This window comes from Hesperophylax consimilis, chromosome 24, assembly GCF_061612785.1.
Source record: "Hesperophylax consimilis isolate HC1 chromosome 24, BYU_Hcon_1.0, whole genome shotgun sequence".
NCBI lineage: Eukaryota > Metazoa > Arthropoda > Insecta > Trichoptera > Limnephilidae > Hesperophylax > Hesperophylax consimilis.
Window position 1 is genome coordinate 21,457,278 of NC_142859.1, and position 569,069 is coordinate 22,026,346.

The following is a 569,069-nucleotide window of genomic DNA, read 5'->3' on the forward strand; positions in this document are numbered from 1 at the left end:
CGTGTAAGGGTGTAAGTAAGATATCTTTAGATTTTACTAAGGGAGCATGTTGAAAATTCTTTGTGCCAGGTCTAAGGTGCTTTCTAGTAGACCAGTCCTTCTTGGCATAATGGTTTTTCCTGTCTCTGCTGTCCCACTTGCACAGAAAACAACAATGCTTTGTGTATCCCGCTTTCAGTCCTAGTAGGAGCCCTATTATTTTTAGATCACCACATATTTTCCATTCGTATTTTACAAATTTATTTTTTGTTAACAGCAGCTTCATGTTGTCATAGTTCTCTTTCATGTTTGCAGCATGACCAAATGGAATGGATGGTCAAAAATCAAAAAATCAATGATAACTCACGAATAAAAATGAATTAATACACATTTTAGTAAAACTTAAAACCCATAAAAACCTGACGTGATAGAAAAAAACTAATCACATATCTGAAATCAGCGTGAAATTTCCTGTCAGATTTGGCTACTTTCGTTAAAGGGACAAAAAATGTGTTGACCAGTGAGTTAGTAATATTTGTGTTTATATTTTATAAAAATAAAACTGAGAAAAAAACCGAAGAAAGTGTTTTTCTGCCTGCCATTGTGTGTTTTCGTACCAAGATAGTAGAAACATATAAGATCCAGCTTTATTCCTCCGAAGCCATACAACCTTATTTAATCAAACAGTTATTTATTAAAAAAATTACAATGCAAAAAATACTTTTAGAGCCGGGTATAAGCTTGGACGCATTAAGAAATAACAACTAACAGCTGACAGTAAGCCCGTAGTAACCGATTTTGTGTCATTTTTGAACTAAAATTCTAATTTCGGGCTCGATTTACTCGAAAACGAAAGTTCAAATCCAAAAAAGTTAAACCCAATTCCAATTAAGACTCACTCACCAGTTTCCCGCTTGAAACAGGCAGTTTTGAAGGGCCGGTACATTCCGTGTGGTGGTGGTAAGAAAATGGGAGGGTTCTCGTTGTTTTAGGTGGGTTGTGCCGTTTTCAGTCGTTACCATGGTTTGGTATGAGCAACACCGGGGCTTCGCCGATCTTCGTATTCTATCGTCGCCAGCCAGCGGTCGTTCCATATCTGTGGAGCGGTGAAAAAAAAGAAAATTGAGAACCGTTCTCAAAACATAAGAAATTACTATGAATAAATACGTAATAGGTACTTGAATGCAAAATCTAATAAAGGTAACCTACCTTATCAATTTGCAATAAAATGTATAGAGTATGTCTTAATAAATAAATAAATAGCAGGCCAACTTATTTCAGTGTCCTGGCCTTTTTTGAGATAGTAATTATTTGGAGCACTTTTATGTGAAAAATATAAATATATGAACAGATACGGTGTTGTTTTGTGTCCTAAAATATGTTTTATTTGCCATCATGAATTCACAATAAAAGTTTTTCGATTTTAACTCTGTTTTATCTTTTAGCAAATGCGTTTGTTCGCATTGAAATTCTCACTCTTTTTTCATTATTTATTTATGTAGCTGATGTATACACGGCTTACATTGTTTTTTACGACATTTACATAAAAAAATATCGACTTTTCTCTAAATCCTATAAATATAATTTGCATGTTATATAAACCTTCAAGAAGAAATTTTATAAATGATAGTGTTTTCCAAAATTTTCCAAAGGATAGTGTGATCAAAATCCGTTTCGTATTTTAGAAGAACTAAGCGCACAAACAGACAGACGCAAATATTGACTACATTTTATACTATTGAATTTAACTAACTGACGTGTACCTGGGGTTTCTGGGAGTTATCCATAGTAGATATACGTATACCATCACGGAATTTTCTGTAGGTTTTTTTGTAGTAGGTACATTATTAGCAATTTAAGTGCCCGAAATATGTTTTTTACTACTTGATTGCACAAAAACGGCGCTATATAAATCATCCAAATATTATTATTATTATTTATGTTATATTTATATATATTCTCTAAATTAAAGTGTAAAAAAATCTCAAAATGATAGTGAAAACCCCATCAATTTCCGTTGCGTATTGCGTAGTTTAGAAGAACTAAGCGCACAAACAGATATACGCGAATAGCGACTTTGTTTGATACTATTTAATTAATCAATTAAATATTACACAAATTACCGTACGCGTTTACTCAATGAATTATCACTTTTTAAGACAGTTAAATTTTCCGAAACCAGTGGGATCTTAGCATCACCAATTGTTAAGATATGCTGTTAGGCTGAAAGGATTGGGGAGGGGAAAGAGAAAGTTCGAGAATGAACTGACTATTCAAATATCGTCTCCAAACTAAATGTTGATATTTCAGCAGGGCGATACTGAGAGTATCCACTACTAAGACTACTCTATAACTTGAAGCAAATATACTATGTATTATTTGAAATTAGTTATTTGTGAAATAGGTAATATGTTTAAAATATTTACATACACACAGGAGGCCCTGAAGAAAATAGTTTCCCCCAAGGCCTGTCATTTTTGGTGATGCAGGTTCTTTTTAAGTTTTTTTATTGATTTTACTTATTTTTTCCCCTTTGTTACCGATAGGTGTGAAAATAGTTAAATTGTATCAGAACGGTTTGGACTACGAAAATTTTTAGTAAAATAATGTTAGTTTCATGTGTGCAAAGAGGCAATCTCTTACATATAACCATTGTACTCGTATATACATAAAAATACCACATAAATAAATTTAAAAGTTTTTTTTTGTGTAATGGGGAAGTGTGCGGGGCTTTGTGGGTACTCAATCGAATTGCATGTCAACTTTTTTATAAAATGTATTGAGGTCGTGAACCATGTGAGGTTTTGGTGTTTGTTTGAATAAACAAAAAAAAAAAAAAAAAAACAAAAAATATATCTATAATGCTTTATTACAAGAATTCCAATCTAGAGATTGCGTACGGTTACCCCATATAAGGGAAGCCAAACGAAGTTTTTGGAAATACCTGGCAGTTCAGATCTGTAGTTTTATTTCGTATTCTAAATAGTAATAAATAACAACTGAATTTGGCTGAAGCGGTTTATTATAACACATCCGAAAAATAAATAAACGTAGAAAATACAACAGAATGTTTTACGAATGCAAGGTTCGAGAATGTTCTGAAGCGCGTCACGTTACAGGCAAATAATTCGATCTCAATGTCAAGGTTGCTGGCACTGTACTGTCGATTTACTTCCCGCTGTCGCTTATATAGGTGAAAAATAAAACGTTCTCGAATATTCCAGTTGCTACAGTAACAAATATTAAAAAAATAAAAGAAAATCAAAGAAGCTTATTTGGCAAAGGCCGAAACTTCTAGAATGACGTCCGACTCAATTAGTGGAGTACAACTACTTCTACCCAGATCTAAAAATTTATATCGGGCAGCAACGTTACTATTCTGAATTATATTCTCCATCCAGGACTGTGTTAACACAGGACCGTAACGCGCATAAATTCTTCTCTTCAAAAATATTCATAAGATCAGAGTCGAGGATGTAACCGTTCTACTACAGAAATGATCATAAAGATCCATCAACCTATGAAATATTATATTATATCCACCAACAATACAAACAATCCTCCACAACCCTCAGGGGGGTATATAAACTCACCAACTTTATTATAATAATGGTGTCATAAATATGGGTTACGAGGTTCTTCCTGATACCTACATTTCCTACCTAGAGAACTGGGCACTTCCACCTTTTGTTTGCAGAAGGTCTATTTTTAAGGGTAGTGAACCTAACGACAAGGAAAATAAACGAGCTTTCCCAACGTAGCTCCTTCGGAAGTCAATTTAAGATTACTTCTTACCGTTTTGTTGTGCTTTTGTCATTTTTAGTTGTTCGGTATTTTATCAAAGATTTTTAGCGATTTACAGTAGTTTAAATTTTGGATTGATTCATTGCTTTAAATGGCTTTAGCACAAGTTTTAGTAATTTTTCAAGCTTCTTCTTACCCATCTTCTTCCCTTTCCTGCTCCCTTCAGCCACACAGAATACCTCCTTTTTGGATGTCATAGTCCCACTGGTTCCATGACAATTCAACACACTTTTAAAAAGTAATATAGTCATTAAAAGCGATGAAAAAAACTAACATAAATAACTTACCTACGTAACCCTTTTAATCTAGTTTTTGTTTCATCACTTTTCATGACTTTATATCACTTATCTCACTGGCTTTGGATATATTGGGAAGTTGGACTAGGTTTTGAACGACTTTTGACATAAATCGATTAAAATATTTGATTCACTTGATCGTGCCAAGTATTTCTCGAGCATGTCAGACTCCATATTTTATCAGCTTGCGCATAAAATATTATCCTAATTTATTATTTTTGAAAGTTCTACTATCGCAATCTATATGTTAATTCATATATACTAGTACGTAGGTACTTTACTGGTAGAGGTACAGATTTTAGACACGGGTTGACTCAAGTATTTGCTTGAGTCGATAGTGCCAAGTCTTTTTTAAGCGATTCTGACTTGTTCTTTCTTCTTCATTTCAAGGTGGTAGCCGTAATATTGGTTCATTAAAGAATCATTTTCAAGTGTGAAACCGTCTTGTTTATCCCAATGGCATAAGCTAAAAGTCGCTTACAATAATGCTAATCGCCAACTATTCCGCCTACCAAGATACTGCAGCGCTACGGAAATGTTCCTGGAGGGACGAGTGCACTCTTTCAGAGCGCTTCTCCGCCACCACATGGGAAACTTATGGCGCAGACTACGCCAATCAAGTAATAAAATCATCACTGCCATTTTTGCCTGGATTGAGTCCCCTGATGGCCATCTGGAGACGGGAGATGTCCAAATATCCTCCATAAACGGCTGCTTACACACATTTCTGTGTTTATCTTTTGTGTTTTCATTTTTATTTAGATATTCTAAATAAAAAATCTTATGATTTCAGAGGGTATTTTGGTTTTGATTAAATTAACTAAGAGAAAACAAGAAACTATCTATTATGGACGCAAGGTCTATTGTTCACAGAACTACTAGTCTATAGTATAGCAAAGCTACCAAGAGAATAGAAAGTTGCAGAAGGTTTGGGGCAAATTACCAAGTTCTCAGAAAATCACTCCCATTTGGAATCGATTACAAAGCGTTCTCACTTTAGTTTCTATGAATTTTCTCTCAGTTCTCACGATTCATAGGGAGATAACTGCGGTTTAAACAGATTAATAAGTAATGAGGAATCAGATTGCGTCTACGGTAAGTCATTTCAAGTTTCTAGATTAAATTTAACGCTTTTAACAGTACAAGTTATTGTCCCAACGTTACAATTATTTCCAAATGGTGTCTAATTGCTATGAAATTTTGCTAGTTAATTACGTAGAAATCTGATTAAGTTTCTTGAATGGGGTGAATGAAATGGGTTTTGGAAGTAAGTCAATGTTTATGTTTTGTGGGTGCTTACTTATTTAAGAGTCCTTCCTTTTAGTAACAAATAGAGATAATGTTATTCTCACTGGGATATCTATATATGGTGCTGAGGGATTGATTTACAAATTAGAATTGAATACAATGCCTAATATGAAGTTCCTGAAAGATTTATACATATATTATGAAGTGTTTTTTTAGTCCGGTTGAGTGGTGTCTGTTTCAATGTTTTTGTGATTTTTTTTAATGAGATATTTTGTTTAAGAATTTAATAGCAAAGTATATGGAGCTTTTTTTGCATAACTGTTGTATTTGTAGTTACTTGTTGGCTATTTTTTGACCCTGCCAAATTAATTGTTTTTTTAGTTCTAACAGGAACTTTATTAGATACTAGTGTTTACCAGCGGCTTCGCTCGCGTGGTATTGGGGGTAAATCCCTGTATAAAGATTTTTTACAAAGGAATAAACTGTTTTTCCGGGATAATAAGAATCCTGTGTCACTTTCCAGTGCTCCAACTATCTTTACGCAAAAAATTACATCAATCGGTTACTCCTTTGCGACGTGAAAGAAGGACAAACAAACATACTCTCGCATTTATAATACTTGTTACGATGATTTAATATTGCTTTTATTAATATCTTATTTAAGTATCCATAATAAGCACTTTAAATGTGATGCGTTTTATTCTCACAAAGCCTTTTTAAAAGTATTTTCATTATGACCTAAATAAAGAAAATATACATATTTTACGTATGCTTTTGCTGGCTTTTTTTTATTTCGTCATGTGTAACTTAAGAAATTTAAAAAAATTCTGTTCACTTGATGTAAAAAAACTGCCTCATATTTTGATTTCTCTGTAAAAAGTGTATAATTGTATCAACTATTACTTACAGGTTGCAAATTTCTTTTGTTCCAAAAAAAGTTTTCAAAGTCATCTGAATTGCTGTGTAGCAAGATGAAACAATTTAAGATTAAAAATGTGATTTATAAATTAACTAGCTGACGTATACATTTGGGTAAAGTTTTGAGATTGCGATTCTAGTGTAAAAATGTAGAAATACTATTACTTTATTATAATAAGTTATTGTTTTACTTCCATAGGCGTCCTCCACTTCTTCAACTATTCACTTCCAAGCCGTGGCGGCTCGTGACTTTGTAGTGCTTAGAAACCATCGTTTTTAGTTACAACAACATCAGAAATGCCATTTTTGATAATATCAGCACTCTAGTACACCCAAAAGTCACGAGCCGCCACTGTTTCCAAGTCATACATTTTCCTTACGACTCTTTCTTCTTTCATCACATACCATTCCACTTCATGTAATTTACATTGTTATTGTTAAAAAAACTACGGTATGTCGACTATAATTCGTCTTCATATCTCATTCTAGTGCAGAAATAAGAGTTAAGTTTTCCTAGGGCGTCCCCGACTTTTCTACTATTAACTACTGTATACCACATTGTTCCTTTAGAAAATCTACACTTTATCGACGTTATTAGGTAAACTCTCAACTTGTCAATTTGTATTGATATTTCTGGCTACTAATTATTGCTTATAATTATTTTTTATCCTTTATGCTATGCATAAAACCTTGTCTTATAAACATCAGTTTATCATTAAAAAGTATTACCTAATATAAATATTAAGTCTAAATATTTCACCAATAAATGAAGATGTTATATGTCTCGACGCCATCTAGTGAGAAATTTAGCACTAACAAAGCCTTTCATTCAAAAATAAAGTCGGTTGTTTACAGGTGGAAAAATATAATAGGCAATAATTATTGTTGATTGAGGTACTAGTACATATTGAATCATTTGGCGGGTTGGAAATAAACCGAAATAGCTCACTGGTTTCAGAGCACCTGACCGGACATCAGAATGCACGGGTTCAATTCCCGTTGGCGGTATTTATTTTTACTCGGGAGATATTTTCAATTTGTATTGATGTTTCAGATGACTAATTATTTCTTATAATTATTTGTTACAACTAAGCAGTTTCTCAACAGGAATTACATGTTCAATTACATTGGAAATATGTATACTTAATTATTGATATACGGATTATTATTGTTGAAATACGAATTAATCTAATATAACATGGTAGTAATTACTAGTAATAAGAACAAACCGTGAAATTTCAATAGTTTTGGAGTCTATGGGCATAAACAAAGAAACGTTCATTTTATAGATAATCATTGTTAAATTACAAAAGAATTTTTTCTTACGATATGACGAAAAATCGTCTCCTTAAGTTTCATGGTTTTAGCTTGAATATTTATGGCCCGATATATCGGTTAATTTAAAGCCCGGCTTGGTTAGAATGTGGAGCTTAGCGGGGCTTGAAAAATAATCCGAATATAGGTCGGAAGCCTAGATATCAACAACATTATCTATGATTTTATTAGAGGAAAGTGCTTGATTTTGTACGCTGCGTGAGTGGTATATCTATGCTCCAACATCATCGGAAGATCAAGAGCTTTCAAAATTTTTCAGGCTGGCTAATTTAAGAGTTGATTTTTTGATAAAGTTCTCCGCTTCAATCAGCATGGTGCTATACGCGAGGATAGTAATTTTAGATGGTCTTTGTTTTGCTGTAGTTATTGCACACTATTCATAAAATTATGACAAACATACTGTCCTGGCCTTGAAAAAATTATCGTATAATAATAACTTACCAGAATATTTGACAATTTTGGATTGATTATCAATTAATAACATCAAAATTCCCCATCGCTCCAACGTCAGTCCATACTGATAAAATTATGCAATATACATATGCTTCGGTGAAATTGGAGCAAGTAATTACTTACGTAAACGTCATATTTAAAATTTGTTGTCTCGGTGTCTAAAAGGGAATTTATCTGTGGCTTACCAAGGCGTAAGCAGCCCATTAAGCCCGCTTAAATTTGCGCGAGGAATGTGACACATAGCGAGGATACGTACTGACTGATATACCGGGCATATGAAAATTACTCCCGACGAACCTAGTGTTTATATTACGTTGCGTCGGGTATTGATATCTCACCCACAAAATTCTATGGCGCATAAAAGAACTATGAAATACAAACTAATTTTATGAATTTCTTATCTAAAAGTACGGCTTATTTTATATCCAATATTATGATTAATCAAATTACGGAAAGCAACAGGAATAAGCCATAACAATTTCATATTTAATTTGATGCAGCATCGCGCTGAGGCTTCCCTCATACTTTTTATTTCCTAAAAGGCATATTTTTTACTGCCGCTCGAAACTTTATGGGTCATAACCTAAATATTATATTATGCTCTTCTTTAATTCAAGGAATAATACATTTTGAGGCATGTACTGTGGGTACGGGTACCGTGACAACAGACGAAAAGTTTTCTTAAACTACAATATTCCCTCTGAACGCCATTTCAAACTACTGAATCTCCATTCTAGGGCAGTGGTACTCAACCGGCATCATGCGAGCCTTTTATGCGAGCCGAGAATATCAAAAAATTAAGCTCATTCCGTTAAAAAAACAAACAAAACTTTCAATCAGTTGTTGGATAAAATGAAATATTTATGATAAAGGTGTGAAATGTGGACAAGGTATTGGAGTAGCGATGGAATATTATCAGAATCATCGCTGATTTGAAAAGCAAAATTACGAAAAAAATATCAAGAAATTTTAAAAGAAAGTTAGGAAAAAAATACATGATTATATCCTTCTCGACTGAACAAAATATGGTCGTCCGAAACTTCAACATTAGCAACGGTTTCGATATTTCTTGGTTAAATGTCATCGATCGGATTTTAACAGGTTGTCTGCCTTAAGCGCGTTTACGCGCTCTAGGTAGCCGTTCTCACAAGGCCGGCTATACAAAATAAGCGCGTTAACACGCTGTTCTATATGACGATTTTGCTTGTCAAACTCAAGTAATTTGAAAATTCTAAAATGTGAAACCCACAGTGACATCTATTGGGATGATGAAGAAATAATTATAATATAACAGTTCACAGATTTAATCGACTTTAGAGTGATCTAAATGAAACTTCTTTTAAAGCTAAAAAATTCGCGGCCTGTCTGTACATCCAAACACAATACATTCCGGCATTTAAAGGGTTAAAGGCTTATCAAAATATTCAACGGTTTTCATATAGTATATATTGGTGTCATATAGTATATATATATATTTTTTTATTTTTAAATTCCGATTTATTTGTCCGGGTTAAATCTTCCCCAAAGGAAAAACTTAACCCTTCCACTCACTTTTCCACAAATGATCATCTAGTCAATCAAAATTATGTAAGTGCATTATATAAGCAAAATAAATACAAAACAATACAAGAACAACACGTCAACTCACCAGAGATCAAATGGGAAAATAATTCACCGACTCCAGATATTTTCATATCAGAGGGTTCGGCTCGGTAGAACTTCTAACAGGGCCTATAAATCCTACTGATCCCTCAACATAAATATTTAAAAAATCTTTTGTTATCCTGCATGTATTCAAAATGACCGACTTTTGCATCTTTATATATAATTTTTTTGATAGATCTAATACGCCTAAATTTTTAATTAATACTATTTTTATTTAATACTATTGCTAAAAATATTATAATTGAGACAGATGAAACTGCTTACTGCCGTTTAGAGCCAATAAATCCACCTAGATTTCACTGTTTTTAGCTATCATTTTTAGGTACTATAAATTTGGTACATTATGGCAAGCAAACGCTCAAAAGTTTTTGCAAACATAGCATAATATGCCAAAAATCGCTTGGGTGGATAAAACATAATCATCAATGTTTCAAAATAACCAGATATTTTTTAACATGTAACAATATTCGAGAATGATGAAAATCGACAGCATTTTTTCGTTTAATCTTGAACCCACGTAATACTGAATCCTCTACAATACCGCGTATTCATCAAACAAGGTCAAATCACAATGACATGAAAAATATTCCAGGTCATAAAACCACATTTGGACAAAGAAATTATATTTATTTTGCGACGAAACTGCACAACATCCTTCCCCCTGATATAAAGCAAATAGAAAATTTGAATGATTACAAATCAAGAATAAAAATCTGGCTGAAAGAGATTAATGAAAAAAAAACGACTTAGTAAACTAATAAAACAGAAATGAATAACTTTAGTCCGCCTTAGCACAGGTCACACTTTTGAGGAGGACTAAGAAATACAATTTACTATACATAAATTTAATTTCATATTTTTTATGTACAATGTTTAAATAGTCGACGTTTTCTTGGTAGTTGGTGTATTCAGTATACCACTAAACGTTATATCGTAAACGTTGTGGCCAGTGAACATTTGTAAGATTGGAAATGAACACTTCTTTCAAAAGGTTCCGAGTCACTGTCCTAGACTTTGGTACTGTCAAGGCAATAAAACCCCTTTCTTCCCGTTGTGCGTCTCCCACTATTGTGATTGGATAACTTCATGACTATATTATTATTTTAGAAACAGCCGCTCTTGAGAGTTGTCCTTCAAATGAAACGTTTCAGAAGTTTTGTCAGTCAGATCGGTGTTTGTCTACAAGCTCATCAGTTCACCTTGGTTTACTCGGCTTAAAGTTTACCTTGAGTTGTAGAAAATGTAAAAGCTTGGAGAATTGAATACAAATAAGAAATCTGAAGAGAAACTTAGCCCTTAGAGTGAACGAAAGCATACGCTATATTAAGGCTGGCCGCATACATACGTTTTCCGTATTCGATTTCCGAATTCGTTTTCCGTATTCGGAATTCCGTGAGACTAGCGCAAACGTTCGTTTTTCTTCATTCGGAATGTATAATCGCCAATTAAGCTACTTCAAAAACATCCAAACATGTCTCGAAATTGTCTAGCCACCCCCCCCCCCCCCATGAAATTTATTTTTCTGGGGACAAATTTTATATTTTTGAAATTCTCTAGCCACACCCCCCCCCACGAAATTTTTATTTTCACGTAAAAACATCAATTTTAAACATGTCCCACCTAAAAGCAAATTCGGCTACTTTACGCTACCTTATGTATGAGAAACGGCGATATTAGGTCAAGATCCGTTGGCAACACTGAATTACTGAACGGAAATTTCCAAACGTTTGCGTCGACCCAAATAAAATGTATGCAAGAGCTGCGTTCCACATGACGTCATTAGGTTTTTTCCATTCGGTTTCTCCGAACGCGCCGGTTTGCATTCCGAACGTGCGTAAGGAATTTGTTCCGTTCGGAACTAAAACGAACGTGTGCGGCAGTTAATGTATTTTCTACTGATTCCGTGCATTCGGATGTCCGAATACGGAAAACGAATTCGGAAATCGAATACGGAAAACGTATGTATGCGGCCAGCCTAACGGAGTGCGGTCAGGAAAGTGTAAATATTTTAACAATAAATGTCTCCAATGACATTTCGAATAGATTCTACTCTGGAGAAGAACAAAATTCTATGTATAAGTTTTTACATATTTTCAAATGACGATACACATAGTTTCTTAGATGTTACATTGACACCCGGCTTACCTAGCTCAGTAGCACACTCATATGACCTACAAAATATTGGTAAACTGTATCTGTTCGCAAATAATGAAGGTTTTATTCTATTTAAAGATTTTCAATTTATCAAGTGGTTCATCCATAAAGGTAAGCAAATATACTCGTAACTCCTCGTTTCCCTTTTCAACAGTCAATATTCACATTTTATCCTGCAGACATTTTGCTGAATGAAAGTTCATACACTTTGCAAATATGCAAAACTGCTGGATGTTACGTGCGGTTTGGTTAACAATTACTATATTAATGAAAGTTGATTTTTGACATAGGAAATTTCTACAGTATTTTCTTTAGGTCAACGCAACAATTTTCTGTAAAGATTTTCTTACAAGTAATCTTTTATTCACTCCTATAATATGTGGTGGTTGTTTGTTGATTAATAAGCTTATTTTATCTTTAAAGCAATAACTGATTCACTTGATTCACTATAATAGAAGAGTATGTATGAGACGATGTATGAATGTGAATGAGGCAAGAAGTGTGTGCCAAGACCGAGTTGTTTGGCGGTCCGTCCTCTCTGCCTACCCCTGCGGGGAAACGGCGTGATGGTTAGTTAGTTAGTTAAGCAATAACTATTTTTATTCAAAACCCACTACTTCGCATAATAACTCGCAAGATATTTCCATCGACTTATAGAGCTTTGAAATTAATATTTATTTGACTTTCTCAAAAAGTCAAGATAATTTCTCTATAGTATTTTTACGTGATATCAAATTTCTACCTAAAAACTTCGGAATTTTAGCGAAATCGGATAGTAATACTTGGTTAACTATAATATTAACTCATTTTCTAGCTTTGTAAGCAAGGCTGTAACCTGTTTGGCCCTCCACACAACATCCCCAAAGAAAACATAGGCACTTAGTGAAATTATTTTGCGTGGAGTATTTATGTTTGGATTTAAGTTTTGAAAAACAGCTTTTTTTTTGTAAATTAAATTTTCCCATTTTTCTGCAACAGTTATCAGGGAGTAACAGCACGTACCCAAAGAATTCTAACGTAGTATAAAACGAAGATTTCATTTTGCAGTCCGATGATATTTTAATTCAATTAAAAACAAAAAAAAATAAGCTTCTATCACACTACAACACGAGCGTCGGGATCACGTGATATGCTCTCTCTCTCTCTCTCTCTCTCTCTCTCTCTCTCTCTCTCTGTTGCCATTCTGCTGGAACGAGACGGAGTGCGTATCACATGACGCGTTTTGGCTGCTCCCAACTATTCACTTGGAACGTGTGGTGGAGAAATATTTTTATTTAATTGGAAAACAAAATCATCGGGCAGCAAAATGACATCTACACACAGTTTTTACTCCAATTATGCTCTGGTTAAAATCCTTAGGGTACTTGCTGTTACACCCTGCATGTTATGAATATAAAAATTCTTAGGGTACTTGCTGTTATACCCTGCATGTGATTAATTTAAAAATCCTTAGGGTACTTGCTGTTATACCCTGCATGTGATTAATTTAAAAATCTTTAGGGTACTTGCTGTTATACCCTGCAAGTGATTAATTTAAAAATCCTTAGGGTAATTGCTGTTACACCCTGCATGTTATGAATATAAAAATTCTTAGGGTACTTGCTGTTATACCCTGCATGTGATTAATTTAAAAATCCTTAGGGTACTTGCTGTTATACCCTGCATGTGATTAATTTAAAAATCCTTAGGGTACTTGCTGTTATACCCTGCATGTGATTAATTTAAAAATCCTTAGGGTACTTGCTGTTACACCCTGCATCTTATGAATATAAAAATTCTTAGGGTACTTGCTGTTACATCCTGCATGTTATGAATATAAAAATTCTTAGGGTACTTGCTCTTATACCCTGCATGTGATTAATTTAAAAATCCTTAGGGTACTTGCTGTTATACCCTGCATGTGATTAATTTTAAAATCTTTAGGGTACTTGCTGTTATACCCTGCAAGTGATTAATTTAAAAATCCTTAGGGTAATTGCTGTTACACCCTGCATGTTATGAATATAAAAATTCTTAGGGTACTTGCTGTTATACCCTGCATGTGATTAATTTAAAAATTCTTAGGGTACTTGCTGTTATACCCTGCATGTGATTAATTTAAAAATCCTTAGGGTACTTGCTGTTATACCCTGCATGTGATTAATTTAAAAATCCTTAGGGTACTTGCTGTTACACCCTGCATCTTATGAATATAAAAATTCTTAGGGTACTTGCTGTTACACCCTGCATGTAATGAATTTAAAAATCCTTAGGGTACTTGCTGTTACATCCTGCATGTTATGAATATAAAAATTCTTAGGGTACTTGCTCTTATACCCTGCATGTGATTAATTTAAAAATCCTTAGGGTACATGCTGTTACACCCAACATGTAATGAATTTTAAAAATCATGAAATGAAGGGTTTAACGTATCGTAGGCAATTTAGGTGATTTTCACAAAAATAGCGCTATATAAATTATTCAATTATTATTGTAAAGATGTTATTAAAAAAGGCAAATATTATTATCACGATTATTATTACAATTAAGGCCTCACCTTAGAAAAATAATTAATACAGTAATATCACTATTATATCTGTACATGGAAACATAAATTTTATATTACTTAATATGATTTCGTTAAATATTTAATACGATATGCTTTAACGACGTCTATTAATATTTGCTTCTTTTCTGAGAATGTCGTAGGTACGATAAAACAAGTTTCGCCATTCGAAGAAGAAATTCCCAATTGGTCAATTACCTTCTCTAATAATAATAATATAACAAAGATGGTGTCTTGTCCAAACCAAAGCTTGCTAAATATAACTGTGTTAATCTTAAGTCACTTTTCTAGGAATGCTCATCTATTCCTGCGCAGCCGAGAGTTCCTCTTTCCTGCATACTCCTGCGTGTTAAGGTTACTGAAAACTGAGTTAAACATGCAGTGTATTATGATGAGTGAATTGATAATGTCTAAATAAGAATAAAATCACACGATTTTGCTCGTAGCTTTCTTTTTACACGTGGGCTGCAAAGCTGGAACCTTCTACTGAGCACATTCCACTTTATGCTGAGCGCTCGTATTCAGTCAACTTACTGTTGATGATGTGCCCTAGATAGTTTGTTTCTTCCACTACTTTCAGAAGCTCCTCGTTCAGGAGCACCAGAAGCTGCTGGTGGAGAGCTTTTCGGTTGATGACTAATTGTGCTGTTAGTCATCAAACGTTTGTTTCTAGTGGAAATTCTTCACGTATTTTTAAAAGCATCCGTAGCCCTCTCATCGTTGGCATCATTAGGCAGTCAACCCTTAGATCTGCGACATCATCTGCGATTGGAAGGTTGAAAGAGCCTAAGCGAAATCCGAACACTAAGTTTGGTGATCGTGCATTCGGAGTATCCGGCCCTAAGGCTTGGAATAAACTTCCTATGGAATTGAGATGTATAACCAGCCCAACAGAATTTAGATCCAAACTAAAAACTCACTTTTTCAGACACTCATTTCCATAAATCCGTCATTCTATCCAAATATATATATATTTTTTTTTTCTTTTTTTTTATACCGTAATTGTTCCATTATCTAGCGATTCCGTTCATTCAATGTTGCTATTGACTTGCCTACCAATGGACAATGGACAATATCAGCGGGAACACAACAAGTCAATCTGTTTAATTGTTGGCATGTGAATCATCTAGATGCGTTTAAGATTGACGATTGATTTTATTCATTAATTTCATTCATTTAACATATATATCCAGCTAACAATAAAAACACCCTAATATAATAGAACTTCCTTCTTCTTCTGGCGTTAGAAAGATGAGATTGTTAATATTAATTTTAGTTGTAAGTTGCTAAATATGTAAATACTCGTATATATGACGTTAAGATAGCAGTTATAGGCCTTAGTCGTAAGTCACTAGATATAAGTCTTAGAGATAAGTCAGTAGTTCTAGTATTAACTATTTAAGAAATAAATTTGTACAGCGCCCTTGAGGTGATTTCTCACGAAAACGGCGCTATATAAATTAGCCAAATATTATTTTTATTATTATTACAACACAGTGACAATTCAAAACACTTTTAAAAAGTGATATTAAGTCTTCACATTAGAAACGATGAAAAAATTTTTTTTTTTACCTAACCTAACCTACTTAACCCAAATAATAAAGTTTTTGTTTCATCACTTTCCATGACTTTATACAACTTTTTAAAGATGTGATGAATTATCATTGTGATGATTAATCCGGTCACCATTATTTATTTATTTATTTATTTGGTACTATATTTTTTACATTTTAAGTTTTCCAGTAACTCACTGGGTGGCTTGCCCGTGCTGAGGCCTTCATTTTATCATATGAAAATATAATCTTCATAATACATTTAAAGAGAAAATAATACATTTCAAATTAAAAATACATTATATTATATTTAAAATTAAAGAATAATACATTGAAAATAATCTTGTGTGTTTGTGAGTGATGTGTGTTTATATTGGTTTTGTGTGTTACGTGTAGGTTTTATTTTTATTTTATGCTATGACATTTTGGTAATATTGTCTTTTTTGTTCTTTAATCCATTTTGTTATTTTGTGTGTGAATTTATTTTTATTTTCCTCAATTTTAATTTCAAGTTTTACACTGTTGAAAGCTTTTATAGCATGGTATTGGTAGTGTCTTTGTCCAAAGCTTGAATTTACTGTCTTTTTACATTAAAACCATATCATTTGCGTTACTCACATTGTTAGCACACTGACCCTCCGGCATGGTAGTCTACTCCAGTATTTAATATGTGAGTTAGTTCATCCATGTATACGTTAAATAGTATTGGGCACATAGGAATACATCCTCCCCATGTCTGGCATCACTTTTTTAAGTTAAATGGTTCAGATAGTCCGTCTCTCATTTTAGGAGGAAAAATGGAACGATGGTCTTGAAATGACTTAACTTTTAACTTTTATATAAGTTATAATACGTGGATTATCACAGATTGGTTAGCAATAAGATTAAGGCTAGAAAATATTTTTTTACAGCACCCTTGAGACAATGGTTAAAATATTTTTAATGTGAATACCACTCATGAGTCCTAGTTGTTCTAGTTGAGACTATGGCATCCCCAATTGGGGTATGTTGCGAGGCTGAAGCTAGTGGGAAGGGGAAGAAGATAGGAAAAATTAAGGTGGGAAAGTACCTTACTATTCATATCTGGTCACCAAATAGGGCTAAAGCCATGTCAAGCCACGTTTCAATTCTGAATGGTGGTCTTACACCAGGGCGATACTGAGAGTATCTTTGACTCTGGAACGTGCCGCTAGAAGTATACTATATATTATTTAAATTAATAAATTGTAAAATAAAAATAAAAATCATCAAAAAAAATTTTTTTGGGCATGTCGGGATTTGAACCCTTGATCTTCGGATTGCTAGTCGAGAGCATTACCCCTCGACCATGGAGGATGATGATAAAAAAATGATAATGAAATCAAAACTGATTATAAATAAGTAGCAATGTTTGTTTACGAGAGATGGGAAGGCTGACAGAGATATTGAAAGAAGAGTAAATGCAGGTAACTCCATTAATGGAGGACTGAACGCAGTTGGCGCTAACAAAAAATGGTCCAAAAAAGCGAAGTTAGCCGTCCACAATGGAGTGCTGGTACCTACCCTGATGTATGGAAGTGAGGCATGGAACTGGCAAAGAAAGGATGAAAGTAGATTGAATGCTGTTGAAATGAAATCCCTGACGCGTATGTGTGGTAAAACCATGTATTATCGTGTGAGGAATGTGGAAATCCGCAAAGAGTGCAAGGCGGATGTAAGCGTAATAAGTAAGATTAAGAAAGGGACGCTTAGATGGTTTGGGCATATAGAGCGAATGAGCGAAGAAAGGAGTGTAAAGAGGATAAATGCGAATGGCAGCAGAAGTCGGGGACGCCCGAGGAAGACATGGCACGATCAAGTGAATCAGATACTCGAGTCGCGCCATTTCAAGAGTCAGAATAATACAAGAGTATGTATGAGACGATGTATGAATATGAATGAGGCAAGGAGCATGTGCCAAGACCGAGTTGCGGAAAACGGTGTGATGGTTTGTTAGTTAGTTAGTTAGGGGGCTTAAGAAGATTATTGTATTGACGATATAAATTCGAGGCAGGTGCATTAGATTTTTTTTTCAACGATTGATCAGGAAAACATCCTCTTCCTTTTTAAAACATTAAAAGGCTTAGACCAAACCTCTAAAAAGAGATTTCTTCGTAACTACATACAATACGTTCGTGTAGATGTAACTTCAATAAACTCTATCTGGATTGTGATAAATGTGTACAAGTGAATAAAAATTAGATCTGTTATCATAAAAAATGTCTTTTGAAATGCAAGATGCTCGTATCTCAGAAAATCTTCACCTGCTGACAGAAACATAATGAACCCAAAAACCTTTTTTTCAAAAAATTAAAAAGTAGGTAACAAACTAGTCAAACTGTCATACCCTTAAATTAAATATACTATTCTTGAGAGAAAGTCCAGTTATATCCAATCATGTCCTAAATCTCGTATCTAAATTTCGCTAATGAACAATTAGTTGTTAATGTTAGTAAGTGTAAAGCTCAAGTGACCTACCAGGTAAGTATTGTACTGTAAATTATCTCCATTTATAGTTAGTAATAACATAGATCACTGTAGAAATCTATTATATATTTGTACAGCGCCCTTGAGGTGAGTTTGCACAAAAACGGCGCTATACAAATCATGCAAATATTATTATTTATTATGACAGAGTGGAAGATACTACCAGTATCGCCCTGGTGTAAGACCACCATTCAGAATTGAAACGTTGCTCCAAATGGCTTTAGCCGTGTTTAGTGACTAGATCTGAATAGCCAGGTACTTCCCCACCTTCCTCTTTCCCTTCCCCACTTACCTTCAGCCTCACAACATCCCCCAATTGGGGATGCCATAGTCTCACTGGCTCCAGACGGGAGCAGTTGGGACTCTTGTGAGGTATTCACTATAAAAAAAAAATAAAAATAAAATTATAAAATTTATCTTAAATCTTCATCCTCTAATTAAGTACTTCTAAATTCTGTTATTAAATCTTTCCAAAACCTGAGGAAGATGTTTGAGTAGGACCTTACGTAATATTTATTTAACACAGTTCCGTCTCTTGTTATCAAAGTCTTAGCTAATCGAGTTAGTAAAGGTACTCCTGCCAAGACTTACCTGACCAGGGGATAAATTGAGATTAGACAAGTAGTGCTAATGACAGATATTTAAACTAAATCCTTAAAATCAACTCTCTATTCAAGTATTTAACCTGGATGAAATTTCGCACTGATAAAATTGCTTTGAAACGAATAGAGTAATTTTTGACTGGTGAAATCATTGGAAGGATTTATTAATAAAGCAGTTTTTATCAACACAACAAAAGAGTACCAACTTGTTGTATATATGAAATATGGAGTTACCAATAACAGCCTTGAATAATGAGGCTGAAGTAAGTGGGGGTAAATATGTGGTACAGATGAGAGCCAATTCATGCATTTCTTATTTTAATTAGAAAAATTTTGGTTATTAACGAAATCGTTTGTAGAGGCAGCTTTGTCAATTTTCGTAAGTGTTTTTTTAGTAGTGTAGATTTTAATCTTTTACAAGAATTAGATCTATTATGATAATAAAATAAATATCTTTTTCGAGTCTTTTTATTGGGCCAAATTTTTAATTTATGTACGACAAATTTGTGTTCTAATGTAAATCAGTCGTTTGTAGTTTAAATGTAAGCCTATCAAAACAATATTTTAATCCTTGTTTTATCGTGATATTTACATAGTAGATAGGATAAAATTACATTTTGAATAATTGTCACTCACAAACCATTGCCAAAGTTGTTTCTACAAATCATGTATTTATTTTTATTTTTAGTTTTTTCCCAACTTAATTAACTTATTACTTCCCAACCTTCATCTACTCCTCACTACCTTCAGCCTCACAACATACACCAATTGGGGATAACAAAGTGTCACTGGCTCCAGACGGTTGGGAGCAGTTGGGACTCTTGTGCAGTGTCATGTAAAACAAAAAAAAATAGCTTATACCCGTATTTGCAAGATATTTGCTATTCCTTTTGATTTAAAAATTAAATTAAATTTAGTATTTTGCCTTCAAATCCATGATTAAGTTTTGTTTGAGAAAGCTCAAATAATATTTAATGCGGCCTGAATGTGATTATTTTCTTCTCTGAAAACATCGAAATTCTCTTTGTTCTAAAACATGGTAAAAACTTGAAAAAATAATAATGGCATGCTTGCCGAGAAGCAACTCCGGCAGACATTTTGTTTTACTGCCTCTAAAACGGTCTCCTGTCGTATTACATCTGTCAGATAACCCAGCATCCCCGTCGACAGATCACAAATTATTTTCAATAAACGATAAACTGCAAACGGCCCGAACGCCAGATAAGGCAGAATTTACGGCAGCGAGTTTGATGAAAAATACGCTTTCTACGTATACATTTGCAAATGGAAACGCGAGTCGAGCTTCGAATTATGGGAAAGGAACGAAGCAACCCAAACGGAATTTCGCGTCATTTGCTGTTGCTTCGGTCATTTCCCATAATTCGTGGCTCGGTTCTCGTCTCGGTTCGGAAATTTTTCCATACCTTTACGAATCGGAATTTGTATCGCGCTGTCCATTGTTCTAGCAAACTGTTAAAATGTTTACCTACGTTTATCGCAAATTGTATGTAAGTTCTGGAAGAATGTATAAAACAGGTGTAACTAGGTAATATAATCCAACAGAACAATAATAATTAAAGCATTTTTTGATTTCTTATCGCCATTTTCTATCTTCATATAATTCACAAATATGGCGATATATAAATAAGCCAAGTAGTTGGAGTAGTTCTGTAAGTAGTTAGTATACCGACAAATATTAAAAGCGTTAATAAAGCAGGTACAAGTGAAATGTAATAAAGTATATTTATATTCTTAAATATAATAAATTATTATATGTATATTCTTAAAGGTAATACTAAAAAAACATAGACTGACTGATACAGACCAAATATTCAACAACTGTGACGTACTAGATATACGCCAATTATACGTTAAAACACTACAAAACTACATTTTTGACAAAAAAAATAAATTTCAACATACACAAAATAACACTAACAGACCAGTTAGACAAGCGTACAAAGAAAACATAAAAACCCCGACAGTAAATTCAAGCTTTGGACAAAGACACTACAAATACCAGGCTATAAAAGCTTTCAACAGTCTAAAAATTGAAATTAAAATTGAGGAAAATAAAAATAAATTCACACACAAAATTAAAAAATAGATTGAAGAACAAAAAATACAATATTACCAAAATGTCATAGCATAAAATAAAAATAAAACCTACACGTAACGCACAAAACCAATATAAACACACATCACTCACAAACACACGAGATTATATATTAAATGTATTATTTTATCTTATATTGTAGATTGTATTTAGATTATATTTTCATATTATAAAATGAAGGCCTCAGCACGGGCAAGCCACCCAGTGAGGCCAACATTACTGGAAAACTTTGAAATGTAAAAAAATATTGTACCAAATAAATAAAAAATGTGCAGTTTTGTGAGCACCCAATCCAAGGCTCGTAGAAGTACTCGTATATTCCAGGAATCTTGCACATAATTTATGTAGAAACAAAATTTTCACTAGTGAAATTGTCAAAAATACTAATTTCAACGACACTGGAACCTGGAATAGCTTTGAATGTAAGCATCATTGAACAAAATTAGCACTGATCTGACTATCCCGCGATTTTTCACAGGTCTTTGCTAATATAATATAAAAAAGATTTATCAGACATTCTATACGAAAAATCCATTCAGAAAGGAATTAACGACCCTTTAACATTCCGAACATTTGTACATTCCACAGTTGTTGTTAAGGGGAGTAAATATTGAATAAGGATCTCTTACAATGACAGCTGAATGGAGTTGAATCTGAGCTTGTATATGGAACCCTCTCTATCTCCGCATCTTTAGAGGTCCTAGCGTAGACGTTTAACATCCCCTGTAGATTAAAGCAGGCCTGAAAAACTACGGCCCTAGGGCCGCGAATTAATAGTGATTAAGTGGTGAAATAATTATAATATTCAATAGGCATTTGCTAATGGAATAGATATATGAAAGGCCCGCTAAAGTATGTTCAATAGACGACGCGCGTTGTTTTAGTAACTTACATTTTTTAAATTAATTGATTTAAACATCTCTCAAATCTTTAGGCAAAAGAAATGCACGTTTCAAATGAAGAAGAAGACAATTCTAACAAACGAAACAAGAAACAGAAACTAAAAAGATAAAAGTCATAACTAGGAATCAAAACCAGGATCTCTTGATTTACAGGGACAGCGGCGTAATCACTCGACCATCTGGACCTGGTTATCAAACTTTGTCGATCTCATATTTCAAAATAACAGTATTATCTTGTAACTATTTTTATCCCTTATTTTTAAGCTATCTTTTTATTCAAATTTTGAATTGATTTGTAACCTAATAGTGCCTCGGATACATTGTTATTGGTAAAAAAACTTCCCATTTTAAAAGTTCTGATTTTGAATAGTAAAAGTTCATTGAACTTGGAATACAAATCACGTGCCCATTCACCGACAGCCAAAATTAGTAGATATTTTTTATTTATTCAACAAAACCATTTATAGATTTGTGATTTTTTTAGAGATATTAATGCGCCCTTGAGGTGATTTTGCACAAAAACGGCGCTATAAAAATCGTCCAAATATTATAATTATTATAAATAATATTTGTTTGGTGGTTTTTTTACCAATGGATAGTTACACTAGTTACAGTTGGATCTCGCTCAGGATTTCATTTGTTTTTGTTTTGTTCATTTTTATAATCAGAATGATATTTTAAAGTTCCGTGATAATGAAAAAGTTTTGTACACTGAATATTACGATTAAGCTGAACTAAAAATTTAAGAAAAAGAAAGTTTTCCAATTTCAAGCCATCAGAGCTCACCATTCGTAAGTTTTGGCTGTTTATTTTCATTCTACTTTCATATATTAATCTTTTTACCGACTTCTGTTTGACGGTAGTTTTAGGTGAATTACGCTATTTTATGCGTGCATAAATTGAGCGTGGCATGTACGTTAATATTTTGGGCTGTCACACTATGCTATAATCTTCCTCAGGAAAGGGGGTTAGATCAATTGGGGAACTGCCGCGGAATATCATTTTTTTGCATGGGATCTGTCACATTGACCGATGACAGCCGCGTAATTGTTCAGAGCCTTTCTCCTGCCATAGATAGGAGAGGGGGTCGCATAATTTCACATATAGCCTGGTTAGCATATCACAGCACATATCGTCGCCTCGCTTACACTTATAACACTTCATCTTTTTAGGTGTGATGTATGGGATTGTATGGAGAGCAAAATGGAGTAACCCATAGCGTAATCTATCTTCCCCTTTAAACTTAAAGTATTATTGCGGCCGTCTAGTTTAAATAATTGCCGAGCCCTGGCTTAAGCGATGGTCCATCGTCGTGTCATTCGTGGAATTGCCAAATTTACATAATAAATAGGTTTCTCGGATCCGAAACGGCTCTCGACTTTATTTGTACGGTTTAATTCTTAATGATTTATAAATAATTAGTATCACAAAACGACCAAGCACATAACCCATCGCTTCTCAACCTACGGGTCGCGAGACGCAATCAAGTAGTCGATTTGGGTGGTGGGTATGGGTATCGCAGCCCCGGGAACACTTGGACACATTGACCCCTAGAATCCTACACATCAATCATACATTTTTCGTTCCCAGAACTTTCTCTTATTCCTGTCCCTAATAAGAACCACCACACAGCGTCCCCAAAGATAACATAGGGTCTGAGGGATTTTTTCCCTCAGGGCCTCTTTAGTGGATATAATGCTTAATTGTTTGCGTACATGGTGCAGAATTACGAAGAAAACGACGACGAAATTCACGCTGCGTTAAAACAACAATTGGTAAAATAAACAATGACAATAATTCTGCCTTCTTTAGATGTGTATTATTGCTTACTGTCAACTAATTCTCTATCTGACTACAACATAATTCACGCTGCGTTAAAACAACAATTGGTCAAATAAACAGTGACAATAATTCTGCGTTCTTTAGATGTGTATTATTGCTTACGGTCAACTAATTCTCTATCTGACTACAACATAATTCACGCTGCGTTAAAACAACAATTGGTCAAATAAACAGTGACAATAATTCTGCGTTCTTTAGATGTGTATTATTGCTTACGGTCAACTAATTCTCTATCTGACTACAACATAATTCACGCAGCCTTAAAACAACAATTGGTCAAATAAACAGTGACAATAATTCCGCGTTCTTTAGATGTGTATTATTGCTTACTGTCAACTAATTCTCCATCTGACTACAAAATAATTCAAACAACAAATAGTCAAAAAAACAGTGACAATAATTTCGCGTTCTTTAGATGTGTATTATTGCTTACTGTCAACTAATTCTTTATCTGACTACAACATAATTCACGCTGCCTTAAAACAACAATTGGTCAAATAAACAGTGACAATAATTCCGCGTTCTTTAGATATGTATTATTGCTTACTGTCAACTAATTCTCTATCTGACTACAACATAATTCACACTGCGTTAAAACAACAATTGGTCAAATAAACAGTGACAATAATTCCGCGTTCTTTAGATATGTATTATTGCTTACTGTCAACTAATTCTCTATCTGACTACAACATAAAATTATGGCTCATTCACATTGTAACATTACTTTTGCCCCACCTTGTTTATTGGCATGCTCTTGTCTCCCTACCAGATGAAGGTAATATTATAACTTAAAGCCTGTCAGCTATTGCGATGAATTATTGCTGACATACAACGCCGCAAGGAAATAATTCATCTTCGTTAGGAAATCCAGTTGCATTTGGACAATAGACGCAGATGATGCATTAGTTGATGAATGTAGCCATTCTCAGTCTGCCCACCTCTGTTCTAATTTTTAATTTATATTTCCTAATATACCTTTTCATTCACGTAGTAATATTTGAATGAAAATAAAATACTATGTATACACTAATATAGAATACAAATCGATCAACAGGTATGTTAACTGATGGTATTTTAGTCAGGATTAACATAACATGATTAACAAATTTAAAAACGTTTCTTTGGACAAAATGTATGATTCCTTATTTGGAGCAAAAAAAAATATTTTAAATATATGGTATGTAATTAAGTAGGTACACAGAGAAAAATTAGTATTGCAAAATTTACTAAGTATTTCTTCAAATTATTGGCAATCCGGTTAAAAACAGGATTGCAGCCCCTTAAAAATTGAATTACCTACATGAAAAAATCATAATATTTTCTTAAACTTTATCAGGAAACGGCCTGCAACCCCGTTTTTAACCGGGTTAGCAGTAATTTGAAAAAAATCTTAATAAACTAGTAATATTAATTTTTCTCCATGTGGATAATTAAGTACCTACTTTCAAATCTCGTAATTTTAAAGGAAATTTAGATTTTTATTTGGCAAATAAAAGAGTCAAGAAACACAAATACATTTTTTTGGACTTGAGGTCTACAGTTCACAAAACTTCCTATAAGATTAGTTTGAACTTATTTTATAGGATGGTAAGGTCGTGGGTGAGTTTAATTTCCTTATACACATCAGCTTCCAAAGCTAATAAAGCTCTCCATCTATCATGAATCTTCTTTCCATGCTAGCCTCGGCACTTTTGTGTTAAATGCCTTCAGCCCAGCCCATAAATTGCGGGCGGGACTATCTAAATACTTTTCTGAGCATGCCGCCAGTCGTTCATAGCGTTATACGGTTTTACCGAGGGCCCTAAATCAAACTACCGTAGTGCAAAGTGATTCAAATACATTTAATCTATGAAGATTAGGGAGTTAGTAGTATCGTAGTTACCGATTCAAAGGTACAAAAAATATGCAAATAAATTTTGGTAAGAACTTTGCAATTATTACAAAGATAGCAACCTAAAAAACACGATTTACGTTATTCTTAAATTGAAATATTGGATCGACAATATGTACAGAATTTAATTAGACTAGCTAATAAAAACCCGCTGCCGCAGTTAGAAAACTTCAGCGTTTCTTTTGGAAGATAACAGAGGGCGCCACTTCTGTTTACAACAATACTAAAATGTGCAGTTATTGAGATAATAATACAATCATATACCAGGATATCTAAGTATCTAGCACAGCCAATCGATGAAATCCTATATCAATGCGATACTGACTAAATTCGTCGTCTATTATGATTAGTTGACGATATTTAGGAGCACGGCTACAATAATTACTCAGTTTATTACGTCAGTTTTACAGGGTTTTGACTTCACTTTACCTTGTTTTAAGATATGAGAAGAAAATTTTAAACAGGACTTTTAATTACCATTTTAAACTTACCTAAACGTTTAGATAGAACTAGTGGCGGCTCTTTTATAGAGGTCATTTGGTCAATGACCTCCAAAAAATATGCTGAAATATTATTAAATTTAAAAAAAAAAGATTTATCACACTACCCGATTATTAATTTAGCCTAAAATATTCGTGCGGATTCGTATTCTATTCGCCATCTAGCGTCCAGAAGAAAAGCTATTGCATATAACAACCGTGGGTCACTTTATATTTTGTCCCTCAACTATATCCTTTCTTTCACTTTGCCATACAGACAAAGAAGGTACACACTATCATGTCTGACATATGCTTAGTATCACACAAAATTTAATTTGAAGGGGCTTTCGGTTACCTAAGATTATTAAGGTATTGGAAGGAGATGACAAAAAATGTTTTGTGTGGCAAGCAACAGCCATCCATTGATCTCAATGTAGCCATGTAAGTGGTTTATTTATGGTAACCATCTTAAATTTTAGTTAGAGAAATTATGTTTATGGTTTCATGTCGACATAATTTGCATGGATTTATTTAAAATGTCAAATTCTGTGGATATCGTTTTGAAAAAATCGCAAACAATTCATTGAATAGTGAAATACATTTTCAAGTAAAGTGTCAGTTAGTTTTTGTTACAGTAGATAAAGAGAATAAAAACGAAAATTTAAATGAAAACTAATAATTTTTGTGATGTGTTTTTGTGTTCTATAAAATATCCCTTTAGTATCAAAAGGTAAATAATTCAGATAGCTAATAAATAGTAAATACTGTATCAAATATATTCCCATTCGACATTGTCAGTTTATTTTTATTTTTACTTAACGTTTAGGAATGTTGAACCATAGACAATAACCAATAGACAGAACCAGTGTTGCCATGGTAAACAATTTCTTATTTATTTCGTCTCAGTATCGGTTTGGCTATCGACAGTGCAACCGATATCAACATAAAATCGTATAAAGTTAAGCATATCGATCCAACATAGTTAAGTCATCAATTTGACCGTGCTTGAATAAGTTAATCATAATAAATTCTTCCGTCTTTATGTCTTCCCCACAGTATTAATCTTCCCCACAGGAAAAAACTAAACCCTTCCACACACTTTTCCACAAATGATCATCTAGTCAATCCACGCATAATAAATACAAAACAATACAAGATCAACCACATGTCAACTCACCAGAGATCAAATGGGAAAATAATTCCAGACTCCTATGTGGATCTTACTACTAACTGGACCTATAAATCCTACTACTCCCTCATTACAAATATATATAAAAAATTGTTCGTAATCCTACATGTATTTTGTGCCAGACAGAAGTGTGACACATAAGACTGTAAGGGGCCGGTGATCCCAATCCGTGGAGGCGGAAGATGTCGTCCTTCAGTGGCGTGGAGGGGTAGAACGGGGCCGTCTCTGAAGCCGCTGTAGAGCTGGTCCGTTCGCTTGTCGCTTGTTCTTGAGCTGATTCCGAGTCTGGTTCGAAGGGGTAGGCAGTCCGTGGTCCGAAGGGGTAGGCAAGGTGAGGCGGGAGTCAGAGTGAAAGAAGGCGAGCAGAGTCAGAAGTCGGAGCGAGGTAGAGGGCAGAACAGAGAGAGAGGTGTAGAGCTGGTGGTGGTTTCTGGAGATCTGACGTTTTGAGGGTCTGTTGCCCGTTTTATAGCCGCCAGCGGGCGCGCGACGCGCACACGGGCCCACTTTCTCTTTGATTCCTGGAATCCGTGAGCCGTGTTTGCGACGCTATCGCGGCGCCCCGCCGGGCCGTCTACCGCCGCTCGGCCGGTAGTTTCGGACCGTGGTCGAACGTGACCACGGCCTTCCTTTGTTTGGGCACGATACTCAGAACCGTGCCCGTGGGACGTAATGACGGCGTACCACCGGTAATTTGTGACGCTATGACGGCGCATGGCGCACGGCACGGCTTCCCACTACGTTTTGGCACGGTTCTAACAATCTTACCCGAATTAAAATTATGATTTTACCAGCTCTCACAATACTTCTCTGCCCGTATACCTCTAGCCAAGCTCCGACGTTTCATTTATTATAACAATTTCTTAGATTTTTCATTACAATTTCACATAATTTTACATACATTTACATTTTATATTTCGGCAGTATATTTAATTAGCAGTATATTTAATAGATAGATGATGAAGATCATGGGCGATCTTAACATGGGCGACCGCGTCCGATCCCGGAGCAGTACGTCCGTTACATATTTAATATGACGGATTTTTGCATTTTTATATATAAATTCTTTGACAGATCTAATACACCTAAATTTTGAATAAGAGAGCTATGTATAATGCCAGTAGCCGAAATAACAAATGGTAATATTTTTATCGTCTGAGAATGCCAAATTCTCTCTATCCCATTTCCTAAATCTGTGTATTTTCTTATTTTTTCACTAATAGATTTTTTAATATTACAGGAATTTGGAATAGCGACATCAATAATATAAGTTATTTTATTTGTACAGCGCCCTTGAGGTGATTTCTCACGAAAACGGCGCTATATAAATTAGCCAAATGTGTTATTATTATTATATTTTAAACTTCCGATTTAGTTGTCCGGGTTAAGTCTTCCCCAAAGGAAAAACTTAACCCTTCCACTCACTTTTCCACAAATGATCAGCTAGTCAATCAACACTATGTAAGTGCATTATATAAGTAAAATAAATACAAAACAATACAAGAACAACAACACGTCAAATCACCAGATATCAAATGGGAAAAAAAATTCACCGTCTCCAGATATTTTCATATCAGAGGGTTCGGCTCGGTAGAACTTCTAACAGGGCCTATAAATCCTACTGATCCCTCAACATAAATATTTAAAAAATCTTTTGTTATCCTACATGTATTCAAAATGACCGACTTTTGCATCTTTATATATAAATTTTTTGATAGATCTAATACATATTATTATTATTATCGGGCCCATTATGATTTGTTCGGTCTGTTAATATAGTTTTATCATAATATATTTTATAACATTATTTTTTTTTAAATGAATTTGGTTAGTATTCATAATATGGTATTATATTACGGCAGTCAATCAAGTTATGTTTAATTACCAAACTTTGGTGAATTATTTTTAAAACTTGATTGTGCCTAAATGTATACTCGGACGGTGTTAATACAGAACATCCCGATATAATATGTTAACAATAATATATTTTTATTATTATCATAACTAGGCCACCTACAGTAGATCTTTGGGGATTAAAAAGCGTATTTACTGTCATTTAGTGTATCATTGTTGTAAAAAAATGAATATTAATTTCAATACAGTACATTTTTGTCACATAAAATTGTAAAATAGGGGCCTTAGCACAGGTAAAGCACTCAGTGAGGCTCACATTACCAAATCATATTTTATTAAATAAAAACTTCTTTTTTAATTAAATTAATTTATTAATCAAAAGTTAATTTAAAAAAAAAAAAAACAAAATAATAGCATTTCAACGCCAGTTCTGTAGCCCAAATATTAATATGATTAATTTACAAAATCATTAATAGTATTTTATGGCAAACAATTTTTGTTCGGCGATTTAGATAGCCGTTACGATTGGCTAATGACTTTATAAACATTACAATCAGTAGCGTAACGGCAGCCCGGTTAGCCGGGCAATCGTCCCGGGACAGGGATTTAATAGGACCGGCGCCATCAAAATTTGAAATAAAATAATATACTCTAACCGTAATGGCTTTGATTCCGGGCTCTATCCGTGCTGAAATATTAACGCATTTGAATTACTAACGTTGACATTATTTAGTTGTAGTTTGATTACCACCCACCAAATCTAGGCAGAGTGTGTAAATCCAATTTATTTAGTTTTTAAGATATTTCAATAGGTGGCGGTACTTACGCCACATGACAGAGACAACATGTCGGCTGTACCCGAATGATACGAGTACATCCGATGCTAGCCGGAACATGACATCTACAATTATTGGGGTAACTAAGTTATGATGTCTACGTACTAATAGTCGAGATAATACAAAAAAAAATTTACGATACCTCTATATGAGAGAGTTTGGTTTTTACCCATGGCTGTTTCCAACAGCATTTATCTCGGGAATGCTGAATATCTGCAGCCTTAGTTCCAGACGGGACGTCGCATTATTGTTGATGGCTTACAAGCTTCTGAATGGTTTAATATCAATTCCAGACATTCTGTCAAAAATTGGACTTTATGCCCCGGATAATTTCACGAGAGGCCGCCAACACAGGCTTTTAATTCTTCCCAGGTCCAGAACTAACTTTTCAATGGTGATGCCCCTGGGAAGACTCACTAGGTTAATTAACTCCCTTCCAGCTAACTTGGATATTTTCCATATGTCCTACAACGACTTTAAGCGCGAAATATTGTATTTGTTCTAACTGTATACGTATGTATAATTTTTTTTCCATATTTTGTTTACCGCTTTTGCATATGTTTTAACAGTATACTTATGTACATAATCATACCTACCGTCATTGATTACACAGATAGTGAATACGCTCCACATTAAAACTTCCAAAACATTAGAAAATTGCAAGTAAACACAACATAAAGTGTCGAAGTAGTTAAATCACTTCATCTTCGAAATATTCAATCAGTTAGATTTTTAAATTATCGTGTGTGCTGTGCAGTGCTGTGTTTTAAAAATATTAAAATAACAATTTTCAACTGGTAAACATACCAAACGCGCAGGCGCATTATCAGTCCGTCATTACTATCGCCATTGGTCGAAAGTGTCGTCACTTTTGAATAGTGCTAAACAGTTTGCGGGAAACAGGCGTTTGTGTATAAACTAATTACGAATAAAGTTAACATATTTTTAACTCTTTTTAAATAAATTTTAATATGGATTTAAACGAGAACTCTCTTAACTATATGACCAAGGCCAAGGATCTACTCTGTTCGCTGATAAAAATTATTAATGACCCCGGCAACAAATTTACGAAGGAGCAAATGGGTAAAATTACCCCGATAACAACGGATCTGTTAGGAACCACAGGATTGATGGCTGTTCGTATGGGAATGTTGGAAGGAGAATTGTCAACATTAAAAAGTGTAACGGATACTCAGTCTATTGTTACTAACCCGACAAATACTTCATCTTCAATAAATGATTTGCTCGCAGAGGCCGAGGAAAGAAAAACCCGGTCAAAGAACATTATTTTATTTAATGTTCCCGAAAGTATTTCAGAATCAACAACAACAATTATTAAAATGGACAGCGATAAAGTAGTTTCAGCGATTAGTGATATAAATAATGAATTAATACCGAGTGTGGTTAAGTCGTACAGACTTGGTGTAAAAAAGTCCAACAAAATTAGACCGATTAAGGTCGAATTCAATGACTCTGTCTCGGCTCGTGAGGTTTTGACCAGGAACGCAAAACTGAAAAACGGTATAAAGGCCAGTAACGACCAAACACCATTGCAGAGGACTCAACTTCTAGATTTACGCCAACAACTCGAGACGAGGAAGAACAACGGTGAAACCAATATAACTATCAAATATGTGAACTCTGTACCTAAAATTATTGAATGTGCGCCAAAAAACTGAAACAACAAAATAAAATGCTACTACCAAAATGTGAGAGGGATCCGCACTAAACTTCCCATGTTGCTGACTTCGGCGGCAACTATCAGCAGTGATATCTTCATTTTAACCGAAACATGGCTCGACTCAGGAATCAATTCCGCCGAATTAGGCTTCCCTAATTTCAACATCTACCGTATGGATAGGAATTCTAAAACAAGTGCCAAAACGAGAGGAAGTGGGGTAGCCATTGCTATCTCAAAAAATCTCAGTTCTTCAAAAATATCCACAAAAAACACATCCATCGAGCAACTATTTGTCAATGTGAACACTTCTAGAGGTAAAATAATAGTGGGATGTGCATACTTACCTCCGAATTCTGATGTCCAAAGCTACAGCAATCACTGCGACGAGGTTGAATCAATTTGTGCTAAATATCCTAATACTAAACTACTTCTAGTTGGTGATTACAATCTGCCACATTATGATTGGTGTAATATGAATTCTGTCAATTCTTGTTCTAATGTTAATATTCGTGTTATTAGAGATATGGCACTGTTCTTAGGTCTAACACAGTGTAATAATGTTCTTAATATAGGAGGTCGTACGTTGGATTTGGCACTGTCAAATGTGTCTGACATCTGTGTTGTGAGAAGTACCGAAATTCTATTACCTGTCGATGTTTACCATCCACCACTAGAAATATGCATGTCTAATCTTAAACCAATTCCTATCGTAAAAAAGGTAGTAGAAACTCGAAATTTCAAAAAAGCTGACTATGTTAAAATTTCAAATTTCCTTAAACAGACTGACTGGTCATTCTTTGATAGCGACGATGATATTAATGTACACCTTAAAAAATTTTACTTCATCGTTAATTCTGCAATTGAACAATTTGTTCCTTTAACGACTTACAGAGAAACTCTATACCCAAAATGGTTCTCAAAAGACCTGATAGACTTAATTTACCTCAAAAAATTATCTCATAAGAGATTCAAACAAAGTCGCCTGGCCATCGATTATACTGCGTTTCAAAAATTGAGGGCAGAGTGCAATAAGCTCTCCGCAAAATGTTACAAAAATTACATTAGTGATGTCGAAGGCTCTATCATGGACGACTCAAATTTCTTTTGGAAATATGTTAAATCCCAAAAAGAAAATGGTACTTACATACCTAGTAGTGTGTCATTCGATTCTAAATTTTCCCAAAATCTTCAGGAAACTGTTAATCTTTTTGCTGATTTTTTTAGCGGCGTTTACATTAATGCAAGTGAAGACAGCAATATTTCGTGCTTTGATTTGGTTGAAACTCTTGATATATCTGACTGTAATGTAACCATAGACGATATTATATCTAAGCTGAAGAGTCTTGATTCCCGAAAATCCGCAGGACCTGATAATGTTCCGCCCAGGTTTTTAGTAAATTGTATGCATACATTGTCATATCCTATTCATAAGTTATTTACAAAGTCACTCTCATCAGGTGTATTCCCGGACCTTTGGAAGTTTAGTCTTTTAACGCCCATTTTCAAAAAAGGTAATAAGAGCGAAGTAACAAATTATAGGCCAATATGTATAATGTCTACTTTACCCAAACTTTTTGAAAGCCTAGTACTAGATAAGTTGATATCCCGAATCAATCGAACCATCTCTCCCCTTCAACATGGATTCATTAAAGGTAGATCTACTCTTACCAATTTGATATTGTACACGAATGATATTGTTAATGCCCTTAATGCATCACATCAAACTGATTCCATATATACTGACTTCAGTAAGGCATTTGATAAAGTAAACCACAAAATATTATTACGTAAACTAAAATTGTTGGGAATAAGAGGGAGCATGTTGGAATGGTTTAAGAGTTATCTATTAGGAAGGTACTTAGCAGTCAAGATAGATTCGTTTACTTCTTATACATTTGCTGCCTCGAGCGGAGTACCACAGGGATCTCACTTGGGCCCAATATTATTTTGTTTGTTTATCAATGATATTGTTAATATTTTTACTAATGTTAAAGTCCTGTTATTTGCCGACGATCTGAAGATATACAGAATAATCAAAGACGATGACGATCGCGCAATTTTGCAGTTGAACCTTAATAAACTATGTGCGTGGTGTTCTGTCAATGATTTGCAACTAAATTTAGGTAAATGCCAGATTATCAGTTTTTACAAAGGCAAAAATCCACTTAATTTTTCCTATTTTATGAATGGTGCTAATCTTCTTCGTGTATCACAGATTCGTGATCTTGGTGTTATATTCCACGAGAGTCTACAGTTTAACGAACACATCGATGAAATAACAAGCGATGCGATGAGAATACTAGGTTTTATTTTGAGAATGGGAGCAAATTTTAAAAGTATGTCAACATTAAAACATCTGTATTGCTCGTTAGTACGAAGCAAATTAGAATACAATTCCACCGTATGGTCACCGTACTACAAGGTCCATTCTCAATCATTAGAAAAGGTACAAAATAAATTCCTTCGGTACATTAATTTTAAAATGAAAATTCCAATCGAATTTATAAATTACAATAACTTGCTTGCTGAAACTAAACTTCTTAAATTATCTGATAGAAGAGTGTTAATTGATTTGCTATTTTTATTCAAAATTATTAAATCTTTAATTGACAGCCCTAATTTGTTGGAACTTATTTGCATTAATGTTCCTGCTAGGCAAACTCGCAGTAAAGACACTTTTAAATTTAACAAGAACCTCAACACTAATTATTCTATTTTTTCACCAATTCCTAGAATTCACAACCTTGCGAATAAATACTGTGAACTTATAGATATGTTTGGTTTTGACAATTTTGTGAGCTTTAAAAGGCAACTTATTTCGATTCTATCGGCTAATAATTAACTTTTATAGCTTTAATAATTTTATTACATCTTCTCCCATTCGAAACCTTTCAAGTAAATTATATCCATATTTGTTTGTTTTTTATTTGCTCTACTATACACTTATAATTGTATGCATATACCTACTAACTACTTTTTATACATAACACTATGTTCCATCTCAGATCTTATTATTTCTTATTCATGTCGATATTGCTAAATTCTATTAGTTTTTGCTTTTTACAGGTGCAACTCTTATTTTGTTATTTTTTTTTTTTTTTAAATCTCTGTTATAATGTTCTTTACCTCACGAGTAAGTTACACTCTAATTTATATTGGTTTATCGATTTGTTAAACTCACAATTAATACTGGGTTTAAACACACCCACTTACTTACTTTTTATGTTGAACTTTCTTTTACTTACTATTTCATGCTTGGGTATATTTTATATTGAATCCATCTTATTAGTGTTTTGCTAATTTGCACAAAATTTTATTATATGTGTTGCTTTCTTACAATTAACTCCATTTATCTTCTTATGTTCAATTATTGTAATCAATGTAAATGTATATTTTCATGTAAAAGCCCATTAGGGCGTAAATAAAAAATAATAATAAATAATAAATAATAATAAATAAATGTATAAAATTTTCTTCCATAATTTGTTTACCGCTTTTGCAATGTATTGGTTTTTGTACTGTTTTTGCAAATAAATAAATAAATAAATGATACTAAAGCGCTAGAGGTAGTGGAGAATGGAAGGAAATAGAAAATATGAAGGTTCGACAGTACGTGGTTATTTAGGAAACACGGCTAAAGCCATTTCAAGTAACATTTGGCTTCTGAATAGTGGTCTATATCTACCACTGTGTTGAAGTTGCAATGATGAGAACCCGACGCATTTGCCAACTCAATTACAAACCAGCCAAAATCTTCGAGCACCATTTTCTGGCTAACTCAAACATTATGAGTTATACTACAGATTACAATAGCATTATTATTTTTATTATTATCGGTAGAAGTTGGCGTTACTCCAAGAGATATTTTGTGTTGTGTTGAAAAATCTAGTTTCTCTGTTACTAGGCAATATCGAATGTCATTATCGATGAAAAAAAATTCAGTACTTTGTATTTTATGAAACATTAAACTGTGGGATAGCAAAATGAATGATTTCGTCCACACAAATGCGCTGAGTCGCTTTCAAGCAAAACCTCCTAGATCACAAGGCTGGACAATGAATCAAATCAGCCTCCTAACCAGCGGCGGCTCGTGACTTTTGGTTTACTAGAGTGCTAATATTACAAAAAATGGAATTATTTGTGTTATTGTAGCTGAAAACGACTTTTTTTTTTCGAAAAATCAATTCAAAATCAAGAAATTTCAGTTTCGCTGCACGGATTTCCTGAAAATCTTCATACAAAAAAACGAAAATTTCGGAAAAAATAGTTTTCAGCTACAACAGCATCAAAAATTCCATTTTTTTATAATATTAGCACTCTAATACACCCAAAAATCACGAGCTGCCACTGCTCCTAACTTGTATGAGAACCTCAAAAAATGTATTTTTATTTTTTTTTTAAATAACTAATGCATTGTAAGATGTTTTAATAAATAATAATAAATTGAAAAAAAATATTAAAACGAAAATTTTTGTGAAATCCCATACAAGTTGAAGGCTGCTTTGAATGAGTGTCTCGGCCTATTGATCTAGGAGGTTTTGTTTCAACTAGCATAAGGGCAAAATAAAGGGAACGGTTCGTCCCATCAATGTACAAGAATTTATTCTAAAATATTTTTAACATATTTTACTTATCTATTCTTACTAACTTTTATTTATCGCTGTTTAGCAGGTTTTTTGCGATCGTCGTATGAAAAAAAGTTACTATATATCCCCTAGTAGCTAACAGAAATGAGATCCTAAATTGGTATCACTGGTAAAATAATCCGTTCCTAACTGTCCGACGTTCAGTTCATTGTATGCTGTGAGGATGGAAGGAGTAGGTAATGGAGGGAAATTGGAAAGAGTGAGATTAAGAAGCACCTAGCTGTTCAGATCTGTTCAACAAACACAGCTAAAGCTACTTCAAGCTACGACGCGGTCTTTCACCAGGGTAATGCTGAAATTACCTACCAACCACTCCATTTGGGAGTACCTACACTCTAATATTTAAAAAAAAATCTGGAATCAACTTTAAAAGCTGATATATATTTTTTTTTTATCTAACAAAATTTAAAAAAAAAACATTTAATCAAAAACAAATAAAAAGACTTCTACTCTCTTCGGGAATAATGAATTACCAGCTGTGCTACCGAAACTATTAACGTTTTTGCTGTTAACGATTATTTCAATTAATTTATTAAAACATAAAAAAAAGTATCATAAAAAAATTTGATAAATAAAAAATCGACACGTATAAAAACCTATTTTTTGTTAAAAATACGGTATGTCTATTTTTATTAAGAGATGTATTTAAAATAGACATTTTTTGGTTTAACTGAGGTTTGAACCTTCCTCCGCAGGGGCTGGAGTCAATCGCGCTAACAACTAAACCAAAACTCGATTGGGTTGGACCGACATTTATTTCGTTTATTAACTGCTGTAATGTCATCCAATTTCAGAGAAATGCGTATTTAACCGCGTGTGTATGAGTAGTTGATAGAAAGCATTGTCATTGATAATCAGTCTAAACGCAGAGTTTCAGCTCGATCCGTTGACGGGAAGTGGGTTAAAATTTTGAATTTTGGTTAAATTTATTTAAAATAAACATTGTTTTGGTTTGACTGAGGATTGAAACGCAATTTGATAGGATTGAAACGCAAATAAAGATTGGCATGCTCATATCCCCAACTGTAGGCCCAACTGATAAACCCAACTGTCTCTCTTAAAAGGCTGTACGTACGAGATATAACTTTGGGTCACCAATAATTATGGTTAGGGCATTACCGAAACCAAGTTTAAGGCCCCGTAGTAAGCATTCAAAGATGGTTTGATTGGGAAATATGTAAGTACTAATTTAGAAGGGAGCGCGCTAATTTTGAAAAAAAACCATTATAATTAGGCGAAAATGGTGAAAATATTTAATAAAATCCGCGTATTTCCAAAAACCTGAAACCTACCTTCTGCTTTACTATACCCTGGTCCGTTCTCAACTTGAATACTGCACCTCCATATGGACTCCACTTTACGATATCTATAAAGAAAATATTGAAAGTATCCAGAAGAAATTTCTGCGTTACCTCAACCACAGAATGAGCGCACCTAAACGGGGATACACAAATTTTTTTTTTTTTTTATTTTTTTTTTTTTTATTTATTCTTTAATATATTTGTTAAACAATGGTATAGTATATTGTCCTCCACGCTAGGAGTTCACCTGTGTTGTGGAGGACTTTTTCAATTGTAAAGTTATATAATTCTAAAACAATACAGTGGAGTTGGTTACACAGAGAAACATTAAAAATTAAAATATAAAATCGATTTTTCCATAGTTATAACAGTAGTTTTTCCATAGTTATTCCAAAAAAGTGAAATATAAAAAAAATAAATATTAACAGGATTGTAGCCAGTTCCATATGTGTTTTTTGTATTCTGTAAGATTAGATGTTTTATATTGTGTTGGAAGTGAATTGAATAGTTTTATAGCCTGGAATCTGTAGTGTTTTTGTCCAAAGGATGTGTTGGTTTTTGGTATTAGTAGTTGGTGTGCATGTCTTGTTCTGGTATTGCGAGAAGTTTGTGAAGTTTTAAATGTGTTTAGGTTCTTGTAAAGGAAAGTAAGTATTTGTTTTGAATATAGTTTTTGAATCTTCAACACTGGGAATTGTTTAAATATGGTTGAAGTGGGTGTTAGTATTGGTACTTTAAGTATAACTTTTATTAAGGTTTTCTGAGCTTTATATAGTGTGTCGATGTATTTTTTACTGGCATAGCCCCAGGCAATAATGCCGTATTCCATTATAGATTGTGCTAAATATCCTCTCGAAATATAAAGTCTCCACTTTTACTAACCGGCGAACTTACCTTGACCTAATGATCTTGTACAAAATCTGTAACAACTTTATCGACTGTCCTGGCTTACTCAATCTAATAAACTTTAAAATACCACCCAGAACGACGAGGCTTAACGACTTATTCCATATTAGCCGGACGGGCACAAATGCTGGTGTCAGGGATCCAATCAGAAGAATGTGCGAATTGTATAATAAAAACTGAAGGATTCCCACATATTTTTTGATACATATAGTACTTTTGGTAGGAAATTGAAGTCTGTTTTCCTATAAAAAAAATAAAATGTGTACTTACTTCCTTCACTATACTCTTTAAGTACTTTTTTATGATTTTTCTCTAAACTTGTATAAAAAATTTGTACACTTTTATTTGACACTGAGCATTATGTAAATACAAAATAATTTTCTTTTATACTTTTTCCTTATTTACATGTAAGAAAATATTTAAAATTGTTATCTACCAGTAAATCTGTGAGAAATAGTTAAGATCCAGGCGAATTCTCAAGTTATTGTTTTACAAAATTATCTTTTAATTACTGTCTGTATCTGTGTTTTCTCCTTAAATAAATAAATTAAAAAACACCACTCGTTTGAAATATAGCAAAAATTTCTCGAAAAATGCTTTTATTGCATTTAAAGGTCCACTGTGTATGTTTTCATGCTTATAACATATTAAGTAACAGAACAAAACGTATTTTTAATAATTATCGGAGCTTACTTTGCGATTTTTTTCTATCGAGGGAATTTCATATAATTAACGTTTCGGCAAAACAAATGTTTAGATATTATCTTCAAAAATAAAATATATTTTTTTAGGAACTTGAGAACTAAAAGAGTTAACGATAAACTTGTTATAAATCGGCAGAAATTGGGTATGCGGTCGTTCAATTCAAAACACCAGTTTTTGTAGTTATACCCCTGTGATTCTAAGACCCCGACATGTAAGGTTCCTTTGTGCTTCTAAAAATTATCTCTGGTAAATATCCCTTAGAAATTTCGCAGTAATAATTTTGTACTACATAATATCAAAGTTCCCATACTACAGTAAGTGCGCCAATTAAACCATATATTACATAGTATTATTGTATTTACATTTAATGTTTGCTTAGAAATACTCGAGGCCTTTATTATAGACTAAGCCTGTGATGATTTTATATTTTTTGGTTTACGAAATACGTCAAAAAGCACAATTTTTTTTAATAAATACGAATTTTAACTACTTATAAAATTACACGTTGGCTTAAAATACTATTAACTGTAAATCAGAAATTTGTTTGTACAGAGAAGCACAACTCTTGGACGGAGCAAATTTATAAACTTAATAAATAATAATATGTAATATCATACTACTGGCGTTATTTGGGCTTGGTCTATATCACCATATTTCTCGCCATACAATCCCACACAGACATGTCACACGAGACGGATAATATATTATTCGTATGGGCGTGGCCTAGATGATGTGCCGTGATCTGCTAGCCGAGAGATATTTGAAATTGATGCTACTATGCTGATGATGTAAGTTATGGAGCTGCCGTCGTCACGTAGCGGACAGCTGTCGAGGTGAAAGATACCGTATAAAGAAATGATATTCGGTTTTCTCCCACTCCCCGCCTGGCACATGCTTTTCATGCAGAAGATTTTCTTCCGTGTGATTCTGCAAAATGTAATCTGTACATGTAACGCACAAAAAACTGCATTGAGAGTATAGCGTTCTGTGTCACGGGCATTACTAGACTCAGAAATAATGTTTTGATTTTCCTCAATCAACACTCCATAAATTATGGATACCATTCACCAGTGTCCAGAATGGCAATACTTGTCAACTCAAGTCAGGACAAGGCGAAGCTTACTGCCAAATCACTATTTTGATGAATCTTTATAACGAATTGGTGTACATTATGAGTACCAAAAAATATACTTTAGATAAATTAAAGGTTTTCCTATCGCTTCGTTTGAGTAGAATACAAATAAAAAAATAATTTACCCAATAAAAAATATAAATGCACACTTCTAAAAAATTATTTTTTTCAGTAGAAATGTATGAACGCATAAATTAATAAATTTTTTAAAAAATACAGTATTATAGCTTAAATTATCTGTGACAGTTTCACTTGATTTACTTTTTTGCTTTCTTATAAAATTATTTAGAAAACAAATAAAAACTAGTTTTTTGCTTGAAATGGAACGTTTCTAGACTCTGTTATTGCCTTTTACCTACAATATAAGGTATACCAAGAATACACGCATTTTTGGCTTGTAGCTTCCTTTTTAAAGATTTTTGTCAGTCTACGCAAGTAATATTTTGTATTGATGTGATTGAAGTCGTGAACTCCATCAAAACCTTGTTCCTGTCTTGACTTAACATTATCTTTATTATTTCTGTGCCATTTTTGTCAAAGTTGTAATTTTTTAATAGTCCTGTATTGCAACATGTCTCCTTTTATTAACGTCGTCTAATATGTAATCTGTTGGAATTGGACATGGTCCGTTAGTAAATAAATAAATTACGTGAAAGCCAACTTTGGTAAATACAAATAATAATAATACACGACGGTATGTGGAGTCCATTCGTATGTTAAGGCGAGGCTTAGACCAAAGTTAATGATAACATTTGATTGTGCTGCGTTGCAAAAAAAAACTGTTAAAATATTTTGTCACGCCCCTCTCATATAAAATACCCAATTTATCCGAAATGTTCATTTCGATGTAACGGCCCATAAATGTAAAGTTAATATAAATGAATGTCTGTTTTTCTACCCAGCCAGCGTAATTTTTATGGGGTTTTTATGTTATTTCGTTTATTTTGCGGAATTTTGCCATGGAATGGGTTTTTCGACGCTCGGACCTTCGTATTATATATATATTTTTATCGCAGGTTGATTCCCGCTCCTTGATCATAACAGTTTTGGGAATCAAATATTGTTGCTGATAAATAAAAAATAATATGGTCATTTCAGCACTTATTGTTGATACTAATTAAATAACGTAATGTTTTTATTGTTTGGACCGTATAATTATTGTAACGCTTTAATTAAATTCGTTTTCTTCATTTGTTATTTGTAACAAATATTGTTTTATCAATGTAAAATTATATATACAAAATTTGGAGTATAATTCACCTATTTGGTCCCCTTTATATAAAATTCACTCAAATTTCTTAAGTACGTAAATTTTAAGCTCAGCATTCCTATTGATTACATTAATTATGTCAGTTTGATGAATCAATTGCATCTAATAACACTGTCTGACAGGAGAATTATTTCAGACCTGGTTGTGTTACACAGAGTCATTAACAACTTAATTGATAGTCCTGCCATCGTTTGCACTATTAAACTCCATGTACCGACTAGGAATACAAGACAAAATATAACATTCTTCTGCAACACATACACGACCAACTATCAGACAACTGACCCTAGTCTTATTGATTTATTTATTGACTCCATTTCTAGAATTAAGCATAATCTATACCAGAGGTTCCCAAAGTGGTCTATATGGACCCCCAGGGGTCGATTTCGGCTTGCTGGGGGTCTATGTCAGCGAGAAAGAAATTTGGGGGTCCACGAGATTCAAATGGGGATACATACGAGCGGACCCCCATTTACCTCAACTCATTATTTAGGAGTTCCGTAAATGACACAATACACCTAACACAGTTTTCCGTAATACTAATAATAGACTGAGAAATTACTTATTTGGTAATTGTATGTTTATATATCGTAAAGTTGTTAATTAAGGTTTATAAATAGAGTCTACGTTCCCTTTCTCATCAGAATTAATATATCGAACCAAAACATTGCACATTGGAAGCCGCGAATTTTCCTAGTTCCCCAACTTGTTTTTGACAAACGTCCAGGGTAATAATGACGTTCAAAATTTAGATGCACTTCACACAGACTTCAAAACTAAGTTTGAGGACATTTTGACTACGGAAATGCAACATTGAAGAATCGTATATCATGTGACAAGAAGAAATGACCGGAATAAGCACTGACAAAGAACTTAAGGGGAAGTTCTGTAGGGCCAGCTACAGAAAGAAATTCCCGTTGCTTATCCTGCTCCATTTTCATTTGGTGTAATACCTCAAAAGGGCGCCCCTGTCTGCACAATTCAAAAACAGAGGAACTATATCGCCACCCGGTTGTGGGGCAGGCAAGGGAAGGGAATCTTTTTACGAAAAAAATAAATGATTATCACATGGGACGTTAATAGTTTTAGGAAAATTCAATATTCGGCAGGGGGTCTACGGAAAAAAAAAAATTTAGCAAGTGGTCTACGGGGCAAAAAAGTTTGGGAACCTCTGATCTATACCAACACTTTGTTACTCTTACGTTTTACTAATATTGCTTCATATTTAGTTTTTTTTAATCATTTCTTAATATTTTGTCATTGTACTTGTAATCACAATTTTACAACTGTGTATTTTGTACCTACTTTACAATGGATTACATTTATTTACTGTCAGTATCTCCTGTATAATACAAATATTCTCCTATGTACACTGCATCATGTATCACTTTTATGTAAAAGCCTTTGTAGGCGTATATATATAAATAAATTAATGTTTGTGGCATGTTCCAGATTGGTACCACATAGAACAAAAAAGTTGCTTGAAATGGCGTAAGGCATCTTCGGCCACCAGATCTGAATAGCCAGGAAGGTCCCTATCTTCCTCTCCCTCACCTCCTTCACTCCTATTAAGCCTCACAAGATACCCCAATAAAGGATGCCATAGTTCCATCGGCTTTAGGCACGTTTCTTGTGCTTTTTTTAATTCTAATATTTTATCGCAACCCTTGCTCGCAGCCTACATTAATGATAAGGCACATCATGACTAATAATAAGAACAAGTAAACAACTTTAAGTTGATACAAACTTTATAATCAAATACACTAATTTCGGTTGTCTGTGATGTGAAATACTCATGCGTCATGAACTCAAATTGACTTAGGTAATCTAATTGTAATCATTACCAGAATTTTTATTTAAATAATAATTCTATATTTGAAGTGTATCTTTCTTTTGTTTGATAGTTTGACAGTTGACTTTTCAAGTTTACTAGAAATAAATTTATGACGTCTAAAAGCATAATAATATTTTAAATAAAATTGGCAAATATGATTTAAGATTTTCACGGCCAAAAGTATTTTTGTTATTTGTTTTTGGGGTGTTATGCCGTGTTGCGCTAACTCCTTCTTTAGCCAAAGTTTCGGACAGCATTGCAGTGTCCATCATCAGGGCAGATGTGTTATTGATATCATAACACATCTGCCCTGATGATGGACACTGCAATGCTGTCCGAAACTTTGGCTAAAGAAGGAGTTAGCGCAACACGGCATAACACCCCAAAAACAAATTTAAAAAAATAAAAAATGGCAAAGTTTGTTTTTGAAATGCATTATCATCCTGATGCAAATATTTTATAATATTTATACTTTCAACTTTACAAATCCTACACTTGTAATATCCCGTGATTTTTTACGGGCCTGCGCTAGTCAATACAAAATAAAAATAATTGATAAAATATGTACCTCTAAACATAAAAAAAGTTGCAAAAACATATAAACGGATTATGTATAAAAATCCAGGATTTTGTTTAAGGCGACAAAAACCTCGTATAATTTCTCAGTAAATAACCAATACATATCAGGTTGGCCATGAAACCAAAGACTTATGAGATTATCCCGACTGGAAAATATGTTTAGACTCGCCCAACATTCCCCGTTTACGGCGTTATAACGCTTTTAACGGTTTAACGGATTTACAACGGCGAGGTCGCCTGATCCACTAACGGCGTTACTGCGTCAGAACACCTTAGTTTTTTAGTCTTGACACATTTTTGAGTCAAGGATTTTACGGTCGTGCCGGAAAGCGTTGATTATTTAAGCTAAATGGTACTGAACACAATATAAAGCTGATAAACAGAGAAAAGAAAAATGTTGGGCGCTGCGATAAATGGCAAGACCAAGACAGTTGAAAGAAAAAAAAACTTACTAACAAACTTCAAATAAGCATTGTGGTTAAATTTTTCAAAATCAATATCGAACGGTTTTACGAAAATATTGATAATTCTTAGAAAATATATTTTTTTATTTAAAAAAACTTTGTTATGTTATTTAGAAAAAGTATGTTATAATTTACATAGTAAAGTATATTTCATAACTTGTTACACATATATAAAATGTACCACCATAATAAAGCTAGGCTTGTGTGTCATTTTGTTCGTTATTTCTTTATTTATAAGTTAAATTATTCAGTTTATTTTTTAAGGTGAAATATAAAATCTTCATCGTCTGTTCTTATTGCTGATACTTTCTGGTAAAATATTAATAAACTTTACTTCAAGATGTATATAGTTGAATTGCCGTACTGTTTTTTTTACATTTGGGATTTGGGAGAATTGATGTATGTATGAGTTTTTAGTTATTTTTAAGTGGTACATTTTCATTTGGAATATTATCATTGTACATTTGTAAATTCAAATAAAGTTTTAAATTCCAGAAACATGAGTTCTGATGAATATCTATGGTTTAATAAGAATGATTTTTAATATTAATGTTAGTGCTGTGTAAAGCGGTTGTGTGCGTTTTTTATAAGTTCCACCCCATCCTATAAGACCATATTGTATAATTGATTGGCAGAAGGCAAAATATATCATTCTGAGTACATATTTATTTAGGTTATGTCTTAGGACGGGTTGTTTTACAGAATTTGAACAAATTTTCAAGTTAAGTGAAAGTTCTATTCAAGCTCTGTTTTAATTTAAGTTCAGTTCAAATTCTGTGAAAAAACCTGTCATTAGACATCTAAAGATGTATGTTAATTTCCTCACTCTGTATTTGAGTATGTTTATCTGTGTTTTATATGATGATTCTAAAATATTACACACTCAACAGAAATTTAATATTCGATTTTATTATTTTAATGCACATATATGTACGTATAAGTCACCATAATGTTTATATGGGTGCAATTTGAAAACCAGCGATTGCTTTTTCGAATACTTTTACCTAAAATTCCAGTTTGCATTTCATGGAACGCCAGTTGTTTTGTAGAACTTGAACAATTCATCGAGTGTCCATGTTAATATTCAAATTCTGTGAAAGTTCTATTCTGTTTTAGCTCTCTCTTATGAATAACCATAAACTAGATAGTCCACCAGTTCGTCGATCAATAATATAAACTTTAATATTTACAACGCATTTGATCTATGAAGGTGATGCTTTGTTAAAACGTAAATATTTTATTATTGTTTATTTTTGTTTTTACATTAACCTGACATAAGAGGCCTTGATGAAAATAATTTTTCTCCAGTGCCTTTGTTATCTTTGGTAATGCTGTGTAGGGGGTATTTTAAAGAAATAATCCTCACATACTCACACAGTTAACTAAGTCATGTATTCGAAATTTTAAACATGCCTCAAATTGTTACCAATTTATGAATATAAATAACCACTCTCGAGGTTTATCACGATTTTCCTAGAAACTTCCGATTATCAAAGCTTATATCTCGAATTGCAATAAAACCAACCTTCTTTGCATCATCTCCTGCTTTACCCCCTATATCTACCGGCCAGTAGACAGTCCATGTTATTTCCCATTTGTATTCTTATAACAGAGAGTATATTGGCAGACTTTGTGAGAAGGTTCGTAAGTAATTTGATTACGCAGGTGTTTCACTGGGTTAACAAAAATTGGATGAATTATCATTTATTTATTTAAATTTTCACACTGACAAAAATCTCATGAAATGCAGTTTCACATTTAAGTATAACAAAATTTTCTCGATTTCTTTTTGTCAGTAATTTCTACATCAAAGCTGTAGAACGAAACAAATAAACTTAAAAAGATATTGTCGATTTAAATTGCGAGTATAAATTTAAACAGATTTGATAAATTTGTTCCTACGCATGCAGTATCCTTGTTGTACTCAAATCTATTCAAATTTTGTGTCCTCTTTCAAATTATTTGCTTGTAATATTTAAAATTATTGAACAATCATGTTGAATTGTTGGTCAATTTCGACTAGTTAAACTAGTTCTGTGAATGCCAGTGAAAAGTATTTTCTTTGTCCAAAGTATATATTCTCTCTACATAAAGCTTTTAAACCAACCTTTATTAGTTTGCTGAAAAGTCCTTTTATATAATATTATGATGGTGTCTCAGGGGTGTGTTTAATAACGTAATTCATTTCAAGTTCAGCATAATGACGCGCAAAACCATGGTTACATAACCATTCAACGAGATGGGACAAGATGGGTGGATACTGAGGGTAGCAAGAACGAAGGCTCTATTACTTACTAGCATCCCCTGGTCATGTAACCTTACCAGGGTATCAGAAACAACAGCGGGTGAAATGTATACCTTGTATGTAATGATTCTGCTTCGGGCCTCTGCTGTCATGTGCAGCCACTGGCCATAATGTATAGGGTACTCGTTGGGCAAATGATAATATATTGCTACCATTGCAGCAGAGGCGGAATAGTCTATTGTTTTAATGGAATTATTTCCTTTAGTTTAATTGTTTTGTATTAGAGCGAAATGAACACACTTGAGTATTTTCTGTAGGAGTAAGCAACTACATTATAGACCGTCACATAACGCTGTCTTGGCAAGATACTCTTGTGTCATTGTCACCAATAATAGACGAAGTTAATTTTCAAGTTCTGTGAAAGATTTTTTCAAGTTCTGTTTTTATTACATTTCTGACAATGACGGGTTGTTTCGGAGAATTTGAACAATTCATAAATTTTCAACGTTCATTTTAGGGTTCTGTGAAAGTTCTATTCAAGTTCTGTTATTATATAATTATAGACTAGTTGCTTGAAATAACTGAAATAATATTTCACGGAACTTGAAAATAAACGTTGAAATTTGATGAATTGTTCAAATTCTCCAAAACAACTCGTCCTTAGAATCCTAAGTTTGCGATTTCAATTCGAGAATAATTTAATTACAGTAAAATTTGTCATTCTGTGAACAGTAGATCTCGCGTCCAAAAAAAGTATGTTTCTACTTTTCTTTTATTTAATGAATCAAAACAAAAAAATATTTAAATATTGAAGACAATATTAGTGATTTTTAAACGCAAATCTGAAACAGAAAAATCAGAAAAGGAAACGGTCACATCTGGGACTCGAACCCAGGACCCTTGTCTTTCCGGGACAATGCTCTACCAACTGCGCTAATGGGACCCTATCCTCATCGGTCACTTTTAACTGTATCATACTTCGAATAAGAACTACCAACGTTGTCTTCATTTTTTCACCGCACATTTTTATTGGCAACTATCTTTATGTATGATCGCAAGATTCAACCCGAACTAAATGCAATCCTAGACAGCGTCTTATAGATAAACCTATCTTATTGTTTTGAAGAAAAAATGAAGACAACGTTGGTAGTTCTTATTCGAAGTATGATACAGTTAAAAGTGACCGATGAGGATAGGGTCCCATTAGCGCAGTTGGTAGAGCATTGTCCCGGAAAGACAAGGGTCCTGGGTTCGAGTCCCAGATGTGACCGTTTCCTTTTCTGATTTTTCTGTTTCAGATTTGCGTTTAAAAATCACTAATATTGTCTTCAATATTTAAATATTATAATTTGAGGTTTTACTCAATAAGTTATTCCGAAAAATAATAAAAAAATATTTATTAGCAACCTTATTAATATTTTTTATTTCAAACAAGGAAATTTACAATTTTTAGAAAGAAACTTCACTGCCTCAATAATAATTATTTTTGTAACTTTCTTCATGCAGGTAGGTACCATAATATTCAAAAGTTCAGTCAAAGTTAGACAGCTAGCTAAAGTTAGCCATCTAGTTAGAGTTAGCCATCTAGTTAATAAGGTTTCTTGAATAATAAAGTTGATGCAGCAGATTTTCGAAAACGCATGTCAGTCAATTATCTAGTCAAAGATCCACCTACAGGAGACGCTACGCTGAGTCAATTAATAATATGTGGTTTATTTGAAATAAACTTCGGAGTAGTTTATTCTTTCTGCATCACGCTAGAGTAACTACCATTCGGACTCCAAAGATTTTTTCATTTAAAATGGCTTTAGCCATGTTTAGCAATGAGATGTTTCCCACTCCCTTCAGCGTAACAACAAACCCCATGTGGGGACACCAACAGTGGGCACTTTAGTGCGGTATTAATTTTTTTTCCGACTTTATGTCCTGGTTAAATCTTCCCCACAGAAAAAACTAAACCCCTCCACACACTTTTCCACAAACGATCATCTAGTCAATCCACATTATACAAGTGCATTATATAAGCATAATAAATACAAAATATACAAAAACAACACGTCAAATCACCAGAGATCAAATGGTAAAGAAATTCACCGACTCCAAATATTTTCATATCATAGGGTTAGGCTCGGTAAAAATAATAATTTCCGACTTTACGTCCGGGTTAAATCTTCTCCATAGGAAAAACTAAACACTTCCACATACTTTTCCACAAATGATAATCTAGTCAATCCACATTATGCAAGTGCATTAAATAAGCATAATAAATACAAAAACAACACGTCCAATCGCCAGAGATCAAATGGTAAAGTATTTCACCGACTCCAGATATTTTCATATCAGAGGGTTCGGCTCGGTAAAAATAAGAATATAAAAAGGAATATTATTTTTTGCGGTATTATTATCATCCGAAGTTCAAGGAAGAACTTTGATGTGTCGTGGGTGAGAAATTGTTACAGAGCCTTAACCAAACCTTTTTATTATTGAGTAATGACATTTACACCCACTTTACTTAAATAGTGAAAAAATTTTAATAATGTTTTTACAAACCCACGCACAAGTCCTATAAAAATATCAAATAGCGAGCCGCATTTTGGATTGTGCGAATAGCAATTGTTATTTCAAAACCATGCAAATCGTGAAATAACAAAGATTTGTATTTATTTTATGTAAGAATCACTTAACCTTTCAAGGTAAGTACCCACACGTTACTGGACTAATTTGCAGAATGTTTTGCTTTAAAAAAATCTTTGATATTGTGAGGAAATTTGTCCTTTTCTTGGTTAGCCGGTTCAATGATAAATTTAACAGGAGCATTTTTTGTAAAATTATTCCTTACATTTGGTGTTTATTTCAGGACCTATGGCATATTTCGGGAAAACGTTTTTTGCAGGAGTGATCCTTGGTCGTAGATGAGATATTCTAGTTCTATTATTTATATGTCATCATTATCTTTTTAATGTTAAGGTTTCAATCCGTGACAGTTCTGTGAAGAATTATCAACGATTCGATATCATTTCTTAAATATTCTGCAAGGTCAAACGTCTGGAAACAGTGAGACTATGGCATCCTCAATTGGGGTATATATTGAGGCTGAAGGTAATGGGGAGGGGAAGGAGATGGGGTAAAGGAATAAGCGGAGTACCTAACTATTCAGATCTGGTCAAAAAAAAAAAACAAACACGGTTAAAGCCATTTCAAGCAACTTTTCAATTCTGAATGGTGATCTTACTCCAAGTCACTAATATTGCATAGTCTGCCTTTCTTCAGTCTGGAATTTCTATCTCGATTCTACTTTATTCAGCTTACTGAATTATTTCCAGCATGAGCCCAGGTTTTTCAAGTGGAACCATATTTTTGCAAGATTAGTATCAAGCTAGGTTGATGACTATTAGTAGATACATAAATTAAAATGAAAAAGTAGACACATATACGTCTTTTTGTGAGAACATCGCACAAGGGTCCCAACTTTGCTAAATATGGTATCCCCATTTGAAGGCTGAAGCTGAAAGTTTCAAAGTGTCTGGCTATTCAGATCTGGTCATCAAACACGTCTACAGCCATTTAAAGCCATGATTCTGGATGATTTCCTTTTACCTGAGCGATAGAGAGATTATCGATTATAGATTATCTTTACAGAGAATATAATGTAAAAAAAGAGAAAAATTATCAACTTCTTTGCGGCGATCGATGGCATTAATATTGTCGCATTTCTCAATAAATAATAATTTAACGGTCTTTGAATCTCATAAATAGTCCACCCCTGTTAACATCAATAATTTATGAGGACGCTCTGACATCGAAAACCAACCCCTCGCCTGTTCCCGTCACATAACACCCTCTGCACCCCGACATCCCAACAGTCCACTGCCTACCACTATATGTACAAATATACACTTTACGGTCTCTGTTCGTATCAAAGACTGGCGAGGACAGTGGAAATTTATTGCAAAACGTTTCCTAAAATTTACTGTATTACTATAATTGTAAAATGCTACGCCAATAAATCGTTATAATAAAGTTTTTCTGTCTAAATTATACGTAATTATTTTTATTCAAAAAGTAGTGTTATTATTTGCAATTGAAAGGCGTTAGGATGAAATCATTTTTTACTTTGCTTTATATTCTTCCAAAGGCATTTAGTAAAATATTGTCACAATTAGACGGACGATCACTTCTGAAATTAGGCAAAATTTGGACTTGTATTTGAAAATATATTAATTATTCTATTGCATAAACCAATTCGCAGCATTAATAGTGGTTCACATTTATTAGAATCAAAAACCTTCTGGCTTATTTTGCTAGGCCATGGTTAAGAGGAAGCTACAAGCCAAAAATGTGTATATTCTTGATATACCATAAATTGCAGGTAATAGGCATTAAAATCGCTTGACAAACGGAGTCTAGACACGTTCGATTTCAAGCACAAAACAATGATTTTTATTTATTTTGTAAATAATTTTATAAGAAAGCAAAAAAGTTAATCAAGTGAAACTGTCACAGATAATCTTAGCTATAATACTATATTTTTTTAAAGTTGTTTCCTTTATGCATGAACACATTTCTATTGAGAAATATATTTTTTTAGTAGTTTACATTTATATTTTTTATTTGTATTCTATTCAAGCGAAACGATAGGAAAACCTTCAATTTATCTAAGCATTAAAAATCATAATAAGCTTTTTTGGTATTCATAATGTTCACCAATTCGTTATAAAGATCAATCAAAATAGTTATTTGGCATTAAGCTTCGCCTTAAGCTACAAAAAAGTGTCAGTAAAGCTAATTCTATGTTAAATATACAAAACATGGGGACACGCTATATACACAATTTTTTATTTAAAAAAACGCTTGTTCAGTATTTAGATAATAATGAGAAGTATGTATTCTAGTTTCCAGATAAGGAAAAAGATGCATTTTAATAGCCATTTCGTTAAAATTAAAATCGATTGTTAACTTGGCGGCCATTGTTATTGATGCAAAAGTTTTTAATGCTAGTTTTATTTCTTCTCTTATTTAAGCTAAAATATGATCCTTTGATCCAAAAATAGATCCTGAGGTTTTTAGTTTAGAAATAATTAAAAAAATTCTAAAATGTTTTTCTAAAACTATTTAAAAAATATATAAACCTATTATATATATTTAATATATTTAATTTTTTTTTCACATTGTATAATTTGTATGACCATTATAACACGGGCATTAGCCTAGTACCTCTACCTAACCTAGTATGGTAGTTAAAAATTGTAATGTTTAAAATCTATAAAATAAACGAAATCAGAAATAAATATAAATTTAAAAATTTGCATAAATATACTTAATTATTATTAAGTTAAAACATTACGTGCAGAAAATAGTCAAATTACCTGTTATTTTTACGAAAAAGCAACTAAAATGGTTTATTTTATTTTTCCGTTAAATGAAATACTTACCTGTTATTAATTAACTGATATAAGGTATTTTTAAAATAAAATGGGCATAAAAGCGTGTCCCTATTTTCTATACACTTATATAGTATTGTATATTTTTAAGTAAATCAAGTGGGTTACATTATCATGGGTGTCTTTAGCTTTATTATCCTCAATTTGAAGAAGACATACTAATTAAATGTTTTAATTTATTACATTTTAATTCTTTGCCATCGAACTGCCAATAAAATATTTTGAAAAAACCTAAGCCTTTGGAAGTTTGACGTCTTTGCAAAATTATATATTTATATTTTACTTCGCTTAGTAGTTATTGCCATCGATCAATTTAAATACGTGTCTTCTCTACCACTAACGAGAGAAGGGATTTGTAACGGTTTAAAACAACAAGCCCCAACTACCGTTACGAATATCGATGACATGGACAATCGTAACAATGCCTACCAACACAATAGGTGATGTGCGTTTTGGCTCGCTGTTAGCCCGTCAGTGCCAATCCAGCAGAGCAATAAAGAGAATCTTACGAACACGGAGCGAGCACTTACGGATCTTGGCGATGCAACGAATAATCATTTTATTTAGATTTATCAATACATTTTGGTTTATCACATAGCTTGTTTGTTATGTTTAAACAAACTGGCGCCCTAATTCATTAACTATTCGACAAAACTTAAATATAAAATTTTGCTGACATTTTTGTTATTTAACTTCGAGTTTCTGGCCACCCTTGAGATATAAATGAAATAAAATGCTAATAGAGTCACTTTATAAATTCATGCTTAAAGTAATTTATATTTGGTTTTACTAGAACCTAGTGTTTCATTTCCTTTTGTATATTACTGAAATTGATCTATTATATTATTGCTACATTTTTATATCATTACAAGTATCATATACTATATGGTGTCCGGAAATTCGTAATACATGCGGGACACTGATGAATCTTTATTACATAGAGAATCCTAAAAACGTTTGTTTTTGATCCGAATAACTACGAGATTCACGATTATTTTTAAAACTTTAATAGGGCAACAGTGTTAAAAAAAACTTCAATTTTGGAGCTGGTTCTACGTTTCAACTAATTTTAAAAGAGATTGAATCTCTGATTGGATATTGATTGCCCAGCGACATTTTTTTTAAATTAAACAAAAAAAAACTCCGTATCCAACTCGAAGTACTTGGAAACAAAAGTTTAGGTAAATAAAAAAAGGTTTATCACTAAATATGTTATCATCAACATTTCGTCATTAAAATACATACCAAAAATAATTTGAAAACAGCTATATATGGTATTGGCTATGTATTCTATGAAATACATGTTTTGTTTATTTAAAAAAAAAACACAAAAACCAAATCAAAGGTTCATATTTTTTTCATTAAAAACGTTTTTAAATTTATAGAAATATTATTTTTAATCTGTCCAAAGAGAATTCATATTTAATACCACAATTCGTGCAATAACACATTTTCTCGTAGCCTCAAAACCTACATCCAACAAAATAAATTATTAAAACCTCATTTGGATCAAACGACAAAACATTGCCCATTCATCCATTCATTTAAATTAAAAGCTCCTTCCTCTATCTATAAATATCTACGTAACAGATTATAGAAAAAGTTCATGGCACACAATTATTAATAAAGGTAATTCAAGTAATTTAGCTAATTCAGACTTTGAAACCATTACCCAACAAGGGCGCGCGCCAAATGTATTATAAAATAATCACGTTATTAAGACAACGACGAAAACGAATTACGACAAATTGCAGCTGGCTTCTGATGTATTTTTCCATTTGCCGAAATTGCCAGTCTCGTAGAATTAAAGATAACCAATTTAAAGTTTTTTTTTTTTTAAATTGGTTTAATCACTTTAGAACAGCTTTATAGCTTAGAAACCTATGAAAATCACTGTAGAACTCCAATTTTATTTTTTTGTTTTAAAAGGAAAAGTCGGAAGAAATATGGTGATGTTTTATTTCAATTCCAAGCCCCAAAAATGGGGATGCTTCAATAAGATTTGCTCAGTTGTTTGAGTTCCCCCGTGAGGAACCACCACTCCGAAATGAAACTTTTGCTTTCATTGCTTGGAATACTTTCACGATTTCATTAAAATGAAATGAAATGAAATGAAATGAAATGAAATGAAATGAAATGAAATAAATGAAATGAAATGAAATGAAATGAAATGAAATGAAATGAAATGAAATGAAATGAAATGAAATGAAATGAAATGAAATGAAATGAAATGACATGAAATGAAATGAAATGAAATGAAATGAAATGAAATGAAATGAAATGAAATGAAATGAAATGAAATGACATGAAATGAAATGAAATGAAATGAAATGAAATGAAATGAAATGAAATGAAATGAAATGAAATGAAATGAAATGAAATGAAATGAAATGAAATGAAATGAAATGAAATGAAATGAAATGAAATGAAATGAAATGAAATGAAATGAAATGAAATGAAATGAAATGAAATGAAATGAAATGAAATTAAATTAAATTAAATTAAATTAAATTAAATTAAATTAAATTAAATTAAATTAAATTAAATTAAATTAAATTAAATTAAATTAAATTAAATTAAATTAAATTAAATTAAATTAAATTAAATTAAATTAAATTAAATTAAATTAAATTAAATTAAATTAAATTAAATTAAATTAAATTAAATTAAATTAAATTAAATTAAATTAAATTAAATTAAATTAAATTAAATTAAATTAAATTAAATTAAATTAAATTAAATTAAATTAAATTAAATTAAATTAAATTCAATTTGATTCGATCCGATCCGGTCCAGTCCGGTTCGGTTCGGTTCGGTTCGGTCGGTTCGGTTCGGTTCGATTCGGTTCGTTTCGGTCCGGTTCAGTTCAGTTCAGTTCAATTCCGTTTCGAGTCAATTCGATTTGGTTAGATTCAATTAAATTCAATTTAAATTTATTCATTTTAATTTAATTCAATTCAATTCAATTCTAATCAATTTCAAATTAGTTTATTAATTTGAAAAATATACAAAATAGTTCATTTTAATGCGTATTTAATATACATTTGTTAATAAAAATTCTTAAATAAACATAAACAGTGGGTATATCACGTATAATTGTAAAAGTCTTTTTAAGGCAACTTCATTAATACTAAAATAAATTCATAAGATTGTATTTTATATTGAACTAAAAGAATTTCTTTGTAAATCTGAAGAGACAGACACTCTCACTTCTTCCAATCATACAACATTCCCAAAATAATTTTATTTCCTAAGAGGCTTCACGTAACTATGTTTGGAAAGCATAGCTGAATAATAAAACACTTATTCAAACCTATATCTCCCCTCTCCACTTCACAACCCTTTAGTCGACCCATAGTTCAGTAGCGACATCAGCTATCAGAAGGTTGAAGGAACTAAAGCGCACATGAGATACTAATTTCGGTGACCTTGTTTTTGGAACATCAGGAATAAACTGCCACATGGAATGATCACAGATGCGACAGAATTTAGAGATTAACTCATTTTTTATATCAATCATATCCGTAAAGTCAGAAACTTCTCGCAGTAATATATAAAAAATGGAAATAACAATTAATAATTTCGTGATTTAAACTAGATTAAATTAGATTTATTCAGATTTTTAGATTATTTAAAAAAGGCAAAAAAAATAACAACTAATATTTAAAATAATGAATTAACAACTCAACTATTACCACTAACCTTCTAATAAATAATATAATATCAATAGAATTTAGCGTAAAATAGCAACTGTAATAGCATGCAATTGCTGTTCTCTGCATAAAAAGTCATATATTCTCCATTCTCACACTTTCTAATAAAAGTGTCAGACTGTTTTTGAATAATTATACAGTCTGGGAAGCCATATTTGTAATTCAGGTGGTTTTTCACAAAAACGACGCTAGATAAATTATCAAATTAAAATTCTTCGCATTAATCCCACTGGGTCCATTGAGACTCGCATCCACCATCACACAAAATGTTTTTTTAGTGATCTGAGCGTAAAACTATCAAGTACGTATTTTAACGAATTATCCCAAACAGATAATTTAAAGGAAATGATCGTGGAATACTGTAGATCCTCGACTACAAAAAAGTCTTGTGTTCTATTCATCTTTATCAACGGTTCTAGAACAGATTTCAAAAAACATGATTTTAAAAAAAATATTACACTTAGGACGAGTTGTTTTACAAAATTTGAACAATTCAACCAAGTTGATTTTCAAGTTCTGTGAAGGTTCTATTCGTGTTCTATTATTATATCATTACTAACCAGTTTGCTTCACTAAACTGAAATATTAACAAAATTTGGATAGAACCTTCACAGAACTTGTTAATCAACTTTAAAATTTGATGAATTGCTCAAATACTGTGACACAACCCGTTCTTAATTTCCATCCTAAGGAGTAACATACCCACCCAGTCTAGTGTTGACGTCTCTCTATGTCCACATTAAACAAATACAAAATCAACAAACAAAAAGATAGTGTACCAAGTTAAAAGTGTTAATTTATAATAAATTGAGGATCGCGTATCACACCTGTGTATTCTTATCTCACGGAGTTGCGTTTTTTACTGTTTTTACCCCAAGTACAAAACTGTCACCAAGTGTCAATCTTTTCGGAAAAAAAAAACTCTGCCGTTATAAAGTAAACAAGTGTCAACTAAAGTGATTACCATCTTATATTGAAAGCTATCATCTAAAAATCATTTTTTACGTAGATCTCGCTTATAACAACATCCAAAATGAATACTCAGTGCATCATATGTCAACGAAATATTGACACCCCATCAGACTTTGTATGCTGTTGTCTCTGTGAAAGCAATTATCATCTCGGCTGTGCGGAAATTGTGGAATCCTCCCGTCGAAGTGCAAGAAATACACAATGGAAGTGTAAAAAATGCATTCAACATCCAAAAAATAAACTGAAGCAGATGACAAAAAATGATTTTTTATTATTAAATGATGAAGAGCCATCTATCGTCAAACAAGGTAAACAGATGAGTGAATCACCAAAAACTGCACCCGTCCAGCCAAAAGGGACAGATAGTTTATCAATTACAACCACAGATGGCAATGGGCTTCTTACTTCAGGATTATTTATTAATGAACTATCAAATTTTAAAACTGATATAATGGAATTTGTTGAAAAAAAACTAGACTCATATGCCCAAAAATATGAATCGATCATCTTACAAAATCAAGAAATTATTAAATCAATACAATTTATATCGGAACAACAGGATGATTTAAAAAAGCGCATAATTGACATTGAACAATCACAGAAAACAGTCAATACTGATATGATGGAATTAAATAAGCGTAATTCTATCCTACAAAATACCATATCCCAACAAGAAGACAAAATTGACCGACTGGAGTACCTAAACCAAATATGCAATATCGATATAAGAGGTATTCCAGAATCAAACACTGAAAATCATATTGAAACACTAAAAAAAATATCCAAAATTATTAACTATGGAGATACCGCACTACCCTTACAATCTGAAATTACGAAGATACATAGGCTAGGACCGAAACTGTCCGAGAAGAATCCCAGATCATTAATAGTGTCTTTCAATAATATTAAATCACGTGATGATTTCCTTAACAAAATTAAAGCATATAAAAAATCCACTGCGACCACCACAAATAAACTAAACACAGCGGACCTAGGACTGTCACAAGAAGCCAAACGTATTTATGTGTCCGAACACCTGACACAAAAAGGAAAATATCTACTTTCGCAAACAAAAAAATTTTCAAAAGAAAACGATTATAAACACTCCTGGACGGTTTCGGGGCGTATTCTGCTAAGAAAAACGGACACCTCCAAAATCATCACAATAAAAAATGTCCTTGATCTCGATCGACAAAAACGTCAATCACTGTGACGGTTGATAAAAGGTATTTCATTCTTTACTGTGCTACATAATAATAATAATCATTCGGCTGATATCTTTTTTTTCGCAAGTTTTTATATGTGCCGGATCTCTAGTAACAAAGTATATACAAAAAATAATGCATCTTTACTGTCTTTAGTATTTTTATTTTGTAACAGAACGATTATTGTAATAATTGCTAATCTTGCTACTTACTATTCTTACTATATTTTATCTCCTTTGTTTGAAACTCGAATTTTTTCAGTACCCTTTAAGGAAAAATTTGTTCATTCCGTAAATATTATTTTCCTTGCAAGTTTCTCTTTGTCTCGTATCACTCTTAACAATTTAAATACTCTAAATAATGTATTCTTACCTTCTTTAGTAGATTTCTCTTGTATGAACATAATTTTTGTAATCACTGCTAATATTGTTGTTAAACATTTTCACCATACTTTACTTCTTATCATCCAAACACATTATTTTTTAACATTATTTAAGAAAAAAATAGATCATTCTGTAAATATTTTTTTCCTAACATGTTTTTGTATGATCCATACAACTATTTTCCATTTATTAACCATTCAAATTAACATATTCGTACTTTCTTGTAACAGCATAACTATTGCAAAAATTGCTAATCTATCTTGTAATTACTCTTACCATAGTTTATTAATTTTGATAAAAACTAAAGACTCTTTAATATTATATAAGAAAACAGTAGATCATTCCATACGTATTGTCCTACTCACATGTTTTTATATGATTTACACCATCATCAATAATGTATTTACCCAAAATAATGTGTTCATACCTTCCTTAACAGATTCCTCTAGTTTTGACATAACTACTGTCACAAATTCTAATGTTTTACCCTATCTTTCGACATTCTCACCATATAAACAAATAATACCACTTTTATTAACACGAATATTTCTCACCAGTATTAATATTTGCGGTTGTTTCTTGACAACACTTATTACATTTACCTCAATACTATTTGAATCTTGGAAAGAAAGTTACTGGAAATGCTCTAACTCTGTTTTAATTACATCTTTGTTCACTAACCTTGTTCTTATCTATTCATCACACTTACCCATACTCTTCATACATGCTCGTGATACAATTAGCTGGTACTAGTCAAACGAAATGATTGATATTAATCTACAAATAGAAAACCACGGTAACATGATTTCTCCTGAAACCAATGATGCCTCAAAGTGCATAAATATTCTAAAACCCTATAAACGATTAAAAATATTCTCAACAAACATTCGAAGCATTGATAAGAACTATAATGACCTTCTTGTAACACTTGCCGATTTGAATAATATTTTTGACATAATAATTTTAACTGAATGTTGGATCAAATCAAATTACACTCACAAAAACATTACAGGATTTACAGTTTTCAATACACAAAATAATAAGACACAGTCAGATGGAGTAATTGTCTATGTAAAATCTGAGCTGGACCCGATTATCTCTGAATTAATCATTGATAATGCCAACTGCCTTAAAATAAAAACCATCCAAACCACAATTCTTGCACTATACAGGTCACCTAAACACCAAAATATTTCATCCTTCCTTAAATCCTTAGACTTGGCCTTATTTAACTGTACACCAAATGAAGAGCTAATGGTGATCGGTGACATTAACATAGATTTACTTAAACCAAAAGCATCACAAACTCTCGACTATAAAAATCTCATGACTCAACACGGGCTTATTTCTTATATTAATGCTCCTACTAGAGTAACTGATACTAGTAACTCATGTATTGATCACATATTTCTACGAACAAAAAAAAATGCAAAGGGAATTATATATCAATCAACCATAACGGACCATTTCTCAATAGCAATTGGTCTTATGCATAATAAACCCACTACCGGAACGTCACGTAGTAATATAAAAAAGAAACACATTAATCTCGAGAAACTAACTTCTAAAATTATTTTAGAAAATTGGCTCTCCACTCTAAACTCCACAGACGTAGACATTGCTTTTAATACCTTCTCTGAAACTCTCTTGCAACATATTGAGGATGTCACTGAAGAATCCCATGTGAATAATTCAAAAAATAAAAAACTGAAACCATGGATAACAGATGGCCTAATTTTTTGTATTAAAAAACGGGACAAGCTTCACAAAAACTTACTCAATAATCCAGACATTCAAGCCCAAATTTTTTATAAAAAGTACAGAAATATATGTAATAATATCATTAAAACCACAAAAGAAAACTACTACAAAGAAAAACTGTCCAGAGTCGGTAATAATAACAAACAAATTTGGAATATCGTCAAAGAAATATCTAACACTGATCACCCAGTACAACCAATCAATAAATTAAACATCAACGGCCAAGACACCTCCCTAAATGACCATCCAGACACTGTGACCAATCACATAAATGAATACTTTTGCAATATCGGTAAAAATCTAGCATCAAAGATTTTAAATAAGACATCAACCGATGAAAATGCCCTTGCCGACATTATCAATCAATGTGCCAGTGAAACAGATAATATACTCACCTTAAACCCGACCAACTACGATGAAATTTCTCAAACCATTAGACAATTAAAGCCCTCTCATTCGTGCAATCATGACAAAATTTCCTCAACTATACTAAAAACAGTTGAACCCTTTATAATCCATCCATTAGTACATATCATCAACCTCAGTCTCACTAAAGGTGAGTTCCCAAACAAACTCAAACTTGCCCTAGTTCAACCAATTTTTAAGTCCGGAAATCCTACTGACATAACAAACTACAGACCAATTTCTATATTATCATCACTATCAAAAATTATTGAAAAAATAGTAAAAAAAAGACTTATCGACCATCTTACAAAATATAACATACTCTCGTCAAACCAGTATGGCTTTAGAGAAGGACTCAATACAGATTCAGCTATTTTAGAACTAACATCACATATAACACAAGCCTTAGACAAAGGTGATAAATGTCTGGCAATATTTCTGGATTTAGCTAAGGCATTTGATACAGTATCTCATCCAATCCTTCTAGCCAAGCTCAAAAAAATCGGAATAAAGAATAAGGCATTTGATTGGTTCAAATCGTACCTCACAGACAGAAAGCAATGTGTTAAGCTACCATCGCATAAACCATCCCATTCAACTAGCATTAACTTTGGTGTGCCACAGGGCAGTGTACTCGGTCCCACACTTTTTCTCATTTATATCAATGACTTATGTAAACTATCTATTATTGATGGCAATATAATCACTTTCGCCGATGACACTGCCCTAGTACTAAAAAGTAAGACATGGGAAGAAACATTTCACAGAGCGGATCTAACATTGCAAATTATTAAACAGTGGTTGGATGATAATCTACTCACCTTAAACATAACTAAAACGAAATATATAACGTTTAGTCTTAATATTCCGAGTCAGCCTTCAATCAATCATACACTAAAAATACATTCTTGTAGAGATAACTCTAGCTGTCTGTGCAATCCACTAGAACGAGTAGATTCCATTAAATATTTGGGTGTAATAATTGACAATAAACTACGATGGGAAGATCACGTAATAAATGTTACAAACCGTATACGGAAACTGGCATATATCTTCAGGTCATTACGAAATATTCTTAATAAAAATACACTAAAAACGGTATACTTTTCTTTATGCCAATCAATTATATCTTACGGTATAATAGTCTGGGGAGGATGCTCTAACACGATATTAGATCCATTAATTAAAGCTCAAAAATTGATAATGCGGACTATTTACAAAGTACACTATATTCACCCCACGAAGGACTTATTTAACGACTTCAAAGTACTCAACATAAAATCCTTATACGTCAAAAACATATCCTCCTACTATAAATTCAAACATACGAAAAAAAATATTTTTGAATCGACCCATAATACAAGATATTCCAACAAATCGAATTATACTATTCCCCCAATAAAAACCTCAATGGCACAAAGACAATTTAACTTTCTTGCTCCAAAAATATTCAATAATTTAACGTTAGAAATAAAATCAATAGCCAAATACGACAGTTTCAGGAAAGCGCTCGGGGATTTTTTGATGTGTGATTGTTATAGTGTTAGTAGCCTATTCCAAGTACTCAGATAGAGGTGTATATATTGTTTATATGCGTGAGGATGCGTCATATGGGTGTATGTATACATGTGCTGTTATATGTATATAGGTATGTCTGCTGCTATATACACATGTGTGCTTGCATGCACACATATTAAAAATTATATATATAATTATGTACATTTTTATAATCTAATGCTAATTTACTTCTTTCTCCTTTCTAATATCTATCTTCTACTTTTTATTATAATTTCTCCAAAATTTTAGCTTCATCTATAGTTACTAATTTCATATGTTTACACTAGATTTCATATTTCATACAAATTAATTACACTCAATTGGTCACCATGAAACAGGCAGCCGCCTAGTATGGTGATTCATTATATCTACTTTATGTAAATTTCATAATAATGTAACATGTATTAAATAAATAAATAAATAAAAATCCTATAGTGAATTGTTATAACAGAATATTTCTAACGCAATAATTTTTTTTAATAAAACCGTAGCATAAAAAATAACATTCCCGTAATACTTAATTCCAAAAGAACAAAAGATTTTTTCACTGTTGTATCGAGCCTACAAAACCTGGAAGTCCTGAAACATTTTTCAGCATGACAAAGAACACCACAGCTGCGTTGAAAAACGTTAAATTATTAAATTTATTTCAGATATCTTTTGTGTTTATCTTACAAAGGTTTCCCTTTCATTGCAATTCGATTGTTACAGTTCCTTTCAGAGAAAAAGAAACTTGTATTGGGGAATGGTAATTATTGATCCAACCAAATTAGTTTGCTTGGTAACAGGTAAACTTGATTAATTACGAAAAAAATCTTTCTGGAGTGTTTTTTTTTCAAAACAGTGTATTTACTTGAAAATTTACACGTAGGTACAGATAATTAGCGCAACGAACAAGATTAGAAACGGGGTGCCGTTTGCATATCTTTAGTAGATGGATGAAGAAAGAGGTTTAATTGATACTGTTCCGTCAGGATGTTTGTTATTTGTGTAGTTACGTCACATTGGTAGCTTTGTTATGTTTCCGCCTACCATAGAGTAGGAATCCAACAATGTACGTTTGATTTTCGTAAATTAAGAACGCAGCTGACATTTAAATGAACCAAGTCATAGATCAACTTACGTAAACTCTACACGTAAATAGATATACTGCCGTAATTGAGAAGCGCTGTCTAATACTACATATTGGAAAATACCAAGTATCTAGGTACTAATCTTAATCCGCAGAGATATATATAAGTTAAAACGTATTTATTTTGTATTCGACTGATGATGGTTATAGCGAGGGGTAAGAAGTGGGCGTATTTTGGATCGTGGGTTGTATTTCACCACAATGATACTGGAATGTGCCGCAAGTATACTATATCAAAATATATAATTGTAAATAAATTAAGTCTTGGAGTAACATAACTTAATTAAATAATATACGACTTCCCTACTTTAGAGATATTTCGGGAATTTAATGTACCATTTATCACGGAATTGTATAAGAGAATCGCCTTATACCAAATTTATAAATAATATTTTATACATAAAATTCACCCCTCAAATAGCAAAAGCAATAGATTCAAAACTAATGTATCACCACTATTTGTATTTAGGTGTGAGATGGTACAATATATTATTGTCTAAAAATAAAATTAGTGTAACCGAATCTTTGAATTATGAACAATTCAAAAAGTTAATTAAGTCCCACAAAATTGGATAATGATACATTGTACCCTTAATTTTCTTACACTTACTTAATCTGTAAAAAGATATATTATTTTAATTGTTTTATAAACATATTTTTTTCTAATTCGTGTACCTATGTTAGTATTATGTTTGTATTTATTTCATAAGTTTTTGATTAGTGTTTAAAAAAATAATTAGAACATTATTTTACTCTAAAGGTATATACACGAACTCCTGGAGTTCAACTTATGGAGTAGTGGAATAACTCACGACCAATACATCTTGTACCTACATACTGTGTTCGAATCAATATTCGCTTCGATACTTGAACCTGTTAAATTTGAGCCACGCCATAAGTCATAAATAGTTAGTTGTATTAGGCTTGTTATAACAATGAACTTTTGATTAACCTTCCATATGTTTCTTTTGTACTTGTAAGAAAGCTATTATTAAAATTATTTGCACTGCCTTGGTATTATTTCCATATTTTACTTTGTTTTAAAATTTTCCCGCTTTTAATCAAAATACGATTTATCAAAAGTTACCATTAGAACCGAACAAACAGGAAATTACTCGGAAACAAAACGAAAAGAGAACTGTAAATTATCGCTTAGTGTTGTACGGATTCGTTTTTCAACATTAATTCATTAGAATATTGAAAATTACCCAAAAATACGTTACTTTTATGAATCCCCATAAGTTAAAAGAAGGTTTTAAATTATTACATAATGTTTAAAATTGGGAATTTGTTTGATTGTTGTAATTAAAAACTAAATTAAAAAATGGCTGAGAGAGTGACGATCGACATGCACATTTTAAGAAGACAATATAGACTTGGAACTAAATAAAAAATATTTAAAATTATAGGTCGCCTCAAAACAAAAAAAGTGGGTGTGTCAAGCCTTCGCAAGACAGAAGTGAAACTTCTAGTATTCCTCTCTCTCTATTTTCATTTCATCATCTCTATTTTCTCTCTTAGGTTAGTTTGAAAATTAGAGGTTAAATAATTCAACGACGAAGCATGGATTTGCTTTTTCTAATATTTTCTTATAGATGAATGACGTTCGATTAATGTATAGTTCCAAAAATTTTCAATTTATTCACAAGTATACAATATTACATAAATAACAATATTACAATTAAATATCTCGTCACTACTCATTTTTAACACTGAAATTCTGTACCAAACCGTATGAACCACAATTTATGAATGTGGGTTCTGTTGGTTTGTCGGTTTCTTACCTTTGTCGTCTGCGCCTCGAGCCGGTACAGCCGAGATGTTCCTGGTCTCGAGGAACTGTCTCACCTTACTGCAATTGCTTTCCTCGAAGGTTCTATCGGAATTATCCACATTTTTGGAGGCAGCACTACTCACTAAAACCAGCAGCAGCAAGCTGAACGCACAACACGTATATTTACACGGCATTTTAAACATATTTTTTAAAGTTTATAACAACTTCCTCGACAGTAAACAATATTTATATACTGGAATACGAATGGAACGGCAAAGCGCGCGACGCGAGCGCTCTCGACGGACGACTAAACCAGACTGAACGGCGGACGGACGGTACAGGAAAGCCCTGTCCACGTCTGTACCACAGCTAAGGCATGCGCCAAACAAAATTATACTACCGAGTAAAAAAGTACTTAAATAAAACACATAAAAACTTTTATGCGCATGCTAATGATTTGTTGCTTTTACTGAAAACAGTGAACGGTGAACGGTGAGCGGTGGTGGGGGTACCCGCATTTTCGTGTCGATCCTGACTCGGTTTTACTCCGTCCTCGAAAATCCATTACGCGCCTAAAGAAGTTTCACTTCAAAAAACCCTAGCGAGGAAGGCTATGAAAACTGTGAATTTATTTTTTATTTTATACTGTACTTACATAATGCACAAAATTTTCCATGGAAAGAATTTGCGGTTTCGTCCCGATATAGATTTAATATCAACAAATAGAGATAATTGATTTCACAGTACCTTCCAAGAAGAATCAAATAAGTTAACCCAATCCCATTAAAAGCAAAAGCTGGGATCAATTTGAAATAACCCAGGATTATATGCGGTAAGACAAGGGAGGGTTGATTTTTCCTGATACGTATGTTCATCCTCTTCAACCCTAATCGTGTTTAAATGAAACCCTTGTCATACACTCCAACCTTTCCGCTTTAGATTGGAAACATATCCCTACACTATACTGCCTACGGCCTACAGCCCTTATGGAGGGTTTGCGGCTTGATGCAAAATCTATTACACAATTGCGATCTCTGAGAAGAAATTAATTTTAATAACATGCCCACAAATTAAACAAAATTATTTTCTACAGCTTGCATTTTTTCAAAGCTATTTTCACAGTTTGAAAATGGCTTCGATCGCTGAACCAGCTCTTACAATCACATAATAAATTTTTAAAATAATAAACTTACATGTTCGTACATAGTTTGTTTCTGACTTCGGTTTTTCCGTTTTTTGCTCTTTTTCTCTGACACTCTTGTATGCATTTATCTCAAAGATCTTCCTCTTAAAAGGTATCACTTACCTACCGCTAGCATTCACCAGTCATTTACTAACACTTCTCAGTCACTAATTGACCTAGATGATGGCAGCTAATTATGTAACCCATTTCTTATGAGCACGAGCTTTAATTATCGCGTAAGCTCGCGGTGAATTCACGTGAACTTTACATGCAACTTAGATTGTAAAATGAACACTGGATTAACACTTTAATATGGAGCAACCAACAAGCGTACAAATTACCTGACTAAGGACTCGCTGAGAATCACGTAGATTGTGTAATTAAAACGTAAATTATGCATAATGATTTGTATTTAATGTAAGGTTTGAGATCATTTTTAGTGCGGATAATGTTTTATTGCTAAAAGATCTTCAAATCATTTCATGTTCTTTTGGTGTTGGAGATACAGAATCTTATCCATCTAATTTAGCTTATATTTTGGTTTTTATATGGCAGAAAAATTAGCTTCAGATATGAATAGTCCATCAATACTGAAAAAAAATCAGATCGGAGATACCAAATTTTAAGATTGTGTTTGTTGGTGCTTGTATACACATCCGATAGCGATTAAAATGTACATGATAAATGTTTGAGAACTGTTTTGGGTGCATATAACCCTTTGTAAGAACGCTCCATATTTTTTCTAGCTCACGCCTAGTTTTTGAACAATAAATCGATTCTAATATTTTTTTACATAGTTTTTTCGAAAAGTTTTTGCACTGGGTTCTTTTTAGGGTTCCTTATTCCTAAATCGGTTTTTCATTTCTGAGGATCACAAGCCCCACTCCAATTTCCATTGTGGATAAGGCTCCTCCATTCCTCGGGATTCTGTGCTGCGTGGAGAGCCAAGGACACCGACGTACCGGACGCCAGTGGTAATTGGTTACTTCAACGCATTGGTGACGTTCCTCTGCTTCTTCTTTCAACACTTTCCCAGCAACTATGAGTTTCTCCAAGTTGAATCCCTCAGTTTAATACGCAACGTGACCTCAGTATCTTAAAATATTTTGTAGGCATACCTTTAAAAGCCTATTATTATGGATGCCTAGATCTTCTAGAATGGTCACATTCTTTGTGAGTATGGCTGTCTATGGAATGATAAACATTTTTCTCCAGCATCACATTTCGTAGACTTCTATCTGATTTCTTTCGCTGACTCTTTCTTTCGCACGAAAATGTCCGTGTTTCCGTACTAAAGCTTATGTTCAAAATGAAATTTCTTCAATCTCATCTGTGTTAGCACTATGTTCGCTTCAAAATTTACTGTGATAAACCTTGTCGATACAGCGTGTACCCTACCCTTTTTTATGTGTACACCAAACAAGACTGCTAACAACCGTCTGGAGCCAGTGAGACCATGGCATCCCCAATGCAATATGTTGTGAAGCTGGAGGTAGTATTGGTGGAAGGAAATGAGGAAGAGAAAGATGGATGATTACCTGGCTATTCAGATCTGGTCACCAAACACAGCTAAAGCCATTTTAAGCAACGTTTTAATTATGAATGGTGGTTCTATACCAGGGGATACTGAGAGTACAAAAATGTGATATTGTTTGTACCAAGCGATTTTAATTAGAGACTGACTAAGGCCTCAGAAAGTCGGTTTTATATCAAACAAAAAGCTTTCCCAGTTTGTTTCTCCGCCACCGTCCAACTCAAAAAACAATTTCGAAAACAACTTTCGGAACAATGTGCCAACAAAGCATTTCACTGGGACTAAAAATATAACTTTTACTTTTTCTAAGGAAATGTTTTGAGTTCAGTAGAAAAGTTTTTGTGTATAAAGGACGTTTTTTGAAATTTGAATTATTCTATCCGAAACTTCGTAAGAGATAACTCACTGGCTCCCTGTTATAGATCCAGGAGGTTTATATTCGATGACCTCCACTGTCGATCAGTTAAGGTCTTTCGCAATGAATTCAGAGGTCGCAGGTTCGAATCCTGGCGTGCGCAATTTTTACAAATGTGGTTAATTCGTTATTTCACATTTAAGTACAAATAAAATAATGTATAATTAAATTTATTTGCGGCACTTTTCAAAGCGGTAGATACGCTCAGTATTGTCCTGGTGAAATAATAACATTAAAATTCAAAACGTTGCTTGAAATTAACTAGATCTGAATTGCCAGGTACTAAATCTTTCACCAATCAAATCAGATCACAACATACCCTAGTTGTTTCTGTGGATAGTTTCGAGCAGTTAGAACTCTTGTGGGATATCCGTACCAAAACAAAATCTAAAATATTTCTGAAAAAAATGGTTACCAGCATGGAGATCTATTAAAACCGTTAAGAAACTTCTTTTAAATAGATATGATTTAAGGTTTACACGGCCAAAAGTACGAGAGACCCCACACACAGAGTCTAACTCATCTTTGATTTGCGCAGGCGTTTTGCCTTTCAAAAACAAAAATTTAATAACAGATCGATACTCATTTTTTTTCCATTTTCACAAAACACACCCATCGACCCACTCAAACGACTGTCAACTAAAAACTGCTCGTCCAAAATGGCCGAAACTTTGGTGAGTAACTGTCAAAAGATGCACAACTACATTCACTAGCGTTTATTTACGAGTACCGCCATCTTTGCGTTGAGGTCGGAAGCTTTTCAGACCACCCTCGTACCATTTTGCGCTACCTCCTTCATTAGTTAATTTATTTATTGTTTTTGTGTTTAATTCGTAGAACTCCATTTGATTTTTTTTTATAAATTTAATTTAGATTAAATTTGATAATATTATTATTAAGTTCTGCAAGTGTTTTAGTTTTTTATTATTGTGACAGCTGTTTCGGCTTACAAGGCCATTTTTAAACTATGTTTGAAACAGCTGTCACAATAATAAAAAACTAAAACACTTGCAGAACTTAATAATAATATTATCCTTCATTAGTGAACTTTTCGGATAGCAATACATTATTCATCGTCAGGGCAGATATTTTTTTAAAATAGTTTCATTAATAACATTAAAGCTACTTCATACAATGACAGTATAATTATTGTGGACTTGACTGCACCTCAACGAGAACTGGTGCCAATTTCAGTAAATTTAATTGCATCTATTCAATCACTTATGTGTTTATTTGAAACACAAAAGCTTTTCCATTCCAGTTCACCCAGACTGCATTATGTTCCAGCCCCTGAATTATTACCCCTGGCGTATTGAATTCTCCAATAACTGTTTATTATACCCTCCGCCGTAGTAGAGGATTCAAGTTTCAATTTCATAATGAAGATATAAATGTATAGCAGGGGTGGTTAACTTATTTTTTATTGGAATTGAGTATGTTTTAACTGTCACGAGTTACATACATAAGAGTATCTTAAATGTTCAATAATATTTAACAAGTTCAAGTAACACTTTTTCGCTTTTAGTAGGTCTGTATCGTTATCAATTTTTCTGATATTTTCGGGTAGACTGTATTTATTCCATAGATATGAACAATTTTCCCTTCTACTAATGAAAAATCATCAGGAAAGGGGATTACAAATTACTGGAGAGGGGTATCTTATGTGAGAATCGCGACGTGAAATTGAATGAAAGAAAGACACGGCAAGATCTAGTAAATTATATTATTGTGTACAATAGACGATAAAAAGAAGAGTGAGAATGAATGTGAAAGGCAAGGAGTGTGTTCTAAGACATAGTTGTGTATCTGTTCGTTCACTCTGCCTGCCCCTTAGAGGCTTGGGTTTAAATTAAAAATAATATATGGTATATTTGCGGGACGTTCCTGTGTGGAAGATATTAACAGTATCGCCCTGGTGTAAGACCACCATTCATAATTAAAACGTGGCTTGAAATGGCTTTAGCCGTGTTTGGTTACCAGTTCTGAGTAGCCAGGTACTTCCCCGCCTTCCTCTCCCTAATCTCCTTCCCCTAGCTCTACCGTCAGCCTCACAACTTACCCCGATTGGGGATGCCATAGTCTCACTGGCTCCAGACGGCACTGTAGGAAGTTGATTTATTTCCTTCCTATTTTATTTTATGCCAATATGGATAACATTGCATTTTGCAACCTCGGCATGTAATCTGAAATAAAATTATTACATTTATAAGTATCGCGGTGAGAGAGGAAAAAATCAATTAAATTTATCTTTCAACAAGTTAAATAAATAAAGAATATAATTAAACAGATATAAAATAACACGTATAATAAGTACACCCCAACTCCACACAACCTAACCCAAACCTTACCTTACTCGCTAACACATTTATACTATCAACACAATTAATCGTTTTTTTATGAATATCCGTAAAGGCGTGTTTAAAAGTCGTAAAACGTATAATCACGGAAACTTCAGTCGTAGTCGTCGCCACGACTTGTTCAAGATACCACTCGACAGAACAGATGTTCTGCCGTGTGGTATCTTGAACAAGTCGGGCAACATAGCATGACACGAGGATGGTGCTGTTGAATACAATTTATGATGCATTTAAATCTTTAAATAGCCTGAACACTTTTTTCTATAATTATTTTCCCAGGTGTTAAGAGTATCAGAGTGAGAAGATTCTACATACTGTAAATGGATAAATAATCTGTTAATAATAATAAAAAATTAAAAATATATGTAACCCATTTTTAGAAATACGACTTTGTAAAATTTTTAAGTTGGCACAGTGTATATCTGATAACTAAATAAGTAAATAAAACACTTAAAGACAAAAAGACATTTATCACTAAAAATGTCAAAATAAAATGTTGAATCTATTGCTGAAGCTTTATCAGAGACAAATGGAGAAAAATGAGTATTGCTAATTTATGAAGAATTTCTTAAATTATTTGGTAATATGGTTAAAACGGGATTGCAGGCCGTTTACCTATAAACTTATAGTTAATGCGTTATCATAATAATAATAATCGGAACACGTATTCATGTACCTGCATTTGTCTTAATTTTGATAATATATAATGAAATGCGAAAATGTTCAAAAATCCACCGACATCGTGATTATGCATTAATATTTTTCTAAAAAAGTTTATCAGGAAAGCTATAAATTCATTCGTTCAGGGCCTGCAATCAAGTTTTTAACCGGATTAAATATGTATACGTCGTAAATAAAATTTTCAATAAAAATTGCTCTGTAAGCATGAGATGTTTACAATTGCAAATAGATCACAATCTACCACAAATTCTGTAGCGAACGACTTATTGGCTACTCCTGACAGAGCCTCCCAATGCGATGATTCCAAACAGCCTGATTGCTATTTCAGTTTAGCGCGACAGACTTCAATCTAAAGCCTTCAGTTTTTATCGAAAGCTCTATCAATCAGACGTGAGTGCTTTTTTAACTGTGCTTTTACAACACTAAACTTGACAAGCGTTTCGACTTAAATTTACAAATTTGTTTTATTGGTGTTGTGTTTTTTTTTTGTTTTAACGTTTTGAAATTGATTATACTATCAAAATTATGTTTAATTCAAAGGATGGGATTTCTATCGCCACAAGTGTCTCAGAAGACGTAAGTCTATTTCACCACCTCTTAGTAAATTTTCGACTAGCGTTACTCGTATATTATCTGCATCATCATCGCTAATAACGCTATCCGTCAGGAAAATGTCTTTTTTTATAGCCTTGCTAATATTATGATTAAAATATCCTTGAAAATTTTAACAGTTTAATGAGAAAGTATTAAATACCCCCCTTATGTTATTTTTTTAATGGATCCTGACTGTCGGGACTATATAGTGGATTGGAAGGAGATAGATAGGAAGAAGGTTGAGTTTCTTACTATTCCAATCTGGTTACTAAATTTTACTGAGGGTGTCTTCCAAATTAACAAGTGTAAATGTCTATATTGTAGTGTTATAGTTGAAAAGCTCCCGCTAAAGGTAATTCAGCTTTGAACGAATTGTGGATCAGCTAAAAAAGACAACTATCATGTTGTTAAGCTTGTAAGCTTATTGTAATTTGAGAGAAATCTGAAACGCATCTTGAATCGGCGTTTAAAGGGGTCCTTTCAAATGTGAAAAAACACATTAAATGGCCATTTGATGAGAATGTTACATTTGTATTCAAATGGAATTCATTACGAAAGTTGTTGTTGTAAGTCTTATTTCGCGAGCATTAAAAAATATATTTTTGTGGACACTAATGATTGACCACATATTAAAGTTATTCGAAAAGGCTAACCAACAACGATTAACCGTTCAGGCTAATTTATTCGCTTTTGGGAATAACTCATATGGTCTCACATAAATAGTTGTGGCTCCCTTACTATTGTGGTGAAAAATATTATGTAAATGGTGCTAGAAAGAGAAAGTACCACGCTTTATATTAAATTCTAGAAGTCAACCACAGAATAATTCAAATATACACTTTTACGCAGCCAAAGGTACCGACCGTAATTTTGAAATAAAACTTTTTTTTCAAAAATTTCGTGAATTTTTTATTAATTATTTTTAAATTAAATTACAAAAAAGGGAGGTGACAGTAACTTTTTAAATTTATTTGTCTAATTAAATAAGTGTGTTTTAATATATTTTTTCGTTATAAGTAATTTTAGTTCCAAAAAACGTAAATTGAACCATTTTAATTGTTTTTATGATGTTTACACACAAATTTTAAATATTTCATGTTATTTATTTTTGTCACCTTTCAAAATAGTTTTGAGTTTTAAGATACGTTCAAATATATTTCATTTTATTTCTTATATTATGGCTGAGACCTGAGGAGTCAAGAAGCACATTTTACAAGCCTCCTGCTGATCCAATTATTATTGACAAAAGATACTTCTTCTTGCGATGCCTCTCCTATCGAAAGTTGATTATCATTCTCCTTTCATACTGCAAGCTAGGAACAACTCATTCATTATTCACTCATTCAAATTCATTTCATTATTATGTCGTTATACTATTGTATAGGTAATTTTTCCATTACTTTTGTCAACAAACTATTATTTGTTAAGTCAATACTCGAAATAAAACCTATTTAAGTAACAACTCGATAATATTTGAGTATTGCTCCATTTTAGTCGAAGAGGGACGTATAAATAAATAATATGGTAAAGCTTTCAAAGCCTTTACAGTCACAACAAAACTTGAACGTTAACGTAATACGTCAAAACTAGAAGTTTTGCAATAGTAGTCAATTATTATTTTTTAATGATAAACTAATGTTTATAAGACAAGGTTTTATGCATAGCACAAAGGATAACAAATAATTATAAGCAATAATTAGTCGCCTGAAATGTCAATACAAATTGAAAATATCTCCAGAGTAAAAATAAATGCCGCCAACGGGAATTGAACCCGTGCCTTTTGATGTCCGGTCAGCTGCTCTGAAACCACTGAGCTGTGTCGGCTTATTTCCAACCCGCCAAATGATTTAATATGTACTAGTACCTCAATCAACAATTACAGCTTATTATTTTTTTTCCACCTGTAAAAACCAACTTTATTTTTGTAGGAAAGGCTTTGTTAGTGCTAAATTTCTCACTAGATGGCGTAGAGATATAGCTCAGTGGTTCAGAGCACCTGACCAATAGAGTGGAGTGAAATCTTTTTTTTCACTGGACGGTAACGTAAGAGTCAAAATTTGGTGCCTTTTAGGTTTAATTTAAGCCATGTAAAATATTATAGCATTTGGTTTAGAGTAACTGCCTCCGCAACGGCATTTATGAAAATAATCGGTTTTACACTCTAATTTGAAGTAATGTTTATGTACGATATTTTTGAATAAACATACCTAACTATTTTTATCAAGAAAGTTTACTTGGAATAATATAGATTTGACACAAAATAAAAAGAAGTTCGAATTTGTGTTTTATAATTTAAATAAGGGGAGAGAGGAAGCGCGGGAGGTGATACTGAGCTTGCTTGCACTTGTCGCGTCTCGAGTCGCGCGTCGTCAGTGCTCTATCGTTCCATCGTTCGTGGCTCAGATCAGTCGCACGCTCGTTTATCGTCAAAAATACGTTCGATAATCTTTCGTTGCAACCATGCAAAGAACTCGGAGTGTATTCAAATGTCCTCTATTAGGTGATGTTTGTGAGATGAAAGAAAACGTTCTACCTACTTATGAAGATGTAGTGAAATACTATGAGTGGACGAGACATCAACTGAAATTGGAATTAGAAACTGCAAAAGAACCAATTTTTGGCGAGATAGCAGACATAGTAACGTCGAGAATTGAAAATATATGACAAACGGCATCTATTCCTACAGTGACGCGAACAAGGATCATACAAATGTTGAAAGCATATCATCTAAAGTGCAAAAATCGACTCAAATCTATCAAGAGGCTCTCCCCGGACGAGTTAAATAGTTTTCAGCAAAGAATTAAGATACTTTTTGATATTTCAGCATGCAAGTGCAAAGAATTCGCTCAATGTATCTGTCCTAAGGATAAAAAGGTTACTAAACGATCTGAACGTTCAAACTTTTTTGACCGATCAAAGAACGTCTCGGATAATGGTAATCAGCGGAATCGACGTAACTGCTACAAAGAACATGCAAAAAACTCTAAAAAGGAACCATGAACGAGAGAATCGCCGAAACACATCCTTAAGCACTTCAACGTTAGCTGATTTAAATGCTAGTATTTCTTCAGCGACATCATCAGAGACAGAAAAATCTGATTGCTCCATGATCAAAGGCGTTATTAAAAAGAAAATAAAAAAATCGACGCTTAATTTTCCTACGTTATCGAAGACATGTGATAGGTATGGAGTGTCTGACAGAGCAGCAGCAGCAATAGCATCATCTGTTTTGTTCGACATTGGGTCTGATGTTGAGGTCATTGATCGGCACAAGTTACGAAGAGAGAGAACTAAAACTAGAGAAAAAATAACGGAAAATGCAACAATTACAGAGCTCTTGGCCTTATACTTTGACGGGAAAAGGGACAAAACTTTGAATATTGTTAAAAAGGGCGGTAAATGCTACAGGACTGTGGTTGTGGAGGAACATATCTCACTAATTCAAGAGCCGGGATCCATTTACATGGGATACGTGGTACCTGATGTTGGAACAGCAAAAGGAATAGAAACCGCGATAACAGGGTTTCTGTTACATAAAGAAGTTTCCCAAGATAGAATTATGGCAATTGGTTGCGATGGTACGAATGTAAATACTGGAAAGTATGCTGGAATTATAAGACTGCTTGAGAAAAAGCTACAAAAACCACTTCAGTGGATAATTTGTTTGCTTCACATGAACGAACTGCCTTTGAGACATCTGTTTCTTCATCTCGATGGGTGTACTTCGGGACCTAAATCTTATATTGGTCCACTAGGAAAATCACTGGAAACCTGTGAAAAGCTGCCTGTTAAAAAATTTGAACGCATCGAAGGTCAAATGCTACCAGAAAAGGCCAAAGATCTGAGTTCAGACCAACAGTACTTGCATAAAATTGTCTCGGCGGTAATTTCAGGTGAATTTCCAGAAGACCTAGGCAATAAATCTCCAGGAAAACTATCACATGCCCGTTGAATCACGCGTGCTAACCGAATACTACGTTTGTATGTATCTACTGAAGAACCATCTGAAAATTTGAAAACTCTGGCTACTTTTGTGGTCAAAGTTTACGGACCGTCTTGGTTCTCAATTAAAAATAAACCATCATGCAAAGATGGCACGCGTCATCTGTTTAATATCATTAAGGCCTCCAGATACCTGCCAAAAACTCTAAAAAAAATTATAGATCCTGTTATCCAAAGAAACGGCTACTTTGCGCATCCTGAAGGGATTCTACTTGCGATGATAACAGATGATAAAAAACATGTTAGAGAGCTGGCAGCCCGCTGCATACTAAAGGCACGCAGTACTGCTCAACCTCCAACACCTAGAATGTTTCAAGTGCCATTGATAGATTTCAATGCTTCTACATATATTGATTTAATAAATTGGCAGGAAAACTTAACCGAACCACCGATTTTGAAAAACTTATTGGACCAGGAAATTCAGAATATCGTGGAATCTGGTGGCGAAAGCGAACTATTGTTTATAAGGCTTCCCTGCCATACTCAAGCTGTTGAAAGAGCTGTAAAGAATACGACAGAAGCTTCCATTTCTCAGTGCACAAGAAAGTCGCGACTAGGTGCCATAAATGCCAAGCTGGAATCGCGGAACATAATGCCTAAATTTGAAACTAAAAAGGATTTTAAACCTCAATAATAAATGTATAATTTTTCAAGTTTGTTTCAAATTTCAAGAGCTGTAAAGACTACGACAGAAGCTTCCATTTCTCAGTGTACAAGAAAGTCGCGGCTAGGTGATGCCAGGCTGGAATCGCGGAACAAAATACCTGAATTTTAAACTAAAAAAGGATTTTAAACCTAAATAATAAATGTATAATTGTGTTTCAATTTTTTTTTTTTAGAGCGATGCCTTAATAAACATCTTAATATATATTGTTTATCATTTAACACCTACTTACCACTAAATTAATCATAATGTATCGCCTTATAAACTTTTAACTTTTTTACCCTAATTTTCAATTTTTGGGGTCACTGCGGAGGCAGAAGATCTTAATTAAATGAAATGAAAAATCCCACGTATTTTTATTTTAACATAAGGCACAAATCCCCCCCTCTTAGAACTCTGAATCATAAAATTTTTTTTTTTTCATACATCCGTGCTCCAGGCTACTGACCAAACATCAGAAGGTACGGGTTCAATTCCCGTTGGCGGCATTTATTTTTACTCGGGAGATATTTTCAATTTGTATTGATATTTCAGGCCACTAATTATTGCTTATAATTATTTGTTATTTAATTTAATAACGAAATTGTAAAAAATTTCGGACCACAATAAAAACTTTTGAATCGACCAATATATCAACTTGTTATCCCTGTTCGCTAAAAACAATAAGCAAGCAAACAATACAAAAATCTTTATCATCATTTCTTTTTATCAATCAAAAATATGTATCATTGTAGATACCGTTATAGCGATATCAAATCATAGAAGACAAAATGCTGTTTCTCAGTATTCTTTCCCAATGACAAGGTTGTCCCATCATCGACCTGTAAAAATATGTGCATTTGTTTTAATGGCACATTATAATATGAATGTCGACATATAATAATAAGAAAGAGCTTTTATTTAATTAAAAATACATTTCTATAAAAGGTCACCTACAATTACAAGATTCTGAATTACGAAATGCAATAAAAAATGTTGCCAAAGACGTTGAATATTTTTTAAATAATTCAACTAATTTATTCATTCGTCCGACGAAAAACTTATTTACAAATTGAAAAGTCCGGCTGACATTGCTCCTGTCCTTCAAGAAATATCAAAGTCAAGTTTCTTCCAAGTACTGGAACAAGATATTTTCAAAATTATTGTACGGTGATAATATCAAAGTTTGCAGACATCGTTCGTTAAGAAATTTGAACGCATGATGAGATATATTTGATTTAATAACGCCTAAAAACATATATATTTGTAATAATATGTTATAAAGCAGGTAGGTGCCTACATATCTGTACATAAATAATGTTTAGTTTCTCGTGGTTGTGTCGACGCGCTATTTTACTATCTTTAATATGTATTTATTTATTTAGAATTAATGGCACAAGTGCCATTTACATGCATGATAGTTACTGACAATCATAGTACAATATAGAAAAAAGAAACAAAGGAAAATATAAGAAAACCAGACAAAAGAATATACATTAGTACAAAGGTAATGATAAAATGAAGAATAAACAAAAACGAAAACAAAAAACCAGATTTATGAAGTGGCCGCGTTAAAATGTGCACTGGTAAAATGTGTGAAAAAAATACTTTAAATAAAGACATATTAAAAACATCGGCTAACATAGCATAAGATGTACCAATGGTGTGCAATCTATTTATAACAGAATTATAGACTGAAACCGTATCTGATTTATAAAGTCTAGAATCTGTTTGTATCATATACAAAGCAGCAAAAACTCTCAAACGTTGAGCTCTGGCGTTAAAAAGTTTCCTCATTTTTCTGCCTAGAATTTTAACACTAACTAAACTATTTTCAGAAATAATTTAGTCTAGGTCAGATCAACGTATGTCACATTCGGAAAAAGCAAAAAAAACGAATAGAGATCACTGGTGTCATGCAATTTGCACAGCTCTATTTTTCGGAGTTCATCACTCAACGTATAAAGAGTATTGAAACTAGGGCAGTTGTTTTACCTATTGATCTAAGAAGCAAGAAATTTGTTTGTATTGAGTTTTTTTTTACAACATACACCAACATTTTGTTTGAGTAATAATAAAGGCGTTGATTTCAGAATGAGGGGAGGTTTGTGCAAACCCCATATATAGGGGTACGTTAATTTCGTTTTTACGAAATAGATGCGATAAAAGCGAAATCAGCATTTTATTTGCGATAAAAGCGAAATTTGAAAATTAAATACTTTCGCACCTTTTTACTTTACGTGCTTTCAAATGTTGATCAGACGCGCCAACAATTATGACAACTCTGTTCAAAACAGACAGAGACGGCACGAGTTGTTGCGTAGATGAGGAGCGAGCGTATTGCAGGATCTTGTTTTGGTAGGCGCGAGCAATTGCGCCTTAAAATTCGAGTTCAGGTTATCTGCATAGCTAAGAAGTAATGTAGATTGCAGGATCTTGTTTTGGTAGGCGCGAGCAATTGCGCCTTAAAATTCGAGTTCAGGTTATCTGCATAGCTAAGAAGTAATGTAGATTGCAGGATCGTGTTTTGGTAAGGACGAGCAATTGCGCCTTAAAATTCGAGTTCAGGTTATCTGCATAGCTAAGAAGTAATGTAGATTGCAGGATCGTATTTTGGTAGGCGCGAGCAATTGCGCCTTAAAATTCGAGTTCAGGTTATCTGCATAGCTAAGAAGTAATGTAGATTGCAGGATCGTGTTTTGGTAGGCGCGAGCAATTGCGCCTTAAAATTCGAGTTCAGGTTATCTGCATAGCTAAGAAGTAATGTAGATTGCAGGATCGTGTTTTGGTAAGGACGAGCAATTGCGCCTTAAAATTCGAGTTCAGGTTATCTGCATAGCTAAGAAGTAATGTAGATTGCAGGATCGTGTTTTGGTAGGCGCGAGCAATTGCGCCTTAAAATTCGAGTTCAGGTTATCTGCATAGCTAAGAAGTAATGTAGATTGCAAGATCGTGTTTTGGTAGGCGCGAGCAATTGCGCCTTAAAATTAGAGTTCAGGTTATCTGCATAGCTAAGAAGTAATGTAGATTGCAGGATCGTGTTTTGGTAAGGACGAGCAATTGCGCCTTAAAATTCGAGTTCAGGTTATCTGCATAGCTAAGAAGTAATGTAGATTGCAGGATCGTATTTTGGTAGGCGCGAGCAATTGCGCCTTAAAATTCGAGTTCAGGTTATCTGCATAGCTAAGAAGTAATGTAGATTGCAGGATCGTGTTTTGGTAGGCGCGAGCAATTGCGCCTTAAAATTCGAGTTCAGGTTATCTGCATAGCTAAGAAGTAATGTAGATTGCAGGATCGTGTTTTGGTAAGGACGAGCAATTGCGCCTTAAAATTCGAGTTCAGGTTATCTGCATAGCTAAGAAGTAATGTAGATTGCAGGATCGTGTTTTGGTAGGCGCGAGCAATTGCGCCTTAAAATTCGAGTTCAGGTTATCTGCATAGCTAAGAAGTAATGTAGATTGCAAGATCGTGTTTTGGTAGGCGCGAGCAATTGCGCCTTAAAATTAGAGTTCAGGTTATCTGCATAGCTAAGAAGTAATGTAGATTGCAGGATCGTGTTTTGGTAGGCGCGAGCAATTGCGCCTTAAAATTCGAGTTCAGGTTATCTGCATAGCTAAGAAGTAATGTAGATTGCAGGATCGTGTTTTGGTAGGCGCGAGCAATTGCGCCTTAAAATTCGAGTTCAGGTTATCTGCATAGCTAAGAAGTAATGTAGATTGCAGGATCGTGTTTTGGTAGGCGCGAGCAATTGCGCCTTAAAATTCGAGTTCAGGTTATCTGCATAGCTAAGAAGTAATGTAGATTGCAGGATCGTGTTTTGGTAGGCGCGAGCAATTGCGCCTTAAAATTCGAGTTCAGGTTATCTGCATAGCTAAGAAGTAATGTAGATTGCAGGATCGTGTTTTGGTAGGCGCGAGCAATTGCGCCTTAAAATTCGAGTTCAGGTTATCTGCATAGCTAAGAAGTAATGTAGATTGCAGGATCGTGTTTTGGTAGGCGCGAGCAATTGCGCCTTAAAATTCGAGTTCAGGTTATCTGCATAGCTAAGAAGTAATGTAGATTGCAGGATCGTGTTTTGGTAGGCGCGAGCAATTGCGCCTTAAAATTCGAGTTCAGGTTATCTGCATAGCTAAGAAGTAGTGTGTTTTGGTAGGCGCGAGTCAATTCAATATGAGCGTCGACAAAAACTGCCGCGGTGGACATATACAGGTTTTTCCAATAAGAGGTGTTATTTTGAATAGCCCGCTTCCCAGGACTGCTCCGAACGATGAGGGACCTGTCGCTCAAAGAGTGGCAGGTCCGTTGGGATAGGTCGAGCAAGGGAAGATGGACCTTCTCCTTCTTCCCTTCAGTTAAACTCAGAATGGAAGGGGCCTTCCTCAAACTGGACCATCACGTTACGCAGCTCCTTTCAGGACATGGGGAATTCAGGGGAAGGCTTCACAGCTTTGCCCTGTCCACTCACCCCAATTGCGCTTGTGGCAATAATTACCAGTCGGCCGAGCACATTCTGTGGCACTGTGAGATTTTGAAGGATGCCAGAGACGAAATGATAGAAGGTCTGAATGTCCCCATTAGACCGGTGTGGAACACCGATCTTGTTTCTAACAGTGTGAATTTCGAATGTTTGAGGAAGTTTACTAGGATCTGGGTTGAGAGATGGCCTGTGCTTAGAGTCGTTGACTAGTGTAATAATTGGGAACCCCCGGTGTACTGCTCCTGCGCCATGACTTTTTCTTATGCAACTCTTTCATTATTGTATATGCTATTCTGTTTTTCTTATTTTATTATTCTTATCTTATTTCTTTTTCTTACTGTACCAGCTGTTGCAGATGATTTCCATTCGTTTATATTTTGTTTTTTTGTTTTTTTAATTAACTTGTCTTGTACTTTTTAATTCTTATTTTCTGTTTTCTCTTCATATGTTTCTTTTTCCCTGTCTAAGGTTAACACACTGTTTTTCTTTTTACAGACACTGTAAGCACTCTTATATATTTGTGTTTACTAATTATCTCTCTTACTTTACTTTGTTATCTTATTCGATACTTACTGTCCTCTTTACAGACCATGCAGATCTTATTTTTACACCTTTACTTTTGTTTTTACTTATTTACCGTTGCCCTTATGTGGCACTTTTTGGATTGATTATTGTTTTTCATTTTTCCTCTTATTTTCTCTTCTTTTTACATGTATTTTTTTCCGGTTTTCTTTTCTTTTTTTTAGTAACAGCAACGAGTTTACAGGCGAGAACTGAACTCCGTTGTCCGTTTTGTTTTGTTTATTTTCCCCATTAGGGGTTGGATAACGGGCCTCGTCCCCGCATGCACGACTGGAGCTTCTTATTATTCTTTCTTACCGGGGGACTCCGCCAATCACCTGCGCCACCCCTGATGAGCGTTGGTGGTCAGATGGGTGACTGTGCGGGCTGGAGTAACCTCCACCCTGCCTCCGACCTCCTGACGCTTCTTTCTCCTAGGTTCTTTAGGGTTTTATCCCTCTTTTTCCAATACTTATCTTCAGGGCACCACCGGGTGGTCGGCTAAGGGGTGTGGAAGTCCTGACCTGCACCAGTCGCCCCAACCACCACCAATTTCTCAACAGGACTGCCAGTCGTGGTTCGGCGAAACTCCCCCGTCACTCTATTGTTTACTTTACTTTTATGTGTTTACAGGTACTGGAGTGTGGGTCCCCTCCACCAACTATCTGCCTGACACTTGAACTTGATTGTTTTGTTGTTTATTTTTCTGTGTTGTCCTTAGTTTAGTACTTGTAAGCGCTTGCATACCGCTTCATAACACCGTATGCGGGGACATTGAAGGCCTAGCTTCATTTATATAAATTGTAGAGCCGTTTATTCAAAAAAATTAGATTCATGCGAGAGCTCCGAAGGGGTGACCATAAGTCACCTATACCGGGGTGGGACAGGGTGGGTGTACCTTCAAAGCCCGCTATTTCGGTAGAAGTTACTTTTGAAGCTGTTATTTTTTGACATTTTACAAGTAGAAACAACGCCATTAATAAAAATGGAACGATACACGCTTCAACAACGCATTGAAATTATTAAAATTCACTTGAGTGAATCGAATGCAAATCATCTTGAGTGATGAGGCCCATTTTCACCTCGATGGCTTCGTCAACAAGCAAAATTGTCGCATCTGGGGCTCGGAAAACGTTTAGTGCGGTTTATGGTCCGGCGGAGTCATTAGACCTTACTTTTTCGAAAATGAGGCTGGAGCAACAGTTACGGTGAATGGATTGCGCTATCGAGAGACGATTAATATTTTTTTATGGCCGGATTTGGATGGTATTGATTCGGACAACGTTTACATTCAACAAGACGGCGCTACGTGCCTTACAAACGATCTTTTACGATTAAATATTAAAATAACACCTCTTATTGGAAAACCCTGCACAAGAAAATATTTTTAAATGTTCAAATGTCGGAAAAAAAAATTCATGCGTTAGGGTAGCGAAGTACTGTTTTAACTAGACTGTTTTTGCATTTCGTCTGTCTGTAAATTTGTTTTTTCATTTCGTTTTCGGCTCAAGATGGTAGCCGTTTTAATGTTTCAGTGACAATTGTTTTTTTTTAAATGTTCTTATATTGATTTTCTTATTCACATTTTTTTTAAATATTATGTTACCTACGTACGTACCTGCCCGAAGAAAGCGTGAAAAAATATTTTTATCGAGATAGACGTTTTCTTCGGACAAATTGTGTCATTCCTAATTTGAAATAAAAATAGTTATATGATTTATAATTAAGAAGGTAGGTCAAAGTACCTACTTGCAAATCTTATAACTTCAGAGAAAATTTTGTGTGCGTGACCTATTATACATTTTTAATTTTCGTAATATAAAAATGGTTGTATCATAATACTTATTTTTTCCCATATAGTCTCATAAAAACTGCTGTGTCTCTCTTACTCTCATGGTGAGAAATATGATCTAAACGGTATTAGAAGGAGAAAACACCACGCTTCATATAAAAATCTAGAAGTTAACCACAGAAGAATTAAAATGTAACTATGAAACCAAAGCTTGCGAGAAAAAAATATGAAACTCTTTTTTGTAGGAAACGTTGAAAAAGTGAGATGACAACAATGTATATTTTTCTAACAAATGTTATTGTTTTTAGTTGACAGTAATTTTAGTTCAGTAAGGTGAGACATTTCATTATTATTTTTTGGTGTTTCCATATTTATACATTTATTTCTAATAATTATATTTTAAAGGGTATTTCACACCTTTCAAAAACAGTTTTCTCGTTTTCAAATAAGTTCATAAATATTTATTAAAAACATTTTTGTTTTTTTTTTTCAAATTCTGATGGAATATGCCAGAGGCCATAGGGGTTTTAAGCGCTCTTTTTGAAAAATATCACCTTAATTGAGCTTTAATTTAATCATAATTCGACATTAAAGAATGTCGTTTCGAAAAGTAAAAAAAAAAATAAGAGTATTTTTTTGTTTAAAAAATGTATTTTTAGGGTTACTTGTTAATTCTCCCTTTTTCGCAGCACTTATACATATTTCGTATTTTTCTACCCTCCGGGCAACCTTTCCTTTCATCTAACCTTTCTGTTCCTCTACCCGTTTTCCCTCCTAAACTGTGTTTTCCCGCCTTTTGTTCTTTTGTTCTGTCCTATTTCCTGATTATCGGAAGACCCATTTCTTTTCATATTTTTGTAGAATTAAATTTTGCGCTTTGTCTTAGGTTTATAAACACATATACGTAAATCAATTATTTTCATCTTTTATTGTGTCAATACCGCACATAAGTCCCAACTGCTCTCTACAGTCCGGAGCCAGTGAGACTAAGGCATCCCAGAATTGAAATTAACAGAAATGGGGAGGGAAAGAGGAAGCTAAAGAAAAGGCTAAAAGCCATTTCCAACAACGCAACGTTTCCATTCTGGAAGGTGGTCTTTCAACAATGAAATTATTTTGTATTATTTTGCGTAAAAATAAACCTGTAAGGTAGATAATAAAGTTTATATACATATTGTACATAAGAATAACTTGTAAGGTAGATAATAAAGTTACTATACATATTGTACATAAGAATAACTTGTAAGGTAGATAATAAAGTTTATATACATATTGTACATAAGAATAACTTGTAAAGTAGATAATAAAGTTTCAATACATATTGTACATAGGAATATTTTGTAAAGTAGATAGTAAAGTTTCTATACATATTGTACATAAGAATAACTTGTAAGGTAGATAATAAAGTTTCTATACATATTGTACATAAGAATAACTTGTAAGGTAGATAATAAAGTTTCTATACATATTGTACATAAGAATATCTTGTAAGGTAGATAATAAAGTTTCTATACATATTTTACATAAGAATAACTTGTAAGGTAGCTAATAAAGTTTCTATACATATTATACATAAGAATAACTTATAAGGTAGCTAATAAAGTTTCTATGCATATTGTATATAAGAATAACTTATAAGGTAGATAATAAAGTTTCTATACATTTTGTACATTTGTTATATTTGACGTTTAACGAACGCATCGTTAAAACATATAAGAAATATGCATACAAAATTAATTCGTGTTCCGGTGTAAAAGTGGCGGATTTTTTTTAAATCACCAAAAATCAACAAATATCCTTTCAAACTTATTTCAATCAATTCTACTATGGACGTTACCCTTGGCTTTACCCATCGATTTATATATTAGGCATGACCAATTACCACTCCCTAGAGACACGTAGAGGTATTGCTTTGCTTAAATATTTTTTCTACTAATAAACGGTCACTTATCTAATAATGAGATACTGGCCCAATATTTTTTTTTGTACCAGAGTCTCACTCTCGAGGACGTCATCACAATCTTCTATATAGTAGAGCAAGCCGCACTAATTTATTTATGAACTCACCTGTGGGGAGAGCTACGTGCTTTTTGAATTCGGTAGATAAAAAAATAGATTTATTTTTTGTGCCTATAGCGCATTTGCGAGATTTTTGGCATTGCATATACACTGCATAAATGGTACAATTATAATGTCTTAGGCTATATTACCTGTAATTGTTATAAATAAATGTACAAATTATATATAAATAAATAAATAAATTTAAGTTGAGAAATATTCCCGCGTAATACGTAACATTATTCAAATTCAATAAATTTTTAATTTTCAAAACTACTTATCCTATCAGACAAGTCATAAAAAAGTACATAGCAGAATGATTATGTGAATTAACAATTCTTTATTAGAAATGTGTATTTGTTTTGTTCAAATTATTTACAGATTCTTAGTTGAATTAATATAGTGGAGATACTTTACTGAGATAACGCGCGTATTTACATTGAACTTGGTCCAGGGGACATACTTTATACATTACATGTAGAATTCTTTGAATGATAAGCTGTGTTAATTTTTTGTACGATTAGTATGAACGTGTCTTTAATTTTTTAATGTCATTGGATGAATGACTTAATTTTTTAATTTCACTAACATTCAAGGGGTATTTTTTTTTCTTTCGAAGGGCAATATTTTGTAAATTCCTCCATCTTCACAAATCCTACAATATTATAATATCCCGTGATTTAACACGGGTCTGCGATAGTATTTTATAAAATACGACACTCAAAAAATAAAGCGAAAGAAGTACGTTGTGGGCGTATTTGTGAGCACAAATCAAAATCAATATTGACATTTTAGTAAAGAAATTGATATTTTTGAGAATGGTGAAAATTAAAAATACCGAAATTTTTTCTTGAATGGATGATCAATTTTACTGGCCAGCCTGGGGCCTAGGAGTCAAAGGGTCTTGTGTGTATTGGTGACATCAGTTTCCTCATGCGATTTCACTTTATTACTTCTCGGGTCTTTGTGTTCAGTGAATTACAGTGGCATATTTTTTTACCAAACACTTGACAATAATATTGAAAAATTCCTTAAAAAACATCAACCGAAGGCCCGGGGATGTTTTGTACAATATGAATAGCCATTTGATCCCGAACTGCTTAGGGGATGAAAGGAACTGTCACCACCCTTATGTCCTCCCCACGTCCTCTCGGTGCGGGGTGGAACGCTGTAAAAGTTATTTATTAAGTTGTGTCGGAAAACAACGTGGATTCTTACTTCCGCTATTCTTGCCGATTATTGAAATGTTTTTCTTTATCTATTAACTTCTGTTTAAGGCTTAATCCAATAAAATATTTTTCTGTCACGCCTCGCCACTGGGTACAGCATGTTGGATATTGCCTAGCAGGTCACGTGATACTCAATCCGTTTTGTTCTGACAACACGGTAACACATGAGAAAGAGCGCGTGTCACGTGATCAGTTGCGACGTGTGATATATATATATATAATTTTAATTGAAAAAATATCATCGGACAGTAAAATGAGCTCTACTCCAAGTAATGTACTCAGGATTTACCTCAGGAAATCCTTAGGGTATGTTCTGTTACACCATGTACAGGACTGAAATCACGATGCCTGACTAGAACCCAACGAATAATCCACTCGGCTACTAATCGGTAGTTCATCATCCCGTTGAATATAATGTACTCTTTGCAGTGTACAACCCTTCAACATATTTCCGCTTTGATACTCTAAGGATACGCCCGAGGTATCAGCTGTCCCTCTGCTGTAATTTGGTCATCCTGTTTTTACACATTAACGAGGGTCATTTGCTACCCAGACGACAGAGGCCTAGAGGCAAGTAACAAATGTATATTAAATTTAGGGTATGAAATTTAGAAAATTTCCTCATACAAGTTTTTTTCCACGACTTGGCAACTTCAAAGTTCGTAATTTTGCTGACATTTATTTATGCTTACTGAAAGGGCCTAATTATTATTAGGATTGACAACTGTTTCGCCTTTTGAAGGCATTGTCTAAATGTAGTAAAACAAGTTACAAACGATATTTATATTACTTCTGTGTAGGTACAAACAATGAAATATATTATAAATTGTCGGAAATTATAAATAGTTATTTTTAAACTGTTTCCCCACTAACTCTATTGTTTAAATTTGACTAAAGATCATATAAATAGATTGTTTGTAAGTGGTTTCACCATAAATAAATAATGCCTTCAGAAGGCGAAACACCTGTTACGGGTAATAATAATTACATAATGTACAGAATGTTACAGAATGTGTTCATAAATAAATAAAATAATGCCATTACGTATAGAAAACTTGAAATTAAAATGTCAAGTTTTCTATTTCAATTTTAATTTCAACAAATTAAAAATGATAACAGTAAAGAGTAATTGCTGGACTGAGGGTGATTTATAAAATGTGTATCTAGCAAAATTCGTAATATAGAGGTGGACATATTGAAGAAATAAACCGACTATATACTATAAGTATTCTGTAAGTATGCTGTAAGTAAGTCCTTTTTAACTTTACTAATTTATTTATTGAAACGCCATATAATAGCTTTACAAAATAGTGATAATCGAATTACAAGCGTACAGTGGCGAACAGGATAATAATAGCAATAAATTAAAGAACATATATGTGTGAACAAAAACACTATTGCAAGTGATGCTGTTATTAATATAAGTGCAGTAAGACAATGCATAATTCAAAAGAAATATATACCAGTGTAACAATAGTTGAAATAATTTATACCAGGCTTGTATAAGACCTGCCATAAGTCGAAGTATGAGGTGTCTATGATAATAGTCAGTAGTGAGTTTTTTGTTACTCACAAACTTAATTGTACTTGGAATAGCTGAGTAGGTATCGCAACTTGGCATTAACAATTCAGGGCTGTCAGCGATTCAATCATACTTATAAATAAGAAATAATAATGTTTAATAAAATAATACTTATGTGTAATGTTCATTACTGTATTAAATAAATAGGTTCTTTTATACGAAGTTAAGTTTATTAATAATTCAGTTGTTTATAAAGTACAATGCAGTCTAACTGCTAGGAAGGAATTTACGAGAATGCGCTCCCGCGTTGCCCGACCGCCCGCTGTCCAGCAGAGTCGGAAACGTTCGACAACCCTCGGCTATCTCCGGTGAGCATGAACGCCTATATGATATACTACATTATGTTAGTTAACACTATAAGATAGGAAGGAGCCATGCAGAAGAATATTATCATTCCTGACATTGAATATTGTGTTTGAGGTATGTTATTATAGCCTTCTTATAACTATATTCCGTGCAGTTGAACACATCTACTACTTCTGAACATTACCAACTGCATGCAATCTAGGTATAATCGACTATCCAAATGACTCAGTCCTGATTTATGTGAATATCGTCCTTGGAGAATAGAGTTCCAACTGCTACCGACTGTCCGCAGCCGGTGGGAATAGGACATATCCATTCTGAGTATGTCGTGAGGCCGAAGGTAGTGGGGAAGAGAAGAATATGGGGAATCACCTCGGCGATTTTTGAGGTGATTTTGCACAAAAACGGAGCTTTACAAATCATCCAAATATTTGTATTACTAAGAGGAAGCATTGTAAGTATTTGGCTTCTTAAATCTGTTCACAAAACACGGCATTTCATTTTAATTTTTTTTTAATTTATCGAAGTTCAGCGGTTTATATATAAAAAATATTTACGAAATTATACACGAAAATAGCTCAGGAAACGACTATTTAAAAAATTTACAGAAAAATAAATATAAAGTCAAAATATCACTGAACTTGATCTACACAGGATGAAGGCACAAAACATAAAAAAACCAAAATATTTTTTTCTGTTTCAGTTGAAAAAATTTATTGTGTTAGTCAAATTAAATACCTTTATTAAAATATTCCACTACTTGATGAAAAAAACTTCAATAGGGTATGCTTATATATTGAAATTGATGCACTAAATATATCAACAACATCGTAGTATTTGTTTCCTAGCTGTTGAATCCGTCGCATAGGAGTGTGATATTGGGACGTTGATATAGAATTGCTACAATAATATGGTAGGTACTGTCTTGTAACCGACCTGCTTGGAGTATGAAAAGAGTTTACATATAATAAATCAGGGGTATCAAACATTGAATTAATGATTTTATACAAACAGATTAAATCGGGAATAATTCTACGATCAGATAATTTTATTAAATTTAATGAACAAAGTACGTTATCGTAATTTAGGTTTTCTCTAGGAATGCCCATTTTAAAATTTATATATCTTAAAAAATTATTTTATGAAAGAAAACCGAGGCACACATCTTACGCCACTAGGTGGCGCTAGTGTAGCATGTTGCCATCAGAATGTATGGGAAATGTCCGAAGTTGGAGGTATTATTAATATTATAGGGTGTTTGATTAAAGTAATCTCCCTGATGAAACACCACAACTATTCAGATTCGAAAAGCGAGCGAGCACAGTATTCTCTTTTTTTTATTTTTTATTTTTTTTTATACTAACTCCACACAGGAGGCCCTGAAGAAAATAATTTCCCTCAGGGCCTATTTCATCTTTGGGGATGCTGTGTGGAGGGTCGTTTTGTGGAGAGGAAGGAGTTAACATGGGTCTTGAAGAGTCCCATGATGTAGGAGGGAGGAAACATAGAGGCCGGCAGTTAGTTCCACAGCCGAGCTGTTGAACTTAAGAACGAATCGTAGAAGCGACTCGTTCTAATGTGACAAGTGTCAACTGTGTGCAAATGTTGGGCGCGCGTTTGGCGTGTATCCTGACTACGCACCGGTGCCGAAGGGATCAATGACGCTAGTTCCTCAGAGCATCTTCCATTGTAATACCGATAGAACAAGGACAGCATACCTACCTGACGCCTGTGCTCTAAAGATTGCAGTCCGTCTGTTAAGATTGGGGAATCTATCAAACGGACCGCCCGTTTTCATTGTTCAAACGCTATGAGCTTACGGCTCCCGTTTAAGTGAGCCGTCGTTCAATTGAGTCAACTTTTAGAGCTGCACGAAAATATTGAGCTGACACCGTGGTTCTCGCTCTTAATAAAATAAGTCACGACCCATAGCTACATCAATAATCTGGGAATCGAGGATTTTTATGTAGGTACAGGCTAAAAATGGAAGTCTAAATTCTGTTTTAAAAAATACCTCTTCCGTTATTCATTTGATTTCAGATGAAGCATTTTTCATTCCATTAACTCTGGCCAACATCAGTTCCAGGAATAAATCCAAATAATCCATCAATGTGATCTAAGTTCTTCTTATACTCTTTCTGTCATTTATTCCTTACAAAAATAACTCTTCTCGATTTTCTTTAATTTGGTTCAATATTGAAAAGAACCGGTCGACCGATATATCTAAGCTAAAAGCTGAAAACTAAACTGTGGGTGGACCAATCGATTAGCAGAATAAATATTTATGAATTTCAAAAGAAATTGTCTATTACTTTTATTTTTTTAATGATAAACTAATGTTTATACGACAAGGTTTTATGCATATCATAAAGGATAACAAATAATTATAAGCACAAATTAGTCGCCTTAAATATCAATACAAATTGAAAATATCTCCCAAGTAAAAAAAATTTTACTCGCGAGATATTTTCAATTTGTATTGATATTTCAGGAGACTAATTATTTGTTGTCTATAACTATAATTGTTTTTAGTATTTATCATTATTGGGTTTTCAGACATCTAGCGTTGGGTGTTTAATGTTATATAATCAACTTCAATCGACAAACGACAAAGATTTATTTATTTATATAATTTGTACATTTATTTATAACAATTACAGGTAATATAGCCTAAGACGTTATAATTGTACCATTTATGTAGTGTATATGCAATGCCAAAAATCTCACAAATGCGCTATAGGACACAAAAAAGCACGTAACTCTCCCCACAGGTGAGTTCATAAATAAATTAGTGCGGCTTGCTCTACTATATAGAAGATTGTGATGACGTCCTCGAGAGTGAGACTCTGGTACAAAAGAAATTAATTGGGCCAGTATCTCATTATTAGATAAGTAACCGTTAATTAGTTGGAAAAAATATTTAAGCAAAGCAATACCTCTACGTGATACATCTCTAGTCAAAAACTATTGCTGATTTAACGTAAATATTGTATAAAATATGACATTCGTGAATTATGGAGACAGGAACGAGTAATATTAAAGCCATTCTGAAACCAAGAAAAGATTAAAGATGCGCCGCTTCTGTCCTAGATGTGATCGTATCTTTTTCTAATTGTTCTATTTCAAATGTTCGTTTAATAATGGATTATATTAACTACAATAATTAAATAAGTTATATTCTGTTCACTTTATGATTTACGTAACCATTAGATCGTGAATATTTTTACTAAATTTTCCCTCGTTATTTTATGTGGGTAAATATTTTTTCTTGCACACAGCTAATGTTTTCAAATTAACACGGTATCCGGACACTCTTAGGATCAGCGGTAACCTCGAATTTAACATCACATAGAGAACACAAAAAATAATAATTCGATACGATACTATACTACATAATCCAATCTGAATGTCTTGATTAGACCAGTTTAACCCTTATACTACGAGTTTTCAGACACCGTGTATAATTTTACATGTTCTTACAAAACCGATGCATAAATTATAACAATAAACCTAAAAAAAACATTCCAAGAGTAAGGACGCATTTTTCAATTCAACTCCACCGTCGATTCCTGACAGCTCTAAGCCATCTGTGTAATGCGACATTTTGTACTCTCTCAATTTTATGCTACAATAACATTTTTTCTGTGAAGAAATAAATTACAAAATATTTGTACTTTGACTGTATACGTAGGAAATTTCCGTTAAAGGATAATACAATTGACAACATTACTTCATTATTCAGAATTCAAAGAAAATTTCTACGCTTGGTAAATTTTAAACTTAACATCCCTTTAGAACACATAAATTACCTGCCATTATTAAATCTTTTGAATATTCCGACATTAGAAAACAGAAGAAAAATAAACGACCTAACCTTTTTATTAAAATTATTGAACTCTAAATTCGATTGTTGTGAACTCCTGCATTTAATAAATCTACACATACCTACACGAACAACTAGGCAAATATCAACATTTTACATACATACATCTCATCCCAACTATAGTTTTCATTCTCCAATACAACGTTTACAGTCTTGGTAACAAATACTTAAACAATATAAATGTATTTGACAATAATTTGAACTTGGCAAACTTTAAACGGAGTATGTGCGAACTATTTTTACCTATGTAATTTGTAAACAATTGTTATACTTTCCTATTATCATAATGGTTGATTTGTAGGATTTTGGCAGATTTTCTATTTTTCGTCTCACTTATTTGTACTCTATCCATACCTATATTTTATGTAACATATTTTGTTAACTCTGATATTTTTTTATGTAACGTATATTCTGTTAACACTGATTTTTTTTATGTAATCTGTATAACTAACAAAATAAAGATGTACATTATTATATGTAAAAGCCCTATGGGCGTAAAAATAAATAAAATAAAATAAAAATAAACTAATATTACAATCTAGAATACACAGCTGACAATATTTGCAAAATTTAGAGGAATACGACAATATAAGGCAACAATAGTAGCAAATTATTATTGCCCAAAAATATAAAGCATTCCTTTTTTTCAAACACATAAAATAAATTTAAAAAAAAATATATATATTTAATTCCAGCCCATCAGCGTGGTGGATGTGGTGCGGGCGGGCGTATTGCCGCCCCCAGCTCCGATCCCGCCCCCGCCACGACGCCCCTCTCCGCCCTCTGCGCCCATGCTACCCCTGGACGCGGCCATTCGGGGTGGGTCCGCTGCTCCCGAGCTCGAGTCCTTCGCCGTGGCACTCAGCAAGGATGTCTATGGGCTGGGCATCACCGTGGCTGGATATGTCTGCGAGGAAGGTGAGGAAAACAAATCAAAGTTCAAAAACCTTTACTGAACAAAATTAACATATTTTATAAAGGTTATATTATAGCTTATACATTCGTCCCACTTCTTATAGCTAACCCAATTAACAATAATTAGAGTACGAGGCATATCCAGAAAGTAAGTGTACTGAGGCTCTCACGACCGAATGAATTTTATTTTCGATATGTTGGCTACATTTACGTGTAGCCTGACTCTTCCCCTCCACAACGAGACCTGTTCAAGGTCAGTACTTTGAGAAGTGTCAACGCGACAACACGTTTCGTGAAAAATGTCAATCCAATCTCCCGACAAATGCGAAATACGCGGCGTCATCCGTTGTCTCGTTTGGAAGGAAAAACCTCCGTTTGAGGTTTATAATGAGGTTAAAACTGCATATGATGATAAAACTATGAATTGTACGAGTGTGTACAAGTGGTATCGCGAGTTTAAAAACGGTTCTCACCTCTTCACCCTCCACCAAAAAGTTCAAAACCACAATTTCAGCCAAGAAAATCGTGGCATCCGTGTTTTGGGACTGTCAAGGCATAATTTTGATTGAATATCTGCCTCAAGTGGAGACCATCAACTCTGCAAGATACTGTGAGACCCTAAAAAAATTGCGGAAGGCGATTCATAACAAGAGGAGAGGCATGCTGACAAAGGGAGTCAGCCTGCTGCACGACAATGCCAGACCACACACGGCCAACGCCACGAAGGAACTGCTTGGTTCGTTTAAATGGGATATCCTGAACCACCCCGCGCATTCCCTTAACCTAGCACCTTCAGATTATTATCTCTTTACCTCCCTGAAGCTGTACATGGGTGGAAAAAGGTTTTCAACCGACGAGGAGGTAAAGAAGGAGGTGGAGAAGTGGACGAAGGGGTTGGCGGGAAACTTCTTCGAGGAAGGCATCAAAAATTGATACCCCGCTTCACCACCTGCATTGAGAGGAATGGCGACTATGTCAAAAAATAGCTTACATATGTACTACGGTAATCATATAATTTTTTTGTTTCAATAAAAAGATTTGTAACCTACAAAAATTCAGTACACTTACTTTCTGGATACGCCACGTACATATAAGTTTGCGAACATTAAACATTTTTTTCATTAATGCCTAAACAGAGTAATAATAAATGCCTGTTTTTGTGTGGTTGACAAAGCGTTTGTATAAACACACCTTTATGATTATTATTTCTTCCCATTCGGTAAAATGTGGGGGTGGCCATTTTGTTATACAAACATGTGCATTACTTGTAAAAGTAAAGCTCCGATTACACTGGGGAATTTTTATTACATTTCTTTTATAATTGGAATTGCTTTGTTTAAAAAACCATTTTTAGGATTATTTTTCTTAGATTGTCATGAATTTGAATAAGCACCTTCCAATTTTTTGCGGTATGAGCGTAGGACGCGGTTTACAGTGTAAATATACCCACCGATGAGACAGATGGATGATAAAGAAGAACAAAAGATATATAATTATGGATTACATGATAACTCAATACAATGACAGTTCGACACACCTTTAAAAAGTGATGTAAAGTCATGAAAGGCGATGAAAAAAACTAACCTATAAACCTAACTTACGAAAACTATTAGTTTTTTATTTCATCACTTTTTAAAAGTGCGTTAAATTATCATTTTGATGAGTTATCCGGTTATCTAAATTATATTATAAATTTAAGTTGTGGTGACATTTATGTAAAATGTATATTTATGATGACAATTTAAATTTGAGTACATCTTGTATGTGTTTAATGTTATGTCGATGGTATTTATGTGTGTACTTAAATGTCCATGCAGTTAAGTACTTCAAGAATATAGGTTTCGTTTGCTAGTAGTTTTAGTAAATTTTATGTAAATCTTGTTGCGTGTTTAAAACATAATCTATTCGCGTATTATTTATTATAGTTAATAACACGATGTATTAAATTGAGGCGGCTTTACAGAGCAGACCAGCAAGAATAGAAGAAAGTTCGCGTTTTCATAATATTACTACGCAATTCCTTGGTAAGGATTAGATTTGAGAGTGTAGATCGTTAAAATTTATCCCACACCATGTAAAGTACATTTCTGATATTTCTCTACCTGGGGGTGTGTGGCTACTACCCCTGGCTCTATTCTACTGACTTTCTCTTTGGTACACTCGGAATGATCCATCTGCCGGGCAGAAGGGATGTGTAAATTGTTACACATTTCTTCAAATTTGTACATGTTTATAAAACTTAGTTATCACGGAGAACTTTCTTCAGATTCGTAGATAGTTTTAAAACTTAGTTATCACGGAGAACATTAGATTCTCTATTCCTGGTGTGCTGGTTATCTCCGTCATCGATAGCATAGACTGGTTCATCTCCTGACATTCAAAGTCATTGTCAGGGAGGGAATCTTGTTGTTGTTGCTGTTTTATTTATTATAAAGACTACTTAAACATTTTACTTACAAAATATTATAGTGAATATATAAAAAGTAAATTGTATTTCGTAATCACCTTAACTAGAGTGGGATGTCCGAATAAGGTTTTATGACTTGGAATATTTTGTTTGTCATTGTGAATTGATCTAATGTGATAAATACGCGGTATTGTAGAGGAATTTTTTTGAATAGTTTCAGTCCTATATTTTTAGCATAAAATGAATGAATGGAATCACTCCAGAAATTGATGTATTTGGCATCCATGAAGCAATGCATTTAAGCAACATGCTTCATTTCTGATTTAGAAAAACTAAATACTGTGTTTATACACATTTAAAATTATTTTTATATCCTGAAATACGTATTTATGCAAAATCTTCAAAACGCTGCAAAATTTTTCAGCCTTATAATTTGGTTAAAATGAATACTATTATTAGCCTCCAACAAATAACAGTTTTACCAAAATACAGATTTATACTGTGTAATAGGTGTTAGGTAACTTATTGTATTACTAACGCGAAGGCTAGGTACATTTTTATCTGTTTAAATCGAGGATTCGTTTCAGTAAATAATTCTCTAAATAGATATCCTAAAAAAGGTTCTTTTAGAATAACACCCATTTAATGTCATCATGTAAAAGCTCTATCAGGATTATAAAGTGTTATATTCAAAGTAAATTAAACAATACGATCTGATATTACCACATTTTTTTTGTATTTTGCAATATGCAAGTAGCCAAAAAATCTCAAAATACAAAAAGCCCAATAAGTAACTACCACAGTGCTTTAAAAATAATAAAGAACTAATTAATTAACCACAATTCAAAAAATTTACGCAAGATCGTGGTCAATAAAACGCGTGTCGACTGAATACATCTATCATATTCTTACTAGGAAAGTAAAGCATCCAAAATAAAATTCTATGTGATACAAAAATAAATCCAACTCAAAGGACCGTATTTTGTGTGCTGAGGTGAAATTAATAATCATGTTAACATATAAAGAAAGGGTTGTATTTACAGATGTTTTTCCTTATTCAACGAGTTATAATATAGAAGATGTATATATATCAAATAAGTTCAAGAAGATATTCGTGATGCCCTATCAAATGTTTGATCTTAATGTATGTCTGACGATCAGAGATGTGCAAAATGGGTATCCAAAACCATTTGAAATGCAAAATGGAAATGGGTCAAAACTTTTCCATTTGAAAATGCAAAATGCAAAATGGTTTTTAGAAAAGCATTTCAAATGCAAAATGCAAAATACCTATTTTCAAAATGCATTGAAAATGCAAAATGGTTTCTCAGGTTTAAAATAATTATTGAAATTGTAAACAACTTTGTCATTTAATAATGGACATCAATGTAGAACAACTTGTGGAATAACAAATCATACATACTGATATGTACTGTGTAAAAAACAATTGAATTTGAGTGGAATATAATAGAATCTATTATTAACTAAATATTGTCATTTTTAATGTTTTTTTTTCCTAGGGCCATCATCATTTATGTAGTAACTCTCTAGTGAGGGGACATCCACCAGTGAACAATAAAGAAATACAGGATAGTGAGACAATCAGACAATATAAAATGTTGTTTTCTAGTGCGCACCCATTATTTGACCATAGATTGTCACAGAAAACTCCAAGCAGGCGCACTAGAAAACCCACAGATAATATAATACAACTTTGAGAAAACCAATATATATTCTATATTATGTAGGTATTATGTAGCCTTAGCCATTATTAGATTTTCGAAGTACGACCTTCTCAAAAACATCATCACTCATCTTTCTTCTATGAAGTCTCATGATTATACCTCCATTTGAAAAGAGACTTTAAACTTGTGCTGAACTCGGAAGACAAGTATTGCATTTGATGAACATGTGCTTAACAGTAGGGTAGTCATGAAACATTTCAAAATCGGTTCTTTTGTCTTGAAGGTATTGCAAGGCTTCTAAATCTGGAGTTCCTGCTGTTGCTGCGGAAGAATCAGATAAATCTTCATTATCTTCGAAAAAAATAAGATTCATCTTGTACTATTAGTTCCACTTTGTGGATTTATACATAACATTTTTGGTACTTTCTTTTAATTTCCTTATTTGTAGTAAAAACACTGAACGGACTCTGTCCTTCTGTTCTTTAGGTGTGTAGGTACTTCATTTTAAAAAATGGATGCGACACTGTAGCACGAATTTTAGGTACTCGTAGTAGCGACCATGCTTCCTTTTAAAACCTTTGAACAAGTTGAGTAAGTGGCCGAAACATTTCCATTCTCAATGCTGCCAATGATGGTAACATCTTTGTAGCAAATACTTCATATTTGTGGTAATGTATTGATATCTCTCAAAAAAAAATGTTTGTTTAAAATGCAGTTCGTACATATATTTATATAATGAAATAAGATAAGCAATGCCATTCAAATTATCCATCCAAATCCATCTTCACTTGTATACATACACACAAGCCCTGCTTATTTATGGGGGTACATCGAATACTTATATTATGTAATTAATAACCTACTATATTGTGTAATTATATTATGTAATTGTTATATTATATAATTCGTGTATCTTTTTTTTACTAATAATAATAATATACTAACATAGCATTCTACAATTCTAGCATAATATATTGGTTTTCTTTAGGAAGCGTGCATAGGTAGATAGTTCGACATGAGATATAATAATAATAATTACAGTACTTACATGATTTTAAATTCAAAAACACCACGATCACAGATTATGAAACCATTAAAAACGCAAAAAAAATTGCGCGGGACTAATGTTAAAAATAAATAAAAAATGCTATCTAAAATTTAATATTACAGCGTCATGGCCCCGTGTTCACTATTTGAATCTGTATTTTTTAATGGCATCACTTAATTGCCAGTGCTCCTACCAGGTAGCAACTTGACAGACGTAAATTATCTCTCATAGCGAGGTTGAGAACCGACTGATATACTGGGCCTATGATGAAAAGATGAATGGAGATAACAGGAAGAATGTTGCAAAAAAGCATTTAAAATGGAAAATGCATTGAGAAAAGCATTTAAAATGCAAAATGCAAAATGGTTTTTAGAAAAGCATTTAAAATGCAAAATGGAAAATACCCATTTTGCATTTTGCATTTCCATTTGAAATGGATTTATTTGAAATAAAGCACATCTCTGCTGACGATAGATATCGTATCATTATGAGTTCCAGAAGATATTGGTGATGCACTATCAGGTGTTTGATCTTAACGTTTGTCTAACGATAGATATCTTATCATTATGAGTTCCACAAGATATTGCTGATGCCCTATCAGGTATTTTATCTTAACGTATGTCTGACGATAGATCTTTTCAATTCCTCTAAATATTAATACGAAAAAATATTCATCTGCTTATTACAGTTTGAAGCCAATGAATTTATCTATATTATTCGTTAATTCCATATTTTTAGGTTCTTTGCAATAGGCACATTATGGCAAGCAATCGCTCAAAACTTTTTGCAATGGATATTTTAAAAAACTGCAGAAATTATTGCATACAAATTGGTAAAACATAACATCTAATTTAGCATTAAAGTGTCCATCATACATCTGCTCTAATCCAAATATTAAACAGCAAACATAAATCACCACAGTACCTTTGGCCGTGAAAATCTCAAATCATTTCGATGAGTTTCTTTTTCCAACAATTCACAATTTTTTAAATGAAATTTTTTGGGGTACTGTTGAAGCAATATTACCTTGGAAAGCGCAAATTCTATGAAAATATTTATCAAGCCATTAAATCATTTAAAATATTTTATATATTATGTGGAACATGATAGAGAGAACTGAGGTTTCAAATAATTACATATTACGTTGGTCGGACAAATTCATAAAAGTTCGGCAATTGAGTGCGAGCTTAAAGTCAAGGGAATTTAATGGACTGTGTAAGCTTTCATAAAGAACACCAGATTAAGTGATTGATATAAAAATAATACAATGCGGAACAGTCAAAGCTCGTTCCGAGTAGTGTGGATTTGACGTTTACGAATTTTCAAATAATTTTCGTGATGGATTTTTTCGGCACGACAAGTCAAAGAATGTTTAACGCTTGAGGCATTGTAAATGAATAGAGTCCATTTATGTTCCAATTTTTGCAAATGTCACGACATAATCACATTTTTTACGTTTTTTTTTTAAATAATTCATTATTTTTACGCCGCTCTTTTGAACCTGTAAATTTGTAACGAAGGTGTGATTTTTTTCGTTATTCTTTCTTAAAATAAGAAAACCTTTTTCTACAATCCCTCAGGCCTCTGGCATATTCTTTCAGAAAATAGGAGTATTTCCGCTTTGCAATAAAATCTAAATCGATGATTTTTTTCCAAACCTTTCCGAAACTAAAAACTTAGTGCAAGCACAAAAATATTCAGAATTACCCACTGTACTGGACACCTACGCCAGTGACATCGACTGTAAATGCCGGTTTCCTCTGGGGGGTACCTTGGGTAAGGATTTTAAGAAACACAACTTGCGAATGTCGTCGGACAACTGACTGGTTGTGCCAGCTGTTTGCATATTTATTGAGTTCAAATCCAACACGTAATGTACAGCAATTATATTACTTTTCTCTAAACAGGATGCATGAGAGCATTAAGGAACCAATAAAAATAACCAAATTTTAATTACTACGGTTAAATCCCATTTGACACATGATACGTGTCCGGTGATAAGCTTCAAAAGGGATTCGGCGCCGTTAACTGCGTGATAACAGTAAATAATCATTTCCTTAATTATTTTAATAATTATGTTTGTACATCCACCTGCTGTCCGGTACACCCACTGCTACGACCCTCGGTTGAGGCGCAGTAAATAAAAACTTAACTCTGTACGGCGAGCGGTTGTCGAGAAGTTCTCTTCGTGGTCGATATATAATTTAGAGATCTGGACACTGAGGATGTGTATGTAAGATCTGCAGGTGTGAGTGTGTAAGTATCTTGGAGTGATACAAGTTCCAGTGTGTAAGTATCTTGAGGTGAATATATGGATTCCACACAATAACAACTTTATAGATTTAGTTGAATTACTTTATTTAGATAGAAGTACACTTATTTACTTAATTAAATGATAAGTACATTAATTAAATGACAATGACAATAATGCGTAGAGGTGCAGCGTGTAAGCAGCACAAGTGATGTTAATTGTGAACATAGGGGAACAGCTTGTTCCTGTTTATATAGTATTCCACGTCTCTGGGACCGTGAGAGCATTGTGGACTTTAATCCCTAAGATGCAAAAAAGGGTCATGTGACTAATTTGAATATTGCATCATTGATTGGTTTCCCAAAATAATAGGGTTCCTTTTAAAAGTGCCGAAGAAATGAATGTTTGCCATTATAGCTTACTTTTGGGGCACCGGCTAAGATTAACAGTAATATTAAGATGTAGAAAGAAATAAAGGTTGACTTTAATTACCTAGATTTATAGCATAGGCTGGGATTATAACACCACCTTACGTTTTTGGTAACTAACATTACTGATGACACACATTATTAGACAAATCTATTTATAAAGTTGGTCACCTCATTTTTTTGTTGTTTCATTTAACGAAACCTTTGTTTTCATAAAGGTGCATATTTTAAGTCTAGTATAATGCGTGGTATTTTCTCTTTCTGACACAGTTTGGTCAGATACTTCTCGCCATGACCGCAAGGGAGACACAACGATTTCCATAAGACCATATGAGTTGTTCGCAAAAGCGAACAAATAAGCTCGAGGTGTTAAGATTTAATGTTCAAAAAAAATTATAATAAATTTGTCTAAATAAATCTGTATTTTAGCTAACAAGAAAAAAAGGAATCTTAATTGCAAAAAAATAATGTTATTATCTTGATTGCGTGAGAACGTTAGTGATATTAAAATTTGAAAGCGTCGTTCATGTGTTTTCAAAACCACATTTTATTTGTTATACGTTTAACACCAGCGAATCTATTTAACAATTAATTTCAACCGGGAACATTTCCAAGAAAATCACGAAACTGACAGATCGTCAAAAGTAAAATGGAAAAAAATTGAACAAAATCTTTGTAAATACCCGTATGGAATTTACGGATAAATCATTTGTAATATTGCTTGTAAAACAAAATTTTATTTATTGTTATTAAGTTTAATTTGTAGAACTCCATTTTATTTTTTTATTTTTTTTATATATACAATAATATTATTATTGGGTTTATAAAAACAGTTTATTTTTAAACAAGTTCTGCTGTGTAATTATTATTACGCGTGACAGCTGTTTCGCCCTCTAAAGGCATTATCAAACTGTGGGTAGCCCACTTACAGACGATACATTTATATTATTTCTAGGTAGGTATTTTAATTTCAATTACTGATTTCTTAATTGATTTCTGTGTAAAAATGTTAGAAATTATTGATGGTTATTACCCTAGTAAAGTTTCCCCAATTAGTGTAATGTTTAAATTTGACTGAATGTCTTAATGTTAGTTATTCCCAAACGATGACTCATAGGGTTATTTTAATAGTATAATTAAGTACTTCAATGTGCACTCGTATTTGCACTAGGTTTGAAGATATCTAGTAGGGGTGAACGAATTATATTAATATAATTCGTTCACCCCTACTAGATATCTTCAAACCTAGTGCAAATACGAGTGCACATTGAAGTACTTAATTATACTATTAAAATAACCCTATGAGTCATCGTTTGGGAATAACTAACATTAAGACATTCAGTCAAATTTAAACATTACACTAATTGGGGAAACTTTACTAGGGTAATAACCATCAATAATTTCTAACATTTTTACACAGAAATCAATTAAGAAATCAGTAATTGAAATTAAAATACCTACCTAGAAATAATATAAATGTATCGTCTGTAAGTGGGCTACCCACAGTTTGATAATGCCTTTAGAGGGCGAAACAGCTGTCACGCGTAATAATAATTACACAGCAGAACTTGTTTAAAAATAAACTGTTTTTATAAACCCAATAATAATATTATTGTATATATAAAAAAAAAAAAAAAAAAAAAAAAAAAAAAAAAAAAAAAAAAAAAAAAAAAAAAAAAAAAAAAAAACAAAATTTTAAGTGAGGTTTAGCCCCATTTTAAGTACTGACCTTATATTCGCCGATTTGACTAATTGCATGAGTATTTTTATTTTGCAATTGCATTCAACTTTCCATTTGGCATTACATTTATCAGTTAATTGTTTGTTACTATTCGGTTCCTGTTCAAGATGGTGTCCAGGTTGGATAATACATTTCTGCCAAAGTTCGCAGGATCTTGGTTCCTACCACAAGCTGCCAAATCGGATAAATCAATACAATGATGTCTACCGGCCTGATGAAAGTTTGACAAAAGAATTGTCATTTGATTGGTGACATTTATTTGAACAAATTATACAATACTTTATTGGAAATGGACAAAAAGAGTAACGTAAAATATGTATGGTTAGTAATCAAGTAAGTTGGTATTTTAGTATCTAGGAAAAAAAAGATTTTAGAGGTAATTTTAACTCGAAAAAGTTATCGACTAACGACAGAAAGAAAACTGCAAGTAGTGAATGAAACCCCGAGGATCTTTTTACTGTGACGTCGGGAATTCCGCAGGGCTCTCATCTTGGACCTTTGCTGTTATTAATCTTTATCAGTGACATAGTTTTAAGAATAAAAACAACAAAATATTTCATGTTTTAGAAAATTGAACCGATTTGCAAAAAGACTTGTCATCACTTCATGAATGGTGCACACTAAATGATTTATATTTTAATGAAAACAAATGTACCGTAATTTCATTAACTTAGAACATTAATAAATTCTCAGGCACATATCACATTAACAATGTCCCTTTACCAAACACAACTTCAATGAAAGACATTTGACTCGTCACTTAGCTTAAATAAACATGTAGATAGAATTTTAAAAAGTGTATAACAAGTATTAGGATTAACGCTAAGAATCAAAAATTGTTTTTAAAGTGCAGAATTAACATTATATAAATCAATAGTGCGAAGTATTCTCAAATACGCATCAACATTTTGATCTCCCAATTATGATATTCATAATTATAGGATTGAATCCATACAAAGAAAACTAACCCGTGTAATTGCTTATCGTAAAGGTTAATTTGGTCAAATGGAACATATAATGACCGTATTTTGCACTATTAACTACACCCACTGACAGCCAGACGTAAATTTTCTGATGTATTGCTTCTACCCAAAATTATACATGCATAAGTTAATATACCTAACATTTTATCCCAAATTAATATCAATATACCATCAAGAAAATCAACAAGGAGGATGAAAGACAATTTCTATATTAAAGCCTACCACACAAATACAGGATATTTCTCCCCTGTACCTCGAACATAAATAAATTAGAACACCATTCATGGCTCTAATAATGAAATAGACATTTTTAATGATCAATTTAAACACTTTACCAATAAAAACGTTTAACCATAAATAATATCAAGCTGATATTGTAATGAAGCCCTTTATTCAAAGAGAATCAATATTGCACCAATCTAATCAGTGTCTCACCAGTACAGGTGTGACAATAACAAATTGTTTATTAACATATTTGTATTTACCTTTTTTCGCATTCTTATTTGTCATTTACTTAGCTAATTCATTTTGTTACTATTTTTTTATTACAAATTTTTTTTACTATCATTTTGTTAATGCTATGTATTTAAACATCCGTGTGTATATTTTTTGGGCACCATGCCTGTTTTATATACAAAAATAAAATAAAATAAAAATAAATAACCACCCGTTTGCATTTTACCGATAAATCATAATTGTAGTATTGCTTGTACCACAAAATTTTAGGTGAATTTTAGCCCTATTTTGAGTGCTGACCTATAATTAGTCGATTTGACTAATTACATGAGAAATAAATATAATTTTTGCTCAAATCAATTAAAATATTTGAACCCTTATTGGCTGAGGGTAGCGAAGTCCTGTTTCAACTCGACAAACCGGAAAAGTGATTGCTTTCCATGAAAACGTTAAATTTAATTTTATTAGTAAGTTATTTGACATTTTTTTCATAAAATTATTTCACAGTAGGAACTAGGAATGTTCTAAATGGTAGATACTCTCAGTATCGCCCCCGTGATAGACCACCATTCAGAAAGAGAAATGTATCTTGTTATGGATTTGATCTGTTTCGTGACCACATTTAAATAACAAGATACCTACTTCGCATCCTTTCTCTTCCCACCTCCTTCCCATCCCCACCGTGTCTCTTTCCTATTCACCCTAGCTTCACAACATGCTCCAATTGGGGATGCCATAATCCCACTGGCTCCGGAGAGTTACGAGCAGTTGGAAGTCTTGTGCTGTATTCATATTACCTTATTTCATAAAGAGTTGTGATTAGTATATTTGATTATCACTGAACTCGTTAGCTGGTAAATGATTCAGTACCTGCGTAGGTACTAAACAAACAAACAAAAAATCTGGCACCAAAAATTAGAGAGCCTACGTAAGGCTCAAATCCCGGTGTGCTCAAGTAAATTTAAATCCAATATTGTCATATTTTTATTAGATGAAAGATGTTTTTAATTTATTTTATAACAACAAAATCTTCGTCTTGTACATACTTCTTTACCGTCCCACGTTTCGCATCAAACGCCAGTTACCCTGTATAATGTTGTCTTACAACTACACTCGGAATGTTTGTATTTTTGCCCAAGGCAAATCCAAAGTGTTCTGCTTGATATTTCCACTCCAGAGCAATGTTTTTTCGAAACAATTGGATTTCTTCTTTTATTTTCGAATCTGCATCTCTCGACTTCAGGGCCAAAGCTTTCAGGCTTTCAGACTTTTTAGATTTTTTTTCATTCCATTGTCTCTCAGAGACGCGTTCAAGGGTTGGCAATATCTTAGCATTTGAAAAATAGTAAAAAAATATAAGAGAACGCAAAAATTTATATATAGGATTCTTTTTTAAATTAAGCGTAGATAAAAATAATGTCGTTTCTTAGGTAAATCTCATCTTTCAAAAGTTGTTTACGGAGGGGTGAAATACTTATTGATGAGAAAAAGTTGCTGATGCATTGAAGAAAGACTTACCTAGAAGAGTAATGAACCACCTAAGCTTGGGAAGAACCCGACGCATTTGTTTACTCAGCTACTAACTCATTTATAAAAGCTTATGGAATTTAGATGTAAAATGTCATTTCAAAAAAACCAACAGTACTTCACAAGAAAGCAACTCAAGGCCGGTCGGTGGCTGAGTTGATATTGCGTTTGGGTCCCACCCAGGCGTAGTGCGCTCAATTTCTCGACTGGCTAAGTCCTCCATCACAACACAAGCAACATTTTCCACTTACTATGGTTGTAGTAGGAGATTTTCAAATATTGTCAGGTGTTTTGTCACCTTTATTTCTTTAAAACAAATTAAATCATTTTCTTATTTATTTATTATATTTAAAAAAGTTACGTTGAGGTCAATTTTTGAATTACTAGACATTTTTAATAATAATAATATTTGATGATTTGTATAGCGCCGTTTTTGTTCAAAATCGCCTCAAGGGCGCTGTACAAATTCATAATACATTTCTACAATGATCTATGTTGTTACTAACTATATATGGAGATAATATACAGTACAATACTTACCTGGTAAGTCACTTGAGATTAACACTTAATTAATATTAAATAATTGTTTATTCGCGAAATTAAGATACAAAATTTAGGACGTAATTGGAAAATGGAATATAACTGGACTTTCTCTCAGGAATTGTATATTTAATTTAAGGGTAGACAGCTTAAAATGGTAAGTTTTTAGTTTAGATCTGAATTCTGTTGGACTTGCTATGGATCTTAGCTCCGGAAGGAATTTATTCTAAACCTTTGGCCCAGATACTCCGAAAGCGCGATCACCAAACTTAGTATTTGGCTTGCGCTTAGGTTCCATCAGTCTGCCTACAGCTGCTGATTTTGCTGATCTAATAGTTGACTGCCTCAGACCAGTGTTTTCCGGGACGCATAGTTCAGAGTAAAGCTTGTCATAACTAACCCAACCTCATTATGTGGATACCACTGAACAGACAATTCCAACAAGTGTGATGCAGACAATTCAAATATAACTTTTCGACTCCTTACTCCAAACAAATCAATAAAATTGATCTTCTGTTCATGAAAGAGTCTTGATATTATTTGAAAAGGTTTGGGAAAACTAATTTCACCAGAGGTACGGAAAAAGTTTGCGTACTTCGGGCACACGGGCACGCCCACAGAACATATCTTTTAGTTTGTCTTTTCAGTGGTTTATACTTGATTATTTCCATAAAAGCTAGTTAACTCCATTGAAAAAGCGAAAAATCCTTTCAATTAGATAAATCGTTTCAATGTTTTTCTACTCTATTGTCCAAACAAAGCGCCCTGATTTTTAAAATGAACTGAATTGAAATATATCTGCATTGGACAGCACTTGAAATGTTTTGATAATAACAGAAGAAGAAAAATCATCGTAACAATATTGAATTTCTATCGGAACGTATCTTTGAAATAGATAGATGAAATTCCATCTCTTGCAGTGATAAAAGATAATATTCCCCTGTTTGTTATTCTTTCAGTGCCAGGGGGAATAAAAATAGAATGCAAGAGATATTTAAACAACATGAAAACATGTTTTAATTTATTTTTTTATGTTAGCAGAAATTGAGACCGACGCCGACGGGACAATGGATTCGAGCAGGCTACTTAGAAATAATAAATTATGTAAACACGACCGATTTCATCTTTCAATGTGCAAATATTGAGTTGATATTGGAAGGAAAATTAGCTGTTGGCTGATGGCATAGCAGGGAAGCAAAATGAATGAAGACGCTTTAAATTTTCAGTTGCCGTTGACGTCCATAGACCGTGGAAGTAAAAAATTAAAAACGTCTTCATGCAGCCATATATTTAGCTTCCAGTCAGCCATGTTTAGTCAGCCATGCCGTGCCGTTGTCGTGCCGTTGCCGTGCCGTTGCCGTGCCGTTGCCGTGCCGTTGCAGTGCCGTGCCGTTGCCGTAGTAATTTAGTGTTCGTTTGGTGTTAATAACCCAAAATTCAACGTGGTTGTTCTTACGGTGACTGGATAAATCATCACAACGATAATTCATCACATCTTTAAAAAGTTATATAAAGTCATGGAAAGTGATGAAACAAAAACTTTATTAATTGGGTTAAGTAGGTTAGGTTAGGTTAGGTTAGGTTAGGTAAGGTAAGGTTAAAAAAAAACTTTTTTCATCGTTTCTAACGACTTTATATCACTTTTTAGAAGTGTGTTGAATTGTCACTGTGTTGAGTTATCATGGAACCGTTCTTACCTCAAGTGGAAGCGCCAGAGTTAAACCAAGTTTAGGGATTCTTAGTGTAGAGCTTATAATACAGCTTTTTATAACTTACAATAATTTGATTTATTGTTAATAAAAATTTATATAAATACGTTGGGAAAATGACATGTGACTACGCGAACAATGTGAACAAATATGGCACAATACGTCTCAAATTATGTCGTTGTTTTAAAATTATTATTTTTACTTTAACCCCATACAGAAAGCCTTGAGGAAAATATTTTCCCTCAGTGCCTATGTCATATTTTGGTATTCTGTGCGAAGGGTCTTTTTTAAGGAAAGGAAGGAGAGAAACGAGGGCAAAGGATGTGAGGGTTGGTAAGAATCTAGGGATCAGTGTATCCAGGAGTGACGGACATGCGAATTTATCCCTCCCATTGCGGTGCAAGGCGATCCGGAAAGCCACGCAGCTGGTGAGCAGGTGCATCCTGAATAACCTAACCTAACCTAACCTAACCTAACCTAACCTAACCTATCCTAACCTAACATAACCTAACCTAACCTAACCTAACCTAACCTATCCTAACCTAACCTAACCCGATGAACTCGGGCACCCCAGCTAAATCGCCAAACGTAGCGAACCACTTGAGGTTACCTATTACAGAGGTGTTAGTTATTCAATAAACTCCTCCCAAATCGAATTTTATTTAAATGTAATAGACTTGTTCAGGACGGTTTTCCGCTAACGGCACTGGTGCTTTTTTATTGTTTTTGTCTTTGGCTAGCAGTGGCTACACCACTATAGGAATTTTGTTCTCTTAAGAGGCTTGTCAGACAAAATGTTATCACGTACTATACTAGTGAGTGTAATATCATCTGCGTGACATTTCAATGTTATGTAATGTTATTCAATGACAGAAGATCGTCAGTTTACAATAAAAACGGTCCCGAATCAATTCCCTGTGAGACGCCAAAATATACGAAATTGTCAGCAACCATTTTAACCAACAATTCCTTCTTTTTATGTTTTCAGAAGAACTTTCCGGAATATTTGTGAAAAGTATCAGCACCGGGAGTTCGGCAGACCTGTGCAACAAAATACAGATCAATGACAGAATTGTAGAGGTAAGACGATTTAAAAGTTTTTATATTCTGTTGTTCGAACAAACGATTTCCTTGAAAGATTCGAAACGATTGGCAGAAAGAAAGAGAAATTTCAAAAGTTGTTAATTCTATATTTATTCCGGGTACGCAGCAAACCTTACATTATGTTAAAGGCAATTTTCCAAAAAACAATTTGTAAAAAGTTTTTCCAAAAATATTTTTCCTCGATCTGGCAGGGTGTGCAATAGTGTGCAATGTGCAAATCAAGCATTCACATTTAAAAAAAATAGAGAGTCTTTGTGAACAATGGCTAAGGTAGATATTTTTGTCGATAATTTCAACCATTCTTTCTTTTTGGGCAAATTCTACAACTTTTGATATTTCGAAATATCTTCATAATCGTTTACATTCTGATCCGCCATTCCCTTGTTAACTCTTCTAATTGGTTTGTATTTTTTTTATTAGCCTTTCTACTGTTTCATTGTATGTATTGTATGTATGTTACTTTCTGTAATTACACCACAATATACCAAGTATTTAAGATTAGTTTTAATAGTAAATTCAGAAAAGTCAGGTTTGCATATATTCGAATTTATATTACAATTATATGAGTTCATAATTATATAAAAACATGCGTAAATTATCAGGAATAGCATTTTTATTAAGAGTGAAATGTTTTTGTCCGTATTTAACGATAATAAATTTTGATCGAGCTTTCGTTTAATTCATCGTATTTATATCACATTTACATCTCTTTAGAATCTTTTTTCATGTTTCTTTTGTTTACCTTTGTATCGAAGTTGTATATCTTTTTGTAAACAATCTGTAAAAATTCAGAATAATAGATGAATCGGTAACAATTCCTGTTTCCATTACCAGGTGGATGGCCAACCCCTTCAGAGCGTCAGCAACCACCAGGCTGTGGAATTGCTACGTTGCACAGGCTCTATAGTCCGCCTGAAGTTGGAGAGGTTCCTGCGGGGACCCCGCTATGAGAGACTGCAGAAGGCTTTGAAGGGACAAGGTGGCGGAGGCGGACCCCCCTCTCCCAGCGTCACATCTCTACCGAACTGCGCTGTTACCATGGTGAGTATTTCATACTAACAAAATATTATCTTAATTTTATTTTCAGAATATCTACAGAAGCCTCAAAGAGGGTGTATGGTGAGTATTTCTACATGTGAGTTGCTTACGTAGCAAATGTGGGCAAAACCATTCTTGTTTCTTTGATAATGTGCTTCGAATAGAACATGTGTTGATAATAATTTTGAAGCAGCACAATAATTTTAAACATATTTGCTTAAAACAATAAAAAAATTCGTCAGACACGTAAAATAGCATTTGAGCAATCGGGTTTTTTACTAATGAAAGATTTTTGTGATAATAATATGAAATAATAATGAAACAGTGTAACTTTTTTTTCTGCTTTAATTTTTTTATTTACGCCGACAGGTTTTGAAACAACCGTTTACTCCTCAAAGTCAAATATATATTTTTAGTATATTATTTAGCAAAAACTTATAAACACTCTAAAATATATACCTTTTAAAATATTACGTAATTATCTTTACGTTATTTTTTTCTCATACATATTTTATCTTAACACTATTTTTTCTCATGCACACTTTATCTTTAAATTATTTTTTCTATGTTCAGTAAAACACCCAATCGGGAGCAATAAGTGTTTGTTCAATATAAACCTGCTTTGCAACAAACAGTTCATGTTTATTTTATAATTATCTTAAAAACTTACTTTAACTTCATTATTATATTACTATAATACAGTTACCAAACTAAAGAAATGTTCTAGAAAATATCCAATCAGGCGTAATAAAGGTTTGCTAAATACGAACATGCAATGCAACAAACATTACATATTTTTTTACTAATATAAACAAAATTACTTCATATTGCTTTAGTACGTATCTTGTACATATATATGTATTTAACTATTTTGTACAACAGAACTCGTAAGTAATAAGTTATGTTGCTTATATTTTTCATACTTGGCTTATTTTGTTATGTAATATGCACTTACTAACTGTCGTGTAACCGTTCATTGCTGGGAGTTATCCTTGGAACATAGACATATACCGTCGTGAATTTTTCAGTAGGCTATTTAAGATATACAATTCCGAAGTGTATTATTTTGATGTATCTCGTAAGGTTTAGCCAGCGTTAGCAATGTAAGCGCACGAAAATATTTTTTTAACGACTTAATTACAAAACATTGACTTTTCTCTACTTTTTTATAGATATAATGTAAATAAACCTTCCGCAAGAAATTCTCTAAATGAAAGTGAAAATCTTACCAAAACCTGTTGCCTAGTTTAGAAGAACTAAGTGCCCAAACAGACAGACGAAGATAGAAAGTTTATTTTATACTATTTAAAGATTATTGTACTCCTGATTAACTTACCTTTAACCATGTATAAACGTAAAAGCCTTAATGGCGTGAATGAATAAATAAATAAATTTGGTAAAGGGAAATTCATGCCTGTGTAACTGTGTAATATCGTCTTTACCTCCTTGGAGGTACAAACTTGACAAAATAATTAGGCTTCTCTCCACTTCCACAGCAGGTTTTATATTTTGTTTTCAAGGTTTCATCATCAAATTAGCATAAATCCAATTTAATTAAAATCACTATAGAAGCTAGTACTAGTTTTAAATTTAGCATTTTCGTCTGCAAACTTTCAAATAAGAATTATTAGTGGAATTAAAGGCGATGGAGCAAGCAAATCACAGAAAGCAACAATTACCTTGAGGTGAGGTTAGTGACAATCCAAAGTATTATCACTCAAACTATTGTCTTCGAAGGAGTTTGCTAAGAATTCGTAAAATACGTTGCTGCACGTAAAAAGTTCATCGAAGCTCGTTTTGGAGCTTTTGGGTGATTCAATTCAAATGGACGTGAATAGAACTGTAAATTAGAAATTATAAAATATCATAATTAGTTTGAAAGACTTTGTAAATATACAATATTTGTTGAGCAGGTTAAAACTCAGTACATATTCGGCATTTATTAATAATATTGAAAATCATAAAATATTTTGTGATGGCGACGATTTTTAAAGGGTTTAAGTAAACGTAAAAGCACATTAATTTGAGATTCCAAAAGAGGTTGGCTGAACTATTTACACAACAATTATTTGCATTTGTAATACTCGCTAGTAAAATAATAATGTAGTAGGTACAACATGTTTAACTAATGAACTTTTTTTATAATCAAGGGACTGGTTTAATATCCCACCAAGCTTTCACGTTGTTTAGACTCTTTTAGGATATCTGATAGTATTATTATGCTATCGTCTGGACGTTTTCGGTCCTCTGATTTTTCGAATTCAAATCGTATGTTTCGGATAAATTCTGCATAGCCTTTGTGCAAAAAAATTAAATCGGGGGTCTTCAGACAAAAAACGACCACTCCGCCCCTCAATTTTAACCGATCGTAAGGTTTATTTCAGTTTGCAGGCGACCGGACCCAAAAAAAAAAGAAAAACCATTACAAAATTTACCTGCGACCCCACGGCGACCAAAACTGGAACCTCAAATAACTCTGAGGAAATTCCGCTGTAGTTATATTTCCGATCGGCAAGTTCGCCAATAAAAAAAGTAAGTTTTGACAAAGAAACTTTCGGGCCAAGAACATATTTGACTGTTTTTAATATCACTTAGCCGGGCGAAGCCCAACTAAATGCTGCCCGCATGGCATCGGGCATAGGGATATTAAAACTGTCCTATTAGACATTAGAAATGGCCTATTGGACATTATAAGTGGCCCGTCGGACACTGCAAATGTCCTATTGGACAGAGGAAATGTCCCGTCGGACACTGCAAATGTCCTATCAGACAGAGGGAAATGTCCCGTCGGACACTGCAAATGTCCTATCGGACAAAGGAAATGTCCCGTCGGACCATGCAAATGTCCTATCAGACAGAGGAAATGTCCCGTCGGACACTGCAAATGTCCTATCGGACAAAGGAAATGTCCCGTCGGACACTGCAAATGTCCTATGGGACAGAGGAAATGTCCCGTTGGACAGAGAAATAATCGCAGTTTAATTGTTGAAGCTCACAGAATTGAAAGAAAATGAATACGCAATTCATAGACTCGAATAATTAATTCATCAAGGACGTGATCGATTTATTACGTGTTTTATATGACAGAAGAACTCAAAAACAAATAAACTCCTGTTAAGTATCAAAAAGTACATACGAAGTGCCAAAGTATATTATAGGTAATATTGCCATTCAAAATTGTAAATATATTGGTTTTTTTCAATTTTTTAGGACTTATCCCAATAAAATAATTCTTACTACTACTATATTACTGTGACAATCTTTTTGCAAGAGCGTAATATTGTTTTACCCAATAATATAGATTTATAGGACTTATCGCAATAAACTAATTCTTAATAGATTTAAAAGTTGGGGTGAAGGGTGTTCCTCTCACTGTCCGTGCTCTGACTACTACAGAATGTCTAATGTACTATTATATATATATACCCATTGACCTAATATCTACCTATTAACTGTAACTGTTGTTAGTACAACATAAACTGTACATAAAAAACCCGCGGAACGGGTTTTTACCTGCTAGTTTTCTATTATTCTATTCGCAAGAAAAGCGGATGTTTGGCGGTCGCAAACCTTAGTCGCCGCTACACGGCGAAATATCTCCTCAACTGACATCTCAAACGCTAGTCTTTTATTAAGTTGTTATTATTATTCAGTAAAGATTGTAGTATAATGCAGTCGTTAGTTGCAGTAACTCCACGTGACCGTCTACTAGCGACTACGACAAATGGTGATTACGCCATGCGGCAGCGTAGCAGTGACAAAATTGTCTCGTGTAGCCGAGCCTTAACTGTTTTATTTAGTTTAGTTTTACATCAACCATTCCTCACGAGGAAAACCATGTTCACCACAAAATTGTGATAAAGTGTAGTCAAGTCATCTTGAAAGTCATCATCAATCTTTAGAGCACAGGCGGTATGCGGGAATGCTGTCCTAGTTCTACCGGTATTTCAATTGAAGATTCTCTCAGTAACTAGCGTATTGATCCCTCGGTCACCGGTGCATAATCGGAAAACATGCCAAACAGGCGCCCAAAATTTGTACACGGTTGATATTTGTCGCATAAGAACGGATCGTTTCTTGAATTCAACAGCTCGACTGTAGAACGGTTTTCCGATATCTATGTTTCCTTCCTTCTACAAAAAAGATAAATAAATAAACATAAGTCTATTCAAGACCACGGAAAGTGTTTCAAGTGGACAAATAAAACAAAATATTTAAACATCGTCAAATAACACCAAAATTGTCAGATAACACCAAAATCGTCAGATAACACCAAAATCGTCAAAAACGTCTCTTCAAGACCCATGTGCGCTACTTCCTCTCCTCGAAAAAACCCTATCCTCCTTCAACGATGACACAGGCCCTGACGGAAATTATTTTCCTTAGGGCCTCATGTGTAGAGGTAATGTAAAAAAAATGAAAACAGACAAACGACGTAATGAAAAAAAATGTTTTTACAGTACGAAGAGTCTTCAATCATAGACGCGGAGCTCGAGTCCCGCGCAACCATCGACTACCCCCCGCCTGGTTCCCCGGTGTCTGAGGCATCTGCAGACGTGATCACGGACCCGACCAACAACCTCGGCAGCCGGGGCAGGCTGAACAGGCCCGAGGGTGCGGGGTCTCCACAGGAGGACAGGGAGATCGTGATAGGACGCGAGCCGAGGAGGGACGAGGCCGCTCTGAGGGCCATCCAGGACAAGTGGCGGGAGATCCTGTCGCTGGAGCCGGATGGAGACATTGATGACTTAGATATTGTGGTAAGGATCATTTTTTTTAACATATACCATTATTTGGATGACCAACGAATCTTCCAAAGGTCACTTCATGTTGTTAGCTACGTTTGATGATGTAGCAGGGGTGCCCGGGTTTGTGAAGTTTGTCTAGTTCTTGGAAGCGGATGCTTATGCCTACCTTGATGGCGTGGGCCGGATCGGGAGCGACTGGTTGAGGGAGACCCTCTAGCTGGACTCTCTCGACCCATTACTTTGCATCGCAGTGATCGGAATTAATTCGTACGTCCATCACTCCTGAACAGTCTTGAATGCCTCAAGGTCCCTTACCCACCCCTTGTTTATTTTCACGAGCTAGTTGAAAATTAAGTTTCGTGATATGATCATGAAATACGGTAAATAAAATCAGCATCTAAAATTTTGTCTGCTCTTTGTAAAGTTATTTAGTCAATTCATCCCTTAAAAAAAACATATAAATATTATCCACTCAAATTATCTTTATTACCCCAGGTGGTTTTAGGTAGGGCGATTATTTTTTTTACTTATACAAGAATTACAAAATTCTTCTTCAGATTCAATCTCTTTCGGATTACCGGATTTGCTTTGATCCTTCATAATTATTACCTTATAGTGTCTTACCTCCTAATTAACTACGAAATAATTAAATGAAGATTATTAACATTATTTTGTAAGTAATTTAATGTGATTTACGTCGATGTTAGAATACCATTAATTTAATATATTTATCTGGAGAAGAATAATAAGTATTTCACGATATCCTTTGAATGAATTTCAATATTAATTCTGACATAAAAAAATGTTTTACTCTACTAATTGATTATGATTAATAATTCAGTTAAACTTACAACGTTTACCCACAGCACTCTGAAAACTGCCACAGAAAATGATTGAGCGTGTTAAGTGTTTAAATACCGTATTCCACATCTCATTCAAAACTCAAAACAATATTTTTATATTTAATTCTCAAATAAAAAGCTGGATACAAAAAAGGGAGATCAGAAATAGATAATATACTGACACATATAGTCTTAAAACGAAACCACTCAACTGTACAAAAAACGCCATGTTGTATTTTTAATTTAAAAAAAAAACCTTTTTATTTTTTATTATAATTACTTTATATTATCCGGTTCCATGATAACTCAACACAGTGACAATTCAACACACTTTTAAAAAGTGATATAAATTATTTATAAAATATGAAGAATTTTTTTTTTTAACCTAAACTAACCTAACCTTTATATAACTTTTTAAAGATGTGATGAATTATCATTGTGATGATTTATCCGGTCACCATATTATCCATACTACTAAATTTAAATAATATGTAAATGAAATCCTCAGCATGGGAGATCCCAGTGAGGATTTCATTATATCTTTTTTGATGATAAAGATAATAAAATACTTATTATTATTATTCATGCTTTGTTTAAAAAACTTCAAAGTTTCGCAGTGTGAGCGCAAGAAGACGCTAAAACGCGGATTCGGTCGAGGCTCACATTTCAGTTTGTTTTTTAGAGCAATCCCTACGAATATAAGTTATTTATGTTTAAGATTAATAATAACAGTACCCTACCATTCAAATATTTTATGTAAAACGGTTTGTAAATTTTATAAAACGTTTTTCAACTATAAAATTAGCGGTAAGCCGAAGATGTTTTTTAAGACGATGTCTTATTAACTTCCCAAGAGATTTCTATAGGGACATCTGAGATTTTAGCAGCACGAGCATCAGAAATAATTGAAATAAACCACACGGAAAGATCAATTTTCTAGGCCTGCTAGGGCAGATTCGACCATAGGTTACATAGATAAAGCCGGGGCGCGAGCCAATATTGGTTTTACACGACTTCATCACTTATGTCTTTAAGATTCCCACTTTATTTTAGAGTTTTGCAAGAGGCAAATTCAACCGTAGCTCTGTCGCATATTATTAGGATTCCGACGTTATTTTAGGGTATTGTCTCGTCTTAAAACACAGACTTTTCTGTATGGACTTTCTGCGTAAAGGAAATCATCGAAAGAGCTTTGAATCATCGATGTTAGTATCTAGATAATTATCACGCCATTTCCCCTAGATTTAGGCAGGGAGGATAGACTGCCACACAACTTTTCTCGACACTCAAACCATTCTTCATTCATTTTCGTGACGTATATCGTTTTTCACGTATTTTCTGTTATTCTGACTCTTGACTGTTAGAGCTATCAAAAATTTATTTATTTATACAGGGTGTATCGGCACTAACCCGACAAACTTTAACCAGCTATTCCTTAGCACATTTGGAGTAAAAAATGTTATGGGCACTTTGCTGTAAGGTAGCATTTTTTTTTTCAATTAAAAACAAAAAAAAAAAAATTTCCACACCACATCACTGTCATTGGCATAGCGTTTCATGTTCAACAGCTGTTATAAGCAAGTATGTCAAAAAGCGTCTTCGCTCTTTCGCACACACTAAATAATAATAGTTAAAAATGAGACGAATGGTGCCGTGCCATTTCGTTGTGATTGTAAGTGTGCCCCAATATAGGTACACACGTGCATTATTCAACGGAATTCGAATAAAATATTTGCCAGATGGGTTTTCAAACTTTGACAAAGGATAAAACAGTGGTGACATGTGGTGAAAATATGAATAATAAATTTTTTATTTAAAAAAAACGTTACCGGACAGCAAAGTGCACATAAGATTTTTTACTCCAAATATGCTAAGGAATAGCTGGTTAAAGTTTGTCGGGTTAGTGCCGATACACCCTGTATATCCAACGCCCATAGGGCTTTTACAGACATAATACAGTTAAAACTACGCAGACATTTAATGTCTTAGTAAACAAAATAAATATATCATTTGATTATTAGATACAATAAATCGATCAACTACATTTTGCACATCCAGAGTCTTATAATTACAATTATCTCGGCTTTGTAATGGTTTATTTACATTTCACCAAATGAAACAGCTCTATTTGAAGTTAAAATGTATTAAAGAGAACTTATATTGGAATTTTGTTGAGCTAAATATATCTACAACATTGGAGTATATGTTTTCCAAATTTTGGATTCGTCTCGTAGGCTCGTAATATGGTATGGTATCTACTGTCTTGTAACTGTCCTGCCAGGATCATGGAACGTAATTAAATGTAGCAACTCAAGGGTATTCAATAACGAATGAATAATTTTAAATAAATACATTAAATCGCAAATAAATCTTCGTTCCGATAATTTTGATAAATTTAATGAGTAAAGAAGGTAGCCGTAATCTAGACATTCTCTTTGAATACCTATTCTAAAATATACATATCTTAAGAATTTATTTTTGGATTCTTTCAATTGTGTCTGAACTCACGTCATAATTTAGAGACCAAACTGTGGAATTATACTCGAAATAGCTCCTTACTTGCGACATATACAATTTGCTTATAATACTTTTATCACTTGATTCTCTACGTCTTTTTCACAATAGGAAAACATCTATTCCGGCTGCAACTGGAAATGCAATTCGCCTGGCCATTTCCCTGACATAACTGCATTAGAACGTGCGCAGCTATGCAGCTCTGCCGAGCTTTATCTGATGTACAATAATAATTGCATATTCTCTCGCGTTGGCTGGCTTTAGAAAGGAACTTACGACTAACAACTTCTCTGTTGCATACACCAGCAGTAATGGCCATTGGGTTCAGATCAGAACAAAGTTAACAAAGATTAACTGGACTTTCGTGTGAAAATGCAATTAAGTTCAGAGAATATTGCATTTCTAAATTATTGTAAGCGATAATTATTTGCCTGAAACACGCATACAAATTGAAAAAATCTCCCGAGAAAAATAATTGCCGCCGGCGGGAATTTTTCTAGGGAGATTTTTCAATTTGTTTTTGCATAAAAATCTTCTCTTTTAAACGTTAGTTTATCATTGAAATAATGATTGCATTTCTAGTTATCATAATACATGGAAACGGGTTAAGTAGATTAATGAAGTTGCCTTTTTCATTATTTGTTGGAAAATAATTTTATTATTGTTCGAGGAACGAACAAGGGTTGGGATAGCCGTACTTTAAAGGGCTATTCCATACAGATAAAGCATAAATGAAGTCTATGGCTTGTGACAGGCAAATGCGAAAACACAACTCGTAAGGTTAATTCACAATCAACTTACCGGGTGGCGATGGTGAAATCTGCATGGTGAGACTCATCTGTCAGCACTGGAACGGGATTGTGGTTCGTTAGCACTCGTTATTTTAAATTAAATTGCGATAAAATACGTATTAAGTGATTATACCGATAAAGAACCGGCGATGGTGTTTTGACAGGACGAACGGTTTTTGTGCGATAGTTCGGCTCACGGCCTTCCGTGGTTATAGCTGACGTGTGCAAATTTAAACTACACAGTTCAAATTCTGACGATACTATTGGTTAGCACACGGCCTGTCAAAGCAAACGGCGTGACGGAACAATTATCGATATGTATATTTTCTCCGTAATGGAAATTAGAAATTTTTAAAAGGAAAGTAAGAAATGATATACTGTAAGTAAAAATATGAAACTAGATCAAAATACCAAACTGATTGCGATCGCGTGGTTATTCGTGTCTACTGGAAACAGCTGTTTTTTTACCTCAGTTTTGTATTTAGAAAAAATGAACCGAGAAAAGTTATTTTTTCCTGTAAATTCCAAACATCGGAGTGTTGAAATATGCAGAGAGAAAAGGTCTAATAAATTGGATACGATTTAAGCGGGATTCACAGTGATTGCAATTTAAGAACACGTCTTTATTCATTTTCAGGTTGGTATGATGATGAAGGAGCCCGGAGGTGGTTTGGGCATCTCCCTGGAAGGCACCGTGGAAGTCCGCGGAGGAAGAGAAGTCAGACCACATCACTACATCAGATCCCTCCTGCAGGATGGTCCAGTAGGAAGAAGCGGACAGCTGAGAGCGGGAGACGAATTGCTGGAGGTAATTTCACTCATTGTCCTGTTTTAACTCAATTGTTTTACATTTTGTCTATCCATAAATCTGTTTGTACGATCCGTTTCCGAATCAAGGTGGTGATCTTTTTAATGAATACGTTAAGTTTCTTTTTTCAAATTTAAAATCGTTGTATTTATTTACTATACGCATTTTTTTAAATAATGGTACCTACCTACCCGTTCAGGCAGGGTTGGAAGCTGGAAAAAAGAATTTTCACTGAGAAAGTGACGTTTCATTGGAAAAATTGTGTACTTTCTTATTTGAAATAAAAAAAGTTACATAAAATATGTGGGGAATAATTAAGTCGGTAGGTATTTAATTACCCGCCTACAAGTCTTCGATTTCAGAGGAAATTTTCGTTTTCATTTACTAAATAAAAGAAAATTAGAAAGATACCTTTTTTATAAGCGAGGTCTATGTACTGTTCATAGAACTACTAATTTTCAATGTTGACTTTGATCATGTTTGTTGGGTCAACAACCAACTTTTTACAGTTGTTAGAATTATTATTTGAATTATTAATTAGAGTTAGAAAAATTATCATAAATAAGTGCTTGGGCAAAGCAAGATCCTATGATTGATAAGGATAGAATAAAACAATTTCTAACTGATATCGTGATGGAATTCTTAAAATCTTATTAATTTTAATCAGTGGTTTCCTTTTGTGCTATTTTCTGAGTATCCCTTTGAGAAAGAGCATAAACTCACGTACCTCTTGTTGCCAAAATGATGTTGGAAACTTTTACACTCTCTCTTTCTACAGATTTGAAAATTGCACAGCTCGATTTTAATGTTTGCGTGCGCGTACCTTTTTAAGCAACCTCACGTACCCTTGGGGGTACGCAAACCACTAAATGGGAGCCACTGATTTAAACGGTCCAATTTGATGACGAGTTTTGGATGATCGTTGTTTTTATATTTAATACATTTTTAATTGGCGTTATTCTTTCACCGAAAAACATTCCTAGCAAAAATTTATCAAAAAAATTCACCCGTTTCTCTTTTTACTTAACAAATAATTTTAAATTTTCACCTGATTTCCATAAACCTGATGAATTTGAAAACCAAATTGAAAATCCAATTGTAATAATCTGTGGGTCTTAAAGACTGACGGCGTCGAAAGAATTCCAGATGATATAAGGCCAAAAACTATTACCACGAAGCATTCTAGGCAAACTGGGGAAGAGGTGACTGGCCTGTGTCTATGAGGATTGGAAGCAGGACCAGAAGGATTGGGGGCTAGAGGTAAACGGCAAGAGATCTCAGCCATTGAAAATCATTTATGGAAGAGGAGAAACCCATCCAAGGATGTAGCTTCGAAATTATGATGATGATTTCCATAAAGTAACAGTGATTTCGAAGAAATTAATATTTTTTAGCATAGTTATTCACACTTCATGTGAATGAAAACAATTGTGTTAACTTTACTTTCCAGGTAAATGGACGAAAGCTCCTCGGTCTCCACCATCTGGAGGTGGTGCGGGCCCTAAAGCAGTTGCCAGCAAGTGTCTGCCTGGTTTGCGCTAGAAGACCCAAGAGAAGAACCCTCATTGACACAGCTCAACACAGAGCTGCCTTTGCTGCTAGGGTAAGTTAATCTATCATCTTCGCTTTCTTTTATCCAATGATAATCAGATTCGCTAACCTTCAATGTGTATATTTTCTACGCACATCTAAAACTCAGTTTTGTTGGCCAGAATCCATTGGTATTTTATAAGAATATCCCTAAGAGCACTGCAGAGCACTGGAGAGAACTTTCGTGAGAATCTGTTGCAAAGTGCTTCTTGGATAGTATTATGAAAGCCTTTTATTTTAATGTCCTCTCCGTATTCCATCAATGTCAGCTCCATTTCTGTCTTCCGACAGATCTTCCGCATTATCAAAAGTTAGTAATTTTTTTTTTTACACTCTCCGACCTTAATGACGCAGCAACAATTTGTCAAACATTTGGGTACACCTGACTTACATTTTTCTACAATATAATATAACATGTGTATGTAATCAATTAACTTTCTGTATTATATTTATAGAATATTCTTGGAGGGAGTCTGCAGAATCTTCTTCCACCACCAGAAAGGATGATCAAAGCCAAGTCCGAAAGCTCAATCACATCAGCCTGCAGTACAAACGCCACCATTGCTTCTACAATCTTAGGTTCGTAGATTATCAAACTATTTTTCCCAGTAGAATTTTCTATATGAAGCAAACTCTTCACAAAAAAATGTAAAGCGTTGGTACTCAAACAAAATAACGTCGACGGAATTGACATTTCAAAGTCCTAGTGATAATGCGCAAAAATATATTGCAGCTCACACATTTCGTGCTAGTAATATTGTACTTGCTACATCAGATCAAGAGTAACTGGACGACATTATCATAATTATTTTAGACCTAGATCAACTTTTTCCAGCAATATAAACAGTTATATCCAAAAATCAACATGATTTTTTTAGAAAATGAACAGTCGATACAAACCTGCGGGAATAGACAGTTTTAATTAATTCTACTAGGTAATAACGATCAAATTTTGATTTCTCAATTCGGTAAAATCAATATCTGCTCATGTAGAAGCTGATAAAAATCTGAATTCATGGAGACCTTTTAAGATTGGTCATATATTGTGATATTTAGAGCAGAAGGTATATCTTTCCTTTTTATAATATAACTTAATAAAATCCACAAGGATCATATCTCGGACCCCTATCATTTTATTTTGTATTATTTGAATTATCGGTCTATGGAAACTATGCGAATAGATCATTTATTTTATTACTTTTTTTACAATATTACTATCAATATGTTGTTTTTTCTATTGTCTCAAAATATTTCATATTTTTGTAAAAAATCGGACAGTTGTAAAAACATATTAATATACAAAAATGACTCGTTTTTCTGCCTGTCGATATGTACTAGACTTTTCATCTTTAAATTTTGATATCGAAAAATTTGTGGTGGAAGTCCATTATAATATTCAAACAAAAATTTGGTGACTGCGTAAAAACATCCTAAAATAATCTAAAAACAAACTACGTATTACATTTAAATTTTTTGAATGGCGTTTTCATGTTTTTGTTTGTTTAGTTGTCCTTGAAATTTTTGTGTTTTAAACAAATATTTTTGCTTTGTGACGTTATGCGAAGGATGGAAAGTAAAACATAATTTACCTAAGTAGATCTGATGGCTTTGAGGACTATTTTCCACTATTAAGTTTAATCAACACTTATTGAAAGCTTCCCTGATATTGACAGAAACTTATTTGACTTGTCGGTGCTACAGTCTATGGGCAAAACCAAGTAATTTTTTTAAAGTATTTGACGTAATTCAAAAAGACGTCAAGCCGACATTGTTTAACAGATCCCTCCTTGAATAAATGACTCAATCTACTTGAGATAAATTGAGAGTATCTACCTAAGATTTTGGGTATCAAATCGCAGTGCCGTACATCATATAAAAAATTAATTAACACCTCTTTAGATGTTAGTTTCCTGATATTAAATCTTGTTTCTTTAAATTGTTTCATATTCAAATTTTTTTTAACGTAAACGATTTTTTTTATTTATTTTTTATTTTATTTTTTTTTATTTATACATAATTATTTTTTTTACTTTAACAAAATAGGTAGACCAACAAAGCTGTCACATGCCAGCTTGTCTGCAGGATCCACCGAATCAAAATATCTTAATAAATTTCACTTGGAAAATAAAGAAACTTTTTTACTGATTCCGATATTATCAAAGTAATAAAATTCCTCAAAATATTAAAATGGAACATGAAACGGCTTAATGCGGTTAAAAGCTAATGAATCCACATTAGGGTATGCTATCGCTCAAAAGTTTTTTGAAAACTTGACATAATTTTATATATTTTATCATTTTAAAACACGTATCATTAAGTACCTCGTTTCCTGCCATGCAGCTCTTCACCTTGTTATAACTCGTTTAAATATTTTGTTTATTATTAAGTAACTACTTTTGAATATATTTTATGGTTTGCGTCAAGCAATTTTCAGATCGCAAGAACAGTTTGTTAGTGAAGGCAACTCACTTGAAAATAGCGGGTTTCTTGATTGACAAAGCAGCCTTAGTAATCGGAAGGAAATTGAAATGTTTCTGATCGAAATGTCATGATCATGAAAGGATTTGTGATGGACGGATAGTCAATATTATACTACGTAATTTTTTATAAATCTGGTTTGTTCATCATTTCAGAAAATGAGCATAGCATGAGAACGCACAGAGGTTTATTTAAAATGCTACTTAGAGGAATCAAAGATGTGTCTTTTCAAGACAACAAGGACTTTTAATATATTTACTTGGGTTTTTTAAAGAAACTAGTGTGTTCTCTGCCATAAAAATTATATTAAAGTTAAATTATTACGTCAAGTTGTGATAAGGCTCCGTTATAACCTTCAAACAAGAGATGAAGATTATTGAACATGGTTTGAATGGGAGATAATCTAAGTAAATAGGAATGGTACTAGCACGCTAATACTAACTTAACACAGGAGGTTCTGAGGAAAATAATTTCTCTCAGTGTCTGCGTCAGCTTTGAGGATGCTGTATGAAGGTTTTGAACAGACCCATGTTGTAGAGGGATGGAAACACAGAGGTCGGTAAATTACATTTACTAGAAATAAAAACAAAATCATCTATCCATACAACTTGAATAACAAACCTTTACAACCTATGTCTACGTGTAAAGATCTAGGTGTTTACTTAGATAGCAAATTAATTTTTGACAAGCACATTGAACACATTATTTCAAAATGCTACAGAATGCTAGGTTTCTTATTAAGAATATGCAAAGTTTTCAAAAGTGCTAAGACTCTGAAAATGTTGTTTTGTTCATTGGTCAGAAGTCCACTGGAGTATGCTTCCACAATATGGAATCCTCAATATAAGGTATACATAGATTTAGTAGAAAGTATACAGAATAAATTTTCGAAACATTTACTCAAGAAATACAACAATACTACAAATAATATGTTAACTTTACAAAAAAGACGCACATTGTCAGACCTGTTGTTTCTACATAATCTGCTAAATAATAAAATAGATAGTCCCGAATTGCTATCCGTCATTGGTTTAAATGTTCCAACGAGGCGTACCAGGCACACTACACTATTTCATATTGAAGCCAACAATACCAATGCAGCAAACAATTCAGTTATTACTCGCGCAATCACAACATACACCCATTACGAAAAATTACTACATTTAGACATCTTTCATGATTCCTTTCTAACATACAAAACTAACTTATTAAATTTCTTAGCATGACATATTTCAAAAATATTTTATATCATTTTTCAAAACTCCTATTTATTAACAGTCAATTATTCGTGAGCTTATTATAATTCTTGTTTTCAATTCATTTATTATTTATTATTTTTATTATTATCCACACACTTCCTTCCTTTTATAACAATCTCAGGGGAAATTACGTAATGATATTTTATGGACATACGTAATAGGTTCTACAACTATGTAATAACTAAAAATATCAAATTGTATCTAATTGTACTGTGTATGTCTTAATAAATAAATAAATAAATCGTTCCAAGGCCGAGCTGTTGAACTTAAGAACGAGTCGTAGAAGCGACCCGTTCTAATGTGACAAATATCAACCGCATATGTTGGGCGCGCGTTTGGCGTGTTTCCCAATTTTGCACCGATGTCGAAGGGATCAATGACGCTAATTCCTCAGGGACTTATAATAATAGAAGGAAGCGAAAATATTTAATACAAAATGACACTTAAAATTGAACAAAATTTTTTGACTTCGGACCATGCTTTGCGATTTTCTTCGGTCGAGGGAATTTCGGTTCCATGATAACTCAACATAATGACAATTCAAAACACACCTTTAAAAAATGATATTAAGACATTGAAAGCGATGAAAATAATATATAAACCTATCCTATTTAACTATACTATTACCCAAAATTTAATCTACACTATTACGTAATCTATTTAACCTACTTATTGTTTCATAACTTTTATTGACTCATATCACTTTTTAAGGTATATCGAATTATCATTTTGATGAATTATCACCGTTGAAATAGCCACGCAAAATCGTTTACTTTCCTTGATATCATCGTCTTTAACATTCGTACCTACATAAGATTCAATATGAGTTTTAAACAAATCTTAAATGTATTTTATTTACATTGTTATAAATTAGGGTCCTTAGAATTAAAACTCCGTTCTTGAGAGCAAACTGAATCACTTTTATTTAACAATAAACCTCCACTTTCACATGATATGACTAGGCACCTTTTAATAAATACTCTGGGTAAAGGCTAGTTCCTGTAGTTCTTTAGGAAAGGTGAAACCTTCGGTTGTTTTTGAGCAAGAGAGAGTTTTTAAGGAAACCCGACCTTTTATATGACACAGACTGTTGACACCTTCAAATTCAAAAGGGCCGCAAAACAGGGATCGTCTTTGCGGACACAATTTAATCACAAACAAATAGCAGATGCGAGAACCTTTCATAAATAATATAATCTAACCTTAATAGGTGTCACTAGTGGTACATAATTACTCTGAAAATTATACAACATTTTTTTTCTGATTTCCCTTTGATGTCGACAGATTTTTTCCAGTCGTAAAACTTATTATAATAAAGATGTTTTAAAATTGACCTCAAGAAAAATTGTGATTTTTTATTATTCAGGAAACCCTTCCATCAAAAGCAGATCTCGATCTCTGGAGCCAGTCAGCGGGCTGGCTATGTGGAGTGACCAGCCCGAGTTTATAGATCTCGCCAAGGGAGAGAGAGGACTGGGCTTCTCCATACTGGACTACCAGGTAAACCAACAAACTTCATAATTCAGTTGGAGATTGTTGTGTTCCCACAAACAGTTCTCCAACTCGTCGTGGAAGGAGATTTTAATAATAGGTTCTTTGTGTTAAATCAGGGATTTATTAATACTTCGCGTATTACAATGGTGACTCGATAGTCGACCTAACAAGGAGCTGGCTAAATGAGATCTGAAAACACCGAGTTTGTCTTGGCAACTACTGGCTACTAGCTGCCATCTTGCGGACTTCCAAGCAAGCTCTATACACTGCCCTCTATGAGTGCATCTGTAAAGCTTTTACTTCCCAACAGAGATCCTGGAGCTTAAGCGATTGACGATTTAATAGACTAATATATTATTCTTATAGAAGAGTTGGTAGACGCGTTTCTCCCGGATTGAATAAAGGTATATTTAATTATTGAAGACAACATTAGCCATTCCCAAACGAAAATTTGAAACAGAAAAATCAGATAAAGATACGGTCACATCTAGAATTTAAACCCAGGACCATCTCCTTCGGTCATATTTAACTGTATCATATTTCGAGTGAGAACTACAAACATTGTCTTTATTTTCTCACCGCAGTTTTTTATTGACTGCTATCTTTATGTGTGATCGCAAGATTCAACCCAAACTAAATGTAATCTAGATAGTGTATTAGATTAATATATCTTATTTTAATTTTAATGTGCGACATCAATTGACTCTTTTTGTAAGTCTTTGATGAATATTTTAATTTTTGTACTTCAAATAAGAACTACCAACGTTGTCTTTATTTTCTCACCCCAAATTATTATTAACTGCTAGCTTTATGTATGATCGCAAGATTCAAACTGAACTAAATACAATCTAGACAGTGTATTAGATAAATATATCTTATTTTAATTTTAATGTGCGACATCTATTGACTTTTTCTGCAAGTGTTTGATGAATATTTTACTTTTGGAATAACTTAATGAGTAAAATCTCAAATTGTAATATTTAATTATTAAAGACAATTTTAGCGATTCCTAAAAGAAAATTTGATACATCTAGCACTTGAACCCAGGACCCTTAACTTGCCAGTGCACCGGTTTACCAACTAATAAAATATTTTTTATTCATTAATATACCTTCAAAAAAAAAAAAAAAAAAATAATTTCAGGACCCCATCGAGCCTCGGGGCACCGTGATCGTGGTGCGCTCCGTTGTGCCAGGGGGCGCAGCCGCTCGGGGTGGACTCCTGAGGCCAGGGGACCGCCTGCTCTCTGTCAACGGGACTCCGCTAGCTGGGGCCTCATTAGCCACGGCGGTCAGGACGCTCAAAGCGGCGCCTAAAGGTATGGGAATAGTTTTGGTGGAGGAAATTTGTATTGTGTGGAAGAGAGACGGGAGTTAGATCTGCGCATGCGCAGTAGGGTGATGGTTGATTTTTTGTGATTTATATGGATGAATGGAATGTAGGTCGTCTACTGATTGTGCTCTCAGTATACAACCTTCTCTTTATGAACGTGGTATTTCCTCTTTGCCTATCCCTCTGAGAAACAGCGTAATAGTTAATTAGATTTTGGCGTGGTGTGAAGGAGAGACGGGAATTAGATTTGCGCATGAGCAGATGGGAGAAAATATTTGTAAATGCATTGGTGAGGCACACTTATTACGATGAAACTTCAGATCTGTTTGGTATTCATGGCATTTTTGTAACACTATTCTAACTCATTGAAAATCCAATAAAATATCAAGAATATATGAACTTCTATTCCATTGCTTGTATGCTAATTTTGATTTATTGATATTCGAAAGTATCACTGAAGAGATTGAAAGTGTCTTTAAAAACACTACTTTAAAATAAAATTAATTCTGTATCTACTCTGTCGACAAACAGTAGATAAAAAAATAGATTTGTTTTTTGTGTCCAATAGCGCATTTGCGAGATTTTTGGCACTGCATATACACTGCATAAATGGTACAATTATAACGTCTTAGGCTATATTACCTGTAATTGTTATAAATAAATGTATAAATTATATAAATAAATAAATAAATTTCTGAAAACAGCAGATAAAATTACATTAATAATCATTGATAAAAACCTAAAATGGAAAGATCACATCTGCCACACAATAAAGAAAATTAGGAAATTAATTTATATTATATTCTTACGAATCAGAAATTTCTTATCAATGAATTTATACTCAATATATTATGCATTAGTTTAGTCTGTTCTACAATATGCCATTATCAGTTGGGGAGCAGCTTACAAAACTAGCCTGACCCCCATAGAAATTGTTCAAAAAGTCATAATAAAAATAATACTTAAAAAACCTCCTAAAAAACTTCCCTACTGAACGCGTATTCGAAGAATTCAAAGTTCCTAAATTTATACACTCATTTATGAAAATTTCAATTATTTAAATTATAAAAGAAAAAGATAAATCAAACCAGACTTAAATATATATTCGCATGCCCTAAACTACACACTTATTTTGCCCAGCACCATTATACCCACCAAAACATTTCTTTAATAAATTACTAGAAGAAATTAGAAGCATTAATGATAAAAAAACAAATATTGAAATACATTAAAAAAATATTTTAGTGAAATCGTTCACTCGAAAATCTCACAAATTATCCTACTGTACTCTATTTATCCTCCACAATATATATTTGTTCTTACTTCCAAATATAATAATTTGTATGGATTTTAATTTTGTAATTTTTTTACTTTGTAACCTAGTTATATTATTTTTTCGCAAATTTACACTCCTCTTCCATCCACAAGCAAATGCTTTTAATGGAGTGTAGTATAAATTAAAACAGTATGACTTGTAAACATTGTATATTTATTGTAAAAAACACAAATAATAAACGATAAAAAAAAAATAATATGACCAATTTTGAAAACAATTTTTTTTGCAGGAATTGTGAGGATCGGAGTCGCAAAGCCACTACCGACCAGCTCCTTGGGAAGTGGAGATAGGTGCAAACGTAACGATAGTATGAGTAGTCAGGTAAATATTAATATCACTTGCTAAAGTATTTCTCAATTTCACACTAAAATGGTACTTTGTTCCAATTTTACGATAAAAACAATGTAAAACTGTCTACACTCAAATGCAATAAAAATGATTTTCTTCGTATATTTTGTGCATTCTTTTTATTTCGTCAAAAATGCGGCATATTACCAAAAATTAAAAAATGTACATATATTATTATGACTACCGCCATCTATGAATGAATCAAAGATCTTTATTTATTTAACGCGCCAAGTTCCCCAATGGTATTTTCTGGTTCGAGTCTAAACTAAAATAATTTTATTGTATTTACGGGAAATTCCGACAGGAGTCCTCAACCATATTGTACACTCAAGGAAATGGTATAAATTATTGAAATAAAGGAACCGTAAGTTTGTTAAATTTATTACTTTTATCCTTCTTCATAATTACATACTTGTAGCAAATCTCTTTATAATAGAAAAGTCACATTTTGTCATCCTGATCTAAATTCCAATTGTCTAAGAAAGGGAATAAATAAATAAATATTTTTAAATAAAATAATTTAAAAAAACTTTTAACCAATTTAAACTTCATACAAAAAATACTCAGATATTTACAAATCAAAGCAAAAATCGTGATTTAATATAAAATATTATTAGTTAAAATAAAACACGTATTTATTCCCTTTAGTGTACAATGGGTAGTAAATTTTCTTCTTGCATGGTTTTCGTTTTTTCAAAAAATTTCTTTATAATTTTTTAGTATTTTTTTTTTATTATTTTCAGCATTACGAGGCCCTCCTACAAACCTACAAGCTGCTACTGAGATTCCAGAACGACATCAAGAAAATATACAGCAGAAAAGACAGAATTTCGCGTCAAAAGCAGCTGAAAATAATTCAGAATTTTAAAGAGCCCATTGGAGACGTTTCTTAAATAAATTCTTAATTTAATAAATTTTAAAAGCTTCCTGTATAAAAGGACAAATATTAACTATCCAAATTATTCTCTTCAAAACTCTTCTTCGACATTCTAAAACGAATAAAAAAAATTCTTCAACTTTTTTAGATGTTATTATATTCATCACTAGATGTACCCCGCCAAGGGTGTCTGTGGCTCAGTCTGTCTGGGCAGATAGAGAAACAATGGCGCATGTTGCTTTTACGTCCAACAGATGGCGATGTTTATTTTTTTAAATCATGTTTTTATCTATCACAGGTGACATTCATATAATATAGGTATGTAAAAACACACGCGCATTCGATTTCAGATTTGTGTGAAAATTTCAAAGCAATTGGTGAAGAACTTTAGGAGATTTTGAACAAACTAACATTTACATTTTTATGTATTAATCATAGACGTACAAATTTATAGACTTGTCCTAGCATAAAATCTGGGTATCATTTCGACGAGACACAGAATAACCACGTGACCATATTGTTGGCACCAGGATGGTTCGAGAATCTACGGCACAAGTCGTAGGTACATCGAAAGCCGAAGAGCGCACATAGATTAGCCAAACCCCTCGCAGGAAAGTGAAGTACGCTAAAGTAAAGCAACTGACTTTTCTGCGCGGAATCTAAATGTTCGTAAAAACCGAACCTTGTCTTGAACGGAATCCGGTTGCGTAACAACTAAAAAAATAAGTGAGGTGGGTTCAATTATATTTAGTTCAATATTCATTTCTATAAACAATCCCGAACTTTATTTCACCCGATTTGGGATTTGAAGTTACAAAGTTTTTACCCAGCTAGCAATTTGCGCGTAATTGTAAAAAGGACTAGTAATTCATAGGGAGATTTTATTTTCTCGGACTTAATAGTGATATTTTTTTATTTTTTATTTTATTTTTTTTTTTTTTTATTAACGACAAATATAATTACAAAGTTAAGTATATTATTCGCAGTCCTCCTCACTAGGTATTCCTGTTCCGAGGCGGACTGTAGGTTTTTGTATAGGTGTAGATCGTGATTTCCTTGTTAATTTCTACATATATTACAATGTGAGTTGCCAGCACACTGTCGGATTAATTTATTGACGAATTACAGAAATGGTCACGCCCTCTCCGCGCTCCATGGCACTTGATTTGTTTCCTTTCCCTGATGGGAGTCTATCAATTGGGGTATATATGGCATCAATCGATGTCATTGTAAAATTAATATACCCAATCGACACCATTTTATATTCCATTATCCATATTTATTTAATGGACCGTAATTATTACCGTTTTCGAAATACAAATTCAAAATTACGTAGACGTCACTTTGAAAGTTCAACCTTCTATGATTAAGGCGATATAAGACTCTAATAACGGGGTTTGCTCGACGCACTCATTCTAATCATTTCTGATGAATATATTACTAAAATCTCAAATGTTTCTAGAGAGATCCTTACCTATGTAAATTATTTATATTTATGATCAATAAAAACAGGACCTTACAATTAAAATATTTTATGTAAAACGGTTTGAAAATCTTATAAAACATTTTCCATCTTTAAAATTAGGCGTATGAACCAGATTTTATTTTTCTATACAATGAATTAGTAATTTCTCGAGGGATACCTCTAAACATTTGAAATGTGAGTAAAATATTCATCAGAAATAGTTAAAATAAACCCCACGGAGAGATCGGTTTTCTAGGTCAAAGTCGACCGTAGGTCCGTCCATTACGCGTCCAATACACCAAATACTCTTGTGCACGGCTACTTCACTTTCGTTGTTAAGATTCTGGCTTTATTTTAGGGTATTGCTTCGTCTTAAGGCTTTGCTAAAAGGGTACTGATTAGTGTAAGTCGCGCTAAGCCTCGCTGTCACGTCACAAAAAATGGCCAAATTGAAATACCTCTTCCGAAAGAGGCGTGAAGTTTAAAATATCCTAAAAAAAAATTCTTTCTTTTGTCATTACTACACATTATTTAGCAAAATATACTACCTACATTATCACTTGAAAAACCAATTATTAGGTTCTGTTAGATGTGTCGTTCCCAGCACCATTGACTCTAATTTATTTATTATTTTTTTGGTAAACTAATGTTTAAGACAAGATTTTTTATGCAAAGCACAAAGGGTAACAATTATTTTTTTACAAGCAATAATTATCCGCCTGAAACACTCAAAAATAAATAAAGTTGAATAAAAAAATAAATAAATAAAATAAAGTTGGTTGTTTTCAGGTGAAAAAATGTAACAAGCCGTAATTGTTGAATGAAACACTAGTATATATTGAATCATTTCGCGGGTAAGAGATAAGCCGCCATAGCTCAGTGGTCAGAGCTGTCGACCGGAAATCGAAGGGACACGGGTTCGAGTCCCGATGGCGTCATGTATCTTTTATCAGGAGATTTTTCAATGTGGATGAGTGTTTCAGGCGGATAATTATTGCCTGTAAAAAATAATTGTGACTCTAATTTATGTAAATAAATTTGTCAAAATTACTAAATGTAGTGCGGGAGACTTAAATGTTGCATCTGCTTAATTTTTTTTTATTTCACCCTATCAAATTTTTCAACGTGGAAAAAAATCACATGATCATTGCAAAAAATATAAGTTAAATTGGTTTTTTAAAGAAAATTAAATACTTTAGTACTCTGACGGGAGACCTAATTTATTTCAATTAGTCCAATTTTCATTGGGGTTGAGACGACTTTTATCAACTCAAAATTTTGAGTTATAAAAAAAGTTTTTTTCGATACACCCTAGTATCGTGCAGCAATGCACACAAGTAATTTTTCGTTAGCCCTTACTCTAATTGTGCGACCTATAGGTACTAGGAATTAGATTTTTTTATTACTTATTTTAGGTTTTTTTTATACATTCGCGTCACTTCCAAGCCACTATTTTAAAAAATAATAGTGCAAAAGTCATCACCCTATCAGAATATGATCTCATTTTTGCAAATGGGTCTTATGTCGTCACGACTAGCATAAAACATGCACATATTGCATATTGAGAAACCGTAGATCGAACCATGCATCAATTGAATTAAATTAATTGTTTTTATTTACGAAAAAATACTGTCATAGAAAATTCATTTCGGACTCTTGCGTCATCTTGTATATAATACATATTTATTAAGACGTATAAAATAATTCATATCAATTACTGAGCTTACATAATAAATAATTAATAAAAATATGCATATATTGGTCAGCTTTTCCGTTAAAGAATTCAATATTTTTGATGTTGCTGTACTTTATTTATTAAAATATAAGAAGTAAAATAAATGTTTAGAAAGTCCTGCCCGAAATGTTGTAAGAGTAATAAAATGAGCTTAAGTATGTGCAATTAATTGTCAATTCACTTGTTCATATGATATGTACGTAGTGTTAACATGATGTCAGAAAATAACAGTATATAAGTATTCGTTTTTCGATGTTTAGTAAATTTCAGTCAGAATCGGAGAATTTGAACAATTCTATTAAAATTCTAAAAGGTTATATTAAAGTTCTGTTTTTATATCATTATTGGAGAGTTGTTTCACAAAATTTAAATAATAACAGAACATGAATAGATCCTTCACAAAACAAGAAAATCAACTTTGAATTTGGATGAATTCTTCAACTTCTTTGAAACAATCCATTCTAAATGTCCTGTCGCTTAGTACATTTTTTTTGGAAAATATATTATATAATTATAATTTATTAACAAGTTTAAAATTTCTTATCCCCTCTTCAAATATTTTATATTCGAACCTACAAGAGGATGTTTCACCGACTCTAAATAAATTTTTGAGTAATTATTCAAAGGTTGTCGACTTTATTCGTAGGATTAATATCGTGGTTAAAGAAGGCATTACTTAGTAGCCATAGCGTTACTCAGTAGTGATGAAACAAAAATATTACAGGTACACCACTCGACGAGTAGCGCTAATCAGCCGTTTACTTAGAAGTGGTGAAATACCACAAAAATTAAACTTTTATGACAGGTTGTGATGGAGAAATGATATGGTTTTTTATAATTATGATACACAAACAAGTTGAAAATATTCAATAATAATATGTTTTATTAATTATCTATTTTTTTTTAATTGAACATTTTCTGAAAATCACGTGTAGAAAGATGCTGTTATATGAAATCATACATATCTTAGAATAATATTAACAAACTATTGATGTGAAAATAAATACAAATCGTTGTTTATTGAATGTTTATGGATGTGATTTTAAGGCTTTCTGTGATATTTTCTTTGCATTCGTAAAAAAACAAAACTGTTGAGGTAAAATTATAAAATAGTTTAGCCATTTTTAAATATTGATGTAATGTGTTGATAATAGTTAATATACTCTGTGTTTCTTATTTTATAATCGATCTAGTAATAGATAAGTAAAGATTTGAGATTTTCACGTCCAAAAGTGTCATAGTGATTTATTTTTGGGGTAATATGCCGTCTTGAGCTACTTCTTTCGGGCAGCATTACAGTGTCTACACGGAGAAAACTTCCTGAAAAAGAAAATGAATAATTTATTAAAGATCTCTTCAAATTATTCGTATTCCTATTCAAAACGGGTTTGAAAGCCATTAACGAAAGAATCGATAGGTTTCGGAGAATATGAACAATTCATCAAATTTCAACGTGTTTGGCGGGTTCTGTGAATGTCCAATTCAAGTTCTGTTATCATATTATTATAGGCTAGTTGCTTGATATAACTGAATAAAAACAGAACTTGAAAAAATCTTTCACAGAACTTGAAAATTAACTTTGAAATTTGAAGAATTGTTCAAATTCTCTGAAACAACCCGTCCTAAGTAAAATACTAATGTTTTGTCACGATGTCCGAACACGTGTTCATAAAAGTCTTAACATTTTTGCATTTCGTCTTGATATTTTACTAACCAGTTGACTGTAGTGACGTCCGTGACCTTGAGAAAAAATGATACGCCAAAAAATAGTATAAAAAGTATTTTGCAAAACAATGTTCAGCGCAAGCGATTTTAAACCTCTTCTTTCTACAGTTTCTTTGTAGATAAGGGTTAAAATCATACAGGACGTATCATAAGGGTATACAGGACACCGGTGTTTACAGTTAACAGGTTAAGACAAACACAGGTGGATGCAAATGTTTCCTATATTATTACAAATTTACCAACACTTTATCAGAAAGCAGCCAACAGTCCCGTTTTTAATAGGATGACTAATAATTTTAAGAGATTTCAATAAATAATCATAACTCATTTTTCTCCGTGTACAATTAATCCACATTACACATCTGCCCTGATGATCGAATTGTAATGCTGTCCAAAGCGTCGGTTTAAAAAGGCGGCAGCACAACACAACAAGATACCCAAAAAATAAATCACTATATATCTAACTGTTTTTTTCTAACTACCTGTACATTTTAAATTACTTGTGATCAATGTCAGTTTATTATAATCTCCTACTAAATGAGAAATATAGTTTTCAAACCCATTTTAGATAAATAATTGTTGTGGAAAAATGTTTTTTATCCTTGGTTTTATATTTTGCTACCTCATGAAGTAATATATTGCTCATTTTTTTAACATCATTTACCTACCTACATTTATAATTTTAAAATCTATTGCACTCTTTTGCAATAGCTGTTACAAACAAATGACTTATTTACATTTACAAGGAGCAAAACTTAATGAAATAAAATATTTGCTAATTTATAAAGAATCTTTTCAAATCAAAAATGGGACTGCAGGCCCTTGACGAGTGATTTGATAGGTTTCCTGCTAAACTTTTAGTAGAAAAGGAATGTATTATCGTAATGTGGGAACTCGTGTTCAAAAAAATAATTATAGTTTCGAATTCGTCATTATATATTATCGGGGCAAATGCAGGTGCTTGAACACGTGATTCGATATATTGGGAATGTACTCGAAGTTTAACAGGAACCAGCGCGCAACCGCGTTTTCAACCAGATTTTCAAATCAGCAATACTCATTTTTCTCCGTGTACTGTTATAATAGGATGATGTTGATGCATTCCATTTTTTAAAGCCATTTGTATTGTTGTGATGTTTTATGCATTATGCACCAGATTTGTGTGCGGCTTTTTAAAACTATACAAATAAACATACATGTCCAAAACTATTGGTGTTTTATTTACTCGTACATATACCTTTATTGAGACCATTAACAGTCAATCTATTCGACTTAAAAAATATTATTTTACATATTTTGCTTGTAATCGGTAAACTGGTTCCTTAGCAATTTGAAAGTTTGAAGGATTTTGATGCCATATAATACCAATTGTACTTCATATTTCATCTTCGTGTTTTATTTGTTAAAGGAATGTATGAACTCCGCTGGATCGGATGACCACACTGGCTTTGACTCCTATCACGAATGTCTCCAGGAGTATCAGGAATGTCTGGAGGTAGTCCAGATCTGCTTAGAACCTGAAGATCCTTCTCTCAGGGAAGATGACATGTCTAATCTCGAAGATTTTAGCTTCGAAGAAATGAAAAACGACACTGCGCTTGTACCTTACAATGGACTTCAAAACAATCTCCCAAATTACAAAAGTAAAAACGGACACAGGATGATAATGAGTTCCGATGACCCAAACAATGAGTTCTACGCAGTCAAGGATTTAATAAGTGATAATATTAAATATAATGGTGCTCAATGCCATAAACTTAGTGACTTAAGGAAATCTGACGATTCCTTGGATGGGAATGACGAAGATATGACTATCACTGAAGATGAACATGACAATCTAGCTAAACTTAATTCCATCACCAAAACAATAGAAAATAAATTTACTGCCATCCAAGAAGATAAGAATGGCATAACGGCAAAGAGAAGAAAAAGTTTATCAAAGGATCAAAATAGAGACTTGTCAACTTCTGATGAAATGGTATTCGCCGTTACCCCAACTGGCTTAGAAAGAATAAGTTTTTGGAAAGATACAGACGTAGAAGAATCTTCAAAATCTGAAAAAGTATTTAATCCAGATAGTCTAAGGAGCGATGAAAGTTGGAAGGATTGTAATTCAATCATTGCCACACCAAGTGAAAACGTTCCTGACACCCTGGAAGCAAACATGGTTAAGTCTTTGAGAAATGCGTTATTCGAAAACAGTTTGCAGTACATTGATCATGACATTGAAGGTTATGATACGTGTATAGAAGATGACTCACTTTCGTTGAGGGTCGATGATAAATTAATAAACAATAACATTGAAGTCAGCGACTCTGAGAAATCAGATAAATTAAATAAATCCCCAGAGTATAACGCAAATATAAAAAGTTTTGACAACGTCCCAAGTTTAGAAACTGTCCATAACATAAAAGAAATTATTGTAACGGAAGATAAAAGCAACAAAAACGTTACTATAGTCAAAGATAAACTTAACAACGGAGAATGCGTTACCGCTAACAACATAGAAAAGGTTAAAGGAAAAAAGGCTGAGATAGTACTGATCAAAAACGATTTAAAAGGTGGTAAAGATTCCATTCTTCATCTTTTAAATAACAACAATGCTGAAGAAAATGTTCACAAAATAGAAATATTAAATAAATCTAACATCAAAGAAGCTGATAGAGAATGTGACAATGTAGAAAAACAAAGCAAAAAGGTGCATAGAATAAAAGTAGTAGAGTACTACAATGACCAAGCAGAGTGTCTAGAAGAATACATGCGTCAAAAGAAGCTTGAAGATGAAGAAAAAACTAAGAGAGAAACTGTGGAAATGAGTTTGAGGGCAGTAAGAAGAAGCAGAACTAGTAATTTCCTTAAAAACGTGAGCCAGCCCAGTGAAGACTCAACAGACCAAGAAACAAACTACCCAGTTATGGGTTGCCACCAGTGTTTCCTAGAGAACTACGCATATGCCTTAACTCAGGCCTATTACTCCGAAGCCAGTAAGTGTAAATTCTGTGCAGTGATCAGGGAAATGCTGGAGCCTCCAAAAAGGCTTCCAGAGAGAAGTCACTCTGCTCCATCTATCATGAGCAAGATTAACAGAAGAAGAGAAAGCAGGCCTGTGACTGCTGCTCTGGAGGTTCCAGGATCTCATAAAGACAGAAGGAAGTCGGCAGGTCCTTTGAAATTCTTCCCTTGCAGAATCGAAAGGTAGGATTTTTAGCTCAGCCATATTTTTTCTGTTCATTATTTTTCCCTTCAGAAAAGAGCGCACTTTTGAATGTAATTGTGCACACTCTTAGTATCGCGAGTATGTATGTCAAACTTATTCGAACTAGATGGAAAACCGGCACGCAAAACCCCCTTACCCCACTATTCCTACGATATAGTACACCAGTACAAAGGGAAAATCTCTGTGTTTGTAATTCAAACACGATTTTTGAGGAGACAGAACGCACTGGAACGTTTATTTTAATAACTTTTAAAACCATAGACAAGATAATCATAGACAACAGATCATTTTGATATAAGAAATTAACAGTTTTCTTCACGATATACGAGTATTATTTAAAAAAATATATCCATTCCACTGTAGGATTTGAAAAATTTTCTTTAGATGTTCGAGACAACAGTTTAATTATTTTTTTAATCTTAATTCAATACGGATTGATTTGTACAAAGTTTTATAGTATATACGGCTCTTGGTGAATCTATTATGTCGTAGTATAGCTGGATTCATCTAACAATGCTCCCTTACAACAATCATTCCATCATTTTTTATTCGATACTATAAAAAGAGCACGAATCAGAAAGAATGTGCGTTTTTCAATTTCCGTTGGTCTTTAAATATGAGCATTCGACCTTCTGGTATTTTCTGTCTCTTATATTTTGTTGCAATATGTGTGAGAAGGAATATTCTAGATCACTCTCTGCTGGGGTTATCTATAGTTTAGAGGTCACAGGAAACTAATTTATTGTCACATCAGGCTCATACCTAGTCAGTATATTGTTACATATCCGAATTTGTGGCTCCCATGCAATTTTCGAGTAACTTTTGAATTATGCGCTCGAGTGCATTTCATAGTGGCCTGCTCAAATTGTATCCAATGCTCTAATAATTACATTATTTCATTGTGAGTTCAATGCAAATTGACAAGTGTACTGTCATGAATATGTATGCATGTCAAAACCAATTCTCGTCCTAAAATGAATTGAACATCCTTCCATGTGGACTGGTGTGCATTGAAATTGACCTATTATGACTGTATAGTTATGTGAAATGTTCAGATGATAGTAAAAGCAATGTCAAATGACATCCTGGGTTCGTTTTATAGTAATTTAAATTGTAATTGGACTGATTTACATTAACAGGTTGGACCATTTAGTTATTCAAATCAATTCGGAATTAATTTTGTAATTGGATTATAAAATATTTTTATAATGGAACAGCTTATTGAGTAAAACCTCAAATTGTAACATAATATAACCATTAAAGACTATCGTCTAACCTAACCTCACCCAACCGCTCTCAAACGAAAAATGTCGAACAGAAGTGACAGAAAAAGATTTGGTCGCATCTGGGAATTGAACCTAGGACCTCTTCCATGCCGGGGCAGTACTCCGACCACTGAATTAATTCTACCATATCGATTAGCAACAGTGTTAACTGTTCATTTCCTTCATTGTGACATTTTGACAACTACAAGAAAATATTTATTCAGTAATTGCAAATTCACCTTTTGGTATCATTTCAAATCAATAGAAATAATGAACTTTATTTAAACCATTATTTAATAGAAAATAAATTATAAAAATTTTGCAAAACCACAGTATTCTTCAACACGATACAGAGTCTTTGTGACACCCTTTGTCAACATCCAGTTAGATTACAACATATTATCGTAATAAAAAATACAACAATAACTCATCTGTCCACGATGTTTATCTGTCTACCCTTTTGTCCATGTTCCCATTTTAATGCACGTGATACAGAATATAACATTTCAAATCCCCTGTAAATGATAATGAAAGTTTGCTTTGAAAACGTAATGGATCAACTAAGCCAACTTTTCCCAAGAGTCCATACAAATGTATACATAATGGTCATTACTCGATTCAACTTATAAATTATTATAATCTTGTTTACCCAACGGCGACTGGGAGTTGTTTTCTCTCGACCTAGATAAAACTTCTCCGGATACACAATATATATTGCATCAAGCGTAACGTAAATAATAACGGTTGTTTAAACAATAACCATCTTATTAATTAGATTGTTACACGCCGGTTCAAGTTTAGTGTGGTAAAGCCGGTCTTGAGCCTGATTTAAAGCCGTTTGAGCCAAACAAACGCCATTGTAATATGTTAAGCTTTTCACCCTTATGAACTTAGGCTCCGCTTAATATTTACACCGCTTTTATAAGTAAGGGAATAAATGTTTTATATGATTCATGAATCAGATTCCCGTGATGTGAAAAGGTGTTGAGGGATCGGAAAACGAATCCAAAACCTAATTTATTTTATTTTTTTATATGAAACCACACATGAGTCCCAACGGCTTCCGACCGTCTGGAGCAAGTAAGACTATCGAATCCCCAATCGGGGTATGGTGTGAGGCTGGACGTAGTGGGGAAGGGAAGGAGATAGGGTAGAGGAAGGTTGGGAACTACCTGGCTATTTAGATCTGGACACCAAACACAGCCAAAGCCATTTCAAGTTACATTTCAATTCTGAGTGGTGGTCTTACACCAGGACAATACTGAGAGTATCTTCCACTATGGAATGTACCGAAAATATAATAGTAATATGTGAAATAAAACAAATAAAATTTACTTGCGTTCGCCGGGGATCGAATCCGCGACCTCCACCTTGCCAGTCGAGAGCCTTAATCATCAAATATAAAATAAATAGATACCTGCTTAATATAATGACTTTTGCAGGACGAATTAATGGTGCGTGATATACATGACCTGATTAGATCGACCAATAGACAAGTCTAGCTTTTCCGTAATGCCCAAGAGGGTGCAATAAATTACATAGTCTAAAATAATATAAGGCAGAGGCACGTGATAAAGACTTTCATAAAACAGGGAACGATGATGAGCACCTAAGTGCTGGTAAATTTAAGGTCAAGGGTGTTGTTTTCTGCCGAGCTTTGTTCTATTTAAAATGCAAACGCTTCAAAGTGCAAAAAATAATTGGCAAACTTGTCACGGTGAACAAGCTCCTGTTATTAGAAAATAATTACGTTTTCCGAGAAAGCAATCACTTGTCAGTGACGTTGGTAATAATTAAAATGAAACAAACCCTTTTTAAACACACAAGAAAACTGCGGGCTTTAATTTAACTGTGCACAAATGCATTAAAAATTGCATATGATTTGCTTGAACATTTTGTAACTTATGTCTGGTATTTCGGATATACGAGAACATTAAATTTTAGTTAATATAAAATTAATTTTTAGTGGTAGAAAATTCCCTAGAATATCAATAATACCCAATTCCAGTAAAATTTTGGCAATTTTACTTTGATTGACAACTCTGGCCGCTAGATGCGCTAGAGTAAAACATGGGCGTCGGCAAAGAGGCGCAAGGAGGGGCGCAATATTCCCTCGACAACAAATATTTCCTTAGCTACAAATATTCCCTCAACAACAAATATTCCCTCAACAACAAATATTCCCTCAACAACAAATATTCCCTCAACAACAAATATTCCCTCAACAACAAATATTCCCTCAACAACAAATATTCCCTCTCTCCATAATTTGAAACGATAGCCTAGGTCCCCCTTGAAGGGTAAAAGCCAGAAACATTTTTAAAAAATCATCACATTCAATGACCTTGTTCATCGTTGCCTTGGTTAATTAAAAAAAACTGGTTAATTGTTAACAGGCGCCACGCATTAGTCATCCAATTTATTGAAATGTACATTACTTGACCCACTAATTTTTTGGTCACTTGCCTTGTTACGAACCTCTTTTTTTCCTTTTATCACTAATTTTTTTATAAACTGAATAACAAAGTGTGCATGCAATTATTATTGTGTCTACGTTTAAAATAATCTGTGAATTTTAAATCATTTCGAGTATTTCTCACAGAGAAGATATTTCATCGATACAACCTCACAAGCTTCCTTCACGTAGGGACGTAGATAGCATAATGCAGCTTGAAAACCTTCACAGAAGAAGACGTCATCCTTATTGCAGAGGAGATTATTATTGAACGGTTGCAAATACGAGAACGCATAATAAAACGTTCTGAATAAAAAGTGACTGGATATAAACTTCCTGCAATTCCAAAGCCGGATACGTGCTTCGGAGCGAGGAAAGGCTTTACTTTGAATCAAATTTCCTTCTTGAACGGCTTGGCTGCTAAAGCTTGGAGTTTTTTTATATATTGTATTCCCACAAGCAGTTCTCCAACTCGTCGTGGAAGGAGATTATGAATAATTGGTTATTTGTGATAAATCAGGGATTTATTAATACTTCGCGTATTACAGTAGTGACTTGATAGTCGACCTAACTAGAAGATGGCTAATTGAGATCTGATACATTAAAATTATCTGGGAGCATTCTCACTGGCCCTGGCGACTACTGGCCACTGGCTGCCATCTTGCGGACTTCCACGCAAGCTCTATGCACTGCCCTCTATGAGTGCATCTGTGAAGCTCTTCCCAAAAATAATTATTGATACAGAGTACATATATATTTTATAAATATTTTAACCAAAAGTATTTTAATGTAAAGAGAATAATTGATCCAAAATTAATAACCCCAAAAATAGCAGAGCTTGTGCATATGGAGGAGTAATTTTTACACGGGTTGTTCGAAAGGTAATTATCGTTTAGTTATAAATAAATAAAACCCAAGTATTAGTTGTTATAGGTCCCCAATGTTGTAGGGGGCCCTGCTAGGTGCCAAAATAATTCATATTTAGAATTTTAAAAATATTTCACATATTTCTGTAAGCGGAAAATGTGGCTTGTGAAATGATGGAGGACTAAGCTTCAGTGGTTTGTGCTCGCGACGCCAGAGTGGGTACCCGACGCATTTGTTAACCTACCTATAAGCAGTATTATATGTTCTCGTTTTAAACAATACTAGACTTTTCCGTTTAAGGAAATACTTAAGAGGAAGCTACAAGCCAAAAATGTGTATATTCTTGGTAAACCTTATATTGTAGGTAATAGGCATTAAAATCGCTTGACAAACGGAGTCTAGAAAACGTTCGATTTCAAGCACAAAACTGGTTTTTATTTATTTTGTAAATAATTTTATAAGAAAGCAAATCAAGTGAAACTGTCACAGATAATCTAAGCTATAATATTGCATTTTTTTTAAAGTTGTTTCTTTTACGCGTTCATACATTTCTATTGAAAAAAAATATTTTTTTGTAGTTTAAATTTATATTTTTTTATTGATTAATTTATTCTTTAATTTGTCTTCTACTCAAGCGAAACGTTAGGAAAACTTTCAATTTATCTAAATCATATTTTTTGGTATTCATAATGTATACCAATTCATTATAAATTATTCATCAAAATAGTGATTTAGTATCAAGCTTCGCCTCAAACATAATAGAAAATTTTAAGGGATACTGAATTTTTACTGAAAACTATGCTGAAATATTTTTTTATGTTGTAATTTTAAATTATTTTATAGTCTTTTCAACTGTTTACATACCTCTAGTGGACCCAGCAATGTTTTGCTATTGCTAATGTCTTTCTCAGGCGTCTCCGAATTCTCCCACCATTCATCTCTGTATTCCACAAAGTAACTGTTAAAAAAACTACATTACATCGACTTGAATTGGACTCCGTATCTCATTCTAGTGCTGCGATATTATCTTAAGTATTCCTCGGGCGTCCCCGTCTTTTTCTACCATTTAAATCACTCTCCAAACACTCCTGGCACTAATAAAAAAATTAGCGATATATTTCGAGTAAAGACTTTGGTGTTGATCTGGATTGTAAGCCACACAGACTATCAGGGAATAAATAATTCCCTGTAAAAAAAAGGGTTGATTACAAAAATTCACTGTGCAGGCAGTGTAACAAATTATCATCCAGCCATCAAATTCACAAAACAGACAACTCACCGAATATATCACTCGCATTGAGATTTGCAACAATTCCTTATCCTCAAGGTTAATCTCCAAATTCGGCAGCGGTCGGCAATCAGCACCATAAAACTTACATTTGCACCATGAAATAATGATCTGTCACGACAAGCTCTCAATGAGTAGAATTTTGAATAAATTGAATTAACACATTTTAATTCAAAAAGTGCTGTCACTTTCTTGTGACAAAAATATTTAAAATCGGAAGATGACAATCAGGACTAGTGGTGCCCTCTTTTGTCAAACAATATAATTCAAATGAATCCAGCTGTTTAATGCAAAGATGACTGAATTTCATTGTCACTCACCTGCAGAGCAAAATCTATACAATAACTGACCAGAGATGTCTACAATGTCCACTATTTTTAATTTTTATTTTCAAATTTTAATTTAACTAATTTTAAGTCTACTGCTTCTCCAGACTTAGTAAGGTAACTAAGTCTTTCTCACTATAATCTCAAGTCTCACTTTTTTGTAAACCATAAATAAGTCCACTGTTATAATTAATTAAAAGTTCTCCACAACTCATGTGAACTCCTAGCGTGGAGGACAGTATGAGATATCTTTGTAATATTAATATGTAAAGAACAATATATTATAAAGGTTGGTCCATCGGATACGCCGGATATAAATTTAACTAAATAAATTAATAATTAAATGTAACTGTAAATTTAATACAATATCGTGCGATGATATCTAAATTTTTGTGGGATCAATTGAATAATGTGGACCTGCAAGAAATGTATTTTCAACAGGGTGGTGTCACATCAGGAGAAACCATCGACTTTTTAAGACAACGTTTTCATAGTCGTGTGATTAACAGAAATGTGACTTGACTTGACGCCACGCAGTCCACGGTCTATGCAAAAATGCAAGGTCTACGGAAAATCTTTCAAAAGAGTCAAGGTATGTCAGCACAGCCAAAATTTTATACATATTTATAAGAAAATATACAGTTGAATATTGAACTGAATCGATAAATTAAAAGTGTTTGGTCAATTTGTTCAATTACTCTCCAAGTACCTACTTTTAATTTCCTCCCTTTTCATTACTAAAATACATTTCCAGTATCCATCCATCGTGTGTTGAACCCCTGAAACCTGAACCAATTGGGTTTTACAACCTCTTTATTTCAATTAATCATGGATTCGTTTCCGGTTCGGTATTTCAGCTGATGAAAATAACTAAAAACTGTATTTTTTCTGTTCCCGACGTACCTATTTCATCTATTATTTTGTTTATTATAAGGAAATATTAAATAATTTAAAATTAACTGTAAAAAATAATGGGGTATAAAGAACTCTGAATTGTGTGAACAAATGGCAGAAGAATGTACGCTTCACCATCTGTTTCCATACGGCATATCTGTACTGAACCAAGTGACTACCGATACCAATGACTTCCACTGAAAAACATTGGCGTCTCACTTTGACTTTTACCCCAACTCTACTCCACTATTCGAAAAAGATAATTAAAAAAAAAATTTACAATATATATTCGAAACTACATATAATCATAAAAATAATGATTCTTTTGATTTATTTATTGCAATTTCAATTTCAATTTTTTTTTAATTTTATTTTAAATATTCAATAATAATGTGAAATGGGACAGCTGTTTCCACGGCAGTTACTGTAATAACCGTCAACAATTTATTCAATATATCTAATCTTATTATTATAAGATTAGAAGTAATTTGATTTTCATTATTTGTAACTTTATTGATTTTAAATAATGTTAGATAATCCCTTCAGAAGGCGAAACAGTTGTCGCGCAAAATAATAGTTATAATAGTAATTACAAAAAATAGCTGGTTTTTATTAGTTGAATAATAATGTGATTGGATAAATAAAAGGAATTTTCTCACGAAACGGTAAAAGATAAAAAGTTAAAAAAATTATTCTTTTTTTTAATTTCAAATATGTGTCTGAAGTTGTCTATTTGGAAAATAAGGAGGAAAATATATTAAGTTTCAGGTGTCACTGTGTTCGTACCCGCTAATCTCCCAAACCGCCAAACCGATGTCAATAAAATTATGTGAATATGTATGGTTGGTTCCAGCTAGAAATATAGGATAATTTACGACCTAAAAAAAGGGAAAAAAACTTTTTTTTTCCGATTTTACATTCAAAAATACATACAACCACATTTATAAAAAATTATACATAGAAGGCGGTCTGTGGCAGGAGATTGAGTTAAATTCTAACTGGTTTCTAATCTTAATGGGTTTTCCGATAAGAGTTATTATTTTGAATAGCCCGCTATTTCGGTAGATGTTACTTTTGAAGCTGTCATTTTTTGACATTTGACAAGTAGAAACTACGCCATTAATAAAAATGGAACGATACACGCTTCAACAACGCATTGAAATTATTAAAAATTCACTTGAGTGAATCAAATGCAAATCATCTTGAGTGATGAGGCCCATTTCCACCTCGGTGGCTTCGTCAACAAACAAAATTGTCGCATTTGGGGCTCGGAAAACCCAAGAGTTATTGTTAAAAAGCCTCTTTATCCTCAACGGATAACGGATAACTCTTTGGTGCGGTTTATGGTCCAGCGGAGTCATTAGACCTTAATTTTTCGAAAATGAGGCTGGAGCAACAGTTACCGTGAATGGATTGCGCTATCGAGAGATGATTAATGATTTTTTATAGCCGGAATTAGACGGTATTGATGTGGACAACGTTTACTTTCAACAAGACGGCACTACGTGCCACACAAGCAACGAAACCATTGATCTTTTACGATTGAATATCAAAATAACAACTCTTATTGGAAAACCCTATATATAAATACGTAAAGCAGTTGACCGATATCGCTTAAAATATCAGTTTGTTTTTACTAGTGCCAGAAGTATTTAGTTATGTTTAAATGGTAGATTAAGTAGGGGAAGCTTGAGGAATACTTAGCGCAATGTATCTGCACCGTAATGAAATACGAAGTCGAATAAAAGTCCTTATAATGTAGTTTTTTAACAGTAACATTGTGGTATACAGGTATGGTATAGTAGCGAAACATTGCGGGGGATCCACTATTATACCATATTTTTTCACGGGTTACAACTTGTATTGTCTGTATGTAATTGGAAATGGAAACACTTTTTTGCTTCTCCACACCAGCCTTAAAAAAATAGTATTAATAATTCACCTGAAATACACATACAAATTGAAAAAAACCTCTCTTATACAGCACACCCTTTATTACGTAGCTCTTTTTAAGCAAACCTTTTGACAATTAATTGCTTTTCCAGCTGGTTGAAACTGAAACCTTCCCTCGGAACATGTATCGTTGCGTCATAATGTCATAATGGTAGTATATTTCATTGCATGTATAATATTGCAATGATACGTGTATAAGTACATATGAAAGAAAAGCTTGGGATCGGACATGTGTTAAGCTTCCCGCATTTAAATTGAATTATTTGCGGGAATATTTAATGAGGCAAGGGGACTTTTACAAGTTAAGTGTTTAGCTTCTAAATATGTATATGCTGTAAGGTTAAGGCGAAGCTTAATGCTAAATCACCATTTTGATTAATCTCTATAACGAATTAGTGTACATAATGAATACCAAAAAATATGCTTCAGATAAATCAAAGGTTTTCCTATCGTTTCGATTGAGTAGAATACAAATAAAAAAATAAATTATGAAATAAAAAATATAAATGTAAAGAACTTTTTTTTCAATATAAATGTATGAACGCATAAAGGAAACAACTTTTTAAAAATGCAGTATTATAGCTAAGATTATCTGTGACAGTTTCACTTGATTTACTTTTTTGCTTTCTTAAAAAATTATTTAAAAAATAAATAAAAACCAGTTTTGTGCTTGAAATCGAACGTTTCCAGACTCCGTTTGTCAAGCGATTTTAATGCCTATTACCTACAATATAAGGTACACCAAGAATACACACAATTTTGGCTTGTAGCTTCCTCTTAACCCACCGGTTAACAGAATTAAGCTTCTCAACGTAAATCAAATATAAACAAGATTTGATAATGTGCTTTTTGAATTTTTTCTTGAGGGGAAGGTTCCAAAACTTCTATCAGTAATAAATTGTATATGTTTCGTGCAAGATTGAGATTTCCTCTGTCAGTATAAATATCATATCTTGTGTTTCTGAAAGAATATTTACGTAAATTCCGCTTTATAACTTGCCCCTTTTCATTCAAACAATCCCTTCTTCAAGTAGTATTATCAGTTATAAAAAGACTGCAGACTTTTTTACGTTAGCTCCACACAGGAGGCCCTTAGTAAAATAATTTCCCTCGTGGAGTGCGTCATCTTTGGGAATGCTGTGTGGAGCATCTTAATAAGGAAATAACAAAGAGGAAGTTCTGGGAAGAAAACAGGTATGAGGGGTGGTAAGGATTCTGGGGGACGTATGAATCTTTTTCTCCCACGGCGGTGCATAGTCCGATAGAGTTCTGTTGAAGAGGTCATAGGGTCCGATCTGGCCCGCCACTTAGTAGGTGGGCAGGCGCATCCGCCGCCAAGACCTAGATAAACCTCACCCCGTGAATCAGGGTAACACTGCTAAGTCACCAAACGTATCTAACTACTTGCACCAACATTTCACATCCATTAAATTATTTATAATATTTTTTGTAATAAATATTAGAGACACATTCGTTTCAATATACGAGTATTTATTCTCTAACAAATTCTGCTATTTGCGCAAGCACTTAAAGTGCAGGTAGGTACAGTAAATGCAAAAAAAAAGGTTTTATCATTATATCCCCGTATTATGTTGTCGTTTTTAAGCTTTATTCAATGGGGAAAGCGACACAACATATAATCGTCTTTTAACAAGAAATACTGTAATAATAACCTACTAGCAGTTAAAAACCCGCTCCGCGGGTTTTTAACTGCTAGTACGTCGTACACACTAACATTTGGAGCAATGTTTCAATTCTGAATGGTGGTCTTACACCCAGGCGATACTGGTAGTATCTTCCACTCTGGAACGTGCCGCAAATATACTATATATTATTTTAATTAATTAATTGTGAAATAACACAATAGTCCAGTCAGTGGGGAGTTTTACCTTGCAAAAGGTTAGGTAGTAGCGATTTTGATATATGTTGTTAAGATTGGGACTCTAAGGAAAAAAAAAAGTTTTCGACCTTGGGAGGGTCGAGCTCGACCCGCCATCTCGGATTGAAGGTGCCAAAATTTGTTTTTTTCAAAATAATTGTGAAGTGGTCGTTTTTACAACCAAATTGTCGAAAGCAAACTTAAAGACAACTAAATTACCTACATTTTTTGTTGCAAGTTTTTTTTTGTAAGTCTAATAGGTAACGAGTTACAGTGGCGGAAATGTGAATATTTTTCTGAAAAATGATGAAATTCTTAACTTTGTAATTTTTTCGGGTTATTCATTACATAATTATAATAATTTTAAATCAAATAAAACACTTTGTTTATTAACCACGACTTTATTATTATTACATCTACCGGTTTCGCTACGGTCGAGCTTCATCAGGATGTGAAATATAACTAAAAACTAAGACAGAGGTGATGCATATTTATAGGAAAGCAGAGGGAGACAGAATATAATACATTATAAAAGTGGGAGGAGTCAAATATTACATAGGCATAGTGAATTGAAGATATATAATAACAATTAACATTTTTACATGAATTATACATATAATAATACATTTTAAAGACATAAGAAAAAGCATAAACTTATTTAATATATAATGTCTAACCACAAAGTGATTGCTTCCTACGAAAAAAAAAAAAAAAAAAAAAAAAAAAAAAAAAAAAAAAAATATAATAATTTTGTTAATTCATTTCCACACCACCATGAGGTGGGGAACATGGTGCATTTTTTTATTGTGGTATCCCCAGTAGGTCTACTCCACAGATATACCAGCGATGGTAGATTTCGAAATTATATTACATTACTATGAATTATGTTACTATAAATTATGTTACTTAATAACAGTCTTCGTCATCAATGTCATCATCTAACTCATTGCCTGTGATACTGAGATTCTGGGCTTCCATTGACAAAATCTCTTCTTCTTCGTCCTCGACGTCGATGTGAACCTCTGGCGAATTTCGGCATGTTTGACCATTACAGCACCCACATACAATAGAACACTTCAATCCAGCTTTCATGTAGCTACATGCAACGCCGCATCCTTTTTTACAATAATTGCATGAAATAAATTTTAATAAAGTCTCGGGTGCTGGTTTCTTTGTCATTCGTACTGGAACAAGCCCGTTGGTGTCACGTTTCCAGCCCCAGTTTCTGGATTTTTTTGGATTCCATACCATTTTTGGACTTGATGGTACGTTCTAAATGCATGGTACCGTGCAGCGTCGTTCGTTGGTGGCAAAGAGGCAAGATTGAATTTGCTTTTTGCTGTCGACTTTGCAAAACGTTTGTAGCGGACTTCTTCCAAGGTTTCCTTATCCATGTCACCCCCGTACAAGCAACAAGAAAGCGTGTTCCTGCAACTGCTATGTCTTCTGGTGTTGCATCATGTTGTTTGAAGATTCCTATCATGGCATTGAGTCTTGTGTCGTTTTGCACAAGCGAACAAAATTTTGTTTTTCCTTGGTTGAAGAAGGACGATGTTGTATCGCAGCCGCTAAAGGCATGAAGAAACAGAATATTCTCAGCCGCCTCTTTGTATTTCACACTATTCGCGGAATACAGTCTTTCAAAAGTTTTGCCTCTCCCGGGTTTGCGAAGATATATACTACTTTTGGGTGGTGCTAATGCTGTCAGCAAAACTAGGAGATCAACGTCTTCGCCAATAATGAAAACAGCGTCATATGATGAACACAAGGAAATCGCAGTATTGACAATCAACTCATCAGCATCTTCTTCAGCCTGCTTAACTGTAAAATCATCCTGTATAAATTGCTTTGTAAGCATCGAAATCAGACGGAGTTTGTTATTTTCATTGGCTAAAAATCTTTCTTGTGAAACTTGAACTGGCATTGTTTCACCGAAAAGAACATTTGCAGACATGAGCATCCAGGCAACGTCCTGTAACCAGGACTCAATCAGTGTTGCCAAGTCAGCTGTAGACTAGGATCCCACTATAACAAATCAACGTCATCGAGCACACGGATGATGCTATATAAGTATATTGTAACGTAGAAATACGTTAAAATGATATTGTGTAATATGTTGGTACAAAATTTATAAAGAAAACTGGGGTTTTACAATTTTTTGTCAAAATTTTCTTCTTTCAACCGCTGTAACTCGTTATCTATTAGACTTACAAAAAAAAACTTTGTACAAAAAATGTAGGTAATTTAGTTGTCTTTAAGTTTGCCTTCAACAATTTGATTGTAAAATCAACCACTTCATAATTATTTTGAAAAAACCAAATTTTGGCACCTTCAATCCAAGATGGCGGATCGAGCTCGACCCCTCCAAGGTCGAAAACTTTTTTTTTTCTTTAGAGTCCCAATCTTAACAACATATGTGAAAATCGCTACTACCTAACCTTTTGCAAGGTGGAGCCCTTTTTTATCCCCCACTGACTGGACTACAAATTAATCAAATAAAATTTATTTACTCACGCCGGGTTCGAACTCGCGACCTTCGGAATGGCAGTCCAATGCGTTACCACTGGACTATGCCGGCCGTCAAACGGTGATACGGTTAAATCATTTCAATCAACCCTTTGAATCTGAATTGTGGTCTTACGCCAGGGCGATACTGAGAGTACCTCCCACTCTGAAACGTACCGCAAATTTACTTTATATTATTTTTAATTAGTTTATTGTGAAATAACACAAATTAATCAAATAAAATTTACTTGCTAGAGCCTTACCCCTCGACAACGAAGGCCGTCAATTATTTTGTATTATTTATTGATATTATTTTTTATAAACGACCGCACGATTGTATATATTATTTCCAATATGGAAAACTGAGAATAATTATGACAAACACCTAATACATAAACTTCGATGCATTTATCGAAACACCAGCTTTTTTAATTTTTTTAACCACCCTGTAAATAAAATCGCCGCTAACTTGCAAAAGCGTTACATTTCTAGTTTTACTCGGGTTTCCGCAAAAGCACGTGTCCACCTCGTATACTTTATAAGGCAGCTATACACCGTACACCCGTACAACTGTCGAGGGTGTACTGCTGTACATGTGCAGTGGGAGGTTAGGGGTTGGGAGTGGGGGTGTAAATGGGCCACCCTCTCCGTTGGGGGTGGAGAATAGAATCATATGGGGCTTCGCTGACCGCCTTACCGACAACTACATGACAACATGGTGGCAGGAGCAGACTGGAGCTAACTTATTCAAAAATATCATATTCTTTATTGAGATATTTTATTGACAGGTCTTTTTGCAAATGCCAGAAAAAAACAGGTACATGCGCATATTGTAGAACTTAGTGCACTTAGTACCTAAGTTGTTTAAATACATTTATAACTGATGGGTGTGGCCAAGACTGTCTGGGTGTATAAAAGTAAAATTGATAAGTATTTTTACAAAATCAAGTGTTCTTCTTCTGGCAATTTTAGAGGTTCGATTTAGGGTTTGATAATCCAGCGGGATTGCTGTATAGAATTTAAGGGTTATTAAATTGAAATAATACCAATATTTTCGGGGATTTAGGATAACACGGGCCTAACTACAACAACTGGTGTTTTGGGTTACGCTTGGTTACGGTAATGCCACAATCACATTTATTTGTGACACGAAGCTTTATCTCGTATATACAGCTGCTTAAGTAATACAGGGATACATGCCAATCTTTATTTGCGTTTTTCTCAAAACTATGTTTTTGTAGATTAACCCCTGTAATATTAAAAACCCAAATTGGGGCCCCTTTATGTCTCAACCGTAACACTGGCGCTCCCCGACCGTAACACTGGCATCCCATCGACCGTAACAACTTTTGCGAGTTGTGAAAAGTTAATGAAATAAGCGATGGTCAATCTTTGACAGTGAGAGATGAACTGAATTTGATGTTAGAAAGAGAGGATAGAGCCACATCTCATGCTCGAGACCTGAAATCGATTTGAAAGAAATTATATTTATAGAAAGTAGAGAAAAGTCTAGCAACGCCGGGTAAACGCCAGCTATTTTTAAATATATCAGAAGGATAAGCAAATCAAAATGGTGTTCAAACAACGACGTAAATTAATATTAAATTAATATTAAATTAAGAAATAAATTAAATTAAAAATTAAATTCAATTAGTATATTAAAATAATAAATTAAATTTCCCTATTCCCTAGGGGGGGGAGATGTAAGGAAAAATATAATTTTCTTTAATTCAAGGCAATGCCGAGCTTGTCTCGTCATTGTGGCTGTGTGTGTCGTGGACTGGCTGGATGTGCGCCACAGTACCTACACAGTCGACTCGATATTTCGTAATCTATGGTGACATAGTAAAAATAATCTATGGGTTGTGACAAGGCAGATTGATGGGAATAATTTAAATAATTTGTAATTGCTATTGTGATTGTGATAAAGGAATTGACATAAAATTTAATAACATTAAATGTCGTTTCTTTCATTACAGGTAATGTTTTGTTACTGAATGCTTTTCTTTATGTAAATCTTGTGAGATTAACTAAATAAACCTCTTCTTTCATTACAGAGAAACTCAATTGTGTTTTAATTGACTGTCATTCAAATCACAAGGAAAATATCATTATATTAATTAATAAATTAAATTAATTAATAAATTAAATTAATTAATTAAATAAATTAATTAATAAATTAAATTAATTAATAAATTAAATTAATTAATTAATTAAATTAATTAATTAAATTAATTAATAAATTAAATTAATAGTTAAATTCAATTAATAGTTTAAATTAAATTAATAATTAGTTAATTAATTAAATTAATTAATTCAGTCAATAAATTAAAATATTAAATTAAATTAAATAAACAAATAACAATAATACATTAAATGAATAAATTAAATGAATAAATTAAATTAAATTAATTAATTAAATTAATTAATTAAATTAAATTAATATAATAATATTATAGAAAGTAGAGAAAATTACAGCAACGCCGGGGACAAACCAGTTTTAAATATCAAAATAAGCAAATTAAAATGGAAACTATACAACGTGACGTAAAGTATGTACAAATTATTTATTATAAAGAGCAGGATAATTTTTTGTGAAAAAGACTTGCTTCAAAGATTTTTATTGTAATAAAGCTAGACAACCACGTCACACGTGTATATCACTCAGTCGTTCGCCATCTATTTTTGAATAGTCTTCCTCAAGCTTCACTAAACCAACGATCTTCTTGAAATGATAAAACTTAATAAAAAGCGTTTTCCTCATCTATCATGGGTCGGACATGTATTGTTATATTTGAAACAACGTTTTTTTTAAGATATTTTTTTAAAATAAATTTATAAGTGAATATAATGTAAAGTAAAGATATTATAGTACATATTTGTTAGTACTTCTCACTAGGGTGACCTGTGCTGACTAAAATATGGGATCAAATCTCTGAACCATATTTCATCTACACTACACACCTTGTATTATAACTCTCGTTGAGATAGGTATAAAAACAGCCAACAAAATAAAAAAAAGCAAAGTAATGCTTTAAATGAATATTTTTTATGTACAATTAAAAGTCATTTTCTGTGATTTTTGTCTCTTATGTTTTGTTCTTTAAAGTATTATCCCGTTAAACACAATTGTGCAGTTTGTCAATAGGATGTACGTGTTCAATTACATTGTTAATGTGAAAACATAATATTCTTAAGATATTCAGATTATTATTATTGGCACACATAATCTAAAAGAACACTAAATCTCTATACTAAACAACTATACACTATAAATAACAACAACTATATACTATAAATAACAACAACTATATACTATAAATAACAACTATTGTTTGATAGTGATGATTAGTATAAAGTATTTATACTTATGAGCCATTTTTTTTAGCTTATATGTTTTTATGTTATTTGGTAACATGTTGAACATTTTAGGCACGTTATATTTTAGGGTTCGTTCTCTCTGTCTCACTATTTTTCTCTTATTTTCTTTTCCCTGTATTTATAATCACCCATAAATTATTTTTACCTACGTGTGAGTGCATTCTCAATTCTTCTCATCCTTCACATTTTATATCTCATCAAGATTGCTCTAGCAAGAAATAAAAAAATTAAAAATAATATATGGGTTGATTTATCACTAAAACCAAGTATCTTATAAATAATACCACCAACTTCTGACATTGTCGTAGATTCTGATGGCAACATGCTACACTAGCACCTCCTACCGGTACGAGTTAAGGACCTTGGTTTTATTTCATACATTTTAATGGATTTAATATGAAATATAATATAAATTATTTTACGTTCGTCAATTATAGAAATCTAAAAAAAAAATAAAACCTGTGTTACCCTTTATCGGACCTTACTTTTTTGCACGTACATAAAACTATGAAAGTGGCTATTAGCTTAATCTTTGACGGTTTTTGTTATAAAACCGTGAAGAATTAAAATAAAATCAATATATTTTTTTTATAATATGAATACATATAAATATATTATATTTCAATTTATTCAATAATTCAAAACACATTTTTCAAAAATGTATTTTGAACATCAACATTGACGATTATTTAAACTTCAATATGAACACGGAATGCTACAGGGAAACACAACATTGCTGAATTAACATTAAAAAAATTTATGATTATACTTTTTATGTAAAATATAACATTTATTTCCTAGGATTTAATGAAATCTTTTCACCAAACTGTCAACGTTTTTTAGCATTTTGAAAAACGACTATGAAATGCTTTTGTTTTTTGTTAAAAAAAATTCAATTTTCCGCCATTGGAGGGAACATCAAAGTCAACATGCTACAATAGCTTCCTCCAGTGACTAGAGTTATTGATGGTGTTACTTTTTTGATCTAGAGTTGGACATTTTATTAATAATATAGGGTATTTTCTAAAACTGCGCGCTGCCAGAAGTAATTTATTTAAAATTATTTTATGATATGTGAGACTGTATATTTTATTACCTACAATACAAGCTACCGTTCATTTCTCGAACAAGTGAATCAAATGCTTGAATTGGGCCATGTCGATAGTCAAAATAACAGAGAAGTATAAGACGAAATATGAATATGATCGAAGCCAAGAATTTGCGCCAAGAGAGACTTAGTTAGTTTGCTGGTGAGTTAAAAGAAATTTTATTTGTTTTTTTTTAAATCACATATTCCTAATCCCATCCTGCAAAAAACTAAGTAGTTTCACCTTGTAGAATGTGTAATGTGATTATAATTCAGTACGTCACAGCAAAACCTCTGAACTACCGACTGAGCGCATTCCTTGTGGAGACGACTATTCTATCGTTCAGCATCAGAACAACGCCAATTACCGTCGTCTAATTCAATCAACTCCTTGCAACGAACAATATTGTCAATATTCTATCCAGTTATAACCGGACCTTGTGCAACTATCAGTTGATTATTCACAATAGTTAAATCAGAATCATTATTCAACGTTTCACGACAAAGATTCAATATATATATTTCCGTGGAATTTATTTTGTTTTGTTTCTTCTATTAAATTAGCTACGCCGTCAAACATCTGTGAATAGTTTTGCTTAAAGTTTTAATTTTGGTGGAAATGTGCAAATGAGTGATACGGTGATTGTGTGTCTTTAAATGTGTATGTTTTCTGTTGACAGTTCGATCATTTTTAAAGCAGGTATTGTTTATTTTTACTACTTTCTTATTTTTGTCTTTTTTCACCCTTCAGGTTTTAAATAGTTTTACCAACAAGTCCCAACGACATGGTGAATTTTCTTTGAATTTCGAAATGCTCCCGAGGTAACTAAAATGTGCTAAATACGGGGTTTTCCAATAAGAGGTGTTATTTTGATATTCAATCGTAAAAGATCAATGGTTTCGGTGCTTGTGTGGCACATAGCGCCGTCTTGTTGAAATTAAAGGTTGTCCAGATCAAAACCATCCAATTCCGGCCATAAAAAATCATTAATCATATCTCGATAGCGATCCATTCACCGTAACTGTTGCTCTAGCCTCATTTTCTAAAAAGTAAGGTCCAATGACTCCGCCGGACCATAAACCGCACTAAACAGTCACACGTTGAGGATAAGGAGGCTTTTCAATAATAACTCTTGAGTTTTCCGAGCCCCAGATGCGACAATTTTGCTTGTTTACAAAGCCACCGAGGTGGAAATGGGCCTCATCACTCAAGATGATTTGCATTTGATTCACTCAAGTGAATTTTAATAATTTCGATGCGTTTTTGAAGCGTGCATCGTTCCTTTTTTATTAATGGCGTAGTTTTTACTTGTCAAATGTCAAAAAATGACAGCTTCAAAAGTATCATCTACCGAAATAGCGGGCTATTCAACATAACACCTTTTATTGGAAAACCCTGTATTACTTATTTTTGAAGTTGTCGTTAAAATAAATACAATTTTAGCAACTAGACAAAATTATCTTTGAAAAATTAGCATGTCAAAAAAACATAGAACTTTCTAAATAATACATTTTTAATATCAAACATGAAAATGGTTTTTTTTAAACTTACCAGAACATTTTAACTCGGAACGTCCATAATTTTCAAATAATTCGATATTTATAAAACTTATTCCTTTTGAGTAAATTATATTTATTTATTTATTTATTTATTTATTTATTTATTTGTTAAGACATACACAGTACAATTAGATACAATTAGATATTTTTAGTTATTACATAGTTGTAGTACCTATTACGTATGTCCATAAAATATCATTATGTAATTTCGCCTGAGATTGTTATAAAAGGAAGGAAGTGTGTGGATAAAAATAAAAATAATAAATAATAAATGAATTGAAAACAAGAATTATAATAAGCTCACGAATTGTAATTGACTGTTAATAAATAGGAGTTTTGAAAAATGATGTGAAAATATTTTTGAAATATGTCATGCTAAGAAATTTAATAAGTTAGTTTTGTATGTTAGAAAGGAATCATGAAAGATGTCTAAATGTAGTAATTTTTCGTAATGGGTGTATGTTGTGATTGCGCGAGTAATAACTGAATTGTTTGCTGCATTGGTATTGTTGGCTTCAATATGAAATAGTGTAGTGTGCCTGGTACGCCTCGTTGGAACATTTAAACCAAATATGCAATATATGCAATATATGCAATCAAACTGTCACTTCACGTTATACCGTTTGTACAGTTAAAAAAATATAAATATTTTTTTAACTTTCAACAAAAATATGCCAAAATTCGTTATCATGCACTTTGACAATTTTTTTAAATTTTATCCATGTAATAATGTATAAATATTTGATAAAAACTGTGAAGAATAACTATTTATCTTTCCAATAACGAGTATATCAGATATCTGTGCATTATAGAAAAAATATATAAAAATACTGTACTGACGCCCCGCTCAGATCTGCCCTTCAGAGGCTATAAGGAATATGATATTTGAGGCTAGTTATGTCATTCGAAGCCTGAAAGGTTAAGATTTTTTGATAAAATTCGGAGCACGTACAGCCAAAATGTTTCGAAATTAAAAATATAACATGGCGTACATCACTTTGAGTGTAAGATTAACTGTTTCTGGGGTAGATGTGTCTACTTCAGGGCAGTATTGCTACTAAAGTATTCAAAACAGACCGTAAAAATTATATCAATTATTAACACCGTTGCCACCTCTCTTTCGCTGACTTAATTAACTAAGCTTATTCTACTATCTTAAATGTCGTTTATTCTATTTTTATCTTGAGTATCAAATGTCAACCAAATGGCCTTTATCTCAACTAAGTTTAGGGCAAAAAATGCGAGAATATTTACAAAGTTTGTTTACAAAATTTTCACCACAATGGTGTGTATTTTTTAATTAACGCGGTGCACTATTGTGGCAAATCCGCCGGTTTTGATTTATGCAAGAAAAAAATATCGCCAAAAATTGGTATTGTTTTATTTTGCGGACGTTCAGACACAAATATTTTAATGTTTTATGATCATTTTATAAGGAACTTAATTTGCCAGATTATCCAATAAAAACATTACCGAAAATGAGTTCGTAAGTACGAGATTTCGAACTTTAAAATAGTTTATATAGGCCTGATACATAATTTTTTTCTTGGCTTATAAAAAGATTTATTAAAAAAAAACTAGATTATTTCAAAGGCGAAGATGTGGTCTACGCAGAGTATTTAATTGAAGCATCTTAAACATTGCTAAGCGATCAAATTTTCATACCAGAACACACATCATTTTCCATTACTACTTGGTATATCGCCTTATTAATGTTTTGCAAAAAAAAATATTATCGGTTAGTGACCTTGAAATACAATCTTGTTTGGTAATATAAATGTCTTCAAAACATCTTAAGTTGTTTGATGTTATCAAACCTGTTAGTTTTGCATAAAGAAGGACTAAACGTGAATAATATGAAGATACTCATATGTATATGACGAAAATATGTTCATACATACAAACGCTTCAAATATAAAACATAATCAAAGGAAGCGAAGAAATGTTTGATACTTTCAGTATCACCCCGGTGAAAGACCGCTATCAACAAACACATCAAAGTGTTGCTTATAATGGCTTCAACCGTATTTGGTGACCAGGTATTTGTTTTTTTTTTTTTAAATTTTATATTATAGAAACAAAAAGTATATGATTTACAGAGATGAAACAATATACAGGAATAAGATATTTCATGTTGGGTAACTATGATATGTTTCTTCCTTAATTACCAGGTGACGTGTGTAGTTTATAGGTGTGTGTGTGTGTGACGTGTGTAATGTATGTTAGTGTTTGTTTGTGTGTATCTGTATGTATTCGCATTGAATAGTTTAAATTATTGACATGATGCCACGTTTGAATTTGGGCAGTGAATCCGAAAAAATGTCAATGTTAGAGTTAATACAAATATTATTTAGAGTATAAAGAGCTCGGTTAATTGGCGAATAGTGGGGGTTAATTATTAGGGTTAATTGGTATGAATTGCTAGGTATTACCCCTTCCCCGTTTCCCCACCCACTACCTTCAGCTTCACAGTATACCCCAATAGAGAACTCCAGTGGAAAATGATAAGGCTTAAAAAATATACATTCATATAGATCAAAGAACATTGTCTCTAGTTTTTTTTTTAAATATATTATTTCACGTAGAATTTATAAATCGTCATTTAAAAACAAATTAAAGATAATCACATTAAAACAAACCGTTTTATTGGTATGACTAATTCGGCTGCATCATCACAACCAGTCAACGTGAGTAATATATCTATGGTCTACAATTTTTCATATCAGGGTTGCAAATTTGTGGAGAATTCCCCACATTGCGGGGAAATTCTTAGATATTCAATAATTGACTTTTATGCGGGAAGAACCTTTTGAGAGGAAGAAAATGCGGAGATATTGGACATTTCTTAATTATCCCACCATATTGAAAAATATTTTTTGCAATAATTGTGAGAACGTAGTACATTTCGTTTTATTTCGCAGCAAATTAAAAAAAAAATCTATTGTAATATATATTGCATGGTAAAAAAATAAAAGCTTATTTCAATAGAAAAAAACTTGTGAATGTTTTAGAAAACATGCATTGACAACCCTGGTTCACTTTCAAATACAAATACAAGCCAATACAAATGTTGTAATACAGGTTTTTAAATACCGTTAAAATTGTTTGCCAAGTGCAAGATGTTGTGTAGGAGATGTTGACCTTGAACACGATGATATTTGTACACAAAATAGTAAACCTGCTACCAAATATTTTTAAATAAAATTGTTTACAACAAGAACATACACAAACATAAAACTAGGACGTGCAATGAAATCAGGCTACCAAAAAAGGACAAGGACTCAGAACAGTATATTATATAAAGGGATGAAATACTATAACGCGCTGCCGGAAAACCTAAAGTCTGCCCCAATTGAAAAGTTCAAGATGTTGTGTAGGAGCCACATCAAGCAATAAAAAACATAGAATATTTATATGTAACAAATTAATTAGTCATTTGTAAACTGAAATGTTCAAATTACTAAAATAAAATTAATAAATGAAAAATAAAATAATAAAAAAAGTGCGGTCATAGTAACAGATGACAATATTTTACCTAGTGTTCTTCAATGTTAAAAGTGGGTAATCTTAAGAATAAAAAAAACGTCTCGACTCGCATACGAAAAACAGCGCGCGCCGGTCAAAAAAAAGACGTAGGCTTTTGAGATTGGTGACATGTGACATGTGACGAATTTAATATTAAAAAAATAAATAATAAATAAATAAAAATAAGACCTCGGTTGGCTGCTGACACTGATGCAAAAACATGCATTTTTTTCGTTACCCAAAAAATACACGACCTTTATAAGGCAAATATTTTGAAGAGCATAAGACGCCGTTCTGTTTAAATAAAGAATATAAACTTTATATTCAGTAAATTTAAATGATTCACCACTTCATGAAAAATACGAACCTAGAAAATGAATAAAATGTATACAGATGTAATAATTACTCTTTCTATTAACTTGGTGAGATATAACCATTCATTGAGGTTTTAGCCGTGTTAAGTGGACACATCTCAATCGCCAGGCACCTTCCTTCCTCTTTCCTATCTCCAATACCTACCTGCTTCATTCGGTCTTTAATATACTTTAAGGGGAAGCTTAATGATATATCACTATTTTGACGTCAGATCCATAGATTTGGCGCGTTTTCATGAGAACAAAAAAAAAAATCAAAAAATATTTTAACAATTAAAACTAACTATAAAAATAAAAATACTGAAATTTAAGTAAGATGGTCGTTATTGATTTTTTCTCTAAATGTCTCTTATTGGGGTGCCTTAGTTCCACTGGCTATTGTTAAGCATTTGAGCCTCTTTGCGATATTCAATACAACAAAATAAATATGGTTTAACCATAGACATATGAATATTAGTAGACCTGCCCTAAGTGATTAAAAGCGTATTATCCCCACTCCCCATACCGGTTCCATTGGAGCCGGCTGTGCTCGCGTATGGCCTCAAGTGAAATTTGAAAACGTGACGTCATCATTCTTGTGCGAACTATGGTCGAGGCATCATCGGTTCATTTTACGAAATAACACGGCAAAATGTTGACTTGTACTATGAAAACTTGTAAAAATAGATGTGAAAAAGAGAATAAACCCAATTGTCGTATTACATTCCATATACAGGGTGTATCGGCACGTACCCGACAAACTTTAACCAGCTATTCCTTAGCATATTTGGAGTAAAAAATCTTATGTGCACTTTGCTGTCCGGTAACGTTTTTTTTAAATAAAAAATTTATTATTCATATTTTCACCACATGTCACCACTGTTTTATCCTTTGACAGAGTTTGAAAACCCATCTGGCAAATATTTTATTCGAATTCCGTTGAATAATGCACGTGTGTACCTATATTGGCGCACGTTTACAGTCACAACGAAATAGCACGGCACCATTCGTCTCATTTTTAACTATTATTATTTAGTGTGTGCGAAAGAGCGAAGACGCTTTTTGACATACTTGCTTATGACAGCTGTTTAACACGAAACGCAATGCCAATGACAGTGATGTAGTGTGGAAATTTTATTTTTTTTTATTTTTAATTGAAAAAAAAATGCTACCGGACAGCAAAGTGCCCATAACATTTTTTACTCCAAATGTGCTAAGGAATAGCTGGTTAAAGTTTGTCGGGTTAGTGCCGATACACCCTGTATAAGCATTATTTTACTTTATTTTAAGCATATTCACATCGTATAATATGAATCAGTTGTTACTATCACATCGAGAAACGTCTGGACGCGAAACACAAAGCTGGTTGGTTGCTGGGAAGTAAATTATGAACATTTATAAAAGTGTCTTAACTAAATACTTAAACGAAATATTCGACTCTGAAAATAGAACCGAATTTTTTTGCCGAATTTGGACTTCGCAAATTTGTTCATAACGTGGCGAGTAATTTGCGCTCCCATGTAAAAATGTCTATTCATTCAAAAGCAGATTTTACTTTTAAGAAGTAAATGGTGATATTATAATGCGAGATGCCTATTTACTGTCAGATTGATTTATTGACGAATCACAGTCAGCTTCACTCCCTTCGTTCTTCAACAGTTGATTTTACCCCTCGCCATTATCTTCTCGTCTATTAATTCCTATGTCTGTGGGTTTAACGCATTCATTTTTTTTAAACAATTCGATTAATATGTTGGCAAAACGGTTTGGTAGATTTGGTGATATAAATTCTTTGTATTGAAAACATCGATGAATCTTTTCGAGGAATTCTAGCGAAATAATATGTTATCCGACCAGTTGAATACGAATACATATATTTTTTAAATCCCGCAATTTTAATTCGTTTTTCTTGGAAGCCTACAAAAAGAGCTTAACAGAAATGTTTTTTTAATACAACCTACAATATCATGAAGCTGACAACAAACAAACAGGTTCAAAAAAACAAAATTCCATTACTCAATCGAAAACAGGTCAGGTGAACCATGAACTGAGTCACGTGCCCGTACAACCTTTATGCAGCCTTCAAATTAGAGGTTCACAACCTTTTTAATAGCACGAAAGCAATTTATTTTCATCATTCAGATTCTTCTCGGCGAGTGTAAACGAAATTTTTGGTTGATCCTCGGTCCCACAATTCCTACAGTTCAAATCCTGGCGTGCGCAATTAAATTTTATTTGATTCATTTTTGTAACCTCGCAATTTATTCATCTAAATTAATAAAAAATATCATGAAAGCAGCACGTTCCAGAGTGGTAGGTAATTTCAGTATCTCCCTGGTGAAAGACCACCATGCAGAATCGAAACATTGCTTGAAATGGCTTTAGACGTGTTTTGTGACCAGATCTGAACTGCCAAGTACAGGGTTTTCCAATAAGAGGTGTTATTTTGGTATTCAATCGTAAAAGATCAACGGTCTCGTTGTTTGTGTGGTACGTAGCGCCGTCTTGTTGAAAGTAAACGTTGTCCAGATCAATTCCAGCTAATTCAATCTACAAAAAATCATTAATCATCTCTCAATAGAGCAATCCATACACCGTAACTGTTGCTCCAGCCTTATTTTAGAAAAATTAAGGTCTAATGACTCCGCCGGACCATTAACAGCACCAAACAGTCACACGTTGAGAATAGAGAGGCTTTTCAACAATAATTCTTGGGTTTTCTGAGCCCCAGATGCGACAATTTTGCTTGTTTACGAACCCACCGAGGTGGAAATGGGCCTCATCACTCAAGATGATTTGCATTTGATTCACTCAGGTGAATTTCAATAATTTCAATGGGTTGTTGAAGCGTGTATCGTTCCATTTTTATTAATGGCGTAGTTTTTACTTTTCAAATGTCAAAAAATGACAGCTTCAAAAGTAACATCTACCGAAATAGCGGGCTTTTCAAAATAACACCTCTTATTGGAAAACCCTGTATTTCCCCACCTTTTTCTACACCATCTCCTTTCCGACGTCTTCAGACTCGAGATCATAATTTAAACGGTAGTGGCGCCAAGCGATCTTAAATTCTGTCAATTCCCATTGTTGTAAAGCTCGTCTACATTGGCAAACCGAGCGGTTCATATGACGTCAGAGAGGAACCGAAGCGTTCAGATTATTTGTGTTTAATCATTTTTCGACAAAATTCTAAATTTAAACTACACAACGGATTTCGATAGGAACAACTGTTTTCCTTTTAATTTATTAAACGAAACATGAAACAGAATAAGACACAGAAAAATAAAAAAAGATAACGGTCTCAATTAGGAATGCAACATAGTCTTAATCGCTTGTCTTAACGGAACAGACGATTAATTGCAAGATGATATTGTTAATTCTGAATTTGAAATGTTATGCAAAATAGGTCCCAATGGTCGAGTAGTTTAAGACGCATGTCCTGTTAAATCCTGATTTCAATTCCTAGTTGTGACCGTCATCTTTTTTATTTTTCTGTGTCTAGTTCTGTTTCACGTTTCGTGTAGATGTATTAGTTCTTCTTCTTCAATGATTTTTATAGAGTTTTCACTATCAATTTTTTCTCGTTTTATATAAAAAAAATACATGCATATTATATTTATAGAAAGCAAAAAAAAAGGTTGAGCAACGCCGGGAACCAGCTAAATTATCCTATAATAATATATTTATGAACCTACATTACTCGTATAACAACAAACATATATTTTTAATACTTATTTTGTGGAATACCGTCCCATTACATGATTTTTCTGTGAGAAAGTCCAAAAAAACTTACTTAAAATATTGTTGAAAATATTTTTCATTGGCCGCAACAAATAATGTTGAAGTGGTCCGCCGGTTGTGTATCCCTGCCATATTTCCTTCCGTCCGTCCCGTATTTCCGTTTCCATGTTCGGGTTACGGTTCGTTATTTATTCCCAATAAAGTGGAGTGAAGCCTCCAATGGGAACGGAACGAAACACAGCCTTCGGTGTCCCATTTCCTATTTCCTACATCCGGCTCTTTGATGTGCTGCAAACACTTCTGGCATGCATCGTCAAAGGAACAAAAATAACTCATAAATTGATTGATGTTATTATTTTATATAAATTTTGAGGCATCGAAGCATGGAAGAGCCAGGATAAATAGATTATGCTTATTATAAGTTAACTGGGTAATTCCATGGTTTCTGGTACGTGGCTAGTTATAAAACTATTGATTCGTTTGCCATTTCTAATATGTGAATAATTTGTAATAGTTATTTTGTTTACCGCTCGACCACGTAAATATATTAACCTTCCAGCGGGCGCGTTGAGAAATTTCCCTTGAGCGGGCGCTTGTCGTAAATTTTACGTCATCAAGTTTTCTCCATGTAAGTGGTGTTTTCTTTATACAAACGTTAGGGAATTTCTTCGAGGATATGAAAAATCATAATAGGCAGTACTTTAAAAAAATATATTTGACTTTCTTAAAAAAAACGAGGCAACACTCTAAACATGTTAATATTTCAAAACAAAATATTTTATCGACCTATTTAGTCAGAATCAATATTCTCATCCTTACAATTGTTACAAACCACCTCAACTGAAGAATGGTTTTTGCATGTAAAGGACTGGCAACGGCAACACTTCATTGATGCGGAGGATCTTTTCTTATCCAGTGCACATAACCGACAAACACCGCATTTTGGAAAGCTTCTGTTTTATTCTTCTGTTATCGGTTCAACTGCCCTACCGTAATTCACTTTGAGAAAAGCATTTATATCTTGCGGTAAATGTTTGACATTTGATTTGACTCTAGCATAGCTCGAAGCTCGATGCTTACAACTAAGTCGCAAGAGTGGGGGAAGCGATAAGGCGCGTTTGTCGTAATTTTTACGACAGCGCGCCCGCTGGAAGGTTAAAAACGAATCCATGATAACTCAACACAGTGACCATTCAACACACTTTTAAAAAGTGATATAAAGTCATTAGAAACGATGAAAAAATAAATAAACCTAACCTAACCTACATAACCCAGTTAATATTTTTTTTGTTTCATCACTTTCCATGACATTATATAACTTTTTAAAGATGTGATGAATTATCATTTCGATGATTTATCTGGTCACAATTAAAAACACAGAATCCTTTTTTAGTTTACCATTTTATACAGGGTTTCCGAGAGTAAAATCCACTAACTTTGGGGGGGTGATTTTACATGATGGTAGAAGTAAAAAAGATAAATAACTTTTTATATAAATATAATAAATATTTTAATATTATACTTAAATATTTTCCAAAGGGAGAATTTTTATTTTCCTACATAAAAAAATGAACTTTTTTTCGTTAAAACGTAGGAATTTAGAGAAAGTTACTATTCATTTCTACTTCTAAAATCATGTAGAATAACGCCCCGAAATAAGTGCACTTTATCCCTGAACTCCCTGTATATTCTGTAATAATTTTTATTCAATGTATTAAAAAAATTATTTATTTGTAAACATGTTCTGATTTGAAATTATTACTTCGCGTGACAACTGTTTCGCCTTATGAAGGCATTACAAAACTGCGGTGAAGCCACTTAGAGACAACCTATTTATGTTACTTCTACAGGGTTTTCCAATAAGAGGTGTTATTTTGAATAGCCCGCTATTTCGGTAGATGTTACTTTCAAAGTTTTCATTTTTTAACATTTGACAAGTAGAAACTACGTCATTAATAAAATGGAACGATACACGCTTCAACAACGCATTTAAATTATTATGTATGATGAGGCCCATTTCCACCTCGGTGGCTTCATCAACAAGCAAAATTGTCGCATCTGGGGCTCGGAAAACCCAATAGTTATTGTTGAAAAGCCTCTTTATTCTCATCTTGTGACTGTTTGGTGCGGTTTATGGTCCGGCGGAGTCATTGGACCTTACTTTTTCGAAAATGAGGCTGGAACAACAGCTACGGTGAATGGATTGCGCTATTGAGAGATGATTAATGATTTTTTATGGCCGAAATTGGATGGTATTGATCTGGACAACGTTTACTTGCAACAAGACGGCGCTACGTGCCACACAAGCAATGAAATCATTGATCTTTTACGATTGAATATCGAAATAACCCATCTTATTGGAAAACCCTGTATTTAGTTACTTTTAACGAAAATCTATTTGCTTTTAATTTTATTTCCAGTGCCCTTATTATTGAAATTATTGATGGTCATTACCATGTTAAGTTTCCCCACTAATTTTATTGTTTAAGTTCTAACTAAAAGTCGTTAAAGAAAGGTATTTCTTTAAGGAAATTTAAACCAAACAATAAGTGGAGAAATAATACACATCGATGGTTTGGGCATGTAGAGCGAATGAGCGAAGAAAGGGATGTAAGGAGGACATATGGTAGCAGAAGTCGGGGACGCCCGAGGAAGACATGGCAATACCAAGTGAATCAGATACTCGAGTCGGGCTATGTCAAAAGTCAGGATAATAGAAGAGTATGTATGAGACGATGTATGAGATGTGAATGAGGTAAGAAGTGTGTGCCAAGACCGAGTTGTTTGTCTGCCTACCCCTGCGGGGAAACGGCGTGATGGTTAGTTAGTTAGTTAGTTGGAACTTGTTTATAAATAAACTGTTTTTTTTTTAAGTAAAACTATTTGAATTTCTCCATTGTTCTCGGGAACAAATGAACGAAAATCTTGGAAGCGGAAATTAACCTACTTCCCGACATCCGATAGAGCTGGAACTCGACAGATAGACTGGTTGTCGATTCATCATATCATTTCAGTGCCATTCAAATACACATTTACGTATTTCTTTAAGATCGCATGACATTATAGTAATTGATATACGAAATAAATGTCGGTTCAATCCAATCAAGATTTGGCTTAAGTGATTCACTCATTTTAGTCACTCCCTGGGGAGGAAGGTTTAACTTCACTCAAACCAAAAAATAATTATATTTTTAATTGAATATTAATATGATATAAAAGAATGTTTTGTTCTACAAACTATTCTTAGAACAATAAACAAAGATTCTTCTTCGAATTTAAAATAGTAACTACAAAGGTATGAAATATTTTCTAATTGACACATAATACCTGATTTTAAAATGAGGATAATATTTATAAATTAATGGAATTCCCAAAAACTTTGATTAGGTTGTTCAAGGATGTTGTTGGAGTTTGGCGGAACGATATAAAAAAAACTGGTTGAACGTTTGGTTCGACATGTTGTGTTTACTTCAATATACATACATAGCATTAGGGTGGCGACACATTATGATATACGCATCAAAGCGTTCTTTATAACACTATATCGCTCGCCATACAATCCCATACAGACCTGTCATACCTGATAGATGATGTGTTATTAGTGTGGGCGTGGTGAAGTTGATATGCCGTGATCTGCTAGCCAGCCGATATTTTAAAATGCTGCGACCCCCTCTCCTGCCTATAGGAGGGGTCAGATTAATTTAGGGAACGCCGTGATCAGCTATCAAGGAAATGATATTCAAATACAAATAAATGATATTCCGCGGCAGTTCCACAATTGATTTGACACCCTCTCTTGCCACGAAGGGATATAGCGCAATGTGACACCTCAACATATAATCTGTATAGGCCACGCCCGAATAAGCGTCGATGCGTACAGCGTAATGTATTATAGGCTTTATGTTGAACGAAAACAGGTTAAACGTTATACAGACGGGAGTAATAAAGCACCGGGGAGTTTTTTCATTAATGGGATGACGACAAAGGTGAGTTTTTGACGCTGTTCGTTTGCAAGAAAAACTAATTAAAATGTCCGCATGTGAAAGAATCATGACCGAGCCGTGGTTTCAATAAATACAGGTTTTCAAAAGTTTTTGCCTTACTTGTAATTATGAAGCATAGTATTTATTTGCGTGACATCTGAAACAGGGATAACTTAACTATCGAACGGCGAGCTCCGACGTCATGAAATTCACACAGTTTTTAATTATTTAAATGTAAATACCGCACTGGCTGAAACTGTTCCCAACCGTCTGGAACCAGTGACATTGTCATCCGAAATTTGGGTGCAGGTGGTAGGGAGGGGAAGTATATGAGAGAGAGGAAGGTGGGGACGTACTTGGCTATTCAGATCTGGTCACCAAACACGCTAAAGCAATTTCAATCAAATTTCAATTCTGGGCGATTATTTTAATATTATTTTTAATTAAAAATTTGTGAAGTAACGCAATGATAATCATATAAAATTTACTTGCAAATGATGGGATATGATCCCGCGACCCCCGGATTTCTAGTAGAGAGCCTTACTCTTCGGCTAAAATTTAGTTTTGTATATTGACTATAAATAAAAACAGGTATTTAATTCTTTAATAACTGAAGCCGCTATAACACTCGAACCGTGAGCTCAGACGTCATGACTATACTTTTTTTTTTAAATGTAAATATCGCATAAGAGTTCCAAATGATCACAACCGTCTGGAGCAAGTGAGACTATGTTATCCCCGATTCTGGTATTTTTTGAGGCTGAAGGTAGCAGTGAGGGGACGGATATGGAGAAGAGGAAGGTGGGAAAGTGTCTGATTATTCAGATCTGCTAAACACGACTAAAGCCAATTCAAGCGACTTTTCAAAAATGAATGGTGATATTACACCAAGGAGATACTGAGATCAGGTCTTCCACTGTGAAATGTGTGCAAGTATACTGTTTATTATTTTTAATGAAAATAATACGAATTAATTAAATAAAATTTAATAACTCACTCATCAATTTAAAACCGCGGCCTCCGGATTGCAAGTCCTCAAAAGCTCAGTCTAAGAATATTAACAACCATTAATTATAACATGTACCTATTTATTTCTGTGATAACTGAAGCAGTGATGATACTCGAACGGTGAGTTCTGACATCATTAAACTTGAAGAGATATTTTATTTGGAATCCATAGATATAACGCAGTAATTCGTATCCAAAGTTATAAATAAGTATTTTGTATTGGCGAGACGTTCTAGATGAATCTCGTAGCATCGCTACACTTTAATAATGACCTATGAATCTTAAAGCTACCCATCAACAGTTTCACTTATAAAAACTTATTAAATCGTTGCATTTATTTTGTCTGTCGTAATAAACATTCTGCATTTGATACAGGTAGATGTGATAAAAATAAAATAACGTGGATATTCCAGTTAATTGAATATATGCAATTTTTTAAATTTATTTGATTTAAAATCGTTCGCAGTCAGTCGACACTTTCAAACACTCTCCCCCTGCTAACGAAGTCGCGTTCAATTATTGACTGGAATTGCAATCGTATTGTTCTTCAATTAAGGACTTTATGACTGTACCGTCGGCTGCTGCCTTCTGGATGTATTCGCGAAATTGAATTTAATTGAAAGCACGGGGGAATACAGAGAACTATTAGAAAAAAATTATAAAGATTTCAATGTTACGAATAAAATTTTTTGAATTCTGCTTACTCCCACCAATACTGGAAAGAGTAAAGCTAAGAAAAAAAATAAGAGATTATTATCTAGGTTACAAACAAAATCCTTAGAACTATGTAATAATTCAAAAAGATAACTGCCATAAATATGAGAAATATAATTTTTTGACACTGAGGAATATAATTTCCGTCATTTTCGTGGTTTTTTTTAAGGAAAGGAAGGGAGGAAGTTCTGGGAAGGTAAAAGGTATGAGGGTTGGGTAGGAATCTAGGAATCAGTGTGTCCAGGAGTGACGGACGTATGAATACATCTCTCCCACTTCAGCGCAAGGCAATAGGTCGGGAGACCAGTTGGAGAGGTCAAAGGGTCTCCCCAAACCAGCCTCTCCCGATCTGGCACGCAACCTGAACACATCTCACCCTTTTTTGTTGTTTGTTTTTGGGGTGTTATGCCGTGTTGCGCTAACTCCTTCTTTAGCCGACGTTTCGGACAGCGTTGCAGTGTCCATCATCAGGACAGATCCGGTAGATCCGAAGATCTCACCCGTTTAACCTGGGCAACCCTTCTAAATCACTAAAATGGTTCCCGGTGCGACGGTACCCAAACCCAACTCCAAGATAATAACAAGGTCGACAAATATGACTCATAATAATTAGGTGCCAACGGTCGATTGGATAAAGACGTTGTCCTGCTAAGACAGAGATTCTGGGTTCGATTCCCAGTTGAGACCGTTATCTTTTTATTATCTGTGTCTTGTTATTTTTCATGTTTAGTTTAGATTTGTTAGTCTTATCTTCTTCTTCAATGATGAAGTTAAACTAACTTAACCACTCCGACGATTCCAGAGAGGGAGAGGCCGGAGAGGCAGATAGTTTCTTGCTACATTCACTTCCATATATCGTCTCATACACACTATTCTGTTATTCTAACATTTGTTTAATTATTCAAAGTTTATTATTTGATACAACTGTCTTTTCGAGCTGGGGTATTCGTTAGCGGAAAAGGTACACGATTCTCTTTAAATTATTACAAGTCTGCACACTATCATAATTATGATAGCTGTGAGTGATGTATTTCAAAGTTTCAATGAAAGAAATCTCTCAGCATCTAACTTAATATACCTCAATATCAGGTTTTTTGGGGTCCTAGATATTAGTTTGAGGTACCTACTATTCAAAGATGGCACTTGTTGATCTCCCTCGAAACCTATGTCATTGGAAATGCTGTAGAGGGTTTTTTGATGAGAGGACGGAGTGAACATGGGTCTCGAAGATATCCTTGTTGTAGCTGTTAGGGTGTACATATGTCGGCAAATATAAAAACTCAAGAACAAGTCGTGGAAACGACCCGTTCTCGTATGACAAATATCAACCGTGTACATATGTTGGGCGCGCGTTTGGCGTGTTTCCCGATTATGCACCGGTGCCGAAGGGATCAATAACGCTAGTCCTCCAACCATCTTCTATTGAAATACCGATAAGCAAAACATAAGGCCTCTGAAAATTGACAGTGAGATCTGTCCGAATCGTCAGTAGTTAAAAAGTCCTTTCAAGGACTACGTTACGCGGTAAACCGAGAAAATTATTCTACATCTTAAACCCGTGAAAACCTTAACCATAACATGTATATATATTTAATATATTATTATATAGCCAGGTAATAATTATATTTTCCTCGCATAACGTGTGTCGGTAGATAATTATACATCTTTGAATTGTCACTAGGAAAAGTCTGTAGGCCAGCGCGATGTCCAAAAGATTGAGTTTATAGTATGAGTTCATGATTTGCAGATGAGCTCTTATATTATTCTTCTGTGCTCTTCAATGAAGTGGATACGGCATTATATTATGGTATATACATATTTTATATTGTTAGAATACGAGAGGAATGGCTGACAATAACAACTGATGTTAAGTGTTATTTCGTTATGTCAGACTGAAGTATTAAATATATGGTTGTTGATAATTTGAACACGCTTCAAACATATGTCTTATGCAAACACCGTTAAAGCAAGCTGCATTGAACGACGAATTGACCCTTTATTCCTAATTTTTACAGAAATATAAGACACTTCCCGGAGGCGGATATAGGTAACGTTTCCCCTTGAATCATTCATTTGATAACCAATACCTCTGCCATTCGTCACCCAAAGTGATCGCTATATTTGGTCACTTGGCAGGTATGCCCGTGTTCATGGGGTTAGAGTTTGTCTATGTCTTGGTGGCGGATACGTCTGACCACATACTGAGTAGCTTGAGAGACACTGGTTGACTTAGATCCTTTGACCTCTCCAACAGGACTCTATCAACCCATCGCCTTGCACCCCAGTGGGATTATTTTCCTTCTGCCTTTCAAGCCTCCCGTGTGGAGCTAATGCTCTTAAAAATGTGTCGTTTTTTAAGATAATCACTATTATAAGTTTCACTTGGCGATAGTAAAATTAGATTGTTTACGTTAATTTTATTAAGTTTCTACATATGTAAATATAGATGTCGTTAAGATAGTAGTTATAGGTCTAGTCGTAAGACAGTAGTTATAGGCCTTAGTCGTAAGTCATAAGATATATGTCTTAGATATAAGTCACTAGTTTTAAGTCAGTAGTTCTAGCATAAATTATTTAAGAAATATGTTGGTACAGCGCACTTGATGTGATTTTTCACGAAAACGGCGCAAAATGAATTAGCCAAATATCATTAATATTATTATACATTTTTGCCGAGTTATTATTTGAAGTTTTCATGGCAGAAAAAAATCGCAAAGTGTGTTTCAATTTTTTTTAAACACATCTTGTTAATATATTATGTTTTATAAGCCCTTGAAACCGATACTTATTGCCTAATTTAAATTCTGAGAAATTTGATAAAACATTGAAATCATCTTAAAAAGTCGTTAGTGCGTAACTTTTCTGTTCTGAGAATCTTCTTCTGATTAAATTGATTATAATTATTTTAAACCAATTACAGTAAATTATCTTCTCACTATCCGACGAAGGGTACCTACTTTTTTTTATTCAAAGTGCCTTCTTAATAATATGCATTGTATAAAGGAGATGAAATATTTTACACTTTCGAATTTTTTAATACAGACAGTTTGATTTTTTGAAAATGGCAGTTCATACCTGTTTTATAATGGCTTCGAATGCGAAAACAGTTGCCACGATAATAGAAAACTAAAATAGTTGCATAACTTAATAACATAAGTACGATTTACCTTAAAATAAAATCAGTGGAGTTATATGAATTAATAACAATTACCTAAATGAACTCTTAAATTTGTTTTACAAGATTTTTCAGAGTTGAAATTTTCATGGCAGCTAAACAATTTTAAAATAAATCAAATATAATATGAGTTCATTCCACTATCTTTACCAATAAGAGAAAAATTGATGTGTTGGGCTTGTTGTGTGCCCGAAGGGATTTATTTATTAAAACGCCCGATAGGCTTTTGCATGATACATTTTTTACATGATTTACTTCATAATACAGTGCCAACAGTAAATTTAGATTTAAAAAATAACAAGAACAAAATAAATAACCAACATAATAATACATGGTAAATATAATTTTCCTTTTAGATGTAGTAAAATAAGAAAAGAGAAAAATAAATAAAACAATTTTAAAAGTGCAAATTGAATTAAAAAATTATAAATTAATAACAGCTATAGTGATTTGTTTTTAGGGTATTATATAGTGTTACGCTACCTCCTCCTTTAGCCAACATTTCGGACAGCATTACATTGTTCATCATCAGGGCATATGTGTAATCATTACACATCTGGACTGGATTATGGACACTACAATGCTGTCCGAAACGTTGGCTAAAGAAGGAAGTAGCGCAATACGGCATAATAATCCAAAAACAAATCACTAAAATACTTTTGGCCGTGAAAATCTCAAATCATACCCAATTAATAACAGGTTTATAATACGTAATTTACAAGTGAATAAAAATTGTAAATTTCAGTTAGACTTAATCCATCAGCATACCCCCCGCACTATGGACGTAATTAAGAAAAAACTCGAATTAAATGGTTTTCGAAATATTAAGATTTAAAAAAATATCTCTTTTTAGTGTAGCACTATAACATGTGCATTTTATGTGTTCATTTGTAAACTGGATGTTCATGAAATAATTATTATATTGGTTCCTAAGCGTGAGAAAAGACGGTTATGTATTAAGTGACGTTTCCATAAATTTACAAAAATTTAATTTACTAAATAATATGTCATTATCATACGTGTGTGAGATTTCAGCTCAAATCTAATAAACCACTAAAATTGTCTTTTTTAAAGTTATAACTGCGTATTTATATTTCAATAAGCGTTTAGAAACGAAACATAATTTGTTACCATTTATATATAAAATATATATATATGGAATGATGTATCAACTTTTGAGCTGATTGTAAGATGTTGTCATCTTTTGTCCTTCCTTGAAAATTTTTGTTTTTTTTTGAAAAGCCTATACTTGAAGAATTATTTAAAGTATTTAGGGGTGTTAATGGTTGTGGTAGTCACTGAGTGATGATTTAGACAATAATGACAACGAAGACGCCTTCAACATATAGATTTTCTACCACTTTTCTAAATTACTTATTTACCGTGTTGTTGTTTGCATAGATATAAATTAAAATGGGTAAATTTAAAGTGACTATTTCTTAAATTTATAAATATTTGTATATTTATAAATTGTTGTCAATCCATAAAAATTAACAAAAACAATATTTGCGCTACCACGTACTCGACAAACAATTAATTCGTGTATTTTCTTCATTCCGTCCACTGTGCGCCGCCAAGATTGAGAGTCTGCACTTCTTTCGCGTCTGCATATTGCCCACTCCATTGGGACGACTAAAACTTTTCCTTTTCTTATTAATCTTTATAAAAGCACAAAGGTGTTTCATTTGGGGTAATATGGGGTGCAATACTGCACATTCAGAATCCTTCTCAAGTTTGCACAGATGATGTCACAAATAAAAATTAGTACGCCGATGGTTTAATGGCCCGAAATATGGATTATACATTTATTAGACCGAGTACAGGATTGCGGATACGTCTTAACTAGCTAGCATTTGTAATGTAAGAGAGATTGATTTACCAACTACGTTACTATTTGTACTACGTCCTTTTTGACTTAGTTTGTACTGCCAGAGTCAACATCACTACTGACGTAATGACCAAACATTTTAAAATATTGAAAATCTTTCTTGAAAAGATAACTAATTTGCCTGTCTGAGGACTAGGAGTCGGGAGTTTTATCTTATGGGGTTATCAAACTTATTTCAAAATGATTCAGATAATGCATCTAGGAATTTTCTTTACATTGGTCCTAGTGACCAGTCAGTGGGCGAGTTGGCATCGCATATTATGGTTGCCTCATGGGCGTCGGGAGTCCAATTCCTCGGCTGGCAAAGTACTCCATCGTTAAACAAACAACATTTTCCGCTTACTGTGATGCTAGTAGAAGGTTTACAGATATCGTTTGGTTATTCGTAACCCCAGAATGTTTGATTTTCTTTAAAGAAATAATTTAAAAATGAAAAATGTCCGATGTTGAAATTATGGAGAAAAATTAATATTGCTATTTTATAAAGAAAATCTTCAAATATTAGTAATCCGGTTAACGGGATTGTAGGCATTATTGAATGAATTAACAGGTTTCCTGTGTATACGATCAAGGTGCATTTGCCTAGAGAGAAAAAAAAACACTTCTCTGGAAATAAGTATCTACTCTGGGGAAACTACAAACGATAGATTTTTTTTAATAAATACATAAACTCATTATTTGGTAAGGTGGGACAGTCATCAAATACCATTTCGCAAAAAACAAGTAAGTTATTACGAAAATAGTGTCGGCGTATGGCAGGCGATTGGCATTGTACTCTTGGCCTTAAGGGTTATTTAAACAGCTTTCTACAGAATGTAACCGAGTATTTTTAGGCACTGTTATATCTGCATTACTATGCAGAATTTGGTGTTGGTAACTCTTTGTAAAAAGTAAAAAGTTCTTTATTATAATTGTGTTTATTTACGTTAAAATTAATAAGACTGCATTTAGCTATACTGTATACCCGAGGGTTGGTAATTCTCTTGTTCGAGAAGCTTGTTCCCTGTCAATATCTTCTCTCAAGTACTTGTTACACTCTAGCAACATATGACGGACTCTGGAGTAAGCTTTATGACTAGCGCCATCTATCGCTTAATTACTCAACCTTATTACCATACATCACAGGCACTAATCATAGTTTATTTTATAGATGATTTTCAATATTTCACCCATGGAGGGGTTGAACACACGGGCGATACAGAAATGCTAACGGTACACAGTGGGCTGAAAATCGCCTTTCATAGACATAGAGACTTGAATTTTCAAGGGTATTTTTTTTTGCTAGAAATGGATTCTGCTGATTATTACTATGCTATAAAATGTTGTACGAAGCAATTGCGTGTACAAATGAAGGAGTTATATTTTTTTTAAGAAAAATTTGTATGGCGCTGACATTAAAAATGAGGCTATCTCTGGAATCATAAGGTTGGCCGTTCTGTCCTTACACACAGATAATACTACTATTTATTCGTATTTTTTGACATACTTCATATTGTGGCGCAATGTGCGATTTTTTTTTTTTAAATCTCAAAATTGAAAAAAACCCTTTTTAATCTTGATGATTCATTTGAATGCTTAAATGCTTTTAGGCTTGCAGTGTAAATAAAATATTGTAAACTAGACAAAGCATACTCATATGTAAAGCATTTAAGCATTAAAATGAATCTTCAACATAAAAAAGATTTTTTTTTAACTTTGAGGATTTAAAAAAAAAAAATCACAAGTTTAGCCACAATACGAAGTATGTCAAAAAAATACAAATAAATAGTAGTATATTTGTGTGTAAGGATAGAACGGCCAACCTTATGATTCCAGAGATAGCCTCATTTTTAATGTCAGTTCCATACAAATTTTTCTTAAAAAAATGATGACTCCTTCATTTGTACACGCAATTGCTTCATTCAAAATTTTATAGCATATTAATGATCAGCAGAATCCATTTCTAGCCAAAAAAAATACACTTGAAAATTCAAGTCTCTATGTCTATGAAAGGCGATTTTCAGCCCACTGTGCACAGTGTTTTGGCTTGCAGTGTAAATAAAATATTGTAAACTAGATAAATCATACTCATATGTAAAGCATTTAAGCATTAAAATGAATCATCAACAAAAAAAAGATTTTTTTTCCACTTTAGGATTTAAAAAAAAAATCGCACCTTGCGCCACAATATGAAGTATGTCATAAAAATACAAATAAATAGTAGTATTATCTGTGTGTAAAGATAGAACGGCCAACCTTATGATTCCAGAGATAGCCTCATTTTTAATGTCAGCGCCATACAAATTTTTCTTAAAAAAATTATAACTCCTTCATTTGTACACGCAATTGCTTCGTACGACATTTTATAGCATAGTAATGATCAGCAGAATCCATTTCTAGCCAAAAAAATACCTTTGAAAATTCAAGTCTCTATGTCTATGAAAGGCGATTTTCAGCCCACTGTGCGGTACTGGCTTTTCAAATTAGGTTTGTTGATTGGATTCCTCTGTTAGGCGCGGCGCGGTGTGCAAGCAACTACGTAGTTTGCTACCTGTATATTCAATTGTATCATATGTATAGGCTATCTACGGAGGAGTGACGCTTGATGAGGATAAACCCAGAATAACTACTTCCGTTTACTATTATTTCAAAAACAACCAATTCCGCTTTACTTTGTGAACACCGCACAATAGACCCAATTACTCACAACTGTTAGGAGCTAATGAAACTATGGCATCGATATTTTGGGAATATTCTTAGGCTGCAGTGTACGTGGAAGGAAAGGAGATGAGAAGTAGAAATATTTTAAGTATCAGGTTATTCAGCATCACTAAGCAAGTATTGTTGGACTAAAAAACAAAAAGTGTCCGAATTGCTACACGATTTCAGTTGGACTATAGCATCCCGATTGGGTTATGTTGTGACGTTGAAGGGAAAGGAGAATTGAAGAGGAAGGTTGAGAAGAACGAAGTACCTGGCTATGCAGATCTGGCTTATAGTTTTTGATTGGGATGTGGACATTATTGTATATATTGATCGATAGTTGTTGATTTGTATACGGTACGTTTTGACAATTATTTGGTCAATGCATGATGTTGATCATTTACCATTCTTGTCGGTGTAATAATGGTACTAACTAATCGATGAAACTGTGACACGTTCAGGTAGTCGAGGCATTGGTGGTGTTTATTGTTCGGAAGAATATTGATGTTTAAGTCGCCTACAATAAAATTTTGATGTTTTAAACAAGAAGAAGAAAAGATTTGAGAATGTGCAATTTAGCATGTTAATCAATGATGTAATATTAAGAATCCGTGGAAAGTCATACATAATATATTATATTATGAGAATTTGATAGTCGTTTTTGTAACTACTTTGTTTGAATACTACCTACTGGCATCCGTTTTTATTTCCGTCACTATGGAGTTTTGATGGTTTCTTTGTGTAGATAACAACAAAATTCTAATTTTTAAATTTTGTTCAATTGTAGTATGTGTAATTTTGTAGATTTTGTACAATTTTATAACAGAACAAAATATTTAATCGACTGTGTAAAAAATTACACTTTAAGAAATAATGAAGTATTAAAGGTTATATGTTGGAATGGCTGTGAATCAACAGAAGCGAATATTATTATCCTCTGATAAGTTCTTAATAAAGATTTGATTTTGCGGTTTATATTGACGGATCGTTTCTACTACTCGTTCTTGAGTTCAAGAGCTCGACGGTGGAGTAATTTTCTGGCTTCTGTGTTTACTCCCTCCTTCAACAAAGCTCACTTTAACACCTGCTTGGCTTATGGCGTCTGATTGCAGTGTGAGCATTGTTGTATAATGATAGGTAATTATTGATTCTATTTGCTAAATGCCTACGGTGTACAATACATAGTATCGCCGGAATTTTCTGATCTTTTAAGAGTACACTTTGGTACTTAAGATTTAGAGCAATACCTACGATGTTTCATGTTTGACTTTGGTTCAAATTGCGTTAAAAAATAAGAATAGTTTATAAGGTAATAAAGATTCATTTTTACAATACAAATGTACACGCGGCATTTAAGACTCGATCTGAAACCTTCGCTAAAGATTTATAGCTTGAACTTCTAATGCTCAAATCCGCAATACTCATCAGAACGCTTATAAATTATTGGCCAGTGTCCAATTTTGTTTCTGAATCACATTCAAAACAAAGCCAGTTTTTATATGGATTCTAAGAACTTTGAAGCTACGAATCCGAGAATTCATAGTTTGATGGTGTCCAACCAAAAGGTTAATGCTTGCTTACTGAAATGTTATGTTTAAATGTCACCTTTAACCGCATCGCTACAAACAGACCCGGCTTACAAATTAGGGGATTAAGTTTACAATCGCACGTGTGGTGATTGGGGACAATGATACTTCTTGTAAAGTAGAGATAGGTTATTGCCAAGTTTTTAACATCAGGTATTCGAAAGCATAATACCGCAAGTACGCTTCCGACAATAGATAAAATTGCTTTATTCTCTCCGAAATTGTGAACAAATGCTCCTAAAATTATTGGAAAATCCACGATTCAAACGAAGATAAAAAAAAGTAATTAAAATATTATGTTGCCTTAATAAAAACACATGACCTAATTTTAAATCCCTTAATTTCTTTCATTCCAACAGGATTGAAAAAAAAACGTTAAATTTTCTTATTTTACGATTATTAAAAAGATTTTTCAATATCCGAATATCATCAATTGTGATCTTTCGGCATGCACAGGAATCATCAATAATTATTGTTAATTTACGATTATTGACAATTATAATCCATAAATAATGTGTATGTACGATTATCGTCAGTAAATTATAATCGTTCATTTACGATTATTACCAATAATCATCGTACATTTACAAATATTTCAAAAAAATGATTTTCACTATTATTCAATGAAAATTCGTAATCGTTACCACTTACATTAAATCACAACTTTACTAATGAACCAAATTTAAACTTATTTTGTATATTTTTTTATTCTCAGCGTCCCAGTTCCGACAATGACGGTGTCCAGAGAAAAATGCGCCAGCCCGGGGGGCGAGGCAGACATGGTGAGCCGCCACTGGGGCAAGCCGCGCCGAGTGTCCGTGTGCAGGGTCCCCAATGCGTCACTGGGCATCAGCATTGTGGGCGGGAAGGCAAGTGGTCCAGTCTTAAAATTAAATTTGTGCATTTATTATAATCGTACAGTTGAACATTTTTACACATCATAATTTGTTCAAAAGCTGAAACTGACCTAGAATACAAATATGATTGAGAATTGTTTATATGATGAGAATGTTATATTTGATTTTCTGTGTCAGATGACCTATAACCCCTTGGGTATTTTTGTGCCTTTTAGGAAACAGTTGAGTCATTTTGTGTTCTTTACGGCACAAACTGATACGGACTCGTAAAAGTCGTTCTATCTCATTTTGTATTACTGTGAGAAAGTGGCAACACTACGATTGGTATTTTTATTTAAAAGTTTACCACAGACACTTTCAAATAAATGTAATATAGGTATATCCCTAAAAGATATTGACCGCCATTATGATTTGTCAAAGTTTGTGATTTTATGTGAATTATTCTTATTTTAAACGAAAAAATGCTGAGTAACCTTTATAATACTTTTGTGTAATTGTGGTGTATGGAGTATTATCGTGCCTTTATTGTAGCGTGTCGGGTATTACGCAATAATACTCTTAGGTGATCTATTTACTAGTATTTATTGGGGAGCTGTTCGTAGCAAAAGAGGGCACACAACTAACGTGCATCGCCTTTTACAAGATCTTGCAAGCATTCCATCTCGCTTGCACTCATCCACATTCGTACAGAGATCACAGTAATTAAAAATGTTTTATTAGTATCGAATTAATTAGTATTTATACTAATTAATTAACAAGAAAAATAAATCGGTAAGCTCAAAACAATAGTTAACCCCACAAACCTCGGGAAGCATAGACTAAATTAGACTAGACACGACATATTCATTTAAAAATAACCCCAACACAATTTTGGTTTGGTTCACGTGCACATTTATGAAAAGGCCCACGCACTGTGTCGCAATGCGAAATGGGCACTGTGCATTGCGTTTTACCTTTTGTTGGTCTAGAGTTTACTTATTTTGCTTCCCAGCTATGGTTGGGCAGGTCCATTTTTTCAATAACAAAAATAACCCAGTTCCAAATATTTTAATTTGAATTATGTTCATATTAAAACACCTCTGACAACAAATTCTCCATGGTTTCGCTTACGAGTTTGAACGCTTATACAAGGAGTTTAAACAGAGTTGGGTTGTTAAGTTCATCTCCATATTTGTGACGTACGCTACGTGGCGTTATTTTTAAAATGAATTTAACTAGACAGGGCTAATCTAGTATAATACATCAATGTCGGGAAGGAACATTACTAGCCATGATCATCATATCCGATTGGAGCCTCTGAAGGACATATCTAACCGGATCCATTCATTATAAAAGTATTTTTATTGTTTTTTTTTCTATAATTAAGAGATATGTGATATTTTCGACTTTGAAAAGAGAAATAATTACTCTTCTATACACTTGATTTCATGGATAAAATCCAAAAAAATATCGAAGAGAATAATTAAAAATTGGCCGGTTTTGTTCGTTGACAGTTGAAAAATAATTAATATTTTTTTTATTGAATGAACGGCATAAAAAGTAAAGTGAAAGACTAATTCCCTCACAAAAGGAATTTATTTTTTTATATATGTCGAATTCTTACAAAATTGAAATTTTTGCATATTTTCATGTTTTTTATTTAGAAATTTCATAATTTCAACGTTTATTTAAAATACAAACATCTCGAAGATAATTTTATCATGTTTCCTAAACGATATTTTTACGATAACTTCAAAAATAAGAAACCAATGTAAATACCACGAAAGCCTTCCGAAGGTCTATGTAATTTTTAGGTATCGTTGGTACTAAAAATTTGTCAAAAGACTGTTAAGAGGAAACTACAAGCCAAAAATATGTATATTCTTGGTATACCTTATATTGTAGGTAATAGGCATTAAAATCGCTCGACAAACGACGAGTCTTCAAGCATGTTCGATTTCAAGCACAAAACTGTTTTTTATTTATTTTGTAAATAATTTTATAAAAAAACAAAAAAGTTAATCAATTGAAACTGTCACAGATAATCTTAACTGCAATACTTATTTTTTTAAAGTTGCTACCTTTATGCGTTCATACATTTCTATTGAAAAAAATTATTTTTTTAGTTGTTTGCATTTATATTTTTGATTGAGTAATTTATTTTTTTATTTGTATTCTACTCAAGCGAAGCGGTAGAAAAAGCTTCAATTTATCTAGAGTTAATTTTTTGGTATTCATAATGTACACCAATTCGTTATAAAGATTAATCAAAATAGTGATTTAGCATTGAGCTTCGCCTTAAATGGTAACTGTGAAATGTTAACAAAATCTCATTTTTATTGCATAATAAAATTACTTTTTATATTTTCCGCTTTTAATATTAAAATTTGAAAGAGTATTTCATCTGCTTTCAAAAACAGTATTTCATTTTGTTATACATTGTAAAACAGCGAATCTATTGACAAGTGAATGTCAACTGGGAATATTTTTAATAAATCATGAATCAGACTACCCCATGGGTTAAGAGAACTGCTTTCTTCAGGTGGGTAAAAGCTGCTAACAATCTGCAATGATGAACATATTTAATTGAGTTCTATGTCCATTGTTGGATGCTAGAAAGTTAATAGTGGAGAATAGTGAATCCAAACCACAGATAAAGGTTGATTCACACTTATTTAAAGTCCATATCCAAAAATTGCTGCTTCCGCTTCACCTACAATTTGGGAGGCGGGTTTGCCGGCAGCACCGCTAACCTGGAAACTATTTATTGGATAACCTACCACACTGCCATAAGTTGTTCGTTGCGTTTGGTGATTTGAGTTCTGTTTTATAGTTAAGAAAACAAATTTTATTATGCACGTAGAATATTGATTTTTTATCACGAACACAGTAAAAATGGATGTAAAAGACACGTATTACGATTGGAATTTATCTCTTATATAATATTATGACAACAACCCTCAAATTGGGCACGTTAACCTCAATAAGCAAACGATTATAATTATACGTGACGACCTCAAACGGAACCCATTCCAAGCGGAGTGCCAACCCGTGCTTAATACAAAATAAACGAACCACCTAAGCAAAAGCATCTAATTCGGTACGGGCCAGATCTGTGCAAAGTGAAGTTGAATCAATTATCTCACCTGGCTGAAATAATACGATAAAGTAAAGACTAAACAGTAGGTTGTATTATTAGGGTTGGAGGCTTTACAGGTAATGCTGAAGGGGTGCTAAAAATGCCCGCAAAGGATAGCGACTTCCGGTTCATGGAACCGGAAATAACCACAAGGCTGATTCGTTTCCGGCTGCAATGTATGATCAACAGATGTTGAACTATGTCTGCCTTTGTGGGGGATAAATAACAGTGGAGCGGTGCTTATCCGTACATAAAGACTAAAATAATAAAAAAATAATAAACAAATGGTATCTACCATAGGCAATCTTAGTACAGGGTTTTCCAATAAGAGGTGTTATTTTGATATTCAATCGTAAAATATCAATGGTTTCGTTGCTTGTGTGGCACGTAGCGCCGTTTTATTGAAAGTAAACGCTGTCCAGATCAATACCATCCAATTTCAGTCGTAAAAAATTATTAATCATCTCTCGATAGCGCAATCCATTCACCGTAACTGTTGTTCCAGCCTCATTTTCAAAAAAGTAAGGTCCAATGACTCCGCCGGACCATAAACCGCACCAAACAGTCACACATTGAGTATAGAGAGGCTTTTCAACAATAACTCTTGGGTTTTCCGAGCCTCAGATGCGACAATGGGCCTCATAACTCAAGATGATTTGCATTTGATTCACTCAAGTGAATTTTAATAATTTCGATGTATTGTTGAAGCGTGTATCGTTCCATTTTTATTAATAGCGTAGTTTCTACTTGTCAAATGTCAAAAATGACAACTTTAAAAGTAACATATACCGAAATAGCGGGCTATTCAAAATAACACCTCTTATTGTAAAATCCTGTATATAGTATATGAACCATGGTTTCTCAAACTGGGAGTTACAACCCTCAGGAGGAGGAAAAAGTAGGGTCACAATCTATCAAGAAAATAAATGAAGTATATGAAAAATCCTTTTATTAGATATTGAATTGCACGTGTTACATAAAGGCACTGATGTTTTATGTTTAGATGAGACATAAAGTGAAAAAATTGAGTTCCAATTTTTTACCTCCAACTCTCCAAACGCTCTAACTAAAACTACCAAATCCGGTCTACGCGCACCGTTTATTGCGTTCTAATAGTGGAACAATTTGCTACGAAATTTTAGTATGTAATAGCGCCTCTACTTGTATAGCTCTATGTGTATCTATTTCATAACTAAGTAATATTTAAAGATGTTCAATAAATAAATCATTTTTATACACCACTATTCAATCTGTGTAATCCACGTGTTTCGAAACAGTTATTTCTTCGTAAGGATAAACATATAATGAAATTTATGAATACAAGAATTACAAATTTTATTATATTAACTATCATTGTACGTTTATTTTGATAAAGAAAACATTATTTCGAAAAAAGGTGTTTTTTTTTAAATAAATGATGGTGTACAAAAGGTGAATTCATTTCATTAAAATAAAGACGTTGTTCATTATTGAATCAATAATCTACATTTGATGTAAATAAATTATTTTCAAGTGATTATTTACTATTTGTATTTAGTTCTTAAAATCACCATAGACGAGAAGCGTTTTTCGCACAAGTAAAAAATGTTAAATGGATAATATTTTCAAAGCATCCGTTACTAAACTTCCGTATTCACATTGTCGTGCAAGACAAAAGTTATGTAAATATTGAGAAAAAATTTATCAACCGATATTTCAATTAATTGGTTGCGAGTCTCAAGTAAAATCTCAGTAATATAAAACTTTTGGTTCCATGATAAATCAATACAGTGAAAATTTAGCACACCTTTAAAAAGTGATATAAAGTCATTATAAACGATGAAAAAATAATTTAAACCTAACCTAACCTAACCTAACTTAACCTACTTAACCCAGCTAGTAAAGTTTTTGTTTCATCACTTTCCATGACTTTATATAACTTTTTAAAGATTTGATGAATTATCACTTTGATGATTTATCCGGTCACCAAAACTTTGATAACTGTTAAAATACGTCTGTAGTGAGGGGGTCGTAAGTTTTTTAAGCGTTAAGTTACTTTTTACTTTAATTTTTGGCTTTTAAGGGGGGGGCGCGACACCAAAAAGGTTGAGAAACGATGGCATAGACTAAATCAGGTTGGCCAATATTTTAACTGGAGGGTTCAATTACGAAAGATTTGCTTAAAAAACCGTCACTGAGAAAACTTACTGACATAAATTTCGGTTAATTTATTGAAAATCTGGTCAAAATTTTGGTATTCCTGTTAAAAACGGGACTGCAGGCCTTTAACGAATGAATTGACTAGTTCTTAACAAAGTTTCAAAAGTGTTTTATGAGGCCGGTGGAACACAGTTCACGGGAATTCATGGTGATTAATATTTTATAAGGAAATTGGCATGCTATCACTTTTTTAACAAGATCTTTTTCCTCCGTGGACTTAGAAAAACTACTAATAGTTTACTACGTACTGGTACTTTTGTATGTGTGTTTTTCATGTAATCAGTAAGGGAATTGGTACTCTTGCGAAGCATGGTGCCTGTCATGGCCATATAGACACAATGAGAGGCGCTACTGCATACTAATATCTCGTCGAACTGGTTCCACTATTAAAACGCGATAAGCTGTGCACGTAGAACGGAATCCGTAGTTTTAGATAGATCGTTGGGAGAGTTGGAGGTCAGTTGGAGGTCAAAAAGCGAAACCTATCTTTTCACTTTGGGTGGTTATGGGCCGCTAAACGAAGTCCCCTGTCGCTAAACTTTTTTTGTGAAATCCTTGGTTCAAATATTTACGTAAATCAAACATAAAATGCTATTAGTGAGGTAATGTGGGATACTTAACGTTGGGTGACGTTAAAAAATTAAATTTAAAAAAAGCCTTTGAAGTATCAACCAACTATTGGTAGGTTTGGATTCGCTAACTGAAAACCTATTCAAATATCGCTATTAACAGAACCAATGGTGTTTCATCATTGCTAAAATCATAGACTCATTCAATGTAAATTAAAACTTGTTGATGCATGAGTGCGCACGTGATACTGCATATTCCTACGTAATGCGTAAAATTATTCAAGTTCGATGAACTTAATTTTCAAAAATTCAACTGACAAGTAATTATATCATTTCCGGCAGCGATATCATCCCAAAAACAACAGTCAAACTTCTCGTCGTCAATTTAGATTCAGACTTTTCGTTTAAAAGTCAAATAAATAGGACTGTAAGCACCGGTTTTTTTCACCTAAGACAACTCAAGTCTGTCCGAAGAAACCTTCCTACAGAAGCAACAAAACTACTTATCAACTCTTACGTAGTCTCACGTCTCGATTACTGCAATAGCATTTATGCCAGCCTTCCAAAATATCAAATTGACAAACTTCAATCAGTGTTGCAGCAGCACGGCTCATAACCGGAGTTTCAAAATATTCGCACATTTCAGAACACCTTCGTAACCTTCACTGGCTCAAGTGCCCTAAAAGAATCCAGTACAAACTGTGCTAGATGGTGTTTAAATCCATCAACGAAATGGCCCCACCCTACATCTCTGAACTATGCGTCCCGGAAAACACTGGTCTGAGGCAGTCAACTTTTAGATCAGCAACAACATCAGCTGTAGGCAGACTGATAGAATCTAAGCGCAAGCCAAATACTAAGTTTGGTGATCGCGCTTTCGGAGTATCTGGGCCGAAGGCTTGGAATAAACTCCCTCCGGAACTAAGATCCATAACAAGTCAAACAGAATTCAGGTCTAAACTAAAAACTTACCTTTTTAAGCTGTCGTACCCTTAAATTAAATATACCATTCCTAAGAGAAATTCCAGTTATATTCCATTATTCAATTAACCTGTTAACCGGTGAGTTCAGTTTTGAATTACGCAGCATATAACGGGCGCGAACTCCTTCACTAGGACGTATAAATACGTCACGCCCGGTGGACGTTAATTTTATTTTTATTTATTTTTTATTTATGCATCAAAAAAAGTGAAAACATCGAATTAAAAAAATAGAATATTTACAAACAATTATAAAGATTACAAAAAATATTCAAAAGGTTATAATTACAGAACAATAAATAAAAGCACACAGATAAAAGAGAAACATTAAGTTTAACCAATTAAAATATGTAAAAATTAAAAACTCAATTTCCGTGTGATATGTTCGGAAATATACCTACGTCCCGCTCGTTCCAGGGCGCAACATATATTTCAAGGACGTATTTATACGTCCTACCCGTACCCGATACTGTTTACGTTTGACGTATTTATACGTCCCGCCCGGTTAACAGGTTAAGTCCTAAATCCTGTATCTAAATTTCGCTAATAAACAATTAGAAAATGTTAATTAAGTGTTAATCTCAAGTGACCTACCTGGTAAGTATTGTACTGTATATTTTCTCCATAAATAGTTAAGTAATAACATAGATCACTGTAGAAATGTATTATAAGTTTGTACAGCGCCCTTGAGGTGTTTTTGCACAAAAACGGCGCTATACACGTCATCCAAGTATTATTATTATTATTATTATTATCATATCAGACAAGCGATAAAGCAGATACCAACATTTATATTTCTTTCGTTTAAATTTTTTGACACGTAGTAATTTTTCAAGTTTATTGACTTTCGAAAGTAAATTTTTCATCTTTTGAAAGGGCAAACATTTTGTTATAAAAACACTCATGTTCACAAATTCTGTAAATTTTAAAATAATATCCCTAATTTTTCATGAGATGTTTTGATTGGTTTTAATAAAAGTTTTGTATTTAAATCAATGGATAACCTAGGCATTAAAACCCTCAGGGCCCTTAAGTTTTGTAAAGTTTTTGAACTGTCAAGATGCGGATTGCTCGAGAACTATTTTATATTATATTATATAACTACACGAAACTAAAAAAAAAATTCAATCTTACACAGTTATTAAATAAATTACTGTCACTTTATTTTTTTCGTTTAATATAAAATATTTATATATGTGATTAATATAAATGTTACATGGAATTATTTCATTTTTTTCGAGAGCGTCTACGATAAACTTTGAAATGAAAATACACATGATTTTCTTCCTTTCTAAAACTGTTTACATCATACATCTCACCGTAGTATAAAATGAGATAGCATGAGTTTTATGAGTCCGTCTAAGGCTGAGAGAAATATCTCCCTAAAAGACTCCAGGGTGTTTGCCGACCGCTGTTGTAGAGCTTCGGTTTTGATTCAGAGGTCCAAGATGTCCAATTTCTTTATAATATCGTGAAAGAAACTATTTTGATCTAGGTTATTTAGAACCTCTCTGAAAGCTTAAGTAATATGCTTTCCCAATACTGAAGTAATGAACCGATAGTCCTGTAAGCGTTTTGTTGTGCCAGGAGTAAGGTAATTTTTTTCTTACTTCGGGTAAAATTGGTATGATTTTATTATTAAATCTTATTTTTTTTGTTTCTCAACAGGTAGACATAACTAATTCAGCAGGATCCGTAGACTCGACTGCAGATGTCGTGATCTCTGGAATCTTCATCAAAAATGTTGTGCCGAATAGTCCTGCCGGTATCAGCGGTCAACTGAGGGTAAGTTGTCAATGCCTATGATATCTGTGAGGATAACGTATGGATGGTATTTTAAGTAGTGGGAGGAGAGGAAGTTATTGAAGGAAAAAGGCATAAGGGTGGGTGGGAGTCTAGGGTTAGTGAATCCAGGTGTAACGGACACATTAATCAATCCCCGAGGCTATGGGTCGTAAGAGTAAGAATCGAAAAGATCTCGTACCCATACTCCATTCCAAATAATGATAAAAATACACTTCCCCCAAATGAGAGATTTATGTGATATCTAAGTTGTTTTTTACATCATATACTATATAATTTAAAGTGTGTTTATTCTATCTACATTTCAATGGAAAGTTCTCTGAAGAAATACCTTCATTGGCACCACTGAACACGATAGGTACGTTAAACGCGTGCCCGACTTTTTTTACACTGTTCACATTTTAGATATAAAAACTCATATTTTTAAAAACGTGTTTTTATGCTCAACGGTGATATTATAATAAATTAATAATTTGTCACATAAAATTGTAAAATGAGGGCCTCAGCACGGGAAAAGCACCCAGTGAGGCTCACATACCAAAGCATATACTATAAAACAATTATTGTCTCGATAAAAAAATATAATAATTTGTACAGCATCTTAAATACTATATACTTAAAAATTGAACTTTTGAAAGCGAAATTATCAAGAGTTATTGTTTTTTTACATTTGTTTATTTACAATTTTGCGGACTGACAAAGATTTTTTACTTTTATGTAGCAATACTCGAAGCATTTTCATGCACTAGAGCAAGAAATAAAGTACATTTTATATAATTATTATTTTGACTAACCGGCAAGTCCAACTATGCAATTTGTGTGTGCTAATTTCTAACATTTATGAACAAGTTTTTCTGAGAAAAAATACATGCTGCCGATGGGAATAGAACTAAATACCTAGAGATTGAATTGCGCTACGTCGGCTTATTTAAAAGTATTGCTTAAAAATAATACGTTATCCTTTGTGCTGTGCATAAAAAACCTTGTAAACATAAATTTATCATTAAAATATTAACAGCTTTGTTTATTCTTTGTCCACCTCGCTAGGAGGTCCTGTGCTGAGGTGGACTAGACTTATTTAAGTAATTGAGTCTTCTAAGTTCTACGTCGTTTTGGTGCTGTTTTTAATATTATTTTATCGACCTCTTTCAGCCAAACTTTAATTCTTGACTTGTAGATACTAATCAAATTTAATTCTTGACTTGTAGATACTAATGAACTTTTATTCTTGACTTGTAGATACTAATTAAATTTGATTCTTGATTTGTAGATACTCATCATACTTTTCAATTCGGTTTATATCTGGGAAAGGATTTTGTGGAATTTTCAATAGGCCAAGCCATGATGTATATAACGTCATTTGTCAGTCCCATTATTTGATCTGCTTTGATGGATACGCGGTCGAGGGTTCCGTATTTTTTAACAGTTTCAATAGTGTATTCTTTACTTATATTTTTTGGGCATTTGATACTTGAAAACTTTCGAAAAATCTCTGTTTTCTCTTAATAATTATTTTTTTAATTGCCTTCCAGGTGAAGTTAACATAACACCGATTATTGGATTGATTGATTAACTATTTTTCTTTCTTGCAGACTGGTGACCGAATCCTAGAAGTAGATGGAGAGGATGTGAGGACAGCATCCCATGAAAAGGCTGTTCAAATAATTCGTGCAGCAGGGGACCCAGTCACATTTCTGGTGCAAAGTCTCCTTCCTTGGGTGAGATGAAACAAAATACTTACATTATTCTATGCCTCGCTTCTAAAAGGGCCAATATAATGCTACATAGGCGTCGTGAGTTTTGCAAATTTGACATTGGCCCTTACTTTTTCTTCATCAATACTTAAAAAAAATATCATGAATAATATATTTGGTATTTATTATAATTTGCTGCACTTCCTTCTCCTTTAGACAACGTTTCGTAAAGCGTTACAATTTCATTCATCAGTGTAGAGTAAAAAGAGTTATTAAAATAATCTCTTATTTTTATCTCTCTGACCTCTAGAATTTCTATATTCCGTCCACTTTGACTTTGTTTTAACTCACCCGTTTTGCATTGTGTCTCTCTGTAAATTTTTTGTACGTTCCGTAACTTGTCCAAATGGTGGCCGTTTTAATTGTTCAGAAAAGATTATTTTTAAAAGTGTGATACCGTCGTATTGATTGAGACTTATTATATCATAGTAGGCTGATACTGAGTGTAGGGATTTGCATTTTGTTGGTCTGTAAATTTATTTGTTCGTACGGTTACCGTTCCGTGACTGTTTTGATATTCCAGTAAATATCAAATTTGAAATATTCTTGTTTATTTGGAGTTATTCCGCATGTTTCCAATATTATGGAACCTACCTTCCTGAAGAATGTTTGATAAAAGCATTTTCATGTAGACAGTGACGTGTCGTTGGACAAATTGTATAATGCCTTATTTATAATTTTAAAATGTTACTTGACATATACCTACGGTTTATATTTAAGTGGGTAGGTATTCAAGATACTTACAAATCATTTGGTTTCAGAGGAAATTGTGTTTTTATTGTTTAAATATTGAAATCTTGTAGGCATTATTTTCTGACTGAAAATTGCTGCATTTATTTCGATCAATTATTACGTTTACAATACGAAATACTTTAATTAATGTTTTGATTCTGACATCGCCCTGAGACGAACGAACCAATCTTTTTTTAATAAAAATACATATATTTTCCACAGGTAAATTTAGGAAGCTGTCTGAAACAGAATGAGCGTGTTCTGTTTTTGGATATTTCTAAAACAATAATAGAACCTCAGCTGTCAGTTTGACACTTCTTTAGAACGGAAAATTTTGTAGGAATACATTATTTGGATTTGTAGGCCAACTTGTCGAATTTGGCTGCACGCAAAAGGCTATTTAAAAACATCACTCACAAACAACAAACTTTATCTAAAAAATAAATGGTAAAATATTACAATTAAAAATAAATCGATAAAAATTTTAAAAAACTAACTAACCAATTAACCATCACGCCGTTTACTCGCAAGGGTAGGCAGAGAGCAAACAACTCGGTCTTGGCACACACTCCTCGCCTCATTCACATTCATACATCGTCTCATACATACTCTCCTATTATTCTGACTCTTGCCATGTCTTCTTCGGGCGTCCCCGACTTCTGCTACCATTCGCATTTGCATCATATATCCTCCATACATTCCTTTCTTCGCTCATTCGCTCTATTTACCCAAATCATCTAAGCGTCCCTTTCTTAATCATACTCATTACGCTTACATCAGCCTTGCACTCTTTGCGGATCTCCACATTCCTCACACGATTATTGATAAAATTGTACTGTTACTGTAATCCCCAACCTAAATCTCCATTAGATATTTAAGTTGAAACCAATGTTGTTTTTATGGAGCCTTTGCATGTAGCGGAATTCGACAAAATTAACATTTGTTTTTTTTATAAAATCATTATTTAAAACCCAATGACATAATAATAAAACCAAACTTTTTCTCTTACGTATAAAATAAGTAATGATAAATCTACCAATGACAGATGCTCATTGAAGTATTTATTTAATCCCTTTCATCTTGCAAAACGCGCTGAATAAAACGTGACTGGATTAGCAACGGATTTTGCTAATTGGGTCAATGTTTGTACTTTGCTCATTAATAAATTCAAGGAATTGGCACTACTGAAATGTTCCACTATAAGTTTTATTCCAGCCATATTGAAAACCATTAAATCCTAATGAGGTATTTTCGCAAACTTATATTTCTGATTCATACCATGGCGCATTGTACTAAAAATGTGTAATTTTTATATATACATTATTTAAAAAAATGTATTGAAAGTTTTTATTACATTTTTGATACTTATTTATTTATTTATACTAGGTTTTTACAGATTATCTTACTTACGCAAGAACAATCCAGCAAAAAATTAGTCCATACTCGATTAGGTTTATACAATTTCCATTTCGATGCATTAATTTGCATACATCTAAATAAAGATTTAAAAACACATTTTTAACAAATAACAAATTAATGATATTATATAAAAGCTAAATACATGCAAGAGACAAAAAATACCCAAGTAGAGATACAAGAGGCAAGGAATAAATAATATAATTAGCGCAACATATTTTTTAGCAACAGCAGAACAGTTTTTCTGAATCCATAAAAAATATCGACAAAAATGTCTACTTCAGCACAGTCTATTTTACTATATAATCGACAGATTTGAGAAATAGGCGACATTATTCTATTGAAACAACGGGAATTGGGAAAATTTATTTTAATATTGCTGTTGCTAATGTGGTACCAAAATGACCTTGAATTATTTTGTATAAATATATAAGATCAGCCAATTTCCTTCTAATTTTAAGTGCATTAATTTTGAAGTATTCGAGACGTACGTCGTGTGATCAAAGATGGTTATGTAGACCATATTTGAAAAATAACAGTCTTGGCATCTTCATTTCATTTTCTACAATGTTTTCAAATTTACACTAATGTGGATTCCAAATAGAGCCTCCGTATTCAAGTTAAAATCGTATCAAGGCATTGTAATGGGTCCCAAAAATTCCCATAATTTCAAGAGATGTCATTAATTTATAGATGAAATATGAATTTAGAATCAAGAGTGATTCCCAGAGCTCTTATAGAAGACACTTTTTTTTAAAAATAACTATTAATAACATCCTTTATAATTCTATTTCCTAGCATACGTTTGTAGCAAAAAAAATGCTATTTCTCAGTGACAGTTCAAAAGGACATCCGTCGTCAGAAGTATGTACGTATGCACCAATACCCACAATTATAAATACTTATCTATTAGTCACCTTTATCTGTGTAAGTTCTCAATCAATTCACAAATTTCTCGCTTGTACTATTAGTTTCCGGACACCGCGTGTATATTAATTAAAACAATATTACAACATGAACATACATTATGGCTGTTTCATCTCGTAGAGTTAATTTATTTGATGGAAATATTTAATTTTGGATGTGTAGATCTACAACTGAAAGAACCATATTATATTGTTATATCATAATACTAGCATCTTCTATCTTTTTCGTTTTAATGCAAGAAGTGTGAGAAAGAAGAGAACGATTTTCGATGACTTGCTTACGAGCTCTTGCTAGGACTAGTGTACGTTTATGTTATGTATGTACATATTCAATTTATTTTCTTTCTTAGAAAATAATTTTGAACATGTTTTTATCAGCTACAGTTATTTACTACGTTATTTATGAACTTACTATGTAAATTGTGTACATGTACGTGTGAAGGCCCCTGGCGTAAATAAATAAATTGTGTGCATGTACGTGTGAAGGCCTCTGGCGTAAATAAATCAATTGTGTACATGTACGTATGAAGGCCCCTGGCGTAAATAAATAAATTGTGTACATGTACGTGTGAAGGCCCCTGGCGTAAATCAATAAATTGTTACGTGTGGAATTTACGATGTACGCCACTGTATGCTATGTTTCTACTAACACTTTTTATCATCGTAATTCTGCAAATTTGCTTGAAGTTTCAATTTCCCGATTGACCTAATTAATTGTAAACGCTTTATCTGGTATTCGTGTTAATGAGTTTTTTTCAATTAACAGACATTCAACGAACGGATGTATATATTTGTGAAAATATATGCAATCGGGGGTTTCCATTTTTTAAGATGAAAAGCATTCTGGCGTTACAAATCATCAAACAATATTTAATTTGCTACTCTTATCAATATAAGCAGAAAATGTTGCTTGTGCATTGATGGAAGCCTTGACTAGTAGAGGATTTTACTCGAATGCTTGTGTAATAACCCGGCGCACTTGTACACTTAGCCACTTACTTAATGTAGATATAATGTGCTAAAAAAATCAATTTGCAAGTTCGATAAAATTTTTGTCGATCTACACCATAGAAATAAAGAAAATCACAAGAATTGCCTTGTCGCCGTGTTACCTTATCCAAATATTTGACTAATTGAGGCCTAAATTTATAGTACTGAACTGTGTTTACGAAACTCGAATGGAATGGAAATCTACTATGTCAGGAATGTAACTAAAACAGAACGCTGGGTTAAATAAATTTATTCCATTCAAAATTGTATTGATTGCACTTCTAGTTTTCCTCTATCTTAAATTTCTTGCATACAAATACGTTTGTAAACTGAATGATTTAAAATTTCGAACCTGCAACTAAAATCCTTATTCATATCAAACTATTTCCTGTCTAATTTAGGATTAAAAGGCGAATTTATTGAGCATCTTTATAGATGCTCTCAGTATCGCCCCTGGAGAAACACCACCGATCAGAATCGAAAGTCGCTTGAAGTAGTTTAACCGTGTTTGGTGATTAGACCTGAATAGCGCAATCTTCCTTTTCTCCCATATCCTTCCCTTCCATTCATACACTGACTGGGCTGTAGCTAGGATACTCGAGTATTTCTGCTTTGTGCCAAATTGCTTATCGTATTACCCCTCCAGCTGTCCATCTATTTCCTTTCTCAATTACAACCCCATTTGCAAAAACATCCCTTATTCTTTTCGGGTGGTTTAACCGAAGTAAACAATCCCCTTTTAACAGCATTGATCTTTTATCAAGCGAATTATTTTAATGTCATGCTATTTGATCGGAAACCAACGAAAATTATTTATATTTTTTTAAATATGTTGATAGTTTTTGTGAAAACCATTCCTTTACAAAATATCTGTTTATAACTAACTAACCATCACGCCGTTTCCCCGCAGGGGTAGGCAGAAATGACAGAACGACAAACTATGTCTTGACACACACTCCTTGCCTCATTCACATTCATCCATCGTCACATACAAACTCTTATATTATTCTGACTCTTGACATGGCCCGACTCTAGTATCTGATTCACTTGATCTTGCCATATCTTCTTAGGGAGTCCCCAACTTATATCATTCACCTTTGCATCGTATATCCTCCTTACACTCATTTTCTCTATATCCCTAAATCATCTGAACATCCCTTTCTTAATCTTTCTTATTACGCTTACATCAGTTATGCATTATTTGCGGATCTCAACATTTCTCGCACGATCATACATGGTTTTACCACACTCACGCCGCAGGGATCTAATTTCCACAGAATTCAATATACTTTCATTCCTCTGCTATTTCTTCCTCTGCTATTTTTATGCCTCACTGCCATACATCAGGGTAGGAACGAGCACTCTATTATGGACTGCTACCTTCGCAACTTTGGACATTTTTTGTTCGCCCCAACTGCGTTCAGTCCTCCGTTAATGGAGTTACAACAAAACAACACAACACAACACGACAAGGCTGTATATTTTTCTGGTTTATGGACTTTACTGGAAAAACTTGGAGCTTATTTTAACTTTTTTTATTTCGTATCACAAAACATGCTTTTTATAATATCTACGTTGACAATAACAATTTATTGATAACGGGCCCGACCCTTGTACAGCTAAACACTGTTTACTGTAATAAATTTCTGAAGGAAAGAACACCTTTTCACTGGGAACAATCCCTTTATAGGTTAAAAATACTAATCCATTGACACTTGTTGATATACACAATGAAAAAAAAAGCAACTGCTTATCGACATATTAGAGCTCTAAAATGTCAGCACAGATTCACACCATTTCTAATAATCAACTATTCAAACAATCCATAGATGGCGACTGTATCCAGAATTATTAAAAACTTATCTTTTACAAAATTAAACAAAGGCAACATGAGATACTTTATAATATACCATAACATTGTATGTAGTTTGGTTTAGTTGGAATGTGAATATATTTTTAATATTTATTTTCGCAACAATTATCGATATAAATATATATATAAAGAACACAATTTTAAACTTTTTTCCACTTGTTTTTTATTTGACCGTGACCGGTTTCAGCCTGTTAGGGCCATCTTCAGACTGGTACAATTTTTGTCTTAAACTAGGGTTTATATACATAGGCAAATTACATTGAGGGGAGGGGTTAACATAGTAGGTTGATATGAATTATGAGGGGTTTTTCGTGAAATATGATATTTCCCAAATAAGTATTGTTATTAAAATCAAATGAATTTATCTGTAGAACTATGGTAATTATGCCTATTAGGGCTATCAATTTAAGGATTTACCCAACATAAATTTATGGGTAATCTGTGTGGTTAGGAAACATATTTTAATGGATTTTATATAATTCAAATACATATTTAGGATAGGTGACACACTGATTATAATGGGTATAGCAACGGAGATTTAGCAATTGATTCTAATTTTGTGTTCATAACATTGTTGGGGTTTACTTTTTTAGTTAGGCGGGTTATCTCTAATGACTCTAGCCTATCTAATTTATGACCTTTGTCGCAGGTATGTAAAAATTTTACATCTCTATCCTTGTCAAACGAGTGTTTATTCTCAAGTAAGTGTGCCGCAACATTCGACATCTCGCCTTTGTCATTTACCCAGCTTGAAAAATGTTCTTTTATGCGGGTTTTGAATGATCTACCTGTTTGGCCTATATAGTAAGACGGGCAATTGGCACAGTTGATTTGGTAAACTCCTGAGTTTTCCATTTTATCCCTTTTGTCTTTGTTATTTATTAGGATTTTACCTAATGAATTTACATTATAGAATGCTGTTTTACAATTGTCTTTATTGGTTATCCTAGATATTTTTGTGGATATATTACCAATAAAAGGTATTTTAACCCATTGTTTTTTTGTGACATCATTTTCATTGTTGATTGTCAGACCTTGTGATATGATTGCCAGTGTGAGTTTTTTATTCTTTTTCTTTAATAAACTATCTATAAGTTCACTACTATATCCATTATTATTTGCTATGGTTTTAATAACATTGAGTTCATTATTATAATTTATACAATTCAGGGGTATATGTAAGAGTCTGTGAATGAGTGAGTTAAATACTGATAATTTGTGAGAAATGTGGTGTCTAGATGTGTTATGTATAATGTTGTCGCTGTATGTTGGTTTTCTGTAAATTGTAAATTCTAATTTATTATTAATTATTTCAATACCTATGTCTAAAAAATTAATTTTATTTCCCCCCATTTCCATTGTAAATTGGATGGCTTTGTTGATTTTATTAATTTCTTCTAGAAAATTATCTAATTGTCTGTGAGTTCCCGTCCAGATAATTAAAATGTCATCTACGTATCTACGATAGAAGGTAACATTTTTAAATGATTTTAATTTTTCTATCTGTTCTTCCATGTGATCCATGAAAAATTCGGCCAGCACCGGTGATATCGGGCTGCCCATGGCTAGTCCATTAGATTGAATATAAAAATTATCATTAAATCTAAAGAAGTTTTGTTCTATACATGTATTTAGTATTTCAGTTATTTCTTTCCGTTCTATCAAATTAGTATTACGTTTTTCCATGTAGTTGTTAATAATTATCTTTAATTCGTTTGTCGGTATGTTAGAGAATAGGCTGACGACATCAAACGAAACCAGAGTGGCATTGTTAGGTATGTTTATGTCTTTGATGAGGTCTATAAGTTGTAAGGAATTTATTATGCCGTATTTTGATTTGTCTTACGGACAGCAAAGCAGCCAAACTTGCAGTTACCGCAGCCCACAGAACATGGACCACACAGGAGATGAAGAAATGGTACAACATTAGAGATAACGTAAATAATTATTTATATTATGTACACACTGCACTCACATCACAACTACACCCCGTAGAATTTGACTGCCTTTTTAATGATACTACCCTTATGGTTAACAATAAAATACACGCAACTTACCAAAGACAACTTAAAAAACTAACATATTGGACAGAAAAACAAGTTAAATTAACACCCACGGAAAAGACAGTAAATTCACCCACCCTATTATTTTACGATAAGGTAGTAAATACAACCGATGTAGAATTTAATGATACCGAAATTAAAATGCTTGAAAAAGGTTTAAAATACTGCCCAAACTTACCACTTCAATTAAAAGATCTCGAGAATCTAGCTATAGACACAGATATAGCAACGTCAGACTATAGCAATAAATACCTATGCGCTAAAATAATTAAAAAAGCAACGACTGAGGGTAAATTTTCAAGCGAAGCACACACAATAAAATCATTAAAAATTAAAATCAAACAAAACAACCTTATTATCTCAAAAGCAGATAAAGGAAATAGTACAGTAATCTTAAACAAATCAGATTACATAGAAAAATTCCAAGATGTGCTGGACACTAGTAAAGTAACCCTATTGAAAAAGGACCCCACCTCGAAATTCGCATCTGATGTAAACTCAATCTTAAACTCTAGCAAAGTCCTTATTAAGAATAAATTCCATAAAAATAGTCTATCTGTTATGAACCCCCAATGCCCACGCCTTTATGGACAACCTAAAGTACATAAAAATAACATGCCAGTAAGACCAGTAGTATCATACAATTCAGCTCCTGCCTATAAATTAGCAAAATTTGGAAATAGAATCATCAAAAACACTCTCAATTTTAAATCAAAATACGGCATAATAAATTCCTTACAACTTATAGACCTCATCAAAGACATAAACATACCTAACAATGCCACTCTGGTTTCGTTTGATGTCGTCAGCCTATTCTCTAACATACCGACAAACGAATTAAAGATAATTATTAACAACTACATGGAAAAACGTAATACTAATTTGATAGAACGGAAAGAAATAACTGAAATACTAAATACATGTATAGAACAAAACTTCTTTAGATTTAATGATAATTTTTATATTCAATCTAATGGACTAGCCATGGGCAGCCCGATATCACCGGTGCTGGCCGAATTTTTCATGGATCACATGGAAGAACAGATAGAAAAATTAAAATCATTTAAAAATGTTACCTTCTATCGTAGATACGTAGATGACATTTTAATTATCTGGACGGGAACTCACAGACAATTAGATAATTTTCTAGAAGAAATTAATAAAATCAACAAAGCCATCCAATTTACAATGGAAATGGGGGGAAATAAAATTAATTTTTTAGACATAGGTATTGAAATAATTAATAAAAAATTAGAATTTACAATTTACAGAAAACCAACATACAGCGACAACATTATACATAACACATCTAGACACCACATTTCTCACAAATTATCAGTATTTAACTCACTCATTCACAGACTCTTACATATACCCCTGAATTGTATAAATTATAATAATGAACTCAATGTTATTAAAACCATAGCAAATAATAATGGATATAGTAGTGAACTTATAGATAGTTTATTAAAGAAAAAGAATAAAAAACTCACACTGGCAATCATATCACAAGGTCTGACAATCAACAATGAAAATGATGTCACAAAAAAACAATGGGTTAAAATACCTTTTATTGGTAATATATCCACAAAAATATCTAGGATAACCAATAAAGACAATTGTAAAACAGCATTCTATAATGTAAATTCATTAGGTAAAATCCTAATAAATAACAAAGACAAAAGGGATAAAATGGAAAACTCAGGAGTTTACCAAATCAACTGTGCCAATTGCCCGTCTTACTATATAGGCCAAACAGGTAGATCATTCAAAACCCGCATAAAAGAACATTTTTCAAGCTGGGTAAATGACAAAGGCGAGATGTCGAATGTTGCGGCACACTTACTTGAGAATAAACACTCGTTTGACAAGGATAGAGATGTAAAATTTTTACATACCTGCGACAAAGGTCATAAATTAGATAGGCTAGAGTCATTAGAGATAACCCGCCTAACTAAAAAAGTAAACCCCAACAATGTTATGAACACAAAATTAGAATCAATTGCTAAATCTCCGTTGCTATACCCATTATAATCAGTGTGTCACCTATCCTAAATATGTATTTGAATTATATAAAATCCATTAAAATATGTTTCCTAACCACACAGATTACCCATAAATTTATGTTGGGTAAATCCTTAAATTGATAGCCCTAATAGGCATAATTACCATAGTTCTACAGATAAATTCATTTGATTTTAATAACAATACTTATTTGGGAAATATCATATTTCACGAAAAACCCCTCATAATTCATATCAACCTACTATGTTAACCCCTCCCCTCAATGTAATTTGCCTATGTATATAAACCTTAGTTTAAGACAAAAATTGTACCAGTCTGAAGATGGCCCTAACAGGCTGAAACCGGTCACGGTCAAATAAAAAACAAGTGGAAAAAAGTTTAAAATTGTGTTCTTTATATATATTTATAATGGAATTCCACCATGAAATAACAGTTTCAAATATTAAAATATTAATTATCGATATATTTTATTTGTTACTTTAGCGACTGTATAAAACATTTTATTAACAAAATATTATGGTGAATTTAAGAACAGTAGTGGTATTTCTCAGTCATCTTCGATAAGCTGTCCTGTTCTTCTTTTCCTGAGACGGAATAAAGTTATTTAATTTGTTTTCTATGTATTTTTGTGTGTTTTTTAGAGTTTATTAACTGACGTCTTTCCACAAGTTTTTATTATATGTTGAACACAATCTTATAAGGCAAACATTTTGATTTGAATTTGTTTTACAGTGTTTTTCATTAAAAAGATTGAAAGAGCACTTGTGCCGCAGAAAATGCTTGTGGCGCATAAAAATATTGCAGTTAAGGAATAATATTATGATTACAATTTTATAAATTTCAACAAATTTCGACATTTTTCAGGACATAACTACATCGAGGGTGTATTAAAATAAATTATTTTATATTACTTGCACTATATTATATTTCACGTCAGGCATGATGTTTTTGGAATGCGTCACTGAGAAAAAGCCTTTTATTTTGCTTACGCCTTTACTTTAACCGTGTTTGGTGATTAGATCTGAACGACCACAAACTTCCCAACCCTTCTCGTCAACATTTCTACTATCCACCACGAGATTACTAAGAGCTGGTGTCCCTCAAGGCTCTGTTCTCTCGCCAGCTCTCTTCAACATCTACTTAAGCGATATCCCCAGCCCCAGCATCTACGACCATCGCACAAAATAAACTAAAATAGGCAAATTTGCAGACGACACTGAAATCAAGACGACTTCAGTAAGCGATATAATCTAAGCACGACGCGTCCAAGCCCACGCCTCAGAACTAGAATAATTTTTCAAAAAATGGCGAATCAGTATAAATCCCTCTAAAAGGGCTGCTTGTGTTTTCTCCCGTAAACGCCCTAAAAGATCACCCAACATCCACCTATTCGGAAAAAAGTCCCTTGGCAAAAAAACATTGCATACCACGGAATTACCCTTGACCCGGGCAAAGCATATCACTGAAACATTAATCTCAGCAAAAAAAACCTTTGCATCCCTTTACCCCATAATATGCAAAAGATATAAAAAAAATAAACTTTTAATATACAAATCAACGATAAGATCAAAATTAACCTACGCAAGCCCAATCTGGACCCACGCTTCTAAACCTCAATTAAATAGACTACAAACATTCCAAAATAAAGCCATTCGCACAGTCCTGGGAGCCCTCAAGTGGATGATGGTCACCCAGCTCCACCGTGACTCCGAAATCCCCCTCCTTAAAGACACACATCTTAAGTCTCGCGGAATACTTTCATTCGGGCATTCCAACCAATACTAACCCGTCCATTTCCAAAAAAAAAATTTAAAAAACCCAAACAAATCTTACGTAAATTACCCCCCTAATTACAGCCATGTTTTCATTTAAAAAAAAATTCACAAAAAAAAAAACAAAAATAATTTTCCAACAACCAATTTAAGCTCATGATGAAAGAGTAAGGGGCCTGTTTGGCCCGGAGCTCTGTGTGCCAGTGATACAAAATGACATCTCACAACGTAACCAGATTAAGGTGACATACGACTCTAATGCCTCGGGTTTGGTCGACGTTCACATTTTGATTATTTGTGATGAACGTATTACTAAAATCTCAAATGTTTTGACAGGGATCCCTACGGATGTAAGTTATTTATATTTAAGATCAATCAAAACAGGACCTGACCTTAAAAATATTTTAAGTAAAACGATTTTAAAATTTTATAAAACGTTTTTCAACTATTAAATTGGCAGTAAGCACCAAATTTTATTTTTACATACAATGAATTTGTAACTTCCCAGAGGATCAATGTAGTAATATGTTCATCAGAAATAAATAAAAGAAACCCCACGGAAAGATCAGTTTTCCAGGCCTGCTAAGGCAAAGTCGACTGTAGCTGCGACCATTACGCCGAGTCGCGCGCCGAATATTGTTTTTACACCATTTCATCACTTACGTCGTTCAGATTCCCACTTTATTTTAGAGATTTGATAGGGAAAATTCAACCGCATTTTTGTCTAATACACAAGGGCGGCGCGGCGCATATTTTTGTGCACATCTGCTTCACTTACGTCGTTAAGACTCTAGATATATTTTAGGGTATTGTCTCGTCTTAAGTGTGTCAAAGTCCCACTGCCTCCGGGCAGGGGGGTCTCTTGTGCGGAATTCACATACTGTGTTTTTATCGGAAAGATGACAACAATTAGTGTGGGTACATTGTTATTCGAACAGTTGTACTAAAGGGATTAGAGTATTTTTTTATAATAAGCGCACCCATGAAAAATAACGTGATAGTATTAATTATTTTAAAAAAATCCAATTTGGAAAAGACAATTCAATTAATGTTCCATTAAAAATATTGTATTACTTAAGCAGACCCGAAAAAAATCATGGGATATTATAATTCTTCATTCAATCATTTCAACATTACAATTAAAATAATTTTCTGTTAAATATCATATTATGTAAAAAATTAAAATAATATTCCATAAAAATTTTATACCCACATCTTTGTTCCCAATATCAAAATGTAAAAAAAACAGTGAGGCATTTCAATTGTGAATACCTTTCAGTCAATTTTTTCATTTCATTTAAAAATTTTCCTTAAAAAAACACAGTGAAACTGAAGAACATAAAAATATATTAAAAAGAAAAAAAATACATTTATTTGTCAATTTAATAAAATAAATAGTGACATCACAAAGTTAGAAGACCGGTTAGGATAGGTTAGGAATTTAAAATTATGAATATATATTTTGGTAGAAAGTATTTACAACGTAGTTTAATAACTCTGTTTCTACGATCATCAGGGTACAAAAAAAGCTGTTCACTGCTAGTTTAATTTTGTACCCTGATGATGCTTGAGTTAAGCGAAACCGGTCGGTCATAAATTAAATAAATTCGTGGCTATACACAAATTACACATATTCACATAAGCACGGCTTAATTATGGGGGCTTTTATTAACTAACTTACTTTTATGAAAAAAATATATTATGAAAATAACAATAATAAAAAGGTGCGCATTTATATGCTGATAAAATATATGTCATTCAGAGTATATCGAGAAACGTGTTCTTTTCCTAGTAAATATCATGACGGTATGCAACACTATCAGTATGACAATATCAATGTCAGTATTTGTATGAACACGTGTTCCACCGTCCTTGTAAAACTCTAGCTTTTAAATGATACTCTGTTAGCAACTCTGTCAATTCATTTTCTAAAGGCAGTCCAGTTTTTTACAGGAAAACGAATAATTTGACCAGATTTTTAATAAATTAAGAGTATTTTATCTAACTTAGTATTTCTCCAAGTAGTTTTATTATTTTTTTTCTATTTCCTTAGAACACCGACTCCAGTGACATCGACAGCCAGAAACAGGTCAACAGCTCCACCGACACTTTAAGCGGCAGCCCCCCTGCCAAGACGGGACCGAGCCCCTCGGCCCAGGCCCCCGTGAGTCCTGCCATCAGGAGCTCCGCCAGTCCCGCGGGTAGGGCCCCCCCGCCTGCGAGCCCCAGGGCTTCTGTAAAGAGTCAAGCGCCTTCGCCCACCGCGAGCATCAGGAAGGCGAAGGCTCCGGAACCGCCGAAAACACCTGATTTTGAGGTATGATACACCATTATTAGACGGAACAGTCGAGGTATAAATACGATTCAAATCTTTTTAATAATATTTTATTGATAGCCTTATCCTGGTGAGTATGATTAATTATCATGCACCAAAAAAATACAACACTAGACTTTATGCTCCATTTAATGTGGTTACTTTTTGCATTAATTTTATAAGCAATTCTTGCTCTCAAAGATTGCATCGTGTGATGAATGAAACTCGTTATGTCGACATATTTAACTATGAGGACATTGGTTCCTTTAAAAAGCATGTTTACATTCAGATATGTGATAACCCATATCTGAATTAGTGGGTTATTATGTAATTGTTATGGTGTTTATAAGATTATTATTACAATTATCTGGTTGTTTCGTCACACCATTGGTTCCCTGTAGGTTTGTTTGTTTCCGCCGATCGCAGAGCCAAGATTCAAACATTTTATTTTACTACGAACGCAAGTCTTCAAGTACTTCCTGATATATCACGACATGATAGCCCGGTGTGATCGCTGTTAAACTCTGAATAAATATTTTTATGTCTCTATATAGGTAACTACAAAAATAACCGCTATAATGAAACATAATCATCGCAAGTGTCGATCGCCGTGTGTTTTTTCTGCCGTGATTAGTGTTCTCTGCTTGTGATCTCAAATCTTTCTTCAAATCAGCAACCATGTTCCATTTCTTTAATACGAGTGAGGGAAATGTATGATAATGATTACATTTTTCCTTCGGGGGAAGCAGACATCCGTGTATCGTCTGTCTCTTTATTTCTTAGTGTGCAAGAAAGGGCTGCAACGTTATTGTGATAAAAAATGTAAGTTAATTCATGCCGTTGCCGTGTGGAAACTGTAGGAATTATGGTCCCATGATAACTCATCAAAATGACAATTCAACACATAAATTGTTATAAATATTACATTAAATAGTTATATATGTAACCCTTTTTTGTTTCATCACTTTTCATAAGTTTATAACACTTTTTATAATTGTGTTGAATTGTCATTTTGATGCGTTATCCGGTCACGATGATAATGTTTGAATTTCTCCTTTAAGGGGAGCAGACAGACGTGTATCGTTTGTCTCACTCCTATTTAGTGTGTTAAGAAAAAGCTGCAGCATTATAATGATAAAGAACGCACGTTTTTGCCTTTTTTATGCCGTTACTGAATAATTAATCATTGGCTACAACTTTATATAGGGAGGTGCTTTTCTTTACATTTTTTGGCGACAGTCAAAAAACGATTTGATTGCTTCCTACCATTAAAAATTTAAACGTAAAATGTGTTTTTAATTACACGGCGGTAAATTACGTTTTTTTTTCTAGAATCATAAATTATGCACCTTCTCCTTTCATAACATCTACCTTACCTATAATTTAAGGTGGGGGTAAGAAAATTGAACAATCACGCAAACGCTCGATCAGTGCTACAAAAGCGTGCGTCCACCTCAGTAGGTAACGTTGTCATAGAACAGTATTTTTAAGCAAATGGTTTAAGTAATTGGTTAAGTAATTGGTTAGTGTTTCACAAGGGTGATACTTTTTTTAAATGCGAATACCGTACAAGAGTCCCAACAGCTCTCAGTCGTCGAACCGTCTGGGGCCAGTGAGACTATGGCATCCTCATTTGGGCTAAATGTGAGGCTGAAGGTAGTGGGGATAGGAATAAACAGTTAGGGAAGTACCTGGCTATATAAATCCATTTCAATCAAAGTTTCAAGTTTGAACAGTGGTATTTCATCAGGGCGATATTGCTACATTTTCCACTCTGAAACTTGCCGCAATCAGTGATATATTTTTATATCATAATTTTAAAATAATTATTTACTTGCACACGTTGGGATTTGAAGGATTCCGATATCAGATTCGAAGTCGAGTCTAATTCTCGACCACGGAGGCCGCAAAAACATTTCCAGTTAATCATTAAAAATGCTCAGTTTATTCTCAGAATCGCAAAAGACTTTAATAACCTAAAAACCTTTTTTTTATATACATCTAGAAGTTAAGTTAAGGCTAGAAGTCAGGTAGAATATAATTCATGCATTTGATCTCCTCATTTACAAATTATAAAATTTACGCTGTATTAATTTCAAAATTGTGAAATGAATATATCAAAATTATTTGAAACGCGAAAAATATTTGATCTTCGTTTATTGTATAACATTGTACATTCAAGATTAGACTGCCCTGATGCCATTAACTTTTTGTCATTACATGTAGGTACCTCCGAAGAGTACTAGATAGATCATATTGTTTCACAACAAGAACTTCGTGTTGAATTCTGTCATGGAAAGGATTCATAGATCTGGCAATGAATTAACAGATGTCGCTGATATTTTCATTTTATATTTTGATACATTTAGAACCAAATTAATTCACTTTTCGATGAATTTCATTGGAGACATATCATAATCTATGCATATGCTTAAGAATTCAAAATATCTGATAAAAATTAAAAAAATATATATTATTTTTAGCTTTCTTCAGTTAGCATGTCATTAACTTACCTAGTAAATTGAATTCCTGTTTTATTATTTTTTTTAAATTTAATATTCTTTTTATTTTTACCTACCTTTTTACCTTTTGTTACGTTAAAGATGCTATTGTTTTTAATTTAATTTATAATTTTATTGTTAAAGTCCTATAGGGCCTTTAAAAATAAATAAAACGGACTTAATAAGATTTTGAATCATATTTTTATTCAGAAATCTATAAAACTTTTATAATTTATCTCATTTCGTTTACATTGCGCTTCTCTAATATGGTAATACTTTAACACACACATGCCTCAGAGATCTCATTTCTGCTACAGCATTCAGTCTACTTGTATCGCTCCTCTGCAGTATCAACAACATTGGGGGTTAGTAGCTACGTGTACATAATCGGCGGGTTCCAACTCATCCGTCTAGTTTTAGTATCCACGTGCTAGCTAGATTCGTCTTTAATCATGGAAATAGGTGGAATTATTCGATATTATACTATAATATTAGCAATATACGCCTGCCTGACAACTTTGTAGGGTAAATTATAGGTAGTTTACATCTCCCGAAAATAATAACAACATTACTTTTACCCACATGTATGTGAGACTGGTATCACCGTATACCTCGCGCGGCAAATATTTAATTCTCTCTCCAGTGGTCTAGCCGCCGGTTTAGCCCTAAATATCCTCTAACGTACGCGATCTGTTTTGTTCATAAAATTATTGTAACGAGAATTTTGTCAACAAATTAGTTTACAACCGTTTAATTAAGGTATTATAAATGAAATAATCACCTAGTGCAATTAGGCCTGCTGATAATAACCAAATAAACAAAGAAACACCACATAGCAACGAAGATGAGAAAATTCATATAATTATAATAAAATTATTAAAACCATGCCCGGTTATCCTCATTTCTCCCCTCCAAATGTTAATACACCATAATTTAAGAAATAATTGTACCGGTCTGAGGATTGCTATAATAAAATGAAACCGGTCACGGTCAAACAACAAAATAAAAAGAAAAATGTTTTGAATTTGCTTCAATATATCATTATAATAGAATTTCAAAACGAATTGTCAGTTTCAAAAAATAAATATATTTTATTTCCACATAAATTTTTTCAAGTCCTTTTCTTCAAAAATCTTCTATCACTGAATTTAAGCTCACCTAAAATCAACACTATGTTTTACGAAATAATATTTTTTATACTCTGACCCAAAATGATTATTTGTCTGTGGGTAACACGTGATGTGTAGATGTAGGAAGAATTTCCCTTATTTAATGAAAGATATCTGTTTACAGGAATTAATTGGAGAGGGTGGAATACACGGGAATGCGGGAAAATAATTGCAGTGTTTTGGGTTTCACAATCGCTCTGCGTATGATATATGATACGGGTATACAATGTACACATTTAATATAAGATGGAGCTAGAATATTTAAATCGATTCATGGTGGAACAGTTAACACATATATGTAGGTGCAGCAGGACCACCAAAGCGAAAAGGATGCAGCCCAAAGATGAAAAAAATGAAATATTTACTATCAGTGAATCATAATGGCATAATATAGGGTTTTCCAATAAGAGGTGTTATTTTTAAATTTAATCATAAAAGATCAATAGTTTCATTGCTTGTGTGGCACGTCGCGCCGTTTGTTTTAAAGTAAACGTTTTCCAGATCAATACCATCCAATTCCAGCCATAAAAAAATCATTAATCATCTCTCGATAGCGCAATCCATTCACCGTAACTGTTGCTCCAGTCTCATTTTCGAAAAAATAAGGTCCAATGACTCCGCCGGACTATAAACCGCACCAAACAGTCACACGTTGAGGATAGAGAGGCTTTTTAACAATAATTCTTGGGTTTTTAAAGCCCCAAATGCCACAATTTTGCTTGTCGACGAAGCCACCAAGGTGGAAATGGGCCTCATCACTCAACATGATTTGCATTTGATTCACTCAAGTGAATTTTAATAATTTTAGTGCGTTGTCGAAGCGTGTATCGTTTCATTTTTATTAATGGCGTAGTTTCGTCTTATCAAATGTCAAAAAATTACAGCTTCAAAAGTAACATCTACCCAAATAGCCGGCTATTCAAAATAACACCTCTTATTGGAAAACCCTGTACAATAAAATTTCATGAATTATTTTTTTTCCTTTTCCCTGTCATTTTATCCAGTTAAGAATTTTTTACTCATAAAATACATAAATATAACATAAAATCAGTCAAGTAAATAGAACAATCAGATGGTAATAGTAATTTGGATAAATGAGCCTCAGTACTAGTTAGTTTAAGACATGAAAGGGTATTTTTGTAATCCCTAGCTAGTTAGAGGATTACGAAAGAAACCGTAAAATCAACAACAACAAAAAATCACGGTGGATCATATTTTGTAGTGATTGTAAAAATTCATTGCTCGACACTCGATACGTGACACTTGGCACTTTGATGTTAAATAGTTTTAACTGACATTTTTCAAAAATCATCATTGAGTGGACACCCATTTCTTTTGCTCGTTTCTATGGCCGAAATAATTTTCAAAGCCATCTGCGTTGTATTTCCGTAGATACTTGTATGACAAAGTTCTAACATCAAGCTTTTAAAGCTTCTATTTATTTGACATTGTTTTATTATCACTTTGAACCTTTTGCAATCGCTATTCTGTTTGTATATGACATTTGATCGTTGTTATGAGAAGCCGAGTAGTTTGTTAGTTTGGTTGGATAGGATCTAACTTTACTTACCATGTTCTGAGGTGTCAAAGTTTGCAAAGACGAATTCTCTTGATCTATTTAACAATTTCTGATTATGAGGTTCAATCTTATGTAAATTATTTTAGTTTAACACATTTCAAATGCAGATATTTAACCCTGTCTTCGAATGGCATAGGGGAATGTAGTTACAACATTATTCAATGAATTGTTATCCTAACTGGTCTCATATGGTTATATTTGCAAGCTTAGTTATGTTCTGGAGTGGTAAATATACTTTATATTTCAATATTTACTTTTAAAATATTAAAATAAAATATTTTACACAATTTTCAGCCTAAAAATCAAAGGTTGGTAAATACTTTGATACCTCATATCACAGAACATGGTAAGGTAAAGTTAAAACCCTGTCCAACCAAGGTCATGACTTGACACGTATATTTGATACTTTCCATCAGAAACTAATCGTATATATATTTCAGGTGACGGAGCCAGACACACCTCCCATATACGAGAAACCAGTAAGCAGGCCAGCCACCCCTGGTAGCCTAAAAAACAGTCTTGACAAAGAGCCTCTTTCTCTGCCAATTCCTGCCAGTCCTGCAAAACCTGCAGATATTTCTGGTGCTCTGCCAAGCCCGGCCAAGTCAATCGAAGCTATACCACCAAGCCCTTCAAAGTCCCTTGGCAGTGGAAAAGCCCCTGCAGCCGCACCACCCCCTGCGGTTGAAAAGAAAGAAAAAGTCGTCTACTCTGATGATGAGGATAGTGAAGATGATGAGGAAGAAGACAGAAGGGAGTTGGAAGGAAGGACTTATACTACTAAAGGAGTTGAGGTATGTTTCTTTAGATGATTTTTTTTTCTAAATACGTTGACCAACATCGATTTGCGGATTTCGAAAAAAAAAATTATTTGGTACAATATTTTTTACATTTCAAAGTTTTCCAGTAATGTTGGCCTCACTGGGTGGCTTGCCCGTACTATTTATTATTATTTATCTTGTGGCAAGTAGCTGGTAAAACACATGAGCTTTGCAAAAGTTGTGCATACCACTCTCGATTACAATCTAACTACTGTTGGTTAAATGAAACAAAGGTTTAAATTTCAGAATGTTATTGATAATTCATTGTGGTAGGCCATAGCAGTCAAAAACGGTGCGTGTTTTAAATTATAGGTAGTTAACATCTCCCGAAAATAATAACAACATTACTTTTACCCACATGTATATTGTATGTGAGACTAGTATCACTGTTATACCTCGCGCGGCAAACATTTTATTTTCTCTCCAGTGGTCTAGCCGCCAGTTTAGCCCTTAATATCCTCTAACGTACGCGATCTTTTTTGTTCATAAAATTATTGTAACGAGAGTTTTGTTAACAAATTAGGTTAAAACCGTTCAATTTAGGTTTTATCTAAATAAATATTAAATGAAATAATTACCGCAGTAATTAGGCCTGCTGGTAATAACCAAATAAACAAAGAAACAACACATAGCAACGAAGATGAGAAAATTCATATAATTATAATAAAATTATTAAAACCATGCCTGGTTATCCTCATTTCTCCCCTCCAAATGTTAATACACCATAGTTTAAGAAATAATTGTACCGGTCTAAGGATTGCTATAATAAGATGAAACCGGTCACGGTCAAACACCAAAATAAGAAGAAACATGTTATGAATTTGCTTCAATATATCATTATAATGGAATTTCACCACGAATTATCAGTTTAAAAAATAAATATATTTTATTTCCTCATAAATTTTTCTTCCTTTCTTTTCTTCAAAAATCTTCTATCTCTGAATTTAAGCTCACTTAAAATCAACACTATGTTTTACGAAATAATATTTTTTATACCCTGACCCAAAATGATTTGTATTGATTTGATTTGTCTGTGGGTAACACGTGATGTGTAGATGTAGGAAGAATTTCCCTTATTTAATAAAAGATATCTGTTTACAGGAATTAATTGGAGTGGGTGGAATACACGGGAATGTGGAAAAATAATTGCAGTGTTTTGGGTTTCACAATCGCTCTGCGTATGATATATGATACGGGTATACATTATACAATGTACACATTTAATATACAAAATTACAAAATCATTTTTCTTTCTAGATCGACCGAGCTAGCGCAGGGAATTTGAAAAGGACGAAGGAAGAAAAGGATGCGGATACTGAGGAGGAAGATAATTTCGGCTACACAAGTAGTGAGTGCTTTTAACTACTTTATAATCTTCGTTGAATTGTATTGAAATATCTTGTAAATGGTTTGCTGTCCAAATATAGGTTTTTTATTTGATGTACGAATATTTTTTGCTGGGTTTATGGTTTTTTTGTGTGTTTTTAATAATCGGTACCTACCCGGCGTTATATGGTGAAAAATCTTTAGCCTTTCACATGGTTTGTGAATTCCAATTTTTATTCAGATTGAAATTGTGAATATTTTGACGGAAACGGAAACGTGAAATTAAACACTTGATTAGGAAGATACAGGAAAAAAATTACAAATACATTTTTATCAGACCATGAATATACAGATGTTTCAGAACGTATCCTACGGACTTTAACCAGCAGGTTTTATTTGGAGTAAAAATATTGCACGTGGATGGCATTTTGCTGTCCGGGTATTTTTTTAGTAACTTCAAAGCAATAATTTATTATTATAATATTTATTTCAGTCACATGTCGCCAAGGGCGGATCCAGCTTTGGCGCCAGGGGGGGGTCACGTAGTCGTGGTCAAGTTGATTTTTTTTTTTTTTAAAGAAAGACAAACATTCCCGGGTTACGAATAACCCAACAATAACTCCTACCACCACCACAGAAAGCCGAAAATGCTTGCTTGTGTTGTGATGGAGGACTTAGGTCCGGTCAGTTACAGTTACAAGAAGTTATAATTTAATTTTGATAATAATATATACAAGTAAAAAGTATGTATTGTTGGATATGGTAACACTAGGTATATCATTAAGATTGTCTTTTGCTCCGCAAGCCCGGGCGGCGTAGGCTCGTGTAATGTCAATTGTCAACCAATACAGTACAGATTACAATTATTAATCGTGTTCTTATTTCACCACAATATAACATGGTCTCAGGTGTGTCTTCAACATAGTATTGTGTGTAGGAATCTTGCAACTTTTTGAATTTCCTTTTCCTAGTTGTAGTTATTCGCCATCATATATAAAATCATAAGTACACGGTAAAAGTTCATAACATCTGTCAAAACACCGCCATCTTTAGCAAAAAGCATAAATATACCAAACCACCTACTCATACAAAAAGTCAAATCAAAGGTTATGTGGTTAAGTTCGCAGAGAACAAACAATAAATCTAGTGAACGTTAAACGTCAAATTCAAAAATTCGCCGGATATCAAAGTGTTGCCGTATAAAAAAAAAATCAGTGTGGAATTTTACAAAATTAAGGGAACATAATCGGAGACGGAACATTTTCATGTAAATCATTCAAAATCCATTATTAAAAATAATACTATGCATTTCTAAAAAAAATTACTAACGTTTTCGTAATCTTAGTAAAAAAATCTATCCACACTTTTAGCCTTCATTTTAATTGATTCTGAAGAATTTTTTACAAATATTAAAAATGTGTCCACTTCCGAAGTTATTAATTCATCATCTAGAAAAATAAAATCTGGTACTTACCGCTAAGTCCGCTAACTTTATAGTTATACACGGGTTATAAAGTTTTAAAATCGTTGAACGTAAAATATATTAATTGTAAGGTATTGTTTTATTAATCTAAAATATAAATAACTTGCATCCCTCGTGCGGCATAATTTTATTTTTTTTAAATTCAATTATAATTTCGCCGAAATAAATTAAAATGTTAGCCTTGGGCAAAACCTCGATGAACGAGGTTGTGTCTCGCCTTAAGAATTGCTTTAGGAAGTATAGGAAGGCTGGTAATTCGCGCGGGCGCGTTAGACCTGTCCAGACCTGTCAAAAAACTTACTAAAATTACGTTAAGTGACTTTTGGTGTCGTTTACATTGGGAATTTGGCCAAACTCGCCTTCAAGAGCGATTTACAGGAAAAAAACTTACGAGTCTAACCCCAGCCTTAGAACATTAACAAATAACATTTGAGTTTAAACACACATACACTGGCATAATTAAGAAACTGATTAGATTACTTACCATTTCTTGTAATGAATTGAATTTGCAGCAACAATTTTTAAGAACACTATTACTTATATTGGAACTTATTTTTTTTTAACTTAGTAAACAAATAAAAGTAAACACTTTATTAATAAAGTTTAGTCGTTCCGATTGAGGTTAGGTTTTGCTAGACGCTAGACGTTAGTCGAAACAAAGCGCGCGCAAGCGTCACACGTGGTTACACGAAATGTGTCATAATAATATGAAAGGTGGCGGCCGAAGCGCGCGCCGGTGGCGGTGCGCGGTGACGCGGTAACATTCGAATTTTTGACGCGTTCGTTCCCGAATAATGCGTTTGCCGTCAAACAAAGTATTATATTAAATTAATTAAATATTGAAAGTACTTAAATAAAATTTATATTGTGACAAAAAATATATAAAAACATTATGTTTAACAATTTTAATTAGTGGTCCACCTAGGTCCTGGATGGGCCCAGGACCTAGGTAGTCATGACCCCCCCTGGGCCCCAGCCCAGGGGGGGGGTCATGACCACCGTGACCCCCCCCCTGGATCCGCCACTGCATGTCGCCACTGATTGCATTGAATTTACACAAGGCAACTTGTACCACGTGTTATGTATAATATTACACGGCGAAAGGGTTTGCGGTTCCGACTTGTGACCAAAATGGTGCCAAATTAAAATAAATCTTTTATTCTCCAAATAAGCTCAGGAATCATTGATAAAAAATTGTTTGGTACGTCTTATTTATTTAATGTTAACGGTATACCATAAACAATAAATCAAATACAATGACATCAGAAAGTATAAAATGATCAGAAACTTGTAATGATCTGCACTTTTCAAACTTTTGTTTCTTCTCTTCTTTCTACGATAAATTTTCTTTAAGTCCCATAGGTAACTTTTCCATAAAGCTTTGGTTATGTATATATCCGGGGTAGGAATATCCTCCCTGCCGTCTTTACAACCCTTTGCTCCCCTCTTTATTACACACCCCTTCAAGTGTGTACATCCTAGTTTGTCTACGTGTTTTACGACCTTGAACATAATTATTTCACGTGACGGTTCAGTATAAAAAGGTTTCACCGAACGTTGTGTTGGTTTTTTGTTTCTCGGTATAGAAACCTAGTTATCAATTGTATGTGTGTGGTATCCCTCGGTTCTTTTGAGATAGAGTGAGTTGAATCCATTAACGCTGTTTTTTTTTAAGCCATTTCATAAACCTTATTTTCTGACTCGCCTGCTCTCTAACTAGCTACATGATTCTGCCTGTCGAAGGGTAATGTGAGTATAATAAAGTGTTAGATTTTATATATATGATATAAATACGATAAATTTATGGTGTTAGTTGCCGGCGCCATCCATGTATATATTTTGGGAGGGAAGGGAGAGGAACGGAAATGAATTTTTTCAAGCTAAGTTGGCTCCTCCTCTTTACCAAACAAATCTGATGGATGATAATTTGAACAAGGCGATCGATATCTGCGTATCTGGATATCCGAACCGGCCGGGTCTCCCCTTGTTCCAAATTGGCAACCGTCACGCCAGAATAAAGAAAACCAGGTCTCCTCACCAATTTCAGAAATGCCCCAACCTCATTGCACCTCCAGGAAAATCTACTTTACTGAATGTAGAAGGGGAAAACCATGACATCCCTTGTCACGAATCTAGTCGCGAAAATGTGACACGTAAGGTCCTAAGTTACATGCCACCTCCAGAAAACGCTGTAAATTCCTCGTCGTCGAGAACTTACATCCCTTTCTAGGTCAATAACATAGATAACACACGAAGATCTTATCGACATTTAGTCTGCTTCCATCGATAGTTTGTGTGCCTATCCATTCAGCCAATTATCATGTGAGATATATGTAAGGTTTACTCGAAATGCCAAATTTAGGATGAGGACTGTCTGTATTTTAGTATTTGGTTCCAGTAATTATTTTATGAGGTTACTAGCATCCTCGTGTATTAGGTATGGGTAACTTCTATTTAATACCTATCCTCTCAGGTAGGTATAAACGGATAATTGGTTTGATTTTGGCATTTAATTTTATGAGGCTGCCTACCTCTCGAAAGGGACCTGTTGAGAAAAGTTGTTCGGTTGGTAGTTTTATTTCGGAGATTACCATCTCCCCCTTTGACTCTGGATTTATTTTTGTGCATCCCAATTTGTAAATTAGAATGTCAAACAATAGATGAAAAGTATCAAATTAGAAAGTCAAATAACAGAATAAAAGTATTCAGACAAACATACTTCCTTTTACGGTTCTACCTAAATACAATATCACTTGTACAATATTACAAATCATACATAGATCCTCACACACTAACATCAAACCAGCATTTAATTCAGACATACACCAGCACAAAACACGGTCCCAAAATCTAATACACCTAGCATCGTCTACCCACACAACAAAATTTGGTATTAACTCATTACAATATATTGCATATAGACAATACAATACATTACCTAAGGAAATAAAGCAATCAGTAACTAACAAAAAAATATTAGTTAAAACGCTTAAAGATTATTTCCTGAAAATGTTTTTAAACCAGTGAATTTTCGCTCGCTTTCATATGTTGGTTTACTATGTTTCATGTGTATAGATGTCTCTCAGTATTTCTAAAATCTCTATTCTTAACAATGTTTTTTTCCTTATTTATTTATTTTTCTTTTCCTTTTCAATATGTTGTATTTTTTTAAAAGTGTAATATCCTTGTAAAATGTATTTTATGTGTCTGTACTTCCCGTAATGAGTTTTATCTCAACTCATTGGGAATAATGTGTTACTTACCATGTTTTTTGTAATACATTATAAATAAATAAATAAAAATAAAATAAATTCATTTTTGTTCTGTCTGGTTGCATCCGATCGCTTTCTATTCGGGCGGTCATACGATAGCAAAACTTCCCCTTCGACTGACTGTACACCGCGCCTCGGCGTACATATGAAAAGGTCACTGGCCCGTCTCCCTTTTTCAGCTGATAGATAATCTGATTGACACATTCCCTTTTGAAACATTATTTGGGCGGCAGGGGTTGTAAACTTGGTTGCTGTTCTTCGGTTGTATCCGTCTTTTAAAGGGTTTTCTAGAATTTAATAAATAATATAAAAAAACTCACCCTGTTAGTCACCTCCAAATCCTAGTGTGAAATTTACCTGGTTACACACTACATAGCTAAATCAGTTTAATTTTCAGTCTCCTCCCTACACCTATAAAAGAGTAATTAAATAATCCTGTAAACAAAATTATACCTCCCTAATCTCTGTCAGGATTCGAACCCGAGTTTTATGATTTGATTCTCTGGTTTACGGTCTCCGTGGATAGAACGCCATCTCGCCAATTATTTTATTCCTCCCTAGCTCGATCAACCGATATGATAAACACTTCCTGCTGCTAAATACGTTCACTTTATTTTTAAAACGCAATTATTATTATTATTATTGTTATGTTTTTAAAACAAGTAATTTAGTTTGAACTATTTACGAAATCACGTTTAATTTAACACATTTTATATTATGATCGCGATCGCACAACTCTTAGCTCCCTTGAGGTGATTTTTCACAAAACGGCGCTCTACAAATTATCCAATTATTATTATCTCTATCCTCACTGAGTCCAACCACTTTCACTTCACACAAACACCGGTTAAATAATATTTCACTTTAATTCAATATTTAACAATACTTTTTAACACCATCTGAATTCACTAACTAACTGTAATTCCACACATCGCCACTGATTTTTAATCGATTTCTCCGAGCTGTCTCCATCTCCAACTTCAAATCCCGACTGCCTCTCCTGCGATCTCTTCTTTTCTCCCTTCCCGTGGGAACGTGTTTACTTCAAGGCCCGCCTGTCAATAAATCTTATGTCTAAACAAAAAAATTTTTGGAGTACATTCGTTTCGTTTATTTAAGTGATTGTTCAAATCATCACAAACTCTATAATAACCGTGATTGATTACCAAAATGATTTTAAATGTTTTTCTGCGAATTTCTCTAAAACAATTATACATCAATATATGAATATTATCATAATTTGCATAAAAAATGTTTTAAAAAATTGAAAATTTTAGTTGGATAATTAGAGTATATGATAGAGGTTTCATATTTATGACAAATAGAAAACAAAAGAGGATATAAAAAGCAAAGAGTTCACAAAAATACCAATTTTCTACGTATTTAACTTTTTACGTTAGTATGAGTAGACTTACATTTTATTGGTCATGATTTAAAAGATATGATATTAAAGCCTTTTTGTACCTAGCTTCTATGCAGTTAAACAAATCCGCTACATCTGCGTACCTATTACTAATTTCATGTAATCTAGGTACAAGCGAGTGTTTGAAATGTTCAGTCTTAGAATTGTTACAATTAAAGAGGGTTTTAGAACGAGTAGCTCTTATGGGTACATGAAATTCAATGAGGTTAATTAAATCAATGCTGTCTACACTACCATTTACACTTTTGAACATAAATATTAAGTCGGATATAATTCTTCGATCTGAGAGTTTAGATAAATTTAATTTTTTCACTAAGTAATTAAAGTTTATACTTTCAATGGGAATACCGAGTTTAAAGCTAATGTGTCTTAGGAATTTTTGTTGATTTTTTTCTTTTGAATCTGAATGTATTTTATAATGGGGGGACCAGATCGAGGAGTTATATTCGACTTGACTTCAAACTAAAGATGTATACAAAATTTTCAATTGTTACACTCTATAAATATATGAAGGAAGGAACCTCTGTAATTCAAAACAGAGAAGTGTAAGGTTCTATCCACTTTACCTGTCGTCACATGAAATAGATTAGATATAGTCTTCAGTTTATTTGTGTAAACTTTCTCATTCTACCTTCAAAAAATAATTACAGTATTTTTGTAATTATTTTTTCTGAAGTATTTTCACCCAACTTAAATAGCGTTATTTCTTTATAAATGTTGGTTTCATTCTTAAAATAATTTTCATAGTTGCATTTTTCAAATCCCGCCAAAACAATCTAAAACTGACGGGGTACGCATGACATCCGTACCTCTGTTTTGTCGGTTAACAGTAAGGTCAATCCACTAAGGTCAATCCACTAAGGTCGTTATGAAAAGAAAAAAAAACCCAATTTACCTATTTAGGAAGGTTTCCAAAACACAAAACCCGTGTACGAATATATGCAGCACAACACAAAATTGTCGGAATTCTTAAAGCATTCGACCGGTCAACCCATGAGGTAGCTGTCAAAGTACGTTTCAGTGTCTCACTGTTTTAATCGTTTTTAAATTACGGTTTATTTATTCTACGTATAATCAATCTACATAAATGAAACTGTTCTTTTGTTCAAAATCCTAAATCTACAAAAGTTCTTCAATGATTGTTATTCAATTTTGGCACAACTTTACATTCGAATACGCGTGTGTTTTTATATACCGTATTATATAGATATCACCTGTGACAGGTAAAAACAAGGTTTTATGAAGAAAAAAAAACGTTTTTTCAAAATAGCGCCATCTGTTGGACGTAAAAGCAACATGCGATATTGTTTCTCCAACAACACAGACAGACTGAGGCACAGCAGTGGCGGGGTACAGCTAGTTATAGTTAGTAAAAGTTTCAGCATTCGCGTTCGTCGATCTATATGATTAAATTTTTGTTTTTTAAGCCATAATGTTTCACTTAAGTTCCCCATTCCCAACTATCTAAAAAATTTATAGAGAATCTGGCAGTTGATTCGTGCTCCCGACAAGATAGGGTTTGCATTCTGCAAACGAGATTGGCGTGTAATTTAGTGCCCGTTCGATGTTAATTTACACCCCTAGTCGAGCAGATATCTTGGCAGCAATACTGCCAGACTTGTTTTCAATTCAGATAAAGATTTCACCAACAGGCCTGATACAGAAGAATGAGCAGCATTTTTAGACTCGCTGAAAACTTATTTCAATAGAGAAGCTTTGAAATAAGCTAAATTAAATAATGTTCTTGGCTTGGAGGTATTTATTTTATTTGATCAGCGAATTGTATGATGGCAGAACTCTCCTATCGAAAAATTGTATCGGGAAAAGTCTTGTAGTCAAAATACGTCTACCCGATTACGCCGTACGCCTTACATTTCGATAATCTTTGTCATAAATAATAGTATATATCGCCAATGGGGTGATATTCACAAAAACCGCCCTATTCAAATCATCACTTTTATGTGAATATCGCACAAAGGTACTAACTGCTCAAAGCTATCTGGAACCAGTCAGACTATGGCATCCCCCAATTGGAATATCTTGTGAGGCTGAAAGTAGTGTAGGGGGAAAGGATATGGGGAAGAGGAAAGTACCTGCTATTCAGATCTGGTTAATCAACACGGCTAAAGCCATTTTAAGTAAAGTTTCATTTCTGAATGATGTTATTACACCAAAGTGATACTGAGAGTATCTTCGACTCTGAAACGTGCCGCAAATATATTATATATTATTCAAAATGAATAAGTTATGAAACAACACAAATTAATCAAATAAAATTTAACTGCGCACCCGAGATATCCGGATTCCTAGTACTATTATTTATATGACACAATAAATTGGGCATCTTGCTTTGAAAGATTTCTGCGAATTTCAAATTTAAAATTACATCAAATGTATTAAAAAAATAACATTAGTCAAAAAAAAGCTTTAAAAATTATATGACGTAAGAAAATAATACTGCTTCAGATATGGTGTAAACAGTTTTCCTGCTCTACATGCGATATCGAATTCGAAATGCAATATCATTCCTCGTTCGAAAATAAATTTCCAGTGCCTTGACCGGAAAATATTACCACATTCCTTCTGATGGATATGACAGAGTACACACAGCAAATAACACCCCAATGAAAACAGTATGCATTGCGAATTAAATTGGTTGCTGTACAACGTGCTATCAAACTCCCAACCCTATTTCCCAGTCTGGGCATCAATCACCCATTATGTATGCATGGAATAAATTACATCGGCGTGAGTGAAAAAATAGCAGTAGTTATTTGATGCAGCGCACTGCGGCACGAATCGCAATTTTAACTGGTCAAAAATAAGTTTTCGACTATCGTGAATTATTTTAAACTCCTGTGTAATGTCAAAAATACTAATATTATTATTATTTTTAATTTTTTTTATTATTTTTTATTTTTTTATTTGGGAAAATCAAGAGATTATTTACATATATAAGAATAAACTAAATAATAAAGATAAAATCCAATAACAGATTTTCACTTAAAATTATAATAATAATAAAAAATATTAAAACAAGAAACTAAGGGTTCTGTACCCGTGGCCTGAGAAATTTACAAAAAATACAAAATTGTAAATAATAAATAAAAAATAATAACAGATCTAGGAACACAAATAAATTAAAATTTAAAGTTAACTGATATACTAATATACTAATAATCAGCTAAATTTCAAAAAATTAAATTTAACTGATATACTAATAACCAACTAAAATTCAAAACAAAATGTATTGTAAAATTTCAACACAGCAGCAATCAATAAAAGCACTACACAATAGCAATAATAACAATATAATAAATGTATACCTACAACTAAATTGAACACATGAGTATAAATTGGAAGGTAAGTAACTGGAAAGGATTCAAAGCAATAACATGATAACTTCTAGTAGAATATTTAAAATTATTTAATGTTAGTTATTACATATCTTTTGAAGGTTCCTAAATTACTTGAGAATATGTCCATATCATTAAAATTCTTATTAAATATACTACAGGCTCTGAATATAAACGCATTTTGTCTTATATTAGTAGAACATTTATAGAGATGAAAAAGTGATTTTTCTCTAGTTCTAACGCTCGGGACTCTAAAATTAATTTCAGACAGAAGGGGAGAACAATCAATAAAGCCATTGATAATTTTATGGAGATATATTATATCAGCGGAGTCTCTTCTAGTTTTTAATGGCTTAAGTCCATAAAGGTCCATCGAGCTGTTTACGTCAAGGTTTGAATTTAGTTTGAAATTTAAATGATGGACAAATTTTCTTTGGATGGCTTCAATGCGATTTATGTAAATATTATATTGAGGATTCCATATGGGAGAAGCGAATTCAAGATGACTGCGAACATAAGAAAAATACAATATTTTAAGTGTTATGATATTATTAAATTCTTTTCCATTACGGAATAAGAATCCTAGCATTCTAAGGGCTTTCTTAACAATCATATCAATATGAGCCTCAAATGTAAGTTTACTGTCAAGTATAACACCTAGATCACGAATTTGTGTAACTTTTTTGAGTAGTTGGCCAGCTATATGATAATTATGGTCAAACTTAATTTTATTTCTAGTGAAGGTAATTACATAACATTTAGAAGTGTTCATGTTGAGACGATTGCGGATACAATAATCATTAAGCCTATACAGATCTTCTTGTAGTTTAAAGCAGTCAATTATAGAATTAATAGGCAGGAATATTTTCATATCATCAGCGAAAAGTAGAACATTTGCATAATTAAAGCATTTTATAATGTCGTTGATGAAAATTGTAAACAGTAACGGTCCCAGGTGAGATCCTTGGGGCACACCTGAGGGTATATTTACAATCTCAGAGATGAAGCCATTTATTGTTACTCCCTGAGTGCGCCCATTAATATAGGAGACTAACCATCTATATAAATCCCCATGAATTCCCAAAGCTAGTAATTTGGACAAAAGAAGACTGTGGTCAATTTTATCAAACGCTTTTGAGAAGTCTGTATAGATTACGTCAACTTGGATTTGATCATCCATTGATTTAGTAATATTTTCAATGAAAATGGCAAGATTAGATACAACCGATCTTTTTTTCATAAAGCCATGTTGGTTCACGAGTATTTCAGACTCGATGCAGTTATATAGTTGTTCATGAACAATTTTTTCAAAAATTTTACTAAAGATTGGTAATTTAGATATCGGTCGATAGTTCTGGACATCATTTTTAGCCCCAGACTTAAAAACAGGTGTGATGAGAGCACTCTTCCAACGATCAGGAAAGATACCTTCTTTCAATGAGGATTGAAAGAGCAATAATAGGGGCTTCGAGATTACCTTGCTACACATTTTGATAAAGAAAGCCGGAATTTTATCACTACCCGCACCCAGTGAGCTAGAAATAGTATCGATTATTTTTTCTATTTTTTGTTTTGAAACTGATACCGAGGAGATATTAACTTGATTGTCAAAATGATAGTTGGTAGAGTGTACATCGGAAATAGTGTTGTAATTAAAGGTGGAGACGAAATGCTGTGAGAACAGGTTACATATTGCGAAAGGATTTTCAGCAGTCACTTCGCCCAGTTTCATAACATGAGGCAAACCAGAATTATTTCTTTTTCCTTTAACATAAGACCAAAAGTTTTTAGGGTCACGAGATATATTAAGTTCAGCGTTTGTTATAAATTGTTTAAGACATTCTCTAGACAATTTCTTTTGCCTTGATCGAAGGATACAGAATTCATGGTAGTCTAAAGGATTGGACCACCTTTTCCACATTTTGAACACTTTATATTTTTCCTTAGTCAGTTTTATTAGGGCTGGACTAAACCAATAGGGATAAGAATTATTAATATGAACTTCCTTTGACGGGACGTTTAATCGAATGATTTCATATAAAATTGTATAAAAGCGGTCAATAGCAGTATTGGTTGATAGGTTTAAAAATTCTGCATTCCAATCAATACTACTAAGGACGTTATTTATTGTTTCATAGTTAGCTTTCCTAAAAAGATTGATTGTTCGTTTGTTGTCCACCATAGGAGTTTCCAGAGATATGTTAATGTCAACAAGAATGCTTTTATGATGTTTACATTCAGGGATGAGATACTGGTCAGTATTTGATACAATTACAGGGATCGAGCTAAAAACAAGGTCTAGGTATGTATGATTATTATTTGGAAAGGTGCAGTACTGTGATAGATCAGTAAATGAAAGGGTGTCAGATAGTTTGGAAATAATTTCAGATTTAGAGCCATTCGTAATTTGCATACTATTACCATTACTTAAAGACCAGTTAATTTGAGGTAAGTTGAAATCACCCGATATGACAAAATGATCATCGTGATGTAGTCCTCGAAGTTCACATAGTTTATCCATGAATTCATTTATATTTTGTGAGTGATTGACTCCTGGAGGTATGTAAACACAGCATAAATGAATTTTTATGAAATTATTAATCGTAACAGTCACCCAGATGTCTTCAGCATTCGTGTTAAAATCCTTAAGTTCATGAGCTATGAGGTGCTTCTTCAACGCAATCATTACTTCACCTCCTCTTTTTTGCTCATTGCGATCGCGCCTAAATACCAGGTAACGGTTGTCAAATAGCTCTTCACTAGCAATACTGTCTACAAGCCAAGTTTCAGTTATCATAATAATATCATTGTTGTTATTGGTAACATTAAAATAAAATCTATCAGTCTTAGAACGCAGTCCAGTCACATTTTGATAATATACATTCAACATTTTAGTACATTTAGTTGATAAAATATATAAAATGTAAGACTGATAAAATAGTTGTAAGCATGTTCTAGTAAATTATAAATATTAGAGTGGTGTTGTAGTAACGCAAGCAGAGTAATTGTAGGATAATTTGGATTAAAGTTGGTAGTATTAAAAGAGTTAGTTGTTAATATTATACAAATAAAGAAAAACCAGTACAAAGGATGATATTTTAAATTAGGAAAAAAGATAAGGTAGATAGGAAAAATAAATTGATAATAGCTTATAGTCACACGAGACGATGCTAAATCTAAGAAGATTATCAGCAAAAAACCTGAGTCACGTCAGATTCCAATGTCACCTGAATAATGGGACTAGTTTCATTTTTGCGTATAAATATTTTTCCGTATTTGATCCATCTGAATTTAAAGTTTTTATCCTTGCTTAAGTCTCTCACTGTCTTGAAGAGCGCACGGGTTGCAGCAGTCAGATGCTCGTTGACATAAATTTTGGAGTCCCCGGGAAGCTTCAAATCACTTGAGTTGAGACTGCCTTTCTTCCTTATAGCAGCAAGAAAGTTATCTCTACTGCGGCTGGCTGTGAACTTTACTACAATTGGACGAGTAAATTTAGGATTTTCTCTGGGTAATTCCTTGACCCTTGTACGAGAGATTCCATCAATATCATTTGGGAGAACATCAACACCTGCCTTGGCTCCTAGCAATTTTATGATATCTATTAAATTTTCATTTCTTTTTTCCGGTATGCCAATAATTTCCACGTTATTTTTTAATGAGGTTTGCTCAAGACGGTTTAATTTGGACAATACCAGATTATAATTAGTTTGAAGTTCATTGTTTTTGACTTCGAGGTTATTAATTTTGGAGTGACACTCTCTTAGCGCATCATTCATTGTTTTTAATTGCATAAACACTTTATTAATTTCTTCTTTAATTTCGTCCTTAAACAAAATTAGTAAATTACCAAAGTCTGGCTCTGAACCAGCCTCAGCAGCGGGGCTCTCTACGGCAACATTACGTTTTGACTTAGTACCCGCTTTAGTAGGTAGAACAGACATTATGAATAGGTACTGAACTGTCAAGGTTATGAAACAATGAATTGTAGCACTCTGTAGAGTCAACGAAATCACACGATCACTTACGATGTACAATATACAAGTGGAATAATTAATTACGCAACAACTTTTTGTGGAATTGATCACTTTTATAAGCCCAAATAAACATTAAATTAACAACGATTTTACAGTCGACCACTTGGTTCAAGAGTATTGTTAAGAGGTTAAGAAGTTAAGTTACCACTATAGAAAAATTACACAGCGCTATTGAATATGACAGCCGGTAAAACACAGTAGCACTTCATCAGTGTCTTGCAATAACGAGGTATTTTCACAAATTATTCAAATATTTTTTTAACCTATATTTTTCAGTATTTTATCGTCATATTGAAATCATCAAATTTCAAAAAATATTGCAATTTAATAAAAGGTTCAAATTTTACTACGATTTAGGTATTGCCACCAGCTGCTAGAACATCTGTATTGCTATAAATAATCATCAGGATCAATCAGGGGACTATCCGTACAAACTTCGGGCTGTGTGACATCATAAACGCCCTTCGCAACGAATATAGTAATATTTTATGTCGTTTTGGCTGTTAATGAAAAAACGGCATACATTTAAAATCGCTTAAATGTATTCTTAAAAATTAACAATTCAAATTCCATTACGAGTACTATCGTAATTTTTTTCGACAATTAAAAAAAACATTGAAAATACCCAATTGTGCATCGAATATAATAATAGTTGTGCATTATACAACGCATTACCTAGTAACCTAAAACTTCCGGCAACGAACAAAAAAAATGGAAAAAGCTCTTAAAAGCTATTTCCTCAGCAGTTTTCTTAATGACTGACGCGTTCTTTCTTTGGAACTTCAAAATAACTTCTGCGTTTATTTATTTTAATGTCCCGAAATGAGTTTTGTAAACTCACTGGGAATAATACATTATAAATTTTTATTATTTTATATTGTATTATCTTCTAATTAATAAAATTAAAATTAAAATTACCATTTGCGTATTTGGATAAAATTAAGTTGTGTGATATATTTTCTACAGTGTTCTGGACTAAAAAGTTCAACCGTGTAAAGCAATTTTTTTCTTTGTTGTGGCTGATACACCATTGTCGCAAATAGCACATGTACCTATGATTTCAACTGTTTTTTTTTCATAGCGTTTCTTGATACATAGAAACTAGAAAAAAATACTTTCAGTAATATAATATCGATGCGATGCTAAATATAAATGAAAAAAAAATGAGATTCTTTTATGTACATAATTTATATGTGGTTGAGAAAAACAAAAAGGCATAACATAATACTAAAAAATATATATCAATATCATAATTAATATAAATAATATTTTGGCCAGTTGAACTTGCAATTCGTACCATTGTGCATCATCAGAGCTACACTCTACCAAACTTTTGCTGGAAAGTTTTGCAAGCTTTACAGACTTGCAACTTCCTAAAAAGTTTAGCTGACGTTACGAGACGAGGTCGAGTGTTCGAATTACCGAGCTTTTCTCGTCACATTATATTATGTAATCGCTTGAATGTAGGTTGCTTATTATACTGAACAACGTACATCAGAACACGTGGTAACACATATATTATTATTGGTAGAAGTGATGGATACATAATCATTCAGAATCAAAACATTGCTTGAAATGGATCTAGCTATGTTGATGGCCATATCTGAATAGCCTGGTACTTCCCAGTGACCTGAACAATAATATAAATACTTCACAACGACGGGAGTTCCAACTTTCTGGAGCCAGTGTGAATCCATCGTATTGAATCCCCAATAATCGTGAACTTGGGGATTGGCGGAAGGTAGTGGGGAATTGTTAATTGTGGATTGGGGTCTAAGGATTGGGGATTGGCGATTTGGTGGATTGTGGCTTGTTGACTGGAATCGGAGATTTAGGGATTGGGATTGGCAATTGGTGATTGAGATTTGGGCACTAATCCCAACTGGGGATTGGGGAAGATGATTAGGAATTTGGGATTAGGGTTTGGTGATTGGAGATTGGGGAAGATGATTGGGAATTCGGGATTAAGGTTTGGTGATTTGGGATTGGAGAAGTGGATTAGGGATTGGAGATTAGGGAGTATGGATCGGGGATCGGGGATCGGGGATTGGGGATCGTGGACCGGGGATCGGGGATCAGGGATCGTGGATCGGGGATCGGGGATCAGGGATCGGAGATCGGAGATTGTGGAGGTGGATTAGGGATTAAGAATTAGGGAGTGCGGATCGGTGATCGGGGATCGAGGATCGGGGTTCGAGGATCGGGGACCAGGGATCGGGGATCAAGGATCAGGGATGCCATTTAAGCAACTTTTCGATTTTAAATTGTGGTCTTTTACCAGGGCAATATTTAGAATATCAACAACTTAGGAGATATCTGACCAAATATTAATTGGTTTTGTCACGAAACATAGCTAAATCAATACAAGCGATGTTTAGATAGCACATGGTGATCTCTTACCAGGGCGACATTGAGAGAATATTCACAACGGAGCGAAATGCAAATACACAAAATTTAAAATGAAAATGATTACATTCCACTCCAAATGAAAATATGTTTTGTTTGCATTACTTCGATCCTACTTGATCTAGATTCAGAGCACAAGGAACTTCCTGTCACATAGATTACCTCTAACGCCACTGACCACTGATCTCAAATGACACCTCAAAAATATTGTTTTGGTTTTAACAGTTAGATTAGTTTATGGTTAGGGTGAAATTGTTTATCCTTATTTACTGCGTATAATTCCATGGTATCATACTGTCCGTTAGTTTCCAGAGGTTTCAATTGGTCAACCACATTATTAGAGAGACCGAAGGAATAATTACAAATTAAACCAGTAGCGGCACGATGTCCGAAAATTGTAGTTAATTACTACAAAATAAACAGCTGATATTAACCCCCCAGTATCCGATTTTTTTAAATTTTAACTAAAGAGTGTGTCGTGGTGGACGACTTGAACTAACGGTGCGACGCCCGAGTGGCAGAAAGCAGGAACCAGATGCAACTAAGCAACAGACCGGACGATATCTATGATACACGCCTAAGTAAATTGCCTATGTGATGTTTTTGCGAAAAGTAAATGACAACAAGGTTATCGAAAAGTTTTTACGGTGCATTCTTCTTCCATTATTTTTTTAATGAAGTCAAATATCATGCTGTATGCAAGCAATATATCTGAATGAGTATCTATTGTGCGACTCATTATTTGCCTACGGCGTCTTTGGAGCCCGAGACTTTAAAGTTTGGCCATAATACCGTAATTGACTGAGCGTAAAAAGAGAAGAAACTTTTTTAAACTCTACCGTGTTGGTATTTGGTATGTCTGTAAATGTGTTTGTACGTTCCGTTTCCACTTGCAGATGGTGGCCGTGTTGGATAATACCGTTTTATCTCGCCAGAGTTCGCATTAGCGTGGATTCTTCTACGAGCTGCCAAATCGGAAAAATCAATATTATGGTACCTGCCTAATTGAATAAAGTTCAAATAAAAATTGTCATCGAGATAGTGACGTCTGTTTGGGAAAATTCTATTATTTTTTTTTTTTAACGTTAATTATTTGGTTTATGATTAAGTAGGTAGGTATTTAAGTAACTACTTACAATTTCAGTTTTCTTATAATTTCAGACGAAATTTTGGTTTTGATGTATAAAATAAGAGAAAATAAGATAATGCCTTTTGGACGCGAGGTCTACTAACTGTTCCCAGAACTAAGTTTTTTTCTTTTGTAAATAATCACCGGCTGCCACTGGTCAAAACTAATCCAGAAATAAGCATCTGTTTACCAAAGTTCGTAGTTGTGAACCGGCGAATATTTGTTTATTTTACCTTACTAAAATGGTCAGGGGATTAGAATTTCGATATTATTTTTGAACACGTGTTACTTGTTTTACGTTCTTTTTTTAAACCCAATTGTACATGGGTATATTTATAGCGTATTATTGCGGTTTTGGCCTGGAACAAAGCACTAAAAATGTATGTATAAAAATTACAAAATGGATCCATACACACGGAATACATTACAACTACAATACCCATTCATCTACACTCTATCAATTTAATCACATTTCAAACATAATATATCCTTATTCCCTAACTTAGCGGTATAGTATGTACATAATTAATTAGTGTGATCTATTTACAAATAATTTCTCAAATTTTTCATCCTTATAATTCTCTTACTTCTCCATCCTCTTCTTGCAACCCAAACTAGCTATAAATCATTTTTCTTTTTTTGCATTATAGTAATGTATAGATTATATGTCCTCAAACTGTAAAATTCACCCACCATAACACAGGGTCATCCCTAACATGGAGGGTGAAATAAAACAAAAAACCACATGTACTCTCGAAATCATGTATCAATAAAATAAATAAATGTAAGTGACAATTTTTTTGTCCCAACTGCTTCCAACCGGCCGGAGCCAGTGAGACTATGGCATCCCCAATAGGGATCTGTTGTGAGACTGAAGGTAGTGGAGAGGGGAAAGATATAGGGAAGACAAAAGTGAGAAAGTACCTGGTTACCAAACACGGCTAAAGTCATTTCAAGCAGCTTATCAATTCTGAATGAGAATCTTCCACTCTGGAACGTGCCGTAAATTTGCCATATATTATTTTTAATTAATAAATTGTGCAATAACTCAAAGTAATCATTTAATTTACAAGACAGGATTTGAACCTGCGACTTTCGGATTGCTAGTCGATAGTCTTACCTCTTGACCACGGAGTTCGTCAAAGAGATACCATAGAATATAGAAGAAAAAAAACTAGTGCCTTCGATACAAATGTGAATGAAAGCAAATATTCCATTTGGTCCAAAATACCAGCGCTGTCTCATTTACATTCGTCTGACATTGTAGATCTCCTTAGATTTTGGAAATTTGAGCCTCGATTGGGCAAATATTTCGATCACGAAACACGCCCACATGGCATTTCTTGCTCATTTCTTTATTCCATGTAAGTGACTGAAATTTGAGGCAACCGATCGTATATATTATTTATTTATTTATTTATTACACGCCCTAGTGAGCTTTTCTTTTTAAAAAAAAATACAAGCATTTTGTATCAGAGTAAACACTTAAAAATTAATACAATAAAGAAGAATTTAAAAATAATGGCAAAAATGAATCCTCCCGCATATAATTGAATTTAAAAGATTCAACAAAACAAAATAGAAGAAGCAGAGAAGTTATTTGTAGGTATCGCGACGAATGACATCATATTAATTATTAATTTATTTATTGAACAATTTTTATAGCACCGTTTTTGTGACATATCACCTCAATACTACTCAGTACTCACTTTGTTTGCACAGATCACGTTTCAAACTTGCTATTTCACTTCAGAACAGAAAATTCTATTAAAGTTATTGTTTTGTAATTATATAATAAACACAATGGATTATTTATCGAATAAAACAATAAGTAGCCTAAGCAATACAAGGCTGTTTCTCGGTGACGTTTCGCAAGGACTTCTGTGTCAGAAGTATATATGCTACTTATTGAATTGTTTGCCTCAATTCTAATTGTACAACCTATAACAAAATAATACAAAAAAATAATTAATTCGCAGAAATCTAAAACAGTAAATCTATTTTCTGAATCAGTAAAAATATCTAAATATGAGCCTGTCGTCATGAAATTTGTAAAGCTCTGTCTTGAATTCAACTTTTTTTTATGCAAGTGCCGGCGCGACCTGATTATTTTTGCTTTCTATTAAAAACTTCATTCAGAAAATTCTCTACCAATTTTACGTCTAGAAAGATCACCATTCAATTGATTTTTCTGGTTAATTCAAAATATTTAGTGCTTTATAGTTGAGATTATTACAACAAGATATTTAACCTTCTACATGGACGTGCATTATGAAAATACATAAAAATGTTCTGAAATATAAATCTTAAAGAGTATTTCATCTGCTTTCAAACAAAGTATTTAAATTTGGGAAAAAATAAAAACAGGCCAATCCATTGGAAATTTAATGTCAACCTGGAATATTCGACCTAATACTGTTTTTTCTACGCCCGGGGTGCTAGAAATGAAACATCAATGTATTAAAACCTTTATCTTGCTCATCTTATTCATTCCGCCTCACTTAATAAATTATTCTATTGGTTTCATCTTAGTCCCACGACTTTCAGACCGTGGTACTTATTTGGTAAAAAGAAAAATGACGGGCAGTAAGCTTTCACGAGAAATAATTAACATCAGAAAAAGAGAAACGGAGAAAGAATTAGAAATTGTCAAAGAATGAAAGCATTGCATACTAATTCGCGTAAAGCTCAAGGAAAACGTACTACGATAAGCAGTGGTTCTTAAACAAATTGTGCAAATGAAAAAAAAAACCAAGACAGATAATATTATGTGGTGTTTTCCTTGGCAACCGGGTTATATATTGTCCAAAACAATGAAAATTTTAACAGATATTTTACTTAGACCGTCGTACTTATAATAGACAATACGGATGGAACAGGTTACAGAAAACGTTACAGTATTAGTGGCTGACAAATTTTTAAACCATCTGACTCCCAGGTTTGGGACGTATTAAGACGGAGATCGCGGACTTTGTTAAAAATCTGGTTGATTTGACAAATATCGATTGGTCGCGCAATGAAAACGTAAAAAAGTGGTAATACCTATCGGCGGCACTATCAGAGGAATATTTCAAATCGAAATATCGATTTACCAAAGCAAATATGGAACGCATAATCAAATTGGCCAAATTTCAAAAGAATCCAAAGCGGACTGGGTCAATGATATCACAAATGTCATCTGAAGAAACGTAAAGTTAGCAACCAAACGCGAAATGCAAAAATTACCATGTTTTTGAGGATTGGAACAAAGTAGTGCCAGTCTAAAATAAATCTTGCATGAATATTATTATGAGTAAATATTTTAACCCAAGCAGTATTCGGCCCTCCTAGCCGTATAACTATAACAGCGCTGCAGTGGCGTATTAGGGAATCTTTATAAGTAAGACTGATAAAGTTTTCTCTGGATTAAAATACTTATATCAAAAATGATTATGAATCATGCCCAATTAAAAAATTCCCTTTTGTGGTATTGCATACGAATCGATGATAATTAGCATGAAATGGTGAGTTTAATAATAATCTTCCGGTCTAACTAATAACTAACTACCATAGTCTACATTACTGCTCAACTATCCTTTTCCTGTGTAACGACCGAAAGCAAAATAAATTTCAAATTCTCCAAAATAGGGCAATGAGAACAATACTCAGACAAAATAGATATTCAAAAGTAAATAAAATGTTAAACGAACTAAATTGGCTAACGGTGAAACAGATGTTGACCTTGAACACGATGATATTTTCCCACAAAATAGTAAACAACCTGCTAAACAAATATTTTTCTAATAAAATTGTATACAACAAGGACATACACAAACATAAAACTAGGACGTGCAATGAAATCAGGCTACCAAAGAAGAACAAAGCGAATACCCAGAATAGTATATTATATAAAGGGATGAAATACTATAACGCGCTGCCGGAAAACCTTAAGTCTGCCCCAATTGAAAAATTCAAGATGTTGTGTAGGAGCCACACCAAGCAAGAAAAAAAACATAGAATATTTATATGTAACAATTAATTAGTCATTTGTAAACTTAAATGTACAAATTACTAAAATAAAATAAAAAGTCTAAAATAGAATGGAATACATAATAATACATTACAATTCTTTATTGCTCAAACTTTCTAGTACACATTTTTATCTTTTGGTGACGTGAAAGCTCATCAAAGGACTCCAGCCTGCTCTCACGGACAGGGGTCCACGACCAAAAAGATTTCTCCTCCAATAGTTTACCTGGTACCAAACATCAAAAACTTTTCAAAGATTGTCTCGTGGAGAAAGTATTGAAAAAAAATTACAACCTTTTTTATATAAATGAAAAAAAAAAACCGTTCATTTTTAGCACAAAATAACATGAAATCACAACACTAGGAGTACCTAACTGAGTTCACAAACACTTTGATTCAAAATTCTAATCATTTTACATAACATTCGGCATAATACAAGGACGAACAATGAAATCAAATTACCAAAAAACAAAGCCTATGCACTAACCAGTTTTATACAAAGGAATGTTATATTTATAATGCGCTGTCGGAAAATATAAAATCAGCACCAATGAGCTGAAAAAAATAAGAAATAATAAAAAAGTTGTAATAAATTAGATATTTGTATACTTGGATGTACAAAAGGATAAAATAAAATTTATTATTAAAATATATTTCAAAAGCGACTTTCTCCGTGTACAACGATGGTTGTAGAAATTTTTCAAATATGGATAGGTGATTTGTAACTATCTGAATTCTTAAAAAAAAAAAAAAAAAAACTTTTCGTGACTCACAGATTAGCAAACCCTGCTCTAGTGGGGGGATGATACTGAATTCATGGTGTTACAACAGAACATGGGATATAAAGGGATGGGGTTATTCATTGTTGTGGGGTTACACCGTTACATAAAAGAGATGGACGATACGGAGACAGCGCTCACTATTAACCCTTTCAATGATAAGGGAAAAGCGATACACCTTTTTAAAAATGATCTCAGTACCTACTGGGAAATTCTTTTATGTCTTGCTTTTCCATCAAACCAATATGTTAAGTATGTATTACTGGTAATAATAATAATAATAACAATTGGATAATTTGTAGAGCGCCGTTTTTGTGAAAAATCACCTCAAGGGCGCTGTACAATTTATTTCCTAGGATCTACATTTATTATTTAGAAAAGATACCAAAACATACTTACCTGGCAAGTCACTTCCGACAAACACACTTATATTAAAAAGTTTATGCTTATACAAGATAAAACTGCACGCAGAAGACACTTTATCAAAAAACACTGGTCACCGCATGACCTTAAGTCTGCTATAGTTATCATTTTTATTTATTTATTTTTAATTATTATTTCTACTTATTTTATTTTATTTTTAGTATTTTTTACATTTTATTACATTTTGTTTATTTAAATTGCCGTCGACTGTGAAAGTGGAGGTTTCTGAAATTATGGATACGACTGTCTGAAAAGGTGCGTTTTAAGTTTAGACCTAAATTCTGTCGAGTCTGCGATCATTCTCAAATCATGTGGCAGTCCATTCCAGGCTTTAGGTCCTGACACGGCAAAAGCACGCTCACCGAACTTAGTATCTGGTGTGCGCTTTGGTTCCTTCAACCTTCCGATAGCTGATGACGTTGCTGACCTAAGGGTTGACTGTCGGGAATTGGAATCTTCTGGAATACACAATTCTGATAAGTAAGCCGGAGCCATTCCGTTAAGTGACTTAAATACCATCCAGCATACCTTGAACTGGATTCTTTCAGGACATTTGAGCCAGTGCAGATTTTTGAGATGCTCTGAAATGTGGGAGTATTTAGATACTCCGGTAATAAGCCTTGCCGCGGCGTTGAAAACGGATTGTAATTTGTTGATTTGACATTTGGGGAGACTTGCATATATTCCGTTGCAATAATCTAGACGTGAAACAACATAGGAATTGACTAGCAATTTAGTCGCCTCTGTTGACAGGTTTCTCCGCACTGCTTTGTTCACTGGTAGAAAGTATATTTTTTAAACCAACTCGTTAAAACATATTTGTTTGACTTAATAATTGAATTTAATAATTTTACTAAAATACATGTTTTTTAGTTTGACTAAGGATTGAACATTCCTCCCAAGGGATTGGAGTCAACCGCGCTAATAACTGAGCCAAAACCTCAGATCGGGCAGCCGACATTAATTCAGTATGTTAACTGCTGTAATGTCATACAATTTCTGATAAATGCTTATATGTTCACTTGTGTATGCGTGATTTCCAGAAGGCAAGGTCATCGACAAAGAGTCTATATGATGAGTTTCAGCTCGATCGGTTGTCGGGAAGTGAGTTAATTTCTACTTCCAAGATTTGCATTAATTCACGAACTTTTCACGAAGCCAAGCAAATCAAGTTTTGAAAAGGTGGTAGGTAATCCAATTCTTACCGATTCTCTCTGATAGGATTTCGACTAACCTACAAAAATACTGCAAATCATGACACAAGATCAATACTATATTGTCACCCTCAACAAAAAGGATACTTACAGCACGTTCCCAAGTGGTAGATACTTTCAGTATGACCCTGGCGAAACACTAACATTCAAAATCAAAACGTCGCTTGAAATGCCTTTACCCGTGTTTATTGACCATATCTGAATAGCCAGGTACTTCCCGGTCTTCAACTTCCCCATCTCCTTCCCTTCCCCACTACCTTCAGCCTCACAACATTGGGGATACCATTGTCTCACTAGTTCCAGACTTTTGGGAGCAGCTTGTCACCAACGTTCTTGGTATTAAGGTGTGAATGTATATTACAGTTTAATTTAGTATAAGCTTTTCATAAACGTATAGCTTATGATTTTCTTTATCTCACTGTTAAAAATATTGTCAATTTTTTTTTTTAAATATTCAATTTAATTTTGATAAATGTGACTCCATTCTTTCTTTATCATGTATCTATTGATCTATCAATATAAATACAAATTTAAATGTTCGTTTGTTTAAAATTTTAAATCTACTAGAGCTCTTCACCGATTGCTTTGAAATTTTAGTACAATATAGATTGTCACCGGTGACAGGTAAAAACGTTTATTTTAAACGCCATCCGTCAAACAATTTTTTTTTAACAGCGCCATCTGTTAGACGTAAAAACAACACGCGCTATTTTTTCTCTATCTGCACAGATAGACTGAGCCACAGCGACGCATGGCGGGGTACAGCTAGTTTATAATAATTTCTTGACAAATGACGTGTAATAAACATTACATTTCCTTCTACAATACTTGGAATCCATTTTTTATGATAATAATTTAAAAAATACTTTTTAATTTATATCTTATATTTTTTTATTTCATTTCCAACGTTCTGTTTTTCACATATTTTGACAATTTATCTAAGTAAATATTCAAGTTCTGTCAAAGTCATATTCAAATTCTGTTACTATCTGTGAAATAACTGACCTATGCTTACGTAATAACAGAACTTTCACAGAGCATAATTATTTAAGTTGATAAATTGTTAAAATTATATGAAACGCACCGTTATGTATAAGGTATGTCTGTAATTGCATCCTCTCGAAGATTTATTTCAGAAAATATTAAGGCGATGCCATACGTAGTAATGCAAAATTATGTGTTTTTGGTTTGAAAATTTGGTCGCCTAGAAATGTTTCAGATGCTTTAATTAAATACTGCGAGTAGAATACATCTTGGCTTTTGAAATAATCGAGTATTTTTAAGATAAGTCTTTTTATAAGCCCAGAAAAAATAATATTTAAGGATTATGAAAACTGCTTTAAAGTTCAAAATCTCGTACTTACGAACCCATTTTTGGTTATGTTTTTACTGTATAATGTAGCAAATTAAGTTATTGAAGTGAAACTTCTTTAGGCGCGTAATGTATTTCGATGGACGGAGTAAAACCGAGTCAGGATCGACACGAAAATGCGGGTACCCCCACCACCGCTCACCGTTCACTGTCCCTCTCTCACCATATGCGCTTGTTGAGGTGGGGGAGCCGCTCACGAACGTTCTCTCTCTTCTCTTCTTTCCTCTCTCTCAGACACCAGCGAACTGCGCCACGCCAAGCATCAGCTGCTTGGTTAGTATACTGCGTCGTGAGTGTAATACGAGTGAAATACGTAATTGATTGTGGTTCATACGGTTTAACAAAAGAAGTTTCACTTCTGTCTTGCGTAGGCTTGACACACCCACTTTTTTATAAAATTATCGAAAAAAATTAAATATTTATGCCTGAACATCCCCAAAATAAAATAAAAGGCACTTTTTGGCCATGTTTTTTTCTTGCATAAATCAAAACAGGCGGATGGTGTTAAGCGGGAATTTAAACCTTATCGCCATCTACGTAAGGGTTGTTATTGATAGCGGCTCAATTTAAAATATTACGCGACGTAGTGCATCGCCTTAAGCAATAAATTCATTTCGCGATTGCCCACGAGCTATTGAACTATATATAATGCTAGCCATCTCCCTCTAGTACGAAAGATAATTTTTCTTACTTAGAACAATGGCCGCGTTGACACTCTCCAGACAAGAACGTATTTACTCATTTGCTCCGGACTTACTGGAATAATTACACAGAAAAATCTCATCTCAATCACAGAATGACCTGTCGACACTAAATGCTCAAACTAAAAGCACTCTTAGGGAAACCGAATAGCCCCGATTACGATCGGGAAAATAGAAAAGGATGGCACGTAGATTTTTCCGATTTATCTACGTTTGTTGGAAAGAGACAACGCGTTTGATTTCCTTTTGCGAAGTTCGTTTCGGGAATACGTACTTATTCCGGCAGTGCGCTCCCGACAACGGGAGGGGCAAGACGTGTAGAGGGGGGAATCGTCGCTCCTCTGAACAATATTCGGGGGCACGAAATGAAACGAAATAGAATGAAAAAATGTCGCACTATCCTCTGCATCCACGTCTGAATCACAATTCCGTCTAGTTTTTGGTGTTAATTATCAATTCTGCGCGTTAATTTCAATAAACTAAGTTTTATTTTGAATATTTAATGGTGTTAGTTTGTGTATATTGTGCTTAGTTTTAATGGGATGAAACTAATGTGTTTTAGACATTTTTGGTGCGTATAGCTCTTCGATTTTTTTGGAAACTTTGTGTGTTTTAAATATGGACATTTAAGTGATTAATTTAAAGTTTTGGTGTTTGATAGGAATGTGTACGTTGTCCGTTTTGAGTGCTAAGTATAAAGCTTCGAACAAAATTAATGCATTTGTTTCTACAGTAAGTATTCGAATAAACAAACGAAAAAAATCCAGTGATTTCAGTATACATTTTATACAATAACAAAAACTATAAATAATTTTCACTTGATTTTAAATATTTTCAATATTTTACTTTCAGGAATGTTTTCATAACAATTTTTCAATCTTATTATTAGCTTACATAAATAATGTAATTATTTTTAATAGCTGAAATGATTATTATAATTTAATTTAATAGTTGACATGATTAATTTTATTTATCAACTCTTTAGCTAACGTGATTCATATGTCATTCCAATAGCTGAACTGATTAACATATCGCCATGATAGCTGACAATGCTGACATACATAATAACAACAGCTGACAACATAATAGCTTACATGATCCAATTACATTAAATAGATGACATATAAATGTATCATTCTTTCATAGTGGTTGATTAATTTATCAATTGTTGATAGTTGACATACAAATTAATTAATTAATCGTTAATGGCTTACATGATGAATTTTTTTCTTTGTTATTTAATAGTTGACATGATTCAGTATCATTTATTATTTAAAGCTGACACGTTTATGTCTTTATTTCTGTAGCTGGTGTTACTTACTAATATACGTGCTTTAAATATTACACAAACATAAACTGATGCAAAACGCTTGCATAATTGTTGTTTATCAGTTGTCTAAGGGGGATTAATTTCGTTTTTTTTTTTTTTTTTTTTTTTTATTTATTGTTTTTGTGTTTAATTCGTAGAACTCCATTTAATTTTTTTATAAATTTAATTTAGATTAAATTTGATAATATTATTATTAAGTTCTGCAAGTGTTTTAGTTTTTTATTATTGTGACAGCTGTTTCGGCTTACAAGGCCATTTTCAAACTGTGGTTAGTCCACATTGAGACGACGTTTTTATACTATTTCAAATGTAAATTTTGAAGGTGCATACATTGATTTATTACTGGTTACACCGATGACATGATCTATTGTTGAGTAAATGGTAATGGGTTCTTAATTATTTACTAATGACTTTATTGCTATGAATTATTTGGGTGCATTATACTGCTTGGGTTTTGTGAAAATACTAAGAAGTGGTGAGTAAATTATTTTCCGTACTTTATTAATTAGTGTTAAATTTGGGTCATTCGTTCGTTTATTGATTTCTAATTGTTCAAGTAAATTTAATCTAATGCCCTTTTTTTCTATATGCAATGGTTTAGGACCCTTGTTGTTAAGTGGGGTATGATTATTCACCAAGAGATGTTCTGCGAATTTTGAGGATGTGTTTTTATTATTATAACATCGTATATGTTCCTTGAATCTAGTTGAGAATGCCCTCCCCGTTTGTCCGATGTAAGTGGCGTTACAATCGGCGTGGTCACATTTTAATTCATATATGCCACTGTTATTGAGTATAGGGATTTTACTTTTAGAGTTTTTAGTATAGGGATTTTACTTTTAGAGTTTTTAGGAACAAGCCTATATCTTTGCATAAAATCGAAATAATTTTCAAAACTCATAGAGTAACGCTGTGTTACAACATGACATGACGAGGGTATTTTTAGCGTGGTATGGTATGGGTTAAGTCGACCATTTTGCATTTCATCTATTTTTAAATTTGTTTGTACGTTTCGTTTCCATTTCAATTGCACAAATAGGTAGGTACCATAACCTACATGCCTGAAGAAAGTTTAAAAAAGTATTGTCATTGTTTGTTTTTTTTGACATATTGTGAAATAAAAAAAATATTACCAAAAATATTCTATTTATAATTAAGTAGGTAGGTATTTAAGAATTTTAGGATTTCATGGGAATTTTTGCTTTTGATTTATTAAATAAGAATTATTCTTTTTTGTACGCGAGGTCTACTAACCAATAATGCCTGTACACAGTACCTTGTTATTTTTATATTTTTTTTCTTACTATATAACGTAATATTAGACCATGCGGGCCGTTGTTTTACTAGCCCTGAGAAAGGCAATCTGCCGATTCGCTTTACATGAATAGGTACATACAAACCAATTAGCTTTACAAAAGTTACCAAAATATTAACGGAATCATTTAATATTCTGTACAGTGGGCGTTTAGGCACTTCAATAACAAAATATCGTATTGAATTTATTTGGGCTCCATTTAAATTTAAATCTGGATAAATTTAAGCCGAAGATATTTTTTTTCAGAATGTGAATCAAAATATTCTAAAAATGTATTTATTTATTACAATATACTCGTAATATTATATTATCATTATGATTTCGTTTTTATTGTTTGCTACTGTACTGTGTCCAACGTGTAGAAAGCTGCTGTATAGTTAGGTACTGTGTCCAACGTGTAGAAAGCTGCTGTATAGTTAGGTACTGTGTCCAACGTGTAGAAAGCTGCTGTATAGTTAGGTACTGTGTCCAACGTGTAGAAAGCTGCTGTATAGTTAGGTACTGTGTCCAACGTGTAGAAAGCTGCTGTATAGTTAGGTACTGTGTCCAACGTGTAGAAAGCTGCTGTATAGTTAGGTACTGTGTCCAACGTGTAGAAAGCTGCTGTATAGTTAGGTACTGTGTCCAACGTGTAGAAAGCTGCTGTATAGTTAGGTACTGTGTCCAACGTGTAGAAAGCTGCTGTATAGTTAGGTACTGTGTCCAACGTGTAGAAAGCTGCTGTATAGTTAGGTACTGTGTCCAACGTGTAGAAAGCTGTTGTATAGTTGGGTACTGTGTCCAACGTGTAGAAAGCTGCTGTATAGTTAGGTACTGTGTCCAACGTGTAGAAAGCTGCTGTATAGTTAGGTACTGTGTCCAACGTGTAGAAAGCTGCTGTATAGTTAGGTACTGTGTCCAACGTGTAGAAAGCTGCTGTATAGTTAGGTACTGTGTCCAACGTGTAGAAAGCTGTTGTATAGTTGGGTACTGTGTCCAACGTGTAGAAAGCTGCTGTATAGTTAGGTACTGTGTCCAACGTGTAGAAAGCTGTTGTATAGTTGGGTACTGTGTCTAACGTGTAGAAAGCTGCTGTATAGTTAGGTACTGTGGTCCAACGAGTAGAAATCGTTTTAAAAAACAAATAAATAGAAATAATAAGGGATACAAACTAAACATACTAATTTCGGTTGTTGGTGAATGGGTAAGTAATTAATGTGAATAATGCGTAATGCGTAACATTATTCAAGTTTATTTTCAAAATTGGAACTATTTATCAAAAAATGGGTAAATACATACAAATAAAATACATTTTGTGTATTAATGATTCTATTGGAAATGCATATTTCAATAGCTCAAAGATAAAATATTGTATCTCCGATTTTGGTCGAAAATGATAGTATAAGTCTTAGGGTGAATTTATCTTTTTGCTAAACGAAAGTCCATGCCAAAATATTGTTTTTACTTCAGTTACTGATACTGTAATAAATAACTTAAAACATGTTTAAAATCTAACGTTTACAGGTTTGAATATTTTCAAACTCGGTTTTCTATTTATTATGTTTTATGGAGATACAATATTTTAACTCTAAGCCATCGATTTGTTTTGTCCAAATGCTTGACTGAAGCTTAGATGCATTGAGGGAGTGAAGATATGTTACTGAGACTATGTTTCACTAAACTAGGTCCAGTGGACATACTTTGGCAGCCCGTCGATAGACAGATTATTTAAATGTCTATCCTTTTCAAAAGCGGTGCAACATTTTTTATTCCATTAGTAAGAATACAACGTTTCTTGTATTTTTATAATGTCTTTCGATAGATGTCGTAAAATACGTAAATTTCTTCTTTTTAAAAGCAATGGTCATGAGACAATTGTTTTTTTTTGTATAAATACATCCAGCTCCACAAATCCTATACTAAATTATATATTATCACATAATTTTTCACCGGTTTGCTCTCATATGTATTATATAATATAGCAGCGAATGACGAACTCACACAGGTACTGCATACAGCGTGTTTCTTACTTCTTATTGGACTTCAGAATATAAAATAATAATGTAACATCGAAAAAAAGTTGGCATTAAATTTTACATAGTGAAAAATCCCAGCACGAAATATTCAAATTCAATCAACGTGCTAATATAAAAAAAACTTACTGTCCTCTTTTCGCTAATAACCTCACATAACCTATTTCAATTCCTTATCTGGCTATGTCCTCCATCACGACACAGGCAACATTTTCCGCTTACTGTGATGGTTGTAGGAGATTATTGAATATTTTCAGGTTATTCGAAACCCTGGAATATTTGTCTTTACTCTAAAACTTTAAAAAAATCGCTTATAATAAAGGTTTTTTTATTTATTTTTTATTATGAATATAGAGTTTTTTTCAGGTTTTTTTTCGATGTCTGTCTCACTAGGATAAACCTGTGTCGAGACAGACGTATTTAATACATAAATTAATGTTTACATATTATTTGTTACATGTAATATTTCATCACATTAAATTAAATTGCGAAAATGATAAAAAATAATAAATAATTATAATAAATGATAAATTGGTTAATCAGCATCTAGTTGGAGTACATACTTATGAGGGGATTTTTATAAAATTATAAAATTATATGGTAGATCCCACCGTTTTGCATTTAGCTATAACTATTTTATGATTTGATGGGATATTGAATGAGATGCACCACGTCGGGTAACCTTTCATATGGGCTTTATCTAGATGGCGCTAATATATAAATTCTTGCTAAAGCCCCCGTATACCCAATTTCTACCGATTTATAACAATTTTCTAATTAACTCTATAGGATTTTAAGTTCCAAAAAAATATATGTTATTTTTTAAGATAATATCTACACATTTGTTATGCAGAAACGTTAATTATATGAAATTCCCTCAATAGAAAATAATCGCAAAGTGACCTCCGAAAATTATTAAAAACACATTTTGTTCTTTTTTAAATATTGAAGACAATATTAATGATTTCTAAACGAAAATCTGAAACAGAAAAATCAGAAAAGGAAACGGTCACATCTGGGACTCGAACCCAGGACCCTTGTCTTTCCGGGACAGTGCTCTACCGATTGAGCTAATGGGACCCTATTCCCCTCGGTCACTTTTAACTGTATCATACTTCGAATAAGAACCACCAACATTGTCTTCATTTTTTCACCGCACATTTTTATTGGCAACTATCTTTTTATGTATGATCGCAAGGTTCAACCCGAACTAAATGCAATCTAGACAGCGTCTTTTTAGATAAACCTATCTTATTTTTTTATTTTTAATGTGCGACATCTGTTGACTTTTCTGCAAGTCTAGAATGAATATTTATTTTTCGGAATAACTTTATTGAGTAAAACCTCAAATTGTAATATTTAAATATTGAAGACAATATTAATGATTTCTAAACGAAAATCTGAAACAGAAAAATCAGAAAAGGAAACGGTCACATCTGGGCCTCGAAACTGGGATTTTCGTTTAGAAATCATTAATATTGTCTTCAATATTTAAATATTACAATTTGAGGTTTTACTCAATAAAGTTATTCCGAAAAATAAACATTTTGTTCTGTTATTTAACTTGTTATAGGCATGAACAAAATTCACACTGTATCTTTAAACGTATTATTAAATATTTTCACCATTTTTGCTTAATTATTATCGTTTTTAATATAAGTGCGCTCCCTCTAACATTCGTATTTACATATCTGCTTTCAAACCATCTTTGAACGCTTACTACGGGGCCTTAATACCAGCTGCTCGTTTTCATTTATGTAAGAAAAAAACATCGTCAAAAAGTGTGTTTTATTTTGGCCGTAAAAAGTAATATTTATCAACACCAAACTAACTATCATAATAATCTTCAGATAAATGTATATTCACACACAATAACTTTATTCATTTAGTGTTGTATGAATTATTCAACTTGCCTGCAAAAACCAGAAAATGGCACTTTAAATTAGTTTACTTTTTTTGTTGACAAAAACGAGCCGGAACTTAAAGCTTTTGAGTTTCACCAACATCTCTTTGAATGGTTTCATGGTTTATTCATTGTTTAACTTTTGGACTCTCTAACTTTGTCATGGTTGAGTTTTGTGCATACCTTATATCTTTTGTGCAAATAAAGAAAAAAGAGTATTGCTGATTTATTAAAATCCAAAAAGGTGATAGCAGACGATTTCCTAATAAATTATCACTGATTTATTAAGTTAAATTATCTAGTTCTGGTTTTAAAAAACGTTCATGGGATACATTACGACAATTTATGGAACTAATACTATCGAATTTAAAAATATTCTTAGCCCATTTACACTCTAAACCTCCCTTTTTCTATCTTTGTACTTTTTTGTAATGTATAACTTATTGTATCTAATATCTCCCACCTACGAAATTGTAAGTTCCTTGCATCCTTAAATGAGATTTATAACTCATCGGGATCGCTCTAGCAAGAAAAAATAAATAAAAAATATATGTAATGACGAAATGCGAAAATATTTTAATTTTTATGAACACGTGTTCCGACATCGCCATAACACATTCGCGTTTTACCGAATATTTTGCTAGGAAATCTGTCGATTCATTCGTTAAAGGCCTGCAGTCCTCTTTTTAATAGGAACCCGAATATTTTTGAGAGATTTTTAATGAATAATCAATATTTTAAATCAGTCAATTTTCTCCGGTTTGATCCAAATACAGGGTTTTCCAATAAGAGGTGTTTTTTTGATATTCAATCGTAAAATATCAATAGTTTCGTTGCTTGTGTGGCACGTTCTTGTTGAAAGTAAACGTTGTCCAGATCAATACCATCCAATTCCGGCCATAAAAAATCATTAATCATCTCTCGATAGTGCAATCCATTCACCGTAACTGTTGCTCCAGCCTCATTTTCGAAAAAGTAATGTCCAATGACTCCGCCGGAACATAAACTGCACCAAACAGACACACGTTGAGAATAGAGATGCTTTTCAACAACAATTTGGGTTTTTCGAGCTCCAAATGCGACAATTTTGCTTTTTGACGAAGCCACTGAGGTGGAAATGGGCCTCATCACTCAAGATGATTTGCATTTGATTCACTCGAGAGAATTTTAATAATTTCAATGCGTTGTTGAAGCATGTATCGTTCCATTTTTATCAATGGCGTAGTTTTTAGTTGTCAAATTTAAAAAAATGACAGCTTTAATTTATATATATATATATAAATTAAAGCTATATATATATTTATTATCGCCCTGGTAAAGGCCACCATTTATGGACAAAACCTTTCTAGAAATGGCAGTAGCAGCGTTGGGCGACGAGATCTAAATAGTCCGTTATCTCCCAACCTTTCCCTCCCCATCTCCTTCCCTTCCACAGTCCCTTCAGCCTCACAATATACTCTAATCCGGGTTGACATAGTTCCACTGGTTCTAGAGAGTTTGGAACAGTCGGCAGAGTGAGCGAGTAATTGATAACTCTCTTCTTCAAGTTTTTTTTTTCAAAACGTACAATTTGGCGCTTTTGAAAAGCTTTGTATACCAGCTAGGTCACAACAATATCTGGGTACCTTTTTATATTTTTACTTGCGTGGTTTTTTGTTTTCAAACTCACGTATAAACCTACTTATGATAACAGACAATCTGCCATGTGTTGTTTTTGTTCCGAAGAACCATTTTTAATAGTTAATAATGAGGGTGGTTATAAAATATTTGTACAAACACCTACAAAAAAATTTATATCTTTGAGATTGCATGTTAGCATGTTATTTGGCATCAGTAAAGTCTCATTAATATGTGTAGTGGAAAACCAAAGATTTTCGCAAGGAGTTGCATAATCAATTGCGGAGGAATGGGCAAAGGCTCGCGAGGGATGAATTCTATTATAGTGTATCCTCCGTCTCTCACATCTGGTATGAAAATAACAAAAACCAAAAACACCGGAATGTCGAATGTTTTTCAAATAGCCAAAAAACTAAAAAAATTACCATTATTAAAGTCGAATAAAGGGGTTCCATTTCTGAAGTCACTGCTAGGTCCTTACGATTACTCGTAGTCGCAAACAAGTCGCAACATCGCGCACATGTCTTACAGGTCAGGAATGATAACAAAACAATTTTTTTAACATCCTGTCATTCTTTCTTGACTGTTTTCTTTCTAGCATTGATCTAAAACTTGTAGACGTATTGTTACAGTGCCTGACACAAGTGACACGATGTTTAAAGTCTAAACAACGCGAACGGGGTGAATCTCACCCGGCTGGTCGCGGGAGACTGACGTCTCCGACAAGTTTACAAAATGTCGGAAATGTGTCCTATTCGTATATAGGACGTACCTCCGCGCAGATGTATGGCGGTAGTGGCCAAGATACTCGAATCATCGAGTATTGGATTCTTGCGTATCCCTGTGGAAGAAGGACTTTAGCCATAATAATAATAAGCGACGGATCTCTCATGAGACAGCATGCCTCTTCCATTTTAATTTGATTGCAAAATGCTTTCCAGAATATTGTGGTGCTTACGTAATATGTCAAACGTCTTTAATATGTGTATTAGAACTAGGTTGTACGGTTTAGCACGAGAAGTTACATGAGATTTAGTGGAAGGATTGAGCAGTAGTGTCTCTCGAGGGGCGTAGCGTGCTGTAATCCGAACCACTCAAACAAATTTGTAAATCTACTCCCACCTCCCAGTGGGTGATATTTTACCACTTAAATTACTACGTAACTTATTTTATAACCGTTTGAAGAATATCGTAAAGTACATCGGCTGGGGTTTACGGTCGCTAATTAAATTAATGTGGGAATAAATTATAATGACGAGTCTGCAGCCATTTTTAACGTTTCGTTTGAAAAGTTGAAGTCCAATTTGATCCACACTTTTCTAGTATTTTTTTTTTACATTAACTCTATACGGCTCAAAGGAAAATAATTTCCCCCAAGACCTATGTCATCTTAGGGAATGCTATGTGGAGGGTCTTTTTAAGTACATTAAGGGGAAGGGAAGTTCTGTTCATATAACAATTTCTCAAAAGCCTTTGATACTGTGAATCACAATAACTTATTCTCAAAACTTTCCCAAATGTATGCTTTCTCAATTTGTATGCTAAACTTACCTCAAAACAGAAAAAAAATGTAATTGTAATTCGTAAGTATGATTAGGTTCATGAAAATAATAATAATTTATTGCTCTTTCTCATTGGACCAAGTGTGTTCATTCCAGAATGAATGCAACAATACCCATTGCAAATAATTTATTGCATTTTCTCATTGGACCAAGTGTTTTCATTCCAGAATGATTGCAACAGTACCCATTGCAAATAATTTATTGCACTTCCTCATTGGACCAAGTGTGTTCATTTCAGAATGAATGCAACAATGCCCATTGCAAATAATTTATTTCACTTTCTCATTGGACCAAGTGTTTTCATTCCAGAATGAATGCAACAATACCAATTGCAAATAATTTATTGCACTTTCTCATTGGACCAAGTGTGTTCATTCCAGAATGAATGCAATAATACGATTAATTAATTTAAACATAAGATTAATTTTCTCACTAATTTTAATATTATAATTATCAGTACAGAACATTTCTTTCCCACATCTGTAATGAAAAATCCGAAAAAAATAAACATCTTACAGCCTGGTATTTCATAATCATAATGTCCTTCTAAAATGTCGGTTCGTGTGCGTTGATCAATACTCTTAAGTACTTACCCTCTGAAGCCCTTGAATAGTGTGTTTTTAATTTAAAATCTCCCAAATTTTATTGCACTCAGCTCTAAAGAGAAGTTCCGACTTCTTTCCCCACTGGAGTGTAATGATTGCAAGGATGCCTCTCACCAAGACAACGTCATTATTGTAAACCCATAATAAACTCGTAGTTTTAATTTAAAAGGGAATATACCTCGAGTATCGAGAGTCAGTCATGGAGAGGCAGGTCAGTCACGCAGGCAGTCTTGGACGGTCAGTCTTGGAGAGTAGTCTGTGACAGTAGTCTGTCAGAAGTGGTAGATAGTGGAATACCACTACTGATTAAGGAAAATTAGACGCTTAATCTAGTACCTACCAGTAAACTTTAGCTGTGGCTGATAGTCAGTAATATTTGTGTTTATATTGTATAAAAAATAAAACAGATGTGCAGAAAAACCGATGAAAGTAGTGTCCTGCCAACCATTGGGTGTTTTCATACCAAGATAGTAGAAACAAAGTGTTTTCAAGTTTTGGCAGGTAGATAAGATGACATGAACAAATCATTATGATGCCAATATTTGAATTACAATCGGGCAGTATAAATTTTAGGCAATCTTGCCAACATCAAAGAAAGCTCAGGATCGGTATGTGTACCATCCATGACATGACAAATATGTTATTGGACTTGTTAGTTCGGACGAATGTTTGTAAGTAATACCAGGATATCTAGCTCGGTTGATCGATAAAGGTTTTAAAGATAATGTCGGTAACTTGTCATCGTTTCCGAGCATGACTAATATAGACAACGTACAAATAACAGTTCACGACGACTAACTTATTCCCAGCGACGTTCTACATTTTTTCCTCATGAACTGTTGATTGTATGTTAGTGATCTGCAGTCGTTCTCGTGAACAATGGCAGGTTATCGATATTTTTAACAAACCTTTTACGCTAATACCTGGGTAGACGAGATGGTGGCAAAACCAAAAAACATCAAACAAAAACAGGTTTTGTGATAAAAATATGGACGATTTAGAATGTGGACAATGCTGCCAACACTAATAAACGGTAGGAGTACAGCCATTTCCAAGTATTAAACATCGAAAAAGGAAAAATCTTATATAACATCACATAATCCTCATTAAAAATCCACACTTGAACATCGCGTTAATGATTTTTATCATATATTGATTCTTGCCTGAACAGACCATGCAATAATTACAATAGCGTATTATCCAAGGTTGATATTTTCAGTTGCGAACTTACCAAATACAAGAGGTCTATAAAAGAATATTTCTCTGATAGTTTGTGAATAATGTTTGTCTCTTTTGTTTATATCTCTATTGTGAATTGATTTATATCCACAACCTCTCTGTATGGCTATAAATGTATTGTTTTGTAAATTTTTCGTTTTATATAATCTTTTGTTTTGTATAATTTTTTTAATTCATATTCCTTTCTCACAAATTTAATTTACTTATTCCATATTATGCTGCCTCAGTAGAGGTAAAGTCACAAGGAGGGAATCCATAATTGGTTTTATTTTAGCTATACAATACTTTTGTACAAACTGATTAAATGTGAACTGTCGATTTCCCGAAAATGAATAAATAAATAAGTTATCTTGTGGATAGATAGATTAGTGCAAGCGAGAAAAAAGCATGCAGTGATATGTACAAGGTGTACAGAGAAAACTTATAAATACTGCCAATTTATTAAAAACTGGTCAAATTGGTCAATTCTTGTTGAAAACGGGACTGCAAAGCCTTTAACAAATGAATTTACAGAGTTCCTAACAAAGTATCAAAAGCTTGTGTTTTATGAGGACGGCGGAACACTTGTTATACAAATACTGATATTGATATTTTCATACTTATATTGTCGCATTCCGTCGTGATATTTATTTGGAAAATAACACGTGTTCTCGATATCTTCTGAATGATTAATGTTTTATCAGGAAATTGGCATGCTATCACTTTTTAACAGGATTATTTTTCTTCCTGTGTGTACTAGTTATTTCGCTCTTTATTATTCGGTTCGGATGGAACAGTAAAGGGGGTTACAGATTACGCATTAAGTTCAAAGCGTATTATACAGGGTGTATCGGCACGTACCCGACAAACTTTAACCAGCTATTCCTTAGCATATTTGGAGTAAAAAATCTTATGTGCACTTTGCTGTCCGGTAACGTTTTTTTTTAAATAAAAAATTTACTATTCATATTTTCACCACATGTCACCACTGTTTTATTCTTTGTCAAAGTTTGAAAACCCATCTGGCAATATTTTATTCGAATTCCGTTGAATAATGTACGTGTGTACCTATATTGGCGCGCTTTTACAATCACAACGAAATGGCACGGCACCATTCGTCTCATTTTTAACTATTATTATTTAGTGTGTGCGAAAGAGCGAAGACGCTTTTCGACATACCTACTTGCTTAAACAGCTGTTGAACACGAAAAGCAATACCAATGACAGTGATGTAGTGTGGAAATTTTTATTTTTTTTGTTTTTATTTTTTTTTAAATGCTACCGGACAGCAAAGTGCCCATAACATTTTTTACTCCAAATGTGCTAAGGAATAGCTTGTTAAAGTTTGTCGGGTACGTGCCGATACACCCTGTATATATTGCCATATTGCTCGCTATACAATCCCTTACAGACCTCTCACACCTAAAAAGATGATTTGCTATAAGTGGGCGTGGTGACGATACGCGCTGTGATCTGCTAGCCAGGCTATATTCGAAAATTATGTGACCTCTTCTCCTACCTATGGCAGGAGAAGGGGTCAGAACAATTTAAGGAGATCAATCAGATCTGTCAAATTGAAAGCTCTCATACAAAGAAATGATATTCCGCAGCAGTCCCCCAATTGATCTGATCCCCTCTCCTGAGGAAGATTATAGCGCAGTGTGTCAGCCCAACATATAATACGTACAATGTACATGCCACGCCCAATGTATGCTCGCATTAAATATCGTAATGTGTCTAAGGCTTTATACTCTCCCTTTAAATAAGATCCAACAAACATCACATTGGCGCAGCCGTTACGATTATATCTGGTCGATAATTTTATGAACACGCAAACCGAAAACTCCACATCAATATTTTTACATTATTTCTGTTAATGTACCCATGCTCCTAGAATATTAATGAATAAATAAAATATTTTTTCTGTTTTTTTACTGTCCATTAATATCGAATATCAATTTCTCTATTTTGTTTCCTCTGAGGCTCATTATGGTTTGAATTATTAATCGGAATTATTTCAGATTACCATTCTAAGTTTCTGTAATAGCTTTAACTCTGGTTTCTGGTTTTGTTGAAAAGGCTATGAGCAGTTTTTCAATTACGTTTAGACATTGTGGAAAAGTACACTATAACCGAAGCTAAAACTGAGTTTTTTGGTGGTGAAAAATGTCGCCACGTTATTGCTGTCGTTTGAAAGTTTTGTTATATTAAAGTTTCTAAAAGATCTCTCCTGCATGTGATGGCATCTCAAAGAGTCACGAACTTTAATTATATTTTACTCCCGTGCAATACTTCCATCTGCTGTCTGCTGTCCAGAGCCAGGGGGCCATGGCATCCCTAACGTGCTTATGTTGCGAGTCTGGAATTGTTGGGAAGAAGACAAGATGAGAGGAGGAAGTTTGGGAAATAACTGACTTATCAGCTCTGGGGACAGCTACAGTCTTTTTAACGTTTGAAGTCTGAATGACACTCAAGAACGCGCCGAAAACGTACTACTTAGAATTAAAATCATCATAGATTATCAAAAATTTTCATTTAAAACACTAATTTCGATAGGGTTCTGTCTGTAACTCTGTTTCAATGAACTTAACAACTTGGATTTGCTTTAGAAGTCAATTTTTAAATTGGAATCAGTTGTGTGAATAATAATAATTGTTATTATAATATCCGGTGATTTTTCACATTTCATAATTGTTTAATATTTTCAGTACATTATTCAAATGAAAATAAAAAGATATTTTTGTTTTTACTTACTAATACTAATATTAATTTCCAATGTTGATGAGTATTTTCGTCAATGTTTGAATATGTTTTTATTATTTTTGTGATTTCCATTCCATTACTTTTACGTATTCTAAGTCTCCACCAGATTACTAAAAGTCGTGATTTTTATTCAGTGCAGATATTCTGCGATTAACTACCGCAGTATATTCTTCTCATTGCAAAAATATTAATAGTAATAATATTTGAATGATTTGGATAGCGCCGTTTTTGTGCAAAATCACCTCAAGCGCGCTGTAATGGAGGGTAATCAAGTGGCTTCTTCAGTATCATTTAAAAATACGTATGATCGGAAATGGGGCAGCTCAGTTATGTACAAAAAAAAAATTTAAACTGGACAATAGTATTTAGTATAAAACTAAAACTATGTAAAATGCCCCTCAAACGGCGGTAAAAAATAAATAATATAGCAACGAAAAGGAACAAACGGATTCCATGACAGAAATATTAATCGTGATTTTTTCAATGTTAGTCTAAATTTACGTAAAAACTGTACATTTTAAAAATATATGTTATAAGGTATTTAAGACACCACAAAATTAATCTTGCACTCCTAAATTTAATTACGAAATTAGAGTTTGTTTTATTGAATTTAGAAATGGGACATGGTAAAAACGTAACTTTTAATAGATACAGATTCGACAGATATATTTAACTAAGATATATAAGTAAGATATGTTTGTATATTGTTATTTTTTAGGCATGATTCCAGGTTCTCATCAATATGACGTCTTCTCAGTTTACTCCTGATAAAGTTCGTGCTTGAATAAAATTGTTCCCATGAATATGTAGTACCAAAAAGGAAAAGAACAGCAAACGCGAGTTTTCTCAGCTGATCTTAAGAGTCAGGAATACTATTACAGACGTTGAAAATGATCATGTCTTCCTTCTCCAAGTCTTTCAAAGCAGACCTCTTGTGTTGTGAAAAAAATATCATATTTGTTCTTCTCCAATATTTCCAATTCAATACAAAGACGTTTAAGAGCTATAAAGAGAAAATTTCATCTCAGTTATCCTAGCATTAAGGGGATTTTTGACGAATGCTAAGGTCACTCTGCTGTTAATCTCCTAAACTCCTGAAACCTACTGATACCTGCTGCCCGTGAATATTTGTGCCAGAGCCGCACTCAAGGAGCCAAAGAGCCGCATGCGGCTCCGAAGCCGCACTTTGTCGACCATTGGCCTAGTTGCTTGGCAGAACTGAAATAAAACAGAACTTGAAAAAATTATAGAACTTGAAAATTAACGTATAAATTTGATTAATTGTTCAAATTCTCCGAAACAACCCGTCCTTAGATAATATTGAGAATATTCTACAATAGTATTCCGGAACAGGAAAATTATGCATTTTAATCATTATTTCGTTACAACTAAAATCAATTTTTCACTTGGCGGCCATTGTCATTGGTGTCAAAGTTATTTTTTTTATTATCTTATTTAAACCTAAATTTGAACCTATGATCCTAAAAATAAAATGTTCTCAGGTTCTAAGATTGGGTTTAATTGAAAAATATATTAAACAAACTGGCCTAACATAACCATAATGATATCAAAACATGAAGAAACATGTCAAAAAGTGAAGAACAGATGTCAAATTACCCGTTTCTATCAAAATAGCTTATAGAATGTATTATTTTCCATTTCCGGAAAATGAAATACTTACTGCATTATTATTTATTTATTTATTCAAAAAATAGTTTTTCAACATAAAAAATCATAATCTGCACATCTCACTAGTGCATTCCTGTGTCAAGATGTGCAGCTGTACAATTACATCATTTAAAAAAATACATATAAGTAAACTTAATGTAATATTAAAAATTAAATTTAAACCCAAAAAATACAAGTTAATGACACGGTTGTGTCGAGACCGGTAGCAAAAATAATATCAATAATATAAATAATAATATACTTATTATACTTATATATCAGTAATATATAAGTAATATATATATATTTATCTATATACTTATTATACTTATTATCTTATATAATAATATACTTCGCATTTATTATTTATGGATGACATAAAATTATTTTCGAATTCTGAACAAAATTTAGAGAAAATGATTGAGGTAGTTAAAAACTTTTCAGATGATATCAAAATGACTTTTGGTTTAGATAAATGTAGAACGATCCATATAGAGAAAGGCAAAATTGTAGATGGGGACGAGAGTATATTTAGAAATTTTCAAATTACTAGTATGAAAAGGGATGAGGTTTATAAATATTTAGGATACCCACAATCAAATAGATTAGACCATACTAGTAATAAAAATGATATTAGGATTAAATTTCAAACTAGGATCAGGAAAATTTTAAAATGCAATCTATCTGCTAAAAATTTAGTAAAAGCAATAAATACTTGGGCAATACCTCTATTAACGTACTCATTTGGCATAATTAAATGGTCTAATACAGATTTAGATAACTTAGAAAGATTAATTAGAACTACGCTAACAAAGTTTAATTGCCATCATCCAAATTCAGCTATAGAACGAGTTAATTTACCTAGAAATTTAGGAGGTAGAGGTATAGTCAAAATAACTTCTTTAAAACATAATCAGGTAGAAATGCTAAGAACTTTTTTCCATAGGAAAGCTCATAGCTCAGAAATGCACAAAATAATTTGCAAGGCAGATAGAAATATTACACCTTTAAATTTATACGATGAGAATGCCAACATTTTTATAAATCCCAACCAGGAATTATTAGATTCCTGGTCAAATAAAATTTTACACGCAAAACACTTAAATTATCTTAACCAAACATATGTTGACAAATTTTCGACAAACAAATGGTTGAGTATTGGAGAGTTGAGCGCAGAAATAGAAGGATTTATGCTTGCCATTCAGGATAGAGTCATTAATACTAAAAATTATAGAAAGCATATAATCAAAGATACAAATCAAATTGATGATTTGTGTAGAATATGTTTGGCTTTTCCGGAAACTATAGAACATATTATATCTGGATGTTCTATATTAGCACCGTCCGAGTATACATTTAGGCACAATCAAGTTTTAAAAATAATTCACCAAAATTTGGTAACTAAACATAACTTGATTGACTGCCGTAATATAGTACCATACTATGAATACGAACCAAATTCATTTTTAGAAAACGAATTTTATAAAATATATTATGATAAAACTATACTAACAGACCGAACGATTAGTCATAATAGACCCGATATAGTTTTACATGACAAAATTAAAAAAATAACTTATATCATTGATGTCGCTATTCCAAATTCCTGTAACATTCAAAAATCTGTTAATGAAAAAATTAGAAAATACACAGATTTAGGAAACGAAATAAAAAGAATTTGGCATTCTCAGACTATAAAAATGTTACCATTCGTTATTTCGGCTACTGGCATTATACCTAGCTCTCTCATTAAAAATTTAGGCGTATTAGATCTATCAAAAAATTTATATATAAAGATGCAAAAGTCGGTCATTTTGAATACATGTAGGATAACGAAAGATTTTTTAAATGTTTATGTTGAGGGATCAGTAGGATTTATAGGCCCTGTTAGAAGTACTACCGAGCCGAACCCTCTGATATGAAAATATCTGGAGTCGGTGAATTTTTTTTTTTCCCATTTGATCTCTTGTGAGTTGACGTGTTGTTTTGTATTGTTTTGTATTTATTTTACTTATATAATGCACTTGCATAATGTTGACTGACTAGCTGATCATTTGTGGAAAAGTGAGTGGAAGGGTTTAGCTTTTCCTATGGGGAAGATTTAACCCGGACAACAAAATCGGAAGCATAAAAAAAAAAAAAAAAAATAATAATAATAATAATAATATACTAAGATAAATTAATAATATAATAACATACAAATCAAATTGATGATTTGTGTAGAAAATGTTTGGCTTTTCCGGAAACTATGGAACATATTATATCGGGATGTTCTATATTAGCACCGTCCGAGTATACATTTAGGCATAATCAAGTTTTAAAAATAATTCACCAAAATTTGGTAATTAAACATAACTTGATTGACTGCCGTAATGTAGTACCATATTATGAATACGAACCAAATTCATTTTTAGAAAACGAATTTTATAAAATATATTATGATAAAACTATACTAACAGACCGAACGATTAGTCATAATAGACCCGATATAGTTTTACATGACAAAATTAAAAAAAATAACTTATATCATTGATGTCGCTATTCAAAATTCCTGTAAGATTCAAAAATCTGTTAATGAAAAAATAAGAAAATACACAGATTTAGGAAATGAAATAAAAAGAATTTATCGTTCTCAGACTGTAAAAATATTACCATTCGTTATTTCGGCTACTGGCATTATACCTAGCTCTCTCATTAAAAATTTAGGCGTATTAGATCTATCAAAAAATTTATATATAAAGATGCAAAAGTCGGTCATTTTGAATACATGTAGGATAACGAAAGATTTTTTAAATATTTATGTTGAGGGATCAGTAGGATTTATAGGCCCCTGTTAGAGGTTCTACCGAGCCGAACCCTCTGATATGAAAATATCTGGAGTCGGTGAATTATTTTCCCATTTGATCTCTGGTGAGTTGACGTGTTGTTTTGTATTGTTTTGTATTTATTTTGCTTATAATATGCACTTGCATAATGTTGATTGACTAGATGATCATTTGTGGAAAAGTGTGTGGAAGGGTTTAGTTTTTCCTATGGCGAAGATTTAACCCGGACAATAAAATCGGAAGTTAAAATATCATATATCTGATAAAGTCTGATAATAATGAAAAGTACGTGTAAAAATTTTAAAAAGTAAGCGTAAAAAATAATATCAATCATACTAATAATATAATGATACTATCTATCTGGTAAAGTCTGATAATAATGAAAAGTAAGTGTAAAAAAATTTCATCAACTGTGTAAAATTTGAGTATTAGTATATAAACAATGTTTTGTTTAAATCATAGTAAGATTTCCGTTTACAATCAACGTAATTAGAAAAATTCCAAGTAGGCCATAAAAATATTCCGTGTTATTTGAATTTTCTCAGAAAATCTCTTAAAATAAAAATCAAAATTCCTTAAATCGCTTTTCATCCTTTTTTATTTTAATGACATACGCCTATCGTCTTTTTATTGGCAATTAAAATTATAATGAGGTATCAAAATGTGATGATAAAATTATTATAAACGCCTTTCGTGAATCTTTTTTCGATTGTACTCGATAGATTAAATTTCCAAACCAACCATTTTTGATCACCACGTCATTTCATTCACGAGCTGTGAAGTCACCAAAAATATTTAATTGTCGAAAAAATCACATAAAATATTGTTTTCAACAAAATTTTGGTCAAATGGTTCCGCGTCACAACGCTTCCCGGCCGGGTGGCGTCATAGCTACCCTTCCTTTATACTGGGGTGCTCTTGTGAGGTGTCACAAAAAATTAGAATAAATAAATACTTTTACATATAGTATTATGTGGATAAATGGAATTACAATAAGTAAATTATAATAAGCAGTAATTGTTGATTGAAGTACTAGTACATATTGAATTATTTGGCGTGTTGTAAATAAGAAGACGTGGCTCAGTGGTCCAGAGCGTCTGACTGGACATCAGAAGGCGCGGGTTCTATTCCCCTTGTCGGCATTTATTTTTACTAGGGAGAAATTTTCAATTTGTATTGATATTACAGGCTACTAATTATTGCTAATAATAATTAGATTAATTTTTTATTGTAGATATAGTTAAGTTTAAAATTTTCGGACTGCCTCAAGGCAAGCTCTAACAAATCTATCTCTTAATCCCTTCCTTATCCCGCTTCACTCCATTGCCAGCAGGGGCGATAAAGTTCCATGTTTCTTCACCCTTCAGAGAGGGTAACTCTTGTGAGTGTCACATAAAAATAAAATAAATGAAAAATACAGCGTTTAAAAACTCAATTTTCATGTTTTTATCAAATTTATTAGAAACTCTTTTCAAAAGTAATTCGATGCAAATGATTTCAGCAACATTTTCCGTTCCAAACACCCATCGCGCTGGACGAAAAATTACTAGAAGTGTGATTTATATATTCTGATTTAAAAGAAAGTAATTTCGCCTCATAGGCCAAGTCAAGTCAACGAAATTGATAATATTTTCATTGTTATTATATTTAATAAGCATGCTGAGTAGACACAAAAGAAAATTGGTTTGAAGATTTATTTCTTGGGAAGAATAATTTTTTCTAAAAATTCAGAAAACTAAAATCACTTTAAACAACTTCATTATTGCTCCACATTTTAATTACTGCTCAACAATTATTTTCTTATGTAATGACAGAGGACAAAATATGTGGCAAATTCTCTAAAATAAAGCAATCAGAAAAATACTTACAATGAGCAAAATAGATTTTAAAGGAAGCAAATTGGCTAAAATTGAAGTAGATCCTGACCTCGAACACGATGATATTTATACATAAAATAATAAACAATCTATTACCAAAATACTTTTCAAATGACAATCATAAACTTAATAATAAGAAAATAAATTTAAAATAAAAATAAATTAAAAAGATTTTTGATATCTGAAAAATTTTGATAAATTTCTCCCGGGGTAAGGTAAAATTAACCTCACTTCGATCACATGACTCGCCAAAAACACACTTCTTTCGGTTTAATTCTTCATTGTACCGTGGAAACCTCTGCAATGTGTTTGCGCGATATTCAAATTGGTTGGAACTGCGCATTTTTATATCCGTTGATTATGCCATTCTGTCGAAATCACGGCACCCATTTATCAAATAGAATTATCATCCTTTACCGTTCGCAAATATTACGGGCTTGTAAAAATATAAGCCTGCGAGAATACAGGGAGTTCACACTTTGTGCTTTTCTATTTTAATTTTTATTTATTTAGGACACGTTTCAATGTATTTGTGTACACGATAGTATCAAAAGTTTTTTGATCAGTGGTTGTTTATACTTAAGCCACCGAGTGTTAACTATTGTATGATTATCTTTGATATTGTGTGTGGATAATAAGGTGGACTTCAATTAGACTACGACATAGATAATTACATTAATTATACCAAGTACAAGATTGCGGATACGTCTTAGATAGCTAACAGTTGGGATGTTAGAGAGATCAATCTACCTACTACATTACTAATCATACGTTTAACTCACATACTCCTTAGTTTATTTATTTTTTTGACGCATATTAATGACTGTATGCATGTACAGTCATACTTGATATGTATATTAAGCTTTGATTTACTTTACCATTTCAAGTACTAGTATTTAAATTCGATATTAATTACGGCGTTTGTATTTTGCCATTAATTATTAGTTTTTTTTTTCTATTGATACAACAGACATTATTTTTCTTCTTTTTTAAAATATTTGTTTTATAATACATATCAGTATATTATATATATTTATTTTCTATTTACCTGACAAGTTCTCCTAGTGAGGTGTTAACAAAACTATGTATAAAAAATAAAATAAGATGTCAAACATTTTTCTTTTGCAGTCGACTAATATGCAACAAACATGAATAATTAAATGCATATATGAATGTACAATCTACATAATTACTTTTTAATTGAAACTTTTTTTATTTACAATATTATTTTATTTCGATTTTATGTTAATCTTAGTATTAGCATTTGATTTTTATCTTTTTTTGTATGTTTTTATGCTATTATCCATGTATTATGTTACACTTACATACATAAACTGTCAATTTACCCTGTAAAAGCCCGATAGGGCGTCAATGAATAATAAATAAATATTGTGTCACCGATTTGACTCACTATGTACCAGAATCAACCTCACTACTAATTATTCCACAAGCAGTTTGAAACTCTCGCACACAGTCCCCTCTTACCCCGCAAAATCCCAAAGGTAATGAGTGCATAACGACATTTGTCAATTTCGTTTCAATTTAGACTCGCGTTTCAATTCAACAATATACTTTTTTTTCCTCATATTTTTCGGGGTCTGTTCTACTGGTATTTTAATAGAGCCTGCTCTAAGAAGATAGCAGCATTGATACCCATTGGTGCACCTGTGTACGTGCGTGAAACGAGCTAACGGCATCTCTTTTTCCTCCTTCATATAATCTGGGCCTTTTTAAGCAGCGCATAAATAAATCCCTTCCCACAGCTCCTCCATTAACCCGCCTCACAACGCTGCCCAACCGAGTGGTGACATGGTTCATCACTGTACAGAGCGGCCGCTCTTGTTAGGTTTCACATAAAAATATAACAAAGCAAGAGTATCTTTTAAATGATTTATCTGTACCTGTCTCTCTTTAGATCAGGTGCAGACCAAACACGTCTAAAGCCATTTCAAGCAACAATTGAAATAGATTTGGCCTTAGTTTTGTATGGTGATCCTTCACTAGGGCAATACTGAAAGGATCTACTCTTTTTAAAACAGCTCATTTGTCATTAAACCTATTTTTCACTTAATTGCATCGTTCCATATATTCTTTTATTTACATCGAGCACTCTATCCTTTTTTCCGTGAACTTTTACACTCCCTATGTCTGCCTTAAACCAGACAGGAAAAATACACCCCACAAAGTGATTCAAGTGACCTAGATAATATTGTTAGGTTAAGTTCTCGCGACAGAAAGGCCTCGTTACTGTAGTGAATTTGAAAATACGATTGCTACATAGGCACTAATCTTCTATAAGTGGAACCAAAAATACAAATGCTAGATTAAGCTAGGTAAGTACTAATCTACCAAATATAACAAAGCTACCTACCAACCTACTATGAGTGGAATTCAAAATCCGAATGAAAGATTCTAATTTACTTTAAATGAAATTCAAAATACGAATACTAGATATTAATCAACTTCAAAATACAAATACTAGATAAATCTTCTATAAGAGAACTTCAAAATACGAATGCTAGATAAATATATTATAAGTGGATTTCATGGTACGAATGCTTAAAAATAAATAAATAAATATATATAAATAAATAAATAAATAAATTGCTTACAAATCTTATCATCCATATTATTTCTAGGCCAAACATAGATAACTACCAATCTATTATAAGCGGAATTCAAAATATGAATGACCTTACTATAAGTGGAATTCAAAATACGAAAGCTAGATAATAATCTACTGTGGAAAATCATCCATGTTATTTTTAGGCCAAAAATACCATATATGAGAAAATATAATAAAAGAATATTTGTAGCACATGTGTCGCAATTGGAGTTGAACCAAACAATAAACGCTTGGGATTGTGTGTATTGTAGCAAATGTACTTCAAAACACTTGTAATAGTGATGTTGTTGCGAAACTTCACTGTTAAACAGCCTTCACAATAATTGAACTTACTAGATAATATTGTTAGGTTAGGTTACAGCCTTCGTTTTTTAACTTAAATTCAAAATTCGAATGCTGGATATTAGTCTACTACAAAACATGAATGCTAGATATCTTATTTAATTTTTATACATAGTTTTGTTAATACCTCACTAGGAGAACTTGTGCTGAGGTGTTCGGAAGTGTTGGTAAAGTGTTATTATGCCGTCATAAGTAAAAACACATCATAATCCTCGTGGTACTCAAGGAGGATTCTGTGGTTTCATCTATGGCGGAAGTACTAATTATAGATTAATAGTTGTTACATCATAATATTACATATTACATAAACACAGTTTCGTGAAAAGAAAACGAAGTGTACTTAAAGATCCAATAAAGACGAAAAGGATTAAATCTTCTAATCTATTTTAATTTGGGAGGTGGGTATAGGTACCCGAGAAATTATTGTGAGACCAACATCTCTGCCATAGGTAACCCCAAGTGGTTTGCTACGTTTGGTGACTTAACAGGGTTTCCCGGGCTCATGGGATGAGGTTTGTCCGGGTCTTGGCGGCGGATTCCTCTGACCTCCAAGTGCGTGGCGGGCCAGATAGGGAGAGACTGGTTGAGGGAGATTTTTTTATCTATCCAACAGGTCTTTTTCGGAACGCTTTGCACCGCAGTGGGAGTGATTAATTCATACATCATCACTCCTGAACCCACTGACACCCAGATTCCTACCCATTCCTCATACCTATTTCCTTCTCGGAATTTCCTCTCATCATTTCCTAAAAAAGACACTCCACACAACATCCCCAAACATGACCATAGGCCCTGAGGAGAAATATTTTCCTCAGAGCCTCCAGCGAGCTACTGGAGCCAACGTAAAACAATAAAAAATCGGCTATAAGTGGAATATCATCGTTGTTTCTAGCCTAAAATGCCATGAACCTAGTTGACAGATACCCTATACATATGACGACAGAATATAGGTACGTTAGATACCCACTCATACCTCCTAGTTCACTCCTTCATCACCTTAAATAAACCCTCCACACAGCAACCCTATAGATATCATAGGCCTCGATAGAAATTATTTTCCTCAGGGCGTCCTGTGTGGAACTGTGTAAGAAAATATACACAAGTTGTTCAAGTCAATTCTAATTCTGTAACCCATACCTACCAACATTCATATTAAAGTTTCCAATACGCTTATATTAGAGAATGCCGCAAAAGCTCCGAAAGTATCCATTGCTATAAATATGAACTGTTCCTACATACAATGGAAATTCGTTCGCTAGAATTTTAATATTTTTATGGTAATGTGCAAAATATGTAAGTTCTCGGAATACAAGCATCTGTAGAGCGGAAAGTATGTTATCTGCACCAGTTTAATGCCTGAATAAATACATAAATTTGACATAATACTTCAATCTCGTCTTGTTTCCAAGTTACACACTTAAATAATAATGTTTTTTTTATTGGTTTGTCTTTAATGGGAATCAAAACTGTATTAAGTAGAGATTTTTTTTTGTAATTTTTCACTCATCCTAGCTTAACCAATCCTAACCTAACATAAAGAAGCCTATTTATGCGACTACTGTACAAAATCCTTTGATAGCGTGCATCATGAGTTCTATTTTACTCACAAAACTTGCCCAAATGGGTTTCTTCCTATGCTATAATATTTTAAAAGTTCCCTCAAAAATAGAGCGCAATTTGTCACACACGGAATCTTCTAATCCGATGAGTTTTTTTCCCGGGGTTCCCCAAGGGTCAATCGTAGGGCCTCTTCTCTTTTCTATTTTCATTAATGGCATTGTTTTTCATAAAGACAAGACGACCAAAATTTTCCTAAGAGGTTACTTCCATGAAACCGTTAACAAATATTATCATTAATTTATTTCACAAACGAGTTTTTCTGTTTGTTGATTTTTTCGTAGATTAGATTTTTCTTTGATGTTATCCGTTTTCGTCTCAAAATCTTGTATAAATGGAGTGGAGATATTGAGTGTCACAGTTTCGATAAACACCAACTTTAATTCAGAGAAGCAAAGTTTTTTTTTAAATTTAATATAATCCAATATGTTTTATGTGAATACTGCCCAAAAGTCCCAACTGCTCCCGACAGTATTAATTTGGTGATGGCATATATCCAATAGGGATATTTTGTGAGGCTGAGCGTAGTGGGGAGGGGAATGAACTGAAAGAGTAAGGTGGGAAAGTACCGGACTTTTTAAATCTGTCATCAAACATAGATAAGGTCATTTCAAGCAGTCTTTTGATTCTAAAAGGTGGTCTCTCACCATGGCGATAGTGAGAATATTTTTTAATCTGAAAAATACTCCATATAATTCCTGACCATAACAAAATAGAGTCCGATAAAAATACAAATCCCAATTCAGCTACCAGTGTTATTGCCACAGTTCTATTGATTGCTTGATTAAGCCACTTAAACCGAATCAACAGCTTACACAAGGAAGACTCGTTATAAGTCAGCATTCCCAGTAAAATTATTATTACGATGTTTGTATTATCGAGAGATCAGCGAATGCCGTAGGTTGTTTACTGGTTCTTATAGGTCAGGGTCCAACAGATGAAAATACATCTGGCTTTTTGTTAGATATCTCCTTTTTACTGTTATTTATGCGATGTTCTGTAATGTTTATGTTTGATGTCTGTAAAAAGGCAGAAGGGAGAAGGTATCGCAGCCAGTTTTGAACCGAACGAAGTCCTCAAAAAATGTCGCATACTTCACGTCGAAATAAAAAGGTTCGTTTTTAATATAATTTTAAAATACATTATAATTTGTTTTCGAATAACTGTAAACCGTTGTTGACAGCCTATGTAAGCACGTACTATCACTTCCAAGGTCGCGAGATCAAATCCTGGTAATTTTAATTTCAATATGGAAGACGGATTTGGGTACCGCCGCCCCGAGAACCATTTATTGGATAACCAACACCTCTGCCTTCATTAGCCCCAAGTAGTTCGCTATCTTTGGTGACTAAGCAGGGGTGGCCAGGTTCATTGGGAGAGGTGTGTTCAGAATGCGCCTTCCCACCACCAGCGTGGCGTGCCAGACCAGCAGGGAGAGGCTGGTTTGGAGAGACCCTTTGACCTCTCCAACTGGTCTCTCGACCTATCGCCTTGCGCCGCAGCGGGAGGGATATATATCACTCCTGGACACATTGATCCCTTAATTCCTACTCACCCCTCATACCTTTTTCCTTTCCAAATCTTTCTCTCCTTAAAAAGACCCTCCACACAACATATCCAAAAATGACATGGACCCTGAGGTAAATTATTTTCCTCGAGGCCTCCTGTGTGGGGTTAATGTTAAAAAGAATAAAAATTTGAGTAATTTGACATATTTCACAATTTATTAATTTAAAATATCATATGGTAGGAAAAAATATTATCAGTATCTCTCTGGTGTAAGACCACCGTTCAGAAGTGAAACGTCGCTTAAATTGCTTTAGCCGTTTTTGGTGACCAGAACTGAATGGTCAGTTAGTTCTCCGCCTTCCTCTTACAACATGCCCCAAATGGTGATGCCATGCCTTCCGATACGGCTCCCAGCTCATAGCGTAAGCGTATAAATTATCGTAGAACTCTTGGTATCGGTACGACGCCTCCTACCACGAGAAAAATAAGATACTAGGTATTAATAAGATAATAGGTAAGTAAAGATGTCGGACTGTCAGACGCCGTTAATGTCTCTTGGTATGTCATAACAATTGATACTTTAATCATTATAATGGCGCTATTTTTTAAATATCTCGTGATTAAAGAGTGTAATCGTTCAATTGAGCCGTGGTACGGTTTACCGGGAGTCGTATGGCTCATCAAAAAGAGCTTGCTATGATGAACGACTCATTGCTACAGTGTATGAATATGTATAATCTAATACAGTCTCAGCAGTAGTCGTCACCACGACTTGTTCAAGATACCACACGGCAGAACAGTGCACGATAATTAGTAAAGAGGTATTTCTGTTTTTTCACACACGGAATCTTCCAATCCGATGAGTTTCTTGTTTTTTTCTGGGGTTCCTCAAGGGTCAATCGTGGGGTCCTTTCTTTTTTCTATTTTCACTAGCGAAATTGTTTTTATAAAGACAAGAAAATATTCTCAAGAGTTTACTTGCAGGAAATCGTTAAGAAAGATTATCGTTAATATATTTCACAAGTGAGTTTTTCTGTTTGTTGTTTAAATATATCATTATAGTTATAAAGTATGTAAGTTTAAAAAATTTAGATTTATGACGGGTTGTTCGGAGAATTTTAAAAATTCATTAAATTTCAACGTTCATTTTCGGGTTCTGTGAAAGTCCTGTTCTTATATCATCATAGGCTAGTTGCTTGAAATAACTAGAATAAAAACAAAACATGAAAAAAACATTCGCAGAACTTGAAAATGACGTTGAAATTTGATGAATTGTTCAAATTCTCCAACAACCCGTCTTTAGATTTTTTTATTTTTTAAATCTCTGGAACAATATCTTTGCGTGGTATCAAAATAAATAAAAAAATGTCAAAACTGTATTTAGATTAAAAAGGGACATATTTGTTACTTAATTATCCAATAGAAGTACAGTCTATACATTTTAAATCGGTCTCCTGAAAAGTTGTTATTTTGACTTTTACTCTGTATGCTTAGCGTGCTTGAAATAATCTTGAAAATTTTTGTATACCATCGCATCGTACCAAATGTTAAGAATATTAAAATTTACAATTTACTTGTACAATCTTGTACAATTTACTTGTAAATGGATCTGTTAAAATATTAAATACCTAACAAAAAATATTAAAAGTTCTATGTTTAGGTTGTTATAGTCAACATGATTTGCATAAACTTAACGTAATGTATTGTAACATCATTGAAGAAGATTCATTGTGAGTCAATGATGTATTATATTCAGATGAGACATGCAGCGAAAAAATAAGTTGCCCTTTTTTTAACTCCAAGTGACCTCCAACTCTGCCAGCGCGCCAACTAAATCTAGCGAATCTGGTCTACGCGCATCGCTTATCACATTATAATAGTGGAAAGCGTTTTGATGAGATATTAGTACTTAATAGTGTCTCTAATTATATAGCTCTATGTTGTGGGTAAGTACGATGTTTTACAACGTCATTTGGAAGATTTCTTTGATCTCAAATATATATTTTTTTGTTTTGGAATAACCCCGTCTACATTTCGATAGTCGATGAACTATTTTTATAATATCATAAGATGTATTTTGTTTATGCGGAAGGTTTCTGATGCCAGACGATATTTTCTAAAATTTCCATGCAAGAATAACCAAAGCAAAGTTTTTGCGTTTACTGAAATCCTTGCCAAATATCGATCTGAAATTCTCAATGTTACTTGATTCAACGATGATACAAATTTTCAAAGGAAATATTATTTTCAGCATCAATACAACTACAATGCTTCATATTCATAACATTAACTGTTGAAAAACACCGAAATAGATACATTTTTCTTATAAATCAACAGTCATCCGTATCCATTCATCGGTTGCGTAATGCCATAAATTCTTGCCCTTGTTTTCGTTTTTGATTGCACAATTTTTATATACTTTATTAAAAATTCCTTTTAAAACATTATTAGTTACCATAATTTCATGTCTAGTTCAAAACATCACTGAAAATGTCACTTTTAATGTTATTTTTTGTTTACATTTCACATATGTAAATATTTAAAATTTATCTATTGGCAAATAAATGTTTTATTATTTTTTTCCGACTTTCTATCCGGGATAAATCTTCCTTACAGGAAAAACTAAACCCTTCCACACACTTTTCTACAAATGATCATCTAGTTAATCCACATTATGCAAGTGCAATTATATAAGCATAATAAATACAAAACAATACAAGATCAACACGTCAACTCACCAGAGATCAAATGTGAAAATAATTTCACCGACTCTAGATATTCTCATATCAGAAGGTTCGGCTCGGTAGAACTCCTAACAGGACCTATAAATCCTACTGATCCCTCAATATAAACATTTTAAAAATCTCTCGTAATCCTTCATCCTTTAAAAATGACTGATTTTTGCATTTTTATATATAAATTCTTTGACAGATCTAATGCGCCTAAATTTTGAATGCGAGAGCTAGGTCCAATGCCAGTAGCCAAAATAAAAAAATGGTAATATTTTTATAGTCAGAGAATGCCTTTAAAATAAATATTATTCTTTAAATCATTATTATTATATCGTTTTATTTTTGATAACCTAATTTTCTATCTCTTATCTACAAAGAAAATTAACTTTATTGTACTATACTTTGTACTTAAACCATTGAAATGTTGTAATTTACTATAATAATACCCACCCGCACGCTATTTTGTATTAGAATGTATTTTTATTTGTTAAACTATTCCAACGCTCTATAAAAACGTTCAATTAAAAAAAAATGCTGCAAGGGTATGGCCAAATGTTCCGTTAGTCACTAAGAAAAGTTAGATTAAACGGATCTCCAACAAGTACGTGTGACAAAATTTAAAAGCGTTTACATCATTGTTTGCGTATCAAAAGGGAAAAATGTTCGTTATAATATATAAGATATTTATGAATGTTCCGCGATCAATAAAAACAAAATTATTATTTTTTAATCTTTGAAAAATCAACAGTTAGATTTCATCATTTTATAATATAATATAATAATCAGAAAAGGACAATATCACATCTAGGACTAGATCCTAGATTTGACCGTATCTTTTTCTGATTTTTCTGTTTCAAATTTTCGTTTAGAAATCGCTAATATTGTCTTCAATAAATTAAAAATATACCGATTCGCAATTTTACTCATTAAGTTATTCCAACAAAAATATTTTTCTTTTTATATTTTACCACAAATTAAAACAAATAATAGATATCTTCCTTGATGTAAAACAAATTATTCATAACAGAATTATATTAACAACATAAAATTTTATTCTCGACACGTGAGAAAACACAATTTTATAAAACTTTTATATTAAGAGGAAGCTACAAGACAAAAATTTGTATATTCTTTGTATCACTTATATTGTAGGTAATATGCATTAAAATCTCTCGACAAACGACGTGTCTAGAAACGTTCGATTTCAAGCACAAAACTGTTTTTGAAGTGAAACTTCTTTACGCGCGTCATGCAATTTCGAGGACCGGAGTAAAACCGACTCATGACCGAAACGAAAATGCGGGTACCCCCACCACCGATTAAAGTTCATTTGATCTAGTCAAAGTTTTGAAGTAACATATAAATGCTTCTTAGCTCATCCCGACAACTGGCGTTGGTGGTGTAATGGTCAGCATAGTTGCCTTCCAAGCAGTTGATCCGAGTTCGATTCTCGGCCATCGCACATTTTTTTTTGTTTTTAACGCCTTTTTCATTCAATATCTTATTTTTTAGTAGGTCAGAACATTTTTTAAAAGAAAATAATATTGCAAAATAATAAAAACACTTATCTCACTGTGATAAAACATTACTCCGCTAGAGCGCGCTTTGCGTTATTGTGTTGGATTAAAATTATTATCTAATCCGTATATTATGATAATTGTATTACATTTATTTAATTAATTTATTTATTTTGATAATATGTAATAATTTACAGAAAAAAAAATTAAAACTATCTCCCTCTGATAAAATATCCGTTCGCTAGAGCGCACTACGCGATCTTGTGTGGGATTCTATTTCTGTACATTGTACATTATTTTTAAAAATATATTATATTTTGGGTGTGATGTAGGTAACATTATAAAACATAACAAGCTCTCATATTTTCAGAACCTACATAATATAATCAATTTATGCGGCTTTGCTTACAGTTGGTGCTCAGCGTGGTTGGCTTTCAATCAGTTAAGCGAGGTTCGATTCTCGGCTGTGGCATTTTTGAAGTGAAACCTTGTTGAGGTGGGGGAGCCGCTCACGAACGTTCTCTCTCTTCTCTTCTTTCCTCTCTCTCAGACACCAGCGAACTGCGCCACGCCAAGCATCAGCTGAAACTAGAAGTTTCACTTCTGTCTTGCGTAGGCTTGACACACCCACTTTTTTTTTATTTATTTTGTAAATAATTTTATAAAAAAACAAAAAAGTTAATCAATTGAAACTGTCACAGATTATCTTAGCTACAATAATTATTTTTTTTAAGTTGTTTCCTTTATGCGTTCATACATTTCTATTGAAAAAAAAAATTTTTACAGGTTAACATTTATATTTTTTATTTCGTAATTTATTATTTTATTTGTATTCTACTCAAGCTAAACGATAGGAAAACCTTAAATTTATCTAAAGTATAATTTTTGGTATTCATATTGTACATCAATTCGTTATAAAGGTTAATCAAAATAGTGATTTAGGATTAAGCTTCGCCTTAATTCAGTTCCCAATTGCACTTTTGATAATATAATGTTATTGAAATTTTTGTACAGTCTGTTCAAGCAACAATTTTGTTAATAGTTTGTTCTACATTGATCCATTTTGAATAGGACAGAAGAGCGTGTGGAGCGCACAGATACATTAACCTGAATCTTATTGACTATTGAAAGAATGTTATTTAATTTAATTGGAACTTCACTTCGATCATTGCAAAGGCAAAGTCGATTGTTCCGCTATCACTTAACCAAGATATTGTGATACTTCAGTGTTCGCATAATTCTAATGACTATTTTAAGAATGTTTTGAATGAAATTCTCAAATCTTTGTCTATTCCTGTATTTTATGATGGGTTTATACAGCTTCCGAGATGCCCTGCATCAACTGCCGGCGCATTTGAAGAGGCATGTTTATCATAAGGTCGTTAAATCTCACCATAAAATCCACCATACTTTTGACGGAGTGGCGTACTGGAAGTTCATAGCCCACGGGCAAAATTCGTAATATGACCTTAGTTAAACATTAAAGCGTGTAAGGAGCATCAGTACAAGTAGTAAAAGTTTTGTTTTTTATGTTTATTTTTAACTTCAAGGCTACTAATAAGTACTTACATTATTTTTGCTACCAACTACCAACAACTTTTTTTATGATCGTAGCTTCTGCACTCGAAACAAACCCAAAACAAGATTTATATGTATACTACTAATGCTCGCATTTTGAGATTTGTGTCTGATTTTGCCTTTTTCAATTATCATAGAATGCATCATGTCTAATAAACTAATAACTATTTTTATCATTACCCGTAATTATATCTGAGATTATAGTTCTGTTTTAATGTGCGCCATGTACGAGTAGTCTTTCAACCTGTAGGTTAAACTATTTATGCCATAATTTGGTTTTAAATCATGTTTATAGATTTGAAATTTTTTGTGGGATTACAACACTGTGCGTTGGCCCAATGTGCCCAAGTATTAACCGCCCCACATGTCAGATTGGTATTTGAAACTGTATACTTAACGAGGGCACATCATCAAAATGTTTGAACCATTAACCCCATAACTCCGCTACGGTGATTTGATATCCAGAACCGTGTTGTAATTTGAAGAGTAATTTTATTCCATGTATGTTTTTTTTCTCTATATTATCATTTAATATAAGCTTTTTTTGCTGAGAATATTTTTTTAAACTTCTTTTATTTCCATATTTTTACCAATTCGATGACGGTTTTCATTATTCCAATATCTGTTTAGAACGGATAACAGTCTTTAGTTTTAGATCATAGAAGTCAAGTAGAAAAGTATGTTTGTTCTGCTGGTTTTAAAATTGGAGTTGCTACGTCTTTGATTTATTTGACATCAGTGCAATTTTTTACATTTAAGATCAGATCATTTTTACGACTCTTTCTTGTGCTCTGAAGTTCAGCTGTGGGATTTCGTTTATGTAAGCGGCATACAAGTAACACTGCTGACGGCAATTTCCTAGACAAACGTCACTGACAAACAGCCCATTGTTGTGTTTACGCCTTCTTATTTTGGGAAAAGGATGAATTGAGAGAAACTCTGGTTATTATACCTAAAATGTTGTAAATGGTGAATCCAATAAGTAAGTAAATAAATGAGTTCGGATGTGGCTGATAAGTATATTGACATTAACAAAAGGACGATACAGAAAGCCCGTGAATGCAGTAAGCGTTATAAAATATTTTCAAAAGGAAGCGAAGCTAGATGTTGAAATGAGATTGCATTACCTATGTCAGTAAGGCGTGAAACTGGCAGAGGAAGGACGAAAATAGACGGAATATCTATAGTCCATCGTTGTGTAAGCAACATTTTACGCCTACAGCGTAGTCGTAACCACGACCCACGACTTGTCTAAGATACCACACGACAGAACAGTTCTAGCACAGCATTGTATGACAAGATGAATGGTGCTACTGAAAAAAAAATCGGAAAACTTTTTATTTTATTTATTAAATGTACAAACACATTACAATAATTTAAAAATGTAGATATTTCGAGACTGCTTGCGAAAATATGATATTTTATATGTTATAAGTCTAAGTCATAAGAATACATTAAGGCGATGCACTACGTCGTGTAATATTTTAAATTGAGCCGCTATCAATAACAACCCTTACGTAGATGGCGATAAGGTTTAAATTCCCGCTTATCACCATCCACCTGTTTTGATTTATGCAAGAAAAAAAATGGCCAAAAAGTGCCTTTTATTTTATTTTGTGGATGTTCAGGCATAAATATTTAATTTTTTTCGATCATTTTATAAATAACTTAATTTGCCACATTATACAATAAAATTACAACCGAAAATGGGTTCGTAAGTAGGAGATTTCGAACTTCAAAGCATTTTTTGCATCTTCACATTATTTTTTTCTGGGCTCATAAATAGACTTACCTACAAAACACTCGATTATTTCAAAAGCCAAGATGTATTCTACTCGCAGTATTTAAATAAAGCATCTGAAAAATTTCTAGGCGACCAAATTTTCAAACCAAAAACACATGACTTTGCATTACTACGTATGGCATCGCCTTAAATGTAAAAACTATGTTTTTAAGCGCCCTTGATGAGATTTTCTCACGAAAATAGCGCTTTACAAATAATCCAATCATTATTATTCTTATACTGTAGTGGTTTTATTATAATAATTATATAAGTTGTAATATTAATGGTAGTTGAAAGAACTCAAATATTGTTAGGTTGTTAGGAATGGGTGCAGTTTTTTTTTAGAAAAAAATGTAGTTATTTTCACAATGCAAACATTAATTTAATGTTTTTTTAACGTTGTGTTCTGATGTAATGGTATTCCAATTGTAAATTAAAAAATAATGTTAAAGCCATTATTTCCACGTGATATAATCCCCCATAATGCCTCAAATATATATAAATCAATAAAATCCTAAAAATACCAAAAATTAATAATTCATACTTCGGGCCGCTATCGTAACAATCGGTTTAACTTTTTTCCTTATTTTTTTTTATTATATGAACAAGATAAAAGTGAAGTTACAGTTTTCTTACAAATTCTCCAAACAAAATGAATGTGTTTTTGAAATATAGAGTTCTCTCCATTTTTCTACGATTAGAGTAAAACACGAAGTAAAAATGTGGTTAGCGTTTTTGACAAAATTTTTCACCTTTGATTTTAAAATTTTATAATTTGTAAATAGTAATGTTTTTTTTAAATGAGTACACCGTAAAGATATTTTTAGCCAGTATCTAAAACAGTATTTATTTTTATGGAAAATTAAAAAATAAGATTTGAGTAGGGCATTTGAAATACACAGAATTCGACCCCATATCTCATTTCGTTGCTGGGATAGTGAGTAATAATGAATTATGCACACATGTGTACAAACATACAAAAATATATATTAGATTAAGGTTGGTTTCCGACCGCCTTATTTTCCATCGAAGCCGATTCTCCGCCCGTTTCAGCTTTTTATCAAATTGTGATCAGCTATCAAGCATAGTTTTCGTGCTATGCTTGCTTTTTTTTATTAGTTTCTATTTAATTACAGGTTTGATGAGAGTTACAAAACATGATAATCTATAATATTTCATCTGTTTGTTCTTAGCCCTCCTCACTAGGTAGTCCTGTGCTGAGGCGGACTGGTAGATTTCTTTGATTTTCTCTTATTTAGTTTCTATGATGTTTTTAATACATTTTCTAGTATGTCTGCATTTATTTCTTTCACCCATGTTTTGATTTTTTCCTTAAGTTTATTTATCTTTTCTATCTTTTTCAAACTTGGAGGAAGGATGTTGTAAAGTTTGGTTGCCAGATATATGTGGTTACTTTGGCCAAAACTTGTCTTGAATTTTGGAACATCTCGTATATCCCTTTTTGAGGCTCTTGTATCATGTATCCGAGTTTCATTAGGAGATTTTCTGTTTTTAAAATGATGTATTAAAATATTCTTCGCATATATTTGTTTTAAATTTAAAATTTAAAATGTGACTTAAAAATATCTTTTTAGGGGGTTCTGATGGGTAATTTTAGTATGGTTTTTATAATGCTCTTCTGGGCAATATCTAAGTGGTTAATATTATTTGCTGTAGCAGATCCTCATACTAGAATTCCGTACTCAAGACGGGAATGACATAAAGCATAAAATACTTTTTTGATATCTTTCCTAGGTATTATGTTTCTTAGGTTTTTGAAGAAATATACAAGTCTCGTAAGCTTTTTAGTGATTCCATTTATGTGTATGTCCCATCTAAGATTTTCGTCTATTTCCACTCCTAGATACTTAAAACTTTTTGCCTTTTTTATAATAGGGCAAGAGCAATGTGACTTATTGTTTTGACACTCGTGCAATTTTAGAGTGTATTCTTTACCAGGTTGACCTCTTGAGTTAATTGAAAAGGCTACATAATTAGTTTTAATTATGTTGAGCGTAAGAGAGTTCATCCGAAGCCAATTTTGAAATGCAGTTAGTCCATGTTCAGCCTCTTTATAAGTTTCCATCCAGTCCTTTTCGTGGAATAACATAACAGTATCATCGGCAAATGAAGCTTGATTGAAATGACGCTTTTCGACGATTTGATGTATCTACTTCTAAAGTTTGGAACACCCCGACCTAAATGACTGTTTCCGTTTGATAAGGGTTCTACTTAGTAATAATTGTCCCCAACTAAATTTCTATTGCTTTTCTGTACCTTTAATTAGCGCTACCCATCAGTTAAGTGGCCATTTAAATTATCTGCCTTTAAAGGAAGTCATTATCCCCCAATTAGCGCCGAATTTCCTAAAAATTTATGACAGTTCGAGAAATGTTAATGATGTTTTTTTAACTAATAGTTTTATAAACAGTGCAGACCTCGCGTCCAAAAACGAATATTTCTTATTTTCTTGTTTAATAAATAAAAATTTAAAAAACATCTACCTACTTAATTACAAATCAAAAAAGCCTTACTAAAAAGAACGTATGTAATTATTGCGCGGTAAATATTCAGGTGAAAAACTCGACTTATTACCGTTTCGCTTGTTTAGTGTAAATGGTCTTAAACCAGGCCCGAAGCCGGCTTTACAACGTTGAACGGGTGTGTAAAAATCTGATTAAACACCCTTAATGTTTATTATGACGCTGTCGGTTGCGTCACCGTAATTGGGGTAGAGAAAGGCCTTCTACCTCTCTCTGTTAGGGAGAATTAAACCCAACCAACAAAAGGTTTAAAAGTAAAATCCATCAAGGACCTTGGGGTAGTCTTTGATCCCAAACTTACGTTTTCGGACCATATATTGCAGTTGACGACATCATGCTACAAGCTTCTCGGATTTGTCATAAGACTCTGCAAACAATTTTCCAATCCCGAGGCAATGATGACTTTGTACAACTGCATTATAAGGTTTAAAATTGAATACGCCTCTGCTGTATGGGCCCCATACTAACAAAAATACATTGAAAAATTAGAACAGGTTCAAAAAAAGTTTTTGAGATACATGTATTTGAGAATGCACGGAGAGTACCCGCGATTCATGCATCACGAAGATTTGCTTGCCGAAACGCGCTACCAAAGTCTCCACTCGAGGAGGAGTGGGGCCCTTGCAGTAACGGCGTACAAAATTCTTAATAATTTAATAGATAGCCCATACCTTCTGGAATGCCATAAGTTGTTCGTACCGAACAACCACAGCCAGGGACAGCACCATGATCTGCTACGTATCCCACGTGGCAGAACGGACGTACTGGCTCGGCATAGCATGACACGAGGTAAGGCGCTGTTAAACAACGCCTCCAAGACTATCGATATTTTTAATAGTAGCCTTGAAGAATTCAAGAGGCATGTCAAATGTCAATGCCAAAAATCACTATTTATAACTTGTTATTTCTATTATTTTTTCTTTCATTGTTTCATATCATCTATATGTAGTTAATGTTACATGTGTATTGTAAATGGACACACAGTCTGTAATACAAAAAAAAAAAAACACACACACACACAAATTAATCTAAGATTTCGGAACTTACATGTTTTCACGATTCTCTCGTCCAGCGGGGGCTGCATCAGTGATTTCCAATATGTCGTAATGGAATGCATTTCACGGCGGTATCTCTAATTACGTGTAGACAAGATGTGAATTTATCGAAGACTCATTTAAAACACTGATTACTATGACATTTTATCACTGCACAAACAGCAGACATCACTCGCGATGATTACAATGGTTTATAGTATTTTAGAGCGGTTTTATTTTCGGTATATATTTCTCAGATGTTGATCAGATGGAGGTTGATCGCTTACTTATTAACGCTAGCTGCGTTTGGTTGCACCGTGTTTTGTGCCAATCAAACGCGGACACAAAAGGTGTGTCCTGGCTCTATGGTTGGTCGGGCCGAATCAAACTAATAATGTATTAGGTACAGTCACAAATGACAATCGTAGTTACGGACCATTTATAGTTTTTAAAAAATCCAAATAAGTAATTTATACAGTTGGTAAAAGAAAACTTCACTATCTTAAAGACTATTCTTTTTTCAAACTTTATTCAGATAGCTAATATTTATTTATTACCTTTTTAGGAGCTTTTACATATGCATAGTAAAAATTATACAGTATCCATTTATTGTACATAACTCAACTGTCTCAGTAACAATCTCTTGTATTTGTTGGGTGATAAATAAAAGATGTCCACTGACTCAGTATCATTATTTCCCTCCATAAGTATTATGGGCAGTGAGGAATACATATGGTAGTTAGTGCCAGAATTTCCGCACTGAAATAAATCGAAATCAAGTATTAGGTAGTGAAATCCGAAAGCTTATCAATGCTAGCAATTCTGGACCATCAAATGCGTCATTTAGAATTTTATATAGAAATACAGTGAAAATCCTTCTGTCTGACAGTTTAAACAAATTCATCTCATTTAAAAGAGTGTTGTAGTTCAACAAAATTGCTAGAATACCTATTTTAAAACTAATTTATTTATTTTTTTATTTATTGATTTTTATTTAGGAAGCAAACAGTCGTACAGTAAAAAATTATAACAATGAACATTCATATGTTCTAGACCAATTAAGTTCCATTGAATTAAATGTAGATTTAGTATTTTTTACCTACACAACATATTAAATGGCAAAAAAATAAACATAATAAAGAAATACATAAAATTAAAAACAAAAACAAATAATACAACTTTTCGCATAGCTATACTATTCACTACGGGTGATAATAATGTAATTTTCACAACAAAAAAATCGAATAAAATGAAAGTATTTTAATTTATTAATCTGAATTTTATATGATATTAAGTTTTGGTTGAAAATTTCTACATCTCGTAAGGCATTGTGAGTTTCACAGATACGTACTATTACAGAGTTTTGCGCGTATTTGGATTTACAATGTGGTATTCTAAATAAATCGTTCGATCTGGTGTTTAACTTAGAAAATATAAGAATTTATTTTATATTCTTTCAATGGCTTGTACATGAATATTTTAATGTGGGTTCCAGACGGGAGAAATGTACTCACGTTGACTTCTAATAAAGGCAAAATATAACAATATAATATGTAGTTTGGTCTCCCTCTTACAAAATTCACATTAATAACATTGAGCGAATACAAAAAAAAATTCTACGTTTTATAAATTTTAAATAATAATACTCTAAAAATACTCGCATTGGAAGACAGGCGTAAAATAAACGACCTTACTTTTTTATTCAAGATTCTTAACTCTAAATTCGACTGTTGCGAACTTCTGCAACTTATAAACTTACGAATACCTACAATAACAACACGAAAAAATACACTATTCCACTGCAACACACATGAGCGCAATTACATTGCGAACTCCCCAATACAACGGTTTCACACTATGGGAAACCAATACTTAGGTGATGTCGATATATTTTATATTAACTTTGCGAATTTTGTGGATTACGTAAAAGACTTGTTTAAACACTATTCCTAAATGGAAGTTATATTTTTGTAAGCCATTCAAATCGCTATATTTTTTAATGTATGCTCTTGTATTTTTAATATTTCTTTCTCATGTTTCAAAACTGTCATTAAAATTAGTGAAAAAGTTAATTTTAAAGCCCTCTAGGCGTTAAATAAATGAATAAATAAAAAAAAATTAAAAATAACAGTTAAATAATGTTAACTTTAATTACAACTCACTGGATTTTTTATTCGAAATTATCTGATTCTTTGACATGAGCATCTGGGCCGAAGGCTTGGAATAAACTCCCTGCGGAACTAAGATGCATAACAAGTCCAACAGAATTCAGGTACAAACTAAAAACTTACCTTTTTAAGCCCTAATACTCTTAAATTAAATATACCTCTGCCTGAGAGTAACATTATTGTATTGCCTATAATACATCCTAATCAAACTTTTCTTATTGGATTTATATTATTCGAAATCTGTCTTATACCGAGGGACGGATCACATTTAGGAAAATGAATTCTTATCAAAACTTTGTACTGTTGTAACGCCCAGCATAAAGCTTCTCTTTCCTTTCCTAAACACGCTCATTAAAGAGAACATAAATACATATTATTTAAATAAATACCGGAATGTCCAATTATGTCAAATTTTTTAATTATGTCCTGTGCGTTCGAACCGTATATAGATTTCTCTAATAAAAATAAGCAGTGTAAATAAATAATAATAATAACATATATATCAATCAAATTAATTTGTACATATAGCTTTGTATTTGTGATCAACGAACCAGTGGATGCAATCTATATTCCATAAATTGATATTAGTTTGACTATTTTATTAACAAAAAATTAACCATTTGTAAATCCGGTTTCCTTTTAGATTTTTTTAAATATGAAACAAATATTAACGCGTCTAGTTTTCTGTTTTACATTTCAACAGCTCAATAGCTCATGACAGTAATCTAGTTTTGATCTTAAACATTGATTTGTTAAAATTACCAGTCATTCTTCGCAGATTGTCTGTTTGATCAGAGACTCTTGGAGTTATATAATACACAAAAAATTACATGAATAATCGCTTGAAGTATCGGAGAAGACAATAATCGATGTCCAAATATTTCAAATATGGTGTTGGAAACAAAATCACAATGTTTTTATCTGGCTGTATGCCAGACTTCCGTAGCTGATTTGAATTCTGTCCCTCTTTCAGAAAAAGCGCGTAAATACATAAATAGTATTAAATAAGCATATAACCGTCTGTTTACGTCAGAGGAAAATCAGAGTTTGTAAGAGAAAAATAAAATTAAACAAAGAACTGCCTATCATTTGAACAAAAAATAGAATAAATGGCTTTGCCAAAATGATATGAATGACCTAAGGATCGTCCTCTATATCCTTTAGTCCTTTCATCATTGCTGTGGATCGTGACCCCCCCCACTGCACCCTCCCTGGTAGACATGACTCCTCCACTCTTCGCGGTCCTGCGCTGCATGGAGAGCTAGTGTCACCAAGGTTCAGGACATATTCGATATTTAATCACTGAAGAAGAAGATAATACTAACAAATCTAAACAATACATGAAACAGAACAATACCCAGAAAATGAAACGATAACGGTCTCAACTTGAAATCGAACCCAGGGTCTCGGTCTTACCGGGAGAAAGTTTTTATCCACTCGACAATTGGGACCTAATTATTGTACGTCATATTTGTTGATTTCATATTTCAAATCCAGAATTAACAATATTTACCCATATATCAAAATAAATATGTAACCTTCCTAAGTTATTAAAGAAAAGACAATTCAAAAATATATATTATTTGATTAACCAACGAAGGGTAGGTACATACATCGTCCTTTTAAAGTGCCTTCTTTCAATTGGAGATGCCATCGTCTCAATGTATCCGGACAGGATTTGAGACAATTCACAAACATTCAAATAAGAAAAAACCTAGAGAGTAAGAATCATTTGATAAAAGTCAGAACGAATTATCGAAGAATTTCCAAACGCTTTACGAAATGCAAGTTTTTACAGAGAGGACATAAAATACAACTAACACCCACATTGCATATGTTTAAAGTAATCGACCATCACACTACTCAATACATTACTCTCCCAAGTCAGTTTGCCAATAAAATGTCAATTAGACCAACAATTTATTACCATCCGAACAAACACAGAACTACAATGGAATAATAATCGAAAATAAAACTGCGCAGACTAAATATATAAACAAACCATCAATCATTTGCATTGCTTCTTACGCGAGTTCTTTCAGTCTAAAATAATAATTGCTGTTTGAGATAGATTTGACTAGGGAAGGGAAAACAAAAAATAAAGTTCACTTTGCAGTACTAAATAATTTTTCTGAAACATTTTATGAAAATTGCAATTATTTTATTGTGTTCACAACAATCAAAGACAAAGACGCTATTTATTTACCTGCAATACTGGTAATAATTAATTACCACTCTGCACCATCGAAGATTGCAAGTTTCTTTTACAAAATATGTTTTCTTATTGAAGATATGTAATAAAAAGGTAAAACGTGAAAGACATAAAATATTCAGTCGCATTCTAGACTTTTACGAAGTCAATATACAATAAAAGATATAAATTTTTTTTAAGACCACTTTAATTTAAATTGTACTCTACCGGTTTCGGAAGCACCCTTCCTTCGTCAGGAGAATATTAAAACAAATTTATATCTTTTAATGTAAATTATGACGAGCCACAAAGTAAATGCTTATTACAAATATGTAAATTCAATATATGTCGCATAATAAAAGATTCAGTCGCATTCTAGACTTTTAAAAATTCAACACATGTCGCATAATAAAAGATTCAGTCGCATTCTAGACATTTAAAAAAATAATATATCTCGTATAATAAATTATAAAACATCTTGTTTATATTTCAGACACTATCTAGATTGTAATTTAATTCGGTTAGAATCTTGCTCCGAACATAAAAATAACAGCAAAAAATATGATTTGAGAAATTAAAGATTATCTTAGTGGTTCTAGGAAGATACAAATAGCTAAAAATGACGGAACTTGAAATTTGGTCTGATTAGCTTAGTGGTCAGAGCTATTTCCCAGCAAGGCAGAGGTCCTGGGTTCAATTCTTAGATGCGGCCAAATCTTTATGTCTTTTCTGTTTTCACATTTTTCATTCGACAGTGATTAATATTGTTTTCAGCATTGCCCTAGTGTAATACCAACATTCAGAACTGAAACGTTGCTTGAAATGGCTTAAACCGTGCTTGTTGACTAGATCTGAATAACCAGGTACTTAACCATTTTCCTCTTTCTCATCTCTTTTCCCTCCTTACCTTCTACCTTCGTCCTGAGAGCAAATCCCAATTAGGGATGCCATAGCCTCACTGGCTCTGGCTGACTGTTGTAATCAGTTGAGACTTGCGCTATTCACATAAACACAGCGCCGAAATTTACTTGATCCATTACTTCTTTCTTTTTTCTTTTTTGCAGTATATTAAGGAGCTAAACCAGATAGTACAACTATTAACTAGCAGAAATAATCTGCAATATTCTTTCACTATAATGATGCATCCAAATCAGATCTGCCAAATGTTTACATTAGCTGGTACAATTCTGACAAACATTCCGTACGCAAGATATGCATCTATCAAATGCAAAGATGATCCAGTTGTCAGTTAATCCAACTTTCATTCGATCTTCAGGAACTTCATCTTATTTTCTTTCTTTTATATTTTTCTATATCGTATTGTGTGAAATGTAATAGTGGGCAAAATGTGTTCGCAAGGTTTCTAGTTAGTAGTGAAACCATTTGTAAATCAGAAAAATACACAATATGACGCATAACAATCAAACAATCAAAAAGTTGACATAAACAGACTCCACGAAATCCCAGCTTCACATCTGAGCCACCGGTTGGCCGTCCTACAAATCTGTTTGAAGCCTTCTGAGCTGCCGACATCTCTCGAGTAATCTGACCTTGTTATCAATATTAATTACCGCGTCAATATCACCATCACCACCGGCAGTCGCGACCCACTTCCACTCCTTCCACTCCCTGTAAACCCCACCCGCCTTGGATGGTTCCCAAACATTTCAACACCATGTGATTTAAGATTTAACAGCAAATAATATCATCACGTGATTTATAATAATTATTATGGGATTCGTGAAGCTTGATAGTATAGGGTAAAACCATGAAATTCAGCGTAATGTTAAATGGTGTTTAGGTCCCAAATTGGAATTGAACCAAGATGGATTAGGATATGCTAGCTCAAGGTAGAAAGGTGAGATTCTATGTTTCATCAGGGGTGGGGAACTCTCTGTTCATTTCCACGTCCCCAGCGGTCAATAAAAGGAGAAGGTCACTTCAATTATCACACGTAATACAAGTGGGACAAGGTTTATTTGAGTAGAATACAAGGGAACACATATTAGCTTTAAAGAACACATCTTAGCTTTAAAGAACACACATTAGCTTTAAAGAACACATATTAGCTTTAAAGAACACATATTATATCGAATTTTCTCTCTCCCTCCACAGGATGAATCGGTATCTAGGTGAATTTAAGCTGAAAAAGTATTTGTAGCGATGCTACCAGAATGTTCCAGAAATACGGCCAGTACTAAATGCTTGACACCAATGTAACTACATATTTAAAAAAAAATATATGTATAGGTCTCGGGATAATTACTTATCAAAAGAAGAAATTTACCTATCGAATACTAATACAAATACTAATCGAATAAAAATGTAGCAGACAACGCTAAAAAACAAATACTATGGGCCGCTAAGTACGTCCATTGGACCTAGTTCAGTGAAAGCACGCGCATTGACTCCATAACGTATCTTCAATCTATTAAAGCATCTGTCAAGCAGCAATACAAAATATATAGGAATTTCGATTAAAGAATTATCTCTAAATAGTATAAAATAGAGTCGCTATCCGCGTCTGCCTGTTTGTGCGCTTAGTTCTTCTACACTACGCAACGGACTTTGATAGGGTATTTATTCACTATAATTTAAAAATATTTTTCAGGAAGTTTCATATATATATAATACATGCATATTATATTTATTGAAAGATGTTTTGTACTACAGTCGTAAAAAATATTGTCTTACATTGCTAACGCTGGCTAAACCTTATAATATACATCAAAATAATGTACTACGGAATTGTATGTCTTAAAATGGGCAACAGAAAAGTCCCTGATGGTATATTTACCAATTTCAACGCCCTGATGGGCTTTTACGTGTTATATATTTTACAAGATACAAGAACAACAAAATAAAAAAACCAAAAACTTACTGTACATATAATTTTCCATTTAAACGAACATAATATAAGAAAAGAGAAAAATAAATTAACCAGTTTTCAAAGTCCAAAAGGCATAGAAATAATAGAAAATAAAATAACAGGTTAAAATTACCTAATTTACAATAATAAGTAAATGAAAAAAATGAGGAATACTTGGAGCAGGTGGATGAGTTTGTGTGTTTAGGAAGTATTTTCTAGAGAGATGGGAAAGCTGACAAAGATATTGAAAGAAGGGTAAATGCTGAACTCCATTGATGGAGGACTGAGCGCAGTTGGCACTAACAACAAATTGTCCAAAGAACCGAAGTTAGCAGTCCACAATGGATTGCTGGTACCTATCCTGATGTATGAAAGTGAGGCATGGAACTGACAAAGAAAGGATGAAAGTAGATTGAATACTGTTGAAATGAGATCCCGTGAGAAATGTGGAGATCCGCAAAGAGTGCAAGGCTGATGTAAGCGTAATGAGTAAGATCAAGAAAGGGAGGCTTAGATGGTTTGGGCATGTAGAGCGAATGAGCGAAGAAAGGAGTGTAAGGAGGATATATGATGCAAATGAGAATGGTAGCAGAAGTCGGGGAAACCCGAGGAAGATATGGCACGATCAAGTGAATCAGATACTCAAGTCGGGCAGTCTAGAGTCAGAATAAAAGAAGAGTATGTATGAGACGATGTATGAATGTGAATGAGGCAAGAAGTGTGTGCCAAGACCGAGTTGTTTGGCGGTCTGTCCTCTCCGCCTACCCCTGCTGGGAAACGGCGTGATGGTTAGTTAGTTAGTTAATACTACCTAAAAACATCATTCAGGTGTTTTCTAATAATCATAAACTTATATTGAATACGTCGATATTTGAGGTGAATTTATTTTCAAGTGTTTAAGGGCGAGATATAGGTGCGTATGTGTGATAATTAGACCCGATAATATATTTTGCCTGGTTGGTCGATTTGGTACTTTAAAATCGATGAGACGCAGGAGTTCACAGCAGTCTAGTTTGGAATGAATAATTTTATACAAAACAGTTATGTCATTTATTTTTCTTCTATTTTCTAGTGTATACAGGTGTATCGGCACGTACCCGATAAACTTTAACCAGATATTCCTTAGCACATTTGGAGTAAAAATGTTATGTTAATTAAAAACAAACAAAAAAAATTTACACACTCCGTCACTGTCATTGGCATTGTTTCTCGTGTTCAACAGCTGTTATTAGTGTGTCGAAAAGCGTCTTCGCTCTTTCGTACACACTAAATAATAATATTTAAAAATGAGACGAATGTTGCCGTGCCATTTCGTTGTGATTGTACATGATTCAACGAAACTTGAATAAAATATTGCCAGATGGGTTTTCAAACTTTAACAAAGGATAAAACGGTGGTGAAAATATGAATGGTAAATTATTTATTAAAACAAAACGTTACCGAACAGCAAAGTGGCTATAACATTTCTTCTCCATATATGCTCAGGAATCGCTTGTTAAAATTTATCACCGTAATACACCCTGTATATTTGTATGTGTATTTCTACCTCCTAAGGATAACCCCTAGCAACTCCGGGTACACTTTAGCCATTTAATACATAAAATAATGTTGTTACCTACTTTATCGATGCTTGTCTAATGTTTTACATTCAAGATCATTTTAGCAGACGTATTTATAAATATATCTACAATCTGAAATTTTTTTTCTCGAATCAACAAAATGTCATGTTTAACACTCGTTTTATGAAGTGTGTAAGAGAAAATCCGGACCCTCATTTGCGAGACTCTGTACCGTAAAGTCTTCTCCGGGTCCCAGGGGGTTGTGGGACGAGGGGTTGGGGGTGGTAAGGAAATGCCTCAAATGCCTCTAATTTACCAGAGTAATCAAGCCCGCCCCGACACGATAAATAATGCAACGTTTATAAAACCGTCAACGTAAATTACTCCGTGACTTTAAACACGAGAATACTGGCTTTCCATATTATGGAACGATATATAAAATATAAAATGTTTCAGTATAAAAAATTGCTATGCGTTTCTTTCACCAATAATTGCGTATCTCTTCAAATAGCGAACACTAAATTTTGTCAAAACCTTTTTTTAAATATTCATAAACGCGGATAAAATGATACATGTTACAATTTTTTGTGGTACGTAAAAATGATTCCCTACAAATTAAAATGTTACGTATTAAACGAAGAAAAATTAATATTGCTAATTTATGAAGATTCTCAGATTATTTCCACATGTCGTCATTGTATGTATACAGGGTGTATCGGCAAGTACCCGACAAAATTTAACCAGCTGTTCCTCAGCACATTTGGAGTAAAAAATGTAATGGGCGCTTTGCTGTCCGGTAACATTTTGTTTCCATTAAAAACAAAAAATAAATAAAAAATCCACACTCCGTCACTATCATTTGAATTGTTTTTCGTGTTCAACAGCTGTTATTAGCAAGTGTGTCAAAAAGTGTTCTCGCTCTTTCGTACACACTAAATAATAATAGTTAAAAATGAGACGAATGGTGCCGTGCCATTTGCCAAGTTGGCCAAGCGCGCCAACGTAGGTACGTACGTACATTATTCAACGAAACTCGAACAAAATATTGCCAGACGGGTTTTCAAACTTTGACAAAGGATAAAACATTGGTAACATGTGGTGAAAATATGAATAATAAATTTTTTATTAAAAAAAAATGTTACCGGACAGCAAAGTGCCCATAATATTTTTTACTCCAAATGTGCTAAGGAATAGCTGGTTAAAGTTTGTCGGGTACGTGCCGCTACACCCTGTATTGTGTAATATCAAGACAAAAGCAGGTGCAGGAACATGTATTATATTAGGGATTTACTAAAAGTTTATCAGGAAACCTATTTATTCGTAATTTAAGGCCTGCAATCCCGTTTTTAACCAGAATACCGACAGTTTTAAGAGATTCTTAATAAATTAGCAATACTCTTTTTCTCCGTGTGCAAGTCACAACAAGACACTGTGACACGAAACACCAAAACGCCAAGATTTTTATTTAACCCTCCGATGGACAATGTACTTTTAACCCTTTGGATGGAAAGTGTGGCCTGACCAGGCCATAAAAAAAGGTGTAGGCTATCAAGCTTGTTTTAAGTTAATGTCAGGTGTGCAAATAGTGTGGATGAATAGTGTTTGCGGGTACAGTACCACGATGACATGTCCTTTTGGGTCCCATGATAACTCAACACAGTGACAATTCAACACACTTTTAAAAAGTGATATATTTAAAAAATTCATTAGAAACGATGGAATTTTTTTTTTTATCTAACTTAACCCAGTAAATAAAGTTTTTGTTTTCTTTCCATGACTTTATATAACTTTTTAAAGATGTGATAATTTATCCGGTCACCGTCCTTTTGCCATCCGAATTCTAGCCAAGACGACGTGTGTACTGTTCGGCCGGTATAGCGATACATGTCAACTAAATCCAACACCGCTCGTGCACCTTGATTCACTTCACGATCAGCATCTGGAAGTTTTCCGTTGTAAATTGACCTCTTAGTGGGTAGTTGGTACCCAAACGCAGATCCATCAGACCTTGATGTATGCCTATATGCCATGGCCTGCCCAGGCCATGTGGTTAAGTCGCTGAAGATTTTATCTTAATTTTTTTATACAACTAACTAAAAGTAATCTCATCGGCAATAGCACCATCGTATAGTATATTGATACTGCTTAAATAAAATCACTTTTGAAAGTCAAAATGGCCTGGACTGGCCACATTGCGCATCGGAGGGTTAAGGTAAAATCAATATGTCTCATCGTCCTCATAATGTTGTTTCTCATCAATTCCGTGGCCTATCTAGAATTAATTTTGATTGCTAAAATAATCAATCGTTTCGATATATATATATATATTGTGTACACATTAAAAAAAGCACGAAATGTCACAGTGGAGACACTAGTATCGGGTGTCGCGGACAGATACGAGTATTGCACGAAAGTTGTGTGTTCCAATCGACAGTACAATGGGAACTTCGTCAAGTCGCTAAGAAGTTTGTGTTCCTCATTCAAAGACCCACGTCTTAAGTCATACAACTCGAGGGCTAACATGAATACACTAAACCAAGAGATACTAATCGAATTTGCACGAGTTACAACCATAAGAAACACCAGTGAAAAATATTACTTATTATAAAAATATATTCAAATAAATCAACTTAAGCCGATTCCGAATATATGAGTTTAATTTTATATTCAAAATATAAGGAGAGTTAACAAATCGCTTTTTAGAAATGATAAGATGTCGTCTTTTGGGATGCTGTGTGTAGAGTTGCATGGAGCGACATTGCAAAAATCAAATCTCTGTATTGTAATAGCTCCCAAAAGATGCTTCATGTCATTCATATTCTCGTAAAAATACTTAAAAAAATCTAAACTTATGTCTTCATTCAACAACCTAGCGATTTCGTAACGTAAAAAACGTAAATTTAGCTTTTTTTCCCAAAATCTGAGTACAGTCTCAAAAATATAAAATAATATCCATTACTTTCAAATGCATTTACCTTATTGAACATTACGTGTTTTATAAAAAAAAACACTGCATAAATTGCTGTTAAACTAGTGAGTTTGTGAGCGCTGTGGAGGTGGGGGGGATAATTTGGCTCCTATTGTTTCGTCGCAGAAACTAGATGCGACTTGCATCTAGTTTCGTTTCGGCTACCGCTGACCGTAGACGTGTTAGAATCCTTGTCCGATTAAATTTTAACACATATAATTGTTGTGAAAATGAATGCAAATTACACGAGAAGCAAAATTTTATGTCCAATATTCGGGGCACCAACTGAAATGAACTCTCAAGTGTTACCTACTGTCTCAGAAGTGATTAAAAATTATTTGTTCTTACGATATGAGCGTAATCTTAACTCTACAAAAAAACCGTCAGTATTCGAAATAAAAAAAGTGTTATATCTGCAATTGTTGAAGGAATTTGGAAGCGCGCTTCTATTCCCATTGTTTCACACAATCGAGTGATGAAACTGATCTAAGATCATTATAACGAATACTTAAAACAATAGAATACTTAGAGCAATAGACACCGACACAACAAAAAAATTACATCGGAAAATGAGGATGCAAGCTCGTTTATCTTAACTTGCTTCGAAGGTCAGCTCATCTACAGCATCAGCGACAAAACCACGTCAACCCTTTTTTGATGAAAACCAATCATTTTCTTCACATTCTTCGCAACCTTCAGAAAATTCCCGTATGATGTTAAAACTCCCCACTTTGGCCAGAATCTGCGATCAGTATGGTTTGTCAGACAGGTCGGCATCAGCTGTTGCAAGTGCTACATTACAAGATTTTGGCATAGTAACCGAAGACGACTCTAAAATGGTGATTGATAGGAGCAAACTCAGACGAGCTAGACAAACGTGTCGCACTTCTTTAATAAAAACATGGCAGATGTCGTCGGAGTCAACAAAAATTCGAGGTCTATATTTCGATGGAAGGAAGAATAAAACACTGTCTCAGGAAAAAATAGGGGATAGATATCATCGGAGAACGATTTCAGAAGAACATTATTCCATTTTATCTGAGCCGGGGTCTCAATATGTTGTACATGTTACACCATCATCGGGAACTGGCAAAAACATCGCAAAGTGCATTTTACACCATTTAAAAATGAACGGTTTTAATTTGAAAGATTTATCAGCGATTGGATGTGATGGGACTGCTGTCAATACAGGCAAAAAAATGGAACTATTAGATTCATGGAATTGGAATTAGGTCATCCGTTACAATGGTTTATCTGTCAGCTGCATGCAAACGAACTTCCCATCGCCACTTGTTTCAACACTTAGATGGTGCTACAACAGGACCTAAAGGGTTTTCAGGACCTATTGGAAAACTTCTTTCAAGCAGCTCTAAAAACACCGTCATAACTTATTCACCAATACACTTTGAGATGCACAAACTCAACGCAGAGGAATTGAAAAATTTGAGCACGGACCAAAAATACTTGTACGAAATATGTTTTGCGGTTACAACAGGTCACTGACCACCAAATTTAGCAAACCTTCATCCAGGTAGTATTTGTCACTCACGCTGGTTGACGACAGCAAACTCAATACTTCGATTATATATAGAAACAACTAACCCTTCAGTGAACCTAAAAATTCTTGCTGAATATGTTGTTAAAGCATATGCTCCGACATGGTTTGAGATAAAGAGGCACCCGTCGTGTTAAGATGGGGCATTACATGTTTTTACTATAATAAAACTCACCCGATATTTGAGCACCGATCTACGCGATATAATTTATCCAGTAATTCAAAGAAACGCCTATTTTTGCCACCCGGAAAATCTGCTACTATCCATGATAATGGATGACAACCTTATTGTAAGAGAATTGGGTTTGAGACGAATATTAAAGGCGCGAGATAGATGTCCGAGTTCATCTGTTGTTAGAGACATTATTATTCCAACAATAAACTTTTCAGCAAGTAAATATTACGATATTATCAACTGGCAGGAATGCGAAGTTACACCGCCACCGATACTATCCGAAATCAGTAATGACGACCTAGTCAAAATGATAAATAATTTCGGTGAAGAAAATTACAGTATTGAATTTCCCAGATTACCCTGCCACACTCAAGCAGTCGAGAGGTGCATCAAATTAGTTACCCAGGCATCGTTGTCTACAGTTGGGCCTGAAGCAAGAGATGGATTCATTCGGGCGACAATAAAATCTAGGCATATAATGCCCGAATTTCACACCAAATCTCATTTCAAAACACGATAAATATTATAAAACTTCGATAATGTTTAAAAAAATTCTCTTTGTTAAAGTATTTTATTTAATAAAAAAACATGTTTCTCAAAAACACGAAAAAAACAATAAAAAATCAATAATCCTCTTCAAAAAACCAAAAATAGACCCCGCCTTGAAACTATGGTAATTTTATTTTTATTTTCACATGTGTTATGCACCTTATTAGCTATAAAACCCCTAATAAAATTGTATTTTTGCTATGGATATCGCTTGTTTATAATGCTTGGCAGAGTTTTCAGCGACTTTTTTCATACAATTTTTTTCTAAATATAAATGTGCTGGTTGTTGAATAAAGGAATGTTTCGATCGAGTTGATTTTTTTAGACGAAAGAGGTGTTATATAAAGGCAACTTTTTTTGCTATTACAGTACTGGCATCTTAAAAAAAAAAGTCCCATACAACGTCACTCCACCCTAGACTGTAGAGCCTATTTTAGGAAAAGAAGGAAAGAAAGTTCTGGGAAAGTAAAAGGTATGAGACCAGTTGGAGAGGTCAAAAGGTCTCCCCAAACCAGCCTCTCCCGATCTGGCACGCCACTGATAGGCAGGCGCATCCTGAACACACCTAACCCGATGAACCTGGGCACCCCTGCTAAGTCACCAAACGTAGCGAACCCCTTGAGGTGACCTATGGCAGAGATTTTGGTTATCCAATAAATGGTTCCCGGGCGGTTTAGTTTAGCTTTGACGAAATTAAATATTTGATCTATGTTGTTATAAAATGTAATTACGAACAAATCGACAATCAACCACAGTTATGATAATTTATTACAAATATCGCTTTAATTTATTGAGTCAACTCTTTCACACCCGCATTATTATTTTCCAGAGAAATTATTTTAATTTTTTTTGTAAAAAATTATTTTTCGTTAATTATGCTAAACATTCGACGTCAGAGGGTAATTTTTAAATAGTGAGGTAAAGAATTTCCAAATCATTAAGACTGTTATTCATAAGATTTGTATTTGGTAAAAATCCACCAAAAATATTGAATTAATCACTAAAATTTGAAACAAATAACATCATAACTAAAATTCATTAATAAATTATGAAATTTTCGATCTTTAAAAATTCGGGTCACTACCAGTATTAATTTGATTGACCATTGAAATTCATTTACGATTTTAATAAGTAGTTCTGTGAACAGTGAATTGAACTGATATTATTATTATATGACACATGAGTATGCGTTATAAGTTAAATCATATATAATTCGTTAGAAAATATTTATGTCTCACCTTAAATGAAGTAATCAATGACGGCAGAAATTCGATGGAACGCACAATTCTCAGTTATCAAAATATTTATAGTTTTTGTGGCGGGAATAAGGATTGCAACCGAGCGGGAAAAAATATACGCAACAGAAAAAATTGCCAGCTATAAGAAAACAAAAACCCGACTTTTTAAAACGCTACGGTTACGGTAAAAACACGAGCTCATGTTTTTCGGAGGAGTATTTGCATAAATCAAAAAATATTTTTTGTTGTTTTAAAGCAATATCCCGGAGTTTCACATAAAAAAAATAATGTGTAAAAATGGCGATGTGTAAACTTTACTCAAAGATTTCACATAGATATAGACATAGATATAGCCAATAAAATGCTGGGATTTATAATTCGCATAGCAAAACCCTTCCACAACATAAACATTCTATATTCCCTTTACACCTCATATATTTGCCCGCACCTGGAACACTGTACACCGATCTGGACTCCTTTATACCAAGCCCATATCGAAAGAATAGAAAGAATTCAAAAAAAAAAATTTTAAACACATAAATTATATACTAAACTTACACTTCTTAAATTATACCGAATCCATTAAATTTCATGATTTTAACTCCCTCCAGACACGACGTCTAATTTCTGATCAAATCTTATTGTTTAAAATCCTAAATAATGGTCTAGACTCTATGTAGACTCACCAGAACTTACCAATTTAATAAATCTTTATATTCCGTCTAGATCAACCCGACAATCTGATTTATTTTATCTACCCTCTTGTAGAACAAACATTCGAAAAAAATTACCATTTCCTCGTATATGTGCACAATATTATACAAAATTTTACAGCATTTATATTTTTGGTAATATAACCTAAAGAAATATCGATATGAAGTAATACGTACGATCGATTATTATTAATATGAGAGTATGGAATTTATCGGGAGCATCTCCTATCCTCTTCCTATTTTCCTCTTCCTATCCCCTTCCTTTAACACTAAATTAATTTTAAGATATTAAAACTTCATTTCCAATGAACTTTAGCATAAGAAACTTCTGTGTCTTGACTTCAGTTAACTTGTATATTTATATCTATCATTGTATATTTTGTAAAAGCTGTTTGTTTCTTACAAAATAAATAAGTAAATTAAGTAAACGTATATTAAGGGTACAATATATCATTACCCAATATAAGCGAGTTAATTTGCTTTTTAAGCTATGCAAGGTTTCGTGACATTAATTTTTTTTTTTACAATAATATATTATACCATCTCACACCTAAATACAAGTAGTGGTGCTGAGCCGTGGTCGTTCTTAGAGCATTGGGATGGCTACATTGACTACTAATACATTTAAAAAAATCTTTTGTTTGAGCTATCTATGGGGTGAATTTTATTGAAGAAATATTCTTTATAGATTTGATATGAGACGTTTCTTTTATACAATTCTGTGATATATGGCACATAAAAGGCTTTAAAGTCCCCTCTCCACCCACTAATGTCATACTAAGCCAAATTGATAAGCTTCCGGATTTCACAACGTAATACTAGAAGTCAGGATTTATTTCAGTCCAGAAATTCTGGGACTAACTACCATTTGTATTCCTCTTCGCCCAGAATACTAATGGAGGGAAACAATTATACCAAGTCGGTGGACATGTTCAAACTAACTAACTAACCATCACGCCGTTTCCCCGCAGGGGTAGGCAGAGAGGACGGACCGCCAAACAACTCGGTCTTGGCACACACTCCTTGCCTCATTCACATTCATACATCGTCTCATACATACTCTTCTATTGTTCTGACTCTTGACATGGCCCGACTCAAGTATCTGATTCACTTGGTCGTGCCATGTCTTCCTCGGGCGTCCCCGACTTCTGCTACCATTCACATTTGCATCGTATATTCTCCTTACACTCCTTTCTTCGCTCATTCGCTCTACATGCCCAAACCATCTAAGCGTCCCTTTCTTGAATTCTTTCGTTCAGTTTATCTTTAAACAAATATAAAATGTTGTTAATGAAGCAATTCAGTTATGTACAATAAATCATGTATATTTCTTAATATTCATATGTAAAAGCACCGAAAAACGGCTTTAATTAATAAATAAATCAATACTGTTATAGGGTCTGGATGAATGCATAACTAACAATTTTGATAGTTTTTTCGTATTCTCGTATGTTACTAATTTTATAGAAGAGATATAAGTTTTCTTGTTCTTTCCACCGTGATATTGATATGATATTTCCATTTAACATTTTTATCTATCAAGATTCTAAGATATTTTACATTAGATTAATGATTTAATTTAACGCCGTCCGTATTACGTAATGTCATTTATACAGTTGTTTGCCTCGTAAACTGTGACAATATATTAATATTATCAACATAAATAATTTACTCATCATATTATATCAAATGCTGTCACTTACAATTATCTTCGCATAATCTACGTTCTACGTTCCACATGTTTTCAGCATCGTCTATCTTCCAAAATAAAGCCTTCATTTTACGACTTTCCAATACTCGAGGGTGATCGGTTTCCGCTTCTGGTGATGGGGTGTCAAGGGGTGAGGGAGGTAATTTCACACCCCCAGTAATCACTTCTGTCGGCACTTTGCCGCTCGGAGGCTGTTGGTAATATTTTGTACCGAATGCTCCATTTACTTATTCCTACGTTTACGGGATCTCGTTTAAGATTTTGGCAGAGGGTTGTAATTTTATTTGATTTAAATAAGGGTTGATTTTTATTGGTTGACCTTGATTGCTATGGGAAATGACTTGGGGGGTGTTAACGTGTATACAAGTATACTTCAACGGCTGATTGAAGAGTGATTGCTATTTTATGGCGTATTTATCACCTCTCAAATCGCGTTTGTATCAACATTTATTAATTAAGTTTATGGATTTTTCTCGTATCCAAAGCAAAATTTTATATATATTTAAAATTAATGTACGCTCTTAGTTGAGTTCAAGATTTTTTTAATGAAATTCACAGGAGTTCCAAATGCCCTCAGAGGTCTTCAATTCTGATATGTTGTGAGGCCGACTTGATTGGGATGAGAACGAGATTTTGAATATTAGAAAGTGCGTGGTTTTTCATATCTGGGTATCTAGCCAAAACCTCTTAGATCACAAGGCCGGGACACACATTCAAAGCAGCCTCCTAATTTTTATGGGATCTTACAAAAACTATTGTTTAATTTTTTTTTTCTATTTATTCTTATTTATCAAAACATCTTAAAATGTTTTAGTTAGTTTAAAAAAAAATAATAAAAATACATTTTTAGGAGGTTCTCATACAAGATAGGAGGCTGATTTGGTTTACTGTCCTGGCCTTGTGATCTAAGAGGTTGTGATCTAGCACGGTACATTGATAAAGGATTTATCAATAATGTCGATAACTTTTCACCGTTCCGGAGCTCGACTGCGAACCGCCAACGAAGAAACAATAGTTCACAACGACTAAGTGTTCTTAATTTATTCGCCTTGAACTGTTATCGACATTATTGATAAATCCTTTATCGATCGATTGTGCCAAGTACTCTGGTCACGAAACACGGCTATTGCCAATTCAAGTGACCTTCCGATTCTGAATAATTGTCTTTCACCTGATGCTGATAGAACCTATCTCTCTGAAACTGATATAAATAAAACAAAACTTTTTGTAAGTAGATAAAGAAAAAATTGAAATAATTGTAACGTAAAATTTTCTTAAAAACACGACATAAGTCTATCGATAAAACGCTACAAAAATATCTCAATTTTCCAATTATTTTGGTCGAACTTCGAATAAAACTAAATATAGTCTGATTGCTTGATTTGAATACGGAATCGACATCGACTATAAATCATACTCGAAATAAATCTCCACAAATATAAAGCAGGCAAATCTGAATATCGGGCCAGAGAATTCCGATGCTAGTATGCTATGTTATCTTATGTTTATTATGTGTAATACACTTTCAAAAGATATTTCAAATAATGTTATTATGTAATGCTCGGATGTTTGAGTTCATTTGTTGGATTTAAGAAATGTATTACATGTTACTATCAGTATCGCCTTCTTGAAAGACAACCATTCAGAATCGAAAAGATTCCTAAAATGGCTTAAACTCTTGTGTTTGGTGACAGGATCTGAATATCTTAATAGGTTCACTCCCTACTCATTCAGCCTCATTGGGGCTGCCATAGTCTCACTGGCCCCGGAATTTAGGACTCATATAGCGATATTCACACTAAAAAAAACAGCATATCACTCACAAAGATGCATTGCTTACAAACAGCACGTACTTGCATACAAACTCAAATGAGTTTTTCTTTCAACTATACTTTTAAAAATGTGTGGAAAATATAAAGTATATTTTCTGATTCTGATCGCTGTATTAAAAAATATATAAAATAAAAAAAATTATTAATCTTAATTATTGATTTTAAAAAAGGGTTCCAACTGGCCTAAACGTCATAATTACGTAGAAAACCCCACTAGCTGGTAAGACGACTGTCACTTATCTGTGCCCGGCGTGACGTCAACACCGCCATATTCACGAATAAAAACGAAAGCTTCGTTTTAGCGGAAAAAAGAAAATGGCATATTTTAAAAAAATCCCCCTTAATTGCGCGACTTATAATGTATGATTTTTTCAACACCTCTAAAGTTTTTATATCGTTGATTTATAAATAGCAACACGAAATCGAAATTATTGAACTAGTTTTTTTGCTATCGATTCATAATACCCCTAGAGTTGGATTTATTCTACAATATAAAAGCGCATAGGTTCCTATGTTGTTACATCTAGTTAAAAAGCTATACGTCAGTGAAATAGTAATATACGTAAACTAGCTGACATATACCCGCCGCATCCTGGGGGTTATCCATAGGAAATAGACATATGCCATTGCGGACTATTCTGTAGGCCTTTTATGATATACAATTCCGTAGCACATATTTTTATGTATCTCATAAAGCTTAGCCAGCTTTAGCAATATAAGCGACCGAAAAAATACTTTTTAAGACTTAATTACAAAACATCGACTGTTCTCTTCTTTCTATAAAAAATATGCATGTATTATACAGTGTTTTCGAATAAGAGGTGTTATTTTGATATTCAATCGTAAAAGATCAATGGTTTTAACAAAAATTCGCGGCTTCCGATGTGCAATGTTTTGCTTCAAGATCAATACCATCCAATTCCAGCCATAAAAAATCATTAATCATCTCTCGATAGCGCAATCCATTCACCGTAACTGTTGCTCAAGCCTCATTTTCAAAAAACTAAGGTCCAATGACTCCGCCGGACCATAAACCGCAGCAAACAGTCACACGTTGAGGATAGATAGGCTTTTCAACAATAATTCTTGGTTTTTCCGAGCCCCAGATGCGACAGTGTTGCTTGTTGACGAAGCCACTGAGGTGGAAATGGGCCTCATCACTCAAGATGATTTGCATTTGATTCACTCAAGTGAATTTTAATAATTTCAATGTGTTGTTGAAGCGTGTATCGTTCCATTTTTATTAATGGCGTAGTTTTTACTTGTCAAATGTCAAAAAATGACAGCTTTGAAAATAATATCTGCCGAAATAGCGGGCTATTCAAAATAACACCTCTTATTGGAAAACCCTGTTTATATAAACCTACAAACAGACAGACGCGTATATCGGCTTAGTTTCATGTAATTTTTGTAATTATTATCATTTAATATTAATTATCCGAATATCGTCGCATTTTGTCATGATATATTATCCAATTCCATTGTATTTGTCTTGATAATATATCATTATAAAATTGTAAAAATGTCGCGTATTGTAGAGACAATCGTTTGGTAGATTATTTTCATTTAAAAACATATTATTTTTATTTAATATCGCATAAAATTACCAGAAGATAAACGCGGGAAGAAACTATGTAGAACACACGACTCTTCGGGTGCTCGGATCGGATTGATTATCTTGTTCGCCGCAATAGCCCATGAGGGGTACGCGTCTTTTCAGTGTGGCAAGCTGATAAATCTTGCCAGTCACCAAAATTTTAGCAGTTGAAAATTTTATCAATTTTAGCAATTCCTGCAACGGATAATTAATCTATTGTACAAAAATTTGATAAAAAATATCTAAATAAACATTTTAAAATACTATAGCTAACGATAGAAAAAATGTTGAAGGGTGAAAACAGTAGCTTTCGCCTATATAATCCTAAATAGAGAAAGTTCAAATTTTTTGCTGAAGTTTTTATGGCTTCATCTATGTGCTTCAATTATTTTCTTATGCTGATAAATGTGTTGCCTATAACAATCATGCTTTAACACAGAGGTTCTCAAACTATTTTGCCCCGTAGACCACTTGCCAAATATATTTTTTCCGTAGACCCGCTGCCTGCCGAATATTTAATTTTCCTAATACTATTAACGTCCCATGTGATAATCATTTTTCTTTTTCGTAAGAAGACTCCCTCCCCTTGCTTGTCCAACAACCGGGTGGCGGTATAGTTCCTCTGTCTTTACATTGTGCAGACAGAGGCGCCCTTGCGAGGTATTACACCAAATGAAAATGGAGCAGGATAAGCAACGGGAATTTCTTTCTGTAGCTGGCCCTACAGAACTGCCCCTTAAGTTCTTTGTTAGCGCTTATTCCGATCAGTTCTTCTTGTCATATGATATCTGATTCTTCAACATTCCACTTCCACATTCAAAATGTCCTCAAACATAGTTTTGAAATCTGTGTGAAGTACATTTAAATGTTGAACGTCATTATTACCCTGGACGTTTTTCAAAACCAAGTTGGGAATCTAGGAAAATTCGCGGCTTGCGATGTGCAATGTTTTGCTTCAATATATTAATACTGACGAGAAAAGGAACGTATAATTTTATTTATATACCTCAATAAACAACTTTACGATATATAAACATACAAATATCAAATAAGTAATTTTTCAGTCTATTATTAGTATTACGTAAACTGTATTATTTGTGTTAGGTGTATTGTGTCATTTACGGAACTCCTAAATATTGACTTAAGGTAAATGGGGGTCCTCTCGTAAGTACCCCTATTTGAAAATCGTGGACCCCAAATTTTTTTCTCGCTGACATTGACCCCCAGCAAGCCGATATCGACCCCTGGGGGCCTACATGAACCACTTTGGGAACCTCTGCTTTAACAGAATCAAATATCTATTACAGGTAGGTACAATTAATGAAAAAATACAATATAAAGAACCATAGTTAAATAAAATTAATATCCCTAGAAACAATACTGTGATCATCTAAGTACACACCAAAACTCTAAGAAAAACTCCCATAAGTGCCCATTATTGGTAAACAAAAAATAAGTGTAAGAGTATATAAGGCGTATAAAAAAATATGGACCAAAAAAATCGTCTGATGTTTTAAGTGTTAAAAAGTGATTTTAAAAATAAAAATTATAAAATAAAAAGTGAGAATCGTACATAATTATAATATCTGGGCAATTATTAAAATTTAATAAAAATCTAAAAGGTGATAATCGTGTGCTTTCGTAGCGTCGCTTGACACATTTCGTTGCTGACGTCACGTTAAAGTGTACAAGTGTTTGGAACTCGAGGTATGAGCGGTGCCACGTTTTCTGATGTGCGAAAAGGATCCTTATGCAACATTTCCTTAACGGATGTCCCTGCAGACCAATGGAGACTATAGCAGAGGATCAGGAAACGGACTACGAACTCGGTAAATACAAATCTATCTGAAATGTGCTTGAATATTTGAATGATGTATTTGTTTATTAATTTAGGAAAGCAGCGGTTTGCATTAATTCAGTTCAGTTCAGTGCCGATAAATCTGCGTTTAATGAAATATATATTTTTTACGTCAAACAAAATGAACAACAATATCAGAATTTTTTTAGAGAAAAACTTATTAGACAAGGTTTTTATACAATAATTATTCTCGACGCCACCAAGTATGAGATTTAGTATTTAATAATGCCTTTCCTGCAAAAATAAATTTGGTTGTTGTCAGGTGAAAAAATCTAATTAGCAATAATTATTTAATAAAATACCAGTATTTATTGAATTATTTGGCGGTTTAAAAAAAGCCAACGTAGCATAGTGGCTAGTGCACCTGACCGGCAATCAGAAGGCTGCGGGTTCGATTCCCGCCGTCGGCATTTATTTTTTCTCAAAGATTTTTTCAATTTAAATGTGGGTTCAAGGCTAATAATTATTGCTCATATTAATTTGTTAACAATATTAGTAGTAATCATAATTAATTCTCTTTATAATTTAATTGTATGCTATTATCATTATCTACCTAACTAACCTGTTCTGAGAGAAGTGACAGGAATATACAGTAAAAAATTTCATTGCTAAGTTAGATTAGGCTTAAGAAATGTTACATTTAGATTAATATTGAAGGAGTAGATTAAATAGAGTACGTAGTGTATAAAATAAGAAGAATAAAAGTAATTTTTTAGACATATGAATAAAAAACCACGATCAATAAATATAATATAAAGTCAAAACGCAAAGCAGTACTTACTATAATCATTGCGTAAATAATAACCAGGGCCAGTAATGAATAATACTTATAATAAATTACAATTGCTAAGTTACATGAATTTACCATTAATACACTGAAAAAATGCTGATTTATTAAAATCCTGTTAAAATCGGAATAGCATACCAATTCCTAATAAATGTTTAGTACATTCATAATATATCGGAACACGTGTTCATGCACCTGCGTTTGTAATTAATTAATTCGTTTAACATGTAATTATTGGGTTATGTAATATAATGTGTATTTTAACTGTACCTATAAGCTATACCCTTTGTACTCTGTATTTTTGTGCAATAAATATTTTTTTGAATTTGAATTTGTCCTGATGATAAAATGCGAAAACATTAGAATTGATTTTATTAATCATATTTATCATTCTTTTTTTCTGATAGTTTATTTAGGAAACCTGTCAATTTCTTCTTTAAAGGCATTCAGTCCTATTTAGAAAACCTGTCAATTCCTTCTTTAAAGGCATGCAGTCCTATTTAGGAAACCTGTCAATTCCTTCTTTAAAGGCATGCAGTCCTATTTAGAAAACCTGTCAATTCCTTCATTAAAGGAATGCAGTCTTATTTAGAAAACCTGTCAATTCCTTATTTAAATGCATGCAGTCCTATTTAGAAAACCTGTCAATTCCTTCTTTAAAGGCATGCAGTCCTATTTAGAAAACCTGTCAATTCCTTCTTTAAAGGCATGCAGTCCTATTTAGAAAACCTGTCAATTCCTTCTTTAAAGGCATGCAGTCATATTTAGAAAACCTGTCAATTCCTTCTTTAAAGGCATGCAGTCCTATTTAGAAAACCTGTCAATTCCTTATTTAAAGGCATGCAGTCCTATTTAGGAAACCTGTCAATTCCTACTTCTTTAAAGGCATGCAGTCCTATTTAGGAAACCTGTCAATACCTTATTTAAAGGCATGCAGTCCTATTTAGGAAACCTGTCAATTCCTTCTTTAAAGGCATGCAGTCCTATTTAGAAAACCTGTCAATTCCTTCTTTAAAGGCATGCAGTCCTATTTAGGAAACCTGTCAATTCCTACTTCTTTAAAGGCATGCAGTCCTATTTAGAAAACCCGTTGGTTGTGCGCAACTCTTTCGTACGCAATTGTGCGGGGGGTTGCGGTATTGCGGATGCGATATAGACTAAGCCAAACAAAAACGAATTGAATTGCCTTAGTGTTTGCAAGAGGAAAATGAGTAGGAAAGGCCAAAGACTTACCCTGGTCTCGTTCTCCTTAAGCCGCTGGTTCTGTTCTCTTATCAGTTTGCATACAATTAACATTCGCTCACTTAACACAAACAAAAACACAGTGAAATTCACTGCAGCGGGTAAAAACGTTTCACTGGACGATTGTGCTCCAAAATAATCACAGCCGAGTTCAACATATGCGGGTTTCAATATGACACGAATGTTCGCGGGGAATGCAACGATAACACTGATAACATTACTCCTTGTCTTTGGCCCGGATCACGGAAAGGGGACAAGGGGCAAAGGGGGGTGAAGGGTACACATTTAAGGCTATTCAATTTTAAACCTCACGCGCAACTACCCGTCAATTTCTTCTTTAAAGGCATGCAGTCCTGTTTTTAACCGGAATAAGAATAATTTGAAGAGATCTTTAATAAATTAACTCAAAATGTAATATTCAATTATTCAAGACAATATTAGCGATTCTTAAACGAAAAATTGAAACAGAAAAATCTAGGTCTTGAACCCAGGACCCTGGCCTTGCCGGGGCACCAATACCAACTGAGCTAATGCGGCCCTATTTCCTTTGGTCATATTTAACTGTATCATACTTCGTATAAGAACTATCAACATTATCTTCATTTTCTCACCGTACATTTTTATTGGCTGCTATCTGTATGTACGATTTCAAGATTCTACTCGAACTAAATGCAATCTAGACAGTGTCTAGGATAAATTAATCTTATTTTAATTTTAATTTGCGACATCTTTTTCTGTTTGAAATCTTCATTTGAGAGTCGCTAATATTGTCTTCAATAATTAAATATTTTATATCATTATAATATTTTTCTTCGTGTAGGTTTCCGCTATGTCAAAGGTTTTGCACCGCTAAGGACTAAGGACATGTAACACGTACTAGGTATTGATCCTTGCGAACTGGGGCGCTGCTACCTGCATTAATAGCATCAAGTCTGCCGGGAAATGTTACTTCTCATAGTATTTATTTAACCCTCGGAGGTGGGATCTTACTTCGTGGATTGAGACCTTAACATTTAACTCTTCGAGAACTGGTGTTTTTCCTTAAAATAAATTATTAGAAAATGATTTATAATAACGTATCTATAATAAATAATTTATTTCACCGATGCCTCTGTAACTCTTCGGTGAGGTGGCGCCACTTTAGTTCACAGATCGCATACCGATAATTCCAGGAATTATCGGTATGCGATTAGGTTAGGTTGTTGCTAGTAGCTAGTATCCTTTAACGTGCCTTTTCCCACTTCAGAGCTTGTAAACTCGGCCACCCTGACAAATCGGCAATTGCCGAGCATTTGATTGGAACCGGGCATTATTTTGGATTTGTCCCTAAAGTCCTAAGGAGACCCAAAACTTATAGAACACGGCTGATTACGGAGGCAATTGAAATTCACAAAAATCCCGTAAATATTAATAGAGACTAGAGGTGGGTCCTATGAGTACTTTTCGTTACTGGGTACAATAATGAGGATTGATTAAGAATAAGTAACTGTACATAAAATCACATAATTTCTACCGACAGATTACCCACAAATTTAATTTTCCACAAAAAATTGATTCCCCCAATAATTATTCCAAATCCATGGGAGGTTTGTTAGAGAATTTCTGTGAAACTAATTCCCCACATAAATTTCAAATGTTGATTCCCCACAAAGAATTTCAAATTCATGGGGGGAGAGTGGCTACGGAATTCCCTGTCGAAAAATCCCCACATTTTTTAAAAATGCCGGTTCAAAATACCTATTAAAAGTAATCAAAAGTACCTAAATAAAATACCCATCCAAATCACCATCAAAAATACCTGGTAAATATACCTATTAAAAATACCCACCAAAATATCTATCAAAAATATCTTGTAAAAGTACCTTTTGAAAATACCCATCAAAAGTACCTGGTAAAAGGACCTATTAAAAATATTTAGTCCAAGTATAAAATACTTTTGAGTATTTTGGAACCACGTATTTTGGAGATTTGTCACAAGTACAAAGTATCGCACGAAAATACCCGGTACTTTTACTGGGTACGATAAATACGCCTCATCTCTAGTCTAGATCAAAAGAGTTAATACATTTATTTACATCTTTTCTAAAATCAGAATCGTTGAGAAAGAAACTCGCTTGGAAAAATTCCTACGCAAGCAGAGTTTATTTAATTTAGACTACGAATGAAATGCTAAATGCGTAAGGATTGAGTACCCACCCTGGCGGAAGTAAACAGATAAGGTAGCTACACCTTATTTCTCTATTATTTTATTGTTATCACCCGGCTTCCTCCGCCAGCGCCTATATCTAACTCTAAATGAACTAAATGCCACAATACTTTTAATCATCCCTGTAAAAAGATGGGTGTCTAATTAAATGAAATTAAGAAGGTGTTTTTTTTAAGACATTTGTTTCACATTTGTGTTTTTATCCAGTTCTGATTTCCTTGTTAGCCGAGCGGGATCGTCGAATGCGTAACTAGAAGTCATAGGTTCGTCGAATTCGGGCGTGTAAACGTCAATTTAATTTGTTCTGTTTCAATTTAAAAATATATGATGTAGATTTTCGGGTGATACCTAGCTAAATTACAAATGGATCGTTTATCAAATACTATGGGGTATTTCACCTCTCCTGGGAGAGGCTACTCGTCAATTATATGTCTGTTTCAGCAAGTCTAAAGATTAACTAATTTGCAGCTCCTTGACGGTGTTGAAACACTCGCCGGCTTACGGCCTTATAACGCTGATTAAAGTTATTTGACACGTTTACTCAGAGGTGGTGAAATACCAACCTAAGTATAAAATCTATTATTTTTCTTACTACGTACGTACGAGGTATCTCTGTAGGTAACTATAATATTAATTTTGCCTTTTGATAAATGGACGATGTTTCAATATGTCGCTGGTTCGAAAGAAAAGTGTAAAAAAATATGACTTTAGAATTATAACCTACAAAAAGTATGTAAATGTATTAAAGTAAATGTTTAAAATCTAATTCAAGTTGTGGTCGGGAGACAGCAGTTAACTATGTCGTTTTTTTATTGACGATAATATTTCGTAAATCTAATTATATAAATAAAATTGTTTGTTACGGTGACCGGGTATCTCATCAAAATGACAGTTCAACACACCTACAAAAAGTGATATAAAGTCATGAAAAGTGATGAAAAAAAACAATGTTAAATAGTTTACATAGGTAACTATTTAACCTAGTTTTTGTTTCATCACTTTTAATCACTTTTTAAAGGTGTGTTTAATTGTCATTTTGATGAAATAAGTGTTACCCCGGTCGCTCTGGTTACAAAATATTATTCGATTAATACATTGTTTGAAATGGCTTTAGCCTTTTTTGGTGACCAGATCTGAAAAGTCAGACACTTATTTAGCTTTCTCTAACTCTTTTCTTTTCAGTCCCTATTCCCTTTAATCTCACGACACGTCCCAATTGGCCATTGGGGATGACAAGATCCCATTAAATAAAATTATTAAGAAATCTCTGAAAAACGGCTCAGATTTTAACAACGGATTGCAAAATAAAGCCATGTTTCTTCTCATCACGATTATCTAATAAAATCAATTAGCTGTCAAATGTATAAATCCAAGCTAAATTTTATTTATTTTATCGAGCTCAGTGTATAAAGTTTATCTCGCATATGTTTATGAATATTACTAACATTTACGACATCAAAAGAAGTTTTGTTGGAATTTAGACATCAAGTACCTATTTATATATTTAATAAAATGTTCTCAATGATTTTATTAAAAATTTCCCATTCTTTATTTTGTGAGCTTAAATATTCATTACCTTCATTATCTAAAAGCTCCTGACAAGTTTAAAAATTATTATTTTTTACCCGTGGTTTCCCGAGTTTCAATTCCATTTTACCAAAAACTCTATTTTTTTAAATATTTAAAAACATGAAACAAAAAAAAAAGTTTAATGGATATTTCAATAAAATAGTTGTGTTGATCCTAGACAGTCCAGACAGAAAAACAAATGAAAATTTAGTGACTCCAGAACTCACCAATCTGGAGTTTTTTTAATAGACTGTACGCTTTAGAATAGCTTGATGATACATTAAAATTAACCTAGCATTATAATTAATTTTTAAAATCATTGAAATTATTAAATTTACAATCCAAAAAACTTAGTTTAGCTTAGGTTAGTTTAGAATCTTTTTGACACACAAATCAATCTCAATAAAATATCAAATTCAAAAATTCAATAACTCGTTCTTTACCTCCCCAAACTACGCCACCCTCCACACCCCTCGGCTCTGCGCGCTATATAAACTTCACCCCCGGGCGCAAATAATGTATTTACCTTGCACTCCTGACGGGAACGTGATACCGTTCTGTATATTGAGTTACTCCCCCGTTAGAAGAGTATGCTTCTCCAGATTTTTTCAAGCGTTCAATCAGTACAATTCTCATTTATAATTTTCTTATGTAGGTATATATTAAAACGACACTAGGCAAAAGCTCGTATAATGGTAGTAGAAGTTTGTGGATAGAACATAAAACCTGTTAATTGTTTTCTTAAATACAATTTATTAATTTATTTATTTATTCAAAAAATATTTGACATAAAAAAACATAATCTGCACATCTCACTAGGGCATTCATGTGTCAATATGTGCAGCTTTACAATTACATAATTTAAAAAAACACTTATAAGTAAACATAATATAATAATGAAATTAAATTTAAACCCACAAAAGAAAAGTTTATGACACGTTTGTGTCGTGGCCAATAGCAAAAATAAATAAAATTTTAATAACAATTGTACGAAGAATAAAACAAAAATGACTGCAAAAGAAACATTGGATAGTACGTTTATAGTAAGTTGGCAACAATAATATTCTTCTGTAAACTAAAGTACAAGGTACCTGTGCTGGCCTATCTAACATAACCAACCTAAAACATAAGAAAAAAATAAAATAACTAAATAAAAATAGGTAAATAATAACACATAAAGAACATTAAGTAAAGAATAATGATAAATAGTAAGTAAGTAAATAATATCCCTCATTATACCAATACATTGTCTAATGAGATGTATAGTTGGTCTCTCGGTCAACCAAACTGCACGTGTATAAACCAACATTATTATAAACTGCTATTTTCCGTCAATCAAAATAAATAAATAACTTAACTTGTTGAAAGAATGAAATTAAAGATTAGAAAAAAATATATTTTTAATTAAGTAATATAAAAAATAATAAAAAACCCAAAGTATCTTATTTTAATTAGGTGAGGCATTCTTTAAAATAGTTCCTTCACTTTATAATAAATTTTGAAAACTTATGGTATAAAGATGATCAGGTTTCGATATTCTGGTATCAATGCTCAGTGCCTTGAACATTAATTTTGGTATCAACGCTCAGTGCATTGTACACATTGATGTGTTGTATTTAGTCTATGGTTGAACATATTGGTATCATTGCTCAGTGCGTTGAACATTTTGGTATCAGGGCTCAGTGTGTTGAACATTTTGGTATCAATGCTTAATGCGTTGAACATTTTGGTATCAACGCTCAGTGCGTTCAACATTTTGGTATCAATGCTCAGTGTGTTGAAAATTTTGGTATCAATGCTCAATACGTTGAACATTTTGGTATCAATGCTCAGTGTGTTGAACATTTTGGTATCAATGGTCAGTGCGTTGAACATTTTGGGAGAAATATAAGAGAACGGTCGTATACATTATATTATATTAGCATTCATAGTCTAGAGTATCAACTTCCAGGAGCATATGGAATTAGAAAATTTCGGGGAATGCATCAGTAATTTGGGAAAATCACTAGCAATTGTGGTAATGCTTTAGTAATATAGGGGATGCGTCAATAAATTTTTGGAATGTATCGGTAATTTGGGGACACATTAACAATTCAACACACTTTTAAAAAGTGATTTAAAATTATTAGATTAAAATCAATGTTAAAAGCTTACGTTAGGTTAGGTTCATAGCTTTTATTGATTTTATATCACTTTTCAAAGGGGCGTTAATTAGCTACTGTGTTGAATTGTCATGTTACTAATTTTTATACGTTTGATTATTTTATTTTTTCACGATCAACGAATAAAATACAAAATGATAGTAATATAGTAGATAAAAATAGTAGTTAAAAAAACATCACCGTACAACGTAATAATATTATTACATATTCTGTTATACATGGTGTCCGGAAACTACTGCTACAAGCGTGAAAATGATGAATCTGCATCACAATTAAAAAAAATAACATTTCTACAAAAAAACATTTCGTTTTTTCCTTTTCATTTTTTCACAATTTCAGGATTTTGGAGCCGGGTCTATGCTTCTAAGCATTTCAAACGACCATAAAAATCTGAAAGTAACCCCGTAGCCAACGAGGTTTTTTTTTAATTTTCCATAAAAAATTCCAACTTCGGACTCGATTTACTCGAAAACGAAAGCTCAAATCAAAATAGTTTTTATGCAAAAACGAGTACAACGACCAGTTTCCAGACCCTATGTATCTATGCTATCTATTATATTTACAAGTTTTCAGTAATAGTGTTCCATTAATTATTCCTAACTTGGTTACGAACTTATCATTTAACGTATTCTAGTTCAATAGTTTTCCACAAGTAAAGGAGTTAAATCCAGAATTAATAATTTATATATTATTATTCACAAGTCTTACCTTTATTATATACGTAATATGCAGCAAATTGGCATTTGTTGACATGAGATAACGACACTGTAAGTTGAACCAACGAATCTTTTTAAAAACAATATTGGCATTAATATCCCTCAGATCTAGATTATATTTTGTCTAGGATAAGCGTAGGTCACATGTCACATCGATTAATTATTAACCATGGATAATAGACGCTGACATTTTTTGCTTGAAATATCGATTTTAGATTATGAAATTCCAGGTATATAAGCGTTTAGTTTTGAGCTAGAAACTTAACAAGGCTGTATACATGATTTATGTTCTTGGAAACAAAACGAAAAGGTTGTTGTCATGCAAGTTTAAGTTTCATTACTGCAGGATAACCACTCGAGCGATGGCTACCAATAACTAGGTAGGTGATTTTTATTAATTAAAATTAATTATAAATTTTTTGTTAAATTTATAAACCCCAAAAATATGGGATCAACGCTGAAATTGGATTCATTACTTGGAGGTTCGACATTAATTCGATCGAATGGCTGAATCGAAGACCGAACACCCGGAAATCTCCATCTCTCGTGTGGATAAGAATATTAGTATACACAAGAAAAAAACTATCGCCACTCGAGGTAGAGAATGGGGCCAGTTTCTAAAGCTAAACAAATCGTAAATTTTGACGTAGGAACACAAAAAATTTACTTTTATGCAGTTCGTAGTAAATATTACATATTGTATACTGTATGGGTACAATATTCATGATTCACAGTGCAGAATTTCATTAGGTACGTTGATTTGGAGTAGATCGTCCGACTGCTAGCCGAGCGTCCTTCCCACTGGGTTATCGAGCAATATCAAGAGTCATAGATACTCTCAATATCAACCTTTATTATTGAGAATCGAAAGATTCCTTGAAGGCACAATAGCCGTACTTGGTGATCAGATTGGAACAGCCAAGTTCTTTTCAATCTACCTTTTCCGCATTTCCTTCCTCTATTCAATCGCTTCAGCTCGACAAATACCCAAATTGGGGACATTACAGTCCCCCGTGCTCCGGACAGTTGGGAAATGTAGAAAATTAAGATAATGTTGGTAGTTAGTTCTTAGTCAAAGTATGTTACATTAATAAATGTCTGAAGAGGATGGGGTTAGTTTATTTTATTATTAGAGCAAAGCCCTGGATGTTATTCCAGGTGTAAACGCTTTTTCAAACAAATTTAAAAAAATTCCAGTGGTGCAGAGGACATTAAAACTCCTTTCTCCAAGTATTTTCCATCACTTGGTTATCAAATGTGCCAGTGGGTCATCAATCCATTCGCACAATTCGATGGGACCTACCTGACTCTAACAGAGGAGGAAATTTTAATAGATCTACAAACCACCCCCTGTGCACAAAGCCTCATTTGCATTGCTAGAGTTGTCAGCATTTTGAATATCGCTTTGGAGTCAAAATCTTCGATTAGCTACAACAGCCATTAAATCTCTGTTGCCGTTTGGATCGTTGTATCTTTGCAAATTTGATTTTTCAGCGCTCGTGGAAATTAAATTTAAAAAAACAAAATCATTTACAGTTGGTAGACGCGCAGTTACGTGTTGTTTATCTAATTTTGTACGTATACATGGATAAAATATATTTTTCTTACCTACACTATGATTTCCTTTATTCATATTAAGCTAATTTAGATTTGTTATTTTAAAAAGAAAGACATATATTCCCGGATTATGAATAACTTGAAAATATTTCAAAATCTCATTAACATCACATTAAGCGGAAAATTTTGGTTGTATTGTGATGGAGGACTAGCCGAGGAATTGAACACACTACGCCTGGGAGGGACCCAAATGCGATGTTAACTCAGCCACTGACCGATACTAAAGTACATTTACTTTTTAAGGCATTTTTTATTTGGTGTGCCGTGGAATTAACTCCATTCACTGTGCCGTGAAGTACAAAAGTTTGGCAGACACTGTGCTAATCCTTTAAAACTCTCTGAACGCGCAATAGAGGGTGATTATATTCCACTTGTCAATAGGGATTGACCAATTGGGTATAAAATCCCTTCAGAACATGTATCCATGTATGTATCTGGGTTATTTTTTTAGAAATTCCTTTCGGGCATTTCACCCCTTGTGAAAAAGTTACCCCTTTTTAAACAAAGCTCACTCTACCATATAGAGACAGACTGAAGGGGTGGACGGAGAGTTAAATAATCATACAAAATACAAAATAGCAAAATATTACGTTTATTTAAGCCAGGAGGCAATCAGCTAAAATTTAATTTGAATTTAGGTGTTGGTGTGTAAAAGGTGCTATCGTATGTTTTTTAAGGAGTGTAAAAATGATTGTCGAATGACCTTGAATGTTAGTGTAATTACCACTGCACATTAGACAATAATATGTTGTATGGATAAAAAGGGACTCACTATTAGGAAAAGGGGCACTCGTTTTCTTCCTGTCTATTCTCCTCACAGCGATGGCACTGAACACAAAGCGGTTTTGCACGAGAGAGGAGCGGATGTAAAATGTAATAAGATAAGCGAGTTAAGATCTTGCGCGGATGCGGTTTATAGTGAGCTGTGCAGTGCGGGTTATTGTAACAGACTAACTACATAATTTGCAGCGAAAGAGTGCGAAAATATAACGAAGGTAGAACAAGGGTCAACAATATTATCTCAGAACAGTGGTCGCTTGTATATACATATGGGTGCATGAGATATGTGTGTGTAAATTAATGTATAATGCGTATTGGCTTAACCAGTTGTCATTTTTTAGGAATCTGTTGTGTGAAGAATATTTCAGACCCGCTGTAAGTAGGTGCCTACCAAAATTATTCATTTAAATTAATTTATTTATAATTCTATAATTGAAATGTGTATTCCCTTTGTTCAATTCTTTTAAATTTCATTTCCATTTGGCTGAGAAAGGGCCCTATCCTTTCCTCTGACTAGTACGTGGCGCGACCTACAACGTCACCGAACACTAATATTAGCTAGTTTTGTTGTTAAAATTGGAGGTACACAATTACTGATAGATTTAGTGAGCATTATAACGTAAAATCAATTGAATATCGCGACAGTACTATTAAAATTTAAGTTGTTTGCATGCATAGGTGCATGTTGGCCTGGGAACATAGTAATGCAAACGTTGCGTACGTGGGCTCAGTGTGTCCATACCTTTTTAGCGAAGTTACTTTTCAAGGATATTCAACAATACGCTGTGATTCCTACAGTAGACACACAGGGGGAGCAATAATAATTATCAAAAAAGACATAATATTTGAAGTTATTTCTAACACAAAATACGAAAAGAACTGCTGGATACTAGCGATCAGGATAACTTCTGGATATAAGAAAGGAGTATACGGAGTAATTTACCATTCTCCAAATGCAAGTACAAAAGACTTTTTATCATTTATAGAGAACTGGTGCACCCAAAACCTAGAAGAGGAAGAAGATAATATCCTAACTGGTGACTTTAATATAAATTTCAAAAATTTGAATGATACATATACTAAAAGACTTAAAAAAATTATCCAAGCATCGGGAATGAAACAACTTGTTAAAAGTGAGACACGAATAACGGATAAATCCAGGACGTTAATTGACCTTGTCATATCCAACAGATTAGATTTGAATGTAAAAGTTCTAGATGAGCCAAAAATAACCGACCATAACCTTATCCAGATTACAGATAACACAAAAAGAACTAATACGAAAACCAGCAAAGTAATAAAATACAGAAATTATAAAAAATATAACAGTGAAAGGTTAATTGAACTTCTGGGTGATATGAATGAACTTCATCAAATGGAATTTAATGAAAAGGCTAAATCATTAATAAATAACCTTCAAGAAGTAATCGATCAGTTAATACCAATCCAAACTACTAAAATAAGAGGAACAAATAAATGGTATAACATAGAACTACAATCAATACAATATGAAAGAGATAGACTGTACAAAATTGCAAAAATCTCAAGAAACTCACAAGACTGGAAAGCATTCAAAAATGCAAGAAATAAATACTCAAAACAACTGAAAGTTTGTAAGAACGATTACTTCAAAAATAAAATTATCTGTGAAAAAGGAGACACTAAAAAAATGTGGAAAACCATAAAAGGATTAATGCAAACTGAAGATAAAGGGATGAAACATGACATTGAATTTCCACATCAGATACAGGGTAGCATACAGAACTGCTTCAACAAATATTTTGTAAACAGCATAACGGAATTACATCAGAGTATACCAATACTGAAGGAAGACAACCGCGTGAGAAATGTTCCCCTAAACCGAGAAAAACTTGTGTTTAAAGAGATTGATGAAACATATCTTTTACAGATTCTAAACAGCACCAAATCAAAAGAGAGTCCAGATGGAATAAGCTTTACAGTTTTAAGGGATGCAATGCCAGTGATAGGACCTCATCTACTGAACATAATAAATGAATCGTTAAGAAGTGGAAAATTTCCAAACACATGGAAAACATCTATTGTGATCCCGATTCCGAAAGTTGTTAATACCAGAAAATGTGAAGAATTTAGACCTATAAATATGTTACCAAAATACGAACAGGTACTGGAAATTGTAATAAAGAAACAACTCGTTGAGTATTTGGAAAAACATCATATATTATGTGACGAACAATCAGGATTCCGTAATAATAACTCTTGTGAAGCTGCAATAAACATTGTGATTAATACATGGAAGAAAGAAACAGATAATAAAAAAATCACCATTGCAACATTTTTAGATTTTAAAAGAGCATTTGAAACGATAGAAAGGAAAAAACTTTTGGAAAAATTAGAAGATATAGGTCTTTCTGAAGTAGCTCTAAATCTTTTCAAAGAATATCTCCATGAAAGAAAACAGGTAACAAAAGTGGAAAGCTCAGAATCAGAACCGATAGAAAACAACCTCGGTGTTCCACAAGGGTCGGTATTAGGTCCAATTCTATTCATTATTTACATTAATGATATAATTAAAACCATAAAACATTGCAAAATTAGATTATTTGCAGACGATACATTAATCTATATTTCATGTGAAGAATACATAGATGCAATCAATAAATTAAATGAAGACCTACAAAATATAGCGAAATGGCTGAAATTAAACAAATTAAAACTGAATGTCAAAAAAACAAAATATATGGAAATAGGCAACAAAACGCATAACACAGAGTTAAAATTGACAATTAATGGCGAAAAAATTGAAAAAGTAAATGAAATTAAGTACCTGGGTGTGATACTAGATTCAAAACTAACTTTCGCAGCAAATTTTGAATATGTGCTAAAGAAGGTATCTAAAAAATTCAATTTTCTTAGAAGATTAAGAAATAAACTAAATGGAAACACTACAGAGCTGATTTATAAAACTATAGTTGCTCCACATTTAGATTATTGCTCTACTATGTTGTATTTGGCCAATGAAGGAAACTTGAACAAGCTAGATGTTATACAGAATAGAGCTATGAGATGTATACTAGGAAAAGGAAAATACGCAAGCATAGATCAAATGAGAGAACAGCTAAATTGGATTTCTATAAAAAAGAGACTATTATTTAATGTGTTAATTTTTGTACATAAAATCATGAACAACCAAATGCCAAAATATTTTAAGGATGAAATTGTTTTTAATAGAGATGTTCATAATTACGAAACCAGAAATGTAAATAGGATTAGATTGCCACATATGAAAAAAACAAAATCACAGAACTGCCTAATGTACAAAGGACTAAAAATGTATGATGAAATGCCTGAAAGTCTGAAGAATGAAGGAAGAATGAATGTATTTAAAAAGAAATGTTATATTTATTGTAAAAATATGTAAAATTACAAAATGAAATATGATCTTGTTTATATTAGTTTATATTCAAATGTATAAACTAACTCAATAAATAATAAAAAACAAATAAAAAAAAATACCTTAGCTGTCTCAAATTGTAGGAAGATTCTTGATATAAAAATAAAAATGAATCATTTTTAAATCGTACTAAACAAAAGCAAAGGAATTTGCAGGTGGATAATTGAGGAGAATGTTAAGTCAAGAAGGATAAGCGAATAGGGAAATATAATGGGGAAACTTAAGAGATAGTTTGTAGATTAAGTTAATGTATTGTGGAAATTACATAATACGTGAATTTCTAGTACAATCAATAGGAGACTAGCAGTTAAAAACCCGCTCCGCGGGTTTTTTTCTGCTAGGCCCTGCGGGCGGCACTTCGTTGGGCTTCGCCCATTTTGAGTGATATTAACAACAGTTACATTTAATAGATAGATATTAGGACATTCACATAGAGAGGGTGAGTATATATATTGTTAAAACACGGAACAGGAAGGAGTTAATTAATAATAACATGCTAAATTTACGCATAATAAGAATGACAGTTGTTTGAATAAATGAAATTTTACGTATTTGTGATGGATTATTTCAAATGAAACACTATTATTGACTACACTATATCGTTTAGTTTGTCACCATTAAAGATAGTTATAAAAAAGTTGACTTAAATAATAGATTATTACATAATATTTATTAATTGTACCAGTGTTTATGAATAAAAGGAGGGGAATTGTGCGATGAGATTAGCAGTCGGTTTAATTAAAAGGTGTTAATTTTACTCCAACTGGTGGTAATTCTTTACCTACAACTTTTACTGTATCTAATAAAGTTTAAAGTTAGATTATATATACAACATCATCAGGAGAGTAAAAATTTATATATAAAGGTAGATTATTACAATATAGTGCCCCTGAGGTGATATCTCACAAAAGCGGCGCTATGCAAATTGTCCAATAAATGAAAAAATATAATGTTTACATTTTACTGTGTATACACCGAAGTCAAAAATTAAATATAGATTGCAATTGGGAAAGAAGAAGTGGAAGGAGGGGGAGGGGTAACAGTAGGCTGGGTTTATAATAATTAGGAATTACAATATCGTTAGACGGGAAAGACCAGTTGAGTGGGAAAATATTTAAAAGAGAGTTTATAAAAAAATTCTTGTTAATTATATCTGCTTTTATATTAACATGTTTCCTCATTTCTAAAATTTCAAAATTATTTACAGTGAAGTATTTTAAGACCTGAAAAAAACAAATAGCATATAACCATAAAACAATATATTCATAAGACAAATAGCATTTAATAACGGTTATTCTAATAAATTGATAGTTGAAATACTAAATAAAAAAATTAAACATATTCTCTTCAAACGGTCTTTGAAATAGTGAATCTGAGTTTGCAAATCATCTTTTGAATAATGATCACACTTTCGATAAAAAAAATCAGGTCTTAAAATACTTCACTCAGGATATAAAGCACCGCAAATAAATAATTTTGAAATTTTAGAAATTAGAAAACATGTCAATATAAAATCAGTTATAATTAATAAACAAAAAAAATATAAATAATAATGAAAAATGCCATTACAAAGTGATAAGCTTCCAGAAGAAATCTTCTTAGTAAACGCTTGTTAATCGTAAGTAGTCAAATATTGTGAGCTGCATATTTAAATATTCGCGCCATTCATTTGGTTCGTTTTTAAACCGCCAGAGGTGTGCTCTCTGTCGGCCATCTATAGCCGTGCGTATCGGCCATTGAAGGGACGCGTGATTTTTTTTATAAACGTCAAGCATAATCACGTAACTGTGGATAATTTTCATTGTAATGTAATTAATCCAATGGATTATGAACTTTCTAAAACATATTTTCTTCGATATTATCCAAAAATTATATGAGCAGAAACGTTGCTTTTGAAGAAATCTCGTATTATTATGAGGCGATCCTATTTTAGTATGAAATCGTGTCTTAACTTTCAAGTTAGCGGAATTTAACCGAAACAGACAATTTAAATTTGACCAATCAGAGGGCCTACACCGTCCAGACGCTGGAGTATTAATATTATCAGATGTGGAAAGGAAGGGTGTACATTGTACGTGGACTGCGAACTCGAAGCTCTATCTCATTTAAGAATATTAATATTGGTTTCGATAATTTCATATTCATAGCGTTATCTCATGTCAGTTTGTCTCTCAAATTATTTATTTATTTATATATATGTACGCCTAAAAAGGCTTTAACATAGAAATGATACATGATGCAGTGTACATAGGAGAATATGTATTATACAGGAGATATTGACAGTAAATAGATGTAATCCATTTTAAAGAAGGTACAAAATACACACTTGTAAAATTGTGATTATAAGTATAATGAGAAAATATTATAAAATATGAAGCAATATTAGTAAAACGTAAGAGTAACATAAAGTAAAAAACAAATTACAACAACACTACATGTAAGACAAATCATCAAAACTAATTTACCAACGCTACTCTAATTTGTAGGATTCAACAAAGTGTTGGTGTAGTTTATGCTTAATTCTATATATGGAGTCAATAAATAAATCAATAACACCCCCATACTTGTTGCCCAGATCATGCATCCTATTGGTCAGTGAGTGTATCTGATAGTCGGTCGAGTATGTATTACAGAAGAATGTTATATTTTGTCTTGTATTCCTAGTCGGCACATGTAGTTTAATAGTGCCAAGGATTGCAGGACTATCAATTAAGTTGTTAATGACTCTGTGTAACACAACCAGGTCGGAAATAATTCTCCTGTCAGACAGTGTTATTAGATGCAATTGATTCATCAAACTGACATAATTAATGTAATCAATAGGAATTCCGAGCTTAAAATTTACGTACTTAAGAAATGTGTGCTGAACTCTTTCTATATTATTGGAGTGAACTTTATATAAAGGGGACCAAATAGGTGAATTATACTCCAATTGACTTCTGAATAATGAAATATAGAGGGTTCTCATACAATCTATGGACTTAAAATCAGTTAAAGTTCTGCAAACGAAGCCAAGCATCTTTAAAGCCTTATTAGTTATATAGTTGATGTGTTCAATGAATGACAAGATTTCATCGAATATTACACCCAAGTCACGAATATGTGATACTGGTATTAATTTAATATTATTTAATGTATATTCATGTAATATATTATAACGAGTTTTGGAAAATAACGAGTTATGTTCATTATCTGAATCTATGTAGAAGTGCATTAACCACGCTATGGTAGCATAAGTCGGGAACGCCCGAGGAAGACGTGGTTTCGTCGATGTGAATTAAATTATTCTCGAGTCGGGCCATGTCAAGAGTCAGAATAACAGAAGTGTATCTATGTGTATGAATGTGAATGAAGCAAATAATATTTGCAGAGACAGAGTTGTGTGGTTTGGTGTATCCCTATGGGGAAACAACGTTATTGTAAGATAATTAGTCAGTTTCTTACTATTTCAGTTTAACTATTGTAAGTTAGCTAGTCAGTTTCTTACTATTTCAGTTTAACTATTGTAAGTTGGTTAGTCAGTTTCTTACTATTTCAGTTTAACTATAGAACTTTTTTATGTAAACATCACACAGCATTACCAACTGTTCGGACACAGCGGGGCTATGGCATCCCTGATCGGGGTATGTTGTGAAACTGAAGGAAGTCGGGATGGGAAGGAAACGAAGAAGAGCATGGTTGGGAATTAGGTGCCTGGCATATATTACACATTAAAATCGCTTGAAAAAACGGAGTCTAGAAACGGTCGATTTCAAGCACAAAACTGGTTTTTATGTATTTTGTAAATAATTTTATAAGAAAGCAAAAAAGTTAATCAAATGAAACTGACACAGATAATCTTAGCTATAATACAGTATTTTTTAAAGTTGTTTCCTTTACGAGTTCATTAATTTCTGTTGAATTTTTTTTTGTAGTTTACATTTATATTTTTTATTGAGTAATTTATCATTTTATTTTTATTCTACTCAAGCGAAACGACAGGAAAACCTTCAATTTATCTAAAAACACATTTTTTGGTATTCATAATGTACACCAATTCGTTATAAAGATTAATCAAAATAGTGATTTAGCATTCAGCTTCGCCTTAAGACACTATTGAAAAGTGATAGGAGACATGAAAAAACCATGTTTAATAGGTTACGATAGGTTAAGTGTATAGGAAATTTATTTTTATCACTTTTAATTACTATATATCACTTTTCAGAAGTGTGTTGAATTGCAACTATCCTGATTTGCCATGGAACCATCATATTAAATAACATCACTCCCAAGGTTCTCGAACACGGGGAAAACTTCCAGATAAATAATCATTCCTGTTAAAAACGGGATTATAGGCCATTAACGAATGAATCGATAGGTGTCCTGAAAACTTTTAGTAAAATAAGAAATTTTCAATAAATCAGCATTACCCTTTTTATCTGTGAAGTAACCTCAACTCCTGACTTAACCTGGGAACAAGAATATTATCTATCTGAATTTTGTAAAGGGGAAAATACTATAAGATTTCTTTTCTAGTAACTCCACATCCAATTACACTTGTCTTCTAACCTTCTCTATGACTCTTCGTTCTGGGAAGATTAACCACGTTCCTTGAATATTGAAGCCATTGCAATTTTTCTACCCCTACTCATCTTTATAAGGTTGATATTCAAGTTACCCGTGATATCATAGAAGTTAAATTAGCTTTGATTACAAGGCTCATATGAAATAGCTTTGAAAACAATGCTTTGAAACAATTTGTATTACGCCGTTTTTATAAAATGTCGCAGTAATTGTTCAAATGATTGCAATATCTATGTTTTTAATAAATTATTGCAATATCTGTCTATGTTTTGAATAAATTATTGCAAATCTACGTGTTCAATAAATTATTGCAATATCTATGTTTTCAATAAATTATTGCAATATCTACGTTTTCAATAAATTATTTTTTTATTTATTTATCTATATAAAGTTTTTACAAGTGGCTTTTTGATGCCTGTCTTACTAGGGTAAACCTGTGTCGAGACAGACATAGAGTACATCGATGTATATACATATAGTTAAGTGAATATCAATAATAATACAAAATAATTTCAATACAATCAAAAGAACGGTTGGGTTAATCCTGTTAAGATTGTGTTCATTACAAATGTGGGAAAATATAAATATATGATTTTAATTAAGTTTGAATTTAGTCGTGTGTAAATAGTACTTGTTGTCTATGTACAATTTGGTTTACATATGGTTGCAATAGTGGGACGCCCTGTGATTGCAATCCATTTCTTTATTTCGTGTTTAAATTTTGTCATTGTTTCTAATTGTCTGATCGTAGTTGGTAGTGTATTGTATAGTTTGCAAGCTATGTTTTTAAAATGTCTTTGTCCGAATGAGGTTTTAGCAAAAGGAGTTTGAAGAAGTTCTTTGTTTTTGGCTCGGGTATTGTGAATAGTTTGTGTTGGTTTGTATAGTGATTTATTGTTCTGGTGTTAAGTTGACCAAGATGGATGCAATATCTATGTTTTCAATAAATTATTGCAATATCTACGTTTTCAATAAATTATTGCAATATCTATGATTTCAATAAATTATTTCAATATCTACGTTTTCAATAAATTATTGCAATATCTATGTTTTCAATTAATTATTGCAATATCTACGTTTTCAATAAATTATTGCAATATCTATGTTTTCAATAAATAATTGCAATATCTATGTTTTCAATAAATAATTGCAATATCTATGTTTTCAATAAATTATTGCAATATCTATGTTTTCAATAAATTGTTGCAATATCTATGTTTTCAATAAATAATTGCAATATCTATGTTTTCAATAAATTATTAAAATATATTTTTTTTATTAAATTATTACATTATCTATTTTTTTAATAAATTATTACAATATCTATTTTTTAATGCAATGCAATATTTTTTAATTAATTATTGGAATATCTATGTTTTTCAACAGATTATAAAAAATAGTAGAGATTTACAAAGCAATAAAATATCTTGCAATAAAATTGCCTTTTAAATTTTAGGATTTAACGTGATTTTATGAGTGAAATTCAGATTTATATCTACATTATTATTTTAAAAAGTCAAAGTATGTGGACTTTATACTTATTTTTTATGTGAATACAGAATATGTGTCTAGAGCCAGTGAGACTAAGTAATTCTCAACTGAATATGCTGTAAGGCTATATTTTGTTAAAAGTTTATCGAGAAACTTCGTTTAGGGCCTGCAATCCCGTTTTTAACCGGGTTATAAATAATTTAAAGAGATCCCTAATATCTCAGCAATATTTATTATCAGTAAATTTTAAATATGAAAAACTACTTCGTCTAAAAAAAACCTGTCCCAAAACACATCGAATACTCAATCATTATAAAAATTCCATATTTAAAATTCTTTTCTTAAAATGTTTGAGCCAAACTTAACTGCGTAGGTTTTCTGTACAAGGATATTTTTATGTCAAATCCCTTTCATTCATACTATCATTTTCCATCCCTTAGTTATGAAATGATATTATGACGTAAATAACGAAGCCTGCAAACTCGCAATGTGATCCCCTTTTCCAGGCTTTGACGGAAAAACAATATCTTGTATCTAAAACCCTCTTCACGATACACTTGCTACAGAAGGCAGTGTATGATATTATACAGCGCAGCCTGCAAGAAGTCTTTCAGTTCAGTGAAAATAGCTACTCCTTTGTGCTGGGATATTTGTCACAAGTATGTACTGTACCGGTACATGAAAAAATTCTGCAAAATGCGTATGTCGATTTTATGGATTCTGTATGGCTTATAACAATACCCTTTCATGTGCCTAACCAACTTACTATTACCATCTTATGGTTATATTTACAACACTGATTTTACGTTAAATTAATGTGTTTTATTCGGAAAAATTCTCAACTGGATGTATTTATTTAAAAATATGTTATAACTATACTTGCGCCAAGTTTTAGAATGGTAGAAACTTTGAGTATCGCTCTGGATAAAGACCACCTATCAGAATCGAAACTTTACTAATTGACTGGTCGGTATACAGGGTGTCCGGAAACTCGTAGTACAAGCGGGAAACTGGTGAATCTACATCACATTTGGAGTCGATTTTGAAGTATATTTTTTTTTATTTGAGCTTTCGTTGTCGAGTAAATCGAGTTTGAAATTTTTTTTTTTTTTTTTTTTTTAATCAAATTCTTATAAATTATTACTGAAGATCAAATTACCCAACTAATTAAAACTATTTGAAAGTAAAACAAATGAAGAAACTCGGATTTGAAGCATTATTTTGAAATCACCCTTCATTTAACCCGGTGTAATCATAAAATATTTCTGTTCTGCAGGGTTAAAACATCTGTTATTCAACCCTAAACACCAGAAAAAACTTTAACCCTAAAATAGCCGACAAATATTTTTTTTTGGTTTTTTTTTTTTTTGAAAATGCTCAAATCAAAAAACTTTATGTTTTTTTGGGTTCCCCATGTGGTGTAGATTCTCCAGTTTCCCGCTTGTACTACGAGTTTCCGGACATCGTGTATATTTGTTATTCAAAAGTACATGTTACCGTGGGATTAAGTGGCAACAAATAAAAGTAAGGATGGGTTTATTATCTAGAAATAAACAAAATATATAAGAATACTAAAATGTTTTATTACAAAAAAAGACAAAATAAAAAAGAAATTAATTAGCATCTTACTATTATATCTGTCTGGCAAAAGGCTTGCATAGGTAAAATGAAAGTGTGATACCAGTTCGTTCTTGATGCGAAGTAGTAGATTCCGGTTCTTCGCAGCAACTATCCCAGTTTATAATTTATCCAAAAAATAATGTTGTAGTCCAATGCAAAACAGCCTCACGCTGCTGGTCTCCAAAAGGGTCCCTCTTAACCAATCAGGATCGGCAGATGCCATCCGATTCCATCAATCCAATGGTCAATGCTCAATATGCAAAGCTGATGCTCACAAAAATTGGTTAATGTGTTCGTCGAACCTCAGCCAAGAGGAATGCCCGCTGCTCTGGGCTGGTGATCAAAGAATGGCGACTGCTTCAATGCAAATCACAGATCCTTGCTCCCTCGGTTTTGGCAACTCTCCAAGTCAGTATTCCAGGACTTTCAATTTGACCAATGGCAAAATGACAATGTGTAGGTACTGTAGGTCCCACACACCAAGACCATAGATGGGATGTAAGTAAAGTGATGCACACACACCTTTTTACAAATCTTATATGTAACATACATAATGTTAAGTAATTTTACAACTAACAACAACATCCACCGTTTGACTTCAGGGATAGGCGGAGAGAGACTGTCAGATAACCCAATTTCCAGCTGTCAGCCTCCGTGGTTTTGTATTTATTTGTTTGTATTATTGAACTTTATTCATTACATTACATTGGTGATGTACTGTGCCTGCTGGCTCCTGTGGTGAGAGCAGGCGCAGTTTATAATAAAATAGTTTTCAATAAAAATAACAACACAATATTACATTTAAAATTGAAGGCAATCAGCATCGAACCATTGGAAATACATGCTATTGTTGATATTTGATCTGTCTTGAATAATATGTGTTATTATAAATTATTATTTTTTTTTAAGCAATAATTAGTCGCCTGAAATATCCATACATATTGGAAATATCTCCCGAGTAATCTACTTCGGCTTATTCCCTACAAGCCAAATAATTCAAAATTTACAAAAAAGTCAACAATTACTGCGTATTATATTTTTTCACCTGTAAAAACTGTGACGTAGCTCAGTGATTCAGAGCACCTGACCGGACATCAGAAGGCGCGGGTTCAATTCCCGTCGGTGTCATTTATTTTTACTCGTGAAATATTTCCAATTTGTATGGATATTTCAGTTGACTAATTGTTGCTTATAATATTTTGTGCTATGCATATAAACATTATTTGTCATTCTTATAAACATTAGTTTGTCATTTAAAAAATAATAATTTGTGTTCTGTCTAATGGCCAGTGGGAGTGCATTATGTAGCTTTGTTTCAAAGTATTTAAATTTTCTTTGGCGAAAAGTTGTTTTAGCGTAAGATGTTATGGTTTTATGTTTTTCGTTCTAGTATTACGAGCAGTTTGGACATTGTCCAAAACATTTCTGTGTTTGAATTATTGCTTAAGTTTGCTAGTATTGAGCGGTATCCAGGTTGTGTGGTCACGATTTTAGGCAACGAACAATAGAAAAAAAGTAAATTTAATTCGATTAATTTGTGTTATTTCATGATGTGTTAATTTTTTAAATATACCCCTATAACTGGTGTACTATATAGGCTTCAAGGGTTACTACCCATTCCTTTACTAACTTCAGTATACTATGCCATGGTACATTCACACCTTTCCTATCTCTGCTGTATCTGGGGTTTTGCCTCAAAGAAATTGATAGCTGACCTGCAGGTGGCTCAAAACCGAGCTCTCAGAAATGTGTTTGAACTTCCATGGGACACTCATGTTAGGGACATCTATTCAGTTTCTGGTATCCTTCCAATTACAATCCTTCCTAAATATGAAATCACAAGCACCATCCTACAAATTACCCAAAAATCAACTCACACCAACATCAAGCCACTTTACAATCAAGACATCCACAACCACAATACTCGAAATAACAATAAAATCCGAATTCCTCAAACACACACTACAAAATATGGGTTAAAATCACTGAACTATATTGCCTATACACTATATAATTCGCTTCCAGATATGTACAAACACATCCACCACAATAAAAAATTGCAAAGCAATGCTTTAAAAGAATATTTTTTAAGTACATTTAAAAATGAAAATATGTAACTGTGTTGTCATTTCTTGTTGTATCTTATCCATGTTTTTTTTTCTTTCTGTACTTGTTTTCTATTGTTGTTTGTTCTACTTAACGTGTCATTATTTTAATTTTTATGCTGTATTGAATGTGAAACTTATATTTGATATCAAAATACCGATGTAAAATTGTTCCTACTACCTCCTACATATGAATTGTAAGTTCCTCCTGTCCTAAAATGAGTTCTGTTACTCATCGGGATTGCTCTAGCAAGAAATAAACACAATAAAAAAATAAAAATAAAAAAATGTTAAAACTATACATGCGGCAAGTTTCAGAATGGTAGATACTTTGCGTATCGACCCTTATTTAGTATTGAAACAGTTTTGGATAATATCTACCATTTTTCCCACCATATACCTACTGGCATACCTACTATCAATTTCCTTCCTTAAAAACAGCCTTACCCACATTTGAAAATAAGAAGATTTTTCTTGCATTGTAAATTGTCACAAGTACAGCATTCGAATTGGTGTCGTGTAGCGAGAAGGTGCAATCGTAGTGCCCTCGTTGTATTATTCACATGCTTTGTGCTAAATATCAAAATCATATTAAAGATTATCTCGTTACGGAGGAAATTTCACCCCGTGAACAGAGCAAGCTCGACGACAGCCCTATTGCCTTTATTCTGGGGAAATCAAGGTAGGCTGTTCCTTCATTCCACTTTTTCCGTGATTTATTCAAAACCAATTGAGTGAGCTCTTCATTGTCGTATTTATTGTGGATTTGATTTATAGTTCATTTACGTATAATAGAACACGTTACAACCCTGTTAAAGACCACCTTTCAGAAGCTAAACTTTACTAGTTGACCGGTCGGTGGCTGAGTTGACATCGCGTTCTGGTCCCACCCAGGCGTAGTGTGTTTAATTCCTGTTCAAGTCCTCCATCACAACACAAGCAACATTTTCCGCTTACAATGGTGGTAGTAGGAGATTTTCAAATATTGTCAGGTTATTCTTAACCCGGGAATGTTTGTCATTCTTCCGTGTTCGGTGACCAGATCTGAATTGCCAAAGTAGTTTCCTACCTTCTTCCCCTCACCGCTACCTTCAGACTCGCAACGCACCTTGACCTGAGGATGCTGTAATCTTACTGGCTCCAGACGGTTGAGAGCAGTTGGGATAAAAATAAATATATGCTCCATTTCCCAAACTAATTTTTCTCATTCATTCTGTTCTAACTTTCAATACTTTGACATAACCAGACACAAGTAATTGTTTCACACGATCGTGTAATGTCTTCTAGTTCCCTCATCAAAAGGCACTGTAGTCCTCTAGAATCCCTTTCTTCGTCCACTCCTCTACTAATTCAAACCATTTTAGCGTCATTTTCTAAATCTTATTCATTGCGCTTCGTTGCCTTCTCAGAACTTTTCTCATTTTATCTTCTACCCATCTACGCATCGTAAATTTTCCTGACATTTCTTTATCTCTTCATCCCTTTCTTAATCTTTTTCATAACGCTGGCCTTGAAATCTGTTCTGTTCTCGTTGTTTGCAAATCAGTCAAGTCTCAATTCTGTTCCACCATTTTAAACTTTAGGTAAAAAATAGTATAAAATAGTCGAATAACGACGCATGCCACCCGGACATGAACCGTTATCACGAAAAGAAAGTGGAGTTATTTAGAATTACATTATGTGCCCATGACATTTTAAATTTAACGATATGCATATGCAAGCAAATGTGGGTTAAATAGTAAAAACTTTGCATATTTAACGCGTATTTGACATACAAAATCATACATGTAGAAATTTCATTGTATTATCACTAGTGATGTAGACCCGGGAATATTCCCCGGGGAATATTCCCGGGAACAGGAATATTCCCGGGAATATTCCCCGACCTGAAATAAATTCCCGAAAACGGGGAATTTATTTTATTTTTAATAAATGGTTTCTACACTTCTCTTGGATGCTTTATTGAGTGTTAGCATGTAAAATAAGCCTGCAAACATTTGCAATAAACGAAGCTGCCTCATCTTTACCTCGTGATATGAAGAACAGCCTGTTGGACGATGATGTTTACTGGACAAGAGTGACATCATTAGCCGATATTCTGCGACCGATTGTTTCCTGGATTACACAGCTAGAGGGAGACGATCCACTAACACACAAAGCATTGTATGCTTTTGAGGATATTGAGAGCAGTCTAAGTAAAACTCTTCCAGACGGCCGGCATAGCCCAGTGGTAACGCATTGGACTGCCATTCCGAAGGTCGCGGGTTCGAACCCGGCGTGCGCAAATAAATTTTATTTGATTAATTTGTGTTATTTCACAATTAATTAATTAAAATAATATATAGTATATTTGCGGCACGTTCCAGAGTGGAAGATACTACCAGTATCGCCCTGGTGTAAGACCACCATTCAGAATTGAAACGTTGCTCCAAATGGCTTTAGCCGTGTTTAGTGACTAGATCTGAATAGCCAGGTACTTCCCCACCTTCCTCTTTCCCTTCACCACTTACCTTCAGCCTCACAACATCCCCCAATTGGGGATGCCATAGTCTCACTGGCTCCAGACGGGAGCAGTTGGGACTCTTGTGAGGTATTCACTATAAAAAAAAAAAAAAAAAGCGTCTCTACTGTCACATGCCGAAGAGAAGCAAATACTGGAAAAGGCGGCGCAGCGCAAACAATTTGCTATTGCTCCAATACATCTGGCTGCTGCCCTACTAGATCCAGGTTCCCAAGGAAGCACTTGAATTCATTGACCAAGTAGCAAGTCATATGGAGACTGTTGATAGTGCAAATGTTCTTGTTGATTTAGCCAATTATAGGGCTAAAGAAGAATCATGGAGCAAGGCATTCCTATGGAAGTGTGTCGATAAAATCACGCCAGTGACCCGGTGGAAGGGGATGTGTGGATTTTCTGATTTGTCACAGGTTGCCATAAGAATATTGACTGCTCCCATTACTTCAGCAGCCACTGAGAGATCTTTTAGCACGTTTAGTCGCATTCATACAACACAGAGGAATCGTCTAACAACTCAAAGAGCAGGGAAAATAACATTTGTGGCACACAATTGGAAACTTCTTTCCTCTGAAAGAGGCTCTCAAGTTGCTCCCAAGAAAACCCTTTCTTCCACGGATGAGCAGATTGCTTCGCATCATAACGTTTCAAACCTATCAGGTACTCGCAAACGCAAACATCCAATTGACTGTGCTGAGGAAGAAGAAAACGTAGATAATCCTGAGTCAGCAACAACTTCGTCCGGGTCGGATGAAGAAGTAGAAGAAGAAGAATAATATGTGAAAGTGGAAGCGAAGTTGATATTGTCAGTGTCCAATCGGAATCATCAGATGAACAGTAACGATTTGTGAAGTTGTGTCATTTTTACAGTTTTACGATTAATTTTTTATATGTACCTTTTACTAGCATAAAGTGTATATAGGCTACTAATACTGTACAGTATACAATTATATAGAGATACTACTCACTTTAAAATAATTTTGATCTGTGTTTTTGTGTTATTTTTCTCTTGGATCCTATTCCTTTATATATGGGAATAGTTTTTATGGATCTATCCTGCTCTATATGTACCATATGTGTATATATTTTATTTTTTATTTAATAAATATTATTCTTTTTGAGGTGTTATGTTGTTAAAATCAAAATTCCCAAAATTCCCCGTCCAGGGGAATATTCCCGGGAATGTTCCCGGGAATATTCCCGAGAAATAAATTCCCGGGAATTTATACATCACTAATTATCACGTATTTTACTGTATTCGCGACTCTACTGCTAAAGTTATGCGTTTGAAGTCCATCACAGACATAGGAATTAATAGACGAGAAGATAATGGCGAGGGGTAAAATCAACTGTTGAAGAACGAAGGAGGTTAAGCTGACTGTGATTCGTCAATAAATCAATCTGACAGTAAATAGGCATCTTGCATTATAATATCACCATTTACTTCTTAAAAGTAAAATCTGCTTTGGAATGAATAGAAATTTTTACATGGGAGCGCAAATTACTCGCCACGTTATGAACAAATTTGCGAAGTCCAAATTCGGCAAAAAAATTCGGTTCATTTTCCGAGTCGAATATTTCGTTTAAGTATTTAGTTAAGACACTTTTATAAATGTTAATAATTTACTTCCCAGCAACCAACCAGCTTTGTGTTTCGCGTCCAGACGTTTCTCGATGTGATAGTAACAACTGATTCATATTATACGATGTGAATATGCTTAAAATAAAGTAATATAATGCTTATATATGGAATGTAATACGACAATTGGGTTTATTCTCTTTTTCACATCTATTTTTACAAGTTTTCATAGTACAAGTCAACATTTTGCCGTGTTATTTCGTAAAATGAACCGATGATGCCTCGACCATAGTTCGCACGAGAATGATGACGTCACGTTTTCAAATTTCACTTGAGGCCATACGCGAGCACAGCCGGCTCCAATGGAACCGGTATGGGGAGTGGGGATAATACGCTTTTAATCACTTAGGGCAGGTCTACTAATATTCATATGTCTATGGAAGTCCATTCAATGTATACGCAGTTGAAATTTGAACATGTTTTTAGGTTTGCATTCGGCTTTTCAACAAACAATTTTTACAATTATACATTCAACAAACATAATATGTAAACCTGTACACAATATTAGTATATCTACCATGCATACAATGTATCAAAATAAGAAATCTCAAAAATATTTTTCAATTAAAAATAGGAATGTATCACTTAATCATTCAGTTTAAGTAATCACAGTTTATAAATTTGAAATCACTCTCCGGTTGTTTTTGACTTGTATTCTGTATGATTACCATGGTAGATATTATACATTTAATAAGAATTACTCACCTAATAATACGCCTTACTGAGCCATTAAAACCAACATGGATGCGACGAAAGATTTATCAGCAATATCGGTTATTTTTCAATATTCCCGAGCACAATCGCAAATCACCAACGACTTGTGACAGTTCACATCGGCTAAAATCTGCATGACTTGGCTCTGTCGTCAGGCCGTTGATAAGCGTGGTATCATTAAACTTCACGGATGAAATTGCAACCCACATTTACGAGTAAAATTTCACGTCTTTCATTAGCCTATTTAAGGTACAATTTTTAAACTTGAGTGGCAATCGGCAGACGTAGGAAATGCCCATCTCATCCACGACCCCACTGAAAGACAGCCTTGGTTCTCACTGCCTCGTAATCTCTGATCGTCCATCAAAAGAATAAGCTCCCACAGCCGTTATGAATGCATGAAGCATATGTGGGGCATTAAAGAGACGTGTGAATGCGGTGCAGGACACCGAACATGACGTGGATGAACATAAGGATTTATGAGGGGGACGCCTGAGCCCCTAAACTGGCTCGCAGACCTAGGTGTCCTATCTAGATATCCCCGTCTGACCCTCCCCCGAAAGAATAATTTTTAAGGCGATGCCATACGTAGTAATGCAAAATCATGTGTTTTAGGTTTGAAAATTTGGTCGCCTAGGAATGTTTCAGATGCTTTAATTAAATACTGCGAGTAGAATACACCTTGGCTTTTGAAATAATCGAGTATTTTTTAGATAAGTCTTTTTATAAACCCAGAAAAAAATAATGTATAAGGGCCTACTGAAAAATGCTTTAAAGTTCAAAATCTCCTACTTTCGAACCCATTTTCGGTTATAATTTTATTGTATAGTGTGGAAAATTAAGTTATTTATAAAATGGTCGGAAAAAAATTAAATATTTATGCCTGAACATCCACAAAATAAAATAAAAGGCACTTTTTGGCCATGTTTTTTTCTTGCATAAATCAAAACGGGCGGATGGTGTTAAGCGGGAATTTAAACCTTATCGCCATCTACGTAAGGGTTGTTATTGATAGCGGCTCAATTTAAAATATTACACGACGTAGTGCATCGCCTTAGAGCCCAGTGAAAAAAACAGGTATGTAAAGGACTTCGTACCAATATAACCAATATTCCAGACGTTTCGCGAACACAAGCCTATACGATTAACTTAAACTTATATTCAAACTATTTTTACTTATTTAACTTAAAAATTAAAGTAGGCTGAAATAAAAAAAAATAACCAAACATTGCCAATCGAAATAATCTTCTTCAGGATTTTAGTTTTAGATTGTGAACATCTGAAGTTTCGAGATACATTTTTTTTTCATTAGCTCCATACAGGAGGCCCTAAGGAAAATAATTTCCCTTTGGGCCTGCGTCATCTTTGGGGACGCTGTGTGGGGGGTCTTTTTGAGGAGAGGAAGAAATGAACATAGGTCTTTAATAGACCCATGTGGTAAGAGGGAGGAAACACAGAGCCCGAAAAATCGTTCGACAGCCGAGCTGTTGAAGTCGAGAACGAGTCGTAGAAGCGACCCGTTCTCATATAAGCGATTTTTAACCGTTTCCGAATAGATCAATGACGCTAGTTCCTTGGAGCATCTTCCATTGAAATTCGAGTATGACGATGACACCATACCTACCTTACGCCTGTGCTTTATAGATTGCAATCCGCTTGTTAAGATAGGGTATAGGGAGGTCAGGTTTTTCAGGTGCTTTGGGGAACAGAACAGAGGTGGCTGCCAAATTCAACAGTGGGGTACATTTGAGGGTGACTGGATAAATCATCACAATGATAATGCATCACATCTTTAAAAAATGATATAAAGTCATGGAAAGTGATGAAACAAAAACTTTATTAACTGGGTTAAGTAGGTTAGGTTAGGTTAGGTGTAAATTTTTTTTTCATCGTTTCTAATGACTTTATATCACTTTTTAAAGGTGTGTTGAATTGTCACTGTGTTGAGTTATCATGGAACCACATTTGAGATATGATATATATGAGCTTGAAACAAAGAGCATAAATAATGCCGTTCTTCAATCATTTCTCCTACTGAGCTCTTTTTTAAACGTCCTCCTTGGAATAAGTATTCGTCTTTGTAAATAAATTATCATAAAATCTCTTGAATTCAGAAACAATTCTCCAAAACAATTAAACCTTTTCCAACATCTTTTTTACAGAAAACGGACTGCGTCAATCTTTGTTTCACACAAAGAAATAAAAACGATTGAGAAAAACAAACTACCTTTTGCCTGTTTACTAATAAAATATTTACCCTTTACTTTGCTCCCAATTAGGTAATAATTCCCAACCCTTACACTGCCAAAAGTGCACCCCTAGTAAAGGGTAAATAAATACACACCCAACCCAACGTAGTCCATCAATTATTTAGTTCCCCGTGAGGCCTTGACCTAGTTGGCTCTAGGGAAGAAATCTCGGCAGTTGACACGGATCCTGCTAGTCCTTTGACCTTTATGTACAGCCTCCCAGAACCTCTTAGGTCCTCCCGCCTCCCCATGAACCACCCGCGAAGCCTTCTAGCCTCCCAGGAAGCGAAAATGTGACGAGTGCCGGCAGGAAGCTGTGATTTTATCAGCGCGGTGTGTTTTGGAAGGATTAAAAGTTAATATTTTTCCGCTTACAAAATTTATTGAGGTATTTTTTTAGATAATTTCATTTCAGCAAAGAAGTAAGACTTCTTCAAAAGTGAATAAATTAATTAACGCCTCCGATTTTTAACTCCTGTTACGAAATCAGATTGCTTCTTTATTTTTTACAATTAAACAGACAAAAATGTCTACTAAAACCAACAAACCATAAACATAAAAGAAGTATATCTTAAATCCATCTAATGCATAAAAACAACTCGTAACCTACCATAAAACAACTCGTAAGCTACCATCAAACATGTATTATCACACCCATGAAATTTAAAGTTCTCTTATTTAACAAAAATGTCACCACACCTTAAACGATTACTTTCTCCCAAATACTCATTATTGTATTTATTATTTTTGTGTTTAATTAGTAGAACTTTATTTTTTTAATTAATTAATAGCTGCTACATTATTATTAAAAATTAAGATAACATTAATGTGGGGAAAACAGACTTCAAAATACCCCCACAGAATATGAAATCTATTGTCACAATTATTTTATCAGTAAATCGGTTTAACCGGCAATAAATCATTTTAAATTGGGAGGGGGTAAAAGAGAATCATATAAATAAATCTTCCAAACTTAGTTAAAAACACAGTGTCCTTGAAAACCGAAACAGCTGTAACAATAACAAAAACCAAAAAATATTCAGACTCATTTTTACAATTATTTATACTATATTCGTTAGGGATCGTTCATCAAAAGATAAAAGTCTTTTTTTTCAGGGGTACTCTTTTATATGCTTTCAGTAGCCAAACATATAGACACATCCTTTTTTTGGTTTAAATAATTTTTAGGGGTTGCTACAATGATCGAATTTTCACTAATACGCGCCGTTTAGGGCAATGATTGCAAAACTTCAGACCAAACATGTCTCATCATGCAAAATAATAAGCCACGGATAGGTTGAGCCGACCCCCCTTCCGACCCGTCCTCAGTATTAAAAACAATATGAAATTAGTTTAAATAAACATTAGGGTTAGTATCGCAACTAGAGTCTTTGAGTAAGAACGTACTTTTTGTACTTGGACTGAATTTTCGATCGTGTCATATGAATGGCGTCTACCAGTGAAAGTGTTATTAAAACTCAAAAAAATATATATGGCTTATTGGACACCTTACACAAACTTTATCTTTATCAAGATTACCGTCTGTTAAAGAAGTCATGTGTATGTTTCTTGTTATAATACTATAGTGAAGAAAAACAATAACCAATCTGCAATTTCTACTGCGCGTGATGTTCTGCAAATATGAGAAATAGCAAGAATTCCTACCCGACTAAAAAAAATTAAAAGCAAAAGCACTATAATAATACTGTATTGAGTGGAAAAAGTTAAAGAAAAACGAAGAAAAGAAAGCAAAACATTCTGCTGTTATGAAAAATAACGAAGAAAAGTTTAGAACGCTAGTGCCAATGCACTGGAAACGATTACTATCGTGAAAGACAGGCTGTTTGTACCCACTTAGAGGGAAAAAGGACAACCAGGTCAGATAGGTGGTGAGTATTTAGACAGAGAAGAAACAAGCTGTGAAGTTATAAGCTTAGCGAAGTTAGAAAATAGAAAAAGGTGAGAAAACACAAAAATCCCATTGAAAGATGTTCAAAAGATTTCAAAAACCATTAGCTACAAATAAATCAAGAGGACCATAACTCGGAGACTTTAATATATGTTGAAGATGTAACCACAACAATGAATTATTTTGCTACACATCAGTTACAGCAGTTTCAACCCATTGTACGATTACAAAGAGTTACTGAACTTCATTTTAATATTTTTGGGAGGAACTCCTGAAAAGGGTGTGTCTTTTAAAGTTCCTGCAGTCCCTCTACCGAGCAATACATGGCTATTTATATTATTTACAGGTGTATCTATTTGGAGAACATCTAAAATTTACAAGAAGAGAGCCATTGAAAATTTTAGTATTTTTAATGTTTGTATTTATGCAAAGCACCGGTTTCAAGCTCCTTGCACATGGTCTGCATCAAATAATGATTTACAACTTTTGAAAGACTTGGTGGCGCACGAAAAGATATGTCAATCATCTGCAAAAGCTGCTTCGAAAAAACTATGAGACATCTTTGGTATCTGCCCGCAGAGTTTGTTGCTTTTGCATTTTTCGATGGTAATATTTCCTTGGAAACTAAACAGAGGACCAGCCCTCGAAAGACAATATTTGGAAGAATCTCCGAAGCGAGTAACCCATGACTATGCTCTCATTCTGGTTAAAAACTTAAAAGATGTTACAAATTAAATATAGATTTTTAGAGATGTAAGACCTGGAAGAATGGTGATGACTACAACAAATCTAAGGTTTTTATATATTTTATGAAATTTGTTAATGACACGGCAGATAGAGGAGTAGCGTTTATGGAAGTAAGAATAGAGTACAATATCTAGACGGAATGTGACAATATCAGTATTTTTATGAACACGTGTTCCGTCCTCATAAAACATTCGATTTTTAACTGATTCTTTGTTATGAACTCAAATAGTTCGTTAAAGGCTTACAGTCCCGTTTCTAACGGGAAAAAGAATAATTTTAAATTAAACGTATTTTATATCGGTAAGTTTTCTCCGTGCAAAAAAATACAACTATAAAGTGCCTCGAAAATCGCTTATCGTGATCTAATACCGAATCCGATAAGAATTTTCAGAAAGCCCGAGGGAAGGTTTCTGATTGATTTAAGGGAGGTCTTAGAAAACAACCCTAAGTATTTATTCACTAAAGGTAGGGTACCAACAATCTTATCTAGTAATCCGACCGATTCGGGCTTCGTGAAGGCTTCGAATTTTTACACCCTTTGCGTTTTCAAAGAAGTTATAACGCATGAGAGGCGAAGATTATTTTTCTTACTTAAATTTAATTTATTTGGCCGGGATTTTAGCTCTATCGTTTTATGAGTTAGATAAGAGAATAATTTTTCGATTGATATGTTTGGCGTTACTCAAGTGACCAGCTAAGGCACGGGGACTCAGAAAATAGGTGTACTGTACAGTAGTGTACAGGGCTCGCGCCCCACTGTTCGAATTTAGCTGCCACCTCTGGTCTGGAGCCAAAAAATTCTTGAATAATTCCCATAACCATTGTTTGATAAATCTCTTTCCCCTATCTTAACAAACGGAAAGCAATCTTTAGTGCACTGGAATACGGTTGTTCTACCGGTATTTAAATGGAAGGTGTTCCGAGAAGCTAGCATCGTTGATCCCTTCGCGTGCATAGTCGGGAAGCACGACAAACGTGCATCCAATATTTGCATACGGTGACATTTGTCACATGAGAACGGGTCATTTCTATGACTCTTTCTTGAGTTCATCAGCTCGGCTGTAGAACGATTTGCCAAACTCTGTGTTCCCTCCCTCCTATAACTCTCTTCAAGGTCCGTGTTTCCTCTCCTCAAAAAGACCCTTCAAAAATATCCCCAAAGATGACAAGGGCCCTAAGGGAAATTATCTTCCATGGATGTCAATAGATGTCGCGCATTAAAATAAAAATGTTTTTATTTGTCCAAGACACTATCGAGTTTGCATTGAGTTCGGGAAGAATCTTATCATACACAAAGATTGCCTAAAAATAATCTAATAAAGTATATAATATAAAAAGAAACCCGTGTTTTCCTATCCGCCTAATTTCCTTCACAATCTGTCACTGCAACTCACAGGTGGTATATAGCCCTTGGTGTCACATCGAAAGTAAGAGAGTTTGGTGGGGGTGGCTGAGCGTGGGTGGGAGTGGATGACAAAAATGTGTTTTTTATGGGAAAGCTTCTAGTGCTTTCATAAAATGAAGATAATGTTGGTGGCTCTGACGGTGATACAGTTAACGATATGGTCAAATGAACTCAGTAGTCAGAGGTCGCGGGTTCAATTCCTAGATGCGATTGAATCTTGTATCTGTCTTTTCTGTTTCACATCTTTCGTTTGAGAATGGTGTATTTCGTCTTCGATTATTAAAATGTTTAGTAAATAATTTGTGTTGTTTCGCTATTAATTCATTTAAAATAATATATTATAGTATTTTTGCGACACCTTCCAGAGTGGTAGATTCTTTCAGTATCTATTCAAAATTGAATCTTTGCTTGAGATGGCTTTAGCCGTGTTTATTGTATAGGTGTGAATAGACAGGTTCTCCCCCCACCTTCCGAATTCCCCATCTCCTTTCCCTCCACACCATCATTAGCCTCACGACCCAAGTACCCCATTTAGGGGATTTTTGGAGTTGGGAGCAGTTCATATACATTCATATTAAGGCGATGCCATACGTAGTAATGCAAAATCATGTGTTTTTGGTTTGAAAATTTGGTCACCTAGAAATGTTTCAGATGCTTTAATTAAATACTGCGAGTAGAATACATCTTGGCCTTTGAAATCATCGAGTATTTTTTAGATAAGTCTTTTTATAAGCCCCGAAAAAAAATAATGTAAAGGCCTATGAAAACTGCTTTAAAGTTCAAAATCTCCTACTTACGAACCCATTTTCGGTTATGATTTTATTGTATAATGTGGCAAATTAAGTTATTTATATAATGATCGAAAAAAAATTTAATATTTTTGCCTGAACATACACAAAATAAAATAAAAGGCAATTTTTGGCCATGTTTTTTTCTTGCATAAATCAAAACAGGCGGATGGTGTTAAGCGGGAATGTAAACCTTATCGCCATCTACGTAAGGGTTGTTATTGATAGCGGCTCAATTTAAAATATTACACGACGTAGTGCATCGCCTTAAAAAACTCTCTACTACTGAGGTAGTAAAACTAGTACCTACCTAAGCAGTATATTTTCGAAAGCTGATATCGTCGCGAAATAAAAAATACAATATATTTAGTCGTTATCAAAATTTCACTATTTTCAAACGGCGACATGGGATAGATAAAAGAGAGGCGATTTTTTAATATTTATTTTATATCTCATCGTCTAAAAACACATTATGATAGATGTGTGTTAGAATGGATCGTCTCCATTATACAGATTGGAAAATAATAAAATAAATATTTACAGATCAACTGAAGCCACCTACTTTATTATCTTGGCAGACTGGAGACGAATAACACAGATCAGAGGACAGAGATAAATAATAGCAAGAGGATGGACTTATTATATTCTATACCTGTTAGTTTTAGAAGATCTATTTCTTAGGTAGAATATAATAATAGCAAGTGGACTTATTATATTACTATACCTATTAGTTTTAGAAGATCTATTTCTTAGGTAGAATAATAATAATAGCAAGTGCACTTATTATATTCTATACCTATTAGTTTTAGAAGATCTATTTCTTTGGTATAATAATAATAATAGCAAGAGGATGGACTTATTATATTCTATACTTATTAGTTTTAAAAGATTTATTTCTTAGGTAGAATAATAATAATAATTGCAAGTGGATGGACTTATTATATTACTATACCTATTTTTTTTAAAAAGAGAGATCAGTTTTAGAAGATCTATTTCTTAGGTAGAATAATAATAATAGCAAATGGACTTGTTATATTCTTTACCTATTAGTTTTAAAAGATCTATTTCTTAGGTAGAATAATTATAATAGCAAGAGGATGGACTTATTATATTTTATTTCTATTAGTTTTAGATGATCTATTTTTTTTAAGAAAGACTAACATTCCCATGTTACGAATAACCTGACAATATTTAAAAATCTCCTACTACCACCACATTAAGCGAAAAATGTTGCTTGTATTGTGATGGAGGACTTAGTCAGCCGAGGAATTGAACACACTACGCCTGGGAGGGACCCAAATGCGATGTCAACTCAGCCACCGACCGTTCAAGCCTTAGGTAGAATAATAATTAAAAGTACATAATGCTTATAGGTATCACAGCGAATGTTGAGTCGGACACATGACCTCATTCTCACAAATTCGCATTGCTCGCTTACTGCATGTTTCCAAACTTGTTATTAAACTTCAAAAAATAAAATTCTAGTGTAAAACCCCGCATTCCGGATGTCTACCTAATTATAATTCCCTTTGACACTTTGGGCGTTAGTGATATACAAGTTTAAAATTTACACAGCTGACAATAACTATTACTGTATTGTAAATAGTTATTTATCAACTTTTAATTATTGAAGACAATATTAGCGATTCCTAAACGAATATTTGAAACAGAAAAATCAGAAAATGTCTAGATTGCATTTAGTTAGAGTTGAATCTTTCCATCATCCATAAATGTAGCGACCATAGACATATGAATATTAGTAGACCTGCCCTAAGTGATTAAAAGCGTATTATCCCCACTCCCCATACCGGTTCCATTGGAGCCGGCTGTGCTCGCGTATGGCCTCAAGTGAAATTTAAAAACGTGACGTCATCATTCTTGTGCGAACTATGGTCGAGGCATCATCGGTTCATTTTACGAAATAACACGGCAAAATGTTGACTTGTACTATGAAAACTTGTAAAAATAGATGTGAAAAAGAGAATAAACCCAATTGTCGTATTACATTCCATATATAAGCATTATTTTACTTTATTTTAAGCATATTCACATCGTATAATATGAATCAGTTGTTACTATCACATCGAGAAACGTCTGGACGCGAAACACAAAGCTGGTTGGTTGCTGGGAAGTAAATTATGAACATTTATAAAAGTGTCTTAACTAAATACTTAACTCTTAAAAAATTCTTAACGAAATATTCGACTCTGAAAATAGAACCGAATTTTTTTGCCGAATTTGGACTTCGCAAATTTGTTCATAACGTGGCGAGTAATTTGCGCTCCCATGTAAAAATGTCTATTCATTCAAAAGCAGATTTTACTTTTAAGAAGTAAATGGTGATATTATAATGCGAGATGCCTATTTACTGTCAGATTGATTTATTGACGAATCACAGTCAGCTTCACCCCCTTCGTTCTTCAACAGTTGATTTTACCCCTCGCCATTATCTTCTCGTCTATTAATTCCTATGTCTGTGGTAGCGACCAATAAAAATGTGTGGTGAGAAAAATGAAGACAATTAAAGTTAAATATGACCGAAAGAGATAGGGTCCCGTTAGCTCAGTTGGTAGAGCGGTCCTGGGTTCGAGTCCTAGATGTGACTGTATCTCTTTCTGATTTTTCTGTTGCAAATATTCGTTTAGGAATCGCTAATATTGCCTTCAATAATTAAATATTACAATTTGAGGTTTTATTCACTAAGTAAGTCCAAAAAATTTAATAGTTATTTATCAGTTTGTGTAAAAATTGAAACATGTTTATTTTTAAGGAGGGAAAATTTGAAGGTCTTTTTTAAACATTTTGAAGATATTTCCCGAACTTTTCCAAAACACAAAAAAACTTTGAACTGCATTTGCCAACAATCGTTAATTTTCACATTGGACCTTTTAGTACTGGATCACAAATATTACATACTCTTACTTCCCTCGAACACTTGTTTTTGAGCTCTTAAAAAATTTTGGTTTTTAAGATAAATTCCATTCTGATGTAGAGTTGAAAAAGTAATTGGATAATTTTTAAATAATCACGTTTCGTAAGCAATGCTCGCTTCCTCGGGGTTTACTTTAATATTGAGTAAACCCTGAAGAAGTTAGCGTTGCAACATATTGGTTATTTTTAAACAGCGAGGACATTACTTATATATGTGTTTTAAATTTGACATCACTTGCTGTGTACGACTTGAATCACTTTTATTAGTAAGGGGATTAAAGTGGTTAACACTAAGTATTGTATATTGTTAAAATCGCTTTACAAACGGAGTCTAGAAACGTTCGATTTCAAGCAAAAAACTGTTGTTTATTTATTTTTTAAATAATTTTATAATGAGATAGCAGCATTGACATGAGCGGAACGCCCGTACACACTTGATTTTGGCTTCCTGATGGCGAATCATTTCTTCCTCGTGTTTAGTGTAAGTAGGCTCGTATTTGTATCGAGCTACCGGCATCAGTTTTTCCTCCTTCATTTAATCCGGGCCTACTCAAGAAATGAATAATTAATTAATCCCTTCCCACAACCGCCACCTTAATCCGCCTCCCTACGCTGCCCAACCGGGTGGCGATATAGTTCCCTTAACTTTACACTGTATAGACAGGGGCGCTCTTGTGATGTCATATAAAAAAGTCATTAATAAATTGCACCACATGGTAATTTTATCTCGTCACCCTAGTTTATACTTCAATTTATATTAATGACCTATTTGCTACGTAATGAGAGCCATTTAAAATTTATAATTTCACCCTAACTGCCAATTAGAATCTACAACGTTGTACTAAATAAACCACTGTTTATAAATTCCACAGGATCTTCAAAATCCCTTCTAGATAAACTCACTGAACATATAATTCCTTGAAGTACAATATCTGCAGATTTTCTTAAAAGCTATGGTCACCACTTCGCATAAGACCGTTTGACCACTGAACCAAAGACAGACCAATGAAATTGATTGTCTGCCTGGCGAAGCTTAATGCTAAATCACTATTTTGATTAAACTTTATAACGAATTGGTGTACATTATGAATACCAAAAAAAATGCTTAAGATCAATTGAAGGTTTTCCTATCGTTTCGCTTTCCATTTGATTTAGCCATTTTAACTCACTTTCCTATAATTATATTTTTATTATTATTTTCATTTGAAATACGGCAGCAGTGTTACTAATAAATAAATTTTTCGATGCACCAAGCAATTATTATTTGCGCATTTATTAAAGCACCAAAACGTATATATTATCAAAACGAACATAAAAAATTGTAACTTGATCGATTATCGTCATGTTTTCTGAAAATATGTATTATAAATATATTCAGTTCGCACAAATATTTACTTCGGCAATGACAGATGAGCCTTCGAACTTACCAAATCTATTTATTTAAACGCCCATTGGGCTTTTAGATACATAGTTCATTAAAAAAATAATATTCTGAAGATTGTAACGAAACAAAAGCAAATGGCGCGAAACGCCGCTTGCGGTTGCTTCGTTCCTTTTACGTAATTCGTGGCTCGGTTCGCAAATGTATGGCGGAGACCCAGGAAAAGCGGATGTGTTAAGGGAGATATTAAATAAAACACACAATGTTTGCATAACATATTAACTTTATAATGTGTAATGTTAAAAAAATGTTTGTCTACAAAAGTAAAATAAATGAAAATGTAATATTAATTAGAATTATAAAAATAATATAAATTTAAAAACATCTTCGTATTGTTCACTTTGCCCAGGTACCCGGGCAAAGTGAACTTGGGCTCCGGGCAAAGAGAATTAGAAATCACAATCGTAGCAGAAGTAAGAACCGTATCCACTATATGAAGTGCATGATTCGTGAGCCCAACTTTTATACTGGCTGCATTGTTCGAATGTTGGCTTCATTTTTGTCTTTTTGTGTGTATTTTTTGGGATATGTAATACGCAATTGCACATAATCAATCTAAAAGTTCATTTACTCGGGCAAAGCGAATGGTCCATCCGCTTTGCCCTATTCGTTTGCCCAAGGCAGTTTCAAATAACGTTTTGTTAAAAAATATAATGTGGTTGCTGTATTTCTTAACTAAATTTAGTTTTTTAGATAGGAAACAAATAAACATTGGATGAAATAAACTAATCTTCACATGAAATATAACCAAATAATAATAATCGTATGAAAATTCTAAAAAAAAAGATTTTTTATCAAAGGAGCATGTGTTCCTGCAAACGACAAATATTCACTGTTATGGCGTCGGTAGTGATGCGGTTCACCGATTGTGAGACTATTAACGCATTGTAGTGGTAATTTTCGGAAATATTCAATTCATCCGCTTTACCTGGTACATTCGCTTTGCCTTGGTCTCCCCTACGTACCATTATAGTTTAGACAATTAAAATATATAAAACTGCCCCCCATGACCTTTTATACTTACATTAACCACTAATTTCTCATCTTCTCCGTAATATATTTGTATATTTAGACATTTTATGGAGAACGTGAAGAAATAAATAAGCAATGGAATTATACGAATAGGTAGATTCTGCTGCCCCCCTATCCTTGCTTGTGTGCTCTGTGCAAATACTCAGTGGGGTCTCGGCATTAGGGTGGGGTAGAAGGTTGAAGGTGTAGGGGTTGGGTTAACCTACATTTTGAAGAGCAAACAACAGTTTAAAACAGCTTGTCTGTAAAACTATCGGAGTGGTTTTTTAACTGGCCGTCAGTTGCAGCAGCGAAAGGTTAAATGGAGCGCGAGCAGGGGTCGTCAATCGTTACACGAATGAAGGTATTATGCTATAGGTATAATAAATACTACTATTAGTTCTGTGAAAAACATCTCTTCCTAGCTGTGTTTCTATTTGGTTTTATTTAATAAATCAAAACCAAATCTTCTGAATAGAACATAGAATTTGTAAATAGGTACTTAAATACCTACCTACTTAATTATACCCAATATACCTCCATTAATGGAGGACTGAACGCAGTTGGTGCTGACAAAAAATTGTCCAAAGAAGCGAAGCTAGCAGTCCACAATGGAGTGCTGGTACCTACCCTGATGTATGAAAGTGAGGCATGGAACTGGCAGAGAAATTGGATGACGAACCTCGTGTTGGCACTGTTGGTGGACTCTTTCGCTGTAGCAGCTTGTCCAGTTTCTTCACCACCTAGGATTCTTGCTGCAGAGTCTCCATCGTCTATCTTCATGTCACCTGTTCCTGTTCTTCATTTTACTTTACCTAACTTATATTACCTAACTTATACCTATATATTTTTTGTAATACCTGCATCAACTGTTAATCGCCCCTGAGGTGATAACTCACAAAAGCGGCGCTATAAAAATTGTCCAATATTTAATTATTATTTTAAAGGATGAAAGTAGACTGAATGCTGTAGAAATGAGATCCCTGAGGCGAATGTGTGGTAAAACCATGTAAGATCGTAAGCATAATGAGTAATATCAAGAAAGGGACGCTTAGATGGTTTAGGCATGTAGAGCGAATGAGCGAAGAAAGGAGAGTAAGGAGAATGGTAGCAGAAGTCGGGGACGCCCGAGGACGACATGGACAAGTAAATCTGATACTTGAGTCGGGAAATGTCAAGAGTCAGAATAATAGAAGAGTATGTATAAATGTGAATGAGGCAAGATGTGTGTGCCAAGACCGAGTTGTTTGGCGGTCCGTCCTCTCTGCCTACCCCTGCGGAGAAATGGCGTGATGGTTAGTTAAGTTGGAAATTCTTGAATCGAAAAAAAAAAAAAATAATAATGATGTAGATTCACCGGTTTCTCATTTGTACTACGAGTTTCCGTACACCGTGTAGGCTTATTAATACAGTAAAAGTTATGAACTAGGTAGGTATAATTGTATAAGTTGTAAATGCATAGTATGCTGTTATATAAATGTTTTTATCTACATTTCGGGTGGTAATCATTAATTGTAACGCTTATACGCGTTACAATTAATTCCCACGCCCTGTGGCAAGCTTCTAAACCGTAACCATAAAATTAATGTTCTCTAAGAACAACTTGACACCTTGTCTACACTTTGCGTAGCAAAATGCATAAAATAAATTTATAAAATACATTTTAAAAAGACAATAAAAAAGAGATATATAAATACGAATGTTAGAGGGAGCGCGCTAATATTTAAAAAAAATGATAATAATTAAGTGAAAATGTTGAAAATATTTAATAAAACACGACTCGTTTGAAATAGATCAAAAATCTCTCGAAAAAAATTTTTGTTGCATTTAAAAATACACTGTGTTTTTTTTTCATGCCTATAACATATTAAATAACAGAACAAAACGTGTGTTTAATAATTTTCGGAGCTTACTTTGCGATTTTTTTCTATCTAGGGAATTTCATATAATTAACCTTTCGGCAAAACAAATGTATAGATATTATCTTCAAAAATAACATATATTTTTATGGAACTTAAAACTTAAAGAGTTAACGAGAAACTTGTTATGAATCGGTAGAAATTGGGTGTGAAGGTCACACTTATGAATAGGGAATACGAAAATTAAACAAAAACGAATATAATACATAATATATACGGTGTCCGGAAAGTAGTTGTAAAGGCGGGAAACGGATAAATCTTAAGACGATGCACTACGTCGTGTAATATTTTGAATCGAGCCGCTATCAATAACACACCTTACGTAGATGGCGGCAAGGCTCAAATTCCCGCTTCACACCATCCACCTGTGTTGATTTATGCAAGAAAAAAACATAGCCAAAAAGTGCCTTTTATTTTATTTCGTGGATGTTCAGGCATAAATATTTAAATGTTTTTCCATAATTTTATAAATAACTTTTTTTGCCACATTATACAATAAAACCATAACCAAAAATGGGTTCGTAAGTAGGAGATTTTGAACTTTAAAGCAGTTTTCATAGGCCTATACATTATTTTTTTCTGGGCTTATAAAAAGACTTATCTAAAAAATAATCGATTATTTCAAAGGCCAGGATGTATTCTACTCGCAGTATTTAATTAAAGCATCTGAAACATTTCTAGGCGACCAAATTTTCAAACCAAAAACACGTGATTTTAAATTACTACGTAGTGCATCGCCTTAATCAGAGAACCCAAAAAAACTTTTTCGATCTGGGGATTTAGATATATTTTTTAACGTTTTCTGTCAAATAAAGGGTTAAAAAAATTTAGGAGCCTTGTCTAAGCTTCGAATTAAAAGATATAATTCGCTAGTGAATGATCTTTTTTCAAATTTGATCCAAAAAAGTTCGAACTTCGGACTCGATTTACTCGAAAAACAAAAACAAAAAAGGAAGCAATTTTTCAAAATCGGCTCTTAATAATGTGACAATTTATCAGGGTGTAATGACATCGATTTTCGAAATCTGGACCCTGCATCAAAAATTGTATTTGTTTACAACAACTTCGAAATGTTTTACAAACTGAAGTTATAAGTTGTCACATTAATTTTATCAGCGAATTAAATACCTACCTACCAAGTTATTAAAAAGTACTAACCGAGCAGTAACTTTACGAAGTAACACCGATCGAAAGGAAGAAGGGTATAAAGTATAAATTATATAATCTAGCAAAGTTTCGGGTTAATAAGTTACTAATTTTCTCAGATCAGTAAGATTTAATAAGGTCTTTTCGGTCGACGGTTCTTTTGAAAAGCCAGACATTTGTTGGAAATAGTTTAATTTATAATGAAAAATATTTAAAATAATATTAATAAAATAAATAAAACGCATTCCTTCGAGCTGGATTTGAACCAGCGGGGTTATAAAATCAAAAAATAAAACGCCAAAAATGCTTCAGCGCATTCCTTCGAGCCGGATTTGAACCAGCGGCCTATGGATATCTATACAACTTCACTTTACAGTCCACCGCTCTACCAACTGAGCTATCGAAGGCTTGAGAGTTATTGACCAAAGTACGTGTAAATAAACAAGTAAGTCGATCAACGATCACCGATATAACTCGATCGATGGATGTATATATTATAATTGATCGTATAAGATATCTTCTTTTGCGACCAACGAGTGAACAAATTTTTCGTGTTGGTTAATATTTTCGTATTTTTCTATTCTAGTATGATATATATTAGTTTTAATCAACCACATACCTTGCAACATTACGGACAACTTTTATTATGAAAACTAGATGCCGCTAGTATAGTATCACGCTCGATAAATCCTAGGCGGAAAAAAATAGATCCGCAATAATTGTATCCGAAATAATTATTATAATACAGCAGCTAAACGTTGGCAATGCCGATATTTCCGATAAAAATTATTTTTAATTGATTTATTGCGGTCAAATCAGGAACTACAGTTTATTTAATAGAAAAAGAATTTATTTTAAAAAGGCACACTATTTAGTTCCAGATTTTACCGCAAAAATCTCTCAATGTTGTCACTAGTATAAAATAACGAATTGAAACCAATTCTCAATCGTTTCCATAAAACGACAGTAAACTGCGTCACAATAATATTATTTCTCGTGTTCAACCACGTGATTCATTGTGTTTTATTGCGTAACATTCTGCGACTGAATGCAGGAACAATAAAGTCAAATCAATACGCAATCACCGCACTTTATTGTGCAATATAAGAAATGGTAGCTAAACCGAGAATTTATTGCGGCGAAATCTGAAATTACAATTTATTTGGCAGTCAAAATATTTTTAAATTACTTCAAATTAATGTTTGTTGTCATCGGTAGTTTATCGGTGATAATTTGTCGTTACAAAACGATAATTATTATTACGATGCTTTTTTTATGTAGATAATGATTTGATTATTTCTAAAGTACGATTTACTGAAAGATTTATCACCTACCAGGTAGAAATAAGTTTTAAAATAAACACACACGTTAGAAATACAAATGTTTACAATATTGAAGGCTTCAATTATTCCTAATTTTTAGCTTTGAAGAAGTTGTATAGATGGCGCTTTCATTAAATTCTTCTATCAACATTACTGACGTTCATTGAAAATATTGACGCATAAAATAAATAAATTATTGTATAATATTGAAATAATATATTATATGGGATTATTCAGTCAATAATAATGCATTATGCTGCGTTTACTGTATTTTGAATGTTTTCACAGTTCGTCAGAAAATAGTTTATTTTATTATTTTCCTCTCGATAATATCATTATGTTATACCTACGTACTTGCTGTAGGATAAAAGCGTTTTTATGACCAAGTTTTGTAAGCCTTCGATAGCTCAGTTGGTAGAGCGGTGGACTGTAAAGTAAAGATGTATAGATATCCATAGGCCGCTGGTTCAAATCCGGCTCGAAGGAACGTTAGTGTTACTTGTGACACTTTTTTTTTATTAATTTTAAAATATTATTTTATTTTTCTTTGTTTATTATATTGTAATATTAGTGTTACTTGTAACACTTTTTTTTATTAATTTTAAAATATTATTTTATTTTTCTTTATTTATTTTTTATTTATTTATTTATTGGATGATTTTTATAGCGCCGCTTTTGCGAAATATCACCTCAGGGGCGCTGTACAGATAATGCAGATATTACAAAAAAAAATATATAAATATTACAAATTGAAATTGAAATTAAGTTAAATAAAATGAAGTACAGAAACAGGTGACACGGAGATGTTTATATTGTAATATTATGTACTTAAAAATAATTATCTTTTAGGTGTATTAAATATCTGTCTTTTATGGAGGTCTTTGGGTTGCTTCGTCGATAATCTTAATAATAATAATGCGTAATTCAAGCGCTATAACGGTACGTATACATGTGCATACCGCAACGCGAACCAAGCCACGAATGCCGGGAAAGGAACGAAGCAACTACAAGCGGCGTTTCGCGCCATATGCGCTTGCTTCATTCCTTTCCTAAAGGTTGAGTTTCAGTTCGGCAGTTCGGCTCGCGTATTTATACGCAGCATAATATATTGCATATGGTGACCGGATAACTCAACAAAATGACAATTCAACACACCTTTAAAATGTGATATAAAGTCATGAAAAGTTATAAAACAAATAATAGGTTACATAGGTTAGGTTTATTTGGTAGTTTTTTTCATCACGTGTTACCTTATCACTTTTTAAGAGGTGTTTTCAATTTTCATTGTGTTTAGTTATCATGGAACCAATCTTAGAAACAACGATTAAATGTCAACTCATCCATTACCTAGAATCAAACAAACAATTTTCACAGAAACAATTTGGGTTCAGAAAAAATCTAGGAACATCCAACGCCATAGTCTTAGTAATTGAATATATTAAAAAATATCTATGCCCACATAAAAAATGCATTTTCATATTCCTCGACCTTCGACACAATAAAGCACTCCAATATTTAAAAAAAACTAGAAAATATACGATTAAGTAAAACTTAACAACATAGCCAGCGAGTTTTAATGTCAAATTCGGGGTGCCTCAAGGAAGTATTCTGGGTCCAATCCTCTTCTTAATTAAAAATGACCTTTACCACATAGAATGTGAAGGCGAAATCATCTGTTTTGCGGAAGATAGAGTTCTTCTAATAAATGTGAATAATTGGGCTGAAACATGTAAGGAATCAGAAGGCACACTAAACAGAATCAAAAAATGGCTAGGCTACCATTCACTTACACTTAATGCTAATAAAACCGAATACATCAGTTTCAAAATAAATAAAAATACAAAAAAACTATGAAGGAAACCTGAGCTTAAAAATCCATTGCTCACTTTATTGAGCATTGTAATAATTGTCCCTCATTGAAAAACTTTGACCATGTAACTTATCTAGGTGTAAAAATTGATGAACATCTAAAATAAACTGATCATATTAACTATTTAAAGTTATTTCTTCAAAACCATCAGGAATGTCCTCAGTAAAAAAGAGTTATTAAAGATCTACATGGCTCTTTGCCAATCGCTCTTAGAATACGTTATTATCGGATGCAAATGACAATATCCTAAAATTAATCATTAAAATCCAAAAATTCCTGTAAGAACTATCACTGACGAAAGCTTCAACAAACTTAACATAATGTCACTTAACCAACTCTACTCTAAAACAATACTCCTTTACATTCATAAATACAAAGCACAAGAAATACAACACACATATTACAAACACTAGATCTCAAGGTCAAAAACATATCCACCAAGCAACTACAACATACAACACTTTGGCATAAAAGATTTTTGTACTGTGGTACTAAACTCTACAATAAAATGCCACTCTCATTCAAAACTCACAACAATATTTTAACATTTAAATCTCAAATAAAAAGCTGGATACAAATCATAGGGAGATCAGAAATAGACAATATACTGACACAAACTACACACTGAACTGAAACCTCTCAACTGAACAACACTATTTAATATATTTATAATAACTTAAACTATCGATTTAGTAGTAAATTTGAATAATTTGTAAATGAAATTGTATACATTATATAATATACAAAGTACAGCCAAATTATGCATCTCGAAGTCTATTACACAAAACATTTTAACTATGGGTACAGTGCCTGTCGTAATGTTATCTCGCCTTACCTTAGATTGCTATACCTACTACATGTTATACTACATGATATACTACCTTACGCTATCTTACCTTGTGTATATTGAATTTTACTCAATTAATAAAATTGTCATGTAAATTTTTATGTCAGTTTTCAACGGAAATAAAATTCATCTCCTCTATTTTATAAATAGATATTCGATTTGATAAGATATATAGTAAGTTAAGTATTTACATTAATTTTGGCATATATGTATAAAGCGCCACTTACAATATAAATTAAGAGGAAGCTACAAAACAAAAATGTGTATATTCTTGGTTTACCTTATATTGTAGGTAATATCGCTTCACAATCGGAGTCTTATAGATTCGTTCGATTTCAAGCACAAAAATGGTTTTTATTTATTTTGTAAAAAATTTTATAAGAAAGCAAAAAAGTTAATCAAGTGAAACTGTCACAGATAATTTTAGCTATAATACTGTATTTTTTAAAGTTGTTTCCTTTACGCGTTCATTCATATCTATTGAAAATATGTTTTTTTTAGTAGTTTACATTTATATTTTTTATTGAGTAATTTATATATTTATTTTTATTCTACTAAAACGAAACGATAAGAAAATCTTTATCTTTTTCAAAAGCATATTTTTTCAATTTCATAATTTACACCAATTCGTGATTGGTGTTCAAAATAGTGATTTATCATTAAGCTTCGCCATGTATTTAATGAATATTAAAATAGCTTAGCATATTTGTGTTTGTATCGTTTCAGTGCCATCTAGCGGACACAAATTAAAGTTTTTTTGTATCAATGATTCATGAATTTATATTAATTTTATTTATATGGCCAATTTTGTTAGATTAAATTATTAATTACTACCTTGATTTACTTTAAGTCAAAGAGGCAACTGTTTATTATTCATCTTAAACAATTTTAAAACCTAAGTAATCGATTGACATCACAAACATCAAGAAGGAAATACCTAAATCAAATCAAAATGTTTGGTTAAACTTCCAAGTGAAACGATATTAATTAATTTTTTAATGATTTCATATTTATTTGAGAATGTATAGAAATTGCAGCTAGACACTAAAGGTGACGAACGCAGTACTCGCATAGATGCATTGCTTGCATATACCATATTATTTCAAACAAGTTACTTGGTTTTAGAAAGAAAATAAAAATTAATAGCACAAATTTTTAAAATACATCAGTCAGTAGCTGAGTTGGTATCGCGTTTGCTAAATGCTTTTAAATCACGATTAGGTAGCATATTATTCTCTTGCACGACCCCCTGCAAGTCATGTACTCGTAGATTGTTTTTTTTCTGTAGGCTTGTGGCTTTCAAAAGGACTCCCAAACTTAATAAAGATACCCATGGGCTCCTTCACAGCTGAAGACGGCCCCGTTTATAACCCAAATTATGCCGGGTACACGTCAGGTTGCACGTAAAAAATTCTAGTTTATTCTGACTACTTCCTTATACCTTCCCTGTAAGCTCTATAATAATATAAGCTGGCTCCCCAGCTGTTCTATGTTCGAGTATAATAATTGTAGATAAAATACCCATTTTTTTAAAGAAAAATTGGTTAAGGCGATGCCATGCGTAGCAATGCAAATTCATGTTTTTTTGGTTTGAAAATTTGAGCATTTAGAAATGTTTTAGATGCTTTAATTAAATACTGCGAGTAGAACACATCTTGGCATATGACCTGATGCAGTATTTTTTAAATAAGTCTTTTAATAAGCCTAGTAAAAATAATGTATCAGGCTTACTCCTTCTTTAGCCAACGTTTCGGACAGCATTGCAGTGTCCATCATCTTAAATAAGACATCTGCCCTGATGATGGACACTGCAATGCTGTCCGAAACGTTGGCTAAAGAAGGAGTTAGCGCAACACGGCATAATACCCCAAAAACAAATAACAAAAATACTTTTGGCCGTGAAAATCTTAAATCATATTTGAATGTATCAGGCCTATAAAAACTGCTTTCAAGTTCAAAATCTCCTACTTTCGAACGCATTTTAGTTTACGGTTTTATTGTATAATGTGGCAAATTGAGTTCTTTATAAAATGATCGCCTTAAACCGTTAAATCTCCGGATATAATCAGATTCAAACAAACCCCGGAGTCCGTACTTCGGTCGGCCGCAGTTTGTCCGTAACTTTTCTGGCAGCAAACAAGTTTAGTTTTGGATTCCCTCATTCCATGGGATCAACATCATTTGTGGTTTCGTTTCCGGTCCCAACTTTTCCCAGTTCAGTTCGTTTTCGGCAACTAAAGGTTCGGGTCTACGCTTAAAGCGTGGTACACACGCAAAGCTCACATCAAAAGTTAATGTACAGCGCATCATCTTTTCTACCGACACACGACGCTATCAAATATTTCTTCCTATGGTAGGAGAGGGGGTCAGTTGAATTCGAGAGCGGCCGAGGAACATAATTTCATCTGTCAAAGTGACAACTTTACTTACAGACAGCTTGAGCACGTTTTCGAAATGGATGATACTTGTCGCCTATTGCTGGATCTGTTGGACAGCTCATCCTCAGATGATGATGCCGCCAACTATATAATTATAAATGCTATTTATAAACTTTTTAGATTTTAAACAATCTGCGCGTAAATAGCGCATTTTCACATAACCTGACATAACCTCTCCGTCGAATCAGGAAATTCGCAGTTCGCACGCCGATCGACGAAAGCGACATATAATAAATTATTGTAAAATAAGCTCACGTCGATTTCCAAAAATGTCGAAGGCAAAGGCGGCAAGGACCAACACCAGGGCAGGGAACGAGAAGAGAGCACGAGAGCTGACGAGAGCAAACCAGATTACCCAGGAAAACAATTGAAAACAATCAACAAACGAACAAACTAGAAGCTTCTCTATGTAGGTATCAGGCCGTCCAACTTTATCAAAAAACCGAATGATATTACCATATAAACATACTGAGTTAAAAATATGATTAATTTTGAAAGGGCGAAAATTTGTTTACTTCAAATTCAAATATTGATTATATTTATATTTTAAATATATGTTAAGTATGTTTGCCAAATAAAGTTTTTTTTTATGTTTCTAAATTTACTAGCACACATGACGATATGAGCTAACATAATAAATAAGAAATGCATTATTAGGCTGCTTATGTCATGGCTGTCAAAGGGAACACGGAACTTAGTTGGTAGCTCCGTAATTAAAATGACCCCCTCTCCTTTTTACGGCGGAGAGGGGGACGCATAACTTTTCAAATATCGCGTCGGGAGCGGTTACGTAAAATAAATTCGGTTAGCGAAGTTCAGAACCACACTTATAGCGCGTTATCTTTTTACGTGTGTCGGGTCTGTATGGGATTGTATGGCGAGCGCTATTGTGCTTTATATTATCTGTTGATGTGAGCTTTGCGTGTGGCAGCAGCTTAACTTTTCAAATATCGCGTCGGGAGCGGTTACATAAAATAAATTAGGTTAGCGAAGTTCAGAACCACACTTATAGCGCGTTATCTTTTTACGTGTGTCGGGTCTGTATGGGATTGTATGGCGAGCGCTATTGTGCTTTATATTATCTGTTGATGTGAGCTTTGCGTGTGTACCAGGCTTAAGACATTAAACAGCTGATATTAACGCCCTAGCGACCGATTTCTTTTAAATTTGACATCCAACTTTGAACTCGATTTACTCGAAAACCGTATATCATATCCCTCTTTATCCTCACTGTGAGAGATATTTACCTTTGTCAAGAAGCTCACTGGTAGGAGCCCTGGCAAAATAAGTGATACCATTACAAAAAAAAGATACTGATATACTGGGCTATAATGGACCTAAGAAGCCAGGACCAGTTTTAATTAAATATTCGATAGCCGTATAAATTTTTTTAATCGGGCAACATTAGTCCCAAACTACACAAAGATACATAAAATGTCATTATATACGTGATATATCGTTGATTCTTTAGGATAATTAATAAATAAATTCAGCTCCGATTTATAATAATGTCTATATTCTAAGTGAGCACTTAACGTTATTTAAATAATGTAATAATAACACATAAAGTTCTTTAAAAACGACACCCGCACAACTTATCACTCGTAAGACCAGAATAGCAATGGCGCCGTTTGTTTACACGTTCTTTGCGGGAAACGAAAAAACTCATCATACGCCTTTTTACAGTAAGACGCGGGAGACGAGTTTACTCGTTTGGTTGCGCAAAGCGGTAAGGAGCTGAAAACTTGTAAACAAGGGGTTCTAAATGGGTGCGGGGTCATGTGTTTTCTATTGTCGGCGGTACCCGATCTATCTACCTGTCAATACAATGAGTTTGAAACACAACAAAAAACAAAAATAATAAAATCGTTGTCGCGTATGTTCCGCTCACAAACTACGCAGTGAATCGCGGTACATTTGCAATGTGCCCCTGCATAAAGGAAAGTGTTTCGAACGCTATCACACATTGAAGCACTATTAGGTTATAGTTTTTTTTTATATGTATTGAAAATTTATAAATAATCTTGTAATTTTGTATGAATAAATTTCGATATGTTATTTCGATTGTGAAATACTGTTTTTTCTATGATTCCCAAGAAAGTAGAAAGTTTTTGTTTATAAAAAATGGAACTACACATACATTGCTAAGTAAATAAATAGAGACATCTTTTAAAAGTAAAACACTGAAAGTTTCATCGAAAAATATCAAATAGATCATAAGATATGAATTTTTTGCGGAAAGTCTAATTTTGGCGCTAAAAGTTAAAAAAACATCCGCCCTTTGCCCCCAATTAAGCGATAAAATGCCCGACTATATAGTGTTAAAACCTTTCGCGCTCTCATTCTTGCATCACCTATCTCACTCTTCCCCACTACAATAAGTTTTCTTGAGTAAGTACCTATCCATCAATAAATGAAGCTTATTCGATATATTTGGTTCGCCGTAATTAATTGCTTTCCGGATTAATTGATTTGTGGCCAAGTTGGTCGGATAACTGAATTGCATTTCCGTTAATAATCAGTTTATTACCACCTAGTTTCACAATAATCCCATCATTAAATTTTACTGTGAAAGCATTTATGTTTTCCAAGTAATATTCAATTATAATGCTGTATCTAGAATTTTGAATTTAAAACTATACGAATAATAATATCGCAACCTACTTTCTTGAAAACTTGATAAAAATGTCAAGTGACATCAAATTTAATGATACCTACATTTTTACTGTAATTGCGTTAATTTAATTATTTAAAGCAAAAAACACTTTTTGTAAGATATGCTTTGAAATAATCAATTCTTTCAGGAAGGGCATACAAATGCAATATATATATACTGTATGATGATTGTTTCCAACATTGTATTTGTGTGCCTTTCTTATAATCATATTTATTTATTTTTTATTTTATATTATAGAAACGAACAGTACATGATTTACAGAGTTGAAACAATATACAGGAATAAGATACTTCATGTTGGGTACCTATGATATGTTTTCTTGTAATGTCTGCTAAGTGGTATGTTTATTCCTTAATTACCAGGTGACTTATGTAGTTTATAGGTGTGTGTGTGACGTGTGTAATGTATGTATGAGTGTTTTTGTGTGTGTGTGTCTGTATGTATGCGCATTGAATAGTTTAAATTATTGACATGATGCCACGTTTGAATTTGGGCAGTGAATCCGTAAAAATATCAATGTTAGAGTTAAGTTATTATGTATAATCAAGTTGCTTATTTACATTATATTATATTATATTTTAGAGCACAACTTGTAAGTTGTGTTTTGTTGACTTTCTCTGCCATGTCTTCTGTCAATTTTTCACTTTGTTGTCAATGTTGAAATCTTGTATTTTTGCTTCTTATAACAATTTTAGTAGGATACTACGCCTTTCCATAACGCAGTGCTAAAAGATTGTTAAATTGTAGAGATGAATGAAGATGGACAGTCCTTTGTTAGATTAAATTTATTCAAAAATTCAAGATGTACACGCGACATAAAATTAAGAAGTTAAGGCGAAGCTTGATGCCAAATCACTATTTTAATTAATCTTTATAACGAATTGGTGTATATGATGGTGATTATGAATACCAAAAAATATGCTTTAGATAAATTTAAGGTTTTCCTATCGTTTCGCTCGAATAGAATACAAATAAAAAAATAAGTTACTCAGTAAAAAAATATAAATGTAAGCTACTAAGAGATTTTTTTTCAATAAAAATGTATAAACGCATAAAGGAAATAACTTTCAATAAGATTATCTGTGACAGTTTCACTTGATTAACTTTTTTGCTTCCTTATAAAAATAGTTACAAAATAAATAAAAATCAGTTTTGTGCTTGAAATCGAACGTTTCTAGACTCCGTTTGTCAAGCGATTTTAATGCATATGTAGTGGTACGCAACTACTTCATTCGAACCAAATTCTAGAAGTCTCGATTTTTCCAAACAAGCTTCTTGGATGTTCTTTTATTTATTTGTTTGGAAAATTCTACATAGCAACCAAATTGTTCCAGAAGCTTCTTCACCTTTTAAAAGCGACAGCATGAAGAATCTAGTTAGACAGTCAGTCATCAATCTGCCATCAGTTAACAAGGTGCTCAACGAGTGATAATCCGCGCACCTCACTTGCGCGAAGGACATTCTTCCCGGCTCTGCTCATGGACTCCATCGGGACATCATCATAGCGCTTTGGCCCAGATCGCCGTCCCTGGCCAACGCTACATGGATTACAGCGCCCTGGTTCCAGCGTCTCTGACCAGCGCTTCATCCACTCACCATGACCACCACGAGGACACGTAGCATTCTCACTGGTCTACTCAGCTCCCGCTCAACCGCCTACAAGGTCCACCGCACCTTCGGCCTTCCCGTCAGCACTGGAGTACTGATTGCCAAGATCGCCAGTGCCTGACAGTCAACGAGTCCGGTCACTAGCGCCCGGCGTCGACTCACAGACCCGCGCTTGACCTGCCATCACCGCCTGCATCCGGAGGATACTACATCTGTCCAACGTCATCTCATCACGGCTACCTGACTCCACACAAATAAACACTCTGACCTTCACAACATCTTTCATTTCAAACCACCGCACTTTGGTGATCTGGTGAGTGGGCACGGAATGAAAGATGTTGTTGTGAAGGTCAGAGTGTTTATTTGTGTGGAGTCAGGTAGCCGTGATGAGATGACGTTGGACAGATGTAGTATCCTCCGGATGCAGGCGGTGATGGCTGGTCAAGCGCGGGTCTGTGAGTCGACGCCGGGCGCTAGTGACCGGACTCGTTGACTGTCAGGCACTGGCGATCTTGGCAATCAGTACTCCAGTGCTGACGGGAAGGCCGAATGTGCGGTGGACCTTGTAGGCGGTTGAGCGGGAGCTGAGTAGACCAGTGAGAATGCTACGTGTCCTCGTGGTGGTCATGGTGAGTGGATGAAGCGCTGGTCAGAGACGCTGGAACCAGGGCGCTGTAATCCATGTAGCGTTGGCCAGGGACGGCGATCTGGGCCAAAGCGCTATGATGATGTCCCGATGGAGTCCATGAGCAGAGCCGGGAAGAATGTCCTTCGCGCAAGTGAGATGCGCGGATTATCACTCGTTGAGCACCTTGTGAACTGATGGCAGATTGATGACTGACTGTCTAACTAGATTCTTCATGCTGTCGCTTTTAAAAGGTGAAGAAGCTTCTGGAACAATTTGGTTGCTATGTAGAATTTTCCAAACAAATAAATAAAAGAACATCCAAGAAACTTGTTTGGAAAAATCGAGACTTCTAGAATTTGGTTCGAATGAAGTAGTTGCGTACCACTACACATATTACCTTCAATATAAAGCAAACCAAGAATATACACATTTTGGACTTGTAGCTTCCTCTTAAGGCGACATACATAAGTCTCTAATAACGGGAGTTATCTCGATGCTCACATTTTAGTTAAATTAAAATAGGTATGAACAAACACAGTTTTTTTTAATGTCGCCAGATTTGTGTCCTATTTTAAGTCTTGTCTTATTAAATATTTTCATAATAGTCGCTTACACCTATCAGTCGCTTACACCTATGTAGTAGTTTTTTTATTAGGGTTCTCCTTCCATCATTCGTATTTATATAATATCTCGTTGTTTGGTTTAGTGTCGAGATATCCAGGTTTGGATTCCGTATAGATTGATACACCAACCATTCTTATTTGTTGTCACGTATTCCGGTGTAACCGTTCGTACGGGGATCTTATCGCTTTTTGGTGGCGATTCTTGGAATGTATCGGCTTAAGCGACTAGTTGCACAAATTGCTGACAAATGGATGCTTTAGTGTTTTCAATGTCTTCTTTATTGTTCTAATGCCGTCCTTTTTCAGACAAGGGTGCGGAAGAAGTGTGTACCTCGACCTATTCAATTTCAAGCAGGTTTTGATCTGTCAGTATATCAATGAAGAACATTTATCCGAGAAGTTGTTTGGATATGCGGTTAATGGATCCTTTCGTTAGATCGATAGATTAACTTCCAAAAATGTTTAGTCGTATGCTTTACAAGGGCACACAAGACCATATATTTTAATTACAAAATGAAAGATACGTCACTCAAGCACATGGTGATTCGCAAGTACTTAGGAATTGTGTACGACATTCGCTTAACATATTGAAAAGATTATTCACGCTCATATTGAAAAGATCTGTAAATCAGCTACTAAGATGTTGGGTTTTGTCATACACAATTCAAAAGACTTGACCAACCTTGCAGTTATAAGGCTGCTTTACTTTAGCTTAGTGCGTAGCATTCTCGAGAGTGGATCTCAGGTATGGGGGCCAGAGTACACTGTCTATGTACTAATTGTCGAGAAGATACAAATGAAGTTTTTACGATACCTCTACATGAAAGAGTTTGGTTATTACCCATGGCTGTTTCCAACAGCATTTATCTCTGGAATGCTGGGTGTATGCAGCATTAGTTCCAGAAGGGATGTTGCATTTCTCCTGATGGCGTATAAGCTTCTAAACGGTTTAGTATCAATACCAGACATTTTGGCTAAAATAGGATTCTATGTCCCGGATAATTTTGTGCGAGGCCGCCAACACAGGCTTTTGATTCTTCCTAGGTGCAGAACTAACTTACCAATGGTGATGTCATTGGGAAACATCACTATGTTAATTAACTGCCTCGCAGGATATGTGGATATTTTCCACATGTCATTAAACGTGAAATATTATTCAAGACTTAACCTAAATTTGAAACTTTTTTTTGTCCCACTTATGAAAGTATTTGTTATTGACTTTTTTGTAATCTTTAATTACCGATATTGCAATGTACTGGTTTATACTGTTTTTGCAAATAAATAAATCTTTTCTGGTTGTTTTAATCCACTATTGTAATAGCGCCCCTTTTCATACAAGACGCATTTAATCTGTATGTGTTAGATGGATGCCCTGATGTTTTTTTTAATGTCAATTATTCTAATTGACCTCTTTTTCCAGACAAGGTGCGGAAGAAGTACTCCAACTTGGGCCATCTCGTGGTGGCAGTGCAGTTGGAGAGGGCCGGCGGCGGGCTGGGTCTGTCGCTGGCCGGCCACAAGGATCGCTCGCGCATGGCCGTCTTCGTCTGCGGACTGCGGCCTGGGGGGGCGGCATCACGCGCGGGGGGAGTGCTGGTGGGGGATGAGATACTGGAGGTGAGTTAACATCAAATCCTCATGACAACAGTAACAAAACAGAACAGAACAGTAACTAAACAGAACAGTAACAAAACAGAACACAACATTAACCAAACAGAACAATAAAAAAACATATATCTATCCCTTATTAACTTTAACATACCTTTGAGACGTACACGACATACAGTGCTATTCCACACGCTAAATTATAAAACAAATGCAGCATCTAATTCGACAATTAACCGAGCTCTTCATACTCTAAATAATTGACATTTTTTCGGATTCAATGTCCAAATTCAAACGTGGCATCATGTCAATAATATAAACTGTTCAATGCGCATACATACAGACACACACACACACACACACACAAACACTCACACATACATTACACACACACCTAAATACTACACACGTCACCTGGTAATTAAGGAATAAACATACCACTTAGCAGACATTACAAGAAAACATATCATAGGTACCCAACATGAAGTATCTTATTCCTGTATATTGTTTCATCTATGTAAATCATGTACTGTTTGTTTCTATAATATAAAATAAAATAAAAATATAGGAATAGTGATAAAACAGAACATTAACAAAACAGAACTGTGATGAAATAGAACGTGCAAGTTGCTCGTTCACTGATGAAATTCATGACAATCAGACTGTTTTTAATATTAATCCTACACAGCCCCGAGTAAAATTTCCCTCGTCATCTTTAGGGATGCTGTGTGAAGGATCTTTTTAAGGAACACAAGGATAGGAAATTCAGGGAAGGAAAAGTATATGAGGGGTGGGTAGGAAACTAAGGGTCAGTATGTCCTGGAGTGACGTATGAATCCATCCCTTCCACTGAGATGTAAGGCGATGGGTCGAGATAGTCCGGCTGAAGATGTTAAAAAATGTCTCCCTCAACCGGCATCACCCAAATCCACCTGTCACACAGTTGGTGGGCAGATGCACCTGCCGTTAAGACCTGAAAAAACCTCGCCCCATGAACCCGAGTACACCAGCTAAGTCACAAAACGTGGCGGAACACTTAGGGAGACGTATGGAAGAGGTGTTGGTTATCAAAGATAAGGGGTTCCCGGGACGACGGTACCCATGCCCGCCTACCAAATTGGGAATTGAATTTCCCTTTTATGCCGTGAAAACTAATATATAATCTTCTTCTTTATTCTATTGCCATAAAAAAAATATGAAAGGAAAAATAATGGTAAACTTCGTTCCTAGTCCGTCACTGGTTCCGTTATGAAGAAATGTAAATAAATTTGTTTTTCGGCTATGCGATTCGTGGAACTATTCTGTTTGCGGATGTATTCATTTATAAGGTACATAAAGCATGAAGTTATAATGGCCGAATGATGTTGACAAAAACATTCAACATAGCCTAAATAAATATTTTATGACCAGGCTACCTAGACCTTTAGTAGGGATACTTGGAACATAGTATAACCAATTACCTACCAACAAAATTATGCATGATTCGACGTTTTGATAAAAACTACAATTATTTTGAACAATTTTTCACAAAATAAAACTTTTATAGACAGTTTGAAATGTTGACAACATTTTATAATTCTCGATAAAGCCCCTAAAGTTTTTTTCCTCATAAATTGTGAATTAATAACTTTATGTTTGTATTTTTTTTAAATTAACCATTTAAAAAAAAAATATTAGTAAATTTATTGATTTTTTTGTTTGATTTCACCAATTGTTAAAAATTATGAATTAGTAACTTTATGGAAGTTTTATTTTATTTAACTTTTTTTTTAAAATTGTGAAATAGTAACTTTATGTTAGTATTTTTTTAATTAACCATTTTAAAAAAATGAATTAGTAAATTTATGGATTTTTTGTTTAATTTCACCAATTGTTAAAAATTATGAATTAGTAACTTTATGGAAGTTTTTTTTATTTAACTTTTTTTTAATTGTGAATTAGTAACTATATGGAAGCTTTTCTCTGTATTTAAGAATTTCTAAAAAAGTTATTTTACTTTTTTACTTCTAAAATCAGGTAGAATCACCCCCCTATCTATACTTATGTATAGGTCAGTGGTGGATATATCTAGTTCATTTAGCACGCGCTCTGTCTTACTTACACTAGCCTGACTTGGTATATCGCTATCCCATTTGAAATTCAAATCGATGATGAAATACAGATTTTGATTGGAAGTTTAAGGATTTTTTTCTTCTTCTTTATTCTGTGGGCTGAAAAGAGTGGAGGGTTTGAAGGAGATGGGCAGGAGGAAGGTTTGAAAATATCTAGTGGTGGTCTTTCTCTTATGTACGCTCCACGGAGACGATCATAGGTTATTTTCACTGACGTTTTTTTTTATTATAGAAAAAAAAAAACAAAAAAAAGATTATGTTGACGAATAAATTTTCACAGTCTTTATAGAAAATTTATTCGTCAGCATAATTTTTTTTATTCTAGAAAAAAAAAAACAAAAAAAAAAAGATTATGTTGACGAATAAATTTTCTATAAAGACTGAGAGACCATGCTATAAGCACGCTATATTTGCGTGGCTTTACCTATTTCACCATATCGCTAGCCATACTTACAGCACCCTTGAGGTGATTTTGCACAAAAACGGCGCTATACAAGTCATACAATTATTATTATCATTATTAATATTCCTGTTAAAAACGGGACTGGAGGCCTGAAACGAATAATTTGAAAATTTTCTAACAAACTATCAGTAAAGCACGAATATATACATATTTTTATATTTTATTTTATAGATTTTTAAATATTACAATTTTTAACTAACATACTAGGCCCGTGTTATGGTAGTCATACAAATTATACAATGTGAAAAAAAAATTACAATAAAATATTAAAATGAGTTAAAATAATTTAAAGGTGAAGATACAATATGTATTTTATTAAATTAATTTTTTGAAATAGTTTTAGGAAGTCTTCAGAAATTCTTTAAAGAATTCACACACCATTCAAATATCCGACGTTGAACACCTATAGTAAAAAGGAATTTCTTATTAGTTGATCATATAGATATCATATGACATTGCAAATGTCAATCGCTTAAGGTTAAACGCAACGCTCGTTGTATTCTACGTGTTCACAGATGGCGTTAATTAATTAATTTTGTTTAAATACGCTTTTGCAAGGTATTGCTTTACAATATTAAGACAAATTATTTGTTTGCGCCCTCATATACGCAATATGAATATGAATAAATAGTTTTGTCCATATAAAAACTCAATTCTATCGAGAAAGGCATACAAATACAATATTTTACCGATGATTCAATCCAATATTGTATTTGTATGCCTTTCTCGATAGAATTGAGTTTTTATATGGACAAAACTATTTATTCATATTCATATGGCGTATATGAGGGCGCAAACAAATAATTTGTCTTAATATTGTAAAGCAATACCTTGCAAAAGTGTATTTAAACAAAATTAATTAATTAACGCCATCTGTGAACACGTAGAATACAACGAGCGTTGCGTTTAACCTTAACCCTAGAAAGATAATCATATTGTGTAGTACGGAAAAGATACTCATGCGTAAAATTGACGCATGTGTTTTATACAGCTGCAGGTCGAGGTTTATTTATTTATTTCAATAAATTTTATGTGATTATTCATTTACACATATAGGAATAATAATATTAAAGATGGTTTACTTATACTCCTTTATTTATTATTAAAAAAAACAAAAACTTTAAACTTATTCTATAAATCAACGAAATTCTTTAACACTTACTCTTTCATACGAAAACTTATTTTTTACTACAATTATCATCCTTTTTAGTACAAAGGCAACAATTAGCTTATCTTATATACATTAGGAACATATGGTAAGTTTTTAGATTCTCACGGCCAAAAGCATTTTTGTTGTTTGTTTTTGGGGTGTTATGCCTTGTTGCGCTAACTCCTTCTTTAGCCGACGTTTCGGACAGCGTTGCAGTGTCCATCATCAAGGCAAATCCGGTTGATCCGAAGATGTGTTATCCGAAGACATCTTCGGATCAACCGGATCTGCCATGATGATGGACACTGCAACGCTGTCCGAAACGTCGGCTAAAGAAGGAGTTAGCGCAACACGGCATAACACCCCAAAAACAAACAACAAAAATTAGGAACATATAGTTATATAAAAAAATCAGTTACAAACAGCTTTGGCACATATCATCAAAGTTACGTAAAAGATAATCATGCGTAATTTTGACTTACGCTCAAAATCGGTGACACTTAGGTACTTTATCGACACGTACAGTACATGGCAGCTCTCAGCGACCAATGAGATGTCCTAAACGCACAGCTATGGATTCGCGCTATTTAGAAAGAGAGAGCAATATTTCGCGAACGCATGCGTAAATTTTACGCAGACTATCTTTCTAGGGTTAAAGACGTTTAAAATTGCGATGGTTTAAATAACTAATAAATAAAATAAAAACATATTAAATTATGTTTCTAAATCTTCCAGGCATTTTTTTATACAGATATTGTATCTACATCATAATTTATTTATTTTCATGCTAAATTCAATTTGGGAAGCGGGTATGGGTTCCGCCGCCCGGGGAACCATTTATTGGATAACCAACTCCTCTGTCATAGGTCACCCCGAGTGATTTGCTAAGTTTGGTCAATTAGCAGGGGTGCTTGGGTTCATTCGGTGAAGCATGTCCAGGTCTTAGCGGCGGATGCACCTGTCTACCAGCAGTGTGGTTGGCCGGATAGGTAGAGGTTGGTTCAGGAGACCCTTTGACCTCTCCAGCTGATAGCTCTCAATCATCGTCTTGCACCGCAGCGGGAGGGATGGATTCACACTTTCGTCACTCCTGGACACACTGACCTCTAGATTGCTACCCACCCCTCAAACCTTTTTCTTTCCCAAAACAAACCATTTCTTATCCTTATATTATATATTATTTATTCGGTTAATCTTTCTGACTATCTAGCGTAGTCGATCGTTAAAGAATTTATCGATAATTTCGGTAACTTGTCATAGTTCCCGAGTGTGACTGCAGATCGCCAACGAACAAACCACAGTTCACAACGACTGTACTTAGTTGACTGACAAGTGTTCTTAATATATTTGACGTTAACTGTTGATTGAAGGTTAGCGATCTGCAGTCGTCCGGGAACGATGACAAGTTATCGATATTAAATAAATACTGCTTGATTCCCAGATGCTCCTAGCTTTAAATACACCCGTGATATTAATAATTTTATGGTAATTTGGTTTGTTCCAGGTGAACGGAGTGGTGCTCCATGGAAGATGTCATCTGAACGCCTCCGCAATCATCAAAGGCCTGGCTGGGCCTGTCTTCAAAGTTATCTTACTCAGGTATTTATATCATCACCTTGTGTTTTGTATCTTATCATCAGGTACCTACATTAAATTTTATGCTCGTCTTCAGAGGATAATCAATCATAAACACAGGATAATCCTAGAGAGGTTAAAAGTTGAAGTGTAAACAATGATACCATGTAAATAATCAATAATGGGGCTCACACACTTGCGCTGTACTCTCGTATCTTGACCTATTTCAGCATATGGCTCGCCCACAGACATATGAATATATAGACTAGAAATTAAAGGTGAGGGGTAAAATCAACTGTTGAAGAACGAAGGGGGTAAACCTGACTGTGATTCGTCAATAAATCAATCTGACAGTATATAGGCATCTCGCATTATAATATCACCATTTAGTTCTTAAAAGTAAAATCTGCTTTTGAATGAATAGACATTTTTACATGGGAGCGCAAATTACTCGCCACGTTATGAACAAATTTGCGAAGTCCAAATTCGGCAAAAAAAAATTTCTTCTATTTTCAGAGTCGAATATTTTTTTTACGTATTTAGTTAAGACACTTTTATAAGTGTTCATAATTTACTTCCCAGTAACAACGATGCGCACACTTGAGAATCGCTACATTCGACCAATGTTGGCTCGATGTGATAGTATATGTTTCTACAACTGATTCATATTATTCGACGTGAATAAGCTTAAAATGATGCTTACATATGGAATGTAATACGACAATTGGGTTTATTCTCTTTTTCACATCTATTTTTACAAGTTTTCATATCACAAGCCACTATTTTGCCGTGTTATTTCATAAAATGCCTCGACCATAGCTCGACGCTAGTTCGAACAAGAATGATGACGTCACATATTCTAGACTCACGGGAGGCCATACGCGAGCCCAGCCGGCTCCAATGGAACCGGTATGGGGAGTGGGGAATAATACGCTTTTAATCACTTAGGGCAGGTCTACTAATATTCATATGTCTATGGGCTCGCCATTGAAATATATTCATTCTCATTGGTTATGTGGGCGAATGATGTACTGAAATGGGATAAACCATGAGAGTATAGCGTGGTCTGTCACATACATAAACAATATTAGAAATTTATCACAATCTGATCGGTCTAATTTATTTTTGTTACACAGCGGAAAAATTAACAATTCACCGCTAAACGGTCATCGCGGAGGAAATTATATTTATTTGAAAGTGTGTGCTTTTTAAGGCGATGCTCTACGTTCTGTAATATTTTGAATCGAGCCACCATCAATAACACTCCTTACGTAGATGGCGATAAGGCTTAAATTCCCGCTTAACACAATCCGGATGTTTTGATTTAGGAAAGAAAAAAACATGGCCAAAAAGTGCCTTTTATTTTATTTTGTGGATGTTCAGGCACAAATATTTAAATGTTTTCCGATCATTTTATAAATAACCTAATTTTCCACATTATACAATAAAATCATAACCGAAAATGGGTTCGTAAGTAGGAAATTTTGAACTTTACAGGAGTTTTTATAGGCCTTATAAATTTTTTTTCTGGGCTTATAAAAAGACTAATGTAAAAAATACTTGATTATTTCAAAGGCCAAGATGTGTTATACTCGCGGTATTTATTTAAAGCATCTGAAACATTTCTAGGCGACCAAATTTTCAAACCAAAAACACATGATTTTGCATTACTACGTAGTGCATCGCCTTAAATTATTTATTACCTACAAATAATACCCAAGTATTAAAAGGAATTATATTAAATAACAGTGAGGTTAGGTTAGGTAAGGTTAGGTGAGTTGTGGGTCGGTAAATTTTCCGCAGTGAATTGTGTATGGAATGATATTCCTAGAATCATCTGGAAATTTTATACCTACCTGGAGAAGAAAATTGTATTTTTTTAAAATAATGAAGACAATGTTAGCGATTATCAAACGAAAATTTGAAACAGATAAATGAGAAAAAAGGACGCATCGGGGATTTGAAGCTAGGACCTTCGTCTTGCCGAGACGCTGCCCTACCAACTGCACTAATCTCTCCCAATTTTCTTCAGTCATATTTAAATGTATCATACTTCGAATTATTCGAACTGCCATCATTATCTTAATTTTCTTTGCGCATATTTTTATTGGTAGCTATCTTTATGTATAATCCCAAGATTCAACTAAAACTAAATGCAATCTAGATAGTGACTTGGATAATTATATATCCCATTTCTAATATGCGACATCTATTGAACTTTCTGCAAGTCTAGGATTAATATATATATTTATTTTTTTGGAATAAGGTAATGAGTAAAACATCAGATTTTAATATTTAATTATTGAAGATAGTATTAGCGATTCTCAAACTAAAATTAGAAAATGAAAATCAGGATTTAAAAAAAAACTTGAGTCTTTTAAAAACACATTGTTTTTAGAAAAGATTACCTACAACCTACAAAAATCATGGATGTAAAGCACTCCATAAAATTGAGAAATTATTCTTATATTTGGGCATGGTATAATTTTTATTTATATTTTTATTATTGGCACGAAATCTTTACACCGTTGTTACAGTGAACAATGATGTTCACCCATATACCCACATTGAAACAATAAATTTACAAGATTTATTTTGTTTACAATAAATAACATACAAACATAATTAGATAACTTTAACTTATTACAAATTAGAAAAAGTGTTATAGTCAATTAAATATTATTAATAACCAATTTCTTTTAAAGTTTTCACATTAATATCTTTATTCATAATATTTCTTTGTTATTCAGACATCTGGGATTATTTTGTTTTCGTTTTTAAAGGTTAAATTTTTAATGCAAGAATTATCTTACCCAAATTTTATTAATTTTATATAATTAATTTTTTTTACAAAAAAGGCTAATTAATCATCTCTTATTATTATATTTTTGATAGTAAACTAATGTTTATAAGACAAGGTTTTTTATGCATGGCACAAATTATTAATTATTAGTCGTCTGAAATGATTAATAAAAATTCTAAATTGCTTAAAATAATTTGTTATCTCTTATTGTAGTATTTTTTTTCTAAATTTGTGATTGTTTACTAAGTTTTATTGAAACGTGTTGATAATTTTCATTAGATAGTTATGTAAAGAATATTTGTTATTTTATTTTATCGAAATGAGGCCACCCCGTAATTTTTCTATTGTTGAAGAAATGTTTGTTTTTATTTAAGTATGTCCAACTAAAAGAAAAATAAAATGTTGATTGAAAAATTTTACTCGATTTATTTTCCAGGAGACCTCAATCCATTGAGGACGTAGCTGTAAAACCCATCACACAATTTCCTGTTTCTTTAGAAGAGGAGGTAAGTTTATTTTTCTTCAATGTGTTATAAATTATTCCTTCTAATTTAGAAACATAAAGTTGAAAATAATAAATCATGAAAAAGTGTCACAACTTCAAAAAATACCCATCGGGATACCACAAGGATTTAAAAAAGGGGCTGTCTAATCAGTTTTAATTCTGGCGATGGCATTTATTTTTCTGTACTAGGTATATATGTTTTCTATCACATATATGTTTTACTTATGGGATATTTCACCACCCTCTCTATAACTATCTTTATATACAGATACGGTTTATTGATAAATACTCGGATTAATTATCCGATATGATCCACTGCCATAGGTTCGAGTACGGAATAGTAATTTCGTTCTTTATAAATATACCAGCTGTATAAATATACCCGGCGTTACACGGGTTTTTGAATGATTTGGGGTAAAGTTTTGAGGTTGTAAATTCTAGGATAAACATTGCCTTTTCTCTACTTTTTATAAATATAATATGCATGCATTGTATTGTTAGATAATGGGTTTCCACGGAATCGAACCGCGTGGGGAAATGAAATATACAATATTCAAGAATACCGGGCTAGCTCAAGCAGGTTCCGTTTCTTTAGTTCGTTTGTATGAAGAGAGAACAGCCGCCTCCTATAGGTGGATAGAACAAAGGGGTTTCTTGGAAATAAAACACATGGTGCTTTTAAATGCCTCCAAGAAGACCTATTGAAACTTTGAAAGTTTTTATTGAATATTGGATTAGTAAAAAAAATTCACGTGATAAATAATTTGGGTTTGATCCAGGCTTTACTAAAAATTAGCTGATTTAACTTATATAATATTCTATTTGTTCTTGGTAAAAAGTTTCGTTGGGAAGTTGTAATAAATCATTCAGTTTTTAAAAAGCAATATCATAATCGTATTACCTATTATTTATGGCAAAAAAAATAATCCACATCGTCCAGTTTGGCGTTTAGGCACCCCAAGTTTGGTTATAAATTTCTTCAAGCTTAAATCTTTTGCTGAGAAATGGTGCTTTTAATAAATCTCATCGTTATAAAAGGTTGGTAAAGTAAGATAGGGTTAACTGAGCCATAAAACAAGGAGGAAAATTGTGTTTCCATAATAGAATATATAATATTAATATTATTATCGCCTGAATTTTATGTCCGTCGTTAAAATATTTTTCAATCAAAATCTCAGAGCTCCTCGAACTACTACCGACATCTATCTTTTGAGCAATTAATTAAATTATTGGTTTGCGTGATTGCCGCCAGGTGGATTTAATTTCTCCAATCGATGAAAGTACCTACTCGACCTAATGCGAAATGGGGATTCGAACTATTTCTATGTTTTCAATGCTACGGACGCTGCGGTAAACATCGATTTATTTAATATTTTATAGATTATATCGATTTCAGTTATTTTATAATGTTACTCTTGAAACTTGAAAGCGAATTTTCAATTCATTTTCATTTCATTTTAGGTAAGCCATCAATGATTAGGTCCGAATTATTATAACTACCTAAAACCAAGTTATATAGTGCGAGGTGATATCTGGGCAAATTTCCCTAGTTATGGGGATATCTTGGTGAAAATTGACTTCAAAATATCACAACAAACAATGTGTTTGTCTGTGAATACTTTGGGGTATTTTGTGAGGCTGAAGGAATAGGGAATGCATAGAAGGAGAAGGATTAGAGGGAGGTAGGGAAGTGCCAAGTCTGACAGAATGATAAAAATCTCACTCAGAAGGCATTATAAGAACCTATCATTATAACATACATCTCATTTTAGGTCATGCAGTAAAAATAATTACTCCATTTGTAAAACATGTTTACTGGAATTTATTTCAAGGTCAACTGGTTTGGTGATCTTTTGAATTTTTTAATACGTTTGATCTTTTTCCTAAGGACGGGTTGTTTCGGAGAATTTGAACAATTCATCAAATTTCAACGTTGATTTTCAAGTACTGTGAAGGATTTTTTCAATTTTTGCTTTTATTTCAGTTCTGACAAGCAACTAGCATATAATGATATAATATCAGAACTTGAATAGTACTTTCACAGATCCCGAAAATGAACGTTGAAATTTGATGAATTGTTCAAATTCTCCGAAACAACCCGTCCTTAGTCTTCTATTTTTGAATAATTTATTCAGCTATCCTGGTTTTAAGATATTTGCAGAAATAAACTAATACTTCTGTCAATAGTAAACTTCGCGTGATTTATTTATTTATTTCACGCCTATTAAGGCTTTTACATACATATATATAAAAAATATTAACGATTTTATACATGAAAATAGTGCAGGCGACTATTTAAAACAATTGCAGAAAAATAACTATAAAGTCAAAATATCACTGAACTTGATCTACACAGTATGTAGGCACAAAACATAAAAAATCCAAAATATTTTTTTCTGTTTCAGTTTACAAAATTATTATGTGTTAGTCAAATCAAATCAAATACCTTTATTAAAATATTCCACTACTTGATGAAGAAAACTTCAATAGGGTATGCTTATATATTGAAATTGATGTACTAAATATATCAACAACATCGTAGTATTTGTTTCCTAGCTGTTGAATCCGTCGCATAGGAGTGTGATATTGGGACGTTGAAATAGAATTGCTACAATAATATGGTTGTTGATGTTGATTACTCGGATTTGACAGCTCGCAACAGTTGCAACGCTCATGCACTTAGGTGGAATAAAAAGGCACTATCAAAAAGCTACCATGTGGTTAACAAGGGGTTGAGTCAAAACACGCTTGACATTTTTGCTACTAGTCGTCCTTGTGCTCAGCTGTGGAATGCTTTGCCGGCTTCTGTTTTTCCTCCCTCCTACAATTTGGGTATCTTCCAGACCCAGGTGTACTGCTTCATATATATTATTTTTCAACCTGTTGTGTTTGAAAAATAAAACAATTTTTAAAAATTAAAGTTAATTTCAAATACAGAAATCTAAAAGACATTTTTATCTTGTTTCTGAAATATTTTTTTTATTTTACGAAATCTTCAAAATGAAGAAATATATAGAACATTTAAAATAACTTGGAAAAATTCCCATTTTCGATGAGAAATTATTAATGTTTCCAGTTTATACAACAGATAAACAACCCTCTTTGGCTGGATGGACTTTGTTCCTTTATCAATTGAATAAAAATTTCACTACTTTCACTAAGGCTGTAGGTACATCTATATCCTGTATACTGAGTACACAGGACTCGAGCTGGAGGTATTTTTAGCAGCGTAATAAGTTGTGTGTTATTATCAAACAGCTGTTAAGAAATATTAAGGGTTCTAATTCTCCGTTATTTTTATGAGAATATTCCTTATAATTTATAATCTACACTTTTATCCCACGTCTTGCTCTACATATCATAACATATGTATCTACTCTTCGTACTATATCTCACCTGTGTCAGGTCGTATACATCACTTTCATCATTTTCTTATCTGAGTGCGACACTTTAAACACGCCCACACCTCTGCGCTAAATAAAAATGAGATTTATTTATTTATTTATTTAACGCCCAGAGGGCTTTTACATGGTTGGTAGTAAAAATTAAATTTGACAGATACTTTGAAACATAAAAAATAAGAATAAAATTACATTTGATAAAAGCTATGCAACAAGTCATACAAATACAAGAAACAAAAACAGAAAATTACAGCTATTTGTAGGTTTACATGATGTGTTTAGGAGTATTCTTGAAATAAATGTTTTAAATGATCCACAAAACTTGCCAAGTTGGTATTGAATATGTCAACATCACCCAAGTAATGATTTCCAATGATGTGAAGTCGTTGTATCGGAGAGTGGGCAATGTAGTTACGCTTATGTGTGCTGCTGTAGAATATTGTATTTTGTCGTGTTGTTACTGTGGGTGTATGTATGTTTATAAGTTGCAGGAGTTCACAACAGTCGAATTTAGAGTTAAGTATTTTGAATAAGAACGTTAAATCGTTTATTTTACGTCTATCTTCTAATGTATGTATTTTTAGAGTATTTAATAAGAAATTGTATTTTAAGTCTTCGACAGGGATATTTAATTTAAAATTTATAAAACGTAGAATTTTTTTATATTCGCTCAATGTTGTTAATGTGAATTTTGTAAGATGGAGACCAAACTACTGAGTTATATTCAATTAGACTTCTTACTAGAGATACGTATAATAGTTTTATGGCTTGTAAAGAATTAAAGTTTTTAGTTGTTCTTAATACGAAGCGTAGTGTTTTCATATCTTTGACAAAATCATAAATGCATTAAGCCACCCAATCCCTACCAATTTATAACAAATTTAACATTAAATCTTTAAATTTTTGAGTTCCAAAAAATATGTATGTTATTTTTGAAAATAATATCTCTGCCGAAACGTCAATTATATGAAATTCCCCCGATATAAAAATATCGCAAAGTTTGCTCTGAAAATTATTAAAAACACATTTTGTTCTGTTATTTAATATGTTATAGTCATAAAAAAATGCACAGTGTATCTTTAAATGCAACTAAATTATTTTTCGAGAGATTTTCTCCCTATTTCAAACATGTCGTGTTTTATTAAATATTTTCTTAATTCTTGCTTAATTATTATCTAACATTCGTATTTACATATCTTTCTTTCAAACCATCTTTGGGTCTTACTACGGGGCCTTTATTCTCAAAACACTAATACAAACTTCATTTAACGCGTGAGTATACTGAGTATATACTCACAATCTGGGTTGCTAGAATGCTAATATTACACAACATGGCATTATTGATGTTGTTGTAGCTGAAAACGATTTTTTATTTTTTTTTAGAGTTTCGATTTTTTGTACGAAGATTTTCAGGAAATCCATGCGGCGCACGGCTAAACTGAAATTTCCTGAAATTCTTCATACAAGAAATAGATTTTTCGAAAATAAAATTCGTTTTCAGCTACAACAACATCAGAAATGCCATATTTTATAATATTAGCACTCTAGTACACCCAAAAGTCACGAGCCGCCACTGCTCACAATGCTTGTGCGCTTTCGGAGTATCTGGGCCGAAGGCTTGGAATAAACTTCCTCCAGAACTAAGATCCATAATAAGTCCAACAGAATTCAGGTCTAAACTAAAAACTTACATTTTTAAGCTGTCGTACCCTTAAATTAAATATACCATTCCTAAGAGAAAGTCCAGTTATATTCAATTTTCCAATTATGTCCTAAATCCCGTATCTAAATTTCGCTAATTAACAATTATATAATGTTAATTAAGTGTTAATCTCAAGTGACCTACCAGGTAAGTATTGTGCTGTATATTATCTCCATATAGTTATGTAATAACATAGATCACTATAGAGATGTATTATAAGTTTGTACAGCGCCCTTGAGGTGATTTTGCACAAAAACGGCGCTATACAAGTCATCCAACTATTATTATTATTAATGAAAAACCAAAACCATCGCAACCAAGTCCAGGACACTGAATCATGTAGACCTACTATTTAAATAAGATATTTCTATATAAATTATGTTATAAACCAATCTACCTTATACGAGGTGTCACAAAAGTCATCACCCTATCGGAAAACACTCTTAGTTTAGCCTCCCCATCACGACACAAGTAAGATTTTCCGCTTAATGTGGTGGTAGTAGAAGATTTAAAAAGGTAATACTAACAAAACGTTTTCATACACTAACATTTTTTGAAGTAAACAGTAGCAGAATACAAGTTGACACCATGGATCGATATTAACACTCAAGAATGTGGAATTATTGTATCGAAACAATTCTTTCTATTTACAAAGCCTTAGAAAATCGAGTGAACTTTTGCGCTACATGGTATCCGGAAACTTGCGGTACAAGCGAGAATCTGGTGAATTTACGTCACATTTAGAGTCGGTTTTGCTGCGTAACTTTTTTTGATTTGGGCTTTCGTGCCTGAAGCTGGAGTTTATTTCAAAATCCAATTTTGAGACAAATCAATTGCCGAAGGGTTAATATCAGCTAATTATTTTTTAATGATAAACTAATGTTTATAAGACAAGGTTTTATGTATAGCATAAAGGATAACAAATAATTATAATAATGAAGATATAATATGTCTCGACGCCATCTAGTGAGAAATTTAGCACTAACAAAGCCTTTCCTACAAAAATAAATTGTTTACAGGTGGAAAAAATATTATAAGCAGAAATAATTGTTGATTGAGGTACTAGTACATATTGAATCATTTGGCGGGTTGGAAATAAGCCGACATAGCTCAGTGGTTTCAGAGCAGATGACCGGACATCAGAAGGCACGGGTTCAATTCCCGGTGGCGGCATTTATTTTCACTCGGGAGATATTTTAAATTATTGCTTATAATTATTTATTAATATCAGCTATTTACCATCTTTTAAAATGCGTCGATGCGTAAAACTTGCTCTAAGGTTTTTGACCCTCTAGTTGGAAAAGAAGTATCATTAGTATTAGGACACCGTGTATGTCTAATTAGTGGAATAAGAATTATTGCATTCTAAAACACATGAGAAAAGCGCTGCAGGCAAAAATCTATATCTAATTTGGATATTTATTTTTCGGAGAGTCAGTATCCAATACAATATGTAGACAAAAATCCTATTATTAGTATTATTTTCTTACATGGAGATATTTTAGAATTGTTTAAAACGGAAACCATTAAAACATATTAGCTTGACCGGCTAGTAGGCGAGTAGACAAATTCGTCGGATTCTAACCCAGGCGTCGCGATTTCAAACTATTGCTAGCTAAGTCCTTCATAATTGCACAAGCAACATTTTCCACTTACATAAAAATTGAGTTCGGTGTCCTCAATATGCATCATTTTGGCATCTTTCCGGGGCCCCCTCTGACATTGGAACCCTATGGAAAATGTTGTATTATTTTCCGAGTCCTGTGTCCCCAACTTGTACCATTTTCATAGCATCTCCATAGATTACATATTCAGTTAAAAAATAAACAAAAATCTGCCCCTGGCTGTGACCCCCTCCCCAAGGTTCTAACCTCTCGCACCTAGGCGGAATTCTGGCCCTGACCGAGAAAACTCGTTACGTCTGTATCTGAAACTTAACCTTTTATCACGAAATGTTTATCGGGGAGTAATATTCATTAAAAATAATAATATTTGGCTAATTTATATTGCGCCGTTTTCGTGAAAAATCACTTCAAGGGCGCTGTACAAATATATTTCTTAAATAGTCAATACTAGAACTACTGACTTAAAACTAGTGACTAACATCTATGACTTATGACTAAGACCTATAACTACTATCTTAATGACATATTTTTATTTTTTTATTACAAGTAAGTTATTTAATATTACAAATGAAAACAATATGGAGACTTATATAATTATATATTTTTTCGTTATTATTCTACTACTCCATAAGTTGAACTCCAGAAGCTCGTGTTTATGAGAGGAGTATTTACCCTTAGAGTAAAAAAATGTTCTAATGATTTTTTTAAACAATAATCACCAACAAAAATAAATTCAAACATAATATTAACATAAGTACACAAATTGTAAATATGGTTTTTTTACAGATTAAGTTAGCGTAAGAAAATTAAGGGTACAATATATCTTTATTTAATTTACATATGTACGAGTAGAAACTTACAACTAACATTAAACTTAACAATCTTATTTTACTAGCTTTGCTGTGTATATTATATATCTTAAATGAATTAATGAAATTAATCGTCGATCTTTGACGCATTTAGATGGTTCATCTGCCAACAATTAAACCGATTGACGTTTTATGTTCCGCTGACATTGTCCATTGTCCATTGGTAGGCAAGTCAATAGCATTTTGACTTTATCATAAGTAATTGTTTATTAATTTTCTGGACATCGACAGTTTACATGTAATCAGTTTGTACATAAGTATTATATAGCTAAAATAAAACCAATTATGGATTTCCTCCTTATGACTTTACCTCTACTGACTACAGACAGCATAATATGGAATAAGTAAATTAAATTTGTAAGAAAGGAATATGAATTTAAAAATATATACAAAACAAAAGATTATATAAAACGAAATTTTTTTAAAACAATACATTTATAGCCATGGAGAGAGATTGTAGATATAAATCAAATCATAATAGAGATATAAACAATAGAGATATAAACATTATTTACAAACCATCAGAGAAATATTCTTTTATGGACCTCTTGTATTTTCAAATTTCAGTCCGCAACTGAAAATATCAACCTTGGATAATACGCTATTGGAATTATTGCATAGTCTGTTCAGGCGAGAATTCTGCTTCTTTGTGGTGATATTTCACCAAAATAGCGATATATAAATTATTCAAGTATTATAATATTTTTATAACGAATCGTCGAAAGTGTGTGTAGGCATTTCTATTTATATGTAGCTACTTCGCAGTTTGTAAGTTTGTTTTTTAGGAATGTAGAATGTAGAGTTAGACAATAAAGATAATGTTTGGGTTCCACGCGTTCGGTAGTACCTATTACTACTCTCGTAACATTAAATTTATTAATCACTCAAGAATATATTATTTGGTATCATATGTCGAAATTCTTGCCAACGCGTTAATATTTTTTATCTTACTTCAGTAGTCGGCAACTGTTTTCAGGGTATGTAATATTTTTTTTAATTATTAAGATTAACATATTGCAGTTTAAACCTTATTGTTATAATAACTCCTGAGTCTAGGTAATATAATAGTACCTACTCGAAACGCTGGTCATAATGCTTTATTTCATTGACAAAATAAATGAGCTGAAATGAAATTTTTGACAATATATATATTCTTTAATTTTATCCAATTGTAAACCATATGAAACCATTGTTTATATTTATAACTAACCATTGAAAAAAATATATCCAATGTAAAAACCCAGACGTAGAAAAGAGTATAAAAAAAATTAAAAAAATATATCTCAATGGCAGATGTGTAACATCAACATTTATTTGTAATAAAGGAATTGAAAATGAAATTAAACAAGTATTTATTCTTTTGATAATAAAACTATTGTCTTTAAAATACATACACACAAATAATACATATTGGAAATTCATCATCATTTATAATTGACCCATTGCCAATTTTAGTAAGAATTGAAGAAAATATACCGCACAGAGTTTTGGCGGCCGAGCGGAAAGAACACCGCTCTGTCTTGCCACGCTTGCTCCGCCATAGTATTTTAAAATTTTAATTTAATTTAATTGAAACTAATATTAACATCTTCAATGAAAATACAATAAGACACCGATTGTAAAAAAATGACAGTAAAACTAGGACTGAATCCGGATTTTCTAGTCTCGCCGGGATCATCACTCTACTAATTAAGCTATCACTTCCGTAATTTTTAACGAACTCGACTCAATTTAAGGATTTAAATTATTTTCCTTATTCTTTTATAGGCTACCATCTTTGGAATGATTGCAAAGGTCTTACCAGAATTCTTTACATAAAATTTGTAAAAGGCGACATTCTTCTTCAAAATTATTTTTATTCTATGAGTTTGGAAAGGAATCTATGATAGTTAGATCTAAGAGACATAGATGGCTCTATGTAGATACACAATAGAGAACATATTGTCATCCGACAGATGTCGATAGTAAGTACAATAAATATAATTAATTATAAGAGCTTTTAGTGTTGTTGTGAAGAAGGAGTTATCATTATCAAGAACCATTCACAACAGAATTAAGTGTCTTATTCTATTTTCATGTTTTCTTCGACAGTTATTTTCAATGATTATTCTATTTTTATTATTTCGCACCAGACTAGATCTCTGTTACATGTACTGATCAACAAAAATATTGTATTGTTTAAATAAGTATACATTTATTTTACTGAAAAAATTTGATGACTGAAAAATATGGAGAAATCAAAACGGCGTCCCATGATATTTTGAAGATCAATAACTCATAATTTGGTGGCGAGCGAAAAATACACCAAAATTGTATTCTAATCTGAATAATATGAGAAATGTCATAGCGCGGTGAATGTACGATGACGCAACTGATTATATACAGGGTGTATTAGCACGTTCATAAGTATTTTAACCAGCCTAAGCAAATTTGGAGTAAAAATGTAAATGTCGTTTTGCTGTCCGATGATATTTTTTTTTCAATTATAAATGATATAAAAAAAATCTATAACACTTCAACACGTCGCAACGGATCACGTGACGAGAAGAAATGCGTACCACGTGACCCGTTAGGTATGTACCCAGTGGCGTACATACCTAACGGGTAACATGGAAAAATATATTTTGTTTTAATTGAAGAAAGTATAACATCGGACGGTTGAAAATATTTTAAGAGATCTCTGGTTAAAATTCTTCTGGTACGTATAACAGCGAAATGATAATAAATTGATCGATTAGAATAAAATTTATCAGATTTTATAACGAGAGACAAATGAAGAAAAAGACAGGAAGTTGTGCTATGTTTCCATATACAAAATAGTCAGTTTTAAACATGTTTAACTCGAATGGTTGTCACGTGTGCGCCACCTCTACAAATAATAAAATTAATTTATGCGTTCGCAATTTTACATGCCTATCGCTAATATCGTCATTGCAACCTCTCCCTCTTTTTCATAAACAACTTATTTAACAGAAAGAGAGAACTCAACTGTTTTTTCAGCGGCAGAACAATATCACACTGTGCAAACATGTTTACAATACCTGACATTCATCGATAGTACAAAAAGTGTCAGTTTACGGCACTTAATTAAAGTGTCATTTGATTTGAATGACGGCGGACTTTTTTTCCTATCACTTGAGGAATTGTTTTACTCTGGTTATTCAATTTCTTCGCTAGTTTGTGACAGCGAAGTTCCTGCACGATTCAAGATACTGCGGGTATGAATTATAGTGACAGTTTTACTACGAAGATTAACATTAAAAAATTACAACACGTTTTGTTCTAAAAATGCAACAAAATTAATACTTTTGATTTTTTGTTAGTAGTTACTAACTGGGTACCCAAGTTCTTACTAGTTTCAACACTTTACTAATGAATTTTCGAACAAATAATCTGACGTCTTGCCTTATTTTAAAGGAGGTTTTTCAAAGCTCTATAGCTCATAATGGAGACGAAATTGAAGATACAATACATGCATATTATATTTAAATAAAATAAAGAAAAGTCGATGTTTTTTAATCAAGTAGTGAACAAAAATATTTTCGTATACAATCACATCCTCAAATTGTTATCTTCATCCTCAGATAGTTATGAATAAATGATACAATAATACTTAATGTTTAAACCAATATATAGTATGTATATGTCGCCCCAAGGATAGAACGGTTGTTCCGAAACCGGGCGGCATTGATAAAAAATACATAGTGTTTTAAAGAAAGTAATATGGTTTCTCTAATATAATATTTATTGTTTGTACAAACATTATCTAAACTAAGTCAGGTAGGTACCTACAAAAGCGAATTTTGATTGCCTACTTTGTTCATGATCCTTGTTCACGTATAATTCTATAAAAGTTTGTTTTCAAATTTCAAATTTGTTTATCTACTTACAATGTCTATCAAATAATTATTGCGAAAATATTATATTTGATCGTTAATTCGTTGGCAAAGCTCACGAATAATTTTGTGCAATTTTAAGACTGCACTAACATAGCTTTGTGAAGTATCTGTTACAAAATGATTTAATCACTAAACAAATAAACAGTGTGAAGTTTACATTACCAAATATGTGTAGAATATCTAAACACCAGTATTATTCAATTTAAATTTGATTGCCGGCAACCCCAGCGTTTATTTGGTACGCACCTACATGTATTATAGATAATTTAATTTTGTTACCCACTTTACCAGACAATGTCTGTTATGAGACCTGATTGTATTACATTAAACACCATATTAAACTTGTTAGATGTAATAAGATGAATTTTCACGTGACACAGCAGTGCAACGCGTTGGGAATTGGCCAACCAATCTCTCTCATCATCTTCATCACGGCGCTGAACACTAAGGACGGGTTGTTTCGGAGAATTTGAACAATTCATCAAATTTCAACGTTCATTTTCCAGTTCTGTGAAAGATTTTTTCAAGTTCTGTTTTAATTTCAGTTTTTTCAAGCAACTAGCCTATAATGATATAATAACAGAACTTGAACAGGACTTTCATAGAACCCGTAAATGAACGTTGAAATTTGATGAATTGTTCAAATTCACCGAAACAACCCGTCCTAAGTCCATCAGCTCTCGGGGCAACTGAAAGAAAACCAGTTGGCAACTCTTGTGTATTTCAATGGCAGTCCGCACACGGGGCAACTTTACAAACCTCAGTTTTTAACGGCGACGCAACCAGTTACTCGCAACTCATTTTCAGTTGCCAGTTTCCCATAGATATGTCAGATTACGATATGTCGGAGCAAGAAAACGTAAATTTTGTTCAGGAGGTTGAAAGATTCCCGTGTATTTACGACTAAAGGCTTCCTGATTTGTTTGAAAAGAAAAAAAATAATGGTTACTTCATCATCACTTGATTGTTCACATTTTTTAACGCAATATATTGTGACAGATTTAGTGTTCTTCTTCGTTCTAAGGTTAAACAAGCTTAGATAATTTTTAATAACTTTAATTGCGCCGTGAGATTAGCTCGATTGCCAACCAGTTTCAGTTTGGTTTCACTGCTTTTTTAGTTTTTTTGCCGCGTGAAGGGATGGACTAAAGAGGACTTTTACTTTCCCCACAAATATTCTCCTCTGGCTGTTGTCCCTCAGTCACCATTTGCCTCTAATACCATGTCCATCCTATCCTCCTCCAATCCTCTCCCACGCAATCTATCTACCTCTAACTCGGTCTGCCTCAGGGCCAATACCGTATTTAAACCTAGACAATCTAGGAAGTTGCAGTACAGGACATCATATATTGATATTACTGAAAGCCGTCTATCATTAATGTTGACAAACAGCCGCTTTTTCCTGATTAAGGTTTTCTTAGTTTCCAGCGAATGCGCAGGAATTACTTTAAATAAGCCATAGCCAACTCCTTCCTACTCCCAACACAACACAAATAACTATTGTACTGGTTATGGTCCCACTTTCGAGTGACTTAAAACTATGTTGAACTCACAATTTTCGACGTCTTATCATATGGCATTCTTTCAGTCCATCACAAACTTTAGGACCTACCCACTCGAGCTATTGGTGTCATATGTATACATTTACCATATTATTTAATCAATCCTATTCCTGAAAATATTAATAATGAAACATATGATACTGCTTACTCCGGTTTAAAGCCAATGAATCCACTCAGATTTCACCGCTTATCCCATATTTTTAGGTTCTTTGACTTTGATTTGGCACACTATGACAAGCGATCGCTCAAAACGTTTTTGCAAACATGGTATAATATGCCAAAAATCTTACAATGGTTTTACTCTTTATGAAATCTTTGTCAAATATTCTTTATTTACTCGGAATCTGTTTCATTTTCATCTTGTATCGCGAGAAAAAGTCAAGCTTATAAAAATATCCGTGATGAACCGATCTTTGAAAGCATTCCTTAGTTCCATTCGTGTGTTTATCTTACCAGAAAGTGTAAAAAAATAAATTCCAAAACTAGCAAAACTCAAAATAAATCTCAGTCAAAACAACATAATAATATTCAGACTCAATAATTCGCGCCGGGTCATAAATCACCATTTTGTAAATGTTTTCTGATTTTCATTAACTTGTTTTTGTAGCCAAGTATCAGAACAAGATTTCATTAGAAATCCCATACTTCATTCACAGCGCCGCACCATTTGTTGTAAATTTAGAAGCTGACTCACTTATTCGCAATATATCTGGTTCTGCTGTTTACGTCTCACCTTGTGATGAGGCTGCGTGTTATTCGCTCGAACTTCAAGTATCCACGATCGGCTACCACTTCTACTATTAGCGGTGATGTGAGTAGGGGAAAATTCCCCATATCTGGGGAAAAATCAATAAAAAGAGATTTTTAAATATGGTGATTTTTCAAGCGATTAACGTATATAATAAATAAACCAATTATAAATGAGATAATTATTTTTTCCTGAAATGCCAGCAGGAAACCATTTGAAATAATGTTATTTCTTACACACGGGAATCATTACGTTATGTGTTTTTTAACAATATTTAAACTATCGTAACATAACCAGAAATTATTGTAAGTAGTCAGTAAGTATTCATATTTTATATGAATTGCGTTTATGTTATTTTTCACGATATTTCAAATGTATTTGGTCTCAAAACACTGAAATTTGCTGACGACTGCCTGAAGTTTACATTTTATTTATTCTCTAGTTAGTAAATTTTTTTTACATACATAACATGATCTTGCAGTGTATATTTTTGTGGATTATAATATTATTTCCTTATGTTCCCTTTTTTTTTTTTTTTTTTTTTTTTTTTTTTTTACAGTATTACCGCACAAGAATCCCAACTGCTCCCGTCTGGAGCCAGTGAGACTATGGCATCCCCAATTGGGGTATGTTGTGAGGCTGAGGGTATTGGGGAGGGGAGGGAGATGGGGAAGAGGAAGGTGGGGAAGTACCTGGCTATTCAGATCTGGTCACCAAACACGGCTAAAGCCATTTCAAGCAACGTATCAATTCTGAATGGTGGTCTTACACCAGGGCGATACTGAGAGTATCTTCCACTCTGGAACGTGCCGCAAATATACTATATATTATTTTAAATTAATTAATTGTGAAATAACACAAATTAATCAAATAAAATTTATTTGCGCACGCCGGGTTCGAACCCGCGACCTTCGGATCTGTAGTCAAAAGCGTATACCACTAGACCACGCCGGCCGTCAAAATATGTAAGAAAAAAAGAAAACCTTACTAACATTGGTAACAAAATGAAAAAAAAAACTAATTTAAAATGTTTAAGCAAAGGATAAGTATACGCAGACATGAATAACAATTTTAAAAATTAAAAAAGTACGTTAATAATAAAATAAGTGTGTTATTAACACTATTTATATGACACAAAATATCTCAAAATAAATGGTGCTTGCATAGGTGTTTTATTTCATCGGTCCACCCATGCGAATGCATTATTTTATCATTTTACAGATAATTTTATATGTTTTAAAGAAATAAAAGCATTCCCAGAATATGAACATGAACAACCTGAGAATATTTTAATTACTCCTACTACCATCATCATAAGCGAAAAATGTTGCTTGTGTAATGATGAAGGACAAGGCTGTGCAATAAATTGAACCCACGACAACTGGGTGGGTGCCTGACACATCTGTACACTCAGCTATAGCGACTACTATCTACCTGCTGGGTAAAACTGTTTATCATACTTTGCTAAAAAAAATAACTTAATTTATCACGATTTCGCCGGTAATAATCATGTTGGTTCTTTAAAACTGGGGAATTTGAAGGGAATTATTTCACCTCATCAGTTATGGGGGATTTTTTTTTGTGCACCACATCACTGCTACTAAGCTACCATACCACTACCAGTTTCAGTTAGTTGTTGTAGTCGAAGTTGAAAGCCGGTTCGTCGATCGCCTGCTGCGCGATATCGCAATAGCCCACATTCAAATCGGCAAAACAACCTCAAAACCGCCGTGATAAGTACGAAAAGTGGTCAAAACCTTGCCAAATGGCTGGAATGGTTTCTCAAATTTAATAATATCTATGTGTTTTGATGGTTTAATTTGTAAAAATGCAGAGTTTTAACTCTTAACAAGTTGATCGTGTGAGATCGTAGTGCGGATAAGTTAGCCGTGTGTATAAAGAGTGTAAACAGTTTGTGAGATAATATTGTTATTGTATGTTCCTCGATGCGATTGTGTTTTTACTAAGTAAGGTCCTCACTTTTTACACAAACTGTGCTGGTGGTTGTGTGAATTTACGGCCGGCGGCCATCGGTGTGTTGCTTTGTGTAATTTTAATTTCACGATGTGTTATTTTATTATGATTGCAATTAATACAGTTTCTTTACGTTATCAAACCGGATTTCGTTCGTTTACATTACTCGCCCAGACGTGTCTGCCAGTGCTGTAAGCCGAATTCGTTATATCGATCATAAACGATGGTTCATTTCGTTCAATCGGCGTTTATTTTTTTTTTCTCCGAATGATACAAAATTCTTTTAGTGCGATGCGAAAATACAGTACTTATTTTTTACGGTAACTGACAAGATTAATTATTCTATTGGCTAAAAAATAGACCTTTGATTTTTCACTCCTAATGTAGACGCGACATGATTTGACTCCTTTTCAAAAACCATAATAACTGACCATTTTTTATGTTATATAAACAAACATACACATTTCATTTACAAATATTTTTTATTCAGAAAGTCTTTGGAATCTAACATTGTTGTATTTAGCGTTTGATAAGGAAATCAACTGGCTAAAATAATGGACTTGGATTGGTAACATTTTTACACATTTTTGGACGGGTTAATGACAAGCTAAATGCGATCATGATCAGATTGATAACTTCTAGTTTTATTTTAGGTTTCATTTTACGTATGTAGAAAAATTTTAATTTGTCATCTGTATTTATATACCCACCATCAATGAGATCGTTTTAGATACAACATCTGTCTAAACTATCCGATTGTTCCAATAAAAGAAATCCTGCTGAAAAGTAAACAAAAAGTCGTAAAATGTCTCGAAATCAGTGTGTGGAAGCTATATGTATACAATAATACCTAGTAGTTCTGTGAACTGTTGTAAACCTCGCGTCAAAAAATGTCTGTTTCTAATTTTATCTAAATTATAAGTTTTGAAAGTAGGTAATTAAATATGTACATACTTCATTAGGTATCAAAAGGTACAGGTAACTCCACATGGAGGACTGAACTCAGTTGGCGCTAACAAAAAATTGTACGAAGAAGCGAAGTTAGCAGTCCATAATGGAGTGCTGGTACCTACCCTGATGTATGGAAGTGAGGCATGGAACTAGCCGAGAAAGGATGAAAGTAGATTGAATTCTGTTGAAATTAGATCCCTGAGGCGTCTGTGTGGTAAAACCATGTATGATCGTGTAGATCCATAAAGAGTGCAAGGCTGATGTAAGCGTAATGAGTAAGATTAAGAAAGGGACGCTTAGATGGTTTGAGTATGTAGAGCGAATGAAAGGAGTGTAAGGAGAATATATGATGCAAATGCGAATGGTAGCAGATGTTGGGGGCGTCCGAGGAAGACATGGCACGATCAAGTGAGTCAGATACTCGAGTCGGGCCATGTCAAGAGTCAGAATAATAGAAGAGTATGTATGAGACAATGTATGAATGTGAATGAGGCAAGAAGTGTGTGCCAAGACCGAGTTGTTTGGCGATCCTTCCCCTCTGCCTACCCCTGCGGGAAACGGCTTGATGGTTAGTTAGTTATGTACCAAAATATTGAAAAATGCGAATTATGACCCAAGTCTAAAAATAAACACGACGATTTTACATTTGAAAAAATAATCTTTACTGAACCATTAAAACGGCCACCATCTTGAAACGGAAATGTAATGTACAAACAAATTTACGGAGAGATGGAATTAATGTACGGTCTACGCTTCTTTTATATGGATATGATAAAAACGTTCCCTTCGCTACGCAATTAAATTTTATTTGATTCATTTATGATATTTCATAATTAATTAATATAAAGTACCTTGCGGCACGTTCCAGAGTCGTAGATACTTTCAGTATCGCCCTGCTGAAAGATTAGCATACAGAATCTAAAACTTTATTGGAATGGTTTTAGTCGTGTTTTTGTGACCAGGTCTGAATAGTCAAGAACTTCCCCACCATCTTCTTCTCCGTCTCCTTCCCCTCCCCAATACCTGCAGCCTCACAACATACCCCAATTAGAGATTCATAGTCTCACTGGTAAAGGGCTGGGAGTAATTGGGACTCTCCAAGCTTGCCTCATTCATACTAAGAGTAAAAATAATTAAGTTATTGTTTTTTCGCCAGTCTCACTTATGATAACCAGATTACAAAAATACCCGTAAATCAGTGTGCAAGAAATAAAAAAAAATTGTGTCAAAACTCAAAAGGTGACTAAACATGCCCCATTTACACCAGGTGTCAAATATCGAGTCTTCTTCTTGTAGCATGTCTGACAGACAAGCTAAGAACATTTTTGTTAGATTACACAGAAAATCTTTAAAAAAATACAAAAAAAAAGTATGAACATCAATGAGTAAGCTATAAAAACGCGTGTTTTTGTATGAATTCCACGCAAAAACTCGCAGTTTTTCAATTTTATTTTTCATTTGTGTTCATATTTGATTTGATTTTAGACGTATCTGAATTTTTTTACATTGATTATAAGAACCGAATGTTATACCTGTAATGGGCTATTGAAAATTAAAAGCACTCATTGATGTAAAACTGATATATTAGATATGAAACAATATTGTTTGTTAAAACACGTATCAATAAAATTAATGAAATAATATTGAAACTAAAACAATACATACCTACTCTAAGACAAATCACAACAATTATATTATTATTATAGATTACGCTTTATTCTATAAATTAAAGGAGTCATTAAATATATCAATAGTAGGTACCCCCAAATTTGTTGCCCACATCGTACATCCTGACTATCTGATTATTAAAAAAAATATTTTTCTACATTTGGGGATGTCTTTTAGTTCGTATCAAAATCTATCTGCCAAAGTGTCAGTTAATATTTTCAGTGTGTTTTCTAAGGTGAATTTTAAAATATTTGTTGATATTTATATTTCGGATACTTTGTGGTTGAATTGCCCCATTGTTTTTTTTAAATATTTAAATATTAAGTTTCTTATAATTATACATATATTAGGTATTAAAAAAAAATTAAAATTCAAAAAAATATTTATTACACAAAAAAACAGAGTACAAAGGGTTTAACTTATAGGTTACATCCTATTTCTTCCAGCTAACCCAACAAATACACATTATAATACATAACCCAACAATTACATGTTAAGGCGATGCCATACGTAGTAATGCAAAATCATGTGTTTTTGGTTTGAAAATTTGGTCGCCTAGAAATGTTTCAGATGCTTTAATTAAATACTGCGAGTAGAATACATCTTGATCTTTGAAATAATCGAGTATTTCTTAGATAAGCCTTTTTATAAGCCCAGAAAAAAATAATGTATAAGGCCTATGAAAACTGCTTTAAAGTTCTCAATCTCCTACTTACAAACCCATTTTCGGTTATGATTTTATTGTATAATGTGGCAAATTAAGTTATTTATAAAATGATCGAAAAAAAAATAATATTTATGCCTGAACATCCACAAAATAAAATAAACGGCACTTTTTGGCCATGTTTTTTTCTTGCATAAATCAAAACAGGCGGATGGTGTTAAGCGGGAATTTAAACCTTTTCGCCATCTACGTAAGGGTTGTTATTGATAGCGGCTAAATTAAAAATATTACACCACTTAATGCATCGCCTTAACAAATGTATGTAAATAAAAAATAAAAGAGGTATTTAATTTATGTGAGGTGTTCATTTAAGATGTAGTGACATTTGTTTAAAAGAAATGTTTTTGGTGATGATTTAAATTTAAGTATGTCGAATATAACAATAATGATTAAATCAGATGTATGCACAGACAACATAATCTTTTTACACAGCAAAGTTAGTGAATTCACGGACATTTCGGAATTTTTAACTCATAATTGATATTTTCGCACAAATATGGTTCTTTTGAATTACGTGAGCAATATTTTAAATTCCGTGTTTTTGGATTTGTCTGACTAATGAACTGGACAATTTATGTAGGTACTTATAAAGAATGGTAGATACATGGAAACAAGAGTTGAATGTTGGTTTGTTGATTTGTTGATACGAAACATATTGTGTTCGCTCTTAAAACGTCAACAAGTGTTCGTGCCCGTTCTGTTTTATAATCTTGACTAGATTAAAGAATATTTATTATGCTGTTGTTACATTTACGTACTTTGTTGTTGTGTACGTTTTTGAATTTTTATGTTATCCCATTCCGGAATTTGAACAAAAAATAAGACAATGGTACAGTGTGATATTGGTTTCTACATGGTAACCACTAATTATAAATAAGTGGAACAGAAACTTTTTATTTAAATTGGTCTTAATTAATGAAACGTTTATAGTGGTGTCAAAGCAATTTATTTTATTTCAAGATTATAAAACTGTTTATTATATCAACGCATTGAATTTCAAACGTTTGCATTGTTATTTATGTGTTTTTTTATACGGTTAAAGAATCCCAACTTTACGGAGTTAGTGGAACTGTGTCATTTCCACTTAAATTATTGTTTTGTGGCTCAAAGATGAATAGAATGGGATATAAACATAGACATATGAATATTAGTAGACCTGCCCTAAGTGATTAAAAGCGTATTATCCCCACTCCCCATACCGGTTCCATTGAGCCGGCTGGGCTCGCATATGGCCTCAAGTGAAATTTGAAAACGTGACGTCATCATTCTTGTGCGAACTATGGTCGAGGCATCATCGGTTCATTTTACGAAATAAAACGGCAAAATGTTGACTTGTGATATGAAAACTTGTAAAAAATAGATGTGAAAAAGAGAATAAACCCAATTGTCGTATTACATTCCATAAGTAAGCATTATTTTAAGCTTATTCACACCGTATTATATGGATTAGTTTTAGAAACATATACTATCACATCACAATGTAGCGATTCTCAAGTGTGCTCATCGTTGTTTACTGGGGTAAGTAAATTATGAGACATTTGTAAAAGTGTCTTAACTAAATACTCTGAAACTAACTATGACTCTGAAAATAGAAGCTGCCTTACTTTGCCGAATTTGGACTTCGCAAATTAGTTCATAACGTGGCGAGTAATTTGCGCTCCCATGTAGAAATGTCTATTCATTCAAAAGCAGATTTTACTTTTAAGAACTAAATGGTGATATTATAATGCGAGATGCCTATTTACTGTCAGATTGATTTATTGACGAATCACAGTCAGCCTTACTCCCTTCGTTCTTCAACAGTTGATTTTACCCCTCGCCATTATCTTCTCGTCTATTAATTCCTATGTCTGTGGATATAAAGGTTTTGAATCAAGTGGCTATCCAGATCTTGTCATTAAACATAGCTTAAGCTACTTCAAGTATCTTTGCAAGCATATTTAATATCATACGTGTATTTACTATTTACGTACTGGTATATTACGAAAGTCTCGCAATTTGACTGTATATTCGATGTATGCACAGTGGGTAAACGTTGAGCGACGTACATAACACATCCTTGCGTTATAATCATCGATGTACACAGTTGTTCGATGGTTTTAATATTTGAATCGTAAGTGTACAGTCTATATACAGACTTGTACCTCTGTATGGACAGTTCACGAACACGATGTATTCACACAATATATTTATAAACGTCTGCCGACGTAAGGTTCTACCGTATTTATATAAAATCAGACGTAGATAATGCAGCATTAAAATTTTCACATATGTGTAAACACGTACTACAAACGAATGATATGTATTCACAACATTACAAATGTTAAACAGCATACGTTCATAGACGTAATGCCGTATATAATGTTTTACAATGTACGTGTACTCGTTTACTACCCACGAACGAGATTTATTCACAAATAATCAGTCCAACTTTTAAAAAACGTCCATAGACGTCATCTAGGTACTTACGTGTATACACGTATATGGTTCGCGAACATGTTAAATTTTGCTTTATTCAGTGAAAAGAGACTTTTTTTAAAGTTTGTTAAAATATTATCCCCTTGATTACAAACCACACAACACGTTTTTTTAAGTACATAATGCAAATCAATCGTCTCTATTCAACATTCTCAACAATGAGTTACCTTGTTAGGGCGTATAATTATCGATTTGTAATAAATGTAGTATGTACATTAAATTAAAATAATTGTTTGTTATTGTTCAATACATAATAATACCTGTTGTTAGAGGTGATAATGGCTGGCACCTGACCCTGAACCCTCCGCGTTATATTGATACTATTTTATTTATATAATACAAAACAAACGCCACGTGTATGCATGGTAATTTCAACCTTACGAAATATAGGTACATGATATAAATAATATTAGAGGCCACTACACGTTTGTATATTTTTTGTCTGTGTGTGCGTCCATTTATATTAAGGATTATTTACTATCAAACTTATTACATAAACATGTTTATAAGTTGGTCATACGTAGTTAAATAAAATTACACAGTGTCCGGAAACTCGTAGTACAAGCGGGACACCGGTGAATCTACATCTAACAGAGAATTCAAAAAAACTATTTTTTTGATCTGAGCATTTCGATGTTTAATTATTGAAGATAATATTAGCGATTTTTGAATGAAAATTATAATTTTAAAAAAATCTGATAAAAAAGGGTCGCATCTAGGACTTGAACCCAGGAGCTTCGCCGTACCGGGCCTGGTCTACCAACTGAGCTAATGGGATCTTATTTCCTTCGGTCATATTTAACTGTGTCATTCTTCAAATAAAATACCAACATTTTCTTGATTTTCTCCTTATTGGCTTGGGATCAAGTCCCAGGTGCGACCGTTATTTTTCCGGGTTTTCTTTTTCTGTTTCAAATTTTCGTTCAAAAATCGCTGATATTATCTTCAATATAAATTAATTATCAATGTATTGGAATAACTTTTGAAGATTAAATCTTATATTTGCTATCGATAATACACACCAGAGTAATATTATTTAATTCATCATTTAAGAATAAGATTATATTAATAAATTTAAATGAAAGACGAAACACGGGATCGAACCCGATACAACTGAGATCATTTCCGTAGTTCTCGGGTAAAATGTTACATGTCAGTAAAAGTTAATTGTTCGGGAAATAAAGTTCCTACGTTATCGACTAATGTACTTCGAAAGAATCTTTAAATTAATCACCTAATGTTTCGTATTGCAAATGTAAAAGCCCTCTGGGCGTTAAATAAATAAATAAATAAGAATATATTTTTTGGTCATAAATTATTTCTAATGTTTCAATAATGTCTTGGTAAATTATTTTTGTAAAAAAATCTAAACTATACAAATTTGTAAGACCATGAATAAATAGTCAAATTGAGGGATTTTCGTCACAAAACGCGTGTTCGGATTTATTTATTAGTAATTTTATTTGAAATAAAAACAAATTTCTTACACATATTTATGATAGATAATTTATTGATTGTTTATACTGTATTATTATATGATTTGAAATATTTGTTGTATAATACAAATTCACCTTTGAAAATGCAAACAAATCTACGCATCGTCCAACGGTAACACTTGATATGAAAATAATATTATTTTTCAAAATTTAACATCTTACTTTACTAGATAAAATAACAGTCTTTCGAAAACAATTTGTGTTTTTTTCTAGAAAAGTGTCCATACGTCTAAAACTGGCCTCAAAAATGCCAAAGTTCAGGTCAAGTCTACCTATTTCGCCTTAAGCCGGGAATACACATGCCTGTAGCTGGCACACTTGCATGCAAGCTCCTTGCACATGCCAGCTACTATCATGTGTATACGCTAACTTGCATGCCTGTACCTGCCTTGCAAGTAGATTGCACAACATTTGATTTACTGGCATGCAAGTTGAGGGAGGGGACGAGGGGGGCTATGAAACCGGCATGTGTGAACGTCGCGACAGGTACGGGCATGCCAGTAGCTCAGTCTCTCATTAAATTAGCCACACATTGTACTGCCAATTGCAATGCGATGATATTTAATTCACTTCGAATGTTTTCCATTGCCAAAAAGCTTGAGACTACTCAGTCTCAGAGTGATTTGAGACACGTACTGTCTAGTGACTGGCATGTGTATACGTCTTGCAAATACAGGCATGCAAGGACGCAACTTGCATGCAAGTTTAACTTGCATGTGTATTCTCATTGCGCCAGTAACTTGTACATGCCATTAACATGCATGCAAGCTACTGTTCCATTTTACAGGCATGTGTATCGCCGCCTTTAAGCTATTAACTACAAATTGTGAAATGTAATTGGTTATATATGTAAACTGTTATACACAATAAAAAAATATACATATTGAACAAATTTATTAAAAAATAAAACTTACATATCCCAGATGTAAATAAAACTACAATAATCAATACGTTGTCTCAAACACAACATCACGTTTTTTTTCGTTTTTTCAGCGCTTGATTTGAGTAAAAAGACATATCTGAATTATTTCCCTTTGCTCAAACAAAACATCACAATTTTCTTCATTTTTTCAGCTGTTGATTTGGGTAAAAAGTTATATCTTGAATTATTTCCCTTTACTCAAACACAATATCACAGTTTTCTTCACTTCTTAAAGCGGTAGATTTGTGTAAAAAGTTATATCTTGAACTATTTCCCTCCACTCAAACATAATAACACGATTTTCTTCATTTTTTAAAGTGGTTGATTTGTGTAAAAAGTTATATCTTGAATTATTTCCCTGTACTCAAACACAACATCATAGTTTTCTTCATTTTTACTTTAAACATAAAACCGCAGTTTTCTTTCCAACTCTTTTTTCCATTACCCTAATATTACCATTTACTCAATTGAAGATTAAAAATAATTACAATAAAAAATTAAAATACTTGACTTACATGACTTGACATTTGAGCAAAAATGCGAGATATATCCTTTATCCGAGAGCCACGGATATATTTAGGTTGAAAATAATTATGTATTCATTTTATATTTATAATTTCCTACATACCTGTAACAAATGAACATGTTACTAATATGCATATATTTTAGAATACTTTCCGCATTCTTTGGATTTTCTAGTGTATATTTCGACTTTTATAGTGCATATAATTCGACGACCGCGTAGTTATGTTTAATCTTTAAAATGGTAACCATAACACGTCCACAGTTGGTGTTTACTATAAAAACGATAACATTACACCTAATTACTTACTACCTAATTAATTATTTAAATTTATAATGAGTAGTATTTGCCTCCTACTAGAACACAATTATTGTGGCCAGCCGCAAACCTTAACTTATCGTATTACCACAAACAGACGGAAATGAACTTTGTTAAATGTCGTGAAGTCAAAAATGATTTTTGTTCTTTTTACTTTGTGAATAATGTAATTAATCACGTTTTTTTAAATATAAGGCAAACTGAAATACTCCACGAGCATACCACGACCGTCCTATGAACGTATCACAAAAATAAAAACGACACGCACTGCAACGGATAGACAGCGTTCTATGCCCGTTTGTATGTATGCACGGAGAGTACCGTCACCGGCAAAATATTCTAGTGGTGGATTTGTTGACGGCACGATACGGTGTTGTTCGGTGACGGAACGGTCGAACGGGCGTTGTTTCATATTAAAAGATTCTGCCCACATAACCGGATCATACCATGACCGTGCTATGAACGTATCAGTCACGAAAATAAAAACGGCCTGGTGGCCGCTGTTTCATACTCATTCATAGGAAAAAAAAATTGGCATGTATCTATACGGTTACGGTTATGGTATGGTACGTTGTAGTGGGCAGACTCCTTTAAAGTTAATTTTCATAATTATAGTTCATAATTTCATTCCGCTCTTCCTTTACAACAGTAAACCATATTGTTGATTGGATCTCAAAATATATCCCGAAGTTTAAAATTTACAAATAACAGCTTGTACGGTTTCTATTAGGCCGGAGTGTAGATACATTTTTGTATGCATTATTCATGCTGTGTAATTATTCTTTTGCTATGCAAAGTAGTGCCACCTTGCATACGGATTATGTTCATTTTCCTATCCTAATGGTTTTTCAAACAATCTTTTGCTTTACTTCAAATTCAAATATTTGCACTTCCCTGAGGTATTTTGTATAAAAACATACCGGTTGGCAGCGTAGTGGTCTAAAGCTTCGGGTTCTGGTTCAATCCAATGCTCTATTATTGTATAAGCATCAGAAATTCATGATGCTCATAGCTCTTTTTCAATATTTCTTTGTGTTACATTACGACGTTTATAAAAATTTTTGTGGATCGTCTTTTGGTGAACACTATTTTATATGCAGATATCGTAACCAGAGTTGATTAGAAGTAGTAGGTACTCACACAAGACGCATTGCTTGTTAAAAACTAGACATTATTCTACTTCTGAAGAGATAATTTCAGTGATAATGAAACTTTTTAGTACTTATCTAATAAAAACAACACTCTGCTTAACTTTTAGAATATTGAAAATTGACGAGGTGTCTTTCTCCCTACCTATGACATGCACGAATAAACACAATCTTAACTAGGTGTTGTTCGCCTCAGCTATAATAGCGCGACCTGAACACTAGTAGTTCTGTGAACAGTAGAGATCCAAAATGCGTGCAATTTTATATATTTATATCATACTTCTATTTAACTTTTTTATTAAACAATCTGTCCAAAGAAAAGTAACCATCTCAATGACAATTGAACTGTTTATGAACTTTCTTAAGGCAGGTTGGTTGTTATAAGTAACATAATATTGAAAAGTTCCATCAAAGTAAAAGTTGGCCATCTAGTCAGTGTAAGGCTTGTTCAAATAATCAAGTGGATGCCGCAGATATTCGAAATCAATTTTACAGACAGATAAAATGCCAAACTCTCGAGTTACAACAATATTTCAATACGCTCAGTTAATTAATAATAATACTTATTGTACGGAGGGTTTTTGTATAGGCTTTTGGCACCTTTATCGAGTAATTATTATACAGGGTTTTCCAATAAGAGGTGTTATTTTGAATAGCCCGTTATTTCGGTAGATGTTACTTTTGAAGCTGTCATTTTTTGACATTTGACAAGTAGAAACTACGCCATTAATAAAAGTGGAACGATACACGCTTCAACAACTTGAAGTTTGAACTTTGAATGTACTTATTTTTATACATAAAATTAACATAGGGATGATGTCTAAGGAACTGAAAAGAAAAATAAATTACAATAACGAGATACACGGACACGGGACGAGAAATTCTAAGCAAATTAGATTGCCAACAAGAAAAAAAACAAGCACCCAAAAATCTCTGATGTACCAGGCCGTTCAACTCTACAACAAAATCCCGAAGGAAATTGCTGTGATAGAAAATATTAATAAGTTCAAAAATGAATTAAGAAAATATGTCTATCTCAATTATTAATGTTTCTTTTTTGTGACTTTATTGAAATATTTAAAGAAAGATTATGTTTGCCAAACAATGTACATGTTTATATGTTTATAAAACTATTAGCACACACGAAGATGTGAGCTAACTTAAGATTAATAAATAAAAACAAATAAATAAAACGCATTGAAATTATTAAAATTCACTTCAGTGAATCAAATGCAAATCATCTTGAGTGATGAGGCCCATTTCCACCTCGGTGGCTTCGTCAACAAGCAAAATTGTCGCATCTGGGGCTCGGAAAACCCAAGAGTTATTATTGAAAAGCCTCTCTATCCTCAACGTGTGACTGTTTGGCGCGGTTTATGGTCCGGCGGAGTCATTGGACCTTACTTTTTAGAAAATGAGGCTGGAGCAACAGTTACGGTGAATGGATTGCGCTATCGAGAGATGATTGATGATTTTTTATGGCCGGAATTAGATGGCATTGATCTGGACAACGTTTTCTATTAACAAGACGGCGCTACGTGCCACACAAGCAACGAAACCATTGATCTTTTACGATTGAATATCAACACACGCGTATTTGAATGCAATATTGTGTCAAAATTGCAAAGCAATTGGTGCAGAACTTTCGGAGATTTAAGATTTTGAACAAACGAACGTTTACATTTTTATTTATGTAGATAACATGTAGGTAGGTATATCTACCTTCATAAAAACAATAGTATAGCGAAGCATGTAGGTATTTGAATTGAATTGTGTATAAAATTCTACCTACTGAACTGTACTTTTACAGCAAATTACGAAATATCATACAATCTTTAACGTTTTTATATTTTGTAAACGAATAAAAATAGTCAAACTTTTAATTGACCTCATTTTGTGACCAATGTTGACATCTCACGAATAGGCTTAATTTTGCAATCGACTCAAAGATAAACAGATTATACAGCTTCGTTTACTATTTAATTGAATCATTTCAAGGGCGTTAAAAAAATGATTTGGTAAAAACACTAATGCAAACTAATGTTAGTTATTTTCACAGAAATATAAATGTATCAGTCATTAAATGGCCAAGCGGCGTCATTTAGTTTTTTTTGACGATTGAAAGGTCCTTGTAAAACGCCGCTTCTAGGTCTGTATCAGCTTTCTCAGGCGTCACCGACTTCTTCTACAATTCATTACTGTATACCACAATGTTACTGTTAAAAAAACTACATTACATCGACTTGAATTCGACTGCAAATCTCAATCCGTAGCAGTAATATTGCGTTAAGCATTACTCAGGCGTCCTCGACTTTTTATACCATTCAAACCGCTCTCCTACGCACTCCTTGCACTAACAATAATAAACTTTGAAATTTTCAGCGATATCGGTGGACTACTTTTCGAGTTTTGCGAGGCTGAATTTTTATATAATAAAATAAAATTGAAGCAGAAAAAAAAGTACAATTTCGAAAGGTCTTCAATAAAATTGATTTTAGTCATAACTTATCTAAACAATTCAATGATTTAATCTTGGAACATGGAATGTTAAAAAGTGAACCATATAGGAACCAATCGGTTAAAGTTTAGGAACCACAAGGTGGCTAATTGCTTATACTGATCATCTAGGTATTGAAAAACTTGAAACAAACAATATATTTTATAACAATATTTTTAATGGTTCTTATCTCACATTGTAAGTAAGTTTGCCAGCTGAAAATATTTTCCGAACGGTAGATTATATACTTTTTTCGTCCTGGTGCATGATCACCATTCGAATCCAAAATGGCTTTAAGGCGATGCCATACCTATTAATGCAAAATCATGTGTATTTGGTTTGAAAATTTGGTCGCCTAGAAATGTTTCAGATGCTTTAATTAAATACTACGAGTAGAATACATCTTGGCCTCTGAAATAATCTAGAATTTTTTAGATAAGTCTTTTTATAAGCCCAGAAAAAAATAATGTAAAGGCCTATGAAAACTGCTTTAAAGTTTAAAATCTCCTACTTAAGAACCCATTTTAGGTTATGATTTTATTGTATAATGTGGCAAATTAAGTTATTTATAAATGATCGAAAAAAAATTAAATATTTATGCCTGAACATCCACAAAATAAAATAAAAGGCACTTTTTGGCCATGTTTTTTTCTTGCATAAATCAAAACAGGCGGATGGTGTGAAGCGGGAATTTAAACCTTATCGCCATCTACGTAAGGGTTGTTATTGATAGCGGCTCAATTTAAAATATTACACGACGTAGTGCATCGCCTTAAGCGTGTTTGGCGACCAGATGACGGCCTCCGTGGTAGAGGGGTAAAGCTCTCGAATAGCAAGCCGAAGGTCGCGGGTTCAAATCCTGGCGTGCGCAAGTAAATTTAATATGATTAATTTGTGTTATTTTACAATTTATGCATTAAAAATAATATCTCTAAATAGTATAAAATAAAGTCGCTATCTACGTCTGTCTGTTTGTGCGCTTATTTCTTCTAAACTATGCAACGGAGTTTGATAAGGTTTTTACTATCATTTAGAGAATTTCTTCCAGAAGGTTTATATATATAATACATGGATATTATATTTATTGAAAGTAGAGAAAAGTCAAGCAAAGCCGCGTACATGTCTGCTAGTACAGTGAAAATACTCTCAGTATCTCCCTGATGTATGACCAACATTCAGAATTGAAACTTATTACTTTAGCCACCTTCTTCTAGTACTCCCCCACCTTCCTCTCCCCCATCTCCTTCCCCTCCCCACAGCCTTCAGCCTCAAACATACCTCAATTTAGGATGCCATAGTCTCACTGGCTCCAGACGGTTGGGAGCAGTTGGGACTTTAATAACCAGGTAATTCCTCACCTTCCTCCTCCCCATCTCCTTCACCGCCATACTACATTCAGCTTCACAACGTACCCCAATAAATGGGGTATTAATTCCTTAATCTCACTGGCTCCAGACTGTCTGGAGCAGTTGCGACTCTTGTGTGGTGTTTACATTTAAAAGTCCACGAGCATAAAAAATTCGAACGAACGCACAATTTTTTCGTTATCTAAGGACAGTTTTTCTACTAAAAAAAATCAAATCCGTCGTCGACTATCCGATACTTTGAGAACTACCCGCTCTTTCAAACCCCGACTTCTCCTGGCCACTTCTCACATACTTTAGGAAACACCTGTTTTTATTAATAATGTTCAAATTTAAAATTTTGATTAGTCGTTAAAACAAGCACTCAAAATTTTATATTAAATTTATTCTGAGCAAGATTTTTAATAATTTATTGAGGGCCATTAACCTTGAATAAAAACTTTTATTTCTTGTTTTTTGATGATATTTAAAAATATGCATGTGTTTCCTATCAAATGTGTTTTGTGTCAAGGATTTTATTGGCATAGTCAAATTAATTTGGTAACTTTATCGGTCTCCATACGCACATTAATTATTAATAGTAGGATACGTATTTTAAAATTGATTCATTGATTGTAAGCATTATACAGTAATATTAAATATTCAGAGTTGCTAAATAATATTCAATTTAATATAGCTGCGCGCTCCACACGCTTTTCCGCCCTATTCAAAGCGGATCAATGCAAAAAAAAACTGTGTTCGAAATTGTGGTTTGAATAATGATTCTAAATTGTTGAAATATATTTTAGACAGGAGAATGGATGACAAGGTTGTGATATTCAAAAACAATTGAATGGCTAATTGAATCGATATTCAAAAAATCTAATAGGAATGATAAATCAGCGATATGATCATATAATCCAACAAGATCGATATCCGGGGAGAGGACCAAAATGGACACGTAAATGAACTGATATGATAATATAAAGCTCATTCAATTGGGTTTTAAAATCACGGGAAATGTAGAATGATGGAAACAGCCTACATACCTTGAATTCCCATGAATCCTGGCAGTAGGGGTGTCAACGAACTTGCACTGTTCACAGGGTAAAATTTCCTCCAAAATCCATTAGTACTTACGTAGTAATTCAAAATCATGTGTTGTTGGTTTGAAAATTTGGTCGCCTAGAAATGTTTCACATGCTTTAATTAAATACTGTGAGTAGAATACATCTTGGCCTTTGAAATAATCGAGTATTTTTTTAGATAAGTCTTTTTATAAGCCCAGAAAAAAATAATGTATAAGGCCTATGAAAACTGCTTTAAAGTTCAAAATCTCCTAATTACGAACTCATTTTCGGTTATGATTTTATTGTATAATGTGGCAAATTAAGTTACATATTTATAAAATGATCGGAAAAAAATAATATTTATGCCTGAACACCCCACAAAATAAAATAAAAGGCACTTTTTAGCTATGTTTTTTTCTTGCATAAATCAAAACGGGCGGATCCACGCCATCCACGTAAGGGGTGTTATTGATAGCGGCCCGATTTAAAATATTACACTACGTAGTGCATCGCCTTAATATGATTTTGATATTTAGCACAAAGTATGTGAATAATACAACTACGACACTACGATTGCACCTTCTTGCTACACGACACGAATTCGAATGCTGTACTTGCGACAATTTACACTTCAACAAATCATTTTCTTCTTTCAAGTTTGGGTAAGGCTGTTTTTAAGGAAGGAAATGGATAGTAGGTATGATAGTATATGATGGGAAAAATGGTAGGTATTATCCAAAACTGTTTCAATACTAATCAGTAGTAATTACAATAACATGATATTATCAAAAACTTTTCCGCTGTTGGTTATAATATGTCTCATTCTGTTATGAATTTAATCATCTCTTTTTGTGCATTTTTGTTTTTTCATTGTTTCACGAGTGTCAATAATCCACGGAAAACAAAGTAGTGCTATTTTTAATTTACGAAAACTGTTTCCCGTTATCTGTGAACAAAAACATGCTTCTCAGGCTAATTTGTTCGATTTTTTGTTCAATTTGTTCGCTTTTCGGAAAAGCCTATAAGGTATGATCTCATAGAAATCGTTGTGTCTCCCTTACTCTCATAGTTATTAATATGAAATAACCGGTGTTATAAAGAAAACATACCAAGCTTTAAATTCGAATACAGAAATTAACCACAGAACGCCTCTAAGAAACACAATGCTCCGACAGTAATTTGAGAAAAATTTATGAAACATTTTATTAATAATTATTTTTATATCAAACGACAAAAAAGTGAGGTAACGGTAATGTTTATAGCACATTTGTCAAATTAAATATGTTTTTTTTTCGCTATCAATAATTTTAGTTCATACGGAAAAACGTAAAGTGAGCCATTTTTAAATCTTTTTATATGTGATTCCTAATAAAATAAATTGAAGGCGTATTTTATCATCACCTTTCAAAAACAGTTGTTAGTTTTCGGAGACGTTCAGAAATATTCCATTTATTTGGATTTTATTGTGAAGCGGAAATACACACAAATTTAATCAACTTTCCGACAGCATCTTGCTTAAGAAATGGTGACCGGGTATCCTCATCAAAATGACAGTCCAACTCACCTACAAAAAGTTATATAAAGTCATGAAAAGTGAAAAAACTAGGTTAAATAGGTAACTATTTAATTCACTTTTATCACTTTTAATGACTCTATATCACTTGTTAAAGGTGTGTTTAAGAGGACGCTACAAGCCAGTCATTGGACCTTACTTTTTCGAAAATGAGGCTGGAGCAACAGTTACGGTGAATGGAATGCGCTATCGAGAGATGTTTATTGATTTTTTATGGCCGGAATTCGATGGTATTGATCTGGACAACGTTTACTTTCAACAAGACGACGCTACGTGCCACACAAGCAACGAAACCATTGATCTTTTACGATTGAATATCAAAATAACACCTCTTATTGGAAAACCCTGTATATTGTAATTTAATAGGCTTGATTTAAGGCCCCGTAGTAAGGGTTCAAATATGGAGCTATGTAAATAAGAATGTTAAAAAAATGCTTAAGAGGAAGCTACAAGCCAAAAATGTGTATATTCTTGGTATACCTTATATTGTAGGTAATAGGCATTAAAATCGCTTGACAAACGGGGTCTAGTAACGTTCGAGCAAAAAACAGGTTTTTATTTATTTTGTACATAATTTTATAAGAAAGCAAAAAAGTTAATCAATTGAAACAGTCACAGATAATCTTAGCTATAATACTGTATTTTTTAAAGTTGTTTCAGTTATGCGTTCATACATTTCTATTGAAAAGAATTTTTTTTTAGTAGTTTGCATTTATATTTGTTATTGAAAAATTTATTTTTTTATTTGTATTCTACTCAAAACCTTCAATTTTCTAACGCAATTTTTTTGGTATTCATAATGTACACCAATTCGTTATAAAGATTAATCAAAATAGTGATTTGGCATTAAGCTTCGCCTTAAGTTGAAATATCATGGAACCATAAGAAATGTAATCGTCAATAAGCCAGAGGCCTGAACGGTTAATTAAAAAGAAAAATGCTAATATTTTCAATGTCTAGTTAGCAGGTGTCAGGAGCACGTGTTCCCCGCACGTAACCATGTTTCGTATCGGCTACCGGTAGATAATACGAGACGTTTTCTGTTTCAAAAATATAAAGCAATTAATTGTTTCCCGAATCGCATAAAAAATTGACCATTTCGTCACCGAGATAACCTTAAAATCATCAAATTAAAATTAATAGTGTTGGAACTTGGAACCATCGTTTATGAATGAATATTAAATATTTAAAAAAGTGATTGTGTATTAATTATAACACATTTTTTTTATAAAGGTCATGGGCTACTTAAATAAACGAATTAAAACTAAGTTATAACAATAACAGAATTCAGTTTGGTGCCAATAACAACAATAATGGAAGATCGGTTAAATTTCTACTGCGGCGCGCCAGTGGCGTGCGTTCCCTTGTGACGGATGGGGGGCAAAACTTTAGTAGAGAAACCCAGTGGCGCAACTAGATCCAACATGATCTTTGCAAGGGCCGTGAACAAAATTATTCACCTGAAAATCGCCTGCCTTGGGGTTGCACCGGTAAGTTTACCCTTTCATGGTTATTTTACTAATACCTTTTTGTGGTTCTTTTACTAATACATTTATATGATTTTTTTCACGACAAAACAGAACACTGAAGAAAAAAAAATGTTTTTAGATTTTTAAAAACGAATCTATCGTGATTTTTTTTTGTATTTAGTCAAATTTTCGGACAGCCTTACAGCGGCCATCATGAAGTGTGTGTGTATCTATTTAATTTCACACGGAGAAAACCTACTGATATAAAATACTGCTAATTTATTGAAAATCTCTTCAAATTATTCGTATTTTTGTTAAAAACGGGACTGCAGGCCTTTCATGAATGAATTGATAGATTTCCTAATAAACTATCAGTAAAACACGAATGTTTTGTGGCTATGTAGGAACACGTGTTCAAAAAAAGATTATATTTTCACTTTTCGTCATTATGGGTGTATCGGCACGTACCCGACAAACTCCTTAGCACATTTGGAGTAAAAAATGTTATGGGCACTTTGCTGTCCGGTAACATTTTTTTAAATAAAAAAATCATATTTCACCACAAGCCAACAATGCTTTATCCTTTGTCAAAGTTTGAAAACCCATCCAGCAATATTTTATTCGAGTTTCGTTGAATAATGTACGTACGTACCTACATTGGCGCGCTTTTGCAATCACAATGAAATGGCATGGCACCATTCGTCTCATTTTTAACTATTATTATTTAGTGCGTAAGAAAGAGCGAGGACGCTTTTTGACACACTTGCTAATAACAGCTGTTGAACACGAGAAACAATGACAGTGACAGAGTGTGGAATTTCTTTTTTGGAAAAAAATGTTTCCGGACAGCAAAGTGCCCATAACATTTTTTACTCCAAATGTGCTGAGGAATAGCTGGTTAAAGTTTGTCGGGTACGTGCCGATACACCCTGTATAATAGAAAGATAAACGCAGTAGAATGAACACGTGTTTCTACTGAAAGTACTAATAGCTTATCAGTAAATGGCTTACAGTCGCATTTTTAACAGGGTTTTAATAAATCAACAATACTTATTTTTTTCCGTGCAGTATAATTAGTTAAGGCTCCGTAGAAAGCTTTCATTAAGAAGAAGAAGATGGTTTGAAAGAGAAATATTCAAAAACGAATTTTAGGCGTAAGCGAAAATATTTAGTAAACCATGACTTATTTAATTAAGAGCAAATATCTTTCAACAAATGTCTAAAGTGGCATTTAAAGAAACACTGCAAATTTTTTCATATTTTTTTATCTAGGGAATCATATGGTTACTTTTCAACTCGTAAAATGGAGAGACTATCTTAAAAAATTACGGTTTCATGATGAACTCAAGACAGTGACAATTCAACAAACTTTTAAAAAGTAATATAAAGTCATTTGAAACGATGAAAAACGATTTTTTTAACCTAACCTAACCTACTGAACCCAGTTAATAAAGTTTTTGTTTCATCACTTTCCATGACTTTATATAACTTCTTAAAGATGTGATGAATTATCATTGTGATGATTTATCCGGTCACCAAAATAACACATGTTATTTTAAGAGCTTCAAATCGTAGTCTTTAAGGGAATTATTTTGTAAATCGGTAGAAATCATAAATGCGTAGTCATAAACTAATGTGGTTTTCGGTGTTTAGTTTTGGTGTAGACATCAAGTACGGGATACCAATCACCATTAAGCTTAGCCCCGCCGTCTTTTATAATATTAATTGGGTTTTTGTGGATTTCAATTGCCTCCGTAATTAAGCGTGCTCGATGAGTTTTGGGTTTTTATCACGACTTCAGTAATAAATACAAAGTAATCGCCGATTTTCATTATGGCAATTATTTCAGATTTAACTAAACGCTGGCTAAAGAAGGAAGATGCACAACATGGCACAATACCCCAAGAAAAAGTCACGAGAATTGAAGAAAAATTTAAATAAAAAAAGATTGTTTACTCGTTTATTTTCTAACTTTTTAAACTTATAACTTAAAGGTATTTACAACTTTTAAAAGTTCATTCAACTTTATGACTTTTGATATTAGTCCAATCAAAAGTTTTCTCCTTTGTACACGCACAATAAGAATAAAATTCTTTGTTATTTCCACTGAAGACATAAACCCATAGAAGTGAACCGAAAGATGTGAACTCGTCCATCTATCCGATGAAGGCTTGTAGAAGGATGTTCCCTTACTTCTGTTGAAATTGATGAAAAATTATCAAATATCGAAATATTTTTTATGTAAAACATCTTTTGGCCAGCCTAGAGGAGTACAACCGACACTTGCGTAGGAAGCATGGCAAGACAGGACGAGGCTTTTGCACAGAGCGACGCTTTATTCGGCCAACCTCGAGACTCTTCGGCTCTTTCCGCCCGGCCGCCAAAACTCTGTGCGGGGAAAGCTCATCGAAAAGGAAACTTGGTGGGATATTTAGTGGTCCTGGAGATATTTTCAATTTGTGTGGGTATTTCAGGCGAATGATTTGTTATCCTTTGTGTTATAAACATTAGTTTTATCATTGAAAATAATATTTCTCGACGCCATCTAGTGGACAAATTCAGCACTAAAAAGATTTTCCTATAAAAATAAATCTGGTTGTTTACAGGTGAAAAGCAATAATTGTTGACTGAAATACATACTAGTGCATTTTGAATTATTTGGTGGGTTGGGGCAACTGACCGACAATAAAATTTCCAATTACTTGTCAAATAAATTTTGTAATGATTTATTGAATTCTATGCCTACTTCGTGTTGAGCATTCCGAATTTCTACTGTTTTATAACATTATTCCCTTTAACGCGTTAAGTTTTGATATGTTATATTTTAAGATAATATCCATATATTTGTAAAGCCGAAACGGTAATTATGTCAAATTCCCTTGAAAAAAAAAATCGCAAAGTGAGCTCCGAAAATTATTAAAAACACGTTTTATTCTGTTATTTAATATGTTCTAGGTATGAAAAAATTCAGTGTATCTTTAAGTGCATCTTAAGGCGAAGCTTTGCCAAATCACTATTTTGATTAATCTTTATAACGAATTTGTGAACATTATGAATACCAAAAATTATGCTTTAGATAAATTGAAGGTTTTCCTATCGCTTCGCTTGAGTAGAATACAAATAAAAAAATAAATTACTCAATAAAAAATATAAATGTAAACTACTAAAAAAAATAATTTTTTCAATAGAAAATGTATGAAGGCGTAAAGGAAACAACTTTAAAAAAAAACAGTATATAGCTAAGATTATATGTGACAGTTTCACTTGAATAACTTTTTTGCTTTCTTATAAAAATATTTAGAAAAAAAATAAAAACCAGTTTTCTGCTTGAAATCGAACATTTATAGACTCCGTTTGCCAAGCGATTTTAATGCCTATTACCTAAAATATAAGGTATACCAAGAATATACACATTTTTGGCTTGTAGCTTACTCTTAAGCATTTCTTTAAAAATTCGTATTTACATAACTCCATATTTGAACCCTTACTACGGGGCCTTAAATCAAGGCTATTAAATTACAATATACAGGATTTTCCAATAAGAGGTGTTATTTTGATATTCAATCGTAAAATATCAATGGTTTGCTTGCTTGTGTGGCACGTAGCGCCGTCTTGTTGAAAGTAAACGTTGTCCAGATCAATACCATCTAATTCCGGCCATAAAAAACCTTTATTCATCTCTCGATAGCGCAATCCATTCACCGTAACTGTTGCTCCAGCCTCATTTTCGAAAAAGTAAGGTTTAATGACTCCGCCGGACCATAAACCGCACCAAACAGTCACACGTTTAGGATAGAGAGGCTTTTCAATTATAACTCTTGGGTTTTCCGAGCCCCAGATGCGACAATTTTGCTTGTTGACGAAGCCATTGAGGTGGAAATGGGCCTCATCACTCAAGATGATTTGCATTTGATTCACTCAAGTGAATTTTAATAATTTTAATGCGTTGTTGAAGCGTGTATCCTTCCATTTGTATTAATGGCGTAGTTTCTACTTGTCAAATGTCAAAAAATGACAGCTTCAAAAGTAACATCTACCGAAATAGCTGGCTATTCAAAATAACACCTCTTATTGGAAAACCCTATACATATGATGTTGTGTAATTGTTTGAAACACTATAATATTACGTAATGTTTTGTAATAGCCAAACCAAGGTGTTAGCGCGCTAATGACCAATGACTAACGACTTATTTAGCTATCAATTATTGCGTAAAATTATGCTGCTAATCAGCAACTTGTTGATTCAAATTTGTCAGCATTATCGGTAGTTAAATAATAAAATTTGGTATTTAATCAATTTATAAGAACGACAAATTCGTGCATTAGTTATTGAACAACTTCTATTTCATGTGCGAATGTACTTTTTCCGTGAGAAAAGGGAATTTTATCCTCAAAATTGATGTATTTTAATTTGACTAACTAAACACTTTGCCGTTTCACCTAAGGGATAGGCAGAGATGATAGACCGCAACACACCTCTGCACTGGCACACACTTCTTGACATTTATGCATTGGCAAAAAGGGTGACAGATTACGCTGTACGTTTTATATAAACTCCATACTGTTCGCCATAAAATCCCATACAGATCTGTCACACCTAAGAAGATGATGTGCTATTTTATTTTTATTTTATTTATATTAACTCCACACAGGAGGCCCTGAAGAAAATAATTTCCCTCAGGGCCTATGTCATCTTTATGTCTCCTATTGCTATAAGTGTGGGCGGGGCGATATGCGCTGTAATCTGCTAGCCAGGCTGTATTTGATAATTATTCGACCCCCTCTCAGAACCATTTACGGAGTGCTGTAATTACGCGGCTGTCATCTGTCAAGGTGACAGATTCCATACAAAGAAATGATATTCCGCGGCAGCCCCCCAATTGGTCTAACCCCCTCTCTTGTGGAAGATTATAGCGTGCGTCAGCCCAACATATAATGCGTACATGCCACGCCCAATTTATGCGCGCATGTGTCTAAGACTTTATACATACTGTTCTGTTATTCTCTTGGTGATGGGTAAATTACCAGGAATATTACTTTAGGGAATATTCGAAAACAGTTCTTTAACTATTGGAATATTGTGGAAATTTTCATCTAAATGGTTAAATTCCTTGACTAACCAATTAAATTGTATCCTACAACGAAATTTCATGTTATTTACAAATTTGTTATGTAAATTAGTGTCTGCTGAAAACAAAACTTTCAGAATTTTAGAAAAATACCGAAGATATATTATTATAAGTCGAATATATTTTTTTTTATATTTGCATCCGATAAGCGTTGATAATACAGTACGTACACTGATTGGCGCAGCAGTTCCTCAAAATTATTAATTGTATTAAATTGTGCATCGTGTGACGTCAGGAAATACGATTGCATACGTTCTACCAAGTTCGCTTCGGAAAATCGGAAAACTAATTTTACTGTCGTTAATATATACCTAATATAATGTCGATTATGTTACCTTATTTTAATTTAATTATGTAATATAATCGACGTATACCTAATAAAAAGTTCGAGACAACCTCATTTGAATAACTTTCGATAATGTGAAACAAAATCCAGACCTTGGGGAATTAATGTAAGGCCAGGAAATATTTCCATCCCAGGAATATTAATGTAACGCCGGGAAATATTTCCATCCCCAGGAATATTAATGTAAGGCCGGGGAATATTCCCATCTCCAAGAATATTCCTGGGTGCACATTACTATTTTTGACACGAAAACACATATTTTATGCGCTGGAATTAGCTTAGATTTTCCTATTTTTACAACTGGCTTAGATAATAAAAAGATAATTTGAGTAAATAAAAAATCATTCAGGATGAAATAACAAATCTTAAATATAAAGAAAACAATCTGTTGGTTTCTATACAGTAAAAATGCGCCACCGATGAGCAGTGGCGGCTCGTGACTTTTGGGTGTACTATAGTGCTAGTATTACAAAAAATGGCATTACTTATTTTATTGAAAATTCGGTTTTTTTTCGGCCAATTCATTATTCGAAAAAAAAGGCGAATTTTTCAAATATCACACTGAGTCACGAGCCGCTACTGCTGGTGAGCTATGGCGTCTTAAAATTTGTTTATTATCTGTGTTGACTTTCTGGGTCAACGCACATAATTGTAGGCTATTAACGTCATATTGATCGTGAGCTATGGAGCTTTAAAATATTAATTATGTTGCCAAAAATCAGATTAAAAAAATCAGAAACGCAATACCGCGTTCGCGAACAATTTTTCGAAATTATTTTGAATACCGAATATTTATTAAAATGGTCAATTTTTAAGTACAATATAATATCAGTGATTTCCAAAGAAAAAAACCACATAAGGTTTCGTTTATAAAACTCACTTCTCTTTAAACCCCACTCCTAAAAACACAGTCTGCACAGCATCCCATGTGACATGGATCCTGAAGTTTTATATAACAATCAAAAACAGTTTTATATATTTTCTTCTCCAAATTACAAAAGTTTTGTGTCACATGTCGAGCAAATAGCTGACTTTTTTCTGTTACAGTTAATCACTGAACAAATAGTTCCTAGAAGTGTGATCTAAGCAGATTTTGAAGAAAAACGTTGTCTCCAATTAACATTAGATCTTTCCACTCCTCAATAATTCCCACAGTTCAATGAAATTGATTATAAATTCAAAAAATAATATCGATATTTAAATAATATGTTTGATCAATTACCCATGTTGTCGCTTATGTCATAAATTGGCGTGGAAACCCTATAATCGATGTATGCTGATGATGCGGTGCTGATTGCTAATATTATGGATGATCTACAGTCTATCGTGTCTAGGATGAACGAAGTATGCATGAAGAAGAAGTTAATGATGAATGTAAGTAAGTCTAAAGTAATGGTGTTTGAAAGAGAGAGTACGAAAACAGTTTGCAATATAGCTGTGAATGAGGAATACTTGGAGCAGGTGGATGAGTTTGTGTATTTATGAAGCATGTTTACGAGAGATGGGAAGGCTGACATAGATATTGAAAGAAGAGTAAATGCAGGTAACACCATTAATGGAGGACTGAACGCAGTTGGGGTTAACAAAAAGTTGTCCAAAGAAGCGAAGTTAGCAGTCCACAATGCCGTTTCTAGGCATAGACAACGGACCGCCAAACAACTCGGTCTTGACGCACACACTCCTTGCCTCATTCACATTCATACATAGTCTCATACATACCCTTCTATTATTCTGACTCTTGACGTGGCTCGACTCAAGTATCTGATTCACTTGATCGTGCCATGTCTTCCTAGGGCGTCCCCGACTTCTGCTGCCATTAACATTTGCGTCATATATTCTCCTTACACTCCTTTCTTCGCTCATTCGCTCTACATGCCCAAACCATCTAAGCGTCCCTTTCTTATTTTTACTCATCACGTTTACATCAGTCTTCCATTCTTTGCGGATCTCCATATTTCTCTTACGTTCATGCATGGTTTTACCACACATACGCCTCAGAGATCTCATTTATACACCATTCAGTCTGCTTCCATTCTTCCTCAGCCAGTTCCATGCCTCACTGCCATATATCAAGGTAAGTACCAGCACTCCATTGTGGACTGCTAGCTTCGCTTTTTTGGACAATTTTTTGTTAACCCCAACTGCGTTCAGTCCTCCATTAATGGAGTTACCTGCATTTACTCTTCTTTCAATATCTCTGTCAGCCTTTCCATCCCTCGTAAACGTACTTTCTGTGAACTAAGTATGTATGAGAATGAGTTAACGGTGAATGTAAGCAAGTCTAAAGTAGGTAATGGCGTTTGAAAGAGAGAGTACGAAAACAATGTGCAATATAGTTGTGAATGATGAATACTTGGAGCAGGTGGATGAGTTTGTATAATATACTCAATTAACTTTTAATGAGTTTGAGTAATATACTTAATTATCTTTTGATGAGTTTGTGTAATTTAACCTGTTATTATTTCAACCCTTAAATGCATACTGTTGCAAAACTGCAAAATACCGTTCAAACCACCTTTAACTCTTTGGTGTATACTTAATGCATGCCGTTTTAGAATTATCAAGTTCACGGTAATATATTTTATCGAGTGGCAACACCTTTTTTTTCAATTTTTTTTGTCAAATGTCACTTTTTCTTTAACAAAGTGAAGATTCTCGAAAATTGGTTGGAGGTTAGAATTACAGTTTTGTTTTGCTGTTATTATTTTGATTTTCTTAGGTAAGTAGATACAATAATACAATACTTATATGTAATAACTCGTATTTTTCCGGTACACTTATGTACGTTTTGAGAATTTTTTTTAGGTTTTTTATTTTTTTTTTCATGCGTAAATTGTTCATATTATTTTTTATTAAATACATGGTGTTGTAAATTTGCAACAATTTTTTTTTAATCAAATATCATTAAAAAATTACAAAAAAAATAAATTCTTAATATTTCCTTGCATATGCATGTAAATATCTACAAAATATTTTTTTTTCCAGAAAAATTAATAAATCATGCATTTAACGGTTAAATTTACTCAAAGTAAGGAAAGATTGAGCTTGCTTCGGGCTCACGGACACGCCCATAGTGCACTTATATGGGTTTATATGTTCAGTGAAGATAATATTAGCACCGACATAATACCTTACTCGTTCAGAAATATTCTTTTGTAGGACTTATCTTGGAACATTTGCTGAATCCAACCTCCCTTTGTAGTTTAGGACATTACCGATTCCATTGTGTACCGGCACCGTTCTAAGGCAGAGGTTCAGAACCTTTTTAACAGAAGTAAGCACATATTCGAAATTTCGATAACATTCTAGACAACAGCTTCAGAAAGAGCCAAAATTTTCAATCAAGGAATATATATGATTGAGAGTTAAAATATGGTATCTCCAAAAATCAAAATATAGAGAAAACTAAAATTGAAAATTGTGATAGTTAGATATTGTGATTCAAAAATAAGTTTTAGTTCCGTAATAAAGTATATGTTTCTGATGTAAATACAATAGTGGACTTTAGTTAAGCATAGACATAAATTATATTCTTAAGGATACGATATCTGCGCTTACAAAAACATTGCCACAAGGATTTAATTTGGGTCGTTAAGTTTAAGAAATATTTGAAACAAAAAAAGATAGGCTATCTTTAGCACATTTCATCATTAACTCATTTTCAATAATAATTGGTGAAACAATGTTTTAATTCTAAGGCATAAACATCTAGTCTAACCCACCACCTGTTTTGTGCCTCTGAAACCATCCTTAAAAAAATTTTACTCCTTTTTCGTCCCATTAAAATCATATTTTTTAAAACCATTTATGTACACCTGAAATCATTTTTAAATATTTTTTACCGCAGTAAAAACTTTTCCGGCACCTTTTCGCACCCCTGAAATCATTTTTCTACCCCTTTTGTGTACCCCTAAAACCACCACTGTGACACCATGTCTTAACACCTAACCTAATCTAACACACTTCTTCTAACTCAGCAAACTTATTTTGTGGCACCATTTTAATTAAAAATTAATAAAATACTTCGTTTTAACCACTTTTATTGTTTATTACCAACATGTTTCATGAGCAACGCTCACTTCTTCAGGTTTTTGTTATCAAAAACCCTGAAGAAGTGAGCGTTGCTCATGAAACATGTTGGTAATAAACAATAAAAGTGGTTAAAACGAAGTATTTTATTAATTTTTAATCTAACACATCTAAGATCTATTTAACTATCCAAAAATAGACCGCACCTGCACTGCGATAAATAAAAGTGGCACAATTTATTATAATTAACCTGAAAACTCATGTATACAGGGTGTATCGGCACTAACCCGACAAACTTTAACCAGCTATTCCTTAGCACATTTGGAGTAAAAAATGTTATGGGCACTTTGCTGTCCGGTAGCATTTTTTTTTCAATTAAAAACAAAAAAAATAAAATTTTCCACACTCCATCACTGTCATTGGCATGGCTTTTCGTGTTCAATAGCTGTTATAAGCAAGTATGTCGAAAAGCGTCTTCGCTCTTTCGCACACACTAAATAATAATAGTTAAAAATGAGATGAATGGTGCCGTGCCATTTCGTTGTGATTGTAAAAGTGCGCCAATATAGGTACACACGTGCATTATTCAACGGAATTCGAATACAATATTTGCCAGATGGGTTTTCAAACTTTGACAAAGGATAAAACAGTGGTGACATGTGGTGAAAATATGAATAATAATTTTTTTATTAAAAAAAAACGTTACCGGACAGCAAAGTGCACATAAGATTTTTTACTCCAAATATGCTATGGAATAGCTGGTTAAAGTTTGTCGGGTACGTGCCGATACACCCTGTATATATGTATGGATGCACTTGTGAAAAGACTCAAAACAAACAATCAACCCTAAGGACGGGTTGTTTCGGAGAATTTGAACAATTCATCAAATTTCAACGTTCATTTTCAAGTTCTGTGAATGACTTTTTCAAGTTCTGTTTTTATTTCAGTTTTGTCAAGCAATTAGCCTACACTGATATAATAACAGAACTTGAATAGGACTTTCACAGAACCCAAAAATGAACGTTTAAATTTGATGAATTATTCAAATTCTCCGAAACAACCCGTCCTTAGTCTTTCTTGCTACTACTTAACCCTTACGTACCTCAAGGAAAAAATCACATATCATCTAAAAGGGGGTCACTAGGGTCCCCCATACATCGCGGAGCGATCTTATTCCCTTTGTCTTTTCCAGTAATACTCGGATATTTTATTTACTAATTATTTATTAACGCCATAGTAGGCTTTTAAACGGAAATGACACTTTATTACAGTATGTATATGAGTGTGTGTAGATAAGAGAATGTTATGTTGATTCATACAATAGATTTACTAATACAGATATTTCGAGGTTAATTGGGGAAAAGGGTATTTTTTTTCAACGAAAATATTTATTTTTTAGTGATGTACTCGTAGGTACGGTATAGATTGTTATAAGAGAGAAGATTTAAAAAATTCTAGAATGCATAAATGATGTTATAAATAAGTCTGAAAGTAGTTGCCAAAAAAAATGGTTATAGTTTTTTTTTTAAATGCAGATCGATTACCGAATAGCTTTTCCGGGATTAGGCACCTAAATTATAGTTTACTAGCGTTGGTTACCCGGCGTTGCTAAGAGATTTTTCTCTAATTTCTATAAATTTAAAATGCATTTTTTATATACATAAACTTATCCGGAAGAAATTCTCCAAATGATAGTGAAAACCCTATAATAATCCGTTGCGTGGCTTAGAATAACTAAGCGCACAAACAGACAGACACGGATAGCGACTTTATTTGAAACTATGTATTTAGAGATGTGATTTAAAAATTACTTAGATATCGTACAAAACTCTCGTATGGGGGATGTGTGTTACCCCTCTCCAGTGCGGGTGGTTTTTTATTAGCGAAAAAGTGACAACAAGTATATAAACGTTGATCGAATTTGAATGATTCAAAATCTTTTACAGTATGTTTTACTTATACAGTACACCAATCACTTTTTTTGAATTCTCTGTAATAATTAGTATATTAAAGTGTGGATAAACAGGTCTTTAAAACACGCGCGATTTTTAGAGCACGACGGCGTAGCCGAGTGCTCGAAATAAAGCAAGTGTTTTAAAGACTAGTTATCCACGAATACTTTACGCTATTTTTTTTATTGGTACACTTTGAAAACATAAATATTGATATTATTATTAAAAATTTGGAAATATGAATTCGTGATGTGACATCACAATATCTTGTTGTCATGGAAATGAAAAACACAAACATTAATTTGCAATCTGTCACATAAAATAGTTGGATTTATAGTTAAAAATTGACATTTAGACTTCACATTTTGTTGACGTTGCCATGGTAACTTTAAAAAACGCGCGTTCCACAAAGTGCGATTTAAACACGCTAGAGCGTACTTTAAATGAGTAAAAAAGGGCACCAATAAAAAAAAATATTATTTAACAACATAACTGTAACTTTGTTATAAGTCTCTCTGCCAGAAAATTTTCACCGGAATAACTGCAAACTTTTTTTTCCAAACTGCGCCCAATTAATGCTAATGTTGACTACAGGTTGTACATCCCTGGTTCATGTAGTAAGTAGTGTGAAGACATTTTAACGCAATACTTCTGTGTGTTTGTACATAATAATAAATAGTATATTTATATAGTTTAGGCGCGGTGGCATTTTTATTCGTAGGTTGTAATCTGAACCGGATTAAACTTTCTCCCACGTGGCAGATAAACATTATCAACACGAGAACATTACATAGAATTTTAACATTTTTTCGTTGTGCTAAAATACGTTTTTTTAATTACGGCCTTCGTCCCTCAAATACATAAAATAGCACATAATTCAAGTAAATTTTTTCCTCCATTCAACAACATTATTTAGTGGTAGATGCTCTCAGTATCCCCATGGTAAAATACCACAATTTAGAATCGAAAAGTTGGTTGACGTTTATTTTAATTTTTGCAGTAAAAAAATGTACAAAGTAAGACAAAAAGTCATGATAAATCACTTTGTAGCAGTTTGACTAACGGGTACTTCTTTTCAAAATATTTTGTCTCAAAAGTGACCCGGAAAAATGTGATTAATTTGTACATGAAAGGATTTTGAGATTTAACCACCAGCCCAGTCTTTAAACAAAAGTAATATGTACTAATATTATATATCTTATCAGTTTTTAGAGTACTTACCGTGGTAACCTATAAAGTTTTTTGTATGTTTTCTGTGTGTATGTTGCACGTCTGGCCTAACCGCGTTTTATCTGATATCGGAAGTGCTTCTATTTATAAAATTATCTCAAACTACACTTTCAGAAACTGAAAGCATTAAGCATGCCAAATTATACAATAATTAAACTCTGCAATGCTGAAATATGTTGTTAGGCTGAAACAATAAAATCTCTCGATCGATAAGCTTGGCGCCATGAAATTTAGCCATCAGCTCTGTCGATAAGATAATAGTTCCTTCTTAGGTTAGGTTACAAATGAATTGAAGAGCTTTCTGAATTGTGTAAATATATTGGGATTAATACATAAAGCAATTAAATATTGAACAGAAAATCTACCTGTCTAAAATATTGACAACTAATTTGCACAGTTTTTTTTTCTATGAGAATTTTCTAGATCAATTCAACTATTTTTAACTTACACTGCCATATTCTCCGAGATTTGAAAAATTAACTTTAGTATGATATTTTTTAACTGTTCAATAAGAAAAAGACTCAAAACCAGCAAATAAAGCTGCACCTATGTAAATTATGTTTAAAAAAATCTGAAAAAAAGCAAGTTGTTCCCACGAACTTAATACTATTTAATTATTGCAAATGTGTTTTCTCTTTTATATTATTAATTTACTCTTCCAAAAAAAAGAAAAAAAAACATTCTCGAAATCTTCTCATCTTCCTATAAAATAACGAGTTAATCGGGGAAAAAATATAAATAAAAAATTAAAAACAATAAATAATTCGTGGCATTATTTATTTTATTCTCGTCGTTATGTTGTGATTATTATTTGATAACATTGAAGCCCTTTCAGTCAATTCCGAGCTAAATCGCGCAAAGATACCCCATCGATCCAACTAACAATGTCAGTCACGTATCGGCCATTTCGCCGAAAATAATTTATAGTACCGTTATCCATCGTGGGTTCTGTGTAGCCCTTTAGATCGCATTTAGACCCTAAATTACTACTTTACGTGGAATACCAAACAGCCGAATTGTTAAACACGACACATTGAACGAGACTCCGGTAAGAATGCTAAATGGTGGAAAATACGTATTTTTGTTGAGTACCACAGGGCTTCCTTTAAGGACCTATTTAATTTTAATTTATTTTTGTTTACTATTAAGTTACACACGGAAAAAAACTTACTGACATAAAACATTGCTAATTCTTTAAATATCTGTTCAATTTATTCTTATTCCTGTTAAAAACGGAATTTCAGGCCTTTAACGAGTGAATTGACAGGTTTCCCAATAAACTGTCGTTAAAAAACGAATATTTTATTAGCATGTCAGAATACGAGTTCATAAAAAATCGAATATTGTAACATTTTGTCAAGATATTTACTAGGAAAAAGCACACTTGAATGAAAACGTTTTCCGATATATTCTGAATAGACAAATATTTTATTAGGAAATGGATTGCAATTACGTTTTTAACAGGATTTCAATAAATCAGCCATACTCATTTTTCTCCGTGCAGCAATTAAGAATGTGTTCTAACCAGAGATGTGCAAAATGGGTACCCAAAACCATTTGAAATGCAAAATGGAAATGGGTCAAAACTTTTCCATTTGAAAATACAAAATGCTTTTTAGAAAAGCATTTCAAATGCAAAATGCAAAATACCTATTTTCAAAATGCATTGAAAATGCAAAATGGTTTCTCAGGTCAAACAATTAAAATAATTATAGAATTTTTAAACAATTTTGTCATTTAATAATGGACATCAATGTAGAACAAACATATTACATGATGGTAAATCCAAAAACACCACGACTACAGATTATGAAACCACAAAAAATTTGTGCGGGACTAATGTTGCTAATGTAAAAACATAGAAACTGCTATCTAACATTTAATATTACAGCGTCATGTTCAGTATTTGAATCAGTATTTTTTGTAATGGTATCACTCAATTGCCAGGGCTCCGACCAGGGAGCAACTTGACAAATGAAAATTATCTCTTATAGCGAGGTTGAGGAACGACTGATATTTGGGGCTTATGAAAAAAAGATGAGTGGAGATAGTGGGAAGAATGTTTCAAAAAAGCATTTAAAATGGAAAATGCATTGAGAAAAGCATTTAAAATGCAAAATGCAAAATGGTTTTTAGAAAAGCATTTAAAATGCAAAATGGAAAATACCCATTTTGCATTTTGCATTTCTATTTGAAATGGATTTATTTGAAATAAAGCACATCTCTGGTTCTAACCCACCTGATTACAGCTTGATCTCTGTAGACGACCGAAAGAGGAACTAAAGACGCCTGTTTTTTGTTATTAGCCTGATATATTTTTTCATTGGGTGTCTTTAAAGTTTTTTTATTATTATATAAATATTTATAAATAGTAATTTATGGTCCCACTGTCTACGGGTGGGATTTGAAATTTTTTTAATATGAAGTTTAATGGGTAGGTACTCTTGTTTCCATCATCAAAACAGATGATACAAAAGTTGATCTACAACAATTTCAATTCTCTAGCAATTGCCTTCCAATACGAAACAACTGTGACAGTATGTACATTAATTTTATCACTCAATCAAATCAAGTACTTTTTATCGATCAAACCAATTAAAAAACCGCGTTCGTGTCCGCTGAAACGTAACATACATTTAAAACGTAACATCTCGCATGTATCGGTGTCAATAATGTTGACAGTTTCGATTGAAATTCATTGACACTTGCAACGATCGGATCGCGATATCGTTTAACGAGCGAGTATTGATTTTTGAGTAGGTAGCTGTAATGCTGTTTTTGTACGTATGTAACATACGGAACATATGGGAACAGACGAACACGTACATTACGAGAACATATTGTGGATACATAAAGAGCATACATGTTTAACAAGGACGCGGTGGACTGATTAGATAAGAACTTGCAGCGAAGAAAGATAGATAATATTTATACTGTACTAGGTTAATAGGTATTCATTTTTAGTTAGATATTTTACTACACGTATTCTAAATAAGGCAACCGGATAAAGGATAACATTGACAAATAATAACACTTTTTTAGAAATGATATAAGTCATGTACCTATAAAATATAAATAATTATAAATTTGGGTTAACTGGGTCGGTTAGGTGAGTTTCTTAGGCTAGTTGTTTTTTTCACCACTTTCCTCAATTGTTCTGATTTGTCATAAAACCATTCCTGTTGGGAAGTAAGAGCTTCATAGATGCACGCACAGATGGCAGTGCATAGAGCTTGCGTGGAAGTCCGCAAGATGGAGCCAGTGGCCAGTAGTCGCCAGGGCCAGTGGTAAGGCTCTCAGAGAAACTTACTGTTTCAGATTCCAATTAGCCAGCTTCTAGTTAGGTCGACTATCGAGTCACCTTTACATTACGCGGAGCAATATGAACTCCCTGATTAATCTAAAAGAACCAATTATTTATAAACTCCTTCCAAGACGAGTTGGAGACCTGTTTGTACGAACACAACAGTTCCTTATTGACCTTTTGCAAGGACATATCTGTCAGAAGCAGAGGCGTGCATTCCACATAATCACATAAACACTGCCTACGAATAATACTACAAAAAATATTAACAATTATTACAATTAATGAAATTATTGCAAGCAGTCAATCCATACTTTCAAGAATATGCGCGAAGTTCCAATAACGAATGGTGGCGCTGCGCGCCCTTCGAAACCGCACTGCTTTTAATAAAGTTTAAAAAGCAGGAACTAAATATGCAAAATGACGTTTTCAAATGTTGACTGTATTCTACAAAAAATGTTAATGTGTGCGCAATGCGCATTGCGCATTCAAGGAATAGTTTGTGTTAGTGCAAAAAAGGCCGCGCCTTTTGGTACAAATCACAAATGTAGCAACCAGTGCCATCTGTTGGTGCTTCTATTAATTAGTACAATTTTACTAATGAAATAACAAAAATTATCTTTTTGTTCGGTTGTGCGGTAGAAGACAATATGGAATTTTTATATATAAATATATCCACTACCCAGCATTTCGCTTGTAATATTAATAGACAGACGTTATTTGGATAGTTGATTGGTAATTCTAACCCTAATCTAACGTAACCTTACCTAACCATCATCGGCTAAGTCTGCAGCTTATTCAATCTTAGCCAAAACTTGCCAGATCTTGGAGGGGACCCCATCACTTTCGTAACGGCGTTCTTTATTAAGGAGACATATGGTTTCCTCATTCACCGCACACGTCAAGACTCTATTTTTTCTTATTGAACGAAGCTACATTCATTTTTAACGATTCCCTCCCTCCATTCCGACCACAGACATAGGAATTAATAGACGAGAAGATAATGGCGAGGGGTAAAATCAACTGTTGAAGAACGAAGGGAGTGAAGCTGACTGTGATTCGTCAATAAATCAATCTGACAGTAAATAGGCATCTCGCATTATAATATCACCATTTACTTCTTTAAAGTAAAATCTACTTTTGAATGAATAGACATTTTTACATGGGAGCGCAAATTACTCGCCACGTTATGAACAAATTTGCGAAGTCCAAATTCGGCAAAAAAATTCGGTTCTATTTTCAGAGTCGAATATTTCGTTTAAGTATTTAGTTAAGACACTTTTATAAATGTTCATAATTTACTTCCCAGCAACCAACCAGCTTTGTGTTTCGCGTCCAGACGTTTCTCGATGACAACTGTAACTCTCGATAACAACTGATTCATAGATACCTAGGAATTATCATTGATAAATTTCTGAGATGGGACAAACACATAGCCTTTACTTCCACAAAGGTCAGGAAACTTACACATCTGTTTATAGCAATAAGAAATATTCTATGTCTAAATGATTTGAAACGAATTTACTTTGCAATGTGCAATTCCATACTAGACTATGCTTCCTTAGGTTGGGGAGGTTGTGCCAAAACCATACTCGATCCCTTAGCTAAATCCCAGAAATCGCTTATAAGAGTCATACTGAAAAAACCTTTCAGGTACCCCAGCGATTCATTGTTCGCAGAGTTTCGTGTTCTTGATGTAAGACAATTATACATGAGGAAAATCATTTTACATACTCAAAAACAGAGGCACTACTTAGCTTCCGTAAACCACTGTCATAATACAAGACATGCAAAAAAAAACCCAACAGTTCCGCCCACCACTTCCTCATCTTTAGCACAGAGACAATTCTCATACTTAGGCCCTAAACTGCTCAATCTCATACCTGATGCATGGAAGGCAAAGAGTACTAATATTCTGCGTATGCAGGTAAACAATTGGCTTCTGGTCTTGGGGAGAGTTGAATGCGAGAATATGCTAAAAAACAGTAATTAAATTGTAAATTTTGTTTTTCTTTACATTCTTCTTTACATTTTAACTTATATTGGTATTATATTAGCATTACAGGAACTGTATTTTTACATAAAGAAAGTTCGAAAATTGTTCAATTCTTCGTGATATTTTTCCTTAAAGGAAAAGTTCCTTCTTTACTTTCATTTTTTATTTTTTGTTATTTTTCATTTCCTTGTTTTATATATTAATATTTCTTTAGTTTAATATATCAGCTAAACAATAGTAAAAAAAAAAAAATGAATATACATTTGTATTACCTTACCAACAGAATTTCTTCAATTCAGTTTCATTTTCAAATTCATTTTCTTGTTTTTATCTATTAATTCAGCTTATGTTATGTTAATTCAGTTATTATGTCAGCTAAATAATAGTAAAATATGTCGTGATATAACTGGAAGTATTCTAGAATATGAATATACATATGTATTTTTTTTTTAACAACAGAATAGTCAACACTATAATGTACCATACATTACATGTAAAAACTTTATCATACTGGAATGTCCTAAAACGGGCAATCGCCTAGTTGGACATTTTAAGTTCATTAATTGTATTATGTAATATTTACAAACAAACAATAAATAAATAAATAAATAAATAAATAAATAAAATAAATATTATACGATGTGAATATGCTTAAAATAAAGTAAAATAATGCTTATATATGGAATGTAATACGACAATTGGGTTTATTCTCTTTTTCACATCTATTTTTACAAGTTTTCATAGTACAAGTCAACATTTTGCCGTGTTATTTCGTAAAATGAACCGATGATGCCTCGACCATAGTTCGCACAAGAATGATGACGTCACGTTTTCAAATTTCACTTGAGGCCATACGCGAGCACAGCCGGCTCCAATGGAACCGGTATGGGGAGTGGGGATAATACGCTTTTAATCACTTAGGGCAGGTCTACTAATATTCATATGTCTATGATTCCGACCCTCCAAAGGTCCCGTGCATACGGGATTAGTGAACAGTTTGCAAATACTTACATTAACATAAACAAATAAAAAAAGTTTAAACAGCACATCTGTATTAAAATGATCGATTAGTATTTCACTTTTGTTTTCGTGAATGAATTCAAAACTTGGAAGAAAAGGGTAGTCCATCTGTTGCGCAAGATTTGAATTTTCCTTAATTTTTTTTGGATTCATTTTTGCAACTCTAATAGGTGACAGATGACATCTACTGTTATTGAGGTTATTCGAAATATTTGCTATACAAAAGAACAAGTCTTGTTATTGTTAGAAATAGAAATTAGAAATTTAATGTCAAAAGTAAATCTGACGTATCCGATGGAACACCCTTTAGAAATTAACCCACTTCCCGACATACGATCGATCTGAAATTCAGAAAATAGACTCGTTGTCGATGGCAATGCATTCTATCAAATTGTGGTTACAATAACGCACAATTCTTTGAAACTGGATGACATTACAGGAGTAACAGTTAATATATGAAGTAAATGTTGGGCGTACCCAATCACGATTTGGCTCATTTGTTAGCACGGTAGACTTCAGGAAGGAAGGTTCAACCTCAGTAAAATATAAAGTTTTAAAAGACATTTTAAAAGTTCACAGCAGTTTAAGAGCCAGTCCCTGGAGAGTAAAGTTCATACGTTAGTCAATGCAAAAAAAAAAACTTTTAAATTAGCTACTTGTGTTCCAAGACATGGTTCAATCAGGTCGTTAATTAAACATAAATACAGGGTGCGGCAGAGAGGACGGACGGTTTTAAAAAAATCATAAAATAGTTAATTTTTACTCAAAATAAATTTATTGATGGAATCAGGTTCGCGAGGAAATAGCATTTGAGACAGTCAAGTGTGGAAAATCACATCAGGCATGTGGTGGTCGAAATCGTTGATGCAGTGCTGGAGGCGTTCTTGGAAGTTCGCGTAGACTCTCTCCAATATCGCTCTCTCAACTTGGGCGACTTCCACGCGAATTGCGTCCTTCAATTCGTCCAGAGTTCGGGGCTTGTTCTCGTATACTCTAGCCTTGAGGTGTCCACATGTCCCCATTTTCAGGAGTTCGAACTGTTCGCGGAGCTCCTCTTGGTCTTCTGTTGATCAGTTCACCACGCCTGCGAAGTGATTTAACCCAACGAAGGATGGTGTTTCGTGAGGGAACAGCTCTATTCCGATGAATGTTGAAGTGGCGACGAAACTCACGCTGTACGACGGTGACTGACTCATTACTATTACTATATCATATTGTTTCATTCTGCGAGGTGCAGTCCATCTAAGGACTATTTCTCGCGGCCTGAGGGTAAGTCACCTGGGGGATGGTTTTTTTCTGCCCTAATGCTTGGGCTGCCTTGACAACTTGGGGGCTTAAAATACTATGCTTTTTTGTATTTTATACTATATTTTTTGTATTTGAGACTGAATTTTTTGTCGGTATTAGTTTAGGATTTAACTAATCGAATACTATCTTTTTTGTATCGGTTGTACTTTGAATATTCTTTTTTTAGAGCCAGCATTAGGGTGGGTAGATGATGGATACTGGGTGGGGGTAGGAAGGGTTCTCGTAGGGGCTAGGTTTACCTAGGCACGAAATGCTAGGGTTCGGGTGTGAAGTTAATTTTTTATAAAATGGTATGGCTAAATCCACCATGTGTTTGCGGAGTGGGGGGATGTTCGAGCCTTTATTGATTATACTGTTTCGTACGAACCAAGGGCTTTTGGTGTACCGTCTGAGTGAGGCATTCTGGAATTGCTCGAGTCGCTTTGTGTTTCCGCTGGCCCATATAGGGCTAGCGTAGGTAATGATGGGGCGGATTTGGGATTTGTATATGAGGAGTTTATTGGATATTGATGTTTTTGAGTTTTTGTGTAGTAGTGGTGATAAAGCGCCGGCGGTTTGCCGGGCTTTTGTTAAAGTGTTTTTAATGTGGGGTGACCAAGTTAATCTCCTGTCTAGTGTGACTCCAAGATATTTGGCGGTCTTTTGCCATGGTATGACTTGGCCGTACATCGTGATGGTCCCTCGCTGAGCGGTAGTTCGTCCATTTCTGGAGAAATAGACGGCTACGCTCTTTGAGGGATTGACGTCTATGCGCCAGCGGTCATACCACTCTTGGAGTCTGTTTACGTCTTGCTGAAGGCGATGTGTAACCATCCTGGGCGAACCGTGGGTGACCATGAGGGTTGAGTCGTCGGCGTAGAGCATTACTTTGGAGTTAGGGTTGTCTGGGAGGGGGATATCATGAGTGTAAATGTTGAAGAGGGTGGGGGACAGCAGGGAGCCTTGGGGTACTCCTGCTGTCATGAAACGTGGGGATGAGATTGCATCACGGTATCGCACTTGAAAAGTGCGGCGCCGAAGAAATGATTTTAATACACCAAGCAGTTGGGGATCTATGTCTGTTTGGTGGAGTTTGAGAAGTAGGCCGTTTATCCATACTTTATCGAAGGCTTTGGCTATATCCAGGAAAATGGCGCCTGTAGATCTATTGGAGTTGAAGCCACCGATGACTTGCTCGGTGACCCGTAGTAGTTGGTGGAGGGTTGAGTGCTGGGCTCTGAACCCGTGCTGTTCGTCGGGTAGTGTGGATTTTTCATTAATGTGCTTGATGAGCCTAGTGAGGAGGATTTTTTCATAAATTTTCCCAATGTTGGAGAGGAGGCTGATTGGACGGTGGTTTTCGCAGAAAAGTGGATCTTTGCCCGGTTTGGGGAGTACTATGACGTGCGCGTGTTTCCAACTTTTGGGGAAATAGCGCAGTCTGAAAGCTGTATTAATAAGGTTGACTATGGCTAAGATGCCTTTTTGGGGGAGGGCTTTAAGAGCGAAGTTTGTGATTTCATCCGGGCCGGGGGCTTTTTTGTTTTTGCGGCCTTTTATGGCGCTGCGTACCTCGGCCGGGGTAGTGAAGTGGATGTTGTCAGGGGGGAGGGTGTCAAAAATGTGGTTTACGTTGCGGTTGACGTCGGCGATGTGGTCGGGATCTGCGTGTTTGTAACTGGGGCTAAACTGTTTTTCAAGGCTGTCTGCGAAAGATTCGGCTTTGTCGAGTGCGTCAAATACTAGTCCGTTTTCACTGTGTATTGGGTGGTTTGGGGTCGGTGTAGATTTTAGTTGTCTTGATAAGCGCCAGAGGGAGCCGTCCTTTGGGTTAATTTCTTGTATTTTTTTGTTCCAGGATAAGTTTGTGTTTTCGGATAGTCTTTGTCTAATTTGTTTTTGTAGTCTATTAATGGCAGTCTTTATTCTGGGGTCTGGAGTTCTAGTGAAGCGTCGTTTTAGAAAGTTTTTGTTGGAGATGAGGTCGGCTATGTCTTTTGGTAAGTCGTCGGTCGGGTTGTAGGGGAGGCGTACGGGTAAAGGTTTGGATGCGTCATTAATGGCGGTGCGTATTGTGAGGGCGAGATTGTCAACCGCAGAGTCAAGTTCGTTTGTGCTATTTATGTTTGATTTTATCGTGATGTTTTCGTCCACTTTCTGCATAAAGGCCGTCCAATCAGTTTTTTGTTTGGCTTTTGAGGGGGGGGGGTTGGTGAATTTATGTAGGGTTAGCAGCACGGGGTTGTGGTCGGAGGAGAGTTCGTTAATGGTTTGTATGCTGTACGCCCAAGATGATTTGTGTATGAGGGCGATATCTAGTACGTCTGGGGTGTGGCCACGTGACGGGAAATGTGTGGGAGTCACGGGGCCGGCGACTACTAGATCGGGATGGGAAGCGGCGAATTTGTGAAGGATTCTTCCGTTTTTGTTGGTGCGCCTACTATTCCAGGCGGAGTGCTTCGAGTTGAAGTCTCCGGCTAGAATAGTAGGGGTGGGGCCATCAAGAAGCAGCTCAAGGTCTTTAGGATCAATTTCTTTTTGTGGGGGGTTGTATATTGAGTTGATTCTTAATGGCCCGGAAGATTTTGTGAAGATGGTAATGGAGGTGCTCTCTAGTGTAGAGAGGGTAGGTGTAATATTGTGTTGGTGTGTGATTTTATTGTTCACGTAGATGGCTGTGCCACCACCTCGTGAGTGTAACCGGTCATTTTTGTACAGTGTGAAGTTGGCGATTTTTGGTGCTTGTGCGGCTGTGAAGTGTGTTTCGTTTATGAGTAGTATGTCTAATTTGTGTGTGTTGGTGAATAGGCGAGCTTCGAGCAGGTTTTTGTGGAAACCATTGGCATTCCAGAATGCCAAACGGAGCGCGTGGGGCGGGGTGGTGGTGTTAGCCATAATTTAATTTTAAAAAAGGGCAATGATCTGGGGGACTGCAGAGAGCAGTATGTTAATGTAATCTGTGGGGGTTTGGGCTGAAAGAAATTTCGGTATGATGTCGGCGATGAGTTCGCCGATTTTTTGGATGTTAAGTTTTTTCATGAAATCTGTGAATGAAAAGGGTGCTGAGTTTATTGGGGGGGGGGTGTTTGAAGAACCTGAGGGGTTGCGGGTGGGGGGCGGGTTCATGGACTGGGCGTAGGAGATGGAGGGGTTTGTGGGGTTGGATGTGAAGGTGACTTGTGGGTTTACCTCAGGTCGGCGAGCGTAGCGGGTGGAAGGTGCGGGGCGCTTTGGGCAGCCCTGGTAGTTGGCGGGGTGGGGTCCGCCGCAGTTCGTGCATGTTGCGTCTCCATCCTCGCGCTTGTGGGGGCAGGTGGCTGTGAGGTGGTTTTCGGGGCACTTAACGCAGCGGGGGGGCAGGTGACAGCCCCTCGAGGAGTGCCCGAAAAGCTGGCAGCGGTGGCACTGGGAGGGGGCGGTTTTCGGATTTAAATATTCCACCTTGATTCGCAGCTGGAAGAGGGTTTCCAGCTCAAAAATTTTTCTTCCGGCTTCGCCGTGGTTTAATTGGACGAGAACCAAGGGGGCCGCCACTCTGTTGGGTCCTGAGCGCATGCGGGTGACGCTGATGACAGGGAGGTTGAGCTCTTCTAGCTCCTCTTGTATTTCCTCCGTGGAGGTAGACGGGGGTATCCCGCGCAGGACTGCTTTCGTCGTCTTATCCTCGTATAGTTGAAAGGTGTGAAAGGGCACTTGAGATTCGTCGAGGAGACGGGTGGCTGTACGGAAGCTGTCAGAGTCTTCCGTGTTTAGGACATAGCCTGTCGGGATTGCCTTTGAGTTTGTCACTTTGACACCGGCTGCCTGTAATTTTTGGCGCATCGCGTTCCAATTGGTCGTGGTACGGATTATAATAGGGGGGATTTTCGGCTTAAAGGTTTTCGGAGCGGCGGTGGGGTCCGACTCTGTTGTTTTTGTTCCTGCTGACGAGATTGTGTCACTTGTCGTTGAGGCTGGGGGCGCGAGGACTTCAAAACGGTTATGAGTACAGGATGCGACGGGTGAGGTGGGGGGAGGAGAATTTGCCTTCCTCCTTTTGTTGGTAGCTTTCCCGTAGGGAGTGATCCAGGGTGGCGGCGGGAAATTTGGGTCATCTTCGTAGTCCTCCTGGGTGGTGACGGGCGAGGCCTGGGACGGGAATAGGGAAGCTACGTCCCCGATGTTGAAGTCGTCTGCATTTTGTTGGTAGATTGACGAGTTGGAGGTGGAGCGGGGGTCTTGTTGAGAGTAAGTTGTTTTTGTAACCCTTGTATTTGGCATAGAGTTTAGGTATTCGATGAGACTTTCTCTTGATGGGTTTAGTTTTTTCAAGTCGGCCATTGTCTCTTCCATTTTATTGAGTTGTGGTGTGTTTTTGTTGTTTGTTGGTTGTTGCTTGAGTTTTGGTGTGTTGTGCTTCGATAGCGGAATAGCAGACTAGCGGTTAGGCGAGTCTGAAAGTTTTTTTGAGTGGTGTTTTTTTTTGTTTTTTCTCTTGGTTGAGTGAGTGACTGACTCATTATTTCGGACGAAACAATCATAGGCGAAAACGCGGCGCTCCACCGTCCACGGCTCCATGACGACAGCTGGTAAAACAATGCTAGGAACTAACGAGTCAAGCGGCACCCCCCCACCTCTCTCGTAGACGGAGTGGGAGAGTACTACCCATCTCAAAATCTTCTCTGCCGCACCCTGTATATTGTAGTAAAAAAAACTTTGTTTTTTACGGGTTGATATTTTTCTACAGCCTTATTAAAAACTCTGCGCACGCCACTGGTAGGAAGTGTATGCTAACGATCCTAATACTGTTTATTGTTTGGGTCAAGTATAATTGCGCGACCAATAGGTACTTAGAATTAATATCATAATAAATATTGCAAAAGAACTTAGCTTAGTATCACTATAGTTGCCGAGTAACATTGTTCTCATTATACGTCGTGTAAATAAAAGTAGATGAATATAGTTTTTAATATTATAATCTGTAAGACCTGACACGATCATAGCAACCTTGTGACCGTTATATTTAGAATCTATTATTTTTAATATCCGTAGGTAACTCCGTCATAGTATTTTATAATTTATCATGGCGCGTATTTGCGAGACAAAACAACGAATCGTTTATCAATGGATCATGGGAAAGGAACCAGTGCAATTAGGCAAAAAAAGAAGATGCGAAAAAATAAGAAAATATCCGATATGCAATACCATACTTTCAAAATATAGTTCATGCTCCATTAGAACCCCACAAAACAACTCTCTCAGCGGGTGGATTTCAACATACTGGAATTTTGATAGTAGATGATAATTTTTTTACAACCCCGTTTAGTGATTCAATTACCTCTAGGGTGCGTTGTATTACGCGTTATTGTAGGTAGTGTTTCCTAAAATAATTGTGTGTTTTTAAATAAATGCTTACAACCTTTTCACAATTGGTTTCCGACCTCAGACTAAAAGCTAGGTTTTTCAAAGGACGTTTACATAGCGCGTTAAATGCTCTGTCCCCAAACTAGCATTCATAAAATGGGGTCCATCTTTCAGACTTTATGTGACTGTGACGAAGCCAGTGTAGATTAGGTTAAGTTAGGGGAGTGACATGACAGTAATTTTATTGGTGCCACCGCATTTTATTTTTTTGTAATTGTAGTCGAAAATAATGTTAACCCCGTTCTAAGGTCACATTGTACATATTTAAACGAGACAGTCCTAACAGTCTTTCAATTTATACAAGCTTGTGAACATGTTCCCAACCCTTTGGAGCCAGTGAGACTATGGAATCCCCACTTAAAGTATGTTGTGAGGAGAGGAAGGAGATGGGGAAGAGGAAGGTGTGGGAGTACCTTGCTATTCAGATCTGCTCACCATATACGGCTTAAAACATTTATATCAACGTTTCGATTCTGAATGGTGGTCTACCACCAGGGTGATACTGAGAGTATGTTTCATTCTAGAACGTGCCGCAAATATACTATATATTATTTGAAAATAAATAAATTGTACTATTATTTTGATTGATTCATTTAGTATTTTTAAATGAATGAATAGGATGTTTGTGTTTATCTGTCGGTATATATGCAATGGTTCCATGATAACTCCTCAAAACGACAATTCAACACACCTTTAAAAGGTGATATAAAGTCATTAAATGTGATGAAACAAAAACTAGGTTAAAAAGTTACATTTTTATTTTTTATTTATTTATTTAACGCCCAGAGGGCTTTTACATGGTTGGTAGTATAATTTTAATTTGACAGATACTTTGAAACATAAAAAATAAGAATAAAATTACATTTGATAAAAGCTATGCAACAAGTCATACAAACACAAGAAACAAAAACAGAAAATTACAGCTATTTGTAGGTTTACATGATGTGTTTAGGAGTATTGTTGAAATAAATTAATGTTTTAAATGATCCACAAAACTTGCCAAGTTGGTATTGAATATGTCAACATCACCCAAGTAATGATTTCCCATGGTGTGAAGTCGTTGTATCGGAGAGTGGGCAATGTAGTTACGCTTATGTGTTCTGCTGTAGCATATTGTATTTTGTCGTGTTGTTATTGTGGGTGTATGTATGTTTATAAGTTGCAGGAGTTCACAACAGTCGAATTTAGAGTTAAGTATTTTGAATAAGAACGTTAAATCGTTTATTTTACGTCTATCTTCTAATGTATGTATTTTTAGAGTATTTAATAAGAAATTGTATTTTAATCTTCGACATATGTTACCTATTTGACCTAGTTTTTGTTTCATCACTTTTCATAACTTTATAACACTTTTATAGTTGTGTTGAATTGTCATTTTGATGAGTAGGTAATCCGGTCAATTGGTCTTTAACGCTGCAAAATTATAATACAACAATGGTAATATGGTAATAATTGTGCATGTAACAAATTTGGAGGTTGTGTATGGTAATTGGACGTGTATACATTTTATAATACAATGTAAACCTTCGATGGTGATTTCCTTGCGAAACGTCACTGAGAAACAGTACTTACAGTAAAAGGTACTTATTTTTATTAGACTAAAAGGAATAAGGAAGTGTACATCTTTATTCACTCTTCTTCACTTTTCTTCAATTTTGTTTTTGACATGGAACCCTCTCACCAACCTCGGCTCAATATGATTCTGAATTCTAGGGAAATTTCGCATGCAAGCTCACATAACATTCCTGCACAGCTTTTCTGTGTTATAATACTATCCCTTACCCTCGTGAGGGACATGTGAAATCATTTCGAACCATTTTCTTTTGCCGGTTTTTTCTAGTGAAAAATGACCGAATTCTTGGGCGGGACAGATCATAACACTAGCGCCCGCTGGGTGGGGGGGAGGGGGGAGTGATTGATAATCCGTGATCGCGTCAAATAATAACATCGCCGGGAAATTTCATATTATAAAGTTATTTGGAGCAAAGTTCTTGTGCAGATTGCTACAAATGTTCTCAATCTGTGCGTTGTAATGCGTGTATTTTCGTTTTTCATCTAGGTACTTATATTAAAAAAAAAATTGATTTATTCAAATTTATTTTTCTTTATTTCATCTTAATTTTTTATTTTTTCGGAATAACCTTTGAAGGCTTTCAGATCTACAAAAAGTATGTAAAAAATATTCGGGTTAAAATGGCCGAGTATTTAAAGCGTTGTCCCGGTAAGACAGAGATAATGGGTTCGATCCCCAGTAGCGACAATTACCTTTTGTATTTTCTGTGTCTTGTTCTGTTTCATGATTCGTTTAGATTTATTTGTATTATCTTCTTCTTCAATGATAACTATATTTTTCTTTCGCATGCTGTGACCACCATTCAGAATTGATATATATATAGGTATAGATATAGAGAAGTTAATTTACTTAAGCCTCATAATATAGTCCAAAAAGGGATGCAATAGTTACACTCCATCCGGAGTTCTTGTACGCTATAAAAGTATTCAAATAATAATTGATTGGTTGTAGCGAAGTCTTGTTTTACCTCGACTATTTTGAATTTGGTCTGTCTGTAAAATTGTTAAAGTTTCCCATTCAAGATGGTGGCCGTTTTAATAGTTCAGTAAAGATTCGTTTTTCAAATGTAAAATCGTTGTGTTTATTTTGATTTGCTTATTAATTTTGTTTTTAATTTATTAAGTATGAGAAAATTAGAAACATTCGTTTTTGAACGCGAGGTCTACTGTTCACAGAACTACTAGTTTAATTGCTCTCAAATTTGGATATTTTAAGATGAAAAATGTTAGAAGTATGTTTTGTTAATCGGTTTCCTCTAGTTGATATCCGAGCTATTGCAGCAAAACAATACATATTTATTTATTTATTAACGGATATCGTCCAAATTACAAAATAATAACACGAATAAAGTAAAATGAAAAATACAGGAGTAGACAAAGGTACATGAAAGCAAAGACATATGGTAGATATAATATAAGAAAATAAAGTGACAAGTCGAATCAAGTCAAGAATACGCCATGGGTCAGGACCACAGGACATTTATAGAAAACGTACCTACTTTGAAACTGGCAAAGTTTTAAGAATTCACAACACTGTAGCTCTTTCATCCGGGCTAATAAAAACTCGTAAAATATCAACCAAACTTCATCGAATCTACAAACAAAAAATTATCATAAAATTTTCTGAATTTGTGGAAAAGTTACGTATATTGAAAACGTTTTGAGAAACTTCCACAGTCTAGAAAGCGTTATTTTAAAGTAGTTCTAAAAAACCTTCTTTTCGAACTCAAAAAATTTAAAGAAATTCTTCCAAAATCATTTGTCTCTCAAGTAGTAATTTCTTTTCCGAATTCTGTCTCTCAAATTGTTCTTCATCGTTTCAAATTCCGCGCCAGATCCCTTACCCAATGATAGATTGCATTTTCCACTCTAGCTTCATGAAATTTTAAATCCCTCAGTAATAAATCATGAGAGCAGAATAAGCTCTCGGAATTGGGTCTATTGTTAGCTGAAACAAATTCTGGTCTTTAACTATTTTCTCCATCTGTGTTTATTCTACTGATCATTCTGGCTGCATTGTCTGTACCTTCTAAATGAGTGAATATATTGAAATTACGATTGTTTTAAAGATTCAGCTTTATTCGTTTATAAAATGTTATTAATGCACTAGCAATAGTAAATTTAAGTCAGGAATGCAGCCACTACCGCTCTAAGTCTACCGATATTCATTTAAATTTATTGCTAACATTTATTTTGCAATAAGTTTGTGTACGGTAGGCTTAGTGATAATAACAAACAAATCTGTACCTACGAATTTAATGTCACATTAAGAGATGATCGGAGGCAGCTTAAGAACTATAAAACAGCACGCATTCTTTTGCAACTAGGTAGGTTGTATAAAGAGAATAGGAGGCCCTGTGATACCTACAAAATAAGACAAGCTGGTTTAGCCAGGGATACCTACTTTAAAAATGCAGCAAGAGACGCCGAAACGACTACGCAGGAATGACCATAAAATGCAGCATGAGCCATTCGTAAAACAATAAATCACGCATACAAAATACTGATGATACTGATGCAAACCAAGTGAAAAGATACATTGGAACATTGAACAAAACAACCTGATCACTGATGCAACTAGGAAACGCTACAAAAGTAATAAGACGCACTGACAATACCTCCTACACGCATGTATAATGATGCATGCTTTACAAATGCAACACGAGACTCCGGAATAAAAACAATTGACTAAACCAGGCAAAAAATACCTCATCAACATCGATACAGACTACACGGTGGTGAAATAGGGCGACAAAAGATATCAGAGATATAACAATAAAACAAACCATTCAATAACAATAACTAAAGAGGCGTCAAGATACCTCGGAACCAAAAAAAAACAAGCAGGCAACGAAATACATCAAAAACAACACAAAACCGACTAACCGACACAACAAGCGATACCGCGAAAACAACAGTAGACTATAGGCTACACGATGGTGAAAATAGACAACAAGTGGCACCGAACAACATTAAAATATTTCACGCAATATGTAGATAGAGGCAACTAGAGAAATCCGAACAGCTTCAAAACACCGCAGACAAAATCAATAAGGTTCCCTAGATCAAACACAAAATATTCAACAAAACAAGTAGATATATTGAAACAGCATCTAAACAGACTAAACAGGGCAACAAGAGGCATCGAAAAATTGACAAAACAGATCACACAATAATTATGAGGCAACAAGAGACATACATGGACAGAACAACAAAACGACTGTACGCTAGAACGACCAGACATACTCTGCAAAGCCAACAAGAGTCACTAAATCAACCATAAAATATACAACAAGTAAAAAGAAGAATATTGAAACAACAACAAAACCGAATAAACAAGGCAACAAACCTCACCGAAACAACGACAAAACGAACCACACAATAATTATGAGTCAACAAGAGACAACGAAACAAAAATAAAACTGACTACACCATTGTATGACCAGGCGTAAAGGCAACCAGAGTCACTAGTTCAACTACAAAATAGACAAAACCAACGCTAGATATTGGAATACAGTTTAGGTACTCTGATGTAACCAAGCATGCCTTGCAAATATAAAAGGAGATCAATCTTACAATAGGCCTTTTCGAGCACGCCATTCAACAATAGCTTACCAAGAGAATTTGATGAATCTAGTGCGAGAAACGCCGGTTATTATTAATGCGAGTGTAGTAGGTAGTACCTACCTTTCAAAAGATAACACAAGACGCTCACGGAAGGAGGTTAGGTTGCGGGGAGGGGGCTGCCTGATCATATGGGAAGCATCATCATCAGGAATTTTACTAAAAGTAGAACATTAGCCACTTTCTGCCGGCACTTTGTCATTTTCAGAAAACACTCTTTAACGTTTTAACACGTTGAATCCAAAACATAAAACTACAATAATAATAATTAATATAATATTATGTTAGTTAGCAGTTTGTGTGTAAAATCATTGTTTTTAGAATAGTGCTATATAGTATTTTTGTTTATGGATAATGTCAGTTATAGCTTAACACCTTAATCTTAATCTGTTATTGATCATAATATGTGGATACAGATAGGCCATTAATTTGATAAAATATATCTATTTTTATCTCTAAACACACACTTTATCTATAATCCGTTACATAATGTGATGTCGTTTCTTTAATATTACGATTAAAATTAGTTGATATTTGTAATATATATGTATATATTATTACCTTTTTCTTCTGCCGCTAATCTAATTTTCGGTGTTTCCGTATGATAATAACATAATTAGTTTGTTTTTCATAATTGGTTCATTACTTGTGATTTGAGGTTGCTGTAATCGTGGCATCCTTCGTTCCGGAACAAATCAGCGAAATTGCAAACGAATCAGTTTTTATGTTATTTGAAAAGTGTAAATTTTAAAAATAAAATCATTCTTACGCGTTGTAATCGACGTTCTCAATTCATGATTAATTGAGTTATTTGTTATAAATTGTCTTGTTCAAGACTGGGTTTAAAAATATCCAACGATCTTAACATTACATTTCTTCGCTTTATATGCTAATCAAAGTAATAATGGATTAAATGAATAAATAAAAATGTCGGGAACTCAATAAGTTAACTGACATCTTTAGTTAGTTGGAAGGTTTCATAATGTGGAATTCTCGCAAAGTCTGCTTTATGGGGTGGGGTGCACAATAAAGCGTCATTTATAATAAGATTTTTTTGTCGCCAGATGTAATTATTTTCGTCTTCCTAATTTGTATGATCCGAAATTATTTAAAATATACAATAAATCTATATCTAATTGTATATTTTTATTGCAATCTGCTTGTAATTCCTTGACATTCTCACGCACTAACATGGGAGATACGCAGAACTGAGGGACAGCTAAGTTAAAAATGAATGCCTTTTAGTACACTCAAAGATAATTTCATTTGAATTTTTTCCGATATCAAATAACAAGTTTTAAAAATGCTTTTTGCAAGTTAAGCATCTACTTGAGTAGGTATCTACCGTGTTTGTTTCATCTCTGAAACACCTGTACATACTTAATTTTGATATAATAATAACTAAATGCTTTAAAAATCTTACGGACACTGAAAAAAGTAATACGAAAATGTTTGATCTTAAGGCGATGCACTACGTCGTGTAATATTTTGAATCGAGCCGCCATCAATAACACTCCTTACGTAGATGGCGATAAGGCTTAAATTCCCGCTTAACACCATCCAGCTGTTTTGATTTATGCAAGAAAAAAAATGGCTAAAAAGTGTTTTTTTTTTGTGGATGTTCAGGCATAAATATTTAAAAATTTTCCGATCATTTTATAAATAACTTAATTTTCCACATCATACAATAAAACTATAACCAAAAATGGGTTCGTAAGTAGGAAATTTTGAACTTTAAAGCAGTTTCCATAGGCCTTATAAATTATTTTTTTCTGGGCTTATAAAAAGACTTATGTAAAAAATACTCGATTATTTCAAAGGCCAAAATGTATTATAATGGCGGTATTTATTTAAAGCGTCTGAAACATTTCTAGGCGACCAAATTTTCAAACCAAAAACATGATTTTGCATTACTACGTAGTGCATCGCCGAAAACTGATGTCAGTTTACACGAGACATTTCGACTCTTGAACTAGATTGCTAATGTTACAAAAATGGCACTATTGATGTTGTTATAGCTGAACACGATTTTTTATTTATTTTCGAAAATTCGATTTTTTGTATGAAGGTTTCAGGAAATTTCAGTTTGGCCGTAAAAAATCGAATATTCCAAAAAAAATAAAAAATCGTTTTCAGCTACAACAACATCAATAATGCCATTTTGTGTAAAATTTGCACTCTAGTACACCCAAAAGTCACGAGCCGCCATTGCCTTGGACCCTAGACAGTCAATGATATCAATTATAGTATATTCAAGAATTTTTTATTTTTATGTTTGATCAAATTCACCATAATATACCACAACGCACTTACGTCAGTTTTTATCTTTAGTACTTCCGTACATAATATTATAAGTAGGTACCAAAATCTGTTTATGACATAAAACATACGCGACGCAAACATAATGTCAGTAATCTAATAAAGTCGAAATTTCGCAGCGCCGAGCACTTCTCTTCATGTGAACGAGGCCTCGGGGTAGTTAAGGGGAGAGAGGAAACTGGGTTAGTAGATTTTTCACGCTTCATTTTCAATTCTTCCGCCGCGGGCGCATAAATGGCTTCAAAATGATGTGTTGATTTTGTTAAAGTTGAACTTCTTACGTAACGAAATTACGACAACGAAGCTTTGAAAAGTTTTTTTTTAATAAAATCGTAATCACTGTGATCCTAATCCTTTGTTTGGGTGCTGTTACACGGAGAAAAATGAGTAATGCTAATTTATTAATGTTTGAAAGGAAGATATGTGTATATTTTTCTGGTTTATGGACTTTCCTGGAAACACTTGGAGCGTATTTTTTTATTTTTATTTTGAATCACAAAACATGCTTTTTATAATATCAACGTTGACAATAACAATTTATTGATAACGGGCCCGACCCTTGTACAGATAAACACTGTTTACTGTAATAAATTTCTGAAGGAAAGAACACTTTTTTACTGGTAACAGTCCCTTTATAGGTTAAAAATACTAATCCATTGACATTATTGACAGATTTGGACATACACAATGAAAAAGAAGCAACTGTTTATCGACATGGTTAGAGCTCTAGAACGTTAGTGCAGATTCCCACCATTTCTAATAATCAATTATTCAAACAATCCATAGATGGCGACTGTATCCAGAATTATTAAGAACTTATCATTTACAAAATTAAACAATATGTTAATATAGATATGAAAATATTTAATAACACATGACTCGTTTGAAAAAGAGCAAATAACTCTAGACAAATGCTTTAGTTGGATTTAAAGATATACTGTGAATTTTTTCATGCCTATAACATATTAAATAAATAGTATAAAATAAAGTCGCTAACAGCGTCTGTATGTTTGTGCGCTTAGTTCTTCTAAACTACGCAACGGATTTTGAAAGAATTTTCACTACCATTTAGAGTATTTCTTCCGGAAGTTTTATATATATAATACATGCATAGTATACTTATAGAAAGTTGAGAAAAGTCAATGTTTTGTAATCAAGTGATAAAAATTTTTTTTTGGGCGTTTACATTGCTAACGCTGGCTAAACCTTATGAGATACATCAAAATAATGTACTACGGAATTGTATATCTTAAAAAGGCCTATAGAAAGATCGCAATGGCATATTTCTATCTCCTAAGGATAACCCCCAGCAACGCCGCTAAACGTCAGCTAGCCTTAAATAACAGAACAAAATGTGTTTATCATAATTTTCGGAGCTTACTTTACGATTTTTTTTCTATCGAGAGAATTTCATATAATTAACGTTTCGGCATTACAAATGTATAGATATTATCTTAAAAATATTTTTTTTTTGGAATTTAAAAACTTAAAAATCAACGACAAACTTTTTATAAATCGGTAGAAATTGGATATGCGGGGGCTTAAGAATCTCTCAAAATTGTCAGTAATCTGGTTAAAAACGGGATTGCAGGCGGTTTCCTGATAAACTATTAGTAAAATTCTGATATATCGGGATACTTGTTCATCCACCTGCATTTGATTTGGTAATGTATAAAGACGAGTTACGAAAATATGAAATATTATTTATATTGCTCCGACATTGTGATAATGCATTGATTTTACTAAGAGGAAAACTTCAATTCATTATTTAGAGGCCTACAATCCCGTTTATAACCGGATTACGAATAATTTGAAGAGATTTTTAATAACTTAGCAATATTCATTTTTCTCCTTGTAAAAATTGGGTGCGCTGTTGTCTATTCTGATGCTATTTCAATGGAATGTGCCCCGTTTATATTCAAAAACACTACTATAAATAGTATGATAGTATAATTATGTAGAATATGCATATTCAACACTCGTAAAACTTTGGAAAAAGATTAGTATTAGGTTGTACAAACTTAATTAATCACTCGGGTCATGCAGTGCTATATGTGTCACAAAATGACACGTCTTAATAAAATCTGTTTCCCTTTCTAATGGTCAGACATAATATAATACAAACAGATTTACAAAGGGAGAGGAACAAGTTCTTTGCATTTAAAAGTTATCCACAGACGCTACTGTATTTTTATAAAACAATTTATTTTAAACAGAAAACACAATTCAAATTCACCCGGTCTAGGTTTTCTAATGTTTTAAATAAATTTTATTAAACATACTAATTTTCATTGTCGGTGCATCGGTGCATGCGTGAAGTGATGTCAAATTTATTTTCAAAATTGGAACGTCTTCTGGGAACCAAGCGATAAAGAACATGGCATTAAGGCGAAGCTTAATACCAAATCACCATTTTGATTAATCTTTATAACGAATTGGTGTACATTATGATTACCAAAAAATATGCTTTAGATAAATTGAAGGTTTTCCTATCGTTTCGCTTGAGTAGAATACAAATAAAATAATAAATTACTCAATAAAAAATATAAATGTAAACTACTATTTTTTTTCAATATAAATGTATGAACGCGTAAAGGAAACCACTTTTAAAAAATACAGTATTATAGCTAAAATTATCTGTGACAGTTTCCCTTGATTAACTTTTTTGTTTTCTTATACCTAAAATTATTTACAAAATAAATAAAAGCCAGTTTTGTGCTTGAAATCGAACGTTTTTAGACTCCGTTTGTCAAGCGATTTAAATGCCTATTACCTACAATATAAGATATACTAAGAATATACACATTTTTGGCTTGTAGCTTCCTCTTAATGCGATTTTGTATGAGTGGCATTGAAGCCAATCTAGGGTGAGGGGAAATTACCTGGCAGCCATCTTGTATGACAAACTTTTGAATGATTTGTATGCTAAGTGGTGCATAATGAACTATTATAATTTTAGAATTGAAGAAGAAGATAATACGAATAAATAAACTAAACAAAACATGAAACAGAACAAGAAACCGAAAAAAAAAAATAATAAAATTAGTCACAACTAGGAATCGAACCCAGGATCTCTTGTCTTACCGGGATAGACGTCTTAAACCACTCGATCATTGGGACCTATTAATTTATTTATATTAGCTGTTGCTTTATTATTAAGTCATTCTAATATTGTGTTGTTTTCTTTATTTTCAGACTGATGAAAATAGATATTCCGCCTACAAGAACGTCAGAAATGTCACCATCAAAAAGGTAAATATGCAAATATAATACCGATATAAGACCGGTCGGTGGCAGAGTTGACATCGCGCTTGGGTCTCACTCGGGCGCAGTGCGTTCAATTCCTCGGCTGGCTAAGTCCTCCATCACAACACAAGCAGCATTTTCAGCTTACTGTGGTGGTAGTAGGAGATTTTCAAATATTGGCAGGTTATTCGTAACCCGGGAATGTTTGTCTTTCTTTAAAAAAAAAAAAAATATTTTATTTGATCTCCTACCGATTGATCTTTATACAAACATGGCCCCGAATTTTGTTTGCACGAAGTTGTGAATTCTGTTTTTGAACCGGTATTCAAAGTTCAATAAATTGATTAGCTTCATTTGCGACAGCAGATTTGTGAACCTTCCTTCCCGAATGTTATAGCAATACATGTAGCGGCGTACAGTTCATGTAGGATAGGCCATAAGCAATGCCTACAGTGTCTACCATACCTTACTAACTAGGTACTAATAATATGAAATCTATAAAAAATCAATCCATACTACCAAAATGTTTCACTTTACTATAGATATCAAAGGCAGGACCTAAATTTACAAAGAACCAAACGTTTTTAAAAAAAGAATGTCTTCATTTGACACAAAAATGTGCATGTGTGCGATGCTAATTCAAGGGACGTCTCGTTTGTGTTAGTGTCGAAAAAGTCCATGCCTTTTGATACAAATCACAAATGTAGCAAACAGTGCCATCTGTTGGTACCACTATTAATTAGTACAACTTTACTAATGAAATAATTATAATATTATGTTGGTTTTCTTTCACGCAATTGTGCGGTCGACAAAATAGGCACATTTTAAATGTATGCGTACCACGTCTGTGGTAAGTTATTTACTAACGATTAATTCGCTATTTGTGTCATTTTCCTGTGCACGCCACTGATATTCTGTTTCAAACATGAATTCCCGTGAATTTGAAAACAGCTAATTCATAATTTTACAGATGTAGAAGGGATGTTGGACATAAAATGTTTATAATCGTAATTACTATGTACTTGATATCAAATATGCACATTTAGACGCTAGCCCACGAACAAGATACAATTAGGTACCGTCTAAAATTATCTCCATAAATCCATTAAGCTCCATAACTCAATATTTCTAGTATCCAGAATTTTTTTTTTAGCAAAATGGCAGAGACAAAAAACTATTTGGCATTAATGATTCAATTATACAACCACACAATTCACTTTTATAATTTAGAACACGTTGGCGAAGTATCCATCTTATTTTGGGGATTCGTTTTTATTTATTTAAATTATGATTAAAAAGTAAATCGCAGGTTAATAATATTCCTTAAGAATTCGACTTCAGTATTCAAACTCAAAGCAAACTGTCAAAGCAGTGCGCGCATACAATCCAATGGACATTAATACAGTATACGATTCTGTGCATTATACATATGAGCATTAAAGACGGTTTTTGTTCGTTGGATGCTGTCATTGATTTCGTATAAAGTTGACGAAGATATTCGCTTGCGGGTCTCAGTGCGCATGCGCGGAAAGAACGTATGTTCTAGCATTTTGGATACGGTTTACATGTCGCTTCCACACCATAGTATTATTGCTTATATACATGTGACTTCAATATTACTTTTTAAAGATGTGTTGAATTGTCATTTTGATGAGTTATCGGGTCACCAAAACAATCGTATGAGGCCTCCGTACCGTGGTCGAGGGGTAAAGTTCTCGACTAGAACCCGGCGTGCGCAAGTAAATTTTATTTTATGAGTTTCTGTTATTTCACATATAGTATATTTGCGGCACGTGGGAGATACTTTCAGTATCGCCCTGGTGTAAGATCAACATTCAGAATTGATATGTTGCTTGACATGACTTTAATGGTGTTTGGTCACCAGATCTGAATAGCCAGGCATTCTCCTTCTCCTTCCCCTCCCCTCTACTTTCAGCCTCACAATATACCCCAATTGGGAATGCCATAGTCTCACTGGCTCCAGACAGTTCGGAGCAGTTGGGACTCTTGAGCGGTATTCACATAAAAAAAATACATGGCCTATAGATAACAATAAATTATTCTGACCGTAGATTTAATGTTTTCTCATGGTCTGTCGTTTGTTAATACTCTTTGTGTTGGTCGTTATTCCAATTTCATTGATTGGTTGTTATTCTACATTAATTGATTATAAAAACGTGAAGAAAGTGCATTTAGCGCATTCCACCTCCGTTGACATGTTCAATTACGGAAATTACCTGCGCAATAATACTATTATGAATGTACAATAATAAAGCGATAAGAGAAAGAGTGTAATTGTACACGGTGAATAAAAAAATAATTAATAAAGCATTCAGAACGTTGCAAACAGAGAGTTCAAAGTTCTTTTCAGTTAAAAAATATAATGAGTTTTTTACATAGACATATGAATATTAGTAGACCTGCCCTAAGTGATTAAAAGCGTATTATTCCCCACTCCCCATACCAGTTCCATTGGAGCCGGCTGGGCTCGCGTATGGCTTCCCGGGAATCTTTAGAATGTGACGTTATCATTCTTGTTCGAACTAGCGTCGAGCTATAATCGAGGCATTTTATGAAATAACACGGCAAAATAGTGGCTTGTGATATGAAAACTTGTAAAAATAGATGTGCAAAAGAGAATAAACCCAATTGTCGTATTACATTCCATATGTAAGCATCATTTTAAGCTTATTCACGTCGTATAATATGAATCAGTTGTAGAAACATATACTATCACATCGAGCCAACATTGGTCGAATGTAGCGATTCTCAAGTGTGCGCATCGTTGTTACTGGGAAGTAAATTACGAACACTTATAAAAGTGTCTTAACTAAATACGTAAACAAAATATTCTGCTCTGAAAATAGAAGAATTTTTTTTTGCCGAATTTGGACTTCGCAAATTTGTTCATAACGTGGCGAGTAATTTGCGCTCCCATGTAAAAATGTCTATTCATTCAAAATTATTTATAATAATAATAACAAACTTACTTGTCTTGTGTGTATTACCTACTTACATTATTGTACTCTTGTAACTACACTATATTTATATAAACTTATCGAACTCATTGTCCAAATTCCAATAACACCGTAACTATATACTTGAATTGTATCTACTTAACTACCTACCTATATCTGTTATATTTTTCTCAAGTTTATGTATTAGTTTAACCTATGTTCTGTAAAATATTCAACCGACGTACTTTGTACAATAAACTTTGCTTGCTTATGTTTATAAAATAATAACACCATAACAATAACCCTACACATTGTTATGTAAGTTCATACTCAATTTATTATGCTATGTAATTAAAATATTTTATAATGCTACTGAACAACAAAACCCATAACATGTATATGTAAAAGCCTTCTAGGCGTTAATAAAATGAAATAAAAAAATAAAATAAAATAAAATAAAAGCAGATTTTACTTTTAAGAAGTAAATGGTGATATTATAATGCGAGATGCCTATATACTGTCAGATTGATTTATTGACGAATCACAGTCAGCTTTACCCCCTTCGTTCTTCAACAGTTGATTTTACCCCTCACCTTTAATTTCTAGTCTATATATTCATATGTCTGTGGTTTTTTAACTATAACTAATTGACGTGTACCCGGCGTTGCTAGGGGTTATCTTTGGGAGATAGACATATATACTACAGTAAAGTTTGCTGTAGGCCTTTTCAAGATATACAATTCTGTAGTACATTATTTTGATGTATCTCATAAGGTTTAGCCAGCGTTAGCAATGTAAGCGCCCAAAAAAAATTTTTTACCACTTGATTACGAAACATTGACTTTTCTCTACTTTATATACGTATACTATGCATGTATTATATATATAAACCTTCCGGAAGAAATTCTCTAAATGGTAGTGAAAATTCTATCAAAATCGTTGCCGGTTCCATGATATAATCAAAAGGAAAATTCAACACACCTTTAAAAAGTGATATAGAGTCATTAAAAGTGATGAAACAAAAACTAGGTTTAATAGTTATATATATGTAACCTATTTATCGCTTTTCATGACTTTACATGTATCACTTTTTGGAGGTGTGTTGAATTGTCATGTTTTATACATACAGGGTGTATCGGCACGTACCCGACAAACTTTAACCAGATATTCCTTAGCATATTTGGAGTAAAAAATCTTATGTGCACTTTGCTGTCCGGTAACGTTTTTTTTTTTAATAAAAAATTTATTATCCATATTTTCTCCACATGTCACCACTGTTTTATCCTTTGTCAAAGTTTGAAAACCCATCTGGCAAATATTTTATTCGAATTCCGTTGAATAATGCACGTGTGTACCTATATTGGCGCACTTTTACAATCACAACGAAATGGCACGGCACCACTCGTCTCATTTTTAACTATTATTATTTAGTGTGTGCGAAAGAGCGAAGACGCTTTTTGACATACTTGCTTATAACAGCTGTTGAACACGAAACGCAATGCCAATGACAGTGATGTAGTGTGGAATTTTTTTTTTTGTTTTTAATTGAAAAAAATGCTACCGGACAGCAAAGTGCCCATTACATGTTTTACTCCAAATGTGCTAAGGAGTAGCTGGTTAAAGTTTGTGGGGTTAGTGCCGATACACCCTGTATAAACCTTCCGGAAGAAATCCGTTGCGTAGTTTAGAAAAAGTAAGCGCACAAACAGACAGACGCGGGTATCGACTTTGATTGATACTATTTAAAGATAAAGATGAGAGATGTTCGAATTGTATATTTTATCTTACTAATATGAAGTCGTTTCCCAACAGGGGTTAGGCACTGTTGGCAGAGAGGTTAGACCGCCACCCAAACAGTCTTGGAACACACTTCTTGCTTTATTAACATTATCACTACTGTATACTCCCGCTTTCCCTTTCCCATCTTCTTCTCCTACTCCAGTACCTTTAACTTCACAACATAACCCAATTTGGGATGCCATAGTCTCACTGGCTCTAAACTGTTGGGAGCAGTTGAGACTCAAAAAAAATAATCACGTCATCGTCAAATAATAATATAACTTACGACTTAATTTTTTTCAAAAGAATAATATATCGATACACCCATGACTATCATTTGACCAATGCAAATTACTCGGAAAACGAATGGAATGTACGAAAAAATTTCCGACTCGTCAAGTCTATTCGCTTTGTTGAAACTCTGGAATTATGAGAAAAGAACAAAGTAACCGCAAATGGCGCGTTCCTTTCCTATAATTCGAGGATCGTCTCGCGTTTTGGTTCGCAATTGTATACGCAGCATTAGTTAAGCAGCCTTTTATTTACGCTTTGCTATGCAAAAAAATAAATTGTCTTATTTGACAAGACAGAATTAACTGTATCATACTTCGAATAAGGATAGTTGCCAATAAAAAGTATTAGTTCTAAGTGGTAGTTCTATACTAATATATACCATGTACCCCTACAACGAGTAGAAACAATAAGAGATCTTGGAGTAATACTAGATTCTAAAATGTTATTTAGGGATCATATTGAAAATTTACAGAGTGGAAGATATTACCAGTATCGCCCTGGTGTAAGACCACCATTCAGAATTGAAACGTTGCTCCAAATGGCTTTAGCCGTGTTTAGTGACTAGATCTGAATAGCCAGGTACTTCCCCACCTTCCTCTTTCCTTTCCCCACTTACCTTCAGCCTCACAACATCCCCCAATTGGGGATGCCATAGTCTCACTGGCTCCAGACGGGAGCAGTTGGGACTCTTGTGAGGTATTCACTATAAAAAAAAAATAAAAAAAAATAAAAAAAATATTCTAAAAAAAGCTTATAAGCAATTGGATTTCATTATTCGCATTACAAAGCCTTTTACGGTAGCACACACCCTAATTCTGTTATATATGTCATATGTACGGTCACAACTAGAATTCGCCTCAGTTATTTGGAATCCTCAATATCAAACATATATTGATCGCATTGAAAATATTCAGAACAAATTTATGAAACACCTATCGTATCGTTTTAGTGACCATCGATTTGTCCCTGTCACTTTATATAAACGTAGAAAAATCTCTCATGCATTATTCTTACACAAAATCGCGAACTGCCTTGTTGATTCATCATATCTGTTAGAAAGGATTGCATTTCGTTGCCCCAAACAAAACACCAGATCGAACGATTTATTTAGAATACCACATTGTAAATCCAAATACGCACAAAACTCTGTAATAGTACGTATCTGTGAAACTCACAATGCCTCTAGAGATGTAGACATTTTTAACCATAACTTGATATCATATAAAATTCAGCTTAATAAATTAATAAATTAAAATATTTTTATTTTATTCGATTTTTTGTTGTTGTGAAAATTACATTATTATCACCCGTAGTGAATAGTATAGCTATGCGAAAAGTTGTATTTTTTCTATTTGTTTTTAATTTTATGTATTTCTTTATTATATTTATTGTTTTGGTGTTTAATTCGTAGAACTCCATTTATTTTTTTTTAAATAAATCAAATTTAATAATGTTATAATAATTATTAAGTTCTGCAAGTATTTCTGTTATTTTTACAGTTTTTTAATGTGACAGATGTTTCGGCTTTTGAGGCCATTATCAAACTGTGCATTAAAAAACTGTAAAAATAACAGAAATACTTGCAGAACTTAATAATTATTATAACATTATTAAATTTGTTTTTTTTTAAATTTATTTAAAAAAAATTCTTTATTATGTTTATTTTTTGCCATTTAATATGTTGTGTAGGTAAAAATACTAAATCAACATTTAACTTAATGGAACTTAATTGGTCTAGAACAGGGGTGCTCAAACGGTCGATCGCGAGTGCTTTTTGAGTCGATCTCGAGAAAAATTTCCCATTTTTCATGTCTTCTTTTTTATTATTTATTTGTAGTTTGTAGAATTCAAAATATCGCAATCGACTAACTGACGAACATATATTATGTCATCGTGCTTGCGATTAGCACTCGGTAATTACGTACCATCGTATGAAAAGTATGCTGAGGACATGCAGTGCCACGCTTCAACATCCAAAGTCATTATTCAGTTAAGTTCAGAAACTAGAACTCGTTTGTTTTTTGTAAGAACCAATAAACTTGCAATTTTGAATAAATATAAGTTTTTTTATTGACTTTTTAGAGCAGACCTCCACCTACCTTGACTAAAAAAAAATGCATATTAAAACTAATTTCTATCGTTCCTCCAAATTCTATGTGGATTCGTGGCCATGCAATTGTGCAACGTCCCTATATATACACTTATACCTGCGCCACGATACACCCTTCCTACATAGACGACAATCCTGCATCACACATACTTGCAGCCTCTCAGAGTCGATCGATCGGAATCTAATAATATTGAGGTAGATCGCCAGCAGTTCAAGTTTGAGCACCCCTGGTCTAGAACATATGAATGATTATTGTTATAATTTTTACTGTACGACTGTTTGCTTCCTAAATAAAAAGAAATACAAATAAATACACAATTTTTACGCAATTTTCGATCAAGTTAGTTCCATTCCGTGAGCATATTTATTTATTTCTAACGTCCTTAGCGGCGTTTACATAATAATAGGTCATAAATTTAGTAAAAATTATAATTTTAATTGTACTATTGGGCACTTGTCTTCATTGTTTTTTGTGCCTAACTGAACTGCCCCAACAAAAATATTTTGTTTGTATTAAATGATAACTAAAAAAATTCCACTGAAGAATCCACATTATAACCCTACATTAGTATTCTGGGCAGTGAGAATTACTTATATTATGGTAGTTAATCTCAGAATTACTGCTCTGAAAAAAATCCTGATTTCTAGTAATCATGATTTCAGGAATGGAAAGCATAAAAAAGGATAAAAACATGTAAAACTTTGGCGAAAATGACCAAATATGTATCTAGAGCTCGAAAAGCTATTCGTGTATAATAATTTCCTATCAGTTTAATTACAATTATATAAACGACGCAAAGTAAATGCATTTGAATAGCTATTGCGTTCACGTCATGTTTGTGTCCTGTTCAGGGTTGATCAAAGCAAAACGTACTCTAAGCAGAATTCTTGCCCGAACAGACTATGTAATAATTACAATAGCGTATTATCCAAGGTTGATATTTTCAGTTGCGAACTTACCAAATACAAGAGGTTTATAAAATAATATTTCTCTAATGGTTTGTGAATAATGTTTATGTCTCTATTGTTTATATCTCTATTATGATTCGATTTATATCTACAACCTCTCTCCATGGCTATAAATGTATTGTTTTGTAAATTTTTCGTTTTATATAATCTTTTGTTTTGTATACATTTTTTAATTCAAATTCCTTTCACAAATTTAAATAACTTATTCCATATTATGCCGTCTCAGTAGAGGTAAAGTCACAAGGAGGAAATCCATAATTGAGTGTATTTTACTATAAAATACTTATGTACAAACTGATTAAATGTAAACTGTCGATTTCCCGAAAATGAATAAATAATACGAAAATAAGTTGTTAACTACTTTTAAAAATTAAATTCAACTAAGAAACAAAGAAAAAATAAAGAAATATTCGCCTAAAAACGTATTTGTCACAAATATGGCGTGAACAAAAGATGTATTGCAGCAAACATCCTTGCGAATGAATCCTGCAGAATCCGAGTGTCTTGACTGGTCAATTTTGCCCCACATCCTGATTTCCTTATTACCGGATGCACAAATCAGCAGATCCTTGATTGCCCACTTGAGTCAATCAACAATTTGCCATTCGCAATCAGCAATCAACAATCTGCAATCCTAAATCCGAAGTCTGGACTATTGACTGATGCGAGACGTAAATATCGCGTGCACAGGAGCGGACTCAACGGATGTCCGGTTTGGTCTGCGATTACGATGTCATAAAGACACGTGCTACTTCTGAGTTGAAAAAATCTATATAAATATCTTTGAATCAGCTGTTTAATGCAACTGTATTTCTTAATCTATTTGAATTTTTATTTTATTTTCGATAATGAATGAATGTAAATCTTGTAATCGGAAATTAACACTCTTCTCGACAGACTCGTTGTCGATTACGATGCATTCTACGGGTTTTCCAATAAGAGGTGTTATTTTGATATTCAATCGAAAAGGATCATTGGTTTCGTTGCTTGTGTGGCACGTATCGCCGTCTTGTTGAAAGTAAACGTTGTCCAGATCAATACCATCCGATTCCGGCCATAAAAAATCATTAATCATCTCTCGATAGCGCAATCCATTCACCGTAACTGTTGCTCCAGCCTCATTTTCAAAAAAGTAAGGTCCAATGACTCCGCCAGACCATAAACCGCACCAAACAGTCACACGTTGAGGATAGAGAGGCTTTTCAACAATCACTCTTGGGTTTTCCGAGCCCCAGATGCGACAATTTTGCTTGTTGACGAAGCCACTGAGGTGGAAATGGGCCTCATCACTCAAGATGATTTGCATTTGATTCACTCAAGTGAATTTTAATAATTTCAATGCGTTGTTGAAGCGTGTATCGTTCCATTTTTATTAATAACGTAGTTTCTACTTGTCAAATGTTAAAAAATGACAGCTTCAAAAGTAACATCTACCGAAATAGCGGGCTATTCAAAATAACACCTCTTATTGGAAAACTCTGTATCATTCTATCTCGGTGGCAATAACGTACACACACGCGTATTTCTCTGACATCGGATGACATTACAGCAGTTGATATACGAAATAATTGTCAGTCCCATCCGAAAGGCATTATTGGTGAGATTGAAAGAGTTGTCGACAACATTTACTGGGTAGAAAGTTTCAATCGTCAGTCAAACCAAAATAATAGTTTTTTTTTACGTTTTGAAAGAAATATTAAAATTCTCGGTATTGTGTTTTACTGGTCAATTTTTTTAAAATTTTATATTTTTATTTTATCTGTTGTATATTATTTGATTGATTCCAAATAATAATAATATTTTTTCAGACTGGCGTGCCAACCTTAGCACACCAAGTCAATTTTTCGCCAACTGTATAATAACCGTGTAATATGTTTGAAAATGGTTTTTTTCTGAAATCTCCACACCTTAAAACGAGGTTCCGATAGACAGAGGAATGCCTGTAACATATTGGACGTGATATGTCCAGTTCCGTAGGTGCCCCATTATGTAAGACAAAACGTTGTAAAAAAAATTTTTTTTCGAAATATCAAATTTCGTTGCGTTAAATGGGGCCTTTAGGTCAATGGCTTCACACAACTTTCCGCCTGGGTTGCAACTTGCAATTAATGTCATGTCGATTATTTAACCACCGCAGATCCGTGAAAATTCACGTGACCTGTGAAAAATGACTTTTAAAAGATATATATTTAACTAAATTTTCGACTGTATGTCCGGGTTAAATCTTCCCCACAGGAAAAACTAAACCCTTTTACACACTTTTCCACAAATGATCAGCTAGTCAATCCACGTTGTGCAAGTGCATTATACATATAAGCTTAATAAATACAAGAACAACACATCCACTAACCAGAGATCAAATGGGAAAATAATTCACCGACTCCAGATATTTTCATATTAGAGGGTTCGGCTCGGTAGAACTTCTAATTGGACCTATAAAACCTACTGATCCCTCAATATAAAATTTAAAATGACTGATTTTTGCGTTTTTATATATAAATTCTTTGACAGATCTAATACGGTGACAGGATAACTCATCAAAATGACAATTCAACACACCTATAAAAAGTGCTATAAAGTTATGAAAAGTGATAAAACAAAAACTAGATTAAATAGGTGACATATGTAACTATTTACACCAATTTTTGTTTCATCACTTTTTATAACTTTATAGCATTTTTTATATGTGTGTTGAATTGTCATTTTGATGAATTATCATGGAACCATCTAATACGCCTAAATTTTGAATGAGAAAGCTAGGTATAATGCCAGTAGCCGAAATAACGAATGGTAATATTTTTATAATCTGAGAATGCCAAATTCTTTTAATCTCATTTCCTAAATCTGTGTATTTTATTGTTTTTTCAGAAACAGATTTTTGAATATTTAGGAATTTATATACATATTTTTTTAATTGCCACGGTCGAAAATTGAACCCCGATCAATTCCTTGAGTGACAACCTCACTAAATAAAATCATTATATTTACTGATAATAAGAATTGTGTTTTTTTTTAAAGAATTATGTGGGTTTTTTAATAATAATAATTTTAAAATTTATTTTTCAGGGTACACAGAGCCTGGGCATCATGATCATAGAGGGCCGGCATGCAGAAGTTGGCCAGGGTATATTCATATCGGATATTCAGGAAGGAAGTGCTGCGGAACAGGTAAATAGTGCTACTTTTAATGTTTTAGTGCAAGTTGTCTGTCCCTGTCGACTATTCGTAGATGTTTAAAAAATACCTGCATCAATTGACTATACTTCAGAGCATTAGTATTTCATTTTCTACAAATTACAAGTTGTTAAAAAGAAGCATTGATAACATCTATCTATCTATTTATATAAACAATTGTGTCTGTGGCGGAAGGCGTGGTTTTGTTTTTTTTTATATTTTATGCAGCATCTAATTCGCCAATTAACCGAGCTCTTCATATTTTAAATAATTTTGTCTAAACTCTCACATTGACATTTTTTCCGATTCACTGCCCAAATTCAAACGTGACATCATGTCAATAATTTATTTACTGTTCAATGCGCTTACACACAGACACATATAGACACACACACACACACACTCTCACTCTCACACACCTACATACTACACACGTTACCTGGTCATAAACATACCACTTAGCAGACATTACAAGGAAACATATCATAGGTACCCAACAAGAATTACCTTATTCCTGTATATTGTTTAATTTCTGTAAATCATGTACTAGTTGTTTCTATAATATAAAATAAAATATAAAAATAAAATCTATCAGTTTTATTCCGAGATTGATGAAATTTGGCACACTTGACGTTCAAAACAAGAGGACGTGCTTAAGTAAATGAAGCACTTGATCAAGATTTTCGGTGCCTTAGCCTTCGTTCGGCATGCTAAGAAACAAAACTGTGGTTTCCATGAGGGGTGACTCAATTACCCCGTACATTTTATCATTATTTATTCATAAATTTTATTGTAAATTATTCTTATGGCTTACACATTAACCCGCTTATAAACGCGGTGCAAATGTAACACAGTGTAAGGTCGGAACAGCGATAAAACTGACTTATTACTAGAAAGGCCGTGGTAGTCTTTCTCTATAAGGTCTCTATTTAAAAATAATTATATTTTAAGGAGATTAATTTCAGAGATTTTTGGTATCCCTGTTGACAACGGGAAGGTTATCTATATAACTGTTCTGCTGCTATGTTTAATTTTTACATTGTTACGCATTCCTAATGGTGTTTATTTTTCATTATAGGCAGGCCTCGTGATAGGGGACATGATCCTCGCTGTAAACAAAGATACTCTCCTAGGATCCAACTATGACACGGTAAAAATCTTGTATTACTTACATTAGGGTCGATAGTCCTTATCGACTTTGAAAAAAAAAATCAGAACACAATTTAGCGGTAAATATTGTGTTCATTTGCAATAAAAAAATCTTAATCATATGAATTGAATAGCCAAGGAAGCAGGGATCAATCTTCTGCAAATCCTCAAATCATATTGTGTTTTGAATCTGTTTGAATTTTTAAAGGCATGTGACTGTTGACTTAACTGTCTCTTATAATGGAGTACAGAATAAAACAAATCAAGATAAAAATATATTTTGGTTTTTTTCCTTATATGTTTTTTCATAGAGCCCTTCTAATGTAAATTTAATTGAATTTGCAGGCGGCCTCCATGCTCAAGAAGACCGAGGGGGTGGTAGTGCTGACTGTGTGCAACCCCAACAAGAAGGGCGACGAGGCAGAAGGTGGACCCTCACTGGCCCCGGAACCCGCGGCCCCCGCGCGCGCCGCCACCCCCTCCACCCTGCGCGGGCCCCCCTCCGCGCATCCCTCAAGGCCGAACACGCCGGCCGGCAAGTCCCTGGCGTCGCCTGCTAAAGGTAACTAAGCTAACCTCACTAATATCAGCTGTCCTAGAGCAATTCATTGACATAACTGATAATTGTCAAACTTGCCCCATCCTAACCTAACTATAAACTATCAACTTACATGCCGGCCGACAAGTCGCTTGCGTTGCCTGCTAAAGGTAACTAGGCTACCCTCACTTTTATCGGCTTTCATTTGTCTGCTAAGGGAACTAGCCTAATCTGACAATGACCAAACTGCTATCGATAAAACATACCCCTGGTCCTCTTAGAGGTGACATTTTGTCAACTGTACGAGTATTCAAAATGCACCTATAAATGTAGGTTCTAAATTTCGGTTGAGAATAATACATAATGTGTCAATCCTGCTACTCTTACTACCTGCTACGCTTAAGACGAGACAATACCCTAAAATAAAACCAGAATCTCAAAGCAACGTAAGTTAAGCAGCCGTGCACAAAAATATATGCGGCTCTGGTGTATTGGACAGACCTGCGGTTGAATTTGCAATGTCAAATCTCTAAAATAAAGTGGTAACCTTGGTAAGTGGTAAAGGACGGACCCACGGTCAACTTTGCACGAGCAGGCCTCGAAAATCGATCTTTCCGTGGGGTTTAATTTAATTATTTTTAATGAATGTATTACTAAATTCTCAAATGTTTCTAAAGGGATCCTCGGAAAGTTACTAATTCATCATCTAGAAAAATTAAATCAGTTGTAAAACGTTTTATAAAATTTTCAAACTGTTTTACATAAAATATTTTAAAGGTAAGGTCCTGTTTTTATTGATGTCAAATAAAAATAACTCACATCCGTAGGGATCCCTCTAGAAATATTTGAGATTTTAGTAATATGTTCATCAGAAATAATTTAAATGTGAGCATCGACCAAACCCCCGTTATTAGAGTCGTATGTCGCTTTAAGAATCGAAGAAGGACAAGTGACACCTGCTTCTTTTTTTAAATTGTAAATCAGGAGCTCGACTTTTTGAATTCCTGAATCTAGCCGTAAGAGTACCTACGCGATACACTAGGCTTAAGGACATATTTAAATATCACTATCCACAAAGAACTTATCAAGCAGATTCGACAATTCCTTGCCTACAAATGATATCTATATTTTTAACATAACTAATTCCATCTAACGATTTTTTCATGTCAAAATATTATTTCAGACAAGTTTATATATCTATTTTTATCAAATTGTAATCTGTTATTATTACTTACATATTGTATTGTAAGTAATTTCAAATTTGATTAAAATAAAATAAAATCAAATTTAATTTGAAAGATTTATGCTTGCCATTCAGGATAGAGTCATTAGTACTAAAAATTATAGGAAGCATATAATCAAAGATAGACCCGATATAGTTTTACATGACAAAATTTAAAAAAATAACTTATATCATTGATGTCGCTATTCCAAATACCTGTAATATTCAAAAATCTGTTGATGAAAAAATAAGAAAATACACAGATTTAGGAAATGAGATTGGCATTCATTGGCAAAAAGAATTTGGCATTCTCAGACTATAAAAATATTACCATTCGTTATTTCGGCTACTGGCATTATACCTAGCTCTCTCATTAAAAATTTAGGCGTATTAGATCTATCAAAAAATTTATATATAAAAATGCAAAAATCAGTCATTTTAAATAGATGTAGGATAACGAAAGATTTTTTAGATATTTATGTTGAGGGATCAGTAGGATTTATAGGCCCTGTTAGGAGTTCTACCGAGCCGAACCCTCTGATATGAAAATATCTAGAGTCGGTGAATTATTTTCCAATAAAAAAAAGTGTGTGGAAGGATTTAGTTTTTCCTATGGGGAAGATTTAACCCGGACATAAAATCGGAAAATAGGTAAAAAAAAATTGTATGCTACCATTGTATAAAAAATTGTAACCATTTCATGTACCCAACGTAACACAGCCTTATGGGTGTATAAAATATTACAATAAATAAATAAAAGGTTCCTACTTGCTTAGTATGACTTGTATAAACTCACCTGTACTTGCCAAATACACACACGGCATGTTAAATATTGCTATCAAAGCTTGTCGTCCTACGGGTCGCACTCGGTTTATGCAAAACCTCCTACATAGTGTGATCTACGGGGTTTTGTTTGGTTTATGTCGATTCCTTCCCGACTGTGGGACAAACTCGGAAACTATTAAAAAAATTACATCCCTTTTCTTTTCTACGAATGTCTCTTTTATTAAGAATAATGATTATGGGACCTCATGTATACAATCAATAAATAGTGAACTCCGTCCACAAAACAAATATTTAATGAGGATTAATGTGCTACCAATAAGAGCCTCAAACTATCCCTTAACTAAACATCAAATAAAACTAATGGGTTGCCCTAGAGACAAATTAATGGCAGTTAATCAATGTTCACATTTGGTGGAGGAATCTTCAATCAATTTGAGTCTGTAATTTTAGCAGTGCCATCTAGTGTGTAATAAAACCAACCGACCATAAATATAAATAAGTATATATTTTTCACGAACTCCACTATTTTTTTTTTTAATGAAATATAAATCAAATATGAATTTTTAAGTTTAGCTTGTTTATTGATTATTTGGTGTGACAGCTGTTTCGCCTACAGAAAGCAGTGTCCGATTGTGTCTCAGATATTTCAAAGCTCTATAGCTCATCTTGAAAATCATGCTGAGATCTGAAATACTGTATCGTCATTGTAATTCATATTAATTTGATGATGCCAGAACTCAACGCTGAAGGTTTTTAGTGAGCCATAAAGGCATACCGATTTTGTGCTTTATAAATAAGATAATTATGATGTATACGTGTCATGTAGCGTTTAAATTATTATTAATTTAAAATGATTAATACACTGCTTTTTTTAAAACTTAGTTCCCTTATCAGACTAGTCATGTGTTACGTAAAGTACTAATTGATAATTATTTGATTGATTCGCAGAACCGATAGCTGATCCAACTACAGCAGCCATAAACCCTGGCAAGGAAACCCTTATTGATATTGCCACCGAGAGTAAACCACTTGGCATCCACGTGGTCGGAGGACAGGACACTCTGTTGCCTGTAAGTTAAACCTGAAATGATTGACTACATAAAATGTATTTTTTAATTAATTATATATTCTTCTTCAAGCAACGACAGCGGGAGTCACTTGGTTCAGCACAGATGTGCCGTAGGGACACTGCCACGGGAACATTCTCACAATACTGAGTCCTATAGACCTAATATGTACTTCATATACCCACAGTGACTGTGACTGCCTCCGCGGTGTGCCGATGTCAAATGTTTGCTCTGCACGCTGTGCGCCAGCTGATTCTATTTTCATAATAATTTGTTTTTTGGAAAATTATGTTTTTTAACATGTACTGTCTTACCAGAAAATGTGTTTAAATATTTACATAAATAGAATGTGATCCACTATAAGTAGTTTCTCAGAAAAGTGTTTTTCACAATAAAAAATAGAGAAAACACACGACAAACTAAACGCGTTGAAGAATGACAAAGTAGTTTTTTTTTTTTTTAAAAGAGGAGACGTTTTACACGTAGTTCCCGTGAGCACTTAGGCCATAGGCCCATTGTGCTATCTCCCATTTTACTTCAATCCTTTAACAACAGCCCAGTCCCTTTAATAAATTTCACCAGGGTTGTCATTGGGTATGTGGCTATGTCTTCTGGTTCTACTGTATGTCTCCCCAGGTATCTGAGCCTAGTTCCCACAAGGCCAGGACATTGGCACCATAGGTCTTCATCCTCTTCACATTTCCTGCATCTATTGTTTTCCACTCCCAATATCTGCATATGTCTCCTGAGATGGCAGTGTCCCGTTAGTAGTCCTACCAGTTCCCTCAGCGAGTTTCTGTCCATATCGAGTAGTTTCTTGGTTCGTCTAAGGTCTGGTCCTTTTATGAGTACTTTGGATTGTCTCATTCCAGGTGCCCTCTCACATTCTTTGCAGTGCTGGGATTAGACCCACCTATCAATATGACGCAGTAGTAACTTTGTTATTATTTTCAAATGGTTTGTTTTTACGAAACGAAAAACAAGAACTCATTGTTTATTTTGTTCCCAATCGAATAAGATTTTATTTGATTGGGCCTATCAGCCATGGCGGCACTCTACAGGTAGAAACTTTTTGTGACCGATCGGTACTTCCGGCACAAAAACAGTATTGTGACTGGTTTATGAGAGTATTGTGACTGTACCAGACTAGTTTCAATTTCATCAGTCCTTTAATGAAGTTCACCAGGGGTATTTGCCAATGTCTCCTGGTTTATATTCTTAAAAGACAATATGCATTTTATTCTCTAGGGTGGCATGGTGATCCTTGAGGTATACCCTGATGGCAAAGCAGCAAAGGACGGAAGACTAAAACCCGGAGACCAGATCTTAGACTGTAATGGGGTGAAAATCACCCCGGAGATGAAGAATGAGAAAGCGCTGTCACTCATCAAACAAACATTACCAAGGGTAGGTTATTTTGTAAAATGGTTATTTCTGTTTTTACACAGTTTTCAAGTAGCATGGTCAACAAAGGTAACACAAGTTCTCATTAGAATCCTTGACTTTTCCCATCCCATGCAATAATATAGGAATAAAAAATAATGCATTTTATGTTTTTGATTTTCATTAAAATTTTTCCTTTGTAATATTACATACTTACAGATTTTTTTAGGGGTTTTTCTGTGGAAGGTATGAAAAAACGTATAAAACTGAATTAGTTGTATGTATATTATTTTTTTTATGATTTCGTTTCAAATCTGTGTATATCGATATCCTGATGTGGATTTGTTTTTTATACAGATTTTATATTAGTTTTATTCCGAGATTTTGAAAAAACATAGCTTTTTACAGTTTTATATTTTTAGTGACTACATCTGAATACTTGGGTTTTTTTCAACCTACATCTTTGCTTACAACTTTCTTACTCATTGCATGATAATAAGTTAAGTTTCTAAATAGAATAATAATTACAGAATGACAGACTTATCCATTCAGTTGGAGGTGTCGTTTGTAATTTAAAAAATCTTTGAGTAAAAACAATTTGTTTTTTCGTTAGTTCTTCTTTTAGCCACCTGAACTAATCTGTTTTGTTTATCAAACAAGTTATTTCTCAGAGAGCGTTGCATAAAAGAACGTAACATATTCTCGAGATGTACTGAACTCGGGAACATTATTTATGCTATTTAAAAATAAACCCTCGATGTTTACGATCTGCAATATTTAATATGTATGCACCGAAGTTCTACTGTGTGTTTTGATTTATATATTTTTCTCGAGTTTCATTTCACAGAAAATTACAAATAACTGAATAGGTATATCATGTGCAAATTTAAACCTAATTGGCCTAATGAGTGTATAATTATTAATGTAAGGTATTTGGATTGGCAAACTGACTTGGGTATTGTAAGTCGTTAGGTGTTTTCATTTATGACCTTTTGTATCATAAAGCTACTAATAAAAAGCCAAAACTCACCTCATGTTTGTGAATTTCAGATGAGGATGCTAGTCCTAAGACCAGAGACAGTGGCCTTTACGGAGATCGAGGTGGACCTCGTGAAGAAGCCTGGCAAGGGAGTGGGGCTGACCATCATGGCCAAGAAACCTCCGCCAGGTGTCTACATATCTGAACTGGTGAGTTGAAATGTCACATTTTGAGGTTATGTTAATATTTAACCAGTCTGTTTTCGCTCCAGAAAATTACCGTTTTATTTCAATTAATCCCTGTAATCAAAAGTAAAAGCAGTAATATTTAACATTTTCTGAGTCCTGGGAAACTTTTTTCCAGTGGCGATTCTTCATAAGGGGAAGATGGGGTATATCACCACAGGATATTTACAAAACCTACTTCCAGAGAAAAGTTGTTGAAAATTTGTTTTCATTAGAATTAATGAATTATTTTAACTTAAAGAAATTTATAAAACAAAAAATTTTTCAGTTTTTTTAAAGCTCGAAATTAGAATAGTTCCTGTGGACGAACTGACGTCTGCTCCGCGACCTTCCTTGTAGTTTACTAAAACACACATGCACATTACACATATACACAATAACACAATAATAAGAAGCCAAAACTAAATTGAAAACCGATATGTAAACGGTAAATATTTACGGTAAAATTTCGATTGCGCTGGCCTCGCTTATTATGAATATTTTTTAGATAAAACCTTTAGATTCACCTTAATTACTGTACGACACAACTTTTTGCATTCGGGGCGGTGGAAAATATTGCAATAAATATTTCAATTACGTAAAATTAGCTTTCGTTTTGTGAAACGAGACCGTCCATTTTCAAACTTTATTTGTTTATTGTCAAATGTCATTTTGTTTTGTTGGTATTTCTGTTACTATAGGACGAAACGAACGGCTAGAAGTAGCTAGAGACAATCGCGCGGGCGTTTTTTTTAATGTTTTAAAATTCCGTCAAATTAGTATTTACCTAATATTCATGCATTATGTGCGTTGTGATTGAAATTTATTAGCTGGATTTTATTTTTTTACGTTAAAATTTTATTTAAGTTAACTATTTCTGCGATGTTCGATGACTAAGCCGCTCAATTTATTAGCTGGATTTTATTTTTTTACGTTAAAATTTTATTTAAGTTAACTATTTCTGCGATGTTCGATGACTAAGCCGCTCAACATCGCAGAAATAGTTAACTTAAATAAAATTTGAACGTAAAAAAATAAAATCCAGCTAATCAAATTCAATCACAACGCACACAATGCATGCATATTAGGTAAATACTAATTTGACGGAATTTTTTAACATTAAAAAAAAACGCCCGCGCGATTATGTTTCTAGCCACTTCTAGCCGTTCGTTTTGTCCTATAGTAACAGAAATACCAACAAAACAAAATGACATTTGACAATAAAGTTTGAAAATGGACGGCCTCGTTTCACAAAACGAAAGCTAATTTTAATTTTACTTAATTGAAATTTTTATTGCAATATCTTCCACCGCCCCGAAGGTTAAAAGTTGTGTCGTACAGTAATTAAGGTGAATCTAAAGGTTTTATCTAAAAAATATTCATAATAAGCGAGGCCAGCGCGATCGAAATTTTACCATATTTACTAATAATAATAATCGCCCTCAATATGTCAAAATAAACAATGTATATTTATTTATTTATTTATTCATTAATCTTAAGTTAGCTCACATCTTCGTGTGTGCTAATAGTTTTATAAACATATAAACATGTACATTGTTTGGCAAACATAATCTTTCTTTAAATATTTCAATAAAGTCACAAAAAAGAAACATTAATAATTGAGATAGACATATTTTCTTAATTCATTTTTGAACTTATTAATATTTTCTATCACAGCAATTTCCTTCGGGATTTTGTTATAGAGTTGAACGGCCTGGTACATCAGAGATTTTTGGGTGCTTGTTTTTTTTCTTGTTGGCAATCTAATTTGCTTAGAATTTCTCGTCCCGTGTCCGTGTATCTCGTTATTGTAATTTATTTTTCTTTTCAGTTCCTTATATATATAACAATGAAGATACATCTAATTATGGAATCCCACAAGGAACGGTACTGGATACAATATTATTTACCTTATATGTAAACGGGATATTTTCTCAAACACTTCATGGCAATATAACCTCTATGCTGACGATACAGTCATCATTGAAAGTGACAATACATGGAAATTAGTAAAACTAAAAGCAACAGAAGACATAAACACTCTTAAATACTGGTTTGACGGAACATGCTGTCTATCAGTGCCTACACTGTTTTTGCGCTAAAATTGTCAAATTAAAGCCAAATCTCGACGGGATGAGAAGTAATTATGAACTTACCTTGGGGCAAACGTATTATGCTTCATTTTAGTTGAAATAATAAAGGAAAAACATGGAAAAAACAGAAAATAGTTTGAGATCGACATTTATAAACAAATTATAAGCGGCCATGTTGATTTCGCTATATGCACAGCGACTAGTCGACAGGGGGCGTGGCCAACATATCCGAGCATACCCGAGGTGTTCCGAGTTGCAAAATCAGTGAAACGCGGTGGGCGGTAAAACGAAACGTCAGAAATGGCGTTGTAATAATATAATGTAAACAAACCTTTTTAGAACTACGCTAAGTTTGTGTGACATGGTTTGTGATACAAAAGAAAGTGCCCCCTTTATAGCGCCTGCTCGCGTCAAGGCAAGAAAAACATCCCAGTTTTCAATTAGTTTAGCAGCTACGCTAGGTTTGTGTAACATGGTTTGTGATTCAAAAGAAAGTGTCCCCTTAATACCGCCTGCTCGCGTCCAGGCAAGAAAAACATCCCAGTTTTCAATTAGTTTAGCGGCTACGCTAGGTTTGTGTAACGTGGTTTGTGATTCAAAAAAAGTGTCCCTTTTATACCTATACTTCACTTCGGGTATGCTCGGATATGTTGGCCACGCCCCCTGTCGATTAGTCGCTGTGCATATAGCGACTCCCATCAAGTTCCCGGCCAAAAGTACGATGTAAAATGGCCGCGAAGTGGGATATTTTGATAAATATGTCATATTTATTTTGAGTGTAAAAATGAAACGAAGTGAAATTTGTTCTAAGTGAAAGCTTTGCGCCTGAGAACAATACCACGGGCACAGTTTGAGATCATCAGGAATTAGTAATTATGTCGGGAAAGTGTTAAATTTTACTGGGCACACGTGGTCAGCATATACCGGTTTGACATAAACTTACTATCTCTAAATAGCGAAAAAACTCACGTTATACCATTTGCCATAAAATCAAATGACGTTTTACAAAATTTTGACATAATTGTACATGACAATTTAAAAAAACATAATAAAAAAAACTGTACAATAAACTGTTCCACATTGAAAATTTCAAATTAAATCATATACTTAGGAATAATAATAGAAAACCTAGACTGGAAAGATCAAATCAACCAAACCGTCGACAAAATAAGTAAATTAATTTGTAAATTTTTTAAAATTCGAAATTTTCTCTCATTGGAAATTCTAACATCAGTCTACCACGCTTTAGTACAATCAAATCTCCAATACGCTTTAATCAGCTGGGGAGCTGCATACAAAACAAATCTACTCCCTGTAGAAATTGTACAACATCTAATTATAAAAATAATATTGAAATAACCAAGAGATTATCCAACGAACCTAATTTTTGAAGAATTTAAAGTATTAACTCAAGTCAAAACCTTAACTTTTTTGGGATAAGTCTGAATGATTTTTGCCAGTCGCTAAACAAGTGACGGAATATTATAAGTGTCCTGTGGTCCTGACCCACGGCGTAGTCTTGACTTGATTCGACTTGTCACTTTATTTTCTTATATTATATCTACCATATGTGTTTGCTTTCATGTACCTTTGTCTACTCCTGTATTTTTCATTTTACTTTATTCGTGTTATTATTTTGTAATTTGGATGATGTCCGTTAATAAATAAATAAATAAATAAATTAAAATTTAATGATCTTGTCCAAAAAAACATAATAACTCAAACAATTAAAGAAAAATAAAATCACAGCTTTTTAACTGAAAGTCGTACTCGTTAAAAAGATATATTGCCAACACAAAAATGTAACACCACTTTTGCTCAGCATCATTACATATATCTAGGGAAAAAATACTTCAACAGCCTACCCGAAAATATCAGAACAATAGAAAATGATTTAATATCTGTACCTGAGAAGCATACAGATGCGACTCCAAAACACGAAATGTTCAGGAGAACCGAAAACCCATTTGTTTTCAGCAAATCTCAATAGAAGTATATTTCTTCCAATTATCAATCAAAATAGTTGTGGAAATAATGAGAGATTTGTTAAAAACACACAGGTTTTCGGCTCTCTGAACACTTTGTGTTTTAGAATTGCATCCGTCTACTTCTGGGGTGCAAAAAAAATGTTTTCTCATCCCCCGCAAACAATTTGAGTGTTGAGAAACCACGAAAATACAAAATGAACTAAAATTGATGAGATTTACGTTTTTATGAGTACGATCTGTCGATAAGGTCATCACTATTTCTGCTTGGCAAAGCCCTCAGGGGTGTGATATCACCAACTGTGGGAATCACTGATGAAGATGTAGAATTTCTGACTTCCTATCAATACTTATCTTTCAGTGCGGACATTTTTTCTTGTAAACTAGTATTTTTTATACTAGACTTAGCACTTAGGGCTTACCTTTGGCTTCTTATGGCCCTGTATATCAGGGTCCAAATCCTTGCTATGTATGACATTCCTCGCTCAACTTTAAGCAGTCTAAATCGGCCGCACAATCCTTGATTTTATCCTTTTTTAGGCGCTGAGGCGTTAGCAGTGACACATCCCAATATTGTCACTTACTTAAATAATTGCATACTTTCATGTTATTGAAATTATTAGTATGGATTATTATATTCATCGAACGTTGAGGAATGTCGATGATATTGATTGATAATCAATTAAAGATAGTCTGGTAAGGTATTATAGGAGGGATTTTAAAAGTTTCAACTTGATAACAGTTTGTTTTCAGTGGTTTTTAATAGTAAGTAAAAGTGCACTGAATCCAGCAAAACATATACTATTTACAAGTAACTATCAATATGAAAATGTAAAAATAAACTGTGGTCGTTGCCATTATGAAAAATCGCTATGACAGTAGTTTGGTTTTGCAAAGAAAAAAGAAACACATTCTTCTAATAAAGTCATACATATTAGTGATATCTTTGAACTACATATATATTGATTATATTCTAAGCTCGATATTACGATCAAGCCGAGCTTAAAAGCAAATGATGATACTGGGTCTATGTGGCGCAAACGTATCGAGCCATTCAGAAAGGGAAAGGATGGTTATAATAAATTTTTGTATATTCTAGGTCCACGGAGGTGCCGCAGAAGTAGACGGCCGTCTGCAAAAAGGCGACATCATCGTATCGGTGGCAGGCCAGTCCCTCAAGGAGGCCACGGTGGAGGACGCAGCCGCCGCCCTCAAGGTCGCACAGGCCAAGGTCACCTTGAAGGTCGCTCGACACAAACTCGCGCGGTAAACTCTGCACGTGAAACACGCCCTCTGAATGGTCAAAGGGTTCTCAACGTGAACATTGAAACCTAGAAACCTAACCTAGTTACTCAAAACAAATCAAAATTTTGTTTAGTGGCCCTTCATAGTAGCGGCGAATTTGTTAAATGCCTATTCTTGGATCGTTTCAGCGTTTGATGAAATTATGATTAAATAGTCTGATAGAAAATTGAAACGGGCTGAGAATTGGTGGTTAACGGGAACCATTCAAACATCAAATAATTTCATTGTCAGATAAATGTGACAGGTGTGACCAATCCTTTACCTTTAAGTGCTTTAGAGAGAAATTAACTACTTAATGTTCTTTTGTTAAAATTGTTGGAATCTTTCATAAAGAACCACAAGTTTAAACTCTGAATTTGGCAGGTCAAAGGAATCTAAGCATCGCTGCTAATAAAAACTCACGCTATTCTGTTCTGCAAATTTAAAAAAACTTTGATAGAGATAGGACCACAATTACTGAATTTCTAGGTTAAATTGTTCATTATTGACAACCCTACTATTGACCGGGCCAGACATTGACTAACCATAATGCCAGAGACAAGTTTGTTCAAAGTGTTAAATATTTGCCACACATTGTGGAATGTTACAGAGATATCGCAGACATAATTAATATGTTATTTTTGTGAAGTGAGTGAATTTCATATGAAAGTAAGTATTTTACTATACAAGTTATGAAAAGAAATTATTTTTAATCTTTTCATTTGATTGTTTGTTAGTGTAATATTGTCGGTATCCGAAAATGCATGTTTTTAACCCCTAGACTAGTTCAAAGAGTTTATATTACAGTTTCCACTGTTTTGTTATTCTTTTATACAAATACAATAATACAAAAGTTCATATTATGTATTATAGAAGTATATTATTTTTCACATATTCCAATATTTTCGAAATATTAATCAATTGTGGATTTTCTGTGGTAGGTGATGTGCCTATTTTACAGCCAAAAATTAAGATACATAAAGATCAATGGTAATTAAACATTAAAAAAATTAACTGATGGATTCCACTGTGTTGAAAATAACCAGTGTAACATGGACCTTGGAAAGCTGTGTTTGTTCTACCAGCATTTCAATGCCCAGTGTTGTGGGTCACAAAGCCAACATGTTACAAATTTCTTCTGTATATATTACACAAGAATAAAGTTGTACAACTTGTTTTTGTGAAATAACTTGTCGACGTTTGTGTTTTCTGCCTTGATATAGGTCTCTTCAAGATCAAAAACAGGTCCCACAGCATCTCCAAAGATGACATAGACCCTGAGTAAAACCTCAGAGTCTAGTGTTGAAACAGATCTGAAATAATAACTCTAAACAAGCCACGTTTGGGCCGCCATTGTCAAAGCTAAAAGGAACCACCGTTGTAACAATTAATGGTTATATCTGAAAGGAACCAACATCGGAAAATTGCTAAGATTGTAATAATAAAAGAGAATAGATATCCAATATTAAATTTATTCCAACAACTTATAGAACAAGAGAACTCTATTTAAACATTATTAGTTATATCTCTGGGGTGAGCGACAATACAAAGTACTGAGCGCACAGACGGAATTTTTAAATTACATTGAAGTGTGATCTTTGTGTGATGACATAAAAATTATCTGACCTGACTTAACGTGTGAAGGACGCCAAACTACGCATAAAGCGTTGTTAAATTTAGAAAACGGTGCAATCCGATGATCAGTGTAATAATTCTACAAGCTGATGGCGTCATCGCTGCCCGTAAGATTGTCGACTGGAGTGCTCGCTCGTATCTCCCCTGTAGTCACGACGTCCTCAGCTGGCTGCCCGAATAGTACTGAAGTTGCTGCTCTCGAACTTCTGTCTTGAGCTCTCTCTAGAAGGTACCATAAAGCATGCGTCACATAAACAACATGCCAGTTGTTATAAAATTAGTGGCAGGGCAAAATTGAACTGCTACAGTGTATGATCATTTTAACTGAACCCATCTTATTTCTTTTAAAAAAATCTTTAAAATATGTTCAGTTATTCGAGCATTCACTTAAATGAAATTTGTTAAGAATTATCGTCAATGTATAATGTTTAATGAATATAAAAGCATATTATATTTCTGTAACATTCTATGGGGTGTGGTTTAACATAATATATAATATTATGTGGTTACCAGGCCAAATGTAATAGTGATCTATTTGTGTTATTTATATTCTAAAGTATATTACTTAGATTAAAAATAACTTAAAAAACGTATTGCATATAGATTGTAGGTGGATTGGATTTAGTCTGACTCAATTCTACTCTGTCAAGTTGCAATCTCATTATTGATATAATATATATAATACTGTAAGGAAATTTTTATTATTATCATTAAAAAAGTCCCTAATTGATGTTTTAACTCACAAACCTGTATATTTAATTAAACCATCTAGATCTACAAGCATCTAGATGTATTTATTCTAGTTAATATGTTTTGGACATGTTGCAGACATGTTTCGGACATGTCGCAGACATGTTTCAAACAATCGTTCTCCCTCAAATAGACTGCAGCATTACTGCTAGTGCATTTGGATACATATAATTTAAAAAAAATATTTTTTTTTAGACAGAATTTAAATTAAATTATAGCATTGATTCATGTTGATTAATATATTATTATTATTTATCCAAACACACATAGAGGTATTTTAAATGGATTTGTCAAGCCCATACATGCGTGACTTCAAACCATGTTCCAGTTCGTTATGGGGTTTCATCATCTCAGTTTGACATACGACAGTCTAGTTGCGGAAGTGCAAAGTTGCAGACTTATTGTAGATGTGTTGCAAACATGTCGCAAATAAATCATTAAGAGCATTCCCCTACTCCCCTGAAATTATGTTTATACTATTATCTTGGAGATATTTTATTGATTGTTCAAACAAATGTAACTTAAGGAGTAAATTGATTTTATTTTCTTAATTAATTAAATGTTCATTAACAATTTAATTTTTAATGTTATTTCTACTTATTTTAAAAACACTTCTTATTTTTGATGACACAGATTTAGATCAATCATGTTTAAAAAATGATATAGCTGCTTTTAAGCAGAAAGCTTGTTAATAGTTGTCAGCAGCATGAGAACAAGTTGTCTCTCAGATTTGTTATCATGTAAGATTATGTGTTGAACAAGCTATTGGCATTTCTTTTATCCGTCATTTAATCCAAATCTCTTCAAGACCAGTATTAACAAATCCCTTCATACAACCCCTTCCTTAACCCTCCTTCATGTAGTTCCCCTCGTTGTACCCAGTACAGATAGCGAGTTCCTGTGAGGTATCACATGAAAAACAAAATTATTTTTTGAAAATCATCATTTGAAAGTGACCTTGAATTGCAATCAATATATTATATTACTACGATATTATAAAAAAATTGGCTTTTTCGGAAATATATACCCAAAATCATTAATTTTTTATAATTATTTCGATACTTCATTTTATAAATAGTAATGCAATAATTTAATCAAGAATTTGTTAAAACTACAAAATTTCTGAAGCAGCAAAAACTCTCAATTGGTGAGCCTGGCGTCGTGAAATTTGCACAGCTATGTGGAATTCCTTTGAAATATTCATAGTAAAAATGTCTAAAACTAGGACAAGACCCCATTTTGAAAGTATAATACACTTTCCTCGGTTTCATTGTTGTATTATTTCAATGTAAAATGTATTCAGAAACCTTCTTGTAATGTACCTACTGTTAAATCAACCTACATTTATTAATTATTTATATTTTTAATGTAGTTTGCTTTTACTTCTGGCACCATTAAAGTATTGAGAAATAAATAATTTTATTTTTATTTAATTAATTTAAAACTTAGTTGTTGAGATTAATTATTAATATTTTTTGTGTCTTTTCATTGTAAGTTTCTTTACAGTATTTCTAGGTCATTTAATTAATATCATCAAATAAAACCTTAGATTAGATATCTCTTAGATTTCAATTTTTAATTTTATAATTGACCAATAATCTTCTTTTTCTATTCCAAGATTTATTTTTTTAAATACAGGGTTTTCCAATAAGTGGTGTTATTTTAATATTCAAAGAGCTATCGAGAGATGATTAATGATTTTTTATGGCCAGAATTGGATGGTATTGATCTGGACAACGTTTACTTTCAACAAGACGGCGCTACATGCCACACGAGCAACGAAACCATTGATCTTTTACGGGAAAATTTTCCGGACCGTGTTATCTCTCGAAGAGGTGATCACAATTGGCCACCGAGATCTTGTGATTTAACACCTTGCGACTTCTTCCTTTGGGGCCACGTGAAAGAGAAGGTCTACGCCAACAGCCCAGCGTCGATTCAAGACCTCAAAGATGGAATTCGTGAGGCTATCGAGGACTTAAGGCAGCCACTTTGCGATTTGGTTATGGAAAATTTAATGAAATGGATATGGTCCTGTAGGCGTGGTCGTGGTGGTCATTTGACTGATGTTATTTTTCACTATTAACGACATACTTTCCTCTTTATAATGAAATAAACATTCGATCATTTATATTAAAAAATGGCATTTTTCTTTGAATATCAAAATTACACCTCTTATTGGAAAACCCTGTATGTTTAATATTACAAATCAAAAACATTTCCCACAATAGATTATGTATTGGTAATGCAGCAAGAGTTGATGCGAACATAGTACCTACTCGTAGATAGCACATAGATGCATTGCTTGCTTACAGCATTTCAACGGCTTCCATGGTCAAGGGGTAAGGCTCTGGACTATTAATCCGTAGGTCTCAGTTTCAAAATTAATTGAGATAAATTACTGTAAATTTGCGCCACATTTCGGAGTGGAAGACATTCTCAGTAGTTATCGACCTGATGAGGCACCGCCATTCAGAATTAAAACATTGCTTGAAATGGCTTTATCCGTGTTTGTTCACCAAATCTGAATAACCAGCTACTTCTCTCGTCTTCCTCCATTACCGTCAGCCTCACAATATACCTTAATTGGGGATGCTATAGTCTTACTGGTTTCAGACGTTTGCGAGCAGTTGAGACTATTGTGCGATATTCATATTTAAAAAAATATATATATATATGTGTGCCAATACACACAATCCCATGTGTGTATTGTTTGCATCAACTCTACTTGTGCAATCTATAACTATGGATAACTTGTAGTTTCATAGTTTTTGATCTCATTCGGGTTTTTCGAGATTACTGATTTCTAAATCTCAAAACGTTTTGCTTTACACATTATAATTTTTTTTGGCTTTTGGTTTACTCCCTCTTAAATCAAAGGTCTCTTCAAGATGTAGTTTCAATCCTTTCTTTCATCAAAAAATACCCTTCACACAGCATCCCCAAAGATGTCAGGCCTCGAAGGAAACTTCAAGGTCTCTGTGTGGAGTTAACATATAAATTAATAAATCTTATTTTTGATCTTTTAGTAACTATTTAGCTGCCTACTTAGACTAACTCAAATAAAACTTGTCAACTTTTTTGAGTTTCTGCAGTTGAAAATGTATCCTTGATTTTAAAGTATTGCTTTGTTGTACATAATTTTTTTATAAATAATAATTTTATGTCTTTAAGGTTAAACGTGACGTTCGTTGTAATCAATGTGTTTATAGATGGCGTTAATTTAATTATTTTATTTAAAAAAGCTTTTTACAAGCTATGCTTTACAATATTAAGGCAAATTATATGTTTGCGTCTGTACATACGCAATATATATATATATGAATAAATAGTTTTGTCCATATAAAAACTAAATTCCTTCAAGAAAGGTATACAAAAACAATATTGTATCAGTGATTCTATCCAAATACAAACAAATACAATATGTATCGGTGATTCAATCCAAATACAATATTGTATCGGTGATTCAATCCAAATGCAAACAAATACATTATTGTATCAGTGATCCAAATACAAACAAATACAATATTGTATCAGTGGTTCAATCCAAATATAATATGGTATCGGTGATTCAATCCAAATACAAACAAATACAATATTGTATCGGTGATTCAATCCAAATATAATATGGTATCGGTGATTCAATCCAAATACAAACAAATACAATATTGTATCGGTGATTCAATACAAATACAATATTGTATCGGTGATTCAATCCAAATACAATATTGTATGGGTGATTCAATCCAAATACAATATTGTATCGGTAATTCAATCCAAATACAAACAAATACAATATTGTATCGGTGATTCAATCCAAATACAATATTGTATCGGTGATTCGATCCAAATACAATATGTATCGGTGATTCATTGCAAATACAAACCAATAAAATATTGTATCAATGATTCAATCCAAATACAAGCAAATACAATATTGTATCGGTGATTCAATCAAATTAAAATCCTGTGGAAAGAATTGAGTTTTTATATGGAAAACTATTTATTCATATTCATATTGCTTGTATACGGGCACATACAAATAATTCATCTAAATATTTTAAAGCTTAACCTGCAAAAACTGTTTTTTCGTGAAATAATTAAATTAGCGCCAGCTATGAATTCTTTTCAGTATAGCCTTTAAAATGTTCTGCTTTAATTCATTTTTTTGTCATTTTAAGTATTTTCTTTTGCTTTACTTGAATTTTGACAGTGCCAAACTAATTAGTAGGAAAAAGCGGCCAAAAATTTATTTACCCTAAAATAATTTATGTTACAAATTATTAAAGGCAAATTTCATACAAAAATTTTCTTGAAAACTTGCACTTTTATTGTAAGGAAAGGTCAATTTTTATATAGCTTCTCGGGCCATGTATTAAAAAGTATTGGCCAAAGTTCCAATGTAAACGTAGGTTAAATCATTTAAAAATGTGATAAAAAAATTATGTTACATTGAAGTATATTAATTATTAGAGTTGGCAAGCCCGTAATATTTATGCATGATTTCAAACAATGTTCCATTTGGATTTGGTGCCAAGTGCCGTATCTAATTATCCACATCTATGATTCAAACCATAATATACAAGGTGTCCGGGGGTAAAGTACACTAACTTTGGGAGGTGATTCTATATGATGGTAGAAGTAAAAAAGAAAAATAATTTTTTTAGAAATTTAAACTTTTTTTTCCCATACTAAAATATTTTTCCATAGAAGAATATTTATTTTCCAATACAAACAATTCAACGTTTTTTACCTAAAAACTTCCTTAAAACATTGGAATTTCGAAAAAAGTTATTTGTCTTTTCTACTTCTAAAATCGTGTAGAATCACCCTCTGAAGTTAATGCACTTTACCCCCGGACGCCCTGTATATGCATGATTTCAAACAGTGTTCCATTACAATTCGGTGCCAAGTGCCGTATCTAATTATCCACATCTATGATTCAAACCATAATATACATGCATGATTTCAAACAGTGTTCCATTACGATTCGGTGCTAAGTGCCGTATCTAATTATCCACATTTATGATTCAAACGAAAATATTATAAAATTATGATTTCAAAAAAGAAAAATGTCAATTATTTTTTTTTAATTTATCTAAAAATAATTTTTCTTTTTCGTGAAATTTGTAAATACCTACACCTGCTTGTAATGTGATTGATAACAATATTGTTTTTTCGAGTTTTTATTAATTTTTAAGTGGGAGGCTATTAACCCCAATACTAGCTTAATTTAATTTAATCTGATTGTGAATACCTACCTACATACTTTTTACATATTATAATATATTAAGAACCTGGGTTTTAGGTTGGAGTGTCTTACAGAATTCAAATATAACATTGTCATCAAACAATGGTCAATCAGCGCCATTTTGTTTTGTTTTTTGAATTTGAAAGATCGCTCAAATTTATGAAGTTTGAAGATAATTTAGAAACAAAGTTTATTTAAAACACTTCTAATATGTTCACAATGTTTCATTTTTATATTTGTTGTACTTACAAGCTCATTCCCTTGGGACAGTAAGATATCATCTGCTATTTGCTTAAAACTGAAACTGCAAATTGAACCTTATTGTTGCCTAAACTCAGTGTTTTACGGGGACCTTTCCAATGTAAAAAAATCACAAAATAGCGCTGATTGGTCATTTGATGACAATGTTAGATTTAACGTCACTAAGGACAGGTTGTTTTGCAGAATCTGAACAATTCATCAAATTTAATAGTTGATTTTCAAGTTCTGTGAAGGTCCCATTCAAGTTCTTTCATCATTTCAGTTTTGTGAATCAACAGGCAAATAATCATATAAAAACAAAACTCAAATAGAAACTTCACAAAACATGTAAATCAACTTTTATATTTGATGAATTGTTCAGATTTTGCAAAACAACCCGTCCTTAACCTATGCTTGAACAAGCGTTACCATGTATATTAACCGCACATTTTAACCATTCTCACCTTAAAGAAATAGTAATGCATTTAAAAAAAAAATAGAATCTTGTCTCTTGTACCAACATGATAATATAAAAATTTAAACTTTGAACCAAGATGGCTGCCAATCTAAAATAGTTGATGTTTATAACTCAAGTTCTTATCTAGCATGAATCTGTTGTTTGAGATCTTGTCAGTATCACGGCATTTATATGAGAAACTGTTACCAGTACCTAAACATTAGTCTGAATTTAAGGAATGCATTGTAGTCTCCTTCTATCAGGTGCAAAAAAAATAAATTATGTAGGTAATGAAATGGCTGAAATATTCTACTAGTGTGAACAAAGCCTCATAAAATCAACATGGAAATTTTTTTCTTGCCAGATTATGAAAAAAAAAATCATTTTTAATTTTTGATTAAAAAAACAAAATTCGATTTTTATTATAATGTTACACAATGTTACCATTATTAATTAGGTAGGTATATCAGTTTAAAAATGTGTATTATATTATTTCTATTTCATTCCTTTTTTGTTTACTTTGTTTTGGTTTAAGTGTAAAGAAAAAAACGTACTTATTAAATAAAATATCATTATTTATTAATGATTATACATAATATTATTAATTAAATTAAGAATCCTCAATACACTTTATAAAAGAAATTATTTTAAAAAAAAATATTTGTGTATATATTATTGAAAACAGATTTCAGTAAAACTGAACAAAAAGATAAATGTTTTTTTTTTACCTTTTTGGTTTTAAATCATTTGTATAGATAATATGAGTGTTTTAATTTTTACAGAAATTTTTTAAAATATATAAATTTTCTTTTAATGAAATGTTTTTGAATTTTAAAATTTTTCTGATTATTTCAAGTAAATTATATTTATTGTGAAAATCAATTGTATTGTTATATATTCGATTAAAAAGTAATTATTTTTATTGTGTGGAGTATGAATACCAGTACCAAATCTGTAATGAAAATAGTTTGTATGTAAAGGTTAGTAGCAATGACTGTTTATAAAACAATACAATATTGTGTTGTTTAAACAATTTAAGTTTTGCCTCATATTATATTGTTACTATGGAAATAAATCATTTTAATTCCTTGCAAAACGTTTTTTTTCTGATGAATGCTGATTCTAAATGATAGGCAATCTGGACGCCTACTCTGTATATTTCCAAACTTTCCTGCTGCCGGTTTAGCCACTCAAATCCTTTTTAAGGCGATGCCATACGTAGTAATGCAAAATCATGTGTTTTTGGTTTGAAAATTTGGTCGCCTAGAAATGTTTCAGATGCTTTAATTAAATATTGCGAGTAGAATACATCTTGGCCTTTGAAATAATCTAGTATTTTTTAGATATGTCTTTTTATAAGCCCAGAAAAAAATAATGTATAAGGCCTATGAAAACTGCTTTAAAGTTCAAAATCTCCTACTTACGAACCCATTTTCGGTTATGATTTTATTGTATAATGTGGCAAATTAAGTTATTTATAAAATGATCGAAAAAAAATTAAGTATTTATGCCTGAGCATCCACAAAATAAAATAAAAGTCACTTTTTGGCCATGTTTTCTTCTTGCATAAATCAAAACAGGCGGATGGTGTTAAGCAGGAATTTAAACCTTATCGCCATCTACGTAAGGGTTGTTATTGATAGCGGCTCGATTTAAAATATTACATGACCAGAGATGTGCAAAATGGGTATCCAAAACCATTTGAAATGCAAAATCGAAATGGGTCAAAACTTTTCAAAACAAAACAAAAAAATGCAAAATGCAAAATGGTTTTTAGAAAAGCATTTCAAATGCAAAATGCAAAATACCTATTTTCAAAATGCATTGAAAATGCAAAATGGTTTCTCAGGTCAAACAATCAAAATAATTATAGAATTTTTAAACAATTTTGTCATTTAATAATGGACATCAATGTAGAACAAACATATTACATGATGGTAAATCCAAAAACACCACTACAGATTATGAAACCACAAAAAATTTGCGCGGGACTAATGTTGCCAACGTAAAAACATAGAGACTGCTATCTAACATTTAATATTACAGCGTCATGGCCCCATGTTCAGTATTTGAATCAGTATTTTTTATAATGGTATCACTCAATTGCCAGGGCTCCTACCAGGGAGCAACTTGACAAATGTAAATTATCTCTCATAGCGAGGTTGAGGACCGACTGATATTTGGGGCTTATGAAAAAAAGATGAGTGGAGATAGTAGGAAGAATGTTGTAAAAAAGCATTTAAAATGGAAAATGCATTGAGAAAATCATTTAAAATGCAAAATGGTCTTTAGAAAAGCATTTAAAATGCAAAATGGGAAATACCCATTTTGCATTTTGCATTTCCATTTGAAATGGATTTATTTGAAATAAAGCACATCTCTGTACACAACGTAGTGCATCGCCTTAACCCTTTCCTTAGGGTGTTCAAAAATTCCTCATCCTCTGGTGCTATACACTCGGTAAATATTTATATATTGTAATTACTTAATCCAATACATAAATGTATTGTATATTTAAAGAAACATGTTCACTCAGTTAACAGGACTGGCAAGGAAAGGTTAAACTATGAACTCACTGGTTTGTTTGGCCCCCAGGGAAAGGTAAGCAAACCATGTTGCGCGGAGCGCGTGAGGTGGCCTAACTGTCTCACTTTCTGTGATTTGTTAATAAATGAATCGGACAGTATACAGCAGTGCTCCGCAACCGGTGTGCCGTGGCACACTGGTGTGCCGTGAGCCCGACACAAGTGTGCCGCAGTCAAATTCAATGTATTTGACATTTTACAATATTTCATTATGTATTTAATACACAATGACAAAATATTTTTCATAATATTGTCTATTTTTCATTGTCTGCAGATACTGTTAAAAGACGTATTCACAATATATTATAAACACTGATTAGAAAACTGTTATTGGCTGCACTTCAGATCAACGAAACAACCGATATTAAAAATAAAGCACAGTTGATAGCTATTGTACTTTTAGTTGACGAGGACATTATTAAAGAACATTATTTATTTTGTAAGGAGGTTCCAGAGCAAACTACCAGTGAAGAATTTTTTTAAGTAACCGATGATTTCTTCAAAATATATAATATTAAATGCAGCAATTGCATTGTTGTTTGCACGGATGGCGCTGCGGCAATAACGGGTAGTAAAAAGGGTTTTGTCTCTTGTGTAAAACAAAAAAATCCAACGTTAAAATTTACACACTGCTGCATACATCGAGAAGCATTGATGGTCAAAAATTTACCGGATGAACTTTTAAACACGATGAATGAATGCATTAAAATTGTAAACATAATTAAATCAAGAGCCCTAAACTCGCGAATCTTCTGGAATACTCTGTGCAGAAATGGGAGCCGAATATGAATCCTTATTGTTTTATACTTAAATTCGTTGGCTATCCCGAGGCAAACTTTTGGCTAGATTGTTTGAGCTTCGTCACGAGGTGTCTGAGTTTCTTTTAAATCAAAATATTCCCAAACTATATCAGCACCTAGATGATAATTACTGGATAGCCAAACTTGCATACATGGCTGATATATTCGAGCATTTGAATGAACTTAATAACGAACTTTGGCAGAAAGAGCTGCAAAAAGGATGTTTGGAAATGTACCAAAGGATCAATCATAGTACAATTGAAAACAAACAATTTACTGTGGATCTGGCCCAACTACATTTAAGTATGCTTCAGCAGAAATTTGGTCAGTATTTTTATTCCATTAATTACAAGAACTTCGGGTTGCGCTGTCAAAAATCGAGCCGAATATAAAAATTGTGTTCATTGAAACAAGCGCAGGATAATTTAACAATTAATCGCTCATTCATTTATTATTATTTTATAATAATTATTAAGATTGCGTAAAAATAAATATGTTATATTTATATGTATGTATGTATACTTTTCAAATAAAAAACAAGAAATTATTGTAAAATTTGTGTATCAACTCAATATCTAATTTTAGCTTTTGGTGTGCCGCGGAATTCTAGGAAGCAATTTGGTGTGTCGTAGGTGAGAAAAGGTTGCGGAGCACTGGTATACAGGATACTTGCATTGTAATACAGGGTTTTCCAATAAGAGGTGTTATTTTGAATAGCCCGCTATTTCGGTAGATGTTACTTTGAAGCTGTCATTTTTTGACATTTGACAAGTAGAAACTACGCCATTAATAAAAATGGAACGATACACGCTTCAACAACGCATTGAAATTATTAAAATTCACTTGAGTGAATCAAATGCAAATCATTTTGAGTGATGAAGCCCATTTCCACCTCGGTGGCTTCGTCAACAAGTAAAATTGTCGCATCTAGGGCTCGGAAAACCCAAGAGTTATTGTTGAAAAGCCTCTCTATCCTCAACGTGTGACTGTTTGGTGCGGTTTATGGTCCGGCGGAGTCATTGGACCTTACTTTTTCGAAAATGAGGCTGGAGCAATAGTTACGGTGAATGGATTGCGCTATCGAGAGATGATTAATGATTTTTATGGCCGGAATTGAATGGTATTTATCTGGACAACGTTTACTTTCAACAAGACGGCGCTACGTGCCACACAAGCAACGAAACCATTGATATTTTACCATTGAATATCAAAATAACACCTCTTATTGGAAAACCCTGTATATTACGAGTCCTTTTTACAATAGCGTGTAAAATCCCAAATCGGGTAAACAAAAGAACAAGCTTGTTTAAAAAATTGAATATTTAGTAAGACACAATGTGATATAATTTACCCATCTCTGGTTCATTCAAAAACAAACATTCGGATCCTGAGTAGAAAAGTCTAACAGTGTACTGTGCTGCAAACCTTCGCCTTACTTTAGCGAACTTTACTTTTCCGCGCAGGGTCTAGTTATTTCAATAAGTGCTCTTCGGCAGTCAATGTACGGCTGGTGTTGCGTGGTTTATTCAAAACATTATCGAACCCTCGTGGTGACAAAAATATGATCACCTTGTTCGCCACAGCTCTTCGAAATGATACCCAGATTTCACGTTAGGACAAGTCTATCAATTTGGAAGTCTATGGATGGGATTAGTCATCGAACTACGGTAGTGGATAGTCGTGCTCTGTGTTTGACGAATTGCCTACCTGCTGTCGCGGACTTCGTACAGATAAGAAATTATTGTTACATTTTTGTTTTCTATTATTTGTTTGTTATATTTAGGTTTTGATAAATTAGTGTGTACAGTCAATCAAATAGACTGTATTATTTTTTATTTTTTTGTTAATTAATTAATTATAAATATGGAGGAAGATGAAAATCGCCCTCCTGACCCCGAGTCCATATTTAATATTGGAGATGAGTATGAATCGGATGTTTCTATAATACTCCCTTCCAGAAAACGAAGACCATCGCTCTGTCTTAATGTACCACCCAAAATTAAACCTTCGCAATCCGATGAAACCTCAAACCCTAAGGAAAGTCGTAAGGATACCATATTATCAGAATCTAAAAATACTGATCTAAGTTATTCCCCATCTTCCTCGGCTCCATTCATTGCCAATGTCCAAAGTACTGAACAAGGAAAAATCATTCATCCTCTGGATTTCGGGAAATTCATTTTTAGTTCAAAAAACAGTAACCTTGGCATAGTTAACGGATCTATTAAGCCGGAAGGCCGCTATAAGTTATCCCTAGAATTTAAATCCGCAAACTTTGCAAATGAATTTGTCCAAAAAATAGATACGCTTTCACACCACAAATTTAAATCTTATATTCCAACTTATAACCTTACTAGAATGGGCCGAGTGAGAGGTATACCAAACGATCTCTCAGAATCTGAAATTGTTGATGCACTTAATGATTCTCAAGTGACCCCCAAGGTTTTAAAAGCACGTAGATTAAATTACAAAGATACATCTAATGGAACCACTACATGGAAACCCTCACAATCGGTTGTTATTACTTTTGAAGGCCAAACTTTGCCATCTCGGGTATTTATTTATTACAACGCACTCCCTGTGGAAGTATATAAATTCCCGACGATCCAGTGTTTTAACTGCTGCCGTTTCGGACACTCAAAACCCATATGTCGTTCCCCTCCACGTTGTTTTCATTGCGGAGAAGACCACCCCTTTGATCTTTGCCAAAAATCATCGAATGATCCACGTTGCATTAACTGCAAGGGAAATCATACAGCGGTTAGTGTGGCCTGTCCAGAATTGACCAGACAAAGGAATATTAAACAATCAATGGCTTCAGACAACATTTCATATTTCCAGGCATCAAAATTATTCCCACCTGCAATAAAATCGTTTGCAGAGGTAACATCTACCTCAATTCCTAGCAATCTATCTTACTCTAAATCTCCTCCATCATCTTCTCACAGGGAAACAATTTTTATACCTCAAAAACCAAAACCAAAATTTATTGCTTCTATTGATAAAAATCAACATAATGATATTTTGTTTAACCCAAATGGGAATTATAAATCTCAGACACTCAATGGGAGTGCTTTAAATAGTTCCCAATCTTCCACTAATTTAGGGAAAGTGGTGAATGAAAATTCTGCTTTCATTCAGACTTTAATTACCCTCTTAATTTCTATTCTTTCAAACAACAATAATATACCGTCCAACGCTGCCGATTGCATTAAATCATTATTATCCTGTCTTCCTAATGTCTCAGAAACTGAACAGAATTCTTCAGTGGAATATCAGAAGTCTAATCTGTAATAAATTTGAACTTGTAAAATTACTCGATGAACATGAAATTTCAGTTGCCGCTATTTCTGAAACGTGGTTTAAACCCTCGTATCTATTTAAGATTTCTGGATATAATTGTCTTAGACATGATAGACTGGATGGTAAAGGTGGCGCTGCCTTAATCATCCATGACTCTATCCCTTTCAAACCAATCATGTTTCATACTCTCTCCAACAATTTTCAGATAGTAGCAGCTGTTGTATGTGATATTACAATACTATCAATATATGTCCCTCCCTCCACTATTTTTGATGAAAACGAATGGTCATCATTTATGTCTCAGATCCGTCCCCCGTATATGTTACTGGGCGACTTTAACGCTCATTCTACCTCTTGGGGTAGTGAATTAACGAATCGTTCTGGCCGTAATCTTTTAGATTTTATTGATTCCCATAATTTATGTATTTTAAACGACGGATCTCCAACCCGATTCACCCCCCCTCAACAAAGGAAAAGTGTTGTTGATTTATCTCTCTGTTCATCTTCGGTGATACGTAAATGTTCTTGGAACATACTTAAAGACCCCCTTTCCAGTGATCATTTCCCTATTATAATCCTCTTTCACTATCTAACCACCTCGCATTCCTTTACAATTAACAATAAATTTAAATTTAAAACGAAAGATGCGAACTGGAGATTTTTTTCTTCTGTATTAGACTCTCTTGTTCACTCTGTAAAATCTTCTCTTGGGAACATCAGAACACAATGTGAATTATTTCCTAGTATAGTTATAAAAGCAGCAGAAAAATCCATTCCAAAGCGTAAAGTTAACATTAAAACTAAACATTCGACTCCGTGGTGGGACGAAGAATGCACTCGTGCTGTTAACTCTAGAAAAGAAGCAGTTTCCATTTACCGCAAATGCATGTCTTTTGAAAATTTCTTATCAGTGAAACGCGTCCAATCAGAAACTAAACGTATTTTGAAAAATAAAAAGCGGTCTGGATGGCGAAAATTTTGTGAAAACTTGTCTCCTGAAACTCCCCAGTCATCTGTTTGGACTAATTTAAAAAAATTCGGTTCGTCATATGCTCCGGAGCGTACCAAACATATTCCGGAGGAAATTATTATGGGTTTTGCTGATAAGATTGCCCCTCCTTCAGTTGCCAGATGTGAAGAAATGCCCTCTTTTATTTCATATCCATCTCACTCTAACTGGCTAGACTCTCCTTTCTTAGTTAGTGAACTAAAACGAGTAATCAAATCTCTTTCTGACTCTTCTCCGGGTCCTGATGGAATATTATATAGCTTCTTTAAAGTATTCTCCGACATGTCGGTTGAATATTTCTTATCCTTAATTAATAACATGTTTGAAACAGGATTTATTCCGGATGTCTGGAAAGTTCAAAAAATCCTCCCGGTTTTAAAACCAGGGAAAAATCCGTCCGAAGTTTCATCCTATCGTCCTATTGCTCTTTCGTCGTGTTTAATTAAAGTAGTGGAACATTTGATAAAGAACAGATTAGAATGGTTTGTTGAAAATCACAGTATTATCCCTCCTAATCAATACGGCTTTCGTAAAAAGAAATCTACTATGGATAATTTAAGTTTGTTAACAACAGATATCCGTATTTCTCAATCCCTTAACTCTTGTACATTGGCCACATTTCTAGATCTTTCTTCAGCTTACGACGATGTATTAATTGATGTTTTGAAGGAAAAATTAATTAAAATAAAAATCCCCATAAAATTAGTTCAATTTATTATCAACTTGCTAACAGACAGAACCATTATTATCCACTCTTCCTCAAACATATTGAAGCGCAAACTTTGGAAAGGGCTACCCCAGGGGTCTGTAATCAGTCCATTATTATTTAATATTTATATGAGTGATTTAGACATTGTAATCCCTTCGTCTATTAAGCGACTTTATTTTGCGGACGATTTTCTCATATATTTATTTCACAAAAATTTATCGCATGCTGCGAAGGAATTAAATTTGGCCTTACATAATATTAAAGTTTGGATGTTGACAAATGGAATGAATTTAGCCACCTCTAAAACCAAGGTAGTGGCTTTTACTCGCAAAAGAAAACTGCCTAACTTTACAGTCTCTTTTGATAATTTCCCCCTTCAAATCGTTAAGCAAATAAAATTTCTTGGCCTGCTTTTGGACCATAAGCTTTCCTGGCTCCCGCATATTCAGAACGTTTCTGCTAAGTGTGAAAAGGGGCTTAATATGATGCGAGCTGTTTCCAGAGTATGGTGGGGATCCCATCCTACTACTCTTAAACTAATGTATAATTCCCTCGTTCGAAGTCACTTGGATTATGGCACATTTCTTTTCGACCCACTTCCTAAATATCTGGATAAAAAACTTGAAAGAATCCAATCAAAAGGGCTTAGAATGATTATTGGGGCAATGAAATCTTCTCCAATTAATGCTCTTCAGATAGAATGTGTAGATCCTCCCTTGTTTTTGAGAAGACAATACCTCGCGGATAGATATATCTTCAAAGCGTTATCTTTATCGCGTCACCCATTGGAACAGAGTCTCGATCGTTTGTTAAGTAATTTAAATAGCAGAAGGAGGGTAATAGATAGAGATCGATTCCCTCTCTTATTAAAAAGTTTTCTATCATTTAAATATCTGTCTTCTTACCTTCAAAATCTACAAGATGATCCAATCCTTCCTATTTACAGTACCCCGTTTAATGCTATTAATTTTATCCCAAACGTAATAATTTCTGACTTCCGGACGAACATTTTATCATCAGCTAATAACTTTCAAAATGTTGAAGAACATTTTAAAAACTTTATATTTTCAAAGTTTCCTGGATTTTCCCTCATATACACAGATGGTTCCAAATCCGACCACAAAGAATGTGGCGCATCGGTATATATTCCTGAATTCAATGTTAATCTGTCTTATAAATTGCCTAAAGAAATTTCCATATTTACTGCAGAATGCTTCGCAATTGAACAAGCTTTAATTCAAATCCAACTCCTCAATATTCGTCGAGCCTTAGTGTGTACTGACTCTCTAAGTGCAGTATTAAAAATTTCCTCTAATATAGTTCGATGTCCAGAAGACTATGTTATTTGTAATATTAAAAAAATCCTCGATTCTTTAAACGAATCTATGTTTGAGACAATACTGGTTTGGGTGCCTGGCCATCTAGGAATTGAGGGTAACGAGAAAGCTGATTCTCTCGCTAAACTTGGAACTGTATCTGGTTCTATTCCTTTAGATTTTAAAATTCCTGTCTCTGACGTCTTCTCTATTCTTAAATCCAACATGTCTCGTTCCTGGGAAGAAAATTGGACAGTCACGAAAACTCAAACTGGATCTTTCTATGCTGGAATACAAAATCATATTCCAAGTAAACCCTGGTTCCACGGCAAAAAAAAGTCCAAAAGATTTATTTCCTGTATCTCGAGAATGAGAATTGGCCACTGCTCTATTGCAACTCATTTGTTTAAAATTCGGGTGCTCGAAAGTTCATTATGCCAGTGTGGTGTGGAGGATGAGACTCTTGACCATGTCTTCTTCAATTGTAAAAACCATTCTTCTTTCAAGGGCATGTATCGATTGCTTATTAAAATCACCCACCAGTCTCCCCTTAGTATTCCATATTTGCTGTCTCTCAACAACTCTCGCGTATATTCTATTCTTTATAAGTTTATAGATTTGAATGACTTTAATATATGATATGTCCAGTCCCCTTATAGATAATTCACATCAGTTTAACCATATATCTTAACCCAATCGGCACAAAGCACTCTCTTTAGGGTGAATTGCCTAATACAAAAAAAAAAAAAAAAAGTCTATGGATGTATGGTTAACTTGCTTCATTTTTTTGCAACATCTACAAAAAATATTTAAAAAAAAACTCTCCATTAAAAAACACCCTAAAACTGTTTGTTTATTTGAAGCAGCCAAAACCATTAAACAGGGAGCTCTGGTATCATGCAAATTGCACATTTTTTTATTTTAAATGTTTTCCAGATCTAAATAGCAGATGGTACCAAACCCTCCTCTTCCCCATTTCCTTCTTTTCCCTTCTCGACTTCCATCAGCCTTATAGCATTCCTCTTACCGAGGATGACACCAGTAGCAATATTTTTTTAATAACCCTTCAGGCAAAATTGTTCGCTTTTGGGAACAACTCTCATAGAAATCATTGTATCTCCCTTACTGTCATGGTGAAAAATATGATCTATATGATGTTAGAAAGAGAAAATACCATGCTTTATATTCAAATTTAGAAGTACTGCATGTTTATGAAAAAGAAGGTTTCAATCTCAATTTAAAAAAAACATGAAAACTTGAGAATTTTTTATTAAGTAATAATTTCTGTGTGAAACGTTAATAAATTGAGGTGAAAATAACTTTTGTAATACATTGTTTAATAAAATGTGTGTTTTTAAACATTATTAAGTTATTAGTAATTTTAGTCGCAAGAAACGGAATGTGAGCGAATTTTTAATTTTTTTTTAAGTTCCACATAAAATTTTTTATACATACATACATCGAAAATCATATTTTTATTTATAATATCAAAATTTTGAAAGCGTATGTTATCACATTTTTAATACAGTTTTTAGATTTCGTATATTATGTTCTTAAACATTTAATTTATTTCAATTTTATTGCAAAGCGGAAACATTCCAACCTCCTGCCAAAATATGGCATAGATCCTTGAGGAGTTCAAAGGTACAAAAATAAATTGAAAGAAAAAATTTGAAGATAAATAATTTATTTACAAATTTCATGCTAGTTAATTAGTAACTTATATTAATAACTAGTTAATTGCACTGTCACCTAAATAAATAATGTTATTGATAAATACTTTCCTTGGGGTGATTTTCTCACGAAAGCTGCGCTATACAAATAGTCCAATCATTATTATCATAAAAATAAAAATAAATATTTGTATCACGGTATATTTTTTTATTTACATTTAAGTAGTACTAAATTTAAAATATCAGATTTTGGAAATTATGATCACTACATTTTTTTAAAAATTACCTAATCAAGTCAGTAAGTACATAAATAAAATATATAATATATCTTCTAATCAAAACAACTGAATGATTTTAAAAATAAAATTCCTTGTTGATTAATTTCAATCACAGTCATCGTAAATAAATAATTTAATAAAGATTAAAATGAATTGAGTACAAGATCAATAACATTGTCTAATAAAGCACGTAAATTAAATTGGTAAGTAAGCAATTATTATTAATACTGAACAATACACATCAAGGTTAGATGTAACATTCCTTATAATCTAAGCATTCATTGATGGTGTAAATTTGATTATTTTACGAAAAAACTCTTTTTGCAAGTTATGCTATATTTTTTTACTGCGCCTGCACATACGCAATATGTAAATGAATTTAATAGTTTTATCTGTATAAAAACTCAATTCTTTCAAGAGAGGCATACAAAAACAATATTGGATTGAATCGCCGATACAATATTGTATTGAGTTTTTAAACGAACAATACTATTTAATCATATTCATATTGATGTACATGTGCAAACAAATAATTTGTCTTAATTTTGTAAAGCAATACCTTGCAAAAAGCGTATTTTAATAAAATAAATTAATTAAGGCAATCTATGAACATGTAAAATATAATAAGCGTCGCGTTTAACCTTACATCAAAACTTCAACAACATATCTTAGAATAGCACAATGTTAAAATTATTTTCATCAGCTTCACGTATGTACATAATATTAAACTATTAGACGATTATCTAGGTACCTATTAAAAATAATATAATAGTGATATAAATAAATAGTCTGCACTTTGCGTTTAGTTAATAATACAATACTTGAGTCTTATCAGAGTAGATAATTGATTAATGATTACAAAATTATCAGAGTTCTTAACAATTTAAAATTTGTGCAACTCTTGGTGGGAATGTCTTGTATGTTCCCCATCATGCTTCTTGATCACCAGTGGCTTCAGGCGACTTCTAATTTTCACCAGTCTCTTACTAACTTTATGGGAAACATCTTCATTCAGGTCAGGCATTGATTTGCTCGTGTGCTCACTTGGTTCATCAGTTAATCGTGCAATATTCCTAGATTTTCTGTAATACCTTGGCATACTGTAGTCAAACTCTGTAAATATGACATCTGGAGTCTTTGCAATACTTTGTAAACTGATTTGTGCCTTGTACGCTGGAATATCTGGGGTTTCAGCAAAGAATTTAGGCAGAGCTCCTTTAATGACTGGAGTGTCTGGGATCCTACTAATCAAAGAGTGTTCTCCACTCGGATGAGCATCAAGATCTAAAGATGATATGGTGAAGACTTCTTCACTCTGAGCTTTGTCTGGGTGATCTGGATCTACCAGGTCTGGAACCGAAAGGAACGAAGCACTCCTCTCTGGTAGTCTAGCGAGTATATTTCTTATATTCTTTGCACTGTCCACTCTTCTTATTAAGTCCTGTCTAGAGTTGTTCCTTGTGAAACTTTTGACGCTGTCTGATCTTGGTAGATGCAATGCACTCTTTGCTCTTGGTAGCAAGTGTTTTGTGTTTTCTAATCTGGCTGTTAGGCTCTTTGTACTGTCTTCCCTCAGTACAACACTTCGTGTAGGGCTTATTATTGACTCTGGTGCACTTACTGTTGATTCAGGGGTGTCTGTTTGTATGACTTTATCTTCAATTTTCTTTGGAGAGGTCGGAGTTTCTTCTCCGTCAAAGTGTTTCATTTTGATTCCTTCATCTGGTGTTTCTGGAGATTTCGGTTTATCTTCATCCTCTTCTTCGTCTATTTGGTATAATTCATCTTGAAACATGATTTCGAAATCTGAAAATGGTTTCTCTGGTACCTTTTCTTCTTCTTCTTCCTCATAGTCTTCTTCTTTGCGCTTAACTTCGTCTTTGAAAGACACCACCTTCCCAATGTGACCATGTTTGTAGTCATTTGGTTTGTTGTTATTCTCAATAATGGCATCTTCTAGTTCCAGCTTTTTGAACTCCGGATCATCTTTGAAGATCATGGATTTTGAAAACACCTGAAATTAACACATTGTATTTGTTAGCATAAACTAATTAAATTTTAATTAATCAACCATTTTCCGAAAAAAAAATTTAAATATCATCAGATCATTATCTGGCGTTTGGTGGGGAGCTCACCCTACTTGCATTAAGTTGCTTTACAATGCACTTATTCGAAGCCATCTCGACTATGCCTGCCCACTTTTTAGTACTGCCTCAAAAAATGTACTTAATAAATTAGACAAAATTCAATCTAAATCTTTGCGAATAATAACTGGAGCGATGCAATCGTCACCCATCAATTCCCTTCAAGTAGAATGTTCTGATCCTCCTCTTTATTTAAGGCGTCAACTATTTGCTGACAAATTTGTTCTTAAATGTTTAAATTCTAAATGTCATCAGGTTATCCCCAGCGTCTCGTTGTTCATTGACTCAAACCATTCATCTACAATCAGAGCTTCAACTAAACCTATTCCTGACATCTGTAAAAATTTTAAGTCTCTCTCAGAGCTCCACATCATCCAAAATGATCTACTTCCCTTATACAAACTAAAATATAGTCACGTCACCCTATCCCCAACAATATTAGAAGGGATCGGAATCTTTAAAAGTCATTCCAATCTCCCGGCCCGAACTGTCAATAATATGTTCAATGACATTATTTTATCTAAATGGCCCAACTTTTCTCTTTTATTTACTGATGGATCCAAATCTCCCGACTCTCCTAACTGTGGTATAGGTATTAACGTTTACCACAATAATTCTAATGATAGAATATTTCATTCAATTTCAAATCAATTTTCAATATTTTCAGCTGAGTGCATTGCAATAATAGAATCTCTCAAATATATAATCAAAAATAATTTTGAACATTCCCTCGTTCTCTCTGACTCTCTCAGTTCCCTCCAAAAACTTAAATCCAGTCCTCTTCTTCATCCTGATGATCATTTTGTATGCCTTATTCGAGAGATGATAGCATCCATTCAAAGCTCTGGTAAATCTGTAACTCTGATTTGGATTCCTGGACATGTTGGTATCATGGGTAATGATATTGCGGATGCCTTGGCAAAACAAGGAGCGTCCAACCCTGTTGTTACCCTCGTAAACCACATTCCCTTATCTGACATTTTTTCCATCATCAAAGAAAGATCCCGCAATGTTTGGTCAGAGTATTGGCCCATTGCTAGTCAATCCAAGGGAGCCTGCTATGCCTCAATACAAAGGACTATACCATCAAAACCGTGGTTTAAGCAATTCCCTCATTTTTCCAAAAAAGAAATTTCTTCACTCATTCGAATGAGGATCGGTCATTGTTCCGTTCCTTCCCATCTTTTTTAAAATTCACGTCCTTGACTCCCCAGATTGTACATTCTGTGGTCTAGAAGTGGGAACTTTAGATCACATATTTTTTGGTTGTCCCTCTCTAAACAAATATCCTCTCTTCTATCAAGCCTTAACTAAAATTGCCTCCCCTCCATTCAACATTTCATCTCTTTTAAGTCTGAACTCGACTCCAATTTTCATTATAATTTTGAAATTTGCCTATTTAAATAAAATTAATATTTAAATTCACCTTTCAATACACATTTCTCAATAATTTTAAATGATGGCCAAGAACACCCTTGAAGGGTGAAAGCCAGAAATAATGGAAAAAAAAAAAACCATTTGCCGAATTACACTACTTTCACAAGTACGATGAAGAGCAAGCTAACTGAAGCGTTGTGGGTTAAATTCCTCTACTAGCTTAGTTTTGGGAATGTTTATCTTTTTAAACAAACAAATAAATGCTTAAACATCAATAATTCAGTCAGAGACCATCTCCAAAATGTCATTCTGCGCATGCGCCGGCCTTTCACACGCCCCTCTTCGAAACATCATATATTCAATTCTTTTCTCTATCGAATAACTCAATCACATTGATCTGTATTAATTAAAAGAATATGCTTGTTTTCTAACCTGGTACAAATGCGGTGCCAAAATTGGAACCTCGACCAGCACCTCCCTGTGCCTGTCCTGGTAGTCATACTGCAGGTGGTTATTGTTGTTGCTCACTGGCTGCCTGGTGACGGGGCGCCCCAGGGCGTCCTCGATGCTGGCGCCCCCGTTGTGCAGGCCCTGGGAGCCCGAACTGGGGCGCTCATGGCCGTACTCGCTCTCCCACTCCTTGTAGTCATACTCGGCTATAGCTTCATCCCAGCAGAAGCGCTCCTCGCAGCAATTCCAGTACCAGGACTCAAGGCATCTGGAAAAGATTTAAAATTTCATTAGGCTCTGGCTTCCTCTTTCGGGAACCTCATTTGGGAGTGCTAAGGTTTTTGGAAGAGGAAATACTCGGTAGAAGATGGCGAAGAACTGTTTTGTCAAAGCAATATAGTTAGTTAGAAGTCGTTAGTTCAAATTTGTACCAACTTGAAGAAGCGATTTTGGATTACTTTCAAGCGTGCAAACTCAGCAATTGCCATGCATTTATTTGAATCCGGTCATTACTTTGTATTTAATTACTGTAAAGACCCAAAACGCATCGAATAGGCCTTATTACGGAAGCAATAAATACCAATTAAACCCCATTAATAGTACTAAAATTCCACCCCTAAGAAGATTAGAGCGCACAACGCAGTATAGCTTCAACAATCAACAATCTGCTCATCTGCCCTGGGAGTCTTGTAGTGAAATCTTTACAATATCGGATCGACATGCGTAATTATTGATTGATTTCATGATTTTACCCACTCACGGTCGCGCTGTTGACATCCAGACTGATATTGATAACGCAAAATAAGAAATCGATGTACGCTGACAACACTGGCGCATATGTTCATGAATTGACATTTATAATCGTCAGACGCTACGTTAACGTTAACAATACTAATTAAATAGACAATTTCGAATAAAATAATTAAATAGACATTTATAATCGTCAGACGCTACGTTAACGTTAAAAATACTAATTGAATAGACAATTTCGAATAAAATAATAACTTTGATATGCATTAGCAGTCCGCATGTACTTTCTGACACTAAAAGGGGTAGTTAATTAGTTCGTGAGGTCTTTAGTAATACTCATAACTAACAACTTTAGTATCTCAAATCTGAAACGGAATCAATTGATCGCGTCTTAGATGAATGAATTAAGTCTACGGATCGTGTGTACGTTTTTTTAAAATTCTAATAGCTTTGTATGTTCACCTGCATAGATTAATAAGCTATAAATAAGATTATTTTGCATAAATAAGCATAACCCCGCCAAACATCAGGCGAGAAATTGGAAAACACTGAGGGAATACTAGAAGGGGCTGCCAAAAAGCGCAATACCTTTGCACGAAGATGTCGTCTCCCACCCGGCATACCATTTGAAGTCCCGAAAGCCCTTCTGGGCGGAAGGAGAGAGGCTCCTCCGATTACCTCTCACCCCAGAAGATAGGTGGAAACTTGAGTGGCAAACGGCCAAAGTGGGAAATGCCCACCTCATACAGAATCCCACCGAGAGACAGCCTGGGTTCTCATTGCCTCGCAAAACCTGGTCCGCCATAAATAGGTTAAGGTGCTCCCATAGCCGTTGTGCCCACATGATGCACAGATGGGGCCTTAAAGAGTCGGCGATGTGTGAATTTTGTGCGGTGCAGACCACCGAACATGTAGTCAACGAATGCCCGCTCCATTCATTCCCCGGCAGGATTGATAAGGTTCACATAGCGACGCCTGAGGCCCTACCTAGAATGGCTCGCAGACCGAGATGTCTCCCTCTGACACCCCACCATACAAAAGAAGAAGAAGAAGAAAATTTTGCATAACAAACGACAATATCCAAAAAGTTGTGCATATTGACAGCTTAGGCTTTTGCCTAACAACTGTCGGAATCATATTCCCCGTGCTCGCAAATATTGCTAACTGACCATAGACGACGGATTTTGCCAATATCGTATTAATATAGGGTTTTATCGATCTACAGTGCTAAGTACCCTGATGATGGACATTGTAAACCATTCAGTATGTCAATGCATTTTGAAAATGGGTATTTTGCATTTGAAATGCTTTTCTAAAAACCATTTCAATTTTTGCATTATAAATTGGTTTTGGTTACTCATTTTGCACATATCTTATTTTAACCGATCTTGATATACAGGGTTTTCCAATAAGAGGTGTTATTTTGAATAGCCCGCTATTTCGGTAGATGTTACTTTTTAAGCTGTCATTTTTTGACATTTGACAAGTAGAAACTACGCCATTAATAAAAATGGAATGATACATGCTTCAACAACGCATTGAAATTATTAAAATTCACTTGAGTGAATCAAATGCAAATCATCTTGAGAGATGAGGCCCATTTCCACCTCGGTTGCTTCGTCAACAAGCAAAATTGTCGCATCTGGGGCTCGGCAGAGTTATTGTTGAAAAGCCTTTTTATCCTCAACGTGAGACTGTTTGGTGCAGTTTATGGTCCGACGGAGTCATTGGACCTTACTTTTTCGAAAATGAGGCTGGAGCAACAGTTACGGTGAATTGATTGGGCTATCGAGAGATGATTTTTTATGGTCGAAATTGGATGGTATTGATCTGGACAACATTTATTTTCAACAAGACGGCGCTACGTGCCACACAAGCAACGAAACCATTGATCTTTTACGATTGAATATCAAAATGCTTCCCCGACCTATGGAAAAATTGCTATCTAACACCTGTATTTAAAAAAGGCGATATTCATGATGTCACTAATTACCGACCCATCTGCATGCTCTCAACTATCCCCAAACTGTTTGAAAAACTTATCCTCGATAAAATCTCCATACATATTAACAACATCATTGTAACTAATCAACATGGATTTATGCCAGGCAGATCCACACTAACAAATCTCTCCTTATATGAAAATTTTATAGCATGTTCACTCGAAAACAAAACCCAAGTCGACTCAATATATACAGACTTTGTAAAAGCGTTTGACAAAGTTAACCATAAAATTCTTCTTAATAAACTTAGTCAAATCGGAATTGAGGGTAAACTATTGGAATGGATAAAAAGCTACTTAACAAATAGAAATCTACAAGTAAAAAATAATTCTAACCTTTCACACAAATTCAAAGCTACTAGCGGTGTACCCCAAGGGTCACATTTAGGCCCAATACTGTTTCTCCTTTTCATAAACGATATTGTTACTGTATTTGATAAAAATGTTGAAGTGCTACTTTTTGCCGATGACCTTAAACTATTTAAAATTATAAAAACAATAAATGACTGTATTCAAATTCAATTAAATTTAAATAAACTTCAAGATTGGTGCAAAACTAACAAACTTTATCTCAATATTAGTAAATGCCACATTATAAGATTTTTTAGAACAACACAACCCCTTAACTATCAATACAAAATTAATAATATTTCTCTCGCCTCTGTAAGTGAAATTAACGATCTCGGCATTATTTTCGATTCAAAATTTAACTTTCTTTCACATGTAGAAACAGTCACCAACAAAGGACTAAAAATGCTCGGCTTCATTCTCCGAAATGGCAGAGACTTTAAAAATATTTCAACACTAAAAATCTTATATTCCTCACTTGTTCGAAGTCAAATCGAATATAATTCTCCTATTTGGTGTCCTTACTTTAAAATCCACTCCGACTCTATTGAAAAAATTCAGCATAAATTCCTAAGATACATTAATTATAAACTCGGTCTACCTATAGAATCAATAAATTACAATCACTTGATGAAAGAATTAAACTTACTTAAACTCTCAGATTTATTTCCGATTTGACTTTTATTTTTAAAATTGTCAATGGTATTATAGACAGCCCTGATATATTAAGCCTAATTACCTTCCATATACCCACTAGAACCACTCGATCCAAAATTCTTTTTAATTTCAATAACAATATCAGGACTGAGTCATTTAGAAACTCGCTTATACCTAGATTGCATGCAGTTGGCAATGCTTTCTCAGAAGTAGTAGATGTGTTCAACTGCACGGAATATAGTTATAAGAAGGCTATAATAACATACCTCTGTCGTAATTATCAAAGTTATTAGGCATAATACCATTCTATTCATAAGTTATCACAGAACCTAAACTATGCACTTACATCAGATATCAGACAGAAGAGTGTTATCTAATAATTTTATATACTTAATCAAAACTATAATTTTTCCCAAAATTGTTATGAGATGTCTTACTGACAGCCCTGTTTCAATAGAGCTAACTCTTAGTTCTCAGCAAATTCAACCAAATCCAATATTGAAGGTAACAATAACCTCAATACTAAACTACTGTACGGATTGAAAATAAAAATGCTATTGTACCTATGTATACCAGATGTTATTCTTGTTTAATTTTCAACATAATTTCTCAGTAATTATTCTGTTTAACATAATACTGTTTCGCTCCTGTGAACCACTGTAAACATAACTCATGTATATTGTAAAAGCCTTTTACGGCGTCTAAATAAATAAATAAATAAAAAAAAATAAATAAAATAACACCTCTTATTGGAAAATCCTGTATTTCGTTAGCCCTGTTACTTTTCTGTGAAGTAACGGGGCTAACGCAAGCCAATTAACTAAGCCGCAGGGCAATTGGCAGTACCTATTCATAGACTCAATGATTAAGTTGAATTGAATTTAATTACCATAAGCGAAGAAGGTATCTCGTAAGTAACTAAAGATAGATGCACTCAAGTGAAGCTTTGAATTATTTTCTCGAATACTTACAAATTTTTTCGGGGTTTCGAATAACCTGACAGTGTTTGAGAAACTCCTACTAACATCATCGTGAGCCATAGTTTCTTCTGCTGGAGAAATTAGCTAGCAGAGATATTGGACCCACGATGCCGCCTGGATGGGAACCAGACGCATTTCTCAACTCAGCCTCTTACCGAGATATTTCATAATCAGAGCTTTTGATCAAAACATAAGATGTACCACCATAATAAAGCTAGGCGTGGGTGTATGGGGGATGTGTCATTCAGTTCGATAATTTGTAAGTATATGCCAAAGTTTTAACAGTTAATTAATTAACAATGAAAACAGTTTCAGCAATAGTGATGTATCTAATAAATAAATAATAAATAAATAAATAGAAGTAAAAATAAATATTTCTTTGATTATTTCACTGTAGGTAACCGGTCTCCATCTCAAAATATTATTACCAATAACAATCAGTTTTATCTTAATTATCAAGACTTAGCAATATCAAAAGACATATTGTTTCAGGGGTATAGAGCAACCAACCGTTGACATTATGAGTATTAAATTATAGCTGCTTCAATGTAACATACATGTTTTTAACTTTTTTTATTTAATATTAGCTAAGACGATGATTTTATATTATATTCAAAGTTTTGAGGTGGCGAATTCTAGAGTACCTGACAACTATTTACAACAATAGTATTGTATTGTAATAACTATTTGTTTCACTTGATCGTACCATGTCTTCCTCGGGCGTCCTTGACCTATTCAACCATTCACCTCCAAGTAATACATGCTCCTTTCACCTCTTTCAGAATTCATCACTTTCGTCTCATTTTACCATAAATAATTATTTGATTTATGAAATCAAAATTTTAACTGTTAAAAAACTACATCATTTCGTTTTTTTTTCGACCCCATATCTCAAGTCAGTCAAGAAAACAGTTGAATGGTGTAGAAACGCGCATGGGACAAGCAAATAAATATTCATACATCGAAGATTTTTGAATTTTTAGTGCACAAAGGATAACAAATTATTATAAGCAATAATTAGTCGCATGAAATAGTAATTGTTGATTGAAGTACTAGTACATATTGAATTATTTGGCGTGTTGGGTATAAGCCGACGTGGTTCAGTGGTCTAGAGCAACTGACCGGACATCAGAAGGCGCGGGTTCAATTCCCGTCGACGGCATTTATTTTTACTCGGAACTTGACGGCCGGCGTGGTCTAGTGGTATACGCTTTTGACTACAGATCCGAAGGTCGCGGGTTCGAACCCGGCGTGCGCAAATAAATTTTATTTGATTAATTTGTGTTATTTCACAATTAATTAATTAAAAAATAATATATAGTATATTTGCGGCACGTTCCAGAGTGGAAGATACTCTCAGTATCGCCCTGGTGTAAGACCACCATTCAGAATTGAAACGTTGCTTGAAATGGCTTTAGCCGTGTTTGGTGACCAGATCTGAATAGCCAGGTACTTCCCCACCTTCCTCTTCCCCATCTCCCTCCCCTCCCCAATACCCTTAGCCTCACATCATACCCCAATTGGGGATGCCATAGTCTCACTGGCTCCAGACGGGAGCAGTTGGGACTCTTGTGCGGTAATACTGTAAAAAAAAAAAAAATATATATATATATATATATATATATATATTTTCAATTTGTATAGATATTTCAGGCGACTAGTTATTGCTTATAATAAATTTTTATCCTTTGTGCTATGCATAAAAAACCTTGTTTTGTAAACATTAGATTATCACTAAAAAAATTAAAAAATATTATTGCATTAAATATGTATAGTTATTCGGTAAGGTATCCACGGACTTGGCATATGTCAGCATTAGACCCGGCATGTATAAATCTGAATGTAGACTAAAACTGAAGGTAAATAATAAATGAAATCTAAACTCACAATAATACGGAATTATTAATAATTTATTGCATATTTACTGTCTTCCTCGGGCATCCTCGATTTATTCTGCCATGCACTTCCACGTCATACATTCTCCTTCACCCCTTTCTTTGTTCATCACGAACCTCACATTACCACACATAAGTATTTGGAGGATTGTGATTATCGCCAATTTAAATGGGTATTGATTCTGTGCTTCTCCAATCCGCAGAATCCAAGGTTGCGTGATTACTCTCGGTGTGTAAAAATGATGAGATTTAGGGCTAAACCGGCGGCTAGACCACTGGAGAGAGAATGAAATATTTGCCGAGCGAGGTATCGTGCGTAGGTTTACAGTGATGCCAGTCTCACATAAATGTAGGTAAAAGTAATGTTGTTATCATTTTCGGGAGATGTAAACTCCCTATAATTTACCCCACAAGTATTTGATTAATTTGATCGTGCTATTCTTCCTTTGTCGTTCTCAATTTCTTCAACCATTACTTCTATGTCATATATTATTCTCCTTACAACTCTTTCTTCGTTCATTACTTACGTCTCATTTAACCACAAATAATTATTTGATTCATGTCATCTTCAGGCGTCCCCGACTCTTTCTACCATTCACTACTGTACACCATATTATTACTGTTAAAAAAACTTCATTATATCGACCATAGACATATGAATATTAGTAGCCTGCCCTAAGTGATTAAAAGCGTATTATCCCCACTCCCCATACCGGTTCCATTGGAGCCGGCTGGGCTCGCGTATGGCCTCAAGTGAAATTTGAAAACGTGACGTCATCATTCTTGTGCGAACTATGGTCGAGGCATCATCGGTTCATTTTACGAAATAACACGGCAAAATGTTGACTTGTACTATGAAAACTTGTAAAAATAGATGTGAAAAAGAGAATAAACCCAATTGTCGTATTACATTCCATAAGTAAGCATTATTTTACTTTATTTTAAGCTTATTCACACCGTATTATATGGATCAGTTTTAGAAACATATACTATCACATCACAATGTAGCGATTCTCAAGTGTGCTCATCGTTGTTTACTGGGGTAAGTAAATTATGAAACATTTGTAAAAGTGTCTTAACTAAATACTCTGAAACTAACTACGACTCTGCAAACAGAAGAAATTTACTTTGCCGAATTTGGACTTCGCAAATTAGTTCATAACGTGGCGAGTAATTTGCGCTCCCATGTAAAAATGTCTATTCATTCAAAAGCAGATTTTACTTTTAAGAACTAAATGGTGATATTATAATGCGAGATGCCTATTTACTGTCAGATTGATTTATTGACGAATCACAGTCAGCTTAACCCCCTTCGTTCTTCAACAGTTGATTTTACCACTCGCCATTATCTTCTCGTCTATTAATTCCTATGTCTGTGATATCGACTGTAAATCTAGTCTTCTTCTATCTTTTTCTACCATCCGCTACTGTATACCATATTTTAACCATTAAAAAACTACATTATTTCGACTTTTATTCGACTCTGTATCTCATTCAAGTGCAAAGATAATGCGAAGTCTTCCCCGGGTGTCCCCGACATCTTCCACCATTCAAACGACCCTCTTAACACTCCTGGTAACAATAAGAATAACTTCGAAAGTTTTAGCGAAATCGGTCCAGTAGTTTATGATTCTTTTTTAAATTGTCATCGCCATATATTTTACAACAAATTCTCTTCCGCTATATGGGCGTTTGTGTTTTATCCTGAACTACACCGATGAGATATAGTACAATAAGAGGTGTTATTTTGATATTCAATCGTAAAAGATCAATGGTTTCGTTGCTTGTGTGGCACGTAGCGCCTTCTTGTTGAAAGTAAACACTGTCCAGATCAATACCATCCAATTCCGGCCATAAAAAATCATTAATCATCTCTCGATAGCGCATACCATTCACCGTAACTGTTGCTCCAGCCTCATTTTCGAAAAAGTAAGGTCCAATGTCTCCGCCGGATCAAACAGTCACACGTTGAGGATAGAGAGGCTTTTCAACAATAACTCTTGGGTTTTCCGAGCCCCAGATGCGACAATTTTGCTTGTTGACGAAGCCACCGAGGTGGAAATGGGCCTCATCACTCAAGATGATTTGCATTTGATCCACACAAGTGAATTTTAATAATTTAAATGCGTTGTTGAAGCGTGTATCGTTCCATTTTTATTAATGACGTAGTTTTTACTTGTCAAATGTCAAAAAATGACAGCATCAAAAGTAACATTTACCGAAATAGCGGGATATTCAAAATAACACCTCTTATTGGAAAACCCTATATACATATAACACTGATCTCGCCAATTTACAAAATATCATTCGACCCTACGTTCCAGATAGGTCAATGACATTGATCAGGTACCCATCTAAGAAAGAAATATATATCTCGAAAAGTTTAATTAATTAAAAGTAGGGGATTTAATTAATTAAAAGTATGACATAAAGTTGGTATGACATAACAAATTTCACACATCTATCGGTTTATCCATTCCGTGGAGTTTTTGAATGACTAAGGATATCTCAAATTTTCGTTATGTTATACCACAACCTCAGCACAGCGGAAAAACCCGATCAATCAAACCGAACCGCAACTTTTACAATCTAATCCATTGAAATCAACACGTTTCAATATTCACCATCATACATCACAACATAAACGATATACTGGCACATTGGTAAACAGATTATTGTGCCAATAACTACTGGATATGCCATAAAATACGTAATCTAACAGGGTCAGTTTACTGCCTTGGGGAGTTATGAATCGAGTTGATCAACCTTCTCTCTAGTCTCTGTTCTCTGTACCAAATTGTCAACATTACCACAATCATGTGATAATGATAGGTTATACGCGGTTTATTTTGATGTTTGCTTGTGTTATATTTCTACATTTATATCGCACTAGGGGACAATAAAATCGGGAACGATTTCCGTATACAAGACAAAACAGAACACACAACACCAATTATTTTTATCACGTTGTTATTTTCCGGTCACCCCGAATATAAATACGTATACACAAAATCATAAAAAAAACTCTTTTTTCATTTAAATAACCACACCGTGCGTATTTTTACCATTCTGGGGGGCTTTCGATAAATCTTGACAATAAAGCATAATTTGCTCTTTAAGCCCCAGAAGGACATTACTATCTACAATGCAAAGATATTACTAGTTCATGCATTTTACAAACATTATTTTTTATCTCAATTCTATAATATATGTGTGAAATTTATCATTATTATTCTTCTCAGTTTTTCTCAAATATTTATGCTTGACTCCATAGATAAAATCCTAAAAATAATCGAAGTTTACAATTATAAATTGGCGAGATTTTTGTGGTTAAGAGTTGAAAGTTAAAGAATTATTATTTTGTTAATTGTATAGCCGTCATAAAAAGTGAAATGATAGTTTGCTTCCTAATTTTTTAACACAAAAGAAATTTGCTTTCTAAATATCGAAATATTTCATTTCTAAATATTTAAAATGGACGTTTCGAGTCAAAATATTAAAGTTTTTTTCTTCGCATTTTTATGTTTGATAATATTAAAATTTTATTATTTAGAAATACATAATTTATCGGTGTTTATTTCAAATATGTGGTAGTTTTAAAATACCTCCAAAGCATTGTGACATTCCATTATATTCCACCGTCGTGCGTCGGTTGGACTTGTAGGTACAGATATTTCTAACCGAGTTCTAATTTTGGAAAATTTTAAATAATTAGTAGGTATAATTCAGTGTTCGGTTTTATTGCTCGTCACCGTACTTTTGTTTTACTTGCCTCCACAGCGATAAAATCTCATAAATTATGATCCAATAATATGATGTATGTAGTTGGTATGACATAACAAATTTTAGAAAGTATCTAAATAAGTTTTCAACCAAAAAATGATTAATAATCGACATTACTGTGAACTCTTAATGACGGCCCAGAGGCTTTTATAGGTCGGTAAATTATCATACAACAAAACATATTGATATTAAATTGGCACCGAAATATGCTCTAGGCTTGAATAATCATGTTAGTATCTCTTTTACGGTCTAGGTGATTTTCTTTATTTCGACGTGATAGTTCAGTGTGAAATGTAGTCCTCCAGTAGTTAATCAATATCGGTTGATTGAAACGAAGTCGATTGCTTTAGAACAGAGGTTCCCAAAGCGGTCTATATGGACCCCTAGGGGTCGATGTCGGCTTGCTGGGGGTCTATGTCAGCAAATTTGCGGACCCCCATTTACCTCAAGTCAACATTTAGGAGTTCCGTAAATGACACAATTGACCTAACACAAACATAATAAACTGAGAAATTACTTATTTGATATTTGTATTTTTTATATTTCGTAAAGTTTCATGAGGTATATAAATAGAGTCTACGTTCCCTTTCTCCTCAGAATTAAAATATTTAAGCAAAACATTACACATTGGAAGCCGCGAATTTTCCTAGTTCCCCAACATGTTTTGACTTTGATTTTCAACTAAGTTTGAGGACATTTTGATTATGGAAATGCAACGTTGAAGAATCGGATATCATGTGACAAGAAGAACTGACCGGAATAAGCACTGACAAAGAACTTAATGGCAGTTCTGTAGGGCCAGCTACAGAAAGAAATTCCCGTTGCTTATCCTGCTCCATTTTCATTTGGTGTAATACCTCACAAGGGCGCCCCTGTCTGTACAGTGTAAAGACAGAGGAACTATACCGCCACCCGGTTGTTGGACAGGCAAGAGAAAATCTTTTTACGAAAAAAATAAATGATTATCACATGGGACGTTAATAGTTTTAGGAAAATTCAATATTCAGCAGGCAGGGGTTCTACGGAAAATTTCTTTTTTGGCTAGTGGTCTACGGGGCAAAAAAGTTTGGAAACTTTAGAACAACAAAAAAAATTGTTTGGATTTTTGTCCAAAACTTAAATTTCAAGGTAGCATTTTCCATATAGAGAAAAGTTAGCGAACATTACTGTTATAAGGGCATTATCCCAAAATGGTAACCTGGCCAATTAGAACAGTGACAAGACAGAATACTTATGAAAAAATTGGTTAGTTTTTAAGGCTAGTTTTTTCATTACTTTTAGTGACTTTTGACTTCAAAAAGTGTTATTTTTATCATTGTTCTATTCACTTATGGAACCCCCAACTCCTCTATAAGGGGTTACCGTTCTGTACAAATGTGAATTTTATTATTATATATTATTTTACCCTAGTGGGATTTAGGCACTATTAGGTTTATATGTTTTTTTTAAAAATTAACTTGTACATTTCTTTATTTATTTATTAAGACATACACAGTACAACAAGATACAGTTAGATATTTTTCGTTATTACATAGTTGTAGTACCTATTACGTACGTCCATAAATATCATTACATAATTTCGCCTGAGATTGTTCTGAAAACTTAACTAATGATTTTAAGTTAAAATCAATGAATTTAAATTTTAATTAATGTACGAGTAGGTAATAGTTATAAAATGAAGAAAGTGTGTGTAGAGAAAATAAAATTGAAATCAAGAATTATTATATGATTGACTGTTAATACATAGAAGTTTTGAAAATTAAGTGAAAGTATTTTTGAAATATGTCACGCTAACATTTCGTACATCCAACGCTACATAATAGTACATAAGTAATTCGCAGCAATTTTTGCAAGGTGTTGCAGGTGTATGCAACACCTCAAACATGCAAACACCTCAGCACAAGTTTTCCTGGTGAGGTGTTCACTATAGCATATTATCAAACATTTTCAGTCCCTATCATTCCTAAATTTTGTAATAATATGATATTTGTATGAAATGCAACAATTTTTCATCATATCTTATTATTTGTATTTCCCTTGAGTAGAATCATCATCAAATAAATCAATAAAATTACAGAGCCTTTGAGTTGATTTTACACCAAAAAATGTTGCTATACAAATCATTCAAATATCATTATTATCTTGAGTAATCGATGTTATGTTCTAGTAGGTACGATTTAAACGTAATGTCTGAAAACCTTTTGAATGGTCACCATATTTTATAGATTTTTACGCCCTTGTCCGTTGCACCTTTGGAAAATACCCCAAATGCCTCATCTCCGTTTCGGCTCTGATAACTGATGAACATGATATGAATATCCCTTTATGTAATGCAAACCATCCTACGCCATTTAAAAGTACTGGTAAAAGACTAACATTCAGAATCAAAACGCAGTTTAAAGCTAGAGTGTCTCCTATCCTTATCCTATATTCCTTTTACTCTCCCCTTTAACTTATTTTTCTTTCGTATGGTGGGGGGGTCAGAGGGGGACATCTAGGTCTGCGAGCCGTTCTAGGGCCTCAGGCGTCGCCATGTGAACCTCATCAATCCCGCCGGGGAATGAATGGAGCGGGCATTCGTTGTACACATGTTCGGTGGTCTGCACCGCACCACATTCACACATCGCCGACTCTTTAAGGCCCCATCTGTGCATAATGTGGGCACAGCGGCTATGGGAGCACCTTAACCTATTGATGTCGGACCAGGTTTTGCGAGGCAATGAGAACCCAGCCTGTCTCTCGGTGGGGTCCTGTATGAGGTGGGCATTTTCCATGTTGGCCGTTTGCCACTCAAGTTTCCACCTATCTTCTGGGGTGAGAGGTAATCGGAGGAGCCTCTCTCCTTCCGCCCAGAAGGCAAGGGGTGGTAGACGACATCTTAAGCACTTATTAGTTTTAAGGTATAATAAAACTTATACTAGCTTAGCAACTTAAGCATGGAAAATTATTTTGGCTTAACTTTATGAACCTCACTTACAGTGACGTGCTCATAATTTTGGACCGGGATAGGAGAAGGTAAAACAGCCAATTCATTGAAAAAATACTTACCACGGACAACTACTAACTCCCTTCGTGCAATTTCTCGCTTAGAATGGCTAAGCTGCTGGCTGTAGCCGATTATATTTGGATTTCATTAGCCAAATTATTCATATGTGTATATTACAAGCCTATTGTTGGATACCTATATAAAATTTGCATAATTTTTCCACTTAATAAACACGGACAATATTTTGTATAATAATAATATTACCTATTATCATTATTTCGTTAGTAAAGTTGTATTAATTTAGGGTTACCGAAAGATGGCACTGATTGTTACGAGTAATATCTTGTAAACATTGAATACTCTGACGTGACCGACATTTGGCATACTTAGTTTCTGCTTTTTGCACGTTATAGTATGCCGTCATGGTACGATGCGAGCTGCGATTCGTAGCTGGAACTTCGTGCGTATTTTGAAAGTATAGATTGATTTATAAGGTACTGTAGGCAATGCTTGTGTGCAATCATCTCTTTTCCAGCTCCAAAATATATTACCTACCCGAAATCGAAACCATTTGCATCGGGTAGACGTAACTTTGATGTGGTAATACATAAAAAAATATTGAAAAGATTGAGTAATATAATATTAATAATAGAAAATTTCTTACGATTGGCAACACTTGCACATTCTTGCGGGGATCTTCTCTCCTCCGTATCCAGTCTCATCTCCGCAACCTGTGCTGGGTCACCGCTTTCTTCCCGGGTCACTCCGGGACTCTCAAGTAGGTATTTCAATGGTCAGATGATGTTGATTAAAACTATCGTCTCATCTCCCTGAAAAAGACGTGAAAATGCAAGCTTAATAAAGTAATCAATTGAAAGTTTATCATGAATATCAGCTGTCGCGAGCTATGAAAAGCTTCACATTACAATATTTTATTCTAGCTGAAACCCCCGGCGTGGCTCGGATTTACATAGAATCTTTCGAAATCACAGGTAGACATTGACCTTCCTTTTTTTATGACGATCAAGTGTGCATAATTTCAACAATCTCGGAACAAAAGCGGTGGATTTGTATAAAAATCAAAACAACGTCAGAGTTTACGCAGGGATTTATAGCGTCCTTCCTATTGTTTCGAAGATCAGGTGTTCAAAATTTAATCAATCTCGGAATAAAACTGTAGGTTTGTGTAAACATCAAATCCACGCCGCCCTCCCGCTACAGATACTCCTCATTATATCCATAGATAATTAATAAATAAATATAAAGACACAGAAGTAGAAGAAGAAACTTGTTTATCTTCTTCCTTATTTCCGGTAATCTGGTGAAGGTTTGCGTTCTTTTACGTTGTATTCTATGAATTTATCCACAATTTTCATAATTTTTGTGTTATGAATTCTTCCAACTTATATACCATATTATTATTTTTTTACAAATGTCGATATCATAGTATGTAGGTATCTACTACTTATCCATATGTTATTGACATCGTAGGTCTTAAAACACAATAATGAAGACATTCGATAATAACGATGACGAATCATCGATTAGACGTAAAATACTACGCACAAATCAGAATAGAAGGAGAAGAAACACATAGATTTTTCACTTCCATAAAGGATACATCAATACTTCCATGCCATTTCCAGACACAAATGCTTTGTAACCTACCTTTACGGGATAAGTGAAACAACCTGATTTTTATTTTTAATATCACTTAGTTAACTACTGTCCTGCCTAGCTTAGGCACAATTAAATATTTTTTCTTCTTATTAAAAACAATTGAAACTATGTATACTAAATATTTTGAAAACTGTACCACAGCTTCATATTTCATGGTGAAATTTGGTTTTGGAACTGCAAATAGTTGCATTTCAACTCTCCTCCGTTCGACAGTTTTTACTACCTCAAACATCAAGCAAACAGAATTTTTGCTAGATTTTTTCTTTCCTTCTTTATATAAAAATCATCTCGGGTTGACTTAGCTAAGTGGGGGAATTGAACACAAGACGCCTGGGTAGAAACCAGGCGCATTTGTCAACTCAGCCACAAACGGTCACTAACCGACTTTATTTGCATAATAAAAGATCACGCATTACTGATATAAACGTTTGGTATTAACTTAAAATATAATTAATAAAGTATAATAAAGTCTGCAATAAAATAAAATAATTTAATTACTTGCAATTTACTCAAGATCACCAACTTCAAGTACACTTTATGTCACAAAATGTCAACCGTGCGTATAAAACTTGTCACAGAACTTTTAAATCACGTAAAACACTTCACAAAACACTCAAATATTAGCATAAGACTAAAGAAATTCGCTCTTCGAGATGTTTGAACAAAACCTTACGGTAACTGCAAACAATAATATTGAAACGCAAACAGACCGTACGCTAATCAACTTGTACCGAGTTCCCAATTTGCACTAAGTCATAATAAATTATCGCGGTTGTGCTTGTGTTTAGTTCCTCTAATCTATGTTACGGTTGTTATCAGGTGACTAGGGACAGATAATTGAGATGGTGATATCTCTGTTTTTATATCCTTATCTTCTTGTTTGGTTTGAGAAAGTGAAATTTCAAAGCAACCACTGCTTCGAAGACCGACATTTGCAATTTCTTCAATGTGAAAACATATCAAAAAATTGACTTGGTTCAGAATACAATATAATGAAAGATGACGATAAAATTTGAAGTTTAGGAGAAAGATATTTTTTACGAGATCTAGGGATTTTTTGTGATATCTCAAACTGCACTAGACACTGAAATTTTTCTTAATTAATCTATACGAAGATAATTATTCATTAATTCCTTTTCCTTTTAAACCCGGGCGTTTCTTATCTTTGTTTTTTTTTATTCTGTGTGCGCAACCTACATGCAGTTACCTGCCTCACTAGACAATGTATGTTCTGAGTGATAATTGAGGTAAGATTGTTTTCTGGTAATATTTTTATTACAAGAATATTTTATCAGACGACCAAGAGAAACGTTCTGGAGAAGATGACTGTGGCTGAGTAAAAAGGATGGTTATTTATCTAACTGATGATCCACGTCCCTACAATGCTTGAATAATTTGACCGCCTCCAGGAAATGCACCTACGTCCAACTTCTTTCCTGTTCTATCTTTCTCCAAGGCCATATGCCAAAGAAGGTGCATGCAGTTTGCCTATAAACGGTACCGTCCGTCCCAAAACTTCTTCGTCCTGCAAGCTTTTTATAAATAGAAATATTTCATGGTCAGCTAACTTCCGTCCTTGGTAAATTTATGAAAACATTTTAACTCTATCTGGCATTTGTATTTTATTCAATATTTTATGATAGTTTCAATTTACAAGTAAAAAATAGATCCAGTCTGCGTGACACGTCTTTGTGTTGTACAAATGGAAAGATCCTTCTAAATAGTTTTTAATTCGGTTCTGCAATAAGCTGCGAGTAGTTGAAAATAATAGTGCATACCTCACAATAACCTTTTTTAATATTAAATATTATATGGTATAAATATATTGGGTCTATGAGATGTTAAAAATCTCATTGCGAATTGAAAATAATATTTAGAACATAAAAGCCTACAGCTGATAAAAAATATATACAAAAAGAGTAAAACAAAAAAAAACAATTTAATAATGGACTCGCAACGAGACCTTGGGGCATGCATGATTATTAATACAAAGTTATGACTTTTTTTAGCTTCACCACGAGTTCAACAGAACATGGTTAATGCATATTATACAAAAAACATACCGACTGAAATATCGATGTGATTTTTTTTTTGAGGTCTAATAATAAATTATTGATTCTTATCTTGAATCACCTATTATTTTGCATTTTTTTTATGTATCCTGTGAATTATCTCAAAACACTCGTCACTAGTTAGAAGTATTTAAGTGGTTTTTTTACACCAATCATGTATATTATATAGCTTACCATCCTGTTTTCGCATCCGGTGAAAAACCTGTTGGTTTGTACCACATGCAGGTGGCGGTTTTTTAAAAAATTATTTATAATTTAGTAGTGACAACATCAGGGGAAATTATGCAGCTCTAATGAAGACATATCAGGATGAATGAGTGAGACAGAGAGTATGAGAAACTCTAGCAAAGCAACGAGTAAAAATGATCCAACCATCCGATTTGGTGGCTTCTCTACTAGTCAGATGGGACATGTTCGAAGTTAAACTTTATTTACATATATTTACAAAAAAATTACATTTTAACAGTATTATATTGATAGCGCACACCCGTGAAAAATCACGGGATATTATAATTAAAGGATTTGTGAAGCTAAAATATATTTTTTTAATAATATTTGTTTAGGGATACAAAAAAGAAAATAACCTTTTAAATGTTACTAAACTTGAATAATTACATTTAAACAAAATACGGCCTCCATGGTCAAGTTTATGAGAAACCGCACAAAAGTCCCAACTGCTCTCAACCGTCTGGAGCCAGTGAGACTATGGCATCCCCAATCGGGGTATGTTGTGAGGCTGAATGTAGCGAGGAGAGGAAGTAGATGGAAAAGAGGAAGGTGAGGAAGCACTTGAAGTATACCAAACACGGCCAAAGCCATTTTAAGCAACGTTTCAATTCTGAATGGTTGTCTTACACTACGGCGATACTGAGAGTATCTTACACCCTGGAATGTGCCGCAAATATACTTTACAAATATTTTATCTTTATGTATGATCGTTTAAGTCCTGGGGTTCAAGTTCCAGATGATACCGTATCTTTTTATGATTTTTCTGTTTCAATTTTTTGTTTAAGAATCGCTAATATTATCTTCAATAATTGAAAAATACAATTTGAGGTTTTACTCATTAAGTTATTCCAACGATAAAAAAAATTGGCTTGCGCAGGCTGGGATTTGAGCCCGCGACCTCTGGATTGCGAGTCGAGAGCCTTAACCCTCGACCAATACATATTTTTAAATACCCATAGCTCATAGTGATAAAAATATAAATTGCGATGACGTAAAAATAACGGAGAGAAAAAATAATACATTTTCGCCAAGTTTTCCGCTCTAAAGTAAAGATTATGAATTTCGGAACCATGAAGGCTTTGGTAGTCTTATAACAATAAGTCAATACAGGAAAAAAGGGCTTAATCTTGAACTCATTCTGGCCAAATAGAAATCAAAATTAGAAAAGCGGAAATTGTATCGTGTGTATTTATTTATTTATTCATTTATTGCATCTCACTATACATAAAACACTTTTTTCACGTAAAAATCAACCTCACTACGACTAAGCCTGTATCGAGGTTAACATTTTATTTTAGGGTTCCATGATAACTCAACACAATGACAATTCAACACACTTTTAAAAAGTGATGTAAAGTTATTATAAACGATGAAAAAAAATTAAACCTAACCTAGTTAACCCAGTTAATAAAGTTTTTGTTTCATCACTTTCCATGAATTTATATAACTTTTTAAAGATTTGATGAATTATCATTTTGATGATTTATCCGGTCACCGTATTTTAGGGTATTGTCTCGTCTTAAGATTCTGTAAGTCACAAAGACTGTGATGGGCTGGAAAAGTAGAAAAAATTCCACATGAAATGATGACGAAAATCATAACTAAATAGGTGTCCCGTTAAAAGAATACTAGAGGAAGACCAACGGAGCAGTGGATAGACTATATGAAAGAGAAATTGAATTGATCGGGAAGGACTCCAGACTGTCTGGAGTCTGGAGGCCAATAGCGAGGAACCGCAGCGGAGAGCATTTGCAATATCCACGTGATATTCAATTCAATTATTTCTATCAACGCGCGTATTTAATACCCGCAATACATTATCACAATACAATATCAGATGACTTTGTCATGAACATGACGTTAGCATGTATTATATTTGCTTATATTTGATTGCCTTATCTACGATTGTTGATAACGGGATGAACGTGATTGAGAACTATTTAATTGTTGTAATATATATACCTATGTGTTTGCTGGGCTATCTCACAAACATAAATTAAGTACATCACGAGTTACATTATTAATTATAAGTATTGTAGAAGTTATTTTTATTCCCAGCCCTCCTCACTAGAGATTATTGTTCCGAGAGGAACTGGAGGCGGTTGTGTTGGTGTTATACTTATGCTTATTATATAATGCCTTATTTCAACGTTGTTATTACAAATCTTTTATCTATATGGTAATTTGTATCTATCCTGTGTCATTTTTCTTTTAATTTTCTTGTGGCTATCTTTACTTAGCCAAATTTTGATTTTTTTTTTATTTGTTTATCTCGGTTCATTAGGAAGGGAAAAGTACAGTAGTTTGATTATGTTTCATTGAATGAATGAATAGATAATTTAGTCGCCACGCCCACACTTATAACACATCATCTGTCAGGTCTATGGGATTGTATTTCGAACCATATGATGTTGTAAAATATTTTGATGCATATAGCGTAGTGTGTCTCCACCCATATCACGTTGAAATGTGATCTACTCAGTGCAGTGGCGTGCATTGTGCTTTTATCAACGTTAGGTTGTGTTTTTAATCAGTGGGTGATTCGAGGAAGATGCTATATCCTACCATGTAAACACCAAGTAAGAAATGAAAACTCTTTTAAGAAATGAAAACAAAAAAGCGGAACAGCTCTATAGACTAGACAGAAACTTCTTGTACATGTTTAAATTAATAGATGCGATTTTTTACATTTGATTGAATATGACATTAGATAAAATTTGATTGAATATGTCATTAGATAAATTTGATTGAATATGACATTAGATAAAATTTGATTGAATATGACATTAGATAAATTTGATTGAATATGACATTAGATAAAATTGATTGAATATGAAATTAGATAAATTTGATTGAATATGACTTTAGATAAATTTGTTTTACGACAATTTCGACAATTCAGTAATTTATACAAAACTTCAATATCATTTTTTTACAGAGCTTTTCAGCCTCTGTGATGCTTATCTGCTTTCATAGACAAAAAAAATTACGTCACCAAAAGGACGAATGTCATGGTGTACGTAAGATAAGTTCAGATATCGTGTCTTAACTTGTAACATTGAATATGTAAGTAGGTACTAACTGTTAACTGTTGATAACCTAGATACATAAAAATATAGAACAACCTCCATAAAACAAATAACCTACTTAAATGTCTTAAGCAATATTTGTTAATGTTTCATCTGACCTATTTTAAGGAACAGCTGATAAAGGTATTGAAATAATAATAATAAATTATGAAAAATTAAACACCTTTTAAGCGATAAGTCTTATAACTATAAGTGATGAAACGAATAACTCGTCTAAAAAACTAAACTAACCCAGTTAACTAGTTTTTCATCACTTTTCAAAAATGTCTAGTTATGAAAATTTTGACTTTTTAAATATTATTTTGAATGGGTATCGGTATCTCGATTTTTTTATACGAATATAGTACCTACTCAAACAAATGCATTGCAAGATGTCTCAAATTAATTATTCGATTTCAGAAAAAAATTAATGAACTTTTAAAAGAAATTTTCAAAAGTTCTTTATTTTGTAATTAAAAGAACACAATGTAAATCTTGTCAAATATTCCATATTGATCAATAAAAAGACTATTTCTCAGTGACGTTTCGCAAAAGAATCATTGTTGGAAGTGTTTTTATGAACTAATTCATACACTATTAGTACGTATGAATGGCTTCGGGCCTTTTTCATACAAAACTTAAATTTGAATTTGTGGCCAAAGTACTTAAACAAACTGAAAATATTTTTTTTGTAATCAAAAAGTACGTGACTTTCCTGTAAATAAGTACAGTAGTCTTTTAAAAATAAAAATTATAACTTTTTGGCAAGGAATTTGCGATGCACAGATAAAAAAACAATGCTTGCAAGTGACGAAAGCTAGAATAATATTAAAATATAGGGTTTTCCAATAAGAAATATTATTTTGAATAGCCCGCTATTTCGGTAGATGTTACTTTTGAAGCTGTCATTTTTTGACATTTGACTAGTAGAAACTCCGCCATTAATAAAAATGGAACGATACACGCTTCAACAATTCCTTTAAAATTATTAAAATTCACTTGAATGAATCAAATGCAAATCATCTTGAGTGATGAGGCCCATTTCCACCTCGATGGCTCCGTCAAAAAGCAAAATAGTCGCATCTGGGGCTCGAAAAACCCAAGAGTTATTGTTGAAAAGCCTCTCTATCCTCAACGTGTGACTGTTTATTTATTTATATATTTATTTAATTTAAACGCCCATAGGGCTTTTACATACAATGCAATTATGTTTTTTAAATACAATAACAATAAAGAGTTTACATAATATATGAGAATATACAGATTACATAAAATATAAGATTTAACAATGCATAGGTTAACAAAATATAGGTAACATGAAACAGGAGTTTACGAAACGTAGGTAACATGATGTTTAAGTAAATGTAATAAAAATATATGATCTGCCAATATCCTCCAAATCAATTGAATAAAAAAGGATGAAATTGTTGTTCACATTAGCCTATAAACTATGTAACTTTAATTAACAATCTCTATTACGCAAGATTAGGATAAGAATCCACAAAAAGTCTAATAGAAAAACATTTAGTTGAGTATTATAATATTAATCCAAGTATCACAATATTAAGTTAAGTACTATAACATTAAACCAAGTATTATAATATTAAACTAAGTATTACAATATTAAGTCAAGTATTATAATATTAAACAAAGTACTATAATATTAAGTTAAGTATTATAATATTAAACTAAGTATTATAATATTTATTTATTTAAACGTATTTTGTAGAGTAGTAGAAATAATTCGCATACTCCGTTTAATGTTTACCAAGTTCATATTTGACATACAGATTTAATAATAAGGTATTTATAGGCGCAGTTTATGGTCTGGCGGAGTCATTGGACCTTACTTTTTCGAAAATGAGGCTGGAGCAACAGTTACGGTGAATGGATTGCGCTATCGAGAGATGATTGATGATTTTTTATGGCCGGAATTGGATGGTATTGATCTGGACAACGTTTACTTTCAACGAAACGGCGCTACGTGCCACACAAGCAACGGAACCATTGATCTTTTACGATTGAATATTAAAATAACACCTCTTATTGGAAAACCCTGTACATTATTTACTTGCCTAACGAATAAAACACATTTTAGAGGTTTCGAGCATTTTTAAGGATCAAAATAGAATATATTTGTATAAGGTATAAAATCGAAGCAAGTGAGGTGAATTGTGAGAAAATAATTGCGTTGGCCTAGATATTTCATGCAGAAAAAGGTGTGCCAATTTCATAATGCCAAAGCTCGTCGGTCGAGAATTTTTGTGCGTTAATTTCCGCTTCCAAGATTTGCATTTATTCATAACTTTATGGAGATTTTATGACTGAATTCGATTTGAACTCCAATTCTAATAATGCTTCAGAAAACAAATTACTGTTTTACAATTAAGATCAATCAAACATAGGTAGGTAGGTACTAATTGTTTTCTGTAATCGCGTCGTAAATAATAATAAAAGTTAGTCATGTTTGGTTTTATCTTATAATTTATAATGCATGATCAACACTTTGTATCTTTGTTACTTATAGTTCCTACCTAAATATCGCACTAACGCAACTACACTGACATAAGTCTAATATCAGATGTTATGAGTTAAACATTAAAATGTCACATTTCAAACAAACATTTAGTCATAATGAGTTGAGATAGGAAGGAGGTGGGTAAGAGGAAAACAAATTATTATAAGATATAATTTTTAGCCCAAAACAAAAATATAAATTGAAAAAATCTTCCGAGAAAAAATAAATGCCGACGATGGAAATTAAACCCGCACCTTCTCATTACCGGTCAGGTGCACGGAACCGCTGTACGCTTATGAAGTACCTGTCTATTCAGATCTGGTCACCAAGGACATTTAAAGGATTTTCACTTTTATTTTTCGAAGTTTACACATTTTTAGAATAAAATTTTGCACACGTATAAAATGGTAAAAAATGAGCAAATCTGAAAAATGAGTATTGCTGTATGGTATATTAATAATCTGTTTTAGAAGAATTTATTTACGCCTGTCGGATTTTTTCATTAAGAGGAAGCTACAAGCCAAAAATGTGTATATTCTTGGTTTACCTTATGTCGTAGGTAATAGGCATTAAAATCGCTTGACAAACGGAGTCTAGAAACGTTCGATTTCAAGCAAAAAACTGGTTTTTATTTATTTTGTAAATAATTTTGTAAGAAAGCAAAAAAGTTAATCAAGTGAAACTGTCACACACAATCTTATCTATAATACTGTATTTTTTAAACGTTGTTTTCTTTATGCTTTCATACATTTCTATTGAAAAAAAAATTTTTTAGTAGTTTGCATTTATATTTTTTATTGAGTAATTTATATATTTATTTGTATTCTACTGAAGTGAAGTGATAGGAAATCCTTCAATTTATCTAAAGCATATTTTTTGTATTCATAATGTACACCAATTCGTTTAAAAGATTAATCAAAATAGTGATTTGGCATTAAGCTTCGTCTTAACAAATAAAAATAAATAATGTTGTTTTATTTAGTACATACAATAAAATTTCGACTTACGGCAATCTAGTTGTAAGAGTGCGACAAAGAGACGTATAAGTCTAATGGCCTCGTGATAATTGATTAGATTCTGAATGTAAAAATCATTTGTTCATAATTTATATCGACGTGATGTACCGAACGACAGTCACGTTCTCAGGTATTTACGTCATTCAAGGTTCTACGGTAATGTTACAAATTTAGATTTTTATTCATCGATTTGAAAAATAAACGATACTTCAATACCACAATATTTCAGCAGGTTATTTATTATACTGAGAAGCATGACTATCATTAAACAGTGAACACTAATGCCTAGTAAGGTAATAATATGTCGAATTATCTGTGCAGTTGGGGGCGTCGGTCGCTGCAGTTGATATTGTGAATAAAATATTCCAGAGTGGAGGATTCGAGATACTCTTAGTATTGCTGTAGTAACTTTACTTTAAGTTGATATAGCCTGGTATTGATGACCAGATCTGAATAGCAAGGTACTTCCCAATCTTCATCTTGCTATTCCCTTCTTTTCAGCCTCACAAGATATTCTCATTGAGGACGCCCTTATGAAAGAACACCATTCGGAATAGAAACGTTTCGTCACTTGGAATGGGAATAACCGTGTTTGGTAACCAGATCTGACATCACACACTCACATTTACGATACCTATTTTTGATTAGGACAATTCGTGGTGGAAATTCATTAAAATGATGTACTGAAACAATTTCATTTTTTTTATTTATTTATATGTAGCGCCGTGATAGTCTTAACCTGAAACAGTCATAAATATAAAAAAAAGTCTAATATATTTTCAATACGCGATAGTACGGGCGAGTGGTATTCACTAGTGGTGAGTCCAAAAACGACAAACACGTTTGCACAACATGTTTGGAGTTAAAAAATGCCCAAACTGTTATTTATAATTCGCACAAACAGTTTGTCCGTTTTGTCGACTCTTCTAACTTATATCAAGAAAGCACGAGTATGAATGAAAAAGAACTATTCCAAACGAATAACATTATCTTACTCTCTCGCACTAACGTCGTAATAATATGTAGGAGTGAGATAGGTCTGTTGCAGGCGAAAAACAGTACCTGTTATTCCGGGAAAAAACACTATCTTAACGTTTCACACTTAAGGCCCATTACGGGTAAAGAGCGAGAAGGCAATCCATAACAGGTAATGGCTGTTTTCTGTAAGGCACCCTGTTTAGCTGTTTTTTCCGGGAAAAAACACTATCTTAACGTCTCACACTTAAGGCCCATTACGGGTAAAGAGCGAGAAGGCAATCCTTAACAGGTAAGGGCTGTTTTTTGTAAGGCACCCTGTTTAGCTGTTTTTTCCAGGAAAAAACACTATCTTAACGTTTCACACTTAACACCCATTACGGGCAAAGAGTGAGAAGGCAATCCTGTTATTTTTAAAACGGGCTGAAATTGAAATCACATAAATAAGGGGCTGTTTTCCATTCAGTTGTTTATTATTACAAAACGAGAACGAGATTAACGAGAAAAACGAACAGACCTCACCAAACGGCTCGTATACTGAGTGTTGATAGTGTAAAGTTGTTTATTTTCTGAACGACGAATTCTTGGTTTTGTGAATATAACTTAATTTTAATGATACCTAGCTATCTCGCCCCTATAGATAGCAGGGTTTTATTACTTTTATTGTTATGGACTGTAACTTACGGTTACGCTACTAACCCATTACTAATTCACACAAATTACCTCAAAAACGGCTCGTTTTTTTTCAACAGTTTGGGCAAACAGTTGACGTTTTACAAATAACAGTTCGTTTTCGTTTTTTAAAAAGAACAAAAACGCCCACCACTAGTATTCACATAATTGTTTTAAAATTGGACGCAGTTGAGAAGAAAAACTTGTTATACACGAACTTATAATTTCTATTTCATTTTCAAAATAATAGCTTGGACACTATAACAATTCTATCATTAATCATTCAGATCTGATGCCTATTAATGTCTAATAAAATCTAATAGTTTCTGCTTCAAATGATATATCTTCACTACAATCGATCATAGCAGATGGCCAGTTCAATTAATATCAATTAAAGACATCTGTTGCCTTTGATATTGATCTTTAATCGGACGGAGATGAATTATTTTTTTATGTGACGTCTCTTGGAAACGTTGGGATAGGAAGGTTTGGAAATGCTTGACTAGTCAGATCTGATCACAAAACACGCCAAACCATTTTAAGGAACTTAAATAACAGCAAATAATTTTATAAGCAATAATTAGTCGCCTAAAATACAAATTGAAAATATCTCCCGAGTAAACATAAATGCCGCTAACGGGAATTGAACCCGTGCCTTCTGATGTCCGGTCAGGTGCTCTGAAACCACTGAGCTATGTCGGCTTATTTCCAACCCGCCAAATGATTCAATATGTACTAGTACCTCAATCAAAAATTACTGCTTAGTATATTTTACCCATGTGTAAAAATCACTATTTTAATTAATCTTTATAACGAATTGGTGTACATTATGAATACCGAAAAATATGCTTAGGATAAATTGAAAGTTTTCCTATCGCTTTGCTTGAGTAGAATACAAATAAATAACTAAATATAAAATATAAATGCAAACTACTGAAAAAATATTTTTTCAATAGAAATGTATGAACGCAAAAAAGAAACAAATTTTTAAAAATACAGTATTATACCTAAGATTATCTGTAACAGTTTCACTTGATTAACTTTTTTCCTTTCTTATAAAATTATTTACAAAATAAATAAAAAATAGTTTTTTGCTTGAAATCGAACGTTTCTAGAATCCGTTTGTCGAGCGATTTTAATGCCTATTACGTACGGTATAAGGTATACCAAGAATACACACATTTTTGGCTTGTAGCTTCCTCTTAACATTAGCGACGCCCCAAACTGCACAGATAATTTTTCAGATCGACAGTGCAATATCACTTTGAAATATCTCAATTACCTTGTTTTCCCCGATCCAGAAAATTAGCACGGTGTCTTCGCTATGTACTATAATTGGCTTACCTCGCCTTATTAAAGGAAATCAGTAATTACTTAGATACAAACTAATTATAATTCCTTAATGTAAATTTATCAATGTAGAAACGGCGATATCTACAAGAGTTATGTTATCTTATATTTACCTTGACACTCTTTCAATATGTATCGGTTTACATGTTTTTTTATCAATTTGCCAAGAAATTCTTACCTGCATTAACCATTCTTGATGTAATGTAGGAAATAGAAAAATTAGTGTTGTGCAATTCAGTCATACGGTACCAAACATACAAGTGCACAACTCCATATTAACATGTGTAAAGTACTCATACTTACATTATATACGTGTATAAAGCCTGGACATGTTCTCAAGAACATCGCATACTCCTTGGTTCCGAATATGAATAAAACTTACGTAATATAACGAAACACTACCTACTATACCGCAACACTACTTAATATAACGAAACACTAACCAATATAACGAAAACATACCTATTATGAAGGAAACGATGCCTAATATAACGAAACCCTACCTAATATAACGAAACACTATCTAATATAAGGAAAACCTACCTAATATAACGAAACCCTACCTAATATAACGAAACACTACCTTGTAACGATTTGAAACTACTCGCCCCGTTGTCAAGCGCTTGGAAGAACTAATTAACTCAAGAAGCGTGCAATTGTGAACACAGCCACGGCCGGGTACTTAATCATAGACATCTGAGATTGCAAGCCAGTTCTAGGGAATTCGGACAACTGTCAGGACGTACGTCACGGAACAGATTCCAGAGAGATTTGCGCCATTAAAAACGTGAGCGATTGTCATCATGCTAATTAGATTTTACAAAATGGTTTACTTTAAATAATATAAATTTGTTCTTCACAAGATATTTGGGAAGAGCTGGCGCCCTATATAATCAAGCAGGATTAATATTTGAGATGTGAAACTTATCCTTTTAATTTTTACTACCCGCAGATTAACATTTTAGTATTGTATCTTCGCATCACTAGTCAGATTTTGTTTAACGATCTGAACATGCCCTGATCTTAATAATGAACGTAGAGTCTCTTGCTATTTAACTTGATATTAATGTAATTTAATAGATGAGTATTTTGATAATTAAACTCAATAAATTTTGTTCTCAGCATTCACGCAATTCTTTGATTTCTGATTCCCTTATTTAATATTGTGCAACACATGAGTTTTATGTTTACACACTTTTCAGAAATTACACACCTATAAATCTCGGTACATTTGGCCTCCCAACGTGGTTTAAACCTAGTGATGTGTTATTTTGTGGGTAGGATGTATATTTGTGCTCAATGTTTTTTTAGTGTACTTAAAAATCTCAAGTGTTAATCTTGCTAATTTGTGAATTTATGATGACAGTCGCTCGCGGTTTTGATGCTCCGGGGATCTGTTTCGTGATGATATTCCATTAAATAATCATTCTACAAGTTTTATATATTTGAGTGTCCCCTCTAGAACTCTAGCGCTCTGCGTTTTTCACTGTTTATTGACTTACAGTATGCTGTAATCAAATTTTTTTTTTGGTACGAGGCAAGATTATTGTCGTCGTGTATATTTGGTACATGTGCTAATTATTTATTTCATACCTACATAGCATAGTTTCTTCACGTCATGTCGGAACCGCAAATTGTTACGAGGAGTCAGGCCAAGATTCAGGATTCTGTGACAATGCTGAATAAAAATGAAGCTTCGCCGGAGGGACAGGCGGAAACGCAATCCTCTTCCTGCAAGCCATTCCCCGTGCACAAATGGAATCTGGTTTTTGACGGATCCACATGCGTACGCAATTTCATAGAACGTGTAGAAGAACTAGCAGATTCTCGTGGTGTAAGTACCAATAATCTATTTTCTAGCGCGATTGAATTTTTCACAGGCGATGCTTTGAACTGGTTCAGGGTGAACCGTTTTACTTTTAATTCATGGTCAGAGATTGTTGCGGGTTTGAAGGAGGAGTTCGAACTCTTGGACCATGAGAAACGTCTTGTAGCTCAGTTAAGAACTACATGTCAAAAACCCAAAGAAAACCTGGGTTCATTTATAACTACAGTCTTACTATTGAATAATCGCCTCTCTAAGAAATTGCCGGAAGAGGAAATATTAGAAATTCTAATGTGTAACATGTTGCCAAGATACATACATAAACTTTCTCTTACAGAGGTGACTAATATTACTGCTCTAAAGAAATTTGGAAAAATGATAGAATTGGCAGATAGTCGCACGGATACTAGAAACCATCCTGCAAATTCAAATTCTTACAATTCCAAAGCCAATAATTCTGCCAACAATACTCCATCTAATATTAATAACAGGGAGGCTTCTCGCAATAATAACAATTATAATCATAATGTCAAAAGAAATCAAAGGTATTTTTATAACAATAATCAAAGCGCTCAAAACGGGAATTTCAGAGAACCAGTGAGATGTTTCCGCTGTGGTCAACCTGATGTAAAGGCTCCTGACTGCAGATGCAAGAACCGAAAAAAACTAGCAGCCCGGGTTACCTGTGCAGTGGGCGAGGAGACATCTTCATCTACTGTGCCGTGTGACCCGGAGTGGTCTAATTGGCTTGCTGTCGTGGAGAAATTCTACCAGGACCTTAGAACGTCAAAGGCGGTGAGAGCGGGTAATGATGGCCGTCCTCACATATCATTTCAGGTTCTAAATACTAAATTTTCTGGTTTGCTAGATTCAGGTTCTCACCTTTCCATTTTGGGAAATAACTTTCACACACATTTGGTGAGATTAGGATTTAGTTTGGCGATTTTAAAAAGAAAATTTTCTCTAACTTCTGCGACAGGTCACTCAGTACAATGTACACAACAGATAACAGTTCCGGTGCTGTATAAAAACATTGTCAAATATTTTACTTTTGTAGTTATGCCTGAGATCACTTCAAATGTAATTCTAGGTATAGACTTTTGGCAACATTTTAATATTTGTCCGGAAATTTGCAAATATATATCACCACGGGAATCAAAATCTGAGCCGAAATCAGTCACAGAGATAAAAGGATTAGAAAACAGCTTAAATTTATCGAATAGACAGAAGCATGAGCTTAAATGCGTTATAGACGAATTTAAAGATATCTCGGGAGACAGGTTAGGTAAAACCGATTTGGAATATCACGTCATTGACACAGGTGATGCTCAACCGGTAAAACAAAGATATTACCCAGTTTCACCACACTTGCTACCGGCGGTACATAAAGAATTAGATAGAATGTTAGAGTTAGGAGTCGTGGAACCAAGTCATAGTGCGTGGAACAGTCCGATCTTACTTGTTCCCAAGAAGGATGGGTCATTTAGGTTATGTTTGGACAGTAGAACTTTAAACTCGCTGTCGAAAAAAGACAGTTTTCCTATTCCTTATGTTTCAAGCATACTAGATTCCTTAGGCGGTGCTAAATACCTGTCTACTATTGACTTGACAGCAGCTTTCTGGCAAATTCCTTTGGAGGAAAACTCTAAAGAGAAGACGGCTTTTACTGTTCCGAAACGAGGATTATTCCATTTTGCTAGAATGCCATTCGGTCTTCATGGAGCGAGCTCTAGAATGATGCGCTTAATGGATAAAATATTTGGACCTGAATTTGAGGGCAAAGTATTTTATTACTTAGATGATATAATAATTATAAGCACTTCATTTGAGGAACACATGTCTCTTTTGAGGAAAGTTCGACAAAAACTTTCTGATGCGGGTCTAACTATCAATATGGACAAATCTGTTTTTTGTAGAGACTCGTTAAAGTTTCTGGGTTATGTCGTCGATAGTCAAGGTTTAAGAACCGATCCAGATAAAGTTAAAGCCATAGTGGATTTTCCTATACCGAACTCGCAAAAAAGCTTAAGACGTTTTATAGGCATATTATCTTGGTATAAAAGGTTTATTTGTAACTTTTCCATAATAGCAGCTCCGTTACATAATTTAACAAGAAAGGAATTTACGGGAAACAAATTTAAATGGAACAGTCAGGCAGATATAGCTTTTAAAAAACTTAAAGATATTTTAGTGAGCGCACCTGTTTTAGCTTGTCCTAACTTTGAAAAACCTTTCATCATATCATGCGACGCATCCAACACCGGGATAGGGGCGGTCCTGACGCAGGTAGACGATTCGGGTAGAGAACACCCTATATCATTTATTAGTAGGTCTCTGAGTGCTCAAGAGAGAAATCATTCAACTACAGAGAAAGAGCTAAATGCAATGATTTTTGCTCTGGAAAAATTTAGGGCTTACATAGAAGGTTCTGTCATACCGGTTAAAATAATAACAGATCATTACAGTCTAAAATGGTTAGTGAATATTAAATCTCCTACAGGCAGATTAGCAAGATGGGCTGTCAGGTTACAGCAATACAATTTTATTATAGAACACCGTAAAGGAAAAGATAATATAGTACCTGACGCATTATCACGTGATCCCGTAGAATTAGCTGTAGTAGGACAAACTTCACCAACCAAAGAATCGTGGTACGATAAAATGTGTAGAAATGTTCTAGCTTTTCCAAATAAATTTCATGCTTGGAAAGTTGATAATGGAGTATTGTACAAACACATACAGAGTATGGAAGCGCTACACAGAGTGTATGACTGGAAAGAAGTGGTACCTAAAGAGTCTAGGAAAGATATAATAACACAATATCATGTACCTCCTTCGTGTGCTCATTTTGGTATTATGAAGACTTTGAATAGAATTAGTCAGAAATATTACTGGCCGAAGATGGCGGCCGACGTAAAATCATTCATTAGCAAATGTCACACTTGCTTGGGTCATAAGAGTACGAATCAGTTACCACCAGGTCTAATGGGTGATCCCAAATTGGTTCAACGTCCTTGGCAAATGATTGCCACAGATTTATTAGGTCCTTTCCCCAGCTCCTACAAAAAAGGCCATACATATTTGTTAGTAATCTCTGACTTCTTTACAAAATACTCTAAACTTTTCCCATTAAGAAAAGCTACTGGAAAGAATATTGTTGAGATCATGGAAAATGAGATATTTTACAAGTTTGGGGTGCCTGATACAATAATTCTGGATAATGGTCCCCAATATATTTCAAAAGACATGAAAGCGTTAGTTAGCAAGTTTCATATAAGACACCTCTTTTACAACTGTAGATACCATCCGCAAAATAATCCGGTTGAAAGGATTAACAGAGTGTTAGTGTCTGCTATTAGCTCGTACGTCGGTGGTGATCATCGGAGATGGGCAGATTGTCTAGATGAAATTGAACTCGCTATTAACACGGCAGTACATGAGGTAACCGGATATACTCCCTTTTTCTTGAACTTTGGTAGGGAAATTATTATTTCAGGAAACGACTACAAGTCTTCAGACTTCAACCCCGAAGATATCAGATTTGCCGCACGGGATTCTTGGGCTTCGGATTTGGACGAATTGAACGATATTTTTTCACAGGTTCGTACGTCTCTAAGGCAGTCGTATGAAAAGAACAAAACTCAGTATAATCTACGTCGTAGGGACATACAATATGAAATTGGTGACATCGTTTGGCGCCGATCGTTCGTTCTTTCAGACGCTAGTAAGTATTTTTCAGCGAAATTAGCTCCCAAGTTTATTCGCAGCAAAGTCATTAAGAAATTGTCTCCAGTTGCTTACATTTTAGCTGATTTAAATGGAAAACCTGTGGGAACCTTTCACATTAAGGATATAATCAAACATGAAATCTCAGATTAACGTCGTGTAGGTCAGGAGGGTATTTTAATTATTTTATATACTTTTGTTTCCATTATGCGCAATAGTGGAAGCGATTAAAAGATTCCATTTAACGTGAGAGCATGACTAAAACTTATGTTCTCACATTGAATGCAATTTTATATTTGTTTATGATGTTATTTTGTTTGTCCGTGTCCAGGTATTACTAATATATGTATTTTGCTATTTTTATACTTGTTCAGTGTGCAAGGGTGACCTACCCTTACCCTTGCGCATTGAATGTGTGCATATGAATGTACATAATACTAAATTTTGTAAATTTATATATTCAAGTCATCAAATATTAAGTTTGGATGTGTATGAGTACATTGTACATCCGTTTGGGATTTTGATGATTTTCATATGTACTTTTATAGTATTCATTTTGAAATGGTTATGTAATTAACTGTTTTCAAGATGCGCTTGCTAGTCCGGAATGGTGGGCGTATCTTCAAGATAGTTTATAGTAGAATACAGTTGGGTATTATGTTTCGTTGTCTTGTTCTGTTTCTTTGTCTTGTTCTGTATCATTATGCTATTATTAATAAGTTTTTATGCCCTTTGGGGATGTTACATACTATAAGCTGGAGAAATAGTGCATTTTCAATTGCATGTGGTACAATACCGTGCCTATATTTATCAAATTATTAATGTTAATTTGGGTTATCCCATTCATTAATCTATAGTATCAAATGAGTATGTATATTCCTTGCAGGATCTGCTGGATATTGGTTACAATTTTCTTATAATAGATTAAATGATTTATAGTTAGTACTATTTATTATGTTGCTTTGAGTTAGAAGGCAAACCGAAGAGTTCATTAAGAATCTTTGGCATTGGGTTACTATTTTCATCACATGATAGCAATCAGATGCTTAGAATATCTATTTAGTAACTTTAGGAAGTTATGAAACCCTGCCAACGGTTTTCTATGTAATTTCTTTTGGTAGTGCTTATTTTATCCATTTGGGTTTTTTTTTCTTTTTGGATTCACATTTTATGTTGTTTTTTATCTTTACAAATTAGAATAAAAATAAATATAAATTAATTAAATAGAGAGATTTGAAATCCTCAACACAAAAAAATGCATGTGGCATATGCCAACGTCGGTTTACTTTTAATTTTATTTTAAAGATAATAAAGCTTCCTTCTTCGGGTTGCGGGGGCCATTCTTGAGCTCGGAATGACCTCAACAAGTCGAACTAGCATTCGATAATTCAATCAATACCTTGTTCTTGATCGAATCATGGAATGTTAATTGGTTCTTTATTCTTAGAGATTTACAAAATAGAATAAGAATAATTCAATCTTACTGCTAATTTCATCATCGGATTACATTTTAACTGAAAATTTAAATTTTGATTTATACTATACTACAATGGGGTATTACAGAATTTGTTTATTCACAAGCTAATTTATGTCTCAAATTTTATCAATATCAAAAACAAAACTTATTTTCACTCAGATCTATAGGAAAGATAATAATGTTCATCTTCATATAGAAATCTTAATATCTATTTCACAGTTAACAGCTTAAATTTTTAAACTTTGAAATAACTTGTTAGTAAAATTATAATAAAATTTATTTATAAAGATATTTAAAATATCATTCTATTTTAGAGGAGTGACATCTAGGTGGGCTGTTTTGAAACTTCAATTTATAACTTTATAACTAAACAATCAGTTCTAACTTAAATTTTTTTCTAATTTTCATCAGTAAACCATTTTATAGTATAGCTTAGTCTTCGCAACATCAAGAATTAACATCAACGTTAAATCGCAATCATCACTACAAATTCAAGACCTTAACATATACTGCCCGGTGGAATTCATTGCTGCTTTTGGCCAAAACAATTACAATCTACATGGAAGGAAGAACTTCATATTCATATGGACATCTTTATACAAAATGGACCTGTCATCTGCACTGGACAATATCAAGAAGACTATCAAAATTGAACTTCAACTTTCTTCTTCTACATTGATCTTCGGCTTTCATCTGTACACTCTTTGGATGCTCATCCCAGCAGTTTCAAAATTCATCATGGCCAGATTAGGAGGAGGAGTTTCGCCTTCATACAATCACCAAACAAACCTCTAAGCTGATAATCACCACTTCTGCCTTCAAGACCTGGACCCTGTACGTGACCTTCATATTGGATACAAATTACCTGGTTTCAAGGATACATTCTGAAATCAATTCTTCCAGAGCATATCACCTATTGGCATGATCAGCAAGCTTCCTGTCTTGAGATGTGTAAAGGCGCCAGGAGGGCCTCAAATTTCCTTGGAAATTTTTTTTGGAGGGAAGGGAGTAATGTAACGATTTGAAACTACTCGCCCCGTTGTCAAGCGCTTGGAAGAACTAATTAACTCAAGAAGCGTGCAATTGTGAACACAGCCACGGCCGGGTACTTAATCATAGACATCTGAGATTGCAAGCCAGTTCTAGGGAATTCGGACAACTGTCAGGACGTACGTCACGGAACAGATTCCAGAGAGATTTGCGCCATTAAAAACGTGAGCGATTGTCATCATGCTAATTAGATTTTACAAAATGGTTTACTTTAAATAATATAAATTTGTTCTTCACAAGATATTTGGGAAGAGCTGGCGCCCTATATAATCAAGCAGGATTAATATTTGAGATGTGAAACTTATCCTTTTAATTTTTACTACCCGCAGATTAACATTTTAGTATTGTATCTTCGCATCACTAGTCAGATTTTGTTTAACGATCTGAACATGCCCTGATCTTAATAATGAACGTAGAGTCTCTTGCTATTTAACTTGATATTAATGTAATTTAATAGATGAGTATTTTGATAATTAAACTCAATAAATTTTGTTCTCAGCATTCACGCAATTCTTTGATTTCTGATTCCCTTATTTAATATTGTGCAACACATGAGTTTTATGTTTACACACTTTTCAGAAATTACACACCTATAAATCTCGGTACAACCTAATATAACGAAACCCTACCTAATATAACGAAACACTACCTAATATAACGAAACCCTACCTAATATAACGAAACACTACCTAATATAACGAAACCCTACCTAATATAACGAAACACTACGTAATATAACGAAAACCTAACTAATATAACGAAAACGATACCTACTATAATAAATCATAATTATCATACACTTGGGTAAAGGAATCCGAGACTTTCAATGCCTATTAACAAAATTAATTATAATTTCAAATTAAAATTAAATATACTTAAGTCATTGACAAGGTGCCATTCCCATCTAAATAAAAAGACATAAAATATTCACAGCTTGTCAATAAACATGGCTAAATCCATTTCAAGCAACGTTTCATATCTGAATGGTTTTCTATCACCAGGCCGAAACTGGGAGAATTTTAAAATGAGAAATATTATTCCCTTTCCAATTTCTGGCTACCCGGAGCCAGTGGGATCATGGCCAAGAGAGTAGGGATGGGAATACGAAGGTGAGGGGGAGTACCTGGCTATTCAGAGCTGGTCACCGAAAACGATCAATGCCATTTCAATGTTTCTATTCTGAATGATGGTTGATAATACAGAATAATTCCGACCAAAAAAAAGTAAACCAATTCTGGTGGTTTGTAAAATAATAACTCGATTATAAAAAGATCGATTAAGGCGATGCACTACGTCGTGTAATATTTTAAATCTAGCCGCTATCAATAATAACCCTTACATAGATGGCGATAAGGTTTAAATTCCCGCTTAACACCATCCGCCTGTTTTGATTTATGCAAGAAAAAAACGTGGCCAAAAAGTGCCTTTTATTTTATTTTGTGGATGTTCAGGCATAAATATTTAATTTTTTTTTGATCATTTTATAAATAACTTTATTTTATATATTATACAATAAAATCATAGCCGAAAATGGGTTCGTAAGTAAGAGATTTTGAACTTTAAAGCAGTTTTCATAGGCCTTATACATAATTTTTTTCTGGGCTTATAAAAAGACTTATCTAAAAAATACTCGATTATTTCAAAGGCCAAGATATATTCTACTCGCAGTATTTAATTAAAGCATGTGAAACATTTCTAGGTGATCAAATTTTCAAACCAAAAACACATGATTTTGTATTACTACGTATGGCATCGCCTTACTAACAAAGATACGAACCACTTCGAGTCATCTGACACCGTTCAATTTATTAACACGTATCTTGTTTCGTCGCCAAAGTCGAGGCTGTTGACGAAATGTCATCGAAATGTCAAATCATTCATCATTGACAGTAGTGACAGTATCTTTGATGGTGTTTGACAGACAAGTGCCAGAATAATAAATTATATCTGAAGGCCAAACACCGAATACTTCCAATTCGCTGTTTCATGATGGGCAATTGAGATTCAATTATCTATCTTGAAGAGCGCAGCGCAGTAACGAGACATGACTAAAGAAGTTTGTTTTTAAATTTATGTCAAAATGCATTTTTCCTTTTCATTTATAATTGCAACCACCGTAGGTTAACGGTAAGATGTATTCAAAGTCACGAGATAAAATCGAAGCGAAAGAAAATTCTCAGTATATATATATATATTTTTATTTTATTTTATATTCTGGGTTGCTTCTCATGAAATGATTTTCGAAAAATGATTTATATTATAATGGAATGATGCAAGAGGTATGTAACAAGGTCTATGTGTTATGTTTCAGCCCTTCCATTAGGAATAGGAGAACATGTGGTACGTATATTATTTTCGGAGTCTGTTTTTTGGTAAGCAAATAAAAATATCCAAAAAACAATAATTTTAAATTTTCATTAAATCATCGCCACCGTTTGGAACATTGTTGAACGCGTGTGTAACTGGGGACCTTGTTTTTGTATTTTTAAATTATATTATGTTTAATTGTTATTGTAAAATCTATAAATAAATATGATAAACCAACGAAATTCCATTTATCTTCTGAATAATAAGCATCAAATAATTATACATAGGTAATCTCATCGATATTAGGTCGATATGTGTACTATAATGTAAACAAATACAAAATAAACAATAATAACAGTGAAAACAATAATTAACCTGGGCACCCCTGTTAAGTCACCAAACGTAGCGAACCGCTTGGGGTGACCTATGGCAAGTGTGTCGGTTATCCAATAAATGTGCGGAGGTACCCATACCCGCTTCCCAAATTTTATTGTTGCATCAAGAGATGGATTCAGCCAGTTTGATTTTATATGATTTCAAGGTACTAGTTGAAAATGTCCTAGAGTGTTGAATAAAAAAAAACAACTTTGCTATCTACAACTACTGTTAAATAAAACCATCCTGCGGAGAAATTATTTTTTCTGATTTTTTACTAAAATCGTTTAGGCAAATTTATAAGTTTAAAAATACATATAAAAACTTGTTTTTAGTTTAAATAGCTGTGAATCTTCAACAACGTATATTTATAGATAATGGAATTAATAAGATATAAAGTTTAAGTGATTACCCACGCATACAAGCGTGCAGAATCCGATAGCGTAAGTCAAATTCTAGGCTGACGCGTTTACACAGGCGCAAGCACGGTGTCGAGGCAATCCGGGAATATCCTGGAAGTATCGGCAAAGTTGCTAAACTTACGAGCATACAAATGTAGATGCAGATCATTGACATATAATTCATCTAATGGTACGTATACATTTGCGTACCGAGACTCTAGTCGAGCCACGAATTACGGGAAAGAAACGAAGCAATTACTTTCAAGTAAGACCAGGTTCAGCTCGGCAGTCCAGCTCGCATATGTATACGTACACAAGGAGCGTATCCACAACCCGCTCACGTGTGATGAGAGCCTATTTATCTATAGTGCTAGATATTAAATATAAATATTGCAAAAATGTTTAAAGAAGGTTAGAATGATTTGTGGGAGAAACCGTAAGAATTTAATTTTAAATGTAATAATATTACACTGTAATATTTTAACAATATAAAACATTAGTCTAAAATATATTATTTTGTAGAAAATGAAAGAAGGTTAGTAGGTTAGTGGAATAAAAATATATTTTCATTATGATATATTTATGACTATACCTTTTACTTACTTTATTTATAATTGTAGTGCAATTACAAATATAATCTAAAAACCTGTTACATTAAGATTCCTTACACGGACTTCCTCTATTAAAATCTATAATACGCTATTCAAAAGTCTTCAGTTCAAAAAAAATAATAATGGAGGACAGAAGTCATAGAAATTGAAATAAGGAAAATGACAATTTTCTCGTTTTTGCGCTGGGTTCCTCAATGACGAAGAAAAAACCTTCGAAGCGTGGTGCATGGCCAAGTTTGTAATATTGAGAGCAGTGCTTCTCTATAATTGTAAAGTGGTATTGTTATTTGTTAACAAATTATAGTGCTGCCGACGATAGTATTGTATCTACCAATCACTCTATCCAAGTAATAGTAGGCCACTTGCATTACCATCCACTAGAACATTCTGCGATTTTTTTATAATTTTAAAAAAAAATCGAGCAATTTTTTTGTAAATCGGAAAAACCGAACATTTTTTTTAATATATGCGAAAAAATCAGTTGAAAAAAATGTAAGCCGCTAGGTCAGAAGCCAAATAGACGAACGAACTTCATGTCATAATATCTATCGAAATTTTTACAGGTAGCGGGACTATGTTGTGTTTTATTGTTTAAAAAATATGGATTCACTAACTACCGTAGGGTCAGAGATTGTAAAAGTAACCTTAATGCCAAATCACTATTCTGATTAATCATTATAATAATAATAATACGAATTGGTGTACATTATGAATATCAAAAAATATGCTTTAGATAAATTGAAGGTTTTCCTATCGTTTCGCTTGAGTAGAATACAAATAAATAACTAAATAAAAAATATAAATGCAAACTACAAAAAAAAATATTTTTTCAATAGAAATGTATGAACGCAAAAAGGAAACAAATTTGAAAAAATACAGTATTATACCTAAGATTATCTTTAATAGTTTCACTTGATTAACTTTTTTGCTTTCTTATAAAATTATTTACAAAATAAATAAAAACCAGTTTTTTGCTTGAAATGGAAAGTTTCTAGATTCCGTTTGTCAAGCGATTGTAATGCCTATTACCTACAATATAAGGAATACCAAGAATATACACATTTTTGGCTTGTAGCTTCCTCTTAAGACCTCTTAGTTTAGTTTTGGAAAAATACTATTGGTGTAATAATAAGATTCTTTGTGGTACCGAGAAATGAAGATATCAGAAATGCAAAACGTCAAAGTCAACAGAACTCTCATTCATGCTATAGTTTTTAAAAACAGTTGTGAAATTGAAGAATGAAAATCGTAGATCGGACATTTTAATGTAGTTCGAATAGAACGTTTATTTTGGTTTTAAATTTATTTTAAAACATTTCCGAAATCCCATTAAAAAGATCAGTGCAAACGATTTTTTCATTAATTATTCAAATCATTATTAAAAGGCATGCAATTAGACTATTGCTCAAATATTGTCATGGAAAATATGTTTTTGTTTTTATTTGAATTTTTTTATTGTCAAACATGAAAAAGGGTGTGACAGATTTACAGTGAAGACATAATTTACTTTAAAACATATCAGAATATAAGTAGTATTAGTTTTGCTGATTGAGCATAAAAGTGAACAATTTTCTTTTAAACGTACCTACATTTATTTTAATTTTTAATGTTTTCGGGGAGGCAATTATATATGCTGCCCCCCTCGTATCCATTGTATTGCTTGCCATAGTAGATGGTGTTTAAATGTATGTTATCATAGGAGACATGTATTATACTCATATAGTTTTCTTAATGTTAACAGTTGTTTTTCCATGTATAATTTTTTATTGGACGTTCTGGGCTTGAAGTGAAATAGATTTTTGATGACTTTGTTTTGTGTTACCTGTAGTTCATATATGTATATTTCATATGCGTTTACCCAGATCTCAATCAAGTAATTTAAATGTAAATGTACTAGGCTATAATAATTTTATTTGGTAATGGATTTGATAACCGGCTAAATACGCTATTGAATATACTAGTTCTGTTCCCCTGTAATTTCCCTGACTATCCCTTCCCCTCTGTTGATCCCCACTCAAACACCTAAAATATTTACGTATATCCGTCAGCAAAAGGCACTGTATCTATTAATATTTTACGAATTTCAAACACGTAAACGAAGAGACTCTTCCATATACTTATATAACTAAAAATTGGATCATCAACAATCAAATCTCATTTAAAATTCTCTAATATTATTGTTATCAATAACAAAACCAACCTGATTTAATTATGGGAAATATGTTTGCTTCCAACCTATTAAAAAGTGTACCTATTGTTAAACTAAAATATTGTAAACTAACCACAGCCAAATATATGTCATATAAACATATAAATTGAAGGTTACTTCCGTAACCGCTAGAGCAATAATTACAAATAAAGTGATTTCATTAAATTGATGTGCTTATAATGTAATTATGACAAGCCACAAAGTAAATGAATGCATAAAAATATATATATATTTTAAAATAGATCTCTTTTTGGTTTGACTGAGAAACGAACCTTCCTCGCTAGGGACTGTAGTCAACCGTGCTAACAACTGAGCCAAATCCCGATTGGAAAGGACCGACATTTATTTAGTATAATAACTGATGAAATGTCTTCCGATTTCAGAGAAATGCGTATGCTCGTGCGTGCGCGTAGTTATATAAACTTTTACCGTGTAGAATGCATTTTCATCGACAACGAGTCTATCTGCGAAGTTTCAGCTCGATCAAGATTTGCATTCATTCATTACCAAAATTTGCATTCATTCATTACCAAAATTTGCATTCATTCATTACAAATATTTGCATTCATTCATTACCAAAATTTGCATTCATTCATCACCAAAATTTGCATTCATTCATTACCAAAATTTTCAATCATTCATTACCAAAATTTGCATTCTTTCATTACCAAAATTTGCATTCATTCATTACAAATATTTGCATTCATTCATTACCAAAATTTGCATTCATTCATTACCAAAATTTGCATTCTTTCATTACCAAAATTTTGCATTCATTCATTACCAAAATTTGCATTTATTCATTACCTAAATTTGCATTCATTCATTACCAAAATTTGCATTCATTCATTACCAAAATTTGCATTCATTCATTACCAAAACTTGCATTCATTCATTACCAAAATTTGCATTCATTCATTATCAAAATTTGCATTCATTCATTATTAAAATTTGCATTCATTCATTACCAAAATTTGCATTCATTCATTACCAAAATTAACATTCATTCATTACCTAAATTTGCATTCATTCATTACCAAAATTTACATTCATTCATTACCAAAATTTGCATTCATTCATTACCAAAATTTTCATTCATTCATTATCAAAATTTGCATTCATTCATTACCAAAATTTGCATTCATTCATTACCAAAATTTGCATTCATTCATTACCAAAATTTGCATTCATTCATTACCAAAATTTGCATTCATTCGTTACCAAAATTTGCATTCATTCGTTACCAAAATTTGCATTCATTCATTACCAAAAACAAAAGTGAAATTCAAATAGATGGATTTAAAAACAAAGTTTTTTTTAGCGAAATACTCAAAATTTATGTACATAAAAATTTAATTCTTTTTTTTTGGTGTGACTGAGGAATAAACCTTCCTCCCCAGGGACTGGCTCTTAGCTGCTGAGAACAATTAAAATGTCTTATAAAACTTCAATATTTTTGTTTTTTTGACTGAGGATTAAACCTTTCTTCCAAGGGACAGTAGTCAACCGCGCTAACAACTAAGCCAAATCCCGGTTGGTTATTACCGCAGTCTATTTCGTATATTAACTGCTGCAATATCATCCAATATCAAAGAAATGCGTACATGTTCGCTTGCGCATGCATGATTGCCACCAAAAGTTGATAGAATGCATTGTCATTAACGACGAGTCTATCTGCTGAGTATCAGCTCGATCGGATGTGGGTTGATTTCCACTACCAAGATTTGCATTCATTCATTCAAAAAAAAAATCATAAAACTTGTAATTATTAATATTGTTTTCAAACTCTGATAGTAACAATTTACTATAATCGAAGTTCAGGAACCTTTAGTTTGAGAATCTTTGTATTCATTACTAATTAAATATTTAAAAAAACTCATTATCGTCATAGACAAACGCCATGGTAATAGCACCATTAGGTACTTACTTCTCTGCTTTAAAAGTTACGATGTTTTTCTGAATACACTGAAAACTGGGTCAGTCGATATTCTTTTTTTAAATCAATTTATTTTTAAAAGTAAGAATAGCCTAATTTTCTGCCGACGACGCACAAAAAAAATAATTATTATTTTATTTGCTTTACATATTTATCGGGCGGCCTTGTGCCTTGTTTAAAACAAAGAATAAATCTTATTTATATTGCTAATTGTTTGCAAAGATAACATCCGATGCATTTACGCGTTTGTTCGCTAAACATCTGTCAGCAAAAAATATTATTTATATCGTATTTGCACATCCGGCAAATAGATGACACATTTTAAATACCTACATTTAGGGTATTTTATCATCCTCTAGATAATTTTTTACTCAACCAAGTTTTTTGTAAGCGGGTTTAATTTACGAGTTGATTTTTGATAAACTTCCCCACTTTAATCAGCATGCGATATACAGGGTTTTCCAATAAGAGGTGTTATTTTGATATTCAATCGTAAAAGATCAATGGTTTCGTTGCTTGTGTGGCACGTAGCGCCGTCTTGTTGAAAGTTAACGTTGTCAAGATCAATACCATCCAATTCCGGCCATAAAAAATCACTAATCATCTCTCGATAGCGATCCATTCACCGTAACTTTCGCACCAGCCTAATTTTCGAAAAAGTAAGGTCCAATGACTCCGCTGGACCATAAACCGCACCAAACAGTCACATGTTGAGGATAGAGAGGCTTTTCAACAATAATTCTTGGGTTTTCCGAGCCCCAGATGCGACAATTTTGCTTTTTGACGAAGCCACCGAGGTAGAAATGGGCCTTACCACTCAAGATTATTTGCATTTGATTCACTCAAGTGAATTTTAATAATTTCAATGCGTTGTAGAAGCGTGTATCGTTCCATTTTTATTAATGACGTAGTTTTTACTTGTCAAACGTCAAAAAATGACAACTTCAAAAGTAACATCTACCGAAATAGCGGGCTATTCAAAATAACACCTCTTATTGGAAAACCCTGTATTTGAGAATACAATTGTAAATAATATTTGTGTTACTGGAGTCAACAGCTGAATAAAATCTGTTATCGCGATGAAACTTTTAAAATTCAGACCAGTTTATTAGAAATATAAAGTCTTTCTAATTAAAAATCTGTTGAAGAAGGATGACTAGATTATTTCTGTAGATTAAACACAGTAATGACAAAGGCATGATAAATCAGTGAGCAATAATGACTCATGATTATTGCTGACTGATTGAGCCAATAAAGATTCATATTGAGTTAATTGAACTCACTGTTTAGTTACCCAATTTTGAAATCCTTATTTTAATTACAATGATTCAATTAATTTTATTTGGCGACTGTCACATTTTTCTGCGTAAATACTGAAAAATGCATTATATCCACAGACATAGGAATTAATAGACGAGAAGATAATGGCGAGGGGTAAAATCAACTGTTGAAGAACGAAGGGCGTAAGACTGACTGTGATTCGTCAATAAATCAATCTGACAGTAAATAGGCATCTCGCATTATAATATCACCATTTACTTCTTAAAAGTAAAATCTGCTTTTGAATGAATAGACATTTTTACATGGGAGCGCAAATTATTCGCCACGTTATGAACAAATTTGCGAAGTCCAAATTCGGCAAAAAAAATCGGTTCTATTTTCAGAGTCGAATATTTCGTTTAAGTATTTAGTTAAGACACTTTTATAAATGTTCATAATTTACTTCCCAGCAACCAACCAGCTTTGTGTTTCGCGTCCAGACATTTCTTGATGTGATAGTATATGTTTCTAAAACTGATCTATATTATACGATGTGAATATGCTTAAAATAAAGTAAAATTATGCTTATACAGGGTGTCCGGAAACTCGTAGTACAAGCGGGAAACTGGTGAACCTACATCACATTTGGAGTCGATTTTGTAGTATATTTTTTTTTTATTTGAGCTTTCGTTATCGAGTAAATCGAGTTTGAAGTTGATTTTTTTTTTAATTTTTTTAATCAAATTCTTATAAATTATTACTGAAGATCAAAGTACCCAACTAATTAAAACTATTTGAAAGTAAAACAAATGAAGAAACTCGGATTTGAAGCATTATTTTGAAATCACCCTTCATTTAACCCGGTGTAATCATAAAATATTTCTGCTCTGCAGGGTTAAAACATCTGTTATTCAACCCTAAACACCAGAAAAAACTTTAACCCTAAAATAGCCGAAAAATATTTTTTTTTGGTTTTTTTTTTTTTTTTTGAAAATGCTCAATTCAAAAAACTTTATGTTTTTTTGGGTTCCCCATGTGGTGTAGATTCTCCAGTTTCCCGCTTGTACTAGGAGTTTCCGGACACCGTGTATATGGAATGTAATACGACAATTGGGTTTATTCTCTTTTTCACATCTATTTTTACAAGTTTTCATAGTACAAGTCAACATTTTGCCGTGTTATTTCGTAAAATGAACCGATGATGCCTCGACCATAGTTCGCACAAGAATGATGACGTCACGTTTTCAAATTTCACTTGAGGCCATACGCGAGCCCAGCCGGCTCCAATGGAACCGGTATGGGGAGTGGGGATAATACGCTTTTAATCACTTAGGGCAGGTCTACTAATATTCACATGTCTATGATTATATCCTTTTTTTTAGAAATTATATTTATTCAGATTGATATTTATTAGATTGATATAGATTTTCAGCCGAAACCGAATTTCGGTTTCTGTTCTAGTTTCGAAACCGTAACCGAAATTTAAATAAGTTAAAAAATACTCTACACACCAAAATTCATCGTTTTTGGTGCTAAACTTTACGAGTTCATTAAAGTCAGTGTTAAATAAAATGCATTATAAAGAAAAAGAAATTAATTTCATTATTTTTGGTTCATTGTTAATTAACAGTTCGGTTGTTCGCTAAAAGTATTGTAACATTAAATGAATTATAAAATTTTTAAAATAGATCTTATAATTACTAACTATAGTTAACCAATCAGTCTAGTCTTCGTGTTAGAAAATAGCAATGCAATAACCAAATATTTTTTACGAACTTTGACAAATAAAAATAATATTTAAAAATCACCAACTCTTTCATCTTTGAACTTTAAGACACCTTTTATTCAACAGATTGTTTCAAAAGAATATTGAAGTTATTCTAGAGGCATACACAATAAACATGTGCCCAAGTAAAGGGACTGACACATTACGCTATAATTTCAAAGCGTTTTATATAACTCCATATTGATCGCCATACAATCGCATACAGACCTGTCACACCTAAAAAGATTATGTGTTATAAATGTTGGCGTTGAGACGATATGCGCTGTTATCTGCTAGCCAGGCGATATTTGAGAATAATAGAGCATACTACGGCAGGAGAGGGAGTCAGAACAATTTACGGAGCGCAGTAATTACGCGGCTGTCATCTGTCAAAGTGACAGATCCCATACAAAGAAATAATACTCGGCGACAGTTCCCCAATTGATCTGACCACCTCTCCTGAGGAAGATTATAGCGTAGTGTGTCACCCCAACATGTAATACGTTTATGACACTATCAAATTATGCACGCATAATACAGCGTAATAAATCTAAGGCTAAAAGCCGAACGTGATCGAAATCGCGGCCGATTTTTGTTTATTGTTGGCTGAAACGGAAACCTAAACTTCGGTCTGTCACTATAAAATTGTAATACAATACATGACAATAAATAATGATCATATTTACACTTGTCTAATGTTACATGATGGCTGCCGTGTTGACATAAATCAATTTAATAATTTATACCTATTTACTCAGAAATAAACAATAAAGTTTGCTCAATATTAGCATGCAAATCGTAAATCGTCAATAATTTATATTATAATTTAAACAAAGTTTGGAAAATTGTAACCGCAACATGTTTATTTCAACAAAATTGCTCATATTTCACTATTGTGTGTCTATTTCATCGCCATCATTAATGTGTGATGATGCAAAATCATAATGACTTGTGATCATGCTACGTGCTTGATGATGCGATGTGTTATTTCTTCGAATTCACTCAATAACTAACTGTCGGTCCGAGAAATTATATAAATTTGTCGGCAAAGGTTGCCAAGGTGACTCCACCACTTATTTAATGTTTATAACGTCTGATAAATTCACTACAGGTAACAAACATCGTGTTACTGAATTATTACCTGAGACGAGCAAAGAAAACAAGCTTTACAGTTTTTATACAATACTATCTGACGTGTACCCGGCGCGTTGCGTGGGGACTTACAAATGGTTTGTTACTCAGTCCTGATATTATTATTGTAATTAAAAAGATTTTTGATCGAGTAGTTCTAGTTGGTATGTTCAAGGTGATTAGGCTCATATTTTAGAGCTGTCATCAATTCCATTAACAATTTTAAAATTAAAATTTAATTCGGAAACGAGTTATAATAATTTAAATTATTTCTAGTGTTTGTAATTTAAAGTTTCTATTGGTAGACCGACTTAAAAGTTAATATATCTTAGAAATTTAACCTGATTTTTCTATGGAATCGGAGTGGATTTTAAAGTGAGGGGACCAGATAGAAGATTTTTTCTCGACTTAACGTCGAACTAAAGAAGAACATAATATGTTTAATGTTAAAGCTTAATGCTAAATCACTATTTTGATTAATCTTTATAACGAATTAGTGTAAATTATGATTACCAAAAAATATGCATTAGATAAATTGAAGGTTTTCCTATCGTTTCACTTGGGTAAAATACAAATAAAATAATGAATTTCTCAATAACAAATTTTAAATGTAAACTACTAAAAAATATATTTTTTCCAAATAAATGTATGAACGCGTAAAGGAAAAAAACTTTTAAAAATACAGTATTATAGCTAAAATTAACTGACAGTTTCCTTTGATTAATTTTTTTTGCTTTCTTAATATTTATATAAATTTCTAATAGGTAGTTAGTTTTTAATGTTTAAATAAAGTTTGTTAAGTTTGCACCACTCTTGTAATTTATTTGAATGTGAATACAATCATCTATAGTTTTTATAAGTTTAAAGAGCTTTATAACTATATCATTAATAAACAGTCAAAAAAAGTGTTCGACCTGAATGCGACCCTTGAGGTACACCGCTTGTGGCTATGAATTTGTATGACAGGTTAGAATTATTTCTTACTTGTAGAATTCTATTAGTTAGGTAGCTCTTTATTCATAAAGCAATCGTCTTTTTCGTATGTGCAGCATTTTCTCCCTGATTCATGCCTCCGGATGAAGTCATAAGTGTCTTGAAACCGTTGGAAAACCCGACAAACGGCAAAACGGCTTAAGGCGATGCACTACGTCGTGTAATATTTTAAATTGAGCCGCTATCAATAACAACCCTTACGTAGATGGCGATAAGGTTTAAATTCCCGCTTAACACCATCCGCCTGTTTTCATTTATGCAAGAAAAAAGCGTGGCCAAAAAGTGCCTTTTATTTTATTTTGTGGATGTTCAGGCATAAATAGTTAATTTTTTATTCGATCATTTAATAAATAACTTAATTTGCTACATTATACAATAAAATCATAACCGAAAATGGGTTCGTAAGTAGAAGATTTTGAACTTTAAAGCAGTTTTCATAGGCATTTACATTATTTTTTCTGGGCTTATATAAATACTTATCTAAAAAATGCTCGATTATTTCGAAGGCCAAGATGTATTCTACTCGCAGTATTTAATTGAAGCATCTGAAACATTTCTAGGCGACCAAATTTTCAAACCAAAAACACATGATTTTGCATTACTACGTATGGCATCGCCTTAAGATTAGTTGCCGAGCAACATCACACTGTCGCATCCCTGATTGCAGTAGTGCCACTACTTGAACGGCTCCATCAGCAGTGGTGTCCATTTTAAGAGGTTGTTTTCTACCGCTAATTATTCACGTGTGTCCTCTTCGACGTTCGTATAGTCAATGACCTACATTAAACTTAAAAAGTTCCTTTTATAGCCCAGAAAGATGACACTAGTTGTGGCACCTGTAAAGAGTATATGTGCAACATGTTTTTAACTTCCCGTACTCGGAAAATTTGAATGGTTTATGAAATGAAACTATTGCCTGATAAAAAGTCGTTACATATAGGTTCAATTCATATCAATATTGTTTGGGAAACTTATTTTATCGTCACAGATATATTATAATAATATTACCCTTCTGCGACGACTGTTTGAAATTGTATTACGAGCGATGTTAAGAGATGGGCCACGCCTACATATTATATTCCTCGTGTGTAACAAGCTTAATTAACTACTTAAAAATAAAACAATTTCACAATTTAATGTCTGCTGACTTCTTCATATAAATAATAACAATGTTTGACATTAATTTACATCAGTTGCACGATACCAGAGAAATCTCTACAATCTGCAACACAATTATTATTATAACGACATTCTTAATGTTAATTCTTTAATAATAATATTTATAGCCCGAGTCAAACATTTCAATAGATTGTAATCTCTAGCTCGTAAATAATAACTTCTGTATTAAAACTTTAGTATTATAAATGATTAATCGTAATAATTTACCAGTAAAAGAAATCGTTCATTTATAAACTTTTATGGAACGTTAAAAAATGCTCTATTTTTTATTTTATCCTTGGGCTTGAAGATCTCTAGAGATTTTTGAAACTTTGTCTTGGAATCAGAATAAAATCTCGTATGTAGTAATTTACGTGTCTCAGTGAATATTGATCCATTTGCATACATTACACAAAGCATGCTTCAAACTTTTTATTGGACTTTATAAAAGAACATTCAAGTGAAAATGAAAATAAAAAAACCCTTCTAATAATTGAAAAATGACCTTCTTTTGAAAAGGACCGACAAGTTTTCAATTCTGACCTAAGTAATGACTGAGTTGATAAATGCGTCGGGTTATTCAAGTCCCCCATTATTGCACAAGCAACATTTTCAGATGATAATAAATAAATATGCAAGTATGAGGAATTCAAATATTGTCAAGTTTTTCTTTTTAAATTTGAAAAGAGAAAAAAGAGAGAAAATTCAAAAAAGAAGATTCCAGTTAAAAGCAAAGAATTTAATTTTTAACTTAGATCACACTGCAAAACCTTTTTGAATAACTAATGGCATGCAACAAGGCCGGCCCTGTGCGGGCGCAATTGCAGCAGTCCGTTCGGGGCGCCGAATATCCAAGGCGCCATGAAAATTATTTTTCATAAAAATCGCGCTACACGAACATACAAATCATCCAAATATTATTGTTTACAGTTTTTGACAAGGGACGCTATAATTTAACTCGCGCAAGGCGCCGTTTGGCTTAGGTACGGCCATTCATGCGACCATGAGCGATTTCGAAATAGTCGCCCAACTGTCACCGCGACAAAAGTCGCTCGTGTGCGCCTGGCCTAAAATCTACTCGTAAATAAACAGTATTTTTTTGGCAAGGGCTGACAAGTTGTCATCTGTCTCCAAAACGATTAGCAGTCTGTTGCATATTATTATTTTTTATTTCGGGATGTATAAATGGGCCAAGTAAATGATACGACGTGGGATGTGACTTATTTCCAAAGCTCCAGAGTTCTCCAGTGCGTTTATTTTTATATACTGTTATGAGGCTAGTCCACGTTGGTACCATGCCCTGGCCCAATGCGCTGGCCCAACGTGTACAGGACGACTTGACCATTGCATGCGTTGGCAGCCAACATTGGCCGTTCAACCTGATTATTGTGGGTTTTCATGCACACATCAAAGGATCTTGGCGCCAATCCGCGTTGGCAAAGTTTTAAGTTCGCAATACGCGTTCAGCGGAGACAATCGTGTTGATTATTGCGTGAGTGATTATTTACGTTTACGAATTACAGTGATTAGTATAATTAATCGTGCTGTACAAATAAATTGTTGCGGCTGCGATAATTTCCACATCCATCTAGATTTTCGGCTTCCGTGGTCGAGAGGAAAGGCTCTCGACTAGCAATCTGAAGGTGGCGGGTTCCAGTTCCGGCGTGGATAGGTAAATTTTATTCGATGAATTTATGTTATTTCACAATTTATTAATTTAAAAATAATCTGTACTTCCAAAGTGGAACACTCAACATCACTCTGGTTTAAGACCATTATGCAGAAACGATGCTCGAAATGGCTTTAACCATTTTGGTTAGCCTACATTACAACATTACCCCAAGTGGGATGCCGTAGTCTCACTGGATCCAGACGCTTGGGAGCAGTTGGAACTCTTGTGCATTCACATTAAAAAAAGAAGATCAAATGGCCAAAGCAGAATAGGTAATTTCCACAGACATAGGAATTAATAGACGAGAAGATAATGGCGAGGGGTAAAATCAACTGTTGAAGAACGAAGGGAGTAAGGCTGACTGTGATTCGTCAATAAATCAATCTGACAGTAAATAGGCATCTCGCATTATAATATCACCATTTAGTTCTTAAAAGTAAAATCTGCTTTTGAATGAATAGACATTTCTACATGGGAGCGCAAATCACTCGCCACGTTATGAACAAATTTGCGAAGTCCAAATTCGGCAAAAAAATTCGGTTCTATTTTCAAAGTCGAATATTTCGTTTAAGTATTTAGTTAAGACACTTTTATAAATGTTCATAATTTACTTCCCAGCAACCAACCAGCTTTGTGTTTCGCGTCCAGACGTTTCTCGATGACAACTGTAACTCTCGATAACAACTGATTCATATTATACGATGTGAATATGCTTAAAATAAAGTAAAATAATGCTTATATATGGAATGTAATACGACAATTGGTATAAATAATATAAATTGGTGTTGTGTATAAAGCTTCGGGCTTTTAGACACAGATGGCAGTGCTCTTAGTTTTAGCCTCCGACGACAGAGGGCGTCTCAGCTTCAGGTTAGGTTTCATTTGGAATCCCTCTGGCAGACCGAATCTAGCTAGTTCCGATAAAGGTTGACCAACGCGGTTGTATTGTACACGCGATATTCTAAATAAACCAGTTAATAACAAGTAACCTATCTTATTATATCTTCCATCCAAGGAATGTTGGAAGTCTGTGGCAAGAAGTCCACGGCTGACTACCCTGAAGGGTAGAACATCACAGCTGGCGCAGTCGAAGGATAACTGGAGAATTTTTTTTTGTTGTCACACGGCAGCAAAATTTTGTCAACCGGGAACGTGAGGGCTAAGTCACGGGGTGACTTCCAATTGTGTTTTCCTTCGTGGAGAAGGGAGACAAGATTGGTTATCCAGGGCCGTGGAGGCCTAGGATCGACGTTTTCTGTTCTAGGAATTAAGAGGCAATTTAACAGAGGACCATTTTAACAAAGGAAGATAATCCATTGCCAAGGCGAGCGGTGGAGCTAATTTGGAACAATAAAACATTGCCAGGACGTGCGGTGTTTGCAGCATCTATCTATTGCCAAGGCGAGCGGTGGATAATAACAACTTTTGAAGGAATTTCTGGAAGATTGGCGGCGCAGAGAAGAGTTCCTGAGTTAAGTAGTTGTTTTTTTTGTTGGAGGTTATTGTTCCGGGTTTTGTTTTTTTTCTTGTGTGTTTTTATTGTGGTCTGTGCTTCGTGTAGATATGGAATCGGGAAGAATTCCGAGTTTTAATCATCTCGAGGGAGATTGGTTCGTGTTTAAGCTTCGTCTAGAACAGTTTTTCGTTATAAACGATGAGATTAACGCGGATAAAAAAAGGGCGTTTCTGTTAAATCTTTTGGAGCCGGATACACTCTCTTTGTTGATAAATTTGTGTTTTCCACTTAGAGTTACGGACGTTTCATTTGAAAAATTATGGGCACTTCTTGAAAAACATTGTAGTAAAAAGCGTTCAGTATTCAAAGAACGCGAAGTATTTTTTTCAGCAAGACAAGAGGCGGGCGAATCCATTAAAGATTTTGGGGTTAGATTACGGTCTTTGTCAACTTATTGTGAGTTTGAAGCTAGGTTGGAGAAAAATTTAGTAGATATGTTTGCCATTGGATTATCACCGGGTCGCATTAAAGACAAGATTTACTTGGAAGGGCTGAAATTGTCACTTAGCGAACTAGAGGAAATAGCTAATAGTATGTCAGTTTTAGACGTTCCAAATAATTCAGTTAAATCAGAGGTTAACATCATCAGTAAGAATACTAGCAATAGGCATTTTTCTAAGGGCAATAAACAAAAGTTTGCCGCGAGTTCATCTGTAAACAAACCGACGTATACAGTACCATCGGGTGCGAAAACCCAGTGCCGAATTTGCAAGAAAACGGGTCATTGTACTAATTCATGCAAATTTCGCAATGCGAGATGCTACAAATGCAATGAAGTAGGTCATCTGCAAAAATATTGTGTGAATAATAACTTTTCAAATAGTGTAAATCCAATTGTTGAGGATTTTTGTTGTAATAATCATGTGATAGCTTCAATAAAACCGTTCACAGCAGACATTATAATTAACGACAAGCATTTTAGAGCGATGGTCGATTCGGGATCTTCGTTAAGTGTAATGCAGGAAGAAATCTTTAAGCGTCATTTTGGTTCATTAAAATTATTGGCGGATAACCGTATCATTACTGGGTACGCAGGGAATCCTTTGAAAGTTATTGGCAAAGTTATTTTTGACGTGAAGTTCAAAAATAAAAACAATAATGTTACATTTATAATTGTTGCGGGAGGTTCAGATCTAATTGTAGGTAGAGATTTCATGGATATTTTTGGGTTAGAAATCGCTTCAGTACAAAATACAATTAATTCGGTGGACCCTGAAGAGGAATATAAGGATAATTTTATTCGTGAATTTCCGGATCGATCGGAAGACGATCTAGGTTCCGATTTCATAGGCTATATAGAAAAGTGTGAACACTTAGATGTAAAGCGTATAGTCGCAGCGACAGGCTCAGACCCAGAAATTCAAGGAATTTTAGGGCATCTTCGTAGAGGGTGGCCCAAGTGGGTAAATCGCAACAGTTTTTTATGGAAATTCTGGATTAAAAGGAATGAATTATCTATTGAAAATGATTGTTTGTTTTGGCAACATAGAATTATAATTCCAAGTTCGCTTCAGAATATAGTTTTAGATTTGTTACACAGATCGCATTTGGGCATTGTAAAAATGAAGAGATTAGCCAAAGGTTATTTTTGGTGGCCGTCAATGAACAAGGACTTAGAGAAAATCGTTCAAAGTTGCAAAGATTGTGCAGCAGTTAGGCCGTTACCACCTAAGAGTCATTTATCAGTCTGGCCTAATTCAGGATCAGCATGGAAGAGGCTGCATCTGGATTATTGTGGGCCAATTTCGGGGAAAATGTTTTTAGTTATTTGCGACGCTTTCTCAAAATGGGTAGATTGCGTGGAAATACCGAAAGCAGACTCAAGTCATACGATTAATGAGTTGCAGAGAATTTTTTCAAATTTTGGGTACCCGGACTGTATTGTAACTGATAATGGAACTGTTTTTAATAGTCAGGAGTTCAAAGATTTCTTAGAGTATAATAATATTGAGTTTTTAACAACGCCAGTGCGTCATCCCCAAAGCAATGGGCAGGCAGAAAACTCGGTAAAAACAGTGAAGAATTTTTTAAAGAAAATTCTTGTTAATAACGTATTTAAGTCAAATTATAAAGATAGATTATATGAATTTTTAAGTGATTATAGAAATATTCCACATTCCACAACTGGAATTGAACCCTCAGTGCTAATGTTTGGTAGGAGATTAAAATCAACCTTTAGTAGCCTTTTACCTAAAAGTTTTGAAGGAAACCTAGCAACCTCGACAGAGAATTTAGCGAATGCGAATATTAATAAAGGTCAAGAAAATCAGTTTAGGAATTTCGGTGGGGTTGTTTGTAGAAGTTTTCAGATAGGTCAGAAGTGTTTAGCGAGAGACTTCAGACAAGTGAATAAATGTTCTTGGGCAAAAGGAATTGTTGAAAAAAGACTGGGAAAAAAACTGTATATTATTAAAATTGTGGGGACACAGATGTCGTGGAAAAGGCATATTGATCAACTGAGAGGATGTCCGCAGCATAGAGAGGAAGGGGCAGAGAGTGAACCTTTCGCGTCTGATATGACGAAATGCTGGGCAGATGAGGTTGACACGTCACTCCTTTTGAGAGATTTTAACCGGAGTTCTCTTGATTTCAGGTCTCCAGGGAGAAACAGAAGCCCACCACAAAATGAACCAGCACCATGGGCGGGACGACTTCGTCCCAGACGTCTTTGAAATGACCTCCAGGGAAAGAATCAGCTACTTATAGAGTCAACATCTTTTTGGAGTAGAGTCAGTGCTTAATGAATTATTTAATTTTGTGTGTAATGATATATTTTCAAATATTTAGTTCTTGATTTTAATAATATTGATTTTAGTGACATCTGTTAGCGATTGTATAGATTCGTGATTTTAAAAATAATACTGTAACAATGAAATATCGTAGACAGGTTTCTAGTTAGCAGGGGGAAGATGTTGTGTATAAAGCTTCGGGCTTTTAGACACAGATGGCAGTGCTCTTAGTTTTAGCCTCCGACGACAGAGGGCGTCTCAGCTTCAGGTTAGGTTTCATTTGGAATCCCTCTGGCAGACCGAATCTAGCTAGTTCCGATAAAGGTTGACCAACGCGGTTGTATTGTACACGCGATATTCTAAATAAACCAGTTAATAACAAGTAACCTATCTTATTATATCTTCCATCCAAGGAGTGTTGGAAGTCTGTGGCAAGAAGTCCACGGCTGACTACCCTGAAGGGTAGAACATCACAGTATTTAGTTAAGACACTTTTATAAATGTTCATAATTTACTTCCCAGCAACCAACCAGCTTTGTGTTTCGCGTCCAGACGTTTCTCGATGACAACTGTAACTCTCGATAACAACTGATTCATATTATACGATGTGAATATGCTTAAAATAAAGTAAAATAATGCTTATATATGGAATGTAATACGACAATTGGGTTTATTCTCTTTTTCACATCTATTTTTACAAGTTTTCATAGTAAAAGTCAACATTTTGCCGTGTTATTTCGTAAAATGAACCGATGATGCCTCGACCATAGTTCGCACAAGAATGATGACGTCACGTTTTCAAATTTCACTTGAGGCCATATGCGAGCCCAGCCGGCTCAATGGAACCGGTATGGGGAGTGGGGATAATACGCTTTTAATCACTTAGGGCAGGTCTACTAATATTCATATGTCTATGGTAATTTCCATTATTTAGTTTTATTCTCGAAAACATGAGGAAAAATATTACGATAATAAATGTATATTTAGTTTATTTTTATGTTGACGATTAAATTTTCTGTAACGATTTAAACTGTGTCATTTTTGATTTGCCGCGTAAGCGACATGACCGTTTTTAACCGGCCAACGTTGGCGACGGCGTTTAAACGGTAGCGAATTGGAGCCAATGCATAGTGCCAACGTGTACCAGCCGCATTAGAAACGCACCTATAACCTGAAGGAAATTTGAACAAATACCTATTGTAACCAATGTAAGTTTTATGGATAAAAATTATTATATTATTTAATACATTTCCAGTTGATACACGATAATGTATTGTCAGTAACTGATTTTAAAATGTTCTATTAGCAATTTTCAGCGAGTTTTCCCTCGTTTTAAATGGTTAAGAAGAGCTTTTTTGTTAAAAAAATGTGGAAATCACAACCATATGCATTAGGGTGTATCGATTTTTAACTTTTTTTTGTTTTCAAATTCCAAGTTGAAATAAAGTTGCTACTAGGTACCACAACTTACCACAATTTTTTTTGGATTTTTAAAAAAATGTTTAGGTCTCCCGCACAAGGCCTAAAGTTTTAATTTTTTTCAAAAAATATCAATTTTTTTTTAAATTTAAAAAAATAAATTCATAACTTTTTTGTTTATTCCAAGTTAAAAAACAGTAATATTAGGGCATAAAAATAAGTACGAAACGGTTTTTTTTAATAAAATATGGTATTTTGGTCTCCGGCACAAGCCCTAAAGTTTGTTAATTTTGATGAAATTTTGTAATTTTGTGTACATATATGAACCATGTTTTTTTTAAGTTTAAGCCACTGGAATTAATTGTACTTTTCTTACAGAAGGCATAAAATGAGACAATATATATATACATAATTCTTATATACATACAGTAAAAATATATACCACATATATACTATATATATATAATATGTTTTATACCTGAAAAAAGATAGTTGGACGGTGTAAATTGTATGAGAAAGGTGTTGAAAGAAACTAATGTTATTTGCTATTACTGTTGTTTATTACAAAAGTATAAAAGGTTATAACATGTCATAAAATGTAGTATAAAAACTAAGTACAAAATGTTGCTGATTACTTTCCATACGACATGAGTGGCAGTTTTCTTGTTCTACTGCAAATTTACTGACTTGTTTAAGTATTCGTCCTTTCATCTTGGCTTCAAAACCTTAAATCAAAGTTATGTATAGTATTTACATAGGCCTAGTGAAAATTTTATAAATGTTATTACAGTTCCCAAATGAAATTTCAATTTAATATGGAAGACAATTCTATTGCTGAAGAGTTGGCCAAACGAAACCCCGGCAACATCTCGCACGCCAGGTGGCTTACTCTGGCAAATCGAGTCCTTCGTTTGTATGTAGCCACCGATGATCCGACCCCTCAGCTAAGAAAGCTTGCAGAGTTCATAATGAAGGTCTACATACCATCATGGTTCTCAATTAAGTGCAATCCCCAAATCCCGCAAGCTTCCATTCATTTTTTAAAAAGGATTCTTTTCCGCAATTACTTGGAAGATGAGCTAAGAAAAGTCGCCCATGCAACGTTACAGAGAAATGCTTTCATGGCTCACCCAGAGCATGTTTTGATAGCTATGCTGTTCGATGAACGAAAACATATCAGAGCCTTGGCTTATAAGGGAATCCAGAAAGCTCGCGCAACCGAAAGGAAAGGGGTAAGGGTATTTAAACCCCCTCAGATCAATTTTGATGCCGAAGACTATATAGATATGATTGACTGGCGATCCACTTCAGTAACCGAACCCCTTCTTGTTACTGATATGAGCCTAGAAGAGTTGGAGTCAATTGCGGAAACTGGCAAAAGTGGAAGGGTTGAATTTAGAATTCCTTCTCACACTCAAGCGGTGGAACGAATTGTCAAGAAAGTCACAGAAGCTTTAAAGCGAGTATGTGGGCTGATCGAAAGAGATGGTTTTATCCGTGCCAGACTGGAAGACCGTAAAGAGCTACCAACGTTCGAGACCAAGAGCCAGTACAAAACCTCTGCAAAGGATTAGAATTTAAGTAAGTTTTTTCGACTATTTTGTAGTTATAATGTTTCTAAATAACGTCTTTATCATACTGTCTTCTATATTAAATTGAAATTTCATTTGGGAACTGTAATAACATTTATAAAATTTTCACTAGGCCTATGTAAAAACTATACATAATTTTGATTTAAGGTTTTGAAGCCAAGATGAAAGGACGAATACTTAAACAAGTCAGTAAATTTGCAGTAGAACAAGAAAACTGCCACTCATGTCGTATGGAAAGTAATCAGCAACATTTTGTACTTAGTTTTTATACTACATTTTATGACATGTTATAACCTTTTATACTTTTGTAAAAAACAACAGTAATAGCAAATAACATTAGTTTCTTTCAACACCTTTCTCATACAATTTACACCGTCCAACTATCTTTTTTCAGGTATAAAACATATTATATATATATATAGTATATATGTGGTATATATTTTTACTGTATGTATATAAGAATTATGTATATATATATTGTCTCATTTTATGCCTTCTGTAAGAAAAATACAATTAATTCCGGTGGCTTAAACTTAAAAAAAACATGGTTCATATATGTACACAAAATTACAAAATTTCATCAAAATTAACAAACTTTAGGGCTTGTGCGGGAGACCAAAATACCATATTTTATTAAAAAAAACCGTTTCGTACTTATTTTTATGCCCTAATATTACTGTTTTTTAACTTGGAATAAACAAAAAAGTTATGAATTTATTTTTTTAAATTAAAAAAAAAATTGATATTTTTTGAAAAAAATTAAAACTTTAGGCCTTGTGCGGGAGACCTAAACATTTTTTTAAAAATCCAAAAAAAATTGTGGTAAGTTGTGGTACCTAGTAGCAACTTTATTTCAACTTGGAATTTGAAAACAAAAAAAAGTTAAAAATCGATACACCCTAATATGCATAGGCAACGCAACTCCACAACCAGAGTTTATTCAAACAGTATTTACCTACTCACATAGATGCATTTTTAGCATACTTCACGTTTCAAATTTGTTATTCCTCTTCAGAAAATGATAACAGGCAATTTCTTATCCGCAAGGTATTTCCGTATTGTCGGTCAAGTTTGCGGAAGATTGTCGTGTATTCGGATTCCTATTCCTACTCTTGTTGAGGTATTGCCATATCTTGACGGCGAGTTCACGAGTTCCTTCGGCAGTATTGCCGAGCCAAATATCTTTCCTTCTCGCTATAGTACAAGTAACGGATATGTGGGTCTCTGTTCGCCACCTACCAAAACTTAAATAATGTCATGATATTAATAAATAAGTTTATACTGGTGGAGTCATTGCATTCGACGTCCTCCGTGGTCGAGGGTTAAATCAAATCCCAGCGTGATAAAGGGAAATGGATATGGCAACTAAATTAGTATACTTGCGACACGTTTCAGAGTGGAAGATACTCTCAGTATCGCCCTGTTTTAAGACCACCATTCAAAATTGAAACGTTACTTGAAATGGCTTTGATGTTTTTTGACCAGATTTTGCCGTGTTTCGTGACCAGATATGATAGCCAGATACTTCCCCACCTTCCTCTTCCCCACCTCATTCTACTCCCACTACCTTCAGCCAGTTGGGGATGCCATATACTCACTCGATACAGACCGTTGGGAGCAGTTGGGACTCTTTTGCGGTATTTACATAAAAATAGTTTTTTTGTGTTTTGAAATTGTTTAATATAGGGTTTTCCAATAAGAGGTGTTATTTTGAATATTAATTAAGGAATTCATGATTTTTTTATGGCCGGAATTGGATGGTATTGATCTGGACAACGTTTACTTTCATCAAGACGACGCTACGTGCCACACAAGCAACAAAACCATTGATCTTTTACGGGAAAAGTTTCCGGACCGTGTTATCTCTCGAAGAGGTGATCACAATTGGCCACCGAGAACTTGTGATTTTACACCTAGCGACTTCTTCCTTTGGGGCCACGTGAAAGAGAAGGTCTACGCCACCAGCCCAGCGTCGGTTCAAGACCTCAAAGATGGAATTCGTGAGGCTATCGAGGACATAAGGCAGCCACTTTGCGATTTGGTTATGGAAAATTTCATGAAAAGGATATGGTAAGTGCGCCCTGCTGTCGAATTTGGCAGCCATCTCTGGTCCGGAGCCCCTAAATACCTGAAAAAAAACCTTGATTCTGCAAAAACGGGCGATTCGTTTGATAGATTCCCCAATCTTAACAAACGGACTGCAATCTTTAGAGCACAGGCGTCAGGTGGGTATGCTGTCCTTGTTCTATCGGTATTACAATGGAAGATGCTCTGAGGAACTACCGTCATTGATCCGTTCGGCACCGTTGCGTAGTCGGGATACACGCCAAACGCGCGCCCAACATTTGTACACGGTTGACATTCGTCACATGAGAACGGGTCGCTTCTACGATTCGTTCTTAAGTTCAACAGCTCGGCTGTGGAACGAGCTGCCGGCCTCTGTGTTTCCTCCCTCCTACAACATGGGACTCTTCAAGACCCATGTTCACTCCTTCCTCTCCACAGAAAGACCCTCCACACAGCATCCCCAAAGATGACATAGGCCCTGAGGGAAATTATTTTCTTCAGGGCCTCCTGTGTGGAGTTAATATAAAAAAATTAAAAAAAATGTTCCCGTAGGCGTGGTCGTGGTGGTCATTTATCATGTGGTGGTGTTATTTTTCACTATTAACGGCATACTTTCTTCTTTATAATGAAATAAACATTCGATCATTTATATTAAAAAATGGCATTTTTCTTTGAATATCAAAATAACACCTCTTATTGGAAAACCCTGTACATTACGGAAATCTTGACGGGACTCGACAATTTTGACTGCTAACATCTTGCTCAGCAAGACTATTAATTTGTTTATTTTATTATTAAGGCCCTTTTGGGGGCTTTTACGTAGGAATACATAGTTAAAATTATACAAAATTTATATAACTGAACTGCTTATGTAAAAATCTTTTGTCTCCATTGATTGAAATTGAAAATGCACGTATTGACGGCCAAGACAATAAATGTTTGGCATATGGACAAAACTTATTGATTTAAAATATTGCAAATTTATTAAAAATCTTATCAAATTATTAATATTCCTGTTAAAAACAGATTGATCAAATTCCTAACAAAGTGTCGGTTAAATCATCCTTCCATTATATCTAAAAAATATTGAAGATATTCAGGAATTTAAAATAAAATTTAAAAATTACCTAAAACTACTATAAAAGTCCATATCTTACTCTTATTATTATTTCCTTCAAATCTTGAAACTGTATTATTGATAAATCTTGCCTATTTCTTACTTATCCCTTTGGTTTTGCAAATATATTATTTACTTACTTACATGATTCCATATAATTGAGCTAGGATTCACTCACCAAACACAAGAGCCTCGTCTCTTTATGGTGAGGAAAAGCTATTATTATTTACCTTGATAACACTGTATAATATGTATAATTGTATATTTATTGTAAAAAACATACAAATATTAAATAAATAAAAAAAATAAAAATAAAAAAAACGCGACACGTGTTCATAAAAATACTAAAATTGTCGCATTTCGTCTTCATTTATCAGGAAAAGAACACGTGTTCCGATTAATTCTGAATCGACGCATATTTTATCAGCAAATGGATTTCCATCACGTTTTTAACAGGATTTCAATCAATCACCCATGTTATTTTTTCTATGTGCAATAGGCAATTTTTTTTTTGTTTACCAGCATAAATTTACGGAAAACTGTAAAAACTTTTCAAATATTTAAATTTGATTAAATTGTACTTTGCTGTTCATTTTCCGATAATTACCATAATTCGTAGGTGTAAGCAATGAGGGCTATTTCTCTGCAAGGATAACTCTGTCGGAAAAGTTTAGCGTTTAAAATTGCACCAACAAACCGATTCCCAAATATGTGTTGTAACTATAAATATATTTTAAAGGTTTCGTTTTTTAATTCGAAACAGGTTTTTACAGATATCCATTGACGCAACGACCGACTGATGCGTACTTACAAAATTACTTTTAATGGATGAAGGAAAAGGGTTCTTTTGATTGCTTTATTATTCATTTAATTAATCACCTTCGAATGTGACGTCTCAAAAACTGCATTTATTATTACTATTATTACACGGAGAAAAATAAGTATTGCTGATTTTATTAAAATCCTATTTAAAACCGATAGCAAGCCATTTCCCAAAAAAATAGAAAATTCAGAATACATCGGAACACGTGATCTTACAGCTGCGCTTATCCTAAAAAATATAATGAAGAAATGCGAAAATATCATATTTTTTATGAATACGTGTCCTTTTATCCTTTCAAACACATTCGTGTTTCACTGATAGTTTGTTAAGAAATCTGTCAATTCATTAGTTTTTAACAGGAATACGAATAATTTCACAATATTTTCAATAGATTAGCAATAATTTATATCAGTTAAGTTTTCTCCATGTATATCATTGGAATTTTTAGATATCGCGATAAGTCGCAATGCAATACCTTCATATAAATACGATACAATACAATACCTACAATATCTCATATCTCACACGGACGCATTGCTTGCACTCAGAAAATGAAATTCTAGTGAAAATTACTTAATTAAAAAAACATTTAAAAAATAATAATAAGATTTTTTCTTAGTTACGTTTCGCAATAACATATCTCGGAAATGTACAAATAGCAATGTATGCACTAATACACACAATCCAGGTAGTAAAAAACAATATTGAGGCGATGCACTACGTCATGTAATATTTTAAATTGAGCCGCTATCAATAACAACCCTTACGTAGATGGCGATAAGGTATAAATTCCCGCTTAACACCATCCGCCTGTTTTGATTTATGCAAGAAAAGAACATAACCAAAAAGTTCCTTTTATTTTATTTTGTGGATGTTCAGACATAAATATTTAATTATTTTTTCGATCATTTTAAAAATAACTTAATTTGCCACATTTTACAATAAAATCATAACCGAAAATAGGTTCGTAAGTAGGAGATTTTGAACTTTAAAGAAGTTTTCACAAGCCTATACATTATTTCTGGGCTTATAAAAAGACTTACTAAAAAATACTCGATTATTTCAAAGGCCAGAATGTATTCTACTCGCAGTATTTAATTAAAGCATCTGAAAAATTTCTACGCGACCAAATTTTCAAACGAAAAACACGTGATTTTGCATTACTACGTAGTGCATCGCCTTAATTTCAAAAAGAATAATAAGAATTTTTCTCAGTTACGTTTCGCAATAACATATCTGGGAAATGTACAAATAGCAATATATGCACTAATACACACAATCCAGGTAGTAAAAAACAATATTAATATTTTTACAATTTGAATTGAATTTTGTGTCGTTTATTTTAATACTCAATAAAAAAATCCTAAATGCATGTTTTTTGAGGCAACTTTATTTTAGTCTAAAAGTTAATAGATTTGATATATGGAAGAAATATGAATTATAATTATTATATTATGTCACCAAATGTATTCATGTCTAGTAGAATCACAATCAGTTTAACAAAGAATAATAAAATATAACGCAATAATTGTAAAGTACCACCAAAAAAAATAAAAATAAATGCTTTATTATAGTTCGTATCTTATTTCAAATAAAGCATTTTTATTGACGGTACTTTAATCAAATCCAGAGGTAGTTAAAAATGTAGAATCGCAAACTTGATAACAAAGCAAATTTTTACTATAATTACCTTAAGATTTGGTTAAAAGATACGAATACAACATTAATTAAATAAATAAATACAATGTTTACCTGTGTGAAGTCTTCACGTAAATATTCCCAGTCATAAAACAATACACATAAATTAAAAACAAACTCAATACCAAGCCATTTAAAATTTAATAGAATTCATTATTTTAATCCTACTATTGTACGATTTTAGCATTAAATAATTGGCACACTTTGATTAACTATCAATTGACTTATTCATCACTTAACTTAGCAGGTTTTCATTGCTTTTAATTCCAATAATGATTTTTAATGCACTTAGCAAATTTTCATGTTACGTCGAGCAACTATGTCTGGGCACATTACGCCAATGTGATTTGATAATTAAATAATATTGTCACACTTTTGTTTATGTATATCGTGTGACTTGTTCGTCACGTAACTTAGCAGATTTTAACCGCTTTTTAATTCGAATTAAGTCACTAATAACGATTTTTATTGCACTTAGCCAATTTTCAATTAACTTGGTTCAGGCACAGCATGCAAAGGTATTTTTTGGTAGAGATTTTGTTTGTATTAATCACTCAAAGATTTTATTTGTGTTAACTTAGGTTAAGTGCAATTGACCAACATAGCATAGCATATTATTTGTCTTGATGATGGACACTGCAAGGTTGTATGAAACGTTGACTTAACTTAACTTAAAGAGGAAATGTAAAACAGTAAACAACGTACGATATTTTATTACAATGAACGACAAAAAAATGTGTTTTGTATTTGATTTATTTGGAAGCACTATTCACTTAGTTTTATATTGATATTAAAATGTACACTTACTGATGGAACTATGATTAATTATGAAGTTTTAGTCCCATCAAAAGTCAACAAAGAATATTGTTATAATAATGACACTATAAACGTTTAAAAATTGAGATTTATTTTAATTTTTGTTGGTACGAGTAGCACTATTTACTTGGCTTTTTATAAATTATTGACAGTTAAATATACACGTTTAGAATGTTTCTTTTAATTTAAAGTTTTAAGTACGTAAATGTTTATAGGTTGTAAGTGCCGACATCGCTGTCTGGTAGCGAGAAATAGACTGAAGAAATAGTATGCACGATGGGCTGCTGTGCGCACTGTGCGCAGTGCGAGACAGGACTGTACTTAGATCAGTAACTTCTGTAGTTAAATGGCACTTAGCCGAATTGATGCAAATTATTAATTTGTCAATTTAATAATTTCATGAAAATTAAATTTTTTCATACTAATAGTTATAACAAATATTAGAAAACATGAACATATTTTTAAAAAATAATTTTGAATTTTTTTATTTTTTTTTTAAATTTGAAAAGTTTCATTTTGTGCTATAATAGCTGAAAATGGGGTTGTGATATTTCACATTAAAACGAAATATTCAAAAAAAATACAGTGTGTGGCAAGCCTACGCACGACGGAAGTGAAACTTTTAGTATTCCCAGTCGACGCTTGTTTACACACGCTTCGGTTGTAGGCACGACATCCCTACATCATATTTCACTGTTAGTATAATCTCGCCAATATGTTAAACAATCCTATCATGCTATTACAACAACAATACTATTTTGTAAGATATTTATCCACTCTTCTTAGTTATGTTTACCTTACGTTAATGTCATCACTGTGTGAATCAGACTCTCTTCTTCTTTGGTGATTTTCAGGGGATATTTCCTCTTGTGCCACGAATGTTTTTCTCACTTCTATCTCGTCACTACTCATTTTTGACACTAAAACTCTGTTCCAAATCGAATAAACCACAATCAATTACGTATTTCACTCGTATTACACTCACCGCGCAGTACACGAAGCAAGCAGCTGATGCCTGGCGTGGCGTCGTTGGCTAGAGAGAGAGGAAAAGAGAGAAGAGAGAGAGAGAACGTTCGTCAGTGGCTCCCTCACCTCAGTAAGCGACTACGGTGAGAGAGCGACAGTGAACGGTGAGCGTTGAAGCGGGAGGGGTCCCGTACCCCCACCACCAAATGATCACGGTTTTTCGTGACGGTCATGAGTCGGTTTTACTCCGGTCCTCGAAAATGCATGACGCGCGTAAAGAAGTTTCACTTCAAAAAAAATTTAAATATGAACCTTGCTTTAATTCCTAAAAATCTAAAAAAATTAAGAAATTTTATAGCGTATCACTGAACTTAAATCTATTTTCATAAAACGTATTATTACAATTATAAATTTATTACTCAATCCAAATCTGTATTTTTTCACTGATTTCTAGTTGCCTAGTTGACTATTGAAAAGCGGAAATTAAGTCACCCATGCAAAACAACAACAAATCGTTGAAAATACATTTCGACAAACTGACCACTTTTAACATCATCTAACCACTGAAATTTGAACGCTTGCACCGGAGAGTCACCTACCTTAATACTATTATCTACCTGGGTATACTTAAACCTGCGATTTAAACCTCCAGAACTTTCTAGAAATCGAGTTAAATGCTTTATTAATCACTTTTGTTTGTCGGTTTTTTAGTTCCAAACACTAACACATTTTTAGAGATGGTCATCATTTCGTCATCTTTACTTATAGCAGGTAAAAAGTCACACTTAGCTACCTGTTGTGTTGTTGCATTCAAGAGAATGAAAGTAACAGTGCTTAGGTCAGGTTTTAAGTCATTGAACAATTCCGGGAATGATTCAAAACTGGTTATTTCACTGGAAGATATTTATAATGATTTCATAATACAGTAGAAATTCGGCTGTCCAGACCCCAGTATTTGAAATGCTTTTTTAGAAAAGAGACTTTATTCCCTGGCGTATGTTATGGATTCTTAAAATGAAACACTATCATTCACTTGTTCTTCATTTATTTTAGTTTTACAGAGTAATGTCTACACAAGAAGCGTAACGTTACTCCAACTGATATTAACTTTTACTGTATCTAATAGAATCTGCTCTCATAGGTGACTTGCAGTTCTTAAATATGTGTTCCAACCATCAATGTCTATAAGGTAAATCAATATCAGTTGGGCTAAGGTCAGCTGGCAAATAATTATACAAGTAGTTTGTCACAACAAAAATTAAAGAAAGTTCAAAATCAGTTATAGCAAATTTGACTGAAATAATAGATTATTACAATATAATGTATTGTGTACAACGGAATTGAAATACAACGGAATTGATATACAACGGAAATAGATAAAATAATTTAATCTTATTTAAGATTTCAAACGGCTATTAATGGCAAGATGCGTAGGTACATATCACCTTCCCCGTTAAGATGAGATAATATTGCGTTCATCATTATCTCATATCAGAACGAAAGCTTCCTCTGTGCTTTAGTGGTTCATCAATGATTCCATGTCATGTTTTCTTCCATTTCTACATTACTTTCTTTTTTATCTGTTTTTAAGTTGTTAAAGCAATTTATTAATTTTACACAATGATTGTTTCTTAAATGATTTACATTAAGTTTATAACCCTTATATAGTTTATGCGAAATACAAAGAACTATTAAACTTCAAAATATATTGGAAAAATAATTTTGCTTAAAATTCTAATTAAAATGTGTTCTTCGCGAATATTTGCTAAGTTATGGTACATGTTATCGAGTTTATGACTTGCTAAAATTAAGTCATCCTTATTTAGGATAAATACTTTTGGTATTATTAGTGGAATATTTATTTTGAATTTTTTTGTTTTGTTTGAATGCATTGTAATATTGGTCTTCTACACTGACAATCACTTTTGAACTACAGGGTTTTCCAATAAGAGATGTTATTTTGATATTCAAACGTAAAAAATCAATGGTTTCGTTGCTTGTGTGGCACGTAGCGCCGTCTTGTTGAAAGTAAACGCTGTCCAGATCAATACTATCCAATTCCAGCCATAAAAAATCACGATATTTACTACGTACTTGATATCAAATATGCACATCTAGACGCTATCCCACGAACAAGATACAATTAGGTACCGTCTAAAATTATCTCCATAAATCCATTAAGCTCCATAACTCAATATTTCAAGTATCCTGCAGATTAAGTTTTTTTCCGCAAATGGCCGAGACACAAAACTTTTTCGCTTTAATGATTCAATTAATTATACAACCACACAATTCACTATTATCATTTAGAACGCGTTGACGAAGTATCCATCATATTTTGGGGATTAATTTAAATTATGATTAAAAAGTAAATCGCAGGTTAATAATATTCAATAAGAATTCGACTTCAGTATTCAATCTCAAAGCAAACTGTCAAAGCAGCGCGCGCATATAATCCAATAGATTAGTAATAGAGTATACGATTCTGTACATTATACATATGGGCATTAAAGACGGTTTTTGTACGTTGGATGCTGTCATTAATATCGTATAAAGTTGACGAAGATGTTGGCTAGCGGGTCTCAATGCGCATGCGCGGAAAGAACGTATGTTCTAGCATTTTGGATACGGTTTACAGATCGCTTCCACACCACAGTATTATTGCTTGCATATGAGTGTTTTACGCGATTCACAGTATTTGAGAATGTATCAGAATTTAGTCTAAATGCGATGTCTTATAATAATAATTTTTTACAGCCGTTTTTGTAAAAAAAATCACATTAAGGTCGCTGTAGAAATATTAAAATATTTAAATTGCAGTATTGCTGTTTACGGCTAGAAGACCAAATCTTTTAACTCTAAAATGCAAGGGATGCGGAGCATCCACAGCATGCAGGGACGGACCGCGCCTGCTACCTATCTATCCATCCATGTTTATTTTTTTTATTTTTGGTTGTCCTATTATTTCTTTTAGACTCTTATCCTTTTGATTTTATACTATTATCAGTTGATGTAAAATATTTAAATGTGGGAAAACACAAGGGAAAAACTTTTATGCACGATATTTTCGTCATTAAATCATTTTTGTATATCTCTATATGATTTATCAATTAATATTAACATTTTATCAAAATATATGCCTAAATTAATGTATGTTACTTTATTCCAATAACTCTCTATAAAATTAATCAAATTAACGTGTTCATAACATATTCCTGCGGACAAAGATATTTGTGTCCAGTGGAATTCATTGCCATATGGCAATCACGCCATCAATCTGCAATAATAGCCTTTTTAAACGATTGACATGTATTTTTACATATTATTTATTTATCTGTATTGTGCAATTACTTTTTAATTAATTTGAACACTTCTATATGGACCTTGATAGTTAATGATAATTTTTTGGACTGATATATTTTCGTAGTTTCGTTTCTTAAATAGACTAAATCGTTTACGTTAAAAAAATTCATTCCTAGATTTCATTACTAATTTCATTACGAGATTTTTTTTATCGAAGTTTTCCTTTGATCTTATCTTTTTAACTTCTATTGAACATGTTCGCGTGCAATTTCCTGTGATTTTGTTCAGTTTCAACTTTAAATTGTCAACATAACTATCATAGTATTAATAGAAAGCTACAAGCCAAAAATGTGCATATTCTTGGTATACCTTATATTGTAGATAATAGGCATTAAAATCGCTTGACAAACGGAGTCTAGAAACGTTCGATTTCGAGCATAAAACTGGTATTTATTTATTTTAGAAATAATTTTATAAGAATGCAAAAAAGTTAATCAAGTGAAACTGTCACAGATAATCTTAGCTATAATACTGTTTTTTTTAAGTTGTTACCTTTACGCGTTAGTAATTTGTTTTTATATTTTTTATTGAGTTATTTATTTGTATTCTACTCAAGCGAAGCGATAGGAAAACCTTCATTTTATCTAAAGCATATTTTTTTGTACTTTTATGTACCGTTGACTGAGGATGATAAGCTGTTGTTTGGATTTGTTTAATTTTAAATATATAATTTTTGGAATAAATTTATTGAGTAATACCTCAAATTGTAATATTTAATTATTGAAGACAATATTAGCGATTTATAAACGAAAATCTGAAACAGAAAAATCAGAAAAGGATACGGTCACATCTAGAACACGAACCCAGGACCCTTGTCTTGCCGGGACACCGCTCTACCACTGAGCTAATGGGACCCTATCCCCCTCGGTCACTTTTAACTGTATCATACTTCGAATAAGAACTACCAACATTATCTTCATTTTTTCACCGCACATTTTTATTGGCAACTATGTCCTAGATGTGACCGTATCCTTTTCTGATTTTTCTGTTTCAGATTTTCGTTTATAAATCGCTAATATTGTCTTCAATAATTTAATTTTAAATAGTTTCGCGACTTCCTTTAAAATTTTTGACCTGAAATCCTTTCCACGATCTGCAAGTATTTAATTCGGTATTCCGAATTTACATACGAAGTTATTGACTTGCTTGTCATAATGGGTGATATGACGCCAGTCCCACAGATTCCTGTCATATTGGGTGATGTGATGCAACTTCTACAGACTCATGTCACACTGGTGATGTGATGTCAGTCCTACAGACTCCTGTCACACTGGTGATGTGATGCCAGTCCCACAGACTCCTGTCGCCCTGAGTTATGTGATGTTAGGCCCATAGACTCCTGTCAAACTGGGTGATGTGAGGCCATCCCCACATATTTGTGTCATAATGGTGATGCCAGCCTCACAGTCCTCCAGTCACTATTGTGTGATAGGAATACCGAAGGTGTGCTGTAAAGAGAGTGTCCGATGTTCCCGAAGTAAGGCCAATTTGCCCTTACTTCATGTGAAATTGATCAAACTTTTCGTTGGTCGATCTGAAGCATAGGAGTGGAGAGATTTAAATCAGTTTTTTGTCAAATCGGTATAGACCTCAGTTCTGAGAATTCTCTGTTCAAAGCGTTTGTAAATTTTCTTCTGTCCTCTCTTAACTGGGATTGGCCATTATCAGAGCGATCATACCAAAGCGCGCTGCCCTGGGATCCATTCACTGGATAACCAGAACCTCTGCCATACGTCATCCTAAATGGCCCGTTGGTGACAAACACCTCCACAATTGACCACCACCTCGAGATGGTTCGTGCCTGGGGTAAGGCCAACTTATTGGTCAGTTTCAACGTCACAAAAACCCAAGCGTGTCTGATTTCGGCAAAGAGGGAGATCAATGACTGTCTGGTGCAATTTGATGGGAGCACTCTCCCCAATAAAGACTCCATTGAAATGCTTGGAGTTACTATATCAGACCGGCTCAAGTATCGGGGATCCATAGAAGCCCGAGTAAATCAGGCCCACAAGAAGTTGGGCGTCTTGTACAGGGCTAGGAGATTCTTCAACAGTGACCAGCTGCTTACCCTGTACAAGTCTCAAGTCCGCCCAACTATTGAATTTGTAAGCCACCTTTGGGCTGGTGCCCCAAAATACTTAATAAATCTGCTTGAATCTGTGCAAAGGAGAGCGATCCGTCTGATTGACAATCCGTTGTTAACAGACCGATCGCCTTCTCTAATGCATAGACGCAATGTAGGCATGCTGTGTCTGTTCTACAGGTATTTCAATGGAGCCTGCTCCAAGGAGCTAGCAGCATTGATTCCTGATGCACCGGTGCACGTGCGCGAAACTCGACGGACACGAGCTGAACACCCGTTCACGGTTGACGTTGGCTTCATGAGAACGGGCCGTTTTTACGACTCGTTTTTGTGTAAGTCGGCTCGTATGTGGAACGAGCTACCGGCATCTATTTTTCCTCCCTCCTATAATCCGAGCCTCTTCAAGGCCCGCATTAACAAATCCCTTCCTACAGCCCCTACCTTATTCCTCCTCACAACGCCGCCTAACCGGGTGGTGACATAGTTCCCCTGTCTGTACACTGCACAGGCAGGGACGCTCTTGTGAGGTGTCACATAAAAAAAAAAATTAAAAAAAATACAGACGGACTCTCTCGACCCAATGCCTTGCACTCCTGGACACACTGGCCCCCAGATTCCTGCCCACCCCTCATACTGTTTTCCTTCTCAGAACTTCCTCTCCTCCCTTTACTTAAAATATCCAGTGAAGTTAATGTAAAAAAATCTTTATCCTCCATTCTGCAGTCAGCGGAACTGAACTGGTAACAGTCGTGTAAGTTTTGAAGCCATCAGGTGAGGCATCTTCCTCCACTATGTCTTTCTCTATTTCTTCTTTGATACATCTCTCTACCACGCTTTCCATCACACAATTGCTTATAATTCTATCAGAGACCTTGGGGTAATACTGGATGTGAAATTAAACTTCATTCAACACACTGATGCAATCATCAACAAAGCCAACAAAATGCTAGGATTTATAATACGTTTAACGAAACCTTTCCGCAACCTTAAGACTCTATATTCCCTTTACACAGCGTTCATCCGTCCCCACCTAGAACACTGCACACCGATCTGGACTCCTTTTTACCAAGCCCACATTGAAAGAATCGAAAGAATTCAAAAAAAATTTTTTAAACACATTAATTATAAACAAAACTTACATTTCTCAAATTACGCCGATTCTATTAATTACGACAAATTCAACTCACTTCATACACGACGTTTGGTTTTTGACCAAATTTTATTATTTAAAATTCTTAACAATGGCCTCGACTCACCAGAGCTAATGAATTTAATAAATATTCATATTCCAACAAGATCAACACGGCAATCCCATTTGTTTCATTTACCTACATGTAGAACTAACTTTAGAAAAAATTCACCAATTCCACGTATATGTGCCCAATATAATACTAAATTTCAAAACATAGATATTTTTAGCAATACACTTCACAAATATCGAATAGAAGTAACTCGTACGATCGAAAATTAATACTATAGTATGGAATGTATCCAGAGCATCTCCTATCCTCATCCTAAATTCCTATTCCTCCCCTCCTCACCTAAAATATATATATATATATATTTTTTTTTTTTTTATGCAATAAAACTCCATCTCCAATCAATATTAATATAGGAGACTTTTTTGGCTTGACTGTTTTTAACATGTATATATTTATATTTGTATTTTATGTATAAGCTGTTTGTCTCTTACCTTTACCAATAAATAAATAAATAAATAAAATAAATAAATAATAAATATATATACGGTGTCCGGAAACACGTAGTACAAGCGGGAAACATAACATTTATTTTGAGTCGATTTCGGAATCGAGTCAATAGTTCAAATTTGTTGAGGTCAAAATTTAAAAAAAATAATCGATCATTGGGATTTAATGTCAATTCTTTAATGTATTGAAGCGTAGTAGATTTGACTCGAAAAGTTTTTTTATCTCTTTAATGGCCGAAAAAAATTGAATCTTTATTTGATGATGAATCTCCAGTTTCCCGCCTGAGTTTCTGGACACAGTGTATAATCATGGCGATAAAAGGCATTAAACCACATTTTGATGTATTCACCATAATGGTTGTACTGCATTGTGCCCGAAGACATAACACTTATAATGGAAATTATGTTGTTTCGGTTTTAGGTCACATTGTAGTACCTACCCGGCCCTTCGATGTAACGGCGTTCCTTCAAAAGTACCTATCATTTATTTTCTTTATGACTCAGTTGGAAAATCATTATGTATTTAGTTATTTTACTTGCCAATAAATTTAAAAAAACTGTCAATTACACATTGAATAAAGATTTTATAAGATCTGTTTTGAAATCGTACTAATTTTATGTGTAACACAGTGTTATCAATTTTTGTAGCCTGGCAACTTCGGTTTTGGCGGCGCGGCGCATGCGCGTTTGGCTGTCTTCGTCGAATGTTACCTCTTAGGAAATCTATGATTAGATAGGTACTTAGATGAATTTTACATTTATTACTAACTAAAGTAATATAATTTACGTTGAGAAACATACTAATGATATTGTAATTCTAGCTTAAGAACCATTTATAAAAACGAAGTAAATAAGAATTGTATTCACGTTAATAATTTTATTATGTGTACGTGGGTAATTATGTAAATTACTCCAATGGCCTTCATTACTTTAATAATACTTGATACATCTTCTAAATAAGTATAAAAATGATAAAGCTTGCGCATTTTACGTTCGCAGACATTCTATTCATTTTTAAGTCAGCATAAAGTCGGTTTGTGTTTTATCCGATAAAGAAAAATCTTTGGAACGCAGATAAGCGTCATGATAATTGCATAATTTTGAATGTATTTTCATGTCGCAAATTCATATCCATCATATAATACTCAGTAAATAAATATTTATTTTTAATTGTTTATTGCGTTAGTTCATATCATACACTATCTGACGTATACCCGTTGTTGCTCTGGGACTTATAAATGGTTTGGGGTAGAATTTTGAGGTTATGAATTCTGACAACCTGATAAATGGGTATATTTTTAAGGTGGAAATAATATTACAGTATTGATTATTTTTCTCTTATTCCGCTCACTCTTAATACGGAATATTTCACTTTCAAATAAATGGATTTAGCTTTATTAATTCAAAACATGATTTATTATGTCGGGGGAGACGGAAAAATACGCACTTTTAATTTTAATTTCTTTTATAGTCACTTACGCGATATGTCAATTAGTACCCATGCGGCGCCGTTATAGTCGCAGCCGACGGCGACTATGTTCATATCAAGAGTTGGATTATATTCATAATATCGTATTAGAATTAAATCACAAACCAGTCTATACAAACCTAGCGTAGCCCACAAACTACTTAAAAACTGGGATATAAATCTAAAGGGGACGCGAGCAGGCGTTATTAAAGGTTCCCCAACATTTATAGTAACTTTTAGTAATAATAGTATAACTAAATTCAAGTATTAATTCAAAGTAAACATTCCATATTTACCGTGAAGCGGAATTCGTAACCTTTACCCAGTATTGTAATAGGTATTTGTTTCCTCGAGCGTCTTCGGCTTCTTCAAACATCCACTTCCAAGTAATACATTCTCCTTAGACCTGTTTCTTCGTTCACCACTTATGTGTCATTTTATCACAAATAATTATTTGATTCGTGCCTTCCTCGTGCATCCCCGTATTTTTTTACATTTTAATTTCATGAAATCCACTTAGTTACTGTTAAAAAAAAACTGCATTATGTTGACATTAATCGGACTCCTCATTACATTCCAGTGCAGATATAACGTCCGACTTCTTCTAACATTCAAACCACTACTGGCACTAGTAAAAACAATTTTTGAAATTTTCATCGCAATCAGATGAATGATATAGGAACGCGTACGGGACAAACAAAGAAAAAATCATTTTTATATATAGATCGATAGGGTACAAAAACGAATATGTAAATATTGTACATTTCATTTGTTTATTAATTTTTTTTTTAAATACTATTATTCTTCCTCCATTCTTCGGACTTTCGGGCATTTTATCATACATTTTTAGTCCTGTATACATTAATCAGTTCTGTGACTCTGTTTTTCTCATATGCGGCAACCTAATTCTATTTAAATTTCTGGTTTCATATTGTGTACCTATCTGTTTTTCTCATATGCGGCAACCTAAGTCTATTTACATTTCTGGTTTCATTAATTGTGTATCTGTTTTTCTCATATGCGGTAACCTAATTCTACATACATTTCTGGTTTCATAAATTGTGTATCTGTTTTTCTCATATGCGGTAACCTAATTCCTAATACATTTCTGGTTTCATAAATTGTGTATCTGTTTTCTCATATGCGGCAACCTAAGTCTATTTACATTTCTGGTTTCATAAATTGTGTATCTGTTTTTCTCATATGCGGTAACCTAATTCTATTTAAATTTCTGGTTTCATATTGTGTATCTGTTTTTCTCATATGCGGCAACCTAAGTCTATTTACATTTCTGGTTTCATAAATTGTGTATCTGTTTTTCTCATATGCGGTAACCTAATTCCTAATACATTTCTGGTTTCATTAATTGTGTATCTGTTTTTCTCATATGCGGTAACCTAATTCTACATACATTTCTGGTTTCATAAATTGTGTATCTGTTTTCTCATACGCGGCAATCTAATTCTACATATATTTCTGGTTTCATAAATTGTGTATCTGTTTTTCTCATATGCGGTAACCTAATTCTACATACATTTCTGGTTTCATAAATTGTGTATCTGTTTTCTCATACGCGGCAACCTAATTCTACATATATTTCTGGTTTCATAAATTGTGTATCTGTTTTTCTCATATGCGGCCACGTAATTCGACATACATTTCTAGTTTCATAAATTGTGTAGCTGTTTTTCTCATATGCGGCAACCTAATTCTATTTGCATTATTTCTGGTTTCATAAATTGTGTATATCCTTTAGTATTTTGGCATTGGGTTATTCATCCTTAAAGCATTGAGTCCTTGGGGAGTGTGATTAAATTCTAATGTATATTATATATTGTTATGGTGATTTATTTTTGGGGTGTTATGCCTTATAAACGCTACCTCCTTTAGCCATCATTAGGGCAGATGTGTAAAGATTGTGGTAAATTGTGTGCTTATGTATGTAGATGTGATACCGTAAACTCGGCCACCCTGAAAAATCGGCAATTGCCGAACATTTCATTGAAACTGGCCACGAATGGACACTGTAATGCTGTCCGAAACTTTGGCTAAAGAAGGAGGTAGCGTAACACCCAAAAATATATCATTATATTACTTTTGGCCGTGAACATCTCAAATCATGTAGGTACATCGTTGTTTATTGCCCGAATTTCGCTGTAGACAGATTGAATAAAATCTATAAAACAGGAAATCCGTTTGAATGACATCAGTAGTAGCATAATCTTCCTAATAGTGAGCTCTAGCCTTGTGAAATTTACATAATTTTTCTACCTGGAATTTTTATCTTCAACTTGCAAATTCATTTGCATCATGAGCTAGGGAGCTTTGAAATGCTCAATTAACTACAAAGCATAGAATCTTTTTGTGATATCTTTAGTTGAAAAACTTTGTTTTGATTAGCTCTAGTTTCATTAAATTTGCACAACTTTTTAACTTAGAATTTCTAGGTAAACGTAACTATTCTCATATTTCAATGTTTTATCATTGCGGGTATAGTATTTTTCAATAATAATAATTGTTCAATGAAGTTGTACCTGTAGTAAAACTGGTAAAATATAAAATTGTAAACTAACAATGTGTTTATGCAATGAGTTCACATTAATATGGAACATAGCAATCATTTAAACAATACATAGAATACAATTGAGTTAACATTTTCAAGAATTTAGTAATTATTCAACATTTTCCTTGTTCTTGTGCCCGGTAAAAAAACCGGTTTCAAACATTCTAGTTTCATGAAGTTTTTTCCCATATCGCTGTCTCTGTTACATAATGGACTTCTTATTAGCCTTTGAATCGGAATGAAGCGGGTTTGATTCCTGCACATCGCAAAAAATATGAAAACAAATAGTGCGTTTATTTAACAGCGCAATTTAAGGCGAAGCTTAATGCTAAATCACTATTTTGATTAATCTTTAAAACGAATTGGTGAACATTATGAAAACTAAAAAATATGCTTTAGATAAATTGAAGGTTTTCCTATCGTTGCCCTTGAGTAGAATACAAATAAAAAAATAAATTACTCAATAAAAAATATTAATGTAAACTACCAAAATTTTTTTTTTCAATAGAAATGTATGTTTATATACGTATTCTTTGAATAGCTATCATTTTTATAGACGGGGCTACATTTTTTGTTCGATTAGTATTTATTGAACTCAGTATCAGAAATTAAATATCTCGGAGTGATAATAGAACAACATATGAAGTGGAAGAGACATATCTGTGAATTGGGTAAGCGTATCAAAAAGTGTGAATATATATTCATAAGATGTAGAAATATTTTAAAAAGAAATAACCTAAAAAGAGTATCCTACGCACTAATCCAGTTAATTAATACGGAATTATTGGATGAGGGGTCATACAATAAGATTCTAACCCCGATCAAAGTGGTCCAGAAGCTAATCCTCAAAGTAATCTTCAAGAAACCCTTCACATATCCAACAGAAACGCTATTTGCAGATCTCGGGGTGCCCCGAGTAGAGGATATCTTCAAGAAAAATGCAATTATCCAAATTTATAAAGATAATATAAACAAAAACTTTGAAACCCACCTATCAAAAATATATCAATACAATATCAAAATTCAAAAAAGGTTATATCTACCAAACAAATGCAAAATAACTATACCTATTTAGGAATAAAGTATTTCAACAACCTTCCGATTGAAATAAAGAAATTAAAGGATATTAACATACTTAAACTAAAACTGAAGTTACACTCTCAGAAATAATTAACTAAATAATTGCCCGTTTTTCCCTTTATTGGTATTTGTATCAGTCTATACTCATCTCCACTGTATTTAGATGTTTCTAATTACTCAATAATTAGTATATATAGGAATACCTACTATATATGTACAACTACACATAAAGATAGAAGAAGTTTCAATTGTTCCTATTATATATATATACTTACCTATAGCATAATGGTAGTCTATTTTTTTATAATTAGTGTAACTCGCTCACCAAGCACAATAAACAGTTTCTTCACTGGTGAGATTGCGAACATAAATAAATTTTGTAACCATATGTACTTATATAACATCCTGTACCCACTTATATATTAAGTAAAAAAAAATTTAAAAAGTATAAATTTTTACGTGTCTTGTATTTTTATAATGTCATTGATTCGATCTGACATTTTTTAATCAAGTGTCCAAACTATCTGGAGCCAGTGGGACTATGCCATTTCCAATTTGGGGCATGATGTGATGCTGAATGAATTGGGGAGGGGATAGGGAAGGGTAAGGTTGTGTAATACCTGGCCATTCATTTCTGTTCACTAAACACGGAAAATCTATTTCAAGAACCGTTTTTATTGTGTTAAGTGATATTTCACCGGGCAATACTGAGAGTATCTACCACTTGGGAAGTATCAACAATGTTTGCCATCAACGCCCTTTTGCATTGAACTGTCAATAATATTTTTCCACACTGAAAAAAGAAACATTAGAAACAACTGACTATAAAAAATTAAAATACATTCAATTAGTTAATTATGACTCAACGCTCAGATAAACAACTTTTCGTGCATAAATAACTCAAATAACTAGTCGTTTTCTCTTGGTCTTGACATTCAAAATAAAACTCTGGGAATACCGCAAGGTCCCCGGCCTGGCCTTCTCTGATATTAATTCATGTCTACTGTGACGTTGTCCAGTGACGGACATACCCAGCGAATTACTCGGAATTTCCGTTGGATAAAGAATGATTCTGAGATGGCTTTAGCTATGTCAGAATCATTCATGCCAGGTAGGTATGTAGTATGTAGGTGTTATTGAACCCATCTCATCAAAAAAGTAATTATTAGTAACATTATAATAAATTATCATCAAATAGCAGTTGGATGGATTACAGTAATGTTAAATCATGGAAACTAAAGAAAAAATAATGTCGCTTCTGGGCGTAAAATACACAGGGAATGGGAAAACTATCCTTGGATTAGGTACACCTAATCTTTTCAATTATTTCAAGAAAAAAATTGGAAAAATATTTTTCTGAAAAATTATGAATTGATTTTATATCCAGTCCAACACTGATATTTGTTGTATTTCTGGAGAAGAATGGAAGGAAGTGCACAGGAAATATAAATCTTAAATTATTCAGGGACATCTGCAGGATGTCGGACTGAGGTCAATTTCTGAGTAATCTTATGCCAATATTAAATTTTACTCCTGAAGTGTGGGCCGATTGATTACGAGGATTAATATTCTTGTAGGGGTATTGAGATTATTTTATTTTATTTGATTTTACGCCCAGCTTGCCTTTATATGGATTATAATAACAGAATATACCTAGTGAGCTTTTGAAAATTATTCACAAATGTTTATAAAGCGTAAAATAACGTGAAACTAAATAATATGAATCAATATTAGTAAAATATGTAACATTTACATAAAATTAAATAGAAACTAGAACAATAAAACAAATAAGACCAATCAGTAAAACTGCATTACCAACGCTGCTTTAATTTGTAGGATAGGAAGAGTCAGTAAAAATATAAATTTAATACCCTCAACTTGTTGCCCAGATCATGCATTCTATTTGTTAGTGAGTGTGTCTGATCGGTTGTGTATGTATTGCAGAAGAATGTTACATTTTGTCTTGTGTTCCTAGTCGGTACATGGAATTTAATAGTAGTGATGACGGCAGGGCTGTCAATTAAGTGGTATATCATGTTTTTAGTAGAATGTTTAATTGGTAGAACATATAGATAAGCTGCCAAATGACAGCTTTGTGGGACTACCCTAAATTTGTACAAATTGTTTTCATTTACTTAATAAATTAATATTAAAAAAAAAATACTTTGTATAATACAACCAGTATATGTGACTTGTGTAGGATCTTTATGGTAATTTATTGATTTTAAATGACATCAGAGATATTGAAAATATAAATATTACCTGTAACTAACTAAATATTAACTACATATTATTATAATTTTATTTATTTTACGATTGCTGTGGGTTTATAAGGAAAATAAAGCTTGATATATAAAATTAAGGGTTTCATGAAATTCCATCAAAATGACAATTAAACACACCTTTTAAAATTGATATGGAGTCATTAAAAGTGTTGAAACAAAAACGAGGTAAAATACAGGGTTTTCCAATAAGAGGTGTTATTTTGAATAGCCCCTTATTTCAGTAGATGTTACTTTTAAAGCTATCATTTTTTAACATTTGACAAGTAGAAACTACGCCATTAATAAAAATGGAACGATACACGCTTCAACAACGCATTGAAATTATTAAAATTTACTTTAGTGAATCAAATGCAAATCATCTTGAGTGATGAGGCCCATTTCCACCTCGGTGGCTTCGTCAACAAGCAAAATTTTCGCATCTGGGGCACGGAAAACCCAAGAGTTATTGTTGAAAAGCCTCTCTATTCTCAACGTGTGACTGTTTGGTGCAGTTTATGGTCCGGCGGAGTCATTGGACCTTACTTTTTTGAAAATGAGGCTGGAGCAACAGTTACGGTGAATGGATTGCGCTATCGAGAGATGATTAATAATTTTTCATGGCCGGAATTGGATGGTATTGATTTTGAAAATGTTTATTTTCAACAAGACGGCGCTACCTGCCACACAAGCAACGAAATCATTGATCTTTTACGATTGAATATCAAAATAACACCTCTTATTGGAAAATCCTGTAGTTAACTATTTAACCTAGTTTTTGTTTCATCACTTTTCGTGACTTTTTATCACTTTTTGTAGGTGTGTTGAACTGTCATTTTGATGAGATACAGGGTCACCAAAATTAAGTACCTACAGCAAACACTGAAAAAATAAACCGACAGAAGTCGTTGTGGACGTTTTGCCCGAATTAAGGTCAAATATCCCTTACTTAGAGTGAAATTGATCACAGTTTATCAAATACCGAAATTCGTTCTTGAACAGATAATCAATATCATCGTTCCGACTAGGACTTAAAAAGTCTCGTGTTACTTATCGGCAACATTTTGTGTAGCTCACAGGAATTTTCAGAAAAGTGATTGCAAATTTCGGTTGTCAGTGCGTGGGTTTGAAATTGTATTCCTGCGTAGTGCGTGAAATTATTCAAGGTCTGTGAACATTTGATTTTCAAAATTGGAACTGATAAGCATACACCATGTAGGCAAGACAAGCGATAAAGTATGTAAGTACTAACATTATTTTTAATTTTAACAATTCTTTAATTGAAGTGTGAATGTTTTAATGTTTGGTGGAATTAAATGTATGTATTGTTTTTATCTTGCCGCTAGAAGATAAGGGTTATTTTATTATTTCTGTATTCTTCACTCGAGCGATTTTTGGCATATTATGGCATATTTGGTTTATTCAGGTTCATTAAGGTTTTGAGCGATCGCTCGTGCCAAATTTATCGAACCTGAACACGTACGCCAAGTCTGAAATTCTACGTTCCCATGCTTACTTGCGCTATTTGATTTGTAGTATCGCAATATTCGTTGAATATCACGTTATAAATCATTTCGTAACATGATACTAAATCTATTAGTTGTTAGTCTCTTGTTTTAACAATAAAACTAGCCACAAATTAACGCCAAAACAAATTAACTCGTTGGAAGGCCTCCCACCAACGTCATCTTTCGTTCAAACGCTTGTTTCGTTTTTTGAACCCACAACAAACCACGGAGGTCTTAGGATCGTTGTTCTTTTAACGGTTACTTGTTTACACTTTTCAATGATGTGTTCTAAAATTCCGTCATGGATCGTATCTTAATGTTTTCACCGTGACAAAGTTCAATGGATTTTGAATACATTATAATTTAAAACATGTGCATAAATAATATTCCCATTGTGCTTTCGTTGGCTTGCAAAATGATATTATAATTGAATATACAATACGTATTACAGTCTATTTTTATTACTACTGTTAACTTGTAAGTACCTACATATTAGGTCTAAACGTTAGGTCAATTTATCACTATTTTGATTAATCTTTATAACAAATTGGTGTACAGTATGAATACCAAAAAATATGCTTTAGATAAATTGAAGGTTTTCCTATCGTTTCGCTTGAGTAGAATACAAATAAAAAAATAAATTACTCAATAAAAATATTAATGTAAACTACAAATTTTTTTTTTCTCAATAGAAATGTATAAACGCGTAAAGGAAACTAACTACTTTTAAAAAATATAGTATTATAGCTAATCTTGTTTCACTTGATTTACTTTTTTGCTTTCTTATAAAATAAATAAAAAAACAATACTTTTACAATGAAACATGCAAAGTATTTATAATACTATGTAAATTAAAATCTGGCTCTCCCAAAACAAACTTTGAATTGCATTTCATCCCAAAATAAGAAAATAATAAGAAATAATTTATTTATGCGACTGAAAATGTCGTCACGCGTCACCTTGAATGAATGCTCTGAACTCAATGAATTAGATAAGATGTATGCACTGAATGCAGGTCTTTGTAAAAACAAAATGCACGCATTTCTTGGGTATTTGGTATTTTTGTCTGAGAAAATACCTCCCCATGGTCAGCGGCTGCCGCACCAGATGTTGGCGGGTCGCGGTGAGCGTTATTGGACAATAAAACCAATGATACTCGACTTCGTCTGCGAATTTCAGTGGCGGGAAATATTATGAAAAAGGTTCTCGTAAAAATATCATTACTCCAGCACAATAATGCTAAAAATCTATTATTAAATATCCCATTTTATCGGTGTTCGGCATAGACTAAATTAGACTAGACACGGCATAATCATTTAAAAATAACCCCAACACAATTTTGGTTTGGTTCACGTGCACATTTATGAAAAGGACCACGCATTGTGTCGCAATGCGAAATGGGCACTGTGCATTGCGTTTTAGCTTTTGTTGGTCTAGAGTAAGCTGTTTTGCTTCTCAGCTATGCTGGGCAAGTTCATTTTTTCAATCACAAAAATAACCCAGTTCCAAATATTTAAATTTGAATTATGTCCATATTACAACACCTCTGACAAAAAATTCTCAGTGGCTTCGCTTACGAGTTTGAACGCTTGTACAAGGAGTTTAAATAGAGTTGGGTTGTTAAGTTCATCTCCATATTTGTGACGTACGCTACGTGGCGTTATTTTATAAATTA

The 569,069-nt window shown here is 33.5% G+C and overlaps 2 protein-coding genes and 3 non-coding genes across 5 annotated transcripts; 3 read left to right on the forward strand and 2 right to left on the reverse strand.

The window, feature by feature from the left end:
* Positions 1-69,063: 69,063 nt before the first annotated feature.
* Positions 69,064-471,193, forward strand: LOC149412080 (multiple PDZ domain protein-like). Its single transcript, XM_089646295.1, has 29 exons — positions 69,064-69,078; positions 93,265-93,487; positions 109,248-109,339; positions 110,198-110,404; positions 114,862-115,161; positions 119,934-120,104; positions 121,555-121,707; positions 122,150-122,273; positions 126,798-126,931; positions 128,069-128,243; positions 129,823-129,914; positions 137,152-138,938; positions 181,791-181,951; positions 190,471-190,583; positions 192,194-192,319; positions 206,206-206,469; positions 212,156-212,509; positions 213,794-213,884; positions 358,563-358,759; positions 363,976-364,070; positions 367,286-367,355; positions 437,721-437,777; positions 448,947-449,048; positions 450,133-450,204; positions 450,549-450,765; positions 453,698-453,819; positions 455,065-455,223; positions 456,250-456,387; positions 461,580-471,193. Exons 1-29 carry the CDS (start codon positions 69,064-69,066, stop codon positions 461,748-461,750), a joined length of 5,982 nt encoding a protein of 1,993 aa, XP_089502421.1. The 3' UTR covers positions 461,751-471,193.
* Positions 300,762-300,834, forward strand: TRNAA-GGC (transfer RNA alanine (anticodon GGC)). Its single transcript has one exon. It is a non-coding gene; the product is annotated as a tRNA-Ala (tRNA).
* On the reverse strand, positions 345,447-345,536 carry TRNAY-GUA (transfer RNA tyrosine (anticodon GUA)). Its single transcript is given in 2 exon segments — positions 345,447-345,482; positions 345,500-345,536. It is a non-coding gene; the product is annotated as a tRNA-Tyr (tRNA).
* On the forward strand, positions 346,848-346,937 carry TRNAY-GUA (transfer RNA tyrosine (anticodon GUA)). The gene is given in 2 exon segments: positions 346,848-346,884; positions 346,902-346,937. It is a non-coding gene; the product is annotated as a tRNA-Tyr (tRNA).
* A 10,575-nt stretch (positions 471,194-481,768) lies between the features above and the next one.
* Positions 481,769-550,631, reverse strand: LOC149412084 (uncharacterized). Its single transcript, XM_089646338.1, has 4 exons — positions 549,633-550,631; positions 499,807-499,972; positions 485,724-486,009; positions 481,769-483,784 (listed from the first exon to the last, which is right to left on the reverse strand). The coding sequence occupies exons 2-4, from the start codon at positions 499,824-499,826 to the stop codon at positions 482,654-482,656; spliced, it is 1,437 nt and encodes a 478-aa protein (XP_089502464.1). The 5' UTR covers positions 499,827-499,972; positions 549,633-550,631; the 3' UTR covers positions 481,769-482,653.
* Between the last annotated feature and the right edge of the window lie 18,438 nt (positions 550,632-569,069).

Coding starts and splice junctions, on each gene's coding strand:
- LOC149412080 (XM_089646295.1), top strand. Junction 138,939..181,790: donor TTCCCTTGCAGAATCGAAAG/GTAGGATTTTTA, acceptor TTTTATTCTCAG/CGTCCCAGTTCCGACAATGA. Junction 181,952..190,470: donor TGTGGGCGGGAAGGCAAGTG/GTCCAGTCTTAA, acceptor CTCAACAGGTAG/ACATAACTAATTCAGCAGGA.
- LOC149412084 (XM_089646338.1), bottom strand. CDS start 499,826: ATGTGCAAGTGTTGCCAATC. Junction 486,010..499,806: donor ATGTGCAAGTGTTGCCAATC/GTAAGAAATTTT, acceptor AATCTTTTCCAG/ATGCCTTGAGTCCTGGTACT. Junction 483,785..485,723: donor TGGCACCGCATTTGTACCAG/GTTAGAAAACAA, acceptor TGTTAATTTCAG/GTGTTTTCAAAATCCATGAT.